Here is a 549,608-nt window from a genome sequence, read left to right as displayed (position 1 = left end):
CACTTTCTCTCACGTAGCCCCATTAAAAGTTTCTTTTGTATAGGGGTCCAGAGAGATAATCCCGCGTAATAATGGGGGAAATCCGTAATGAGCACGTTTCAAAATAAAATATATGGGTACAAGTGTGGGGATGAGACAAATAAAGGAATCCTGTTTTAACCAAAACCTAACAATTTCTTGGAATGCAAAGGAACATTTTTAAATACGAGTTTTGTAAACACATGGCAGTGAAAGGTGAAGTGTTTTTTGTCAGGTGTTAGGGGTTTTTTTTTTCAAAGATGAAGTCATGCAGAAAACAAACACATACGTTCAGTGAATAAAAGTAAATAATTTAGAGGAGAACTCGATTCTCGATATCTTTGGGCTGCCATTAACACCGCAATTTTAATATTTACAAAAAGCCGAGGAAACAGAGACTCGAAAAAAAGGAAACTTTTAACAGAAAAACAAATAAACTAGTATATTTTTGATAAAAGATCAGATTAGGTTATTCGATTAGGTTAGCTCCAGATTGGAATCCCAATCTATGAGAAACTATCAATCAGTTTTCTTTTCATGTAAAACCTGAAGTACGGATAGAAGTTTGCCATAGTTCTGGGTCATCTCTTGGGGATTTCATGGCTCTCCAAAGCTCTGAGAGATCAGGTTCCTTTGGCACTACAAGCATATGGCGACGGTAGCAGACACTGCAAAATATTTAATGCCAAAAATAAGAAAATACAAAAGACTGAAGCGACAAACTAGTTCGGATTGAGAACAGAGGTAGAGGTAGAGCCAGAGAGCATTTCTAATGAAAGTAATCAAATTTAATGACGATAGAGACAGGCGTCTCCCGGGCAAGGAGATTAATTGGGTCATAGCCATTAAGAGCCAAATTTATACGCTATTAGCACTTCCTCTCGGGGCCCCACACGGCTGCCAATTTGTCTGCGAGAGACAACAAAGAGCAGCCATTCATTCAGTGTGAGAGCAGGTGAGAGATGAAAATAAAACTACACAACTTTCATATACTCGTAAGAGCCAGAGCCAGGCAACGAGCCAAGCAGCCAAACGGCCAAACGGGCAAACGTCAGCGAGCAAAAGCAATTGAGGTCAACCATCAAAGAATGTTGCCATAAAATGAGCCACCGCTTCCACCACTACCACTACCATGGCCGTCGCCAGTCAGGCAGCAAGTCCGACTCGGACGCAAGCCGGGAATCTGAATCGGAATCGGATTCGGATTGGTGTGGCACACTCTGGCTCTGACTGTGATTCTCCTCTCCGTAAGAAAGCCGGCGCGCATTTCATGTTTATGACTGGTCCAGCAGCCACAAAGAAAAATATAAGAGAAACAATATATACCCGTACATGGCCAAGACGGGAAGAGGCGGCCACAGAAAGCGGAAAGTAAATTTGATGGCAAGTGAAAGGGAAATAAAACAAACAGACGCAAAGTGGGGCCCAGATCGAACCGAACCTTCGGGTGTTCGGTTCTTTGGTTCTTTGGTTCTTCGGCTGTTGGGTTCTCCTGGTAGCTGACCCACTTAGCCACTGCGCCACTCACCCACAATCGTGCCACGAAAATGTTGCCGCATTCGCATGCCAAAAACGAATTTCCTACATTGCAATGCGGGCCAGGTCTGCTGCCAGGCCGTGGCCGAGACTCTGTCGTCTGTCGTGGGGCGGGCTACTTGGTAGGCTGGCCGAGTGGCTGGCGAAACATATGCTAAGCCGTTGACCCAAAAAGCCACAAAACGAAATGCAAACAGAAATCGAGAAACACAGAGATACTCGAACAGAGAACACGCTGCCACTGCTGGCTGCTCAGCCAGCGTCGACGGCGACTGCTCAGCCGGCGTCTAGGAAACGTGACCATCGCCATCGCCATCGCCCTGACCATCGCCTTGGGTACAAATTTTTGTGGACTGAATCCCATATGCAGGCCGCCAGTTCGTGTCTTGAGTCATTCGCTTGGGCCTCTGCCGCCTGCAAACCATCGCGAAAGACCACTGATGTCAGAATTTCGTGCTAATTGCATAAGAAATGCGCGACACTTTACGGCTTAAGTTCAATAAACGCAAAACACCAAAAAGACAGCTGGCAATATTTCACAGCCTTTGATACCCTATTGAAAGGGCTTTGCTGAGGCCACACCGACTAGCGGCGTATTTTGTGGCATTTATAAAAGGAATGCCTAGGGGGCCTAACGGCTGTATCTGATAAATCTAGTGGCTTTTATTGGTCTTCAAGTTGAAGAAGAAGTTTCTGTTTGAAAAGAGCATTTAATGCAGAGTGTTCCCCCGTTTTATTTGCCTTTGATTTAACCTGAATATAAGACAAGAGCAAAGGCGGCTAACAAAGTACGTTATTTATTTGCGAGTATTTTTGGGGAGCCTGTCTTGGCCAGGCTTGTTATGTTTATTTATGGTCAAAAGCAGAACAGGATCGCGAACTGGGCCGGCCAGCTCGTGCTCGTCCCTGGCCGCGTTCGTTTAGCAATTTTTCCGAGAACCCCCCCCCAACCCCCCGAGGCACGCAAAACTTTTGGCCTCATCTTATGTAAGTTCAAAGCTCTCGCTTGGATAATGCCCGGCTCGATTACACAATGATCATGCTGCTGCTTCTGCTGCTGCTGATGATGATGATGATGATGGTGGTTCTCGGTTCTCGCAGAAGCAGCACAAAAACAGAAATCATAAATAAATAACAATAATGCGGATGGGGCTACTGTTGCCTCATCGGGCGGTCTGGGCCCCCATGATACGATGACGCCCTTCAGCCGTTTGCGGCTTTTATGGGCCGCTGCTTGGTGCTTGGTGGTTCGTGGCCCGTCTTGGTCTTCGTTTTCGGCCTGTTGCCACTTCATTTTCACTTGTGTTAACTGTTGTTTGCCTAACGGCGAAAGGCCAGACCTCTCAAATTGGCGTACAAATTCGAAGGCGTTAATCGGCCCCGGCAAACGGAAATGGTGTGGAGCATTGGTGTGGAGTATTGATAGAACCAGAAAAGGCATCGGCCAGTCATCATCATTATCATCATTATTATAGCTATTATTAGTACTCATTACACTATACTGATTGTGATTATCATTATCTGGGTTCTGGACAGTCCAATCGGGCCGCAATATTCGACATCTGCCCTGCATCGTGCGGAAGTCCGGCCGCTCCGGAGTCTGCATGTTCGCCATCGACTGCATCAAGCAGAACGGCACGCACCTGGGCACCTGCATCGATCGCTTCTACTTTGGCTCCTGCTGTGCGATGAAGGTGAGTTCATCCCCAGCCCCCAGCCCCCTGGCCACCCAACCAACTAATACTCCTTTTTCCTTCCAGGAGGAGGCTTCCCTGTTCGCCCCGGAGCTCAACGACAACAGCATCGACCAGAATACCATCTCGCACTTTGCCCATGAGTCCACCACGCTGCCCACGAGCTCCCTCTTCAAGCTTACCACCGAAAGTGGCATCAGCAGCAGCAGCAGCAGCGGGGGCACCACCCACAAGAACCACCAACAGTCGACGCAGCACACGAGCAACGAGCTGCTCAAGAACGTCACCCAATCGTATCTGAGCACCGCCAAGCCCGTGCGCACCACACTCTCGACCACCACCACGCGGCGCCCAGTGCAGGACCACACGACTCACAAGAACTCGCACTTTGTGGTACGGACAACGGCCAAGCCACCAGCAGGTCCACTGCCATCCACCACGGCTAAGCCGCCGCGTCGGCGCACCACCAGCGCCAGGCCAGTGCTGACCACTGGCCCCGTGGCGGTTGAGCAGCGCATTGAAACCACCACGGTCCCCATCAAGTTTGTTACCTTCCAAATTGTGGAGACGACAACGCCGCCGTCCACAGAGCCCGGCCACAGGGTGGAGACGACAACGACAACAACCAGGAGGCATACAAGGCCCACCACGAGCAGCAGCAGTGGCAGCAGCAGCTCGGCATCTTTCAAAACAACAACCACAACTGCACCCATCGCAAGCACGACGACAAAGGCACCAGAAACCACGGCACAGTCCAGCACTCAGCGTCCGACACCGCCTCTACGCACCACCACCCCCAAGCCACACAAAACACATTCGAGTAGACGGCCAACGCCCCCAAAGAAGCCGATTGGGTCGACAACAACCACCGCTAGTGGCACGCAAGCCACAAGGAAACCAGTGGAGAGCCTGAGCAGCACCACCAGCACCGCGAATGGAACCACAGTAACGACTGCACCAGGCCGCAGGCCTGTGATTCAAACCACCAGCTCCATTACCTCTACGACAACAACCACGAGCACATCTTTCAAGGACGAGTTGCACGGCAATCGGACAACAGCCACAAAGCTGCCAGAGCGCACCACTCAGGCGCCCAGGCCAAGGCCGAAACCAACTGGGGAGTACGTAAAGGTGCCCGTCATGCTGGCGGAGCCAGACACCCCCATGGCAACAGCAAGCACCAGCAGTACCGCCTCAAAAGCACCTTCAACAACAACCACTGTTACAACCACTGCCCCACCTAAAACGAAGCCTAGCAGCTCCTCTACAACAACAACAACAACAACAACGACCACAACAACTACGCCAAAGCCCACGCGTCGTCACACAACCAAAGCCCCAATCACAACACCAATCACCACTAAAGCAACAACAACAACGACAACAACAACCACCCCCAAAACAACGACAAGGACAACAGCAACAACAACAACTGCCACTAAACCTCCCACAACGACGGCAGCCACAGAGAGACCATTGTTGAGCACGAGCACTCCCAAAACAGAAACAACAACGACCAAGAAGCCCGGCCTGATCACCTGGACGGACGTGGAGGCTGAGCCACAGACGAACGCAAGCATTTCCAACGACTGGCAGCCGGCACCACCCCCACCCAACCAGCAGACCGAGTTGCAGGCGCTGAACAAAACATCGGCGAGCACAGGTGAGTGTGTCTTTTTCTTGCCACAAGTTTTGTTCTTTTCTAATGCAGGTTTTCGCTTTCCAACCGCCAATCGGCAGCAGCACCACCCACGGCCACCGACAAAGTGGTCATCTCTGTGGCCACTAGTGTCAGCACCAGCGAGTCGAAGCCTGGTTCGGTAGAGACCCACAGTCCCACAGAAAAGCCTCACAGGACCACGAAACCACCGAAAGCCACAAGCACCGCCAGGCCAGCAACCACGACGACTGTCAAAACCACAGAGGGACCAGAGAGCAGCACCAGCAGCAGCAGCAGCAGCGTTCCTTTGGCCTCCTCATCTACATCATCTTCCATTGAGCTCAGCTCGGAGACGGGATCAGGCAGCAGCACCACCGCAGAGCCAGCAACGACAGAAGTCGCAGCGGCTACCACTGATTACAGCGGCGAGGAAGTGAGCCTGACGACGACCATGGAGCCAGCAGCTGGGAGCACAACGCTAGCGCCTGCAAATGCTTTGGAGGGCGTCGATTACAAAGAAGGTGAGTCCACAAGAACGAGCACATGGGTCCATGGTGTCGTATTGTCGTTGTATCTGTATCTTCGAGGTACGCGTCAGTCAGAAAAACTTGTTTCCTTCGAGGAGAAATCTATTAATATACCAGACTTTGGTCATAAGACAAAGCCAAGCATGCGTGGCCATTAAATTCAATTTGAAGGCTAAACGTTGGCCTTGAGCCCAGAGTAAGACCACGAAGAGATGAAGTTGGATGCTGTCTTGGCAGATCTGACCGCCAGCTCATAAATGCCCAAGAAATCTCCTAAGCCTGGCCGCTGCTGCTAGACACACCGAATCCATACCCGATGTCCGCAACAATTTTTACAGCAATCATTTACAATAATGATCCTCGCCCTGCCCCCTGCCCCCTGCCCCACCGCCTCGCTTCGTCGGTCATTGTGCCGCTTGGGTCACGTTGCGTTCTTCCGTCTGCGGAGCCACAACAAACCAAACAGAATCCAAACCAACTCCTGGACCCTTGCCACAGCAGCCCCCTGACCGATTTGCGGCTGCAGAAACAATCTTGATGCACGAAACGAGTCGGTCCGAGTCGGGACAAGTTGCGGACCATAAAGTAGGCCGTTGACTGCTTGCCTTGTGGCCGGCCAAAGTCAAGGACTGCTGGCCGCCTCGCCTCTTCTTGTCCAAAGCATGTTACATTGGCCCGGCCCGGGCCGGACTGGGGCTGGAATGACTGAGTGCCTGGCGAAGTGATTAAAATGTTTAGGGCCTTTTGGGGCCCATTATTTTAATTGTGACCTGGCACAGTGCCTATTAGCAGAGATCTCCTTACTCATCCTGGGCCTCCCCCCCTCTCTCCCTCTCTCCCACTCGCCCCCTCTCAGTGTGTGGACGTCGCATGTTCCCCGAACCGCGCATTGTTGGTGGAGCCAACGCCGCCTTCGGACGCTGGCCCTGGCAGATATCGCTGCGCCAGTGGCGCACCTCCACCTACCTGCACAAGTGCGGAGCGGCTCTACTCAACGAGAACTGGGCAATCACCGCCGCCCATTGTGTGGACAAGTGAGTAGATGCGATTTCCGATGCCCTCCTCCCAGCGGGAGAAATTCACGAGTGATTTGCTTGGGTGCTTTCAGTGTGCCGCCCTCCGATCTGCTGCTGCGCCTGGGCGAGTACGATCTGGCCGAGGAAGAGGAGCCCTACGGCTACCAGGAGCGACGTGTGCAAATCGTCGCCTCTCATCCGCAGTTCGATCCGCGGACCTTTGAGTACGATCTGGCCCTGCTCAGGTGAGTCTGCATCTCTTGGCTTGGTAATTTATATCGATTTCCGTTTCCTGTTCTTCCATCCGATCAGGTTCTATGAGCCGGTGGTCTTTCAACCCAACATCATTCCCGTTTGCGTGCCCGAAAACGACGAGAACTTCATTGGCCAAACGGCCTTCGTCACCGGCTGGGGACGCCTCTACGAGGACGGACCACTGCCCAGCGTCCTGCAGGAGGTGGCCGTGCCGGTCATCAACAACACCATCTGCGAGTCCATGTACCGCACCGCGGGCTACATCGAGCACATACCACACATATTCATCTGTGCCGGCTGGAAGAAGGGCGGCTACGACTCCTGCGAAGGTGAGTAATGGCCGTCGATTATGGCACTGCAGGATCCACTCAATAATCCCCATTTCGCACCTCTCAGGCGATTCCGGTGGCCCCATGGTGCTGCAGCGGGAGGCCGACAAGCGTTTCCAGCTCGGCGGCGTCATCTCTTGGGGCATCGGGTGCGCGGAGGCCAACCAGCCGGGCGTCTACACGCGCATCTCCGAGTTCCGGGACTGGATCAACCAGATTCTGCAGTTCTAGTTCAGTCGACCTCGCCTGTGTATTATGCTTAATACTTAGTGAATGCCTAGCACGTCTTCCACCCACGACTCCGCACCGACTCCCCAGCGAGATCGGACTCTCGGCCCTGGAACCCAACTCAAACTCGGACTCGTGCTCCGGTTATGGCACTCGCTCGGAGATGGCCCATAGCCCATAACCCGAGCAACGATTTCAGTTGCCACCATTTACCTCCACCTGCCCGCAGCTCAAGCGACACCACTACCACTCTGCCGAGACCGCTTCCATTGTCATAATCATAATCTTAGCGTTGCCTAGCCTAACCCTAAACTAGTTAGTGAATGTGATTAACAAGCACACTAAACGAGAGAGCGACGACTATCAGTGTCGCTGTTGCTGTCGCAGTCGCAGTCACAGTCACAGCTCATGTAACGTATTAATCGATTTGACCCTAATTTATTCCCATTTGCTGTAAATAATTTTCTAAATTATTGCATAACATTTACACTTAGCTTTAGTCCCGTACGCGTACTGCATTATTATATAGAAACTCGAAACCTTTTCGATCCTTCGGTAGGGCATTATCACATAAGTCGCTTCTCCTCGAATCGAACCATGCGGAAGAAGCTATTGTAATTTTATCTTATAACGTACTGTAATTATTTATTTATAGCAGATCATGCTCGACAAAATTAATTCAATTAAAATGTTTAAAACAAACCAATGTCTCTGTGTAGTGACAGCAATCTTTATTACGAATGCGAATTGAAGAATCATATTTTCAGACGATCGGAGTTTCGAAGAAAATCAGGAATACATATATGAATACCAAATCGCTATATACATAAAGTAGAATGATCATAATAGTTTCGCCGTTTTACAAAGGATATATTATTGCGGAAACATGTCGATTCAAATCGAAATCAACAACAGCTTGTACATATGAATGTATACTTATCGCTCAAACTGTCTGCTACTTGCACGAAATTGTATGAACTGGAATCCAGAGCTATCTTTGTCTATCATCTAAGTAACGGAAGTCAGCCATAGCAGAGGAGTCTGCAGCCACGACGTACACATACACACATACGCAGTGAAGAAAATTTTAATTTTATTTTACCACACATTCGAAATTTTTGTTTGTTTTTATTTACATGCGCGCCAAATTAAATAGCTGGCAACTCTATTCAGTATACGTATACGTATAATTACGATACGTAAAATGAACGCTAGGTGTCGCTTAAAGACATGTAGTTAAGTTGTAGATGTCATGTAAAAAACTTCTTCAGCAAAACGCATTTCTGTCCGATTCATTTGTTATACATCTACATCTGTCTCTCTTTCTCGCGCTTCTCACACCAGCACCAGCCGTTATATCTTAAGCTGATTCTCGTGTGTTCTCCCCTTTCTGTCCTAATCCAAAACTCTGCTAAAATTCAAAAAGTCTTACTTTTGGGGATACATCCGCGTAGAAGCCCCTCGTTACACACTTAGCCGCTATTGGAATTCCGAATGCATGAGACGATTCACACATTATTTGGGCAGGTGCCACTGCCACTGCGGCCAAACTGAAAACTTTCTTTGCTGGCCAGCCAGCAACGATAAAGAGTAAATAGAAAAATGTTCAACATTTTGTTTTGCATATGTAAGGCCAGAAAACGAAAATGATTAAGTATGCCAAACATGTATCCAACGATCAGCAAACGAAGGTAAAGTAAAGACAATGCAAAGGAAATCAAATAAAATATTGCGGCCTTTGAAATTGTATCCCTTTTCGCAGTTTTTCTTATAAGCATATTGGTCATAATTGCTTATGCTTATTGAACAACTTTCAGCGAAGACTAGCTATTCCCAGCAGACCGGCATCACATCCCAATTCAATGTGTTCAATGGATCCCAATTGTATGGGATTGTGGAGCTGGATTTTTGGGGGGGTACCCAATAATAAATAAATTAAAATATTTCCTAGTGCTAGTTGATCGTGCCCTTATATTACACGTATCTGCTGTGTCGCTGATCGTGGCCTGCAATTACTGACTTTTGTCGTGGTACTTTCGCTCTCGGTTGATGGCTGATGGCTTATAGTTGTTGGTCATTTGAATATGACCCCCTCGGACACCCGTTACCCTCCCGCGGACATATTTTATGGCGTGTGGGAGCCCCAGTGCGTTGCAAGTACATGCCGCGGGATCCCTTGCGGCAGGCATATTATAATTTGTACAGACCTCGCGTACCACGAAGGGGTCATGCGTCCAGATTATGATCGGCTGCGGCACGACCATTCGGTCCTTAGTCACTTTTGGATAATATGTTGCATGAACTTTCACATGCGATTCGTGCTCGTAATGGTCTTCGAGATTAGGGGGATTCGTCAGGCGATGATCCTCTGCTGCGATTAGCTAACTGAGTTTAATAGACTTATAAGCCATAAATATGACCCACTCGAGAGAAAGTGAAAATTTGTGGTGCCGATTTGATCTGCTTTTGGGCAGGCGTGATTTAGCTTGACAATTTGAATTAATTCGTCAACAAATTGGCGATTGATGACGCTCGATGTCTTTATTTATAGAGGGACACCGCTTTACGCTTTATGCAAGACGCCTACCGAAATCAAAGTGAAATTTTTGATGGACTGACATAATAGACATTTGCTAAATTATACGATATTGTTACAGATGTAGCACATTTGGGCACCCTGTTGCGGGCTTTTGCAAATGATGGCCAAATGGCCACAGCCAAATCTAGAGCATTCCCATGGAAAACGAAAGCGATGAAGTAACGGCTGCCCCAGGTGTCTCCAGGTGAAGTGTCTTGCATTTGATTTCTATAGAAACGTTGCACAATTAAAACGCTTGAAGCATCATCAAAAGCCGCACACACCACCAGCGAATGTGGGGGCGGGTGTCAGTCAGAGATCAGCATGGGGGCATGAAAGATGACCACCAACCACTGTACCTGTACCTGTGCCGAATGCACAATGACGATTTTCAGACTTTCCCAACGCACCAGAAGTACAATGGAAATTTCTTATTTTTCTGGCCAAAAGATTTATAGGAACAGCCGCATCGCCCCTGCCAGCAGTCAGCAGCCACTTGAGAAGCAAACAAAAAACGAAAGTCCAAGTGCTGCCCAAGATCAACGGCAACAATGATCATAAAAAATCTTTCTCCAAATACAGATCCATGGAAACAATTGAAAAGTACTTTTGGACAGTGTTTTCCTTTTCAGTAACGGGGCGGGGTGGGGGAGCCCGCGTTCTGGCGGTCTGGCACAGGAAAGCTTTGGCTCCCAGAAGACACAGCCACAACTCTCTCACCTCTCCCGATATCGCCCAATGGAATCGCACTACAAACAAAACTCTTCTCGAGATGATCATTAATTTGATGGCTGTGCGAGCCCATTTGAAACGTAACCCCTAGGAAATTACTCCTCATCCGGTAATTATTGGTTTTGGGTATGTCTGTCTGTCTGTCTGTCTAACTGCTTCAAGTCTTGATAGATCGATCGATAGACAGATCTTCGGCTCTTCAATGTTTTTCGGATGTAGCCAGCGTCTTCAGACGGCTCCCGGTCCCAAATTGCTCTGTGCCGGCTTCCCCCTGACGAATGCCTATTGTATATGGGCGTCAAAATGATGATTCAGTTGGTTGATGATCCAGCAGGGTGCTAGCCCCTGGCCCTAACTTGAACCCGCAATCCTCTCTAAGCCCTACGAAAGCCCCAACATTCTCCCTTTCCCATCATCCCAGTCCCTTTCCAAAGATTCAACAATTTATGGTCTTTGGCCTTTCGGACTCCATTGGCAAGCGGTGGGACTCGCCGCCACCACAAGAAAAGCGAAGGTATTTGTGGATTGAAAAAAAAGAGAGAAGTCATATTTTAATTTCCAGGCCAGCATTTATCAACAAAAAATATTATGAATTTTCCCCCTTTTTTTGCGCGTCTCTCTCCGCATCTTTCATCTTCTAAATGAGGTGTTTAGTTTCGCTTTCTAATTAATTGCATTAGCCCCGGCGCGACGCCTACACAAAGCGTTTTCGATGCAAGAGCGTTTTCCCTTTTTAATTTTCGCCAATTAAACGGACGCCCCACAATCAAACCTTGATTACCAGCGAAAAAATACAACAAAATATATATAAAAAGGCCATAAAAGAAAATAAAATAAATAATCAATGATGACGGAACTCAAGCGGTAATACCACGGGGTAAAAATTCTGTGAAAGGTGCAAAACTTTGATGGAGTGCGGGGCCTAGCAAACAGTAAAAATGGGAAAAAAGCCCACCTAATGAAGACGAAAGTCGTTGCGCAAATGGAATTAAATTAAAATGGCATCAAAATGAAATAATAGTGCAATTAGCCCGAAGCACAGGCTGGCCAAAGACCATCGACCACCAACAAAGCCATCGCCAAAGAAATGCCAAAAGGGAGACGTATTTCATTGGCCGCTCTGCGAATGCTCTCTCGATGTGAAGGAGAGTGGCAGAATATTCCAATACATGAAGGGAGATTTATGCACAGGCTTCTGGCAGTCGGAAAGAAATCATAAATGGAACCAATGAGTAACCAAAAATAAGTATACGGCCTTTTAGAGGTATCAGACTCGGAAATCATGCAGTTCCGAAGGAGGTTGGGATAGATTGTGATTCAATTCCAGAAGAATCACAGATAAAAGGTCTCTCCATCACAGAGACTAGAGTGTTAGATGTTCGGGTTTCTCCTCCTCTTTTGCAACTATCGTATCTAGCAAGCCCCCTATCATAACGAAGGCACTTCGCCTGACCCGCAAACAACAGCGTGCCAAAAAGTTTCGCCCATTTCTCTAATCGCTGACTTGTCTGCGACTTTATTGAATAACATTTGCGTAATTAAATGTGTGCGAAAAGAAACCGAAATTAAATCATAGGTGTACCCTGGGCTTGCCTTCGAGCGGTGAGTGGAGGAGCCGGCGACGACGACGCCGACCCTTCTTTAGGGGCCGTTGACACGCGCTAATTGAAAGCGCAAGTTGTCATCCAGCGATTTGTTGACCGTTTTTCGGGGTCCACTGGGGGAGCCGCTCCTGCTGATCGCTAACGTGTCTTACATTTGCCCAACACACTCAATGCCTGGTAGTGTGTGAGTGTGTGAGTGTCATTTGTACTTGCTGCTGTTCGCCGCTGCTCACTTTCATTTGTTATGCTGAAATTTCTTTTCTTTGCTGTGTTCGCCGGGGTCTTGTGGCTGTTAGTGGGCAAACATGGCCGGCGACTTGCTAAAAGTGAAATTATTGCCTTTTCAATTAGTCACAGATCCCGAAATACCCAACGATCAGTGCAACATCCGACGCTGGGAGGCCCGAAAAAGGAAAGTACCTTCAACCCAGCCCCAACCGATGATTGGACCCTGTCAAGGCGGCCTGTGCTTGTGCTGGGCTCAATAAATCATCGATTCGGGTCGACGCCTCATTTTGATTAATTAGGTCTTAATCCAACAGCGATGCCCAACGATCACAGACAGACCGGAGACTGAAGACTGAAGACCGAAGACCATTGACCATCGAGCACCTCACAACAGGCCGCCTTTATAGACCTGATGGCTTTCGCTTTCAATCGCCGGCGCTGAAAACAAATTAATGGCAGCTAATAAGCTGTAAACCAAAAGCAAATTGGCAATACGGTAGGCGTTGACAAGCGTTTGGGTCTGGCCCTAGGCCGCCCCCCCAGATCCATACGTCCGCTGAAGCCTTCACATTTTGATCGTTTCTTGGCAGCTCTTGGGAACTCGATTTCTCACACTTTGCCGATCAATCCGATAATCGATTGGTTCAGCGCCAGCCGCCCTCCTGCTGGTAGATATTTTAATAGGTTATCATCGGAAGATATGCAAAAACCGAAATCAAGTGCCAGGGCAATTAGATGGAGAAGTTTTTGTTGATTGGATATTTTTTCGCATGGTTAGACCCTCGGGACTGTCGGACTGTGTTATATAACCCCGCCCCCCGTCCCCTGAAGCTAACCAGATTGTCGGCGGCGGCATCGTAAACAGATATCGTCGGAGAATGAATGGTTTTGAATATTTCATCATTTGCGCGGATCGTTTGCAGAGCTCTGGCCGTTTGTTTAAAGTTCGACTCGAGTCTTTGTTATTCTTTGTTTTGGCACCTTCTTTTGCGATATTTATTGCTTGGAGCTGGGGCTAGGACTTGGACTGGGGTCTGCTGTGCCCCGACGAATGGAGTGAAAGTGTTGGACGATGGTCGTCATCGTCGCCTAGGAGGGCCTTTGTTTTAGATATCTTACCGTTGATTATGCTAAAATCATTTAAAATCGTTCATAATACACGGCATTCGTGAGTCCGATATTCCAGAGAGTGTCGTAATATCCATTTGAATTAATCATGGCCAAGACATTCTCTTCTTCCCCATGAGAAAGCCATCGCATTCAACCCCAACTGGTTCTCGACAAGACGCCGCCACCCACGCCCACGTGCCCGGAATGCCCGATCGTAGCTCTCGAAACGTTTTCCATTTCAATGGCCTGACCACAAGAAAATAAACAAAAAAGTTTGCATACAAAAAACTGAAAAAAAAGTACAGAAAAGTGTACAGAAAAAACATTAAAAACAAAAAAGAAAAAAAAAAACTACTAAGAGCGACAACAATAACGAAAGTGAAATTCTACAGACAGAAAAAAAAAGATCGTGATGGTGGAGCCGTGTCCACGCTTGGCCAGCCAAGTGCCAGCCTTTGCTCGAGTGGTGGACCGACCATTATAATAGCCCGGGCCTATAGCCAGGCCCAGCCACGACCAGCCACGACCAGCGCCGGATTTTCCAGCTGTGTTGTACGAGTACATGTGTTGACAAAGGCCGCGCCGAGTGAAATTTGGGTCAAGGAAATGCCAAACGACAGGTTGGGCCTCCTGCCACATGGGCAGATCACCGTTATTAGCAGTTAAGTTTTGCCGGTAATTTTGCGAAGCGATAATTGGCATTCTCAGGCTCCCGCTCAGGCTCACGCTCAGGCTCGGGGGCCGATAACCCTGCTGCAGATTCACATATCGGTCAGGCGAAAGCTCTGGCCATCTCTTCCGAGGTGCGATAACAGCGAGCGACACTGTTAGCGCTCTGTAAGCGGAGCGCTCTTAACCGCAAGGCCGCGCTGTAAACCGTTTCAGTTGAGTTCGAAACGCGCACGCGTGCAGACGAGAGAGCGAGACCTGGGCAAAGAAAGAAAGCAAGCAAGCAAGCGATGAAAACAGGAATCGGTAGCACCAGCAGCAGCACCATCAGCCGTTAAAGAAGCAGACGCCGAATTAGAAATGTTTACCATTTAAGCGTCGCTTAATAGAAATACTCTCACGTACGAGCCGCTCTCTCAGTCTTACCCAGTCTCTCGCGATCGTTCGCTCTTTCTCTCTGCTCTGCTCTGCTCTGCTCTGCGGCTGAGTTAAAGTGAAAGTTTTCCACACAAAAGTGGCGAAGGTCCGTTATCTTGGCCGCTGCACGGCGACGGCCGCACTAACTCCCAATCAGACACACGCGGAGCGTTCAGTTGACCGGACGCACACGGCTGGCCATGGTCGAGAAACTGCTGTGAAAGAGATACGACACTCCCCCCCAAAAGAAGAGACTATACCGTCGCGTTGTGTGTGTGCTTCAGCTCTGGGTTTTCGTTTCGGCTCGAGCAACTGTAAATTCGCCAACGAAAGCTTTATTTGTTCTAGCAAAGTGCGGTCAAATCACATATTCGTAAAGTTCTCGATTCCCGAATCGCGAATCGGTTCGGAAAACGCGTTCGTTGCCTAAGTCGTTTGGCTTGGCTTAGCGGTTCATTGAGGGCGCGCTGTTACGACACGACACCCTTGTGTGTGTGCGTGTGTGTGTTTTTCGCACTCCCATTTCGAAATCAGAGTCCGAATCCGAGCGAATACTATAATAAGAATAAGCCAGAAACGGTCTGGGCCAGAACTCCCCGCCAGTGTCCAGCCAGCGAGCCAGCAACCAGTGAGCCACCAACAAACATGTTTAAGTGGGTTACGCCGGCCTCAGCGGCGACATTGTCCCGCACAACAACAGCAGCAGCGTCAACCAGAACAGCGTCAACCGCAACTACAAGAACAACAAGACCACAACTACTTTCCATCGCTTTAACAAGTTTAATAATAATAGTCGCATCATCTGTGCCGACAACAAGTGGATTTAGATCAATTGAAACGAATGGCGGCGGTAAGTGACAGACAATTTAGTTTATTGAATGGAATGGAATCGAATCGAATCGACTGTCATCGAAAGAAAGAAAGTTAAGCACACAATAAAAATGTAGAATTATGGCAAAAGAAAATCAATTTGCCAAATTGCAAGCTCATGTCGCCGCTGTGCCACTGGTTGCCACTGACAAATCGAATCGTGTCAGTGGCTTCCACATCACTCCATTGAGTGAAAGCCTGGCCCCGGTCTTGGCCCCGGTCTCGGCCTGGTCGAGTTGACAATGCGCCCAACAACATAAACTATAGTATGCCTTTGTGCCAATAAATGAATCAGAAAAACTTTGGCACAGAAAACTCTTTTGCTCAGTGGAAGTGCGCTTTCCACACTCCACGCACTTGGTTCCACAATTATTTGGTTCGTTTTATGCTACATTACGGCCACAAAGCAGCCCCAACCGAGGCACAAAAGACCTACAGATGAGCCCCACACCGCCCTCTGCTCATATAGACAGACTGGCGGACAGACTGGCGGACAGGCCGGCGGACAGACAGAGACATCGACTTTCCTTATGACAGTTTTTAGTGTTTGTTTGTTTGCTCTTCAGCTGCTCTTCGTGTTAATTGCTCAAGTCATTTTGTCGATTTAAAAAGTGAAACAAATTTCTAGAGTGTCAGGCTATTAGCTTAAATCGAAGCCACTGGCACAGACCCAACCCAAACAGAAGTGGATTGAGCTCAAAGACTTTGCAAACACAAGAAGCACTTCTCTTACACTCAACCAGAAACAAATGAAATCTTTGAGCACTCTGGCTGTCTTGTACGTAAAATTTCACACAGCAATACCATTTTTTGTACATCATATAATGTTTTGTAAGATCAAGAAATGATGGCCCATAAGAGAATCTTTACGAAGTGAAATCAAAGCAGTATGCCTGCAGTCATTATGCCATCCAATGGAACTTGTATGATACAGGTGGCAAATAGGAAAGGAGTTGAGGAGTGTCTCCCAGTTTGGATTTGGCTTTCGCTGAATTGCTCTTTCCAAAAGTAGATAAAGTAAATAATGATTATTCATATGAAATAGCTGCACTCCAATCCCGATTCTTTGACCAGACTCTACTCGTAGTTCTGTTCCTTCTATGGACATGGGAACTTCTGTATAGAATGATCCAAGCATTTTCCGATCCATGACTGTAGTTCATTATCTCTCTGCAAAAAAAAAAGTCAAGAAAAGAAAATCAATGCTTCCGTTTGCCACATCCACATCCCAGAACTCTGCTGCGTCAGTTTGGTGAGGAAGTGAGGCGAATGGCAATCATCAGAGATACAGATGTGCAGATACATCGCGTAGATCGCACGGTGCACAACAATCGCAAAACAATTTTCAATTTCTATTTGAAGCCAGGCTGGAAAGCAGTTGGATCGATAAAAGAAAACGCGTGCGAAATGAAAATGTCTTGGCCAGCAGCCAGCAGCCGACAGCCGACAGCCAAAGCCGCAGCAACAGTCACAGATTCTGATTGAAGCGTGTGCCAGTTTGTGGCTGGTGCTGCGGTTTCTGCCGCACTTGTCGGCACTGCCTGGAGTTGACTTTGCGGTAGTTTGAGACTTGGCCTGGCCCGGACCGGATCGGCCCAAAGCAAGCCAAAGCGATCAGGCCTGGGGGAAGGAAGCTGCTGTGAATGGAAGAGTTGATGTTGCAGTGGCAGTGGCAGTCAGTGCTCGGAGATCAGTGCGATGGTTGGACAGTGTTCAGATAATTTCAGGAGCACGTTTTTACCGCTGTCCGATCATCGAGTTGGCCAATTGTTGTTCCACATAGACGATCTCTGCTTAAAAATCAATTCATATTTAATTGTGGAACCCAACACACACACTGGAATTCTGTGTTTATGCAAATTACGGATTCCATAATTTCACATTTTCCACATCTCTCTATTTCTCTCTCTCTCTCCCACATGCAATTAATGTGAAAGCGACATTTGGACTTTCTTCCGTGCTTTCGAGAGGGCTCTGTCCCCTCCCGTCGTGGAAATGTTTTTCCCACAGCCATTTTACACATCATAAAACTTAAGACAATCGCATTAAAACTGTGACAGATCACAGATCATGAGCATCGAGTGCCAAGAGCGCATTTCACCTTACATATGTACGGATGGATGTATGGATTGCGCTTCCTACACCCCCAGCCGCAGCCCCAGTCCCGGCCCCCAACGAAACTATTAGTGCATGTGAACAAAACAGAAACAGAAGTGGAAATAGAGGTAGAGGCAGAGGCAGAGGCAGAGGCGGGGGGGCGCTCTTTATACTCACACACTCACTCATTTGTTGTCTTCTGGTTTATCTTTTAAGCTCATCAGCATTGTTTCAAGTGCTACTACTCGTACTCGTACTCGTATTATTGCGGAGGGGGGCCCATGCCCATGGCTGATGCTTTGGCCACCGTTTGGCTATCGACACAGAGCAGTTACAAATTATCGGGTCCGTTGGCAGAGCTACGGAAAGACAGACAGTCGGACAGTCGGACAGTCGGATAGACTTCGAGTGCCGTGTTATGGATGCGTTGTCTAACAGGAAATACTCGGGCAGAGCAGACTTCAAATTTGTTTTGACATGTTTGGCGGTGAAAGTGAAATTCTCTCTCTCTGTCTCTCTCTCTGAGTTCCACAGACGATTGCCTCTGTGTGTGCTTCCGCCGCATGACAGCACAAATTCCTAGGATGGAAATCAAGAAAAGGCATTACTGTACTACTGGTCCATACATTCGTTACTGTCATTGCAGTTTCTGCAGGGATTTTCCCAGACCCTGCTTGGGTATCGATCTAAGTGCTTTTGCCAAAAAAAAAAATCCAAATGATGTCACTTATTGCGGCCAAGCACAACTTTCACTGTTCATTCACACCGTTTTATATGCCCCTTTCATCGCATTTGATATGATATTCAACAAATTGATTGCCAAAACATTTCCATTTTATGGGAACCCAATTTGATTTATCATCACAATCGATTGTGGGGAATTGGGGAGATACATAGATAGATTTCATATTGTGCCGAATTTTCCACAAATGGAATTTTACTTCTCTTCCCACATTGTTGCATTGCATTGTTGTCTGTGTGTGTGTGTCTATGGAAACGGATGCCCGGAGCATGACCTGGCAAAAAGTGACCACGGAAGAATAATAATGATGATGGTAATGGTAATGAAAACAAAACGAAATCGTTTTGTTCATAACACTAGAGAGTGGGGACCACAGAGACGGAGACGGCCAACAAATGAAACCTGCCTCGGTGCGACATCCAACATTGTACAAGTTTTGAGTATCCCATACCCCGTCGTAGAGCGCGGTCTCTGTTCTGTTTCCTAATGCCAGAGGACGGCCCGCCGCAGACAACCTGTTGGTGGCCGACACCGTGTGATTACAGCCACAGAGCCGTAGAGATGCCCACGTGAGAAATGGTCGATCATTGCTTCACTTAGCCTTAAACGGTATTCTTCTGATGCTTTTGCACGAGTCCATGTCCATCTCGACCACAATTGAGCACTTGGTTTAACAAACAAAGTGAGCAACTTGTAACTTGAGCCAAACCGCAGTCGGACTCAAGATTCAACAAAGTGGAACTTAATCATGTGCTGATTAATGTTTACGTACGGCTACCTACGAAACATTGAAAGAATGGAAGACTTCTACGGGGCAGGCCTCCTGCAAGCCAACCCCCGGCTCACTCGCTAGATAATAAAGAGATTTACTAATGTTTCAATCAATCAATATGTGGGAGTGTGGAAAACGCTTAGAGTCTTTGATCAATTGGTTTATTTTGGCCTACTATGAATTGCACCTATCCTAAAATCGTTACCGATTGGTTCGATGATATCTTATCCCTTGCTCATCTCTGATATCCGTCGGCTTGTGTTGAGTTCTGGTTTAGCCACGGGCGGCTGGTAAATTGTAGTTGCTATTAGAAATGGATGCGTAGAATACATACTTACGTATACGGTTTACCACCTCTAAATTCAGGTAAATACGAGTGTGTATGTCTGTCTGTATATAGTCTGTACGCTGGGGGCACTTGCACCATTCACTGTTAGCTTACCGGTCTTTTCGGTCGCACCAGTCGTTGTCGTCGTTGTCGTTGCCGCATTTTATTTGGGTCACTGTTACAATTTACACCGATGGTCGGGGACGGAGAGGGGAAGCCAGGTGTGGTGTAGATGCGATGACCAGTTGGAAGACGCTCACGCTGGGAGGCTGTGCCAAATTCGAGAGCGACACCCGATGCCGACGACCCACAAGTCGGAGCAGAGCAGAGCAGAGCAGATCAGAGCAAATCAATGGCAACCATAGACGTTCCAATTTTATGTAATTGTAATTCAAGGTGGGCTCACATCCCCAGTTCCCCAGTTACCCATCGCGGTCCCATCCCAAAGCTCCTTCCCAAGCTCGCGTGCAAATCGGTTGGAGTTGGTTATATAGTGCATGCCACAGTCCAATTCGCAGTGAGCCTAGTAGAGCATGCAGCGGGTTATGTTTATGCTGATGATGCCTCGAGCTTCCACATCTGTTGTTGTTGTTGTTGAACAATTCAATTACAATGTGATTAATAGAAATGTTTTGTTGCGGATCAGCTGTCATGTGGAGTGAATATGCCAACGCCATCGGAGACATCAAAAAAGCAAAAACTTATCTAAGCCTTCAAAGGTCAGCAAAGAGCGAGAAACTTTCCATTTCTCTCACGCAAAATGGGAAAACTTCTTGCGTGATGACACCGCAAAATGGCCCCATACAAACGCATGTACACATTTATTCGCACGTAAAGCCCATTAAAATAAACACAAAAAAAAACAAAATCTATTTTGTCCGAGAAACTGCACTCTCGCCATCCGATCCGACGATAATTAGTAGCCCAAATCAAGCGATTCATGAAAAGTAAACAGTTTTTCATGGCTTTTGTCTAGGAAAAGTGAAATTAGCCCGGGCTGAATGCAGAGAGGTGTTTTATGTTAATTCCATTGAAAAGTGACATTTGGTTAGTTTTTTCTTTGGCCATTAAGTGGCATATTTCTATGGTCAATAAGTCGTTAAGGCATTTTTTACCCATCAGACAGTAAGACAGTAAGTTTCTCTGATGAATTATTGGATGGGAACACCCCACCCCCACATCGAACTATTCGATTTCACTTGACCCAGTTCTGTGCCACGATCCTGCACCGGTTAATAATTCGTGTAAACGTTGCCCGATAACATTTAACACTTTCTCAACGCAATTAGACCAAGATTCATACGTTAAATGCCAAATTGACCAAGATCAGATCTCAGTAAATACACAACAACAACAGCAACAACAACAGTAACAACAACAACACGTGGTACTGTGCTGCCTGCTTCCTGTGGTCCGAAAGTTTAGGCTGTTCTGTTTTTTCTTTCTCTCTTTCAGTCTCTTTTTTTTGCCAGTCTTGGGCTAATTGATCGATAATAATTTTCCATTTTACCGTTGAAGCGCCTCGTTCGTTTACATTCTTGAAGTGCTTCGGCACGTCGAATGCTTCGCCAAGAAAACGAGTTCTACGAAATCTCAGAGCAGAGCAGATCGGATCGGATCGGATCGGAGCTCTCTTTTCTTCTTTTGTGGTCCAGGCTTCGGTCTTTTCTTCTCTTGCCTTGTCTCCGGTGTGTGTGTGTGTGTGTGTGTGTGTGTGTGTGTGTGTGGTTGTGCAGCAACATATTCATGATTTAATTAATTTCCATTCGGCTCTGTGCATAAATTTTTAGTGCACCCGAACAGGGAACGGACGACGGACTGCTCCGTTGGTCATGCCTCAGGGCACCGCCGGTTGTGACACACTGAGCAAGTGTCTCTTGCTCGCCTGATGCATGCAACAAATTTCGGCTATTGGGCCAATTTCCTTGCATGATTAATGACATTGCCACCAAGTCGGGTCGCTCTCCTCTCCCCTCTCCACTCTCCTCTCTTCTCTTGTTGCCCGGCGTTGGCGATGGGAAGACAAACTTGTTATCTCATTTTGCAGCTGCTTCCTTCATTCGCTTTTAAGCACCGAAAAAATGTCTTTAAGCGGCGCAAAATTATTCAGGCGTTTGACACACTTTCGTTCTCCCGGCCAAGAGCAATGTGTGTGTGTGTGTGTGTGTGTGACCGGCTCTCAGGTGTGGCAAACGAGGCATGCCATCGATGCTGTAACCTATTTTGCATGCATCGTTCGCGGTTATTACATTATTGCATTTCATGATGCACCAATTAGGGTCAGAGGCAGCATCCCAGGGATCGATTGCTCAGCATAAGAAGGCGTTAAGTAGTCTGTGGTTCCCGGCTGGCACGTACATTCCGTATCCACGGTGTAGCCAGGTGCGTGGGCCCCGCCCTCTATGGTTTTCGGGCATCGTGCCGGGATACCCATTAGCATTCTTTGCATATTTGAGTAGAGCTGAGTGTTTGCCCCTATATTCCCAGTAAGTGATGTTCTTTCTTATTTATACACTCAGAGAATAAATAGAAAAATAGTGAAATTAAATAAAATTCACTTTCATTTCAAGATAAAGGCATTAAAAAGTCTTTTGGTGCCACTTGATAATTAATAAAAATACTTTAAAATATACTACATTAAATTGGTAGGAAATATATTTAATATAAATATATAAAATATATATATTTTATTTTATTTTTATTTTATTTTTTAATATTTTCATATTAATGTTAAAATGTAAGTGAAAACATTTGCTTTTTACAATTTCCACTTCCACTTAAATCTATTAAAATTTCATTGCATTTTTCTCTGAGTGTACTTTTCAATTTTTTTCTTTTGCGAGTAGATCAAATAAACTATGCTAAACTGCATAATTATCGCTCTTTTATCGTGGCTGTGTTCACATCTATCCATCCCATCCTTCATTAAATCAGCGCTATAATTAAGTCTGCTCTGCGGCTGCGGCTGCGGCTCTGTTAGCTCTAACGGTGGCTCTCTTATGTCGTACTCGCTCTCTCTCTCTCTCTGTTATCTCTGTTAGTTACAGATCTCTCTGTTAATGGGTCTAGCTCGGAGAGCATTTGTTTGTGGACTCCGTCCCCGCCTGTGGCTGTTTCCCACGTCTCTTCTCTTCTGCCAGGCCCTCTCGCTCGGCCTTAACGATTTGCGGAAGAATACTTAAGAGCACTTGAGTGTCTAATCATAAAAATGCGAAATGTCTGCAAATAATAAAGCTGCAAGAAAGATGATTATTATTTTATTAGTAGACGCCGCGCGCGCCGTGGAGCAAACAAAAACCCACAAAAACGAAATCGTTTTGAGAGATGAATGAACAGCAGAGGAAAAGAAAAGAAAAAGCCAAAAAAGAAAGAAACGGAACAGAAACAGAAACACTATCACTTTTTCTCAATTATGCATGTACATATTTTGACTGTTATTCTAATGGAGGTTTTTGCACTACTTTTTGCCAGATAGTACCTCCACTTGTCTTTACTTTCACTCGAGTTCGGTACAACACGACACGATGCTACGATGGCGTTACGTGCCCCGCATATTCGGCATCCATGAGTCGGACCTCACCGGCTTCGAGACCTTCGAATGCCTCATAGTGTACGAGTAGGGCTGCTTCCTGCGATTTCGTTTTCGTTACCTGGTGATTTTCTTTTAATTAGCACAGAACTAATTGATGCTAAAGCCCCAGAACCTATCCCGCTATTGAGGACTTTGCTCCAGTTTAACGACCAAACATTGACACAGTCCGCGACGCGCATTGCGATTGGGGCCACAACAGCCGCAAGTGGAGCGTCCGCGAGGTGTTAATTTGTCAGCATAAACCCGTCACAAGTGGAGCACGGCTCGGCTGCTTTCCCACTTCTGCGTTTAATTGCTGTCAAAATCAATTTCGGCCCAAATGTCAAGAGCCAAGAGAATGGCCAGCTACGGCAAATACCCTTTACTTTGTCAGGGAAATACTACACCATATAGTTTATGGAAAGGATGATTATCGAACAACCCAAAGCGCTGCTTAAAGGGTATTCGAAGCTTCGACCTGCATTCTCCTGCACTCTCCAGCACTGGCGGACCTCTCGTCATTTGCCAAATGAGTTGGAAAAACTCTGAAGTGCATTGCACCGGCCCACACCTAGCACCTGGGCCTGGAATGAACTTTGACTGGCAAGTGGTTGGCTCTCGCGGTTTGGCTACCAGTTGGCACTCGTACTCGCCACTTGCTGCCAGCCACTGGAGTGCCAGCCACTTTCACTTGGCTGCGGCCCGTTCCGAGTGGAGCTTTCTGTGGTGATTGCTGGATTTCGGGTTGCTTCTGCAGTCCACAGAACAGGGAAAACGCTGCCTCGCTGTCTTGCTGTTAATTGAGTTTATTAGTTTTTGCTACCCGAGGCGGCTGTTGCCGCTTCGTCTTAATTAGCACCGAAAGAAGCAGTTATATACCTAGAAATATGCATGCTATAAACCAATAGAAAATACTTAAGATTGTCACTTTCATTGAGGCAACTGCACATTCGCAGCATTTTCACTATGGCCGCCAGTTATAATCCAATCAACTACAGTTGACTGGCCAGACCTGAGCTGAGTGACATCTTAATTAAGCTTTGGCCGGGGGCGAATGAAATTCGGCTTGAAGATTATTGGCAAAACACGAAATCTTGATATCATTCCATGAAACTGATAACATTTCTCTGTATTTCTGGATTCCTTAACTTAACTAATCCTAACCCTTTGGTGGCTCTTTGCAGCTGGACGCAAACTGTTTGGCGGCTACCGCATCACCCCCAAGCACTGCCGGGCCACGAAGACGCTGCCCAGCTCCGATCCCCGCGCGAATGGCCCCACAATCTGCATGTTCAATCACGAGTGCGCCCAACGGGGCGGCGAGGTGGTGGGTGCCTGCATGGATGGCTTCCTGTTCGGGGCCTGCTGCCAGATCCCACCCACTCACGAGCTGGCCAGCACTCTGATCAATGAGGCCCAGAACGCCTACTTCCAGCAGCACCAACAGCAGCAGCAGCACCAGCACCAGAAGTTGCAGCAGGCGGCGGAGTCCTCCTACGAGCAGCACCAGCAGACGCTGAACAGCGCTGAGCAGACGGCGCCGCAGCCCCCTCAGAATATCTACGATCAACAGAACCTGAACAAGGTCTACCAGCAGTTGAGCAGCAGCAGCGCCAGTCCCAGCAGCAGCAGCAGCAGCAGCAGCCCTCCCAGCAACAACTACAGCGTGGAGCAGGAGCAGGAGCCGGAGCCACAGCCCCAGCCCCAGCCAGAGCCAGAGCATCCCAAGAACGAGCTTGTGTATGGCAGCAGCACCTCCACAGAGGTATCCACACAGTCGCAGTCATCGTCCTCTAGCATTGAGTTCGAGCAGGAGCCACCTGCTCAGCAGTCGGCCAACGAGGTGATCATTCAAACTGATCTCAATGTGCAGAAGGTTCAGCAACAACAGCAGCAGCAGCAGACCATTCTGCCACCCACTGTCCATGTGCACAAGAACTCGGTGACCATCAACTCCCCCTCGTCGCCGCCGCAAAACGATGACTTTGTGATGCAGGTACTCAGCACCTTGCCCCCGGAGCATGCCGACGATCATCGCATCTTCTTCACCACTGAAGTGCCCATGAAGATAGCCAGCGGCTTGCAGGAGCAGACCAGCTCCGAGTCCAGTTCCTTCGAGGAGGCCCCGGCCCCTACGCCAGCCACGAAAAAACCCACAGAGAAGCCAAAGTCAAAGCCCAAGCCGAAGCCCGTGCCTCAGTTGGCGGAGACCATGAAGCGACCCATCCACCAGCAGCAACAACATCAGCTGCAGCAGCAGCAACAACAGCAGCAACATCAACTGCAGCAGCAGCATCAGCAGCAGCAACAGCAGCTGCAGCAGAAGCAGCAACAGCAACAACAGCAGCAGCAACATAAACATCAACAGCAACAACAGCAGCAGCAACAGCAGCAGCAGCAACAACAGCAGCAGCAACAACAGCAGCAGCAACAACAGCAGCAGCAGACAGCGAAACCTCAACCTCAGCCGAAGCCTACGAATGTCCACCATCACAATCATCTGATACTGGACGGAGGAGAGTTCACCCACAGCGACATCACCCATCCGGGAGCCGATGCCGATCTCGTCGAGGATCTGCAGTTCTCCACCGGCTACGGACCTCAGCCTGTATACGCGGATCCGCCACAGCAGGTGCAACAGCAGCAGCCGGCAGAACAGAGCTACATCTCCAAGCATCCAGCAGCAGGCACCACAGTTTCCTCGATCACCACCCACGTGGACTCCATCGAGTCGATAATCCTGCAACTGAACAACACCAGCCATGGACCCAGCTACAATGTCGTCAGCCAGCAGACGCCCTCGTATGTCTATGGAGGCCAGACTGCGGCTCAGAGCGAGGCTCCAGCAGAGGCGATCACTGCCCAACCACCGCCTCCCAGCTACTACCAGGAGAGCGCAGCCAGTGAGGCGGAGAAGGTCCAGGACTACGGCTACACGACCACAATCAACTACGATGCCATCTACGACAAGGTGTCCGAAGAGCAGGATGCATCCGCAGCAGCCAGCCAGTCGGCTGAGTCGCAAACAGCGCGTCCCGGCTACGGGGAGGACACCTCCGCCGTGTTCGAGGATCACACCATGCCCGCCAATGGCTACCACGATGCCTTGGCTGAGGCTGCTCCCCAGACCTCAGAGTTCAACAAAATGCCCGTGCCGGTCATGGGCGTTGCCTATCCCGTGGACATGTCCTACATGGAGGAAGAGGAGAACGAGGCAGCGGCAGCAGGCGGATACGGACAGCTGAGCAGCGGCTCCTACGAGGCGAACACCGAGTCCAACTACCAGAAGCTGTCCACTGTCCAAACGGAGCAGCCCCAGCCCGTCCCCACCTACGTGCGCCCCACGACCAATGCCAACAAGCCCAATCGTCCCGTTGCCTCGTACATCGGCATGGTGACGATGCAGAACTACAACCAGCAGCAGCAGCAGCAGCACCATCACCAACAGCCATCGGGAGGCGAACAATACCAATCCCAGCTGCCCGCGGAAGTGTCTGTGTCCTCGCACACCACAAAAGTGCAGGAGCAGTACGACGAGACCTCGCACGGCTATCAGCCGCAGACGACCACGCCTGGTTATGCCTCCACCACCCAACTGGCAGCCCAGCTGGCCTCCCTGCCGCAGCGTCCGCAGTACGACAGTGTCCAGGAAGATACTGCATCCTCGGAGCGTCCCGTGCTGATCACGGCCAGTCCCAGACCCCGGCCCAAGCCTAGCACAAAGCGGCCGGGCGTGAAGCGACCCATCAGCCAGGAGAACACCAAAAAGAAGCCACATCCCCAGGCCAGCAGCAGCTACGATGCTGGAGAGTCACCCATAACACACATCCAGATCAAGAAACCCTCGTCCAGCTACAACAAGGATCAGGAGACGCAACAGTCTGGCTATCCCAGACCGGCAGTCGGAGCGGTCTACGATCAGACCACCGCCTCGACGACAGTGACCAGCTACGATGAGCCGGCACGTCCGGGCATCAGCTATGATCAGCCAGATCCACCCTCGGCTCCAGCCTCCGGCTCCGGCTACGATCAGCCAGAGGCTCCAACCTCCAGCTACGGGCAGGGCCAACCAGCGGCTCCACTCGCACAATATGATCAACCACCGCCACAGCCTCAGCCGGAGCTGCAGCCATCCCTGAGCTACAATGAGCAGTCGTTGGCCAGTTCTCCGGGTCGCCAGCCCTCCACATCGAAGCCGATTGCCACCAGCTATGTGACCGGACCCAGCACTCCCCGTCCGCCTGCCACCGTGGACTACCACTACGACAACGTTCCGCCGCTGTTCATGGCCGACGACAAGTTGGACGCGTTCATCCAGAGCACGGCGGAGAATATTGTGGGTTCCACACCGGGCAACTATCAGCCGCCGCTGGTGGCAACTGCATCGACGCCAGCCTACGCACACCGACCCACAAGCAGCAGTGGCACCTACGGAGGCCACAAGAAGCCTGGTTTCGTCCAGATCAATGGCTCACCGAGACCGCCCCGTCCGACGGTGCTGATCACGCCCAAGCCCACGGCTATCAACAACCTGGCCTCCACCACGGGGGGCTCGTTTGTGTACAACCAGATAGTGACTCGACGACCAGGAGGTGCACCGGTTAGCTCCAACGACTTCGAGGATCCTGGCTACTTTGGCGGCAGCCCCGCGCACGTGTCCTTCACGCAGTCCTCAACGGAATCGTCCTACGCCGTGCCCTCCGACGACAAGCCCGCTTTCCCCGGATACTTCGGGCCAACGCCTTCGTATCCGGCCTTCTCGGTGCCCGGAGAGAAGGTGGGCCAGAATGTGATGGAGGAGACCTACACCTCGCCGAACGACTTTGTCAACTTCCCGCCGGTGCGCAATCCGAATCTGAACATGTCCGCCGCCTCCAGCGCCGTGACCAGTGACCTGGATCTCTCCACGCCCGCCTTCGTCGAGGATGTGGTGCTGAAGGACAAGATGCACACGCTGGTCCACAAGCTGGTGGCCTCGCTCCAGGGCAACTTTGAGGCTCTGGCCGACATGATTGACGAGCCCACGGGCAACAACTCTGCCGCCACGTATCAGGCGGGAGCTGGGGCTGGAGGAGCAACCACTGCCACCCGCAAGCCCACTCGAAAGCCCGTAAGAGTGGCCTCCACTGCCAAGCCCAAGGCCACCACCAAGAAGCCCGTGACTCGAGTCTCCACCAAAGCCCCCAACAAGAAGGCATCGGCTAGCAGCACCACCCGCAAGCCAGGCGGCACTCGGCGCACCACCCTGGCCCCCAAGACGACCGTCAGCACCCGGAAACCGGGCGCCTCGAAGAAGCCCACACGACGCGTGAGCAGCACCGTGAAGACGACGACCGTGAGCTCGGCCCGGCCCGCCGACGATGAGATCGTGGACGAGGAGGACGAGGAGGATGTCAATCCGAATCCCAGCGACAACGAAATCGATCAGGGATCGACGCTCAGCTCCTACGGCGGAACAAATGGCCGCAAGATCCGTAAGTGTTGAGTGAATGAAGCATGGACCCGAAACAACTGTCTCTTTCTCTCTCTCTTTCTTGTTTTCTCTCGCTCATGCCTATAACCAATCGCTTCCAATCCGAACCCATACACGATATTCCCGATCCTCCTCCCCCATGGCATTTACAATTCTTCCCAATTTTAGCGCGTCGCAAGAACAAAAGAAGAAACCCAAAACCCGCTTAGATCCCAAAAACCAAAACCCAAACCCCACCTAGTTCTATGCCCCCATCCGTTCCCGATCCATGTAATCGTCCTATATAGCAATACACGTCGTTCTATGCTTTCTCTTTAACACTCCATCTCTCAATCTGAATCACAATCCATCTCTCGATCGATCGCTCTCTCTCTCTCTCGCTGTCTGTCTTGCTCTGAACACTCCCCACTCCTAACCTCGCATTTCACTCCCCATCTACAGAATGCGGCGTCCGACCCCACGTCAAGTCCGGGCGCATTGTGGGCGGCAAGGGCTCATCCTTTGGCGCCTTCCCCTGGCAGGTGCTGGTCCGCGAGTCCACCTGGCTGGGCCTGTTCACAAAGAACAAGTGCGGCGGTGTCCTGATCAACAGTCGCTATGTCGTCACCGCTGCCCATTGTCAGCCTGGGTAAGTTTCCTCCCAAAATCTCCAGGCCCCCCGTCCATCCACCATCCATCCACCACCATCTCATTGCCTTACTTGATCTCTGCAGCTTTCTGGCCTCTTTGGTGGCCGTCATGGGCGAGTTCGATATCTCCGGCGATTTGGAGAGCAAACGTTCTGTTACCAAGAACGTGAAGCGCGTCATCGTCCACCGTCAATACGATCCGGCCACGTTCGAGAACGATTTGGCTCTCCTGGAGATGGACAGTCCTGTGCAGTTCGATACCCATATAGGTGAGTGGATCACAGCACACGCATTTCCATCCCTTCCAGCCCTTTGAACGTTTTCAACACCTATGTATCATTTTCCAGTTCCCATTTGTATGCCCAATGATGCGGCGGACTTCACTGGACGCATGGCCACCGTGACCGGCTGGGGGCGTCTCAAGTATGGCGGCGGTGTGCCCTCCGTCCTGCAGGAAGTGCAGGTGAGTGCTTTTTACCAAACCAGCCAATAAACCGTCCTTTGAATGCATCTTTTAATGACACGACAACAGGTGCCGGTTATCGAGAATAGCGTGTGCCAGGAGATGTTCCACACCGCTGGCCACAACAAGAAGATTCTCAACTCGTTCCTGTGCGCTGGCTATGCCAACGGCCAGAAGGACTCGTGCGAGGTGAGATATCAGGAGATTTGAGAGGGGGAGGACCATCAAGAGCGTGTGCTAAAACCTTTTTCTACTTTTGCTGACAGGGTGACAGTGGTGGTCCGTTGGTGTTGCAGCGTCCCGACGGGCGCTACGAGCTGGCCGGAACCGTTTCGCATGGCATCAAGTGTGCGGCGCCATACCTGCCCGGTGTCTACATGCGCACCACCTTCTACAAGCCCTGGTTGCGCAGCATAACAGGAGTCAAATAAGGTGTTGCCAGGGGAGCAGCAGTAGCAGCAGCAGCAGCAGCAACATTAAGGGAAAGCATCAGCAAGTGTAAATAGAAAGTAGAGTTTAAAGAGTTGCGGATAAAGGCGTGACCCAGACTGTTAAGCATCCACGTCGCATTTCCCATTCTCTCCTCCTTCTCCGTGTCCCTCCAAGCCCCCCCGCCCGCCCAAGCATCTATCCTCATTCCATTAGTTTAACGAAAGCGAAACGTTTAACGAAATACTCGACAGATATGTAGATTCAAAGATTCAGATACTTTGAGGAGCGTGTTGCCGGTTCTGTGCCTGTTCGAATACGCGTGCCTAACACTTGTAGAGTCTGAATGAGAATTACTCGTATATTTTAGTAGTTGCACGCTAAGAAGTACGCTAAGAAATATTTATTCTAGTTCTAAGCCTATTTATTTATTTATTTGTAAACCTATTATCGCTGCAGTTTGATTCAACTAAAAAAAATTGTTAATTTTCATAGGCAAATTGTTGTTATGTTCCAGCGAAAGCGAAAACGAAAGCGAAGAGAGAGCGAAAGAGCAAATGTTTTTAGTTCAATTGAATTTACTAATTTATCTAATTATACGATTAACATTTTATTTTTTTACGTTTTATGTTAATTGTTAAGCGAACGAACAAAGCGATGCGAAAAGAACACCCACAAAACCCAATAAACAACAAATAATTATTAGTAGAAATATTTCTGCAGTTGAAGTTACGTGTCCTCGAAATCCCCAAGTAATCTTCTTTTCTACTTTGCACTCCCCCTCGGTTCCAATAAAAATCCAGCAGCAAATCCAAAAGCATCCACTGTCAATAGAAAGGGGGGGGCAGAGGGTGGATGGCCGGATGGCCGGATGCCTGAGTCTGCTGCAATTTATGTCAGTCCGAAGCCCCTGGAAACTCATTTTCATACCGTCCAAGGCAGCACAGCATCCATTGGAAGTGCCACCTGCAACCGCTCGCCTGTCAGCTTGGACTCCCACGCGTGCAGTGCCATTTGTTGTCCAAAGCCAGCTAAGAAGGAACTCACCAACTGTCACAAGCATACTTCGGGAAACTAAATATTTAAATAGATTTTGTAAATAAATCCCCCTCGCAAATCCCTCGCGATTGGAACATCATTATAACCAGAACTAACCAAAAAGTTTCGATATATAGAGACTGAGTACCAGATATCTTAGCGTCGCGGCACGTGTGCCCACCAAAAAAAGAAAAGCTCGAAATATAAGTAGAAAAAAATCAGTCAAATCAAAGTCCAACCAGGCAGATCTGAAATAAAACTATCCAGTAATATCTTGAAGCTTTTAGTATGAAAAAATATTTATTCTGTCTCTGAATAAATTATCGTTCCCCTGCCGCATCTTTGTGGATAGTCAGAAATGCGCTAAGTGATTGGGCTGTTACTTCTCATTTAAAAATGTTTTTCTTCGAAGGGCACCACCAACAGGAGGATGGTGGAGAGGACGAACATAATCATTATTCTAATGCACACAATGTGCGGAAGGTCGTACGGCCCCGGCAGGCACTTTTCATCTGATTTAACCGCAAAAATGTGGGTTTTCTTCGGTGAACAATTTTTGCTGCAGGAAAGGCAGGAAAGGTCCTTGTGTGGCAACATTTACATGCTCGTTAAATTTACAAGGATGCAAGGATAGCAGTTGCCAAAATTGGTTCAGTGACGCCGGTCAGGGATTGCTGGTAAATCAGTTTCAAAAAATACACCCATTCACAGATACATTCAGCCTGTATTCCCCACAAAAGATGCATTCATCGTCTCCATTGATATTGATTCCTAGGACTTATCCACACACACACACACACACACCCACACACACACATACGGCGTCAGAGCTTTGGATCTGCCACAAAAAACAAACACATTTAATTCATAAATTCCAAGGAAAGCTTGTCGGATAGAAAGCTTTTCCGCGGCAGCCAGCCGACAGGTGTTGCCTTCGCCGTTGCCGTTCGCAGGCATTCAGTTAGTCGCCGAAAGGACGAGCAGCCAGCAGGTATGTGCATTTTCCTCTAATCCCGGCTGCGAGTGTTCCAAGTGAAGCGCCTCCTCGACACGTGTGTAAGGTCGGTGTTCTACAAATTTAATATTTCAATAGGTGAAAGGTGCGGCTGTTGATGCAAATAATAGAAATGGAAATACATTTAAATCCAAAATACCCTCTTCCCAGTGTTTCAGGGTATGTGTGTGTGTGTGAGTGTTGGGTGTTAAAATTAACAGTGACCTTTGACAGTGTGAAAGTAGATAGCTGAACTGTTTCGGATATGTAATTAGGGACGGGAGATTGGGCTACAGAACTGTTGAAATTATGTCCATTACACGACCCAATTGGATCACATTTCACCAGGAAACGGAGAACAGATTGTGGCTGAAATAATCATTCATGAAAGGCTCGTACTTGTGTAACCTGATCAGACAACTTATACGCATTGTACCGTACCTTTTGAAATGTGAATAAGTAGAGTAGCAAAGTTGTTTTGTAATTTTTCAACTGACAATTATTGGTGTGCATTCATATATGCATGTTTTTTACATAGCTTATGGGATTGGAAACTATTGGTCGTGGTCGTGGGACCCCCGTAGACTGAGAGCGGACGTGGTCTTTTCACCTATGCGTCGTCTGTTTGTCAATGCCTTGTGCAGCTGAGTCGGTCCCAAAATCCAAGAACAGTAAATACAGTCTGGCGACGCGCAGAAGTCGGTACCAAGAAAGCAAAAACAAAACATGTTGCTGAGACATGACACAGTAAATTTGTGCCCCATTCCCTTGCTCTAAAGGGTATGCCCAATAATACAATAATTAATTACATGTCTTGGGCATGACGAGGAATATTTTCTCCATTGACGAACAGAGGAAGCCATATAGGTAGCGAGACGAAGGATAGCCCGTAGCACGATTCATGAAACGGAAAATTGAAATGGAATCTTGGTATTTTATTTAGCTGAAAAGAAACTTTTCTTAGCACTGGCTCTCTTCTTTCCATGATTCCCCATGATTCGATTCGATTCAAACTTCATTCTTTCGCAAAAGTTCATATGAAGTTCTCGTTGCCGACCAAGAGTTTTCCACACCTGTAGTAGAATGGAACAACTTTTGACACCTTCCAAGCACATCAGAACTTGACCCATAACCCATCTTTATTGGCAAACTTGTTTCGATTCTTTAAAGTATGTCATAGGAAACTTGATAATTGCACAACTTTAAGGCAGCCCCAGAGCAATTAGCCATCTTCCGTTTCCAAGCAACCGGAAAGGGGAGCTCGCTACAAAAGGGTGGTGACGTTGTAATGGCAGTTTGCGATAAAGACCGTCAGATGCGTCAGGCAACACTTTGGTTAATTAAGGAACGGGATACCTGAATAATGACCACAATTAAGGCTTATCTTCTAGCAGGCTAATGGCGCAATAGATCGATTACAATTGCTCGCCAGGCAACCAACAGCTCGCACCTTTCAAAGGTGAAAGGCAATTAGCTGAGATTTGATAACCAGTCATGGATGGTTGATTGTAATTAGCAGGCCCGCTGAGTGACCCACTGAAAGACGGACCGAAGGAAGGACAGAACTCGAGCCCAGTATCCAAAGAACAGTCCCGCAAAGTTTGACAGGAAGTTTGACAAGCCCAGGTCGACAAAAGTGGAAAAAAGTAATTAATGAAATGCTAAAAGCAGACCAGAAAGGATTTGCCCTTCTGTCCCTCTTCCTGGTCAGGGCCAGGGAATGGGGGCGTACCCATTTATGAAATTGCACTCCCACGAACATCTGTCCATATTATTTCCCCAACGACAAGCTGGGAAATGTTTGCATTTGCCTTGGACTCGGGCATTAAAGGTGACGTGGAATAGTATGTTAAGAGACCTATATTTAAGGTCTGCTTTTTGGCTTATTTATTTATGAAAGAGCGGCTACAACTGTTGTCCCTTGGCCACATTCAGACGGCTCAAGGCCTAGTCAAGGCCACATTGAATTCGTACACTCCAAATGACCCCAAAAAGTAGGCAACCTTTAAATTCATACAAATTTTACGCATAAAATATTTCATATTTTTGTTTAATTACCCCCACCTGGGGGACTCGATTCTATAACATTCTAATAAACTCATGACGCACAAGAAAATTATTATTATTTGAGATTTTTAATTTCCTCGGGCCGTCACTGGCCATCCCAAAGATTTTGTTGCTTTCTGGCGAGTTTCCACCCACCTCGGCTTTGCCTTTATTTCCAAGCAGCGAAATGAGAAAATGGCCAAATTATTAGACCTGTCCCAATTTCAGTCATTTGAATCAAAGGTAGTAAGAACTTTGATGTTACGCTGAACGGTCTTGAGAAGCTCTTGAGGCTCTCAAGGACTCTTCACAAAAATGTTATTCGAGTTGAAGCTTATTTTGAGATTTTAGGTTGCAGGCCACAGAGCCTATGCATGATTAATAAATAACAAGATGTCCTGGGGGAGTTTGGGGCTTAATTGGAACTCTTTCAATTGCCGCTCAGAATTTCGAAGTGGGCGGCATTGTCGGGAGTTGATGAATGAACGGGTGTTAACCGAGCAACAAGCGATTTGCCACACCTACGCATTCATACACACAAACGAATGTATACATACGAGAATATAGAGTCGGGTATATTACGATTTATGTGCACCTTTCATCCGGCAATAAAAACGGAGCTCAGGGCGGGAATGGGTCTCTGGGAATGCGTTACACATAAATTAAGTCACAGCCGGTAATAACACTAAAAGCGAGCCGACAATTTTAATGAGCTGCATGACAGGAGGTGGCACAGATATTGCCTGTGGCAGGCGGCGCATGTTGAATCCAGGTCCCGATGGTGGCCTTACGTATATATGCGACAAGCCTGATTGAAGCCAATTTCGGTAGCAAATGTGCGTGCATAGCGTAAATTTAAATCAAATTGTATATCTCCACAGGTCAGCAGCAACAGCAATTCTGACTTGGACAATGATGTACTAACGTGGCCAAAATGGCCAAAATGAGAAACATTCCGCTGAGGGCAGCCCTTCTGCTGCTCCTCGGCATGGCCATGCATCTACACCCCTCGGTCGCCTCGTCCGCGTTCGCTTCCGGCACGGCCTGGCAGCGCACCCTCTTCGGTCGCGATTCGACTCGCAATTTGATGCGGCGCAGCCCCCCCTCCGTGCTGGGGGCAGGAGATGGCAGTACCGCCTACGATGGAGGCCCCATGGGAGGTTACAAGGAATACAAGCACATCTATGGCCCCTATCCCAACGAGCAGGAGCCGCGGGAGGCGCATCCCCAACAGGTGAGTGTGGGCGGATGCCGCAGATTGCAGACAATTGAAGCGCTTGCTATGGATGGATTGTAAAATGTTTGTAAAACATTTAAATGTTTTATATGTGTAATTGACCATCGAATTTGTGGTTCAACTTTTTGCGTTCCATTCAACTTTCAGTCGAAACTTCCTGCTAAAATTCGTTATTTGTGTTTGAATTGCTTATTTGTATTGACCTTCCCTTGAACCTCTCGAGTTAAGTCGTCTGGAATATACATTTCCATATGTATATATACCCACACACTCAGAGTAAACTGGCAGAGCAAAAATGCACACCCATATTTTGATTAAATATTCGGTTTTTGAAATACAAACATGGCGAAAATATATACAATTCCCTCTGATTTCAACCTTTCAAACGGCGCATATTTAATCAAAATGTAGAACGCTTTAAAATAAATAAAATAATCTATTCAATTTGGAGGAACTATATCGAACTAAATATAAAGTAAATTTAATTAAAGTCGGAATATCTGGGACATTTTTGTATGGGTGCATAGATAGATTATTTTTGTTCTTATTCGCGAATTTTGTTGGCCACAGCATCAGAGTTCATATGTTTGGAGAACCTTTAAAAATAACTCAGCACTGTGCTATCAGATTTAACAATGAAAAACTGCAGCATGTATACGTAATTGAAACTGGTGGCAAGTGTTCTGTTATGTTGACCGCAATCAAGGGGAAAGTTCAAAGTTCAGGCCGATACTCAAATAAATCAACGGGTAGCGCGGCCATCTAGTGCGCCAGAACAAGTGACAATTTTATTGATACCAGGCGAAGGGTAGGGCCGGGCGTGAATGGGGGAAATATTACGCACACGCAACGTGTGACAGGGCAGACAAGTGCCCCGCTAATTGCCTTCCCCCTCCGAATCCCAAAGCTACGCCAGCAGACCGAGGTCTATGGGATTGTGGAGCCGCTGATTGAGGACACACCCTGCGCCGACCGCCCCTGCCTGGTCAGCGAGGACTGCTGCCCCACCGGGGTCTGCGTCAACACCAATGGCGGTAAGCGGAAGCATGTCCGCTTGTCCTCGCCTTTCATGTCCCTTTTGCTTTGTCTTGCAGAGGGCAAATGTGTCTATGTGTTTGGCCACCAGCGCGACATATGCCAGCGCCACGGGGACTGTGTCGCGGGCAGCGTCTGTATGCTGGTCGCCGAAGAGGGCGTCTGGCGGTGCGAGATCGAGTCGGAGTCCAGCGCTGCTCCGTCGCTTCTGGAGGAGATGATCGGGGTGAGGCGGAAGCAGCCGCTAGGCAGTGATTGCAATAGCAGCAGCGATTGCCAGATGGTCAAGTAAGTCCAGGAGAAATTGCCTCAGGGCTGGGTATCATCTGTCTTCTGTCCATCTTTCAGCGGGATGTGCTGCCAGCAGCAGCGACTGAATCATCGGGCTAGCATCAAGCGGATCTGCGGCTACTTCCGCGACGCCTTCGACTGTGTGGACATGGTTGGAGCAGAGGTGAGGGGTCGGCGGAGATCGCGTTAAGATTAATCCCCTTAAATATTTGCCAACCAACAGCACCCGCAGCATCGTCGCTATTAAAGATATCCGGCAGCTGGAAGTGAAGGTGCAGGCGCACAGGCACGGCATGGAAATATGAATTCAAATGACGAAGAAGACCCAGCTAAATGACGGAAAACACAACTACCGGCACGAGTATATGATGGATATACAATACACAAAGAAGTACCTATATATATACATTACTGAAACATATCAAATTTTTAAACAAATACATATACTATAATTCTGCAAGTTTGCGTAGTTTAGAGCAAAATTTCTGCGTATATGTATACATATAATAATGAATACTTATTTCCTTCGGTCACTTTGAAACTCGGGAACCATAATCCAGTTACTCGAAATGATTTTAGAAATCTAAATGTGTTTTTCGTAGACTCTCCAAAATATACTGACTGAGGCATTCAATGTTATTAACCGCAAAATTATTGCAATACAAGTTTACAATATTTAACCAGCAATTAATTATTAAATCGTTTCAAGTCTAAATGTAAATTGAACACAATAAATGAATAACCGCAAAGTCCATAAGCAAAGACGTGATAATTTTGTTTCCAATTCTGGCATGATATTTAAGGATTCCAGAACTGAACTGAAGACCAAATTAATATCCACAGGTAAGAAACATACGTACATATGTACGTGGAATATATATGGAATTGGAATTGTTTTAAATAATATTTATGAACAAATTGTCCATTTATTCTATCAAATGAAGCATGTCTTATTCCCGCCGTTCATTGAGCTCCTCCCAAATTGGGATTGTCAATACTAAACAGGGCTCCTGCCAATAGTTAAGACTATGGTATAACCTTAACTTGGAAGCTCGACCCATCGACCCGACTCGACTCAACGCGGAGCCACCATTAATTCAGGTTCCATGGAATCGCTGCAGGGCGACAATCCAGGCTGAAATTTAAATAAAATGTTTCCACCCGAGTGGCAAAGTATGAATAATGCAGGCAGCCCTCCACGAAATTCTCTCCTTTTCGTTCAGATGTTTTCATATGCAAATCACTCACAGAAACCGAGGGGCCCAAAGACCATACTGGGGAGCGCACATGGCAAAACACAAATAATAATAATACAATTAATTAAGTAAAAGTACTTTGGGGAAAAATTGCGAATGAGTGAAAAACGTTTGGCGTTCTTTTACAAATATTTTCAGATTGTTTTATTTTTGTATTTTATTTAAAGTGCCAGTAAAAACGCAGCTTAAAGCTAAAAGTTAGACTCTGTTTACACTTTCAACGCGTTTTTGTTTTTAACATTACACCCAAGTAAATCCATCCTCCTCTCTCCTCTCTTTCTATATCTCTCACGATCCAGTTCAAATACGATAAATACACATTACAAACGCTTCCGCTCATTCACTTATGGCTGAGACAATTTTCGATTACTTGAGCCTAATATAAAGTCGTATAACGTCAAGGTTCTCCGTTTTTACCAAAAATTAATGTTCTTTTTGCAAGAAAAATAGGATTTTTTTGTTAGTTTTATTTCTCCTTTTCGTTTCACATTTTTGCGCATGGTTCAAGTCTTTTGTGTAGGTTTCTTTTCGTTTTCGTTTTCAATGGAAATTGTTTTTGGTTTGGATCAAAGTTGGGGTGGAACGGTAGGAAGAACACCCTTCGGAGGTTGTCTATCTTATGGATTTGTCTCTTGAAAACAACTCTCGGCCTAAACTTAGCTTAGAACACAGTTAAACATTTAGCATTTAACACGATCCATTAAATTGTTTCTCGTTTTATGTGTTTGACTCGCACGCACAGACTCCACGGACTATTTACAGATTTTACAATTACAGGAATTACAGTTTTAAAAACTAAATATATGTATGCATTGTATTTTATAATGTATGCACGTGTTTTGTATAAAAGCTAGAAATATGTGGTTTTGTTTAGACCGGACTGGTTGGTTCGTACAGGAAATTAATATATGTATGTAGGAAATGAAATTTCGCAGGCCAAAAATGTAACAATAGTTTAATATATACGAGTAGTTTCTAAAATAGAATCATAATTCTAGTTACAATCTTGCATGCAAGATCCGTACAAATGCTTAGTGGTACATAGCTTACATCGAAATTATTTAATGTTTAAATTAATGATTACGTTAATCTCTCAGCTTGTGTTGGTGTCTGTGTGGATTGTGTGCGGGGGTTTCAGGAATCATTTCGTATATAGAAACTACTATTGCATTCTCGTAGAGGATTTGGTTATGGACTCTTTCAGCTTTATGGCATTTGATCGGGGAAATAAAACGCTCGGCTATGTTAAACATATTCTAGAACACGAAAAACTCTGTTCACAGACTTAGACTATGGGCTTAGGTGATTCCATGAAACATCGAGTTCCTTACAATTTGCAATTGAAGCAAAAATAGTTCACATTTAATATACAAATACGTATGATTATATACTTTTGTAATGTTCAATTAGTTTCGTTTACTTTGCTTTCTCTTTTTATGACTACAAAAAATAGGAAGAACAAGCTTTGGTTATAACAGAAAAAGAAATCAAATAGATTATAGTAAAACGGCTACGTTAATGGATCTGATGCAACTGGGATGTAGAGGTGATGTAACAAAACTAATGACCATGAGGCGTGAATGAAGAAGCAAACCATTGAAGTGGATTGCTCTGATCCAGGATTTTGGATACACCAAGCTATTTATGCATATGTATGTTTGTGTGATACATTTAGCTTGGGAGGCGCACACAGCAAAGCAATAGCTTTGGGGCGCGGCAGGCTAAGCGTGAGCAGGCGGCGCACCTTTACGATTTGTATGTTTAAATTTTACTTTTACTTGAAGATTTCCTGAGTTTGGTCAACGATTCTGTTGGTCTACGCCTAAATTGGTTGATTCCCCCGCCCCCCCATCGCTGTTCCTGTTATCGTTGTCGATTCCATATATATTTCATAATGTGAAGTCGAAAAGTGCATGCAGTTCGGATCTACTGTATTTTCTGTATTCAATTTACTTTGATAATATACGTAATTATGTATCTCTCACTGATTTCCTCTGCTGTTCAGTCTTGGCAAAGTCTTTTACTGTATTTTTTCGTTCGTTTGTTGTATCGTCTCGTTTTTGAAACAAGGTTTATAAAAAATATATTTACGATGTTGGTATCTTTTGTGGGTATAGTGGGTATGTATGTATATCTAGGCCCTAATTGGTGGCACTAATGGCAGTGCGGCAGTTTCCTCTGGAGCGCCGCTTTGCTCACGCAGCCCCAATATAAGTAAATCTCAGCGGAAATGTCAACGAAAGCTATGTACAATTGTCGGGTCGGTCGGGGATGGTGGGTGGGAAAACTCAAAACGGCAAAAAACAAAGCAAAGCAAAGCAATGAAATCCCGCAGGATCAATTAGCACTTAATATTTACAGCTTTCTTTGTATTTCTGTTCTCTTAACGGGTTGCTGGATCTGCTTCGCAGGCGCTGTCACGACATTTAAGGTCACGCGGGGCCAGGTTACAGGTTACTGCTGCATGGAGTAGACACACGTACACACACACATGCACACACACACACACACACTCGTATGTACAGACACTCTCTTTCCACTGGGCGGGCACTGAAGCTGCTGGAACTAGAGCCACAATCAGTTCTTGACCTTGTCCTCCACACTGATGCTGGCGAGGGTCTTCTTGATTCGCAGCGCAGTGAGACGCGCCACAGGATTCGGATACCAGCACTCCTTCATGACCTTGGCCATGTTGTGGAGCACATCGGAGGCGTGCCAACGATTCGGTATATTGGGGCGACTCTTCTCAATGCAAACGACCTGCATGGGGGTAAACATATTCGATTAATCTTTAATTCAAATATGTTAAAAAGAAATGGCGAGGTCACCTTCTTCATCTCCTCAATGCTGGGATCCGGCTGCACGGCATCATAGTACGGCAACTGGTACTCATCGTAGATCATACCCATGTTGCAGCGCCGTGCAATCTCCCAGAGGATCAGGCCAAAGGCATACACGTCCGCCCGCTTGTACGAGTCAAAGTGCTGGGCATTCATGCTTTCGTCCAGCACCTCCGGGGCCATGTAGCGCTTCGTTCCAACCCGATGTGTAGAAGGTATATCCACCGAATCGTCCTTCTCCACATGGCGCACCGCAAGTCCCAGGTCACCTATGGCGCAGCTTAGATTCGATTTGACCAGTATGTTCTTGGACTTGAGATCGCGATGGGCGATTGCGGGCTTGCCGCGGGTGCCCACAATGTCCATGTGCAGATGCGCCAAGCCAGTGGCGATACTTAGCGACATGTTCAGCATTGTGTTGGTGTCCACCGTGTGCGTAGTCAGATAGTCGAATAGCGATCCGTTCTCATGGTAGTCCGTGACTAGCCACAGCTGGGTCCAAGTGCCGTTGTCTGTGGGGGTAAATGTGGAAGGAGGATTAGCATTTCCCATGACTCTTGCTCAAAGGCTCACCCTTGTTGTCCGCTGCAATGAAGCCCAGAATGTTCTCGTGTCGGAGCATTACCGTCTGATAGATTTCGGCCTCGCGGAACCAAGAGCACTCCTCGCGACTGGAAAAGATCTTTACGGCCACATTCTCACCGCGCCAGCGACCACGCCAGACCTCTCCGAAGCGTCCCTTGCCAATCACGTGACACAGCTGCACCTGGCGTGCGATGGAGCGTTGTACCAAAAGCGGCAGACCAGCTGATGGAAGGTTCAAGATTCAAGAAATTAGTATGCAGCGCTATAGAGTATAGATTGCTATACTCTCGGAACTCACCCGAACCGGAACCAGATGTGGTCATCTCAATGATGTCGTGTATGGTGGTGTTGCCATTCAGTATGGGATCGTAGACGGAGTCCTCCTTGGCGAAGGGTCTGCCGCTGGCCAAGCGCTTGCGGCGCTGGCAGTAGTACCAGAAGGTCGTTCCCGTCACACAAATGATGAGGGTCGCACCCACAATGATCCCGACCAGTTCCCAGCTGTTGAGAGTGCGTTCCGGCATAAAATCTAATCGGAATCAAATGCAGTTGAGTGTTAGGGGAATCAGACGAAAGTACAGAGCGATAGGTGTGTGAAATCAATGAAAAATTAAATACGGATACGGATAGAATGCAGATTAAAGGGGGGGCATGCAAAAAGCCATTGACCGTTAGATGTGCATGATAAACGTAACAGCAAAACGGGGTGCAAAACGAAACGAAACAGAACGAAAGAAACCAAGCGGCAAGTCGAAGTGCGGGCATTGATTAGCGTAAATTTGTTAGTGATTAGTAGTAGAACTAATATTAGTCATACGATATACATACATAAATACCTGCACATGAATTTCACGGGTTATGTACAAACACCGTACTCTTTTCGGCGCAGTTTTAATATCTACTCCAAACACAAAAATTACACAAGTAAAATAGCGAAGATAACGCTTCGAATTTTCCGGCTTTCCACAGAAATGAATACAAAAGAGAATCAGTCTAAAGCCGAACCCGAAGCTGAACCCAAATCGAGATGTGAACTCTACAGACAAAAACGAGCACACAAGCCCCACCGAACATTCACAAAAGTGCGATGTAAATGAGCAAAATAAACAACGAAGAACGGAACGATATGATGAACGAGAAAAATAAGGCAATGGAAGTACATATTCGCCGTACTGAAATTTAAATACCCTTCGAGAAGTTGATCAAGATGGTACTACATTAATTGTACATGAAATTATTAAGAAAACTAATATTAATACATTTGTGTTGAGCCACTTTTGTTGGATTTATCGTTTATTACATTAATTAATATTTGTACCATTACAAAAGTCACAACTAAGGAACAACTTCTTTAAGGGTATGAATATAAAGACAGACAAAAAACTGCAGACGAGACAAAAATGCGGTCATTAATGAATGAAATGAGCGAGCTTTGACTGCGACTGCGACGGCGACGGCAACGACGACGCCGACTGCAACTGCAGCTTTGTCGGAGCTGCAATGCACATGAATGAATGAATGAGCAAACTGCATAAACGAAAAGAGAACACCTAGACAGGCGGTCGACACACTCACACACACACACGTAAACACCGACACAGGCACAGACAGTAGGTGGGTGGACGAGAAAGAGACGGGTAGATAAAGCTCGCAACTGCGACGACTTCTTTAAATTCTTCTTCTCCTGCTTTAACTTCTGATTCTCTGTACTTGCTTTTGCTGTTGGAGTACAGCCCTTGAGACATGTTTGTTCTTGTTGCAGTCTGCTTTTGCTTGCTTCCTTTTTTAATGCGTTTTGGCAAAGCACCGAAGAGAGGCTCAACGATTGAAAAAAATAGTTAATTCCACGAGATTGAAACACTATGCCACTATTACCGCAAATATACATAAATACATATGAACATACACACGTATCTTATAGGATCGACGGTTCTGCAAGGGTATGGAAAGCTTCGGCTAACGGCTTCACTTTTTGTTGAATGCGTTTTTAATAAGTCCATATGCACGATGGTGATTCAAAAGGTCAGCAGACAGCAGAACAAAACGTAGCAAAACATCGCGCAGACACAGTTTGACAGTTGAGAGGTCGCTGTTGAGGAAAATGATGGCGGGGTGGTGCAGTAGCCGAGGCCACAAAACAGGACAACAAAGTGATTTACATTTACATATACGAGTATGTATTTATGTGTATGCATATGTGTGGAGGCGAGGAAAGTCTACGAATGAACAAGGACGAACCATCTTCCCTCAAAAGACGAACAACACTGGGGGCATGTGCATGTGTGATTGATTGGTGGGGGGGTGGGAACTGGGCTGGCTGGGGTACAAGCAGCAGTGGGCTCTTGGAGCGTGTGTGTGCGTGTGCGTACGTGTTAGTCAGGTATACAAATGCGTGAGCGAGCGTATAGTTGTGGTCACAAAAATAGGAGTGCTGTAGCACTTATTTATTCTCTGTTTTAATGTACATATTTTTGAATAAACTCCCATTATTTTAACCACTACGGCCTCCATACATATTTACGCGTATATAGATACATATAGATATATATGTAGGTGTGTGTGTGTGTGTTCCTGGAAGCTTTCTTGTATGTAAGTGCGATACTTCTTTTTGATATGGAAACAAAACAACGCAATGATGTGGTGCAATGGAAAAGAGCGTGGTTGGGTGGGACTGCATTGATGGAGGATTCAAGACTGCATGGGCATGGACATGGGCATGGGCTGTTGGTGGCTGTTTGGGTGTTTGGTAATTCGGTGGACTGGTGGGTGTGTGGTGGCTGTGCAACTCTCACCTGGTATCGGCCCAGTGTAATTCGCACGCGTATTGCAATAATCATCGGGACAACATTGTGAGGAGACATTCGATGTTCGGAATTTACAGGTGGACGGATCTTGGGGTGGTAATTGGTCTGAGGGCAGGCATCTACATACATAATATTTAGTATTCTTGTAGTCATAGGCTTTAGTGTGTGGTTCTGCTTCAAGTTGTTGCGTTAGTACTTAAACTAATACTAGTAGGGCTTTTAGGGGTTAGCTTTGGATAGTTATAGATTAGAATAGTAAGTTTTTCTTGTTGCGGCTGTAGATGTTGCTTTGTGCAGTTGCGAAGCAGCTTTTGTTGTAGTTTTTGTTGCGTTTTTTTACCACTTACATACTAACTAAATTTTTGTAGCACCTGTTTTGTTTGTTTTGTTTAATTGCAGAGCATCGTTGTGTGCATCTAAAGGCGGAAGGGAGGGGGTTATTGTTATATACGCCAAGGGTAGGAGAGGGTTCGGGTTAGGTGTGGGGATACTCAGCGGCAGCGTCAGCGTCAGGCAGGGGGCTGTGTGTGCACTGTTTGGAGGGTGCACTGGCAAAAAGCAATATCGTTTTCGGTTCTCAAAACGCCAAGGAAAGAAAGGGGGGAAAAGCTAAGGGGAGGGGTGTTTAATCTATAACCAAACAGCGGGGGACCAATCGAAAATCACACGCCGGGGTCTACCCAATCAGCTCCATAAAAAGAACCTCCACTGTGGCCAAACAGTGTACAAAATACACACTCTGAGAACTGATTCAGATTCTTTGAATATTCAGCAAAATCATTTAATTAACATTTGGTAGAAGACCTGCTATCAAATCGATTCTCAATTGATTGTGCAGAAGAATATACGAAATTTAAGAACTAGGACCATAAGCAAATCAACTTCAATAGTTTCTAGAGTACAACAAGCTCTAAGCAGTAAAGATAAAGTTCTAAAAAAAAGTTCCGTCCATCTAGCACCAGCCGAAACTTAAACTTCCATGGGCAAACGGAGCTCCACTCGAAACGCCCGCTAACCAGTGTATTTAATACAGAACCTTATAAAATCCCTTCCTTTGCAAATAGCAAACAAAGAAGAATCCCCTGGAATAGCTGGAAAGTGAAATATCTACAAACTACAAACAAGATTCGAATTTGCATGCAAAAGTTAAGTGTAATTTATTAAGATAGGGTGTAAGCTCGATTCCGTATACGTATTGTATGTATATTGTGTGTGTGTTTAGACAAAGATAGAAGTAAGGAGATGGAGGGGGAGGGGGAGAGAGAGGGAGGCGGTAAAAACAATATGGGACCAGAAGGCCCGGAAAGCAAACAAGGTGCAAATGGAAATGGAAAATATTAATAAACCAAATTTCTGTGCAAACCCTAAAGGAAATTATAACAAAACCAAAATCATAATCATAATTATACTAGACCAAAACTAAAATAATTAGTTTTTCGGATTATTGGATTGGATTACATGTTGGATATTTGTTTTTGGTTGCTAGTGTGTTGCTGTTGCTTGTCTATTTGTTGCAGTGCATAATTAGGCAAGGAGTAAATAACAGAGCGAGAGCGAGAGCAAGAGCAAGGGAGAGAGAGACAGAGAGAGAGAGAGGGAGTGTGTGCGGTGGCTGTGCAAAAACTAAAGAGAGAAATTGTATTGTATTTATTGTTTGTTTTTGATTGATTGGTTTTTGTTTTGTTTTGTTTTTGTGGTTACTTTGATGTTGTTGTGGCTGTACCTGTTTCAAATATCCTCTTCATAATCTCATTCTTATTGCAGAAGTCTTCCCTACAACATTTTATCCTAAACGAATCATATTTGATGCGGCTGGTGAGGCACTCCAGCGGCTCCCGGTGCAGTTCGTATTTCAATTCGAGGCAACTAAAGTGTGCCAGTCGAGTGCCGTGGAGTACAGGTACAGGCACAGGCACAGGCAGAGGCACAGGTACACAGTTACAGGTACAGTTATCATAGAAGGAGCGAAAACGAGAGGCGAGCGAGGAGGCGAGGGGCAAACACATTCGACAACAGAGAGAACGGATAAAGAGAAGAGAGAGAGAGAAAATATAACAATTAAAACAAATTAGTATTGCTTGGCAATTTGTTGTCGTTGTCGTTGTTGTTGTTTTCTGTTTTCTGTTTTGTTTTTGCCGATGATGACGTAGCCCGCAGCTTCTTTTTTTTGTTGCGTTGCTGCTACTGCTGCTTCTGTATTACGTCGCTTGTTGCTAATGGAAATTTCAGTCTGGTTAGTAGCAATAAAAACATTATAATTATAAGCAAAAAAAACAATATATGAAACTCTAATTGCAGGCTGTTCTCCCATCGGCTTCTGTTTCTCTAGTTGCTTTTTTTATAGTGGGCTTTTTTGTATATTAGTAGTGCTCTGCATTTCGGGTTATGATCATTTCAGGAACTTGAACTCAACGAGCATTCGAGGCAAGAAAATACAGTCCAAAGAACGAACGAAAGAACGAACGATGGAACTCTTGAGCGGCGTGCGAGTCAGACAGAAAGAGAGACAGTGAGAGAGAGAGGGAGAGTAGGAGTCGGGCGGGGGGAGAGGGAGTTGGGCGGGAGAGAAACACGTGCAGACGCGCACGCACCTTCGAAGGTGGCCGATGGCTGCTGCCGCACGGCATCGTTGTCACCATCCTCCCATGTGGGCGTGGCCACCGCATAGTACTTGATGACGGGCCGCAGCTGCCGGTTGCAGAAGTCCCGATCGTTGCAACAGGCGTGTCCGCCCCTGCGGGCAGCCGGCCGAGCCGTGGGTCCGCCATGGCGACCCTCGTTGCACCAGATGAAGCGGCCTGGCGGAAAGCTCTGCGACATATTCAGGCATCTGGACCGAGTAAGGGTGTGTGGCAGCGATGCCGCTCGATTATACATATTCGATTCTCGGGTAGTGCAAGACCTACATATGATCTAACAAGTGGGGCCGGGCCAGGCCGAGCCGGACTGGGGCTGGCTGAGACTTACCGGAAACTGAAGATGATCTTGTTGTCCGCATTCTTCTCCACCGACGTGAAGCAGTAGCCGTCCGTCTCGCAGATCTGGTTCGTCTCCTTGCAGATGTCGCAGTGACATTTTACGGTTTCTAGCGGGAGAAAGAGCGACAGAGAACGGAATTAGCTACAAATAAGCGAGAAAGAATATACATATACTCTCTGGGAAATATAAACTAATGGGAAAATTAATGCTTAGCACATCATAAATCAAATGCTGTTCAATCGAAACTTCTTGACTGATGATAACCGCAGGGCGTACTGCCAATAACCATGCCCAGAGGACGGCTGGCGAAGCACACGCTAACGCACCGCAGAGGCAGAGGCAGAGGTAAAGCGCGATAAAACAAAAACAAAAGCATTTAGCATTTAGCATTAACAAAAGCAGACGATGAAAGGAAGACAAGTGTAAAGTGGAGGGCCAGACAGAAGCGACCAGTTTTTTGCCACTCCTCCCTGCTTGCTACCCGGGCCGGGGTTTTTTTTCTGCCGGTTCCGAGTCGAGTGCAGGCCGTTGCAAGTGCAACTGCATGCAATGCAGGCGGCAATGCACCCAGTGAATGCAGTAGATGGGGGTGTCTGGTTGCGGAATGCCGTGGGAGTGAGAGTGGGGCACGAGAGTTGTCTGGCTAGCGACTGCAGCTCATTGACACCGAGCGCTGACGTCACGAGGCCAGACGGAGCTGGAGACAGAGACAGGGACGGAGCTGGAGTTGGAGTTGGAGTTCGTAATGGTAATGTAGACGACCCAGACGGCCGGCGGGCTTTTCAGCTCCATTCAAAGTCTTTGAGGTGTTACAGTCACGCGAAGGCATGGCTGCTGCCTCTTCAACTGCTGCTCTCCATTCATTAAGCGCTTTCGTCTGGCCTGGCCATATCTGATCTGATCCCCTACTGCCTTTGGACTTACTGTCGTGCTTCTTGCTGCTCTGTTGCTGTTGCGGCACGTAGGGTGGCAACTGCGTGACGTGCGGCTGTGGGGCAGCGGCTGATCCATCGCCGTCTTGCGGCAGCAGCATAGCCACTGCACTGTTGTTGCTGTAGCCGTGGCTATTGCTATTGTTGAGGCTGCTTTTGTTATTGCTGTTGATGTTGCTGTCATGGCTCCTGTTATCAGCGGACAACGTCGTCGGCGATGGCGACGTCGATTTTGTTAGATAAGCCTGGCCAGCTGTTTCGTCTGCTTTCACCGTTGGCGCCCTTGTCGTCGTCGTTGCTGCTACTGCTGCTGCTTCTGGTGGTGGCTGCCACTTGCCTGCTTCGGGGGTGGTGGCCCCGATCGAGGAACTGGTATTCATGACCAATTCAATTGGGGTGGCTGCAAAGTGTGTCGGAAATTAGGTTAGTTTCGCACCTGAGGCAAGCGCACGAGGGCCGCCCCGAGCTCCATCCTCCCATCCCCACCGGAAACACGACTTACCGCTGCTGGAGCTGAGGAGCAGCAGAGCGCCCATGAGGAGCAGCCAGGGCAGGGAGAACATCGTGTCTTTGTATTGATTATAGACGGGGCAGGGGCTGGTTTTCGCTTCTTTTGTCGCTGCTTCCCCTGCGCCTATCACGCTGGGGGCTTTTCTTTTGTTTTCCGTACACACACACATGCACATAAAGAAGCGGGCGGGCACACACACACGCACACAAGTGCAAGTTCAAAGTCTGGACTGGATTGGATGCAATTTATTTGCTTCTTATTCCTCGTATGCCAGGAATACGTGGAGCGAGAGCGGGACCGATTGGGCCGTGCCCGTGCGAGTGGGGAGGGCCGGAGGAAGAAGTCCTCTGCAGACGGCCTCTAATTTCCCCTGTACTGCGCATTTATCGCGTAGGACTCGCACTGAGTACGTCCAAACAGGTTCACATTTTGCCGCTGCATGGCTTGGGGTGTTCCACTGATCAAAACACTGCGGCACTCGATGCAGTCTAATATTAAGCCAATTTCCACCCAATTGGAAGAAAAACTATATCACATTTCACGGACGAGGGCAATTTTCAGGCGTATTTTCATCACGTGATTTCCGCACTATCGCGCGTGGATTGACAACAATCTCTTATTCAAAATTGTGACCGGCACTTGTAAGCTTATTGTGCACTTAGCTGTTTGTTTTAATTGCAGTTATTTTTATGTTAAAATGCTGAATTTTGTGCAGCGAAAAATTCGCGTATATGCGTGCAGCAACAACAATTTTTGACACACGTTGAGTGTGACCGTAATATATAAATATACCGTAAATATACTGACGAATTGCTTCTTCCTCCTTCTGCTACTGCTGTGTCTGCTTCTCTGTTATTGGCCTCCACCGTGGCGCATTGTGTGCAGACGTTTTCGTGGCTGTCTTTATTTCGTTTTTGCGGAAATTTCCAACAAAGTACGCTAATGTTGTTTTAGTTGATAAAATTTATACCGCCCGACCTTCAGAAATATATCAAAATATACCGTCTCATTTAAAAAATATCCCGAAAATATACTGAGGAAGTTATAAGTTATAACTAATTTCCTCAGCCCTGCCCACATAGTTTTATTCTATTGATAAATACATTTTCTACAAGACTAACTACTTTTAAGTACTCCCATTTTTTTTGACTAAAACAAACAAAAATTAGATGGTAAATCCCAATAAGAATAATTATTAAATCTGGAGAAACATCGATTGCAACATCGATAAGAAAGCGATGTTTTTTCTGAAACATCGTTAGCACACTAATAGCCGTTTACACTGCGCTTACATGCGCAGACGCAGGGTGTTGCGTCTTGCGAATAGCTGCTTTGAGTGTTTGATCACGATCAACAAAATTATGGGAAACGACAATAAAATGAACAAAAGAGACTTGATGATTTATCATATTCAGCCATTTCTTTGCATAGCTTGTTGAAGTTCTTTCATGGACCCCCCTTGATATGTCTTTATGGCCTCATTCGCCGCATTAGCAAATTCTAGTGTCATAGCACCATAAGCAATGCGGCGAATGAACAATTTTCAGAGTACCATGTATGTATTAATTCAGTATGTTCCCAGTTGGCAGTTGGTATTTTTTAGCCCATATTCTTGACATCGCTTTCGCTTACGGTCACATTGCTTCGTGTATGTAAAATACAAATAAAGATTTAGTGCGAAATTGTTGTTGTTAGCTTAGTTTTTTAGCAGTTTTATTTTTGCAAATGCATTTGGTGTCTGCCCACTACACGTTGGCACTTTATGCTTAACTATATTAGGCGCGCGTCGATCGAATTGGTGCGTAATCATAATCATCAAGACATTGGGTGTGTATATGTATTGGTGTATTTCGGGCGTGTATGTGACGTGTTAGGCAAGAAGCACTGAAATTCCTCAAAACGCTTCTATGATATTGACCCAAGCCCAAACCTGAACCCAAACCCAAGCCGGCTTTAGCTGTACCTTCGACATTCTGATCTCTGTTAAATGCATCCAGTCAGACCCCTGCACACGCCTTGAGTTCTGCAATCGAGATAACTTTTTTTGTTTAATTTATGCTCACTTTATCTGCTCTGCTCTGCTTTGCTGTTTGTGCGCCCAAGCGGCCAATTGAATGAAGCTCTTCGCTGAACAGAACTGATAAATTCTGCTTTTGCCCCTGCCCCTTTCTCTCTCGCTCTCTCTCTGAGTTCGAGTTTAACGCTGGCTATGGTGTTGTCGCTGGCAGTTAAGCACACAACACAATGTAAGTTGAATTATTATGCAAAATAATGCTCCTACTTCCGTTGACGCATTGTGGTACATACTCGTGTCGTATCGTATGTACGTGTATGGATTGCGCCTCCTCGTGGCAACGTATTTATTTTTGATACGTGAACTCCCATCCAGCACTATCTGCAAACCAACTGACCCTGGCTCTGGCTCTATTCCAATAGACACTTATCTACTTATGTATATGTATATCACTTTACATTTATTCAATTTACAGATTGGCTAGGGTTTGATGGATGACACATCACCATGGGAAAGCTACTATCAAAAATTTTCGGCAACAAAGAGATGCGAATTCTCATGCTCGGGCTGGACGCGGCGGGCAAAACAAGTAAGCAGGCCGCTAGCCGGCGATCGACATTACAAGGTGCAAGAACTAATTTACTATCCAATTCTCGCAGCGATCCTGTACAGACTCAAACTAGGGCAATCGGTTACAACGATACCCACTGTGGGCTTCAATGTCGAAACTGTGACGTATCGGAATGTCAAGTTCAATGTGTGGGACGTTGGTGGGCAGGATAAAATTCGACCGCTCTGGAGGCACTACTACACAGGTAATCATTTATTCCGGGGCAAAAAAGCTGACAAAGTTCTGAATTGTACAAAATTAACAAACTGTTGGTCTGCAGGTACACAGGGTCTTATTTTCGTAGTGGACTGTGCGGATCGAGATCGAATAGACGAAGCCCGCACGGAACTGCATAGGATAATTAACGATAGAGAGATGCGGGACGCCATCATACTGATATTTGCTAACAAACAGGATCTTCCTGATGGTAATTATTATCGGACAAGTCCACAGGGATTCAAAATTCAACATTCACATCCCATCCTGTATTGTGTCTTTCAGCAATGAAACCCCATGAAATCCAGGAAAAACTAGGCTTAACTAGAATAAGAGATCGCAATTGGTATGTCCAACCATCATGTGCCACAACCGGCGATGGCCTATCTGAGGGCCTCACGTGGTTAACGTCTAACCATAAGTTATGAGAATCATAATCCAGATTTTGTATATGTATAATGGCATGTATTATTCGAAGCGAAGCAAAAGCAAAAATATTCTATTTTATTTATACAACAAAACAAAAGAAAAACATAACGCAAGCGCATAGTTAAAAGCCCAATAATGAACGTACATAAATTAAAGAAATGTTGAAGCTGGTACTCAGAAGTCAGATAGATATATATATATATATATAGTGATTATATATACATACTCTCAATTAACCACCCAATATTCTCACTAGTAAAATACACATACGAATAAACGAAGCATCAAAAAATAAAAAGGCAAATCATAAATATGCGTAAATTAAATGCGTAAAGTACAGAGACAAAAGCAGAACAACAGAAACTAGAGTTAAGTAAGTTTTTCTTGTAAATTATATTGAGACATGTAAGCAATAAGTTGAAAGCTGTTTATTGCAACTGTTACTATATGACTTGAACGAGGGGAACGAGTCTTAAATAAAAATTGTAAATAAATATTCAAATTAAAGCCCATACAAGCATCAAACAACAAATAAAACAAAACACCGATCAATTGAACAAACCCATAGATTTCTACGTTAATGGAAATATAAAAAAATAGTCACGGTGCCTTCCTCAATTGTCTAAGTGTGTCACTCCTCGATCCTTACCGTTTCCGTTCCGTTCCTCAATTACAGAACGATGTGCAGTATGGGAAATGTATCCTATTTTCTAGACTAACTTCCACGAGTCAACGGTTCAGTGTCAGATGCAGTGGGTTTGTATTGTTTATCCATTTGGAAATGCAAACATGCCATGTCCAAGTCCAGGCCCACAATTGCCAGCAAGGGGAGGAAAGCGTACTAGTATCTGAGCCTGAAGGGTCAAACAAGGCGTTCAATAATTGCTCTTTGTTTCCCATGACTACCTCTCAAAGTTGATGTATTTATTGAAATTTACCTGATATTACATTTATGTATGTGTATGTACACACGCCTTTTAAAAATCCTTTAAAGCCCTTTGGCTGCTTTGTGACTTTTTAATTGATAGCAGTGCATGTTTACTTGGAAATATTATACTTTTATTTGGTTAATAGATGACGATTAGAATTAAACCAAGCCTTGGTAGTCGGGTATTCCTACTCCTACTCAAACTCAAGTTTCATAATACAAGAAGAAGGGCATTTTGTGAATTTCTGAAACGAAATTAGAGATCTTTCTTTTTATTAATTGAGATGAGAAGTCGGTCAGCAAAATAATAGTTGGGTTAAATGAGAATAAAATCAATGCTTGCGCGGAAAAGTCTGTAGAAATTCCACTATCTTAAGTTCTTATAGTCTTCGACAGAAATGTTACTATTTTAGAAGAAAAATGTTTACTTAAAAAAATAAAATAAAAGTAAAAGATGCATTTCAGATACGCATTAAAGAAATAAATATTAGGGTCCAGATAGTCCATAGCTGAAGATCTAGCTGCAATGTTAATGATTTAACTTAAAATAATTAATATAATATTTAAATTTAATTTCCAAATATTCATTGCGTTTTTCAATTGAATTTTAATGGTTTATACGTAGCAACTGCGAAAAGAGTTTCCATCTATTATACACGGTACTCGACAAGTACAGGTGTATAAAAGCCAAACGAAAGCATATGTATGTGCTCGTATGTATGTGTATATATTCTTAATCAGAACCGGCTGACTGATTAGCCATCCGTTTGTACCTCTTCATTGACGCCTCGATTATCGAGATTATAGTGGAGGAGTAACCGGATTTTGTGTTTAGACTGGTGTGTTTCAAATATTTGCCACACCCCATTCCACCACTGCAAGCAGCTGAAAAGCTGGGATTAAGCCCAATTGAGAATGTTTGGGGGATTTCGGAAAAAAAGATACGGAAACAGAAAACTTCCCCGAATCGTTGGAAACGGCACTGGTAGTTCCTTGGTGACAAGTATGCCCTGACGCCTATTTAGATGTCAATAAGTTTAAATTCGGCGCATAAAAATGTTAGCTTTTATGAATTTTAAATATATTATTTTAATGCTATGTATAATTCTGTGTGAATTTCTAGTGGAATATCAAAGTGCATTTAGTTAGTTCTAATTTTGCGAAAATAAAGTATGAAAATGGATCTTGAATATTAAATACTAATTGAACTTAAACCTACGATAAGTTATAGATGATACAACTGGGATGATAAGGGTTAACCAGTCCTAGAAAAAAAGTTTTAAGGTCGGTATTACACTTCTTCGAGTGTAACCAGGCTAAGACCTTCGTCCTATTGTCCAAGTCGTAAAACCTCAAAGTCTCTCTAACGTATTGAACTATCTAAAAAAATCCTAGAAAATTGGCCCAATCTCGAGGACGACAATAATTTTAAACTTTTTTTATCGCGGAATTAGGCTTTTTTGTTAAACATTTTTAAGGTCAGATTGGAAATGTCCATATGTAGTGTATTTTTTAGTGTTAGTCCCGCCTTGTTTGTCACCTGCCATCACACCTGGACTTTTCATTGCTAAAAAGCGTAGATATAGATAAGAAATTTATATATTTACATAGCTATATAGATACTGAGTACCGGGTATCTTATTCTACAGAGAAGCTACTGACCTCTACATAAGTTTTAAATATCTGTATACTACAACACTTTGTGAAGACTTATCAAGTACTCTCTAACTTCACAGCCCCAATTCAAAGTGGACAAATTCAAAGAACTACTCCACGTGTGCTGTAATCTCCAGCACTACCATGTTCATGCTCTAATCTAGCGATTACAGAGGATTCCGAGAAAGTATTGCGACAGCAGACGGGAACCTGGGACTATGCTACTCCTGGTCCTGGGCGTACTTCTCATGATCTAGTATCAGCTCTGAGTCCGCACCTTCAATGACTCCATCCAGAAGCTCAAAATTTTCCTGTGAATAATTGAATTGCGAGTTTTGATTGATTAAATAAAGTGCACAGCCAGCCAGCCTGCACTGCTCGCCCTTGACTTGATGGAGACCGACCCAAGGCACGAATATGTACACATACATACATACGTATCTATATTTGTATGTCCATGCTCGCATGTGTATGTGTGTGTTGTGTATGTATCAAATGTCAAGAACCAACCCTCCGACTATGTCTCTCTCTTTCTGCTTTCTCCTTTCTCTCTTTCTCTCTTCTCTTGACTCTCTCTCTCGCTCGCACGCTCCTCCCTCCTGCAGTGTGGTGGGCGTGGCCATCGCGGCAAAGCGCTTTGACTTTTCAGAGTATAAACTTCTGCCAGCTGAACGTTGTATTCCGACATCTCATTTGTTACAAAGTTAATGTCGGCGCATTAAGCATACCAAAAGCTCCTCAGTGAAGTCGGGAGTTCAAAACTCTCCCTTCCAGATCCCCACAAACCCCCTCAAAAACTGGGGGCAGCCACCCAGTAGCAGCAACCTTTATTGATTATTGGATCAGTGGATTTTCGGACTTTTTTTTGTTTAGCCTTTTCGTTTCGAACCTTTGGGGTAATGCGAAATTCTATTCAGTACTTTGGATTTCGAGAGTTTCCTTTGTTCGTATGCATACATATATGATATCCGCACATATGTAAACTTAGATGTATGCACATTTATCTATCGGATAAATGCATATCGACGTACTAATACCCTTTATCTCGAACCGAATGGTTCGAATGGTATTCACTTCACTCAATACTTAGGAGGTAATTAGTTCCTCCTTTGTAACACACAGATACACACATATGTTCATAAGTTTAAACACCAATATGTGTGCAAATTCTCATACTTTTGGGTTCGTAGACAGCCACACATCCCGATCACAAGCAATAGCCATAAGAAGGAACAGTTTACCCTCAAATGCAATTACAGTTGAGTGGGAAGACCCTCGACAGTGGGGGCAACAGTGAGGGGGGAAAGTTCGGCGGGAAGGCGTCGTCCGCTGTGGCCCGTTGGAAGAGGGCAGAAGGCATGGCAAATCCAAAGGCACCAGCATCACCCAGGTATTATAAAACAAAAACAAAATGTCAAAGCCCAAGACGATTATACGAGCGCAAGCCGCGCAGCTGCGTCACACCAACAGTGTTGCCTGTCTAGTGGTTTTCCCACTAGATATATTGGCTACTGAATTTTTACAAAAATGTAGAGCATTCCATTGCAGATATCTATTGAGAATCGATCCCAAAGGATCCGAATAAATTTGTTCATTCGGTTTCTTCATTTGACCAAAAACTGTCTAGCTTTAAAGGAAGTTAACGGATCGCTTTGATCATGATTCGAAATATTTTTGAAGGGAATTAAGTTGTTGCACTAACTGACTAAATGACTATGCCTACACATGCAAAGTCGCCCTTCATTTGAGCACATATTCAAACAAACTCTGGGATCTATTTCGTTAGTTTTTAATTGTTTCTTAAGCCAAATCTAGTGAGCTTTAATGGACAAGGCCTGGCAGCACTGACTCTCACTGTAGGAGTGATTCTGCGAGTGCGAGGGTGACTGTGAGTGGGGCCTGCCATGGCTCCATTGCTCTCCTTCCTTCTTCCTCTAATCGCTTAGTCATGATGGCGGCGTTCTCTGTTTCAGTGTGAGCGTGCGTGCGTGTGTGTGTGTGTGTGCGCAGAGAGCGCAGAGCCGGGTGTTTATTGGAGATTGCGATTGTGGCTTGGCTTACATACAACAACAGAGCGTCGGATGCCACAGTATCAAGAAGGAACGAATCAAAGCAAGCCAGCAAGCCAGCAAGCAAATGCGCCACCAGAGTTGCCACTAAAAGTCTTCCTCCTCGGCCCTCGGAGTGGGCGACAGTTGGGGGTTGGGTTGCGGGTGCGGTTATCCTTGCCATTCTTGTTGCTTTTGCTGCTTGCTGCTACGCTCGCTGCTCGATGCTCGATGCTCGCTGCTCGATGCTCTCTGCTCTTAGCAGGGGTATGTATGGTATGGTCCTTGCTGGTGGTGGTGTGCTTTTTGTTCTCACTGCACTCACACTCACACACACAGAGAGACATTCATATGAACGAACGCCCGCCCTGTGCCCACTCACCGACCACGGATTATATCTACAGATTTTTTCCTATTTCGGGGTTGGCTGGATGGCTGGTTGGCTGCTTGACTGCTGGAGTGGACACATCACTGTTTAGCTCCTGTCATGGTTTTATGATAAATCTGAAATCGTACATCGAGACGTTAACATCATCGTCGCTCTCGTAGCCGTCTCCGCTCCGCTCCGCTCCGTTGTCAGTGCCGTCGGATCAGCGCGGTACGGTTTCTATCCGCCTCAGAATCAGGAGCCCAGTTCCAGTTTCCGTTTCAGTTTCGTGGCCGGAAATGCGTTTGCCGTCGTTAGAAGTGTAGGATGGAGCCTACTACGTCGAAAGTCAAAATACGAGTACACTTCTTTAACGTTTAATCGATTGACGTGCTAAAATATTAACTAGTGTTCTATTCAATTCAACGTCGTGCTTATATATAAAAAAATATCTCCCGTAACATCTCGATATGAATAAGGACGAAAGTCTATCGGAAACGCGCCCCGAATCCCAAGGTAATTCCAACTTTCCTGTGTACCGTGAACAAGCAATCAAATCCCACCGAATGGTTACTTTTTCAATATCCACGAAGAAACCAAATTGGTTCTGTTTCGATTTTTGTGATTGGAAGTTCCTTTTTAAATTCAAATAAAGCAAACAAAAGGTTTATGAAAAGTCCCGATAAACCAATAGTATAAAAACTTATACTCTTGCTCGCCATCAATAGTAGAGTATTCTTCTTTATATAAATACAATATATACACAGTGCCATGTCCCTCTTCACCCATTTAAATCCGCTCGTAAACCTCTTTTTGAAGATCGATTAAACTTTATTAGTGTGCATTTTGCTAACAAAAAGTTTTCTGTAAAATTGTTATTGTATTTCCTCCGATTTTGGTCATTAGATAAAGACTTAACACTACATTCTTATTTTTGAGATGATGGGATTATTGTTTATTTTTATTGCATTATTATGACTATTATTGAGCATATTAATTTTCTGTATTCGGAACTCGGAACTCAAGTGGACTCTCCAAGGTTCTCCTAGATCCTGGACCGACAAAAAGAGGCAATCTTCGAGGAGGGGAAGGTTATCTCCAGGTTCCTCTTGTACTTGTAATCGTCCAGTTCAGAAAACACTTCCTAGAACCGGAGACGGCCGAGAATCTGCTCCAGTTCATTCCGATTGTCTATATCTTTATTTATATATCAATAAATCAATTAGTGATCTTTAGTCTGGATACATTTTCCGATTTGGATATTTTGTTGTTGCTGAAGATTAACATATTAACAATAAAGAGAAATGTAGAAGGGGATAAGAAAACAGAAAACAGTTTTACAAATTTGATGATTCGCGATGATTTTAAATATTACTTGCTATTGTTTTAACGGATATTTCAGGGTATACGGAATGGTAGAATGGAATCACAATCCCGAGAAGGAGCATAAAACCATTGCATATTCTGCCATGATGCAATGAAGATTGGCCTATAAGGGACCTATTGGGATCAGAGTCCCTGTTGATTTTACAAAATTATTTTTCAATAGAATCCAATAAGACTTTGTTGCAATAGAGATAGAGAGTTACTACAATATCGGACGAACCAATGAAAAGTACAGGTTTCTAGTGAATTACGGGTCGTCAAACTGTTTTGGCCAAAGCTTGATAAAGGCTAAAACAACGGTTGGGAACGGGACGCCCTCTGGATATAGCTTACGAATCAGTATAAGCTGTGGCCCATATTGAACCAGCTCTGACTGTAATTACTATCCTATTGAGACGCATAGACGTTTAGGTTTCTCATATCGGAAACCCGTATCTTTAAAATATTATTTGATTGCCTTTTCGGATGTAATGCAAAGGTCGGATCACAGCGACATTTTGATCAATATTATATATTAGACGACCAATAAATCGGTATTTTAAGCTGCTATCATGACCCTCCTCATAAAGTGGTCCGATTTTGTCGCAATCTTACTGCGTGACTTGAAAATATGTAGTAATGTAACTGCAAAAGTAATATAATGAAATATAACAATAATCATAGAAAGTGGCACACGGACGGACGGCTTCTGGCCGTTTTTAATATAAACCTTGACCCCGTTCGAGGAGATACATTATATCTTTTTTGTTTAAGCTACTTCCCTTTTGACTGCTTCTCAGTGAAAGCATATAAACATTGTACTTGTTAAATGTGGAACCTTTTTTAACATAATTTAATTAAATCGTGGGAGAACACAAAAAGGAAACGGAGTAATTATGTTTTCACAAGCCATTTACTAAAGAACGTGATAATGCCCTTTACGTATTTTTTTTTTTTGCATTTGATTGTTGTTTTTTTCTTACCTACAAACAAGTAGCACTTGGCATGTCTACTTCCTAATTCCTACTTTGTGCCGCCTCTGCAGATCAATTAGGTTGTTAATTTTTGCGGTTTTGAGGGTGTGCGTGGGGTGGACGGTGGATGTGATACCGGGCTCCAAGACAGAGCACCGTTTCAGTCCGATCATTCTATTGGCAGCTTTATGTAGTAACCCGATCCCTCCAACTCCAACCCCCGCCAATGATCTGTCCGATCGGACTACTCATTCCGTTCAGAAATATTTATGTGCTACATTATATTATGCATATTTTGTATAGAACAATCGAAGAAAACTAATCAAATCAAATCGAGTCCACAACCTTCCGATGGAATGCACGAATGGTCTTGCAAATTCAATTTATGATAATCACGAAATTGAATTAGACTCAAGTCAGGGCGCTAAAATTTCCAAATTCATACCACAGCCTGGGAGCACTCTTAACACTTTTGTCAGGAGCACGCCAAAGTGAATTTCAACGAGCCCATAAAATTAACAAAGATGGAACGTCGGAAAATGCAAGCATATGACGCTAATCCCCGGGCATTAGACCGCAGCAGTGGCGTGCCAGTTGGTGGATGCCGGTCCATGGGCAGGTCCAGCGGCGACCCAGGGCAGGGCCAGGGCCAGGGCCAGGGACTTGAAGCCAAGAAACCCAAACGGTCGGGCGCACAGCCAAGTGGCGAGAGTAACAAATGTGGCCTGGCATCGCCTCGTCGAGGGTTAAGTGCATCAAAAAATCAGTAAGGAAACTACAATCAAATTAGGGTGTGATGGCAAAACAATCGTCCCCTGAGGCAAATTTTGCGCACAGATTGCTCGGCACGAGTCGAGTCGATCCGAGACGAGGCCGAGTCGAGAGCCGTTTGGCTTAATGGCACCCTAATTGAATGTGTAAATATATTTGCGGATTACAGGGCGTCAATGTCGCTACGCAGGGATAAGATCAGCAGGTCCCGGGCACCCATTTACCCCCTACCCCTACCCCTACCCCTACCCCTACCATCACCTAACCACATCCGAGAGAAGTTGACAAATTGAAATTTAATTCAAATAAACTACATAAGTGATTTTTTATTACTCGACCTTTGCAGAGCTGCACAGTCCGCAGCGCAACTGCTACACACCACCGCCAGCCCCGATGCACGGACAACCAACCCCACCGACAGTGGCAGCCTCTTCTGGAGCCCCTCCAGCTCCTCCCGTTTCTGCGGGGCGTCTCCTCAGCTGGAACCACAGTGCAGCTGCAGCAGCAGCAGCAGCAGCGGCGGCGGCGGCTGCGGCGGCCACCTCCAACCAGTCGGCGTCTTCGGCGGAACAGTCAACGATGTCCCGAATCAAAGGCCAGAACCTGGGACTCATCTGTGTGGTCTGCGGCGACACCAGCTCGGGCAAGCACTACGGGATCCTCGCCTGCAACGGCTGCTCCGGGTTTTTCAAGCGCAGCGTGAGGAGGAAGCTCATTTATCGGTAGGTAGCAAGCACTAAAGTCCGAAATCCGCCCATTCGCATAAAAACGTTGCAACATTTGTTAAAAGTGGGAGACTCTTGGATTGGGGTGGACTGTGGGCTGTGGGCCTCTGTGCCATGAGGACCGTCTGGCGGATTACAAAACGCTTCCAAATTCATTACAATTATTCAAATCTTTAGGATTTGAGAGTCAACTTTTGAATGCGCCCTCGCAGATATCGTGGGTTTCGTGGGCACAGTGCGGGGCATCATGTGCGAAGCGGCTGGTATGTTCTCCGCACTGAAGCTTAAAATGTAATTGAATTTAAAGTGCTGATTTCGTTAAAAGATTTGGTTTTTTCGCTGTTTTTTCTTTCGTTTTTCTGTCCCGCGAATCATAAAACCCGACATGCCATACCCTGAGATAAGACAATCAATGCTAGGCCCTGCCTACCAAAAATTATGATACAGTAATGTATATTTGCTTTGCGGCTCCCAGAATGCACGGTAAATCACAAACGTCGAAATCTCTGTATCCTGGCGGTCCCCTGAGATTGATATGCGGGGCTTAAGCGCAAAACACTTGGCCAAATGTGACCCGCCCGACCAGAACCCAGTCCCCAGAACCCTCACAGATCCCAAAATCTTTGCCCACAGTCTGCCATCGGCCTAAGCCGAATCGCAACAAAGTCAAAAAGGGGGCGGGTTCTGCCCGGCTTTAAGCAAAATAGAGCAATGTTCTTGTTCTCCCCTGTGAGAGACCGAAGGGATGACTCGATACACTGACTCTGGGCTAGTGTATATTCTCTCCGACGTGACATGTTTTTCGATATTCGTTATAGTCAATCGGAGCCAGGCCAAGGAGACCAAGGGGGTGGTCGCTTCTATGTCGTCGTCTCTGGTGGTCTGGTCCCATTAAGTCGTTTTCAATTATAATCAATTGTTTCCAATCAGAACTTTCGAGCTTAGCTGAAGGAATTTCTTTTGGGAGGCTAGTGACAAAAATTGTTTGATTAAATTGCAATCTGTACCGTTTTCATTTCAATTGTCCTTAGAAACAAAATGATTTTTCCCATCAAGACCCGAAAGTTGATCTGATGCTCAAAATATAGGATATATGTACAAATCTCTTGGCAAACATGACGTGTTTTTCTCACTCTTACGGAATTTTCTGATAGTTGGAAGTGAGTTGGCTATAAAATATTATTGTACTTTTTTATAGACCATACAAATTGATTCAATCTTCATAATTTGTTTACGAAGACCAGCTAATTTGCATAAAAGTGTGACCATTTTAAGTGGATAGACTCGTAAGCATACGAATGGTATTTCCTGGATACATTTACTTAAGTGCTTTGTGAGTTAGCTGATATTAGCAGAGGCGCCAAAACATACATAAAATGGGATAACAGTTGGAATTCGGTAGGAAATTGTCCATCTTTGAGTTTTGGCACGGGCTTAGAGAGCGAGGAGAGGCAGTGATGACTAGACACTAAGCTAAAGTGGTCCGACTGGCGACTGGTTGGATGGTTGGGTCTCTCTGCGTCACGGAGTCATACATAGTGGCTAACGGGCACAGCACATGGCCTCTCGGGCTTGATTTGATTATGTTCCGCAAGTGCAAAGGGCAGAGGACCAGTAGGAGAGGCGGCGAACAAAGACCGAAAGGTCGATGGAAGAGAAGGTTGCGGATTGTGGGTAGTGGATGGATCCTTTTGCTGCCTGCTGACGAACTAAAGCACAGACTCTGAAGTGCTTTTGTCCTCCGTCTATTGGCGGCTGGCATTCCGGTCCGTTGACGTTAGTGTTAGTCTGCTCCTTTGTGTTCTGCTCCGGTCGGATTTGACAAATGTTGCAATTTTTGACACGACAAATCTCGTTATCTGCGGGAGGATAGGAGGCGAATAACTTAATTATGCCCGGCAACTGGTGCTTTCCTCGGTACTCTACTGTCTAATCGATGAATGCCTCTCTCACCCTCACGTACTTACTATATTTTGATTGCAGCTGCCAGGCGGGCACGGGACGCTGCATCGTCGACAAGGCGCATCGGAATCAATGCCAGGCCTGCAGGCTCAAGAAGTGCCTTCAAATGGGAATGAACAAGGACGGTAGGTTGCTGTCACTACTTCACTATTCTATTAACATCTATCAGCAGCACTCATCACCCATCGCTCTAATGAAGTGAAGCACGTTTAATTGGTCTTCAACAGAACAGAGCAGAACCGCAAAAGCCTGTGCACACGTGCCCGGTTCCACTCTAAGTAAATATACACATCTCTGGTCTTCTGGTCTTCCACTTCCATACCCCTTTCACACGCTCTGCCAGCGGGAAGAGCAACTTCGGAGCACGCTTCCTTGGGGTGGGTACCCATGGGTCCCCGCGGGTCCCCGTCCCCTCCAGTGCGGGTGGGCCTTATTTACATATTGCTCACCCAATTGATTTGTTACCTGCTGCTTGTTGTCTTTGACAGATTTTGCGCAGCTTTAGAGCTGCCACTTGAGTGAACCCTCATTGATTATGTCGAATGAAAGTTTTGTCGCTTTGTTGCGAGGCAGACACGGGTGCAGGGTCTGCTGTCTTTTACAACGCGCTCCTCGTAACCACCCAAGTCGGAGGTTCGCCAGAAATTCAATAACATTTCTCTCAATAGGGTAGAATCGTATACTGCAGTAACATAACTCTTTGTACACAGCTCGATATCTTTAAAAATTATATTTTCCAAACTTCGATAACCAAACTAAAGTCGGTTGGGTTCCCCTCTACATAGTTCCATAAGGTATAACCAATATATATCTGGTTTCTGCTGCAGTCATAAGCAGGCAAGGGCAGCGACTCTACTTTTATACCTTGCACTCAGTCAGTTAAAAAAGTAATTGATGTCACTTATACAATCTATTTATACGAAATTCTCGTAATTCGTATATATGTATTTATCTCTCTGTCAAAAAGGGAGAAATGATGTGTTCGTTAATGCTACGGCAGTACCAGCAGCATCGCGCACACTGCACGATGAAGAGTGTGTGTGAGAGAGAGAGCGAGAGAGAGACTGAGTAGCACATGATAAGGTATAGTATATATTGGTTGTGCTCTATGATTCTGCGTTATCTGTGTTCTCGTATCTTCGAGTTCCGCGGCTTCTTCTTTGAGATTGACTCAATCGGACTTCATTATTTCAAACATCTTATTTGGCACCCCACTATTCAAACTCTATTGTTGCTCCTTTCGTAATGTAGCCATAAATTATGCGTGGGATATGCAAAATACTCGTAGCCCCTGCCGATCCGCCATTATTAGCGAAGTAGTAGCTCTGTGGCAGCCTCATTGTGCGGTAAAATTGCATCAACAAATGGGAAAACAATTTGTAGGCGTGAGCGGCACGTGACCACAAAACCAATTTACTATGAATGGCTGAGGCCTGACGGGGCGGCCGCTGCTCTGGCGAAGCTGTGTGTATATGCTGATGAGAAGCGGCGGGAAAACACGGCTCAGCAAGAGCTGATGTGGGCCGTACCTGTGAGGCATGAAGCAATTTTATCAGTGTGACATTTCCTCATTATGGACACGTCTTGTCGTCCGAAGCGTCCGCACACCTCGATTGGGCGTGTTTTGCCTTCCTGCTGCGTGGCGACCTGCGAGATATTCGAGGACGATTTAGATCTGGAGTACTCATGTTAGTTGCATTTGTTTTCCAATTACAGCGGTGCAAAATGAGCGACAGCCACGAAACACGGCCACTATACGCCCGGAGACGCTGAGGGAGATGGAACACGGCCGGGCTTTGCGCGAGGCGGCCGTTGCCGTCGGTGTTTTTGGGTAAGTCTCAACGTGTGTGTTTGTGTGTATTTGTGGCTGTGCTGTCATTTGCATAACTCACTGTCTAACCGCCCAAATCTCTGGGTAACTCCAATTTGCAGACCACCCGTGCTACTATCGCCTCCCTGCTACGGTTCCGGACTGCTGCCACCGCCCTGTGAGTAGTCGCCTTTCCATTCGATTCTTAGTTCTCAGTAAAAACTCATTTGATTCTCTTACAACTTGAACAGCGCTAGGCAGCCTGCCCCCAGGACGTTTACTGCACCACAACCACCTCACCTCCTCCATGCAGCTGGCGGCGAATCACATGAGCAGCGCCAGTTTTCCCATGTTCAATGCCGCCGGAGTGCACCACTCGCCGAAGGAGAAGGCTGTGTATGGAATGGCCATGGAGCTGACCAGCCGCGGCAATGTCTCCCATTCGACCAACTCGAGCAGTAATCATTCGATTGATCCCAGTTCCCCAGCGCCGGAAGCAACCAACGAAAAGAACAACGCCGGTGGCAGCGTCTCCTCCGTCAGCTCTTCCAGTCCCACACTAGAGAACGACAATGATGGTGGGTAGAAAGCCCCCATACACATTTTTTACGAGTTCCAGCCCATATACCATCAATTTTGTTTGGTCTTTCAGACGATTCTATTGATGTGACCAACGATGAGGAGCCGCACACAGGCAGCAGATCCGACTCCAATTTCATCATGCCCCAGTTCATGTCGCCTAACCTATATGCTCACCAGCATGAAACGGTCTACGAAACGAGTGCTAGACTTCTTTTCATGGCCGTGAAGTGGGCCAAGAACCTTCCAAGCTTTGCCCGTCTCTCGTTCCGGGATCAGGTAGCGTAGCCCATAGCAATGTAAGTAAGTAAGTTGCAACTTTGATTGCTCTTTCAGGTCATCCTGCTGGAGGAGTCCTGGTCAGAGCTGTTCCTCTTGAACGCCATTCAGTGGTGCATCCCCTTGGACCCCACTGGGTGCGCGCTCTTCTCTGTGGCCGAGCATTGCAATAACTTGGAGAACAACGCAAACGGTGATACTTGCACAACAAAAGAGGAGGTAAGTTTGAGCACAATTGGCCTACGAGTGTTGGTAGTTCGTAACGATATTGTCGTTGGTCAGCTGGCAGCCGATGTTCGAACTCTACACGAAATCTTCTGCAAATACAAAGCTGTACTGGTGGATCCAGCTGAATTCGCTTGCCTGAAGGCAATTGTGCTATTCCGACCCGAGACCCGTGGCCTTAAGGACCCAGCACAAATAGAGAATCTTCAGGATCAGGCCCATGTAAGAGACCAGCCAGAGCCGTTTGGTATCTAAATTCGGACTATCTAAATATGTATCTCTACTTTAAACAGGTTATGTTGTCGCAGCACACCAAAACGCAGTTCACAGCTCAAATTGCACGGTTCGGAAGACTCCTCCTGATGCTGCCTCTTCTGCGCATGATTAGCTCCCACAAGATTGAATCTATCTACTTTCAGCGCACAATCGGCAATACGCCAATGGAAAAGGTGCTCTGTGACATGTATAAGAACTAGTTAACTTGTGCTTTACGTTATACCAAATTTAAATAAATATGTTTTAGTGTCTTGAATGTTAAGTGGCATTAACTGTTTATTCTATACCGAAAGAACATTCTTTAGGACGTCTTATCCGTAGGCTAGTTTCATAAGCCAGCTGCCAGCACAAGTTTTAAAAGTACAGAATATTCCGGGGAATTAAATTAAATTAGGAAAACGCGGCAGAAAATACTCCTTTTGATTTGGGTTGTATAACTCTCAAGTGGATTGTGATAGTGCCTACAATAAATTACGGCTCTGGTTCTGTATTTCTCTGAAAGCTAGAAAGCTCTAAAAGCCCTGTTCTTTTCTCAATCAGACCGCCTACTTATAGATGTCACTGAATCGTGTGAATCGTTTCTTTTGTATACAGTATATCTTAGAAAAGTATGTACAAAAAATAAGGTTGATTTATATATTCCTCCTAAAGATCGGATTACATCGACCGATTGTATTTTGTTCCTGTAGTTTTGAAAATTTACCGTTATATCAATCAAAAAGATGCTGTGTTGTAAAGAATTTTGAAACAGGTTTGAATCTAGCGCCCATTGAATCAGCTTATTTCTTCTTCTCTCTTCCTTCAGCTGTTTTCCACCGCACGAAAGCTCATCAGCATACAGTATACATTGATGGTATAGTGACGATAGTATTGCATGCCATGATTTCATCGTACCGGTATGGTGCTTCCCTAAGCTCTCATCAGCAATAATTAAAGTATCATAATATTGTGAAATTTAAGGAACCCCTCTTTCCGATCCGATCCGACTGTTACTTGTTACTGTTCTGTGAGACATGGAGGGCGAAACAGCTCCGAATGAATCTTCTCCGTCTCTGAACGTTCTGTGTGGCATCTGTAACGAATTCTACCGGGCAAACGACATTATTTTTTCCACTGCCAGTTGCGGCCATGTATTTCACAGGGAGTGCCTGACGCGCTGGCTCGGACGATCCCCGACGTGTCCCCAGTGTCGGGCCACTTGCCATCGGAACCGCATTCATCGAATTTATCTAAATTTCGCAGAGCGCACGGAGCTCGATGACCAAGAGCCACCAAAGCAGCCTGTTCAATGGGTGCCTATGGACCTCGACATTAACAGTTCCCGGGACGCATCCAACGCACCGGAAGGTGCCATTCAGTGTGGCACAGATGAGGATGGTCTGCCCACATATGTAGCCCGTGGCTACTTCAACGACGATCTGCTGCCAGCGAGCTATGCGCCCCAGAAGAAGGCAGCGTTTGGCTCTTGGAGCTGCCGCTCCTATAGGCTTATCGAAGGGGTGGAGGTCCTGGTGTTGACCGACTGCGATCACGAGTGGGTACCTGGTTCCAGTGGCAGTTACCCCCCAAACGCACTACCGACAGGTTATTCCGAGATTGGCGAGGTGACGTACACCGGTCTCGGCGTTTACGAAGGTATCAAGAGACTGGGAAAAGTGCATCCCTCCCACAAGGTCATGTACATTCCGCACCGCGGTCAGGAGGTGAACACATCTAGCTATGAAGTCTTGGTGGTTACACCTCGCGTAGAAGTGGAATCTCCATCGCCATCGTGAGATGTATCGATAACCTCTCGTACAGTGTCGTATATGTAAAGTGAATCAGTGTTGACTGTGCATGGATAGACAACCCAAATAAAAATCAAATACAGTTGCTGGATAACCTGCTACCCCGATTCGTACTGCATCTTTATGTAATAGTTTATTATATTCAAATTTGTTAAACATAGCGTATGTATGTGTATTCCGATTAGTGTTTGTGTCATATACGCATGCTGAGAACTGTTTTGTGTTATCCCCGAACATGGTTTTAGCTATAGATATGACTACGTTGTTACTATACAATCATATTCGTATTCCTCACTATCCTCTACTTTCTGGCTGACATTGTTGTTTCAACAAAGGGCCTTACAAAATGTTCTTTAAAAATAGCTTTAGTTGTATGCATGATGTGTATATTTTGTTTAATAAATTTGCTGAATCTGCACAGTAACATGACATTTAGTATATATATGTATAAGTATATATTTAGCTAAAATACGATTTTATATGCTCAACGTGTGTGTAACATTTATCCAACAGGGCTTCGCTTTCAATAGAAATAGGATTTATCTTGATTCCTTGACTTTTTGTACTTAGTTTCTAAACAAATTGTATATTTATATATTTAAAAATGAGTGTGACTGTTTGTGGGTGTGGGTGTGCGTGTGTATGGTGTGTGACTATAGTCATAGATAAGACATTCGTATATACTATATTGATATTTACAAGTTGATTGGATCCGATGTGTAATGTAATGATGCATGCATGCGTGTGTGTTGTTTTGTGTTGCTTGAGCCTTTGTTTGGATTTGAGAATTGCTTGTGATCGGATCAGATTGGAGACGAAAATAGGGTGGCTAGGGATTGGGGGTATGGTACAATTTGACATTTGAGCTCAGGTTTAGACGGGAAACAAAACAGTCTACTCGTAGCTAGTTGCACAAGTTAATTTGGAAAACATAACAGCAAATTCAATGAACAATTGAAAATATTCTAAATAGGGTTAATAGCTTTCGAAGTAGTTTTGGAAGTGGTGGACAAAAACCTGCTTTAGACTTACAAACTAAAATAATTAGTTTATAAAATGTATTTTACTTATGATAATCCCTCCATGCTCGCCAGCTTTTCCTTCAGCTTTTGACGCCGACGCCGACGCCGGGTTGATCGCCATCCCGGCGGCCTGTCTCATTTCTGCGCGGACAGATAGTTCATGTACTTGGTGGTTTGTTGTGCATTGCGCACCAGCTCGTTTTCCTCCTTGCCTGAGGGTGCCGGCGGCGGCTGTTCCTGCCCACGGCGGTCCCAGTTTTCCTCGTTCTGCGGCTGATGGATGTCCGGCTGTGAGCGGCGTGTGAAGTTGCGATGGCGTTGGTGCTGGTGCTGCGGATTATGCGGCGAATTTTGCTGGCGTCGATCGAATGTGCTGGACGCCTCGCTGGCCAAACTACTCTGACTGCTGTAGCGGGGGAAGCTACGTGGTCCCCCAGCTCCTCCTCCACGAGTAGGACTCTGGTTGTAACGATACGTATTGGGTTTGTCCATTTGTGACTTGGCTGGTCGGGGCAGGGTGCGGGCCCTGGACGAGCTGCGACTGTTTGACTCCGGACCGTTGGAGTTGAACGCACAGTTCTCATCCTGATAGGAGCTGTTAATGGCCGTGTTCGAGCGGCGCCAAGTATCGCTGTGTATCTTCTGGTGACCGCCTGGATGCTGCTGGAGCTGTTGTTGCTGCTTTTGGAAACGCGGCGGTTTGTCGTAGGTGTTGCGATTATTGAAGCGTCCGCCCCGCTTGTAGTTATTGCCACGCTCGTAGTTGCTCATGTAGGAGCGCTCACTGCGATCGTCTCGGTCGCGTTGGTCCCAGTTGGAGTTCACAATGCTGTTGTAGTTGGCACCGCCGCTCATGTTGCGCTCGTGCCTCTCCTGAGAGTGCTTCCTGCGGTCTTGAATGGTATAGAGGCGTAAGTTTCCTCCGCTTTCGCTGCGCACGCTGTGCTGGTCGTCGTCGCAGCTTACGCTGTAGCGCCTCTGTTGGTCGCGCGAGCGACCGTTACTCTGGTTGCCCTCGTGGTTGCGATTGAAGCGTGTCTTTCGCCAGCTGGGCAGGGGCTTGCTCTCGTCACGGTCTTCGCTGCTGGCCATGGAGGGATATTGGTCGGACTGGGGGCTGTCGGAGGAATCGAAACAGATGATTGCATTACAGTGGAAGCGATTCCAGTGCGATATACGTACTCTACGTTAGCTGAAGGTTGCTGATGATGCTGCTGCAGCTTCAGTGGTCTTGGTGCTTGTCGCGGCTGATAGCCTCGGCGTACATGGCGTGGGCCAGGCTCAGAGGCGGTGTTGGAAGGATAGGAATTTGTTACATTTTCTTGATACTTTTGTTCACCCGGATCTGCCTCGCCGTAGCCAATGTCGCAGAAGGAGTCCTCGCAGACCTGCTCGCTCCATTTTTTAGTCGTGGCTTTACCCTCGTACGTTTCCTGGTCCTGGACGGAGGTATTGGCACTGGAGCCGTTCTCTTCAGCGGAATTTTGTGCACTGGAGCCATTGTTATTGGCGCCATCTTCTTCGCCCTCCTCCACAACCAAATAGTTGGTATACATGGCCTCCAGGTCGTGTCCCACGTTCTTGAAGTGACTATAGAACAGGTCCAGGACCATGAGGAGCATGGCCTTAACCTTGGCCGTCAGCGCGGGCTGCATGATCAGGTGTCGTCTGATGTGGAACAGCAGCTGGTTGATATCCGCCGTGTGGCGCTTGCGCATCATCTCCCCGTTGAGCGTGATCTGTGAGAGAACGAGACGGGCCAGGCGTGTATTGATCACCACCGAGGTGTCGTTCAGCTCGCGCGTCAGCAGATTCAGCAGCGACTCGCCCAGTATGGTAATGGGAGCGTTGTCCGCCAGCCGGACCCGATGGTAGTACTCGCCCAGCAGCGTGATCGAGTTGTACAGACGATTCTTGTCGCGTAGCCGATACGCATCCGCATTAATGAAGTTTGTCTCTAGGATCTTGAGCATGGAGCTGCGCACCTTGGTCGAATTCATGGCCAGGGCATCGAAGGTCCGCGACGAGAATAGCAAAGCAAACTTCAGCGCTGTATCGCCATCCGCGAGTGCCTTGCTGTTCATGTACTCCATGGATTCGCTGTGTATGAGTAATACAAATGCAAAATCATGAACATATGCTTATAATACATATACATATGTATATATATATATATATATGTATCATAACTTTAGTTTCTCGTGAAAGACAACATTATTTGATAAGCAAACAGCGGAGAAAATGTTCAATTTGAACTATTTCAATGGTAAGAGGCTTCTCGCACATCGATTAATTATATGAAAAGTTGTAAATTTTTAAGACACGCTGCAAACAAACAACGACTCGCGCGCTCACATATCAGTAGTATATACAGTGCATCTCAGAAGTGTATGGTATTCTAATATTGATCCTATTTTCGATCACAACAGATATAAAAATATGTGTGTTTCAAATAGGGATCTATTAAGAGCAAGAAGGAACGTTTCCGACTTCATAACGTATATAATATTATTATTGGTGGGCATCAACAACCGAGTCGATATAGCCATGTCAGCCTGACTGTCTGTCTGTACGGCCGTCTAGTAGAGCTGGTGTAACCTCATTCTGGGCGCCGACTCCTGTGAAACCACACTGAATCAAGTGCCTCCCCAAATAGCGGAATCTTGGGGCATACAAAAATACGAATTTTGTGATAAGCTTTGGCGGCTCACGTATGACCTACACTCATGCATGCAATCATCTCCATCCTAACAGCTTTTCTGGTCGCTTGTCTTACACTAGCCGTATTCTTTTGCGACTCACTGTATATACATGTGATACAAGCATACATACATATGTACATTTACGTATATGCGGGAAAAAAAAGCACCAACAACAACAAAACCATACATACTACTTATAATATTATTAATCATCAATGGGACACCAATTCACACACACAAGCAGACTAGGCAAATAAGACACATACCACAGCATCGATTCGTCGTGCACAATGTTGCAGAAGTCCGTTTCGATGGTCTTGATTTTGGCGTTCAGGACAATTCCGTCGTCCTGCAGGTCGAGGTCCCGCATCAGCGCAATGATGTGATCGTACGAGCAGCCACCTGTTGGTATCATGTAGTGGCTGCTGGGCCCGGGGTTGAGCATGTTGCAGACATCGCGAAGTCGCGCCTCGCCACTGCTGTTTCCGCTGTCCACACTCACACTATTGTGGTTTTTGTAAGTGTAGTTGGCGCTATTGCTCTGGTTGCAGCTGCTGTTGTTGGCGCTGGAGTTTTGGCTGTTGCTAATCATATTAGCCATTGTAATCGACGAGGCGATGCGATGGATTTCTTCTCGTTGTCCGCACTGCTGTTAATTTGGCGTTTTCTTCCTTCTTCTCTGGTCCTGTCTGGATTTCTTCTGCTTTCTTCGTTCCTTCGCCACTGACTGCTTCGTTGGTGTGGGTCCAACAAAAACGAATTAGCGTTGACAAGGTGTCTAGTGCGCATGCAAAACTTCCACCTTTCCTCTGGCTTCAGCAATTTTTAAATATAGCTGACCGGACCGACGGATGATTATGAATAATACGAAATAAAATAGTATAATTAAATATATATAATTACATTATATATATTATGCTAATATTGAACGCGTTTTTCAGCTGCAAAACACTCGATAGTGCGATGGTATGAAATGTTATCGGTGTGTCGATGTATGATTTATTTGTACATTATTTGGCGGAGTTTTCCACAACTTAAGTTTAATACCACTTCGTATACGGAAAACTTTCCAACAGATAAATACTTTATACTTACTGCATTTTTTTTCGTTTCCATACGAATAACCCTTTGATCTTTACCTTAAATAATATACATTTCTTTTAATGATACCCCTACTATTTATATCGATACTACCGATTGTTCCGTCTGAAATGTTCTAAAACACATTGAAGACGCTCAAAAAGCATGGTGCTAAATTACTGCTGTAGATAATCACTGTCTAGTATAAATCTAGTATAAATCATCTTAAAGATGATTTTTTTAAAGAATAGTATGTTACTATCGAAACTGCGAAGTACAATCGATATATATTATTTGTGGCCCAGCTGTTTTGATACGCGCCAAACTGGACGGCGTGTGTGAATTTTTGTTACCGTAATAACTGTTTTATGTAGTGCATCGAGTTAAATAATGTTGAATTTGAATTGCGTTATTTGCGCCGAACTCTTCGCACAATCTGATGAGGTGTACGTCACCATCTGTGGCCACTTGTTCCATCACAACTGCCTCAACCAATGGCTGGATCGGTAAAGCCGTCGGGACTTGTGCGTTGTTAATGCAACTTAAGAGGTTCCATTTGCAGCTCCAAGACATGCCCCCAGTGCCGCAACAAATGCACCACCCGGCACATTTGGCGCGTCTACTTCAACCTGGCTAACCTGGACGTTAGTCGGATCGATGTTGGCTCACTGCAGGAGCAGCTGGACAACGCAAATCTAGCCGTGAAAATGAAGGAGAAGGAGTTCAAAAAGGTGGAGCAGCAACTAAAGGAGCTGAAGGATACGCAAAAGAAGTGCCTGTGAGTAACGTTTTGCAAGTGACAAAGGAAAGACCACAATCTTGCAGTCTTGCCCTCTTTTTACAGCAAGACCATCGCTGGTCTCGAACAGAAGGTGCAGAAGAAGGAGTTCCTGGTTAGCAGCTACGTGGAACAGATTAGCCTCCTTAAGAGCGAAGCCCAACTGCTGGATGGCTTGCGCAGGGAGAACAAGTCTCTTAAACTCCAAGTCCAATCAATGGAAGGTGTTTCGGCCATTCTGGCTGCTAGCTCTGCGGATGCCGAGCTTCTGCTCAAGAATGAGGCCAATCCCTATGTCCTGGCAAGCTGGGTATCCACACTAAAGCGGGAGCTGCGGCAGTGCGAGAACAAGAAGACGGAGCTTCGAAACATAATTAAGCTGGTGCAGAATGATTTGCGCAAGGAAATCGACCTGAAGCGGTGAGCATGCATGCCTGAGGGAGTTGGTTGATCTAATCTGGCTTCTCTGTGTTGCAGTACGATGGAAGAGCGGATTTCGCATCTGGAGAGCGATCTTTACCAGAACCAGGAGAAGGTAGCTAAGTTCTCTATAGTTGCCCTTGATTCACGCGAATCTCTTTCAGCTTCTTGCTTTGGAACGGGATCAACCGATCAATGTGGATTCGCCCAACAGCTCGACCGGTCTGAACAGCAACATTATGGCGCTGAAGCGTGATGAGAAGCGTATCACCATTTCGCCCACAATTGTAAGTACTCGGATACAAAGACTTGAAAGATCGCTGTCACGCATCGGAACCAATTGCAGAAGGAAAACATCAAGCGCATTGAAGAGTCGAATTCCCCATACCTCAACATCAAGTCCAGCAGCGTGGGGCTGAGTCACCTTCTGAATACCAAGTGCAGCACAGGACTCAGCAGCATATCTCCTATAATGAGTGGTGCCTCCGGTGTGAGTATGGCCAGCGGCACCGTGCGCAAAACTAGCAGTGATCTTAGTTCAAAGGTAAATTAACGATGGATAGCAGATGGCCCAGCAAATCGAAAATGATAATAATAATCCTATGCGTCTCTTGCAGTACTCGATATTCAAGAAACCGCGTCTGCTGTTGGGCTCAGGCAGTTCTGGGGTGGCGGCAACCATGGGCTCAAACTTTGTGTACAATGGAATGGGCGGTTCCGAAAAGATAGATCCCTTTGCGCAGCGCGCCGAGGAGGAGAGTCAAGCTAATGGCGTGCAGGCACCTTTGGCCAGGAATGTCAACCAGCGCCTGAAGGCCGGAACGCTGCGCAATTTTAAGATCGGCAAATAGGCGCCGCGGATAGTCTGATTATTAGGGAAATAAATTAACCAAGACTGCCTCAGTTGTGAATAGATTGCGATAGCTATTGAGGATGATATTTTAGGTTAGCAAATGCACGATTTATCAGTAGTAGGAGTGAGTGTGTAGCTCGTGCTGGCATGCAGAATAATGAAGTTATACCTAGGTTATAAAAATACAAAATACATAATCAATTGTCGCTGTTATTAATGAGTGCTTGTGCTAGGCAGCAATCTTCTTCTCAGCTGTGCCAGTCCATTCCTCGCGCAGCTGGACAGTGCAGCCTAGATCCCGCAGAGCGGCCTTAATGTCCTGCGCCACGCTTGGGTGCTCTGTCATTGCCGTGTTGAGTAGATCCTCGACACCAAACGAGATCCAAGTCTCGCATTGGCTGCGCGAACGCGATACCATGTTTCGTATGGCCCAGGCCCCGTTTCGCTGGACAATCTTGTTGCTGGAATGAGTACGCATAGCCTCTACAAGTACCTCGGCGATTCCTGTTTCGAAGAAGGCCGTACTGTGCTCCTTGACGCGCAACGTCAGCGTTGTAATGCAGGCCAAGGCAGCGGCTACAATATTCTCGTTTGACTGGTGTGTCTCTAGGAGCTGTTTGATGATGGGCGCCACCCCCTGATTCACAATGTGAGCCTTAACTGCGTCGTGACCGGCCATGGCTCGCAATAGCTTCAAGGCTTCGCGGTTCAAACGCACCTCTTCTAGGTTATTGCTCATGATCTCAAAGATAGTCTTCAGGCCGCCCGCCTCATCGATAGCAGTGCACAGTTCCTGGCGCACTGCCAGTGTGCCAATGGTGAGCAGTAAGTCACCCAGCACATCCACTTCCTGGTATGCCGGCAGCAGCTCCACAAGTGGCAGGAGAAACTCGTTGGCTATTTGCCGGGCGTGCTCGTGGGCGCAGCCAAACTCCATGCGTATGTCGTCGTCTAGCACAAGGAAGCGGAACACGGCAGTCAGCTCGCTCATCAGGCGAGCATTGTCCTTGGTCAGCAGCGGCTTCAGCAGCTTCAGAGCAGGTGTGTTCATTATGTTCTGGCGGTTAACTTCATGCATGATGCAGGCTTTCTGCAACCACTGCAACGTCAGGATGGTAATCTCCAGTCGATTCTCCTGCTTGAGTGCCAGCAGCTTCAGGACCACAGCCATTGCCTCCGCATCGAACAAGTCCGGTTGCTTGTTTGTCAAACTGTTGACGGCCTGCAGGCATTTTTTCAGCACAGCATCATGTTGGTCTCTCTCTGGCTCCGTCTCTGCCGCGGCCAGGGTCTGTTCTAGCAAAGTGATCAATGCATCGTGAGCTCCATTCTTTCCCGCAAGTACCCGGTGCGCCAGCGACTTCTGGCACTCCTCGTCCAAGATTGCCAGTTGATCCAGCAGCTGGGGAGTGTCCGCCTCCTTCTGGCCTATATGCGTTTTAATTTTGTCCACCATCTCGTTGATTAAGGGTTTGCCGGATTGCGGATTGACAGCCAAATCTTTAATAATGTTGGCCAGATTTATTCCCTGAAAATAGTCTTTTCGGGTCACGCTGTCTCTAGTAATATCCCATCCTACGCACCTGTGCCTCGAACTGTTTGATTGTCTCCTCTTTTGCCTCGGCCGGGCTCATGGAGAACTCCAGCACATTCTCCTGGACCACACCATCGAAGGTGTCTTGGGAAATTATCTTGGCCATGACAGCTTTGTGTACTTTCTTTACCTTTTTGTCTCAAAAAGTTTGGCTGAGTCAACAGCTGCAAGAGCAGGTAACTTCAATTTTGTCTAGTGCGATAAAATATACGGTCTGACCCTCAGAAGTATACCGTCTTATTTAAAAAATATACCGTAAATATACTGACGAATTATTCAAGTTCCACCAATATTCCGTGATATTTGATATTCCGTCAAATATTACTTGCTATATAGAACATTTAGCCATGCCCACATAATTTTATCTTTTTAACGAACCTATTTTCTAATTGACTGATATAGTCTAAATACTTGCTTTTATTGTATTTTGACTAAAACAAGGTTTAAACAAAATAGTTTCAACAAAAACACAGTCGCAATGTTGCTTGTGTTTGAAGACATGATGCGTGTATAAGCCTTTGTATACCCTATTTTGTTAATTGTTATGAAGATATGTATGTCTCGATCGTGATACCTACGGAGCCTTGGGATGACAAACATTTTCTCAATTCTATAATATCCTTTTCCCTAGGGTATACAAATTAGTGTTGCCGGGGATCACTGTTGTCAACCGGTTATTACGACGAATTCCTGGTTTTTGACCTTCCGTCGAATATTACTAGCTATATACATCTTCCATCTTTGCCACGTAATTTTATATGATTGCTGAATCAATTTTGTTCAAGATTAAATACTTTTAAGTACTTGCATGTATTGTATTTTGACAAAAACCCGGTTTCCACAAAAATGTTCAACAACAAAAACAGGCTCAGTCCTGTGACGTCAATGTTGTTGGTATTTGCAGATTCATTTCTTGTCAACCAGTGTATGGGCATTTGTATACCCTATTTCGATAATATTATGTAAAGCTGCTTTCAAACGTAATTAATAAAGACCTTGTCTTAGATTGCATTTGTTTGGCCTATTCATGCATTTGATTAGTTTCTTGTATATATATCCTGATCCGTGTACCAGTGCTTGGTCTCTGTAGATATCAGTATATTCCATGTCTCTTTAAGTTAAGCTCGATAAGTTAGACGCGGCCGCCGCCAATCAGTTGGAAAGATGTTTGGTTTATAAATTGTATGTATTTTATCTTTTCATTCTCGTTGTTCACATTGCAGATTATATGGAGACGCATGGGCGTCAAAGCGTCAAAACAGAAGAAAAGTGGAACACACAGATAGATTCTAGGACATGGCACATACACACTGAGACAGAGAGCGACAGCAACAGCAACAGAAACGGAGAAAGCAGCAACTACATACACGCACTCCTGCACACGGATACGTGAATAGATAACAGTAATTTGGCCTAGGCTAGACATACGCCACGTACACTTGTATGTACCACTTGCGGCTTATTTTCGCTTGGGCAGCTTGTAGTCGATTGGGGGATGCAGTTTGAGATGATCCAGGAATACCGGTTGCATGTCCGCCCGCCAAGAGATCTCCTCACGCACCCGTACAGGCCCATCCTTGCACGTCAGCCAGTAGGTGCTCATCAGCCCCTTGCCCTGAAATAGAATGAAGCCACATGGGAACTCAATTCTCTTCAGCAGAGTAGGAGAAACCCACCTTCACATCGATGAGGCCGCGATGCTCTGTCTTAAACCCACCCACCTGCTGTAGCGAGTCATGCATCTCCTCTGTGATATGTATTTTATGGGCCTCGCCGGTGCTCTCCATGCGCGAAGCCGTGTTCACCGTATCCCCAAAGAGGCAGTAGCGAGGCATCTTTGTGCCCACTATGCCGGCCACCACTGGTCCCGTATGCATGCCGCACCGTATCTGAACGAACTCGTCGCCGGCCCTGGGGATCCGAAACACTGACGATGCGTCCATTAAATCAAGCGCCATTGTTGCTATTTCGGTGATGTGCTTGTTCCCTGATACGGGGGTTGGGCGGTTGGGATGTGAGAAGAGTAAAAAATTCCATGGCATAAATTATGGCGCATGGGCACAAATAAAAGTTAAATTAGCGCAAATCCTTATCGGGGTAGGGAGTTGGGAGCAAGGGTCGGTGCTTGTCAACGGCTGGCTGACTGACAGCGACATTTGCATAAATTACCGTTCTTCACGGGCAGACCGGATGCCACCATGTAGGAGTCGCCGATGGTCTCCACTTTATAGACGTCGTAGCATTCGATGCGTTCGTCAAACACGCGGTAGATCGAGTTGAGAAAGGTCACTACCTGCGAACGATAGTAAATCTTTAAATGGACCTTTTAGGTGCCGCCGTGCTCGGTAGTCACCTCCAGCGGGGTGCATTCCGCGGCGATTTCGGTGAAGCCCACAATGTCGCTGAAGTAAATGGTAACAGCCTCGTAGAGCTCGGCGGGAACCTGCCAAGTATTTGATTAGGTCTGCTCAAGGGGGTGGATGCCAGCTTCTACCCACCTGTTGCGTCTGCTTCAGCTGCATGGCCACGCTAGGGGGCAGCATCTGGAAGAGCAGTGAGTCACTCTTGCGCTTCTCCCGCTTCAGCTCCTTTGCCTTCTGGGACAGATTCAGGGCGTAGTGCTGCAAGTGACAATTAAAGTCAGTCAGGGTCAGGGGCCTCTGTTTGGTCATGTTCAGATACACCTCACCTGTATGGTGGCAGCTGCATTCCGCACCAAAATGATGATGACGGGTGACACAAGCAGGACGACGACGAGGATGGCGATTCCGATGGCCTCCTTTCGGTCAGCCTCCACCAGGGTCTTGTCTACATACTCCCTGAATATGTAGAAAAGAAAGCAAAGAAAACCAAAAGTCATCAAGGGAATGGAATGTTTTGGCGATTGGTGGAATCGCTCACTTGATCTGACGTCGGAGAGCCTTCTGCAGTATTCTCAGATCGTCCGTGTAGTTATTCATCAGCTCGTAGTACTCGATGGCGCTGCGTTCGTTCGAAACATTTGGATTGTTCTTCAGAAGAGTGTTGCTCCTGCAGAAGAGAGCTTGGATCAGGTTAAACGGTCAGGTGAGACTCGCTGATACGAACATTTTCTTGGCGCGATGGAACTTCTTGGTGCTGGTTATGTTGGTGTACATGCTCTTCAACATGGGCGCGTAGTTCAGCGTGGAGTTGATCATTTCGCGGGCCATGAACTCGTAGCGCACGTAGGAGACAAAATTCTCGGCTGTCAGCGAGCCCCGTCCGTAGTAGCGTATGCCGAAAGAGGTCGCGATGTTCTGGCACTCGATGCTCTTCAGCAGGTTCTTGAATCCGACGAGATACCTGCAAGGGAGTCAGAATCGGAGATCGGATACTCAGAGTTGGTATTAGGATAGACGAGGGCCTTTAATGAGGACTCACCGCCACACTCCACTGTTGTCCGTCTCCTTGATCTGTTCGTTTAGGTGGTGCAGCAGTCCGCGGTTTATGGATGTGTACCAGTTCATGACCTCCGTGATGGAGCTTTCCTCGGGCTCGAAGCGCACACGGTCGCGGAACTCATTCAACCGACTCTGGAAGTCATTTCTGTTCAACATCATCTCGCGATCGTCCTCATCCTCGTCTGGCGCCGTTGGAACGCTGATCTCACTCCAGGTGGTCAGGTTGTTCAGAGCATGGTCCGTGATGGCGAAACGCTGCGTCAGATTGGCCCTGAACCAGAATGGACTCTCAGAACAGGAACAGGAACAGAATGGCGTTTAGTTGGCTGGGCACTCACCGCTGCTTGCTGCCGTTGGTGAAGATGTAGAAGGCCACCTCGGAGCGCTCCAGCTGCAGTCGCGTGACCACCTTTCCCAGGTCTGTTGCAATGGTCACCTGCGAGGGTAGAGGACAGGACCGATTCATCGATTGAACTTTTCGCTCCAGCGCTATCACTGGCTCTTAGCTTCGAATTGGAAAGTTCCACCAGCAACCCCTCTCTTGATTTGTTTATCGTCTATTTTGCATTCTAACTACGTGACCCCATTCAAAGGGGCCCACCCTCCATGCCCAGCCACTTGTCATAAGCCCTACTCCTGTGCCACAACCTCTACCCGTACTCCTCTCTTTCGCTCTCTCTCTCTCTATCTCTCTCTCCCTCTCTCTATGCAACTGTTGCTGTGGAATATTCGCATTGCGTCCTTATCAATTCACTTTGGTCCCAGGCTCTGCCTGCCCGACCTCACACACAGAATTTTTCATTCTCTCCTTCACATTTTCCACGGAAGACGCATTTGCATTATAGATGGACGCGTGGACAAAGGGGTGGAGTGGGTGTAGAGCACGTAGGGGTGGAGGACGAACGCTGAGTGCTCGGGCTCTGTGACCGGGTCCTCGTGGCGCTTACCTGAACAAACAAATATTTGCAGAGGATTCTATGCTTTCTTCTGGTGCGCACTGATGTGACCACCAAAAGACCATTGAACACAGACCAGAGACCAGACCAGAGCACCGCCTCTTTCCACCCCAGTCTAACATATAGTACTTGGCGGATGATTGAATTTCAGCAATAAATTTTAATTACGCCTTTGAGAACTCAGGCAGGACCTGTGCTCAGTGCGGCCAGGGCGGCTGCCTTCTCTTCGATTTGTTTGCTTCTTTGCATCGGCTGGGACTCACCTGCGTCTCGATGTCAGCCACGGCGGCTCGGTACTCCAGGATCTCTTGTAGTGTCACCGAAGTTTGCACAATCAATGCCAATATTGGTATAAATGGCAGAATTATCATCTGCAAGAGGATTCGCATGTCAATGAGAGCGCAGTGTTGCATGTGGTACGAGTACAAGGAGCCAGGGGAGGGGGTCAAAACTGTGCGGACTGGTCTAAGACTCTTAACAAATTCCACGTTTTAATTATAGCTGTAAACATATCTTTTACATAATAAAAGCTATCAAATGTAGTGTTCACGAATCAATTCTATAATTGCAAGGATCAAGAAAGAGCTTTCTGAAGTTTCATTGGATTTTTCTAGTTACGCTAGCTCTTGATCTTTATGCGGGGGCCCACTGTGCCGTCGATACTACATCTATTTTCATTTGCCGTCAAAGCTGGTCCAGACCAAGCCTCACCATCCGCAGTCGCATCGCTGACTGGGGCAAAGGCAAAGTGGGTAAGGAATCGTGATTTGTGTTTATCGTGGCAAGCTAATCGCGACACTTCATTAGAGGGTCTGGTCTGTGGCGCTCAGCGGCACGTGACTCTGACCACTCCGGCTAATTAAGATGCATGCGTATTCGCTAATTAATGCTGCTCCAGATCCAGATATGAGCACACATATATACTCGCACATGTGTGTGTCCCTCTGCCACCTGAATCTGCATCGGCATCTGCCCCTCTTTGAACTCACCTGCATCAGCTGCAGCCGTCGCCCCGTTTTTATGGCCGGATTACGAGCTGCGGCGTTGCAGCATCTACCGGGGCCGCCATTCGATATATCCTCGGAACTAATCGAGCGTACGGAAATTTTATCTAGCTGCAGATTGTGGTGTGTGGGCACGGGCACCATCAGGAGGTGGGAGCTTCCGCCCCCCGACGGGTCGCCAGCAGTTGTCGGATTAGTCGAGGGGCAGCTACTAATGTCGATCTTAACGCGGGTGGTGGGGGCGGTGGTGGTGCTGCTGCCGCTGGCGCCTGCTGCGAGCGGGTCCGTCTTTTCCACGTCCGGCTGCATGGCGCTGTCCGTATTCAATTTGTGCGCTTTTCCATTTAGCATATTGCTGATTGTTCGGGCGAGCATGTATGGCACGAGGGTCTACATATATGAGATGCAGACGTCCTCATAAACACAAATGATGATAGCTCGAGATGGAGCTGGAGATGGAGATGGAGCTGGAGCTGGAACTGCAAATGTATCTGTGAATGTTAGCCTTTCATAATTGGTGTGTGTTCAATTTGTATCTGATAGTTTGACTGCGCGACACTTGTTGAGTTTCAATGGGGCCGTAACGAGGAGGGCGCGTAGAATGATTGCAAAGAATGGCAGATAAACACATATGGGTAGCCGGACCACGCCCCCGCTCTTTCCCCTCTCCCCTTGCCCGTCCCCGGCCCAGCCCCAGCCCCAGCCCCAGCTCCAGCACTGGCCCACACACAAGCGTCCAAGCGTCAGGACAACAAATTTGATGGATGAGCCACCAGGCAACGAAGCTCTCGCTGTGCGGGGATGGGAGCTGGTGAAAAGGGGTTGGGACTTTGAGTTTAATTGAAAGCACATTTGATTGCTCCCCCCAGGCCCTGGCTGGCGGCAATCGTCGACCCTTTTCGCTCAGTGTAGCGACTGAGTAAACATTTTACGCGATGGTCGCACTGTCCTCTGTCCGACTATCCTATTCTTGCGCTCTCCCTCCGTGAGTTCGAGTGTATCGTATCTATGTGGACACACATCCTTCATCCTTCCCTCTTTGTTGTATCTCCGACAGTTCAGTTTACTTTTCACACTTCACAAGAGCACATTTATTGATTAAAGTTTTAATTGCCTTGACAAATTGTCATTAAGTCATGATAGGTGTAAATATAGGTATATGGCTTAATCGGATAATCAAGAATATTTCCCACTATATCGCAGGCTGCGCTGCAGCCAGTCACTCGTGCCAAACTCATTTGAGTATGCATGTGTGCACATATAAGTATGTACATATTTGCAGACTCCTTCCCGTTCTGTTATTCACACGAATCGCATATCCCAGCGCATTTCCAATCAATCGCACAGCACGCACATAAAAAGTTCCTTTAATGTTTATTGCACGGCCTCGTCCCCGGCCTCGTATTCCCGCATTAAATTTCTCACACAACAATGACAAAAAATTCAATTATCTATTAGCGGAAAGTGCTTGGAATGTACCGTGGGTCTAGAGCCCGCAATTCTACTCTCGGTAGGCGTGATTGTCTCGGATTTTCGCGATTGAACTCGAGGAGCGCCCAGAGCCAAGTGAGCTTAAACCTGTTGAGTTTCGCCTGTTTATAGTAGATGTCCTTTTGGGCCAACAGTGAGCCACCCACTGCCACCACACAGGACTGCGCACATGTCCTCGCGCACACTACAGCTGAAAGCTGAGCTGAGGGAGCTTTCTGAAGCGGGAGTCCATCATTGTGAGCCTGAAACAGTTTCACATTGATAATCCCTATGCATTTCTGCCCCCGAACAGGAGAACATCCAAAATGGTGTTCTTCTGCCGATGCGGTAGTCGGAATGAATGAATGTTTTCTAGTCAAATGTTACCTGCATTTCAATGATTTTCTCCAGCAGTGGGTGCGTGCATATTCACACCGTTAAGCGGCCAAGTGTACGTCGATCTGCAAGTGGGCAAAATTATGCTGATGTCGGCTGATACTGACATGTTCTCCTGAAGGTGTCGTTCTGGTCGACAGGGCAGGTGCTGCTGTTGGTGGGAGGTGATAAAGAGGTTGCGCGTCACCTGCAGTTTCTGCTGCGCTAATGCTTGCTGCTGCTGTTGTTGCAGAGCCTGAACCTGAGCTTGGGCCTGTCCCTGTGCCACCTGTTGCCGCTGATCCTGCTGCGCCTTGGCCACCTCCTCCTCCTCGGGAGATTGAAACGGATCGGCGTATGGGCAGACGATACATCTACACGAATCCGGTATACAGGTCACTCTAGCTTACCATTAAAAACTATTAAAAAATCGATTTAAACAGGGGAACAAGCCGAGTTAAGCCGCGGAAAATAATACTGTTATCAACAGATTATTAACAGAGACAGCTGACAGAGAGGTAAAATCCATCTGTTACGTCTCACAACATGTATGAATTTACAAGATTCGCAACATATATTCTGCGCAACAAAGTGTACAACATTTTGAGAAGCGCCACTGTGAACATGTAGTTATCATGTAGAGTAATTACGGTGCGTAACGTAACGTTGCTGCCGTTGCCGCTGCTCATTTTGAAATGGCTCAACTTTTATATCCGGTACTCAATCTGTTTGATATAGTCATACTCTACGATTCGGAGTTTTTGATTTTCACGAATCTTCCGAATATTTCACTACCTTCAATTTGGTAGATAGTCCCTGATATCGGATGATGTCCAATACTATGTAGAGTCCTTTGTCCATTTTACTTTTCCAAGAACATCTGTATAGATCGGCACCTGTAAATGATATTATCATTATTATCAGATATCCAGAGATCCAACATTAAAGAATGCTATATTTAGACATCGAGTCGCAGTTGTTTTTTTGTGGTCCCGCCTCTTCTGGTTCTACTCTGCCGCTATGAGATCATCGCGGAATAATGCCCGCCCTGCCCCGAACCTGGAGCAAGACTTTCCAAAAAAAGCTAAGCATTTGCATAACTAGCTGTAAAATTGTTCAAAATTAACAGGGCAGGCGGCGGGCGATTGGCTGGATCCGAGTTCGAATCGGAATCCGCAAAGCGAATGATCAGACAGAATAGAGACGGACTCTGTTTGGGCGAGCAGAAACCTGTTCTAGGCGGTGGAAGAGCCACAAAAAGACACAAACAAAAAGGAACCAACCGAGCGGCGCTGCTGTTGGTCGCATCATTGGACCACCTTGACGGTCCGACTCCAGCACCATCACCAGCACCAGCCCTGGCTCCAACTTCAGCTCCACACGCGTGGAGTCGCGAGTCTTGCAGCTCTTTCCGGGGCACACAATTGGATTGGGTAACTTTGAACTGGTCGTCGCATCGGTTGGGGCCGGGGTTGGGGTGTCGGTGTCCGTGTCCGTGTTGGTGTCGGTGTCGTCCGCTATGGTGTCCAAATTGATGTTTCAATAAAGCCTATAAATTTATGACTAACGAACCAAGCGACCATTCTCCCATGCCGATTGCCCATTTCCATTCCGGTTGCGCCGCTGATGAAGACGCGCTGCTGCGGCAGAGGTAAGCAGCGGTGCGGTGGGGATGAGATGGGCGAGGTGTAACGGTGACAACGAGTAGGTGTCGCCATCGGTGCCACTATGAATTAATTTGGACAATTTACGAGCCAATCTCGACGACCGACAACCGCCTCGGAATGTGTTTAGCGGCCACCCCGGTGGTCTATGGCTTGTCTATTCGTAAATTGAATTATAATTTGATACCCGACTCTCTGACTTGGGGTCTCGATCTCTCTGGCATATATTACCGATTGATCGCGCCACATAAATCTGACACTAGCGACACAATTAGCACGGCCTGCGGCCACACATTTGCCCCCATGCTTCTCCCCGTCTCCCCTTCTCTCCTCCTTCCACTCATGGCTGCGACCGGACTATGACTGTGGATGCAGCCACCCAAAAGTGACAGCCGCCACAGCAAAATGTACATAAATAGTTCGCATTTCTGCAGATAAGCAGAGTGTTCAGCAGAACGAGGCCGCATCATAAATACTCTGAGACTGAATTTCTTTACAAAATATTAAGTAATATTTGGGAAAGTTTCAAACTTCACCAATCAGTGTCCACAGCCTGTGTCTTTTCTGTCTCTTGGGCCATTTGTGACTGCCAAAAGCTATCGCTGTCTCCAGAGCTGTCCACATGCCGCAGCCAGGCCATGGAGTCTGAAAATGTCTCATTTAAATACCTTGCATGCATTTAGTCATACTTTTTGTCCCAACTTGGTGCCAATCTCCTCCGGCCCCTCCTGGCATTCACCCTCCTTCATTACCATTCGCCTTCTCCGAACCACTCCGCTTTCGACTGCCTCGATCTTGCGTCCACTTGCCAGGCATGCGCCTCTGGGCAGGCACCGAGAATCAAGCAGCGCATCGGGAAGTCGCGCCGCGACGACGTCAACTTAAGTGGTCAACCGTGGACACCAAGAGCAACCATAGGCCGGCCATCCACTCTGCATGTGCATCTGTATGTGCATCTGCTTCTGCCCCTGTCCTGACTCCGCGAGTGCCGAGTATGTAAATCTCCCGCTCCATTGCCATTCCAGAGTTGCCATTGCACTCGCCCCGCTGGAGGTGATCGATTTTGTTCACGTCACTTGTTGTTTGCAGCTTGCGTTTCGGCTTACCATATGCGAACTATGCGAATCGTTCTGGGATCGATGAAGGGTCTGAAAACTACCAGACAGAAGGGAGTACTGTAGGAGTAGGAGTAGGAGTCGGAGTCGGTGGTGGAGGTGGTTCAGATCCGTATCCGTCTGCAGAGTTCGACTCATTTATTTGACAAATCTGAATGGAGTCGGATCTGCGGATTCGTGTCTTCGACGGAGCACATCTTGAGCTTTAATTAATTCAAATGCAATTCCAACTGCTCTGCGAGTGATGTTGTGCTGATTGAAGCTGAAGGCCAGCAGCACGTGAGTGGAGGAGCCACTCACGTTGCATCGCCGTCTCCCTCCTCTCGAGAGGCAGGAGGCAGATGCACAACGAAGCAGCAGACAAAGACAAGCACACGTTTGCGGCGGCCAGACACCGACGGACGTTCATTCAGCAAACGTAAACGTTTGTGATTTGTAACGATTGTGCAGTACATAAATCAGTCATGGATTTATTGCGAGAAATGAAATTTGCCGGCTGCTCCGACTGCTCCGACTGCGCCAGCTGCTCCCCATCCCCGTCTGCCTCGAATCCGTCTCCGTCTCCGTCTGCTTCTGTGTCTGCGTCTGCCCCATCGCAGTGAAGGTTTTTAGCGGTGCGGTCGTGAGTGGCGCTGCGTGTGGGTCGCATAAATTTCACGCTTTGCGCAGGCGCTGCCACAAATCGATGTTCTCTTTTGTCTTGTTCCCGCTCTCTTCTCCAATCTTCTCGGATCGTCTCGGATCGTCGTAGTTTTATGAGTCACGCTGCTGGCTGGGATCCAAACACACACACACACACACACACAACCATCCATCTATGGGCTAGTTGAGTGCGGACGGGACTGGCACTGGCACTGGCACTGGCCCTGTCCCACTGTAACCAGGAAGTCGGGCCCTAACTGTTACCCTGCAGCGACTGACCATTAGGACGAGACTTACTCACGAGTCTCGGGTTTTAGGAGTGCTCGTACCCTCCCACTTCCCCTGACGGACGGCGGGACACGCAATGCTGCTAATTGTCCACTAAATGCCAGGCCTGACTGAAGCACTCAGAGCTGAGGCCCCCGCCGAAACTGAAACTGAAACAGAAACAGAAACCCAAGACAGTGCCAACAAATCTACTCGCCAGTACAGCCGTACAGTCTGCATTTGCAATCATATCTGATTGCATGACAGTTCTCAATTACATTTTCCCGAGGAAAACGCTTTCAATTGGGAAACCGACGAAATATGAAAATAGTTACGAAACCAGCCACGAATTGGGCAAGAAGTTATGTGAACAAAAAGATTCGAGGTTGACTTCGATGCTTCACAGTATTAATTCCAGGGGCTTCCAGTGGCCCCAAGATTCCTCCAATCAACAAGTATTACCTATCTATTATCAAGGGAAAGTTCAAGATCAAGTTACTCGTTTTCGTATTGTTCGGGGCACGGAAAAAGACAATTTCTCGGCGAGATAGATTGATCCGATGGGAACGATATCTTCAATAAACAAAAGCAGGGGACTATGAAGTGCTTCGTCCGATAAGGTTCGTAGAATATTAAGTATAAGTTGGGGGCACTTAAAGACTCAACCGAGCTACCTTGCAGTTATCATTTGACAGCCATGAATATCAACGCCGCGACGTTGGTTTGACAGGGTCACCATGATTCTGCCAAGAACTTAACCCTATAAGCCAAAATAATACCGATTTATACATATTTTTAGCTCGCCTTCCAGCGAATTTCTATATTTTACTCTAAACGGGTATTTGGGCCTCATAAAAAGCATTCGGATTGAGGCATAGCTCTGTTCTGTACCGCGTCAACTGCGTCTCACAGATGACGGTACCCCAGAGAGTGCAGTTCCTGACGGTCAGGCGGTGCTCGCCCAGCACCACCTCCCCCCCCGCTTCCATGGTGTAGTTGGCGGTCAGACTGAGGCAGTCACCGCTGGCCCTTTTGGGCTCTCCCGTGGCCCAGGGAAGGTAGGTGGCCTCCTTGCCTGTGCTCTGCCAGAAGTAGTTCGCCTGAGAGTCCCCCAGACTATTTCCAGATGTCCAGAGCTCCAGCTCGTAGGCGGCGAATTCCGGCAGGTAGCTGTTGATTAGGTTGAACTCCGTTTGGTTCCGAATACTGAGGAGGCTGGCGTTGAGGGTGCGGCAGTAGCGGTCGCCCTCGAACCAATTCTTCCAGCCAGCTCCCACCAACAGACACTTGTCGGCCACTCGGCTGAAGCCCGTGGGGCAGCTCGCAGAGGAGTCCTGGTTCGCGGCCTGGTGGACTCTTGCCAGGCACAGGCTGACCAGCGCGAAGGAAACTATTTTTGGCCACAGCATTTTTGATAACTGACCAGCAGCTGGCCCCCCACGCTTTTATAGGGTTGGCCAGCTGGGGCTACTTAGAGTTCCCCGTCTGATAAGGTTTGTGATACATTAAGTATACGTCGCGTGCGCTTAGGAACGTAACTGAGATATCTGTCGGTTATCTGTTGGACAGCCCTAACACCATATCATTGCACAATTGGCCAGCAGAGTCTGAGCAGAAGTGGCTCCCCTTCTCGCTTTGTTTGTAGCGCAATCTTATCGCGCGATATTGCCCCTAAAAAACTGTACCGTGTTGTTGCCGATCAAGGAACACAACACCTTCGACAGTCGGACTGACGGAGACACGATCCGAACTTTTTCGAACCTAATCCTTAAGCGGGTTCAGTGCACTTTCGATTTCCCTTTTTGTGATGTGGCGGCGCAGTCCCGTTAGCTTTCGGTCTGAGGAGAAAAACAATGTATAATTTATGGCTTGGAGACTTGGCCTAATCCCTGGCCTAATCGTCTCTGCCTTGGCTTCTCCATACCAACACGAACACGAAACGAATACGAACACGAACACGGGAGAGACGAGGGTCCGCATTTCACTTTCTTGGGAGCTCGCCCCCCGTTTATCGTCCATTTATTTTTGTTTCAGTTTTTGCCTTCATAATTTATTATCGCCCCAAAAGCATCTCAATTATGGCCCCCGACCAGACATGAAACCGAACCAGCCCCCTCCCAGGCGTATCAGTGGGGAGCTCTGCGAGTTCAGAGCTATCTGAGTTCGTTTCGCAAATTGCGAAATCTGCGCAGGCCATTACAAGGCTTCTACAAAGCTATATTCAATTAAACAACGCGCATGACGGTGTCGCAAGCGTCCAATGAATGCCAGGCGGGCGCCTGACCAGCTCCCAGATTTCGGGACAGATGATCGTCTGGCGGCAGAGCAGGACGGAGATAAAGTCATGGAGGGGCGGCTTCAATTTCATCCTCCTAGTCGTGCCGTGGCTTTGATTGCCCCCAGCTTCCCTGAGCTCCCACCCAGGCAACCATACCCGCGCCTCCGCGTCTCTGCCACAAACTGCTGCTATTGTTGCACGTTTTTTTTTTTCATTCTCGCGCCACGGCCAGACCGAGACCAGACCGCCATTTGCACACTTTTACTTTCGCATTCTCCCATTCGCCGGGAGATTCTCCGCCACAGCCGGAACTATAAATTCGAGTGCCGTACATTAGTGTCTACCCCCCACACGGGTTATCGCAGACAAATTGTCGTCATGTCTGGCCATCGCGGGCTGCATTTCAATTCCTGATTTTGGTTATCTACGGAAAGCAATGACCCCAAAGACATGTGGCATGTGGCAGTGGCAGGGTCAGGGGCAGGGGCCGCACTTGCAGCTCTGCATTTTTAGAATTGCTGCTACGTTTCATTGATTTATGAAACTCAACAATCCATTGACTGACTGGACAATATGTGGGAATGTTGCAGTGATTGAATCCATTTACATAAACCGACTTGTGGATACCTGGTGTCGAATACAAGGATCATTTCAATACTTGTGCCACTAATAACCGATATGAAGATAGTCACAGAGAAGGAAATGATTGAGAGATAGTCTCCCTACTTTTCCCATACGCCGTTTGTCCGGCCAATGCTACAGGGTAGTCCCAGCGAGAGTCGGCCCATGGCCCAATGAGACATTAGAAATTCCAGGCAGACACCCTGGCCTAGGCACAGTCGCAGAGGAGTCGGTGACATTTATTGGTGTTTTCCTGTCAAGGGAAGTGCCCCGCCGACGCACGCACGCCCGGGCCCAGAGGTGCATAACTCTGTCCGAACTGATACTGATGGCGATGAGAAACGGCTTCCATTTCCTCTTTTCGATTGATATCTCTCGATGTACTCGGCTGCCGAAAATGGCCGGGGGAATCGGCGCGGACGTACTTCTGTTTCTGTGGCTCTTGTCTGTAGAAGAAGTATGCCAAAACTGCAAAATTCGTGTATTTCGTTTCATTTTCGACAAAACGTCGCAAGGAGAGCGGCTGGAAGGTACACGAGTACACGCATAAATATAAGGACAGAAATGCGCTAATTACACGCACTCGGCAATCGTTAATTGAAGTTGTCAAGCGGGGCATGCCACAAGTTATGCGCGGCATTGCCATGCGATCAGATCGGTTCATTGCGGTTCGCCTCAGATGAGATGGGGATGGGGTTGGGGTTGGGATTCGCGGGAAATCAAAAGCGCAAGGGAAATGGCGACATCGAGACACAGACACAGACACGTATACGAACGGGGATGGGGACGGGGATGGGGACGGGGACTGGGCGACAATGTTGCCGCCCCAATTATCTGTGAATTGAGCTAAAACCAACGAAAATGTTCTTCTCTGCGAATGGCGCCATTAATTACTGCAAAAGGGATGCATTTCTTCATAATTAAGCGGGTGAATGACACAGCGAAGGCAGCTGCTCCTGCTCCTGTTGCTGTTGCTGCTCTCGGTGGCACTGGTGGCACTCCTGTCCTACAGCATGGCTCCTCCATTAGCCGGATTGGTGCAGCGACTAATAGAGAAACATTACTCATGCACAGCAGGACACCGCTGGGCCCGCAGAGCGTCTAGCCGGACAGGGCATGTCCGACGGGACGGGATGCAGTCGGGGTAAACATGCAATTGAGAAATTTATTAAAAATCATTTTCATTAATTTGGTTATTTATGCACAGGATCAAACATTCAATTAGGCAGATGTTATAAATCTCGTATTCATTTTTCACATTCTCCAGCTTCAGCTCCGGCTCCAGCTCCAGCCACGCGTGGTCCCTATAAATCACATCATCCATGTGTGCTCCCGACCCCAACCGATGGACGCTGCCCACGGCAGAGGCTCACAGACAGAGACGCATCCACAGAATGTGGCAAATGCAGTTGCAGTCACAGTCGCACTCGTAGATTCGAATTCTGATCAATGGTGGAATGACGAAACAAATTAGCAACGATTTTCGGTACTTAGATACTCGTAAACTCCGGGCTCCCAAACATAGCACCGCCCACTCCTCCTCGGGAGCCACACTCCGGCGCTGTTTCCTTTGTCTTCTCGAAGACTGCGGAAAAGTCAAGCGAAAGGTTAAAAGTGAAATATCTCCCGCTGACTTGTAACAATGTCAAAATGCTTTATGATTCCGTTTTTGCTGCGGTTGTGCCGGGCCATGGGTTTTTTGCAGCTCGGTTTCATGGTTATTGTTTCTACTGTCATGTTGCTGGGCACGAAAAAACGAGAGTAGCAAGATGCACAAAAGCCGATAAATGAAACAAAAAGGGTAAATCAAAGCTATTCGGGCCTTGAACGACGCCGAGATGCTCTAAAAAGCTATGAACTTGGTGGCGCAGAATCGATTTTGATTCGCATCATGGACGTTGACCCACAAAATACCAAGTATTAAGACTACCTTCAGGACTGGAGCATTTGATGGCCTTGCAGATCGAAGGACAGTATGTGCCATTAACGGGTAACGGCTGATGGGTAACATCGGGTAAAACCTTTCAAGATTTCACACAACTTGGCGAAACTTGCAATGTAAACGGCGTCCTCCGCTCCTGATGCCCGCAAAATTATCGAAAGCAACATAAAATATTGTATATTGACAACAGCAGATCAGTTAACGAATTGCCAGCCACAGAGAGAGCCAAACAAATTTGGGACATTTATTGAACCTCCGTGTTGACCTGCTTAGGAAAAAGCTGCAAAAGCAGACCCAAATTAAATCTCAGCCGCAGCTGCAGCTCGAATTTGTTGCAGCCACTCCACTCCACTCCGCATTAGTCGAAGGCCGGATCTGTGGCGAAAGAAGGAAGCCAGCAAAAGAGGAAGGCTGCCGCCCGCCGCCCGGCGCCCAGCCACACCGGAGCTTATCGCAGGCCGCATCGAACTTGGGTGGGTAAACAAGACAAGACAAGACAAGACAAGAGGCCAGGGCAGACCCGACCAGACCAGAGCAGGCACCAGGAATCGGACGGAGGCCCAGACTGTGGGGAGCTGCGCACATGGTCCGGCTAGATCATATAAATGAAACCTAATAAAAGCAAAATCAACGCGGGCTGCCTTGGCCTGGCACCGTTCTGGCCAACATCATCAAAAGCTCAGCCGAAAGGGGCGTGGCGCTGCCTTGTCAGCACGATCAGGCCTCCAATTGAGGCTTTATGCAATAAACTTTATATAAATGTTTCTGTTTGGTATAATAAATTGCATAGAAACATAAATTTAATATTTAACGCCCCGCCGCACCGAGACGACAATTAAGACGTCACCCAATGGGAGGGAGGAGGGTGAGTGAGCTCGGTCAATATGGCGTTCGGTAATGTAATCGCCCCACCCCTTCACCCCTCGCGGCCCCTGCGAAACAATTAATGGCGCCCGCTCTGGAGACTTTTCGCACTCTCACATTTGTCAAGTGGAGACAAAAGAAGCAGCGGATGCGCCCTTGGCCCAGGGCCAGGTGCCTGAGTGTTTGTGTTTGTTTGCTTTGCTTACCCTTCAAGCCAGGGCCAAGGCATACTAAACAGGAGGTAAACACACGTACACTTTGGCAGGGAGCAGAGTGGCAGAGAGTGAGGGTGGCCAAGACCAAGACGCACCTTCTACTGAACACAACTTGAAGACACAACAACTCTCCGCGCACTCTGGCCTTATGCCACATGCCTCATGCCCCATGCCTGGGCTGGCATTGGTATTTGTGTATTTCTACTTGTCCTCGGAGCGAGCGCGCGCTCTTCCCGCTGATTGATGGCATTCATTTGCCATTCGGACAGGGCAACATTAATATCAACAGCGGCAGCACCTCGTCCGCGTCTGCGTCTGCGTCCTTCTTCTGTACCACTTACCCCTTACCCTTTTCCCTGCCCAACCTCGACGTCGCGTCGTCATCATCATCGCCATCCTTCTCTGACCACGACCACTCCTCCACTGCTTGCTGGTTTCGGGGCGTTACAGTTGCATGATGGGGGAATGTCCAAGGAATGTCAAGGTTCTGTCTATTGCCTGGCTGAGTGTTTGCACAGATTTCCATCGTCGATGCCCCAGCACAATTCCTGCATCCACTTTCCCTTAGGACTGGCTATGGGCCACAATTGAATGCCTAATCGTTCTGAGCCACGCTCAATTTGTTGGTTTCTTGGTGTGACTTGTCTACTCCAGGTCTCTCTTGTCTCTTCAGGTTTATCCTGTCTTATTATCTCCATAAAATACATATTCAGTAGTACATTATTTTGGTAATTCGAACTTAAGATACGATCAATCCCTAGGAGAGGCTCGTAAGACTACAAAGACTTGCCTTTCAGTACAGTTGCATGGAACAGAAACCATCTGTGTCTATTTCCAGTTCCAATTCAGCTCACATGAATACTCGTCTACTTCTGCGGTATTCTCCGGCAGCCTACGTTCTGTCTCCAGTCTCCAGTCTCCAACTTCATCTCCGTCTGCGTCTGCGTCTCCGTCTCCGACCCAGGCCAAAATCATTACTCACGCGCACTAATCCCAGAGACTCCATTCGCCTCCATTGCGCTGCGGCCAAGAAAAATCACACGGGGAGCATTTAAAGATTTGGGGCGAGCTGCAGCTGAGAGGGGCCGACCAAGGGGACTGACGATAAGCAGCTCGGAAAACTAAAATGGCAATTGAGTTGTTTGCAGTTCGGCTCTGCCCCGACTCCAGCTTCAGCTCCAGCTCCAGCTGCAGTTCCAGCTCCAGCGACGACTCCGATTCTGGCTGGGGCTGAAAGGAGCTACCACTGCTGATGAGGCTGCTCCTGGCTCCTCCTAAGCATGTGCTGGCCGTAATGGCGTTGCATTTATTAAAGGCTTTTGTGCGTGCGGGCTCCCATCCCGCTTCCTGCTGCTCAGCTCTCTCTCTCTCTCTCTCTCTCTCTCTCTCTCTCTCTGGCTTAATCCATAAATGGAAATTAATGGCTGGAGCATGTGTGTGTGTATCCCTGTGCGCGAGTGTGTGTGTGTGCTGAGTCTCTCGGGCTGGCTAATGGCGCTGGCTAACGGTACCGGCTGAGTGCCACTGCATTTTCATCTGGGTCTGCGCAAATATTAAGACATAAATGTCATCAACAATGATACGAAAGGTGGCTAGCCACAGAAAGGGGATGGGGATGGGGAAGGGGACGGGGACGGGGACGGGGAAGGAGGTAGGAAAATGGGTAGGCGTCGCTGCACAGTGGAATCGGATTGCGAGAATTTGTCTTCCTGAAGTCCCAGTACCACATATGTGCAGGAAAAAATGGCCATTATCCTTAAAACAACATATGTACCTATGGCTGGATTGCTTCGAGCCCATTTAAAATTCAAACAAGCATCAAATGTGAGTTCTTTGGGGCATAGACATCGATGGGGCGCAACTAAAATACTCTCCCTATGGATAGCCATACATGTTTCGAGGAATGGACAAATCATCGTCCATGAAATGTAATGAAGGTCACAAAGGCTTAAGTGATGGAAACTGAACAATCGAATCAAAAAGTTGCAAACAGATTAACGCCCACCCGACCCCCGACACCCGACACCCGACAGACTGAACAGATTGAACGGGTCGGGTGGCAGGGGCCTTTGGCGGAGGGTGGGCCGAGGGGGATCCCGTTTCTTGGGTCATTTGGATAGCCAGTCCAAAGAGCATATAAAAAATGATACCACAATTTATGGGCGACATCTAATGGCATACAGATGCAACAGAGTTGGAGGATTGCAGACTGCAGCATGCAACTGCAGCAACTGCATCAGCCTCACAGAGCCTCATAAAACATAATCAAGTTCACATTCAGAGAGTCTCAGGGATCGGGCGACAATGGCAGGCCACATCCTGCCTAGACATGGCCGTATGTCTGTCGTCTGTCTGCTCCAACGCCCTCTCTAGCTGGCACTTGGGCTCTGTGGAATGGAATGGAAGGGAATGGGGTGTTTGGCTTTATGCAAGATTAATTTCCAGTCATATTGTCATATTCTGCTTCTGCGTGCTGTGGCTGCACGTTGCACGTTGCACGCCGTTGCGGCAGGAAGGGAAAGGCGCGGTGTATAGGTTTTGCAGGCGTTTTGATTCCATTAACTCTCTCTCTCTCTCTCTCTACGGCAAGCTAATTTCCATAACTTATTCTGAATCGAAGCTGGGCAAAGTACGGACGGAGTTCGGAGCTCGGAGCTCGGAGCATCATCCATCAAAGAGACACTAGAGCGCTCCAGCAAGGTGTGTATTAATTGTTATCCATTTGGGAATCGCATCGATTCCCGCACTTGGTGGGGGCGTTGTGTGGGCGTGGGCGTGGTGACGGCATGTGGGTACTGCCATGCCAATTGGAATGCCATTTTAATGGTTTGTCTAATTGAAAATTCCCGCTCAGTGCCATTAATCGATGGGCTCTTTTCCGTCGCGGCCGTTTTCCCGATAAAGGTTAAGAGAATTGGCCGTAAAAGCCGTCTGCCGAACCGGTTCACTCGCTTAACTAAATTGGATTTCAAATAAATTTATGTTAATTTTTCGTTGCCTTGTAACATTTCCATAAGTATTTCGATTGTTTGCTCGAAATACTTTTTCGCCTCTCCATTGTCTGTGTTGGTGTTGGTGTTGGTCATCCCCAAGTTTGTGGCCTAAGTCTTTTGTTTGGCTCGCCAGACCACACACACGCACTCGCGCTGACACTCGAACTCTCACAGATGCACACGCACACACTCACACACTCACACACGCACACACGCACGGGAGGGGCAGCTTGTTGTTTTGGTATCTGAGAGGCATTGATTTCACTTATTTGGGGCTGGGGCTGGGCTGGGGCTGGGGCTGGAATGAAACAATTTAACAAGCCCGTTAACAATTTGCACAAAACATTGCTCTCCCCCGAACAAACGAGGTGGAAGACTCGCGGAGGCACCGAGGAGCACACCGCTCCAGCGCACGGGGGAGGGCACGCACGCCTGTTCGCATTCAATAAATAAAATGTCAAAACAATAATGAAATGAATTATGAGCGCGCATCAGCAGCAGACCGAAGCTCGAGCTGAATCTGAGACTCAGATTGAGGCAGGGCGGCGTGGGCATCGGCTCCCAATCGCCCTCCGACTCGGACATGGATTGGTACAGCGACTGCGACTGGGACTGCGACTGGGACTGCGACTGGGACTGGGACTCCGACTGGGCAATTTCTGGCTGCTTTTATTTATTGATTTCGTGCGTATGCACAATCAGCAGATACACACTCATACCGAGCCCCATTTCATTCCATTCCATTCCATTCAATCCATGGGTTACAACAATCGTCAGGAGGCTCGTTTGGCCCGGGCCTCCGGCGCTCCACTCTCGACCACTGGCAGCCCCGACCCTCGACTCCGAGCCCGTAATGAAATGTTGTCCGCTGAAGTGGATTACCACTGCCACTACCCCAGTGCGCCTGGCCTGCTAACGCCAGCGAAACGCAATCAAAACTTTCGCTACCATTGCAGAGCCCGACCCAAGCCAAAGCCAAAGCCAAAGCCAAACCGATTCGAACTGAACCAAAAAAAGCAATTATTTCGATAAAAATGACCGTTTACTGTCGTTTTGTGGATATTGAGAGCCAATTTATGTGCCCCACTCAGGTGGGAGGGCCGAGGAGGCCACGGCCGAAGATGCCCGAAGGTGGGGCAGTGGGCCCAGTCGAAGGCAAACATGATGCAAAATACGTACGACTCGGATTCGGATTGCTCAACTAATTCTGTTCCCCTGCGACTTTAACTGGGTCAAGGAAGTGAACAAGTTCTGACGAGGGACTCGCGAGGGGTTAGACCTTACGATACAACAATGTATATATGGTGGATATACACTTAACGCGTATCTAAAGTCCGTATATTGCGGCCAAAATGATATCTTGGGTACTGCAACTATAGATTTAGTTAGATCTCATGCTAAGAAATCGAATTTACATAAAGTGGATCAGCCATTTAATGGTCTACCTAATAATTAAAGTTTAATGTGATCACAGAATTACAAAAGTAAAGATTAATAGAGTCCCAGACGGAGTTGTGGGTATCTTAGCAGATCAATCGAGACAAAGAGTGTTATTCTTCAGCTCTATAAAAGTAACAAGCGGCAATTCCCATCAAGTATCCGTCAATACAGCGGAAACAATGGACAAATATGGAAGCAAACAGCTGTGGATCATAGTTGAATCGGAGATCCCCAGCCAACTTTATTGATAGTTATCGCATACTCAATGGGGCGTTTGGATCGGTGTTAAAGCCCAAATCGATACTCCTCAAAGTTAACGACGACCAATACTAGTTCATAACTGTGGCCATAAATATTTATTTGATTTTTGTGTCAATCTAAACCCTACCCAAAACGAGAGAGTCCCATAAGTAACGCAGACTCGTGTTCGAAACTTCGATTCAACCGATTATTGGTGGATTTCGTTCGATGATTTATGCGTTTCGATTTTTATGGTGCACTTAAGTGTCGGCCACTTAACCATTTTTGGCGGCCACCTGGCTGCCAGCTCTACGGAGTGGAGGGATGGGGATGGAGATGGGGCTAGAGATAGGGATAGGGATCGTCGCGACAAATAAGGTGAACATTTGAACCGACCTAGAGTATGTTACCAACTTTGATATATTTTGCATATGGCAGAGACTCATTTGTTGGCCAACGAATTGCCATTAAGGCCGAATACACACACGTACTCGTACATGTATGTGTATATGTATATCGCCCCTGACCACGTATGCATACATTAACGATCTGGATGCCGATGACGATGTCGATACAATGTTTCTGGTTTCTGGGGCCCTAGGGGCCGCGGTCCGCGGTCCGAGGTCCGAGCCGGGACACGCTGATCCGAACTGGTCTCGAGGAGCAGTATTCTGATCGTGTAAGGCTTATTGGGATCAAGATAAAAATTATGTATGATCAGAAATCAGTTTGACAACAAAATGCTTTATGTGCGCAATTCTTAACGCTGCAATTTAACAAAATGCCACATTAAGCCAGAGATCGGGGAGCGGGGTGCAGGGACACTGCGGTAACCCACTTTTCTTCCGCCAACCGGGAACCGGGAACCGGGAATCGGCAACCTCGAGCCGGGAACGGCCCCGGCATGCTAATAAGGGCGGCACATACTTTCCACCCGGGCGAAAGTATACAAAGTTGAATGGCCCTGCCGCCCCCGCCCAAAACCCCTCCATCCTTCCGCCAATCCGCCGTCCCGCGACTCCTTCCACGCCCGCAATCGTCCATCATAAACGCTGGACCGATCGGGAGCCGCAGCATCTCGACATCTCGTACGTGTCTTGGCATTTGCCAGTTGCCAGTTGCCGTTGCCGTTGCCGTTGCCCGACTGCACTGAGAGAAAGTGGGAAGGGCTCGGAAGGTGATATATATAGTATAGGTACCACCAATGTACCCTCGAATCTTGTTTGAATTTGCTTGGAACAATTTTCTATATAATATTCTACTAAAGCGTACAGAAAACCCCCCAGAAAATCCTTCAATTTGAATATAATTATTGGTAACTGAAATAGTACATTCTTGGGCTCTTGTTTTTTCTCTCAGTGCCTTAGCCTGACTATCGACCCCTGGGATGGTCATATCTGCAGTGTCGATCAATGCAAATTTTTTGAGCCGATCAAACTGGCCGAGAGCAGAAGCAGCGGCAACCTACGCATCAGAGGCTCAAGAATTATTATTAAATTCGATATAAATAATATCGCAACCGCTCCGCCGCCTGCCGGCCGCCCCCCTCGCTGGACGGCTGCTGATTAATAAAAGACGGTTGCCGTTCAAGGTAGCAGACGTAGGAGCCAAGTTCCGAGATGGCCTGCGGTGCTTAAACATTCTGAGGCATCTGTCAAACTGAGCGAAGGTGAAGTTTTCGCGAAGGCGCAGCTTGATGCCAGTCCCGGGCCCGTTCCCGATCCCGATCCCGATCCAGGAGACTCTCGCACAAGCGTTGCAACCGATGTTTCGATTTCGAGGGAACTCTTTTCATACATATGTACGTGCGTGTATGTGACAGTCTCATAATAACGCTTCAATTAAGCCCAAGCGATTCTCTGACACGATTTTCCTTTGTGCCCGCCAAAGTTCAGTCCCAGTCCCGTCCTACAGGACTGCTGAGGGCCTCGGCCTCCGCGACCACTGCCAGATGCATATCAATAAGATCTGACGTCAATTTTGATAAGCGAACGCATATTATTATTGTTATTATTAGCTATCTATACGAATACGTCTCGTCTCCCTCTCGGAGCGACCCTGCAAGTGAGTAGTGGGGCGGGGGATAGGCTCTGGCATGGAGGAGGCGAGGCGCTCAAGGAGGAGGCTAACTTATAATAAGCAGCACTGGCCAGTGCCGAGGAGAGAAGAAATCCCTTGGAGCATTTTGTCGGGTAGCTGACCGTCCAGCGACGGATATCAGGGCACAATCGACATATGCCAGCGAAAGATGAAATTCCTGGGCCATCCACAATAGCACACACACACACACGCACACACGCACACGGCGGAGGAAATAAAATAAGAATTATGCTAAAATTATGCAAGGCCCAACAATTTACAAAGTGATCGACCCCCGTTTCCACAGAGCCCTCACTGGATCTCCCCGCCCCCCCCCCCTTTACGCGGAGAATAGACTGCCAGCGGCGCAGGCGGACCAGGGATGCAGGCACCGAGGAGTGATTACCTCTTCGGGAAGTGTGGACGGTAATGTAATTACGCGAAAGTATATGTATATTGTATTAAGTATGTTGCAAGGTTGCAAGCTGGAATCTAACGGATATTATCCAAGCATAAAATTGCCCAACAAAAACTCAAATTAAAAATATCAAAAAAAGTTCGATATGAGGGATATTTTATATGTAATTTAGTTAATATTATTATATTTTTCAGCATTTTTTCCAGCTTCAATCACGCACCATGAAGACCATTAGCTTTTTCCTGTGCCCAGCCCTCGAAGCGCCCCTTCTCCCTCTCTCTTCGTTCCCTTTGGACCACGAGAGGGCGTACGATCGATGTGTGGCATACTCGTAGATAAAAAGTTGATGTTTTGACCGATATTTATGATTCCTTCACATGAAGATGGTCTCCGATGGGGCTGGAATGTCCTGTAGTTTGCGGCCATGGCAGGGGCAGGGGCAGGGGCAGGGGCAGTGGCCCCTCTGCTTCTGCTCCCTCCGTACTTCCGAGCTGCGGCGCTGATCCGTTGATCCGCTGATCCGGTGCACTCTTCGAATACATTTGTAGCAATCACGTGTTATCGCCGCATTTGGACATTTTAAAAGGTCATAACTTAAAACCTTATCGCCGCCAGCAGGCAGACAGACAGAGAGCAAACATACCGAGGGACAGAGACAGAGACAGCGACAGACACACACGGCGACACAGCGACTTGCGACATGCGACATGCAACGCACCCGTACACCCGTTCACCCCAGAGCAGTGCAGAGCAGAGCAGAGCCAAAAGTAGCCGAAATTGAGCTGAAGGATAACACGAAATGCCAGCGGAGACAGCCGCACGCAACTGCCTGATCCCGGTGCGGAGATGAGCGAATGAGAGTGAATGCCAGGCAGCCTCTGGGCTGCCTCTGGCTCGGAAGAGGGCCAGGCCAAGTGGAGATGCCACCATTACATTCCATTGAGCGCACTCCGATAATGAGCTACCACCACAGAGAGTCGCTCACACACACCACCGTCGCAGGACACTCACTCTTTCTGAAGAGGTTGGAGAGGTTGGTGCGCTAAAAGCGAACCGATAAGCTGACAGCTCCGGAGTAAGTAGGCGACCGACCTTAGGCACTACCCAGAGCCAGAGCCAGAGCCAGACTCAGACTCAGACCGGGCCTCCGCAGACCTCCGCAGACCTCCACCCCCTGCCACAGCTAGCCGCCACTTCCTTTGGCGACGTCGGCATTTTATGATAGCTGCGGGGGGCAGCCGGCAACTGAATGGCCAATGAATCTCCGACTCCGAAATCGCGACCGCAGATGACTCAGCAGAGGGGGCGCTTGGGCCGCGGGATTTGCATTTGAGAGATATCCCCGAAAATGGACCGAAAGCACCATCCCGCTTGATTGTGGCCTACAAACGCATTTGTTATTTAATGAGAAATATTACGAAACGAGGAATATTTAATCCCGAATTCTTAATTTCAAATCTATAAAGTTCTCCATTTAATTAGGCATATATGTAGATGGTTCTCAAGATGAAACGCCTAAGATCTATTCAGGCCACATTCTATCCACTCCTATTCCCGCCAACATCTGCTCTTGTCGATGTGCGAGTCCTTATCCTCAACCGAAGCGGCACAGGTCCTTTCTCTTCGATTGATGAACCGTGTAAATGGGATTCTCCATTTCAAAGCGTTCTCCAGGCAGAGCGATATCAGAGTAATTACGAACCCAGAAACAGAGAGAGACAGAACAGAGACAGAGGAGCGTGGGGGGGGGAGAAAGAATTTTCATTGTTACAAACATTTTATGGAGAAATGAGATACCCAAAGGAACGACGATCCGATTATCATCTAGTTTTCCCCGATCCGCTTCGCCAGCGCCGTACTTTGTGTGTTGACATTCTTCTTTCGGTCCCGTCCCTTCCCTTCCCTTCCCCGCCCGTTGTACCATTTCTGTGACATTTTCCTCGAAAACTCAATACAAACACAAATACGAAGTCCCAAGATGATGCCTAAACACTCCCATTCAATGACAAACCCTAAATTTACGACAATACGTATACCCCCCGAACAGGTAGAAGTGAATGAAGAGTGTACGGAGGAGGGGGCAGGGGCTGGGGCAGGGACTGGGGCAGGGGCAGATGCCTATCGGAGTGCAGTCGAAGTCGGCACAGATGACTCATCAAATTAGCGTCCAGGGCGCGGGCGATAAGCGGCCGAGCGAAGGATTAGAGGCTATCCGGAGTGAAAGAGTGTGGATGGGCCTAGGATAAAGGGAGAGTTCGATTGTTGCAGGGAAATGTGCTCATATCATTTTACAAACAGAGAAACCACTTGAGACTCGAGGCTGACTCGGCCATAAAGTCTCCGATCTCAGGGCTCTGTTCTGTTTGCTGGGAAATCTATAGGGTTTCCCTTCAGGGATCGGACCACCCTCGCGGCCGGCCAACATTGTCAAGCGATTATTAATTGCTGGGGATTTGTTGCTTAGTTAATTGGGTTCAGTCCCTGACTGGGATCCCTCCCTCTCTCCAGCAGAGTTTTCTCTTCGAGTACTGGCACTGGCCGTGGTGCTGGGGCTGGTACTGGCATGTTTACTGTTATGCATCGCAATTATCCGTTCAATTTGCACAGGAAGCTTTTGTCGCTGAGCCGAGTGCCGAGCGTGGAGTTGGAGTCGGAGTCGGGCTGATAATCCGACAGCAAAATATGCGAACGTTAATTACGCTTTTGGCGAACCTCTTACGCACTGGAGATGCGAGAGGATCCAAACCCAAGCCCAACCCCGAAACCGTTGGACTGCGGCATCTGCGGCGGTGGCAGTGGCTGTGGCAGTGGCTCTGGCAGTGGCTGTGGCAGTGGCTGTGGCAGACAACGATGCCTGACGGCAGATAATGCTGATCGCATGAATGATGGAATCGAACCTGCAGCCGCAAAGACAGCAGCGGCCAGAGATGCTGCCATACGTGTTCTGTGATCGATTAGAGGGAATCGGGAATCAAGAATCGAGAATTGAGAGGAACCTTAAGCCAGAGACAGGGACTGAGACTGAGACTGAGCCTCGGCCCCAGTGACTGCCTTGATTGAAAGCTTGCAAATTGTCTGAAGCGTCTCGCAGCCCCCAGGACGATCAGAATGGATGCACTTACATACGCGCCATTCCATGCCCCACTCACCCATTGCACTGCGTTGCATCCGATGCGTCGATGCTGTCATTGGCCTTGCACCGCCTCGCCTCGCGACGCCACGCCTCACATAGAGTGCGATCCACCACCCAAGTGGATGGGACGGCTACGATCGGACGGCTGCCGGACCGCAGCTGCCCCCACACTGGGCAGGCATCCATTTGTCTTGACCCCGAAGTGCTGCATGTGGCGTTACTTTCGTTTCTGATTAATTTGAGCTAATTTGTTAAGTAATAACCGGCCCCAAAGGGCTCGCAACCAAAGGGCCTTTTCCCCTCCCTTGTGTCCCTTGTGTTCTCGCTTCCCCCACTTGCACAGCGGCCCAAACGAAGTTGTAAAAATAATATAAAAACAGTTTGATACAAATTCCCGTGCTCTTCATTGGGTCCCCGGCGATTTATTAACACTTAACCGCAGTCCGCTCCATGCACTTTGCGTAGGAGCAGGCTCCAAAGTAGGGCGCCAAATTGTGCACGTCCCGTGCTGCTGGCCAACCTGCTCTCTCCAGTGCAGTGCAGCGGGTTTAGTATTTCGATTATTGACTGCCAGGGCCAGCGGGTGGTGGATCATGATCATGTTGGTCGCCCCAACTGGCCGAGAACCTCTTCCTAATTGACAACGCAGCCCAAGCAGGTCAATTCGAACAGAGATGTGAGAGCCAATTGATGAGCCCCAAAGAAACTGGAGACACAAGAGATTTTTCTCCAACTGATTTCTCCCTCACTGTGGGGATCAGCCCGTGAAACATATATGCATTCCGTATATTTATTGTAGAAGAAGCCAGAAAGAATTTCCAGTGAACGGAGGGGAAGGGAATATGTTACACGGAAGCAATTCGTTCCAGGCCACATTGTGACCAGGACCGTGTCTAATACCTAGTGCCATATTAGTGCCAATTAATGTATGAATACCACAAGATAAATGAAACATAGTCTTTATAGAAGCCGAGCGGTGTACGTTCCATGTCCAATGCCTGATTCCTAACTCACATGTCATGCGTTCATGTTCACTTTCCTGCCTGGTGGCTGGTGGCTGGTGACTGGTAGCTGCACTTTTTTGGCTGCGGTTGGGGCTGCTGAAGATTGGCGATAAACTGCGAAACATGCTTACAAGAGGTTCGTTGGGTCTGCGTCTGAGAGACCGAATGCGAGACGGACTGCGAGTGCGATTCAGAGGGACAGACAGACCGAGTCCGAGTCCGAGTTCGAATCGGAGATGGAGCTGCAGATGTTGTACCCAAGACGAGTAGCTCTGACGAACGGACGGACGGACGGACAGGCGGATTTGGCTGCGGCAGCCGTTTTACACTCATAAAATTAAATCAACAACAATTTTATAATTTGGCGCATTAAATCAACTGTGGGCTGGGGCTGGGCCCAATAGCCATCTCCATTCCATCTAGGCTCTGGGCTGCCCCTCAGCCCCAGAGATCCATAGCCAGAGCCAGGGCCAGAGCCGGAAAACATCCAAAATCACGTAGCGCATAATCGGGCGCGTGCAATCTTAATGGATACATTAGTGGGAGCCGAGCCGAGCTGCCCCTGCCCCTGTCCCTGTCCCTATCCCTGTCCCTGCCTCGTCTCGGTTTCTGTTTCTTCTGCTAACCACAATTGCCGGTGTCTGCGTGTGTGTGTGTGTGTGTGTGCCCTCGTTATGTCATAATCGCATCTTAACTTAACGGCCTTCGTAATATAATAATCATTTACTAATTTGTCGGGCAACAGGTGCCCGGCCGATCCAGTACGTGCCCCAAATCTGTGGCAGGGAATCTCCATCTGGTTATTCTTATAAATTATGTGTACAGCGGAGACCTGAACAATTCCTCGATTCCTCAAATCGAGGGCATAATTATGCACCATTTAGCCTGGAAGTGCCAGGACTGATACCCTGAAAATCTGACATCACTGGAGTACGAATCGTTCTGTGATTGGATGGAGATGGAGGAAGTCCACTCTCGGCTCTCGACAGCCAACACGATGTTGATTTATTTCAATTAGAGGCAATTTCAGTGCCTAGAGATGACTGCCCCGGCTTAGGGGCCTTTAGTGGCTTCATAAAACGATACCTGTGCAATCCTCTCCAAAAGTGCATTCCGCAGAGAACTGCTCTCCATTGGCTTTGGCTTCTGCCTCCCAGTCGCGCCCAGCAATTAACACCCGCGAATCGGAACGACTGCCAGCACGCCCTCACCTTTAGTTTCGCGAATGGATAACATCCAATTTGGCAGAGCATTTTATTGCCAAGCTCCCCTCTCCACTCAGCACAGGGCTAAGGTTTTGGTTTCGTTTGTTGGTTTGTTCGTTTGCCGTTCCCGGCTGACCGTTTTTGCCGATCTCGGCCGGTTATTGGGGGGCATTTAACGCCTCGGCTGCTCACTCGAAAATTGCCATTTCATTTCAGCCAAATGAGGTGTTTCAAATGACTCATTTGCCCGGCCAGAGTCTTCAATTAGCCGCACGCAAAGCCCGCTTCAGGTGTCAGAGCAGAAATTAGAGGCCCGGCCAGGCAAACACGTGAATGCCATCAATGAAAATTCGGTAGATGATTATCCGATGCAATCAATGCCCCAGATATTCGCATCTGAGATATCCGAAGATCTGTTTGCGACTTGGTTTGTTATCGAGAATATGCTTGACCTTCGCTTCGCGACAGCTGAGAATCGAATGTCCTTCGAAGGAGGACTTATGGCCATTGCATATCGATTGAGGTTGCCGCATGGCAGGCTTGCTTTGTCGCATTGTGGCAGATACAGTAGCCAGTGCTACGTTATCTAATTTCTGGTATCATCTTCGATGAGCACTGGTCAGCATTCAGGCGGCAGTCCCCACCTTCACTGCGATCGTCATCCGCGGCTTTGGAGCTTAATTAATTACCTCAACTTATTTGACAGCCTTGAGCTGGGGCAACTATAAATAATAAAAGATTTTTAATAAATCATCTGCGAGCTGCAAGCGAGGACATGGACATGGTCTTCGACAGGGACAATCGAGTGCACTCTGCCGTCGCATCGCGCGCTCCCCTCTCGCCACCACTCTTCAGACCCTCTCCGATCCGATCCGATCCTCGTGTGCTTCTACTGCTTTGCATGCGTTTGATAAGCGGACATGGGCAAAAGGAAAATAGCTTAATACGCGCCACCAGCTGGCTCCATAGGCTCCATGGAAGAAGCATCCAATGGGATGCGATGGGATGCGATGGAATGGGGTGGTGTGGTGTGGTGTGGTGTGGAGAGGAGGTAGGGTAGGAAGCAGACTCTTGCTGCTGGTTTGGTATTTATAGTCGAAAAAATGGCCCAAAGGCCGAAATACTCGTACGCAAAAATGAATATCCAAGGACCCCTCCCAACACCCGTCGAAGCCCCATCGCCATCGCCATCGCCATCTCCATCGAGGCACGCACGATTCACGGACCGAGGCCCTAGCCGGAGCGGAGCTCGTAATTACGAACCTGAATCGCGGCGATATTGGAAAATTCGCTTAACAAGCCAATAGACTGAGTTATGACGGAGCTGCTGCCCGTCTTCGTAGGCCATATCTCTGGCTGTGGCTGTGGCCGTGGCCAGGCCTCGATGTCGTCTGCTCTGCGTACCAGATGGGTCGGCAGCCAGGCAGCCGGGCAGCCGGGCAGCTGTGGCAACATCCAACAGCAGCAATTTGTTCCTGTTGTCGACTTTGCATGTCGCTGCCTGGTTGGCTGTCTGTCAGTTTGCTTGTTTTGCATGCCAGACCAAACATGCCCCGTCCCAGTCACATACCCCGTTCCCATTGGCATTGCCATTCCCATTCCCTGGGCAGGCGACGAGCGGCGGCTCTTTGGCATCTTCTGATTAGAGCCGAGCCACATGTTCGGTTCCATGTAAACTTGCTGACAAAAACAATGTCCAGAGCGGAGGGGCAGGCGCTAGGCAGACGCCGCCCGGCCTCGTCCCACTTCCGCTTGGCAGAGTCTGGGGCCTGGACCCAAGGCCTCTAGTAATTGTGAATTTGCCTAATTGAGTTTAAATTACAGCTGGCTCTGTTCTAGGTGAAAGGTCAGCGATTGGAGGAGTCACTGTGCTAGTTCAGGGCTGGGATTACTGCAGAGGAGGGTCCTGGGCCCCAACACTTGATGGTTTCTAATGGTAATGTGTTCAGATCTCAAAGTACTCGTGTATTCCACAAATACGATTAGTTCGTTGTCCTCTGAGGCTGTTCGGTACATGGTGTGAGAGTTGGCACTTATCTGGGAATTGGGAAATCCCACCAATACCGTCTAGCCTTCATGCGACAAACTCGTGTGAGATGTCTTGGCAACACCTTACAATTGTTCGTTGGACAATCAATCGGCGGAGGCACGCCCATTCAGCCGTGTGGATGGACGGGGGAGGTGGGGTGCTCCAAGGCCTTGCCCAGGGCAAACATTTGCAAATGTCATAATTACATGATATTTGATTAAATTTTTGTCGAGCCACACAGAAAAGTGAATGTCATTTGCAAATCAAACAACATTATTTGATATTTTTATTTATATTTTTGCGCCGGCTTGGCTCGGCTTGGCGTTTTTGGCGACACCAAAGCACATTCACATTCACATTCACCTGACGACGACAGAAATCGACAAAAATGAGTTGTGCTGCCGGCTGCCACCTGTTGCCGCCGCCTGCATATGCGTGTTGGTCTGTGTGCCTGTGCAACATGCGGCGCGTGATTAATGTGCCAAATTGCAAATTGCAGCACAGCGCCTAACTGTCAATCAAAAAGCTCCGAAATCCGCACTCGACCTCGACAGAAACGTGCGACAGATCAATGAATTTCCTTCGTTGCGGAGAACTGGTTTACGCGATCGCACAGATAAAGTATCTTTTCGGCACACGAATGGAATGCAAATGGAACACCAGAATCGAAACAAGAGCAAAATTCAGAGTGTTTTTATTATGCTTCTTCTGGAATATATTTCTTTTCTATGGGATCTATGGCAGGGATGGAGGGAGGAGGGGAAGCGACTAAAGCAGAGGCGGTGGCAAAGGCGAAGGCGTCACTTCTGGCGGAATCAGCGTCGCCTCTCGCTCTCGCTCTCGCACTTGGAGATTGCAAAGATTAAACGGCAACCGCCTGTTGGCATCCTGTGCTGTGGCAGCAACCGCAACGGGGGCACACCTTCCCCACCTGGAGACCCACACAATGGGGATTTGCTTTCCTGGCAAAGCAATCAAATAAAATTAAATTTTTGGATTTCATTAACAAAAAGCGGCACAAAGATGGCGACAAAATGCGACCACATTTGGGATTATCTTTGCGGTTGTCTGGGATCTGGGATCTGGGACTGCGACTGAGGCTGGGATCACAAGCGGACCCCAAGCCCAAAGCAGTCAAAGGGCTTGCTCCATCTTGTGGTCTACTGTTCAATGCTCGAGTGGGGGCTTATCGGGCTGGTGCGGCGGACCTCGAGCTTAGACAGCTGACAGCTCCGCTGACAGTTGCATTTGAATCAGGGTTCCAGCAGCTACTGGAAATTACAATTTACAATTAATTGAACTACATTATCAATCAGTATAAGCTGATCAGCTGATCAGCGGGGCGAGGGGCGATGCGCGAGGGGCTGGGACTCCTAGCTGAAGCCACAGACCGCGGCCAAACCCAAACTCCAACCCAAGTAAAGCGCAGCTGTCACACCTTCATCAAGCCCGTTTCCGTCTGTTCACTTTGGGGGATCATGATGATCCGCTTTTCGCTGGCTGAATCTGACTCATCAGAGCCGACTCCTGGGGGACTGGGATTGGGATTGTCACTCCGCCCGGCCCGGCTCGGCTCGGCTCGGCTCGGCTCGGCTTCATTAATTTGCTTCAATGATTCCGCATTGATCGACTGCCGGATAAATAATACTTCAAGTGAGATTTCCAAGGAAATACGTTTCGTATAAATTCAGTTCTTGGCTCGCCTAGGCTTGAGACCGCCTCAAGGAAGTGCAGAAGGGGGCAGGAGGGGACATGAGCATGGACACACCCGAACATGCTCCAAAAAAGTTCCTTAACCTGTAAAAAGCGTTCTGGGCAGTGATCGGCGATCACTAGATCGCTTAATAAGCAGCCTAGCTGTCTGCTGACTGCTGCCTGCTGCCTGCTGCCTGCTCCGTCCTGTTCTGCAGCTCTCTCGGATCGGGCTCCTTTGTGGATGCCCCGACACTGCCTTCGCACTGGCTCTGGAACAGGCTGTGGCATACAAATCTACACCGTTTTGAGCACAAATCGCCGCTGGGCATGCGCCCGATATGCGTTCAACTCACTGAACTTGCCACGACTCTCTGATCCGGCTTGTGCTCTGCCTCCGCCCAAGCTTCTGCTGCGGCTGCTCCTTCTGCTGCCGCTGCGGCTGCTCCACCTACTTCAACTCCGACATCTCCGACTGTTACAGTTTCGCTCTGCCCCTGCCCCTGCCTCTGCCTCTGCCTCTGCTTCTGCCCCGCGACTGGCAAACATATATATTATTTAAATTTGTAAACGATTGATCGTCCTCCGCCCTGAGTGTGTGCCTGAATCTGCCCCCCCCTGCCTCCCTGCACCTCCTGGTGCCCCCTGTCGCGTCTGCAGGCTCTGCTTTCCTCCGTTCCGATCTGTGGCATCGTGATAGTTTGAGTTATTTAGAGCTGGCTGCTTTATTGCTCGGGAGGAACCCGGCTCGAACCCGGGCTCCCTCTCCAGGCTGAGGGCGTGTTCGGATCTGCTCTTTCCAGCGGTTGCCGCGCGGTTGCACTGTGCGTTCTTTGTGGCTTATAACAAAATGATTATGTTTTGCATATTGAGTGAAATTTGCATAAACGAGAAGGCCACGAAAGCTGCAGCTTGCGAAAAAAGCCAACTTATTTTGCTTTCTGAAAAGAAACGATTTGATTGAGTTGACTGCTCTAAAATTATGCATCTCATCGAACCAAGGCCGGCGGAGTGGGAGTCGTCGCATTGCATAAGTAAAACATTTCGAAAAAATGAAAGTGATCGCCTCTTTATAAGCTAGAAGAGGATTGGAGTAGAGAGACTGTGGAGAGAAGTACCTAAAAGCCAATTTCATCCTGGCGATCATGGCGATTCCAATGAAAAGCATTCCTGCAGCTCAAGCACAGACCAACCAAGAAATTGCAACACCTTTAGAATACCCTCAATGGATCAAATACTTATCATGACTAGTGAATAGATCGAAGGGCGTCGGCAGAGGCACTATATCGATTGCTTAACAGCAGAGTCTTTGGTAAGTTGGAGCTAGTCCCTGGCTTAAGGTGAAGGTTCAGTTATGCAAAGCATCTGGCGATCTTTTGACACTTCTCCCGTAACGATGGTTCGGTTTTTGGGTTTTCGTTGGGCGTACAATGAAAAGAAATAGCATTTGTAATTTGTTGCATGTGTCAATTCCCAAAAGGGTCTCCTATGCCTGCTCTCCCCTTATTTACTGCTCTCCGTATTTACCCACGCTCATTTATCGCTTAGAATAACAATCATTAACATAAGAACAGAGTCACTTCCTTGGAACGATAGCGTTTCGGGTGCTTACCCCAGACCCAGAGCCAGAGCCAGACCCAGGCCCAGCCCCTGCCATAGCCCCTGCCTGACAGTCCCTTTCATGTGCGTTCGTTTGAACGAACGGTTGAACGATGAGCGCTAAAGAAATTAAAATTGAAAATTCCTTTATTTCAATATTTTGACAGTGACTTGGCAGCGCCTCGTTAAGAAGAAACAAAATAAACTCGAGCCCGGACTCGGACTCGCACTCGCCTCGAAGAATGGAGAGCCATGAAACCATTAAACGAAACGCTGCTCGTTGTCTTTGTGGCCATCCCCAGTTCCAGATCCAGTGACTGCCACTGCCACCGCCTCTGCCACTGACCCTGCCCTGCGCTGCCCCATGTCTGGGTATCTGGGCTGGGCCAGAAAATGTGACAAGTGCCTGCTACAGAGGTTGAGTGGCTGAACCTGAACTTGTTACACTTTCTTTCACCACTCCACCTCCACTCTCTAGAAACTTTCTTTGTCGTTCTGGTCTGCACCGTCTTCCCATTCGCCTCTCTGCCGCCGGGCACTGGCAATGGCAATGGAAATGGAAATGGGTACAAGACCGGCGACAATTGCCATGCGCCAATGCAAATTGGCGATAAGTGCACTTGACTCTCATATAAATTAATATTAATTATGCCACTGATTAGCCAAGCTCACATTCCAGGCAGACAAATAAGCCCACAGACGATGTATGGCCCCGGCTACTGAATCCAGTTCCCAGTTCCAGTTCCATCAGCTGAGCGGATCGGAACGGAGCGGAACGGAACGGAGCGGAGCGGAGCGTAGCTGCCTTGCAAATAGATTTTGGTGTAAATCATTTGAATGCCTTGAAAGCGCCAATTGAATTTACGTGTTGAATGCAGAGAGGCTCCAGCCACAGCTACAGCTCAACGATGGGTGAATGCTCTCTAACCATTATTGAATGATAACGAATAACAGGCCAGAATGTACTCTGAAATCGATGCAAAAACCTACTATTTGGCCTCCTATTTCGAATCGATACCTAATAGATGTTTTCGGATGATTTTCAATTTCGGTTAAGCGCTGAAGACCAAATGGAAGCCCAGAGGAGAGCGACTTCCTCTCATGCCCTGCCACTGCCACCGCCTCAGACGGGCCCCATACGCTCTCTGCACAGACTGCCTCAACTGGCCTCAACTGCTGGCACTGCCACACAGCTGTGGCTCGCTTCAACTGCGATTTGGCTTGTAAGTTTGCTTGTTCGACTAAATGCCTGGCCGACGGACCACAGCTGCTGTCCGTCTTTGGATGCAGCTCGCATTCATTCAATTGCGTTTGACAGGCGTTTGGCCATAAAAATTATGCCACAACAGCTCGGGCCGCAATTTGCATTCAGATTTGCTCCGAGTTTGAGGGGAGCTGCGCGGAGGGGAGCGTAGCAGAGCGGACATTGGCTCAAATTTATGACAACTTATCGCCCTGGCATTTGACTCGGCTCAGAGCCAGGGGGCAGACGCTCGTAGGCGTCGCTGGCGACATTTAGCTTTCATTTGCAATTAAAATATGGAAATGGGAAAGCTCTAAGTATATAAATAGATCGGCTGCCAGACCCCAGACATGTGGCGCCGTCCCTGATATCTGGCGATGACGGCGACGGCGACTCTGACCCAACTACGACCACGACCACGACTGCACGAGTTCGGTTTCGCTTACTGGCGGACAGGACAGACAGACGGACAGACAGACAGCCGAACGGAAAGAGTTTCCTCCGGCCAGACGAAATTTGTCAAAGTCGATTTCAAAGAAGTTTGTCAAAAGCGGATGCAAGTGAAATCGATACCCGCGCTCCATTGTCAGGGCCAGGGCCAGGGCCAGGGCCTCGACAAGCATAATACAAACACAAATAAATATTATAATAGAAGGCACGGAGGAGAAGGTGGCGGCTGGCAGGGGAAGGTGTGAAAAGGTCGTCGTGCCGTTTCGAGCTGACAATCTCCGAGAGATCTGCGATCCTCAAGGAGCACAAACTGATGCCAGCTCGAGATATTTCTGAGCCTTCACAGAGGTCTGTATAGCTCGAAATGATAAGCAAGCCCCAACATTAGTTGATTTTGTCATACATTCAATCGCTCTGTTATCGTTCCTGTAGCAAAACATCCGCAGTTATCGAGAGGGTGGAAGGCCAAGCCGACCTTTCTTCTTCTTCTTCTTCATCTTGGGGATCCCTGCCCCTGCATTCGCAGACCGTACTCGCAGCTCGCTGCTCGATCGGGTCTCGGTCTGGGTCTCGCTCATCTAATCTGTTTGGTGTTAAGTCCAGGAGAGCATGTGTAATTCGATTTTTTACATGCGAGTGGCTTCAAAACGCTTGGCAAAACGTCAGCAGAAGGATGGAGGATCTGCGTCGGTGGAATGGGTAGGGACAGGGACAGGGGAATCGAATATATTAAATGGAAGTCAAACTGGCATGTTGGCGGTTTATTGAAGCGAGTTGCAGGCTACGCCTCGAGATGCAACGAGTGGAATGGCAAGAGGGGGATGGGGTTGGAGTGGGGGAATTGGGGGAGTTTCTTGTGCTTGGCAGCGCCGACCTGTCTCGCTCCCCTGTCAATCTATCATTTCATTAAACACTGCCCTGCCCACTCGTCTCCCCACTCCCCACTCCCCGCTCTGTGGCTTCCCTCTCGTTTGTCCATCGCCGTCGCGGTGAGGCGATGGAACGGTTCGCGGTCATGGGGATGGATGATGAAGGCGTCGTCTTGGTTGTCCTGGAAGATGCGTTTCACTCATATCCGGTTAAATATTCACACCTCAACTCAACTCCACTCCACTCAGCTCTGCTTGGCTCGGATCGGATCGGCTCGGCTGTTCCCCAAAAACCCGATCACGATGGGAATCAGAATGATGGGGATGGGGATGGAGATGGAGAAGAGAGCCCCGGACCAGTCGTATGCTAAATTGCACTTTCCTCTTGCCCCACCTTCGGGTCCCCTTCCACTCCATTTTGTTGCTGGCGGCGTATTAAGTTTCAAGCCGCACAGCGTCGGGGGAGCCGACGGCAAGCAAATGCCAGAAATCTTGCAGATTTGCGGCGTAAAATTATGAAAATTATGTCTGACACATCCTGCTGTCTGCTTAAGGTCTTTGTTTATCCTGGCTAAGCGGCAAAAAAGGAAGCGCCTCCAACACTCCAAACATGCCACAGACAGGTAATGGCGACAACAACAGCAACACCGAACCGAACCGAACCCAAACCGAACCCAAACCGGTGTTATTTCCATAAGTTGCGCTGCTCGTGTCCGATTCCTTTGTGCGACAAAGTTCGCTGCCTGAGTCTTTCGTTTATGGATTTGCTGGGTCGCTCCCTGGGGATACTTCTGGTCGGATAATTGAAAGTGAAAAGCAGCAACAGCTATAGGCAGGGCCAGTATTCACACAAAAGTGTACTCATATAATGGTATGGATTTAGCTTGGTCACTGATGCTACATAGTGCAGAGTGCACACGGAAAGGTATGCCATTTTGCAATAGATTAACCTTAGAATAGTTTTCGGTGATGCGCATATCGATTGAATCACTGCGAGTATCCAATTTATCCATTAACCGCTCTCCATCGGTAGGAAGTTTGCGAATCACAAACCCAAATCGCGCTCTCCTCACTCTGCATCCCTCGTTCATTTCATGGCCATCATCGACTGCGCCCAGCTTGTTGTTTTGGCCTTGCCTGGATCGCCTGGTTCGCCACAGCTAATTGAGTCATAGAATCCGAGTCTGAGTTCGATTCCAAGTCCACGCCAGAGCCAGAGCGGGAGGAACAACAAACACAAATTAACCACAATAAAAGTTTCGCATTAGCGAGGGACAGTCCACCCAACCACTCAGACGGAACCGAATGGAAAACGAGCAAAATTAAAAATCAGCAAAGGAGCTGGGCACAAATAAAAGCCATTAGGTGGCAGGTACCACAGCGCAGAGCAGAGTCTCCGCCAGAATGCGATCTGCTGACTGCAGCGATGTCGTGAGAGAGCGAGCCTGCCTCGCTCTGCGTCTGCCCCATCACGGTCTGGGAATCTGGCTGTGTCTCGGTTCAGATTTGTCATTGTTAGACGGGTTTTCGGGTATTCAAAGGTTTTACTGCGTTCTGTTATGGGTTGGGCACGGATATCTGTATATAAATGTATATGTGGGTGCCGTGGGGCCAGAGTGTCGCTAATTCCTGGAATGCGTCTCAAGGTTAAGCCCATTCATAAACGACTGCCAGAGCTGGCGAATCGCTCGCACGCGGATATGGATCACGGATCAAAGCGGTGGCAGACATGCGGCGAAATGGTCATCAAACAGATGGGCCGACCAGCCCCGGACCACCCACTGACTGGGCCTTGCTCGAGCCGATCCTAAGTTGCCGTTGCCGTTGTTGTTGCAGTTACAGCTGCAGCTGCAATCGGCATCAAAAGTGTTGCAATGAGGCATTTACAATAGCAAACGAGTTAATTACCACTGCGAGCGGCTCCAGCCGCTCAAACACATGGCCCGACCTTATAGAGGAGCCACTGCCTGACAGCCAGACCAGGCTGACATCTCCAGCCGGGGCAGCAGCAGAGAGCGCAGTGGGGACCGCACCGGAGTGGAGCACCGAGTGGAATGGAGTGGAGTGGAGTGCAACTTTGCCAATCTGCCGCATTGATCGAGCAACCGATCTGCGATTGCGATTGGTCTTCGACTGAGCCTGCTCCTCTGCGGCAGCTTCTTGTGGCAACTTTGCCTTCCTTACACATTGCACATCACCCCTCCCCTCCCCTCCCTCTCCTACTCCCTCTCCCTCTCCCTCTTCTTTCATGCTTTACTTTTTCGTTGTTTTCTTGGGCCTGCGCCTCTGCCTGCGCCTCTGCCTGTGCCTCTGCCTGTGCCTGCGCCTGCGCCTGCGCGTGTTCAAATTGTCCAAAGCGTAACAATTTAATATCGTTGCCAGGGCCAGAGCCAGAGCCAGTGCAAGTGGCAGTGCCACAGCCAGTGCCAGAGTCAAGTCAGCCGGCAAGCCGCGTCCAGCATCTGCATCTGCATAGTTTGCCACAAACTTCAAGAAGATCAGGCACTGAGAGAAATGCACTGCACCCCAACCAAATCAAACGACAAATCGCTCACAAACTGAAATACTCCCTTTTACTATATCATCCGACTCATTGGCTATAAGGAAACATTGATCTATAGACCTGTTTCCTCCAGTTTCTTGCTGATCTAATCGCTGTTTGAAGATAATTTGGAGAGAATCAGTAGCCAAATGTTTCCACAGTGTAGTCGCACGTCAAGTGGCGGCTGCAACTTGTTGCTGCTGTTTCTGTTGCTGTTGCCGTTGCCGGTGCCGGTGCTGCTGCCACTTTCCGGCCTTGGTGCCCTCCTCTGTGGCAGCTTGGCGGCTTACGTATTCGCATTCGCATTCGAATACGTATTTCGTATTTTATTTAATTGATTTTTCTGCACCGCACATGCATCGGCCATTAATTCATTTATTTATTTAGCGCTCGCCATCGACACTGCCCCTTCCCATGGATCGGGCGTGGGGCGCGATGGGGTTCGCCTGGGTCTGGGCTCTGGTGCGGTGTGGGGTGGTGCGCAGGGCGCGGGGCGCCTGCGATCGGAGAGGATTGCCGATGAATTAATCGTGCTTAACACCATTCCTGGCATTTTGTGGCAATGCCACAGCTCCTAGAGAAGATATGTAACTACACGGCGACAGGGGAGCGGGCGCAGCGGAAGCACTTAGCATTTGTGTATTGTGAGCCATGTGGCAGGCCCAGTGGCATGATCTTGTATGCATGCGTCATTATCTCGCCTGCATCATTAATAAAGCCACAGGCACGGCCACGAGAGAAGCAAAACAAAGGTTCCACCGAAACCGCAAAAATAATAATGCGAATTTCCAACAGGAACGATCAGCAAAATGTTTCGCCACGCCACCTCCTCCTCCTCCACCTCCACCATGCCACAGCTCATTTTGGGAACGGATCGTCGCGAAATCTTTGGTCAAGGTCAAGGCTGCCTCCGATACCGATACCGATTCGCGGCCGAATCCGATGCCGCTCCGAACGAAGGTGATAAATGAAGTGTCTCTGCGCAAAATACCCACAAATCACATGGAAGTCCCAGTCCCAGTCCCCGTCTCAGTCCCAGTCTCAGTCCCTGTCCAGTCACCATCCCAGTTTCAGTCCCGGTTGCCGTTGCCGTTGCCGTCGCCCAAGTTCAAGTTCATCTCGAATGCAAAACACACACGAAATATTGAATATCAGTAAAAGGCATTTCAATATACTCAGTGCCAGAGAGTGGCTTCTGGAGAGTGAAGATTTCAATAAAACATAATTTCTGATACACAAAAAAACACGGCTATTAGGGGAATGGGTATGAGTCTATATCTTAACGATATCTTAGGGCTAAAATTGCACAAATCTTGATTACATTTTTGCCCATTAAGCCATCTGTTTTCAAGAACCATTGCATTAATTTGTTGCATCTAGTTTTCAGACCTAAAGACCATTTATTACTGGAACAGAATCGTGTCTAAAACTATTTAAAAAGGGACAGCTATCTACGTCTCTCTCTCTCTCTGCCTTCTCTACTCTTGAATTCGAGCTCCAAACAAAAAGTCCCTTTAAGGTATTTCAAATACCAAAAGTATCGCTTCATTTGCTAATAAGAAACCTTCCACTGTCTATGTTTCCTTTGTCAACTTGGGTAAATAATATATATACCAATGTAGGGATGAGAGAGGAAAACAGAGCAACGGAGAAACAGACGGACATGCAGAAAAAACAATCGAGAGAAAAAGAGAGACAGAGACGAAAAAATTCCGACTTAAGTGCTTTTAATTATCCAAAAGAATTCCTTGGTATTCTGAGTTTGGTATCCTTGTTTGTCATCATCGTCATACTTGGGCTGTGCTTGGGGCTTGGCCTGGCCTGGCCTGCTCGTGTTTTGTGGTCGTGGTCGTGGTCTTGGTCGCCGATCTCCAGTCTCCGGTCTCCGGTCTTGGGTCTTAAAATTACAGGCGCGTTTGTATGTCGGCGATTCAGAGTTTTTGCTGTCTGTCGCCCCTGTCCATGCTCCTCCCTGTCCGGGACCTTCTGATCGGCCGAGGTTCGGGGTTCCAGGCAGCCATAAAAGGGTAATAGCAAAGCGATATCTCCGGGCAGGGGAACAGCGCGGTTCGACGAAGGTGCCCACATTCGCGTATGAGGGATACACATGAGAATATTCATATTGCAACTGAAAGGGAAAGTCGGAGCTGCTTTCTGTGCACCCACACACGCAACGCTTGCCCCTCTGACGCATCGCCTTCCATCGGTTGGAGCAACGGCGATGCCTTGGGGAATTTGCTGATTCGCTGCCTCCTGCCTGGCTGCTCCTCCAGTTGCCAGCGACATCAACCGGCGGCATCAGTAGCGGCAGGCACACACAGTGCGTACTTCCTGGAAACCTATCTCAGACGCACACTCTCGCAGAGCCATGGACAATTATGATCGGCCGTTAGAGGCAGCTTCTCCTCCTCCTGCCGCCTTCCATGTCACAGAAGCATGCAGCAGGCGGCTGCTGTGGATGCTTCTGCTGCTGCCGCTTATCGGTTTTCGATTTGAGTTTGGAGCTTTCTCAAGAGAAATGCCAGTGGAAGATGTCGGTCCGCTGTTGGTGCCAGGCCGCACCAGGAGATCAAGTTGATTGAAGTGCCTTTCGAAACGGAATACAAACGTACATAGAACCCCGAAAGAGAGTCTCTTATAGGAAGATCAAACACAATGTGAAGGGGTGCAACGACAATATTGTCTTTGGGCCTGGACTGAGGGGCAACAGGGTCCTTTCAGCGCCCTAAAACTGTGCGAGACGCAAAACTTCATTGGCCCGCAGGCCACAAGGAGCAGTGCGGCTCATAGGCGATGCCACAGCAAGAGCACACACTGCCAAGTGGCAATGCTCGACACGAGGATGTTGGATGTTGCTTGGCTGTGGAGGATGCTAGACGTAGGACTGAGAATCGAGGACAGCGGAAGGACTGGATAGCCCATGGAACGTGGCCCCCAGCCAAGTTGTGCCAAGTCAGCGTGATCTGCGCAAAGTGACGAGTTTTTAATGAATTTGTTTAACTCAGGTCAGGCCCTGGCACCTAGTATGAGCCATCCATGCCACAGACAGTGCCTCAGTCCTAGTCCCAGTCCCAGTCTCACTGACTCTGGCTCTGACATTTCACAGTGGTTCACAGATACTGAGTCCCGAAGATAGATTCCAAAACCAATCTGGGCAACTTTTTCTCAGTCACTCGGCCCCGAGCACCACTGTGCGGGACGACTGTCTCTTGTTTTGTTTGAGTAGACGTGGAACCCATCCATGTTGATGGCGCGACGGCAGTTGGCAGTCGCCGCCGTCGAGGTCGCTGCTGCAGTCCGCGGTCCTCGGGCCCGGCAAGTGCCTGGCAGTGGCGTTGATGTGGATGTGGATGTGGATATGGATGTGGATGTGGATGATGCTGGTGCTCAAGTGCGGCCTGGACTAGGATCTGTGTGGAAGCGCTGACGGCCCGTGACGGTGTCTCAGAGTGCACTCCTTGCTCTGGCTGCTGGCTGCAGTGAGTTCCTGCCTCTTGAGGTCATCAGCTACGACGCCAGCTACGTCTGGGTCTAGGATGAGTGGTCTGGAATCCAGCAGAGCAAACAAAGGCACTGAGCACTTGAGATCCCTCCAGTTTTCGACTGTCCAGCCAGAGTCGAGCTCTGAGTGGGGCTGGTGGTGGTGCTGGTGCTGGTGCTGGGGCGGGGGACGGGTACAGTAGGCAAGGAAGGGGTGAGGGTCTCATGTCCTTCACCGTTCACTTTCGTTGACCAGCGGCAATGTCCACGGATACATTTGCCTCGTTTTTGCCGCCCTGCTCTCCGTGTGCTCTGTGCTCCTCTTGTGTCCGACAAAATGTTCCAAATTGTTGCGCACTGCAGGCATGCCAGGAATTTGCGCTTAACAAACTTCGCGAAATATTTCCACCGCAGTGGTTTGCTTTTCGGCGGTTCGCCTGGTGGCTGCTGGCCGTTGGGCCGTTTTTGCCTGAAATTTATACGCGGCCGGCAAATAATTAAAACGAGAGCTGAGCCCGCGGAAAGTGTCTCTTTCGTTTCCCACAACGAAAGCAAAGACTTAGACAACGAACTCTCTCTTGAACTGCCATCGAGCATCGGCCGTCAACGGGAAATCGTACCTAAGTCTAGCCGCACCACAATAGATCATTTCTCAACGGCTCAACTTTCTGTCAGATATTTGTTTAATTCGATTAACCTCTGGGGCTGGCGCTGTCCGAACTATAACAGCCACAGCCGGGCTCCGTTCCCACCGTATTGGCAACCGTACGAGGATCTATGTGTGTGTTAGAGGCTGAGCCCCGTTCGAAGTGGAAGACAAAGCCCAAGCCCCCCAACAACTTCCAATTTATCATCAAAGCAGACATTAGTTTTACACAAATCCAAACGAACGCATCACAAAGACAGAGCCACAGCCAGAGACCCAGCCAGAGCCACCCGGCTGATTTCATGCCCGAAACGAGCCACAAAAATTAATGTTAATTATTTTGACTTAAACTGACGATTTCAACAGGCACATTACTGCGGGGCATATGGCAAAAAGCAACAACGACATCCACATCGAAATCGACAACGGCCACAGCTCAACGAATAAAAAAACAACAAAATGAGAGCCCGACCAACTCCGAAGAGCGAAATCCCGAAACGATGATGGCGCTTGGCGGGGAGGGAGAGGAGACAAATATTGTACTCTGTTTCCAATCAAAACCGAATCCGACTTAAAAGCTTTTCAAACACACATCAAAAGCTGTGGTTCGCCTAATCAGTCCGTGTATTGTGTGCGTGTGTGCGGAATGGACTCGAATTGATTAAAACACACAAAATGGTATGTTTATTTATTGGCAGACAAAAGAGCCGTAACCCATAACCCCCAGCCCCAACCCCAACCGCAAGCCCCTGTGCCAATACCGATCCGTTCTTTTTTGATCTCCGCAGACAGACGCGACGCTGAGTATTAATGCAGCAAATTCAATTAGGCTCGAACATGCTCTCACTTTATTAAATTTAACTGCACCCGAAAAATCGTGAGGCAAATTCTGAGTCAAACCTGGTTCCTCTCTCGGTCTGTCTTTCTCTCCCTCTCTCTCTGCCTCTCTCTCTTCTGATCGCTCTCTCACGCAGACACAGAAGAATGCAGCAGCCTCAAGTTGATATGGTCTTCGTTTCGCCGTCGCTTCGCCTTCGGACCACAGATCCGATCCGATCCCATACTCCAGCTCGAAGTCCGACTCGAACGACTCCAGCGACGCGACCCATTCCGTTTCCAACGCACATTCGAGCCTCTGTCCTCGAGCCCCAGTAAAAATTCTCTAAGCATGCTGTCAAGTTATGTCTACATTCCTTGATCATATTTTTTCCAACTGTTTTCGTACCCGCTGCTCCTCACAGCCAGGAGTATATTCTTTTCGCGTGGATAGCGACTGATCTGGTGCTATGCGGTGTAAAAAGCAGCCTGCATCCCTTAATAAGGGATCATCAGTTTCTTTTAAATGCTAGGAATTTCGTCTACACGATTTACACGATTATTTCTAACCTTCAGCAGCTGCAGACAAATCCGAGTAGCGGGTATCACATAGTCGATCTTTTCGACTCTCGCGTCCTTACTTGTTTTTCTGCATCTCCTTTCTGGCTTCATTCTTTCGCTTCGTTCGCTGCTGGCTCGCTCGTTCGTTCGTTCGTTCGGCCGTTGATGGTTCGTTTGTTCCTGCGGGGCGGGCTACTCTGGGCAACGATGATGATAATCCTGAATTTCTATGTCAACTCTGTCTTTCTTACACCTCTCGTATGTTGAATTAGTCAAAACATTTCAAGCCAACAGATTCTTTACTTGAACTTAAACAGAAACCAAAAACAAAAGGAGATCCTATTTGTTTAATAGAGAAATTGGACAAATTCAGATTCAGAGAGTCACAGTCTCCACTACCTGGATTTGGATGCCCTGCAAGCGCCCCACTACGTAATCGTTGGCCTCCTCTCTGCCTCCCAGATACCAGATACTCGTTTTCTTTCCTAATGTGGCGCAGCAAATGTGACGCGTTGAGCATTAAAACAGCAGCAACTACATAGTCTCTCCCACAAATGTCTCTCTTTTTCTCAGTGCTGCTCGCTCTCGATGCGATCCGCTCTTTGTGGCGTATTGAGTGGAACTTCAGAGTGGCCGCTCTTAAAACTCACTCTCTTAAGAGACCAGACAATTCTACACTTCTATCCACCTGATCATGTACTTATACATTTTCGTATGTATTTAAATACAGATTGTTTTACTGATTGTTTCACCTGAATAATTTGTTTAAATATAGTGATTTATCTGATCGATCAGTCATGGAAAGTGACACATTTAAGTGTACAATTCCAGGCGATTTTTTGTATAGATCGTTGCACCAGTTCGGCTTCAGTTTCAGTCGCGAAAATGTTCCGAAAGTATTGGCTCATCTGGGCATTGGCTCTGTGGGTATCGTGTGCCCCCTATGCCGGACAGGCTAAGAAGGTTTCGTATGCTTCATAGGCATTCCATATGCTACTGGTTCACCCCGATCCTTTCCAATTTCAGCAAATCGTGTTCAACACAATGAAATGCTCCCTCAGTGGAAAAGTGTTCGCGAACATCGAGTGCCGTCCAGAGACCCGGGAGGCCCTCAGCCTGATCCTCACCACCAACGAGCTGAAGACAGCGGATAACGTTGTGGGCGTGTTCGAGCTCCGGCTCTCCATTTACGGTCAAACGAAGACAATTACAATGAAGAAAATCCGCCTGGACCTGTGCCAGCTTCGGGCTCAGCGGTACAAGAAATCACTCATGCGCCTCTTCTACAAGGGCCTGCGAACCGCCAATCACAACCTACCGGACAAGTGTCCGTTCCTCAGGGTGAGCTCCTCAGGTCCTGCCTGGTCTATCCAAGACTCCTCTGCGAATATCATCTTCCAGAACACCACCTACTTCATGCGGAAAGTGGAGATCGACGCGAGCGAGCTGCCACCCTACCTGCCCGAGTACAACATCACCTTCGGGGGCAGGATCTACGCGAACAACGTCCTCTCTTCAGAGCTCCGCATCACGGGGGGTTTCTGCGAGGCCGAGCAGGACTGCACGGGACAGAGGGAGCTCTGAAGACTCATCAAATAAAAAGAGAGCACGCCTCTGACTCAAAGAGCAAGTCCCAAACGCGTTTAACTCACTCAAAACCGGCACCCGAACTGCTTAAGCGGGGAAAGAGCGGTAGGCGAAAGAGAGGGAGAGAGAGCGAGCGACTCTCTGAGCCAGTAACCGAATGAGCGGCTGGAAAATTGTCTTTAACTAAGCCCGGCCAGAGCCAGTCAGACGTCAAAGCCGTCAAAAAACTCAAAGCGAGCGGTACGCATGCGCGCAGTCCGCAGATCCGTTAGAAGCACTTGCCACAGAACAGAGTTGCGATTTATAGAGGGCCAAGTGGCGACACACGGGAACGAACGCGTCTAAAAATACTGCGCGAGAAAGACACATACTGATAAACACCAAAGTGAAGTAAAGGAACAAAGAACAGTGAAGAAGAGAGAACAAGGAATAAAATATAAAACAAAAAGCAAATAAAGCGGAGGCATAAAAATTCCTCACATCGTTCGGCGCGCACCAACGACAACGGCAACGACAACGACAACGACGGGGCAGGCAGGATCGAGTGTGGCGGACCGGACAAAAAGCCCCAAAGAGAATACAACGAAATAAAATAAAACAAAGTCCAGCGAAGGTGCGAGACAAGAAATTAAATTGATAAAACCTAAGAGCAGGGCCCAGGCCTAGGTAGACGCAGACGCAGACGCAGACTTGTCGCTGCTGTTCGCTGCAATTATCGGGGCAGCGCATCGCGCCGGGAATGCGCCCTGCGAGAGCGCGCGAGTGTGAGTGAGTGTCCGCGTACGCGACAGTGTCCGCGCGAGTGTGTGTGGCAAATAGCTCAAAGCCACGAAATCGCTTTATCGGTGCGCCGAAATCGCCAATTGGAAAAATTAAACAAAAAGAGAAACTGTTAAGCGAGAAGCTGAGAAGAAGGGCAAATCCAACCCACAGAAATATTGACCCCCGGGCATACATACACCCATACATACCCATACCTCGTCGCGCAGCGCAGCACACAGCCACAGCCACAGCCATAGACACAGACACGAAAAGACAAACCAAGAAACAGGGAAAATGTACAATAAAAAATTACAGCAAGTGATCGTGCAGAAAATAGATCGATAAACCCGAAAAAACGGGGGGAAACCAGCGAAAAATATAAAAATAAATAAGCGAAAGACGATCGCGAGCGATCAAGGAGCCAAGGAGTCACAACCAGATCCGAGGAGTCGCCGTGAGGAGGAGAGACAGAGAGTGCTGCTTGCGTTTGGGGCACGTTTTTGTGTTTTTGTTTCAATTTCAATTGTGGAAATCGTAGAGGAAAAATTCGCAATAAGCGAACCGGTCCATCTACAGTCCAGAGGGACTCTGCAGCCAAGATCCCTAACCAGAACCAGACCCAGACACAGACCAAGAACCGAGAGGAGAACCGATATTTATTAAACAAAGACAGAAATTAATTTCACGACTTTGTCGATTGCCACCCGCACTCAACCCATCCTCATCCTCATCTTCCGCCCAGAACAAGCAGCAAGCAACCAGCACCCCGCACCCAGCACCGCCTCCTGCGGACGGCTTCTTTATGCCCATCTTGAACTTTGGGCCAGCTTGTGTTTGAGCGCAGAGGAGCATAGCAGAGGAGGGAACTCGGCGGCCAGCAAAATGTACGACATCAAGCACCTGGAAGCCGGACAACATCAGCCACAGCCACAGCACCACCCACACCACCCACAGCACCCACTGAGCGACCGCCTGAGCCTGGCAGTGAGCGGCTCTGCCACAGCCGAGCCGCAGCTCACCTGCAGCGTCATCGCAGCCCCCTCTACACGCGGCCAGGGCAGGCCCCAGTTCCTGGGGACGAGCAGCCGCAGCCCCATTGAAGCCACCCACATGACGCTACTGACCTTGCGGCGTCGTCGCGCCTTCCAGCGCCGTGCCTGCCTCCTGAGCATCCTCGCCGCCTTCGTCTTCGGCATGGCGCTGGGCGTGGTAGTGCCCATGTTCGGCCTTCCGGACTACTTCGCGGGCAGCAGCAACGCGCCCGCATCCCCGCCAGCCGTGCAGCAGCAGCAGCAGCAAGTGGAGAGCGAGGGGGTGCAGCGTCCACCCTCGGATTTCCCAAGCATCTACGAGAGCGCAGCCCTGCCGCCCTACAGCGTCGCCTTTATCAAGGGCGCAGGCAAGGCGGCCAGCGCAGAACTGAGTGCCGAGCAGGTCTTCCGGAACGTGTTCCACCTGGAGCAGGACAAGAATGCACCGGACTCGATGATCGTGAAGAAACTGGACACGAACGACGGCAGCATCAAGGAGTTCCACGTGCAGCGCACCTCCAGCGGCCGCTACCGCAAGGGTCCCGAGCGCAGGCTGTCGAAGAAGGAGGATGGAACACCGTCTGCCCCGTCGGCGGAGAGGGCGGGTCTCATCGAAGCGGACGTCTACTGGGGCCCTGAGGTGGAGCGAGCTCTGCCCAAGGGCTTCGCGGCCGAGGATCAGCGCACCTGGGAGCGCTACGTGTCCGGCCAGGGCCAGGTCGTGCGACTCGAGCACGGCTGCGGGCGCATGCAGAACCGCATGGTGGTGTTCGCGGATGGGACACGGGCCTGCGCCCGCTACCGCCAGAACACCGACCAGATCCAGGGCGAGATCTTCAGCTACTACCTCGGCCAACTGCTGAACATCAGCAACCTGGCGCCGAGTGCTGCCACCGTCATCGACACGACGACCCCGGACTGGGCGGCAGCCCTGGGGGACATCACGCAGGCGCAGTGGAAGGAACGCAGGCCGGTGGTGTTGACGCGCTGGTTGCCGGATCTGGAGCCGGCTGGAATTCCGCAGCCCTTTCAGCCGCTCGAGCGGCACCTGAACAAGTACGACGTCTGGAACCTGACGAAGCATCTGCAGCAGACGCGGCCATCCGATTTGGAGTCGGAGTCAAAGTTGGACGCAGCGCCGGGATTACTCAAGCGGCTGGGGGCTGCCACCTCGCAGGGACCGGCTCATCAATCAAGCATGCTTGAGGAGACGCAATGGCAGTCCCAGTCGCAGACCCAGACCCAGTCGGAGTTGGAGTTGGAGTTGGAGTCGGAATCGGAGTCAAAGTCGGCGCTGGTGCAGCGACTAATTGAATTGGCACAATGGTCCGATTTAATCGTCTTCGATTACCTGATCGCGAACCTCGATCGTGTTGTTAATAACTTGTACAACTTTCAATGGAATGCCGACATCATGGCCGCGCCGGCCCACAACCTGGCCCGCCAGGCCAGCTCGCAGCTGCTCGTGTTCCTGGACAACGAGAGCGGGCTCCTGCACGGCTATCGCCTGCTGAAGAAGTACGAGGCCTATCACAGCCTCCTGCTGGACAACCTGTGCGTCTTTCGCCGTCCCACCATCGAGGCACTGCGGCGGCTGCGGGCGGAGGGCGCGGGCCGGCCGCTGCGCGATCTCTTCGAGCGCGCAACCAGCGACGGCGTGCGTGACGTGCTGCCCTCGCTGCCGGATAAATCAATCAAGATACTCATGGAGCGCATCGATCGCGTGCTGGGCCAAGTGCACAAGTGCCGGGAGGACCTTAACAAGGGCAGCTAATGAAGGCGACAATCTGGGATCGTCTGGAGATTGAGATTGGGATAGAGATAGGGATAGGGTTATGTCGCGACTGATAAGTTGTAAATATATCCAGCATATAGCAGTGTAGGATGCAGACTCGACCGACCAATCCCATAGTCACAGGAGGAGAGGAAGTGCATCCCTGGATTCCTGGATCCCTGCATCACTGCCTGCTGCCTGAGTATTAGAAGGTGAACACTGCTTTCCACCCATGTAAATGTCCGACTCCTGCGATGAGTATTACGCATATCCATAGACATACCACCTATCCGTATAGCCTTTAGTGTATACCTAGCCCTTACAATCGTGTGATATTTGTCTAAGAACTTAGTGGAAACTAATTCAAGATTAAGTAGATTTCATTTTACGTTTACATCGAATAAACCACAAAATACCGAAAGACCGTGCTTCTAAATGTCACTTTGAAATATGAAAATACAATCCCACAGATTCCGATGCGGCAGATACAGCCGTTGCAAATGCAGATGCAGATGGAGGTGCAGATGGAGATGGAGATACAGATGCAGATACATGGATATCTGAGCACGCCTGCGCCTTGTGAGAACTTACATAGTCATGACAATAAATTGTCATTGATCTTTTTTGCAGGTGAGATGGAGCTGCCTGGTGCTCGGTGCTCGGTGCTCGGTGCCTGCCCCCACACTTGTCCCGTACCCCTGCGTCTAAGCATTTGTCAACTTGCCGCTGCCTCGCGATGGAACTTGCCACATAATGCAAGCTCCAGCTTCAAATACACTCACACACACAAGCACACATTGCCACAGACAGGCAGAATCTTCTTTTGGTTTTCATAATATCTTCATAAGCATTTGAGAAGCCGTTCCTCTCTCTCTCTCTATCTCTCCCTCTCTGTTGTTGTCTCTGTCTTTGTCTCGACTCTCTTGAAACTCAAGTGCAGCCAGCTACAGAGAAGAATGATGAAGACAGAGCCAGAGCCGGAATGAGGCAGAGCCCAGTTCAAGATACTTTCACACACACACACACACACATCCACTCGTGGACACACTCATGGATATGAGCACCAGCCAGCCAGCCAGCCTGCTAGCCAGCCAGCGACTCAGGCCGAGTCTGAGCCAACGTCTCCATCTCTCCAGCCCCTGACTGTAATCCCCCTCGATCCCCCTCGAGCCACCTATCCACCCATCCACCGGCGGCTGTCGCTGTCCCCCTCTGTCCGTGTGTCTGACTTTAAGATTTAAGATCGCTGCTCATTAAGTGCGTCCGCGTGTTCCAGCGACAACGGAGATGCTGAGAATCTTCTTCTCCTTCTCTCTCTCTCTCTCTCTCTCTCTCTCTCCGAGTGCTCTCCTGCCCCGCACTCGTACGGCCTACCCTGTCGCACGATTTGCATCTGATTTCGTTGCGTATATTTTATTGGACACCAGAGTAGTTCACGTAAATAAAAATGAAATGAACCAAAGGCACTGGCACTGGCACTGGCACTGGCACTGGCACTGGCACTGGCACGGGCACTGGCACCAGTGGGGCACTGGAAAGAGGCTGGAAGAGCTGGAAGAGTGGAGTTCCTCCGCTGTTAGAATGTTGTGGATTGGAAGGCCGCTGCGCTAACTACCAAAAAATGTATCTAGACGGAAAGTTAATCAACTCACGCCTGAGCAGAGCACAGATATTTTGATAACCCGTTTCGACTCGGCAGATAAAGTATCTCCGTCTTCGTCTCCGTCTCCGTACGTCTCCGGAGCGAGTCGCGGGGCACCAGAGAGAGCGCTGCATGAAAAATCGTTCAGCTAGTTTAATAAATATATCAAATAACCTAAAGACGTGTTAGGGAACTTGTGACTTTAACACGTCCTCAGAGTTTGCTACAAAACTCATTTTCGAATATCATTTTACCTTTTCGGTCCACCCTGGGCCCGGCCACCATCAACCATCCACGCCGCAGCCGTACAATGTCGTACAATCTTGCAGTAACTTGGGGCCCGTCTTGGGTCTTGGGGCAGGTCTCTGCTCTGCCCTGCCCTGCACTGTTCTGCTCTCTCACAAATCACAAAATGAAACCATACGAGTAATAAAGCAATATAATTGAGATGGAGGAAGAGCATAAAATCCAAGAGAGAGCAACCCAAGACCACTTACAATATACAGATACATAGATAGATTATATGTGTGTTTGCACTCTGATGGCCACCAACCGAGTCTTTGTTGACTGTTTACAGGTTACAGTTTACAGTTTACACGGTTAACGGCCCAAAACTGCAAACGCCGAACAAATGTGCCAACATCCCAAGGGAGGGCAATAGGGGGAATCTTTATGAACTTATTAATAAAAGCGAATGAAACGAAGTCCCATGGTTTACGGCCAGGCAATAAAACGACCGAGAGACCCATAAAATATGCAGTGCCCCCACTTACGAGCTATTTCCAACTATTTCTCATACAATGGATAAGAATTTTAGGGATTTCTGAAGGAAGAGAGAAGAACCACATTCGGATCGGCAGTGGATCGGCCAAGAGTTACTATTTATATTTATTTTTGTTTTATGAAGTCCCATAACAGACTGTTTATTGAAGAAATCCGCCATCAATATGATGTACTCCTGCCCAGATTTTCAAAAATGTAGTTATTTCTGGCGAGTGTAGATGGGAGGAACCTTGCGGAGTATTTTCTTTCTCGAAACTAATTTCCACTCATCTGAAATTCAAGTTCAAATATTTGCAAACTCGTCCGGCCTGGCCAATATATCCTTGGCTAGTTTCGAAGCGATCAAGTCGTTGCTTCAGTTTTTCTGCACGTTGCAGGCTGGCCGCTGTCCTCTGTCCGCTGTCCGTTGTCCGCTGTCCGCTGTCCGTTGGCCGTTGTCCGCTGGCTGTTGGCATGGTCGATGTGTGCACAATAATTTGCATATTTGTGTCCAGACACACAAACACACACACACACACACACACGTGCAGCGGAGCGGGGTCGGTCGGGCCACGTTGTTGCATGCAATATTTTCTCGTGCTGTGTGTTTACTCTTTTCGCTTTTATTTAATGTCCGTGTTGGACTCTGCCTCTCAGCAACTTGTGGCAGTGGCAGAGGTTGCTCTTGCTGTTGCTGTTGCAGCTCTCCCTCTCTCTGTTGCTGCTGTTCCTGCGTTTATGGCAAAAATTCTAAACAAATTGCTTCCGCACCTGCAGCTACGTAAAAAATACTCATGTATGCACAGAAATCAATGCACAAACGGCCTGGAATCACATCGAGATACACACATAGCCACATGCTTAGTTCCCCCCATTTTAAGGGCAATAGTGAAGCGCATTGTGCTGGACAACACCTAGCCAGCTATCAGATCAAAATAAAACATTTCCCACTCGTAAAAAGAGAGCACAGCACCCAAGAACAGCCCAATCGAATCAAACTGAATCTGAATATCACATCATATCATAATCCTGACATCGGTCCAACCAACATTCCCAGCTGAAAGGAAGAGTTCTTCCAAATGCATTTCCCCAGCATCGAACCCTACCTTTTTCCCCTCTGTGTGAAGTGCAACCCTTGGGGCATGAGGGAAATTATCTGGAAAGAGAAACCGAAAGAAAAGAAACACAAATTTATGGTCGGCACTTTTGGGATCCTATGAAAAAACTTCTTTCATTTTACACCTGAAAAACAGTCAGTGGAGTGGTGGGGGGGGGGAGGCAGTGCGGGCCGCAGTGGAGTGGAGAGTGATGCTTAACTGCTTTTCCTGGGAGTCTCTTCTTGTTAACATTGGCTCGGAAAAGAAGAAAGAAAGATGAAAGGCCAGGCTGATAGGCTTCGATAGGCAAACGAGGGCCAGACAGACTCCGGCTCAGAGACCTCTGCTCAGATATGATAAGCATTTCCAGGCCATTTCCAGCTAAAACATAGCTTTTGGTTTTAGTCGCAGTCCGAGGCCGCGGCCGAGTCTGGCATTGGATTTGGAAATCATTAAACGATTTTGCTGATTAATTTAACAAAACTGCTCAATGATTCTGTCGTTTTGACATTGACGAAGTGCCGAAATTTGTCTGGGTCTGTTCTGATCGATCTAACATGGGACTTGCCCATAAAAGACTCTCTTCTTCTCCCTCTCTGTGTCTCTATCTCTATCTATCCGAATCTTCGGCAACCTGTTTTCGTTTGTTTGGAATCTTTGCCTCGAGATTCTCTCGCTCTCTGTCCCTTGGCCAAAGAATCAGGTGAAGTGAGTTGATTGATTGCGCTAATTTATAACGACAATGGGTCAGATCGCACATGGGACCTTTGAGCTTCGTCCGAGAGAGGTACACCAGCAGCCGACCAGACCGGAGTCGGGGACCTGGGCTGTTGGAATCCATTAAACATGGCTTGGGTCCAGCTTCTGAGTGTCTGGCTGCCTGCCTGCCTGCCTGCCTGCCTGTCTTGCCAGCCCTGATGATGATGATGCCAGCGAGCCGCTGATGAATGAATCTTTTCAATTTCGAAATTTTCAAACAAATTTGTCAAAAACGCACACCAAAGAGTGAGAGAGACAAGCAGATCTATCTGGCAGAGAGCCAGATAGAGACAGAGATAGAGAGAGAGAGAGAGAGAGATCTATGCAAACTAATGAAATTTCAAGTTTGTTGCTCGAGTCTTTTGTTCGACGGTCTCAAAATTTTCCTAGTTAATTGCTCGTGATTGAATTATAAATGCACAGACCGCAGAGGGACCCTCTCTACGAGCTAATGTGCAACATACGTATAATAATAAGCCTCTGCTGCCTCGTCTAACCAAATCAGACATGCCTTGCCCCAAATCTAAAGCAATCTTTTTTTGGCTCCGCACAGAATTTCATAGAAGCGATTCGAATACAATAAATTATGAGCCCTACAAGCTGAACTAGTCTAGGATGGAAAGCGATTCTCGAAAAAGAGAGAACCCGCCCCTCTCCTCCCGACCACTGAGAGGAGAAGAGAAGAGACAACAGACAACAGGCAACAGGTAGGAGGGGAGACAAGCGGGGAACGGAGACAAGCTTTAACACCTTGGCCCAAGTCAGGCGTTTGTTGTTAAACAGAGGAGAAGAGGGTCAACTGAACTGCAGGCGCAGACGAGTTTAAGTCAGTCGCAACGGGGGTAGACATGTGTACAGGGGCGGGGAGTGGGGAGGGGAGTGGGGAGGGGAGTGGGGACCTTGGGGAGGGGGAAACAAATTAACAGACACCTGAAAATGGTCTCGAGACACAGACCAACACCAACACCAACAACAACACAACACAACGGAACGTTTAAGATATGCGGGCTGGCTCTCATCTCGGGCCGGGAACGAACCGTTCGGTCGACTCTGGTCGGTCGGTTTTGGCTCAGTTCGGGTCTGGATTGTTTTGGAAAACCATTTCTCGAATAATTAAAACCTAAAGCCATCAAATGAAGACAAAGAGTCGATTAGTAATCTGTGCAAATGCTTGTATGACGGCAGCGTATGGGCGTGGCCAGTCCATAAACCCAAGTGGAATTACATTCTGGGGGAAAACTGCCTGCGCGCCACAGAGATTCCTGCGCTCGACCACGAAAAACCATGCTGCGGAGACCTCCCGCGGATCTGAACTGCCATTCTGTTCAGTTCTGTTTCTGTTTCTCTTTCAATTACAATCTGTAATCATGGATCTGTTTAATTAGTTGTTTGGGTCGCACCCCAATCGATGTAATTGACTTTGTAGTGGCTGACCTTCAGCCTCGGAGCAGAGCTGCGGCGATCCGAGTAATCTGCATATTGAAAATTTATAGATTGCTTATGATATTTCGCAGCCGTAGGTACATTCTGGGGTAATTACCCTCCTCCCCCTCTGGCGGCCGGCGATGGCGGCGACAAAAGCTCCGTAATTGCATTGGGCAATGGCCGATGTTGGCTTTAATGTTCGCCTTAACGTCTTTTATTGCATGTCAGCTGGCTTGGGTCTCTCAGATTTCAAATTCACACGGCAGCTACAGTGGGGCCTGGTTCTGCAATGGGACATTTACACATCGTAGTCTTTAATTCTCTTTGAATACGAAATTTTAGAGGATCTACTGTAGTCTAGATATATGCTGTTTTCAGCTTGGATTTTCTCACATAGACACATCGCTGTGGTGTCGCTGGCGCCGCTTGACTTGCGATAATTTTCAGATCCAGTTCGAGTTGTTTCGCATGGCTCCGATCCGAGATCCGAGCGTGGGCGAGCGCTGTGTGCAGCCAGTACCCGCAATCCACTGCCCAGTGCCCCCTCCCTGGCCAGACAATGTGTTCTAATTGAGTCGCACAACAAGCGGCAGGGGCAGGGGCGGGGGCAGCGGCCGAGTGGTGGGGGGAAAATGCAAATGCACATGCAAATATCGCATGCAAAGCGGCCCAAAGTGGCTTGGAGCTGTAACCTTCAACAGTGCCACGATCAATTTATCACCCAGATCCAGAATCGAATAATCCCAAACCGTTTCGGATCCGAAACACACACACACACACGCACTGCCGCACACCTACTACCTACTACGATGTATCTTTGTATCTTTGTATCTGTGCCCCTCCTGCTCGTGTGGATATTTCTTTGTTATTTTTTGTCTGTGGCTAACTTTCATTAGCTTTCTAATGTTTGTCACTGTGGCAGCATCAGCCGAACCCCCTGCCCCTATCCCATACCCCGTTCCCCGTTCCCTCCTGTCATTCCATTTTACTGTCACTCAAATCTTTATAAGATTTCCCTCTTCGAGTTCTGCTTAGCGGTTCTTTCGGCTCTTTCTCGGCCCATTGTAAATATACATTTTTCCATTATTTTCCATTAGTTTTCACTCGTTTGTTACATTCCCCTCCGATTGTTTCTCCATCTCCAGCCCCGTCCCCCCTACTCCTTCTCCGTTTGGGCCTGTTTTTTGTTGTGTTTGGTGTTGGCGTGGTCGTTACACAGGTTGTTGTTGTTGTTGCTGGTCGTAGTAGTGGTGGTAGTGGTGGTGCATATTGGTTATTATCTTTGAAGCGCATCGCTTCGGTGCGTTTGCCGATGCCGCAGTTACAGTCGCAGTTGCAGTCGTCGTCTGCCTGCGTCTTGTGCGTATTTGGCCAGAATGGACCGATCTCTGGCAGTGGCCGAGACGGAGTCCGTGCCTGGCTGACTGACGGAATGATGTTAACGCGAAACCAGTTTCATTGACAATACATGGAATGGATGATGGAGCTGTGCGGCTCTGTGGCTGTGTGGCTCTGCGGCTGCATCTACGAGCATAGAGGGGTCGCTCTGTGGCTGCCTCGTCCCCCTGCCACTCTTTTTTTCGGTGTTTTCGCCGACTTTTTGATGGATGGTTGACAAAAGGCAGGGCGCAGCGCCCAGGGCCTCTTCGCTGGTTTATTTGTCTTCTTTGATTTGAGTACACACACGGACACGGACACGGACTCGGACCTGGACACGGACACTGTCATTGTCGCTGTCAAATCGCGTTAATATCACCGAGCTGTCAAATTACAGAGGCCGCCGAGTCCAAATGTTTGCCCCCCCACCCCCGCCACGGGCCTCTCCCCGCCCTCTCGACGGAGCTTGGTAACTCAATTAAACTGTTATTCATGAGGCGGAAGACGTGCCCTGCCAGGCCTGGAGAGGCGCCACTCAATGCATATCCGCGCCTCTTGGCCCGCTGCTCTGATTGGCCTATTGGGCAAAACAAAAGAAGTTTTGGCCATCTTTGCCGGCCCTGATTGGCTCTCTGCGAACAGCGGACAGTGCCGGGACAGTTCTTGGCTTAATTACTTCATTAAAGTTAGAGCAGAAGAGTCGCACACTCTGCCACAGTCTGTGGCACTCACCGTGGCTGTGGCAAATGCATTTCGCCCTGCCTGGATGGCCTTTAAGGCCATTAATATCGGGGCACCTTTATAGCCTAGACGCCGACGGGTTCACGTTCACGGGTCGCTCTTGGCAATTAAAATCGAGAAGAAATAAATAAAGGCAAAACCAATTCAGAACACACACAATGCTCCTCCTCTGAGAGAGCAGGCACACATGTGTCTTCACAGTTCGGCCGGGAATCGAGAGGTGTCGAAAGTTCAAGACTCATTGGGGCTGGGAGGTTGATCCTCTGATCTGCATTTTTATGGCCAGGCCCGGCCCGGCCCGGCCCCGAGAACCTCGCCGGATTCCTCTGGTGCAGAAGGAGCAAGAAGGCCGAGTGCAATAAATCTCTTAACGACAGTCGATCATCTGTCCCACTCTGGCACTCTCCTCGGGCCCGCACTTGACTCTGTAACTCTGTGGCTCTGTGGCGCAGGCCCACAGAGAATGGCTAATGCTTGGGCAGTGAAATCTTCTCCCCAAGCCTCCCAAGTCCCCACCTCTCTCGCTGCCTATCTATTACTCTTTTACCCTCCTCTCATTTGTTTGTTTGTTCATAAAATTATGTAAATCAGATGGGATCATTCGGTCGGTCGGCTGTGATTAATTGCAGGTCGCCGTCGCCGCTGTCTCTTGGCCTGGCTAAGGCGTCGGGCCCTGGCCAGAGATAACGATTCGTTTATTTACGATATTGGTTTATTTATTTGCCCTCTCTCTTGTTAGCATTGTATTTCGTCCCAGAGAATGGAGACTGATGCTGCGAAGGAGGTGTGAGCGGAGGGCGATAAGCTAATTCTAATTCTAATTCCCTGCCCAGCCTAATGCGTTTATAATTAACGCAGCTCCCTCCTCTGTTCCTCAGCAACTGGCACACATACCTGCCCACCTGTGTATGTGGCCAGTGATGGGGCGTGCCAAGGCATCAACAACACACGCCCCGCCACAACTGCAACATGCACCGCAATCGCCTAGTCAAAAAGTAGCGCTCCCTGGTTTTCCTGCTAGTTGTTTGGTGTTTGATTACAGAGTGTTTTTGCCAGTGCCAAATGAGTGCCACCGAATAGGCGAATACCCTAAACGGTGGGTGGAATTTCCGAGGGGCAAAGGGGCAAGTCTTGGCGAAGCCTTTCATCGGACAGAGCCCATCTCCTCGTGTAAGTGGCAACCCGTTCCTAAAATCGTTGTACCCCTCCGTGAGTGTATCTCAAAATTGCCAACTATTTTGTTTTGCAAGCTACCAAGCTACCGGGCCACAGCTTTGAACGCTTGAGTTTCGGTTTGAGATATTTCCTCGGTGCTGTTCGTGGTTCTTATGGTCACGTCGTCTTGTCTTACCTGCGTGAACATGCCCCGACACCGACTCCAGCTCCGACTCCAGCTCCAGCTCCGAGTCCAGCGTGTAAACGCAGTAGCCGATCAACTTGTTCGGGTGTTCGATTAACAATATTCGCGACGTGCATAGCGCTCGTACGGAGCTCCCACGGATACTACGGACTGGGTGCTATCTGGAAATCGTCGAGATTTCGGGGCCAGTCTTCTATCTATCTCTGGGAGATCTGGGATCTGGGATCTGGGAGATTTGCATATTTGGGGCTGAAATTAATTTCAATTTAGCAGACCCAAGCATCCGCTTTGAACTCTGGCCTTAAGCATTAATGATCAATTAAATAATATATTGTATAAATATAATTTAACCCCTTCCCCCACCCCAACGGCTTCCCCTTGCTCGGCCCCTGCTCCTTCCAATTTAAGTTTTGCCGCAGCAAAAACTCGACGCGATGCTGTCCCCATAAATATGAAAAGTCACGAGTTGAGCAGAAGGAAAACAAAAGTAAAAAGGAAAAATATACAAAAATTTGACCCGCGGACCAAACCAGTTGCCACCGCTGCTGCCACTGCCGCCACTCTTGGGGCAGGAGCCGTGGCTGGGGCTTCGACAGGGACAGGGGGGTAGGGGCATTCAGCAGAGATTGCCTGGGCTTATTAAGCAATGAAATATAATGCATGGCACACAGATTTATCATACGTACGAGTGAGTACGAGTACGAGTACGAGTACGAGTATCCAACAGATCCAACTCCAGCTGCCGCGGAGGCTGCCTTTGTTTCTGCCATCGTCGCGGCAGCCCACGCAGTTGGAGATTGCAAATATTCGATTTGCGAGCCAAAATGGTAATGGGGAAACCGCCAGTCGATGGGATGGAGTTGTAAGCCGCAGAGAAAGAAAGCTCCCCCCCGAAGCAGTTGACATTTGTGGCCGCCGTCGTAATTGAGCGAAAGAGAAACTCCGGCCATAGGAGACAGATCCACGGGTGGATTTCGATCCATTAGCACCCGAATGCGGCTGTCTGTCGTAACTTATTTGGCTCGAAGGGGCTGTAGGTCTTAGGGCAGCTATGCAGGCCCACCGATCGTTCCTGTGGCAGCCATAACCAGAAAAACTGTGTGATTCAGCCAGATATAATATCTTTGTATCAAATTCAACTGTTGACCTATGGAGTCTATCACAATTTCTTTTCCGCCCCCCTCCTTTCAGTGCCAGACAAACCCCGCAATTGTTAACAACTGCGTAATGCCTGTCCTCAGTTCCATGATTTGCATATGCAAAAGACTGCAGCCCCGACAAAGACTCGAGTGACTCACAGGCCTGCTCCTCAGCCGCCTCCTCCTGCGGGAAACACGGCCAGCACTCAGTCTTTTGTCTTGGCCTGGCTCTGTGTCACTGTGACAGATCTCTGGCCCCCCCGGCGCCGGGCGGCGGCCCTTCCCCCGGGCCAGACTTACGCACTTCATAATTCAATCAAGCCCGAATGTTTCGCAATCCCACACAGAAGGAATTTATTGTACAACTCACAATTTTTCAATTGCATTTTGGGGAGACCAGCGGAGAACTGGACTCCGGACTGACTGTCAGTCTGGCCCGAGTTGTCTGTCTCCTCGGCCTTTATGCATTTCCTCACTGACGCAGCCAGTCAGCCAGTCAGCCAGTCAGCCAGCTGCATGGGATTGTACTCGAAGCTTGGAGCTCGCCGAGTGGAGCTTAGACTGGAGCTCGCAGCTCGCAGCTCGCAGCTCGCCAATGTTTCTATTTCATGCACATTGACAGTTGTTCGAGTTGTTGCTGTCGTTGTCGTTGTTTCTGTTGCTGTTGCTGTTGCTGTTGCTCTTGCCAGCATGAAATTGTTAACAACATTTGTTAGCTGCCCCGACCACACTGCGTGCAGTCCGAGTCCGAGTCGGAGACGGAGTCGCCTGCTGCCTGACTTCACTTCATATTGACAATGAAAGCTTTGGCTACCACAAATGCCGCATTTTGTTTCTGTTGCAGTTACTGTTGGTGTTGCAGCTTGCCCCGTGTGCTGTGTGTTTGATACTTGGCCACACTGACAGGTTAGTACACAGAAAATAAGAGCAAACTAAACTTTGATTTGAAAATTCCAGCGCCAAGGCAATAAACATTTTTCGCTTACTTTTTCTGTTGGCCATTTGAGACATTTTCTGTAATTGATTTTCGGCTTAAATTGTATTTGTGTTTTTTTTTCGTTCCAGCTCTTTTATGACTTTTTATGGCTCTGGTTATGGCACTGATTTATTCGTGTGCATTTTCGATTCGATCGAGTTTAGTTCCGCAACTAGACCCCAAGTCACATTTCCACCTCAGATGCCGCTTTCGCGATGAACTCGAATCCAGTTTGACATTCCCTTGGAGCAGGCCTCTCACGGAAACCCCCGCTGCAGTCCCAGGCACCACTCATATGGCTTTCCCTTCCTTTGGAGATCCCTACCCCCATCGCCATCGCCATCGCCGTAGCCCCGCTCAAGTCTTGGCTAAGCAAACATTTGCCGAGCAATTTGTTAGCCCAAATTGAGATTGCGTACCACTAACACGACCACGACCAATTGCAGTTGCAGTTGCAGTGGCTCTGGCACCAGTCGAAATATTTTCAAAAGTCTGTTAAACGCCGTCAACAAGGCACCTAACAAGTCTACATGTCTGGCCGGGAGGCAGATTTGCATATGGGTTTATTTGCTTCTGCTGCAACTGAAACGCATCAATCAATCAGCACAGATTTGGGAAAGTGGCAACCTGTAGCGTGGCTCGGGTCACGCGCATACCAACGATTGCCAAACCATCAGCTGGTACCCCCTAGGTACCCCCGAAAAAATCCTGATAGATGAATAAATTATTCAATTAATAAACTTTTGGATACGAATATGCAGGATCTGTCTCCGTTGTGTCTTTAAGTTTGAATCACGCACACACTCACATCTTTTCAGCGCATTTGTGTGCGTACGATAGACCCTAGCGGATCGCTGGCTTAAGTACTGGCTGGCTGGCTTCAACTTATCCTATTCGCACTTTTATACACATTTCTATAGAGATATTTCCTTATGAATTTTACAATAGTATTCATGCCTCGCATGCCTCTCGCTTTTCAGCAAGACCGTCGCGACGGCCACCTTGCCTTTGCCTTGCCTTGCCTTGCCTTGCCACCATATCCTTGCCTTTTCTTCTCTTAAAGCCCCAAACTTTCACCTGTACGTATGTATGTGTGCATATCCTCATGAATGAAATGGAAGACCTTGCTTATTGATTGCTCTGAGTGGACTCCAGTCGGTGGCTTCATTTCGGCTGCCATAGCTCATCGAGCGTGTGCCCCGGGCGCTGACAATTTCCTAGTCCAAGTTGGTCGTGGACCATGGCAGTGCCAGTGCCAGAGCCAGTATGCCAGTGGGTATTCATTACGAAGAAAATTACTGGAAAAGCGAAATATTGTGGCACGTTGTGTCACCGTGGCCGATCTGCGCCTGCGTGCGATGGCCGTTTGGGAAAGTGGGTTAGCCTGTCATTCTCCTAAGTGCCCCCACGTCTTTCCCTCCGTCACTACGCACGTTGAGGTGCGCGAGAATTTGGCCAAAAGGCCTTGACTTGGTTGCAATTCCAGGCGCCTCGTGGCGACGGCTGGCCAAATTAAACCGAAAATGTCGGACGATTAGATAAGCCCGATGCCGAAAGCGTTGCCTCGAGTACAGCAGAGCGGTGCCACAGCCACAACCACCGCTCCTCTGCGCAGACTCACACGATAGCGAGCCTCCTATCCTCTGCATGACAGATGCCTGACAGGGCCGGTTCTCTCCCTCGCTCTCTCTGTGATTTGATTGCTATTTCCAGGTAACTCACTCGCCCTCCCCCTACTCCCCGGGCCTCGTGTGATTAGTGGCCAACACAAAAACGTCTATGCCCAGCCACACAAATTAGGTTAAGCCAATATTGTTGCAGACACACATAAGAGGTGTGCAGCAGGGCCGCAGCAGGGCACCTGCCACCTACTAGCCTCCTCGTCGCCTCCTCGTCGCCCTTTGCAGGACACGCCCACGCAACCGCCTGGCACTGCCGGATCCGACGGAGTTCCAGTTCATCACAGTGCAAAAGCGAAATATGCAAGGCACATACGGCACAAAGATGCACGGCTTCGAAGAGAACCTACCCTGGGATACCGTAGCCCACTTTCATCCCATTCGTGAACGCAGAACCTCCTACGAGTATACCCGCCAGCGTGGGACTTGAGTACGGGGTATGGTTCAACTGGCAAAGAGTTCAAAATCATAAATTTCAAACAATATTAGGTTAGCCGCAGCCGCAGTGGCACGTAGATGTTGTTGCTAGGAGCCGCAGTCAGTGCGTAGCCCCCGCCCGTCACTTCGCCACTCCCCCACTTCTCCACTTTGGCGAGTGGAGCGCAGGCTGGAGATTTTCTTTTGTTGTGGGGGAATGGCGAGTGGATTTATTGATTTTGGTCAAGAGTCATGCTTAAGCGTAAATTATGTGCTGGCTTAAACGCTCCTCGGCTCTGGCTCTGGCTCTGAATGCGACTCGGACTTTGGCTCGCACTGTGGCAAGTGTTGCTGGCGGCGATGAAAGCCACTGATTTGTGTCCCAGTCTAGGGAACGGCCATAAATCCGTTCAATTTCATAACCAAACAGCAATTTATCAGCAGCCTCCGCCCCTCCAATACGCCTTCAATCTAATTAAACCGCCGCGACAAATCTGCGGCGTGAAAAGTGTGAAAATTCAGCTGAAATCGAAAACGCAAACTATGCGAAAAAAAAACCCGTGCAAAACTGTGTCAAAGCCCGGCCAAGCGACAAGTGACTGATATCGCATAAAGCAACGATTTAATTAGGCTCTGATAATTACAGTACAACTTGTTCTGGCCAGGTACAGGCCCAGTACAGACTCGGTCGCAGGCCCAGTCCCAGCCGCAGACCCAGACCCAGACACAGACTCAGGTGCTGTTGAGGTAGGCACAGCCGACGATAGTTGGCGGCTTAGAGACTTGGCTTCGGCTTTGCTATCGCGAACGTTAGATTTGGCTAATTTACGAAATTGGTATTGCCCGATATCGCTGCGGCTTGGCTAATTCAATCATTTGCTGCCGGCGTCCGACATTAGCACATGATTTATGGGAACATTTTGGAGCCCAGCTCTCCGGCCTTGCCGACTCCAAAATGGAAACTTCTGATGCCCATGCAACAGAATTTAAGTAATGTAATGGATTATCACTGATGTGAAGAGTGTCCCCCTTCGACAGGGGGCTTCTATTGGGAAAACCCTGAGCAAATACGATTTGCTACTGCCATTCAATCGGTTCTTGATCGAAGCTTAACCCAATTGATCCTACATATCGAGTGCCATGTTGAACACCCTACAGCCGTGTAATTTGTGTCCGAATTGGAATAAATTTATGAACATCGATTGCAGAATTGATTAGACGAAAGTCGCCGCCGCTGTCGGCTTCGACGTGGACATGGAGCGGACATGGACCCGGACATGGGTTTGGGTTTGGGCAGGGGACAAGTGGGCAAGTGGGCCCCGAAAAAACCCGTTTCCTCGCAGTGCAGCTCTGCTTAGCGGACACTTGTAATATTTTTTGTTGAACTTCTCTTAATTGCGATTTGATGTTTCGGCTTCAGTTTCGCTCGTGGAAATGAAGTTGTACGGCGCATTTCTTCGGGGGGAGCGGGCGGCGCTGTGCCACAAATTTTCCGAGGCGCACTTAGCGGCAGCGTGTGAAAAGGCGGGGTTGCAGCGGCAGCAAACAAATGTATTTGTGTCGAGGCGCGAAGTGTCTATAGAGAGGAGTCTGTACCTCCGTTCAAAAGACGCCGTTCGAGTGCGTGTTCATTAGGGGCCCGTCCCGTATCCCCTCCCGTCTGCCGCCCGCCCCTGTGCTAATTGATTGGTGTTAAAGTTGTATAAAAATTGGATCAGACTTGTGTAGACGGCCCCAAGACGGCTACGCCTTGATTGCGATCGAACCGAGAACCGTTTAAATTAGTTTGTTGTATTTGCGCATTCATTAGCATGCGGAACCGCTTTGTTGTTTGATCTCATCCCCGCCGAATCCCGCCCACCCTCTCCGCACTACACAGACCACAGAGCACAGACCACATACCACAAAAACCTCGTATGTAATAAAGTGGAAATATTTAAGTTGCCAGCAGTCTGGCAGAGGGGTGATGGGGGCAGGGAGCAGGGAGCAGACCAGCGGCCACCAATCCATCCAGCATCCATCCATCCGCAGCAGGATGGTTTTCTTTCATGCCCCCAAAAGTCACGATATCCCAGCGAGCACAAAAAAGAAGGCACAAAATAAAAGCAGCCAAAAAAAGTGATTGATGGAAATTGCTCAAACTGTCATGTTTATGAACGTCCGCAGGATATGATCACCGGACCAGGCCAGGCCAGGCCAGGTCGGATCGGATCGGATCGGTGCGGACCAGGCCGGATCGCTGTGGGTAGAATTCACTGCACGCAATGCGACAGTGCGACCGGGCGACAGAGGGAGGACGTGGACGAGGACGAGGACGGAGACGGGGATGAGAATGAACATGCTGAAAAAGAGGAAGAGAAAGTAGCTTCAGCAAATGAATGGAAGATGGAAACACCCTAGCAGGTGGGATGGCCTGTACTTCTATGGCACAAAAGAAAGGACCCACGCGTATTACCTTCCAAAACTAGCGACAGTCCAGATCTAAATTCATACGAAATTGTTTTGAAATCCCAGGGTATCTGGCTGGGCAGATGGTTGAAAGCCACATTCTCCGCTTTATTTGGCTGCCAGCTCTGAAAGGTTTTCACTCATTTTCACTCACTTTGCTTACAAGTTGTCAAGCAAAGTTTCTGTTGTTGCAGATGGAGATGGGGCTGTGATGCCGGTGGTGCCACTGCCGCTGGTGCTGACCGTGATTGCCATTGCCATGGCCATTGCTCTGAGCCACACACAGCGACAGGCGGTACAGAGAAAGAGAAGGATGCGAAAAGGATAGCCGACTGAGGCGACAGGGTGCTGGGATTTGGGAATCAGAGATTGCGTGCCCCCGTGTCAAGGTGTTGCAACAGTTATCGAAATTGGCAACTCTGATAGGCCGGCTGCTGGCGGCATTTCTCTCGTTTCTTTTATTTTCTTGTTACCGCTTTTACTGCGTCAAATTCCTGGCAAAAGTCATTGAACAATGCAGACCACAGAGAGCGGGAGGATCGGCTCGGATCGGGAGAGAGCTGCATTCGGACGGAGAAAAGTGGAGCCAAAATCATGGCTCTGGAATGCGGCAGAGCAAGTGCAATGATCTATGAGCTTGACCGCGACGCCAGTGGCTACTAGCCGGGCCAACTCGGCACGGCTCGGACGGCAGCGGCAGTAGGCACCAATCACGGCAGCCAATCGCTGCTCAAGTGTGCAAAATCGCGGCCATGCAAAACACGCTGGCGGAAGGCTTAATTATGCACTTGCCACAGAACTCCCCTCCCCTCTCCACCCCTCTCCACGCTCCAACGGCGGCAGCTGGCAGAACTTTCAGCCAACCAACGATCCGACACATGGCCGGCCTTAATCCATCGCCAGGCGGCCATTTTCCCATGTTCAGCACACCACATCCTCATCCACATCCACATCCACATCCATGTTACCTCCCATAATTTTATGCTTCATCAATGACAGTGCGGCAAAAACATTGCAGACATCTGCTGGCTAGACTGCAACAGCAAGAACAACGTCTATGCAACCGCAGCCAACAGAAGCTGCAGCGACAATCCCGCCAGTGCCTCTGCCACTGCCACTGCCACTGCCTGTTCGTCATGATCTTCATCCTCAATCCTTTTTGACGCATGCTTTCAACAGGCATACCTTATCCTGGAAATCTGCCACTGCCTCTGCCTCGGCCTCTGTTGCTGCTGCTGCTGCCATTTTCTAGTCCCAGTTGCAGGGACAGCAGAAATTGTTTTCGTGGTAATTTGCACCCGAGGCTGTGAAAATTCCTCGCCGCCTGCCATGGTCTGTTGGGTCTGGTCTGTTCTGGTCTGATCTCTAGCCGATCGACGGGCGGCACATCGTCAACGTCGTCATTGTCGTCAGGGCTGGGGCTGGGGCTGGAGCTGGAGCTGGGACTGGGCCTGGGCCTGCCCCCTCTTTGCCCGGCCTGTTGCTGCTCATCTCTCGGACTTTGACAGCTGTTGTTATGGCCGTCATCCGGATGTGTGTCCCTGTTCTCTCTCCCTTCTTGGTGCACACTCTTGGTGCGCCCCCTCCGCGCGGCAGCTACATTCATGTACGTACTTGGCTTGTACTGCGCCATGGCTGATTATTGTTATTAACCACTATAGATATGCCAGATATCCCCTGCCAGAGCTTGAGCATGGACTGGATGATGTTTAGCTTGCAGCGCTCTGCTAATCTCGCATCAAAATCGATTCCCTTGGCCTGGGAAGCTGCATGTGGATGTGGATCTTCTGGAGCACTTGAGTCTCACCTGCGGTGACGTGGCACAGCAATCGATCTGCATTGTTGATGGCTTCCACACATTTCGGCACCACAAAAACGACAAAAAAAAAACAACTCAAATTGAGCACGATGGGGCTTTCAATACAAAACGATTGGAAAATGACTTGAACCTTGGTGGTCCTGGCCATGCCCGACCTAAGTCCATCCATATTCAACCAGAGGGTAGCTAAGGATTGGTCCCTTTGTCAATTGGTCGGGAACTGGCTCCAGCAATCCAGCAACATTCTGAGTATTCAGAGATATTCACATATCTCTCATGAGAATCTCTGATGCAAATTGGTAACGAAACTTTTGAAAACGGCGAAGGATAACTTTTTGGGGCTTTCTCATCGAGTTAATCGAGGCATACAACGGCGCAAATGACCGAAGATTGATCTGGTGCTGCGACAGCTGCCTCTTGCACTTGATTGGTTACCGTTGCCCCTGCCCTTACCCTTGCCCCCATCTGGGTTCGTGCCCCTGGGGGATGAGGTGGATCGACCATTTGCCCTGGTCTGGGCCCTGCCATCGCGCCCGTGTGTATGCCTTTCGGAAGTGGCCGCCCCTTTCATGCACCGCTCAGAGTGCAATTTCGCTCATCATCTTAATTTTATTATCGACATAAATATCAAACGAAAATTGTGGCATATAAAATGCGATACAAATCTGTTACAAGCTGCCACTCTGCACTGTCCATGCCTCTGCCTCTGCCTGTCCAGGTCCAGCTCCACGTCCACGTCCACGGCCAGGTGAACGCCTTGCTGCATAGTTCAGCAGCTCTGAGCCGAGTGCACCTGAAAGGGAGCTGGCCTGCCCTGTGAAGGACATTATGGAAATGATGTCCGCGGGCATTTGACTGCCATTACTCAGGCGCTGCCGCTGTTCCTGCCACAGTCACCGGCGCAGCTTTAGTCGCTGTCTCAGTCGCACTGTGGCAACGCCCAATTGATCAATTCTGGACGATAGAGGCCCAGGCTCTGTGCTGAGCCACAGAAGGAAGATGAAACTCAGAGAGCATTCCGATGTCCGCCTGGCTGACTATCTGGCACATGTATATTTTATGTATGACATGCGGGAGATTCAATTGCGTGGAGCCCGGAATCGGACTCTGCTTAGTTGAGCGGCAGCGCCAAAAACACAGCTTGCAACGCCGTCTCACGTGTGCCACGCCTATTTCTTACACTATCAGTCATAAAAATGAGAAATTTATGCAATTGTTGCAAATGCTGTACAGCACTCACTCCCCGCGGACGGCTGATGGCGTGCAGAGGCTCTCGAGAATCTATCCGCACACCCACCGAGTGAGGTGGAACACCACACCTTCCAGGCCAGCACTGAGAGAAAGTATCGGGCAAGTGCAACGGTTTTTTGTACAAAATCGTAGTTAGATGAGATGACAGATGATCAATTTTGTTCCAAAATAAAAAGTGAACCGTAGAAAAAATAATGCAAAAAACATGCAAAAGTAGTAGATGAGAAAAAGCGGACGAACGAATCTAAGCAAATAACGAAAATGTGCGTGTGAGCATGTCGCAATGAAGTGAATCGCAATAGCGAGGAATGAGGAAGCATTCTAGAGATGTTTCTAGAGATGAATGGATCAGAAGCTCAATTTTTTTTGGAATACCAGTATATCTATATTGCGAATAGTACAGGTAAATTGTGCGTTCGAAGAACTTTAATTTACATACGTCCAGATTACATGATTTTATCTCAGTGTAAAGCATTCTTTCCCGTCTACACCTACACCCGGCCGAGATGTGATTTGATATTGACGTCTTCGCGCATGCGTTTTCCGCGTAAATTTGACCACGCCCCCTCCTTTACCCGCGTCCCCATACCACTCGGGCCCCTTCCCCCTGGCCGGCAATAAACATTCATTTAACAGAGAGTTTCAGGTTAGGTTTGGTCCGAAAATGTCCGCTTACAAATTGATTTCGTGGTGTCGCCGCAGCCCGATCCATGAGAGGTGAGCGGTGAGCGGTGTGCCGTGTGTCGTGTGTGGCAATCGTAGATTTGATTCCCCTGGAGTACGTTAAGACTAAACGGGTAAACGGTTATTTATGCGATAGTAATTGTTAGCCCCGGCTGGCTTATCGGATGACACGGGTGTGCATTGGAAATGCGTCTGGCGACGAATAAATAAAACGTTGGGTCCCCAGACACGCAAATGGAGCTGGATCGGGGATAGGCAAAACGTGGCAACAGGATGAAGAGCCGGATCAGGAGCAGGAGCAGCAGCAGCAGCGGCAGGGGAAAAAACAAACAGCAAATTGACATAACCAGATTGACAAGTTAAGGCTTGTCATTGGTCCAGCTCCCCGTCGCCTGCGCCTTCGCCTTAGCCTTCGCCATTGGCATTGCCATCGTCAGCGTCAGCGTCTCCATGTTCTTCTCCATCGTCATCGTCATCATCAGTCAACCAATTTGTTTCGATGAATGACTGAATGAATTTGTTCACCCCTTGGTCATCTTGATAGCTGGGATGGACCTGCCCCAGCCAACGGCAGCCTAAAGACAACAGGTTCTTGCGGAGAACCAGCCACCAGAGGTGGAGCAGCAGTGGAGCGGAGCCCCAGCCACGGTGGATGCAGTGGATCGGAGGCACTTTGCATAGAAACGTTTGGCAGCCTTCGCGATTGCGATCAGCGTTCAATCGCGCTGTCTGTGTGTGTGTGTGTTGAGAGAGTATGTGTTTGTGGCAATTGCTGGAAGCAACACGGAGAACAACACAAAGTAGGCTGGACAACGATTCAGCTGGAGTGGATCGGAGATAGAGATGGAGACGGAGATGGAGATGGAGATGGAGACGGAGCGGAGCAGGCGATAAGAGCTGCAGCGACAATGTCCCCAGCATCGATTTGCTCGTTAACTGTCTGACGGTGGCAGCCTCATTCCCGGTGGCTCGCCTCTCCTCTCGCCGCCAACGAGTCGAAACGATCCGTCAGGGAGAGTAGTCGAGTGGAAAGCTCTGAGCCAAATACCGACGGCAAACTTAGCCACGAACCAGCACAGAACGAGCAGCACAAGGAGCAGCCGGGCTGGGGGAGAAGTAATCGCCATTTTGCCAGAGCCCCGCCTCAGACGCATACACAGATACACACACATACACACACTTGGCATTCGTTCGCATGTAATTGAAGTCGTTTATGGCAGAGGGCGGGGGGTGAAGGGGGGGGTTTACAGATGCAGCAGGGGAAGAAGCAACCGCAGCCGGCTGCCGGCTGCCGGGTCGGCCATCATCAGCATTCAGCATGGGACGGGACGGGATGGGATGGGAACGGAGGCCGCCAATGAAAAGCATGTGGCAACATCATTAACTTCTACTGCTTCTGCTTCTGGTGCTGCTTTTTTTGCTGCTGCTGCTGCTGTTTTACCCCCCGAAATTGCCACAGTGAAAGTAATTGCCACTTGTTGGCCGAATCTCTCGCTCGCACATGCAGAAAATGGCGCCAGGGCAACCATTTTGGAAATCCCATGGCGTTTCATCATTTAACTGTTACTCCGCCGGTGCCATTATGACACATGACACTTTGTTTTAAATACGAAAGCACAGCGGATGGAGCCCCTCGCCCCTTGCCCCTGCCTGTCGCCCTCTGACCGAAGCAGCGCTCGCTGGAGGCGACAGCCCGTTCGATTCTTTTCGCATAAGTTCACAGCAGGAGTTCCCTGTGCAACCGAAAACGAATTGAATTCCGTTCGCTGTCCCTCCGAAAATTCAGTCATTTGTTGTGATGGGTGAAAAATTTCATACCTGATTCCGAGGCGACGGAATTCTATACAATATTTGTCCCCCTCCACCCCGCCATGGGTGATGGCTTAATCGGCGGCCATTAATACAGCGACTGCTTGACTGACTGATAAATAAACTGTATTAATTTATGCCCACTTCGGGAAAGTTTCTACAGATCCAACGAAGACGATGACGATCACCATGATTATGATTATGATTATGATTATGTGATTTAGATAAATGCAAATGAATTTCTTTTCTAGCCAGGGCCCAGTCAACCTCCGGCAGATCCAGCAGAGGGTCTTGGGCCTGGCTTGGAAATTTGATGACTCTGCTGGCCGAACGTGAAACCCAACACCATGGGGCAAGAAAGCGGCAACGCAACGGCAACGGCAACCCAAAAATACCAAGAAACCGGCAGCGAACAGCCCAAGAGCCGCTCCAGAATCATCACATCCTTTGAGCCAGCATGTGGTTGCGGTTGCGAGGAGGGTGCGGGGACTGGGCATAGGACTGCCGTGGGACAAGGTGTTGCCTTCGACCAGAAGGAGATGCATTTGTCGCAACGTATCAGGCCATGAATCAAGCCAAATATAAACGCTTCTGACGCTTTTCAATTGGACGCACTGCCATTGGCAGAGCACAAAAATGTGACTCGCATTTAATTAAAATTATTAAACCAAATTCCAGCCCCCGCTCCCTGGCATCCTGGCACCCTGCACAATGGGGTTTAATTAAGGGGACTCGGGATTTGGAAGTCTTGCACCACAATATTTCAAAAATACGCCTCATCATATTTCAAAGTAAGTCAAAATTCGAGCATTTCTGTAGGACCACTCTCGAGTGGCAGCCACACACCATGATGTCTGTGCGCCTTGTCTATTTGTTCCACTTGTGGCAACAACGATCTCTACCACTTGACAAATGCCGCAACTTGAAAAGCGTTAAATTTGAATTTTGCCCCCAATTCTATCCATCGGCTCAAGTGCAGCTCGGAGAGTGGAAAGTGATTTCTCCGTTGGGTGGGGGTCGGTCCGGACAATCCCTCGGACATTGTCAACGGTAGCCGCAGCCGATAAGTCGTGAAATTTATATACTTTCAGGACGGTCAGTCCGGCCACTCATCCAGCTCCGGCCAGCTCGTAAAACGGGCCAAAACTATGCGATCTGATGAACATTTTATGACATTTATGGAGGCAAATTTTAATGGTCGACAGAACCTTTTATGTGAGCCGACCCGACCCCCGTATCCAGAGCCATATCCATATCCATATCCATATCGATATGGCATATAGTAAGGTTACACGATATTTCGGACAAGTTTTTATCTTCTTTTTATGACTTAATCCATACCGCAAGGTCCCCGATCCATGCACAAGACACAAAAAAACTGTTTGAGCACAGCAATCCAGAGACAGAGACAGAAACCGAAAACAGAAACAGACTGAAAAGCCTCATAAACAATCTTTTTCGTATAGTCATTCATATTTTTCGGTTTGATCGCTTTTTACATAACAATGCCACTCAGACTTGATTCGGAATCTAACTCCGATATGTACATATGTTCGGGTGTATATGTGTGTGTGGTGGCTACGTATGGAGAAAAAAATAGTTTAAAATAAATAAACAATTTACATTTTTAATCAATTGTGGATTGTTGGCTCCCTACCCTACCGCACCGTCTGCAACCGCCGAAAAAGAAGGCGAAAAAGCCAAGATTTACAGACCTGATAAAGAGTGGAAAGACAGCTGTCCGGGAGAGGAGAGGTGAACCTACAAGAGCAGAAGTAAGTGGCTACAAAGGCGCCTGGGAGTGTCCGGCGAATCAATAAAATCAGAAATCCAATAAAAATTAAATTATAAAGTAATTTTGCATAAGAATATCACATTCATATTTGGTCAACTCATTGTTTGTCTTGGACATTAGCGCTCAAGTCAAACCACAATCAAATGATTCAGCAGCTCCCCCTAGCACTGTGCCCTCACATCGGGTATACCTGATTTCGAGTGGAGTCTGACAGTTCGCAGGACTGTCCTTCCATCTGCCCATCGGCTGGCCTTAAACTATAGTTGGTCATTATATACATAATAGTTAATCTCAAGTCGTCCAAAAAATGTATAACCTTGTCAAAAGAGAAATATTTTTCTGGTATCCTGAAATTCTGAAAAGCTAATGATTTTTGGGCAGTATAAAATAAACGTTTTAGCAATATATTAAAAAAAAAATACATTCCATATTCGAACAATACGACTTGAGGCTCCATTTTCTCTATTAAAGACCACAGAATTACAATAACAATTCTAGGCTAAATATTAACGAAATTACACGAACCCCAACGTTCACTTGGAAGCCAATTCCGTCTTGGCTCAAACTGTGGCTGTGGCTCCCTGAATTTCATTCGTATAATAGATCAATTTTAGTTCGGGTACCGACACAAAAATAGTGCACTGGCAAAGACAAGTGATTTAAAGGGTATCCATGGATGGCCTTCTCCGCCTCTCTTCTCGGCAAACTCAATTAGAGGGCAACCATTTATCTAGTCCCCACAGGGTATCCTGATCGTTGTCTTTCGTGGGTGGAGGAACTTTCGTGCCATAAATCATAAGGCGTTTCTACACGGCCATCCGCGACTGGAAAGGCTTTTGTCAACGGCTCTTCTCGCCTTAATTGACAGTCTTGTTGTGCGTACGAGTATGCCCAACTTTTGACACTTTTGTCTTATCGTAACAAATTGCCAAGTGTTTAAGATCTGGCATTCCAGGGGACCATTGTGTCTGGCCCCCTGAATGAATAACATTCTTCGGGCCTCCAATTTGCATACTGGATGGCATCCATCCGCTCGCTCTCTCCAGGCGACGGGGAAATGGGAATGTGTCAACAAATGGAGGCTTTGTTCCGAGCGACTTCCGCAGTGGACCGGACGGGGCCGCCAAGGCGATCTGAGTGTCTGTCTGTAACGCTAAGCTCCCTGCTGCCTGCTGCCTGCTCCCTAAGCTTGCTTTCTGTATGGCCACTAATCCAATAAATAATTCAATTGTGTCACAAAAATCAAATCAGTTGCGTGGGCCTGCCTGAAATAACAATTCAAAGTGGAAGTGGAACTGGAACTGTAACTTGGAGCTATGTACATATGTACCATGGCAGATCAGAGGAGGGCTGAGGTTTTACATAATCCCACAGATCCGATCCCGGCCAAAGATAGAGCCGCAGAAACAACAACGATCGGATCCAACATGGGACACTGTGTGGAGGTCGGGTTATCGACCGAAATGCAAACAGGAACCATTGTCTATCCATATGGCACTGGCACTGGCACTGGCACACACGCCAGATCCAACAATAGATCCCAGCTTCAGCAGCAGCTCAGCTCTGACTCTAACTCTGACTCCGTTCTGTATGGTGATTGAGTCGCCCGATACGACCTGACCGTGGCGTGAACAATCGCCAATTGCCAGAGACCTGAAATCGAAATCGAAGTCGAGATCCAGATCCAGATCCACATCGAGCCCAGGCCTCTGTCTGGGTCTGGGCAAACAAATAAATGTTTGCCGGTGGGTTAGCAAATGGCTGGGCATAAAACACGGCCAGGCTAAATGGCCAACAGAGGATTGACAGACAATTTATCGGACCGCAATGCTAATCAAAGGCAAATCACGTTGAACCTGCGGCCCTGCCGCCAAATGACTTCATTAGCCGGGGTCCAAATAAATTGCTGGGAGATTGCTCAGACCGCTTCGAGGTTCTCGAGCCCGGGGAATTAAATATGAATTCATGTTTTCAATTGCAGACCCGAACGCGGACGCCAACTCGGACCCAGCTCAAACTCCCAGTCCCAGTCCCAGTCCCAGTCCGAGTCCCAGTGCCCCTCTCTGTGTCTTTCTCTCTCTCTCTCTCTTTGTTTCTGTGTCTGTCTAGAACATAATTAGTCCGAGACTTGTGAGAACCCGAGAATCTTTCATCTTCTATTGACATTAGCAATCAATCTGGGTCTCAACTTGTACAACATTTACTGTTTGGAAGTGTCCGGACCAAGTTTGGTCAGCGATTGTAGTTGGAGTCTCTGCTTGTTCCTCTTGCTGTTTCTGTGGATGTCTGTTGCTCTGGCCCCGTTTTAGAACCTCCTTTGGCGACTGTTGCTGCAGAATTGTTAACAACTCTCTAGCAGATCGGGGGAAGCATCTCCCCCCAGAGTGAGAGCGGCTGATGCCTCTCCCCCTTAGGATCTGGATCTCTAGGATATGGGCCTGCTTTTTATTGACAGCCTGTGATCACGATCAGTGCGTAATGAGTGTGCTTCGGTTGATCATCTGCGTCAGTCCCCCGACACTCAGCTGGGCTCAGCTGAGCTGGGTTTTGGCCATTTCAAGTGCCAAAAACCTGGCAGTCGGCTGTCACAACAGGCGCTAAAACAAACAGGCCAAGCAAAAACGTTAACCAGACCCGCCGTCACCACAGCCACAGCCACAGCCACCTCCTCAGCGTCAGCCTTGGAGCTGGAGCTGGAGTTGGAGTTGGAGTCGGCCCTTTCTCATTTCTCCAGTGAGTGGCAGGCAGCTGACAAGCGTGCATCATCGGTCCCATTGAGAGTTCCAGCCAGAGTCCAGAGTCAAAGACCATGTGTCCATGTCATGATGCCAAATTGTTGACTTTTTGGCCATTGCCATTGCCATTGCCATTGCCAATGGGCCAGGACGTCCAGCAAATGTACATAAATAATGCATTTCTCGTTCTCCTCCGCGGCCACATAGGGAGTTGGAATGGCTGGCTGGCTGGCTGGCTGGCTGGATGGATGGATGGACGAGATGGAGTGACATGAAATGGGTTGGACGTGGGGAGTCCACATGGATTTGGGTCAGTGGTGCTGCTGTTGCTGCCTCTTCGGGTGCGACTAACAAGTGGATGAACTGCAATCAAATGCGTTTCTCCTGCCACGGTCCCGATCCCGATCCCGAACCCGATCTCGAACCCGATTCCATTCCAGTTGCCGTTGCCGTTCCGAATTGGGCTCTTTAAATGACTTCTGGCCGGGGGCAGTTCATTAAGGAGATTGTCGGCTTGCCCAGCCCGGCTCATTCTTATTCTTATTCTTGTACTTATTCGGGCGATAAGATGCTGACATTATTAAATAATAATAATCAATAAACTGCATTAGTTTTCATTAAAAATCCGCGATCCGATCCGATCCAGCGACAATGTCTTCATCTGCATCTCCATCTGGGCACCAGGGCACCTGGCGTGTATCTGTATCTGTATCTGTATCTGCGGTTCCCCTCCTGGAGACTGCATTGGTAAGGTGGTGGGGAGAGCAGGGAGTTCGAACATTTACAGCGCTTTGCTTGAAATTTATGTTAATCGCTTGTTTTACTTTTAATTTCGCACTTAAAATTGTCGCCATGCCGGGACCTGGACTGGAGTCTGGTCCATGGCAGGGTCTGGGCTCTAGCTCTAGCTCTGGCTCTGGCTCTGGCTCTGGCTGTGGCTCTGGGAACCTGTTCCCCCGACTAGTTCTCAGTATCTCCTGCCTAGGCAACCAGCAACTTTGACCAGCATCTATAAATTTTATCGATTCTTGCCCTCGCTGGCACTCGGATTTTAAAGCACATCAAAAGACAATAAAATATATCCACGAAATACTCCGAGTACCCAAAGCAGAGAGAGAACCTGTTTAGGCGGCAGAATTTAACTGCACTTCGGAGCGGGCGGAGGGGGAGGCTCAGGACTCGGATTTCTTTGTCGCCTGCATTATCATTACCGTTGCGGTTCCTGTTGCTTCTGCTGTTGCTCTCGGCCAGAGGCCGCCGCTGTAATTTCAGCATTTTATGTGGCAACAGTGCTGTTGTACTAGCGATTTGAAATGTTTCACCTAATTGGATAAGGCAATCCCCTACCACTCTCGGCCTCGTATTCGTCTCTCTCTCTATAATCCCTAGCCATAATCTATTGCTCTGGGACTTGGCTTCATACAAACAAGAAGGGCTGCGGACTCTTATGACCAAGCCCCTTCACAATTAAAGCACAATTGAGAGCGTTTGACACCAGCGAGGGCTGCTCCAGCCCGGCCGAACGCTTCCACTCCAAAGTCCAAACTATTCCTTGACCGGCAAACAACGCTTCGAGCAGCCCTCGCTGTGCCTGCTCTGCATCAATGGGCCTCCAAAGCCCAGTCAAATAGATGTCAAGAGCGGGGCAAACTTTACACATAAGCCGCATGACAATTTGGAGCTTAAATATCTGGCTATTCACAGCAATCGACCCGGAGTCAAGAGCAGCCCAGAGCTGGTGTTGGAGTCCAGATTGGGAGTCGTAGCTCTAGAGGCAGAGGGAGAGGGCGAGGTAGACAGTGTCAGTCATGGCTTAGGCGTTGCCATGTGTGTCTGTCCGTGTGTGTTAATCCGCCCACACAGTCGGACAGACATAACCTCAACTCATTTTAATTGAAAATTGTCAACGGCTTCGGTTGTGGCTGTGGCTGTGGCTGCGGCTGCGACGACTCCAAAAGGCAACAAGGGGCAGCGCACACACACTTCTAATCAAGATCGGGCCCAAGTCGAAGCGGTTTTGGTGGGCGGTGCGGCGCGTTGCGCCTGGGTCCTGGGCCCAAAAAGTTGCAGCTGCAGAAATGCGGAAATGTGTGTTTGCGAGCCGCAACTATTGCAACTAGCACAACCTTGGAACAATTCTGTTGGGCAACGTGTGGCTCCGACGCTGGTCCGGCTCTCCTGCCCCCCAGTCCGCCTGCCCACAGTCCAGGTCCCAGTCCCAGTCCCAGTCCCAATCCCGGTCCCGGTCCCTGGCCCGTGCACACGTAAATTAGCATAAATAGATTTCAATCACTTGGCAATAATTTCATTATGAGAAAGGCCGGATCGGCTGGATAGGAATAACACGCATGTGCCATCGCAGCTTGCGATCTTTTTATTGATTTTTCCTAAGTCAAATATGGCTTTGAACTTGGACTCTTGCGCCAAAGCTCGTAATACACTCACCCAGCGGGGGCAAGCCACAGAAGGAGCAAGAGTCCGATCCAGGGACTGAGACAGGAGACAGACAGACAGAGAGACAGAGAGAGACGAAGGCGGCCGGTCACACGACGGAGGCACTCAGATAACAAACAAACGAAATATGCAAAAGTGCATCCAGGGAGCGATACCAAGAGAGGGAGATGGCCAGTGACGGACAGACAGAGATGAAGCGAGTATGCTAACAAGATGCCAAACTGGCAACGGATTCGGCTCCGACTTGGACTGCGGCGTCATGAACTGGCAAAATATTAATCAGCCATGGGAGCTGAGAGAGCCGAGAACTGAGAGCTGAGAGCTGGAGTTTGAGCTGGAAGCGGAGCAGCACTGGACAGCAAGTGAGTGGCCAAAGTCAGCATCGAAAACGATTAATTCGCAGCAGGAGACACCTCAGCAGTGACCTGCCTATGGCCAGATGGAGGAGATGGGAGCTATAGATGCGATGCCCGACGGATACGACGCAGCCATCAGTGATGGCAAAAAGTATTCTGTGATCACACCAACAGCTGGGACACATACTAAATGCCGTTTAGGACTTGAAACAACAAACAGACACAAATCCTACTGTTTTCCACATAAATCCAACGATTTTATGGTATTACAAAGAATTAAGCTGTTGGCAAACAGCTGTTTTATTTATTACTTACGATCTACTATTACTCTAGTGTGGATATGATCTAGGCAGTTAGTATATATCCAGCGGATAGTGGAAATCTATTGAAAAGAGACTTAACAATTCTTTTCAATGAATCACGAGAGCAAAAAGTGTCATCACTAGGTTCTGTGATTGTAGGTATGTGCTATACGTATGGGGATTTTCGTTCTCAATGGCTTTACATCTCTCATTGGGGGGACTTAAGCTGATCTTCTTTGGGAATTGAATTCTTCGTCCAACTAATTGCCATCGAAAATGCTGATTGACTCAAATCCCTGAAGACGTTTTCACAATTTACGCAAATCCCTCAAAATTAGAGTTACCGTATGCAAACAAACAAACAAACAAACAAACAAACAACGTGGATACACACACACACACACACACACACACACACACACACAGACAGGGGGGACCCCTGTGTGCGTTCTCGAATGAATGTGCGAGTAGGGTTAAGCTTTCCTACATTTCTCCCTGCAACTGCTGCTGGCTGCTGGCTGCTCATCATGGCAAATGGTAAAGTCATTTCTCATGTTGCCAAGATTTATGGCTTCCACCTTCTCGAGTCGCATGTGGAAGCCGCCGCCGCTGCCGCCTCACAAACGCCTCAGAATGCGGCTGCTGCCAGGAGCGGCAGCAGCAGCGGCAGCAGCAGCGGCAGCAGCAGCAGAAGAACGACTGCCATTCGCACTGAAATTGAATTCTGCTCCGTTGCGCGCATCCCGCTATGATTGATCACTAAATTGCACAAGCTTAAGCCCGACGCGAACCCCCATCATGGTGGGGCGGGGAGCCCGGAGCATTCGCAGGGAGTAGAGAGTAGGGAGCAGGGGTCCGGGGCAGGGCAGGGCGGCTCACATTTTTGTTGCATGCTTACAATCAGATCTGTCAGATCAGTTTCCTCTTCTCGGCGGAGGATTGTTTCTTGTTTCTGTTTTTTGAGCTCTTCTTCCATTTTCGGCAGTTTTGTTTTGTTCGCCGATTCGACGGCTCTCCTTCGGTCTGCTCTGCACTGTTCTGTTTTGTTCTGTTCTGGCATACGTTTAATCCGACTCCTGCCTGGATGCGAGAGATCTGGCACCCGGCACCAGGCATCCGGCACCACTGCCTCACCAGCTCCGAAGGCGTTCCATGGGGCGTTTTATTGTTATATCGACACCAGTAGTTTCGGTGCACAGTTCCCGTCATTTGCATTAAGGCTGCCGCCATTTCCCCAGTGGTTCGAGCCGGGCTCGAGTGGACCAGTGGATCGGACCACCAAAAAGGCCATTAAAACCGCTCATTGAAAATATTTTAAGTGTTTTTTTATATGTCATTTTATTGCTGGATATGGGATTGAAATGGGGGGGATGGCATTGACGGGATGATGGGATCTCTTTTATACAGCTGATGCTCGGTAGAATTTGTTTATCGTTAATGGCCCCCATTTACGATGTAATTCTGTGATGAATGCCTAAGCATCCACTTCCATTCGATTCCATTCCATTCCCGGGCAGATCGGTTTCCTGCGCCGCCGCCTTATCTGTGCCAGAGCTTCCGTTGGGCGCCCAGATCGAGAGGAGCGATTGATCCATAAAAATGCAAATGCATTAATAATAGTTATAATATCGAATGTGTTAAGCCCCCTCCAAATAGGGGCAAGCATTTTCACACCTCACCCAGCCGCAGAATAGATAGTTGATGGGGCTGTGGATGTGGCTGCTTCGTGGGGCTGTGGATGCTGCTTATGGACTCGATTTCATTTATGGCAAACCCAACAAACTTCCACCATAAAATGGTTAGAAAGCTCCAGTCCACTCCACTTCAGTCCACTTTGTAGCCCAGTGTGTGTGTGTGAAATTAACTTATTGCCTTTTATTGGCAGTATAAACAACTTGGCAAACATTTTCCAGCCCGGCCATTTGTTATGGAGCTACTTGTCCAACCGGAAATGTGACTCGCTCTGTGTCTGCGTCTGAGTTTGAATCTATGGCTAGTCCATACGGACCTCCGCCCTTCCTGGCCCACTGTTAACGCAGAGGAACGAACAGATCGAAGCGCCAGAAAACGCCCTGCAAGGATTTGCATACCAGCTCTGGCTCTGGCTCTGGCTCTGGCTCTGGCTCTGGCCCTGGCTCGAGCTCACTGCCGAATCAATTGAACCATGGAGCTCAGTGCTTATTTGCTTATTTGCATGGGAGGCTAGCGGAACTGGCCATGGCCTAGAGTCTTTCGTGTTCGCCGTGGCCGCTGTGGCCGCTCCTGCCGTGGCTGACCTAACAACATGTTGCCGATGTACTCGCACTCGTATCCGCAGGAGAAGCACAAGGAGGGTCAGTCAGTGTATGGCGATGATATCTCTCTTAGTGCTGAGAGCCGAGAGCTGCAGCAGCTCCACCAACAGCTCCAACAGCGCAAGATGTTGCGGCAGTGCCTGCTTGCTGTTGCTGTTGCTGTTGCAGTTGCGCGCATTTTAATTGAATTAACATTTTTACTAGTGTAATGATTTCAATTAGTTTGCACCTCGCCATGTATTGTCAGGCTGCTTGGATGCACAGCACTCAGCCACTAGCAGCCATGTGGCAGTGGCAGTGGCAGTGGCAGAGTCCCGGCATTCTACCGGCATTCGGTACACTCGAGTATACGAGTATACGATCGTATTGGTACGAGTATGTCTGCCGTCTCGATCTCGATCTCTGTTGCACTGAGCTGGTGGCTGGTTCGGCGGTGCCCTGCCTCCTGCTCGATTTGGCTGCCGGCTTCGGATCTGGTCTCCACATTTGCATTAATTGCTTGTTGCTGTTGCAACTCCTGCATTGCTGTTGCAACTTCTTCTCTGGCTGCACGTGTTTGTTTTCTGGCATTGTACTCGTGTTTGGCTTACTAATGGCTTAATAGTTTTATTGCCGCATCGATTTGCATTCGAGTTTGGTCAGATGTTGAATACCTTGTGGCTGCGGTCCCTGCCCTTGTCTGCAGTCCTGACCCGAGACCCAGAGACTCGAGACTCGAGTCTCGAGTCATCGAGGACCCATTTCTCGCACACCCCTCCGTCGCCCGCGTTTGTCAACTTGTCGTTTTGTGTCATTTCGCCGGCTTATCTTCAGAGTCGCATTCATTTTCGATTTTATTTCTGCCTTCTGACATCGCGGCCCCGGCCCTGGCCCTGGCCCTGGACCATCCTCAGTGCCCGCGTCGGCGTGGCCAGGCCCAGGCATTGATAGCAACAACAGCAACAATAAGATGGGCAAGAGCCAGTCATCTGCCGTGGTTGGTCCTGGCGGGCATGCATTAACTTTAAGTGTAGGTTACTGATAAGCGTGCCTCGGCATTGGTGATGCATCGCCATCGCTGGGTGCCGTGCACTCTCTGCCTCTGCCACTGCCACTGCACGCCACTGTCCCCTCTCCTCTGCCATGGTCCCTTTTCTGTGCCACTTTTTGGGGGCCCTACATCCTGCGCGCCTGTCGCCGGCGAAACAAGTTTGTGCGTTGAGTCTTTTGTTTTATGCGCTGATTCTTCTTTTCGGACTGTGATTTTGGGGCCAAATCACTGCATATGCATAAATAAATGCGATAAGGCCGGTCGCTGTTGCTGGGCCCCTCCACCCCTCAGCCCCCCTCGCCACTGCGGCCACTATTGCCACTCTCTTTTGCATATTTGTCGATTTGTCGTTGTCCCTCATTTCGTCGCAGCTTCCATTCCATTCCACTCGACTCGACTCCACTCCACTCCACTCCACTCCACTCGAGTCCACTCCACTCCATGACATACGATGTGTTGGCGCTGCAATTCCCTGAGATGGGGAATACATTAAGACTGGTCCCCGGCTACGGCTACGGCCCCGAAGCCTGTCCCATCGGTCCGCTAAATTGATATTCTGGTTTCGGGGGCCGTCCTACCCTACTCCCTTTCGCCTTTTGCCAGAGAATGAGACTCGCACAAATCAGCGTTAAAAATTAATTGTCTGTTATTATCGTGGATTATTCATAATTTATTCTAAGCTCAAGCTCGAGCTGAAGCTCATGACTGAACTTAATGCCGAAGTCGGAGCTGGAGTTATGTATTCGTTATAAATTAAGTCCAACTCGTAATTATGGTCATTTGGCAAGTGTTTACTTAGCGCTTAGACCGGGCGTGCCCTCCATTTGTCTTCATAACAAAGCCAGCAGCTCAAAGAGCAGCTCTGCCCCTGGCCATGCCCATGCCCAGACTCCCTCATTTGCATAAGAGAGCGTCTTCCCATCCAACCCTCCGACCATCCGACAGCAGCCTCCGATCCGAAAATGTCAGAAACACATGTAATGCGCCTAATTACGAGTCTGCCTGCACTCGAACAGCCGAAAGTGGCTCCGGATCGGTACAGATTGAGAAGAGAACCGCCTGTCCAGGGTGGGATTCGTCCGCCCAGGTATCCAGCTTTCGATCGTTACTCGCATCGCTTGACGAAGCCCCGCGAATTGGGCGCCTGCTGATTGAGTCCGCTCCTGAAGGGTCCGTGCTCAAGCAACGATCAATAAAAAGCTGCCAGGCTGAAGCTGCGCCTGAGTCATCCTCTGTCCTCCGTCGCACTCTCTCTCTCTCTCTCTCTCTTGTGGTTGGGGCTGCTGCAGCAGGGCCACAAAATAAGAGCAAAGCCATCCAGAAATGCAGAAATTTATATGGTAACAACTTCAAGGAATTTGTCAAGCCAGAAGATGGAGATGGAGATGCTTCTGGAGCCAGCCGGGACTCGCATTGTCTTCATCTCGTTTCATTTCGTTTCGCTTCGGTTCGGTTTCGTTTCGTTCTTGGGGTCCATTAAATGCCCAACAATTTGTTTTGGGCAACTGTCACACGAGTTGGCACAATGTGCCTCAGACCTGCCAGGCCTGTCCCCATCCCAGTCCCCATCCCTTCACTCTCCTGCGACAGTGGCAGTCAAGAGGTTTCCCTTCGGTTTTCAGTGCGGAACTTAATTAACTCGTTGCTGTCTCATTTGGCCTGTCACATTTCGAGCTGCCTTTCTCCGAGAAACCGCAATACGATGATCATTTGAATGCATTTTGTCATCGCTGCAACAGTTTCAACTACTCGAATTACCCCCGCTGACGTGGGTTTTTAGGATGAGAGTGAGAGTCCGGGCCGTGGGTGGCAGGGAGGCCGAATGAAAGCCAAAGAAAAGCCGGCAGAAACCGCTCAAGCGCAAAAGCAGCCCACTGAGCTTTCTTGTCTCCTCTCAAATGCGGCGGCTGCATCGCATTTCCATGCGGGCCAGGCCAATACACCCGTCGTCAACGAGGCGGTGCCTCCGCGTAGGGCCAATACTTTGCACTCACTTTGGCCAAATTGTAAATTATTTGCAATTTCTCAATTTGCAAATTGCTTAAATTAGCCCTCATCGAGGGAACAGACGACAGTATTTGGCATTGGCAATGGCAATGGCAGAGGCAGAGGCACCCACCCAGGTGATGGCCATGGCATTGGTCGCAACATTTTGATGGCGCATGCGGCATTTATGCTGATTATGTTGCATATAAATTCTTTCCTCCTGCCGGTGCTGCCGCAATGGCGAATGTTTACATGCGAACGCGACTCCGAGTCCGTCTTTCGAGTCCGGCCCTTGCTCTGCGGTACTCTGATCTGGCTGCGGTTCATAAATTTTGCCACAGCTCTGACTTGAACTCGTTCAACGCTGCAACACTGCAACACTGCACTACACAGGCAAAAAGGCGACCAAGAGCCCAACAAGGGTAAAGGAAATCTCAAGAGGGCATTCAACGAGGCGGCAAACACCGGGAGACGCTTCCTTCGCAAACTCTGGATACCCTTGGGGCAACGGCAGTGGGAGCCCTACTGCAGGAGTGTGCGAACCCCTTGCCATAGTCGTCGCTGGTCAATCGGTTAGGGTACGGCGAGTAAACATAAAGTTGCATACAAATTGTTGCCTCGTCTCTTGGCCACTTGGTGGAGCCAAGTCGAGGCCTTCGTCTTTGTGTCCGTCTTCAGCAAACACATTTTAGCCTTTTGAGCGCGCCTTGACGACAGATTTAGACGTTAAGCAGCCGCGTTAAGTGTCCCCTGGGAAACGCGGCTAAGCATGCTCCGTGTTGACAAAACGACTCCACGTCTGGATGTTGTGGCTCATGTTGTTGCCTCTTGCTCCCCAGTTGCTGTTGCTGTAGCCGTTGCTGTTGCTGTTGCTATTGCAGTTGTTGCTACTGCCATGTTGTTCAAGTGCTGTCGTTGCTGTGGCAATTTGTATGGCCATAGATGCAATCGCGGTACCAAATTTTAACACCATTACCTGACCACAGTTTTCAGCTTTTAGTTCTCCGTTTCTTAGGCTTTTAGCAGCTCTCGAGTCGCGCTTGTTTGTCTCACTTTGCTGCATATTTTCGCGCCTAATTTGCGGCGGATCGGGATCTTGCGGCCCCACCCTGAAGCCCCGTTCGAGCCAAACGCAGCTGCACCGAATTGTGGGTGCCGGCCTAGCGGAGTGGAGTGGCTGGAGTCACAGCCCCGATCTGTATAGGGAACGGAGTCTGTGTGTGTGTGTGCACAGCTGCTCGGTGGGGCAAACGGCGTGGAGTGGCAGGCCACAACCGCAAAACGCTTGAGCTTTGAATTGAGCGGAAAGATGATTGATTGATTGATTGCAGCCAAAACGTCCCTAGACTGCAGTTTCTCCTGCCTCGGCCGCCTGTGGTCAGCGAAATTTGATCCCCATCTGAACATCAGCGCATCAGCTGAGGGGCAGCAGTCGGTAGCAACAGCGATGGTAGCGATGGCACAAGTGACAAAACAGCAACAAAATGTAATAATTGATAGCGACAGTGTGGACAGTGGCTATAGCTGTGGCTGTGGCTGTGGCTGATGGTCCAGGTCCGACTCTGAGCAGCCCCCTTCCGTTGGATTAAGCACAAATTGTGTTTATGTTCCACACATAGAAATTGTGACAAGTTAATATACGAGAAGCAACAAATCCGATTATAGGCATGACTTGATTTCATTTGCATCTGGCCTCCTGTCCGCAAATTGTTGCAGCCACAGAGCACCTCCCATCGCCCGTCTTCCGACCCCTGTGTCTGTGTCTGTGTCTGCGTCTGCGCCAGGCCTTGGCCTGTCCTGTCCCGTACCGTACCGTCCCGCCGGCTCCTAATTGCATCCCCTGAACATAAAAATTAATTATAAATTCCATATTTGGCGGCGGAGAATGTCGCGAGTGTTGCTTATTTTATTGTTATGGTCAACCAGTTCTGCCACTCACTGCAGCTGGGGCACTGTTGTTCCAGCTAGGAGCCAGGCTGCCCCCAAAAACCCAGACAAAAGACTGAGACGGAGACGGAGACTGGGACTGAGACTGAGACTACGACTAAGGCTGAAAAGCACAGCTTTTCAATTTAATTTAAATGGGTTTATAATTTATTTGATGCCTGCTCCGATCACACAGGGACCACACAGCACCACTATATCGCGTAGAGTATAACAAATTATCTCGTGGCCAATTTAAAATGTTTAATTCAACATAAAAATCAACCAGCAGAGTGGGAAGACTCCACTAAAGAGCCACACAACACATTATGTGGAGAAACAGAAAAAGAAACTAAATCCAAATGAGACACGAAACGCGATAAATTTGTACAATAAAAAACAAAACTGATTTCCGTCTAATGCGATTGACACCTAAAAACACACACACAAAATGGAGGGAGGGGAAACCAAAACCCTATACGACCTATAGTTTATACCCTATACATACTTCTGCGCCTATTCTTAGCATCTTTGTTTCGCTTCATTCCCAATTCCCTTTCCCATTCCAGTTCCTGTGAAGTCAACCAAGTCAAACAAAGCCAATCACAAAGAACAACAGAAACAAACAACCGAAATAAACTGAAATACAAGATACATAAATAATGTTATTAACATAGACACACCACCATCGCCATACCTACTGGCAGTGTGACTCTGGCGCTGACTCGGGCTCGGGATCGGGGCTCGGACTCCGACTCTGACTGGGAGTCAGGCCGGGGGCCGTGCCAGGTCAGGTTGATTAGCTCATCACTTGGACCACTGAAAAAGACACTTCCAGCTGACACTGATTGGTCGCTGTGGTCCACAACTTGACAACGAGTAGTCGACGCAGAGAGAGAGAGGCAGTGAGAACTTTACTTTTGATGCTATCGACTGCTTTGATACCCGTCATTTTTATTAATCATTTATTCAGGGTGGGACTGGTTTTTACTTTCGCAAAAACTTTTCGATTTACAAATTGACGCAAAGATCGCCAAAGATGGCGCATTTCCTCGTTGAAATGAAAAGTATGCGGTTTTTGATACAACAAAACGAAACAAATTGATGACTTACATACTGCAATGACTGAAGTAATTCCAACATTTGCCAGGGCTTTTTGACTTTTTGTAAATTACTTTTTGTTGCCGCCACACAAAAATTTGTTTACACTTTCATGCTAACAGCTGACGCCGGCCGATTCGGTTATCGATACATCGGATTTTACTCATAACATAGAATTTTGTACGCAATTCAAATTGTGCGCTTAACAGCACAAAGCTGTGCGTTTGCGAAAACGGGAGCACCTAGAAACAAAAACAAAACGTTTTGGCTGACAATGCACAACACAAAGTGAGTGAAAGTCCAAGCCTGCCTGATTGTTTCGCTAATTCCAATATTTTGTAGATACAAATGAAACGAGCATGCCCCACAAGCGATTAGTAGTACTGGGTATGCGAGCCGAAATAAATATAAATTCGTATAGGCCTTATAGAGTGGGATGACTGTCGGAGTGTCTATTTAGAGACAGACTGTCATTATTTATGGAATTAAAATGTCCAAACTCCAATACGCGTTTGGGATGTTCCGATGTACAACTCTGATCAAAGAATATCTTTGCATAAAACCGTCATCCCTCACGATTAATTACATATGTTGGGAAATACATATAGTATGTACATAATTCGATTAGGAATTCAAATGGATTCGGCCAAGTTATAAACTTAATTCTGATGGGAAGCATCCATCTGCTGCAAGTGTCCTTTTGGGAACAGAGTTCACGCTCACAAGCTCTCAGGCTCTGTCTCCGGAACAGCAACCGCAGCAGCGACAGCAACAGCAACGGCAACGGCAATGAGCCTGGTCAAGTTGCAACAATTAGCCGACTGATTTATCTATGTGGAGCACAGCCCGACAACGAATGCCATGCCTCGATCGCATGGCAGTAGTACGGAGCGGAGCTGCTGCCGCGCTCCGTTTCAATTTGATTTGATTTGATGTGAGCGCCTACGAACGAATGTTCGCTGCCCGCTGGCTGCTGTATTCTGGCCGGCCGGCCGTGTTTCTTTTCGTGTTGCAAGCATCAGAGTCGAGTCGACAGCGGGCGCATTTGCTGCTGTGGCAAACGCATAATCGTAAAATTTGCAGTGGAATGTTGCAATATTTTTCGCGAGTCGCGAGCAATTTGCGCGTGAATTATTCCAAACGTTGCATTACAAATGTTTTCAGCAGCAACCAGCAGCGACAACGTCTTTACGTCTTTAATTGGCTTGCAACGAGGAAGTCATCGGCCAGGCCAGGCCAACACTCCTTATGCTCCTCCGCATCGCTATCCACATCCCATTCCCTCTGACTATGTTGGACCCGCTCCACAGTTCCCCTACATAGGCGTACGTGATGTGGACAAAAGTTCTGTTTTCGGCTGTAAAGTCATATTCAACCTTTTCCATGAATGTCACACTTGAGTTGCGGCGGAACTGAAGATGGGTGCCATGGGCCTGGTCTTTTCGGGGCTCGGGGGCTACACTTTGCCGGGTGTGGGCTACGGCTCTATTAACTAGTCGAGTAGCCGAGTCGAGGGAAACGTTCTTGCAGGCTTCCATTTAATTTCCATGGCCAATGGCATTTGGCCGTTGAATTTGCTTAAGCTGCCATTGTTGCCCCTGGGCTGCTGGACAACCAAAGTCTGAAGCCTGAAGTTTTCATGGTCGTCGTCGTTGCCTGGTTGTCGTCTGCGTCGTTGCAGCCATGTAGGTAATTCCTGGAAGTTAATTTCATTAAGAGCAACTAGCAATGCGCGGCGTATTTATTAGCCACACGATATATTGTATGGACCAGGCTTTGTTTTTCAAGGAATCTGCCGCCTGCTGCCTGCCGCTTGCTGGCGGTCTGGCCAACTGGCTGTTCCATGCATTTGTGGAATTCATCATCGGCGGCGACAGGCGGCTGCAACAGCAACCACAACTGCAACTGGCAGCTCTTCTCTGGCATTTCCCCTGAGCTGCTGCTGTTGCAATTTTCATAACTTATTGCTGGCATGCATGGAACAGAGACCAGACCCACCCGGATCCGGTCCCGCTCGCCGCCTCTAAATATGGCACGAAATTTCCTTAAGAAAATGAAGAAATACGCGCAAGTGCGATTTCCAGTTAATAGCATTCAACGGCCAACCCCAACCCCAACCTCAGCCCCAAGACGGTCGGGTTTGCCCTGTCCCCCTCCCGGTATTGGGTTAGATTTAAAAATAACGCACATTCACAGCAAACTTGTAAAATTCTTATTAATTCTTATCGTAAAACAAAGATTTCTACTCGTCGCCGGACACCAAAAGCAGCAGCAGCTGGAGAGGAAGAGGACGGATGGTCTAAAGGGGCCGCATGGGCAGGGATCTTGTCATTGCGCCTTCATTTGGTCACAGTCATGCCGACAAGTGTTGTACACGCATTCCGAATACTTTTCCATCATTAGTCGATCGTCTCATCGTTGTCGCTGATGTCCGCTCCGATGTGATCTGCTCTGGGCAAACACCTGCCAAGTGCAGTGGATCGAATGCCATTTGAAAATACTCAAGTTGAAGCAATTCCCCTTTAAGTGGGCTTTATTGGAACACGGATAACATAAAGTTTAGTTCTAGACAATCTCCAAACATAATTCAATTGAAACATAGTTAATACAGCGCCCGCGGATATTGACGGGAATCTTCACAAACAATTTAAACGTCAAAACAAACTTCGCTTTTTAGAATAAGATTCAGGAACGGCGCTGACTCTAGTGAAACAGGAAATAGACGCCAATCAACAATATAACTACGAACAATATAAACATTTTAGACTTAAGATTATAGGCTTCGTTCAAGCTATTGAGCCAGCCACGAAAGGCCACAGAGACACTGGTCTCGTCCGGTCGCAGGGAGCGGCGTGCCTGGGGCTCATAGCCCATGGAATTGGAGCTGGCTATGGTACGCCTGTACTGACTGTTGCGGTCCCCGATCTTTTCGGACCGCAGGCGGGCCAAATTGCGAGCAAAGGTGCTCTCGTACTGGGAATCTTCCGCCTCGTTTTCGTCGCTCAGCTCGTTGGCAAATGGTTGACGTGGTGGGGAACGACGGTAGCTCGAAGTGTAGGCCAGAGATGGTGCCGGTGCCTCTGCAGTGACATAGCTCTGGGCTGGCGAGCGCACATAGCTGCTGTAGCGCCCGGTGGGGTTGTTGAGGTAGTCGTATGAAGAGCTGCTTGTCTGTGTACGAAAGGCGGTGCTGGTCGGAGCACCTGATTCATATGCCTGTCGGCGGGGTGGGTCCGCGGCCTTGCTAGTGGAGACCAGTGGAGCCATCGATAAAGCTGTCTTGCCACTATACTCGAATGTATTGGTCGTAGTAGTCGTCAGCTTCGATCTGGGTTTTGGTTTTTCCTTAGCCTTGTACTGTAGCTCGACAAGGTCAGCAGCACGTGCCAACTGCTCGTCCTCCTCTTCGTCGGACTCCAGGACGATCGTCGAGTTGACCTCCAAAGTGTTCTCATGGTAGTCGGTGCGCTTAGGCACAGCAGCCTCCTCGATGATAGACTCTGGCTTCTTGACTGGACGCTCCGATACCACCTCCCGCTTTTCTGAGGAAGTGGAGATGCGACGCGTCTGTGTGGGAGCCGCAACTACTGGTTTCTTCACCACCTGCTCGTCAGGGCGACGACGGTCAGCGGCTTTGGCGTCGTTAGCTGTGGACGCAATTGTGCGGCGTGATTTGGTGGATCCAGGGCCCGGCTTCGTTCCATCTGGTTTGTCCACCGGAGTGGAAGCAGAAGCTGGAGCTGCAACCGGCGCCAGGGTCTCTCGCTTGTTGGTTTTCTTGGGACTGGCAGTGACTGCCGGCGACGCCTGGCCACCAATGGAGGCGCGCAGACGCTTGACCAAAACTTTGCGGCTGCTGCTTGTAACTGGAATATTCGGTAGTCCCTGGGCAATCATCTTTGCCCGCAATTCGGCATCGGATATAGTATCAAAATCGTCCACGTCGGCCATTGCTCCCAGTTTTTTACACAATTTTAGCAATTTGTTGAAATTGAAATCGGCGTCACTTTTACGCGGCGTGTGCTAAAATAGTGATGGGCCAGGCGCACTATCGATAGCTAAAAAGCGCAATTTTGCAGCACTGGACGTGATGAGAAGGGTCGATAGTCACTATCAAACAATCGATACGGTATTATCGATAGTACCATCAGAAACAGCGAAAAAAGGAAAAATATTTACCAATTCTGTATCCAATCCAACCTGCGTGCGTTCAAAAACAACTACGATATTTGCTCACACAACCGGTCAGACAACATAAAAGCGTACAAAGCAACAAAGCCTACTCACAGAACATTTATCATGGACTTCTCAAAGGCACCCAATCCACGAAAACTGCAACTCTGCCGTACATACTTCTATGGTAGGCTGTGTTTCGGGCGACTCATCTCTCTGAAAAGTAAAACTCAATGAATTCTCCTTCTGCTTTTAGCTGGATTTGCCCTTCTGCCCTTCGTGTGGGCCATCAATGTTTGCTGGTGCTTTGAGGAGGCATTCCGCAAACCCCCATTTCCGGAACAGAGCCAAATAAAACGATGTTGGTACCAATGAAGTTATCCAAATTCTAAACGATGTGATTTATAACGCCCCAATCCAATCTTTACAGTTGTCATATATTCCGCTGTGGGAACGCTTTTGTGGATAGTTGCGCTCATTGCTTGGATCATCATATTCCAGACCAATCGCACCGCCTGGGGAGCAACCGCCGACTACATGAGCTTTATGATTCCGCTTGGCAGTGCATGAGAAAATGTCCAAGAACTTTAGGCATAAGTAACTTATGAAATTATTTACGTATAAAAGACTTCTTAACCTCACGCATAAGCGCAACCATAAACGTCGTTAATTTTTTGGAAGACACAGCAGACGCGGAGAGATTAGCTGAAGCCGTAAAGTAGGGAAAGAGGATTAACTAGTACTACGCCATGGTTTAATTACATATTTTTTTATTCACATCTAAAGCTGTTTTTATAATTTCTGTATACTTTAAATATGTGTACTATATTTTCTTGAAATTTTCTTAGCCACTAGTTATGTATGTATTTTGTTCATAATTTGTAATATATTTGTATGAATGATTTGCTTTAGTTAGCTGTTTGTTGATTCCACCTCCGTTTTTGAGGTTGCTCACATACTCATCCAATTCCGCCGCACACCCTGCCATGGGGTGCGTTGCTTTTGGGGCTTCATTCGCTTAGATACAATTTCATTGTTTCGAATTCAATTCAATGTCATCTTGGTTTTCGTTTCACTTCTAAAATACATTTACTGTGCCGTATAAAACTACTTGTACCATTCGATAAGCAGTGATGTGATGGTAATGTTAGTTAATGCTCACTAAATTATTACGTTGCGTATGTGTATCCGTGAATTGATTCTGGTTAAGGATTGGATTGGGATTACAAATTGCACTGTGAATGTCAAACACCTAGAGACTTTAAAGTGGTTTTTTGAGATTTGTAAGGACAACAATAACAATTGCACAACTGATCTACACATGAAGACATTGATCAAATTTTAATATACGATAAATGGCTCTCGCGTATCTTTGTTTCTTTGTGGGGCTACATTTCGAAGTTACTTTACTGCTGTGCTGTGCTGTGCCGCAGTAGCGGCTGCAAATACATATTGCTATACATATGCTTTAATGTTTATAACATAACATGCAGCAATGCAATAAATATCTCCTCTCCACTAGCCATCAAATCATTCATTTTTGAACTAATTTACAATACAATACAGTACAATACAAAAGACTCGCAGTAAGGTATATTTACAATCAATACTTGGTTTTTATTTGTAAATTCTATAGAAGAATTGCTGTTTGGGAAAACGGATTCTTTTTGGGTGGTGGGTTTGGGGTTGGGTTAGTTTAGGTTTGGTTTTTGTCTGGGAGCTTAGGCTAAAGAACATTAAGTGCCATAAATCACGCGCGTAGAGACTATGAAGCGGCTGACGAACTACTACACGCCGACGTTCGCATAGATAAATGCATATGCAATTACACATATGTACATATGTCGCTATTATCATATCATATATGCCGATGCATATGCATAAATATATGTATATTTAAAGTACAAATTGATGCTTAGAAACAATTTAAATCAGTGTGACGGCTGCTGCTGCTGTTGCGTTTGCTGCTGGCCAAAAATGTCGAATCATTTTCATTCATAGAGAACTTATAGCAAGAAACTACAGACACGAGTAGTACACACATACACATACACATACAATAGATATAGATACAGATACACATATATATATATATATATATTTAGTATATATAATGAATGAATGGGCGGCGCGCCCAATTTGTCTTTTAGATGCAAATCTCGCGCAGCCACCATCCGCAACACAGATAGGGATAATTAATACAAAACTCTAAATGCTAAAATTGTACGGTCTACTAGCATAATTTAATCGTTAAACAATATTAATTCGTTTATGTTCCTTATCTCTGGTTAGTTTTCGTTAAATGGTTATTTTTTACAAAGAAATCAACACACTACATACAGTTTTGGGGTTTGTCTGTTTGTTTTTTTTTGTTTGTTTGCAGCATGTTCTTCTGTTCGTCTGTCTGTTTGTTCATATTCGATTACGCCTCTCTCGTATGATATACAGTAATATATATATAAATATAGATATCTATATGTATATGCAAATACACTTAGGAAAAAACTATAGTAGCTATAGTAGTAGTTATGCTATATATATTTATATATGTATAGGTTGTATGTGCTAATAGTAGTGATACCTTAGGATAGCTATAGTTAACCACGTTGAACGAAACATACAAAAAATACTTATGTATATAAATAGTCGATTCCTCATTAACTCGATTGTATGCATTCAGTATCCGAAGGACTGTTGAGACGCATAGAAGACCAGGACAGGATTCGACGGGAAGAAGTTGGCGGCGTGCCCAAGGATCTCGGGTGGGTCTTGGGTTCGGTTCGTGGGACAATCATTTTTATAAAAACAGCAAATGCATTCGCACATATAGATTCCCACTCAGTTTCCCATTCCGCTCCACGTTAGTTGTTCTTCACGTTATACACCTTCTTCTCGCTGCTCCCATTCATTGGTTCTCATTTCGACGGTCCCGGCGGAAACGGGTTTATCACAGCTACAGCAGCCGCCTGCTGGCTAGCCAAGACAGCCGCTATACACGAAAAAGACAGGGTAGCCGGCGATTAGATACCATTTCCGAATCAACAACAACACTACTCACCTCCATAGGGCGCCGGATACATGGGATAACCGAGTCCTACGTGCGTGTGGTGATGAGTGTGGACGTGCCTTTGGGGCGGCGGACTGCGGGAGTCAGCGGCACCTGCGCCACCTCCACCAGCAGGGCCATTCACAGCGGCTCCACCGACTCCTCCCACACCGCCGTTGCCGGGTGGTCCACTGGGTGGTGGGCCACCAGGCATCGTCTGTTTGTGCGCGTCTAGCGCTGAGCCAGGCGGCACTCCGTGCGGCTTCTGGCCGGCCAGGTCGGGCTTATTGCCGGGCGTCGAGCCCAATCCTCCTGATGGTGGCTGTAGGTTCAGCGGCACACCGCCCGCAGACCCAGGACCCGAACCGGGCTGGCTGGGCCCGTTGCCACCGAGGACATTGGGACCGGAGCCCGGACCGCTGTTTGATGGGCCACCCGACTGGGGTGGTCCGATGCTGGGACTGCTGACGCTCACCTTGACGGGGCCGCTGCCGCTGGTGGGCGACTTGAGGGCACGTTCGCTGAGCTCATGGATCTTGTGCGTAGTGTAGTACTGGCTGGCTGCATGATGCAGTGCATCCAGTGCCTTGGTGCCCGTATTGCGGGAGAGATCTTCTGGCGCATGATAGCGGGGTATTGGAAGATGGTACGGTGCCGTGTTGTACGGGCCAGCTGCCGACATCAGCACGTTGCGGTACATGGGATGGTTGGGATCGAAACCAAACGGATTCGGCGATATATACGAGGGGTGAAGGAAGTACTGCGACGTAGGCGGTGGCGGCGGTCCCTGTGTTTCCATTGTTGGCTTCTGACCCTCCTGCTTCACCTTCAGCTGCTGCTGCTGTTGCTCATCCTCGCCAGAGTTGTTCTTTTGCTTCGGCGAGTCCTTTGTCAGATTCGTGGCCTTGTTGTTTGCCACTGAAGACGCTTGAGCCTGCTTTAGCTTCTGTTGCTGCTGTTGTTGTTGCTGCTGCTGCTGTTGCTGCTGTTGTTGCTGTTGTTGTTGCTGTTGTTGCTGCTGTTGTTGTTGCTGTTGCTGAGCCTGCTGCTGAGCCTGCTGTTGCTGCTGCTGTTGCTGTGCCTGCTGCTGCGCCTGATGCTGCTGCTGATGATGATGTTGCTGCTGGAGATGCTGGTGATGCTGCTGGATCGCCTGCTGCTGGATCGCCTGCTGCTGATGCTGGGCCAGAGTCATATGCTGCTGTTGCTGCTGCTGCAGGCTGAGATTCGACTCATCCTTGTGCAGCATGCCGGGATGAGGCGGAAGCCCTCCAGGGCCCCCGCCACTGGCAGCATTCTGAGCGGCCGCAGCAGCAGCAGCAGCGGCTGCTGCCTGGTTTTGTCGACCAGTAAACATGTAATACCTGAGAAAAAGGCAGGACGAAATCAGTATGCAGGATGGCAAGGGAATGCAATGAATTTCTCTTACCGTCGCAGCTCCTCGTCGCGCGCCTGTTGTACCGCCGCCAAGCTCATCGAGTGACGCTGGTAGATGGCTGGATACGCGCCCAGGGCCTGTAGATCCTTGGGATGCAGGGCGTGAGGCTGCTGGGGCTGCGTGGGCTGGGACTGCTGCTGTGGTTGCGGGGCCTGGGCCTGAGATGGCGGCGGGTGTTGCTGGCCAGGATTGGAGTTCGGCTCCTGCTTGATCTCCTGCTTTGTCATCGGCTCCTGCTTGATCAGCTTGTTGGCCAGCAGCTGAAAGAACAAGATCGATTATTCTATGCTCATTTGGAAGCTTTGCCGCAAAGCGCACCTGTTGCTGGGGCGCCATATGCTTGGGGTTCTCGTGTGGACTGGGACTCTCCTTGAGCCGTTCCTCCTTGATGCTGATCCCTGATAGCTGCTGGGCTTGCGACCCGGGCAGACCAGGATGCCCACCCAGCTTCGCCGCCTCTTCGGAGGAGCCCACAATGGAAACGGGCCCAAAATTCGGATCGACATTGTACGGATACGCAGGCGGAATAAAGCTGAAAAATAGAAACGGTTGGAGAAAATGGACAGCAGAGCGTTCGGCTCGACTCACTTGAAGGGATAGAAGTGGGGCATGCCTTTTCCGGGCGTTGGACCGCCCAGGGCGGCAGCACCCAGTGCCGAGAGGCCCCCCAGGCCGGGAGGCAGGGCTCCAGGCGGCGGGCCAGTCACGGCACTGAGATTCACAGGCGGCGGCTGAATGCCCGTTTGGGATGTGGGCGGGGCACCTCCCTCTTTTCCGATATTCTCCCCCTGGCCGGGTGGTGGTACCGTCTGCAGTGGCTGATGATTTGACTGCTGGCCGGGCTGTGGCTTGGTCATCAGATCCAGAGGCGGATCCTTGTTCTTGTTGCTGTAATCGGCCAGGTGGGCACTAACCGCCTGCTGGGAGGGTGGCACCAGCAGATGTGTCTGCGGCTGTGAGGTAGGCGGAGGCGCACCCGGTTGCAGCTGCTGTTGCTGCTGCTGGACCTGTGCCTGTGCCTGTGCCTGGGCCAGCGTAGGTGGCATTCCGGGTGCCTTTCCGGGCTGCATGACATCGGGCCCCGTCTGCACCATGTACTGCTGCTGCTGCTGCTGTTGAGGAGGCGGCGGCGCCTGCTGCTGGGCTGGGTAGAACTGGTACATCCCATAGCCGCCCAGGGCAGGCATGCTGGGTGTGGGAGCTGCCGGCACCACGCCCACCTCGGGGGGCTTCTTGCCGAGCAGCTCGATGTGCTTGGCCGGTTGCCCAACCGACTTGTCCAGCAGCTCCTGCTCGGCCACGGGCGTGGAGTCGTCCGAAATATCACTGTAGGCCGGACTCTGCACATCCTCGCGGGACACCCGACCATCGAAGTCGCCTGGCCCGGGGGACTTTCGGTTCTTCTTTTGCTTGCTGTTGGAGCCCACGCCCACAGACCCGAAACCTGGAGAGGTCTTCAGCCCCGCCTGCTGTGCGTAGCCAGCTGGTGTCTGCTGCGCATCCTGTGCATGGCTTGGTGGTCTCGGCGGCGACTGCTGCTGTGTCTGTGGATTGACCTGAACCTGGCCTGGTTGCTGTTGTTGCAGGGCAGTGGCATCGGGTGGGACAAAACGCAGGACTCCCGCTTTCACTGGAGAGAAGAGGAGAAGGGGATTAGTCGAGGATTAGTCCCGTGGATAACGGGAGTCGAGTACTCACAGGCTCCTTGCTGGAGCAGCGCCTGCTGCTGCTGCTCCGTCAGCATGGCCGGTAGACCGCCCATCAGCTGTTGCTGGTGCTGGGAGAGAGCCTGGCCAGAGATGCCAGCAGTGATGCTGCCCCCGGCGACAGGCTGATTGCTCCCCGAGCTACTGCCTGGAGTGAGCAGCTGCTGCTGTTGCTGTTGCGACGGCGGCGGTTGTGTTGATGGAGGCACTGACGACGACGCCGTCGATGCCGTTGCAGTTGCAGGGACTGCTAGCGGAAGATTGGCTGCCAAGGGCAACACAGAGACGGGGGTAGCCTCAGTTGTTGCTGCCAGACCAACTGGCGTCGCTGTTGCTGCGGCGCAGATGGGGGTCGCAGTGGGAGGAGTGACTGCTGGTGGAGCGGGAATAGCTGGTGTTTCCGCCGAGGATGTGGCAGATATCGGGGCGACTGAAGCTGCTGCTGCTGCGCCTGCCGTTGCACCTGTCGCCGGTGGAGCAGTTCCACCATTGACAACAGCAACGTTGGCGGTGGAGGTGGATGTGGAAGTGGAGGGTGCCACTGGTACCCCTGCTCCTGTTGTCGCCTGTGCAGCTGCAGCGCCGCCTGGCGAGGGCGGCGTGCCCGGCTCCTCCGGTGCCTGCATCGAGTCCTCGTCCATCGAGCTGGCCCCGCCGCCAGCCCCATGGGCGTGCGACTGGTGGTAGCGCAGCCCGTTGGCATGCTTGTACTTCTTGCTACAGTCCTGCTCGGGACACTCGAGCAGCACCGGGGAGATCGCGCAGGGCGAGGCAGTCTTACATTTCTTTGTGTTGATTTGCACGTTGAGTCCGGTGACTGGGTTAAGCAGGCTCTGCGGCTGCGTGGCCAGGCCACCGCCGCTTGCCGATATTGGAATGCCGCTGGCGTTCACCATGCTCCGGTCCGAGCCGCCGTCCGTGTCGCCGTTGAGCGGCGACGGTGCCTCGTCCTTCGACTTGCGCTTCTCCGGACGCGGCGGCAGAAATGCTGTGGGTGATGTGCTGGGCGTGGCCCCACCCCCATTGCCCGACGATCCGCTGTTGCTGTTCGTGGCCGCATTCCCCGAGGCACTGCGCGTTGCTCCTCGTCCCTTGGCGGTGCCGTTGCGCAGCTTCGAATGCACTTGGGCATGCGAGAAGTAAATCTGTAAGAGAATCTCGTTTTTAGCTATATCCATCCTCCATCCTCCATCTATCCACCCTCATACATACCGAACTTCTGGTTTCGGTGAAGTTGCTCAGGTCGGGCGTGAGCCCGGCGCTGCGTCCGCGCTTGCCGCGACCCTTTGGAGTTCGAGAATCTAATTCTTCAGTTGGTGAATCACAGAATCTGAAATGGGATAGGTTGATCATTGAGTATATTTCAAGTGTTTATGGTCCCCCCCCCCCCCCCCCCCCCCCCCCTCCCCTTCCATTGGAATCGATCAGAAATAAGAGAAGCTTTCAGCTTTTTGCAGAATAATGGATAAAGAATAATGTTGCTCCGATTGGACGGAGGAAAAACCAACAAAAAACGGAAAATTATAATAATGAAAGGCATCTTTATTCAAGTACGGATCTAGACTCTATAAAATAGGTTTGGTTTCTCTGAGCAACCCCAGAACGTCCCAGAATGTCCCACTGCCACTCGCAGTCTCTCACACTCACCTTGGAGGAGCCCAGTCGTGTCGGGTGCAGTCTAGCAGGGTGCCCACATAGGTCTTGCCGCGCCACGTCACGTTCACGACGAGGACGCCGCCCTCGGTCTCGTGCCAAACGATGCCCTCGAGGGTGACCGAGGTGCCCGGCTCGCAGGGCCCCAGGCAGTCCGGCTCGGTGATGGTTCCCACCGAAGTGCCGATGCATATGTCGACCATCTCCTTGCCGCTGCTGCTGCCGCCGCCGCTGCCGGAGCTGTTTGCCTCGTGCTTAGCCCGCTTGGCTGGCGGGGATTTGGTGTCCTCGTCACCAACACTGCCAGCCGGCACTGAAATCGTGTGGTGGACCGTCGCTGAGATCATCCCCGGAGCCATCATTTTGGCCTGGGCCGCAGCCGATGCCTTGCTGTCGCCACTGCTGCTGGAGCTGCTCTGACTGCTGTTGGAGTTTGAGTTTGAGCCGCTTCCGCTGCCGCCCTGTCCCTGTCCCAGACCCGGACCAGGGCCCTGGCCGGTGTAGCTGTTGGATGCGGCTGCGGCTGCCAGCTGTGCGGCGATGTGCGAGGATATCTTGATGCTGCTGCCGGAGGTTTCCTTGCCTGGCGGCCCCGGTGCATTCGGTCCTCCAGTGCCTACGCCGCCACCGACGCCGCCAGCGCTGCCGGATAGCTGCGAGGCGGAGGAGGAGACGGCCGTTGTGGCTGCCAGCAGAGAGGCGGCTGCTGGGACGACGGCCGATGGAGATCCCGCCGAGGGTGAGCCGGCCGACGGTGTAAACACCCCCGGCGGCACAGCTGACATGGAGGAGGCAGCTGCAGCTGCAGCAGCCACGTTGCCCGAACTGCTCCCGCCGCTGGAATTGGAGTTGGACATGTGCGCGGCACGTCGGATGCAGGCGTGGTGGGAGCAGGGCGTGCCCACGTCGCCGCTGCAGGAGCAGGATGATGCGCCCGTTCCCGATACCGACCCTGATCCCGATCCAGATCCAGAGTTCTTCTCTGGCGTGTCCTTCTCCCCGGCCGCCGATGCGGCAGCGGCCGACTTGTCCACGGACATGCGATTGGAATGTGCGTTCTTGTCCTTGGTCTTCTCGCGCCTGTGCCCGGAGCTGCCTCTCTTTGTGCCCTGGGGCGTGGACTGGCTGCTGCTCGAGGACGTGCTGGCCGAGCTGCTGTGGCCGGCACTGTTCTGGGCGCCACTGGATGAGGAGGACCCGCTGCCAGCACTGGAGTTGTTCATGTGTTTCTTGCTGCTACTCGAGGAATTGCCACTGCTGCTGCTCCCGCTACTGGAGGAGTTGCCGCTGCTGGCGCTGCTCGAAGAGTTGCTGGATGAGAGGGAGGACGCGTTGTTGGCGCCCGTGCTCCCGTCCTCGTTGGAGTTGGCTGCCGAGTTGGCGCCCAGGGCTCCGTTCTGTTGGTCGGTGGCCTTGACTATCTCGTGCTTGGCCTCCGAGCTCTTGGTGCCCGGCTTGGTGCGCTTGATCTTCATTTTGAGTCCTTTGTCGAGCGTGGCTTGATGATCAATGGACATTTTTGCGCTCGTTTTACCGCTGGAGCTGCTGCCGCCTTGCGAACTCTGGCCACCGATTGGGCCGCTGAGGCTGCCTCCGCTGCCGCTGCTATTGTTCACGCTGTTTCCTGTGCTGTTGGCGTTGCCGCCTCCTCCCCCGCTGCCGCTGCTGCTTCCGCTGTTGTTGCTTGTGTTGCTGCCGCTGCCGCTGCCCGTTTGCGAGGACATGCCGCCAGCGGAGACTTTGGAGGCCTGCTGACCACTGCCAGTTGCGGATGGGACTGCGGCTGTGGTTGTGGTTGTGGTTGTGGCTGTGGCTGACGCTGCCGCTGTAGAAGAGGATACTAGGCTGCCTCCCTTCGAGAAGCCGGCAAATGTCGAGGATGACAATGTGCTGCCGGCTCCGATTCCGGCTCCTGCGCTTGCTCCGGCTCCTGTTCCGGTTCCGCTTGCGCTTGTGCTTGAGCTTGCGCCAGGTGGTGCCTTGGAGTGACTCCCGCTGCTGTGGCTATTTCCGAGTGTACTCGGACTGTTCAGTTGTGCCACCAAAGCGGATTTGTAGCCCTTGGAGCCGCTGCTGGAGCTCGACGAGGTAGAGGACGAAGATGATGTCGAGTGATGGTGGTGGTGGTGATGATGCTTGCCCGAAGAGGAGCCCTTGCTAGCCACCACGTTTGTGTTGGTTCCGCTTCCGCTCCCACTGCCGCTGTTGCCGCTACCGTTCCCGTTCCCGTTCGAGGATGTTGACGACGCTGCTGATGCACTACTGCTCCCGGTGCCACTGGGGACGGGCTGGCGTGTGAACTTAATTGTGGTTGGCGATGTGGCCGACAAATTGCTATGCAATGTGGTCTTGTGCGACTTGTGATGTACTGCAGCCGCTGACGCTCCTGACGATGACGATGATGATGATGACGATGATGCCGCTGCTGCTGATGACGATGACCCACTCGCCTTGGCTGGCGCCGATGCAGAGGTGGATGTGGATGTGGAGGAGGAGCTGGTTGCCTGCTTGGCATTTATCGAGGTAGCCTGGTTGCCACCACCCGAATGCGCCGCAGACTTTTCGATGTCCGCGTCTAGATCGTCCAGCAGCTCTGGGATCCCACCGATGTTCCACTCGTCCTCGTACTCGAAGTTCGTGTCCTTCGACTCGCTCGAGTTGGAGCTGCTCGACGATGACAGCGCCGTGGAGTGCGAAGAGGCTGTTGTCTTTCCAGCTCCAGTTGCCTCTGCGAGAGGGTGAGAAAAATGGAACAAAACAGAAGAGAACGTGAGTGAGTAGCGGCGAGAGAGGGGAGAAAAAGATAGCAATTCGATTTACAAGTTATATTCAAATAGAAGGTAAGAACGAAGCTTGAGACTCCTCTGAGTGAACGCGAGAACGGTAGAAAGGGAGGGAGGACTAGGTCGAGACTTCGGGAATTGCATTTGCAGTACTTTCGCTCTTCTTTTTTACTTACTCGTGTGCTTCTTGCTGCTGCTGTTGTTGTGATTGCTCCTCTGATTATTCGCTGCCGTTGCCGTCACCTTCCCTTTGTTATTGTAATTCAACGTTTGATTCGTTGTTGTCGCTGCCGTCGCGTTTCCCGATGTTGCCGTCGCTGTTCCTGCTGCTGCTGCTGCTGCTGCCGCTGTCTGGATTGTTGCTGCGTTCGCTGCACTTAAATTAGCTAACAATTTGTTACTCTTAATATTGCTTTCCGTTGCTACGTTGCTGCTATTCAGGGCCACCTGCAAACACACGAAAAGGAATCAAAAAAAAAAAAAATCAGTTGCAGCTGTATTAGTCCGTGTGGGTGTGTGCGTTTGTGTGCGTAAACGAAGGAATTGGACGCACCGAAATAATGGAAAAACTCGAATCACTTCACTTTATTCCCCTTTACCTTGGAAAACTTCCTTTCCATTCCATTTCACAGGCCCCGATTACATACAAATATATTCTAATTATTTAAACTAAACCACAAAAACAATAAAAACGAACAATTTCTTTGGAATATTTTGCGCGAGCCTTCTGCGGCGTCCTTTTTCGTTTGGCAGAGCAGCAACGCTGCTGATGAAACTGAACGGGAAACCAAAAAAAAAAAAATATATAATATAAAAGAGCCAGAGAGCAACCACCGAAAACTGCACATACACACAGGCACGCACTGTGGACTATGGCACACACACACACAAGAGCGGGAGAGGAAGAGCAGAGAGAGGTAGAGCTGCCAGAGGGCAGAGGCGAGTAAACAAAAAGCGCTTAGTGTTGGTAAACGCTCTTCGGCGTCGAAATACACCCATTTGTACCCCAGTACATTGCTATTGCTGTTAATAAATAAATAACTATGCGCGACAACTTTAAGTGATTTCGATTGTACTCGCCCGCCATCCCCCCCGCCCCCCGCGGAAAACAATAAATCAGACAATGCTAAAACGCCGCTACTGCTGTCATAAACCAATGACATCAACACGCAGAACGTAGTTGAATTACTTTCCCTTTGCCTTTAACACTGCCTCTTTCTCGTCTCCGGGGCTACCTATCACCGTTCCCGCTTATCGCACACTGCAAAAGTCTAGTGGCCACTTGAGAAAGCAGGCAAAGCAGACCCCCCCCTTCCCAACCGAATGCCCTAAGAGCACTTGAGTAGCCAGAAATGATGACAATAAAATAATTACGGTCTTATCGCCCACTAGCGCAGAGTGGAATGAGTAAGGGGAAGTCAGGATAGCGGGCAGCGGGCACGGGGCAGGGGGAACGACTATTCTCACCTTATTCGGGTGGTGGCTAGTGTTCGCCTCGTTACGTCTCATTGACTCCATGCAGACGCAAACGATCGGGCGGCCGCACTGCGCGGGCGGCCCAAAGTACTTCCAATAGTGCCTGGTAACGTGCAGGCAGCGGTGCTGTTTCTGCTGCTTTTCTTGGAGTTGGAGTTGCTGTTGCTGTCGCGGACGTTACTGGGAAGATGGGGTTGTTGTTGCCGTTTAGTCGAGCTTTCCAGGCAACCACACAGGGAGACGCAGGGCCTCGGCCCTCGGGCCAAACTGTTCATTTTCAAAACTGCAAAGAGAGCGAAGAAACAAAAATTAATATGGAATAACAATATAATACATACTAATATAGTAGAGGCGGCCACTCTGAGGGGGCTATACTCTTATCACGTCGCCGCCTGTCAGTGTGCTTAAAGGTTACCTATACTGTGTGCTGTAATTTACAAGGGGTTTTCGAGTAGGGCACAGAGTAGGAGCAGCACCTTAACGACTCGGTAATTAAAGCACTTTGGCACAATTTACTGATAAGCGGCCTCTCTGGCATCTGGGGACCCAGACCCCCCGCCCCCCGTCCTATCAAGAGGTGAAGTGCCTCGAATCATGATTTAACATGCGTGCTCAAGCACAGTAGCAGCTGCGATTCCGATTGCTGATAAGATATGTATGTATGTACAACTCGAAACTCGCTGGGAAATCTCCGCCGTTCGATCCCAGTTGCCCACACTCTCAACGCCATGACGTCATCGCTGTCAACTTTGGTTTTGGTTGGTTTTATTGCAAGATAAACACTGATTCCACTCAAGTGCCCAAAAGTTGTCAGAACTTGGGCTTAGAGCGGTTCGCTATTCGTTCGCTTGGCCTAATCCCCGCTTCTGTTGACCTTCAAAGCCAATATCATCTGCGAAACTATACGCACCGAAGGCGTTTTTTTGTATAAGGTGAAGCACTTCCGAGAGCTTCCTCTGTGCCAACAAAACATGTGATTCGAAGAGCGAATATGCCTCACCTTGCATAAAAATGCCTTGCTAGGCGACGGCGAGTTCGAACTTGTGTGTGTGTGTAAGTGTGAGCGGCCGCTAATTGCCAGAGAGTACTATTGCCATCCTGCTTCAGCAACAACAGAGAGCCGGTAGAGTCTACTGTTTTGTGCTCCCTTTTGTTGCTTGCTATTTAATTGATTGATAGGTTTGCCAGAATCTCTGTTGATCTCTCTTTTTTTTTTTTTAAACAACAACAACAATTAAATTTGCATGTGCTTAAAATTTTATGATAATTAAGTGGCAGCCCCAGACGACAGCAAAACACGATTTGCGTGCGTGCGTGTGGGCCGAACTGCCGGAGATCTGACTGATTTTTGTTGGTTCTGTTCACGTTCTCGTATGGGACACATAATTAATTGAGTTGTTGAGTTGTTGTTGTTTATGTTGTTATTGTTGTTCCCAGCGCCCACACATTGCGTGTTTTTATACTTATGTATGTATTCGAATATCAATCAAATTTCCATGACAAAAGCGAGGAATATACAAATTTACACTTCATATGCATATACATATCTCCTCCCTCTACCTCTTTGCACTCCGCCATTTAGTCAGATCTTTGCTTGGCTCTACTGCTCGAGTTACCAAATGACCATTTCCAAAAAATGGAAACAGATAAAATTAAATATGTAATAATCCCTAGAGGTTCGACCGATTTTTATAAAATATTTGTATAATTGGAGCCAATTAATTGCGAGGAAACACGATAATGCCGTGTGATTCCAGAGCCCAAGGATAGCAACAAATAGTATAAATACTCCATGCAGTCACACTGTTGCAAGTCCGGCCGTGCTTTAATCTACGGTCAAATTCTAGACAAAATGGGAGTACGAGCCCGTGTCCATAGAAACCTACAGCTCGGATGAGAGCCAGCTGAAAATCGAGTCCAAAGTCGATCGTCTGAAGCGCGGAGAGTTCGGAGTTTCGTGCACCGTGGAGTGGAAATACGATGTGGATGAGACCACAATGGTGGGTGACCCAATGGGTAGTGACCTCCATCCAACATCTTTCAATCTTTCAATTCTTGAATCCAACCGCCGCAGGTCGAGGGCACTGCTTACCGCAGCAGCTCTGGGGCGGAGAACGACTATAAGATCCTGCCCTGGTCTGTACCCAAGCTGCCCCTCTATGAGTATCTCGACACGTACTACAAGGACTTGCTCATCCCGAACCTTGGCCACTGCTCGAATCTGCCGCAGGTCGAGGGCAAGTTCCAGCCGCCGTGGCCAAAGCAAATCTACCACTTGGACAAATGCGTCTTCGATGGCGAGGGACTTCCGGAAGTTGTTCCGACCGGTTTCTACAAGATTATCTTCACAGTCACCGGACCCAATCAGCCTGAATGGGGTTTACATTTAATCCTTAAGGTAACAGCTAAATTGTTTTAAGAAAATAAAAATGAAACGCGTCACTAAATGCGAATATTTGTACTCTCATTGTACTCTCCCTCTCCCTCTTTGCACTCCGCCATTTAGTCGCAATTTAATCACTTATTACACACTCAGCAGAAGAGATAATCGCACGTTTGACGCCCCACTCCGTGCCATGTGGGTGGCAAAGAGCTTTGTGGTATGTGGCATGTGGCGGGATAGCTCAAAAAAGCGCAACGAGCCAAGATGTGGATGTGGATGTGGATGCTGTGGCTGTGGCTGGAAGCGGCAACACCGCATACAACAAACAACAAGATTGAAACACACCATAATTTAGACAAATCAATAAATTACTAATAGCCGCCGTTGCCGTTGCCGATGCCGTGCCCGTCGTTGCCCCTCCCCTCCCCTCCCCGTTACCCCTCGATCCATGCTGCTGTCGTTCAACATTCCGATGAATCCCCGAGACACGGACCTGTCCAGGGAGCAGGGGGAGAAGTGGAATTACAAGCAACCGCAGGCAGGTAACCGAAGCAGCAGAACAGAAAACGAGAGAGAGAGACAGCAAGTCAAAGAGAGTGGGAGAGAGGAAGGCGAAGCACAGCACGGCCGAAGACAGGCACAAAGACAGCGCCGGTCATCGTTCAAGTCGTGTTTTAAATTGGGTCTGCGGCCATCTACACATATTGTATGCCTCTCGACAGAGAGAGAGGGAAAACGAGAGAGCAGAGAGCAGAGAGTGGTAGTGGCAGTGGAAGGGGCCTGGCAACATCTTCTCGTTATGGCCCCAGTCCCTGTCCGCACGTACTAAACATCAAGAAGTAACCAAGCCAAAAGACGAGACAGCAGCAGCAGCAGCAGGAGGAGAGCATGGGGAAGTTAAAGATTTACGGCAACATCGTTGTCGAATCGCTCGGATTCATCGTCGTCGTCTTCGTCGTCATCGTCATCATCTCTGCCTCTGCCTCTCTGCCGCTGCTTCTGCTGCTGCTGCTGTTGTACACGATTGATCCTCTGCGGTTGCTAAATGAACGCCTCCGGGGAGTTGCCAGTGCGCTTTTATTAGCGTCTCTCAGATCCCCTTCCAGCCCAGAAAACTCTTCTTCTGTTTTGATTCGTTCGAATCGCGATAATTTGATTTTATACAAGATCACACACACACACACACACACAAACATACACACTCGATTACTCGATTGCGTTGGTGGGGCGGCACTTTAGGCTCCAGATGCCCAGGGCCTGGGGGGGCGGCGGCCCATCGGATCCCAGCGTTCAATTAAATTAAGTGCAACAGCAGATCCCTTTCCACCACCAAGCGACACGACGCCCCGAAGTGTAGGCAGCTCAAGTGCCGATCATGCCACTCAGACGAGGGTCGAGCCTGGGATCGGTTCGGGGACGGAGCACTTCAAGGGGGTAGGACCACATTCAATTGCCTCTTCAATATATTGATCACTTGAGTCGCTCCGCAACTCTTGTGTGTACTTGTGTTTGGGCCCCTTTACATCCACTGGATAGTGCAGTGCCAGCCAAACCAGCATTTATGACTTTATTCTCTCGACAGATCTTTTGTTTAGCCATCGCGTAATTTGTTGCCTACAATTATGAGAGCTCTCTTTGTTGTGGTTACGCCACATATCTCTGTGATACCCAACGAATGACAAACGGGAAGGGTATATAGAAATGTACAGCAGACCCGTCGATGCTCTCCCATCGAAGAACGGGTTGCTCAGAGCTAGAGGAACCTTATACATTTGAGTAATTATCAATAATTCCGTGTTCCGCGTCAAAAATAATAATATTATCATTTGAATAAAACAAAAGCTCGAAATTCCACTTACTGGTCGGCCGCAAACCGAATCGATTTGGTGGAATTCCGGTATTCGTTTCGCTCATTCCGTTAGCGTTTGAATCAGTGCCTCAGCTCTCTCATTACATAGAATAATTCGCTCGAAACGAACTGAACGAAGCAGGGGTGGTATCTGCGATCCGAAAATTTCGTTTTTTTTTTTCTCGCTCACTCTCTATTGGATTTTCTCTCAGAACGAAACACAAAGTTTGCTGGCACGAGGCCAAAACGTTTTCTTGCTTTACACTGAAAAAAAGTGTACTCGCTCTCGGAAATCGGAATCTGAATTCGATTCGTGTCGATCGAGCGCTTTAAAGCGGCATGAGTACAACTGTGATTCTATGAATACTATGCACTTTTGTCTAAACGACACGAAGATTGCGTGCATATCGTGATTGGAGATGAGTTGGGACCAGATTGTTGGCTGGTTAGCACTATAAAACCCACAAAGCTGTGCCACTATGTCACAATTGTTGGCCAAAATGTTGCCCCGCTCGTTGCGATCGTTCTCTGGACTTTGCCTGGTACTTCTGCTCGCGAAGAGCTGCAACAGTGCGGTAAATATCTCCCCCGTGGACGCTGTTCGAGTGATCAAATGACCAACACTTGTCCCCCCTCCCCCCCCCCCCCCCCCCCCCCCCCCCCCCCATTGAACAGCGCAAATGGGACTACGAGCCAATGTCCATCACCACCCACTCCTCGGACGAGAGCAAGCTTAAGATCGAAGCCAAAATCGATCGGGTCAATCGCGGCGAGTTCGCCATTTCGGCCACAATCGATTTCCGCTACCTTCTCGATGATACCGTCATGGTAGGTATAAATGAGACAGTCTTCTGATTGATGCCTGATCGATCCTCTTCCGCTTGATCAGGTGGAGGCGACCGCCTATCGCAGTTCCTCGGGACAGGAGAGTGACTACAAGTTGGTCCCTTTCGCCATTCCTAAGCAGCCCTACGAGGATTTCCTAAACACCCACTACAAGGACATGGTGATCGAGAATCTGGGCAGCTGCTCGAACCTGCCCCAGTTCGAGGACAAGTTCGTGCCCCCGTGGCCGCAGAAGATCTACAACTTGGACAAGTGCGTGGCCGACAACGACGGTTTCCCCGAAGTTCTACCTCTGGGCTTCTATAAAATAATCCTCACCTTCACGGGACCCGTTGAGTGGGGAATGATACTTATTGTGAAAGTGACAAGCAAACTGATGTGAACCCGAATGGACAAATCTCTTTTACCAAGAGAAATTTACCGTTTAGAAATTTTATATCGCTATACAGAATATTAATAAAATAGACAGGCTCAAATTTCTTGTCGAAATCATCGGATCCAGTAGATCGATAGGGCAAAATCAAAATGCTTGTCAGGAGATGATTTTTATACCGTCGATATACTCGAAGAGTTTAGATCTCCCCTTAGCGCCCCCTTCCGCCCACACAAGTGACGATTGTTCTGTGGCATCCACAGTTGTGGCCATATCTAGCAGATTGCCGAATCTGGTTTAGATCGGATCATTATTATAGCCAGAAGGAACAAATAAGCTACCCCCAGCCACGCGCTTAATCCTTCTCCCTCTCTGTCTCGCACTCACTCTTCATCGTGCAGGGTGCGCCCTCTGGTGGAAGGAGCGGGATAAAACGGCTATACAGAAAATGAGAACTGATCAGAAATAAGTAGTTTAAGTAGTTCCCCCTCGTCTCTAATCCCGGCTAAAATAGTTTGGGTAATGATGTTGTAAATGGGACAAATTAATTTCGACGAAACACGATAATGCCGTGTGATTGCAGAGCCCAAAGATAGCAACAAAGGGTATAAATACACCATCCGCAGTCACATTGTTGCAGATCCAACTGCAAGTCCAACTCCAAGTCGCGCTATGCTTTGCACAACCATCAAAATCTGGCTGCTTCTCGGGCTGCTCCACGGCACTGTGGGCGAGGTAGGTACAGATGTGGTGACCCCTAACCGCAGCAGCATCACACAATCTACGGTCAAATTCTAGAGAAAATGGGACTACGAGCCTGTGTCCATAGATACCTACAGCACGGATGAGAGCCAGCTGAAGGTTGAATCCAAAATCGACCGTCTGAATCGCGGAGAGTTCGGAATTTCGTGCACCGTGGAGTGGAAATACGATATAGATGAGACCACAATGGTGGGTGATCCGACCCTTAAATCTACCCAACATTCGATATTTCAATATTTCAATCCAATCGCCGCAGGTCGAGGCCAGTGCTTACCGCAGCAATTCTGGAGCGGAGAACGACTATAAGGTCCTGCCCTGGTCTATACCCAAGCAGACCTACTATGATTATCTCAACACGTACTACAAGGACGTGCTCATCCCGAACCTTGGCCACTGCTCGAATCTGCCGCAGTTCGAGGGGAAGTTCCAGCCGCCGTGGCCGAAGGACACCTACCTCGTCGACAAATGCGTCATCGAAGGCCAGGGGCTTCCCGAAGTTGTTCCGCCCGGTTTCTACAAGATCATATTCATAGTGAGCGGACCCGATCAGCCTGAATGGGGTTTCACTGTAGTCCTTAAGGTAACAGCTAAACTTTTTTAGACAACTGTTTTTCGGATGCGGAATGAATATAGAAATTTCCACACATTTGGGATACCAACATTCGAAGGTTCAATTCATCTATCGACAGATCCCACACGTATGTGGAAAGTGCAATAACAATTGTAGAAAGTACTAGGATATAGATGACTAGAAGCTTCCAAGCTGTAAGATAAAACCCAAGGGTATAAATAGTGTACCAAAATCACATTGTCGCAGAGCAAACTTCTTGCCAGAACCTTTTGTGGCTTTTGTGGTGGGGATTTGTGGTGGAAGTGGATGTCTGTAACACCCAGAAGAAAGCGTTTCCGACCCCATAAAGTATATGTATTCTTGATCAGCATCAATAGTCGAGTCGATATACCCATGTCCGCCCGTCCGTTCGTGTAAAGAAAAATGGAAACAGATCAAATCTAATACATCAAAATCTCCCAAACGGTTCGTCCGAATTTTGTAGGCTTTAGATTATTTTAAATAAATAAAGTAGAGCCGCGGCAAAGGCAGCGGCTCACAACGTTCCCCCTCGTTTTTCATTAATCCAGGCTAAAATAGTTTAGATAACGATATTATAATTGGGGAAAATTAATTGCGAGGAAACACGATAGTTCCGTGTGATTGCAGAGCCCAAAGATATCACCAAAGGGTATAAATACTCCATCCGCAGTCACATTGTTGCAGATCCAAGTCCAAGTCGCGCCATGCTTTGCATTCTTTCCAAATCCATCAAAATCTGGCTGCTACTCGGCCTGCTCCACGGCACCGTGGGCAAGGTAGGTAGAGGTGTGGTGACCTCCCAGCAACAGAATCCCAACATAATCTACTGTTGAATTGTAGAAACACTGGGACTACGAGCCCGTGTCCTTTGTTACCTACAGCACGGATGACAACCAGATGAAGATCGAGTCCAAAATCGATCGTCTGAAGCGCGGAGAGTTCGGCCTTTCGTGCACCTTGGAGTGGAAATACGATATAGATGAGACCACAATGGTGGGTGACACAAGGGGTGGTGACCAACATCTAATCTTTCAATTCTTGAATCCAACCGCCGCAGGTCGAGAGCAGTGCTTACCAAAGCACTTCTGGTGCGGAGAAGGACTATAAGGAGCTGCCCTGGTCTGTACCCAAGCAAACCTTCTATGAGTATCTCGACAAGTACTACATGGACGTGACCATCTCGAACCTTGGCCACTGCTCGAATCTGCCGCAGTTCGAGGGCAAGTTCCAGCCGCCGTGGCCGAAGGACACCTACCACATCGACAAGTGCGTCTTCGATGGCGAGGGGCTTCCGGAAGTTCTTGCACCCGGTTTCTACAAGGTTGTCTTCATAGTCACCGGGACAAATCAGCCTGAATGGGGTTTGACTGTAGTCCTTAAGATAACAAATAAAATGTTCTAGAAAAATAAATTTCTTTTTTTACACATTTGGGATATCAATACTCGAAACTCGAAACTTCTATTCTTTGCACGATGACGGGGAGGTCTGACCTTCACGAATGACTAGAGTCCTCCCCGAATCCCTGACAGGCTAGCGATGATAGCCACCTTGGAGTGAATGTACGATACAGATTAGACCACAAACACATCCAACATTCAATCCATTCACAGGCCAAGAGAGCTGCCTGCCGCAGAAGCTACTACTACGTGTCCTGTGTCCTGTGTCCATTTCCAGGGAAAGTTCCAGTCTCCTTGGTTTCACTCCTGTCCTAGTGATTTATTCGCTAACGATCGAAACGGTTCAAAGAATTGGGCATCAAAAAGTTGTTCTTGTTCCGGACACGCAAGATGTCGTTGTCGAATACTATATTCGACAGGAAATATACTCGGTATACAAGTATAATTTAATAATTACTGCAGCCACGCGCCGCATTCGACTAGAATATATATCCACCGATCGTGGGCTATATAGGTGCCTCTTCGATGCAATCAGTTTTCAGTTTCAGTTTCAGTTTTTGCAAGATGTTCTCCCGTTGCCCGGTGCCTTTCTCGTTCGCCGGCCTTTGGATGTGGATGGTCCTGATGGTCCATAGCTCCATGGGAGAGGTACTGATAGATAGAGCATGATAACAATCCCCAGATTAATGCCCAAACGATCCACTCCACCCACAAACAGCGCAACTGGGAATACGAGCCCTTGTCCATAGCTGCCTTCAGTTCGGACGAGAGCCTGCTGAAGATTGGAGCGAGGATCGATCGGTTGAAGCGCGGCGAGTTCGCCTGTTCCATGACCGTCGACTGGAACTACGATCCGGATGAGAACACAATGGTAGGTGGCCATCTCAGACGGCTTTTGGCTACTGCACTCAACCTCTCTCTAGATCGAGGCCGATGCGTATCACAGCAGCTCGGGCGTTGAGAGCGACTACAAGATCCTGCCCTGGTCCATTCCCAAGCAGCCCTTCTTTGAGTTCCTGAACGGCTTTTACAAGGACGCCTTCATTAAGAACGTCGGCCACTGCTCCAATTTGGTCCAGTCCGAGGGCGACTACGTCCCGCCCTGGCCCAGGAACGTCTACAGGCTCGACAAGTGCGTGGCCAACGGCGATGGGCTGCCAGAAATAGTACCCGAGGGGTTCTACAAGATCGTCTACAAGGCCAGCGGCCAGGTGGATTGGGGCTGCATTCTCATTGTGAAGGTCACCACCAAATTGATCTAATAAATTGCAGGATGGTCCATGAAGCAAGAGTTCCCGGGAACCACTTTGTATCTCTCAGATCTCTCTTAAGCGATATATTTTATTATGATCTGGTGGTGGGGACACACTTTCAGGCAATCGTCCAAATCCTCCAAAGCTTCGGGTTACTTCAGACAAACGACTCTTGAGGCTTGATCTTAAATCGCAGGATCTTTTTTGAGATTTTTGAGAGGGGTGCTATGCTAGGTTGCTCCAGGTGGCTGTCCAAATCGTTCTAAATTGATGGTTGACTTCACACAAACCCTGAGAAAAACCATCTAGCGGCAATCTCTTGTGGAATTTCCACTCGTATGAACCTCTCCACGGCACAGAGTGTCTCTAGTGCAGAGAAATGTGTAGATCAGAGAGATCAATAGCTCAACCACATCAGAGTCAAAACAATATACATTCTACAATAAAAGCTTTGATTTCGAGTTGGGATTTTACGAAACCATGTAAAAGGGAGCACAATCCAATGTTAAATCCGCCATAATCCATTCCTAATCCAGATTTGAGCGTGGAACATGATCTGTTCGTGTTTGCGATTGTAATTGCCAGTGTAATTCGGATCAGCTAATTATACTCTCCATTGTATGGGTATATAAGGCTGATGCCAACGGAACCTGTCCAACAGATGTTGTGTTTGGGAGATGTTGTCATACATCATTCCGTTGCTGATCATTTCTTCGGCCTTGTACGATGGTTGTGCCGCAAAGGTGAGCCCCAAGGATACACACCAGATACAAATACATAGTTTCAAATCGATTAAATCTATAGAAAAACTGGGAGTGTGAACCCCAATCGGTCAGCGCGTATTCCACCAACGAAGGCCTCTTGAATATTCAGTTGAAAACGGAGCGGGTGGGCCGCACGGGGTTTTTCTTCTCGGGCACCTTTTTCTGGAACCTCGACATCGACGACAGCGTCTTGGTGAGTGGCTGTTATTCTGAACGACCTTCATTGACGAGTGTGTGGTTGTTAGGTGGAGGTGGAGCTCTACCGGAGCACAACCGGCGCCGAAAGTGACTACAAGCTGACCCCCATGTCGATTCCCAGGCAGACATTCATCGAATACCTAAACACCTACTACAAGGACATGGTGATCAAGAACCTGGGCGACTGCTCCGATCTGCCGCAGTACGAGGACGAGCGTATGACGCAGCTCCCGAAGAAAACCTACACCCTGACGCGCTGCACCGTCAACGGCGAGGGGATGCCAGAAGTCCTTGTCGCCGGATTCTACAAGATTCTGATCACGATCAGCCACCCGACAGTAATCCAAAATGTGCAAGTCATTATTAAAATCACAAATACGATGTTTTGAGCAGTCGCACTTCTCCGTTAAATAAAGGCAAGCAAAAACAACCTCCTAGAAATGTCGGTCCGAGGGTCCCAGGGACCCAGGGTCCCAGAGTTTTTGAGCTGAATTCCAGCTGCGAGTGTCGTTATTCCTGTCCCAAAATGGCTTGCGGATGAGTCAAGTTGGCCAGGTAGAAACCGACCAGAATCGCCTCTGCGGCACGGCATCGAGTGTGAAATTGGCAAGACATGTTTGGAAATTGTTGTGGCAAAGAGTGTTTGGAGGCGTGTCAGGGTGCACGTTGGCGAAAAAGTGCCAATGTGTCGGGCCCCCCCGTCCAAATACGATTCGAGTTGCCTTCCAGGGGAAACTCTGTGGCACAGTTGCACAGTTGCAGCGGCTAATTTATTGCAAATTGTTAAAAGCCGAAGCCCATGCTGTTGCCCCTGCCTCTGGTCCTGCTGGCTGTCAACTGATGACAGCCGCCTGGTCCCCCTCGCTGCCCCACCACTGTGTTGCGGGCTGAGTTTCTCCCATTTTCAGCCAGCCAGCTCCATTTGCTGCTCCAAAATTTACGGTGCGACTGCATGGGAACTGCTGGGACTGCTGCCAAATGAAGTCCTCTATGGGGATCGGGAATTGGAGGCAGCTGCGAAATACCCCGGGGTTCCTCGTATCCCAAAGCACAATCGTTGAATGTCGCCCAGTGATTCGCTGTACATTCGCTGGAACTATGTATCCTATATATTCCACTTTGGCACATTGAGAACCCTGAATCCCCCTGAATAAAACACAGAAAAAAGGAAAACGCAGAATCATAGAGAAAGACCATATCTACCAGAGTGCCGAATCTGGACTAGATCGGATCAATATTATAGCCAGAAGGAACAAATAAAATTGCACTCGATCTCCCTCCCTCTCTCTTTCTCTCTCGCACACACGCTCATCCTCGTGCAGTGTGCGTGCTCTGTCGGAGGGGAGCGTGCTAAAACGACTGCTGTTGTTGTGAGAATAGAGAAAAAGAGACAGATGTAACAAAAAACGTAAACAGATAAAAACCAACAGATTTTTATGGCATTTTTGTTGTTGTCAAAAAATCAATATATTTTATAAATTGGCTGAATAAATAGATAAAACTGCATTTCCATTTATTTATTTATATTATACATATGTATTTCCATCTACAATCAATTGACGGAATTACAACAGAAATTGAACAGTAAATGAATATTAGCCAGAGTTGTAACCAAAATACAACAACTTCGGGTGCACCGTGTGATTAGCATATGGAAAATGTTCAATTTAAGCGCTAATCAGCTACGGATACCCCCGTCCAGGGACGTGCTACTGTCACAGTGACAGTATCTGGCAATAAATTGTTATCTGGCATCAAATAATTACAACGTTTTCGGCCAGACAAAATCGTTGTTGTCGCTATAGTTGTCGCTGTTGTTGTAGCTAGATGTATCCACGTTGTTGTTGTTTTTGTTTTTGCTGCTGTTGACGGCTGCCTGCTGCCAAAGTTTAGCCGCCAATTTGAGTGCCAATAAAGCGCGTGTGCGCCACAGAAAAAAGATTTCATTTTCAAAACCTGGCGACAGCCCGACAGACCGGCGGACGGATTGATTTTGCCAGGGATAGAGCTTTGTTGCTGTCGCTGCTGCCTTTGCGCTAATTAACCAAAAACGCAGCCAATTAGTTCGAAAAGTGGCAGAGCGCAATGGAAAATGGGTGGATGGGGGGGGCGGTGGGCACAGGGAAATGGGAAATGGGTGGCAAGGGGCAAACAAGTTTTGATTTTGCGATTGCGCTTTGAGGCGGAACCTGTTTGCTGATTTCCATTCCACACCGGTATGTCCTTTCCTACTTGTTTTCCTTTGGCCAAACCAAAAATTGACTACGAATAATTCATTGATTGAGAATTTCCGAAATGAAAAGCAAGAAGGTGGGGCACAGGGCAGGGCAGGGCAGGTCGGGGCGGGGCAGGCAAAGGTTAAATTATGTCTGCGTTCGACGGGATGTGGCTATAATAAACAAACATCGGAGCACACACGGAGCTTTTCGAGCTGCCACAAAGCGGGAGGGGGGCGGCAGGGAACGTGGCATGGCATGGCATGGCGTGGGGCAAGCTGCGGCGGATAGTCAGTCAGAATGCAAAGCTTGTTAAAATTCATGTAATGCATTAACAGAGAACAACAACCACAAATTACACACACACACACACACAGACGAGAGGGAGGAACCCGGGGGGGACAGGGGTTGAGGGATTCAGGGATACTGCAACGCGGCACAGAGGCAAAAGGCCGACGGGCTGCAATGAAAAGGCAATTAAAGCGCAGCAGGATCGGATGTGCAGTGGAGGGGGTGAGTCCCTGGGTCCCAGGGGGGAGGGGGGATAGGAGTCTGCAGTGGAGGCTGCTGCTGCTGCTGCTGCTGTGGCCGTTGCAGCAATCAATTGCATGCTTCAATGGACAAATATACGAGCATAGACAAGTGGAGAGCCCGGCCAGATAGACATGGCCGATACGAACGCCGTAGCAAATGCGTTCGCCCAGCCGTCCCCATCTGTCTGTGTATGTGTATGTGTGTGTGTGTGTGTCAAGCATTCGTCGCTTTAGCCTCTGTCTCTGTCTCCGTCTCCGTCTCCGTCTCCGCCTCGGTCGTTGTCCGTGGCAGACAGCGGCAGGACGGACGGCAAGCGGCTAGATGGACTCAACTAGATAAAACCTTAGTTGGCATGGACCCCAGACCCCAGAGCCCAGAGACCAGAGCCCAGTAGAGGAGGGAATGGAGGAGCATGCTGCATGTTGCCTGTAGCTGGGGCTTGAGTTTGGGTTTTGGACTTGGGTTGGGTGCTCCATCCAAAGTCTGCATCTTCATTGGCAGCAACAGCAGCAGCAGTCAAGTGGAACGGCAAAAACTTGTTAACTTTTTTGCTACAAAAGGTTCGAAGAGTGCCAAGTTGAGTCAATCAACTTGCAGCAGTGTTGCCCCTTGCCGCTGCCACTGCCCCTGCCACTGCCTGATGTCTGCTGCCTGCCAGTGTGGCTGTGGCTCCGTCCACTCGTCCTCTCACTTGGCAGCAATTAATCAAAAGACCAGCTCCAAATCGGTGCCCAGGCTGGGAGCTTTATTATTGCAATCAAGTCATTTACCTGCCCCAAAGTTGTGCCTGCAGCCGTGGCTGGGGCACAGACGTTTAATTATCACTTTTGGCAGCAATTAACAGACAGAAATTTAGCGGGCCACGCCCCCTCCGCCACCGCCACCGCCACCGTCACTTCTGGGGGTGGTGGGGCGACCGCGACTCTCTGCCACCTCCGCGTAGAGCGGACTGATCGCGGCCAGCAGACGATGGGCGGACACATAGACCTGGTCGCAGCTGCTGACCCCGTCCTGGATGCAGTCAAAGTCGTAGCCCACGATCCGGAAGCCGGCGAAGCTCAGTTCGACGCAGTAGATCTCCTGCTCCAGGGTCCGCAGATTGAGGTACGCCACCCGATCGTTGTGCGGCAGGTACTCGGCCACAAGCAGGTGGTCCGCGCACTCCTTGAACGCTGCGGCCATCTGCGAGGCCTCACTGTACGCGTCGAACATGGCGTGTGGTTGCGAGTGCAAAAGTTCTCAGCTTTTCCAGGGGAAATAAAATCCCTTGCTTGCTACGATACCCCCTCTGGTCACACTTCGAGACGAGATCAATAGAGTTTCGGCTTCCATTTGTCGTGAGACGAAGCCTCTTACTGAGAGCTGCGAGAGAGAGAAACAGCGCAAACGAAGAGAGCAGCGAGCGATCGAAGCAGAGCAGAGAGCGGAACGAAGAATTAGGAACACAAAAATATATACATATAAAGGGCCATTGATTACGAAACACTGCCCACTTTTCTACTCAAAGACCTAATTGCTTTTTCCATTGCATTTTGTCACACTGTGCGGTGGCGGGACTTGGCAGGGGTTGAGGGGGGAGAACCATAAAGAACAAATAAGGCAGCGAGCAGCTTGAGAATCGCTACTCCACCTCTCCTCTCTTGAAGACATTTTTCCGTATTATGCATCCGCTTAACTCCTCCCCACTGCCCCCCACCTCTCGGCAAACCCCCAACCCCAACCCCAGCCCAAGCCCAAGCTCAAGTGCTCCGTGTCCTAGGGGTCTTTTGCTGCTGCAGCGCAAGAAAACAAAAAGGACAAGAGACCAAAGACTCGTCGGCTCAGACTCATGACAGCCGGTGAAGAGGAGTGAGAGGGGCAGAAGGGGTGGCCTGTCTTGGTGTGATTTGGCAGCACACACACACACACACGAAAGGCAGCGGCAGCATCTTTTTTTTTCTGCTGATGAAGTTGAACAATTTCAGATACCAGAGCCCCAGCAAGCAAGCAGTGCAGGAGAGAAGGTAAGCGAACGGCGGAGCAGCCAGAGAGAGGAGGACAGGGGCCTGAGGGTGATGAGAGGAGAAGATAGAGGTTAGCAAAACGGACAGAGAAGACAGTCAGGGACGGACAGGACTGTGCTGGTGCTGAGCCCAAGCCCGTGCCCATTGCAGGCAGTCCGGGCAACGTTGTTGGCCCCGGCCCGGCTACTAGGCAGAGTTTCTTCCACTGCCACCTCCCGCTTGCCCCTCCTTTGCCCTCTTCCTCCTCCTGTTAACAAACAATCAAGATGCTAAAAATGAAAAACTTTTTCTGACGACGGCACACACGCAAATTTTTCTTAAATTTTTCCCTTTTTCCTTTCCCTGCGCGACGAAATATTGTAGTTGATGAATTATGCGACAGCTGCCCAAGGAAAACTGTTATTCGGAGCCACGAACCGAAGAGAAAAGTTCAGTTTCAATTCATTTTAATTGCGCCGACAGTTTACGGTAAAAGGCCTGGGCCGCCGCGCTCTCTTTTGCTCACCGATGGGCGGCCCGGCCTGCAATCAATTGAATTAACCGAGAGCGAGAGAGAGAGATAGAGAGAGAGATAGAGAGAGAGAACCAGAGAGCATGACCATAAGCCGAGTGCAACTCTTTTCTTTCACTTCGCCCAAACCCGAGTACGACTTCGACTCCGAGTCCGAGTCTGAGACTGTGCCTTTCTCCATTCCCCCTGCCACGACGACACTTCGTCGGATGTCGAAGCTTGTGATACCCTCGCAGATCGATGATACGGGCAGCGCATTGTTGTAACGATTGTTTGCATCGAAATCACAATACCCTCCATCGGCGAGGGTATACCAATTGTCGGTGATTTATGAGCGCCTTTTGCGCTTTAAATTGAATTCAATATTTTGCAAAACGCTTCAGGCAGCAGCAACAACAACAGCAAATTGTTAACAACCAACTCTTTTGTTGTATTCGTTGACAGTTGCACTTTGTGTCTGTATGTATGTATGTATGTATATATGTGTGTACGGCGAACGATTGCACATTTCATGGCTTTCTTTTTTCGCGCATTTTGTGGCTGCCTGCTTGCCTGCTGAGAATTGATTTTTCTTTCCTCGTCGCTTATTGTGTGAGTGTTTGTGTGTGTGTGGGCAGGCCGAGGTGTGAAAGGCGTCGAGTGGGAGTGCCTTGAATTGAGCTGTATTTTTTGTTTTGTTTTGTGTTTCCCCCTCCTGTACACTGTACAGTTACGAACCCACGCGACACGGAAACAAAACAAATGTACGAAGCGAGGGAAAAACGCGGAATCACTGGAAAATTGTCGAGTTTTCGTTTGGTTTAATGAACTTCAACTATTTAAGCCATTTGAGGGCATTCATTGGCGGTTCAGTGGTTACAAGAACACATTTATTTTACTGGAAACATCGCTTTAAGCTCTTGAATGTTATTGAAATATTAAAGATATTTTCGTCTAATATCTATTCCTCCCTAAATATCAATCCTCCACTAAGTTTGCAAGTGAATCAATTTAAATGATCTCTTAAATGTGCAGGACTCGGCTCTTTTTATTTGCTAGATATTGGTGCAGCATTGGTGGAACTGCAATTTTCATGAGTGCTTCCAACAGTTTCCCCTCAACCTTAACCATGAGCTCTTTCCACCTTCGAGTACATATCTGGGTAATTTTCACCTCTCAGCTTTGGCCCATTATTACCGTTTTCGGAGTTCAGCCTAATGACAGGAGAGGGGGGGGGGGGGGGGGGAAAGGGGTAGAGCCGCATGCCCCCAAAAGTGCCTGTCAAGATGAATGTGCTCTTTTCTCGATCTTTGTGCTCCCCGTCGTTCCACCAGCCACAATCCCTCCCATGCCAGTTCACCGCCCCTCTCCCGCACTCTATCACCAAACAGTGGAGTCTAGTGTAGTAGCAACAACAGTACAACAGCAACAGCAACACATCTTGTAGATGCCCCCACGCTGAAAATTCAAAATGTTTTCGTTTGAGTGAACACCAGAGCAACAAAAGCAACAACAATGATAGCTGTCGACATGAGGCATCGTTTTAGCTGTTTTTGTTGTTGTTGTTATTGTTGCTATTGCCGTTTCGCTGCCAGGGCGCTACATTTTGTATTTTGTTTTTGTTTCCGTTTTTTTTTTGTATTTTTCTTCACATACAATGTTTTTGTTCTCCTCTCCTGCGCCAGTCAATTCAATTTGAAGCCATTTAGCATCAATTTGCAGTAATTTGACGTATAAATTATGTCAAATTGCCGAGCAGCTTGTCATTGGGTGTCTTTGGTTGTTGTTGTTGTTGCTGTTCTCACTCCGTCACTCGGTCTGTCGGTCGGTCGGTCGGTCGGTCGGTCGTTTCGGTTTCGGTACGACTTTGTGTAGTTGTTGCTGCTTTTGCACCTTTTTTTTTGCTGCTGCCGCTGCTGCTGCTGCTGTTGTGAGAGATTGTGCCCGCCAGGTAGAAGCGAAGCGAACAAGCAAAGCAGAGAAGAGCAGAGCAAGCGCGCACCCCCCTCTGCCATCGTAACTTCCCTCAACCGGTGTTCACAAAATCCCAGTTCCATTGTTCCCTCTCCGCCGCTCTCCCTCTCACCCGAGCATCGGGCACGTTCGGCAGTGTGTGAATTTTATTTTCGCTTCTCGGGGTACAAAAGAATTTCACTTAACACACACACAAACAAACACACAGATGGAGGACCATGTTCGGAGGGTACGTACGAATGAAAAAGGGCCTGGTCCAGTCCAGCGGAGAGGTTCAACAGTAAAAAGTGCCTCATAAAGCCGATATAGAAACTAATACCGACGGAAGGGAAGAGGGAAGAGCAAAGAGCACAGAGGGGAAACAATTTTTACGCTTTTGTGAATGTTAACATTCAAAGATATCATCAAAAAATTCACTGGAAATGCCTTGTACAATAAAAAAAAAAAAAAGAAGAGGAACCAAAAACGAAGGAAAGAAGGGGCCGCCGACAGAGCAGAAGCAAGATCGCTTCCCTGCTCGTTAGTAGGGGGGCGGGGGGGGAGAGGAGGCGCAAATGGACGATGGGAGGACGGTGGGAGGGGGACTGTTGAATTTTGTCGCCTCTGCTTGGCGGATGAGTTGCTGTTGCCGTTCACGCGTCGTAAACTCGGTAGCAGCAACAAAACAGGAACGGAGTGGGGGATCAAGGTATAATAAACAGAAGGTAGGGCGGGCAGAGAGTCCAAGGAAGCGATAGCGAAGCAAGGCAAAGGCAAGACAAGACATACAAGTGGGTGGACCTTATCTGTAATATACCTTGTAGGGTAGCATAGCCACGGCATTCTACACATGAAAAAAAAGGGAACCTGTCATCAGGGGACATGAAATATGCATTTTTCCTCTAAAGCTCCCCATCTCGCTCTCGCTCTCTGCCAGCTATGCAGAATTTGAAGAATTTCCATTTGCATTTTAATTAAGTGAATGGACAAATGGCACGGACGGGTGGTGGGGCGAGGGTGGCTGGTCGGCCACTGTCCCTGGGATCTTGTCCGGGCACCGAAGAAAACTTTATTATCTGTACAAGCAATTATGCATATCATAAAACACTTGAAACATTAATGAGGGCCGGCAACGAGAGCAGACAATGGAAAGAAGAAGAGGAAGGGGAATGGTAATGGCAGACCGGACCGGACTGGACTCCGGGGAAAAAGAATCGTTCGCTTCATTTAATACCCTTCGGTAGCAGGGGAATACACGTCTCAGAGGTGGTAGATTTATTTGTAATTTTCACTACTCTACAGCGAATATAGCCTTGCTTTTCGGTATACACTCTGTGGCTCTGCGGCTCTTGAGGAAGTCGCTATTTTGTGATTCTGAATTCATTAAACCAAAACCAAAACCAAAAGCAAAACTAATGAATATTCATTCGAGGTTCTCCTCTCATTTATTTGCACAATTCGGCTTGTCCCATAGTTTGGGGGCCAAAACACACACAGACAGATCATAAATCATGGGTCGATTTGCATATCGGCATATCGCCTGCACTGCCATCTCTAAATAGACAGCAAAAACAGCAGAAATGCCCGCCCCTCCCCCTTAAAAACGGTTTCAGTTTTGTTTATGGCCAAAGTCAGCGTGTTGCCACTTTATTGCCTGCTTTACATTTCTGTTAGTTCAAGTCCCGCGCCCCAAGCCAAACACAACCCATACAAACACACCATATACATGTGTGTATGTGTGTGTATACACTTGTGTGACACTGTGCCTGGCCGCGCACTCTGTGTGGAAGTGGAGTCGTGTTATGCTTTGCGGCCAAATTAAAATTCGACTTAATCGCTTAAACATTTAAAAGGCAAACTAAAAGCCAGCAGGCGTTGCCAACAAGCAAGGCTTCCCATTCCGCCTGCTCCGCCACTCCTCCACTCCACAACTGCCGCAGACTCTCCTCTCCACTCTCTGCTCTTTTTTTGTTGCTTTCGTTTCGTTTCCTTTTCTTTCTTTTTGCATGCGCAGCACAACATGCGCCGAAAGTTGTAGCAGCATGTGGCTATCTCGCTTCCCCAGCCAGGCTTTAATGAGAGAGCGGCGCCATACAACAAACATGGCTGCCAACGGCCCAAGAGAGTGCCAGAGAGCGAGATGGATAGAGAGAGAGAGAGAGAGAGAGCGACCGACACAGCATGCTGAATGGCAAGGAGATTTTCGTTTTTGCGGGATGAGTAGTGTGGAGCCCAAGAGGATTGGGGAGAAGTTTCGCGTCGTTTGCTTTGTTCGTGTTTTACCGTTCCGTGGCTGCTCTCTTTGCACATTCGGCAGGAGCAGAGGCTCACGGCCATGCCATGCCATGCCATGCCATGCAATTCAAATGTTAATTAAAATTGAAATACTTTAGCAGTCCCATTGAACTGTCTATCGTTCTCTCTCTCTCTCTCTTTGAAAGAGAATTTAAATTTGATTAATTCGTCAGAGTCAGATTCGCCATGCAATAATTGTTTGCCCATCGAAATTCCGCAATTTCCCCCCAATACAGAAGGCCAGGAGTCATCTGTCATCGGAGGCCCCTGCCCCAATGAACAGCGATGCGGTTTCAATTACCGCCAGGCAGGCACTAAACCCAAACGATCCGAAAAATAAATGTGTATATTACGAGTAAAACACAGAACCACCACCCACCCACCCAACAACCCGTCGCTGAGCAGCGGGCCCCACCATATCAGATAATGGCGGGGGTTTATGGACCGTAATATTTCCCCCAAAATTATGAGACACCCAAAAGTGGTGGTGGGTAAAGCAAATTAAATTTCCAGTTTATGGCATAGCACTCTGCGCGATAGAGAATCAGGCCCATGGGCAAGCCTCAAGGAACTGGCGGTACGGCCTCAAGGTACGGCTTATAGGCTTCTTTGTAGAGGCACTTGAACCTCCCACCTAGGAAGACGAGACCCATGGATAAATCCAGATTTAAGACCTAATCATGTGGCATCGTCCTCTAAGGTGTGGACCATCCAAGCTCTCTCGGCTCTCAGAGAGACGAGCGCTAAAAAGAGATGGCAAACGTTTTACCTTAAGCACGTTTGACAAATGGATGGTCCTCGAAAGAGAGCAAATGTGGTGAATCTTACTCTGAATCTTTTGCCTCTTAAGGCATTTCCACAAGACTTCCCCCCGCCCCCCTGTCAGTGGGAAGCGAGGGAGTGGCAGAAACACGCTCCATTTTGTTGCTTTTGGTTCCGTTTCGATTTAGTTGCTACTCAAGTACAATTTAGTAATGCTAATGTTTTATTTGGCCAAAATTACTCTTGATGCGGCTTTGACATGCAATCAAAAGTTTTCGAAAAAGAAGTAGCCCACAGCAGGGGGGTGGGGGCTGCGGCAGGGGCAACATGCGAGGTAGCAGCAATGTTGTTGATAGTAATCAACATCAATTAAAGCAGCTGTCCCTCTCTCTCTCTCTCTCTGTCCCTCTTTCCCCATTCTCCCTATCGCCCAGTGCTTTCGAGGAGGTGTAATTATATTTTGTTGCTGCGCCTCTTGCCATCGTCAAGGGGCATAAGCTGCCACTCTGGAGGCACTGCAATTGCATCTAGTAGTGACTGACTGACTGTCCCCCCCCCCCCCCCCCCGCACTCCTCCTTGGGTGTGTGTGTGTGTGTGTCTGTGCCAGCGATGGCAACTGTTGATAATTATAATCCGCTTGTGGTTAAAATGGTGTTGCCTACCTTACTGGCGATAAGCGGGCATGAATAATTATGTTGCCGCTGCTGTCGTTGTAGTTTCTGCCACCGCCACTGCCACTGCCACTACTGCTGATGCTGATGCTGCCACTGCTGCTGTTGCGGTGGCCACTGCTGGCTCTGTGTCGCCTGCGTGCCTGCCTCGGCGACAACTCATGAATAATTAATGCACTGCCGCCTGCTGGCCCCAGACCCAGCCCGGCCCGGCCCGGCCCCGACCCGGGACTTGTCGCGGATTCATTCGCTTTGCTAGCAAAATGTTGTTGCGGCTCTGCCAGGCAGCAACTTGTCTTTGGCCAGGCTACTCTTTGGGAATATCTTTTCAATTACTGCAGGAAATCGTGAATTACAGCGGACACTGGAGTCCGGGACTGTGCACTGGCCATGCACCGAGAGAAAAACCCCACACTTGTGTGCCAGTCCATTGGATGGACTCGAAGTGGGTTGGCTCTCTGCTTTTGCCGAGTGTAGAATATATTGGCTACTGTGCTGCTGGCCTGCCCCACCGCCCCACCGCCCCATCGCTCTGTGGTTATTATTTTGATTAAAGCAGACAATTGCCGCTGCCGCAGTGCAAATATTTAACAGGCACACGGACGGAGGAACGAATGGACGGCACAATGCCGCGCTGCCTCTGAGGGTGCCGCCGCCAACAATTAACACTTGAACAGAAGCAGCAGCAGCCGCAGCAGCCGCAACTGGAGGCAGCAGCCACCACTATCAAGTGGCAGCCATTATCAACTCAATTTGAATGAAATTTATGCAGTCTCCGCTACAGCTGCCGCTGCCCCTGGAATTCCCACCTTAAACTAAATAAGCAATGAGTTTGTCTAGAAAAAGGTTTGGGGCGGTCGCACAATTGGCACTTGAAAGGCATCAAGATACAATGGCAATAACTGCAGTGGCAGAGGCAAAGGCAAAGGCAGAAGGTAGTGGCAGTGGCAGTGGCAGGAACAGCAGGCGGCAGGCAGCAGAAGGAGGCAGCAACAAACAAGCTAAACAAGTATTGCTGCTGCTGCTGCTGCGGCAGAAGCAGACAAAAGACACGAACGGAAAGACGGAAGGGTGGAGAGGTGGAGGGGTGGAATGGGGGGCTACCGATGCTGCAGCATGGGAATTGAATTCCATTCAAAAGACGGCAGCAGGCTGTTTGTCATACTTGCAACAGCAGCAACAGCAGAAAGGAGAAGACCAAGTGAAATGGCTTACATGCATTTCTCTGCACTGCTCTCTCTCTCCCTCTGTGCCGTGCCCCCCGGTGGCAGCAGGCGTGTTGAGGTGTGTTGAGATAGCATCTTGCATAAAATTACTGCCAGGAGAAGAAGCTGCCACAGCACAAGAAGCAGCAGTAGGAGCAGGAGCAGCCACCAGCCACCAGCGACGTGGCTGCCCGATGCTATGCCACTGATAGCCTCGAAATTGTTGGCAGTTGCAATTTGCTGTTTGGAATTTTAAGCGAGAGCCAACAATGAAGTTCAACCCGAAGCGAACGAAGGAGCCAAACGAGAGACCCAAACGGAACAAAAGAGGTGGAACGGGGAAGGGGGAAACAGACGGGGAGGCAGGCAGCCAGACAGCAACATCATTCTCATGCTCGTCATCAACAGCAGCAGCATTAACGTGGAGCAGATACGGTGGCGGCGGGGGGGAAGACACGCTTAACCCATTCGAGGCATCGATTTTTGATTCCGATGGGACTCGGGACTGTGGGGATCCCCCGTGCAGAATCTTAGTATTTACATAAGGCATCTATAGAGAGGCACAGAGATGTTCGAGCTGGGAGTTTTAGTTCCCAAAAACCCGGACAACAGATCTGCCAAGATCCGACAGAACAAAGCAGGAAATTTCGATTCCACAGATCATAAATCAAAGAAAAATGTAGATATTTCAATATATAATAAATATATATATATTTAATTTAATTTTCAACTAAAATCATGTTTTCAAGATATTTAGTGCTCCCGTTTTCGGTAAACGGCTTTTTTGTACAACAAAAAAAAGTAGTAATTCCAAAAGGAAAAAAATAGATGCCTTATTGACGCATTAACATATAATTGACACCATTTCCAGGACAATTTAGCCTTTACTTTTTTTTATAAATATTTATTTTCTAAACCAACCTCAAATTAACAGACTGTTAACAGCAGTCCGAATCGTTTATCGACACATAACAGAGGATTTTGTGCGCCTAACAGCACTAAACTGTACGTTTAACAGGCCACGAGAATATGTGACAAAAATCTGCGAAATCGGGAGCACCTAAAAAACGAAACCCGTAGCCTTAAATTCGGCTGAAAATGGAAAATCTTTTCAGATTTCAAGTTTGTTTCTGCTTTAAACTCGAAAGTCAATAGACTTCAGGGCCAGCAGATTTCTGCGAGTGTGCGCTCAAATGTGCCATAATTCAGCCCGTTTGGCACGAAGTGGGTTAAATTCCCCCCCCCCCCCCCCCCCCCCCCCCCCCCCCCCCCCTCCACGGGAGTTTGCAACTCCACAACTCCAATAAAAGTCTACAGCCAGGCATGGCACTGATGTGTTTGCAGTTCTCTCCCCTTTGCCTGGGGTCCAACTCCTGCCAGTACTCCCCTCCTCTCCACTCCTTCCCCTACCCTGCTGCCACTGCGTCGGACTGCCGCTCTACCCTTCTGTTTGCTCCTTGCTGAAGTTTCATTTCAGTTTGCCTTTCGTTTTTATTTATTTATTTTTCTTGTTCATTTCCATTCAATTTCAGGTTGCCGTTTCTCTGACTCTTGATTATGTATGTATGTATATATATGGATGGATGGATGGATGTGTTTGTGTTTGTGTTTGTGTGTAGCTTTTGCATAAGCCGTAGTTCATTCGAGTGAAGCGAAACAAAGGCAAAAATCGAAATAAGATATAGTCGGCGGGCAGCAGCAGCGGCAGCAGCAGCCAGGCACGATTTATGTTAATCAGACAAGAGGGCGGCAGGGCAGACAGTGAAGGGGCTGGAGTGCTGATCCAGCGGCAGCGCCAGCGCCAAAGCCAGTTGCATTCAATCATCTTTTATCTGGCAGCCATCGCGACGGAGCTTGCCACAGAGGGGAGGAGGGGGGGCTGGGTCTGGGGCTATTATGTATCGCTTAGTTGCAGCATTTGGCGCACTTTCGGATTTCTTCCCGTTTCCGAACCAAAGTCAAAGTTTGATTCGTGTTTTAAAGACGGTTTGTTTGTTTGTTCGGTTCGCTGAGATTTCAATTTGATTCGTTATCGATTTGATTTCAATTTGCCAAATGCCTCGCTCTCTCTCTCTCTCTCTCTCTCTCTCTCTCTCTCTATCTGTCTATCTATCTATCGGTGCATTGTTCGGGGTGAAAGTCCAATTTGAATGCAGTCTTACAATATTCGGCCCTATTTCAATCTACCCAATCACCCCTTTTGTTGTAATATTCAGGATTATCATAAGTGTTCAATGAGGTCGAGGAATTAATTTGTATAATTACAATATTTGTGCGGCTCATTTCCACAGGGGAAAAGGGGTGACACCAGTCGATGGGCGTGGTCGAGTACAAACCTGCAATGAAAGAGATAATGAAGAGGGTTAGTACATTTTAATTGGCAGACGAATGCATTCCATACAGAATAAATCATTTGGAGGCCGAGAAATATTTCAATTTAATACCAAAATTCAAATGAATGCAAATTCAAGGCTAGAGAGAGACAGACGATGGCAGCTGCTGAAATGTTGACTGCAGATTATGCCAGGTGCCCCTTTTCCCTGCCCCTGGCCGGACCGCTCCCTTCTTTGAATTCCCTTTAAATATTTCACAAACATTTTCAACCAAAACGCTCGCATCTCTTCCTTCTGGCTCTTGGGCGAGAGCGAGAGAGAGAGAGAGAAGCTGTAAAGTGGGCGTTGGGGTGGACCCAGAAATTCCCAATAAAGGAAAAACCATCTACCTTCTGTGGAATGCATCCCGCAGGGCTATATTCGTATAATTTTTCCAACGCTGAAACAGGGTCAATGACTTCCCCTTCCGCTTCCCCGAAAGGGGGTAGCAAGTGAAAAATGTTGGCAATTTTTGGTGTAAAACGGATTGACTGAGGAACGTTTTGTTGGCGGGACAAACACTCTATTCGAGCAGCTCTTCTGCGCGCATTTCGTTTGTCTTATCTATCGATCAGATCTACGAGCTTTGCTGCTCTCAGCAAAATCATTCTGTTGCTCTCTCGCTCTCAGCAATTCCTTCCATTCCACATATACATACATATGCTTTCGCACAGCAGCAGCCTATGCCGGCGTTCTCTCTTCGCTATCGCTCTCTCCATCTGTCGCGCTCTCGCTTGCATTAGGGCACGGCTGCAAGTAGCACCTCACCTCTGGCACTAAACATACGGCAAACTAAGCTTCTGAAAAAGCTCATTTCATCGGTCTCTCCAGCAGCCACAACAATGCGCGCTGACTCTCTCTCTCTCTCTCTCTCTTCGGCCACGCTCTCCTCAAAAACGGATCCTAAGCTTGTGTGAAGTTGCTGTCTTTATTTTGATGCTCTCTTTCGTTTTTTTTTACACTTTCACATATGTACAATACTTTTCACTCTAGCTGTTGTCTCGCAATCTGTCGTTTATTTCAGATCAGATGGTTTTTTTTTTTTTGTTGGGATCACCCTAATGAAGTGGATGGCCAGCTCCCCAGCTCCTCTTCCGAAATAGCAGCAAAAAGCAGGAAGCAAGACTGAAAGAGTTGTTAAAGGATATATGTATTTGGACATGGTGGTAGCTGTGCCATTTTTGCGCATTTTCATGCACTTTTTGCGCCGGATGTGCAGCACGAGGCGAACAAAAAAATGCAACAGGGGGGGTGGGCGGGGTTGGGGCGTTGGGCGCAGCGAAAGAAAATTGTAATTTCAACAAAGAAGCGAAGAAAATGGCACAAAAACCTCACCCACTCTTTCCACCCACCCGTTTTGTTGTTGTTTTTTCTTTCTAGAGCTAAAAACTTTTTTGGAGGGAGGCGCTGACTGGGCGGAAGGGGACAAATGCGTTTTTGATGCTGCTGCTGCTGCTGCCGCTGCTGTTCGGGGCGGTTCCGGGGCGTGGCTTGGTTTTTGGATTTCGTTTAAGCCACCGGCACTTGCCAAGTAGCAGCATTAAGCGTATGCCAATTAAGCAGTTTTGTTCCTCTGCTCCAAGTATCCCCCCCCCCTCCACCGCAAACCGTCGCACACAAAAGGTATATGCCATTGAAGGTGAGGCAGTCGGAGAATGCAACGAATGAGTGCGTGCACCTTGCATTTAATACACCTTGCGCTTAAGAGGCGATTGTTAAGCCTCTGTACCGCCCTCCCCCCCTCCCCTGGTGGTGGTGCTGCTGCTGGGCAAAAATTGAAACAACAACTTTTGCAATTACTTTCCGTAAACAAAACAAATGTGCTCCAGTCACGCAATCTCTCCCTCTCCCGCACTCTCTCTCTCTCTGCCTGTCTGTCCCCAAAACAATAATTACCCATGCATTGTTCAGGCACAAATACATGCACAACAGGTCCGAGCACACACACAGACAGGCGAGTATGCAATGGTAATGGCAAGGGTAATGACAATAACGAGGTGGAGCGAATCCAATGGAAGGGGAGGCCGTCTTGAAACAAGTTGTTAAATTGTTATTGTTTAGCGCTTCGTTTCCTCCCACCCCACCCCCAGAGAGAGAGAGCTACAGTGAACGCCCACAAATAAGGAACGGGACCCTAATTGAAGTGTTGCCCCTTCAATCACACGGGGAGTGAGCAGAGGACGGGGAAGGAAGAGGGCAAAACACATTTGCCATTAGTACGCATACATTTTTGCACATGTACATATATACAGATGCACGTAAGCACTATGCTCATGCACGAGCACGCTCAAATCCCTTTCATACACTGCGGAAAATACGAAGCACCATCAAGCCATTCGATGATTGGGTTTCCTTTGAAAAGATATAGATAATGGCCCCTGCCGCGATCCATTGCCAATTGGATTGCAAGTTTCCAAACACCTCCTCAAGCTCGCACTCCGCACTTTTTCCAGTGCATCATCCTTCTGTGCAGCGTAGTTCCTTTCATGCGTTGGGGAGGGAGGGGGGCGGAAAGGACCCTTGTGGCATGCAACAATTTTATTATTACGTTCATTTGACTTGCATATGTGCATACGTAAGCAGTTTGCCAGGACTGTGGCCAGGACGATGCAATCATCGTTGTCGTTGGTGGCTGCTGCTGCTGCTCTGAATGGCTCGTAAATCCTCTCACACATACACCAACACACGCACACATTGCATTGTCGTGTCTCTGGGATTCTATTACACTACCCATCTCCCTCTCCCTATCCCCCTATCACCCCTCGCCCCTCGCCCGCAGCCGTTATTGCTCTTTCCCTATGAAATTATCCCCTTGCAATCGACGGACAGAGCGAGATGGCGCGACTGACAGGGTTTGGGTGGGCAAAGAGAGACATTTACCGTTTACAAACACCTTCCATTCTGATCATTGTTATCTCTGTCTCACCAATGCTGTCGCTGTCCCTTTCACCCGTTCAATAATTCAATTATGCTTCCCATTTCCCATTTAATGTGTCACATTGGTTGGCGTATCTGTGTGCGTGCCTGTCCGTGTGTCCATGTGTGGTCTTGCTTGTTTGGGTGTGGCCAGTGTAAACTAATTTCAATATTCCATAAAGCCAGTTCATTGTCCGCCCCAAAACCCAATCAAATCTCATCAATTTTGCATATACTCGTACGCTGTGTTTTGCAATTCAAAAGTAATGTGTGTGTGTTTGTTCTACCCCCCTCCCCCAGGACATACCCCAGTCACGTGCTCTAGTGGGGGGGAAGCAGTGAGGCCCGGAGGAGTCTTCCAAGTTCTCCCCTCCATTTCCCACTGCTTTCCCCAAACGCTTACCAATCATATATCGAGTTAACCCAAAAATAAGGCTCGCATTTGGATCCGAAAATTATACCAATATTAAAGGTCCTTCTGTCGTTCAGTGAAAGTATCATTTCTGATGGCTATCCTTTGCGATAAGGTCTCACTCGTGGCCAGATCTGTCCTCTAATTGGGGAGACCTCAACAAAGGCCTGTCGAGGTCCTCCCGTGAGTGGACATGCAGCTCATGGCGTGGCATGGTCCCCATCTCGCAGAGTCCTGGGGTACTTTTGGGGTCGTACTGTGGCCGGAGAGAACATGGGATACCACAGTTCGGGGGGTTATGTGCCACCGCCTGCCACCACCCACTCTTTGTACTCTTTCGAGTTTCGAGTTCAATGCCTCTTCGGCCAACGGCGGCAACATTCTGTACATTCTGGCAATTTTTGTTTGAATGAAATCTAAAATGAATTTAATTTGCGCCTGCCATGCAGTTTCCATTCATCGAATTTTTCAATGTTTTTCCCCGCCAACAAATTGAAACAAAACTCGATTCCCTGTGTGTGCATTTCAAAAACAATAAATAATGCAAATTAATTAGCAGACTTTCATTTTGTTCTCACTCATAGATAGGCACTCATTAGGCGGCCGCGGAGGGGGAAGGAGGCAGGGGGCAGGGGGCAGGAGGGGCACACAATTTGCGCCAAATGCCTGGTAATTTAATTGAAAATGGCAGCCCCTGGGGGCAGGCCCCGCCGATACCACAGTACCACAGTATGCATACATATATCTGAGGCGGATCAAGTTTCTGTCCGCCTGTCCGCCAATACGGCAGTTGGCACGTTCCGTGCCAGCGAAAAAATTCTCATAATAATTAAACGAAAAACGCGTTGATTGCATGCAATTTGCATTTTACGACGGGCGACGACGACGGCGACGACGACGACGACGACGTGGGCAAACATGGCAATGACTGGGCAGCCGCCACACGGAAAGGGAGGGGCGGAGGGGCGGAGGGGCGTAGAGGCAGGCTGTGCATCCAACACAGACATCAGATATGCAAAGAGAATTTATACTCGTAATACCTGTGCACTCGGCTGGTGGCTGCTGGCGATGGCTGCGTGACTGCCAGCCACTCGTGGATCGGTTATGGAAAGGATTAGGCTTCCATTCGATAGTAAGCACTCACCGTGAGTGCTCGTGAGTCACGCCACCATCGCCAATGGGGGGGGGGGGGGGGGGGGGGGGACCTGTTAGGGGGCTGCAATTGTTAGGGCAGGTCCGAGCCGGCCGTAATTGAAACTCAATAAGCCCGAGCTATTATTATCGACTTGAAGACTCCCCGCGGGGGCCACATGCCCCTCCAGCAGCAGCAGCTGATTGACAAAAGCTTCGGATTCCGCTTAGATCCATTAGGCTAATGGCGAGCAGGGGGGTTAAGGGGGGTTAGGGGAGAATGCGTGTGTGTGTGGGGGTCATAATTCACTCTGAATGGGAGATCTATTTAAAGGACTGCTTCTGTTTCTGATTTCAAATAAATAAATGCATAGGATTTGCATTTGCTATGCCCCCACGTCCCCCCCCCCCCCCACACACAAGCAAAATTTAAGAGGCAGGGGAAGGGAAAATCACAAAAGATAATAAATAATTCTTTTTGTCAATTGAAAGGCAAACAAAAGCCCAAAAATAAAGAAGAAATACAGGTTTTGATCTTGATCTCTGGGTTGCAATAGAGGAATACCCACCACCGGGGAGGGTATCGTATCCGCTCTGTTGCTCTTTGGACCACTTGGAGCTTTGCCAATTTTCCACCGAAAACCGCAAGATTTATGCCGAAATGAGGGTGGGGGGAGGGGGTAGCGAGGCCAAAATCCACATTCTGTATAAATATTTGGCACAGCAGATCGCCGCGATGATGAATGATTATCATCTGCCTCCTGCTGATGGAGTGCACGGCGTTTTTGTGGGCGTGGCTCTTTATTTATTTGCTGTTAATTAATGTCAAGCATTTCAATGAATAATCCACAAAGGAAAAGCGCCACAATTGAAATATATGAATGCCTCCGGGGGCGAGCCACCTTGTCTCTCCCTCTAATCCCTCCATTTCTCTCTCTCTCTCTCTCTCTGCTGCTGCTGCTGCCTCTGTCTGGCTGTTTCATGCTTCATGGTGCATGAAATGCTACAACAGAAAAAGCAGTCTGAATAAATTTGTTAAATGCATTATTCCCGTTGTTGCTGTAAATCATCAATGACGCCCATCCCACCCCCCCCTCCACCGCCAACAATAGGCGCTCCAACAATAGGCGCCTTGGCAGGAGATTTTCAGTTTCAGATTTTCCATTTTGCATTTTATTTGATTTTGTGCGCTTTAATGAATGTTGCCATGGAGCCTGTGTGGCTGCGGCTCCTTCTCACCTCAATTTGTGGACACCACACAGTGCCACGCCACGCCAATGCCACGCCCCGCCCAGCCCAGCCCAGTCCGGTTCGGTTCTGTGTTGTCCTGGCCATCTCCTGTGACCGGGACATTGCGTGTCAGCATTGGTGGCCCCTGGAAAAGGAGAGCGGGGGGGGCAGTGGACACAACGTTTGATTTTTGTGCAATTAACGAAGGCAGCGGAAACGGGCGGTGCCGGGGGGGGAAAGGCAACAAATGAAATATGCACGAAAACAATAATCAATGCAAATGCCTGATAGGGCTGGGGGCTGGGGGCTGGGGCTGGTGGCTGGTGGCTGGGGGCTGCGGCTGGGGGCTGGTGGCTGGGGGCTGGTGGCTGGGGGCTGCGCCTCTATCTGTACAATCGAGTGTATAGTATATGCATGTATGGCCGGGAACTGCCGGTTGCCGGTTGCTCGATTAAATTTTAAGTGCCGTGTCATTAAAATCGCGTGCGAGATCCGCGCTCACGTTGTTCACTTATGATGGGGGGGAGGGGGAGGGGTTGGGGCAACTGGGGAGGCGTGTTGGGCAGGCGATTTGCGAAAAGGCAGCAGCGGCAGCGGCAACAAGCCGCCAATTGGCCAGCAGGGAAGCCACAAGAGAGACCAAGTAAACGCACATTCACACCGTTTATGCGGCACCAGGATCGAAATATTGCGAGTTCTCCCTCTACGAATATGCTCTAAGAGTGCTCCTAGTCCTGTCGGGAGGGCTTCCCAGAAATGTATTCGGTATCGAGTCACCTTTGGGTCAAGCCCGCCGTTTAACCCATAAACGAGGTTCAAGCTCAACTCTCGATTCCCCTATACGAGGCAGCGGCGGATCCGTCCGTCTGTCATTAGCGGGTAAACACAGGTTGCAACGGCCACACCCACAAACCTCGTCATGGCGATGAGGGCCATCACAACATCATCATTATCGTCATCATTATCATATGTTAATTAGCAGAAGCAGTGGGGGGCAGCAGTGGGGGGCAGCAGTGGGGGCAGCAGTGGGGGGCAGAAGGAAAGGGGCCAAAGAAATTATTTGGGTTTTGCCATTAGAAAAAGGAGATGAGAAGGACCCAAAGGAAATGAGCCAAAAGGAGCACTAATTAAAAAGAAAAAGGCAAAGGCAACATCGTGGAGGACATACAGAGAAACAGAGAGACAGAGACGGGGAGAAGAGAGTGCGAGAGAGTGGAAAAGTGATAAAAGCAAAAGCGACAGCAACGGCAACAACGAAATTAATTGAGTTGGAAAACACACAGAGCCGAAAGGGAATCATCCCAATCCCCATTCCGCATCCCTTAGAACATTCCCCACAACAATGCCTCCACCCACGAATGACAGAAGCAACCGGCAGGACAGGACAGGGACAGGACAGGGACAGGGCGTGGCCGTTGGGGGCGGCGTTTTCAATTAATAAAGAGCTTCCCCTTTGACCCCGCGGCCTGGGAAAAACTGTTTATTGTTAATTTGCAATATGCAAGTTAACGTACCCAATTCCATTGAGCTCTTATACGAGTTGTAAACAATCTTTGGCTTTCCAAAACGAAAACAATTTCAATCTTGGGCCTCCGCCTAATTGATTTCTAAGATGTACAATCTCAAGCGCCCCCGCCGCAACCCCAATCTTTGACACTCGCCTAAATGGAAAACCAATGTTTGCCCACACCCGGCTTCTCATAAACAATCTCACTCCCGGCTTTCTGCAGATCCTGCACTTTAGGCCTTTTACAGTTCTCTCTTTGGATGACGAAATCCAATACTCGGGATGGCGAAATCAATTGAAATGTTTATAGAAAAACGATTCCCGAAAGGGATCAACGATGCAAAGATCAGAAAGTTCAAATCAGTCTTGATCCAGCAGCGACACCGCAAAGTCTAGCTAAATATTAAGATCGCGCAATCCCTTGGCCCGGAATTCCTTTGTGACCCTCTACTTAAATCTATATCAGTGAAGTTCGAAGTAAAATAAAAACTTTTTAAAAACACAATCCGCTACCGCAGTTGTTTAATTGGCGCCCAACGTGGGGCGACGTTGTCTAAAAAGCACCGAATGATAAAAGTGTTGCGTCGTGCCGAAACCCGAAGGACAATTAATTAATGGAATAAATCCTTCAAAATTAAAAACGCGGAGTGACTGTGTGATATAGATAAAAAAAAGTGAGATAAAAAGGAAACAAACCGGAGCTTAGGGTGTGCAAAAACAAATACAAATACAAATACAAATACAAATACAAATACAAATACAAATACAACGCAAAATACAAATAAAACAAAAAGCTAATCAAGGCAATTCGTAAATACAAAAAAAACCAAAGAAACCCAAAGTTTTTAAAAAAACAAAACCAACAAAACCGACAAAACCAAAATACAAAGAAAGTGAAACGATCAGCGAAGCCAAAGAAGGAAGACCCCCAGAAGACCCAGCTGAGCAAAGAAATTTAAGAAGGAAGACCCGTTCGAAGATCTGCCAAACTAAGAAGGACGACCCCTACCGGATATTTCGTGAGCAAGAGTTGTATTAATAAATATATAAGTTCAATTAGGATATATAAGATTATAAAAACTAACATATAAGAAAAATTAAAAGTGGATCAGCTAACTTTAGATTTTGAAAAACTAAAAATGATTAACTCTCAAGCAAGGACCGATCTCACAGCAGATCTGGTCAAACAATTGATAGCACTTCAAATTTCACAAGTACAAGAGCAAATTGTAAATTTAAAACAGCAAATAGAAACTAAATCCGATCAGGTATCGGATTATCAGGCAGAAACAATAGACGAGACAATAAGAGACGACACCACATTGAAGGTAATAGAATCCCTACCAATTTTTAATGGTGGATTAAACCAATATGTAGGATGGAGGGAAGCTGCAGAAACTGCAGTGAAGTTATATAAGAAAGGAAGTAAGCAATATTATATTGCATTAACAATTTTGAGAAACAAAATAACAGGACCAGCACATGACGCACTGACCAACCACGGGACAGTTCTAAATTTTGATGCCATACTTTCACGGCTTGACTTTGTTTACAGTGACAAGAGACCTATTTACATAATAGAACAGGAATTAAGCGTTCTCCGACAAGGGAACCTTTCAATTATAGATTTCTATAACGAGGTTAACAAGAAAATGACCTTGTTAATAAATAAGACAATAATGACTCACGGAAAGGACAGTGAGATCACCAAGGAATCAAATAAAAAAATTAGAGACAATGCCTTACGCATTTTTGTCACTGGCCTAAACGGCGGCATTGCTGAAATCCTATTTTCATTGAATCCCCCAGATTTACCGAATGCCTTAGCAAAGGTACAGGAATTGCAATCTAATAACATTCGGGCCCAATTTGCCTACCAATTCAGCGGTCCCAGAAATTCAGGGAATAATAATTTTAATACCTTAAGATTCAACCAACGACAACCTAGGACTAACAGTTCACCATTCGACCAAAAAAGGGATTTGCAGAGGAATAACATGTCTTGGGGACAACCCTATTTCTTGGGTAATAGACAACAAAATCAGGCCCCAGAACCAATGGAGGTAGACGAATCTATACAAATCCGGAACCGACAGAACAGCAATCAATTCAGGGGAAATAATAACAATAGAAATTATCGGGAGAATACTAACGGTTATTTTAGGAGAAATAATAACAATTATAGCCAAGCCCAGCATTTTAGGGCAAACGTAGTCCCGAATAATCAGTCTAACGACAATCCAGCGCAGAAACGAAAACTAAACGAAATGTCGGAACAACCGGCTAATAAAGCAATGAGGATAAATAACATTGAGGAGGATCATTTTTTAGATCAGCCCCCGAAGTAGGTCTGCCCTACCTAAAAAGAGTAGACAAAAAAATAAACAGAGAATTAAAAGTTTTGATAGATACGGGAGCAACTTCCTGTTATATAAAAAAAGGAATTTACGACAATAAAAATGAATTACCAATCTATAAGAAAGTTGCTACAGTGAATGGGTTTTCAATAATTAAATATTTCCATAATATAACAATTTTCAACACAAAGCAAGTGTTTTATGAAATAGATGGAATGGAGGCAGATTTACTAATAGGATTTAACCTATTAAAGAAAATCGGAGCGGTTATTGATACAGGAAAGGGGACTTTAAGTTATAAAGACAATGAGGAGAAACTAATATATGACGAGGTCCTTTCTTTAAACAAATTAACCTTTATAGAAGGAAAAACCATCCTTCCGTTGAAGGAATATATAATAAAAAAATATTTTGAAGAAGAAAAAGAAATGAAAAGCGATTCAGTAAAGGTAGAAGGAAGTTTATATAGCTTGGGATCAAAAAATCCTGAGCACGCCGACGAAGAATTATCCGTCAATAGTTTGGGATTCAAATATCCTGAGCCCGCCGTCGTTGAATTATCCGACATCCAAAGTTTTAATAGTTTGGGATTAAAATATCCTGAGCACGCCGTCGTTGAATTATCCGACACTAAAAGTTCGAATAGTTTGGGATTAAAGAATCCTGAACACGCCGTCGTTGAATTATCCGACAATAAACAATTTAAAAGTTTGGGATGCAAAAATCCTGAACGCGCCGTCGTAGAAATATCCGACATTCAAAATTATGCAAATTCTGAATTGAAAAAAATGAAATTGTATAACACAATAACCTACAAAGAGGACAATTTAGAAAATCTCAGAGAGAAAATGGTATCTATCATCGAAGAAGACCATGCCAATATAAATTTACAGTTACCGTTCAGAACGGATATAAAAGGAGAGATTAACACTGAACACGATAGACCGGTATATGGCAAGCAGTATCCATACGCTTATTCGGTTAACGATTTCGTTAATAACGAAATAAGTAAAATGTTAGATGAAGGTATAATCAGACCTAGTAAAAGCCCATATAATTCACCGGTAATAGTAGTACCAAAGAAGGGAGTAAATGAGGACGGAACTCCTAAGCATAGATTAGTAATAGACTTTAAGAAACTTAATGAAAACACTATACCGGATAGATACCCTATGCAAGATCCTTCAGTAATCCTTGCCAATTTAGGTAAAGCGAAATATTTCTCGGCCATTGACTTAGAGTCAGGTTTCTATCAGATTTTAATGAGGGAATCAGATATTGAAAAAACATCTTTTTCCATAAATAACGGCAAATATGAATTTCTAAGAATGCCTATGGGATTGACGAACGCTCCCAGAATTTTCCAAAGGGCAATGGACGATATACTTAGAGAACAAGTTGGGAAAACTTGTCACGTTTATATGGACGATATAATAATATTTTCAAAAACTATAGAACAACATTATAAAGATCTAATTCATATAATTCAGATATTGCAAAACGCTAACATGAAAATTTCACTTGAAAAGTCTAAATTCTTTCAATTGGAAACCAAATTTCTGGGATACATTGTTTCCCAAAATATCATTAAAACAGATCCAGACAAAATCTCCACAATACAAAACTATCCAATTCCTAAAAATATCAGAGAGCTACGTAGCTTCTTAGGACTAACAGGGTATTACAGAAAATTTGTCCGAAATTATGCCACAATTGCCAAACCTTTAACAAAATATCTGAGCGGAGTAAATGGGAAAGTTTCACGAAGGGCATCCAAGAAAGCATTAATACAGCTGGATGAACCAGCAATTGGAGCATTTAATAATTTAAAGGACAGTTTAATAGCACATATTGAATTAGTACAACCAGATTACAATAAAAAATTCACATTAACCACAGATGCATCGGACATAGCAATAGGTGCAGTTTTGTCGCAAGATGGGAATCCCATAACATTTATTTCTAAAACTTTAAGTAAAACCGAGCAATTATATGCTACTAATAAAAAAGAATTATTAGCTATTGTATGGGCATTAAAAAATTTGCGAAATTATTTATACGGAGTGAGTGGAATTGAAATACATACAGATCACCAACCTTTGTCCTTTGCAATGTCGCAAAAAAATCCAAATGTTGAAATGAAACGTTGGTATTACTTCATAGAAAGTTTCACACCAAAAATCATTTATAAGCCAGGCTCAACTAACGTAGTAGCGGACGCGTTATCTCGGATTAAAATAAATCATATGACAGATAGTGATGTCGACCAGACAGAATCAGAATCAGACATAAATACTCAGCATTCAGCAGAGAGTAGTTTCGAAAACGTCATTCAAGAGACTAGCAAGCCTCTAAACCAATTTAAACAGCAGCTACTATTAGCGCAAGGGAGATTCACAGTTCATGAGTTAGTAAGAGTTTATGAAAATACCCGACATATTATTGAATTTGATACGGTTGACAATCTGCTAATCATTTTAAAAGAATTTATTCAGCCTCACTTAACCACAGGAATACACTGCACTTTAGAAGATTTATACCTTATCCAAAATAAGCTAAAGGAAAACTTCATAAATAAATTTCTCTTCACAAGAAAGTTCCTCCAAGATGTAGTAAATTCAGAAGATAAAGCTATAATTATAGAAGAAACACATTGCAGAGCCCATAGAGGACTAGACGAAAATTACAAACAAATAACTAAGCTGTATTATTGGCCAAACCTGCACAAAAAATTAAAAGAATATATAAAAAATTGTGAGATCTGTAACAAAAACAAATATCGGAGACACCCTGTAAAAATTCCAATTGGGGAAGCTCCCATTCCAGCAAAAGAAGGAGATCAATTACACTTAGACATATACTATGCCCAAAACCTAACATTCATAACTTGTATAGATTCTTATTCCAAATACTTGGTGGTCAAGGAAATTCAAAGTAAATTAAACATTGAAAATAAGGTAATGGAAATTTTACAACACTTTCCGTTAGCAACATCATTAATGACTGACAACGAACCAAGCTTTACTTCAGCACAATTTAGATCATTCATACAAAGAAGTAACTTAACTATTTATTATGCTGATCCCAGACACAGCACCTCAAATGGTCAGGTAGAAAGGGTACATTCCACACTAACAGAAATAGCGCGGTGCATCAAGGATGAACTAAATCTAACAGATTATTCAGAAATAATAATAAGGGCGGCACTGAAATATAACCTGACGATACATTCAACGACCAATCAAATGCCATATGACATATTGTATAACAAAATAGAACACAAACATAATCCAATATTACTTAAGGAAGCTCAGACCAAAATGCTTAAGATACATAACAAAGATAGAAGAGAAAAAGATTATAAAATAGGAGAAGTAGTCTATGAAAAGAAATTCGGGGAAAGAAATAAACTACAATCCCGATACAAAAAGCAGGTAGTTAAGGAAAATCGACCGAATAAAATTATAATCAACAATAGAAACAGAATTATACATAAAGATAACATCAAATATTAAATATTTTTTCCAGAAAATGTATGCGAATATACTAATACTGACTTTTGTTATATTGACGACTGCGGAAGTAATTGACTATACGCATAGTGACTATCTATTGCTCAAAGACGACAGAGACGTTTACACTTATGAAACATACGCTGAACTTTTCCATATTACTAATTTGAGTTTTTATAGAGAGATAATTGATAAAGAATCCAAATATGTCAACAAATCAATTAATTCAGACGATGAGTGGGAAATATCAATGGACTTAAGTCTATTAAAATTAATGATTTCAGAATTAGTTCCAAAACGGAAAGAAAGGGGAATAAATGAATTAGGTACCATTTGGAAATGGATAGCAGGCAGCCCTGATCATGACGACTTTTTGAAAATACAAAATAAAGTAAATGAATTAACTGAAAATAATAATAAACAATTTGTAATAAATTCCAAATTTTTCAAAGAAATTGAATTGCTATCAAATTCATTAAAGAATGTCATCTTCAATGAAGAAACGATACTGAGAAAGCATCGTTTAAAATTAATAACTTTTGACCTACTAAATTTAGTTGATACCATAACCCTCTTAAAAGTAAACATTTTCAATACAAAAATTTTAAATAAAAACGAAATAGAGGACATTTATAAGCATGAAAAACATAATGTTGAACTGTCTGATCTGTTGGACATTGCAACGGTTAAAATAATTCGAAATGCAGATTTAATAATCATTTACATAAAATATCCTCAAATTAAAGATATTTGCAAGTTTTACCATGCAAGAGCCATCTCACAAAATGATGGAATGTTAGTTATAAGTGAAAAAGTTTGTGAATGTAAGGAGAAATACTATTTAATGAATAATTTTAAAAGTGAAACTTTTAACAATTACGCACAAATAAATTTAAAGAGTACCTGTTTCACCAATTTACTTAATGGCTTTAAAGCCAACTGCACTAAAAAAAGGGAAAAAAACAAAGAAATAGACATCATTCAGGATGGTGCCATATTAGTTTCAGGCAAAAATATCGTAGACAATACTACTTTGTTAGGATCGTATCTCCTTATATTCAACAACACAATTGTAATAAATAATATAACCCACATAAATGATAAGGGTAAAATTCTAAAATATATATCGCATCATAGATATAGCGATTTTGAATTAGTCGATTATATACAATCGAATGATAAGCAATTTTCTTTTGATAATGTTAATATTTTAAATCCCCTTATAACATTAGGTAATACGGCCTTACCATTAACAACATTATTTTTAATCATTTTGATATTGTTAATGTTATTTTACTTCGGCTATAAATTAACCAAATGTGTACTTATTAAATCAATAAGAATACCGTCAGAAGAAATAGTGGAAAGCAACATTCAAATACTGTCAGAAGAAATTAGAGCTCTATCAGAACTTCAAAATGTATCGGGACGAAACATTTAAGAATGGGGGGAGTTAACGTACCCAATTCCATTGAGCTCTTATACGAGTTGTAAACAATCTTTGGCTTTCCAAAACGAAAACAATTTCAATCTTGGGCCTCCGCCTAATTGATTTCTAAGATGTACAATCTCAAGCGCCCCCGCCGCAACCCCAATCTTTGACACTCGCCTAAATGGAAAACCAATGTTTGCCCACACCCGGCTTCTCATAAACAATCTCACTCCCGGCTTTCTGCAGATCCTGCACTTTAGGCCTTTTACAGTTCTCTCTTTGGATGACGAAATCCAATACTCGGGATGGCGAAATCAATTGAAATGTTTATAGAAAAACGATTCCCGAAAGGGATCAACGATGCAAAGATCAGAAAGTTCAAATCAGTCTTGATCCAGCAGCGACACCGCAAAGTCTAGCTAAATATTAAGATCGCGCAATCCCTTGGCCCGGAATTCCTTTGTGACCCTCTACTTAAATCTATATCAGTGAAGTTCGAAGTAAAATAAAAACTTTTTAAAAACACAATCCGCTACCGCAGTTGTTTAATTTGCACATGATTAAAGCCAGGCCCAAAAGCACACAGTGTCCTATTAAAGCTGATTTGCCACTTGGCTGGGCTCACACACACACACACACACACACACACACACACAGAGAGAGAGAGAGAGAGAGAGAGGGGCATGCAAACAGGACTTTTATTCGCGCATTTCGCATTTTATCAGGCATTGCACACGACAAGGAGGGGACGACAAACCACAGCCGGGGCATATCCTGTGTGCATAGACCTGCCCCGGGTCCTCGTAAATACATACACAGATACCTACATGTGGACATGGACATGGGTAGGGGTATGTGTGTGTGTTTGTGTGTCTGTATACCATTTATTTTTTCGTCCTGCTGCTGGTGGTCCGTCCGTGCATGGCACATCCGTTTGGCAAGTCCGGGGCGTGCAACGAACAACGAACGGCAGCTGGAATTTACAATGGCTGTGCCCTGCCTACACAAACACACCCATACACACACACACACACGCAGAGCCGCACAAATATAAAATATCCTGCCAGCTTGTGCGACGCTTCCTGTGTGTGAGGGAAGGACCCACCAAATCCGAACCCCAGGCCATACCGAGAGTCAAGGCATGTTGAATGAAAGGTAAGGCCATCACGTATATACGAATAGGTCCCTGCCGGGAGTTCCCTGCCATCTATTCAATATAGCTTGCACCCAAACCCCACTCACACACACACCCTAAAATCCCACCCCAAACGTTTATTTTGTCGCAGTGACAACAACAATGCCTTTTTCTCGTTCCCTTCCTCTCTTTCCCCTCTCTCTCTCTCTCACTCTCTTTGCAGTTATCGTAGTTGTCGCTTTTGGCTTTGTTGCTGCCTTTTTGTTGTCCAAAGGAAGGGCGGCAGGAGCCACAGGAGCCACGGTAGCCACAGGAGCCACGGGTGCCACAAGGAGAGGCGAGTGGCGAAGAGCAGAAGCTTTTCTTTAGATGGGGGAACGTATATCCTTCTTCGTCGTTTCATTACATTCCACGCCACCCTCTCTTTTGTCTCTCTCTCTCACTTTTCGATTTGTGGACACTGCCCCACGCCCTGACATGTGACAAATTTTTTTGTTTGACTTTCGCGGGGAAACAACATCCTCCCCCTATCCCTCTCCCACCACGGCCAGAGAAAAAACAGACTTTAAATTTCAACAAACTTTTACAGGGAACAGCAGTTAGGTACATACCGTTCTCCTCCCTCCTCCATCCCCCTTCCGCTCTCACGCGTTAACGCACTAAATGAAACGTGACGAGTGCCGAGAGCCGACAATCGTTCTTCTTCCCCCTCCACGACGAGTGCTGGGCAAACCGTAGCACGTGCCCGGCTTCCGCCACCAGTTTGATCCCGAAACAAATGTTATTTTTATTGTTATTTGCAGTTATAACTTACTCCACGCGCACCCTTTAACCCTTCCCCTGGCTGTGGCTTTCATAACTCGCAGCCCGAAGCCAAACAACAACCCCCTGAAGCAGATGGAACCCCAAATGGATTTGATCGCATGTTCAGCTCAAATTAGCCGAAAATAAAAACTCAAGGGGGAGTAGAGAGCCGAATGGGAAAGGACAGCCATGGAATGGGCACGAAACCTAAGCATAAGGAAGCAGAATAATACACATAGAATAGAAGAAAAACCAAGGCAGAGACAGAGACAGAGGAAGAGTATATTTCGTGGCTATGAATTGCTCTTTTCTCACTTGTTTCACCATCACTTGCTCACTCCTGCTAATATTTATCGATGTATATATGTATGTTGTTTTTGGTAAACGAAAGCCCCAGTATGCCTGTAATTTCGAGTACAATTAATTGATTTCTGTGACGATCAGCGCAAGACTAACTCAGCGCAGGCCATGCCAAAACGCAAGCGAGAGTACGAAAGAGAGCGATAGAAGGCGAGCGCCAGAGCAAGATTAATTGAGTAATAAGGTGTCGTCTGTGGTGAGGCGCTCTCTCGGCTCTTGCAGAGACGAGCGTTGGAAAGGGATAGCATGCACACAGTTGTGGGTGACCGATGTCACCTTTTTACTAAATTGACATTGCGCTAGGTTCGGGCTGCAGCCAGCAGCTAAGCCGAGCACCGAACGACAGAATGAGCGCGAGAGAACTGCAATAACGAAGAAGGCTGGACAGAGAGAGATACCGAAAGAAGCGGTAGCGTGATTAAGGATTTGACAACTAAATATTTGCCTTCGCTCTTCGGTGGGTACAATGGTATTAGCATTTTGTTAATTAAAAGCAAACGGAGCAAAGGGACAGAGACACACACACACACTCCCGCCCGCACAGCTTGAGAGAAGAGAAACAGTGGAAAGAGAGCGTATCATTCGGATTCCACTGTTTCTGCCGCTTCCTGCAAGTCTGTCGAAGATTACCAGTCACCGACGGCACTCGGCAGGGGCTTTTTAGATAATGAGTGAAAATCTTTCCTCTCTCTCTCTCTCTCTCGCTCTGTGTGCGGGTTATTTATGGGCGTTGTATCCTTTTCTCTTGCCATAAATGAAGACACCCCACCCCATCCCACTGCACGACCCTTCCCTGGCTTCCTGCTCTACGATTTGGGAATCTTTTCACTCTGTCAAAATGTAGCACGAAAATATATTCCCAAAAGTGTGTGCCGCAAGTGCTGGCAACAAAACTATTTTACAGATACATAAATTTCCCTGCATTCCGCCTACTTCTGTGTGCCACCAGAAGACGTTGCCAGGGGAGCAAGAGAGAAGGAGGGGAGAAGGGGAGTTGGGATGCTAGTCAAAGTTTTACGAGCATTCTCCTTCGTTCCGTGGCCCCCCCCGCCCCTCGCAAGAAAGGGCCTCATCAGCAGCAGCAGCAGCAGCAGCAACAGTAGTGGCAGTGGCATTTGCCTCTTACTTTTGCAACTGCCACTTTCAAATCAGTTGACGCCCACAAGCGACCGGAGACTCCTTTTGCTGCAGCGCATTTCAGCCACGATTAAATATATGTAAATCAAGCAGCAGCGGCGTGGCAGCAGCGGCGGCGTGGCAGCAGCGGCGGCGTGGCAGCAACAACAATTGTCGTTGGCAACTTGTGAAAATCAAATTAAGAAGCGGGGCGTCAGGGACAGGCAGCAAAACGAAACGAAAGGAAGAAGAAGGGGAAGGGGAAGAGGAAGAACTGAGTTGAGTTGAGTTGAGACTTTGTTGCTGGCTTGGGGCGCGTGGGCGTTGCAAGAAAGTGTTGCATGTCGCAGTCCCTGCTGCTACACTGCGCCCCAATGCAGAGACAGAGTCAACAATGTCATCCTGTGTTGGGCTCTGTGCCAACGTTTGGATAACTTGGCCCGAAACGGGCTCCGAAAAGGGAAACGATGCCAAGTGTAGGAATTGCTGCTGCTGCTGCACCTCCTCCTCCTCCTCCTCCTCCGCACACACACACACACAAAAAGGGCAACTGTAAAACACAAGAGAGAAGAAAACTGAAATTTTCCAGCATCGTCTCTCCCACTCCACTCCGATCCACTCCGCTCCTTCGGGTAGTTTTGCACTGATTTCACTCGAAAAAGCTCAAGTAAAAGGGTAGATCAAAGGAGGCTGCTGGCAGGGGGGGGCACGGACTGCTGGCAGGGGGGGCACGGAGGAGCATCATCCAGTCCAAGTTGGCATACGAAATTGAATTGAAGTGCGCTTCAGTTTGTGTTGCCAGGCAGAAGGAAGTAGTTAAGTGAACTCAAGGGAAAAGTTTTTCGTGCGCACGAGAAAACGAGCAAAATAAAAGCGAATGAAAAAAGGAAGGGAAGAACAAGAGCGGGGGGGGGGGGGGGGCACAAGGCAGAAAGAACGAATGAATTTCGAACAGCAGGCGGAAGCTTTTTCTTAAAGATTCATATATATATGGCCAAGAATCGGCTAAAAGCTATGCCTGTAGCCAGAGGGGGAACGATTCAAACACAGTTGGATATTCGCCTCCTAATCGGGCACACGTCTATCCGCACAGCAATCCTTTGATTAGTCATCCCCGTGCCACCATTCCTCTGCAGATCAGCATTCGTAAGGGGCAGAGAATTAGCTGAGAAGACCTCAAGAGAGAGAGCTGGAGTGAGGGAGAGCTGGAGAAAGCCAAGTCAAATGGAAAGTATCCCATCAATTGGCCGGCTTATCATTTGCTGCCTTTGCGGATTCTGAAGGATGCCCATCTCTTGGGGGACAAACTTTCGCTTCATAATGTCAACCGAAGGTCAGTCCCAAATCAAGCCAAATTTGTTTGCCATTGATAAATGATGTTGGAGGGCGGCCTGTAGAAACTTTGGCCACATTTCCATTTTCATTGCACTACGAAATGCGGGTGTGTGGCAGTGGCAGAGGCAACGTCAAGTGTGGTATGCCAATGTGGTGGCACTGTCCAAAAAAAAATTCTCGTAGGAAGGGGAAGCAATATGTGATTTTCGTCTTCTTTGGCCCGAGAGCAGAAAAAGAAGCAAAAAACAACAAAAATACTCATAAATAAATACAGTTTTTTGTATTTTCTTTTTTAGCAAAAGTAAATAAATTAAAAGTCCAAAAAAAAAACAGCAGACAGCAGACCAGGCCAGGCCAGGGCTCGGATGGGGTTCTCGCCGCATTTTTGTAGTAATAAAAATTATATTTTAATTTGCAAATATTTTTTTATCAAAATAGATTTATGTACATCCCACACAATAGGTCTTTGTTTGTGTACTACACATAGACATAATATTTGCCTATGATAAAATCAACAAAACGGAAAACATTTATTGCCCCGGAGCCGCCTTTGCCACACAACGAATACCCTGCTGTGTGCCCAACGATTCTCTGATGAATAATTGAGAATATTTATTCAGCGTATATTGCGGTTTCACATTGAGATTGCTCTCGAGAGGTGAAAAGTATCCCCTCTACCATTCTACACTGCACAAAATGTCCCATAAACGAACGGCCCCCCACATGCGATTTCCAGATCTTTGATGGACTTGCTGGGAACTCCCAGGGAACTAAACAGATAGATCTCCTGCTCGAAAAGTATTTCACAAAAAATTCTCTGATATTTATAGAAATTATTCATGTGGCCGCTCATGGGTTTTTGGGGGGCCATTAATTACACAAATATGTGGCACATGGGGAGGGAGGGCTGTAGCTAAATCGATTTTCAAGTGCTAGAGAATCTGTTGAGGCATTTCCATACGAAATAATAATAAAACAAATGAACTTGTTTGTTTATTAATTGAAAGTGGCCGGGGGCTTGGGGGCGGCACTTTGGCATTGACTTGCCCCCACCCACACACACACACGAACACTCACGATATACATATATAGATATGTATGTGTGTTTCCATTGAAATTACGCGCTGACTGATTTTTTACGATTTTTATTTTGACTTTGGTTTGATATTTTGTTGTTGTTTCGGACACATTTCTCACACGTACACAATTCTGACAGCTGTGTGCCGCTGTGTGTGTGTGTGTGTGTGTGTGTGCGTGTCGCTTCGCTCTTTTCGTATGCCGAATGTGCGAACTGTCATAAATTTTTATGGCCCCAGAAAAAACAAAAAAAAAAAGAAAGCAACAAATGCCCGAGGCGGAATGGCAGTGGGGGTGAGATGTGAAGCTGGCCCCAAATTTCGTATTCAGTTTATTTTCCTTTTATTCGAGTTTTTATTACTTCTGCTTTCAGAGCTCCACACACACGCACACAAGTATATGGTAATGCCATCCAGATCTTTGGCCATTTTGTGGTGCTTTTGGAGACCCGGCATTTAGAAAACCCCCTCCCTCCATCATAAATTAGTCTGGGCCACGAAATGATGGAGAACGTATGGAAAGTATATCAGGCGAAGCGATTGGAGTCCAGTAGGAGGAGTCCAGGAGCCTGATAGAGCGGTGGAAATCGCTTCAGATTTTGCTAGCCGTAAGCTAAGCCACCCTGTGAATGTAGAAGTCACTGAGCAATAGAGGGAGAGAGAGGAGGGGCTATAAATATAACCCAAAAGTCCTCAAAATTTTATTGATTCGACATAAAAATATGGCAATTTGTTTGCAGAACCAAAGCAACAAAAAAAAAAACAACAAAAAAATAATAAAGTCCACAATATTTGTTGGTTTAAAATAAGAAAAAAATATCAACGTCAACAGTTCTTTGGAAATGGAAACTGGAAACTGGAAAACTGGAAATAGCCAAATGAAAATGCAAAAATGCTATTAAAAATTCTTTGGAATGGAAATGACCGCAAATTCCAGCAGAAGCTATATTTTCAGTTTATTTTATTTTCAGTTTCAGTTTTGGCAGAGTTCTGCGGTTCTGTTCTGTCTGTGTGTGGCTGTGCGTATGTGTGGGTATCCATCCATCCATCCACCGCTGGAGAAGCCATGTGCGGGGGTGTCTTTGGGTTTGTGTTTTGTGGTTTTGAAAGTTTCATGTTTTGTCGGTTTGGTGGGGGGAGGGGGGGGGGGGGGAGTGGGGGTGGTGGTTTTGGGAATGGGTTCGCTAATGGCACACGCACACACGCTCATGCGACACCTGGATACCCTCTCGAAAATGACAGATGGAAACAGTCGTGGAAACAACAATAGAAACAGGATATGGTTGAATCTAGGAATTTAAATCCCTAGCACTCGGAACTATAGCATGAAATCCATCATTTTGTACTCGTATTCTGATTTACATTTCAGTTTTTTACCCAACTTTTGCGGTACATATCCACCCCTTCCACACCTTCCAGTGCAAACAACACACATTCTGGGGGAAAGGTTTCCACGCGATAATTATGCACACAAGTGTTGTTGTAAAATTTAACAATTTTCTGCTCGTCACCGCTCTGCTCTGCTCTGGCAGGGTCGGCTCTGCTCGGATCGGCTCTGTTCGGCTCAGCTCGGATCGGCTCTGCTCTGCCCTGAACGGCTCTGCCCTGCTCTGCTCTGCTCTGCTCTGCCCTGCTCTGCCCTGCTCTGCCCTGCGCTGCCCTGCTCTGCCTTGCTCTGCTCTGCTCTCCTCTGCCCTGCCCTGCACGGCTCTGCTCTGCCCTGCTCTGCTTCGCTCTCCCCTGCTCGGATCGCGTCCTCCTGTCTAGGGCTTCTCGAGCAAAGTTTTGCGAGCGAAAATCATTTTAATTGCAAAAGTTTTTTAATTAAAATTTTCTTTACTCCAGCAACAACAACAACACGAACCAGAATAACAGACTCCACTACTGGGGCGGCATATTTAGTGCGTACGAAAGTCGAGTCGAGAGTCCCGCTCTGCAGCTTAATTTTGATCTAGCAACGCTTTTCGGACTAATTGGCACTCACCTGCAAGAGAGAGAGAGAGAGAAAAGAGTATTAGAGTAAATTCAAAACAAAGCAAAACACATACGAAAAATATGAATAAATGTTTGTAGCTTGTAAATGCGCAATTTAAAACAATAAAATTCAATTTAAATGCCACAAAATATTCACAGAGAAGGAGGGACACACACACAGCCAAACACACACTAGCAGAAGCACCACCACTGAGGCAATTAATGTGACGCATAAATAATTTATTGACATTCGCAATGACAATTGAATGGGGTGGATGGAGTGTCCAGTGGGGCAACAACAGGGGGGACAGGGACAGGTTCGGAGTAGGGGCATAATGGATTATGCGACAAATGTGCACCAACAACAACAACAACAACGACAACAATCTGTGATTGGCAACACAATAGTAAATCTGTCAAGGCAGAAGCGAATAGATAGAGACAGACAGACGGACAGCTAGAGATGAGCAATGAGAGAGAGACAAAGAGAGAAATGCAACTCAATCTGCCATAAAATACACACATAAAACAAAGCAAAAAACCCCCGAATTTCTTCCCCATAAAACTTTATAAAAAAAACTGATTTAGTAGATACTAAAAAACGGGTTTTTTGTTGGCCATTTCGGCGCTGTGCTGCTTCTGGTTTTCGCCACTCGATTCTCTCGGGGAAGGGAGAGAGAGAGAGACAGACAGAGAGACGCGAAAGAGCAACGAACTAGTTCTATGGACATTTAAATATTGATAAGAAATTGTACCTATATCGGTGGGTTCCATGGAAAATTCATTATCAGATTCTCAAACCCGTTTATTCAAGAGAAAGATAGATTCCCGATGCCATGGCCCACTGAAGTAAGGAACTTTCTAATTACATTTTCAGTGCCACAGAATGCCAACACTTGTATCTGGCCCTTGGCCCCGGGCCGGTCCGGTGGTCGGCCACCTCTCCAGCCATCAGGCCATCAATCAGTGGGGCAACAAAACGAGCAACTGTCAGTCATGTAGGGGCCCAGAGGGGCAGGGGGCGGGGGGCTAGAGGTGGCAAACAGCTTCGAATAACTTAATTAAATGGAACCCTGTTAGGCGCCTTCCCACTCAAATACCCTCCCGCCAACACCCCCCCCAAGGCCCCACTCAAGTAGCTTCAATTAGCCGACTGAAAGCGGCGACAATGTCATTTGCGAGAGACCCGGACCCTCTCGAGATTGACTTTTAATGACCGGAAATAAAATAAGAACGAAGCTGAAAAGAGTCGAGAGCAATGAGCGGAGCAGCGGCCAGCAACAGAGGCAAAAAAAAAAAAAAAACCAAAAAATAATACAACTTGCGGTTCATCCATTGTCAGCGCACGAAAGAGCGCGAGGGAGGAAAGTGGAAAGGGGAGGATGAAGGATGGAGAAGAAACCGACGCCGGGGGCAGAAACAGCCAAATGAAAAATGTTTCAAAACTGCCGCCCCACAGTTGCAGTCGACCCCAGTCCACAATCCAGACCCTCTCTCTCCGCACTCCACAGTCCACAATCCAGACTCCTCTCTCTCCGCACTCCACAGTCCACAATCCAGACTCCTCTCTCTCCGCACTCCACAGTCCACAATCCAGACTCCTCTCTCTCCGCAGTCCACAATCCACAATCCACACTCTCAACTGCACAATCCGCATTCTCCAATCCCCGCTCCCCTCCCTTCAGCAAAAGCAGCGACGACGACGACAACGAAGATGATGGCAGCGAAAGGCAACGCAAAAGAGCCGCCGCGCGCACTGTCGAGAGAAGCGAAGTCGAAGTCGAAGACGAAGTCCGAGTCGAAGACGAAGTTGCGACACGACAAAAACAACAAAAATGAAAACAAAAACGCAAGAATGGAAGGGGGAACGCAGAGAAGCCAAGGTAACGACTGTTGTTGTACCCTTTGCTGTTGAATACCTCGTTGGAGATCCCCAATTACTGCCATACATAAGGCGAATGCCTAGTGGGATCCCAAGAGCGGAGTATTTTAAGTGCCTAATTACCGCGTTAATCGAGCGAAGAGTGCCAGAGCCAGTACAGGGTGTTGCCGAGTCTCAGCGTTATGGCCCGATGCTGCCCGGGAGGCAAAAAGATTCATCTTCTTGTGTTTCTGTGTCCCCCCCCCCCCCCCCCCCCCCCCCCCCCCTTGGCACTCCCCGCTGCCAGGCCCATTGAATTGATGAGTTTCGCCTCAAATGAGTTCAAAAGGTTAATAAACGTGCCTCATAGCTGGTCGGCTCTGGCTCTGACTCTGGCTCTGGCCTGTCATTTGAATTGCCTCGGAATAAAGCAATTTATCTAATTGTTTGCCTACTGCCACAGCCAGGGCACTGGGAAAATGTTTTCATTTTCTTCGATGGAAAATTATGCCAAACGAATGCAAATTGCAGTTGACAATAATTGTTTAGGTGGTTTTTCCCCATTCTTTGTTGCTAAATTGAGCAACGCCAAGTGCCAAAAAAAAAAAAAAAAACAAAGTATATGTATATAAATAAATAATAATAAAAGAGACCCAAAAATGCCGCCAGCACTTTTGGCAATTTAATTATAGAGCCAGCGACGACGGCCAGAGGCAGGGGCAGCGGCAGGGGCAGGGGCATCCACTCGAATCGGGGTCCGGTCCCCATAGAAAAAGCCACTGCACAAATGCACACAAACCCTTGAACCAATACAGATTTACTCGTGTGTGTGTGTAGCTGGTCTCTCGAGTTGATTTGGCAGCCACTTGAGAGCCACAAGGGGACTGGGAGGAGGGTGAGGGGCAGTTTCTGGCACAAAATGGTACAGTGGAGACTCGTGTGTGTGTGGCCCCTGAATTTTCGCTGCCAAATTGAGACATTTTCCCCCCCTCTAAGCAGCGACCACTGTGCCTACGATTTGGCACAGGCGAAAATGCCTTGGCCAGGTGGGTGCCTATCGTCTATTGGTGGGTCCGGGGCAGGCAGGGGGGCTGGTGGCCTGGCTGTGGGCCTGGCCAAGGCGTAGGGGGTTCTGTTAATTTATGCAAATTGCACGGTGACCAAATGTCTGGCGAGTGAACAAAGTACCCGTCATTAAGTGGTCTAAGCAGCGAGCGAAACAACTCAAACTATTATTGATTAAGTGCCGCCATTATTCGCTGCAATTAAAATAATTAATTAAATATACAGGTGCACACAAGAGTGTGTGTCGGAGAGGAAGGGGAGCGTGCCTCCCAGCATCGGGGGCTTTGCGGAAGGTAAAAATCAATTTGAATATGCAAATTAGCTGACATAACAATGGCCGACGCCCGTTCCGGCCTGGCCAAAAGTGTTAATAAATATTGTACTGCCAGGCAGCGGCAGACAATGGGCCCAATAAAAAGAGACTGCCGGCTGCTACCTCAAGACTCGATCGATTTGTTCGCTCTGCGGTGTCTGGGCGCCTGATTTATGCACTACCCGATGCTATCGCTCATACGCCGTGTTGCCGTCGTTGGAAATTAATTATGCAAATAACTCGTCGGCCCCCCCTCGCCCACCGTTCGGTGCGTTTATTATTTATGCACAATATTGGCTAGATATTTAGTTGGCTGGCAAATGGCTGGCATTCCCTTTTTTGCCTATCGACAAGCGATTAATTCGCAATTTGCAGATACTCTCAGTGTATCAGCCATGCTCAGGTTAAATTAATCGTTAATTAAGGAACCGACGAGACATCTGTAATCTGTAATCCGTGCCCAGCTATTGCTATCGATATTTTATCGCCATTTGTTGTGGTTTTTATTTATTTAAAACTTAAAACATCAGCAAATATGTTTATATTTGGTTCCACCTCATATCAATTTGCATTTATGTGATATTTGGAATTGATTTGTAGTAATAAGTTTTTAAGTCGTAACAATCCAACGATTTTTGTCGATTTTGCGTTTTGCGATAACCGGAGCATGGCTGTATCTCTTTCCGTGCCTTGTGCCTTCCCGACGATGATCCAAGAGAGAGAGGCAGCCGAAGTTAGCCCAAGCAGAACTGAGGAGTCACTGAGAGTTCACTGAGAAGTCACTGAGGAGTCTGTGAGGAATCACTGAGGAGTCATTAAGGAGTCTCTAAGCAGTCGCTGATGTGTATCTGAGAAGTCACTGAGAAATCACTCTGCCTGAAGGAAAAGCCGCTTTGGATGACGGCTACAAATGGAAATTGGACATCTTCACAGATACAAAATAATATTTGTTTTTTTTGTAGTTTTCCTGAACTTCAAACACAGTCAAACGTTGTACGAAAAATTGTTAAAGAATTAATTACAATCGTAATAATATTATGAAAATTCTGCACTCGACGTTTGCGCAACAAAATACGTTTTTCCAAGTTTCAATTGAGTTTTTCCGCAGTGAAAAGTAAGCAATTAGGGGTTTTTCACAATCAGATTGAAAGTTAATTAATAAATATGTCCATCCACAAACGCAACAAAGCCTGAAATATTAATTAATTACATTTAAATTCGTATAAAAATCAAATCAATGAAAATTCAGTGAAATGAAAAAATACGGTGAAAAAAAAACATGTGGAATTATTATATGCAAACGATGGTCGCTATTCAAAGCGAGCTGAAAGCACTTTCGGCATCAGCCTCTGGCCCCCAAGGCCCAACCGTAGAGGCGGCTGATGACGAGGAGAGAAATATGCTATTTGGGGCGCGCAGTGAACCCAAAAATCAGAAACAAAGTATGGTTTCTGAGGTAGAAGCTTTTAATACCCTTCCTGCGTCTCGCCAACAAAATGCATGTCTTGGGCATGACGAGGCAGTGGGTTGTGGAGGTAGAGCATAGATAGCACCAGTATCCCTTTCGTTGAACGAATATTGGAAGTGGAATTGCATAGTCTCTGATTGTGTGCCTCTTCTGAGCCAAATCGGAGTATACCCTTCCCTGCGAGGGCATGCCAATGGGTGATTTTGTGTATTTCTGTGTGTTGCGGGCTCGCCCCCTCCTGCTCTTCGTTCTTTGGCGTGCTCTGCGGGTGGTCTTTGTCACACACATGCCTCTCCCTCTCCCTCTCTCCCTCTCTCTTGTATGGCTGTTTGCTCTTGTTAACTTGTTCGCTTGTCGTTTCATGTCGTTCCATTCGTCTCGTTTCATGACGTGCTTTCATGTCGCTAAATTTGATTTTGTGTAGCAGACAGCACGGCAGCCGCAGCACCGAAATTATGGCCATTAAATTGGATTTTTTTTTCGATTGTGGGGGCCATGCCCCCACCCACACCCACAGAATAGAGTGGGCAGCGCCGTGGCTCTGTGGCTCTGTGGCTCGGCTCGTTCATTTATTATTGATATTAGCCACGCATTCATTATAAATGACAAATTTTCCATTTGCTTTTGTGCTGCTCTTTGGACGCTTTAATCTCATTTCACCCGCTATTTCTCTGCGTCTCCCTCTCCCTCTACCCTCCCTCCTCCCTCCTCTACGGGTCGCTTGTTTATTAGCCACACATTTACTACATTTTTGTTTGTAATTTCACACTCGAGTGCCTTAAATGCTTAATAATATGTCACTTGGCGACGAAAGGCACTCGCGCGGGGCCAGAGACAAAGAGAGAGAGCTTTATGTCTGTGGCGCCACAGCGTCACACGCTCGAGTGCCACCAAACGTATGTAGAGTGTGACTTAATTGATAGATTGAGAGCAGAGGTGAGCGGTACATCTGATTGGTAAATTTGGGGTTTCGTTCAGCGAAAATACACTTTCTTTTGATAAATTCGATTTCAATTTTCACACAGTTTATTTCCTATTTATATGCTTTCTGGAGTTAAAGTGGTTCCATCGGACTTTCCTCCTTCCCAGCCTCGCTCTTCTATCGTCTTTGAGCGGACAGCAAGATACATTTTCTAATAAGGTGCCGTCGTCCGCTGTGCTGAGGACCATCCACTATCTCTCCCTCTCTCTCTCGGCTCTCGCGCTTGCATGCATATTGACAGAGCGATGGTCCTCGAAAGAGAGCACATGTGGTGACGACGTCTGAGAATAATCCTCAATTTTAAAGGTGATTAATTTTCTTCCAAGCGAGTTCTGTTTTCCTATGATTCAGATGTAGACATTTTCCAATCTGTCACCTTTTCCCTGATTCCGGCTGTCCTTTCCTATTCCTCGCTCCTTTTCATTAAATAATCTTTGATAAATGCGTTGAGAGGAAAACAATTCCGATCAATTCCAGCGACTGGAAAAAAAAGGAGCACTCAAGTGCTGTCCCCCTGTTTATGTTGACATTGTGCGTCGTGTCCATGCGATTGCCACCCACCCCCACCCCCACCCCCCACTGCAGCGCACTTCACTGAACCACCAACATGAGACCACTCCCCCTGGCTGGCACCCTCTTCCCCCTAACCCCTCAGCGGTAGCCAGCAACAGCAGTAGACAGAGGGCGACCTTTTATGGCATTGGGATATGGACCCCTGCGGTCGTTTGCATTGCAAAGCGTGCACAGACTGGAGAGGGGAGGGGGGAGGGGGGAGGGGGGAGGGAATAGCGAGTGCGCACGGCAGGGGCTGAATGATGGAGAGATGATGAGGGGGCCCGGGCTGTAGCTGTGGCAGTGGCAGTGGCAGTGGCCGGGCGGGGCTGGGGCAGGGGCTAACATGATTTGCACGCTTCGTTGCTTCGGTTGCATTTAACATGCCCCGCGGAGGGTGCTCGGACACAGGCAACAGACGTTGAGCTGAGCAGTGGGGTGGGGCACGGGCGGGTTGGGGTGGGTTTGGGGGAACTGATGGCGTGTGGTTTTTGCCGCCGTTGCGGTTTCAATTCAAGTGACCGTCCGTCCCCTTGTCGCGTCCCGTCACGTCCATGCCACTGCCACTGCCTCTGCCTCTGCCTCCATTCCAATTCCACTTCGACAGAGTCCGTGCAACGGACCGCATTTGGTTACAATTTGGTTTTTGTGCTGCGGCGCCGCAAAACGCGTTTCGTTCTTGCGGCTGCGGCTGTGGCTGTGGCTGTGGCTGCTGCTGTAGCCGCTGCAATTTCGTTTCGTTTTCTGTTTTCGTGTTGTGCATGTTGCAGCGCCATAACGTGCCCCGTGTGTGCCCCTGGGGCTGGCCAAAAGCAAACTGCAAACTCAATATGGAAATAAATTATGACACTAATGCCACAAACGAACGAGACAAGATCGAATTTTGCTCGTTTTCGTTGTTTTCGCCGTTTGCTGCGGGTGCCGCGTGGCTGGCGTGTCTGGTGTTGCATGTGCTCTCTGTTGTGTCGCATAAATTATTTAGCGGCGCCTAATGGCAATTAGTTGCAAGTGACACGCGGCAAATCAACCGAAAAACGCCGTGGAGTGGGTCGGACGGTGGCTATGCTCGAATCATGGCATACCCTGCAGGAGAGAGCGAGTCTTGGCAAACCGGACCCCCTCCCCCCATTCGAGGATGTGAACTCTCCAACGTAGGGGGTATCCATCGACGGCCCTGTGGCATATGCAGCCGAAACAAAAAAACTCTTGGGGCATTTGGGGCGTGGCTCTGCGTGTCGTAAATGCTTCATTGGGAATGCACATAAATTATAAAGCAAACAGAGAGGCGACACACACACAGGCGCACATCGCAAAGCAAACAGTTCTGCCTCTCCCCCCGCCCTACTCCTGGACTCTCATTCACCCGGACAGCTGTAAAAAGTTATCGATAAATGTTTAATAGCTCGATAGGCACTTTTCTAGATAGTGCGAACGGGTGAGGTGGGGGGAGGGGGAACGTAACGAATGCGCATAAATAAATAAACGAAAACATAAATAAATAAACGAACAAACGAGCGGGAGGGCAGGAGGGAAGGAGGAGAGCAGTGCAGCAGCACACACACACACGCACGCACACACAGAAGGTATTCCCCTCCCCTCCCAGGGACAGAGCATGGCAGAGCAGTATTTAATATGAACAAACATGCGACGAGCGTGTAAATATTTACTAATGAACAATATTTACTTTGTTATTAAAGTAGTCGGCGCAAGGGAGGTGGAAGGTTGGGTTGGAGTGGTTGCGGGGCAGAGTAGGAGAAGGAGGCCTCCTCTCCTTTTGCGTGTTAATGGCTGTGCAAGAGGTGTCTTGTCTCACTCTCCCTCTCATTCCACTCGACTCGATGTTGTGATTTGTGGCGTGAACCAGAAGACCTGCCCTGAGGGGTGCACCACACAGAGAAGAAGGTAAGGCCAGCCAGGAGTAAGCAAAAGCTGACTCTCAGCACTGCCCTACCTGCTGGCAAATATACCTTGCTTGGGCAGCCCGAAACACAAACCGAAACGAAGCCGAGCGAGATGCCAGCCGCCATACGGTCATAAAACAACTTGACTTGATTGCAGGTCCTACTTCTACTCCTCCTTCGCCTCCTCTTCCACCACACACTCAGCTTCTATCCACGTTCGCTTCGCACTTCACACGAACACACACAGCCAGGCAGGGGAGAGGGAGAGGTTGAGCGAGAGCGAGCGCGAGCGCAACTGTGAGAGATGGGGGAGAGATAATTGCCCTGAAGGGCAAACCCAATAGTGACAAAAGTGGCATTACTTTTCAATTTCCAGCAAACAAACAGCATTCGACAGTAGCCCACTCTCTCCCTCCCCCTCCCTCTCCCTCTGCAACGGTATAATCAAAGCATGGCAATCGTTTAAAATTTATTTTAATTATGCCAAATCCTGTTCGTCACGTCACCCCCTCCCCTCCCACTACGAAACAGCGTGCGAAAGGGCGAGCATCGGGTCCCCAATTTTATGCAGCGCACAGGGAATCAGGCGAGCAACGAAGGAGAGTAACAGAAGCAGAAGCCGAGGGTTAATGCTTGAAAGCAAAGGGGGGGGAGAGAGAGAAAGAGCATGAATCATGCATTATACGACGCTTCCCCTGCCCAGCCGACAAAAGTGTTGAGACAAGGGATCTCGCATCACAACGAAAACGAAAAACGGAACGAAACGAAACGAAACGAAGCGAAGCAACGGAGTGCAGAAGGGAGATGGCACGACTCTTGGGCTCGGGCTTGGGCTTGGGCTCGGGCGGGGTTTGTCTGTATGCGAGACCTGTTCCATTATAATTATGACCCTCATCAAAAATATTTGACTCAAGCGGTTTGTTTCCCCTTCCCCAGCATCTCCTGGCGGAGGACAGACAGAGGACCAGACGAGACCCTTTTTTTTTTTTTTTTTTTTTTTTGCTTTCATAATTTCATTGAGGATAATTTGAAAATGCGCGCTACGCCAGAAATGGATGGAGCCTGGGACTCTGGAAATATCTTTCTTAGATTTTTATGGCGAAAAGCGATTACGCAGCAGCGAAGGGTCGGGAGGGGAGCGGTGGCAGAGTGCCAAAATAACGATTAACATGGAAGGCAGAGAGGCAGAGGCAGAGGCATAGCAGGGGGAACTTAAGGGTTGCTCTGCCTGAACGAGGGTTGCTTTCCCTCCCCCCCGCCACCCCACTCCCTGCACGACTGTCTACGCATAAGTAATGAATGGGAAATGCCCGAATAGCAGGCAAATTTGACTTTCCCCCTTGGGATATTTGCGCACGCTTTTGATTGACTGGATTTTCGGTCTAAATGCAAAAAAAAAAGGGGGAATCCGAATGGAATTTTGGACAGACAGCTGCACGCACCATAAAGGGAGAGGGGGGGAGAGAGTGAGAGGGAGATGCGGTTACCGTAATCAACGGCAACACAACAACAGATTTGTAGCATTCGCCCGGCATTAAGAGTCTCTCCGAATACGACGCGTGTTGCCCCTTTTATTGTTGTTTGCCTGCCGCATGCCGCCTGCCGCCTGCCTTCTGCCTTTCTGTGCAAATATTTGGCCCTGGCCCGACCCTGGGGAACGGCAGAAATTTGCAAATTAAATGATCTCCTGGTCAAAAAAGTGGCAGGCTTCGTTCCTGTTCTATGGCAAATATTTATCCAGAGTCCGTAGCAGAAGAGCAGAATTTCCAGAATTCTTTTTACAAATTTTGTCAGCAAAAATTCTTCTCAAAAGAGCAACAAATGAGAGGAAATACATTGGACATATATTGCATTCAAGGTGTTCGTCAGTAAATCAAGAACAACAATTTTTTACGGATTACCTATCTCTTTCTGGCGCTTCACCGAAAGCCGTCTAATCGTACTTGAATTTTCAAGAATTTATATGTTTCTGCCAGTGTCCTCTACGAGGTCTCGTACCCTCACCTTTTCCCCTTGCCATGCCTTTGCCCATGTTCCTCGTTCCCCGCTCGTTTTCCCTACAAAAATATGAAAGAGTGAAAAAACCGAAGCTCGACATGTGAACCAACAACATTATCCACCCCTCCCCCCTCCACAGCCCACCTTCTGGGTTTTCTGCTTCACTGTTTTCCCCCTCGAGGGATTCCGAGCGTGTAATGTATGCTTTTCATGTGTGTTTTTTTCTGTTTTTGTTTTTTTTTTTTGTTTTGTCTCCCATTGTTGCACGGAGTTGCGTTTCGTTTCGTCCCTTTTCCGGGAGGGTGAAGGGGGGGAGGGGGGCATCATTTAGGAGCATCAACTGCGACAAACTGACGACACGTCCTGGCCATGCAAAGCCTTTTGGGCGACATACTCTACTCTGTTCATTTATTTCCACTCCCTCTCTCTCTCTCTCTCTCTCCGCCGTACTGGCCGCTCCTGTGGCACATCCTGCACTGCCAGACGTCAGCTCTTTTCTCATTTTCTGTGTATTTTTATGACGCAAAAACACAGCCAGTGTGCCAGGGCGGAGGCTGGATGACAAAGTGGGTGGATGTGGGCCACTTAATTAGATTATGCGCCACCCTGCCCTGCCCTGCCATGCCTCCTCCCCTTCCCTGGTACAAGCCACTCGGATAATTAACCGCGAAAGGTGAGCGTGCGGGAGAGGCTGGGGGCAAGGTGGAAAGATGTTGATTAATGTGTCGCTGGGATTAATTACAGATAATTGTTGTAAATATCAGCGCCCAGTCAGGGCGAAGGAGCGGTCCAGGCGAACGAAGCAAGGACCCTCTGCCAAAGGAATGAGAAAAAACTGTGGTGGGGAGGGGGAGGGGAAGGGAAAATGTGCGCAGCTGTCGCTTAAAGAGAAAGAAGCCACAAAGGAGCGGCAAAAGCAGGCAACAGGGGGACACAGGACAAATATGCTTAATAAGTAAACAAGGGGAGGGATGCGACAGGGGAGGGCACAGGACAATGAGGCACGTATAATTACATAGCCGACACCTTTTGTCAGGCAGCAGCAGCAGCAGCAACAGCAGGAGGTGGGGAGGGAATGAGGATGCGGTATAAGGAGGGTTCGTCCCAATCCTGGAACTGCAATCAATTTCCGTTTCCTCCCCGGCAGCAGGACAGGGGACAAGGAGGATTGGCCGCAAGAGGGTTGGTTTCTCGCGTCCCCAGGGGACGGCCCCCCTCCTCTCCTCTCCGCCATCCCTTGGATTTCGGGCGCATTAAATGCTAATTTTCATTTGATTGAGTGCGGGGTTCGTGTAACAGGACAAGGACTAAGACCAGGACCTTCCACTCGCCGCCCAGCGATGCCCAGCGAAGCGTAGTGCAACAAAAAAAAAAAAAAAATCCCAAGTGCCGTGAAAATTAATTGATTTGCAGATTAATTCCTTCAACAATGTGCGAAAAAGGGAAACCGTGGAGCAGCTGCTGCAGAGTCAATCCCCGCTCGAAACCGGCTCCCGTACCCGGTACCCGTACCCGTACCCGGTACCCATACCCGTACTCGGTACCCGGACTACCCACCGGAGTGCCCACTCGAGTAAAATATTGAATCGACTTGAAGCCCCTTGACTTTTCCCTTGTCTACGGCTCAATGCTAGTCCATAGCCGGATTTGGCTCCGGTTTTGGTTCTTTCCCTCCACTCAAGTGTCCGTAAATACATCCGCATCCGCATCCTCATCCACACACACACTCGCACACGTGCACATCACATTTGATATTGAATAAGCGAAACGGCAGTCGAGAAAACATGAATAAGTAAAATGCCAATACAGTCGATGGAAAAAGGCATGTTCCCCGTGGGGGGAGGGGAGGGGGGACGATACAAGTTGGACCTAGAGATGGCATCGTGAATTTTTTCGGTAAGCATTCATCGATTTCGGGCTTAAATGATGCATGCAAATGTCGAAGAGAAAGATCAATCACCGCCGTTTAGTCCGTGGAGCAGCCTTCAACCCACGATGCCTCCGCCTCCCTCTTTCAATCACGAATCACGCTCGCATCATCCGCGTTCCACGTTCAGAACGTTCAGAAAACCAAGAAGGGAGCTCTCGGCCAAGTGGCAGCCAGTGCTCGAAGCGAATGGAAAGAATCAGAGACCAGCAAAGGGGGACGGGGGGGGCGGGTATGAGGACAGACGGGGGGACGGGTATGAGGACAGACGGGGGGGAGTGGAGCTCTGGTCCGGGGTCCGATATGTATTCTGTATGCTGTTTGGCATGCAAATTGTGTGCTGCGCCATTCTGGCTGGCCCAGTCATGTCCGCGAGGGGGGGAACGGGGGGAGTGTGGAGTCTCGGTCTCTGGCGCGTTTCCAGCTCAATGCACAAATACTGGCAAAAAGGCAGCAGCAAACAGCAGAGAATGAGTGGGAAAGAGAGAGCGGCAGAGGGAAGAAGAAGTGACAACAACGACGATGTTGGCAATGTCTTCAGTTGCACACACACACACACGGCCACGGACACTGTGGCACACAGATATTGCTGATGCATATCTAAAAGCATATTAAGAGTCTGCAACAACAGCGACTGCAACAACAACAACTGTGGTAAGTGTGTAAAATGATCAGCAAGTTGCAAAATGCAACACGAGACGAAGGGAGATCCGGAGGGGACCCCGTGCCATGCCAAGCCACGGATGTGGATGGTTGGATGAATGCAGGTTGCATGAAGCAGAAGGTAGGGCCACACTATCACACGCCTCAGAGGGAGATAGTGAGAGGCAAACCTTTTATTGAATATACCTTGCATGACTGGTAGAAGGATGGTGGGGCGGAGGGGTACAGTTGGTTTGTTGTGTGGTTAGGCGAGAACAAAGCGCCGGCATCAGCTCAAGTAATCCGAATAGAGAGAGTTGCGAACAATGGCTGAGGGGACCAGAGAGGGGGGACAGTGGCTCTGAACAGGAGAAGAGCCAGGACCAACCAAGGCGCGGTGCCCTCATTGCCGGTCCAACTAATAGATACTCCAACATATTCCTATTTGCATAGATCATGATTGGATGGTATTCCGCAAATTCCAAAAACTTTTGGGAAGGGGGGAGGATATGTGACCACAGGAGTCACCGTTCACTGGCAGCTGTCACATCTCTCTACATTATACATATGTATGTAGATATGTATGTAGATGTGTATGTATATACGGGGCCACCAGGGCACATGTACACCCACTCGTGCATTCAATTCGAAATGCCTGAAGGCAATAATAAAACAATTCCACTCACACACACAGCCCTCAGCCCTCAATACACCCTCCTGCACTCCACTCCACTCATTCGACTCGGAACGGCAACTGTTGGCTGGATAACCATTTTGGTCTGTGCCAGAAATAAAATCTATTGTCTGCCAAAAAGTTAACGCACTTTATTGCCATTGTTCGCTCCCGGTGGCAGAGCACAGAGTCGAGTCGGGTCGAGGGGAAGGGGAAGGGCCGGGTATCGGATGCCATGCTCTACTCAAGTTCTACTCCAGTCATTTGTCAAGTGAGCTCGCCCTCTCTTCCCCTCTCTCGATGTCTTCGTAAACTTTGCGGCAAAGCAAAAAATATGTAAAAGAAAAGAAGAACATTTGTTGTACCCTTTCACATGCAGCTTTACTCGTATTTGTTGGTACATCTGTAATGAATAATTCCGTCGGAAAATCAGACTACCCTCCGCAAGGCAAGGGTATCAAAGCACACAAGCAGCGAGCAGCCCAAGCAGAAGAAGAGGATAGAAGGAGCATGGAGAAGAGAGAAAAAATGTTGGCAATACAATATTTTGCCATTATGTCGAACAATAACAAGTAGACATAAGTAGCGACCAGAGGGGCATGATGAGGGAGAAACGAGAATCGAAGCAAAGGCAACGGCAACGGCAAAGGGAGAAGCAGAGCAGAAGCAGAAAAGCCAGGCAGAAAAGCGAATAGCTGCCAATTTCAGGCTTAAGTGTTCTTTTCTGGCTCTCATCTTCCTTCCCTACACCCGAACGCAAACAACGAAACGACCGACGGACCGACAGACCGACAGACCAACGAACCGACGGACCGACGACCGACCGACCGACGAACCGACACTCCTCATCAGATAATGGGCTACAAGACATTGAGCCAAAGAGCAACGACGCATATGAAATTTAATACCACTTCACCTTTATTCTCTTTTTTTTTGCGCTCTTCTCTGCTTTGTGCGGCATCCGCTCTGCTCCTTGTGCCATCTCCCTTCCACTCGCGCGCAGACTTAACCAAAGAAGAGACGACGGCAGCGGCAGAAGCAGCAGCAGCAGCAGTGGCTTGAGCGCTTTATTAAGCGCGTATTTACAGCAAGGAAAATGATTTTGTGTTTTTAATGAATACACACACCGTTGTGTGTTGTGGAAAAGCCAACGAGGGAAATGCGGTCACTACGTGGGCAGTGGGAGAGGTGGGGGTAGGTAAAATAATGAATTAACAAACACAATTCGCATTTTATGGCCCCCACGAAAATGAGGCAAGAATTAAGCAAAGAAGAAGAGAACGCACACACACACAGACACACACACAAGCATACATTTCGCATGAGCAAGCACAAACAATTCGGAAAGAGAGGGAACGAGTAGATGAACGAACGAGCAAGGGAGCGTCAGGGGAATTGAATTGAAAAAAGAAACTCAACAAGAAAAAGGAGGAAGACAAAAACACACAAGCAAGAACCAGAGAAGACAAGAGAAGAGACGAAGAAGAGAACTTCTTCACTCGGCACAAGAAACACAACAAAAGGAAAACAACTGAAAAGAAGGAGAGGCACAAAGGGGGGTGGGGGGGACACACACATTAATATTAAACAAAAAGTGGATGCACAGGGGGCCACAGGGCAGGACTGCCAAATGGGAAGCGAAATATAAACGACAAAGTTTCGCTCTCTCCTTAGCTCTCCCCGCCCCATGAAGCTGCAGATGGGGAGGAGCGAGAACTGAAGAAGAGAAGTTGCTCCTTGTAGAGTTGCTAAAGTCTGCGTGTGTGTGTGTGTGTGTGTGTGTGTGTCTACTCTTTGGGCCCTTCACAAACTTCAGTGGCAGCCACGCCACGACGGATCCACTGCTGGAGACATTTGGCAGGAGGCAAAACTTTGACAATGAAAGCCAGGGCCCAGAGTTCAGAGCCCACAGCCCAGAGCTGGCAATATTTTGAATGTGGACTGGGCGACTCCTCAGTGGCTTTCGTGGCTCCCTTCCAAGTAAATCCGTGCTCGGTTAGAGGAGCACCGTGGTGGGATCTGCTGGGTTAGATAGGGTGGCTCTCATATGCAAATGGGATCTGTTCTCCGGCTTAATTGAGCCTCGTAAACATCTGATCGAGGCGGAAACATTTCAATGCCATTAAAAGTGCATTAAAAGCCAAAGAAACAAAAAAACACCAGAAAGAAGCATGCGATTGTGGATCGTATTTTTGATTAATTGCCAGCCGACACACTCTCCAACCCGGAAGGGGGGAGGGGTAGGGGTAGGGGTAGGGGGGGCAACAAATTGTAATCCGATACGGGACGGACTCAGTGTGAAAGAAATCGATTCGAAAAAAAAAAGAAACAGAAAAACGAAATCCGAGACAAGTCACTTTTGCTGTTAACTGGTTTTCACGGGCCACAAAACTTCCAAGCGGCATCTGAAGAATGTGCAATTGAAACTAATTCGGTTAAGTGATGTGGCTGTGTGGCTGTGGCCCCACTTGGGACTCCTGCAACATGGCCGTTGGCATGCTGTGAAACAAGTTGCAAGTTTGGCTGGCCCGGCTAGTCGCGCTGCACGCACGCACACAGCATGCAACAAATTTCTCAGCACATTTTTTTTTTTATGGAGCTGCCAGTGAACAAACATTTGCAGTTGCCACAAGCACTCCAAGTAGCCACCAAAAAAAACAACAACAACAAAAATTAACACCGAATCAGCTGCGCGAGTGGTCGGTCATTTTCATTAGCTTTAATCTCGTTTACACAAAGATACAAAGATACTTTTTGCAGTTGCTGTTGCTCCCATTTGTGGCAACAATTTGCCGTTGCCGTTGCCATTTCTCGTTTGCCACAAGTACTGCCTGTGTGTGTGTTTAGTTTGTGGCAGCCTCGAAATTTATTGGTGCGCAAGGAGATAGCGATGCCAATCGATGGGGAGGAGGAGGAGGCTCTCTCGCACGCACATCCTGCACAGTGCACTTGGATCTCTCTCTACACCCCACCTTCTATTGCACATACCCTGTGCCAAAGAGTGTCGAGGGGGGGTCTGTTTTCACAGCCTTTTTGGCATTGTTTTCTTTGCTGTTTTCGCTTTATTTTCTTCTTCTTTTTTCTGTTTCATTTTGTTTGGTTTTACCTAAAAAAAAAAACGTTGCAGCTAATTTGCTTTTGGGGGGTGGGGGGAGCCCCCTCTGGCGGCTGCACAAAGCAAAAAACCAAGCAAAAAGCCATTTCGCAATTTTCAATTGTTGCACGTCAAAAGTGTTAAAACGGCACGCGATTTATGGCCAACAACAACAAACACACAGGCAAAAAACGTGCACAGACAATATCACTGTGTTAGTGTGTGTGTGTGTGTGTGGCAGTAGCTGCAGAGTCTTAGATGCGCTTAATTAGGCAAAAGCGCGGCAGTCCACTCTCTCTCCCCGTCCCTCTCTCTCTCTCTCTCTCTGTCACCGTCTCTGTCTGGCCTTTTATTGATTTACGGCCAGCAATCAAGTGTGAAATTGACATTCCCCCAGTGCGCCGCACTGCACGGCACCCCTCCCCTCCCCGCCATCTACCGAGGCGTGTAAATATTTGTTAAAATATTCACAGTTTTGCCAGCCCCACAGCCGCGAGTGTCTGCATTTCATTATACCCTGACTGAGGGGCATATATTGGGGGGCCATATCGTTAGGGTATCAAACGGTTCGATCTTCCTTGATTTGTATTTATTCGAGGCTCATTAATCTAAGCTGGCGACGGGGGGGGCTGAGGCCATAGCAAAACTGGAAAACTGCCAGTTGGAAAATGAAATCAAATTGCGTTCATTAATCCCCCCCCCCCCCCCCCACACCACCACCCTGCCCCCAAGAGATCCCCGCTCGACGGATACCGTTTGTCAATCGCGGCGATCCATGGTCCATGGAATGAACCCCCCCCCCCCCCCCTCCCCCCCGCCCCGCTCCACGCGGCTGCCAATTGAAATGCAACTAATTTGTTCTGCCCCTCCTTCCTTCGTTCCTGATTGTTGTTTTTGCACACATAAATTACAATAGTTATTTAATACTTGAATAAATCAGAAAACTGATTAGCACTAGGGGATACCCATTACGCTCCAGTGGTTTGAAGGTATGGGGAAGCCCCGCCAAGCGATCCAACGAATATACCCCTTTGCTCTGTTGGATATTGGGTATCGAAGAACATCAGAATTCATCGACAAATCGTCGCCGGAGCAAGTCGTTGCCATATTAAGCAATTTTCTGATGGAGCCCTGATGCCCCCCCCCCCCCCCCCCCCCCCCCCCCCCCCCCCACCCATCACGCAAATAGCCATAATAATCATATGGTTAATGACGATTATACAAGTTTAACTCCTATCCGATATATGTATGTACGATAATCACACAAATTACAGGAAAAAACAAAACAAAACAGCACCAAGAAAAAAAGAAAAAAACGCAAAAAATTCAACAATTTACAAAAAAAAAAAAGACAAGGCCCCCTCCCCAACCGCTCCCATATTTTTGTAATGAAAACCGAAAAAGTATCGTAGGAAAAAAAAAACAAATGAAATACAAATACACGAGTAAGTATGTATCCACAAAGAGTACAAAAATAAACGTGCGGTACATAAAAAACCAAAACACACACAGGGAAAAATAATAATAATAATGGTTTAATCTTTTTACGACCAGACAGCAGCGGGGGGTGTGCCCCCCCCCCCCCCCCCACACACGCTGAGATCTGTGTGTTTTTTGCCATCGGAAGGAAAGGGTATGCCGGAGTGACAGAAGAACACCAGAAGCCATTTCTAAAGACTATGAGTAGGAATGATAGGGGTCCCCCCCCCCCCAATGACAGATACGTATTGGGGTCACATTTAAGAGTCTTTCGATTAGGGTCAATGGTTTGTGGATCGCATTTCTCACGAAGTAACCTTTGGAAGCAGATGTAGTCCCAAAGGCAGGGCATTATCTAGTCGATCATCCATCTGGCCTCGACGGAAAGGTCGCTCTCTCTCTTTCCCTCGCCCTGTGCTTGATTATTTACATATTTCAAAGTCGAAGTCTTTGATACCCTATGATATACCGCACAATTGTGGTCCGTGGCATACACCTGATGGAACCAGTAATACCCTCCGGGGCAGGGGACAGCGGGGAAGCCAAAGCCCACCAAATAAAGAATCATAAAAGATATCAAAATAAAAATGAAAGAGTGAGCAAAGAGGGGGGGGATGGGGGGGCGGGCACGGTAGCATTGGGGACGGACACAGCAGGCGCTCTCATTCTTGTTGTTGTTGTTGGTTTGCAAATGCTTATCTGGTATTTAGAGAGACAGATAGAGAAACAGCGGGGAGTGGGGAGTGGGGAGGGAGAAGTCAAACAAACTCGCCAAAAACGTATAGCAGGGGAGGGGAGGAAGGAGAAGCACGCTTTTTGCTGGTGCTTGATGGACTTCCCCCCACCCCCTGAAGCCCCCGCAGCCGAAGAAGCACAGCCGCAAAGAGAAGCAAAAATAAATGTAAGCAAAAAAGCAAAATAGAGGGAGAAAAACAGCAGACCCGACAAATCAGCCGCTAGGCAAATAAACAAAATGAGTTTTGCGCGACTCACGAAATAAATAACCGCCGAAGCCAAAGCCAATGCCCGATCCAAGAGATACATTTTTTTTTTCGGAATAGAATAGATTTTTGCCTTGGAAGGTGTTAGAGCAGAAGATCATCTATTTATGAAATTTCATTATGAAATATATTTGGTACTACCCAAAATTATGAGTATATCAAGTCATAAAAGACTTATCCTACGACCTATCGTATTTTTTTTGGAGGGAAGAAGTATAACCTCTGTAATAGAAGCCTATGGACATTAGACTTTGCTACCCAGAGAGAGTGTGAGAGAGATAGCTTGAGAGATAAAACTAGTGCAGCCGTAGCCGTGTGGCCAGACACGTCTTCCGGCTATCAGTCGATTAACGGAGACACTCAGAAGCGTAACAATCCTTCATTTGGATCCCAACTCAACTGGAAAGCCAAGCCATGATTTTCCCTTAAGGTCTCATAAGGAATTTACAACCTTTACTTGACGATCTTCAAGCTATCGTTATACATATTGTAGATGGATTTATTATTATAGATGCTCGGCTTATAGCTCCCTTTGCCGTATTACATATATCTATTTACTACTAATTTCCTTCCTCTTTTTAAATTACTAATAGGTACTTGCATACCATTCTCGTAGTTCCTCAAATATTAGTCTAATCTGTATCTGCAGGTTGCGCGTCCTGCGGCAGCGCCCCTCGGTCTGGCTGGGGAGATTTAGAGAGTATTTCGCTTCGCCACGGAGACTAGGAAATGTAGATAGCATTTTTTTTTTTCCTGAAACGAATAATCTTTGCTTTGCTTTTAATTTTCCGACTAAATTTAGATTTAGCTATTTTTGGCTGCAAAAAATGTTCGGTGCGGCGCGTGTAGTTGCAAAAATAAAATACGAATAAATACGAGTGTAGAGCAACAAAAAATGTCAACTCCGATAACACATAAACAACTCAAAAATCCCCACGGGTTTTTTGTTTCTGCTGGCTGTCTGTTGTTGTTGTGGGAATTCAAACTCGTTTATCAAATTGCAAGACACTTTCGAGTGCGACACTCAATTAGCGGGCTATCTGTGCCCCGCCAAGCCCCAAGAACACTTCGATTTGGACTTAATTTAAACGTTCGAAATGGGACTGTCATGTTGAAAATCCATCATAGCCAATTTCTATGAGAAAGAAGGTGAAATGGCCATACAAGTCTTCAACTTTGGGTCGCTATATCTTCTGGTATATCCCCCTCTATCGACACGGATAAAAAATCCCCCGAAAGGTCGTACAATTCTGTTTGGAAATCTTTAGTTTTTGTATATTTCGGTGCTGCAGATGTCGAGTGAAAATTATAAAAGTGCGCAGACATCCAAAAAAAATTCTTGTTCCGCTTAAAGTACCTTCTCCCAGTGTATATATATAATAATTATGAAATAATTATGAATTTCGGTAACTATATGTATAAATATTTATTGAGAAAATCGCCATCGTGATATTGCTATATTTACATTTTATAATTAATTTTTTTTTTTTATTTATTCAGGTTTTGGCAACCACCCGCCCGCCTCTCCTACGGCAAGGATATCGTTTAAATTGAGTTATTTGCACGAAAGTGGAATAAATACGATTGTGTGCATAAATTAAATGAAATTATATTAAAGCTTGTTTAAGCGACACATTAAGTGTGGTTTTTTATGGAGGTTTCTGTTGATTCCTCTGTATAAAATATCATTTATTCCCGTATGGCAGGCAGGCAGGCAGGCAGGCATAAATTAATTATCGAAAGCATTCATTTACACGGCTGACTGCCCGACAGACACGACACCCGCTGCCCAACACACACAGATACAGATACAGATACAGGCCGTATCTCACAGATACACGACTGCCAGTACGAGTACCCAGTGAAGTCAAAGTCTCGGATTCGAAAACATCATCACAATCAATTTGCCTCGTTTCTCGTGATGGGAATTGAGTTTTGTGTTTTCTCGTATCTTCCCCCCCCCATTTTGTGCCTCCCCCCACCGCCCGCCTGGCTGGCCCACATTATCTAGTGAACGTGGAACGCTTTCGTGCCTCTGGTGCTTTTGTTTCCCCCCCTCCCACTCTCCCCTCCCTGTGTGGCTTTGTTTTTTGTGCCTCTGTTTGTTGCCGGTTGCCGCTGCTGTTCTCCTCTACATGTGTTTAGCGTGTTCAGAAATTTGCTTTTTTAATGACGCTCTTGTTGATTGCCGGCTATTTGTTTTTGCCTCACCCCCATCTCCCCTCCCAACCGTTCCTGCCTAGGCCCGTGCCCGTGCCGGTGCCCCATCCGGGGCTCCGCCGTTTCCCATGAATGTGAAATCTTGTATTTGTGCAAATTTGATGCCATTTATTAATAGTCTGATGATAGTTTCCTTTATGTTCTATGGCGCATTCGGCTGCATTTTCCGTGAAACATAAATACTTTTGTTTTTTTTTGGTTGAATGAATGAAATCCCCTTTTGGTTATTTGAAAAGGGGCGGCTGAAATTGAAATGGCAAACATGGAGCTCTCTTGCTGCTAATTTGCATGGGCGGACGACAGACAGACACACAGTCGGGGGCGGGGGCGGGGGCGTGGGCGGACGTGGGCCTGGTGGGAAGCCAGCATTTGTCACTGTCAGCCGTTTTCTATGAAAATTGAACAAATCAATTAGTTGTAATCGTATCGGGGTTGGGCCCCCACACAGGGGTGGGGCTTCTCAGCACAGTAGCAGTGGCAGTGTCCCCCCCCAGGCCAACACACCACCGCCATGCTACCAATTATGAGCACTGCAATTATATTTGTATAATGTTTTGTCAGCCAATTCACACATTTTCCCGCTCTATCAAATAGTGGTCCCCCTCTTTGGGCCAACTAGCGAATGCGCCAACTAAAACTAAAAGTCGGTTAACGTGGCTCTGGCCTGGTTGTGTCGCTTGCGGTTACAGTGAAACTCCCGGGACTGTGTAGTGGGCCTGTCGGCAGTCGGCTGTCGTTACTTGGACGTATGGCCCAGGTCCCACTGTGTCTGGCGAGCGTGTCGGCCAGAGTCTGGCCTGCTGCTATCGCATATTGCTTGTTGCCGTTGCCGTTGCCGTTGCTTTTGCTTTTGCCACAGCCAGAGCGCAGTGTGACAAATTATTGTGTACGAATGTCTGTACAGTACATCTGGGGGATAGGCACACCGAGCAGAGCGCCAATCGCTGTTGCTCCCGGTGCTAATGACCGTAACTAAGTTGGCGTCACGATTGTGCGCGCCACTGGAAACACTGGACTGGACTGGTCCTCTGTGCCTCGCTCTATGCTGTTGCGGTGCCCAGATCGGGCTGAACCGACCATTTGTGTGAAATATTTTTGCCTAATAGACGCTTAATTGTGCCTCGGTGTGTGCATGTATCTATGTATGTATATCTGTATCTGTATGACTTGAACAGTTGTTTAAATAAACAATTTTGGCATGTTTACAGTGGAACTGCACTAAAATGTTTATCCAATCGAAAGCATATCCGTCGGATACACTTGGGGAGGCTTCTAACCAAAGGCAAAGAGAGAGAGAGAGAGAGTACCGCTTTTTGCTATTCCTCGTTCCACTTTCATCAATAAATCTCCAAAATGGCCCATTCTCAATTCGGTAATCGCTCAGCAAAACAATAAAAACTTCATTTAATTGCAAATCGGCATAAATTGAAACACCTTAATTGGCATTAGCTTGGAAAATGCGTGTATGTGTGTGTGTGTGTGTGTGTGCTTGTGTGGAAAGAGTACGGACATGCGGCGGCAGTAAGTGGCGTGCGGCAATTAATCAAACTGGAAATAATTCACTATCTTTCTCGCTCCCTCACTCTCGCTCTGTGTATCTCTGTGAGCTAGCCATCTCCCTCACACCACAGAGTCAGAGTCAGAGCCAGTTTAAGACAGACTGGGGACAGACTTGTACAGTAAATTGACTGCAAAAATATACATGTACGCGAATATATGTATGTATGCATGTATGGATATGTAGACAGATCTAGAGGATGCTCACCTTTTTATAAATCCAAAATAATCGCAATTTCTGCTCTTGATATGCTCGTTCCTTTCTCATAGACAGCATCCAGTTGATGGAACGTACGTGGGGGAGAGGTTGATGATGATGATGAGGAGGGGGGTGTTGGGCAGGTGATGAAGAGCTGTGTGGCGAGGCGAGGTGCGAACGAGGACTCTGGCAGCTTCTTGCTGGCCTGTTCGCTCTCCTCCTCTTAGGTGAGTGTGAGTGTGAGTGAGTGGGGGAGAGAGAGTGTGCGAGAGGGCGTAATAATCCACAAAAGAAACGCCAGGCACACACACACACACTTACACTTACACACACACACACACAGACGCACACACAGGGGCGCTCGCTTGCTCGCCCAGGAAGACGGAAAATGTAAATCCACAAAATTTTCCTCCGTTTCGAGTTTGCTGCTGGCTTGCTTGGCTTTGCCGAAAAGCAATCTCAAGAATTATTCTCCATTTATGTAAGCGGGGGCCAGAACGAGACAGCCAAACTCTTTGGCTCTTTGTGCGGCCTTTTTTTCTTTCTCGTTCTGCCGTTGCTGAATTTCCTTCGTGTTTTTTTTCACTGCTTTGACACTTTTTTCATTCCTTTTGCGACAAATGTTTGAACTTTTTTTTATGAGGTTTGTTGTTGTTTTTCTTATTTCTGTACAAAAATACGAGAAAACGGCACATTGAGTAAGCGGGATGGGAAGAGGGAGAGACAGAGACAGCGACGCGTGTCCAAGCTCTATTGCCTGCTCCGGAGAACAGAAGCTGCTACACACACACCCGTACGTACGTATGCATGCATACATATGTACATATATGAATGTGTGTATGTGGGCATGGGTATGGGTATCGAGTCGGTGAACAGAGCTTGGGGCACAAAAAAATGCACGGGGGAGTTGTATGACAAAGCGACCGAACGAACAAACGAGCGACAGACCAACCAACCGACCGACCGACAGAGCGACGACGCGACGAACCGACGACAGCCCAGCGCTTCACCTTGCACACGCGCCCGCGCAGACGTCACAATCAGAAATTAGTGAGAGCGGCGAAACGACGAGTTCGGCATCGGAGCGACGAACGTTTGTCGGCGTTCTTTTACCGCAATGTTTGTGCGAAACATAAAAAAAATCTCTTGCATACATACACACATGCATTTATATATACACACATATATACATATATATATATATATATATATATATGCACATGCGCCGCATTTACAAGCACTGACACAGCCCCCGCTACTGACTATGAGAGAGAGAGAGAGAAACGACAGGCACACACACACACACACACACACACATAGGCAAGTTTGGGGCCAAGCTGTATAGTAATTTTATTCCGGTACTATTCCGACTGATGGAGCTTCTGCTTCTTGCTGCCAGCAGCAACATATTGCCAGTGCCACATTCTCGTTCCTCTTCCTTTTTTTTTTACTACTATTGTGGCGGCTTTGGCTTACACTACTTTTTGCACCAGTGTTGGTGCATAGTATTTTTTCTTTTCGGCTGCTACCAGATGATGATGATGAGCCAAGGCAATGAATGCGATGATTACGCTGCTCTTTTCATACCCATGCACATATGTACACACGCACGCACACGCTCCAACACAAACACACACTCATACCAGTCAGACCCCAAGTGGGTAATTTGTTTTATGAGTAGCGGCAAATAGCACTTGTGTATGATTGTCGCTGTTGTTGCTGCTGCTTCTTGTGAATGACAGACGGCAACGAGTAATAATTTTTAATGCGTTTTTGGCATTTCTACGCCGCTTGGGTTAATTGCTGAAACCGCGACGCGACTACGTCAAGCACACGCACGCACACGTACACACACATGCATATTGATCGCTCACGATCGAGAAAGAGAGGATGAGAGAGAGAGAGCAATAACACTTTCTGTAGTTGCTGCTTTAAATTAAATTGAATTGAATGCACAAGTAAAACACATTGCCATCGAGATGGCTCGGCGATAATTGAACGATTTTACATACTTATTTGCACTGGGTAAATCTTTTGTTTTAGCACGCAAATTATGGGAACAAAATGTTGAGTTGTAGGTGTTTTTCCACACAATTTTGTATGTTTTTCACAGCATTTCACAGTTCGCGACAGCGTTAACCGTTGCTGTCGGCACGAAGCGAAGAAGAAAACAAACGCGCATAAATTGAGAGGCGAGAGTGGCCTGGCAACGAACAGGGTTTCCAACCCATACACATACTCAGTCGTCCGCACACAAAGGCATTCCCATGCATATACACAACTCAGCTTCGCTCTCTGAGCGAATGTTTTTAAATGGCGGCTTTTTTTCTTCTCTCTGCGCAGTTGCACCAGGGTATAGTAATAGCAAGGTCTCTCTCTCTCACAGATGCACGAAACTGAGGCCTGGTATGACACTAAAAGAGAATGCTTTCTTGCTTGCCTCTCCTTATTGTGGTTGTACCTTGCTTTCGTGACGCCATATTGCGCAGTTATGTATGTTCATCTCTTTCCAATTTGTTTACAGTGCCGTCGTGTGGTCTCACTTGTCGGCGTTGCTGCTGCTTCTTCCTCTTTCCACAAACTTTTTATTGCCTTCTCTGTTGTAGTTGTAGTTGCTGTTTTTGGGCCTCTGCAAATTGTTTTTGGTGGGGTCCTCTCGTTGTCAATGTGCGTGCGGGATTGATTACTGATTGGCATGTCGTTTGCCCATAGCTGGTGGTGGTGGTTGCTCCTCTTGTTTCCCTGCTTCTCCTTGTCGGTTGTTTTAGGCAGCTTTTTACCTTCTCCAAAACACACACACACACACACACACACACACACACACAGGCGGAAGGAGCCTTCCTGATGGTTGCTGGGGCTGGTAGGCGGTATATAATGACATAATGAGATTTATTAGGCGCAAAATAAAGCCATAATGTTCCATTTGACCTTTGTATAACTTTGACACTGGTAATTTTTGCTTTCCTGTGGATACGCCGGGCAGAGCTTATTATTTCGATGACACGACAAACGAGTCATTCAAGTGAAAGGCAAATAAGTGGCATCCCTTTGGGTGTCCTCTCCAGGAGGGGTCACAGGAAAAAACGACAGTGAATTTAAAATTCTTCACATTTGGCGCCCACTACTTCCCACTACCGATATATACATATTCGGTGCATACTTTTGGGCGGGTGTCGTAAATAATTACCCCACCGTGTAAAATACGTGTAACTCTGAATACCCTTTAAAAGTCCGGACGAAGCGGAACCTTTTTGGTAGCAGATCCGGCCCTGTTCCGGCTTGTTCGTCCCTGGCTGCCCCTCAACTTTGTCGAAAACTTGCAGGAGTATATCCCAAGCCCTTCGGAGGTGTTTGCTAGCTATTTCTCCATCGACATTCGTGCACGCTCCTTCCATTTTATTGCTTTGATTTTGATTTCTAGTTGGATTTGACTACTCCCTCACACAGATACACACAGACACACATTTCTGGCATTCGGGGAATTGATATCCTTGTGCGCTTTTTGCCAAAGTTCAGATATTTTTCATTTTATTGCTTACACACAAACATACTTGGGGCGCGGTGGGGGGGAATACCCATGTCCTGCACCCAGGGGGGGCTTGGGCAAATAGCATTTGTCAGGACTGGCAATATTTCATTCCGGGATGGACCGCTGCCACTGGATGCCCTCGGCTTACGGCCAAAGGACCCCGAAAGGCCTCCCAAATCCCGGCTATGCTTGTGTATGTGCGTGTCCTGTCAAAATGAAAATAATCCCCCAGGAGGCACATGAATTTGGTTTTGCCCAAAAATTTTTCACATCGATTGAGCTGTCGACCCGAACGGGCGGCCCCGGCACTCAAAATTATGCAATTATGTGCGTTTAAAAGTGTGCAAATAAATAGAATACGAATGCTAATGAAGTTATTATTATTTTATGCGCCATTTAAGCAACACGGAGCCTGGGGGCCCACACCAGACACCCGGAGAAAGTCAGGACCCCACCCGAGGGGACACATAACATGAATAACAAACGGCAGATTCGACGACTAGCAAATGGACAAATATTTGTGCCAACATATTGCCATCCACCACTCGGCTTATGGGGCCTTGGCTGGTCATTCGTACTGATCGAAAATGGGGGAAAATGAAAAGCGTTTCCCCAGTTGTCAGCTACGTTGGCTGCGATTTTGACAGTTCTCATATCCATTTCCCCGCTCAGCCGCCGCCGCCGCCGCCGCCGCCGCCGCCGCCACGCTTGTTGCAAAATATGATTTCATTGTGCTCAAATTGAATTAAATTTTGGGGAATGTGACGGGGGGAGCCAGGACCCAAGCCGCAGCTGCCGTGCGACTGTCTCTCCGTCGCTCTGTCTGCTCTGGCGCTGTTTTCCTTTCGGTAGCTTTCGGAACGGAAGCGGATATTTTCAACGCGCCATTGTTATTTTTTGAGTGCGGGAAATTGTTCGTCTCATCTCGCATCCCCATTTCCCCGTGGCATCATGCCGAACCAAAGCAAACGAAGCGAGGAAGCGAACCAAACGTCGCCCTTTTTGCTGGCGCTATTCTGCCTCTGCCTCTGCCTCCGCTTCTGCCTCTGCCTCTGTCTCTGTCGGCCTGTACGTGTCTGTTTGTGTGTGTGAGACTCTCATCCGCTTCATGCTTATCATTGTGTTGGGCTTCATCGTCCTTCTGCTTCTCCGCCCCCTTGTCGACAGCTTTGTTTGTGTTGTAAATATAATTTTACGACTCTGCCTCTGTCAGACTCGACTCCGGCTCTCTGCTGCTCCTGCTGCTCCTGCTTCTCCTGCTGCTGTTGTTCTGTCAGTCATTGCGTCAGTCTGTCGCTTGTTCTTCGTCCTTTGGGCAGGCCCCCCACTTCCACTTCCACTTTCCTCCACCCTGCCACCCTGCCACTCTGCCACCCGCCCCCACTCTCTGTTTCCCGTTTGCCCTTCATCAACTGTAGCTGCTTTTTGTCTGTCGCTTTTTCTCCCCCACTTAACATTTTATTAAGCGAAAATGCTTGTGCCGTAAAATGTGCGCTTACATGTTGCCGCCCACGCTTCCAGGCCCCTTTCGCCACCGCTTCGAGCCGCACGCACCCTTCGAGCCGCACCCTCACCCTCACCCTGCCACTCGTACTTCCTCTTCCACTTCCACTTCCACTCTCACTCCCCCTCCCCCTGCCCGCTGCCACTCACCCTTAACCGTGCCCTTGGGCTGCTCTGCCGCAGTCCTTGTCGTCATTTTCATTTCCTGTGGTCGTATTTATGCTTTTTATTTGAATTGATTTTATTTCGCTGCCTTTTCCGTGTGGCGTGAGCCAGCTTATCCTTGTGCTTGTATCTCTATCTTTGTATCTGTGTATCTGTGTGCGTTGCGCAGTTAATACGTTGATTTCATTTTCATTTTTATGGTCCCCTTGGCCACTTTAATGATGATGTTAATGTTAATGCCATGATTATGATGAGTTTGTTCAAAACTGAACCCAGCTTCACGGCTGCCGCACTGACTACAAATTTAACCCTATGGGTGCATTATTAAATGTGTTTAGATGGAAAGTATATCTGTGGTTACTTTTGGAAGGAAATTGGTTCGCATTGTGGAGTTTGAGACCAAAAAATATCAGAACAGAGAGATTTCAATCATAAATTCATGCTAAAGGTAAACGATGTTGTTTAGGGGCAGATTTGAATAGAAGTTGGGGCTTTTGCATCGTGTGGTGTATACATAAATAGGTCTTCAACTATGTGCTACATTCGACTTATCGTTGATCGGTATCGATATGTGGTTGGAGCGGGCCCGAAATAAGAACGCAATGTTATTTAGTCTTATATTAATATTTGTTTAACAGCTTGTTGAATATTTGGTAGATCTACGTTATATTCACGACTCAGAATCAAGAGAGAGAGAGAGAGAGAGAGAGAGAGAGAGAGAGCCATATACAAGAGTAGAAACACACCAAATGTTGCCCGACTATGCTCTCAACATTTTGGTGAGTTTGATCGCTGTTGCTTTTGTAGGCACATATACATGTTGATAACGTTAGGGATGGCAAATGTCATGTAAAATTGTAACAGCTGGGAAATCATTGGTACTGATATTTTCGTTTATATTTATAATTATGTGTGATTGTTCTCGTTATTAGGGAACTCACTGGCTGAGAGAGAGAGAGATTCCAACGAGATTCCACAAATTGGCAGATTGGCAGCAGTAAGTCCTGCTCATTCTAGGCCCCAATTAATATAGCCACATCTGCTGTCCAAACTGGCTAACTTATCAGTTAACGGCGGAAGGCAGCACGTTAATGGCCTGGCATACGCTTGGGATCGACAATTACATGGCACAAAAAAAAACCGCAAATGGATGTGACCGGAGCATGGAACCTGGAACTTGCCACATCATGACGGGCTTACGGCCAGCAGAGCGAGGCTAATTTTGATGGCGTGAGGGAGCAGCAGGGGCAGGGGATGATGGCACCACTTAATGTCGAAAGGAGCAGGGACAGCTACCGATTGACGGCAGAGATGTCTGCGTGACAGACGACTCACGGATTCACGGACTCACGGACTCACAGACTCGTGATTGAGAGGTTCTGTGTCCCGCACAGAGATCCCCCCAAAAACTATCAAAGTTAATGGTACTTGAGCGGGAAAAGTTTTTGCCAGTTTTGCATTGTTTTATAATCAACTTGCACATAATTTATATGCACAAAAGTTGCTCCTTAAGCAACTGTCTCTCCTAGCTTTCCCTTTTCCGCTCTGTTCTCTCTCTCTCAGTCTATTTATCTGACAAAAGGGAGCCGCAATGAGCAGAGGTTAACCGAGACACACCCACACATACACGCACAGCCACACACACATTGAGAGCTAAAACTAATCTCAACAAATTATCTTTCTAGCATTCAGAGTTTGTCCGTTGCCCACATTCTGGGTTGGTTGGTTTTTCCTTTTTATTTTTTGCCAGCGACGGAGAGCAAAGAGAAAGTTTCGAGTGTGGATGGCGGTGCTGCTGCTGCTGGTGCCTGGACTGTGTGCAGAAAGTTGATGCGATTATGATTTTCAATTTCCAGCAGTCAACGCCGAGAAGCGAGAATAGACATAAAGTCCTGCAGCTCCAGGGATAGGACAAGACAGGACAGGACAGAGCAGGACGGAACGGAAAGGGACAGAGCAAACACAACCGCAGGGCAGAAGGAAGAACTATAGCAAATATGATAGATGGATAATGTTGAGTGAGCGACAGAGAAGGAGAAGCAACGTCTGCTTGCGGCGCTCAACAATAAATTGAGTTTTGCGATTCCGAGTCCAAGTCTGAGTCCGAGTCAAGCCGATGCTGAAGCTGAAGCTGCCGAAAGGCGGCAGCTGTTCCACTCCCAAACAGTAGCGACAAATCCTCAGCACAGTTATAACATTTACCGTTGGCCAGCAAACTGCCAGCAGCAGCATTAGGAGTGGAGTGAAACTCGCAAGAGAGCGGGCGTGAGAGGGAGAAAACAACCGAACTGTGTACGTAATACGTATGCAAGGGAGAAGCTTTGGCGATGCACAGTGGTTCGCGGAATGACAGGATTGAAACAGCTTAATTTGCACAGTGGGTGTCGTCGCTGTTTGATTGTCTCGTACGTAGACTTGTATTGTACTCAACTTTGGTAGCCCGCAAGTTATTTATTATTTATTTCGACCTTTCGCTGGAGTAACTACAGTACATATCCTTTCGATTGAGACCAGGAATGATTGTGAATATTGTGTTATATTTATTTGTACAACAAATTTCCGCTTTCTGGCTTTTCTGTATTCTGCTGTAGTCCTTTCCACTGAGCTTTAAGTCCTTTCAAAACTTTGGTGCAGAAAATACCCAAATAAAAAACATTTTGTTCACATATTTGATTTGATTTATACAAAAATTGCACATTTTATGCATGTGTGTGTGTGTTCCCACACTCCGTGGAGGGGTCTCCAGTCCAGGTCTGGCTCTGGCTCTGGCGCTGGCTCCGTATCCTCGTTTGCCCCGTTTATTTTTCATTCCTGTTCAAATTATATTGTTGACCATCAACAACGTGGCCTACCCTGCCCCCTCCCCCCATCCCATCCACCAGTCCCAGAGGCAGGGCCTCGTTTTGGTTGTGTCGTGTGTAGCCATTCGTCGTTGATTTTTTCCCCCAGTTTATTTGACTGACAGCAACACCAGCAACATACCAGCAGATCCAGCCCAGTTTCCAGCCTTTGTGGTTCCCCAAGCCCCAAACCGACCCGACCCGAGCCGTTGCCAGTCCTGCCAGAACCGTTCCTCTCCCTGCGTGTACAGCGCCGCGGCGGCATCAACATTAACGCGCTTCGCTGCCGCTCACCCCATAATCCTTTCAATTTTTAAACCATTTTTTATTTCAACCTTTTTTTTTGTGTCGGACTGCTCCCTGCCCCTGTCCCTGTCCCTGTTCATGGAGTCGTTCCTCGACCCTTGTCGCAAATATTTATGAAATAAATACGTTCGCATTCCGTGTGCTCCTTTGATTGACGCCCGTTGACGCTGGCCGACGACCCTGAGGGGGCAGGGCCAGAGCCAGAGCCATCCTAAATCACCCTGGAGCTCACCCAGTCACCCGGCATCAATCGCCTAACGACAATGACATGTTTATCCAGGCGGCATACCAAGCCGATCATTTACACCTTTGGATCCCTCCCATTCGCAATTCCATCAATTACAGCATTTAATCAACTCGGTTTCCCCAGCCAGCAGCAGGGGCCACCGTCATCTGGACCTGTCGATGCCCCATAGACAGGCAGACACTGGGAGAAATAGTCTACTAATAACTTTCCTTTAAGATAAGTAGCAAAAAATTTTACACGTCATTTTTTGAAGTATAGAGTGAAGGTATACCCACTTATACTCTTTGTTCGAGCTCATCCATCCATACTTGAGCGCGTTTTCTCCAAGTGTAGCAGCAACCACAGCAGAATCGAACGATGCTTGGCCCTGATGCAGATACAGAGGCAGAGACAGAGGCAGCTGGTCAGGTAATTACGTAAATGAAATCAGAATCGAGGTAAGCTGCATAATGCAATCGGCGGAAGAGGGGGGGGGGCAGGAAAATTGAATGACCAGTTGATCTGGGAGGAGGTGGAGGTGGAGGTGGGGCTGGAGCTGGGACTGTGGGTTGTGTGTGGCCCGAGGGTGTGGCTTGCCAATTGTTTTCCTGTGAGTCCCTCTGTTGTGCTGGCCACCAGGACATGTGGCCGCCGGCTGTGCGAGTGTGATGGAAGATGGAACGGATATTTCGGTTACGATTGTATAATCGGTTCACAGTCATCTGTTGCAAGACAAGTTTAGCCCCGAGGGGTCATAATTGCAATGACAATTCCAGCACAGAGAAGGGAATACGTTCATTTCTCATCTCCCAGTCATTGCTTTGGCATGAAAGCTCCTCAGTAACGTTTCGTCCTGTCCTCTTCAAGATGAAAATAAAAAGCGGAAAAGCAGAAAAGCAGAAAAGCGGAAATGCAAAAAACGGAAACAAATTGCAAGCCACTTTCATTCCTGGTAGGAAGCCGCTGGGTGCAGGGGGGGAGGGGGGGTGGGGGGCTGTATAATGCCATTGAAATGCCGATGGAAGATGGTAAGGGTAAACCTTTTTTTGTGCAACTGTGCGAATGCGCAATGTGACGTACAGCAGATGAAACGAAATGAATTTAATTATGAAAAATCGCCTCGCCCTCGATGGAGTACTTAAAAAATCCAATAAATCATTCGACATCACAACCAAGAGTGGAATTAATCAAATTTTTGCCAGAAGCTTCCATTCGAATCCACTGAATCGAAAGGCAAATAATGAAGAAATGAACAAAAGATAGAGCCGATGACAAATCTATCAAGTGTCTGCAATGATAATTTTTTTGTGCTGCTTTATTTACTGAGTCTTTTCTCCCTCCCCACCTGAGTCGGCCTCTCCTCCAAACCCAATTTCCGCCAAAGAAATCAATGGCGCGACACGCTGTCGGGGGGCGGGGTAGCCTGGCTGCCTGGGGCGGCCTTTCAATCAATAACAAAAAAAATCGTTTGCCGGCTACAACTGTCGGGCGAATAAAAATCAAATTTAAAACGTTAAGAAACTCGTCCTTCGACCCAGGCTCTGGCTCCGGCTCCGCCTCCAGGACTGAGTCCGGGTCTGGCTCTGGCCAAAGACAAGAACAAACGACAGGAAGTTACCAGGGAACAGGGAACAAAAGGGACGATGGGGGGTTGCTTTTGGGGGTGCGCTGGCACACAACTAAATGTCGCAATTTTACGAGTCAATATAAAGGTGCCTGGGGAGTCATTTACAGGAGCACAGCGGTTTGCCTTTCGTTGGGTTTTTCTTGGTAATAAAATTGTTGGCAAAGAACACAGGGACGTGGCTCGACAGAGAAGCCAACGCCACCGAAAGGAAAATGAAAAACACGTGTACGGGTTTGGCTACCGGCTGAGGGGGAGGCATGGCCTGGATAAAGCCAAATATGATGGCAATTTTTATGCGTTTTGCTGAAATATGTGTTCTACCTATGAGGCATGAGCTGGGCTCTAGCCCGGAATGATTTACGAGCCAAGCTTGAGTTTTATGACAAATTTACGAGAGCATTTTGGCATGTCCAATAAAATATTATTAATATTGAACAGTGAAGACACGCTCAGGTGAACCAGCACCGATTGAGAGCTAGGGCAAGGGCCCTTCATTTTGGGTACAGATATCAAATGTCTAAAATCAAGCTCTCTTTGTACTCACTCTGATACTCTCACTGATATATCACCCTCTTCTTACCCATAGCCCTTACTCACCATCGCATAGGAAGACGCTCCCGCGCGCTCTCATTTGCTCGTCAATTTCGATCATCTCTGAGCAAGTCTCTCTCTCTCTCTCTCGCTTAGACGAGTACAGCAACGGGATACACAGACGACAAGCGCAACCGTTGACCGAGGAGTTGGACGTAAAAGAAGAAGAGAACTGCAAGGGCAATAGAGATAATAAGCTGAACAAAAATCGTTGGCCGAACTTGAACTTGAAAACCATTTCAGAAATACATAGATTAAAATAAATATGTAGGTACATTTATTAACTTATCACAAGGCTTACACACAGAGTATTGAGGAATCAGACAAGCTCCATTACTAGATTAACAATATGGCAAGAACGTCCGTAAAGTACACTCTTATATGGATCTATATCTATCCTAACCCCTGTAGGTGGTTTTGCTCCTCAGTTTTATTGATAACTGTGCCGTGTTTTTGGTGGCACGGAACGTACAGCCATTGCAGTTGCCGTGGACAATGATATCGCCATTCCTGACGGTAATTTTGGGTATTTTCAAAATACTGCCTGCAGTGGATCAAACGATTATCAGAGGACTCTTCAAGTAAAAGCCAGCCACTAGCACTACTTACGTGCATCGCCCCCACTGACCAGGAGGGAGAGGAGCGCCAGCAGCGAGACGACCAACAACGGCATAAACTTCATTGCAACGAGAAATAAGACGGCAGACTGACGGAGACTTGCCCCTGACTGAACTTTTTATATAGCCCAATCATATTTGCATGACTGAGTAACGCAAGAACAGAAAAAAAAACCTAGAATTTATTGAAATCTGTGGATTTTCCCAACCGAGACAGTGAAAAAAATAAATCCCCCATGTGACTTGATAACCTATCCAGTAATGAGGCTGTTCTGAAGCTTTTAAGCTGTTCTTTAAAACTTTCGGAAAGTACTATACTTGGGAATGTGATGAAAGTAAAAGACTTTGCTATATTTATAGATCTGCTTTTAAAAAATACAGGAAAAACACTCAGACCGAGCTAAATGACGCTGAGGTTTCAATTCTCAAGAGTTCGACTGGGGAATCAGCTCCGAAATGATAAGAAATAAACCACACCCACAAATACAAGAATAATAAAATCAGTAAATAATAATTAAAAATTGATAATATTAAAAATCAAGGCAGAAGCAATGCACTCGTAGCCAGTGGGTGTGTCTTCCATGCAGATGCAAAAAAGAAAGGGATTCCTGAATGAAGACCTACATATGTATATTCCCTATGAGTATATGTATATTTTGTAGCACTAATTGCATAGAAAAGCCCTGAAATTTTCACTAAGTTTTAAATATTTAAGGAAATATTAAAATTTAAGTGCTTTCACTTAATTGCTTAAAATATATTTAATATATAAGTTGATTATTTTCAAAAAGTTTTTTATGTTTTGATGAAATGTGGAAAGTATCAAAAAGACTTTTTAATACATTTATAAAAGGGTATTCTATTTAATTTCAATATGTTTGCATTTAAAACCTGAATATTAAATCTAAAAATGGGTAACTTCCTTGAACTATGCCATTTTTCTCTCAGTGTAGAATATAAATAATATCTCAGAAATTATAGACAACCGCTGGATCCATTCCTTCCCCAATTTTAGATACCCTGCCGTTCATAGCATTACCATTTTCATCCCATGTGCCATCGCAGGAGATTGAAGAGAGCGATTTCTCCGATTGAAGCGTAATATATACGATATAGTACTAATCGAAAGGTGAGTCCTAACGAGAGCACTCATTTGGAGCTCATGTGGAGCTTATCTTTTCCATCTATCAAATAATTTCGATCCAATTTGTCAAATCCAATCTAATTATACCCGATACTCAAAATGAGTATTGGGGTATATTAGATTTGTGGTAAAAGTGGATGTGTGTAACGTCCAGAAGGAATCGTTTCCGACCCTATAAAGTATATATATTCTTGATCAGCATCAATAGCCGAGTCGATTGAGCCATGTCTGTCTGTCCGTCCGTCCGTCTGTCCGTCTGTCCGTCCGTCCGTCTGTCCGTCTGTCCGTCCCCTTCAGCGCCTAATGCTCAAAGACTATAAGAGCTAGAGCAACGATGTTTTGGATCCAGACTTCTGTGATATGTCACTGCTACAAAAATATTTCAAAACTTTGCCCCGCCCACTTCCGCCCCCACAAAGGGCGAAAATCTGTGGCATCCACAATTTTAAAGATACGAGAAAACAAAAAACGCAGAATCGTAGAGAATGACCATATCTTTTAGACTGCAGAATCTGAATTGGATCGTATTACTATTATAGCCAGCATCAAGAAAACAATTTCATTTTTTCTCGCCCTGTCTCTCTCTAACACACAGGTAGCATAGGCGGCTTTGCTTAGAGTAAAACATTAGCGCCTAGATCTCAGAGACTATAAAAGCTAGAGCAACCAAATTTGGTATCCACACTCCTAATATATCAGACCGAGACGAGTTTGTTTCAAAATTTCGCCACACCCCCTTCCGCCCCCGCAAAGGATGCAAATCTGGGGATATTCACAAATCTCAAAGACTATTAACGCTAGAGTAACGAAATTTGGAATCCGCACTTCTCTTAGATCTCACTATAAAACGTGTATCTCAAAATTTCGCCCCACCCCGTTCCGCCCACACAAAGGACGAAAATCTGTTGCATCCACAATATTGCAGATTCGAGAAAACTAACAACGCAGAATCATAGATAATGACCATATCTATCAGGTTGCTGAATCTGGATCAGATCAGATCATTTTTATAGCCAAAAGGAACAAATCAATTTGCAGTGGCTACGCAGCGCCCGACGTCACGCTCAGACTGATTTTCTGTCTCTCTCGCACGCACTCTTTGTCGTGTCGATTAATATAAGCGGCGTCTGCCGGAGGAGAGCCATACTGACTTAGTATCGGGTATAACTGTAGAGTTGCGGTGTCCGCAGCAACTCACAACGTTCCCCCTCGTTTTTAATATCGTTTCATTGGTGTTCTATATTTTCCTCTTACGGAATGCTCCTTTATTAATGTCACACGGTTACGAGTACATTAAATGGGGCCTTGGGCCGTTCATTTATAGGCCAAACTCAAAACTCGTTGCGGACATCGAAGTCCTTATAGTCCCAGCCACTGGGTGTACCTTCTGCTGTGGATCCAACAGCACCTGGATTGGCATCAGGAGAGTTGATGTAGGCGGTGCCCTGTCCTGGTTGGCCCGATTCGTAGGCCTTGCCTCCGACTACCACAGTCTCGGCGACGGGGGGACTGCAATCCTTGCAGCTTCCGTTGATGACCACGGTTCCAGCTGGGATTAGAGACAGAGGGATGTCAAGGGGCTAGGAAGGGACCCCCGCTCGTCGGCTTACCTGAGGCCAGGCAGACCAGAACAGCGCCAATAGCAAAGGCGAGGCTTAGATGCATCATTCTCGATCTGTGTGCAGGCGAAATCTAGTCGGAACACGGCAAAGCAGATCGCTTTTAAACATTCTCAGCAGCTTCGAGTCCATACCTGGAAAATGCCCCCAAACCAGTTCGATTTACAGGTAATTCTTTGTCATAGGTTTTCCACGAAGCTCACAGCTATCGAGCTTTGATTAATTTATTTAGATCAACTTTTAGGCCGGGCATCGTCTCAACCCCGAATGTTGCAACCGACGCAGTCGTCGTTGCGCACAACGGTTCCCGGATAGCCCCGAGAATCAATGGTAGTCACTCGGCCGCCTCCGCCCCCAGCTCCACCCAGATTGATGTACTGGCCACGAGGCTCCCACTGGCGTCTGTGGCGTCTTCCTATGTGCTGGGATCCGCCAGCCGACTGGTGCAATGCCCAGTCACCAGCCGAATCGTCGTCATCCTCATCTGATGCTTGGTGGCGGCGCCCCGGAGCGGTCTTTGGCTTGGGCTTGGCCGTCGTCTGGCGTCCTTGTCCTCGGGGTGGTGTCTTATGGGTGGTGCTTGTCGTGCGGCCATCGTTACAGTCTTTGCACTCGCCATTGATGGTCACTTTGCCAGCTGCAGAGTGAAAGATATTAGATGCGTCTAGTGGCCAGCGAACGGAAACTGACCTTGGACAAAGGCCAACGTGGCCAAGAGCAAAACGGCCAAGAGCGTTAAATACTTCATAATGCGCGTGTGCAGTTGGCTAGAGCACTGTCCGCCCTGCCAGACACGTTTCTTTTATACCCGTCCCGATCGACAGAGCGATCCGTAATCTTTCTATAATAAATGCATCCAATAAACGTATATAAGACGAAGTAAATGCTTGCGAATGTAAATATATTTACTAGAACTGGAAAACGTACATGTGTAGGTATTTTATAGACAAAGCTGAACTATTAATGACTTTTGCTCATAGAGATTACGAAATCGCAATCCCAAATCGAGTAGGTATGTGTTTGAAATCCCAATACTTACCCCAAAGCCAAGTCCATCAATCCAACAGCAGCAGTGATTCTTTAAGATGGGTATGGGGGATCTTTTTGATAAGAAATCGCACTAGATTCCCCATTGGGGCTTCGATGAAGACTTCGCTTGCAATATTTATATTCGTCCCTATAGGCTGTGCGCTGGAAAATCCAGAATCAAATACGCAACAAAATAATAATATTATCGGCCTGAGCGACGATCGGTGTTTTCCCAAGACCGCCTGGGTCTGGGGTTATCTGAAAGCCCACTGCACCTGAACCGAGTCGAGTCGGTCCGACGCTAAGCTGACTATATAAGATCGCTGCCGACTGGCCGAGAGCATCAGTTGAGGCACTCGCCCAGAACCAGAACAAGTCCAGATCAGATCCAGGAACAGAACCCAAACCAAAACCAGCATCAACATGAAGTTCTTCTCAGTTGTCACCGTCTTTGTGCTCGGTCTGCTCGCCCTGGCCAATGGTGAGTTAAGCGCCTGATAAGCCTTCAATATTTACTATAATTTACGATATTCCAGCTGTTCCCCTGTCGCCCGATCCCGGCAATGTGGTCATCAACGGCGACTGCAAGTACTGCAATGTCCATGGAGGAAAGTAGGGGCCTGCCACCCTTGCCCGAATATCGACCGAAGGCCATACATAGATAAAAAAAAAATAAACATACCTCAAACTTAATGCACCATATTTATGCTACCACTTTCTCTAAAAAACAAATATAAAACCTTAAATGAATCAATACATATTTTATCGTTCCAAGTTATTTCCTCACTCTGCATTCCGCATTTAACCCAGGGAGACACTTAAATACTCTTCCAGAGGGTGTTATAATGTTGTCCACGAAGGAGTATCTCCACCTCCATTAGTTGTATAAAGACATTCTTGATTAATATCTAGGACTAATGGGTGGGCACTACTTTGGTTTAATGGAGCTTGAAGAGGCGGTATACGACTAAAGAAACTAAAGAACTAAAGTACGATTGCTCTCCTCTAATAGTGTTTATTGGTTTGAATCTGTTGCATTTAAGATTTTTCTGTAACAAGATGATCAAAATACCCTTCATTCTCGGAAAAACTCTCTGTTATAAATAAATATAAATACTTCAATTGTAAACAGAGAACAAATTTTCCCGTCTACATATATGCACAACCATTCCTGACATTGGGACACTATAGTGGACCCTGGTACTAATTTTCAATACATAAATAAATGTACATAGGTATGTATCTAACTAGTGCAATATCTTCCTCTTCCGTCTATCCTCTTGCCACCTTAAACCATATTCCATTGCATTTCCATGCCACACTGTCTGTTGCACTTCTCTCTCTCTCTCTCTCTCTCTATATACATATATTCGGCGAAACTATTTAAATTATACTCTCAGATTTGAATATTGCTTGTTTTGCTTCCCTTCCTAGAACATTTCAGGTTATTGATTTAGTCGCATTTTCAATATACCTTTGGAATTTGTAAAACAAATTCCTGCATTCCGTTTATTCGCTATTTATTTCCATGCCACACCGTCCGTTACAACTCTCTCTGTCTCTTTCTTTTTAGCCCTTAACATAGAGAAATTCTAAAAATTACACTCTGAAACTTGTATATTGCTTGTTTAGATTTACACTCAATTTAAACGTTTATTAATTCATCAGAATTGAACCTGCTTAAGTTGGCACTTAGATTGTAGAACAAGTCGTTTTACTGGGAAAACAAATCAGGTTTGCGATCTCGGTTCAGTTCAGCACGTGAATCGAATCTAGCCTCTGGCCGTACGAGTACTTGTTTACGCTCAATTTCATTGAGACGTCGCACTGCACTTGGGGAATTTGTCTGGGCTATCCGCGTCGGGGTGGTGTGGCTCTCGGAAATTCCCAGTGGATGCGCTGCCTTTTCCCAAGTCAGCCACTGATAAGCCTCTGATTGCGTGCAGGCTCCAGCCCCAGCTCTGGGGGCTCTGGGGGTATAAAAGCTTTGCTTTACCTGGCGTTCGGCATCAGTTGCCTGCCTGCCGTGCACCAAATCTTCACTAATCCACAATGAAATTCCTTTCGCTTGCCTTTGTCCTGGGCCTGATGGCGGCTCTGGCTAACGGTGAGTTGAGACAAAAATATATAAAAGTGTATTTAAATTTAATTATTATATTTATTTGTGTGTGTGTAGCCACGCCACTGAACCCCGGAAATGTCATCATCAACGGCGACTGCCGCACGTGCAATGTGAGGGCTTAAGGTAGTCGCAGTCGGAGGATCGCTACAATCGGCCACAATGAACACAACACACCGCCGCATAATATAATGTCTTAAGCCTTAAACTGAATTTCTAAACGAATACAAAATATATTTTAAAATGAAATCGCACCTATACTATTTTATTTGAGGAGGGAAAGTTTTTGTAGTTGGTTTTTAGTTGTAGTTAGAACTTTTTTAAGAACTATTCAAAAAACTAGTAACATTTTCAGCTATTCCATTTTAATACACTGTTTTTTATACCACAACCTCGAAAAGAATATAGGGGTATATTAGGTTTGTGCAGAAAATGGCTGTGTGTAACGCCCAGAAGGAAGCGTATTTGACTGAATGAAGTATATATATACAATGACCAGTTGATAGAGCCAGGTCTATCTGTCCGTCTTGCTTGACGCTTAGTTCTCAGAGACTATAAGAGCTACAGCAACTATCTAGACTAGGAACTAAGGAACTAAAATCTGTGGCATCCTCACTTTTGAAGATACGAAAAAAAATATATAGCATATCTAGCAGACTGCAAAATCTGGATAAGATCGAAGTATTATAGTAGCCAGAAGGAACAGATCAATGTGCAGTGTCTATCTCTCACACACTCTTCGTCCTCTGACGGAGGAGAGCCATTCTGACTGAGTATAAATGTAGCGTCGCGGCCGTGGCAGCGACTCACAACGTTTCTAGGGAACTTTCTTTATAGATGTATGTACGTTTAATACATAGATGTACATATGTATTCGCTTGAATATAGATCAATACTATAGTCAGTTTCAATATAAAAGAACAAGGCATTCGTCTGTTTGGAAACAGATTCCGTTCAAGCCCAGCCCCGAACCGAGCATGAAATCGATCGGACTTGCCTCAGCAGTGCTGCTTCTTTGCTGCCTTCTGGCTGTGGTCAACGGTAATTGATATTCCAGTGGGTGACGTGACATCTCTATTAAGAGGAAACAACTTTCTTTGTCTAATTGCAGCCACGCCCGGCAAGGTGTATATCAATGGGAAGTGCATTGATTGCAATCGACCAGACGGTGACGACTCCATCGTTATTCCCATGGAACCCCGTTCAGGGGCAATGTCGTACGCCCTCACTTCTGGAGCCATGGTATTTGGAGTACTATATCATCTTTGCAGCTAGTTAAATGTCTAATAAAATAAATACATAAATAAAGTTTCCATTATAAAAAGATTTTGGGTGGAAAATAATAGACTGCAAGATGCAGCTCTCAAACTCTTTTTGAACCCTTTTTGGTATTCCAAATTGAAGAAGGGATACCTTGTTGGAAAGCATTGGAAGCCTAAAGAAATCCTACTAAATTAATCCAACTACAAATAGTAGCGTTTTTTGAGAAAATGGCCCAACGAAACCCTCTTAAGCCTGCATACTCATATCAAATAATACTCATATTATCCTTTCGAATCCCAACCATGTGAGGCGGGAATCAACAATTGTTCACTGATAAACGAGGACCCCAAGATGCTGGTATATTTAGTATGTACTTATGAATTATATGCATTTAAATATATCCAGCAGAAATGCTGATAATAAAGGCTAATAACCTTGCAGTACTGCCCAAAAATTACCAATTGAGATGGTCTCTATCTGACATGGTTTGCCGTTCAGCTAATCATTAGGATAGCTGTACAGACAGGCGGACAGGGGGGATACAGATGAACCTATTCCGAGGTTCTTCTCTATTTGCTTTAAAGTAGTACGTACAGCGGCTTATCTATTGGAAAAGTTCATTTCGAGGGGTATTTCCCAATCCGATTTGACTTTGCCAGCCATACAAGTAAACGTATGGCTATCTATGATCGTCGTTGGGTTTTGCCAGAGAGAGAAGCAGCTGTTCCCCGCGGAAAGATTGTACATTTTACACATTTTTGGTGTCTCTACCTCAACCAAATTCTGGCCTTAGTAATCCTTAACTTGAAATCTTTTTCTATTTCCACAGCATCACCGATGACGTCTGATACCACTATAATACATGGACCTTGGTGGAAGCAAACGGGGAGAAGCTGTTGGTGATGCACTGGATGCAGACTGGCCAAAAGAATAGCTAAATAAACTGCACCAGAAATGTATTTTGTTTGTTTTATTTTATTTTTGCATGATTCACGACTTAATCGCCTCGTATGTTGCAAACTTTGCAATCGCCGTTGATGATCACGTTGCCGGGAGTCAGGGGGTTGGCTAGACATAGAAAAGAAATCCTTGCTTAGTACGGGGATCCTCAGTACGGGGCCTCCCACTCACCGCTAGCCAGGGCCAAAAGGCCCAGAACGAAGGCAATCGACAGCCACTTCATGTTGTAATTGATTCCGGTGCTACTTGGCGGCAACTAATCTGACGTTCGGCGCGAACAGGTCTCTTTTATAACCTCATCTGGCGCTACCAATCAACATTAAAATGCGCAATTTTCAAATTATATACATATGTACATATGTAGCTAGTGCTATCTGGGTATATAGCAATGCATTATGTAGTTGATTTCTATGAGCTGTGCCTGAGGCCATTGCTGATAGCTTCACTGCGTCCTGATTTGATTCGGGTTACACGTATATTTCAATATTCGCTGGCGGTGAACTCGGAATGATCTTTTGAACACTTGTCAAATATATATAGCGATGCATCTGATACACTGTGCAGCAAATAATGGGCAAATAACGTTCCGTTTTCATTTCTACATCGAGCAATTACATCCGCTTCGTCTTGCATTCGGCTATGAACCGATGAATCCGCTTATCCGAAATTGCTGATTGGTCCACATCGGTATGTCTCATTGGGAAAAGCCCAGCTATCTATAATTGAGACACCATCAGAATCATTGAATGGCTTGCTCATTGGCACGGATCTCGATTCAAATCTGTTCTTGAAGACCATTAGCTGATTCAATGCCTAAATAGTTCACAGTACTGCGGCAAATGTTTTGCCGGGTCAACTAGTATATGTATATAACATTAAATAACTCTCTATTTGGGAATCATAGCGAGAGTTCGACTGAATATGAATAGGTTTACGTAGGTTTATTGTTTGTACTCCCTTAAATACCGGAATTTTAGTACTCATCAAGTACTCCTAAAGCTCCGTAAAACGGCAGCTTAAAATGAGTTTTCTCCCTTTCAAAAATAAACAAAAACTATTTACGAAAGTTTAGTTCGTTAAACTTTAAAAATTACTGGGAGGACTATAAAAGCCCAAATTGAACTGGTTCAATTCTGTGGCAGGAGTATGTGTATGTTCCGCCGCAGAAGGTACTCGTAAATGGACGTGTCTGCGGTCGAATTAACTTTTCCGGCACAAGTTCCTGTCCGTCCGTATGAGCTGGCTCACATTGTTGGCAATTAAGCGAATGATTCAAAAAAAGAGCAGACAGCCAGGAGGCCGAAGCCTGATACTCTATCTGTGTATACGATATATTTCGATGCTTCTCAGAAATATATGTTGTGATAGTCTGAACTAAGTTTTAGTTTGCTTTAAAACAGACAGAAAGGCCTTCAAGGGTTCCGTGCAAAATTTCTTCGAGTGGTATTGGTGAGTTCTGTGGAGGGTTGCCCGTGAGTTCGGATCCCTTTTCCCTTGCCCTCGCCCTCGGAATGGCACACAGAAAGGGTTTAGCTCTCTCTCTCAACCGACTTCCACTCACTCAGTGGATTACGGAACGGCGCGTTTGTGCGTGGGGTAGAGAGAGGAGAGTGGCGTATGCTTTCGGAAGCCCACACAGATGCATGTGAGTCTCCACGTGCACGAGTATTATTTGTATCTTTGTGTGGACGTACGCATGGTGGACACGTGTGCGTTAACAATTTAATTACATTGCGGTGTGGCGGGAAGCTGCCACATGTCACTCGGCAAAGTTAATCCCCCCTTCAAAAGGGTATTCAGGTATTAAAGACTTTCTAGGGAATGTTTACCCCACCTTCAGGCTGAACGCCTCTTAAAGCTTAAGCTATTACTTATTCATTTTTTTCTGTGAGTGTGTCCACTTAAATAGAGTATCCATTGATCCATTGAGTATCCACCTTCCCGCACTCTATTGGTTGTCGTTTTTAATTTTTGAAGTTGATTTATATTTTTTTTATATATTTTATATCTTTATACATGATTCGTCCAAGAACTACTTATAAATACCCTTGCAGAGAATGTGCCAAATTTGAATGCCAAACTTTGTAGTGTATCTTTCAGTGGATACTCCGCCTCCTGAGTTCTACTTATTTTTGCCTTCGTTAGTTTTATAGTTCTTACCATTTGGCTTTATGGCATAGCTAAATGGCCTTGGCCTGTTCATAAATTTAATGACAGTGTTGACTTTTTCTCAGGGGTGCAAAAGTGAAGTTTAAACAAATGTCAAGCCAATAAAATAAACACATTAGAAGAGCCCCAAATTATTTCAGGGCTCGTTGGGAATTAGGAAAGCGCCCAGCTGGCCTCCGCTCGAAATAGTTATTTCCAAAAGAGTTAGCATTTTCCTAACCACAATTGGGTGGAGTTTTCCGCCCACCCAAGTAAAAGCTGTGCACACCTGTTTCAGCCACCACCTGCCTTCAAATACCAGAGCATTCCCCGCACAGGGCTTACTTATGCCACCCCTTGAGTAACGTAGCTAATCAACTGCGAAGGCAAGATATGTGAGGCGGTGGAGGCACCGGCCATGGACACTCACTCGTCCATGTCTGAGTGGTGACCCCGACCCCTGTGGTGTTTTGTTGTGTTGCTCTGGCCAGGTCATGCGGAGTGACAAATCCTCATGCTGTTGCTGTAGCTGTTGCTGTAGTTGAGAGCTTTAATGTGTTTAAGCGCTACGAGCTCGAACAGACATTATTGTGCCCGTTGAATCGGTAGCGTTGTGCCTAGGGTGGGCGTTGAGCCATGGAAGTGGAAGTGACGTATCCACTCCCGTCTCCTGAAGGATGCTAGGAAGCTCCCCCTCTCATAGTGGTTGTTCTTTTGGCCTGGATGTAGGCGTGTATTACTGGTCTCAAATTGTGGATTTGAGGGGAGGGGAAAAGAGCTTTGATGATTGGTTTCAGCGGGTGAAAAATTGTATCAATCATCATGCAGAATAATTTGAAAAGCTTATTGCTTTCCAAAAACAATTCTGGGCAGAAATCAAAACCCAGAACACCACCCAGAGTACCCGGTACGGGTCTTATCAGCCCGCTTTGTTTTGGCGAAGCTTTTCAGCTGTGACCGGGGATCATCACAACAAAACTCAGTCCCTGAGCAGTTCGCAATAGATCTTCACGCTGGACAGAGGCTTGGAACATCATGTTGCCCCAAAGTGTCTTCTACAGAGCGCTAATGCTCGGCTCCTTCCTGTGCCTGCTGCACGGCAGCTTGGCCGAGGTGGGGAAGCTGGTTTGCTTCTACGATGCGGCAAGTTTTGTGCGGGAAGGTGAGTGGGGACTTCTAATCTTTTTGTGCCAAACAGATCAGAGGTTATCTGTCTCTCTCTCTCTCTCTGGCAGGTCCAGCACAATTGTCGCTCGTTGAACTGGAGCCTGCACTCAATTTTTGCAACTTTCTGGTCTACGGCTATGCGGGCATCGATGCGGAGAGCCACAAGATCAAGAGTCTCGACCCGGAGCTGAGCTACAATCGCCAGCATTACCGCCAAATAACTGCCCTGCGCCAAAGGTTTCCCCACGTTCGGTTCCTTCTCTCGGTGGGCGGAAATCGGGATCTGAGCGCCGAGGGCGTGGCAGACAGCAGTAAGTACTTGAGCTTGCTGGAGCAGCCGGAGCATCGGAGCGCCTTCAGGGCGAGCGTGGGGGCGGAACTGAGCAATTATGGCTTCGATGGCCTGGACCTGGCCTGGCAGTTCCCCGCGAACCGGCCCAAGCTGCAGCAAGGAGTGCTCAAGCGGGCGTGGAGTGCGGTCCGGGGATGGTTCAGTACGGATTCGGTGGACAGCAAATCGCAGGAGCACAAGGAACAGTTCGCCACTCTTGTGAGGGAGTTGCGCAGGGACTTGCAACCCAGTGGCAAACTCTTAACCCTCAGCATGTTGCCTCACGTCGACGCAGAGCGTGAGTACTGAGACCAGGGTCCGCTTCCAATGAATGTATCCCTCCCTTCACAGTTTTCATCGACGTTGCCTCGGTGCTCGACCACGTGGACTTTGTCAACCTGGGCACCTATGACTTCCACACACCGGAACGAGATCCCAAGGTCGGGGATCTGCCCGCCCCGCTGTATGCCATGTACGACCGCGATCCCACCCACAACGTTCAGTACCAGGTCCAGTACTGGCTGAACCAGACATCCCCATCCAGGGCGGACCAACTGCACATCGGCGTTACCAGCTACGGGCGCTCCTGGAACATGACAAGGAACTCCGGCATCACTGGCTATCCGCCCATACCGGCGGCGGCCGGAGCGGCTCCAGCTGGCAAACAAACTCGCATTCCCGGATTGCTCAGCTGGCCAGAAATTTGTGAGCTGCTTCAGCAGCAGCCCGAGGACAAGGAGGCGCCCCACCTGCGAAAGGTGGGCGATCCCACGAAGCGGTTCGGCATCTATGCCTACCGCTCGGCAGATGATATTGGGGAGAATGGCTTGTGGGTGGGCTACGAGGACCCCACAACAGCGGCCATCAAGGCCGGCTTTGCCCAGGCTCAAGGCCTTGGCGGAGTGGCCTTCCATGACGTGTCCCTGGATGACTTTCGTGGTCAGTGCGCGGGCGAGAAGTATCCTATTCTCAGGAGTATCAAATATCGGCTATAGGAACTTAAGAAAGTGGTTCCTTTCATTAATTTTATTTCAAGAATAAAAAAGAAATAGTGATTCCAGTTATGGAAGGTATATTTTAGGAAGCGGATTCTGTTCCCAAACGGAACTATATATTTGCGAAAGCTCAAGTTGGGGAATTTGAAGTTTTCTTCAGATGCCCCAAAAGCAAATCGTAACTTGCCTCCTTCCGGGTAGATTCGGTGCGGAATAGAGGGGGAGGCAAGGATGCGGACCCACAAAAAGAAGGCAGTAAAAACCTAGGAAGTAAAGCGAAAAGGTGATGTGGCGGGGGCCAGGCGTAAAGCAAAGTAAACTTAACGAATGGCATGGCAAACAGGCGAGGTGGAGAGGCGGCGAGGGCAGGGTTGTCATGGACAGGACACGGCCCAGCACAGGGGAAGCAAGCAGGAGGTCGGTCTAAAGTAAAAGTTGAAATTAAACCAATTAGTTTCCTGCCACCATCCTCGGAAACGTCGCGCCGGAGCTGCAATGAGGCGCATAAAACCAGGCGGCAAAAGGACCAACGCAGCAGGTACTCTTAAGTCCTAGAGATGTCACGGTATATCACGAGGGGTCGCAGTACTTATCGTTTGATAGTAACGATAGTTTACTTTCTTTTTATCGGTATGCGAGTAATGCTGCGAGAGTCATAGTCAGTTTTACTCATAAACAATGTCTGATGGCACTGAATCTTAGCAGGTTCCGTGGGTTTTTGATTTTCGGCTAGCTTCCCACCCTAGTTATAGTAGAAAAGTCATTTTCCAGTGGAGTAAATCGAATGGAAAACCGATCAGCTGTTCATAGTGTACTATAGGATCGGTCACACATCGGGTATCGGGTACAGAGGTCCGTGAGTCGCGTGTACCTGCGCATCGCTAGCTCATTTCCTTGGGGGTTGAATATCGGACTTCTTACACCAGGCAGGTAGACGGGGTTGGGCTGCTTTTTAAGAGTATTTTAAACGACGGAGCGGCCTATGGAGTGGCTTGAGGGAGTGAGCGGGGTCTGGGGCTGTGGCCGGGGCCGGGGCTGGAGTGTAGATAAGAGGCGCCACGAGGGTGAGGAGGGCGAAGCGGACTGGGCGGATGGCGCCGTCATAAATTAATTATGATTTAACAACTTCAGCATGCACGACACGGCACGGCAGGAAAACTTTGCGCTTTTCATTCGTACCCCAACGACCGCCCCACACTCCCGGCTTCTATGTATTTTGTGTCGCTTTGTAGGAGGAAAAATTTTATAATTTTAATGAGCGCAAAAAAGTTTGAAAGTTTTTGACTGTGTTGCCATTCGAAGTGCATCTGACAAGAGACACCGGGCAGGGGAGGCAGTAAAGTGGACAGGCGAACTTTATTTGGACTCGTGTACAGGTATAGGTATATCAACAAAGAGGAGCCACTTCCGAGGACCACAACGAGTGCGCTCAGTGCTTGCCGGCTCCGCTCTTGATGTCCTCGAAGGCCTTCTGCCAGAGCTTGTCGAACTGCTTGGGCAGTTTGGCGCGGACCCTTTCGGCGAGCAGGCGGGCGCCACGCAGGTTGTCCTCATCGTAGTGGGGCAGGGTGGAGAGCCTGGCCAGCCAGGCGGACAGCTTGGGATACTTGGCGCCTTCCACGGGGCAATAGCTCAGGTGCAGAGTGCTCACGGTGGCGACCACACTGAAGTCGGCGATTGTCAACTGGCCGCCGGCCAGGTAAGGATTCTCGCCGAGAAACCGCTCCAGATGGGCGTAGGCTTCGTGAAGATCGGCAATCCGGTCCTTGGGAACTTCGGGGGCATCATTCTCCTTGAAGAGGGCCCGCTGCAGCGGCTTGAAGCAGCCGTGGAAGAGCACACCGGTCTCGAAGTGCAGACGCTGATCCACCACCGCCCGCTGCAGCGGTTCCTTGGGGTAGAGGGCATCATCCTGGGCATACTTGTTCACGAGATAGCCAATGATGGCGTGGGAGTCCCAGATGCATGCCTCACCATCCTCCAGCATGGGCACTGTGTGCTGTGGATTCTTGCGCAGCAGTTCCGGCTCCAAGTGCTCGCCGGCCTGCATGTCCAGTCGCCGGAACTCGTGCTCCAGCTCCAGGGCGCGCAGTGTCAGAAGGACAGCCCGCACCGGTGGACTCGTCTCCGTGCCATAGAGGACCAGATGAACCATTTGGGAGAATTTGGGGCTGCTTGCTTGCTAGATTGAGATTCTGAACAGACACTGAGCCACGAACCACGGACGGAAACAGGGCACCCACGGCCCCAGCCAGTGATTAAACTGATTTTAAACTTCAGATTAGATAAGATTAGATACCACAAAAAAAACAGAATTTGATACTTATCACAAAGACGTCATAATGCTGCAAGTTTAAGTTTTGTCTGATTGTTTATTAATGCCACAGATTAGTCGGACTACGACTACTGGCTTCCCCCAACCCCCTCCCGACCCAACTCCACGGCTACCACAATATTTGCTCACCTTTCCACATGATTTATGTGACTTTGAACAGCCAGTGCTCGTCAAGTATGTGCAAGGGTATGTTTTATGCATAACGATGTACATTGTACATACGTACAGTGGAGCACAGATCGAATAAAAATGGTTGGAAATCACAGAGCGTTATATATTTGTATTGTATAGATATACTTATGTACGGCCAGGGTTCTTTCCCACGAGAACCATCACCTTTCTTCTATTATCCAAATATCTGCCAAAAATCATCACAAACGGGCTACGATATTTTTTTTCTAAATCACGGCGTATAAACCAGCATTAAGCCAGCTAATATAGTAAAGTATTTCTTGGCCTGTTTGAAGGAGCACACCAGTTTTAAAAGATTTAAATAGTAGTTAAAAGGTAAACCCAGTATGTAGGATAAACACAGTCGGAAAGCTTTAAAAGCTTCACCTGCTGAAGCTTCGGCCGTTAAAAGCATATCTAAGCTTGTTCAAAGTTGTAAGCTCAGCGGCCTGTAAATATACATACATATGTACACATTTACATGTGTGCATAGAATATGTTTGCAAAACGTAGGCTTGTGTTAGTGCCAATGGATAGGGAATATTGGAACATTGTGAAGTGAGAAGAGGAGCTCAGTCAGAGGAGAGGTAGAATAATATTCGTTTCATGCTGAGTAAACAAATACAATTAAGCTCACAAACTTTATCGCATACGAGTTGAATGCGAGGCTTAACCAAACACATACATACATATGTAGATAATTATTTACATACATACATATACACATTTACAATCTTGGAAAAAATCGCAGTTCTGACGAAATTAATTTGCTGGGGGGCTTGATAGAGAGAGATAGAGAGGGCAGTATAAACAAATTTGTTTGACTGAGCAAGAGCTTTATTCATTTTTGCCGGTTGTGTGTGTGTTGTGCTCACTCTTTCGCTCTGCTCAAAGCTTTCGGTAGATAAGACGTAGATAGATGCTGAAATATAGAATAGAGTGCGAAAGAAAGATCATTTGTAATTGAAACGTTCAAGCACAATGTCGAAAAATATAATTCTGTATGGAATAGATATGAGCCCATGTGTTCGGGCTGTCCAGCTGACACTGAAGGCACTGGAGCTGCCGTACGAGTACAAGGAGGTGGACCTGCAGAGCGGAGAACATCTCAGAGAGGAGTTCCTGAAGAAGAACCCCCAGCACACAGTGCCAGTGCTGGATGACGACGGAACCATCATCTGGGACTCCCATGCTATAGTCATCTACCTCGTGGACAAGTATGGAAAGTCCGATGAGCTCTATCCAAAGGACCTGGCCAAACGGGCCGCCATCAACCAACGGCTGTTCTTCGATGCCAGCGTCCTCTTTCCCTCCCTGGCCAATGTCAGCGGGCCCTTCTGGGTGAACGGAGTGAAGGAGGTGCCGCAAGAGAAGCTCGACACCATCCATAGGGGTCTAAAGATGGTGGAAACTTTCCTGGGCAGCAACAATTACCTCGTGGGCGACTCGCTGACACTCGCCGACATCTGCTGTGGACCCACGGTGACCTCACTGCCCGCAGCCGTGGATATCGATCCTGCGGTGTATCCCAAGGTGACTGCTTGGGTGGAGCGCCTCAACAGGTTGGCCTTCTTTGAGCAAATCAACAGAGCCCCAGCAAAGAACTACTGCGACTTCCTCCGCAGCCAGTGGACCAAGCTGGGTGCATAAATGTGGAAAATAAATAAAACCCAACCGAGAACATCTGTTTATTTAATTTAAATTGGAGCTTACGCAATTCTTTGTTCATTCAAATTCATTTGGGGACGCGTTTCTAGCTTTTCCCTGAAGCCCCATAAGTTTTGAGTCGTCAACGGCCTAGTTTCAGTAGCATTTGACTCTTGACTTCTCGTCTGTTCGGACCATGTCGGATATTGTGCTGTATGGAATGGACATTAGTCCGCCGGTGAGGGCCTGTTTGCTGACTCTGCGAGCCTTGGGCTTGGCCTTCGAGTATAAGGAAGTCAATCTCTTCGCAGGGGAGCATCGTTCCCCAGAGTTTCTGCAGAAGAATCCCCAGCACACAGTCCCGTTGCTGGATGACGGCGGAGCACTCATTTGGGACTCGCACGCCATCGTCTGCTACTTGGTGGACAAGTATGCAAAGACGGACGAGCTCTATCCCAAGGATCTGGTGAAGCGTGCCCAGGTCAATCAACGTTTGTACTTCGATGCCAGCATCTTGTTCATGGCCCTACGCAATATCAGTGTTCCCTACTTCCTCCACAATGTGAGCTTGGTGCCCAAAGAGAAGGTGAACAATGTCAGCGAAGCCTATGGACATCTGGAGACATTCCTGGGCGAAAGTCCTTACGTCACAGGCGATACCCTAACCGTAGCGGACCTGTGCTGTGCGGCTACGGCTGCCTCGCTGGCCGCAGTCCTCGATCTGGACACAGTGAAGTATCCCAAGATCGCGGCTTGGCTGGAACGCATCTCTAAGCTGCCCCACTATACGGAGGACAACCTGCGGGGCGCGAATAAGTACATTGGCATGCTAAAGGGATTTTTAACCATTGTGTAATAGCTAAAGTGTTCTGTTGGATAGATACATCTCATATCTTTTAAAATATGAAATGACATGGTTTTACGGTCGTGCGAATACAGCCAGCCGGCATTTTTATCAGTCCAAATTTATTAATCTACACAAATAAACATGAAATTTTGACCAAACCTGATTGTGTTGATGTTCTCGGACTTTCCATTAGTTAAGCGCCGAAAGAGAGAGCTTTTACCCATGATGTGTCATCATCAAAGAGGGAATTTCAACATCGAAGAGTGAGCAGACGGCACGCCTCTCCACTCCACTCCCTTATAAAGTGCAGAGTCAGCATAGCATTGCAAAGCTCTCTTCGGACAGCGTCTCTTCCGAGACTATATAAAGCGCACAATGTTGGACGAATGAACCACAGAACAGTCTCGTCTCTTACCAACTCCAAGCAACAATATGGGAAAACTTACTCTTTACGGCATCGATGGAAGTCCGCCAGTGCGCTCTGTGCTCCTCACCCTGAACGCCTTGGGTCTGCCCTTCGAGTACAAGGTGATCAATCTGTTTGGCGGCGATCATCTCAAGCCGGAATTCCTCAAGATGAACCCCCTGCACACCGTGCCCACACTGGACGATGATGGCTTCTACTTGTACGACAGTCACGCCATCAATGCCTACCTAGTGGCCAAGTACGGCAAGGACGGCAAGGAGTCTCTCTACCCCAAGGATCTCCAGCAGCGGGCGATCGTGGATCAGCGTTTGCACTACGACTCCAGTGTTTTTGGCAGCACCGCCAGGGCAATCACCTTTCCCCTGATTAGGGAAAACCAAACCGAAATCGCCCAAGCCAAAATCGACGCGCTTTCGGGCGTCTACGAGACTCTGAATTTGTTCCTAAAGAGCACCGATTACTTGGCTGGAAATAACCTGACGATTGCCGACTTCAGCGTCATCGCTGTCCTGTCGGGCATGGTAGTTTTCCTCGAAGTCGATGCCAGAAAATTCCCCAATCTGGCGGGCTGGGTTCAGCGTATTAAAAAGTTGCCCTACTACGAGGAGGCCAATGGATCGAAGGTGACTCAGTTCACAGATTTCCTCAAGAGCAAGAATTTTACAATTGTTTGAGATTCTTTTAAATAATTATAGTTTGTAGCAATAGTCGTATTTGAATAAATTTAAACTCCACACTCAAAGCTGCCTAGTCATTAAAGCTCGCTCCCAAGGTAACGAGGCAATATTGACACTGAAAATTCATAAATATTTCATTTATTGGCAGTATTGGCAGCAAATAACAGTGACGCTTATGTTTCTCTTTGGAAACAACTGGTAAATCATAAAGGCACTTTCAATCACTCTTAAGTTAAGAGAAGCTAGCCCCAAGCTGTTCTGAAAAAACCACAACTATGCCTCATTTTGTTAGTTCCATTCGAGTAAAAGACGGACGATCCATGTACCATTGGACTATTAACATTTTAAAGTACATTATCTGTCTTTCTTGATTACGTAGGCAGAAGACCCGCCTTTGGGGAGCCACATGCGTGGACATTCAAAGGACGACCTGTTTGTCATGCAATGTGTTCCCATACCTGTCTTTGGTTCATGCATTTTTTATCGCAGCTAATTAAAGAAAAAATCGAATTTGTTGACAGGCACTTTTCCATGCCAACTGAGAGGACGGAACTTATTAAATAGTCATTACCTGGTTGACAGTTCCCACGTTCGGAGGCAGTATATAAGCCCGTTTAAGTGCGGGAGCTGCCAGTCAGTTATCAGAAGTTCAACCATGGGTAAGATTTCGCTGTACGGCTTGGACGCCAGTCCACCCACCCGGGCTTGCCTGCTCACCCTGAAGGCCTTGGAGCTGCCCTTCGAGTACGTCTTCGTGAATCTACTTACTAAAGAGAACTTCGCCGAGGACTACATGAAGAAGAATCCCCAGCATACGGTGCCCATGCTGCAGGACGATGATGACTACATATGGGACTCGCATGCAATCATGGCCTATCTGGTGGGAAAGTACGCGGAGACCGACGAACTGTACCCCAAGGACCTTCTGCAGCGGGCTGTGGTCGATCAACGAATGCACTTCGAGTCGGGGGTCATCTTCGAGGGCGCCCTGCGTCGTCTCACCAGGCCGGTGCTGTTCCTTGGGGGCACCACCCTGCCTCAGGCCAATGTAGACGAAGTCAACGAGGTTTACGACTTCTTGGAAACGTTTCTGGATAACGACTTTGTGGCCGGTGATCACCTAACCATTGCCGACTTCAGCATTGTGTCGAGTATCAGCTCGCTCGGCGTCTACTTAGAGCACGATCCGGTGAAGTATCCCAAGACAGCAGCCTGGCTGGAGCGCCTCAAGGAGCTGCCCTACTATGAGGAGGCGAACGGCAGTGGAGCTACCCAGTTCATGCAACTTATAAAGTCCAAGAACTTCACCATCGTGCCCTAGGGTGAACATCGGGAGAACCAAACCCGACCCCGCACAGAGAGCACGCAGAAAGAGTTAAACCCCTAGTTCGAGCACTCCAAAGAGCACCAGAGAAGCACCTTCCTCAGTGCACCGAGCTTTGCAGTACAGTACTCATCGAAGCTCTCTCCCCGCTCTAAAAAGTTTGTCAACAAACGAGAATAAGTAGAAAGTGCAACCATTGGGTGCGTTCACTTCGAGGCAGAATGGGAAAGCTAATACTTTATGGCATGGATGCCAGCGCCCCGGTTCGTTCGGTGATACTGACCCTGAACGCCTTGGGTCTGCCCTTCGAGTACAAGGTGGTCAATCTGCTGGCCAAGGAGCAGCTCAAGCCGGAATTCCTCAAGATGAACCCCCTACACACCGTGCCCACACTAGACGACGACGGCTTCTACGTGTACGACAGTCACGCCATCAATGCCTACCTAGTGGCCAAGTACGGCAAGGACGGCAAGGAGTCTCTCTACCCCAAGGATCTCCAGCAGCGGGCAATCGTCGACCAGCGTATGCACTACGACTCTAGCGTTGTGGGTAGAACCCTGAGGGCCATAACATTTCCGCTGTTCCGTCTGAACGAGACCCAAATTCCGAAGGCCAGGATCGATGCTCTTGCGGACGTGTACACCACCCTGGAGACATTCCTGAATAACAACGAGTACATCGCTGGGAAGCATCTGACTATTGCCGACTTTCACATCATCGCTATCCTGTCAACCATTGAGATATTCCTGGCAGTGGATGCTGGCAAGTATCCGAAGGTGTCCGCCTGGATGCAGCGCATAACCGAACTGCCGTACTACGCAGAAAGCAACGGTAACCGACTGGTGCAGTGTGCCACCTTTTTTAAGAGCAAAAACTTTACCATTGTCTAAACGTCTGTAGCCAAGTTTTCTCAATAAATACGTATATTCGCTGTAGCTGTAGTTGAAGCTTAGCTGACCTCAAAACTAATTTGAATCTGACTCTGTAGAGTTGTTGGAAAATGTCTAAATATACATATCTATTGAAGATTTACTTTCGTAAATGAAGGCGATGGTCGAGTGGAAAGCTCTGGAATTCGAACTTCGCAGAACTCAAGCCAGCTTTCTGGACAGAAGGTAATTAAAAACCCAACAGCAGTTTTCATATGAATTGAAATTTCATACCTTGTCTGTATCCAGAAAGAGTTCCACTCGAGTTCATTGTTTGTTCAGATTTACTTCAGAATCGGAACAAACAACTGATAGTCGCTTATCGGTCTGCTCGGTGTTCGGTCAAGTCAGTAATCGGTAATCAGCAATGACTGGGCACATCACACTCTTTGTCTACTCTTAAATGTGGCATTCTCTTAGGCCTGTTTTTGGCGAGCTCTTTCCGTCGGTATCTATAACTTGTTGTCAGGTGCCTGCTATGTGGGCGTGGATGTATTTACTTGCACTTTGACCTCAGCTATTGTGTTCATTATTGTATTAATTTCACGATTCGGGGAACTCTTACGAGTGCAAATTTCTCTTCATCCCAGTTGTTTCTCTTTACTAGCACTCTATAAAATGGCTGGTTACCAGCTGCGAATTGATCATTAGCCAACCAAGCTCTCTAACGACAATATGGTTAAGTTAACTTTGTACGGAGTGGATGCCAGCCCCCCAGTTCGAGCTGTGAAGCTGACGCTGGCGGCCTTGAACCTGCCCTACGACTTTGTGAATGTCAATCTCGCGGGTCTCGAGCAACTGTCGCCCGAGTATGTGAAGAAGAATCCACAGCACACGGTACCCACTTTGGAGGAAGACGGCCACTTCATTTGGGACTCGCATGCAATCATCGCCTATCTGGTGTCCAAATATGCCGATAGTGACAGTCTGTACCCCAAGGATCTGCTGCAGCGGGCCGTGGTCGATCAGCGTCTACATTTCGAGAGCGGAGTGGTCTTTGCCGATGGCCTGAGGAGCATCACGAAGCCTCTATTGTTCTTTAATCAGAAAGTAATTCCCAAAGAGAGGCATCAAGCCATTGTCGAGATCTATGACTTCGTGGAGACCTTCCTAAAGGACCAGGACTACATTGCTGGAAATCAGCTGACCATAGCGGACTTCAGCCTTGTGTCCTCCATCGTCTCGCTGGAGGCCTTTGTGGGCATCGATCGCGCCAAATATGTGAGAACTAGTGCCTGGATCAAGCGTCTGGAACAGCTCCCCTACTACGAGGAGTCCAATGCCAAAGGTGTCCGGGAATTGCTTGCCATTATCAAGCAAACAAATTTCAGCTTTGCATCGTGATCCAGCTGTAAATTTATATGCTGCTCATATTTCACAATAAATACAATAAATACAATAAACAATAGTTCAAATGGGACAAACACTTTTATTATCAGACCCCCCACTTGACATTCATGCTGGTACCAGATAATGGAAACAAAGCGAAAATATTTACAAGATCTAGAAACGATTCTCATCCAATTAAATTGTGCTGTCCTTCGCCTCTGAGCGAGGCTCCTCTGTCACTCACTTCGTCTGGCCGTCAGGTCCCAGAATCCTAGAACAAATACACCTTTTGCGAGGCACAGTCGGTCCCAGTCTCTGGAAAAATATGCCTCGTCGCGCCCAAGGCATACAATTTGTTATTGTATTCGTTTCGGAGTGGGGACCGACTTTTAAGCATCGCCAAAGACTGTATATCTAGGTTGTTTTGTAACAAATCGATTTCAAACCACTTGATTCATACGAATTCTTATCAATGCGATAAGGTCCGACCAAACAGCTTGAGCGACGCATGTTTGGCCAAGAGTTTACAAGGGTATATTGCATTCATACTCGTAGGTAATAGAACAGAAGGCAGATAGGCGTTACCAATCACGAAATATACATACATATGTCAATGTTATCGGAAAGAGTTTAATTGGACAAATCGCGGCAATTTGATCTATTTATAACTCATTCCACTTAACGCACAAAAAATAAATCTGACTAGCGATTAGCAAATCTGTCTTATGGTCGGACTGTAGTACTTTTATATACGTAACGAATATCAATATATATATACATATATATATGATATGAATATGAATATGATAAGGAGCGAAGAGAATCTAATGGGTAACATGGAACAATCTGGATTACGTAAACTACGAGTGCTGGCATTTGTGGCGAAATATTCGAAAAAGCTCCGGTTTGTGGAATAATACATGCACATGTGATTAATTAAAAAAAAAAGCACTGAGCTCGATTGAGTGCTTTGCGGGGTACTTAGTTTAGTTTTAAATCGACACTCGCAGCCTGTACACGTTGGAAATAATGGGAAAACTTGTGCTGTACGGCTTAGAGCCAAGTCCGCCTGTGAGGGCCTGCAAAATGACGCTGGATGCACTACAGCTTCAGTATGAATTCAAGCTGGTTAATCTGCTTGCTGGTGAGAACAAGACCAAGGAGTTCAAGCTGAAGAATCCGCAGCACACAGTGCCCATGCTGGAGGACGATGGCAAGTGTATTTGGGAGAGCCACGCCATCTGCGCCTATCTGGTTCGGAAGTATGCCAAGGATGATGCCCTGTACCCCAAGGACTTCTTCAAGCGCGCCGTCGTGGATCAACGTTTGCACTTCGAGTCGGCTGTGCTGTTCCAAAACTGCATTAGGAATATCGCACTTCCGCTGTTCTTCCGCGATGAGACGGAAGTTCCGAGATCCAAGATCGACGCTATATACGAAGCCTACGACTTTTTGGAGGCCTTCATTGGCGCCGAGTTGTACCTGTGCGGAGCCAGCGTAACCATAGCCGATTTTAGTGTGATATCGTCGGTCTCCAGTTTGGTGGGTCTGGCGCCCATTGACCCGAAGCGCTATCCAGGACTCAGCGCTTGGTTGGCCCGAATGGCCGGACGACCCAACTACCAGTCGAACAACGGCAACGGCGCACAGATGCTGATTGACATGTATAATGCGAAAATCACAAAGATAGTGTGACTTTTGCAGGTGAAAGCGTATTTTTTAAGGTCAAACATGAGATTGATTATGCAATAAAACGTTTAGTAAACAGTGCTTCAAAATTCAAAATTCATTTTTTAGTACATTGTATGTTTGTGGTTATGTGGGCCCTTTTACGAAAAAATATCACATCTTAAAGGCAAACTGGTTTATAAATGATTTAGGACAAAGTTCTATGTACTTATTCGAATGTTTGGATTATTTAAACAAATATTGCACAAATGGTTGAATGCTGGCCTCTCTCTCTCTCCCGTTCAAAGAGAGTAAACAAAGCATTTAATAAAGCTTGCTCTTTCCAAGGGGGTTGATCGTTGAAAGAGTGCATCGTATAGATCATTTTCGTTTGGAGTGGACGTGATCATTCAGCTAACTGTTCGTCTTGCGCTTCTCTAATGCCTTCCAAACCAGTTTCAAGCGCTGCACGCAATCGCGATGCTGTGACTCCCAAAGCAGCGTTGTGAGTCGTCCGACGGTAGCCACGCCGCTCTCAGAGCTCCGTACCCATTGGAGCAGAAGTTGGTAAATCACCTGGAGAAACCAGAAACAACCAGAGCGTCATTCACTAGAATTCATACAGTTTTGGATGTCTCACCTCTTTGATATTGCCGTGCATTTGATGATCAATTATGGCCTGGTCAATCTGGCCCTCAGAATGGCCCAAGTCCCGCATCACCTGCTTCCATCCCTCGCCCAAATGGGTAGCCACCGCGTCCAGCAGCCGCGGATCCGGCTCATCTTGAGACTGCATCATGGCCACTATGCTGACAGTCTTGCGCGTACCATTGGAACGTTTACCGTCTGGCGAGACCGCCACCTCGTCAATTGTGCCTGTACTGCTCTTCCGCGAGCTGCTGGCGCTTAGATTTTTGTTAAAGTTGTACACGGAGCCAAAGTGTAGATTGCTTGCATTTGAGAAGTTCATAACCACCTGTTGCTGTGCACTGTGGACGTTCATGGTGTTGTTCGTGTTGACTGTGCTGAGGTCCCCGCCGGTCCCAGGAATGTTGGCGGACTGCACAACATCCATAGAATTGTAGTTTGGGTCGGAAAGCTCCCGCAATACCGATTCCGTCAGATCCGCTGAGGCTGTCGGGGTATTGATGGACGGCAGCGCCAAGGCTCCACTATTATTGTTATCTGCCCCGCTATCATCGACAGGCGCTGCATCTGTTTCCAGTCGCCCCTCAGATTGCATACTTGGTGCCTCCTTGCTACCGCCAAATATGTTGGGCAGCAAGTTCTTCAGCTTCGGCATATTGCGTCTGTCGTGGTTACTCGATCGTCAATAAATAGATAAAGCTCCGGAAATTCCACAGACTTGGGGTTTTTTTACCCTTTGTGTTTGGAAGTTGGAGGTGGCAGACTAACGACTAGGCATTAGTAATCAACTATCGGTAATAAACAATCGATAGTCGTTCTCGTCCCTGGTCGAATAACTGGTAATCCCAAACCGATAATTAGTCTCAACGAATATTATGAATCTTGAAGAATTTTAGCGCAGTTTACGTGAAATATATCGTGGCCTTTTTTTAAGCAAAGATTAAGGATTGAATGCACCTACAAGAGTAGGTATTATTAATTATTAGTAATTACTATCAGGCAATCAACTATCGACGGTCATCAATCGATAGTCGCTCTCATCGATTGTCATCAACAAAGTGTGCCTCGTTTCCGATTGCCAACAGAATGACAAGTTGGCCATCACCATTTGCCACGTTCGCTCATCACTTTTCTACTTCACTTGGTCGGTAATTCGCGTGTTGCATCTAATAGAAAGTCTGGGCGATAGATTTGTGGCAAAAACCCCTAATAACACACAAAAATCGAGTGCAATCAAATGTGCATATTAAATTACATAAGTTACAACAAGAAAGTGCATAAATTTACAGTTATGAAGGGCTTGATGGAGCAGGCGGCTGTGACAGCAGCGAAAATTTAGGCCGCGCCGCTCCGCAACACCTTTTTCTTTCACGACTTGGCAACGTGGAGGAGAGGAGTAGTCTGGGCTGCATTTAAATTAGGCGCTTGCCGCTCGCGTTTTCCGTGCGGAATTCTCGAAGAGAAAAATTGCTGCAAAAAACAACGTGTTTTTCAATGCTTGATAATGGTCGCATCGCAGCAACTGGCACGGCACGGGCGGCGCTCGCACTCGCGCTCACTCACACAAAGGCACACAGCAGTCGCAGCGCTGGCGACGGCTACGACGACGGTGGTGGTGGTGGCGGCGGCGGTGACGGTGACGGAAACGGAGACAGCGTTGTCGTCCACGCACACAGAGTACCAAACATACATAGTATGAACATATGCATATGTATGCCCATACATAGGTACATCTATGTATAATCTGTCCGATTGGAGAGCAGAGCGCGCGTGCTGTTCCTTGGATGGCACGATTGAAGCTTTCCGAAATTCGTATTCTTTCCGTATTGAGTGTTTAAAGCCAGCACAAAAGTTCAATGAAACCCATTCCATCAAATCACAGCCTCGCGCCGCCCAGCCCCGCCCCACCAGATGGTGCGGCCCTAAAGTCTTTTGAGGGGGTGGAAGGCTATAGCTGAAACCTTTCACTTGATTTCGGCCTCCCATTGCCTCCCATACGGCGCCTGCTTCCGCCCACGCGTACACCTACGCCTACGCCAACGCCATTGTGTGCTCCACTTTTGCGCCGACAACAACAATTGTCCAATAAGTGGCCCGCATATTTCCCCGAACCGCACCCCCGCATAACACACAAATCTGTGCACTTTCTTCCTTCCGCCTCTCGCAGCGAAGAGCAACAGACTCTCTCGATAGAACACGAAACATGCTCCCCCGAGCTGCTCCGTGTAGAGCATCCGGCAAACGATGAGACGACGATATGCATCTGCTAATTACTCTGTTCTTTTGATTCTTGTATGTCTTCCAGCAGACACGCCAAGTTATCAAACTGGATTTTGTCAAAGGAGACTAACTAGGCCGGATTTTTTGGATTTTACAGTACAGTAAGTTGAACAACCTTCCCGCACTAACCACTTTCCAGAAAAAAAAAAACAAAACAAAAAAAACAGATGGAAACACCATCGGATTGTATATTAATTTGCATAATTTTACCACCATTCCACATGCCCCCGACCAGTGAGTGAGTGTGTCTGTGTGCTCTTCTGTGGCCAAGAATGCCGAACCAGAAATGAACGGTTGTTCCGTGCCCAAAAACTGACTACGTCAAGGGTTTTTCGGCACCATCTCCCCGGCACCGCCGCCCAGCGAGCGGTGGACCCAGAGGCCTGGATGGAAATCACCCAACAAAAGTTCGATATGTGCATACCAATTTTTAAAGCTGAACTTTAGCAGCGCACTGTGCTTTGTCTTCATTTGTCGACGTCAGCGTCGCTGCAGGCGTTACATGCCTCTGCACATACGTACATGAACATGCATACATGCCCACAATCGAGTGTATGTACATTTGTGCATGTGTATGTATTTGCTTTACCTGTGCCGTGCCTTGCCTTCTTCTCGAACGGCAACGGCACCACCAGAAGCAGCAGCAACAACGGCAGCAGCAATGCTGCTAGAAAGGTGCCAAGGCACCAATACAGAGGCAAAGAGCGACACAAAAATGTGCGCATACACTGTCGATCCGATCGCTTTGTTGTAGTTGCCGGCTATCATCCGGTTTTATATGGCACTGGCCTGGCACTCACTGGGGGCCCTCCCCTCCCGGTCCGTTGAGTTACTTCGTCAAGCTCTCTTTCTTGCTCTTGCTTTTGCTCTCTCTCTCCCTTGCTGGTTTCTTCTTTTGACACATTTTTCGAGCACACACAGACACAGAGTCACTCGGAAACACGTAAGTGTGCGTGAGGGGAGCGATAGTGGCAGCCGCACATCTTTGTTGTTCTTCTGGGGCGAGAGGAGGAGAATGTAGGCTACGAAAACTCGTTGGGCATTGGCTTAGAAAACAGCTCCGTCGAACAAGTGCACGGTCTGCTCCTCGATCTCTCTGGCTGCTGCGGCTCCGCTTTCGACGGTACCAACCTTTCACCCAAGCAAAAAAACCGACTGATAGCAGCTTTATTTCTAGATATCTGCTGGCGATCGGTCGCACAGGTTGTTCTTATCAGCCTTAGCAGCTGATAGCTATCACTGGCATCGCTTCTATATTTTGCCTGCGTGGCCTCGGACCGGCCCAGTCCACTTATCGCCAGCGAAATGGAGCCCCGTTCACATCACTTGTACGCTACCATTACGTGGCTCTTGGCAGAAAGCTAAAACTAAATACCGTGCTGCTAGATTTGGTTTATCAACCGGCCGGGCACGAGCGGGACCGGGAACGGCAGCAGGCAGGGCGGGGCGGGGGTGACCAACCCTCCTTCGGAAACGCACTAAACGTTTCCTTATCGGCGGCCGAAATGCGGGTCGGCGTCGGTCGGCACTTATCGGCGAAAGTAATTGAGATTTTGAATCCACTGACAAGAGGAGGAGGAGCTGCCTGCAAACCAAATCTGAGCCGACCGACTAAGAATCAGTGCCTTCCGAAATGCAGACCGACTGCGGTCTGACTGAATAATTGAATTCATTGATTGATTGATTGATTGACTGATGGATTTTCCCAGAAATCTCCAATAAAAATAGCACTTCACTTGCCATTATCTTGAAATGTAAAATAATAACAAATTTTCTCTGCTTCCAGTGTTACTGTAACGACTTGGAACGAAAAAGGACTCTTCTCTTTTTTTAAGTAATGCAAGCAGCAGCAGCAGTGATGGAGGAATCCAACGGTAAGGACAATCCCCAGTGGCGACCCGACGCCAAAAGCTCTTGGTTAACCTTTGAATCGATTGCAGCAACCAGCATTGAGCAACAACCGATCGCCCTCATCAACGGTCAAGAGCAGGTGTCCAACGAGCAGCAACCATCCTCGCCCACTTCAGTGGCAACGCCCACCAGCACCAACAGCGGAGGCACTGGCAATGCCACGCCCGCCTTTAGCTACGACGACCTATTCCCGGCCCTGCCGGCCAATACCTCGGCGCCTGCGCTGTCCGGCCCATCCAGCTCGTCGCTAGCCCGAGTGACGAGCTCGCAGAAGACGCAGGTAAGTGGATCGCGAGGATCGTATGGGCATTCCGATCTGTCAATATCCGACTGACATTTGTCGAATTTCACCACTTGACAGGTGCTGCACGTGCCCTGCGATGAGCGAAAGTCGACGGAGTCGGATAAGTTTGGCGAGGGCGAATCGAAGCGGATTTGCCAGCAAATCACCAAGGAGACCGGCGCCCAGATTGAGATCGTCAGCGGCAAGAACCAGTCGCTCACCTTCCTTATCAAGGGCAAGCAGAGCGAGCTGTTGGACGCCCGGCGCAAGATTCTGATGAGTTTCTCAACGCAGGCCAGCCGCCAGGTTACCGTGCCCCGTGAGCACTACCGCGTGATCCTGGGCAAGGGTGGCCAGCGGCTGCGGGATCTGGAGCGCCTCACCTCGACGCGCATCAATATCCCGAGCCAGGGCGACGAGAGCGAGTTCATCACCATTGCCGGCACGAAGGAGGGCATCGAGAAGGCGGAGCAGGAAATCCGCCAGCTGTCCGCGGAGCAGTACAAGAAGTCGTCGGACCGCACCACGATTCCCAAAATCTACCATCCGTTCATTGTGGGTCCCTACAGCGAGAACTTGAACAAGCTGCAGGAGGAGACGGGCGCCAAGATCAACGTGCCGCCGCAGCAGGTGCAGAAGGACGAGATCATCATCTCGGGCGAGAAGGATGCCGTTGCCGCGGCCAAGGCAAAGGTCGAGGCCATCTACAAGGAGATGGAGAAGAAGTGCTCGACGGTGAGCGTTGAGGTGGCCAAGCCACAGCATCGCTATGTCATCGGTCCCAAGGGCTCAACCATTGCCGAGATCCTTCAGCTCACGGGAGTCTCCGTCGAGATGCCGCCGAACGATTCCACCCTGGAGACGATTACGCTGCGCGGCCCCCAGGTCGCCCTCGGCAATGCCCTCACTGTTGTTTACCAGAAGGCCAACTCGGTGAAGTCTGTGGAGATCAATGCGCCGCACTGGATCCACAAGTACGTGATCGGCCGCAAGGGAGCCAACATGAAGCAGCTCGAGGAGGACTGTCCCAACGTGAACGTGAACTGCCTCGAGGACAAGATAAAGCTCGAGGGCGACCCGGAGAACGTGGACAAGGCCATCTCCTACTTGACCGAGATCATACGCAACTACGAGGAGAACTTCACCTACGAGGTGATGACTGTGAATCCCTCGTACTACAAGCATATTATCGGCAAGGCCGGATCGAATGTCAACCGTCTCAAGGACGAGCTGAAGGTGAACATCAACATCGAGGAGCGCGAGGGCCAGAACAACATCCGCATCGAGGGCCCCAAGGAGGGCGTGAGGCTGGCGCAGCTTGAATTACAAGAAAAAATCGACAAACTGGAAAACGAAAAGTCAAAGGATGTGATCATCGATCGCCGCCTGCACCGCTCCATCATTGGGGCCAAGGGCGAGAAGATCCGCGAGGTGAAGGACCGCTATCGGCAGGTGACCATCACGATACCCACGCCCCAGGAGAACACGGACATTGTGAAGCTGCGCGGCCCCAAGGAGGATGTGGACAAGTGCCACAAGGATCTCATGAAGCTGGTTAAGGAAATCCAGGAGTCGTCGCACATCATCGAAGTGCCCATCTTCAAGCAATTCCACAAGTTCGTCATCGGCAAGGGCGGCGCCAACATCAAGAAGATTCGCGACGAGACCCAAACGAAAATCGACCTGCCCGCCGAGGGGGACACCAACGAGGTGATAGTCATCACTGGCAAGAAGGAGAACGTCCTGGAGGCTAAGGAGCGCATCCAGAAGATCCAGAACGAGCTCTCCGACATTGTCAGCGAGGAGGTGCAGATCCCGCCCAAGTACTACAACTCCATCATCGGCACCGGCGGCAAGCTCATCTCCTCCATCATGGAGGAGTGCGGCGGCGTGTCCATCAAGTTCCCCAACAGCGACTCCAAGAGCGACAAAGTCACCATTCGCGGGCCCAAGGACGACGTGGAGAAGGCCAAGGGTCAGCTGCTGGAGCTAGCCAACGAGCGGCAGCTGGCATCATTCACCGCCGAGGTGCGGGCCAAGCAGCAGCACCACAAGTTCTTGATTGGCAAGAATGGCGCTTCCATTCGCAAGATCCGCGATGCCACGGGAGCACGCATTATCTTCCCGTCGAACGAGGACACCGACAAGGAGGTGATCACCATCATTGGCAAGGAGGACAGTGTCAAGAAGGCCAAGGAGCAGCTGGAGGCGATCATCAAGGAGTGCGACGAGGTCACTGAGGGCGAGGTGGCCGTCGATCCCAAGCACCACAAGTACTTTGTGGCCAAGCGGGGACTCATCCTGCACCGCATCGCGGAAGAAAACGGAGGTGTGATGATCTCCTTCCCCCGCGCCGGCACCAACTCTGACAAGGTGACGCTCAAGGGTGCCAAGGACTGCATCGAGGCGGCCAAGCAGCGGATCGAGGAGATCGTGGCCGATCTCGAGGCCCAGACCACCATTGAGGTGATCATCCCGCAGCGCCAGCATCGCACGATTATGGGTGCACGTGGCTTCAAGGTGCAGCAGGTGACATCCGAGTTTGATGTCCAAATAAAGTTCCCCGATCGGGATGCCACCGATCCAGTGGAGGGTCTCACCAATGGCGGACTGAACGGAGAGGGCCAGGAAGGTGAGGCAGCCGAGCAGTCGAGCGGCGCTGTGGATGGAGCAGAGCCGGTGCGGCAGTGTGATGTCATCCGCATCACCGGACGCATTGACAAGTGCGAAGCCGCCAAGCAGGCGCTGCTCGACCTCATTCCCATCGAGGAAGAGCTGAGTGTTCCTTTCGACCTGCACCGCACCATCATTGGGCCACGCGGCGCCAATGTCCGGCAGTTTATGTCCAAGCACGATGTGCATGTCGAGCTGCCGCCCAGCGAACTCAAGTCGGACATCATCAAGGTGTCGGGCACGCCGGCCCATGTGGCTGAGGCCAAGGAGGCGCTGGAAAAGATGATCGAGGACTTCGAGGCTGATCGAGCCGACCGCGAGCTGCGCTCGTTCGTCCTTCAGCTGGACGTGGACCAGGAGTATCACTCAAAGCTCATTGGTCGCCATGGTGCCGTCATCAACAAACTGCGTGCTGACCACGACGTCAACATCTCGCTTCCCAAGCGGGACGATCCCAATCAACGCATCATTTCCATCACCGGCTACCAGGCCAAGGCGGAGGCAGCTCGCGATGCCATTCTGGAAATCGTCGGCGATCTCCAAACCCTTCACCGCGAGGTTATCGAAATCGACACGCGCGTCCACTCGCACATCATTGGCCAGCGTGGACGCACTATTCGAAAAATCATTGAAGATTACAAGGTGAGTGCTCAATGGTGGGCGATGGTTAGTGGGAGAACCACTGGAAATACCCTGATCGTACGTTGACCATTTTTTTTTGTGTGTTTTTCCTCCAGGTGGATATCAAATTCCCATCCTCCGATGATGCTCAAAACAATCCCAATGCCGTGACCATCATTGGCAAGGAGGAAGATGTGGAGAACGCCAAGGATGTGCTCCTCAGTATGGCCGAGGACTACGAGCGCGACTACTTGGAGAACTTGCCGCCCTCGCCCCAGCCGCAGACAGTGGGAGCCTTCCTCACTGGGACCGGTGGCAACGCGAGCTCGGGAGCTGGTGGGGCCGGTGGCGGGGCCGGTGCCGGTGCCAACGAGAACGGGTTCATCATCAAGGATGCGCCGTGGGAGAAGCAAAAGCAACAAGCCAAGAATCTAACTGCGCCCAACACTCAATCGCAGGAGGATTTCCCCAACTTTGCTGCCGGCGGGGCTCCAGTCGCGACCACGCCCATCACCTCCGTGTGGGGCCCCAAGAACTAACTGGTTCGGGGCAGGCGTCCCCAGCAGCAGAAGCAATACTACCCGTTGTGGTGCGTCGGGGACTGGAACTGGAGCGGGCGGAGAGCAGAGAAGAGAGCAGCGGAACAGCAGAAGTCGTGCGGGCGTCTCGTACCGTCTCGTCTCGTCACGTTAGTCGAAAACTAGTGTCAAAACGGTATAGGTTGTCTCCTAGGAGCTTTTCTACAACGCAATTTGTGCAGGTTAATTGAAGAAGACAAATGACAAAACAGGAAACTATTTTTGTATTATTTGATACAGAATCAACACAAGCACGACCACAAACACACAAGAACACACCAGGACACACACACACACAATCGCCCACAATCATAAAATTGCATTTATTCAACATAGAATACAAAACAAACAGACAGACAAATCCGGACAGACTCAGGCGCCCAAGGTTCTGTTGCCCCGTAACCTGCAATGTATGTTGGCTGGCCTGGCCAGATCCTGGTCCTGGTCCTGGTCCTGGCCATGGCCACAATATACATAATATGTAACACTTAATTGCCACTTTCTTTTATGTAACCATTTGTTTCATTTTCAACACATAATATTCAAATTAGTTGAAGCCCTAAAGTAAGCAGAAAGCTCAGCAAATGATTTGTTAATTCAATTGAAAGTGACTACGCACGGTCAAGAACGAAAATAATTGTAAGCATAAAATGTTAATTATTTACACTCGCCGCTCCTCTTTTCTATCTTCTATTCTCTATCTCGTAATTGTTCTGATAATACAATACACAACTCTCTCGTTCGTTTTGAAAATCGTTGCTTCCCTTCCCATTTTCTGCCAGCCCGAACTAGTTGTTATATTTTTGTTCGAAAGAGATGATGATTGATTGAACGCGTTGATTGATTATATTGTAAAAACGTTTTTTTCGTTTAGGGCCAGAGAGGAAGCGGGGATAATAGCGACGAGGACGAATAACGAATAGCTTGAACAACAAAATATACACTTATGAATTAAATTTACTGTATTTTCCCCACTTGCTTCCTACTGCTCCTGCTCCTGCTGTTCCCATAACCGGCGTTATCTGATAAACGACAACACACACACACACACAAAACCAAACCCCCACTCACATTTCAAAATGAATACCAACATTTTAATTTTGTGCAATCTTCTTGATTTATATTAAATTGTTTTCGACATATGTATGTTTCCCCACTTAAAAAATAACTTATGCGATGCGGTGTGTCCGCGAGAGGAGCACTTTTTAATACCTTGTATCGAGTGTCGGCTGTTTTCTCGACATATACCCATACAACCCGTGCATTATTTGACAGTTGAAACACAAAGTATGAGAAAAATTCTAATTTTTTACCATTACTATTCAATAAAAACAAAAAACCATATAAAAAATGTAAACACTCATGTATCTTTATTTCAACTTTTGTTCCCTAGTTTCCTGCGCTTTGTTTAAACAACTTACTTTTTCCGTTTCTTTAAGAAAACAAAAAAAATCAACACCAAGAAGAACAGACCTGATATTAGTATCCTAAGAATCTAACGTAGAAATAACGTAAATGTATATATTTTCCTATATTAACGGACAAAAATCAAATGAATGAGACGAATGCAAATGGCATGGCCCAGCTGAAAGGCAAAGATCACGATTTTCAAAGCAGTTATTTGTCATTTGAAATAAAAAGTTTTAAAAGTTGAATTCTCTGTTTTCTTCCATATCCCCTGGCAACGATCTGGCAACGGTCCTCGCCTAAAATGGTATCGACTATCGATATTCGTGCGTTACTTATATGTATACTATATCCCTCCTGTGCTTGTTTATATAATCTTGTTAGAGTTTGTGGAATATTCGGTGCTTCCATTCGACACGACGTTTAATTAACAGTCAAAGTGTTTTTCTTTTTTAAATATTCCTGAGGCATAGTGATGGAACACTTGGAGTATCGACATCACAGGTATACATCAGTGATACGTCAACAAATATATCGATAGTTCTGGAGCTCAAGAAACAAAAAGTATTCTTCAACTAAAAATTAAGCGACAAGTGCTAAAGTTTGCTATTTATTAAAAAGGTTCAAATTAAGAAAAGGCTACAACAGTCATCGCAGCAATGGAGGATCGTAAGTGTGTCCCTTTGCTCTCAATATTATCAGTATGATGCCGTTGCACATGTTTGGTGTGGTTGTTGGCCAGCTCTTCTGATTGGGACACCTTTGTTTGGGCCACCGCCAATTAGTCGGCGACTTTGACCAAAGTATAGAAATTGCTCTGATTGAGCCCATTGAAAATTCATAAGCTGGGGCAAGCAAGGTCTTGGCTTTGGCCGTAGCTGCCAGTGGCTCCAAGGAAATGCTGGATGAGTCATGTTTTTGTTGGCATGCAGCGCTGTCACTGGGAGAAAGACTTTTCTGCCGCAATTCTCGGAGCAGAACTCGTGGGAGTCGTTCCAAATGCCAAGAGAAGAGACTGACGCCGGCGTGTAAACATTGCATGGCATACGTGGCAGTGAAATACAAATACAATATTCTGTCGTTCCGGAAAAGTCAGCGTAGCGTGTGGGCGGAGTGGGGGAGGCGTCGAAAGGGCGGAACTGATTGCAGAAACGCCTCCTCGGATATATGTATATTTGATCGGGTTTTCAGTAGCAATTTAATTATGGGGACTTGCTTGCAGCGATGCCACAGCAGAAAATTGCAGTCTGTTTCAGTATCGAACCACTCGCTGCCACTTGTTGATCGATTCGAGCAACAGCACCACTCTGGATGGTTGGCCAAGGGAGGGGAGGGTGGAGGCTGTGGCAACAAACCAGACCTAGGGCCGCTTCAGAGTGCCACTGCCGCTGCATGTGTGTGTTTGTGTGTGTGTGTGTGTGTGTGTATTGTGGCTTGTGGCTGCTGCTGTTGTTCCTACTTTGCCTTTGCGCTCTTTTTCTGTGGCTTGTCTTTCGTGCTGACACGAAACGCCACAAGCAGACAAAGCCAGGCCTGAGAGGCTCCGCTGCTACCAATTGTTGAGTCGAGCTCAAAAGCCCCGACTCAGTCAATGTTTTGCCGCAGAAGAGCGCGGAAGCCAGCAGATCGAAACAGCTAGCAAAAGCCAAAACTAGCTCAATCCCGCGCGCGGCGGGTCGAGGAAATCACCAGAAAACGCTAGCAAACCAGCAAGCAAGCCAGCCATGTATTTATGAGAACTGAAACCTCAGCAGAGAACACAACTGGATACAAGCGAAACGAGAAAATGTGCTCGACGCTTACTTTTAAACTGTGATACACGACACCGTGCCACGTTCGCGATAGAGAAAGTGCTTCTTAGAGATGAAACAGACCACCGACAACGCAGAATGAGCGAGTCGGAGCCCGAGCCCGTTAGCTTGGAGTTCATCGAGGACCCCTACCTGCCGCGCCTCGATGAACTCACCACAACGCCCTCGCTCGACCAGGACCAGGACGACGACTCGGCACTGGGTGCGGACTCGGACTGGTACGAGGAGGCCGAAACCGAGGCCGAACTATATCTGCGAAACCTGACCCTCGATCAAATCTTTTACGACGTGGACTCGGACTACGCCAACACCCTGGAGCTTCAGGCGGTGGAGACCGAGTTTGTGGGCCCCAAACTGGCCAATCAAGCGCCCTCGTCATCGATGGCGAAACGCTTTCGCCTGAGGTTCTTTGCCAAGCGTACAATGCGAGACGTTAAGGTCACGTTCATAGACTTTTCGAAACCGTATCTGGCCAAGATATCGAATAGCGATAACTACAAGCGGTTTCTCAGCATCGGTCAAAGCGGCCAAAGCGGCAGAGGTAATGAGGCGTTTGGCTGGGCGGTACTAGGTCTCAAGGGGGGTTTTTGGTTCTGGTTTTGTTTTTCGCATGCTCCCTCTCTCCCAATCAATCCCAAGCCGTGACTAATCTGACTAACTTTTCTGCCTCTCTTCCTCGCTTGCCTTTCAACTGGACAGTTTGTGAGTATAAACCATCCAAAGAACCAACTAATCGAACAGAAACTCATGCCTTTCATAATGTATATACGTATAAAAAAAACACCAAAATTCGATGCACAGCCTATGACAAAGTGTTTGAGGAAGTGGCTTTCCAAGGAGGTACATAAAGACTTCTCGCAGACAACGCTTCTATTTGCACATGCCCCCAGTCAGATTGGAAGCAGCTTAGGTTGACCTCTGAGTATTCGATATAATTAACGAGTGTTGTTCACTCACAGATAACAGCGCCAACCTTTCGGAGCCAGCATCTCCAGCAGCTTCTGTGGCATCAGCAGAAATTGCCGCCGAATTTGCCGCGCTCAGCACGGAGGAGAAGGAGCAGCGACGCGCCGAATGGAGTCAGGTGAATGGCGAGAGAAGGATCTGAAAGTACTTCATACCTAAAACTGATTCCCCATTGCAGGAACTGGCCCGTGTGGAGGAGGAAATCAACACGCTGCGCACTGTTCTGGCCTCGAAGACGCGTCATGCCTCGGATCTCAAGCGCAAGCTGGGCATCACCGTCTGGAAGGAGCTCACAGATGACATGAATCAGGGCGTGAAGAACATCAAAGAGAGCACTGTGTAAGTCGTAGATGGGAGGATGATGATTCCGCCGACGAGAGCCGTCAATTAACCCGACTTACAAAATTTAATTTAATTTTTAATCATGCTTTTGTTTCGGTACCATGCTAAATGACAAAACATGTATTTATTTAGTTACCAATCGGTGGAAGAAAGCATGGGCACTTTTGCTAAAGCCGTACACGAGGCACCTCTGTAAGTAATTGTGTTTAATGCCGACTCGACTCGCGCACGGCTCTATGGGAGTCCCACTAACGATAAACGATGTGTTTCATGTGCTTCCCTTAACACAACTTTAACATCTCACGCCTGTTTGTTACTAAACCCCAATTTGTGACTCTGATCTGCCTATGATTTTCGTAATGATTAATCCGATCCGCTTTTCTATTTACTCGTATGCATTACCAGGTACCAGCGCACCGAATCGGTGCTAAAGACTACGGGCGAGAAGACCGCTTCGGTGTTCGGCAGCATTACCAGTGGCATTACGTCGAAATTGTCACAAATGAAAAACTCCGAGTCGATGCGTTCTATCGAAGCTTCAGTTGGCTCTGCCTATGAGAACGTTAAAGTAAGCTATGAACACAACAATTTTATGTGCCAATCTCATGCGGTAACTACTATTTTTATATATCTGTCTGTTATACATCTCTCATACTCTTTACGCATTCGATTTGGCTCCCTTTCCACACTTAACACTGTTTCGGAGGAGTTTTGCATGTCTCTTCTACACATCTCACAATCACTCCACACTATACAGTAGACAGTACTTGGATTGGGACTTTATCGGTTTATTTCTATTGCTTGTATACAAACATCTCTTTGAGGATTTGTTTCCACACCTTGTTACTACAACTGCTCGGTTTTCTGTTCTCTTGTAGACCAAGGTGACATCCCGCTCGGGTTCGGTATCCAGTTTCCCAGACGCTATGGATGAGAACAACACATCCTCGGGACTGAATTCACCCACAGACTCGCTTACCAAATAGATTCCATGGGAACAGAACACCAACAACAGCACGCGTTAAACTATAAAAGAAAGAAGAGCAAAAAACACAAGCCACAAACACACCAACACACCAACTACCACTTATCTAACAATTGCGATATTGTGTCTACGCCTAAATCTAACCAGAATTTAATTATTTCTTTCATGTGTATGTGTGTCAAATTATATTGAAAATGTTTGGCCCTTAGGAGTATATATTATAACATTGCATATATTTATATCTGTGTGACACAATCGAGTACTATCGAGCATAAATGCTTTCAACTTTAACCGGAGTATAGTGGAGTGGAGTGGAGAACTTGCTGCATTCATATACATATATACTATACCTATCAGACTAAGTGTATGTGTAAAGAACTAAACAACCCCCCGCACTGAGGATTCGAGGGGAACGGAACCTCTTCATTCCCATCTTTTTCAATACTTATTAATCTTTAACAGAAAAAAACCATTGTAGAAGAAAATATATATATGTATACACATGTATATTTGTTTTAAATTTTATTTTTGTTTATTCTCTAGGGTTTTGCATCCATGGTTAGGTGGCGCATACTGTAAGGAGAAAATTTTAGATTTATTTAAAAATATATATTTGAATAATCGATCAGATCAGAGCTTACGACTCACACACACACACGATAATGTAAGACACACATGCACGCATAATTTGTTGCTACTGCTGGTCTAAGATTTGCTATATGTGTATGAAATCTTTAAATAAATGCAATATTGTTTGCCTCAATACGAAAGCGCCCAAAATGGTTTCCATTTCAAAAACCCCGCCAATTGGTGTGTAGCTCTGATGGCAATGGCAACTCTACCGCATCAGAGCTGCATTATGTCATCAGCTGTTCGACAGGGTGGAAAGTGTTCCATTCCACAAAGTAAGAAAATAAATGACGAATTTTGAATGAAAACAAAAGCCAAAGAATACGCGTCGTGATGCATAGAATTTAAAAACGGATCGGCTACGTGCGGCTTCAAATTAAAGTGCAATTAATTAAATATATAGTTTTATAGAGCGGAAACTGGTCCCGTCCCGAGAACAGAACAGGCCAGACCAGGCATCGAGTACGGCATTGTTCTAAATGCCGATTAGCTTCCCTGTACATACAAACTCTTGTATGTACATGCTTAGTCTAGTTAGTCAAGAAACTGCGGCGGAAAGATGAACGTCACGTACTTGTTCGTGCTCATTTGGCTGGCCTTTTTGATATGCAGCGGAGTATTGTTGTTCTCCCGTGGATTTCTGCTGGCCCGCGTCTCCAAAACGGAAACGAGCACTTGCCGCCGCCTCTCCACGAACCCCAATGATGTGAGTATAGCCTGAGAAACCTCTCGGATTTTACTGTAATGTGGTGTCATTTGCAGGAGTATGTGCTCACGCCTGAGGTTGTGAACGAAATCTTTAAGGACGTCAATGCCTCGTCCAACTTATGTCTTCCACAAAAGTCCAAAGTCATTATCCTAGTCGTTGATGCGCTTAAATATGAATTTGGCCTTTATAAAAGTAACATCACCGAACCGTTGCCTTATGAGAATAAACTGAGTGTGCTGCAGCAGCTCCTGGAGCGCAGTCCGGACCAGTCGCGCCTTATGCGGTTTAAGGCGGACCCACCCACCACCACGTTGCAGCGCCTGAAGGGCCTAACAACCGGCAGCCTGCCCACGTTCATCGATATTGGCTCGAACTTTGCTTCGCCCGAGATCAACGAGGACAATGTAATCGATCAGATAGTTAAAAGCGATCTGCCGCTGGTGTTCTTGGGCGACAGTACCTGGACCGATTTGTACCCTCGCCGCTTTAAGCGTGCCTACTCGTATCCCAGCTTCGATATATTCGACCTGGATAGCGTTGACAATCAAATAATGAAACACTTGCCCAAGGAGTTGGTTAGCGACGATTGGCAAGTGCTGATTGCCCATTTTCTGGGCGTGGACCATTGCGGACACAAGCATGGACCCCTGCACGAGGAGATGGCGCGCAAGCTAACCGAAATTAATGAGATCATAGAGTAAATACTGGTCACAGGACACCAATTCGATGAATATAATCTTTAATATTGCATTTACAGCTCGGTGGTAAATGGCATGGACAACGATACCACGTTGTTGGTGATGGGCGACCATGGCATGACAGCATCCGGAGATCACGGCGGCGACACTGATGACGAAACGAATGCCCTTTTGTTTGCCTACTCCAAGCAAAATAAGTTCTTTGGAAGCGATTCGGGCTCTGATAGCGAAACACTGCAGCAGGTGAGATAAGACAAGCGAAGAGCTATGTAATCTGGCACACGTCACAATGATATGTTGCTAACTGTCTCGTGTTCCAGATTGATCTGGTTCCCACACTGGCGGCCATACTGGGCGTGCCCATACCCTACTCCAACTTGGGGCTGATCAATTTCAACATCGTTCCCGATGTGGCAGTGCCCCATTTGAGCAAGTTCCAAACCCTTCTCCTGCATGCTTGGCAGAACGCTCAGCAAATCTACCGCTACTTCTTCAAGTATGCCATGGAGAACAAACGAACATTCGACGTTCAGGAAATGGACAAGCTGGAAACGGAGTTCATACTGCTCACCCACAGAGTCCAAACCATTTACAATGGGGTAGCCTACAAGTCGTTTGTGCGGGACTTGAACACCAATTTGCGTGATGTTCTGAGCACCTGCCGCGAGATCTGGGTCAAGTTTGAACCAACGCAGATGTCCCAGGGCCTTCTCTTCTGCTTCCTGCCCATATTCTTCGCCTTTCTTCTGATCAACAACTCCCGCCCCGCAGACTACCCGAAGATGTTCCAGCCCAAGGGAATTTCCTACACCTACCTCCTCAATCTCGCCGCGGGCGTCTTTGGATATCGCTATTACAAGAATTTCTCCTTTAAGACAGAAGAGCACGGCGTGATCTTCTTCACAGCCATCACTAGTACCGTCATATTGTCGTTCTACACCTTGAAGCATTGGACCAACATAGCCAGCAACTGGGCGAATATCAGACGCTTCGGACACATGCCCACGCGACTGCTGCTCTTTTCCATCATGGCCGTGTTCTTCTCAAATAGCTTCGTCATTCAGGAAGCGAAGATTTTGTCCTACCTCCTGGTGGCCGTTATTCTTCTGCTATCCTACGAGCTCCTACAGCTCAGTGCCCGCTTCGATTTCAGGAATAAGTTCAAGGCATCCCAGTTCTTGCGCTCGACCGCTCTGAGGCTGATCCTGGCCAGCATATTGGCAATTTGCTTTATACGCTTTGCGTACACGCTTTTCCGCTGTCGCGAGGAGCAGGGCAACTGCACGGACTTTGCCACCAGCAATACCCCGGGTTTCTCAATCAAAAAACCGGGTACAGGAAAAACCTACATCCTGGCTGTTGTTATAATTGTGATCTACACAACGCTCACGCGTTTGTATCTGCGCTCCTGCGGCAATCTGACGGGAAGCTCGCCGAACGTGCTGCTGGCTCGCTACGGACCGACGGTAGCCTCCATTTGCGCTGGCGGCCACGTGCTGCTTGCCAACAGCTCCATCAAGAACATACAACGCACTCACATCGATGCCATGGCCTTGGTGATCTACGGACTGCTCCTGTTGCAAATCATCGTGCTAAGCTGGGCTCCACTAATGACATTCGTGCTGCCACCACGCAACCCCAACATTCTTACCGTCAACGGACACGACAGCATTGTACCAGAGATATTCAAGAAAATGAAGCGCATGTATGAGGGCGACGACGATGCCGAGCGACGCAGCGAAATACCCATTGTCTATGGACTGGCCACCGTCTACTCCTCGATCACCATTACTTTTGGCATATTCCTGGCTATGATGATGATCGTTTTGCTGGAGCCGCGGGCCGCCATCGGTCTGGTGATTTGTGTGGCAGTTGGTGCCATTTTGCTCAGTGTTCAGGGGATCCTACGGTATCGAACTGCCACCAGCTTTGGTAAGTGATTGATTTGATTGATGGCTGGATGTGTCACTAAAGAAGACAATTTTCTTTCAGAGAGCTGTGTGCAGCCGACGTTCACCGCTTTGGTGGGCTGGTTCCTGTTGGCCCACTTCTGTTTCTTTGCCACGTCGCATCAGACAACGCTGTCGCAGATCGATTGGCGCGCCGCCTTTGTGGGTCGCACAAGTGGCATTGGCCAGTCGAACATAATCTCCGGTGCCCTGGTCATTCTGAACACCTTCTGTGGCCCAATTTTCTTCTTCAGCATGTATGCCCTGTTGAGCACGGAGACGTTTTCGCTCTTCGCGCTGTTTCCCAGTCTCATTCGGAGCTGCAGTAACAGCGGCCGCAGTGGCAGCAAAACTGACCCAGCAGCTGCCATGTCCGATATTGCCAATGAGGCGGTGGGCTTCGATATGACGCGTGGCGAGCTGACTTTGTACGAGTATGAGGATGTCTTTCTGGGGGCCGGCTTCAAGCTGGCCACGCAATTCTTTATGTTGCAGGGTCTCAAGGTTGGAGCTAATTCTCATTCTATATAATCTGGCCCTACATTTAATCTATTCTCCCTCTTATCTCAGATTTTCTGTGCGATGCTCGCCTGCACTATACATTGTCGGCATCTAATGGTGTGGAAAATCTTTGCTCCGCGCTTTATCTACGAGGCCCTGGCCACCTTTGTCAGTTTGCCGGCTCTCATGGTAGGATATGTTCTGCTGCTGCGCATCAATCGTGCAGTGGACACTCTTATAAAGCGCATCAACAAGCCCAAGACGCAGTAGGTTCGATCGCTTCGCGCGTAGTCATTTAACGCTCCCCCATACAATTATTTATTTAGATTGTAATAAACCGATAGTAAGGACAACAGATAACTTTGGGTGGTCTTGTATTTGTATTTGTAATCGTATTTACTATTTGTTTAAAACTACATTTAAAATTATCGTTTCACATTCTCCAAAAGACACAAAAAGTTTAAAATTTGTCGCGGATCCACGGATATACATACATACATACAGCGTTTGTAGTTAGTTATGGCTTACAAAATTAGCACGAGCAAACTTGACAAGAAAATTAAGTACAATCGCGGTTGACTTGACCACCGATTTCGGTGAAACTGAAAACTATAAACTATAGACTTGACGACACATACTACGCCTCTGGTTTACAGTTTCTCTTCCTCGGGCTAAGTACGCATATAAGTAACATGGTGTGTGTGTGTGTGTGTGGATAGATCAGAGAACTCGCTTGCTTATAGAGCATCACCAGCTGACCCTGCCAGGCGATTGCTTCATCTCTTGCGAGAATCCACGTGAATGCTCTAATCTTTTCGGACCTTGCTCTTTCGTGTGAATCACACGTCAGCTCTTTGTACATTTTGTTGCCAGGTCATTGCTGTTGTTTGTTGTCGTGTAATATTCATGTGCAAAAGAGATTCAGGGAGGAACAGGACAATTTTGAAGTCTACTGGCCATTGAGTAGCAACGGCGTGTTGGCGACTCCGTTAGCGGCGCCCTTGGCTACAAAATCAAAAGAAGAAACACAGTCATAACAATCCGAAATCGAAATCAACAGAAAAGTAAGTGTTCATCAGAAAGAGTAAGATGAGCATGCAGCAAAGACTAGTGGCACGACGGTATGTACATTAGTTGTTTATTAAGCATTTGGTTCTGTATTCTTTGGCTAAGCATGATCTTAATGTTGATGGCGATGGCTCCTTAGTCGCTAATCTCGTCGTAGGGATGATACTGCTTCTGATTCTGATTCTGATTCTCTTGATGCAGTTGTTGTTGCTCATGCTGCTTACCGTGCGTCGCTGTGCGGCAGAACTTCTTGGTGGTGCTCCAGTCCTCCTTCAGTGACAGATTGAACATGGAATAGTCCGGATCGCCGGTTACCTCCTTCACGATGTTCAAGAACTTGGGCATGCAGTTTTTCAGCGCGTCACCAGTGAGCGAAGAATACGTTTCCAGCAGCACCAGACCCTTGCAGCTAAAATTAAGGAAATATATGAGCAACGAATGAACTGGGGACAAACATCGTGGCACACACGAACCGCGGATGGCCGGGCTCCTTGTAAATGTCCAGCTGGAAATATTGGTTGTTGATCAAGAAGCAGCGTCGCTTCTTGTAGATTGTGAAGTGAGCATCGTCACGTTGCGCCAGCAGGTTCATGTAGTCGCGATGCGTCAACTGGGTCTTCACCTCGATGCGAGCCTGGCCGTGCACATTGGGTCGCCGCTGCGTATGGATGTAGCTCCAGTGATTCTTCTGTCCGCGCTTCCGCAGGCGTGCCTGCACCTTGGGTCCGCCGGACTGCAGATAATGATGCACCACGTCGAAGTCTTGAAAGGGCGGAAACTCGCTGTCAGGCGGCAGCATGGCCACTGCAATGAAGAAACCGAAGTTAGAGGAGACCCTGTGTGGAGGTGCAACTTTCAGAACATACCCAAATATTTCAGCTTGCGCGATGTGGCCTGCAGACGATCGCCGATGTCGATGCCAACCTTCTGGCATACGGACTCGATCAGGCGATTCATCTTGGCCTCGAAGTTGGTGGAGTTGTCGATCACGTCGAAGTAGGGATGTCCCACCCAAGCAGCCGCTGACTTGTAATCCAGTTCTCGCGCCAGATCAACGCCCTCCGAACGGCAGGCGTGGTCCTGCAATAAATATATAGATCACGAATTAGCTCATGCCCGAACTGATTGACACTGAGACTACTCAGGCCCCTAGCCCCAACTAGAAAGCTACATATTAGCGATAGTTAGCTAGGTATCAAGCGTACTATATAGCCATTAATCTGTTGGGTACCTGGTAATGGCGCTTTCTTTTCTACCGTGTTTTTTGGCATTTGTTTTGGCAAACAAAAGAATTGGTCAAGTGAAGAACAGTTCCGCCGACCGCTGGTTACTCACCTCCGTAGAGTAGAAGTCCTCGGCTCCGTTGGCCGCCGACACCAAGTGCAAAATTTGGTTGTAGCGATTGTCGCGCATCTCGACGGGGTTCCACTTGTTGCCCGCCATCATCTTCTCCCACTTGTCCTTTGATATATCTGACGAACGGAAGAGCTAAATGTAATCTCCGCCTCCGTCTGTGGTTTTAATTGTGTTCACTTACATGCACTGGCGTCCATGACACCGCGATCGCATATAATCAGGCAGTTGCGGGTGCTCGAGTTCCCAAGCTCGAAGTAGGTGTTCTCAATTTGCACCATGGTGCGTATCAGATTCTCCTGAAATTTGTACGCTACAAGAGGGAGGGAGAAAGGGAAGTTTTACTGCTTGTTCGTTCGGTCGTTGCACTCGCGACTCATTTGCAATCGAAATCGAAACAAATGGAAATCAAATCAATAAATACAATTGCAAGCAAATTCGAATATAAGTTGAGAGACACGCCACGCTGGGTATCGAGTTATGAACAGAAAACTTATTTGATTGGCGCTGATTCGAGAGTATGATGGCAATGCTTGATGGACGATGGCCAGTATCCAGTTACTCGTTTCTTTGTTGACTTTATGTCGGTCGATTTGATGCTGCGTGAAACTCTGTCTGGTCTGGTCTTGAATCGATGAAAATGTTGAGCACACTCAAAACGAAGCCCACCACCCTGCCGTTTGATCATCCAGAATCCGAACTCTTCCTAAAGTAGAGTTTCCTGTAAACCGAATAATAAAATGCAATCGTTTGCCATTCTAGTTTTTCCCGTAATCTCTCATATGAAGAGTCTTCTTAGATTGTTTGCCCAATACACCTGTCAGATCGCGTGCCCTCTCAAAACCTATACCGAGAATGACCCTCTTAACCTGATATGTGAAACGTGGGAGCTAATCAAAGCCATTAAGCGATAAGCCCAGCGTCTGTCCGCGACAAAAACAGTTGCAGTGCTGGGCAGCGACACCTGTTGCGGGGTCACGTGCTGCTTAGCGAAAACGCACCGCTGGCCGAGTTGTTGTTGTTCTCGTAATACTTGCGCCGCTGCTGCCGCGGCAGCTGCATTGAACTTGACTCGGCGCACCGAGTGCCAGCGAAATAGATCGATTTGGGTGTGGGACGCCTGCCTGCCTTTCCGTTCACTGTGTTTTGTTTTCGATCGCAGATTCTTTGTTCCCCTTCGACTTCTAATTCAATTAGCGATGATATAAGAGGAAAATAACGAAAATACCTTAGAATAGTATAGCTGGTTGGTGGTAGGTTCGCTGTACACACATACATACACGTGTACTTGTGAATGTATGTGCGTATTTTGTACTCGTAATTTTTTTCAACGTTATGGCGTATCAGGAAATATATGTATGTATGATGTACCGAATGCTAGTGTTATGTATGTATAGACGTGTGTATGTATGGGAGTGAAGGGGCGTGTGTGCCCCTCCAACGTTTAATGGATTCGCAGCAGATACGATATACATACATACATACATACATATGTAAATGTATGCAGATGAAGTTCTTGCCGGCACATTTTTAATTACATAATTAGTCGGGTTAATTTGCATAGTTTTAGATCACATATTTGACTAATGAAGAAGTTGGATAGGTACGTAAAATCAGGAGGAACTAGAGGGCGAAAGGGACAGGAACGGACCAAAAACAATCACTGGAAAAAACAAAATCATTTAGAAACCAATTTGGGAAATCAATTGACCGAACAAGTTCAAACGGGAACTTTTTGGCAAGTATATTAGTGCTAGAATCTAAATACACACATACATATGTACATATGATATCAGCCGCTATATAAAGCACGCGGCACCAACAACAAGTGACGCTAGACTGCGAACATACATATATAGGGAGAGAGAGAGAGAGAGAAAGGAGGAGTACGTACATACATATGTACTCAACAGCCGTGAAGAGAGCGAATGACGGGAGGCTGTCGCGTCAGAAAGCACGTGATGCGACAGAACGCTTAAAATGTTTTCGTCTATAATGCACGTATTTAATTAGCCAGTCAATCGGATACACATAGCAGACATGTACAAATGTACATACATACATACATTCATAAACAAGTAAAGCCAAAAAGAAATCGAAAATAAAATGTCTTTCTGCTGGGAAACTGCCCATGTGGCCATGGCTGACTGCCTGGCTTTGTATAGTCACACGGGTCTATAGACATATGAACTTATGTATGTACATATGTATGCATTTGTATACTGATTATAAAGGAAAGACAATTTTTTTGAGTACTGCTAGCGTGGATCTAGAATTATCCGTTACAATGGAAGTTTGATGGAAAACACAGCTGGAAATGCCCATTCCCTCGTGTGCTGCTGAGGGGATGCAATCCCATCTGGACACTTCCAGTTATAGAAATAGGCATATGGGATCGGACAGGATAAAAGATAAAAACTCCAAGGAACTATTGTGATTTTTATAGCTTCCAGCTGCCTGCAAGCTTTGTTATCGTATTCGCATCTACAATTATTGGTCACAAATATATGCACATGTGCATACGTTCACGGTTCGTATATTCGTATATTCACATGTGGGGCTAAATTTAAATGCCCCATTTAAATTTGCAGAAATCGTAGAGGCTAGCTACTGGCAGGGGCTTGGCATAACATATTATTATTGAAATGTGCAGATATATCTGCTAGACACGTAAATACGTACATATATAGATTGCCACATGGCGAGGCATAGTGACTACAGCTTGTTAGACAGTTGTTGGACACAGGTGTTAGGAGACCGCACACAGTGACATACACACAGACCATAGATCGGACCGTAAATCAAAGAAATGAAGCCACAAATAAATAAGAATGTATATGTAGTAGGAGTAGTATGTATGTGCATGGAGAACAGTGTTTGCATTAGTCAAAATTCATTTTCTGTTTGGTAAACTGTCAACTCATTCGGCACGGACACGCACCGCGGACAGAGATCTGTTCAAGTCTTTGCTGTCGCCGGGAGATAAAGCAGCTCAAGCATACACATACATACATACATACATACAAATTGGTACATAAACAAAGGCATAGGCACAGGCACAAGTTCAGGTACAGGCAGTGGCACAGGCAAAGGCACAGGCATAGAAAGGATGGACAGGGTCACAGCGATATGGAGGATCTGAACTCCGTTGAACAAGACACAAAGCGGTTCGGTTCGGTTGCTTTAGAGATCAGCGCAAGAAGATTCGATCCGATCAGAGGGCCTGCTGATCGGCTCTCACTCACCTTCGCTGCCATTGGGCTTGGAGGCAGCCTTGGCCAAGCAACGCGGACAGGATGCAGTTAGGTCGATGAGACTGTGCTCCGGCGCGGCAAATGGCAGATCTTTGTAAACGAACGTGGTTGGCGTGGGCGGGTCTGCTTGGGTAGTACGCATGTGAGTGGGTTGTGTTGATGTTCGGGTGTGTGGGTGTTTGGTTTTCGGGTGAGTGTGTACTAGCATCAATACGCATATTAGATAGCCCTTAGCTGTTGTCTACTCTCTACTGGCTACAATATGGCAAGGAATTATGACAATCCAACCTTCATGTGACCACCGGACCACCCTAGGCAAGGCCCCTCTAGACTGGAGTGGGTGCGCTTTCCATATCTTATCTTGGTACTGTTTTTGGCAATTTAGATACTCGCATTCGCATTCTTGGCGGCCACAGGGGGGCCTCCCGCCAATTGCAAATCCATTAAGAACGCAATTGACAAATTGGTCTCGAAATAATAGAAGGAATAAGTTACCGGCGAAATGGAAATTGTCGCAAGTCACGCAATTCTCGAGTCAGTTGCCGGAGACAGCTCATCAGGATATCGGGAAAATGCTCGGCAAATTCTTGGGCACAAAGGAATTACGTAAGATTCATCATTGAGACGTGACTTTCATGGTGGCCGCCTTGCTATGCCATGTACTCGGATATACGCAAAGAGATATACATACACACATACTATCTACATATAGTATGTGGCATCGTTGGTCGTTGGTCGCTGTCGCAGTTGCCTGATTTTTATTTTAAAAATACATCTAGCATATATAGTACGTATAGTACAGCGCTTTCAAAGGTCTCTTTGTGTGGGTCCCGTCCCGCTAGTAAATATTTTGATTTATTTTAGTTTTCGTTCTTAGAAACTGCTCTGAAACGGTCGACCTTGACAGTGGATGAAGGAAGAACTGGAAGATCGGTCCCACGAGTGTTTTCGGAAAATGCTTGCAAGTGCGAAACTCCTCTTCTAATCCTCTTTTCGTTACAACGCTGCAACTCTACTTACCCTCTTTCTCGGTCAGATCAGAGAACTTGACGCCACCACTAGATATGCGGGAGACGGGGGAGAAACAGAGAGAGAGAGAAAAAGAAACAAAGGCATTAGCATATTTACATTGGTGGACGTGCAGCGTGGCGTCTACTAGATACGAGTTTCGAATAAGTATGATAGAGATAGGATATTTCTGTCGGAGTATGGAGGGTTACGATCTCGACCGGTATCAAATATGCATTGCATTTGCATCGGTATCGGTATCGGTTTTCGTGTATGTGTCCTCAAAGTCTCGGCTGGGCGACCCAGCCTTGGAGGCAAGCAAATCTACTCGGAGCCAAGTTGAGGGTGCAGCTTCCCCAGTTGGCCCCTTTCGCTTTGATTGCCTCCTTTCAAAATTGTAATGTTTTTGTGTGTGTGGAGAGAGAGCATTTACCTGAGTAACACAGTGGCCGTTTCAGGCACGCGGAACACCTGAAAATATTTAACATGCTCATTGCTTTGTTTCGAGTTTGCGGGGCAATAGGAAGGTACGAAAGAAAGAGATATTGAGATATTCTAAGCGGGTTCTTTCTTAGTCTGTTACTGCCTTCTGCCCGCTGATTGGCCCACCAGGATTGGGCACTACTTACAGCTGCCCGTGGCCCAAAACAAAGCTCAAGCCTCGCAGGCCTTTTCTACCTAATGGTACCCCCGAATACCCGAATGGAATGCCCCACAACACTTACCTTCCATCCCAGGTTCTCAAAGAACGTGCACAGACGGGACTGGCCCGTTGTCTTGCCGCCACAGGGACCTGAAAATAGTGTTAAAATAATTATTCAGATGGCAATCAACGATTGATTCGACCGACAACTATGAACAAATAACTCGATTGAGCCCCAAATTCCAATTAGAAGCGAGACAGCAGTGAACGAGCGCGAACAAGTTGCTTAGCTGCCGCTGCTACGGCTGCGGCCAATTGTTCCTCAATTGTGCACTTCGCTGGAATGGGGACTGACATTGACTGCAATTACAGAGCTGCTCATGCCCATGGCCATTGCACCGCAGTCTCTGGTCTCTGGTCCGTGCATCGATCAGGAATTGATCGGCCGGAAACATTATAGCCCTGGGGCACTCATGGGGGATTAGTCATCGAAGTTGAATGGAACGGGCCCCACGTGCCCCTTGCTAAGTGAGCCTGCCTGGATGGGGCCTGTCGTTTATCAGCTTCTTCCTCAGCCTGTCGCCAAATTTCGATTAATGTGGTGCGGCAGAGGAAGTCAATACCATACCGCCAAAGTGCGATAATAGACGGCGACAAATACATACATATGAATATAAATGTTTGTGTCTGCTCGCGCAACAGGCAAATAGCAGATAGCAGATAGGCCTCTTCAATACGTCAATACCGTTTGTGTTCTAGCTAATCACAGTCATAACTTCGGCCAAATTAAATGATTAGACCACGCGCCCAAGCAATATCATATGAGCGCGGAATAAACAGGTTTCTGCCTCTCTTTTACATTTAAATGTAAATTATGTGCGGGGCGACTGTAAAATAAAGCCGGTAGCGGCTACCTACTGTGTGGCGGTGGCATTGGCATTGGCGTTGGCGTTGGTAACCAAACATTATCAAACGGCCAACGCCGCCATTTGAGGGGAAGCTGCGCGCAGGACAAACTACCCCTCCACGCAAGCCTGCGACCTTGACATAAATCGGAAACAAAGTGCACCTGGGGGCTGGCAGGAGACCACTCGAAGAGACACTTGTAACAGATACAGAAAACGCGCACAGCCGAAGAGAAGCGAAGCACTTTTTCAGTTTAAGTTTACTGGACTGGAAAACTCACCGCCAGTTAAAACGATTTTGTAGACACGCTTCTCCTTGCTCGACACCGAGCCCATCTTGTTCAGCTTCAGGTTCGGCATGGGGCTTGGCTTCGGGGAGGTGGATTTTTGGTTCTCGACGAGCTCCTGCTGCTCCTGTCCATTCCTGGCAGCCATCGCTACTGCTGTTGTCGTTGCCAGCAGAGACTGTTGCCCGTTGCTGACTGGCGCTATCGTGGCGAGGGAGGCAGGTGCCATTAGCTGGTCGGCTGCTGTTGCCATCTTCGTCGGTCCCTGTCAACTCTCGTGGCAGGCGCAACAGCGGTGGTTGGGCTCTCCGTCAGTGTCTGATATACGAGGAAACTCTTCTACGCCGCAAAACGGAGCAAATGCACGTGCCTTTTTAAGGTTATGAAGGGTCGTGGACTGCAAAATCTGTGCAATTTATAAGAACATTCAAATGTTATTGGCGAATTCCCCATTTTCGGCGCTGAGTTATTCGATGGAATTTCAAGAGCTTGCATGGAATATATATTTATTATTATTACCACGGATTGGGGTTGAAAACTATGACACGCGCGCTGCAATTTTAAACATGCGTGGAGTAAAGTATTGGTTGGACTTGGTCATTCCTTCAGATTGCGCGGGACCTCACCGAAATGCGACGATTCGACTCTTATGATACACCATACGACCTCGGGGCCAACGTCAGGCGCAATGCTTTGTGCCACATCCGAGTTTATCGCTATCAAAGTCTATTCGATTTATAGTTGATCAGCATTTTGTTATTGAGTTGACACCGCATCCGAACATTACACAAGTGAAAAAAACAATATGAGAAAATTTGTGCCGACGGCGGTCTTTATTGTACGAGTGAATGCATGGTATAAGTATACTAGGTAGGGACCGCTCACAATGTGGCCTCTTAGGGTTTTTTGTCTTAAATAACTAATAACTTCTGCAAGGTACATCGTTTTTAACAATTAAGTTGTTAGGTCATACAAATAGACCCATTCGAAATAATTATTTAAACTAATGGAAGTTGAGAGTAGTACCTTCGATTCTAACATTGTCGCTTCGGTGGCCGTACCTAATGCACCATTCTAACCTGGTATGGTCTGGTAAGAGAGCAGTGTGGCCGCTTTGCAAATTTAACAAAATGGCTTGTTTTTGAAGTTCAAAAGTTAGTAGAATTCATTTCGGAACCCCCAGTTCGGGGACACTTTTTGAAGAAGCTCTCCCCACAAAATCGGAAGAGGTTTTATTTTGTATATGCTCTGTGGCCTATTAAACATGTATCATATTGTACTTCACATTCGAAGAATTGTTCATTAGTGTATTCAACTTCATTCATTCGTCGTCAGAACACAAGATATGTACGAATAATTTCTGATATGATATACATTATATATAAATCCGTTTCAGGAATCCCCAGACCCTTTAGCGCGCACCACACGTATCCAGTCGATAGTATCGAAAGCCGTTTGGTGGGATTTTCTATCTTTTTCGTTGTAAGTATTTTTTTCGAATGCACCATTGTAGAAATCGTGTAGAAATGCCACTTGTCAGCATCAGGGATTCGATCTTTGACATCCAAATCTCAGTGGATATCAGAGGCTTTTCCCATTGGCTCTTACATGGGGATTATATTAAAAAAAACGGCCAAAAATGGTTGAAACGTTCACATTTCCCCTAGAGGTGTCGCTTTTTGTATTTACATAAAAATGTAGTTAATACGTCGCAATTTTGTGGCTATCGCGTAGTTACCATGTAAAGACATTAATTTAGTGGAAATTGTTATTGACCAATTTAGTTAGAACTTTATTTCTTAAAAAATACAATAAAGATGACATATTTTATGTAACCATTCTTGTAGGAAATTGATTGATCAATCGGCTAAAATAACGAGCTGAGAGCTGAGGTTCTTAGAAAGCTAGTCATATTGAACCGAATATCAAAATCAAGGAATATGATGGAACGTGAACAGAAATAATTCGTCAGTATATTTACGGTATATTTTTAAATTGAGACGAAATATTTTGGTATATTTCTGAGGGTTGGACGGTATATTTTAACGATAAATCCGCGGTCACACTGTTTTGCAGTTTAAAGCGTAGTTGTTAAAATGGATTAATTTACTTAATGCAGTTCCAATCAATGTGCAATAAAAATAATAATTACAAGTTCGTGTCGTAATAATTTCAACGATAAATAACATTTTCCCCATATCATACACATGTGCCACAGATGTGTGTGAGTGCGAGCGAGGAATGTCAAAATGACAGCAACAAAGCAAGCAGTATAGCAAAACCAGCTGTGCGAGGTCGTGGCCCTCTCCCGAAAACAACAATCCAAAATTCGTAAAAATTAGACAATATTTTCAGTTCAGTTCTATAGAAATCCCCAAAAAAACGATATTGAACAGGATTCAAAATTGTCTATTATATAATTCAGTTAATTAAGCGTGGTATGCACATGCTACAACCAGCCAGACTCAAGTACATCACTATATTCACACTGCGTCATACCTGGAGATATTTTCTGTTCGTGGCCAAGCTGCTGCACTACATCTACACGATAGTCATATATCCCCTGTGGCTGCCATCGAATCGGGAGCATAACAACAATATCATGGATCAAGAAATGGCAGAGGAGCAAGACATGCCAGAGGAGGGAGGCCATCGGGAGCATATAGTCGACCAGCAACAGGAGGTGCTGCGGGCCCATGCGGATATTGTGGCACGCTTTCAGGTCATAGCAGCTGTAGAGCCGATGGATGCGGCCAGTGACATGGACGACGAGGACGAGGAGGACGACGACGATGTGGATGTGGACTATGGCGATTCGGATTCGGACTCGGAGCTTGAGGAAATGTTTTCAGATGAGTCGAGCAGCTCCAGCGACGAGGCCGACGACAAAGACATTTCAAAAAGCGCACTTAGCGCGTCCCTCTTATCCGATGAGGAACAGCAGCAGCCAAAGACACTGCGCCAGTACAGCTTCCAGCCCCTGCGTCTGGTGAAGTGCGCCTACAAGTATAAGCATTGCGCTGGTGGCTACCCGCTGGCCCGCAGTGGCCACCGCATCATCGCTTCAAATTCTCATCTGTACTCTCTGGGCGGCTACAATCCCCGGAGCGCCGTCACTGCAGCTCGTCGCGGTCGCTGCCTGCTCTTCCAGGAGCTCTGGAGCTACAACTTTGCCACCAATCTCTGGAGGCTGGAGCTGAATGCAGAGAACGCCAGCAACTTGCCTGTGGAGCTGGCCTCCAACGCATTGACCATTCACAATAACGTGTTGATTGTGAGTATTTGTCGAGGGAGGTGCAAGACAAAAATAGATAATTGTCTCTCTGATCTTCTGTGTGTGTGTGCGAGAGTGCAAATGCGCGTGGGGGTCTGTGTGTGTGTGTGTGTGAATAGGAAAGCGAAACTGTTAGAAAAACCCCTAGACCCGCGATGTCTGCCCCGTTCCGCAAATTATAGTGAAAACTTGTTTTTCCTAGCAACGAAAACCATTTTGGGCCAATAGTGCAGGGTGTGCGGATGCAACGGGAAGCGCCCAATGTGCACCCAGTGCATCCAATAACGGGCCTTGTAGGGAGGAACCACAGCAGATCTCTCGCAGATCTATCGAAAGTATTTCTGGGTTAAACAGAGCTCTCCGTGCAATACGGATCGATGCCAGGGCCAATGCCACGCCCTGCCCTGCCTTGCCCAGCCTTGCCAATGATGCTCTTCCGCCTCTCCGCTTTGTTTATGCATTCTAAACACTCGAAATGTCAGGCCAAACAAACGGGAATCGCCCGATTCCGAGCGCCAACAGCTGCCCCCATGGCCATTGCCGTTGCCACTGCAGCCGTCTCAATGTCTGTCTCTCTCTCTCTCTCTCTCTCTGTGTCCACCTCCGCCTCTGTCTCTGTCTCCGTCCCTGTCTGTGCGCATGCCATCCGAGTCCAACCCTCTTTCTGTTGTTTTGCTTTCCATTTTGGTTACTACGCAGTTGTTGTTTGTTGTTTATGCTGCGGCATGCAACAACTTGTTTTCCAGCTTTTCCCCCTTGCTAAGCTCGCGATGAAAAACAAAATCACTTCCCGTGCCCCCAACATCACCCTCACATCACAGCTGAGAGCGCGCGCGCTTTTTGGCTGTGGCTGTGACTGAGGCTGACTGCCTTTGGCATTTTATGCTGGCTGCAAATGCCCTTTCCTTTTCCCTTTCCCGTGCATTCCTCAATTAGCTCTAATTTGATGACGAATCATGACCGATACACACAAAACATACTGGCGAGGCATGTTTCCGCTTATCTGGGGAGCCGACACTGGTCAGCCTCTGTTTGGTTCCCTCCAGAGCAGATAAGCAGGCCCTGCTGGCTCAATATCTTCTAATTTGATGCATAGCCAGCAATTTCAGGGGCGTGCACACACTACTGCTCGCTTCCTAAATACCAAACAAACAGAGATAAGTTTCAATTGATCGTTCTTTTGCTCTTTGCAGTCCCATGGAGGTACTGGCTATCCCTTCGGGGAGTCCTGTTCGAACGATTGCTATGTGTATCGCACGGCCAGTGTTGGGGCGACGCCTGCCGTCGAACGCTTGAAGGTCACCGGGGATCGACCAACTGCCCAATACGGTCCAGGGATTGTGATCCACAAAAATTATCTGTACACAATCGGGGGAACAACTGGCTTCGACTATACCTGCGACGTCTATCGCTTGGACCTGCGCACAGGAGTGTGGGAGAATGTGTACATTAGTCGGCCGGAGATGCGCGAAGATCCCGAGGGCCGCTACCGCCACGAGGTGATCTACGATGGAAAGCACATCTTTGTGCTTGGAGGCGGAACTTCGCACTCTGTGTACGATCTTCAGCGCATTCCAGCGTACAACTTGGATGACAACTGCTGGGACTACTTCGACACTTTCCCAGATCGACGGATCGTCGATGTGGAGCAGAACAATAAGGGCTATCCGAAGCCGCGCAAGTGCTTCTCGTGTGTTCAACACCAGTCCACCAATGGAGATATCGAAGCCTTCATCACGGGTGGCTTGCAGGTGCGTTCAACTCGGTGATCTCTTCTTGAAAGATACTATTAACATATTCAAAATATTCCTCCCCCCCATGCTTAGGGTGACTTTTCGACATATTTTTCTGATATTTGGAAGCTGAATATGCGCACCAAGCAGTGGTTCCTCATTGAGACAAGTCTGCCCCGACCCCTGTACTTCCATTCGGCCGCACATTCGGACAACGGCTGCATGTACGTGTTCGGTGGCATCGAGTACAATGAGAAGGAGATGCGTCGACGCAACGGTCTCTACAAGATGTGGATGACCGTGCCAAAGCTGAGCGAAATGTGCTGGGAGGCCATAACCTACTACAACGATAATCTGGACATGTACGATCGCAAGGCGCTTCTTAAAGCTGGCTTACCCAAGACATTTACGGATCGCCTGCCGACGCAAACGAGGAAGAAGGCCGAGAAGAACGAGCCAGACCCATCCATGCTTGCATCTCTTTACTGCAACCCTAAGCGTGCTCGCTCCACAACGCAATAGGGTCTTGAGACTAAATCAAAATCCTCTCCCTTCGAAAAACAAAAACAAACAAAAAACTTTAGTTACGTGGACCCTTTAATGGACCCTTTTGGTGCCGTGCCACCTGGCCTCTTAAATACTAACAAAACTTTGCGTTACTATTGTTTAAAAGTTTTGTTTTGATATTGAGCGCGCGCTGTGATCGAATACGAAGGACATTTATAGTTGTACACATGCATACATCATACATATGTATGTATTTTGATATTTCGTAGACTCGAAAGAAAAAGGCGGACATGTTTAGCATGTAGATAAGATTGTAATTAAGTTAGCTAGCTGAACAGCCAGAACAACTCCAGCAACAGACATACAACAAGCAACGCGAATGCAATTCTAAACACCAGCTTAACAGATCGGATCGTTACAGTGCAGTGCAGCGCAGTACCGCCAGCGCACTCCCCAGTTCCACCCCAACCACACCGACATCCTCAAAAATCGTTTGGCTCTAATGAACACTCTTTCTCTCAATATATTTCTCTTCACCCGCACAGAGACTTGAATCCAAAATAAATTAGTTTTGAAGGCTACACCAAACAATGTCATATAGAGGAGGTGTGCATGCACCTCCGATGTATTTTTGTCCAAGTGTACATAATATTTAGCAGTAGTAATATTTAATTAACTTAAGAAACTCCATCAATATTGCGATATAATGTACCAATGCAGTGTGTTCGGTACTGTCACCCCCAAGAGCGGACATCGGATTGCTCGATTTATCTTATCCAAGACTAAATTTGGTTGAATCTAAGTTAATAAATACATTTTTAATGCAACACCATCCCTAGCATACGCATTCATTCGACTCCTCCAAAACCATAAATCATCATAATCGTAATGCTATTGCGTAGTTGACCCAGTTTCTAGCTTCAGTAGCAAAGAACCCGCAAAATCTGTTAGGGTGCATTCGCTCACTGTTTTTAATAGAAGGGAATGGGAAGGTATGGGGGTTCGCTGAGTCATGCGCATTTTGCAATTCCAAATGCAACCCGGTTCAAGGTCTTTTCAGGCAAACGACGGCGTAGTATGCGGAAAAATACAGGTATGCTGCCTTCTGAAAGGTTGAAAATTCGGTGGTTGGAAAACCTAAACTGTTATTGAGGACAAAGGGAGTTATGCTGCAGTTTTGCTGCGTAATAAGTCCGTGACCTAGTTTATCCATGACGTCATACGCAATAAGATGACGATGTTGTCCGGAAATACGTAGCAGGCAGATACCATGAATTGTTAACGATTAAAGAATCGTTTTAGAGGCCTATGACGACGCGGCTTGAATATCATGTAACCTAAAATGAGACCATCTTTAACATAAATGTTTTAAAGATTAAAATGTATAGAAAATATGTATGTACCATTTTCATTTTGAGAGCCGCAACCATTATTAAAAATTAAATATAGTATTCCTGGGCTCGCTGGCAAAACCAACTTTTTAAATGCAATCAAATCAAATTCTCTTTTGGCGCCAGAGAGTTGCCACTCACGATGCAACGTGAACAAACCAGCCAGCTGACAGCCTTTTGCCATTCAGTGTGCACTCTGTGGAGGCGTAGTTGTTTTTTTCCTTTTATGTTTTAACAAACTTCTCAAGATGCTGAAACCCAAGGCTCTCACACAAGTTCTAAGCCAGGCAAATACCGGGGGCGTGGAGAACACCCTGTAAGATAGTAGTATCATTGAAATGCAGTGAAACTAATCAGTGTCTGTACTTACAGTCTGCTGAGTCAGGAGGGTGCACTCCTGGCCTACTCCGGCTATGGCGATAAGGATGCTCGCATTACTGCCGCCATTGCCAGCAATATTTGGGCAGCCTACGAAAAACATGGACGGAATGCATTCCGCGAAGACCGATTGACCTTTGTGCTGATTGATTGCGAGACGGGTCATGTGGCAATAACACAGGCAAGAGTCTCAATCAAATCACATCCTCAGACTAATTCTCGATCAACGATTTTATTGCAGGTGGCTAGTGTGCTGTTGTGCCTGTATGCCAGGAGCCACGTCGGATTGGGCCTACTCAAGCAAAAGGCCATGTCCCTTGCCGCCTATTTGGAGAGACCACTGAAGCAGATCTCGGCCTCGTGAAGGCGAGCCCTTGCCGAGTCGCCCAGTCGCCGACGCGGCAGTCTCGTTAAATATTTCTAAGTATATACAGTAATGCAGAATTAAACATGCCAATATACGTACGTACGCATAGTGGGGTCTTCGGATAAAAGGGTCAGGTTTATTTTACTGAATTATTTCTTTGAAGTACACAGAAGAGCTTAGATACTCGTACATTTTAGGACTTAGTTGGTAATCTGCTAGTCTGGCCGCCGCCGCCAGTGCTTATTCGATGGCATACAACTTCAGTGTGCGGTCCATGCTGGTGGAGGCGAGGTACTGGGCATGCTTCCCGAAGCGGACGCCGGTTGCTAGGGCCGTGTGGTCGTTGAATATCTTCAGATCCTGCCACTGCTTGCATAGGTAAACCCTGAAAAGGAAAGCGAATATCATCAATATTGTAGCCATGGCAACATAATCGAATACGGGTAAACGAGTTTCGCAGAGGAAACAGCACGTACGAAATGCACAAATCTAAAAGAAAAGTCTATAGGAAATATGAAGGTAAAATTCAAGTATTGGGAGTGACGGGAATGATGATTTAACGCAAATTCCTTGCTTTGATAGATTTCATACGTCCTCGGACCCACAAGGAGCCGGAAGCCCCCAAGCCCATCAATCTATCAATTGATGATTTCAATGCGGTAGGAATATCAATCACATTGCTAGAGTCAATGGCATTAATTATTGGTTTGGTTATAGCGCGGAGAAGTTGCCAATCCCCGGGCTCCATGCGTGGTTACAACCATCGATCCGGAGTACATAACCGACGCCAGTTCGCAGCGCTTGTCCAGAAAGTTCCGCATGAAAACGTGAGTGGACGGGGGTTGGGGTAAGTAAAGCGAACTCCCGTCGAAGACTGACTTGCTCATTTCCTTAGCGACATTTTACTGCTACGCGACATCACGCGCAACCGATTCATGCACTATGCCACGCAGGAGATGTTTCTAGATAGGAAACGCGAGAAGGAGCACCAGGACAGGTTGTACGGGAAGGCAGAAGACTTTCACAAGTTCGCCGAAGAGTCGCTGAAGAAAATGGAGGCAGACGAGTTTAAGAAAATGCTGGAGGCCCAACAGAAGCTGAAGATGCTGAAGGAGAACAAGGTGGCGGAGGAGCTCAACGAGGTTAAGCTCGAGCATCAGCGTATCCTGATGGAGGTGCAGGAAGTCTACGGCCGCTTCCAGTATCTGCTCAAGCTAATCAGCTATTTCGATGACACGGTGGATGAGCTGGCAGAGGAGGGTCCGGACAGGGATAGGCTGACCATGCCTAAGGAGATCGTCTGCATGGAGATTAGCGAGCGACATCCAGCCGGCCTGGAACAGGTGCAGCAAGTGCAGAACTACATGGAGAAAGTGGTGAGGCCTTACCTCGCCAAGCGCAACCACTTGGATGCAGACGTTTGGATAAGGGGCTACGAAAGGAACCGCCTAAAGGTCTCTAACTACAACCGACGATTCACCCAGCTGGCCCTGCTCAACCACATCGTGGGCATACTCCACGACAAAGCCGTGAGTGGAATCAATTTTCTCTTCCTATAAGGTATATTCTTAGCAACTGTCGTGCTTGCAGAAAAAAACATTCGAGCGCAAGGTGACTGCAAACGTTTTCCTGAAGGACCCAGAGTTCTTGCAGCGTCGCGTGGCTGGTCTTCAGCAACGTGCCACCGAGTTGTTGAGCGTCTACGAGCAGAGCTACTGCAAAGAGTGAGTTGAGAGTTGTGCTGCGAGAGATCAGTTCGAATACACATATATTTCCCTCCCAGCAAGCTGAACATAAGGCTCAACAGCATTGTCCCTGTAATCCTTAAGCACATACAGAACAAAGTGCATCCGGAGCAGAAAAAGGAGGATTCGAAGCCACCGCCGCCGCCGCCGAAGCCCGCACAGAAGTCGTCGAAGCAATGGCGCACAATGGAAGACATGCAGGCTCCTCTGCCAGCCGCAAAGTCGACGTACGAGGACGAGCAGGACACGACCCTGGCCAAGGTGGAGAAGATCCAATCCTATGTTATGGTAAGACCAAATTTTGCATTCAAAGCCAACGCTGTCTAACACCAATGTCCTGCAACAGGAGCTGCTGTCCAAGCTGGACCATATTGAGCCGACTAAGCTCCGAAGCTTGGAACAGCAGGTTCGTCGCCGCATGGCGTCGGAGAAGGAAATGTCGAGGCGGGCATTGGTCAAGCAGAACCGCCTACATAACTGGATGGAGCACTTTAAGAAGCATCATCGCTTGCAACTGCAGCAGCGACGCAAGAACAAGCTCTAACTCACTCGATTTCTATAAATCTATAAAGCTATTCAACTGATTCAAAAGCTGTGCATTTAGCTGTAGAGGGACGACGACGACTCACCTGACATCGGTTCCGGCAATGGCCAGATAGGTGCCGCTCTGGTCGAAGCACAGATCCTTGACCTCGTAGCCATCGTCCAGTTGGATTGTTTTAAAGTTCTTTAACTTGCGCAAATCCCACAGCTTGACACAGGCGTCGTCTGCCGCGGTGGCCAAGTAGTAGCCGTTCTCGGAGAAGGAGATGGCCGAAATGGGACCAGTGTGGCCGGGGAAGTTTGCCACATTGCTCTGCTCCTTCAGATCCCAGATCTTGACTTGGGAATCGACAGTGCCCGTACCGAAAATCAAGCCGTCAGGATGGAACTGGGCCGTCGTCAGACCAACCTCCGCGGTGTCGATAACCTTTGTGAGCAGCCGTCCAGTGCGTATGTCGGAGAAGGCCCAGTGCTTGTCAGACGATGTGGAGAGCAAGTAGTCGCCAGTGGGGTGCAACGAGAGTCCGGTCACCGGTCCGTCATGGCAGCGCAGGAGTAGCTGCGTCTGGGATGTGGGAACGTGCCAGATGCGAATATTCATGTCTGGCGAGCCGGTGATGACTGTGTCTTCGTTGGGATGGTAGATTACTTTGGTGATCTTCTTGGTGTGTCCCTTGAGAATGGCCACCACCTGCTCGGTGTCCTTGTTGAAGACGGTTGCGTTCTTGTCATTGCCGCCGGTCAGGATCTTACTGTGGTCGGCACTGTTGATGTCTAGGGCCAGAATGCCGGGTACAGAGGCCGAATGCAGGCCAGGATGGGAAGCCACCGTTAGGAAGCTCTTCACCTGATCTGGTGAGACCAGATCCTCAGGAACGGTGCGTCCGCGTTTCTTGCGCTCCTGCGTGAGCACTGTAGCCTTGTCCTGGAGTTTCTGTATCACCTCTGCATTCATGCCAGCCTGCTCCATGGGATGTGAAGCGGCACCGCCAGCTTCAGAGGCCAGGGCCGGCTGAGGAATCGCCGTGGGTGCATTCATAACACCGGCCTGGGGCTTCAGCGTGGCCAGAGCCTCCCGAGCAGCGGCCACTTCCTTGTTAAGACGAGCAATCACACGGCAGGCGGCATCATGTTGATACAGGGCATGGGACAGCTCTTGTCGCGTTGTTTGCAGCTGTTGGCGCTGTGTGAACGAGTGAATCATTAGGGCGTCCCACTCGTCCTGCATTGTTTTCAGAGTAGCCGGAATGCTGGTGGCACTGGGCGGCTTGGGTTTCACCAACGCGGGCGTTTTCAGCTCAATTAGATCTTCCGCCTTCAACTCCTTGCCGCTAATGGGATCGCAGCCATTCTCCAATAAATACTTTTCAATCACTCGCTTCTCGAAGACGGCTCCCGAGTGGGGAGACACGACGGGCGTCTCGGGGACTTCGTTTGTCACTGGAGGAACGGCCGAAAAAGTGAGTTTCCACCCAAAGTCGCTTTAGAAATGTGTAGCTACTTACGTGCGCAAACCAAAGCCATTGCTAATCGTGTTTATATGTCTTGCGGCTTCTTTTTTGTAAATATATAATTCTTTTACACGTTTTTCCAAACCAAGCGCAAAAATTGTCGGCAAATGCCGCTTCTTATTATACAGACAGTCACAGCGCAACAATAACGGGCCAGTCTGGCAACCTCGACAGCGGCCAGCTGTTGTTGGCGGGTGGCAACCCTGACACCGTGTCTTTATAAACATCATTATAAAACAATTTCTGCAATAAATTGGACCGAAAAATGCTGAAAACACTGAGACCATGGAGACTGGCGAGTCACATGCTCAAAGGATGTGCGATACCTGCCAGGAGAGTGTCTGATTCATTCAAAACATTCGACGGCGACAATGCGTTTGCCGGCAGTGAAGTGAACTCAAAGAAGTTTTCGAATCCCTTTGCACAGGCTAGTCCAGCGATAAGCGACGGGCCAGCAGAAACCGAAGAGGATCGTGGGAAGAGGCGAAAGGTTCTGCAGTTGGAGGCTGATATTGCCCATCAGGAGGGACGTCGCGTGCCGGCCTTGGAGTTTTTCCAGGACCATCACTGGGACCACGTGCTGTCGTTGCCCACAAAATCCGCACGCATAAAGTACTACGCCTTTCTATGGCAGATCAATATGAAAAAAGAGGCGGAGCGGCGGAAGAAAGCACAGCGGGCCGAAGACACAGAGCGTCGGATCGCCGATATGCGAAAAGAGCGGGAGGAGAACACCCACATAATCTATGGCCTGGCGCACACCTCCATGTTCCTGCGCATCTACGACACAACGATCAACCACTGGCAAAACAATCGGCTAACGCGCGCCATGCAGTTCGCCCCCAAGATGGTGCTGGACTGCTCCTATGACAAGCACATGAACAATCGAGAGGCCTCCTATGCGGCCAAGCAGCTAATGCTGTGCTTCGCCGAGAATCGCCTCAACGACGAGCCCTTCGATCTGCACTACTGCAATGCCCAATTGGAGGGAAAGTGCATGCAGAACCTGAAGCGCTACATCCCGACCATGCTCAATCCGGAGTTTCCAATGAACGTGCACAAGCAATGCTTTACTGAGCTTTTCGACAAGCAAAATCTGGTCTATCTGACACCCCACTGCCGCGAGGATCTAGTCACGTACAACCCGGACGACATATACATAGTTGGCGCCATGGTGGATACGATGAACAACGAGCCCCTCTCGCTGGCCAAGGCGAAGCGGCTGGGTCTGCGCATGGCTCGCTTGCCTCTGGATCGATACCTGCAGTGGGGATCTGGTTCCGGAAAATCCCTCACCCTCAACCAAATGATCAACATCATGCTCGATCTGAAGAAAACCGGCAATTGGGATTCTGCGTTGAAGCATGTGCCACGCAGAAAGGTCGTTGACATGGACACCCAGCGAAGGGCAGACGACAGTCGAAAGGCTCTTGGGACGAGGGCAAGAAAGCTCAACGTACGTATCGATCATCTGCTCGACTTTGAGGAGGAGCGCAGACACACGACGGCCTTTGCCACCCCCCAGACACTGCGTCAACGCAAAGAGGGCATGGAGTTTCAACTGGACACATGGGCGGCGGGTAAGAAGAAAAAGAAAAGGGAGAACTGAATAAACAAAATGTATTGAAATTAAACAAGTTCAGTCAATTGCATCTCATGGACCTCTTCTGGCTCGTTGTTAGATCCAGACTCTGCCTCAGCCTCAGCCTCAGCATCATCGCCCTCGTCCTTGTCCTCGTCCTCGTCTGGATCAGTTGCCTCAGTTCGCTTGTACTTCAGTAGCATATGCTTGCCATTGATGGCCTGGTAATTAATAACACTCTTCAAGCCAGCCTGCTTCATGAGCTCCTTGGCCTTGGTCTCATAGCTCTGGACATTGTCCTTGCGCTCCACCGTCATCAGCTTTGTCTCCAAAAGGAGCAGGGCCCGCGGATGCAGGGACTGGAAGAACTCCTTGCTCAGGAAGGAGAAGTAGTTGAAGGCAACGAAGACAATGTCAAAGGTGTTCGTCCAGCGAGCCGCTCCCTGTTTTAGCTGCACCATCTCCATGGGCGACACGAAGTGCACTGTCACATCCGGCACCTTTATCCAGGGTCGATCGTAGCTGGCTTGGCCCTCGGCATCGCACTCGTTGTGGGTGAGCAGGGGCGTCATGAGTAACTGAACGGAGCCGTAGCGGCGTGATCGCGTGGAATCGTGCTCGTAGACGGTTTGTGTCTGCAGCTCGTGGAAGAGCTCGAGGAGGTTGCGCTCGGTCACATCTGTGGCCCGATAGTCGTTGTCGCCGTGGACAGAGTTGTGCATACGCTCCTCGGAGCTGCGCAACCCGAAGCCGCAGAAGGGGCCCGTTTGGATGTCGCCCACGTAGCCGCGGTGCAGATAGGTGCGTCCGTTGCGCACCAGCCCGGCAGCAAATGTCTTGTTTGGCTTGCACTGTTCGTACTCGGGGAAGACGAAGGCCACCCCGCTCTCCCGCCAGTAGCGGTACTCCTGCGAGCAGATCTGCTGACCCTCGCGGCTCTTTAGGGTCATGCTCAGGTCCCAGTCAAAGGCGCCGTTGCGGTGATCGTAACGACTCCCCAGCAGGGCACGCGATCGCTGCTCCCAGTAGGCGGCAATGTTGTACTTGTGCAATGGCTGGGGCTGCCAGAAGCTGAAGGACATCTCGAGGCCGTCGCGCTCCTTGTACTTCAGCCCCTCCAAGCTGAGCATGGGCGCCAGCCGTTGAAGCTCCGCCTCGTCGGTGACCATTTTTAGCAGCGTGCGACCCTTGGCTGCCACGTAGTGGTGGGAGCTCGGCCGCATCAACGAGTTCCCATAGATGTCCATGAAAAGGTGGGCCTTGTACACCAAGCTGAAGGACTCTGGCGGCTCCAGGGCCACGCCCAGGAGCAGCATACTCCGGGCCGCTATCTCGGCACACCCGTCCAGCACGTATATGTTCAGCTTGGGCCTGGTTTTGTATGTGTAGCGTTTGGCCAGTGTCTTGATTATATGGCGCGGATCGCCTCCGCCGCATATCAGTATGTTGAGAGACCCGGAAGGAGATGCTCCATCTCCGCAAGCCCCCTCCTGCTCCTCGGGCAGTGGTTCATCCTTGATCTTGAACGCCTTCACATACTCCTCGTACAAGTCAACCGCTGGGCTGATACCCCAAAACATTTTCACGGAATTTAAGAGTATATTATATTTTAGATTTTGCTCGTAGCTGGTTTCGTTACAGCTCCGTTTCTAGTTTTGTTTCTGTCTGTTTATATTTGATTGACTTCAGTTTCTGGGACTACTACGAATACGATTCGTTGTCCTGGCAACGCCTTGTTCGCTTAACTCAGCTCCTGTGTCCCTGGTGCCCCCGTTTATTTCCATCCGTTGCGAGGATTAGGGAGATGCCGCAGTAAAAGCGGAAATTGCTTTTCGATATCACTTGGCTGCAGCGGACCGCGCGCATGCTGGACAAACTCTTTTCACCGGCCTCGGGGGGAGGATTCGCCGTTGGTAATGGTAGCAGTGGGGGAGGTGCAGAGAAAAATCCATTATTCAGAGATATCTGTTTGCTTTCAGCTGATTGGCAATGGCGTGCAGAAGCAAGGTCTATAGGGAACAGCACTGCCATTCATAATTGCCGCCTTTCCAAAGGAAAGAAGAGCGCTTGAAGAAATTGTATAAGATTTGCTAAGCCACAACCACAACGCAGATATTTCTCCGACCGTGTCGGTTAAATTGATGTTTCTGCCAGGATTGATTGAACTATTTTTGGGGGAAAAAAAAGGAAAGTAGTCAGCAGAAGCGGCAGTATTCACGGCTACGATGCCGTCGAGTCTGCCGAGAAGGAGATGGCCAGAACCTGAATCTGCATTTGGTTCTTACTTAAGGCATACAAAGATTCTTCCAGTGAAATAATACGATTCTAATACTCAAACAGTTGTAGTCGCTGATGACTATGTTGTCACATTAGTTAGAATCTCCCGGATCGGCTTCTAGAAACAATCGGAAAAACGGAAGTCTTAAGCACCCAAACTACTATTTCCCATTTGTATTTATGTGGACCTACTTTTACATCTGCTGGACTTTTATATCTGTTCGAAGCAGAAGCATTCTTTAATATAAGCAGGTCGTTTTGCTTTTGTTGTTTTGTATCTCGCTCTTATTTATCTAACTCTCGCTCGTTAATCGAAGATAATGCTGTGCTGCACTGTCCTGTCCGTGGTATTAGCCGCCGTTCTGTGTGGCTATTTGCATGGCCATTAATCTGTGTAGCTGTGCAGCGTCAGTCCAACGACCCTTTTAATTCGAGCACGACTTAAAGGGTCGTTCAATGGAAATCATCGACTGAAAAGCAAGATGAATAGAGTTGTTTTTATTTAGCAGTCGGAAGAGCAATATTTTTGCAAACTTAATAGAACATTACAAATTTTGCTTAGTACAAAATGGAAATATTTAGCTTATGTTTGCCCTTAAAAATAATATTTCAACCGTGGCTCATCTCCATTCACTAATGTGTACAAGTGTTAAACATATTTTCTCTATTTCCTTGCAACTTTCTGAGCAAGAAACAATTCCTGAAAGGAGAAGGAGCATGTTTGTATTTTCGGTGGCTTTTAGTCGAGATATAAGATAGTTTGGCGAACGGAATCGGCACACTTAATCCACACACTTTTCCTTACAGTACAAAGTTTATTCAGTTTTCCTTGTCTTTCTTGGCAACTTTCTCCTGACGATGTCTGAAAGTTCTTGATACATGGCAAGTCTCTGCTATAAAGTTTCCTGTCGGCACGAAATGCCTTTCAAATGCTCTTCTGCAGCTCACGGTATTCGCTGCGTATGCGTGATTTCCACGAAGATGTGCCAGAAAAGTGAAAGCTGAAGTGGTAATGGCGATGGGGATGGTGAAATGCACACTAGAAGCGTTTTGTGATGGGGCATGACGATGGGGTATTGCCGGCCCCAAGCAATGCAGAAGCTTTCCTCCCATTAAATTCGAAACCCTTTCGGCATTCATTTGTCGCTGCTTCAGTGAGTACAATGACTGTTCCATTGACCCAATGGCTGAAATCCATCTCTGCTGTTTTTCCAATTTCTCTTTTACGGGCTACCAGCCACGAGAAAACAGAACTAATTAGAGCCAAGCGAAGGAGCCCGAGAAGAAAAAGGGTTGACCAGGCCCAACCTTTTTTAGCTTGGGTGTCCTTGTGGCAAGGTTCATTTAATTGCGGCCGTAAATGAGTGAGCAGCAATCGATCAATGGGCGTGTGTGTGGTCTGTCCAGGAACGAACAGTCAGGAGGGCACATAACGAATGGAGGCCTCCCGCCTTGTGGCTCTTGGCTCTTTTGTTCAACTTCCCCCCGCCGCTCTCTTATCAGCAGCATTCATTGTCAATGCTTTCCGCAAACTTTTCTCATTAGACAGTGCAAACAAAATGGCAGAGTCTGCGGTTTATCCTTCTGTCTGTCGCAGTCCCCCTCGCCCTTCCTCACTGCCCCTATGCCACTAGCACATCCCATGCGGAGTGCTTGCTGATGTGACGCTTTTGGCTTTTGTTTGACATTCGCTCGGAAAATGGTGTCATAATGGCCTCAAACTGCCAACAAACAATCGGAGCGACCTGCAGCTGGGGCGTGGAATCATGTGAGAGGATGGGATGGTGGCGAATGGCAGATGAAAGCAATGCATAATGAAATAATCCAAGTCAAACCAAATTCATCCTCAATCGTTGTCAGCTCGCTGCATGTACCATACGTGACCAATTAGGCGCCCTGAAACCCGAACCGTGACGTGTTCATCGGTAGTTATGGCGTTCAGCGATCTGCAGATTTCTCTCCCAGAAGAAAAACTCAAAGGACTTGTGTTTTGCCGTTTCGCAGAAAAGTTGAGTAGAGTTTTATTTCGGTTTAATAGACATAGACGGTGTGTGTGTGTGTACATTGATCCATATAGGTTTATGCGTATGTGTGCTATCATATCTATGTATATCCAAGTCCATAGCCATGTCCAGATGCACAGTTCCTCGGGAGATGTTCGGCTACGTCTGGTGGACACTACACTACACTACACTACACTACACTACAATACACTACACTACGCAGAACGTAGACATATGTGTGTAGGTTTTTTTCTTAGTTTAACAAAGTTTCACTTGTGGCATGCATAGAAATATCTGTGTAGAAATATCAATATTTTTTCGTTCTAGGCTAGAACCTCTGATTGTCAGAAAGTTATTGAAGTTCTCCAAGGGAGGTGCAAGTCCCAGGCGCAGGGGCCGAGGGCACTCCACCCTGCTCGGGTACTCTGTGGAGGGAGCCCTACACGGCTGGGACTCAAGTGGGGGCTTATTATAGACAGTTTATTTTTCGCTCGTGCTCGTATTAGTGTTTTTGCATGCACGAGTATGTATTTGGTTTTCATTTTAAGCATAGTTACGCTTTTAGCCCCTCAGAGAGAGTGTGTTTGCACTCCTCGTTTGAAGAGATTCTACGTTATTCCTAAGTGGTACTATATAATTATGTAGATGCAGATGCAGATGCAGTGTACTAGTTCATAAAACACTCAACAACAATAAAATGTCCAAATTGGCTCACTTAATGCTATAATTCCTACAAAGTCTGAGACGGTGGTTTATCTGATTAAATATCGTTCATCTACACACAAATGGGAGGGATCCCCAGTCCAAGCTCGACTCCAGGGAAGATGGCGGCTAATTGTGGCGCTTGGTTTGGTTACGTTACGCTTCTTATTGCTTGCTTGATTCGGGAAACTTCTGGAATGTTTCTTAATGTGTCTTAATTGCTTAATTGTAGAGGTTTAATTGCTGCCGGCTCAGGCCTTATCCCTTGTGGTATCCTCCTCCTCCTGAAGCGAAGTGATCTGAATAAAGGAACAACAACAACAACAACAAGGAGGTTTTGGTTAGATGGAGTGCTCGATCGCTGGCGTGTCCATTATTTACTCTAGTGACATGCCTAACACTGAAATACTGGATTGGGTTTGGGTTCGGGGTTCTAAGTTCGGTTACGTTACGTTCAAATCTAGTGGATAATTTCAAATAAATATTACTAGTAATTGCACGGGACAGACATTCAAGAAGTTCAGCCGGAACCACCGCCACTTCCAGCTGGTTCCAGCTGGCGCAACTCTTGGCCAAATCAAAGGTGGGGGTGGGCAAGCTCTAGCCGGCTATAAATTGAATCTTGCCAAGGGGTACGTAGGCGTGGTATCTATGCCTCTTTAGCTGGTTGTCTACTTACTTGATTGGTTTTCGGATCCAGCTTTTGGAGGTGCAGTCTGCTTAGTGCAAATCAACTCTTGTGTCGTTATTTGGTTAATATTATTGTTATAACTCTGATATTGGATAAACTGTTTTGGTTTTTCTGTACTACAATATATTGCAAGTTGCATGTAGAGTTCTCAAAAGTGGTTCAGCATTTGCCTGAGGTACATGTTCGAAAGTATGTGTTCGTGTCTCCTATGCAGGAGTACGAGTATCTTATCTGGTATAATGGGTTTCCCCTAAAAGAAATCGTCGAAGTCGTCTAAAAACAGAAAACAAAATCACAAAATATTCTATATTTGCCGAATCGGGTCGGTTCGTCAATTTGGACAGTGCCGTGCCGTTTTTTTTGGAGGTGCTTGCTGAGGTCTAGGTCTAGGTAGTGAAATGCCAATCGAGAGGGGGTACATTTCTGCCTTGCAATTGTACATAATTGTAATTGTAGATCTATGCATAGGTACGAGTATGTGCGTTAGTGAGTAAACATGTTTTATCGTTTAGTTAGGTTTTTTGTAATATTTATCGACGTATATGTAGCTGTTGGGTTGGTGCCTGCCTGCCGTACGATGCTCTGCTACTGCGGTCACAGTGCACAGTTCACAGTTCACATTTCACAGTTGTCTATGGGTGCAGGGAGCTGCGGGAACTGGTTTTCGAACTGTGGGCGTTGGCTGTTGTTGGTGTTTCGTTGTTGGTTCATTTCAGAGTTTGGAGTTGTGGTTTGGTCGGGTTGTTGGAATGGAAAATGGGAACTTCATTTTCATTTGCGTTAAGAGCGGAATTTTGTCCAAACAACTGTGCGTCTGGGCAACATGACAACAACTTTAAATTCAACGAGTAGGTATTCAAAAATATATAGATACATAGTATACATATACATATACATATATACACATCGAGAGAGCGGAGAACGGTATGAGGTTCGAGAAGTCTGGGAGGTGGGTGAAAATGCACGTATATACGAGTATGTATAGAACGAATATTAACAAATCAAGTAACAATTTACATTCAGATGGTCGAGTATATGTACGAGTGGTATGGTACAAAGGAGCGAGTTCCGCTCTCGCTTTGCTGGATCTTCTGACGTGTTGAGAGAGAGAGAGCAAAACATGCCTGAGGAGTAGGATTGAATTGATGAACTTAAAGTAGAGCTTGGAGAACGCCTTTTCAGCTGCTTACCTCGCTGGGCTGAGCACGGTTCACGTTCACCTTCACATCTGAAAGAACCCCCAGCCGGGCCCTGCCTGCACCCGACTCGCTCCCATTAGGCTTGGATGGATTTTAATTCGATTAAATCGGGCAATTCAATTCATTATCCAGCCAGCGATGCGTTGGCCTTCACTTTGCCTATCGAGTTAATAGCGTTGCAGTTTCATTGATTGCAATTTCATGCCTCGCCAACTGAGAAATGAGTCCGCCCAGTGGTCCGGTCAGGTCGGGTCGGGTGGGGTCCGATTGGGGGAGATTGAGCATTATGAAAACCCCTTTGCAGTCGAATAATTGATGCTGTTGGTTTGCCATTTCACGAGGAAAATCTAATTATCAACTTTTCCACATTTCTCCGCTAACGGACAAGCAGAAAGAAATCAAACCCCCAGCGTCGGGGACAGTGAAAAGCTGAATGTTCTGGCAGGATACTTTGGAAAATATATAACAATGTGTATATATGTGGGCTGCCCTTGAAGTCCTGTTATGTAGAAAACCCAAGCTTCAATCTGCAATATTTTCCCATGTTTCTACGTGCTTTCGGAGACCCTTGATTGTTGGTCGAATCAAAGAAACAATCATACATTTTTATTTATGAGAAAATCCTCGCTGATTCCCTTTCCGAAATTCACCAGCAACTAAGGACCCCTGTTGACCGAGTGTCGTTCCATCTTCACTGATGTTTCGCTAAGTGTACTCACCTGGCTTCTGCCTGTGGGTCTGTGGTTCATTCTGGTACTGATAATTGGGGATAACAAATGAACGAGCACGCAAAATAAAACCAAATAAATTGTGGTAACTTTTATTAAAATAAATAGATCCGACTCGACTAGTCGGGAGCATCTACGCATGGCCAGAACTACATAGTACGTATAAAGAGTAAAGAGTTGGATAAAAGTGCAGGAGAACAAAAGTCGTGTGGTGCAGTGGAGCAATGGCTAGAGTGGTTGTGTGGCTGTAAGGAGGGATTCGTCGGGTGGTGGTGTCATTGAGCCACACACTCGTTGCAAGTGGCTGTTGACTCTTGGGAGCTCGAGTTCGTATTGGAATTGGCTGTGGCTTTGGCTTTGGGACCGCTCCGTTCGGAAGGGGATTTGTGGCGCAGGAGGTGCCAGCGGCGGTGGAGGTAGCCGCCACTCGAGGAAGATGACCTCTTGGCCAAGGGAACCTCGTGCTCGTCCGCCTCAATGTGGCCGAATGAGGCGCGACTGTACTGCGGATGCAGCACAAGATCGGTGCGCAGGCGCTGCACATTGCGACTGTCACAGTTCTCCACCACGATGATGGGCGTGGGTCGGAGGGGGTCCGGCGGGTTGAGGCGCATGTGTGGCTGGACGGACAGGCAGTTCCTCTGGCGCTGACCGCGCATCAGGTGCGACTTCAGGCTGGGCCAGTGGAAGAACTGGCGCAGAGTGATCAGCCGAGGGGACTCTGCCGGTGAGGGGGCCGGGTGTAGCAGATCCCTCACCAAGTCGGGTGCCACCCGGTGGAGGGTCGCACTGCTGTCGGCGTTCTGTTCGGAGGAGGGGGGTTCTGTCCGACTGGTCGCGTTCAGCTGCTGGCTGCTGTTGGTCTGTGGGGGGGTGCTCACGTAGAACTTGGTTCTCGGCACTCGCAGACTGTTTGTCTTCCATGCATCGTTCAGGGAGCGGATGCCAGGCAAGCGTGCAAGGAGGTGGATGTGGTCGTAGGAGGCTGACAACATACCTGCGCGCTCGTCCTGGTACTCGTCGTCGTCCGACGACTCGAGCCGGTCCTCCACCAGCGATGTCTGTCTCGACAGACCCTGATGCGTGGTGCATGTTGCAGGTTCAATTACACGTTGAATAACAATTGCAGTTTGCCGATTTCATATAGATGTGTAAGCAAACAGAGACGAAGCAAAATGAAATGAAAAGAAAAGTAAAAAAGAAAGGCAAGGAAAAGGAAGAGAAAAACCAAAAAACCAAATCGTGAGCGCCATCTACTACCATGGAAACGAGTACAGAAGCGAACAGTGGCTAAGGCCTGTGCTGCTCCGTGGAGCATCGACTTACCGCGTTGTGGCGGCGTCGGGGCGGAGACCGCTTGTTCCACAGCGCCTCCAGCTGGTCGAAGTGCTGCGACTGGGCCAGAGCGGCCTGCTCGGGACCGATGTTGGCATTGGAGGCCCCCGTCTTGTTCTCGGCGATCTTCGAGATCTCCTCCATGCTGGCCGAGACGCTGAAGCGTCGCTTCAGGCGCTCGTCAACCTGGGCCATCATGACCGATGAGGTCAGGTGGCCGTACTTCTTCTGCCAGGTGTACGTGTCCAGGGAGACCTCCTTCTTCAGCAGGCGCTTCATCTGGCGCTTCGGGCCCTGCGGCCGGAGATCTGAAAGCGAGATCGGAATGCGGGATTACAGAGGCCGCTAAGAGTGACAGACGGAGGCAGACCATCCACATCCTTGGTGGGTCCCGAGTACGTTGGCAGCTTTACATACTGCGCCGGGGTGTTGTGCAGACAGATCACCGGGAGGTTGTAGCTGTCCACCAGTTGGACCAGGACCCGCGACACCTCCAGGCTGATGTCGAAGTGGGTGAAGGGCACGTGCATCTGCAGCGAGGTCAGGGCCAGGCCGCGCTTCGTTTCCCACACGATCAAGGTCTTGTCATCGCTGCCCGACACAGCCGTGGAGCCTGAAGGGGAGAGGAAGGGCATTAGATGGAGCCCTGGGGGCGGACACGGGGGGACGCGGGGATGCGGACTCACCATCTGCCGAAACCTTCACTCCGATCACTGGACCCAAGTGTCCGGCCAGCGTGTGAACCTCCTCGCCAGTGAGCAGGTCCCACAGGATGAGGTTCGTGTCCTTGGAGCCGGAGAGGACCTGCGTCTTGTTGGTCACCGAGACGGCCACACAGGTCACAGCGTCGCTGTGCCCGACCAGCACCTGGCTGAGCTTGCCGCCCGTGGACTGCCATACCTTCAGCGACATGTCCCGGGAGCCCGTGATGATGTGCATGCTGTCGGCGCTGATCTCGAAGCAGGTGATCTCGTCCGAGTGCGAGACCGAGTACTTCTCGTCCTCCTGGGTGAGGGACCAGATCTTCAGAGTGTTGTCCCCGTTGCTGGAGGCGGCGAAGCGCATGTTGTTGGTCACCACCAGGCTCTTGTAGGGTCCCTGGATGGTCTGCAGCAGGTTGCCCGAGCTGGCCATCCACACGAGCAGCAGCGAGTCCCGGTCCGTGGAGATCACCCGCAGCGAATCCATCAGCACCACCACCTTGATCACCGGCGCCGCATGCCCCTTGAAGGTGTTGATGGTCTCGGTGGCCGCCAGGTTCCACACCTGCACGAGCCGATCGTCGGAGCCCGTGGTGAGGAACTCTCCGTTGGGCGCGAACTTCAGGCAGTTGACCACGCCCGCGTGCCCCTCCAGGCTGCACTGGTACTCCGGCGTGTTGATGCGCATCAGGTGCACGCTGCGGCCCGAGGCGATGGCCATCAGCTGCGAGTCGCGGGAGAGGTCGAAGCACGTGATCGGTGGCAGGGTCGTCGAGGGCGACCGCTGGGCCTGGGCGTGCCGCTTCAGACTGCGCTTGCGGCGCGGGTTGCGGGAGTACGGGTTCACGTAGAGCTCCTCGTTGCGGAACGAGTAGAACGTGATCTTGTTGCCGCCCACCGTGACCAGGAAGTCGTCGTTCTCCATCGCATAGACGGCGGTCACCGGCCCCGGGTTGGGCGGCATGGAGCGCACCAGCTTGCCGGAGTGCATGTCGTAGATCAGGGCTCGCGTATCGTCGCATCCCACCACGCAGCGCTGACTGTCCTTGCCAATGGAAATGGTCCGTATCTGCAAGGGGAGGCAGGCGTGGAGAATCATAACAGTTCGTCAGCCTCCGGCACGGACCCCCACTCACCTTTGACTTGTGGCCCTTGAGCGTGTGCAGCTCCTTGCCCGTGGCCAGAGTGCGCACATAGAGGGCATTGTCCTCGCACAGGGCCAGGAGGAATACCTGCGAGGAGACCATTACAATTTCCAATTCAATGCGCTTCGAGAGTTACAATTTCTGAGATCTGCAGGTGCATTGGCTGGCCACAGAGCCACAGAGGATGCAGGCCAAAGGCCATGCCCTGTCGATTTTGCCCTTCCTCAGAAGTACACTACCAAAAGTAGTAGCCCCAGGCAATTCGTTGAAGGAAACAATCGGAGAGTTATCTGCCCTTTAACCCGTTTAAGCTGGCGTGAAAAATGATTCGAAACGACGAACCTTTTTCCTCAGTGCATTGAGTATATGTATTTGTGCCCGGAATTGCCCCACTGAAGGAGATGATGTGCTTGTTATTCCGCCTGCTTATAGGCAATTTTCAACGTGTGAAACGTAATTTTCGATTGCAGACCGCAAGGCCCAGGAGTGGATTGCTGACAGGATTGCTCTATGGTTTTCGAGTTTGGCTTTAACAGATAGGCAGACTCCAAAGGGCGATAGGACGTAGGACTGTGAGTGCAGCAGACCCCATCCCCATCGCAGGACACCTTGAATTACAGTTGGTTTCCTGTTGTCTGCCTTCTGTGGATTTATTGGATAAATGGAAGCGCGAATGGGAGACAGTTTTGGCAGGAGGCAGGAGACAGGAGACAGTGATGTAAATGGGAGCACGCATCAATCGCCATCACGCGGGAGGAAGAGAGGGCGAAACATAGTTGCCATTGACAAAAGACGTCGACGAAACGTGACACAATGGCTCGTCCCCCGGCTTCAGCACGGTGTCGCCCGCCCCAATCCCAATATCGACCCGGTATCTTGATGTTGTGCTGCGTGCCAAATTGCCGCTAAGTATGCAATACTTATTGATGGAAGCCAACACATACATATACACCATAGCCATATCCCCACTCTCTCCCAGCTACCAGCTACCAGCTATGTACCAAGCGGGCAGGCAGCTTCTGGTCTGTATTTTGTCGAGCTGATTGACAACAAAGGATTTGACGCGTAATGCGTCCCAAGCCGAAGTCCCATATTAGAATCTCGTGCTCCCCATGCCTAATCTGCCACACAGCAACCACAGTCGCTCCGCTTTATCTTACGTTTCCAAGCGAAACTCCCCACATCCGCATCCGCATCTACATTCACATCCGCATCTATCCATCCAGTGCTTGGCTTTAAATTGCGCACATGGAGTCGCAGTTCGATGCCGGAAATGATATTTTCCCTCCATTTATATTTCCCCTCCGCCGTCCCCTCCCCTCCTTCTCCTACTGATTCTGTTTATGTTGCGCTTAAGTTGCGCTTTTCGCTATTGCTTTACTTGGAAAAGTTTCGCTCAAGTGGAATGTGCTTTAAGCCCCTCGTTTCTGGTGGCTCAGCTGACTCCCCCCCTCCCTCCTCCTGTTGTTTTTACTCCAGCTTGGGAAGAGCAACGAGCTCAAAGGGATTCCCCCCTTTGAGATGGAAACTTTTGCCACTTTGAGAAGTACTCATTTCCATTCAACTTAATATCAGTCCCAACATTGCAACCAGCTTCCGACGAGGCCGCAGGACTGTGACTCAGAATTATGAATTAATTCCATTCCTTATTCCGTTCCATTAGGTCCATTCCTTATTATCAATTAACAGAAATTTCGAAATGATTGAGATTTGTAGCCCCCGGGAAGCGGCGAATGATGTGGACTGATGTTTATGGGAAAGTCACTCACCGAGTTCCATGAGATGTCGATGCGCAGGACGGGGCTCAGCATTTGCATGGTGTTCAGCAGCGCAAAGTTCTCCAGGTTCCACACGCAGATGGTTCGGTCGTGGCTGCCCGAGATCAGGACATCGCACGCTCCGGCCACCAGGATCCCGGTCACAGGGCCGCGATGGTGGCTGATTCGGTGTTTCTGAAACAACACCAAAAATAAGGTCATACCAAGCCGCTGACATTGAATGTAATTTGGTTTTATGGTCTACTAAACGAATACTCTTTAAATATGAATCGGGGGCAGGAGGGGTGGGCTTTCTTTGCGTGAGACATGCGCTACCGCCGCATATCCTTTCTGTTCTTGTTCCCTGTCTCTGTTCCGTTCTGCCAGAGCTTATCGCTGTGTCACATTTTGTATGCATTAAGTTAATTATCTGCTGGCACGCGATGTTCTTCAGGGCAGTACACAGGAAAGCCAGGGAAAATGCCAAAACTTTGATAAATTAACCCGAAACTTTAAAAAATGGCGGTACAGAGAAAGGAAGTGTCAGCATGACGCTGCGTATACGTAATATTTTAATTAATTCAATAGGCGCCCGTAATTGCACACGTGTGCATATGTGCGTGGGTACTATGCACACACAGTGACTCCACAGATTCCCCGCCACCTCCTGACGGCCAATTACGTTTCTGTGCGGCAGCCAAGTCAGCGAAATTGACTTTAAAAGATGCCCGGGGGCAACCAAGTGGCAATAAATCCAATTTCTACGGGTACGAGGACGAGTACGAGTACGCCTATGTGTGTCAACAGGACGGCGGAGCACCGAAACGAGGACGAGAACAAGGACGCGCCACACATCCGCACTTGGTATGCAAACACGGGCCATTGTGCGTAATCACAGTTTAATACCTGCCTCTCGTCTCTGAAATATCAACTTAGTATGACTGATGATGTGGGGTGGGGTGGGGGGGTGGGTGCGCAGCAGAACTAGGGCAGGGGTGACGGGGTGAAACTCGACCCCGGGAAGGCTCCTGCCACGCTTCATTTGCCGTTCGGGACGCAGAACAGCCGCAAGTGCGTGGCTGCCGCTCAAACTCATGTTCAACAAGCAGGGCACACATGTCGGCCAACCCCATCCCAACCCAAGCCTCGCCTTTGTTGGGACCTTGTCTTCCCTATGACGAGAGGGGTGAGAGGGCTCACATGTCGTGTGTTCGAAGCAGATGTCCAGCGGTCCTCGTACAGAGGAATTATGCATTTGGTCTGTTTGATTTGGTTTGCGGTGCGGTTTTGCAATTAGCTTCCCATTTGCCAAATGGAAAGTGCTCGACGCAATCGAATATAATCAGAACGCTCGTCCCACAGAGGCAGGAAGGCTCGAACTTCAGGCCAGTTCGTGGACACCTCATATTCAAAGACAGGACTTAATAGATTCGATAGGGGATGCCGACCAAGAGTAGCCTTTGCAACCACAATTGCATCCTTCGATTCTCTTTACTCTTTTAATTAACTAATCCTCTTGTTCCCCCAGTCACAGGACCTCAGAGAGCTGTGTGTGTGTGTTTGTGTGCTCACCAGTTTGCCGCTGGCCAGGTCCGTGATGGCGATTGTGGCATCCTCGCTGCTGCTGATGATCAGCGTGTTATTGACCCCGGCTGCCACGCCCGTTATGGGGGCTGTGTGGGCGCTGAAAGGAGACAAGGAGACAAGACGGGGCAGAAAGCGGGGGCAGATGGATAAATTGCGCCTGCAGAGATTTACAAATTACCCAGCGGGCAATGGAGGAGGGAGCACTCACTTGATGTGCGCCCGACGGTCGCGCTGCGAGACGTGCCAGACGAGCACGCTGGTGTCCTCGGAGCCGGTGAGGAGGAGCTCCGGCTCGCTGGTCGGAGCCACCAGCAGGCACGTGACTGCCGCAGTGTGTCCTAGAGGGGCGTTATCGCAAATGGAGTCGCATGATTAGCTCGCCTAATGGCAGGACATTAGGCACTTGAGACTCACCCTTGAAGATGTGTTCCAGCGAGTTGCTCATGATGTGCCACTGCTGCACCTCGCCCGAGCTGGTGGCCAGGATGAGGTGCTGCCTCGAGGGCGCCAGGCAGACGGCTCGGATGACGCCCGTGCCCGACACCGTCATGGTGCGGATCTGCGAGGGCAGCGGTGCCGGCAGCCATCCCGTGAGCGGCACCAGCAGCGGCACGGCGTAGCCATCGCACCAGGCCGTCGCCGAGCGCACCGTCATGCTGAGCAGCGAGTTGTCGTCGTCGTCGTGCTCGCTGATCGGACGCAGCCAGGAGATCAGCTGGGAGCCCAGCTGCATGGGGTCGCGCGTGAGCACGTCGCTGGACTTGCGGATCGTGTAGTAGATTAGCTCGATGTCCCTGTCGAGGATATAGCAGCGGACGTGCTCGATCAGGCAGCGCAGATAGCTGATCGACACCGTTTGTACCTGGATCGGGGTGGGGCGAATCAATTAGTTTATTCCACGAGATCTTCTCTCACTCGATATTTCATACTGAAATACTATATAAAATTAATGGGAGCAGCAGGATTATATATTCCATCTATCAGCTCGATTCTGGCATTGATTTTGCGTTAATTTAAATTGAGTTCAACAGAGAAGACCCTGGCCATATGTAGAGCCAAGGAGCCAAGGAGCGTGGCAAAGATGCGGAAATTCGATTAAATCTCGTCTCTTGAAGGACTGCAACTAATTAAAGTTTGTGCGGCTCTTATCGAGCCTCCGTTGTGTTCTTGAACTGAATGCAACTGACAACAAACAAAAGAGTTAATTTAATTAAATGTCCAAGTTGCTGGACGCTCGTTACTTTGCTCTCTGGCTTTTTGTTCCCTCTTTACCCTATCGCAGGGTATGTCCGGCCATAGAAAGGATACAAAGGACTTGGCACAGAAGTAGAGTACTTTGGGTCTGTAACCTTTATTTCTCTTTCATCTGAATTGTTTGGCAGACTTGCTGTGGATGGAATTCTGTCATCGGTGCTCATTATTTATTTGAAAATTGGTGCATTTTATTCTTTTTTGTCAGTTTGTTTGTTGTTGACGGTGAGAAATCATCATGAAATGCATATTGCAGGGACTTTAAGCAACACAAAAAACAACGTTAATTCGATTGGCTCACACACACACGCACACGCACACACAAACACACGCACAGAGTCGCGTAATTTGGATGCAATGCCTCGCAGATCCGAATGAGTTTGTCGGACTGAATAAATGAGTGGCTGCATAAATGAATAAGCCGAAACGAAATGAAATCCGAGGAGGACAAACTTTCCCCGCTGTGGCCCCTGCCGCACAGGAAATGGGGCAAGCAGACGGCGAGGAGCGGAGACAGCTGTACGGGGCTTAGTTGGATTAAACATTCTCGGAATGGGCCCAATGGGCGCCTGAAACTAGCTGTCGGAGCAGACAAATTTAATAAATTACCCGTTTCAGAGTGGTTATCCCTGTTGGCCCCAAACAGAGTACCATTTCAGCTGAGCCGAATATAGAGCAGGCCATTTAAAGCCACTCCAGCACTAATTGAGAAATAGTAGCTCGAAAGCTACTCGAATGGACCTTTTTACAGAACTATGGCTACACTCGTATGTATGAATGATGCTCCTACTTTGTTCTTATTTGCATTGCTCTCCGTCCGAGTGAACAAAGAGTGCACTCTGTCCAGTTTTCAAATCGAATTTGATTGCCACAATAGGCAGGCAATTATGTGGAGCAGCTGCCAGCAAAACAGAGAGTTGATTGCATTTCCAATCGGTTTCCCCAGAAACTAATTGGGGAAATGGGGAATTGGGGAATTGGGGGAGGGACGGAAACTGTGCCACGAGCTTACCGCCGCCAGCAGGAAATCAAAGTTGCAGACTGCGATTTGCTTGAAGCGTGTCGTGTCGTCGGAGCGCATCAGGTGGTGCCAGCTCTCCTCCACGTGCCGCATGCTGTAGCTGACGTCGGCGGCGATGGGGTTGTAGAAGGTGGAGGTGTCGTCGTTGTGGTGGGTGGAGGAGGACTTGCGGCCAGCGGAGACGTTGTCCTTCTCGCGCTCCCTGTCCTTGTGCGGCAGGTCGCAGACTGTCCTGAGCGTGTCCTTGAGGCTGATCACGGACTTGTTCTCGCTCTGGGTGGACTCGTTCTCCAGCGTGCTCTCGTCCTCGTCCTGCGGGAAGAACAGGTTGGCCAGCTCCATGTGCAGGTTGCGTGTCCTCTGACCGCCCATGTACCGTCGCTTGGCCACCACGGCGCAGTAGTTGTGGCGCCACTGGATGAGCACCTTGCCGGACATGATCTTGTCGTGCAGCAGCAGGAGCTTGTCTGCAAGAAGAGAAACCCGGGAGCCATTGGCCATTGAGCCCCCACATCGATGGTGACTACTCACCCATTTCCCTGTGGATCTTCTTGAAGGTGGCGAAGCTAAAGTGTCCGCTTCTGGTGTCGATCAGGGACTCGGGATCGTCGGTGGGCATGAGCAGCTCCAGGAGCTCCGTCTCGCTCAGCCCGTACTCGGAGCAGGTGATGTAGGCGGCCAGGCTGCCCACCGCCTGCCTGCCGTAGTGGCGCTCCAGGCCGTCGAACTGCTGCTCCACGTACAGGACGAAGCTGACGTCCGAGACGCACTGCGGGGGCCGCCGCAGCTCCGTGGCGTACTCGCCCAGGTTGAGGTCGAACTGGTACTCCGCCGACTTGAAGCGGTCCCGCTGCATGGGCGTGAACTTGAGCTGCTCGACGGGGGTGGTGGAGCTGCAGATGATCTGCACGTTCCAGGGCAGCGAGGTGGGCAGCCAGGAGAGGGCGGTCACGATGTCGCAGTCCAGGGGGTTCAGCAGGTGCAGGTCGTCGATGAACAGGAACAGCACGTCGTTGCTCATGTCCTCGACGCGCCGCAGCAGGTTCTGGAACCAGGTGCTGATGTATAGCGGATCGAAGGAGGCGTCCTTGGGTAGGTAGCCCTCGGGGATGTTGAAGATGATCGAGATCTGCTGGCAGATCACGCGCAGCAGCTCCAGGTTGTAGGCCGAGCGCGGCGTGGCCTTCGCGAAGCGGATCACGCGGTGGACCTTCGTCGAGACGAACCAGCTGGCCACCTGCCCGTACAGGGTGCTGATCAGGGCGCTCTTGCCGCTGCCATCCGAGCCGCAAATGAAGTACGGCGCATGCCGGCTGCCGTTCCTGAAGTTCGCCATCAGGTTCTGGCGCAGCTGCGGTGGCACCCGCGACTCGATGAGGGCCGCCCCCTCCACATGATCGCGCAGGATGCGCAGGTGAGTGGCGTGCTCGTGAAAGATTTCCTGCAACCGAAAAAACACTGCGTTTCACTCATGTATGCTTGGTGATTACTCGTGCAGGGATTAATGTACGAATTTCACCTGGAACATCGAATGAATGCAATTGACAAACAGACGAGGTCCTCGTAGTTTTGACAGATTGCAATTTCGGATTACATGCGCAATCCGATGCGCTCACACACATGCAAATAATTTGCATAGAAATTTATTTTATAGCCTTTGAGCTGGCTCCGTCACTGGTCGGGCCAGTAATTGGATGTGCCAGCCACATGGCCACACAGCCCGACAGCCCCACAGCCTCCTAGCAAAAACAGCCCACCCACATCCTTCCTGCCACCGCTCGAACTCCTCTCGGGCCAGATGCTCTCCGGGACCCCTCAGTGCCCATTCATTACTTACCGCCGACGCACACACGACTCGCTTACATAGATACAGATACATATACATATGTTTATGCCAGGGTATCATCCGCTTCCGGTTGGCCTGTCGAGGAGCAGACCACCTCGCCACATCATCAACGTCGTCGTCGTCGTAGTCGTCGTAGTCGTCATCTCCATAAGTCTGAATGTGAGTGGCATTCAGCGCGCTTGCCTCGTAACTTTGTTTACCTGCCACCACTGTGCCACCTGCTGAGTGGAATGGAATGGACTGGAGCGGGGTGGAGTGGCGGAAGGTCCTCAGCTTGTCTGGCCGTGGCATGTGTACCACTAACAAGTAGTCACCGTGTCCTTGCCGGGATCATATTCCTGCTCCGGCTCAGCCTCAGTCTCCGGCTCAAGTCCCCGTTGATTGTAAGCAGCTTTTGCCTGGCAAATCTCATTTGACAGCTTCTGTGTAATGCATTTCTCGAGGGTTGGGCAACTAAATCAATATTGCCAGGAGCTGTCAGTGAAGACAGAGAGGACAGAAAGGACCCAGCCCCACCCCGACTGGCCCGCCTCTTCTCTATCCATCGCTCTTTAAGGTGGCTGCTTAATTAGTTGGCATTTGACTTGCTTTAATTTCATTTCGCTCGAGTGCCAAAGGTCGCCACACAAGAGTTGCTCACACAACGTGCCGCAGCAGCCGCAGGTGCAGTCGGACGGGAGGAGGAGGAGGAGGAGGAGGGGGCAACACTTTGCATATTTCTTGGTTGCGGCTACAAATGCCACAACATTTTGTCAGAGTGGGTGGGACGAGGGATATGCGTTTGCCACTGTCGCAGCCACACTCTTATCCAAGCCGGGGGGGATTGGGGGGTCGGGGGCTCCGGGACTGAGTGCAGTTCATGTTGCTGCACCGTTAAGTGCAAACAAGGGGACGACCTGGGCGTGGCTACATTGTGCCCAAGTGTAAGTGTGTTAATATGTCAGAGAGCTGGTGCGAAGGGGGCGGGCGAAAGGCCAGGCCACGTCCGCTAATGGCCCGGACCGGTTCACGTTGCGCGTCGTCCTTCGGATGCGACCGAGCTAAAATGTTAAATGCTTTCAACAAAAGCCATCCAGCAGAGTGGGCCAGGACGCAATGGATGCCTTATGCAATGAGAACAGCAACTGCAACGGAAAGCGGAGCTGAAACCTTGAGCCAACATGTTTCGCCTGCTCCCTGCCACTGGGGCAACTCAATCGCAATGGGTTTTCATTGCAGGAAATCTCTTTTAAACCCAATTTCGACAACTGTCATATGCAAAGCATACTCTTCCAGCCACAAGCACAGATACTCGAAGGATGCTCGAAGGATGCTCGTGGGATACTCCTGCACACGTGCAGTGCAATTGAATTTCGCTCGAAATTGCAATCGCCGAACGTTTTCGATACGTTTCAGGTTTCAGATTTACCGGATATCGGAGCGCAGGTGGAGGCGGAGGCGGAGGGTATCTGTAACCAGATTTAATATGCAATTTTTCGAGAGCAGAAATCCGGAATCCAGAAATATAACGCCACTGCCACTGAAGTGGAAACCACTTCAGTTCAGTGCAGGCCATCCATTTATTTGATTTCAGTTGGTCCGGGATGTGTAGAAAAGATGAGAATAAAAGGTCAGTTTGTTTTCCTGCGCAAAACCAGAGCCAGAAGCCATCCGATTTCCTATAGAAAAAGATTTTGTTCTCAAGCAGAGCGCTTAGGTATCCTTATCCGTATGAACATGCTAAGACGTCTTTCATTTTCTAATTCTAGGAAATGGATTCATCTGCAGGCAGTCTACACAAAGGCTCGCACTCGTCATAGGCTCGTCACCAAAAGGCTGTGAAAACTAGGGACTGGATAACGCAGACTCTCTTCTGAGAGCCTCCACAGGTATGTATGTTTGTTGTTGATTAAATAAGCGTGCCGAAGAGTGGAAGAGGGTCTATTTGACTTACCTGAACAGTCTTTTTCCTCCCCTTGATTACATCGGGATCATTGGTGATGTGCGCCTCGATTAGAAGACGCAGCTTGTCGGTGACTTTGTTCTTGAATTTGCTGAGATAGGACTCGTGGTCCTCGTTGTCCGGGTCGATCATTTCGCACGAGGCGCTGCCTGGCACCCTGTTCGGTGAGAATAACCAGAATGAGACAGCCATTCGCACAGCCGACTGGGCAGAGACTTACACGAGGGTTGTGTGATTGTCCGTGGAGAGGTTCATGGTGAGCTCGTCCTTGATCTTCCGAAGCCGGTCATTGGCCTCCACATCCCGCTTGCTGCACTGGGCGGCCCGTTCCCGAAACACGGCGAGGATCTTCTCGTTGGAGAGGGCTGCAAAGAGAGCGGGTTTGTGCTAGGTGAAGGGCTACAATACAGCAGGTCCTGCAGTGCTCACCCATGGCCTGCTCCACTTCGCGTTCGATCTGCGTGCGCCTCAGCTGCTGCACCCGCTTCAGGAAGTCTGCAGATCGCGCCGAGGCACCTGGTCCTTGGACAAAGCCTTGCAGCGCCTGCTCCAGCATCTTTTGCATCTGCTGGGACTCGCTGAGCCAGTCGTCCATGGGCAGTACTCTGAAGGGGGAAACCAGAGCGATAGACAGATGGACAGATGGAAAGAGGGCCATCAGCTGTGGGATCGCAATTCACTCACCGATAGTCCTGCTTCAGCTGACGCTGCACCTTGGATGGATCCATCTCGTACCACCTGGCTAGAAGAGCCTCCTGGTCGGCCGTCGTCTGAGGGTCGGCCAGCACCGCGGCATAGATGTCCTCGTCCAGGTGCGTGGGCAGCGGCAGGCGTCCGAGGCCGTCGCCGATGAGCGCCAGAAAGAAGACGCTCTTCGTGTGGGCATGACAGGTGTCGATCTCGTGCAGGTAGTCCTGCAGCAGATAGGGATCCCGCTCCAGCTGGTTTACCTCCAGCGCCCCAGTGCCGAAGTGCATGTCCACGAACTCCAACTGCGTGAGGGCCAGCGGGTCAATGGGTCAGCGAGTCCACTGGACGTAGGACTTACCTCGATTTGGCGGTCGTCGTAGAGGCCCTGCAGCTCGGGGCCCACCAGCTCGAGGAGCATGCGGCGCTCCTGGTTGAACTCCTGCTTCTGGCTGGCGACATAGATCTTGATGAGCAGCGGCTTGGGCAGGCGGGTCTGCTTGGAGGTCACCCCCTTCAGTGCGTTCAGCACACTCTCGTCGATGGGCGCGGCCATTTTCGGCAAAAGTCTTGTTTGTTTTTTTTTCGCTTGTGATTGTACGGGTCTAGGCGTGCGTGTGTTCTTGACTTGGTTTACTTGACTTGGTCAAAATCAGGCAGCATCGTGGCTCCCGTCGCAATTCGAAACAGCCCTCGAAGGCCTTGGCACATGTTCGACCTCAGCTTCAGCCTCGAATGTACTTCTGTTCTATGTGAGTATGCCAATGCGAATTTGCCCGCTTGGACCCCGACGGGTCGTCTTGGGCATAGCGTGCCAAAAGTTTATCCTTTCGATTCAGCTGCAAATACAAATTGAAAAGAGCAGAAATTGTATTTATGGTCTTTTGCGGAGGGGAAACTTTTTGAATAACCCCAAAAACATAATAAAAAAAAGACCGCCCGAGACAGCAAAAAAGTTTCCCGCGCCCTCCCCCCATAATCAGAGATACATCCTACACCCTTCACTGCATCCGCAGGACCCAGGGAGCGCACGAGTTGGCCCAGTCAGCAAGTGTTAACATTTGACTGGGTTTTCGATTGAAACATTTGGTCAAATCGCTTGGAATGGCACGAGCACGAGGCAGCATTCCACACGGCACACATTCTACGTTTCATTCGAATCATTCGAAGGCCCCCACCGCATAGCAAACGCGGGAGTGTGCCCCTCAAGATGTATGCACATGCTTTCGGTTCCAGGGGGGGTTCCAGGGGGGTTCCAGGAGAAATTACTTATCAAAATAACGGACAAAGCAGTTTAAAGTAGATAAACTCTGCTTTAAAAACACACATAAAAGTGTCCAGTGGGGCATAGCCCTGTCCTGGTTCTGGTCTTGGTCCTGGTCCTGGTCCTGGTCCTGGTCCCGGCACTAATGAAGCCCCCACCCCACCCCGCCTGTCGCTTGTCTGCTTTTGCCCGCCAAACAAAATCGATGGCAATTAATTCCGCTTCAATGAGTTGGCTAAATTGCTCGTTAGACAAACGGCTGCGGACCTGCGAGGGCAGGACGTACGAGTAGTCTTCTGCGTTTCCTTTCCTCCAGCAGGCCAGTCCAGTCCATTCCAACCCAAAGCCAAGCGCTGAAAGGTGGTGCCGTGAGTGTCACTTTCAATCGGGCTCCACCCTCGTGGCTCCCTAAACGTTTGATTTCAGACAATTTCAGCTTAATAAGCGCCTTGACAGCCCTACCATCAAAACGGTATGTACTTCCTGGAAAGCCATTAGGCCTGGTCCAAGATCCGATCGTAGTCACTACCCCCCGACAATCGCCAGCTCTCCTTCTGCCTCCGACAGGACCTCGATGGGCACTCGAGATTCTCGAGCACCGCGTGTAAATGCCTCACTTTGCCGAATGCCTAATAGCTTCTCTAATCCGATATACATACGTTCGAGTGGGCCGCCTTCGAGGAGAGAATTTAGGTTGTCGGGCACTGATCGTTATTGCCGATTAACCCCATTATTAGTCAATTTCCGACATTTCGGAGGAGCGTTTCGTCAAAACTGTCAACCGACTAAATGTCCTCCGGCCTGGCGAGGGGTGGGGAGGGGGCAGTAGGTGGAAAATTAATGGCGCCATGCAAACACAAGGGCCTGCTCGGCTCCCATTACTCTTCCATTGGGCGGTTGTCGGTGGGCCGTGCCTGGATGCGGGTTACGTTGGTCCTTGGGGGTGTCGAATGACTGCCATTAGGGGGCGTTGAGCTGTTCGGGTGTTGCTGTAGGTCAACTATTGTTGCATTGAATGGGACACTGGCATTGTACGCAAGCCCTCAATGGCATCCGTATCCTTTTTAAACAAAAAGAAGGGCAGGCGAGTGGGAGGATGCCGGAATGCCTGCAGTTGGATGGTCATAGAAGAAGAGCTTATGTGATTATTATTAAAATTCCCCTTTGACTCTGTACCAGAGAGGAAAAGTCGAATAAACCGAACGAGGCAGGAGGTGCTTACGAATCCCCTTCACTCCCGCGTTGCCCTTCCAGGCAACCAAGGACGCCAGGGAAGCTACGGTTGAGGATAGTGGAAGACGGCTCCAGAGAAGAGGAAATATTCGAAACGATTCCACTTTGACTCTGCGAATGGAGGGAGCAGCAGCCAAATGGCTCTGGATGATATTCCTAATCAAAGGAGTCACGATTGCTCCAATTTCCCATTTCACATCCTGGCGGATGGACGGCTATGGGATGGCCATCCGCCTTCCGCCATCCGCCATCCACAAGCTAAAATGAAAATAAAATATTGCTGCTGACTCGCTCGACGTAAATAAATAACTAAATAAATGATAATAGGCCAAAGGCCGCAACAGGCGGGACCCAAAACAGAACAGAAAACAGAATCGGGCCCGAGAAGCACGGCCAGACAGCAGGTGGCGGGAGGCGGGAGGCAGGAGGCAGGCAGGGCCCAGCAGAAGCAGCGCAATCGAGCGATTCAGCCAATTCTCGGTGCCTTCTGCCCCGAGCAGAAGGAACAGAAGGCGGCACACCACACCGTACCACACAGATCGAGGGCCAGGGCCAGGGCCGGAGTCGGAGCCGGAGCCAGACCCGGAGCCAGACCCGGAGCGTACGGGGAGCATTAATAATATATGCGATGGTGCAAGTGTGAGGCTCTGCATGTCATTGTGTGTGTGCCCTCTTCGCTGCCCATTTTTCGGATAAATATTTAAGGGAAGCCAGCCAGACAGAAACAAAATTAGAACAGTCGCATTTCATTCCCAAAAGCCACACACTCCCCTTTGCCCCTGCCCCTGACTGGCAGTGGCAACTGCTACCTTTGTAGGCCTGAAAGTCTTCTGTGTAGAAGGCTACGAGTCCTGAGCGTGATCAGAACAGGTACATACCGATCTACCTACAAAAAAACACACAATATAATCGGGGACGACCACGTACCGGATATCTTTTGGCTCCCCTTTGACCCTCCTCCGAGCAAACAAGAGGAAATGAATGCCTCTCATTTTTTGAGGCGCAGCTGGAATGGAATGGCTCATGACTTTCATTGAAATAAAAGTTTATGCCGCCATCAGGCCAGACGTGGCTGGGCCTCCTGCCTCCTGCCTCCAGCCAGGCCCCTTGATAAATACAAAATGAGCCGCCATTTGCCGGAACCTGGCCCGCCCATTCTCACCCCCTAAATCTGTGCGGGACAATTGATTCCGCCCAGCTCCGCCCCGGTGTCCAGCCTCATCGCTGGTTCGGGTGCGTGCAAATTGAGCAATATGTATCGGGCTTTAGCCGTGGCCACGGGCCCACCTCCACGGGCCAAACTTTCGTTCGATTTTGTTTCCTGCAATCAGGTACGTGCCCGGGCGCCAGGGGTCAAGGGCTCTGATTTATGAACGAACCAAGCACCCAGCAAGCACTGCCAACTGCATTGGATAGAGTCAATTTTGAGGTGCTGTAGATCCTTCCACTCGAGTCCCTGACCCTTGAACCAGTTGTGTTCCTCCTTGTGCTTCTTTCTTGAACTCCGCCCCCCCTGCCTCTCTGGGCCACATCTCTGGTGATTTCAATTTTCAGCAATGTTCGCATGACAATTTTGTGTGCTGCTTACCTGAAGGTCGTCGTCGTCGTCGTCGTCGCCGCATTCCCAACACACAAAAGCAGCTGCTGCCAGTGCCACTCCCCCTTAAGCTTTAACATTTTATTTATGCAGAGGCGGGTGGGTGGAGGATGGAGGGGGGAGCAGGACGAGCAGGACGAGAACGAGGGGCCGAAGAAATGCAAAAACAATTTCAAGTGTGTCTTTCTTTCTGGGCCCGCTTGTCGTCTATTCACTGCCTTTGTCTCTGTTTCTACCTCTCCCGCCTGCTGCCCGTCCTGCTCTGGTTCGCACTCTCATTTTGTTGGCGAAAGCAAATAAGCTTTCAGAGGCAGCTCACGAAATTCATGCCTGAATACGCCCGTCCCAAAAGGCGGAGCGGCCCGAACATGGAGAACTTGGGCAAAAGCGGCATAAATCAAAAAAAACATATAGACAGCAGCAGCAGCAGAAGGCTTCAGCCTTTCCCTGAACAAACATGTGTATGTATACATGTGTATTTAAACACACACACACACGCACACCCACACTTACACACGAGCGCATTTCCGGTCGCTTGGCAAATTCGATTTCATGGCTTTGTCACGTAAAATGCTCCCCGAATTTCATGTCAATGAATCCGCTTTTTTACGTCTGTCTGCAAACTTATTGTAGATTTAACATTTGGCTCAAATGGCTTTCTTCTCCACCAGCCCACCAGCCCTTTTTCTTCGCCCCCCCAGTGACAGAAGTTGGCCCAAAGAGAGTCAACAATTTTGATTCTAGTATTTGCACATTATTAGGGGCCAGGAATGGAGGAGGCGAGGAGGAGAGGATTGTCAAGGTCTTTCCCTGCATTTTGTATTTAATTATTTAAGGATTTGCTTGCCGTCTTTTGCACAAAGCTGCTGCGGCAGGTGTGGCAAGACCCTCAAATATGATTAAATAATATTTGATTGGTGACTGGAATGAGGGTCCTGTATGGCATGCGATTTGTCAATCGATACTGTTGTGTCGAATGGCCAAGAGTGAGGGCGTTTGATTGCCGCTTTCGAGCTAATGATGCGTGCGACTTGCATGAATTTGATTCCTGCACTTGAGCGAGTGCTCCAATTAAATTCCAATGCGACCACAACGATGCGGGGGGGGGGCTAATTGGAAATTGATTCCCAGAAGCAAAAGTTACCTTTTGTTTGCTCCCCTTGGGCAATCCTGAAGTCGCAAGCAAGTCCTGCCAAGAACAGCACCCGCAGAGGGGCTCCTTGGAGGTATATCAATTGTGGTTTACGAAGTTTTGAAACCTGCCAGCCCACTCGTGTGGTGCTGCTCGTACTCGTACTCGTATTGAGTGAATTTTGCTCTTTTTCATTTGCAAATGGAACATGAAAAGTTTTCGCAGGCGCCCCGGAAAATGTGCAGTGTGCTCGGGTGCCCGTAGCTGCCAGTTTTCTTTTTCATTTAAACTGTTTGTTTGTGCTGTCGAGTCGGTCGGGTGGTTCTTGCAGTGCTGTCTCTATAAAATATTAAACACCATCGCTAGCTAGCTGGGGAGACAGGGCATTGCATAGAGGAAATACCCTGTAAGCCTTATGCGATCGCAAATGTTGCCCTCCTAATGGGTGTACAGTCCTTTGCCTGGGTGGCTTTTATCCCCATGAAAGTTGATTACCTCCTTGGAGCAGGCCAGGACTTTCATCCTCTTTGTTGTGGGTGGGGGCTGACGGGAGCTGCGGGGCAGAGATTTGCACGCATAGCAAAAAAGTTGACCTAAAAGTCAGACACAAGCCCGGGGCAAGGCAATTGCAACGCGCCTCTGTTGCGGTCTAGCTGCTCTGCGGCAAATTGCTTTTACCGAAGGGCCCTGGCAAGGCTCACAAGGCTCGCAAGGCTCGCAAGGCTCGCAGGACTCGCTTGTGTGGCTGCGTGTCGTTGCATGCGTTGAGCAGCACTGAGGGGGCTGCCGTGGCTGTTGTGCGCCAAGTGCCAAAATTCATTAAACGGCCCTAAACAAGTGGTGCAGCACAGCAACCAGGACACGCCAACAGCACATGCCACATCCAACCCACCGTCCGCGCTGGAAAGTGGCATGCAACAGTTTTATTTATGACGTGTCTGCTGTTTACAACCATGCTTTGTCCGGCACGAGGCACGGGGCTTGGAGTGGCTCTTCGACTTTCGTTATTTCCATTTGTGTGTGCCAAAATGGCCATGTAATCCAGCAGCTGCCACTTCCTGAATCACTATTTCTGCCCGTGAATGATTCCTTGGTCTAGAGAGACCCACACCCAGATGTCTGTTGAAAGTGAAAGAGAAAGATCTTCAGATCGGGATAGCTCTGTCCAGCTCGTCTCTCACTCTCTTTCGAGGGTCTTACCATACTCACATGTATGGGCCTGGTTTATTTTGTTGTTATTTGTTTGTGTTTGCCTTGTTCCATCATTATTTGCTGTTGTTTTTCTGCACACAAAGCCACGCAATTACCGAGTTCTTGGGGCTTTCCATCTCAGCACTCTTTCCAGCACTCCGCAATACCAACAGATCTTTGCCTCCTCCCTCTGTGATCCTCTCTGAGCGAGTCTTCCAAATCAACTCTCATCAGGGGTACAGCAAGTGAATGGGGAAATGGCAGGAGTAACGGCCAGCTACACTGAGAACATTTCATGCAGAGCATCCACAGGTCGCTGAGGCTTTTCCGGAGGTTTCATTGTTTACTTTGTCTGCACTCATTTCCAGCTGTGCCCAGCAGACATTGGACGGTGGCAAGCTTATTTCATATTTAATTAAAAGTGAGGCACACACATAAACACATAAACACACAAGCTCGCATGTATAAACTGCGTGGGCGGGGGGCTGGGTTCTGTGGGGTGGGGTCAGGCAGAGCATCGTCTGGCAAACGGTAATAACAAAAATAACAAAATTGTGTGCAAATATTTAAAATCTTTCGAATGCCGCATTAATGAGCTTTTATTCCGATGGCGATAAGAGCAGCACTCTGACACACACACACACACATAACACACAGATAGCACACAGACATGTCCCACGGAGTGAAACAGCAGAACAGCAACAAAAATGATGGCTAATTCGCGATTGCCTTATGCTAAACAGATGCGGGCGAAAGAAAACGAGACATTATTCTGCCAGCGGAAAATCAGAGCACTGCCAGGGCGGACACGGACTGGAGTCCAACAACTGTGACGCCCCCGCAGAGCCACAGCCCTGCCCCAGCCAGAAAGGCGTGACGTGAACATTCCGCACAGCAGCCCCGCCCACGGGTCCAGCCGGGGGGAAGCGTAGGATCTCCGCATGTGTTTACAGTGGGGCCTGTCAGCATTTGTTCATAATTTCTATTTTCATCACTTCTCTTTCTCCGCCTCTCTCTCTCTCTCTCTGTCTGATTGGGAGGGCGGGCGGCTGTGAAAAATGCCAAAAATGCGGGAGAAAGAGTCGGGAAAGCGGGAGGATCGCATGTGTGAGGTGAGTGCTGCAGTCAGGCCAGACTGGGCCCATTCTGATGTCCTTATCAAGTGGTTTGAGTGCTGATTTATAGCACTTTACCGTCGCTTATCCTGCCAGCGCCCCGCAGAAGGACAGCTGGCCGCGCCCAGCACCATCGCCTCGCCCAAAGTTTTAAGCGCTCACTTTGCATTTAAAGTGTGTAAAGTAAAGTGTGCCAGATACAAAAACGCTCCACCCGCACATAACTCATACGCCCGGGTGACCCAGCAACCAGCAGCCAGCACTCAGCACCCCTCAGCACTTCCCTCGCAGCGAGTTAGCCAGTCGAACAGCAGACCGCACTTTACCTAATTGAACCAGACTGAGCGAAAAACACCGAATTTCGGAAATCATTCATAAAGCTATTAATGTTCATGCTTTAAACGGAATTTAAAGAGTGCTTAATCTTCAAATTTGTACAAGAATTCCATGCCCAGGCCATTCCAACTCCTCTCCGCCCCATGATGGAATCCTTGCAGTTCATTTGGCCCATTGCTCAGCTCCCTTAGGCTCTTGGCAGTAAGCATTCTGTTGCTGAGCACAGACGAGACTCACTCTAATGGAATATTAAATTTAAAATGAAATTACTCAAAAGCATAATCCTTATGATTGATTTATACGGCTTTACTTGCACATACACACGTGTATTCATTGATTTTTACGTATGTGTGGAACAGTTCACCTTTTAGTTTCCATTTTCCACTCATTTGAAATAAATTTTCCCCAGACTCATTTCCCCCGAGTGTTTACACTAGCATTTGGGTAATCATTCGTTGCCCATCCAAGAACAAAGAACGAAATGGATGCAATAAAACGATGCCGATGTTGCGCCAAGAATCAAATGAATACATTAATGGCTACATGGATGCCCATGGCCAAGGCAGAGCCAGCAGCCACAGCAATTATATTATGGGCAGTAAAACGGACTTATGGCCAAGTTAAGTCCAGAACTGGGATGACAGGGATTTCGGGTACGGACTAAAGCGTTCTCGGCCTCTGCTTTGACCCATTTTTAGTTTCTTCTGGCGGCACAAAGTGGGTGTTTACTGTTTGCCTTTTAAAGTGTGTCTTTGGCAACGAAATACAATAAATTTCTTAGATTTATAGAGAGCACAACAATTCGGACAAATCGCAGTTACGCCGGGTTACGCCGTAAAGGGAAGTTGTATTCCGTCGTAGACCATGTGTGACAGCCCATTCGTGGTTCCGCTTATATTCTAATTAATTCCACTTGTGATCAGCTCCCGATTAATTATTTGCCAATTTACCCTCATCAAGTTCATGGTTGGGCTGCCAATTAGGACGTGCCACGCCCCGCACTAGGGCCAAGAGCCGCTCCCCGCCGCGTGGGCTGCCCTCCGACATACGCATATACGACTTGGGGAACACTCAGACACTTTTCAGAATTATCAGACATAAAACTCTTCATGGAAATGAAATAAGCGAATCGTAAAAAAAAAGAAAACTGTGTGCGGGTAATGGATAATGTTTTTAATATGTAATCAACGCTTCTTGAAACATTTTGCTCCGCATTTACCTGGCTCGCGGTGCTTGCGTGTGTCGTAAACATTTTTATTGGCCATTTTCGACATGAAAAGCATCGAAAGGATGTGCTGCCCGGACAAATGAGAATGCGGCTAATGGCGGGTGGGACACAAGGAGAGAGAGAGACAGGGAGCGGGAGACAGGCAAGGAGGAAAAATTAACCATTTTCATTTACATTTTTCGTATTTTCTTATTTGTGGCTTGTCATGGCGATGGCATGGCCATGGCATATCTTGATATTACGCATACGCCGCGTGGGCTACGAGCCGATTTGGGTTAAACATCCAGAGAGCCAGAGACGGGTTGGCCAGCACAAAACTAATTGCCAAAAGCATTGTACGAGTATCTCCGAGCATCTCCGCCCCCCGTGCGTATATTGATCCCGGAATGGATGGGGAGTACTTACCCGCCAGCAGCTCTCGGGTGTATATTTTTGTATGAGTTTCGGATATTTCGGCAATTTTCAACAATTTCTTTCACTTTTCACTTGTATTTCGTCTGCCGTTTCGACTCTTCTCTCCCCCTGCGAGTATTTAAAAAACAAGATGTTGGATGGAAAGTGCAGGAAATGGAGTGGGCAGAGAATATCCTCCCCCCCTCGGAGGGATAACTGTGTTGGAGCGGGATTTGGTTGATTGGTGGGGCGGTTGGTGGGGCGGTTGGTGTGGGGTGGGCGTTTCTCATTTGCATTTTATGCATATTTTAATTGCTTCCAGATACAGAAATGTGAAAGGAAATACAGGGGAAACCCCCGAGGCACTCCACCAGCAAAACAGACCCCACTCCGCCCCGGTCGCCATGCTCTCAGGTTGAAGCTGTACCAGAACAATGGACAGGACCTGGGGCTAGAGTCCCGCTGTGGTCAATGCACTTGGCATTTTTTCTTTATTTTCCGACGTCCTTTGTTTTCGTTGTCGCTTTCATTTAATTGAAAATTAGAACAAAACTGCGGGAACAAGTTGTTCCGGCCCGGGGCCTGGCACTCGGCAGGATTTGCGTTTCGCCCACCCTTCGATCCTTCTGTGCTTTGTTTATTAAACTTCAATTAGACAAGTTTTTTCCAATTAAAATTTGCGCGCTGCAATTTTAAGGGTTCTCTCTGGCCCGACCAACTTTTCGAGTGCTTGGGATCGAGTGGGACCCGGCCGGGGCGTTGTGGATTCCTCGGGGTATGGCTAACTTAATTGGTTTCCGTTGCTCATTCGGCCGAAAGGACTTGCCGTGGAAACATGAGGAGCCGGGTATGCACATTGCATCATATTGCTGGAGTACCAGAGTCGGGACATTGATAGATGGAAAATGGGAAATGCAGCTCCATTTAAACAGTAGCGAGAGAGCGCCACATACGCAGAGGAATGTCACACCTGCGAAAGAGGCGGAGCGGGAGGGTGGGGGCTCCAATCACCAAATATAAACAACGACAACGACAACGACACCGACACGGGAAACCGTACACCAAACCATTACCCACGCCTCCCATGTGTGTGTGTATCTCTGTGTGTGTGTGTGTGTCTGTCCGTGTGTGGCGTTGGGGGTGGGCTACACTTATTTACACTTCACTCGGCTACTTCGGGGGCTGGCTACGGCTCACTTGTTCGCGCCCGCCTTCACAGTTTTCTGGGCTATTGGCCTGCTCGACTCGCTCGGACGTTCCTTCCACCGGTTGTGAGCCCCAAACGCTTTGAAGTTCGACGAGGAACTGAACGCCAGCACGGCTCGGCACTTTGAAAGCTTTCGGCCCACCTCCCTCCGGCCCTGCCGACAGCATGGCACAGAAACGAAGTGGAATCGAAACACGTGGCGAGAGCGGCACCGCACCGCACGAAGAATGCCGAGAGCACAAGCTCTGCTTCCCCGTCGACTGTTGCTGCTGCTGCTCCGGAGCAGGAGGGGAAGGGCGGCCAGAATTTGGTTTTTTGTTGCGCCAGAGACACTTGTGGCTCGGCTGGGACAGGGCTCCGTGTTGCCAGGCTCAGAGGGACGGAAGCAAGGGCACAGGCACATGTTGCCGCGGCTATTAATGCTGCCGGTTCGCAAGTGATTCCGGATCTGGTATGTCTGTCGATAGCTTTGGCACTTTCATGGACTGCCCCGACATTCGGGGGCCATCAGCGTCAGAAACGCCACAACCGCAGAATGATTGGGCGCGAGTGTAAACACTTTTCGACCTCCGGCCATCTGTGCGGGCCAACTGGCGGCTGATAAGATAAACATCGGTCGGGAGACGATCGGGCAGGGTGGTTCCTGCTGCCACTCAATGTTGCCACAGCACAAACAAACACGAACACTTGCCATACTCTTTCTGTGCCAGTTCCAGACCCAGACCTGGTCTCAGTCTCAGTCCCGGGCAGCCACAAGGCGACCGCGACCGATGCAGCGGAGAGCTTTTTGGGGACAATGGTGCCTGTGCTAGTTCCATTCCATTCCGTTCCGTTTCGTTCCCTGCGACGCGCTCGATGGGGATTTCATGTGCAGTTGATTAAGTGAAGATTCCCCTAAAAAAATCAAATGAGAAATTAGGCCCTGCCATGGGACAAGATTAGTTAATACTAGTATTCGCACTCGGACTCGTACTCCGGACTCCCCCTTCCCATCTCTCCTACCCGGAAAGCCCAGTAGGCATCAGCCTACACTCCTGTCCTTCCGTTCTCCTGTCCGTTTCCTGGCAAGGACCTAATGGCGCTCAAATTAGGACTCTCAGATTTATGTTCCGCCAGACAGGCGGACGTCAAGCAAGACAGAATGGCCAGGACGAACTTTAGCCGTAATTAAATAGTTGAAATTTCCATTTAAGTTTTCATTATCGACGAAGAAGGGAAGAGGGAAGAGGAAGAGGGAGAGGGAAAAGGAGAAGGAGCAGGAGCAGGAGCAGAGTCAGCGCATGGAGGCAATGAACTTTCGCCTGGGCTTCCACAGGGGCAGCATCATCTCAGGTGTCGGACGCAGTGTCTGCAGCAAATTAAACACGATTATTCGGCCAACGGGTTGTCCGTGCACGTGCACCAGCATCTTCCACGGGGGGGAAGTGAAGGGGCCACTGGTTTTCGGTTCCATCTCCGCTCGCTCCTCTGCCCGCCGGCGAAATCCATTTCTATAGTTAATAAGCTCCACCCGCTGTGCCACACGCCGCGTGCTCTTTTTGAGCTGCAGCCAGGCAGGGGGTCGGCCAGGGGACAGGCAACCGGCAACCGGCAACAGGCAACAGGCGACAGAGGCCGAGAGGGGTGCACCATAGCTCCGTGCTGTTGGTAATTTAATGGATGTGCTTGGTGCGGCTCCTCCGGCGACTCCTGCGGCGCATTGTAGTCGGCTGCCACTCACTTTCCTCCCGTCCCCTGCCCCCGAACGGCTGAATGGCTAATGCACTCGCCCCACCGATGCTGCATAAATTAATTGATTTATCCAGAACAGAACAGGGCTAAACAGAACAGAACAGAGCGCTGACGCATGGGGCGAATGGCTACTGGCTGGGAAGGGGCCCTCAGTTTTAATTAGCATTTTCTGGTTTTGATGCCCCAGTGCGTATACGCAATTAGACATATTTGCCTCGTTAATTACTAACCCTGTCCGGGCACATACGAGTACGGCACTAGCTAGTGCGAGCTCCACACTCCACACACATTAGATAATGGGACACACGTGGCAGGCATCCTTCAAGGATTTATGGCAGAGCAGGTCCAGCCCTGTCCAGCCTGCTGAAGGGGCCCGCAGAACGAGCCATAAATCTAAACAATTCCTCTCCCGCACATATATTCTCCGATTCGGGTTGGATAATGATTTTCTGCCCCTCTAAAATAATGCTGAATAAATGATTTTGAAGCTGACGGCATCCAAAATGGCCGAGGATTGGTCCACTTGCAGCTCAAATATACAGACATTCAGTGGGGGTCGGTTCAGGCGGTGGCCTAACCGCAAACCGCATTTCGGCCAGAATGCAAACTGCTAAGAGCTGCTGCCAGCTTCTAATTCTGTGGCTCCTATTGAAACGCTTTCGTTTGCGGATTGAATTATTCAAAAGCGATAATGGGATTACCCAGATCATGAGGATGACCATCAGCTTATGGCAGGATTATGCACTTGAATCGATTTGAGACTCTGAAATATATTCAATGAGAGTGCAGAGATCACAGGGATTATCATTTAAACTAAGTAACAGTTCGCTCCGGCGGTTGATATTCAACCAACGCGAACATCCTTCCGATCTTTGGGTGGTTATGGGAGCCGGTATGCCTACTCCACCATTATTGTTTATATATTCAAAACATAGCTACTGCTAGAGTCGTCCTTCATACGGGCTTCTTGTTTGCCTGTCATTTGATGATGCATCTAATGACCTAAAGGCTTAGACTTGACAGAACCGACCGATGCCACCTGTGTGGCTTTCAGGGCTAATCCATCAATGGCAGCAAGGCAGAAAGTGCCAACAGCAGCTCGGAGCACCGCAGCCAACACACACGAAAAATAAGCAAAAAAAAACCCATAAAATACCCGAAACTCTCGGTTAGAACAACGGCGACCGCAGAGAGGGGCAGGGGAGCGTTGGAGAATCGGTCACGTCCATTAAAATACATATTCGAAAAGCCCTAAAATCCATTCATTCAGGTGGGTCGTAAAAGCGCGAATGGCCACCACCCCGTGTCCTCCCTCGGCGGCTCCCGTGGGTCTCCATCATTCATCCATCGAGGGTGTACGCATGTAGATTTTCCTGTTCAATGCAGCACCGAATAGATCCCTTCCCTGGCGACTCCGCAGCAGGCTTTATTTATGCCCGTGTTTTACAGTTCAATAAAGTCAAATAAATTGGGATAAGAAAGCCAAGAGGACGACCTGGCGGATTTTGATGATGGGCACAGGCGGATCGGCCAAATTAAGGCCCCAAGCCTCGAAGGCCTGCCACAGTTGCTGAAGTGCAAAGACACAGGCGGAATGCCCATTGAGAGAAGTCAATGGAGCCGCCAGCGGGCTGAAGGTCAAGGGTGCGTGTCAGGCTGGCATTGATGGACGAAGACAAAGCTGAATGAGAACGTAGGCCCTGAGTGGGGACTGAAGTGGGACGTGGAACGCGATTGGTAACATATGCCAAGGTCATCTTTCGTTTTTTTATTTCTCAAATGAAAAGTGACCGCCAGTGCGCGAACCAATCGGAATTTCCACTCCCACCATCCATCCCCAACAAATCTATAACTTCTGAGAAAATGTCGAACATTTCTACTTCTCCGCCGCGTACTTCCCCCCGAGCTCGGACCACAGAACATGGAAACTTTATATATTATTGTGATCCATATCTGGCACTGAAAAGTTCTATAATTCGATTAACCTCGAACCATAACATTGGTTTCTGTGGTCGTTATCTGTGGTACTCCTGATAATTTTCGATAAATTTATATTAATGTTTGTTTGTAAGTAGTCATCAGAATTTCGTCTAGGGTCAGATACATAATCGCATCCCATGACTTATAAAAAAAACTTTAATCGGTCCAAGCAATAATTAGGGGTAATATAATGTATTCCATACCCTTCGTATTGAGAGTTCATTGGAAAGGAATACCGGGTAGTACTACACCGAAATGGCTGAACAAATCTCGAACCAAGTTCTTCCTTAATTGGGGGGAAAAAAGCAAAAATCAAATCTGCATTTGCGACTTGGGTGCCCAACTAGGCGGCAGCGTTCCATTGTCCGTGCTGTCCATCCGTTATCCTTCTGCAGGACAAACACTGCCATTGTCAGTCATTGATTGCCCGTCAAGATTTCTTCGGGCGCCCTGCCCTTCATTTGACTCTGCTCTCCGTCTCTCTGCCTTATCTATATCTACATAATGGGATGTCACTTTTAATTTGAGCAACGATTTATACCCCCTGTCTCCAGCTGGACATTAATTTCCAATAAAAAAGGAAACGACGATAAGCAGATGGATGCGGGATGTCCAGGCGCTGCCAAGTCTGAAGCACTTAAGGCAGTGCCAGAGATGGGCTTTATACGGGCTTTATCTTCATTGTGCTTATCAGATTCCTGGAAGTACACACAAACGCCCATACACTCGCCTCCCGCCATTCTCTGACGGAGGGAGAGACGTACTCCCCTCGCCCCCTTCTCTACGATTATATGAAGCGTGCTTTCATCTTTCGTTCGGTTTGGTTTGCCGGGTCGCATCGAACAATTAGCCAAAGAATACCCACAATTTAATTGTTATAAATGCCAATGGAACAACGGAATTAAGTAGTATTTATGGAAGGACCTCAATCCCCTGGCTGGTGTCTGGTTGCTGCTGGCTCCCGAAACCCCTTCCGAAGCAGCGACAGTGATCATTAATAACACTGGATTTTGCACTTGAAGCGCTCACACAGCTGTCCGTCCGTCCGTCCGTCCGTCCGCCCGTCGTGGGGATGGATGGTCCTGGGTGTCTGTGTGGCCTTGCTCTCTCATTACCATTAATCTCATGCACAGTTTGGAGCCCATGGAGACACATCTGCTCCGCACCCAGCGGACTCCTAGTTTGCGCCTAGTCGGAGTCTTCTCTGTGATTTCAATTAAAGGAAAAAAAACCAAGTTATGAAGATAAATGTCACTCGTCAAGTGGCAATCAATTAGTTAATGCTTTGCAGCGACGCCTTTGAGGTTCTTTACCAAAAGCCCGACCCCCAGGACAGGGACAGGATCTGGGACTGTGACTGTTACTGTTCCTTAGACGGTGGCAGTGACGGAGACCGAGGTGGAAAAGCGAAGACAACATAGTTTTCCCAACAGCAAAAGTTTTCGCCCCAGCGTGGGGCTGAGCCGGTGTCTGTGTTTGTCACAGAAATTATTCAATTACCAAATTAAATTTAATGCCTTGTACTCAGAGCTAGCAAAGAGAGACACGCGGGGGCTTGGGGAGTGAGGGCAGCATGCTTTGATCCCACTAAAAGCTTTAATAACTGTAAATTGCTTTCACAAATTTGTCTTCGGCACCGAGAGCCAGGGGAGCGAGCCAAAGGAGCTAAAGTGTGTCTCCCTTGTCGCGGGCCACCCGCCCGCATACCTGGGCGCACATTTTTCCCATTTCGGTGTCGTCCTGGCCCGTGACCAAATATTTAAGGACCTTCCACGTGAGCAGCACTTTGAGCAATAGCTTGAGTTCGAGTTCGAAAACGACGGGAACGGGAACCGGAACGGTAACGGGGACGGGGACTGGGACGGGACGTTATCGACGTTTTTCCTCTTTCTTTCTTGCTCCGCTGCATTCCGAATACATTTCCTACCCAGCCAGTCTCCCAATATTCATCCATCCATCTCTCTCTCATCCACTCGACGGAAGAGCAGCCGAAATCCAATTATATTCACTTTTTGTAGGGAAAAGCTCCTGCAGGAGGGCGGGCTGCCTCCGGCCTGCGCCATTAACTAATACCGAAATCCGCTTAAAAATTTAATTTTTTCACCTTTGCGTAACGTGCACGAAAAAAGGGCTGCCCCCCAGGAAATGTGTAATGTAATCCTCTTAGTTAGTCAGCTGCTCGGTGCGTGAATTCAAATTAAAATCGGTAAAGAGCATTTTGAGAAGTTCACTTCGGTGTGAGCTTTCGACTCCACTGAATTATCATACATACATGCTTTTGTCTGTCGCATTTGTACTACATATGACCACTAACCATACAGTATATAGATGTGCCAGTTCATACAACGAAAGTGTCACACACCGGCTTGCGCTATCCGTACCCCAGAGTGACGTCATCATGAGAGAGAGAGCGCAGAGAGAACATCTTTGCATGTGTTAGTACACACGCAATATGTTTCGACAAAAAGTATGTGATTGTATGTTTTTTCAGATTTTTTGAACTCTCTCAGGTCTGATCTGTTTTGCCACCAGCATGTTTTAGTGTATGGGTGCACATGCATTCTCACGTACTTTGCGTGTGTGTGTTTACTATTGCTGGCCGCTAGAACTGAAATTTGAGTTTGGTTCTTGTTTCGGGTCTTTTGATGGACTGACCTACCGCCACAAAATAAATGAAGAATGGGCAGGGGGTGGGGGTATGGTACACTAGGGCGCGGGAAACAAAATAAAAGCTGTTATTTGTTTGATTTATACCACAAAATATAAAATATTACAATAATATAATTGCACATTTATTTCCTTATCTTTAGCAGGTTGATTATAAATTATACAAATTATGCAAACGCCGTCGGTTCTCGACGTTTTTGTTTATTATAACTAAAATAATGATGTATCTAAATATACAATATAAGAAAATATATATATATACTTAAATAAATATGCATAAATATAAATGGAATTGGTTTTACATATATTTCAAATCAATTGTCAATCGCGCGCTTTCCGACGGGAATCTGCAAAGTACAAATTTAGATGCCGGTCGCACCTTGAATACTCTCATGGACAATACCCATAAATTTTCTAATTCAATTATAACATATCTTATGTACATACATATGCACATAAATATTAAAGTTTATTACATTCGTATATTGCATGAGGGTTTTCAAAATTACTGCTGCCCGGTCAGCGTCGAGTCGGTGTGTCTCGAGAGAAAGAATACAAAAACAAAATATGAATCGTCTGCGTGCTGAAACCGTAGGGCAGCGTGGTCGCTGATGTCTTTGGCGCGGCACAGTGGGGACTCAGCCGGAATAGTACAAAAATTGTATGAGTGCTTTAGATAAATTCTAATAGAGAATTTTCCTATCGAATTTTCCCACTGTGCCGCTCCAAAGACATCGGCGATCCGCGACCACCGCTTCGACGGTGCTGAGGCTCGAGAGTCCAGAATTGCCGAACAGACGAAACCGATGGGCAGCGGGGTCGCGGTAGAGACGAAGTACAGGCGAAAAGGGAATTAAAACCCCGCGCGCTCCCTCGTGCCGTTTGGGTTCTAATGTTAGGACCCGCCATAGAACAGCTTTTTGGTGCGACCGGCATCTAAATTTGTACTTTGCAGATTCCCGTCGGAAAGCGCGCGATTGACAATTGATTTGAAATATATGTAAAAATATATATATTTATGCATATTTATTTAAGTACATATATATATATATTTTCTTATATTGTATATTTAGATACATCATTGTTTTAGTTATAATAAACAAAAACGTCGAGAACCGACGGCGTTTGCATAATTTGTATAATTTATAATCAACCTGCTAAAGATAAGGAAATAAATGTGCAATTATATTATTGTAATATTTTATATTTTGTGGTATAAATCAAACAAATAACAGCTTTTATTTTGTTTCCCGCGCCCTAGTGTACCATACCCCCACCCCCTGCCCATTCTTCATTTATTTTGTGGCGGTAGGTCAGTCCATCAAAAGACCCGAAACAAGAACCAAACTCAAATTTCAGTTCTAGCGGCCAGCAATAGTAAACACACACACGCAAAGTACGTGAGAATGCATGTGCACCCATACACTAAAACATGCTGGTGGCAAAACAGATCAGACCTGAGAGAGTTCAAAAAATCTGAAAAAACATACAATCACATATTTTTGTCGAAACATATTGCGTGTGTACTAACACATGCAAAGATGTTCTCTCTGCGCTCTCTCTCTCATGATGACGTCACTCTGGGGTACGGATAGCGCAAGCCGGTGTGTGACACTTTCGTTGTATGAACTGGCACATCTATATACTGTATGGTTAGTGATATGACACATGTATGTGTCTCTGGAATGGTATGCTCTCAGCTGGAAAAATACATTTGCAATGCATTGCAATCTGTGCGTTTGGACGAAAGCATATCGGAGACTTAAATACTCTGTAAATAAACTTATACCGGGTTATTAATTACATAAAACCATTTAAAGATAATGCAAACATACTTCGTACATGCATGAAGTGTAGCGCTTGGTGGCCCATCTCTAATTTGAGCGCAGTGTAGAAACAGTCGTCAAGAGAGGGAGCTTTGAAAGCTCCAGCGATCAATGTGATGTGTCGTTCTCTTTTCATTCGCTAATCTGAGTTTAATAAGTAAAGGTATTTTTAGTTAGTGGCAGCTGCAAAAATCTAATAATTTAATCCATTTTAGAGCCAAAAATGTCAGACAAACCCGTTCTCTACTACACACCCCGCAGTCCCCCTTGCCGAGCCGTGCTGCTGACAGCCGCCGCCTTGGGGCTGGAGCTGGATTTACGGTAAGTTATCGCTCGCCTTCCCTCTCTCTCCTTCTGTGTAACTGGCTAGCCGGTCCGCCGATCCCCTTTCACCTCAGCGCTGTTAATGTAAAGGCGGGAGAGCACCTGACGGCGGAGTTTCTCAAGCTAAATCCGCAGCACACGATTCCGGTTCTAGACGACAACGGCACCGTGGTGAGCGACTCGCACATCATCTGCAGCTATCTGGCGGACAAGTTCGGAGGCGCAAGCGACTCCCTGTACCCGAGGGACCCCGCACAGCGGCGCACAGTGGACGCGCGTCTCTACTACGACTGCGGGCACATCTTTCCCCGCATCCGGTTCATCGTGGAGCCCGTTATCTACTTTGGGGTATCCGATGTGCCCGCCGACCGCGTCGTCTATCTGCAGAAGGCCTACGACGGCCTCGAACACTGCCTGGCTAGCGGCCCCTACCTGGCTGGCGACAAACTGACCATCGCGGACCTGTGCTGCATTGCCTCGGTGTCAACGGCCGAGGCGTTCGCCCCCCTCGAGGCGGCCAAGTATCCCCTCCTCGCTGAGTGGGTGAAGCGCCTGCAGGCCCTGCCCTACTACCAAAAAAGCAATCAGGAAGGTTTGGACTTGCTGGTGAATCTGGTCAAGGGCCTGCTCGCGGAGCGTCAACAGAAGCATACTTGAGTAGTCCATCCAGAACAATCAATCAATATTAAATGTAATAAAAGCGGAGGCCATGCATCATGCTCCTATCAGCACACAACAATGGGAAATGTGATAGGAGACCAGACCAGTGCGGATGGGGCCACGGCACGCGAGCGTAGGAGTAGGAGCAGAGACATCTTAACAGTTATGTGCAGCTGGTCTAGAAGTAATGGAAAAAGTTTTTTATGGGCCAACTGAAGCAACCAGCAAGGACCAACGACCAAGGACCAAGGAGCGACTCGAACTTCGCCCTGGACTGTGGAAATAGAAGCCAAAAAGTTTTCTTTGATGCTGCTGCCCCCCGGCACCACCCCGGTGGTGCTTGTTTTTCCTGTTCGTGCTGCCGTGTTTGTTGTTTGGCTGCTCTTGATATTGATTACAACCTGTAAGCGATCGCATTATAGTTGTTAAAGCATCGTCGTGGACGACTTTCGACTTTGGCCACTTGGACGAGCTTCGAAGGGGACTCCGCCGTCTTGCGGGCATTACGGGTAAAGTGTGGGCAAGTTGTCATCATGATCTCCTCCTGTGTAAATGTGTGTTTCCTGTCGAGGTTTCACTGCCAAGATGATGTTACATGATGTGACATTTCATACAAAATATTGTGCTGATGCTCGATCAGCGTCAGATGATGAAGGGAGACGCATCACAACTCATCAACACTTGAGACAGGGGTGGCAGTGGTGGCGGGGATGGCAGGGGAGTTTCGCCCACATGCACTCAGCGCGAATTGACGCGCAACACTGCCCGACAAAAGTTTCGGCTCAGCAGCCCCAGCCTCTGGGCCAGAGGATTGGACAGTTCCCCGTTTCGCTTTACACTTTCCCAAATGCCATTAACTTTTGCGGTGGACGCTCGTCGGAAAGGTTGAAGCCTTCTTTTTGTCCATTTGCCAGTGTGTGTGTTTGAGCGGGATTAAAATTTAATGCCGCAAAAGGGAAGAGCTGAAAGAAAAGCACGAAAGTGGAGAAAAAACCCGCCTAAGCGTGTGCCCCACGAACCTGGAGCACAGCCCGGACCAACTGTAGCTACTCATGATTAATGATGCCTCTGGTCGGTGCCGGGCCGAGACCTTCTCCCATTTCCAGTTCGTTTAAAGTTGAATTGTCGTTTTGGCCATCTGTTTGCTGCTGTTGTCGTTATTGTGGGGTCGTTTCACTGTTTGCTCTGCGGTTGCGGTTTGTTTAACAATGAAATTAACTAGTCGAACCGAAAGTCGCAAAGTCCCCAATGAAATTCAATATTTCAATAGAATTTGGTATTTGGAAATAATTGGAGTACACGTACGTAGGCACTGTGTGTGCCTGCCGAACGATGCCAATCAACGTAACGAATATAAATTCAAATGAACAGATAATTATTATGCTCCGAGATTGATTACCAATCAACCCCAAACAGTCGATTCCAATTCAATCCCTGGCCAGAGCAGAGCAGAGGGCGGGCTCTGTGGCAGTGCTCTGCTGATGGGGAATTCATGTTGCCACACATTGGGCGAACAAGAGCCCAGAGAGGTTGCCCATGTTCTGGGCTCCGATTTGCCATTCGATGTGAAACCTGGCACTTGCGTTCGGCTATTCAACAAGGACATGGCCGATAAAATTGGTATCAAAGCAGACATTCGGCTCGGGATAATCACTTTGTTCACTTAAATGCCCTGATCATTGGGCAATAAGCGACATTCAGTTTCGAAAACCAACCTCCTCCGCACGACTGCCTCTGTTGTAGGCATGTGCATGTGTTGGCCGGTGGACAGGACAATGCCACTGTCCACCATGCAGACTTCCATCTGCCATCGTCCGTCTGCCAGCTGCTGATAAGCGCCTGCCCGAACATGTGCAATTCGAATGAGGTCACTCCGGCCGAGCGTCCTCTGCGTCGACTCGAGGCCTGCTGATTAAGTGCTTGCCGTTCAGGGGCAGCGGCTTCATTTGCATTTCCATAATTGAATGGACTTACTAGATCTGTGCATGCAGATTCAATTCAAATGGAAAGCCGTTGTCCTTGCGATTTTCCCTAAATCAATATCCGGCCACCACGTAAGAGGGAGAGGGTGTACAGTGATTCTCAGAACTAAAATCCGCAAAGAGTGTTTGCTAATCTCAAATGCAAAGATTTGTAATCTCTCCTTTGATATGAATCTACATAAGAGTTTCGGTTGTAATACAAAATTGTTCTCCTTTATCCTTTCGGATAAAATGTGTGCATTGTCACGCTCTTCTTACTCTTGCGATACGCACTGTATACAGACATACAAAGGTCGAGTGTCGAGGTCAGTCCCTGTCGAATAGATAATTGGGAAAATGTGTTAAAAGCAACTATTTGTGGACAGGCTGTTGCAAGTTTAATTAGCGTTGAATAATGGAATTCACAGAGGGACAAATACAGAACAGAACTCCCGTATTATCCTGCAGAAACCCCCTGCTGTGCCCCAAGGTACACGTAAGTACATGAAAAGGATGTAAGTCATTCAATAAGTATGATAAGTAGCAGTAATTATAGACGGCGACGACAATTTGTTGGATACTAAGTGCTCGAAAAACTTTACCAATTAGAAGCAACAGCCAGCGAATTATTACCCATTCGTGGTGCAGGGAGACAGGGAGGCAGGGAGACAGTCCCCTGGCTTGCAAATGAATTCATTCAGCCATATCTGTATGACTCAAGCCACCATGTCATAGGCTGATTACAGGCCTGAATAAAAGCCTCTTCCCTCCACGCCGTTTTCACGCATTCGCCTCATTGCGCTTCGGCGGGCCGGGCCGGGCCAGGCCTGCCTTGCCGCCTGTCTACTGCCTGCTGCCAGTTCACCGCCTCGGCCGTAAAGCTCCTTAAACCAATTAACTTTCATTTTCCGCCACAACACGGCCACAAAATGGCAGCTTCGTTTTCATTTTTGGCTTGGTTTCTGCGATTTATGCTGCCACGGGTCCGGGTCGCAGGCCTCGGGGGCAATATGGGTGCTGCCTGATTTACCTGCAATGAACGTGCATAATCGGTATCCCCAAAATAGCGTCACCATGATTCCACCGCAGCTGGACAGCCATTCTTCCGTGGTATCATGCCAGGTGCCAGGTGCCAGGTGCCAGATGCCAGATGCATCCTGCATTCTGCACCAGTCGAAATTTTCCAGCAGCCTTCCTAAGGAAACACACACAAGCTTTTGCAATTGCCTGACCTATGGCCGGCACGTACACGTTCCCATGTTTTGCATATGAGAGCCACTCACTTCCACGCCCCATGCCTGGCTCTTTCGCTCTCTGTCAGTTTTGGGTTTTTGAGGGCAGCTTTTGTAATTGGTTTTGGCTCACCTGCTCACAGATTCCTCGTGCATCCTAGCAGGGGGCCATCAGTCCTGCTTTAATTAAGAGCATTGTTCCCACTGAACAGAGCTCTACGTACATAAATTCCTCCCCCGACCCAACTATGCAGCACTTGGGTCCCGGCTCGTTCCTCGGGGCGCTTCTTAATAACTTTGGCAACAAAGCGCTTTGACGCCCTGGAATAAAAATGGGATTTAATTATCTCTTGACTTCATTTAAAAAGTTTCCCAGCATAATTTCATTCCCTTCGGATGGCATCAACGGAGCCAAAACATTGCCAAACTTTGTTGCCAGTCTCCGAGTGAGTGAGTCGAGCGAGGACCCCACGAATCAAATTAAATCATTTGCTTCGGACTGAAGGATAATAGCCGTTTCGAATGGTCACAATTGCATTTCGGAATATCCAAATGTGATACATCCAGGACTTATCTCGGAATACATAAAATGTATGTATAATCCTCGCAAGCATTTATTTCTGAGGCTTCAGGGCTGGCTAGTGAGCGGAATTAATTTTCAGCTGCCACGGCATTCAAGCCATGTCCCATGCAGAACATGCAAACAAAAACATATATACATACATACTTATGTATGTATGTATGGGGCTCATCCAAATCGCATTACCAAGGCCCATTGTTGTCCCTAGTCGTTGTTTTTCGGCTCTTGTTGCGTCAGCAGGTGAGTTTCATGTGTGTGAGTGTGCAAAGTTATTAAAACCATTCAAAACGTTTACTCTGAATCCGGCTCACCTCTCCGCACTCCCCCCACCACCAAGCCGCACCCACTGGCACACCCTATCTCTTAGTCCCATCCCCATTTGGATTCCCATTCATGCCATACATGCAGTCATGTGTGCGCGGGCCTGTAATTTGCATAACAACATGCCGCCCCCCCCTCCACCATCCGTATCCGAGACACAAATAGGTGTTCAAGGACCAAAACGGAACATAGCCCATCGATAGATGCTGACTGACAAGGGTACCAATTCATACAAAATGTCCAATATACAAAATTACAAACCGTTGCAAATTAGCCACAATAGAGCGTGGCAGGGGCGGGACGGGGCCCACAAGGTAATACAGTAATGGCTGATGTAAAGGGATAGGGTCTGGATAGAATTGCTTGTTGCTTCTCAAATAATTTCTCAAATATACAGACCTTAAAGGGACTCCCGCAACGCTGGCTCGAAATTAAAGCCAAAGTTGAGACCCATATTCTATTCGACATACAATGCCGAAGTTGAAAGGAGGGTGGGGCCTGCCCCTGTCTGCCCCGGCAACGGCAACGGCCCGATAAAGTCTCATGCTTATGACATGAAAAGTTCAGTCAGCCCTTCCTTCCCGTTGGCCCATAAAAGAGATGATTTTTACTGTATTTCCCGTGTACATGGCCCAAGACAATGTCGGGGAGATTGTTTGCGGGCTGGAAATGTGTCAGGGGATACAGCAATCCCCACTTGTTGCCCGGCCAGAGCAGCTCCCGGCAGTGAAACTGCAGTTTTTCCGTGGCCAACGAGAGCACACTCCGCTCATGTCATGGATGTCACACCCAGGTGGGTGTAAGATGAGTGTTTTGCGGATGGGTGGCTTGGGGGAGCTACATGGCTGTTATTTCGTTTGGATAACTGTTGATTTGTATGCACTGCCATCGTCGGAGAGGAATGAGAAATTGGGTTTGCGGTCTTCCAGTCAAATGCACTCTGAAATGGCTTCATTCGATTCGGAACCATTTGGGCCGAGTCATGGATGTTGTTGGCCCTCTGTTTCCACATCGAAGGAGTAGTGGAAATTCATTACAGCAGTCTGCTAAAGCTTAAAAAGCCGATGCCGTTTTACTTCAAAGGGAAATGACTTTTCTGTGGTTTTTGTGTACCCTTCTGGCGGGTTTAAATTTAAACCAAACATCCAAGAAGAACGTGTTGTTTTCACTGCATAAAAGGACAATTTGTAATTTGTGAGAAATTTAGGTGTGGTCTGCACTGAGAGAAAACAGTCACAAGCATAATTTTGATGAATTTTGATGATGCTAATCTAAATAGAGCCCCTATTAAAGATGCCTTTTTAATCTGCCTTCTAAAACGATTAAAGATTTTCAACAAACTCCTCAGTGGTGGGGGGGAAGGACGGTCGCACATTTGGCGTATCCCCGCTTTTCTCTGGGGCAAATGTACTACATGCATAAAATTATGCGAAATCAGCGCCGGAGCTGACAAACAATCCGCCGCAGCCGAAACAGCTGTGTATGTACGTGGCAGGGATGGATGGGGATGAGATACGGAGAAGCACTTTATTTGCCCGCTGGCACGTAAAAAGCTTTATCCCCGATTCATTGTCGCCACAAAGATGCTTTATCGCCGCCAGACTACAGATTCCTGCGCAGCAACGAATATGAACTCACGCCATCTCGTACCTGTCTATCCCGCCTGGTGGTGGAGGCGGGGCAGGACATGGCTATGGGACAAGCGAATATTACATCCCGCATTTATCTTCTGGGCAAGGACAGCGGCAACGGCAGCGGCCCCAGCAACTTTGTCTTTAGTCATTCAATCCGACAGCCGGGAGTCATCGTCATCCTCCGCCCAACCAACGCTTTTTGGGGATTATGGATAATCACCTCGACAGAGGAGAAGCACAGAGAAGAGAGCTGAGAGCAGAGGAGCGGAAATTTACCTACAGCCATATAGAAGGTAAGCCTCAGTACGGCCGTTCGACCTTCCGTTTAATATACCTTGTCACCGGGAAGGAGGCCCACACAAAAGAAGACGCATTTGTTTTTATCGTACTTTTTACTTTGCGTGTGCCTTTCCCTCATTTTCCATTCTTTCACTCGATGTTTATTTTTGCATAATTTTGCAAGCGTTGTGCCGCACTTTTAGTACATTTTCATTAGGGTTTAGGTACCCCAGTCGCTTGCTGGTCCGTTCCTCTGCAAATTTGTTTACTCTTAACGCCGTGAGGGTGAAAATGAAAGTTTCCCGAGATTAAGTATGCGAAGGCTGTACTTTTCAGTGCACACGCTTAAGGATTGTTTATGATCCGATGTGCGTGTCAGTGGGGCAACAGCAACAGGAAGGAAAAGCATACATACTAGAGAGCTGCATGAATCCGCAGTATTCGTAAATGCCCCCCGTAATGCGTTCGATCCTTCCCTCAGTCGGATTCGAATCACTCCGAATCAGACCAGATTCGAAAGCTAAATTGCTACCGAATCCCGCCGAATCGATTCCGATTCAACAAGTCAGATCGAAAGGGAAGTCAAGCTTCGGCGAACCTACATGAGGATGATATTTCAGATTGGTTCCATTGTCGAGGGTTTATTACGTAGCGAGTTAAAGTATATAGTAGCCCGAAGGTTTAGCAGGACTACAACGATTATTTTGATTACGATATAGCCTTTGTGCTGAGGTTGAAGTTGCTTTTTTCTTGGCATTGGGAGTCCACCATATCTGACGAGCGCCTATGTACGGAGGCTGGAGGATGGAGGAAGGGTGCCAGTGGTGCCTGCAGGCAGGCGGAAAATGTTCACCTTACTTTTCTGTAAGCTTGCCGCCGGCGCTGTCACTCGGATGCCCACTGATGTTTTTCTTTCGCCTGCTATTTACATCTTAGCGAAGAAAATGAGTTTGGGAGCGGCAAAAAGGAAGGAAAAGAAAAAACTAACTTCTCGCATCTTACTTTGGTACGGACTTTTCTTGTTTTCTGCTTCTATTTCTGTTCTCTTTTCTGTTCCGTATACACTTGAAGAAGGTCTGTCAACTTTTGTCAAAAGTGCCGACCAATGCGCGGTTTTGCCTGTTCCAACAATTTCCTGCAAGACCAACGCGGAAGAACTAAAGGAACTTTACTCATTTTCCTGAAATTGTAACATGTAAAAATACAATTGAAATAAGCATCGTATCTTTTACTTTCTATTAACAAATATTTGGTTATATCGAATGGGGATGGTAATGCTAATACAAAACGAGGTGGAACGTTGTGAGTTGCTGCGGACACCGCAACTCTACGGTTATACCCGATACTAAGTCAGTATGGCTCTCCTCCGGCAGACGCCGCTAATATTAAACGACACGACAAAGAGAGCGTGCGAGAGAGACAGAAAATCAGTCTGAGCGTGACGTCACGCGCTGCGTAGCCACTGCAAATTGATTTGTTTCCTTTGGCTATAAAAATGATCTGATCTGATCCAGATTCAGCAATCTGATAGATATGGTCGTTATCTATGATTCTGCGTTTTTAGTTTTCTCAAATCTGCAATATTGTGGATGCAACAGATTTTCGTCCTTTGTGGGGGCGGAAGGGGGTGGGGCGAAATTTTGAGATAAAGGTTTTATAGTGAGATCTAACAGAAGTGCGGATACCAGATTTGGTTACTCTAGCTTTAATAGTCTCTGAGATTTGTGAATATCCCCAGATTTGCATCCTTTGCGGGGGCGGAAGGGGGTGTGGCGAAATTTTGAAACAAACTCGTCTCGGTCCGATATATTAGGAGTGTGGATACCAAATTTGGCTGATCTAGCTTTTATAGTCTCTGAGATCTAGGCGCTAATGTTTTACTCTAAGCAAAGCCGCCTATGCTACCTGTGTGTTAGAGAGAGACAGGGCGAGAAAAAATGAAATTGTTTTCTTGATGCTGGCTATAATAATAATACGATCGAATTCAGATTCTGCAGTCTAAAAGATATGGTCATTCTCTACGATTCTGCGTTTTTAGTTTTCTCGTATCTTTAAAATTGTGGATGCCACAGATTTTCGCTCTTTGTGGGGGCGGAAGTGGGCGGGGCAAAGTTTTGAAATATTTTTGGAGCAGTGACATATTACAGAAGTCTGGATCCAAAATATCGTTGCTCTAGCTCTTATAGTCTTTGAGCATTAGGCGCTGAAGGGGACGGACAGACGGACAGACGGACAGACGGACGGACGGACAGACAGACAGGGCTCAATCGACTCGGCTATTGATGCTGATCAAGAATATATATACTTTATAGGGTCGGAAACGATTCCTTCTGGACGTTACACACATCCACTTTTACCACAAATCTAATATACCCCAATACTCATTTTGAGTATCGGGTATAATTAAGGCACACTTATTTCATGGTGAAAGTCGTCTTTCCCGAAGACCGAAGAGTATTTTCAGTTTCATTGTAGCATATATAGAACTTGACCACTTGCTCGTTCATCCTTTCCTAATGTGTTCTTTGCTTTTGCCGAGCAAACCAAATTTCAGAACTTAATGAGGGTCAAACAATATTTTTAGCTTGGATTTTGGGGCAAACGTTGACTGCCATTCCCGACGCTGGTGCTCTTGGTGCGCTTTGTTTTCCGGCTACAAAACAACATTAAAATGTACATGTATAAGGTACATGACACAGAACTTTGACCTTTTCTGAAGCCTGTCGCCTCGACTTTGGCTGCGTTCGGTCTTGCTTGTAACTTAACTTAACTTAAATTTAACTTAAATAACTTAACTTAAATTTAAACCGTACACTAGCAAGGCAAAGGATGTCTGAAATTTAATTGGCGTTTTTCTCGAAAAGTGCCTGTTCCTATCTGTTTTTATTAAACAGATTTCGACTATATACTTTGATGTGTCGAACCCCCAATTCGTCGTTTATTGCCTTGGTGCGAGTAAAATTTAAGTTGTCGATTGTGTGGAACCATCCTTTGAACATTACCAAAATAAAATGGATTGGGCAACTTGTTGTTTAGGTTTTATAAGCAAAACAAAATATAAATATCGCATATAATTGCAGTGGAAATTTCAACTTATCAGTACCTAAAGGATAACATTAGTAATTTAATTTTGCAAGTGCCGCGGATCAGAACAATAATTTAACACTTTGCCTAAGACTAAAATACCACAATCGAATACAAAAAATAGAATGGGGAAGCCGCTACTGAACCAAAACTGTGTCCTGTTCCTGCACTGAATAGAAGTCCAGAGTCTTGGCGTTGTTATCCAGGGGAACCAGCAGCTCGGGATGCTTGGCATCGTGGTAAGAGAGCTGGGGAACGACGTCAGTCAGTCGGAACCGCTTCATGACCAATCCCTGCAACGTTTGCACTGTAATCATTCGGGGCACTTTCTTCTCCCAGGTCTCGCCAGTGGCCTGATGCAGTATGAAGAGCTTGATCAGATTCGATTTCTTGACCTGTATTCCCGGAACAAAGTCCGCCGGTGAGCCATACTCTAGATAGTGAGAGAATGGGGAAACATAATAAGCTAATCGATTCACATATGTGTATGTACTGTGTGCATACTTTTAACTAGGTACGGATAGGTGCGATGCTTTCGGCAGAACTCCCGTAAAGCATCTGCTCCCTGTTGCGTCGCCTGCATCCATTCCAAGGAGTATTTCTTCCAAATATCGTACTCGGCGCCGCGCCTCTCCCCCGCAGTCACTTTAGCTTTATTGATAAACTGCAATCCTGCAATGCAGCCCACAGCTTTGGATACCATTTCATCAAAATTTGACTTCAAGTGGGGCGTCTTGCTCAGGTGATTCAACTTCGGCAGCTTATCCAACTCATTGAATGCAGCAGCCTGTGCGGAGAACAAGGTTCAACATTTAATAGAACATCAAAGCCGATCTTACCGACTTAGCCGGCTCACCTCATTCCAAATGGGATTGTGGAGTAAGTTGAGTTTTTCCAGAGACACGAACATGTTGAGTTTGGCATGAGGTTCACAGTCGGGCAGCTTAATCTCTTCGAATCCGTTCTCTATGAGGTTCAATGAGCGCAATGTGGTGATATTGCCCAACTTGACGACCTGGTCAAAATCCATAAGGTTTGTGCGGTGCAAGTCAAGTTCCTGCAGCTGGGTAAAAATCCGCTTGCAGTCGACTTCGGAAAGTTGACTTAGGGGGTTCTCTTGCAGACTCAACGACACAATGTGCGGCCAGAGTAAGGCCGTCTGCATGACATCCTTCCAGTCGGTGAAGCCGCAACTACTTAAATTGATGTGCTTCAGATGACGGAAGGCAGGCTCCAACTCCGCAATTTGTGATGCCGACGGCAAGACCAAGCGATTGGAGCTAAAAAAAAATCAAATCATTAACCGAACAAGTAAGCGATGCACGCGTCTACCCACCTAAGATTCAGATTCTTCAAGGATGGAAGCTGCTGCGTCATGCTGGCCACTGTCTCCCAGTTCCAAATCAGCGTGTGGCTCACATTCAGCGTCGTCAGCTGTGTCAAATCCTTCAGGTACCCGGCCGCATTCACTGGCGTCTCATCGACGCTCACCTCCGAAAGTTGTTCGAACCTGCTCTGCTTGCGCGCTAACTTGTCCATCCCCACGACCTCGAAGAGTGAGGCCTGAAGACTGGCCTGGGCCTCCCGAATGAGCGATTCATCCACATTGCTCGAGTCGTAGTTCAGATACCGCTCGCGGGCAGCATCCTCCAGGCTGGCGCAAGGACCCACCTTTCCCGGACGTATGAAACTGCCGGCGGTGGGCATTTGCGTTTGAAAGTAACGCTTGCCATCCACAATTCCATTGTGCTTGCCTCGCATGCCGTCATCCCACTCAATGCCCAGCCAAGTGCCCATGTGTCCCATCACCTGTAAAATGAACACGTTTGAATCATATGTCTGGATGCCAAAGGACTTTTTTTGCCGCTTACCTCGCCCACATATCGCACTGTACCGTAGTTGTTAGCTATTTTGATGCGTGTTCCCAGCGGATAAAACAGCTGCGTTTCATCAATAATTCCGACCATTGTTGGTGTTGTTTACGCGGCGCCCACACTAATTCACACACACACGCACACAGAACTGCTTTGTGTTTTTCCTTTTACAGTTTCCCCAAATTGGCAACGACTCTGCAGAGTTTTCTCCGTTTTCACACGAACGGCAGTATTCGTGGGGAATTTATAAAACCTGTGGATTTTTTCTGCAAGCACTGCAATTAAAGTTCCAAGTTACTTTATTTATTTTTATTTATAATATCATTTATCGATATACCGTGACCCAGAAATATACCGATATATACCGTAAATATACCGATGACTAAAACGAACTTAGCCCCCTCTATTTAAACAAGGGAACAATTTGAATAAAACCGCTGAAAATAATACTGTTTGTAAATTCTTCTTTTAGATCCTCTTTACTTACAAAAAACACCATGCTATCTTTCATCTGAACTGCGGTATAATTCTTCAAAACTCATCGTTTTCGTGGAGTGGCCCACTGGCCACTTCACTGGCCCACGTTCACTTTTCAGTGCCGCCCTGGTGATTTTCCCACCTTAAATCAGTTGAAACGCGCGCTTTCTTTTGCACATGACCCGTTGGGACGGATCGATAGTGCATTCACGATTGCGTGCATCGCGCCAGCAGCTGGTAAATTATTTATTTGTACGACGAACGTGCTTCGCAGGTGCGACATCATCTTCCCTGCTGCACCATGCTTTACCTCATCGGCTGTGACCGGGTAAGTTTTCCTTGTTACCCCTCTATTCATCTTCTCCATTGACTACTTTTTGTATTTTGTATTCCCTCCAGCCCTAGTGGCCGATAGCCTCTCCAGCAACAACCTGCTATGCCGCGATCCTCTTCTCTTACCCCGCCAGGTTAAGTTATTAAGTTATTATTTACTGATTTACTTCATTTAACTCTTTCTTTCATTTAAGCAGGTCGTCGCCTCCAATCTCCGCCGTCGGTACCTCATCTGCGGGTGATTCTGCCGTAGCTCCTGGTCCTCCCGGGAGGTCCAAGAGATGACTCCTGGCGGGATTGTAGCAGCACCTGCCTGTCCTGCTGGGGGCCATGGCCATGATGCCGCTGCTATGTCACTGAGTTGACAATGTGGTCCTATCAAAGCATTACCGAGGCGTAATGCTTGCAACCCAACAAGACATCGTCATCCTTCGATCTAGCCATCGACAACAAGGACATTGACTATGGCAATCAAGGGAGGAGCTACGCGGGATAGACTATAGATAGATCTGGTTGTTGTTAGGTTTAAGGATATATATTAGATAGTCCATATATTTAGATAGATAGTAGATAAAAATGTTTTCCACTTGTTTATTTATTTATACTAAGCTAAGTTTTGATAAATAAAACTATTGAAAAATAATCCTTGCTGTATCCTATATCGGGGAAACTATCCCAATTACAAATAGTGCAGAAAAATAAATATTTTTGAAGGAGAAAAATGTCCTTGATCCTTTATAAGGACTCCATCAACCCAAGGACATTATTCAATCACAGGAAGCCGTCACACGCCCAGATCGGCCCACAAATAGCCGAGAAAACTAAATATGTATCTTTGGGGTTGTTGGAGTCCTTACTGAAGGATTAAGGAGATTTTTGTCATCACTTCGGACCATGATTAGCCCCGGTAGGGCCACAAATAAGGGGAAAAAAATTATATATATAAAAGAAATTTTAAAAAACTAGTGACCCTCTGCTGATTTCTGTTGGCCTGGTATCGCAGATTTTAAATTCTGCCGTTAAACCACTTTGAACGGCCAAAGAAAATAGGAAAAAACGGAAAAAATAGACTAAAAGAAATGTAAAAAAACCAGCGACCTCTTGCTGATTTCTGTTTGCCTGGTATGCCAGATTTGAAATTCTCGTTTTCCACCATTTTGAGCGGCCGAAGAACGGAAAGCGTGGCCAAAGAAAATATGAAAAAACGTTGCAAAATTTTAAATTTGAAAAATGGCGGGAAAATTACAAAAATTTAAAAAAACCCAGCGACCTTCTGCTGATTTCTGTTTGCCTGGTATCCCAGATCTGGAAATCGAAAAATCTCGGTTTTGAGTGCCCCTAAAGGGAAGTAGTTGTTGTTGTAATAACTGGATGTTGTTGTTGTAATTTGTTGTTTATGGTATTAGTCCGCCATTTCTTGTCCGATCGGGAATTTCGACGGCTTCCTGCGTTCGGAATAGCTTCCTTGATATAATTCATTCCTTATCAAGGACCAAGGATCAAGGATATTTTCTCCAGACATATATACCGTTTTTTCCCCTTATTTGCAGCCATATCAGAGCTAACCATGGCCCGACGTGATCACAAAAATTTGCTTGATCCTTCGGTAAGGACTCCAAAACCCCCAACCATACATATTTAGTTTTCTCGGCTATTTGTGGCCCGATCGGGAACTGGGACGGCTTCCTGCATTCGAAATAGCTTCCTTGAGCTAATTCATTCCCTATCAAGGACCAAGGATCAAGGATATGTTCTCCCGACATACATACATATATACCTTTTTTGTCTATTTGTGGGCCGATCTGGTCTTGCGACGGCTTCCTGTGCTCGATAAAATGTCCCTGATTTGATGGAATCCTTATCAAGGATCAAGGACATTTTTCTCATTTAAAAATATTTATTTTTCTGCACTATTTGTAATCGGGATAGTTTCCCCGGTATAGGATACAGCAAGGATTATTTTTCAATAGTTTTATTTATCATAACTTAGCTTAGTATTAATAAATAAACAAGTGGAAAACAATCGTATCTACTGTCTAAATATATAATCGCGTATATCCTTAAACCTAACAGCAACGATATCTATCTAGAATCTAGTAGCCATAGTCAAAGTCCTTGTTGTCGCTGGCCATGTCGAAGGATGACGATGGCTCGTTAGGTGATACGATTCTGTCTAGCTGGGATAGTCCTCGGTATGTCTCGAATACGCCTCGGTAATGCTTGGATAGGACTCCGTGTGGCGGGGGGAAACCGGATACGACTCAGCTTGTGGCAAAGCGTAGGTTACAGAAGTCCTCTGTGAAGGAAGATTTATTTTAAAATATATCTACAATTACATATATACTGATTCACTTACGCTTATCGAAGCTGAAGACCAGCGTTTGATTCGGCGGCGTATGAATGGTGGGGTTGCTGGAATTATTTCCCGTGGGCGTGAACCAACAATTCCGCCGTCGATCACCTGTTCCTGCTGCAACGGATGAGACGCCACATTATCGACTCAGCAAGACAGCAGCGTCATGTTTTTTCTTATCTTGTTTAAAAATTGTTGGGAATTATTAAGGTTACATTTCATAAATTAAAGACAAAACAATATATAAAAAAAAAATCGAAAATCTGAACAAATTAATTCAAAACAATGTATGATAATGCCCCAATACTAAAATGATACAAAAAAGTATGTTCTTTAATATAAAAATCTAAATATGTAACCTTGTACCAGATTCATATGTAGCTGTACATAAATGCAGTACATTTTACATTACTGGACTCGTTGGCGCCGCCACAGGTAATGGCACAGGTGACATGGAGATCAGCGAAAGTTTACTTTTGGAACGGGCTGCATCTAATATTAGGTAAATATAAATTTACCTTAGACCATTGACATTTTATTTAATGTTGAATGAGATGATATGAAAATCAATACTTTGGTTTTAAGAATAAACAATTTACCGGCAGGTTATGGTTAATCTGTAAACCATGAAATCGTTCTGGACAAAGCGCAATCTGATCAAGGCAATAGTAGCGCTCTCCGTTTAGATTGCCAATTTAAAAAGATAGGATTTTTATACACACACCACCTCGTAATTGATGACTATCTGTCTAGGCACATTAGTATTGCTAGCATGTGTAATTAAGTTGTTTTCTGCATTCGGCTAGTGCAATGTACATGGATGGGGACCGCAGTTGCTAATCGGTAGGGCGATCCGGGCTTGTGTTAGACTTCTGCTTTTTTTTTTGCTTCTGTCACTCATTGGCGTTGTTTTCTGCTGTTTCTCTTTGCAATTTACGGTTAATTGCAGTTACGTGTGTTCTCTTGTCGGTAACGGACACGGGAATCCGGGCTCCGGAATCAAAATTTTACCTAGGTAAATAAATTCAAGAAAGTGTATCGATCAGAGGATATACTTACATACATATGTGGTCAAATCTATGTATAGTAAAGTAAAGTTTGATTTGGCTATACGGATATTGCACGCCGGAAATATTACGTTGCCATGCGTTCTCTGGGTCACGCCACTGTCTCTCTCTCTCTCAGCCACTAATCCAATTTGGTGCCGACGGTTCTCAGTCACTATGAGTGCATACGGCTTTCTGCATATAGTACGTATGTACACATGTGTGCAAGTACACATATGAATATCATATGTTGCAACCCTCAGTACACAATCGTCTGCATATGATTTTTTGGCGCCCAATTTGACAGGGAGAGAGCAAAGAAAAGCTATTCGTCTCTCAGGAAAGCTCATCACCAAGAGCAAAAGCTCACTCAAGGACAATTAATGGCAGGGGAAACTACAGCTTAGGGAGGGAACAACTGCTGAACGGCTGCCGTAGTCGCAAACATTCGCCCACGTCCGGCGCTATATTTCCACTCTCCGCGCATTTTTTCGTAAAAAAACTGCATCAGTAATGCAGAAAATTATGTGAATGCAGTTTGTACGGAAGAATACGGCAAGAATTAAGCGATAATGGAAAATTGTTGATGGTAGTGTTCAAAGTTCGTCGGTTCGGTCATTATTTGTGGGTTCGAGGCGAGCTTTGCTTAAGACCACGTGGCAACCCCAAAACAGCCCACAGCGTGCTCAATAGGTAAAGGGAGGAAAAATAAGAACTGAAAAACTGAAATATCGAACTGTTTTTGAGTCTGTGGGCTCCTCTGTAATCTGCGCACAGCAGAAAAAAGAATTGTGCGACCGGCAGGCAGCAAACAAATAACAACTGCAGTGCTTTTTTAATCGGTTGGGTTGTTGTTTTTGTGAAAGCTTCTTAATTGTTTAGGCCGTTTGTGGGTTGCCTTGATAATCACCGCTTTAGTGTTTTTTTCGTGTCCTGACTCTAAAAGCTCGCTCTCAACAGCGTGCTGAAGCAGTGTGTCTCCTCCTGCTCTTGACAATGAAAAGCACAACGTCAGCACCCCCCTGTCTCTCCTTCGCCCGCTTGACTTGACCATACGTACTGCGCTTGTTTTGCTATTCCTTGCACCTTCAAGTAGATAATGCGACGACGCGACTGCAGTGGCGTGATTCAGAGGCAGGTGCACGTGGGCTGTCCCTCAAAAGTGTGCTTCTAAAAACGTTGCTGGCTAAAAATACAAATGCCGCTACATGTAAGCTTGTATGTACGTATGTGTGTAGATGGCCCCACTGGTAACCGTATGTTTTACCCCAGCCGGTACTTTCTAAAAAAAAAATAGCTGGGTGGTCGGGAGAAATGGATGGGGTGGCATTCAGCTCTTGGCGAATGGCCAAACGGACAGCTGCGGCAACTGTCAACGCAGACATGATTTCATACTCTTTCATTGTGTCTCCCCGACGCTGTGCTCAATTTATTTCCCATCGCATTTGGCACCCAAAGACCACCACTCCTCCCACAATGCAATCTTATTGTCAGCCTGGTCCAAAGAATATTCAACAAGCAGCGTCTCGTACGGCGAGAGTGTGAGTCCAAGTATCGTACCACGCCGCTGCCTTGGCAGCAAGCCAAAAGGGTGAGAGGCCAGCGGTAATTGCAATGGAAGGGTCAGAGGAAAAATTACACACACCCCACCATCCTCGCCTGTCTGCAAACCGCTATTAACCGTTCTTTTCGAGTTTTACGACTTCCGCCGGAACAACAAGAAAAACGAAACAAACAAATCAACTGCCTGTTTCAGGCAGAAAGAGAACCGCAATGAGGGGCGTTCTGCTTGGCTCCGATTGGGCCATTTAGGCTGGGATGGGCTGGTATCCATGGATTTTTTCACTCTTTGACGCAAACGGAGTGTTTCTTACACATTTTAGTTTTAGTTTATTTTCGTGCTCTTCCATCGAGCAGTGCTCCAATAATTTCATACTTCCGTGAAAACTCAAGGAAGAGTATTCCAGTCTTCCAGGCAGAGACTGCTTGTCTTTTCAGTGGTACGAAATGCTGTTCATTTATAATGCACAGTCTGAGGACATGGGTTGGACAGGATCAATAAGAAATGGTTGCACAAATATTTAAATAGATTTTTACAGAACCGGAAATCAAAACCAGAAGTCAGCCGGATACCGAGAAAAGACCAAAAATACCAGCAATGGAGTGGGACTGGAGTTGGGCAGTGGGAGGCGTTACCGCCGAAGTTCCAAGGACGACGGGGCCTGAGTGCATTAACTATATGACCGATCGGAGACGCTGGATCGAAACGGTGTTACTGTCGGCGCTCTTCATCTTCATTATGCACCGGTCGTGGAAGCGTCTGGCTCCCATTAAACTGCCGCCGCTCCATGAGATTGAAAAGTCACACAGTCCCACGCGGTTGTTCCTCCTTATCGCAATGTCCATAGTCTTTGGCATTGAAATGGGCTTTAAGCTGACCGGGCAGTCGATGATCTTCGCCTTGAACCCATGCCACGTGCAGACGTGTCTGCAGGTCAGCCCTGTTATTTCGATTACCCAAAGAAACACCATCTTAATAGAATGCCCTAATTTCAGATCTATCTTCTGGCCGCCAAGCCTACAAAGACAAATACGGCAATGTTTCGGATACAAATGAGCAATCTGAACGGCCCCTTTCTAGCGTATCTCTTCCCCGAGGTGGAAGGGCGCACGTATCACTTCGAGCAGTCCACGTACTGGATACAGCATGCGCTGCTTTACATTATACCCATTTACCTTATTCGAAGCGGTGAGTGACGGACTTTAATAGATGTTTTCCTTGCTAAATGGTTTCCTTTTTTCAGGCTCGTACACCGTTGAGGACCTTGGTGATTTCCATTGGACAAAAATTGGAACAGCTTTCATGCTGTTTTATCACTTCATTTTCCTCTCTCCACTCTCCATAGTAAGTCGATGAATTGCACGTAGCTACAACGCCATTATCCCTCTGGTTTCTCTTTTAGTTTACTGGCATCAACCTGGATCATATGCTGTGCGCAGCCGTGTCTGATCCGTTTCAGGGGCCCAACTACAGACTTTTTGCTTGTTGCCATCAGGCGTTGCTCTGCCCGCTGCTCACCAAGGGAACCGTATTACTTTTCGGCCGCCGGATTAACTCCTCTAGTGATAAAAATGGAGTTGGCGTGAGGAACGTGGGTTGTGAGACTTTGCCCGCTGCGGGGACGGAGGCTGCCATGTATCATCAGCGTAAGCAACAGGACTACGCCACATCAGAGGAGGCCACAGAGACCTTAATGCGGCATCGGTACAATGCTCAGGCAGCGGCGGCAGCATCGGGTGGAAGGCATTCGCATGATGCGGACGAAATGGCGTCCATATACGACGCGGCGGAATATAGGATGCCCACGACCAGGATCGACTAGTACAGAGCGAAAGACAGGGCCTTGCAATGATTATGCTATATTGTGTGTGTGCTCACTATGCATGTCAATTCTTGAATTACTTGATTAACTTTCAGTCCGGTCCGGTCCACGTTTTGTAGTTAGCCCCCCTTAGCCCACTATATAGAGATATCGAGGATTTCATCTGGGAACTGAAAGGTGTACATAACATACAATTAAGGCTACAAATTCATGCTCACTGAGGTTATACTTCTAAACAAAACCAAAAACAGTTTTAATATATTAAATTTGTTCAGTAGAACCCAATATTGATAGAAAAATAATTATTACAACATTGCAATAAATAATAATTATACAAAATATTATGTATTTCTGAAAGTGTGCCTGCCTGAAAGTGAATAAAATAAATAATCAAAATTAAACTGTAACAAATGTAGTTTTGAACTGGCTTTCGTTTACATGCTTGTCAATCATTCACATTCAAACTTTGGCGCGCAGCTCTACTGTCCAGTCGACAGTCTCTCCTTTTCGTGGACTGTTCAACCCTTATTTCAGGCACAATAAAATGAACGGATTACAATTATACAATTTACAATTAGCCAATCTTGTAGAAAATTCAATCATCATGGGATACAACTGTGTGTTCAGGGCTGAGAGTCTTAGTAATCCTAAATCCTATGGACAGGGAACGATTTTCCTATTGTCCACCAGTGGGGGTTTGTAGGTAAAGAAGAAGGGCAAGATGGATATAAGAAGAATTATAATTAGTATTATTACCCGCGGTCCAGATGAAGTTTTTATCCTGTTTAAATAAAGGGCGTTTAAGTAGTTTTGTCATTGGTATATTTATGGTATATTTTGAAAATTAAGCTGTATATTTCGGTATATTTTTGAGGGTCAGACGGTATATTTTTTTGATAACTTTGCGGTCACACTGGCTGTATGTTTACATGGAACAGCCGCCGCCGCGCAGAAAATTCAGCCCCAATAAAAAAAACGTGCTAAATAAAATATTAGAAAGAACGATTCATTCTGGCGGACATTTGTTCGACCTAAAATTACGTGAAATATCGAAATAAATTCAATAACTTGCTTTATTTTCGCGCCGCAGTAAAATACGGAAATAAAGAAGTGCTTAATCAAATGAATTGAATCATTTCTTCTGATTTGAGCTATGATAATTTGATAACAATAAGCAGCGGCGGTGCTGAATATCAATTTAATTGAAAGTTCGTGGTGACAGCGACGTTGACGTCGCAGATTTTAATAAGAATAAAACGACTGTGTCTGTGCCCCTATGTGTATAGTGTCTATGTGTGTGTGAGTGAGCGCTGAAGATGCGCGAAAACGTCAATTAATTGCAACAACAACAAAACGTGGGGCCAAAAGGTGCGAATGAAGCGCAAGAAAAAGAAAAATCAATAGAAATAGAATGCAAACCGTTGGGATTTCAGCAAGTGCTAAGGAAAATGTATCGATATAGTGGATATCAAAACGATAGAACATCAACCGCAGCAACCAAACCAACGCTATTAATAAACATAAATAATATCTCGTTGGGAGCGACCGCTGCGTCGACGTCGGCGTCTCGCCTACGCAGATGATGCGTTGCATATGCGAAATTGCGTAATTTGCCGCAACTAAATTGTACAAATCTGAGGAAAGCGTAAAATACAACTAAAGTTTGAAACAAAGTTCTTGGCCAGAGTCGAGTCGGTCGCCGTCGTCTCTCTAATTGTCAGAGTGTGTGTGTGTGTGTTTCGGCCCAAGTTCATTCTCGTGTCTGTTGGCGGGTGTGAGTGCGAGTGTTAGTGTAGTGTGAGAGAAACAACAACATGGCTGCCGCAACAGATGGCTCTGCCAAAGCGGCAGCGGCTGCAGCGTCAACGTTGCCGCGTACAACAACCACATCGACGCCGAATGGCGGCACACTAGCCGGCAAACCCCCAAATTCCGCAGCATCAGCAGCCGCATCCTCCTCCTACTCATCTTCCTCGTCGTCAGCGTCAGCAGGGCTGCCGGCCGCCGTCTCGCATTTCTACTACAAGCACGGCCTCTTCTTGTCCAGCTACCCCACATGCGCCTCCAGTATAGCCTTTATGGCGATTTTACTTTCGTGGTTAGTCGGATTATACTGAAATTTGTACAATTTTGATTATATAATGGTGCAGGAAAAAGGCAAGTTACGAACAAGCAGGGCGGAACTAAACGACGACACACAAACGATGGACAAACTAGTTTTTTTTTCAACTTTGGAAAATAATCAATAGTTTTGAAATAATAGTCTTATTGGGCTATCATTACAACGACACTCCAGGCCAGGCATGAGGCATGAGGCCACAGGTCACTGAACAAAAGCAACAATCTCCGATTATAGCCTGCACTCGCAGTTTGATAATATTATTGATTATAGGCGGAATTTGTTGAACCCCACACACAGAGTGCTCGAAATGCGTCCATACTAACATATACAAAAGCGTATATGGATGTGTGGGGACTTTTGCATGTATTCATGTTAATAGATTATAATATAGCCATGAAATATTGAAAACGGATTGGCGGCGGGCCAAACTAGCCTATTGATAAAGTAAACAATTAATTTGGTTGACTATGCGTAGGATTTTGCAGTTATCTTCTCATACATTTTACCCACCAAATAAATGAAATAAACAATGTCTAGACTTGAGGTACACCGCAAATATTCTATTCGCAAGATTTGTAGATTGCTTGGAATCCCTATATTATATACAACCTAATAGTTGGCGAGGGCTTGCCCCCTTTTTTTGTTTTTGATTTTCAAATAAGTATGTCCAGCACATGGCTTTGGATTTGTCCCAGGGTTGGTTGGGGAGAAACGAAAGCCGCAGAAGGATCACATTTCATTGCTTTCCTTAGCTCAATTGCTATTAATTTATGAAGGCGGATAATCGATCCGCTGAGAAAGAGAAGGAGACGGATGTCAGCCTTTGGCACGGTTACTAATAGACAGTCCCAATCAAATCGGATGGGATGGAGTTGTCCTTTAACTGGGGTGGAGTGTCTTTCAGCGGGATTAGCGCAATCCGATCCGATACCTGCGCTTATCAGAATCAGGGCTTGTTTTTGGTGGCAGCTGCCGCGTCTAGTAATAATAGTATGTACTTATCAGGACGCTTATCAGTGGCCAGCGACGCGGTCGCATTAGTGTTGTCTTGGGCGCAGGCAAATGGTGGCACTGCTGCCAGGCAGCCCCAACGATGGCCGATGGCCGATGGCCTGCTAACCTTGAATACATTAAAATGCGAATCGCGAATGATACACGAGTATGTACATATGTATAAGTTTTAGACGTTTAGCGCCGACGATTGGGCGAGCACTGGGAATGCTTGGGACACGCGTTAGATGACGAACCACTGAGAGCAAACACGCGCCAGGTCTTAAAATAGCGAACCAGTCGAGCACTCGAGCCAACCAACTAATCTCCCTCACTCTCCTCGCCCTGTTCTGATAGCTATCCGCTGATCAACATACCGTTGCCGGGAACCATACCCACAAAGATAGTGCTGCCCTACGAGGCCGAGTCTCTGTCGGCGTACAATCATAGTGGAGCGTCGACGCCTTCCGTTGCCCCACTCGACCCCGATCCGCCGCCTGCTGCCCCGGCGCACCACCTCAATGGGAGTGCCGCAGACCGCAGCCTGCCACCGCTGCTGCCCTGGGCCCAGAGCAGTCCAGCCCTCTTCTACGTCCAGCAGATCACACTGCGAGCTAGCGTGCTGCCCTGGAGCGATGGGATGCAGCTAATGGATGCGTTTCGTGCGCCGCTCTACGAAGTTTTTAAATTGCTCGAGATTGTGCGCAATCATCAGAGCAGCGAGACGTGAGTACCCCAATAAGCCCTGCCACTGTCAGACACCGTCGGACTAATTGAATCAAATTTCGTCAACGTCAACGTAATCGTAATCGTAATCCTCCACAGCCAGCGCACACTCGAGCACAACTGCCTTCACGTGGAGAACGTGAAGCGCGGGGTCCAAGGGCAGCTGGATCAGATCTTCCCCGAGTACGGCTGCTTGCTGCTCTCCCCGGCCAACCTCTGGACGCAGAACGCTCAGAACTTCACTAGAGACACGAATATTCTGAACACGATATTTCAATACCATGTAAGTGGTCAAGCATCCGCACGCGTAGCCGCAGCCGCAACCGCAACCGTAGAGGATGAATGCGACAATCGCTTGTCGTCGAGCAGCCTAATGCATTTTGTCTGTCCATTCGTACTGCATGCACATAATAAGCCCCAAATCGTTTAAACACTCGTGTCTGAGAGGAAAATGTGTTGGCCTAACTCTCGGGCGCTGCGCGTGTCTTATCAGACAAATTTGACTGAAGCTGAGTCACACGGAACGTGGAGCATGAATATTTAGACGCCACCTGTTGGATTCGGGACCCAGAGAATTGTAGGCATAGGCATAGGCCAGAGAGGCCCTGCAGTCCATCGGCATTTAGCATCGGCACTGCAAACATTATAGTTTCGCGAGTGTCGACTGTCGAGTCCCGAGTCGACTGCATTATGCATAGCTTTTTCCAAGTCTGGACTGGAGACCTTTGGTATTCCACATGTACATATATGCATGCATTTACTTTAACCTAACGAGGTATCTAACCCTAGTAATAGATCTCCGCTCGAGAGTACTTACGCTATGTACCCCCCATACATGCATGCCTACAGTTCCAGATACGTACTCGTACAGTATATACATACATATGCAGGTATCAGATTGTGTATCTCTCTGATTGAGTGGATGATTCACCCTTGACGCGATTTGCTTTGCCGTGTGTGTACACATGGATTTTTGAATATTTCATTGCCTGTCTTTGAGCACATGCCGGCCGCTTGTATCCCCATCAAAGCCTGGAACTGGTTGACCAATTAGCCAACTCTCCTCCCGCTTTTTCGTAGTATTCCCGTCTGCCTCTGTGCCCGCTCTCTTCGTACTTCGCAATGGAAACTTTTCTGTATAAATAACTTTAGAAGCTCACCTCAAATAAAGTGATGTGATGCCATGGCCATGATAATGAAAAAGTTCAAGGAAATTGGGAAAATAATTCGAATGGAGATAGCAAACAGTATCAACAAAATACAATTAGTTCTCGCTAACCACACAGTGTACATATAGTATGTTTATACTATGCTCGCAAGAGGGAGTTTCTGATATTGATATAATGAGGGGATCTATATATTTATTCCGGCCTGGGAATGGCTGATAAGAGGCTTACCAATTAACTGGCAAATCATATCGATTAACTTGCTCACAGCGCAAGATTATTATTCGTCCGTTAATCATGGGGAAATTTATATTAGCTTGCATTTCCCCCTACGAGTATTGCGCGCTGCATGGTGCATGCTTTGATCGATAACTGATAATCTCATCTGCTGCTGTTGTTGTTTCAGAATCTGCAAAAGTCAAAGGTATCCATAGCGGAAATGCTCTTTGGCCTGCCCTTGCAGGACACGGGCTTCAAGCGCTACCCGCTGCGGGCACGCGCCAGGATAATTCAGTATGCCCTGACGCTGGTGCTGAAGCACAACGATGTGGATTACCTGGAGACGCTGAAGGAGAAGCTGCTGCGCTACTATCCGGCACTGCCGGTGGCCGCTGCCGGGGAAGAGCCGTCGACCATAACGTACATCTTCTACCCGGGAGAGTACAGGATGTGGGAGCTGGTGCCCTACACAGTGGCCTTCGTGCTGGTGTTCGCCTACGTGTACTTCTCCGTGCGGAAGATCGACGTGTTTCGGTCGCGATTCCTGCTGGCCCTGTGCAGTGTCATCACCACCGCCGGCAGCCTGGCCATGTCCTTGGGCCTGTGCTTCTTCTTTGGCCTGACCATTTCGCTGCAGTCGAAGGACATATTCCCCTACTTGGTCATTCTGGTGGGCCTGGAGAACAGCCTGGTCATCACGAAGAGTGTGGTGTCCATGGACGAGACGTTCGACGTGAAGATTCGCGTCGCCCAGGCACTGAGCAAGGAGGGCTGGCACATCTCCAAGACGCTGCTGACAGAGATCACCATTCTGACCATTGGCTTGGCCACCTTTGTGCCCGTCATCCAGGAGTTCTGCATCTTTGCTATCGTCGGACTGCTCTCGGACTTCATGCTGCAGATGCTGCTCTTCTCCACCATCTTGGCCATGAACATCAAGCGGGCCGAATACACCACGGAGGCCAAGCACCTGCCCAAAATGATGCTCAGCTGCACTCAGGGAGCGGGACGGCAGGATTTCCGTTTCTTTGGGGCCGCCCCGACCCTGGCGCCATTTGTGCCCGGCTCCTTTCAGCGTTCGCAGTCCCATCCGAAGCTTTGCTTTGCCGACGCCGCCGCTGCCGGAGAGCGGGTAGGCCTGGTCAATGGCCACGGTCACTCTACCCAGGAGCAGCGCATCCCCAAGCGCATCAAGATCGTCAACTTCTGGGCGCGCACGCGTTTCTTCCAGCGCGCCTTCATGGTCTGGATGATCGTGTGGATCTGCTCCATCGTGTACAACTCGGGTTGTCTGGAGCAGCTCTTCACCATGCAGAGTAACGGGACCATGACTGGCACTCTGGAGCTGCAGCGCCGCCTCCAGGCGGGTCGCGGAGCAGTCAGCAGCTTCTTCGAAGGACTGAAAGCGGACGGGCATCGAACCGCAACCAGCCCCCCCAGCAGCAACGGGCTTAGCACTCCAATGGAGGCGCGTCCTGAGAACGAGATCAACGAAACGGCCGAGGATCTGCTGCGTCTGCGGTATCCCAACTTTGACCAGAACTATTTTCTGTCGAATTTCCACTGGTCCACGATCATGAAGCAGTACAACATCTCGCTGAGCGGCCACTACGTGACGCTGCTGCCTACTATCAGGCTGAGCCATGCCATAGCGCCGGAGCAGGCCACTCTTCTGCGCAATCCCCAGGAGCAGCTGCAGCAGAATTTCCAGTGGAAGGCTCTGGCTGCTGCACTCGATCCGCTGGACTTCAACGATGACGATGTTCGCCGAGAGTCCCCGATGGTGATGGCCGGTGGAATGCCGCTCGTACCCAAAAGCCCCATGGAGATATTCTTCGCCATCCTGCTGTGCTGCATCAGCATCTTCGTGCTCTGCTACACGATGGTCGTATTCTATCGATGCATCTGCACCAGAAACTACGCCGAGTGGCGTTCCAGCTGGAACGAGTCCGAGGCTCCCCACAAGAAAACCGAACAAATACTCGAGGGCGTTCCCACCCAGATCGCCGGCCACAAGCACCGCATCGAGTGCCTGGTCTCCGACGGAGCCTACATCATAAGCTGCTGCCTCAAAGGACAGATCCGCGTGTGGGACGCGCGCAGCGGCGAGCAGCTGGCGAGTATCGGGCGATCGGAGATGCAGATCTCTCAGCCCCGACAGGACGGACAAACACTAGTGCGGAAGCTGCCCATCTCGCCTGTGTGGTGTCTGGACTACTTTGATAATCTCATTGCCGTCGGCTGTGCCAATGGCCGTGTGGAGCTGTGGGAGTCCCCGGCAGGCGTGCTCAAGTGCGCCTACCAAGAGGATGCCAAGCGCAACCAGGGCATCACACACATCCATTTGAACGGGGATCGTGTGATTGTAGCGCGCCTTAATGGACGCCTCGATTTCTACCGTCTGGAGACATACTACAAGGGCAAGCAGATCGACTGGGGGTTCACATCCGCATACAGACGCAGTAAGTATGCCGCAAGTGCAGGCCATAACTGAAGCTGTATTTAACTACTCTTGCTTTCGCTTCGTTCAGCACACGTGCGGACTGGTTCGACTGGCAGCCTGGGTCTGATGATGCAGCCTCAGCAACGCTGCCAGGACGCAGTGCAGAAAACCACCAAGGAGGAGATGAAGATCACGCTGGAGGGAGTGCGACTCGCCCATCAGCAACCCATTACTTGCATGCAGGTGGTCAACGACATGGTCTTCACCGGTAGCCAGGATCACACCTTAAAGGTAGGTCTCATTTCCTCATACTGGCACACCATAAAAATGCGCTCTCCTCTCTCCAGGTATATTGTCTCAACAAATCGGATGCGGAGTACACATTGCATGGACACTGTGGACCCATAACCTGCCTGTTTGTTGATCGCTGGCAGCCGGGCACTGGCGGTTCAGGATCGCAGGACGGCCTCCTCTGTGTCTGGGATCTTTTTACGGGCGCCTGCATGTATAACATCCAAGCCCATGACGGTGCGGTCAGTTGTCTGGCCTGTGCACCCAGCTACGTGATCTCGCTGGGCACAGACGAGCGGATCTGTGTGTGGGAGCGATTCCAGGGCAACCTGCTGACTACCATCAACATCTCCAATGCATATTCGAGTCTGCTGATGCTCACGCCGTCGCTGCTTGTCACCAGCAAAATGGGTAGGTGTCTTCGTCAGATTTCTAATGGAAATGTCTAGCAAATAAATAACGTGTTAATTCTGGCAGGATCTCTGATCGTCTGGGATGTACGCACCGGCCAGCCGGCTCGCGAGGTCAAGCTGGACTTTGACAACCTGCAGCTGTGCCCCAAGACCATGATGCTTGCCTGCGACTCTGTGGTCTGCGACTATGGCAACGAAATACGCGTGGTCCGATTCCCCATTGTGGCCGATAAGTGCCACTGAGAGCGCAAAGGGAGAGGAATTCTAGATGAAGCCAGCACCTACATACATAGACCTAGGTTAACTTTCGGATCTGTCTCGCCTTGAACTCCCTAATCTACCTGTGTAGCAGGGACCTTCATTTACGAACTTATTAAAAAACCAGTGGCGTTGTCTTTTAACATTTTAAACTATAGCTTTGACTATAAGTTTCGAGTACGTTTTTAATCATAATACTTGTACACTGATGGATGTCTGCTAACTCCAGAGATAGGCGGTTGCCTGCTGCAACTTCGATAGGCTAAATGCATAACTACCCTGAATTAACAATGATTAAAATATTTAACAATATAATATATATATACATATATTTTTGCATAGCTACATTTACTGTATTTACATAGTGTCTTACAGCGCCTAAGAATAACATTAAATGACGAAATGTTATATATAATACAATATTTATTAGAATCACCTACGCTTAATTTTCTATATGGAAATAAAACATGAACGAAAATAACCGAAATCTGTTCAAATATGTGTTTGTCATAAACGGAAGTTCTAGGGATTTCCGCCGAAAGCCTCATAGAATAATGGATGAAGATTTTCTACTTGTGGAATCTTAAGCCTATGATAAAGCTAAAATCGGAATACCGTACATAAATACATACATATGTATGTATCCATGGAGCATGTATGGCTCCGTGTCGTGTCGCCGCAGCGTCTGTCAAAGTATACCAATATTCTCACGAAAAGCTGTTCTCAGTTTTAAAATTAAAAACATCCGGCAGAGAACGAAATGAACAGAGAGAGTAAGAAAGAGGCGGGAGAGAGATCTCTCAGCCGAGATCGAAAGCTGTCCGATCAGCTGTGTTTGCTCACACATAAAGATTATACATACGCATGCACATGATACATACATATATACGTACGTACAGTTCTTGGAAATCGGTGTTCTTTGTCAATAAAAAGAAGAGAAACCAGGCAACGATGAATAAGAAAAAAAGAACAAAACAATTGAACGAAACAACAACAAAAAACCCACAAATACATGCATGTTTATGTGAATGTGAATGAGATATTACCCATTAAATATCTGCATACCTGTTTTCAATTCCAAATCGCATAGTTAGTTAGTAGCAAAGCTTGGAGCTATTTGGAAGAGAACTTTCATCACATTTTGCTTAAGAGAAGAAACTTCCGCGAGCGTAGCGGGTTGGCTATCGGATTGTAGGAGAGGAGAAGGAGACCCCCACTGATAACACACGCAGTCGCGATAATTGGAGCACTGGCGTAGTCGCGGGGAGGTGGATACAATCAGACCACCCTTACAGTCGATCCCCGCTGCACGTACTCCTCTTTCTCCGCACAGGGAGCGACAGTGGGAGCATTAGTAATCGCGGGTTATCTTCGAGCAGAGTCAATGTGCAAAAAAATTTGTAGCCGTCAGTGTTAAGAGAAGCATTGGCCCCAGCGGACCGGATAGCGCTGCTTTCAACCGCGAGTGAGATATAGATAAGCAGCTTGAGAAAAATGGGTTGGTGGGGCAAGAAGAGGGACGATCCGGAAACGGACCGCTCCAGCGGATCAACTAACAGCCAGGCTCTGGTGCTGCAGGATCCGCGCACGCGTGTGAAGACCACCAGCGCCGCCACAGCGACCACCAACACGGCGGTGCAGAACTCGACGATAACGGACAGAAACAAGCAGACTATCACCTTCATGTCCACCCGTCAGACGGTGACGCATACGCAGAGAGCGCTTATAACGGAAACCACGACGCGGCGCACGCCGAGCCAGGCCGAGCTGGAGCAGCTCTTCGCGCAGATGAGAATGGGAAGCGATGGCGCAACGACGACCACCACCACGACAACTACGCGCGGCCGACCACCTAGTCTGAACGGCGTGGCCCTGCGCTCCACTCCGTCCTTCAAGGCCACTACAAACAACAAGCGCTCCAGCACTGTGCTCAAGACGGAACACACAACGGTGACGAAGAAAAACGGACGCAACGTCACCCAGCACCTGGAGACACAGCGTGTAGATCTCAAGACCAAGGGAAAGCCCTCTTGGCCGGCATCATTTTTTTCATCGACAAGCTCCGGCGGCACATCCGAGCCCTACGTCTCACCCTACGCCCAGAAGCCAAGTCTGGCCATTACATACGTGTCGCCTTATGCCAAGTCCACCACAAGTCCAACCTCAACCTCAAGTACCAGCTCCGTGGCTAGTGCTCCAAGTTTTGGAGCTTTCAAGCCGGCTGCCAAGCCCCTGTTCTCCACAGCTGTGCCCAGACCCTCCACAGGGGCCATACCCAAGACAAGCGTAGGCGCCCGAGACGCTCAGGGGGTCGTGAAGCCAAAGTTGTTCGCTGGAGTTGGCACAACCAAGCCAATCGTGGCCAAGACCAAGCTGAAGCCCGCCCGAGTCTACATCTTCAATAACGAAAAGTTCGACAGCAAGAACGAGTTCCGTTCTGGCAGTGCCCAAGATGTCAAGGTTCTGCGCACCACCTTCGAGCAGTTCAAGTGCAAGGTGGAGGTCATCAAAGACGCCACACTGGCCACCGTCAAGAGTACGGTGAGGATGCGTAAGTGGCAAGAACGTACGATACCAGACCAATGCTGTAATTGTTCGTATTTTCAGTGGAGACAAAAGACTTCGAGGATAAGAGTGCCCTAGTCCTGGTGTTCTTAAGCCATGGAACGCGTCACGACAGGCTTGCTGCCAAGGATCTCGATTACTCGCTGGACGACGTTGTCCTCTTCCCGATATTGCGTAACCGTACGCTGAAGGACAAACCCAAAATGTTGTTTGTCCAGGCCTGCAAGGGCGCCAATGAACCCGGTGGCTTCATGACAGATAGCGCCCAGCCGAACGGATCCCCCAACGAGATTCTCAAGTGCTACAGCACCTACGAGGGCTATGTTTCCTATCGCACTGAGGATGGCACTCCCTTCATCCAGACCCTCTGCGAGGCTCTGAACAGATCGGGCAAGACAACCGATATCGACGGAATAATGATGAGTGTGCGAAGCGTGGTGAAAATGCAAACAAAGTGAGTACAAAATCCCTCTTTCAAACTGTCGAATCTAAACGTAATTCCATTTTCCAGAGACGGCCAAATCCCATCTGTCACCAGCACCCTGACCTCAAAATATGTTTTCGGAGATTACGTCTAACCTGCTAATAGTATTATTATTGAATCGACATAGCCCTATATCCACATAGATTTAATTTATAAACTGTATTGCAAGCGAAAGTGATTATACCCATTGCAGAGGGTAGTAAAATGTATACCCTTAAGTTTCCAATGCAGCGAAGGAGCGAAGATGCTCAAATAGCATCAGCCATGTCATTCCGTTTTAAGGACTCGGTCTGTTCAGCTTGGAAAGATCCGTCGACAAAATCCACACACATTTCTTTTTTAAGATTCGCACCATCAAGTGACCCATGCGAAACCATCCAGCCAATCCCAGGCTGGAACGCAGCCCTAGACAAACTTAAAAACCCTACTGATGCAAGGGTATCAAAATCGTCGGTCCCCGAATACTCTTCTTCAAATGATTATCATAACTTCCAGGGGAATCGCTACTATATATTTTATGATTCATTGAAAATAAAATTTGATTCTACCAATGTAGATTAATAGAAGGAAGGAAGTGTTTTATACTTATCAGATAGCAATGGAATTTGGGAATGTATTATTATTTGGGGTGTATTGTGAGTTGCATGATAAAGGAAAATACTTTTATAGCCGTTTTTCCAAATTGTGTATACTAGTATACAAACAAGGACTGCATAATTTGCTTGATGTTCGCTGTGGCATTCACTTTAATTTTAATTATAAACGACGCGGCACTTGGTACCTTGTCCATACAGACGTACATACATACATACATACACATATGTTATAGGTTATTATAGTCAATATTTGTATCCAGGCTGGCATACATATATATATTCATATTTACAATTATACTGGAATTTCGTTGGGTGGCTCTAGTGGAGTTCTACCTGAAGATCGAAGGGATATTCCCTTGAATTTAGACTCTGTCTAAAAAGTTGCGTGTGCTGCCACGCCACATCGCCCTTTCCGCCCATCAGCTTGGCCACGACCTGAAATTCACTAGAGTTCTCAATGAAAGTCTTTCCATCGTTGGTTTGAACGGACACGTCGATTTTTCCTTCACCAAATGTTTTCGTTTCGAATACTAGTTTGTAGGACTTGACCTTAAGATTGGTCTTGGTGAGATCAAATTTCCAAATGATCTCCGCACAATCTGTGTCCTCCAAGCGCGCCAAATATGCCATTTTCCAATCGCGCTCTACTTTTCGATAAATATTCTTCGAGGAAAATTGAGCACTTTGCCATGTTTTATAGGTATTCAGCAAAGTGATCTGTCCGTCATCTTCGAGAGTATGGAATACATACAAAATTACATTGCAATAGGCATAATTATAAGGAAGAGACCCACCTTTGGTGTAGCGTTCGTATGTGTCTGTGGCACAGCTGTAGCGCAAATTGAGCTGGCATTTCTTCAGCTCAGCTTCGTTGGGAGAAAACACAAAAATCTGCAAATAAATAATGCATTCATTTAGATCGCATGCACATTCGTAAAGTATGTGTAAAGCGGACAAATGCCGGCTACTCACGTTGGTGAATGTGTGCTCGCCACGCGATTGCCGCCACGACAAGCTTCCTGAGCTCCGACCTTTAAGCTCGTTCTCGGTCGGTTTGCTGCGTAATTGGGAGAGCAAAAACAGCGTTGCGTTGATATTTAATTGGAATGTTGCAGTGAACAGGCTAAAATGCTTACCGTTCAAGGGTCAAACCAATGACCTCAAACATGTTTCGCTGACTGAGGAACTTTTTCCGTTCTGCGCTGCAGCTCTGCTGCCGCTTTTCTCGAATGGCGTTGAGCGTCTGAATCAGCTCCTTTTCATCACATAGCTTGCGCAGCTTCAGAATCTCTTGGTGATTGTTCGTATAGCGCCAGGTCACATCCTGAGCATCGTCACGGGAATAGGCAAACACATAGTCAATCCCACGCTTCCAGCCGTGCTGATACATGAGCGGCGAGTCCACTACGTTATCCGAGGGGTCCACGTGTAGCCAGCGCATTTGCGTCTCCGAGAACACCTCAGTCCACACATGATCGAAATGGGAATGCACCAGGCGCGCATCGTAGTCCAGGCAACGGCACAGGAATGTAAAGCAATTGGCGAACTCGCCGCATCGGCCCTTCCGCGACACTAGGAGCTGGGAGATGTCGTTGTAACGATAGAACTTGCTTTCCTGGCCACAGCAGACGTTGACTTCGACTCGGACATCTCCTTCCGTCTGCGTGCGGCGCAGCTTGCTCTCCTCGCTGCCACACACCTGGCACTGGATGTTATTGACCCACTCGAAGAACTGCGTGTTGAACCAATTCGTCAGCTCAACCAGCAAGAGATCGCGAATGCAAGGCTTTTTCTCGCTGCACTCCCCAGAGGCGATAAGGTCCTGCATGGCCATCATCTTTTCGCTCGCCTTGGAGGTAAGGTCGTCAACGGGAATTAAGCTCCGGCCAGTAGCCAACAGAAGCTCGTCCTCATACTGCATGACGGCATCGGAATAGAGCTCCAGCGACTGCAAAAATCGATTGGACGTCCTCTGCAAAAACAAATCAAAATTACCTTCCGACTGTGATCAATCAACGTGCAAATGTGTGCTTACCAGCACTCGCGGAAAGGTTATGCGCTGGCGATAGGGCACCGATGTCTTTATGAACAATGGCGAAGGAGTGCTGCAGGCGGCTTTGGGATGAGCTGGACCTGAGGAGAAGCCACAGAACCATAGTAAATGTACATATCTTGGGTAAATATACAATTTTTACTTTTTGGCATAGCTCCACTAAGCCAAGCAGTGCGGCGCTCCCTCAGAACATCGTAGTACTTCTGAATCTGCTGCAAGGAGACCTCACCGGGCAGAGTATACGAGTTGGAGCTGGGGGTGTGTCTGAAGCCGATGGCATAGAGCAGCTTCTCGCAGCCCGGTAGGGAGAGCAGCTTCTCTTTGATGGCCTTGTTATCCAGCCGTATTGTCCGGAACTTTGTGTTGTTCGGCTGGGAGAGAACGTTCTCCAGCAAAACCAACAAAATGCGCACTGCCTCGAGATAGGCGTTTTTCACATTCTGTTGCTGCTGCTCAGTAGATCGGGTGGTCTTCGGCTCTATAAAGTGCACACACTCCAGGTTAATGTCCACCATGTTGATGCCGCCGTCTGGGATTCGTGTTTTTCTTGCTGTTTGGAATGGGGTGGAGGAATAGTGGGTGGCAGCAGTGTGGCCGCGGAATTATCGTTAAAATATACCGTCCGACCCTCAGAAATATACCGAAACATACCGTCTTACTTTGAAAATATACCGCAAATATTTTGACAAACTCAAGTTATATTTCACATATTCCTAGTTTTTGATATTCCGTGGAATATTACTAGCTATATAGAACATTTAGCCATGTCATCATAATTTTATACGATTAATCAATCAATTTTCTACAAGATTGGATAGTTTTTAATCCTTGCTTTTATTGTATTTATTGTAAAAACAGGTTTGAACGGAAAAGTTCGACAAAAAAAGAGTCACTGTGATGCGTGTAGGCCTTGGAATACCCTATTTTGTTAATTTTATATGTAGATCAAACGCAATTTATTAAGACCTTTTCTCAAATTGATATGTTTTTGACTTATTCATGTGTATTATTAGTATCTTGTATATATTTATATCGATCCTGAGCCTTGGAAGACAAACGTATTCACAATTCTATATCATCCATTTCCCCAGGGTATTTGTGCATGGAATTAGCAACATTTGTGCATGGAGTTAGCAACATTTGTGTATGCAATGTAGATATCATGTCAAATGTTCATACCTATAGCTGGATCCGGTTGACCAGCAACAATGACGTAACATTCCGTAAACACTTACGTTTCATTCCGTAAACACTTATGTTTTTTCTTTCCCCCTTTTGTATAAGCCTTATTTTAGACATAATCGTATAAAATAAAGTACTTAACAATGTCCCTACAATGTCCATACTCACTTACGTTTTCTTACGTCCTATGTTGCTGGCAACATTCACTTTATATGGGCCGAGAAATCAAGCAGCATTGTCCCTCAACATGGATCGGTTTTAGCAACATTCTTCATACCCTGGAGAAACGGATATTATAGAATTGAGAAAATGTTTGTCATCTCAAGGTCCAATATATGAAGAAACTAGTCACTCTCTGTTTTAAAGAGATTTCAACGATATTGTGCCGCTTATTGTCTTCTTAGAGACTAAGAATATGTATCGGAGATACATATATATATAAACAAGACACTAATCAAATGCTTAAATATGTGTTAAGCATATCAATCTGAGAAAAGGGGTTTATTAATTACGTTTTAAAAACAGTTTGGAAAACAGTGTCTTCATATTAAATATATTCATATATAATTTTAACGAAGTAGGGTATACAAATGCCCATACTCCGGTGGACATTCCATACTCACTTACGTTGCCACTGCTTTTTGCTGACCTTTTTTGTTTACACATTTTTTAGACACAATACAATAAAATGGAGTACTTAAAAGTAATCTAATCTTGTAGAAAATTTATTCAGCAATGGTTTAAAAATCTGGGAGCAGAGCTAAGGATTTTAGTTAGTCAATATCAAAATTGAGCATCCCCTACGTTTTATTACTTTTTATTTGTTTGACCTTCTTTGCTAAAACTTTTTTAGACAAGATCCAATAAAAGCAAGTATTTAAAATAAACCAGTCAAGAAGAAAATTGATTGAGTAATCGGATAAAACTATGTGGGCTGGACTAAGGGTGCTATCTAGGCAGTAATATCAAATCGAATATCAAAATCGAGCAATATGGCTTCCAATCTTCGATGGAGAACGATTAACCCATTGTAGACCAAGAAGCTATTTTAATATTCCACCGAAAATAATTAAAATTTAATAGTTTTAGCGCAGTTCAGGTGAAAGATATCGTGTTTTGTTGTAAGTTCAGAGCAAAGATTGGCATGGATCTACAAGTACAGTAATGTATATCGCCATTTACCTCAAGTGCTTCACTTGTTTAAATGGAGGGGGCCTAAGTGGGCTCAAGCTTGCGCAGCGGGAAAGCCGAAAAGCGAAAGAACTAGGCGTCGGTCTACCACTTACAAAACTTTTCTCAGCGAGCTCAGTTTGGCCGCAGCATATCAAGCAATCGTCTCTTCCATTTCCTTAAAAGGTAATAACTGTGCCTGTCTCTTTGTTAAACTGTGCGTGCGCGTTGTGGCCGTCTGAGAGTGGGTATAGACCCGAGCTGTGGTGTTCTTGTTGAGCGTCGATTAAAGTGTACATATTTGGCATTTGCTTTTCCATTGCAGAACTTAATCAATCTACATCATAATGTGTGACGAAGAGGTTGCTGCTTTGGTCGTCGATAACGGTTCCGGCATGTGCAAAGCCGGCTTTGCCGGTGATGACGCACCCCGTGCCGTTTTCCCATCGATTGTCGGCCGTCCACGTCACCAGGGCGTTATGGTGGGCATGGGACAGAAAGACTCCTATGTGGGTGATGAGGCACAGAGCAAGCGTGGTATCCTCACTCTGAAGTACCCGATTGAGCACGGCATTGTGACCAACTGGGACGACATGGAGAAAATCTGGCACCACACCTTCTACAATGAGCTGCGCGTTGCCCCCGAGGAGCACCCTGTCCTGCTCACCGAAGCACCCCTGAACCCCAAGGCTAATCGTGAGAAGATGACTCAGATCATGTTCGAGACCTTCAACACTCCTGCCATGTATGTGGCCATCCAGGCTGTGCTGTCTCTGTACGCCTCTGGCCGTACCACAGGTATTGTGCTCGACTCTGGCGACGGTGTCTCACACACTGTTCCAATCTATGAGGGTTATGCCCTGCCCCATGCCATTCTGCGTCTGGATTTGGCTGGTCGCGACTTGACCGACTACCTGATGAAGATCCTGACTGAGCGCGGCTACTCGTTCACCACTACTGCCGAGCGCGAAATCGTGCGCGACATCAAGGAGAAGCTCTGCTACGTCGCCTTGGACTTTGAGCAGGAGATGGCCACCGCTGCGTCCAGCTCCTCGCTGGAGAAGTCGTATGAGCTGCCTGACGGACAGGTCATCACCATTGGCAACGAGCGTTTCCGCTGCCCCGAGGCGCTGTTCCAGCCCTCATTCCTGGGAATGGAGGCCTGTGGCATCCACGAGACCACATACAACTCCATCATGAAGTGCGATGTGGACATTCGTAAGGATCTGTACGCCAACACCGTGTTGTCTGGCGGCACCACCATGTACCCGGGCATCGCCGACCGCATGCAGAAGGAGATCACTGCCCTGGCTCCCTCCACCATGAAGATCAAGATTGTCGCTCCACCAGAGCGCAAGTACTCCGTCTGGATCGGTGGATCCATCCTGGCTTCGCTCTCCACATTCCAGCAAATGTGGATCTCCAAGCAGGAGTACGACGAGTCCGGCCCATCCATTGTTCACCGCAAGTGCTTCTAAATCGAAGCTGCGGCTGCAGCTGATGCTGGGCGTGGTCATGGTGGTGTCTTTGTCTGTGCTCAGCCATCACATGGTTGAATATTTGGCAGAGTACATTAACAACAATAGCAGGCGCACACAACACCAGCTCCTGCCAGATGAATGCATTCCAACTACTTTTTAGACGCAAACTTTTACATTCTTCATAAGCAATCCCCCCATTGTGTTCTATTCGAAATTCCAATGAATGTGAACATTCATTCATTTTTGGCATTTACTTTGCTTCCATGCATTTGTATTACAATTACACATACCATACCATTAAATACTTGTAACCGCTTAAAATCATTAATAAAGCGAGGAAAGAACTGAAGCATCCAAGCGATTCTCAATGTCTCAAAGTGTTCACATAATCGTATATGGCATGACTAAGGCCAGCCAGCGATCGCTGGAAATGAAGTTTTGCTGTGGGTATGCGGTCATTTGGCTGGTATGCCGTGGCGAGGGCGTCGACGGCGATAAAGCGCCTGCTAATAAGGCAAGTCAACCTCTTCTAATTTTAACCAAAGGCAAACGGCAGGGAAAACATCAGTTTGCAGGAAATCGTCTGATAACCAATCACTTGGCTAACTTGTGCCTCATTCCTCTTGTTTGCGATTGCTGCTGCTGCTCACACGCATGCGGGTGTGATTCAGCACGGTCTCCACTCCACCACACTTGGCTTCGGTCCGCTTATCAGGCCTGGCGTCGACCCCGCCCCAGAAGACTTAGCGGTATTTCCACGTTGATTGATTACAAATAGAGCATGTGAAAGCCAAAACAGTTGCGGCTAGTATTACCTTATAAGGAAGAAATAGAATAGGGGAGAATCACACTCGCACTCGCCATCGCACCCGCCATCGCAATCGCAATCGCAATTGCAGTCACAGTCGTATTGAACAACTGAAAATCGAAGCGAAAACACTATGGCTGTTGACTCACACTCAAATGTTTGGAGTCGTCATCAAGTGGCATTGTTTATTTGTAATCATTCAAGCACGGCGCGGCACGGCACTCCCCATCTCCCCCCCCCCCCCCGTCCCCATCTCCATCGGGAGTGCAGTACAATCGCGCGACATTTTAGGCGGGGCTCTCGGACAAGTCCAATTGTTTCATTCGTAATTTAGCTGCGATCTAGCCCAGAGACTTACAATGACCAAATTCAATAAACTATGGCAAGAAATCGATTAGGGGACGCACTGACTGACCTGACCGACTGGCTGATGATGCTCGTATATGGGGCCTACCGTAGATCAAAGCGAAGCTTTTTAAAAATATTTATTTTACTTTATTCATATATGTATATATGTATGTTTATCGTGAAATAAAAGCTTTGCGCATATACTTACAATCTAGTTTTGGATTGGAAAGATAAGATCGAATCGTTCGTTATACATGACTCTTACAATGAATGCTCTACATATATATATATGGTATTTCTTTACATATTCAATATGACATACGTTATGTTGGAAAGTGTAAGCAATCCACTTTTACGTTATTGGTTAAATAAATCGAGGAGTTCGCTGAACTCGGTATGTTTTGATTAAAGTTGCTTGTGTGGCTTCTGTAGAACATATACTGGTTTATTTATGCACCATACGTTCCTATATTTGTGCAGCACAGTACAGATTCAAAGACAGATTAGAGAGTATAATACAGACTACATAAGAACTCATACTAGGGTTAGAATACATTTGTAAAATCAGCCTTCGATTCATGCGTTCTTCGGGTTTGGTTTGGTTTGGCTTGGAGTACGTACATAGATTAGGCATAGAAGTTATTTTAGTTACGTTAATTTGACTTTACGCAGAACTCTTCACTCTTCTTCCATCCCCACACACGCCGCATGCGCTGCAGAAACTGGAATTAATACTCACCAAATCAAAAAGCAAACAGAGAAAGGATAAAGGATAAAGAATGACTCGGACTACAATGTGGTGATTCGTTTTCAATATAAATGATTATGCCTTGATTTTTATTTTATAAATTATGAAGAAGTTTTATTTTAAATGGGTTTTTGTTCTAAATGTACATGTACTCGTATATGTGTATGCGTTTGTTTGTGTGTTTAATTATAAATAGAATATAATTAAATGATTACAATTACAATTAAACTCTAGATCGTTACTCATGCGGATTTCAACTGTCGCATGCAGCAAAGAGTAGCGTCCGCTAGCACTTGAATGATGATTGGCGTTTGTGGTGCTTTCTTTCGTTTATTATTTGTATTTTTAATTTTAATTTCATTTTTATTTGTTTGTGATAAAGCATACATATGTATAATGTCGTTGATTAGTGATTGAGTGGTTTGGGGTTTGGGGTTTGGGGGAGAAGGGGCAGGTAAGACACGTACGAAGTGGATTAACTAAAAGCAAAACAGTTTTTAATATATGTATTTGTTTGCTGCAAATATCGTTTTCATATTTCAGATTGGCCTATCAACTAAAGAAGAACAGGGTGAGGGTGAGGGTGAGAGGGTGGGTAAGGGTAAGTATGCGTTGGCAAAATAGAATATAAAAGGTTCCTAGGTTTAACTCTGACTATACGGTTGTATATATATATATAGATGTGTTGTGTGTGCACGTATGTATGTATGTATATAGTGTTATATGAATAATAATACATTCGATATATTTATCGGCAAATGCGACAAATCTATCCATATGCTTGTCATATTGAAACAACAAAAAATGAAAAAAACATTTTTTGAAATTGCATTCCATCGAAAAAACACTCGCACATACAAATTCAAAAAACTACACGTGCACTTGCATTCACTTTTCCGGCTTACAGACTATTTGTTAGCTTAAACGCTAATAACATGAATCGTATGGTATGGAGTTGTTACCAAGACATGCCCCTGCCCTGTCCATGAGCCCCGCATGTTTCATGGTCGCAGGAAGCAGCAATAGAAAATCTGTGCAAAACTGAAGTAATTAACTTAATATGAATTGTCCGTTGTGGGATGCCCGACGATCATTGGCAGCTCCTCCAGCTCCTCCTTGCGCCTCGCCACGGCTACTGTCCGCGTCCGTGGTCGCAGGTAGCATTTATCAGTAAGCCTGCGCCTCCTTGTAGTCGCTCTGATCGGAGGTGTAAAAGTCCTCGAGCTTCCATTGGAGCGTCTCGAATGTGGGTCTGCGCATGGGATCCTTGTGCCAGCACTCGAGCATGATCTCGTACAGGCGCGGCTCGCAGTTGGGTGGCAGGGGCATGCGATAGCCGTGCTCCACTTGGGTCAACACCTCCGCATTGGTCATACCTGATTGCCGAAATGAATCATTTGATTAGATTATGCTCGAATCCTAGAATGAACGCTAGTCAGTGGATTTACCCGGATATGGTATGCGTCCGTAAGTGACCAGCTCAGTGAGGAGAATACCGAAGCTCCAGACATCAGATTTGATTGAGAATTTACTGTAGTTGGCCGCCTCGGGCGCTGTCCATTTGATGGGGAAGCGGGCGCCAACTCGCGCCTCGTACTCGTCCTCCTTGATGAGCCTGCCGTTGGAAGGTGGATATTAATTTTCATTCCTTTTCCGGCATACCGCCCAAGACTCACCTGGCCAAACCAAAGTCGGCTATCTTCACAATGTTGCCATCGCCAACGAGAACGTTGCGCGCCGCCAAGTCTCTGTGGATGTAGTTCTGGGACTCCAGGTAGGCCATGCCAGCGGCTATTTGTGCGGCCATATCGATGAGCGTCTGCATTTTGAGGCTACGACCTTTGCCTGCAATGGCTAAAAGATATTAAAAACACAAATAAGCAATTGCCATGACATGATAAGCGAGCGGGCGGGCGGACGTTTGGTTCTTTCTTTTCTTTTTGACTAATTGCCGCAGCGGGGCGTGAAAATGTTTGAAATTTGACTAATGCAAGCTGCAAGAATGTCTCGAAATGTGCGGGCACGCGGCGAGTCGTGTGATCGTCATCTGGGTCCCAGCATACCTTGCAGATATTCCAACAGTGAACCGTGCTTCATCAACTCCGTGATAATGTAGATGGGCTCCTCCACCGTGCAGACAGCGTACAGCTGTATGAGCTTCGTGTGGCGCAGCTTCTTCATGATCTGGGCTTCGGCTAAGAAGTCCTTGGGGTCCATTGTGCCTGAAAGGGGCCAAGACTCATTGTTAGACAAACTCCCGCAAGTAGCGAAGAGAGCACAGCTCTCGACTTACCCGATTTCAGAGTTTTAATGGCCACGGGTGTTGTGTTGTTCCACTGTCCCTCCCAAACGTCGCCGAACTGGCCGGAGCCCAGTTTGCGTACAAATTTGAGGGACGTTCTGTCGATCTCCCACTGGTCGCGTGTTCGATGCGATAGGCCCTCGGTGACAGGTTTCTCGATCTGGAGCGTCAGGTTGGTCGGACATGGGGGATGGATAGAGAGATGAGTTAGCAAATGAATATTCTATTGTCAATATGGTAGGCGCATTGGTGTTCGGCTTGAGGTAATGATCGTGCCAATTGAGCAATGAGTTTGTAGCATACATTCATTAACCATCATCTCCACCTCCCAAAGAACGTACTGCCCGTTGCGTTGCGTACCCTTGTGTCTGTCCACATTCTCTTCAGAAAGAGGAAAGGGTCTAAAAACCAAAGGGGGGGTTTTATTCTGTGTTTGGGGAGGGCCCATTATCTTTCAAGCAGAGAGCCAGTTGCCATGAGGAGGCAGTATTTATTGCCATACTTTCGGGGCTGTGGCCAGCATTCACTTGAATCGAATGCGCCGACAGGTGTCGCCGCAGCGACATGTAGTTCAACTCTACACGCCATGTAGAAAGTAAAGTGCGTGTCGGGCAGAAATGCGACTCTGAAAAAGTAGCATCAAGGATGCCGCAAAGGATATGCAATTTTCTATCCCATGTACATGGAAAATATATGTCTGTGCAGACCAGACACGGGGCAAGCAACGCACCAACGTTGGATGTACAATATTTTGATAAAAATAATGCTTAAAAGATTTCCAAAAAGGGGAGAGATGAAGGTTAGATTAGGGCCTTATTTACATAGAATCTGTTCCATTATTTGGTGGCAGCTGGCGCTATATGATTTTAGTTGGATATGTTTTGATGGGCTAAGTGGGTTCAAAGCTCAAGTGCCAGCCAGTCAAAGAGCAAAAGATCAATGGAAGTCGAGTCGAATCGAGGGCATACTTGGACAGAACCCCTTTCTGCTCAACTTTTTCCACTCAAACGCGGCGCCGTTTCCCTTCACTGGGTTTCGGCACTAATTAGATGAAACTTTGCTTTGATCAACGATTATTAAGCAGTAGTATAGGATCATATACGATAGATAGATTGTCTCGATTGCACTTTGAGCGCTGGCGTGCGGTGTGTGGGTGAGATATTGAGCGATTGATTGGCGGTTATTTGGAGATTTAAGGCATTGCAGTCGAAATTCATGAAATGATCGGTCAATTTCGTTCGCCGTGAAGGGGGGTTGGTGTTGCGGGTGGGGGTGGAGTTGGATTCTGGTTTCCGGTTATTGTTGTGTTAATGGGCAATAAAAACACACATGAACGCACATCGTAACGTTTTGTTTTTACATAGAAATCCTACCTCAAAGACACCCGAAAAGGTATTTGTCTTATTTGATTAATATATTATATATAATTGTTTGTATTTTGAGTTATTTTCGGTTATCGTTCGGTTGTAGTTGTTGTTGTTATTGTTGGTCATTATCGTTTTACAGACATTATAATTAGTTTTGGTGTTAATTAAAGAAAAATGCAAGAAATATATGGAAAATATAAGACAGTTTTAGTACACACGTGTTGGGCATTGTGAAATGAACAAAACATAGGGATAACAATGTTGAATGTTGCAAATGTTACAAATGTCACAATGCACATCACATTTGGCCGCTGCCGGTCGTTTTTGGATGTTGGATGTGCGATAAAACCAAAGCAAACAATGGGGGCTGTATGGGGGCTGTATATGTCCGCCCAGTGGATGCTTACCTGGACACAGGGCTTGCAGAGGTTGACGCACAGGCCGTCGGAGTCCTTGGAATAGTGCTCGACCAGCTCCTGCAGGGTTCTACGGGCCGAAAGGATAGGATAATCGAAATGTCCAAGTACAGTGTGTACTCCGCACTCACCTGAATGTTGTGCGTCTGGCAATGAAGAAGCCGCCCTCGTCCAGCTGCCTGATGCGATAGTGCTTGACCGTGTCGCCATCGCGCACTGCAAAAGAGCATTCACAGTGTATGCATATAGTATACGAACAGTAGAGTACAACAATTATAAATGCCTGGTTCGGCACGCACCTGATAGCGAATAGTCGTTGTGTCGGCTCTCGGAATCACGAATTAAAAATGCACCGTGCTCGTTCTCTGGCAGTAGAAGTTTTTTCTCAGCCTCAATGCGTTTGATTTTGCGGAAGTACCAGCTGCAATGAAAGCGCGAGAAAGAAAATTATAATTACTGCTATATATATGTAAAGCAAACATTTAGAGTTTATTAAGGAAACAGCCGTTCTATCGAGGTTACACCAGTCCCAGTCCCAGTCCCAGTCCCGCCTGATCATCGAGAGGTAGAGACGGGGCGAGGCGAGGCGAGGCGATAGACGTGGGTGGTCTGGACCTGCTCCCCCCTTCCCCCCACCTCCCCGCACTGTGAGTCATGTATCATCTGGAACGTGCCGACTTTTTTCAATGGCAAATTGCATTTTTGTATTTTATTTTCTGTCGCCATCTAGAGTTATAATATAATCATTATGCAATTAGGCTGTAGAGGGGCGTAGAGACATACATATGTATACATTCTAGAAATTACCATTCCCATATAATTTACTACTGCGGGTGCGAGTGCTATATAAATGTCAAAATTGGTCGGCTGAGGGGCTCTATTGCTGGAATTGGATAATACTCGTTTTATATACATATATCCGCAATAGATTTGCTCACGTTTTCCCTTTTCGAAACGGAAGCACGGTGAACGGCTTTTAATGCAACAAAAATTAACTTAATTGCAAAAGGATAGAAAAAAGCTGGTCTATTGATACATTAACATTCAATTGAGTCCATTACCGAGGCAATTTAGCGGGAGCCTGCTTCAAACAAACCTCAAATGTTGCAACAACACTTTTCGTTTTCGTGCAAACAGCTGGCGCAGCCCGATTTTGTTATCGATACTTCGGATAACAGAGGATTTGTGCACTACAGTGTGCGCTTAACCTGCCTGCCTGATTAGAATACATCTTAGACCTTTGCTTAGGTGCTTGGACTCTCATTCAAGTCTTGATTCGCTTTTGTATGCTTTGGCAGACCAAGCAATTCTCTTTCTCTGTTTCCCCCAATGCCCAATGTGTGGCTGGTGGGGCTGCCATGTGGGGGCTATCATGAGTTGTGAAAACTGAAACATTTCAATCCCATTTGATGCAGCATTAACATTGACCTTAATACAGACAAAAGTAACTGGAAATTGTTGGACCTCTCTCTCTTTTCCCCACTCTAGCGTCTGCTTTTCTTTCGCGGAGCTGGAGAAGGAGGAGGAGGAGGCGGGGGTTTGGTTGTCAATTAAAAAATGTGTGTGTGAAAGATTGCTTACATAACAGTCCATCCAATTCACATTTTTGAAGTTCGTGACGAATAAAGATAACGGATGATGACAGAAGCGTGGCTAAATCGGCGATGAGACCCGATATACATACACGATGGTTTGTCTGTCCGTCTGCCTCTGGCTGTGTGCCAGAGATGCCCCACAAAATGCAAATATGTGCTCATGGTACCCTATATATAGGTTACCCTTCTCTCAGGCCCCTGCATACAGAGTCTTTTCATTTCAATGGATACAAAAACCCCCCCCAGGCGGTGTGGGGTGTGGCCCTCTTCGTTCTGGGCTCATAAAAGTGAAAGCTAGTTTCCAGGATGCACAATAAAAGATTCCTAATAGATCCAGATGGCAGCTGAAAAGAAGATCTCATCGGGACCCGCTCGTAAATGGCTTCTGGTGATGGGAGAGGCCGAACGGATCGCAGATTGCGCAAAGCCATTTAAGGCCAAGAACTTGTCTTTCGGCCCGGCCCAGCCCGGTCGGGGCACTCTTAATTGGTTGTCTGCTAAGCCTGCTCCGCCGTCGCTGTCACAGTTGCAACAAAGTCATTTAGCAATTTGCCAGTCAACAGGATTCGGATGGGATGGGGCTTTGGCTGCCCCATGAATACTCATGAATGGGAGGTGCTTTTGCCATGCCGTCTGGCTGATTGATGGGACGACATCCGAGTGGGGAGTGAATGAGTGAGTGCCTTGGCAGCACGTGTCTATTACGCCAATAAGCGTTTATTAGACGCCATCAAATGCACTGAAAAGGGGGGCCAGTAGAGCCAGTATCGCGTACATGTATTTATAGACATCTCTGCCATCCTGGGACCGGGCTCTGCCATTAATGGTGCCTGCATGACTTTCATAAATAGGCACCACGATTTAATTACACACAAGAAACGAGTACTGGCATCCTGGCCGTTTTGTTAGGAGAAGGGGCTAGTCGCAGCAGCCCTTGGCTGAAAGGAAAGCAAAAGCCCTGGAGGCCACAAGGATCCACTGCCTGCTGGCGGCCCATTACCGTACATAGAAATTTGGTCTAGAACATGCTTTTATTTATAGACGGACAGAGCTACCGATGCGATCAGATTCGATTCAAACATGGCCTGGCTTGCTGGCTGGCTGGCTGGCCCAAAGCCAAAATCAAATGGCCAGCGCATGCGCAGCCTCCTCTGGAAAGAGACTATTTTTAAACAAGGCAGTGCCGCGTAATTCGATTTTGTCTAAAAATATCCACTGCCACATGCACAGGCAGGCAGCTCGCATTTTGCTTTTTTTTCTACAATTTTTCTACGTCCAACATGGCTTTGAGGCGCCGTTTCTTTTGGCCATGGCTGGTGGCAGCCAGTGCCTCGGATCGGGCCCAACATGTTTGGCTTGTTTGGCTGGCACTTTGGACACATGCACTTTTGAGTTAAAATTAGATTAAATGGCGGATCGATCGATCGATCCATCGATAGGCGGACCTCAAACGGAGATCTTTGGCTGCATCTGAATTTTGCCGCAGTGGCTGTTCCAATTTCCAATCTAGCTCCGCTATTGTGACTCCACTCCACGCCACACGTCTTGACTTGACTTGACCACTTGATTGACACTTGTCTGTTGGACTTTTGGCCCGTTTTCCATTGTGCCAAAGGAGCCAACCAACTTTGGCAGCTGTAATGGTTTCAGGCAACGGTCCCTGGGTCTAGTTCTAGTTCTTTTCCTTGAAATGGGCCACGAGTTGTGCCCCAAATGGGCCGAGCAGGTCGTGGTAAGAGATGTGTCCATTCTGTCTGTCCATTCGGCTGGGATCGGTTGGCATCACGTCACGCATGAATCAGAGTTGGGGCCGCATGGCAACCATATTTTTGATGTTAATTTCTACACACGGAGCTGCTAATCAATTTCAAAGCCAATTATTAGCCATTGTGGATACTACGATTCCTGCTTTGCATGCCACGAGTCGTCCCCGCTCCGCTCTTCCCTCTCTGCGGCACATTAATTGGAGTACACTGTTTCGTTGTCCGTTTTGGGACATGACACAAACATGGAGCCAGAGGCAGAGGCACAGACACAGGCACAGGCAGCTCAGGTGCAGCTCAGGTGCAACTCAGTTGCCACTGCCACTGCCACTGCACTGTCGCTTTCTCTATAATTGGCTGCTGTGCCCCAACACATCCGCCGCATGCCGCATGCCACAGACTTTTGTATTTCCCTCCTCTCAATATTTATTTAGGCAACGCAACGCCGCAACTGGTTTTGGAATGCTTTTTCCCTAGGAATAACTATGTTCACATCAGAACTGAAATAACATATTATTGATCTCTAAATGCAAAAAGCAAAATGCAAATCAAACAGTTCATTCAGCCTCGGATCGGATTGGATCGTCTGGGTGCAGAGCACGGACCTGATTCATACGGAAACCCACTGCCCGTGCCACCCCAAGCCCACCATTTCGCATTCGGATGGCCATAGGTACTATTTATGGTACCCCACAGAAAGGAGGAGATACTAAAGAATCTATAGGATAGCCGCTGGCATCTGTTGGCACCTATTTTGTCAGTTGTTCCACCTGCGAATCCTCAAAGCCCATCGATCGAATCCAAGAGATCAGATCTCTTGTCGACGTCCATCTATGGCTCCAATTGCTGTTCGTTTCCTGCATTCGAGCGGCCCAATCATAGGCCTTGGACACGAACTTAACAATTGACAGTTGTGGACCACATACGAGATGGCTTGGCATGGCCTGGCATGGCTTGGTGTGTGTCTATTTATAAAACCAAGCCAGGCCAGGCCAGGAACAGGCCACCATATAATTGCTGTATGGCGCCAATTGCAGAGAATTGAGTTTGCAATGCAACTTCATAGCCAGAGGCAAAGCCAGAGCCATAGACAGAGCCATAGACAGAGACAGAGACAGAGCCAGAGCCAGGCCAGAGCCAGAGGCGGGATATGTTGGTTAAATAAGCAGCCTCTCAGAGAGATGGGGCTGAACAGATGGAGAGATGGAATAATAACAATGTGCCGCCTGCTCAAATGCAGTATTTCTTTTTTTGCTGGACGGAGATCAATTTAATTGAGTCAGATCGGAGCAGCCAGCGGCTGGACAGGATGCCCAACACGGCAACACGGCAACACAGCAAATGAAATACTTGCCACACTCGGACACACTCCGTCTCGGACACACAAATTCCAAATCAATGCAGACCGTGCAACGTGCAACGTGCAACGTTCGGCTGGCAACCAGTTCCGTGGTGCATCTAAAAATAAATATGGACAGGACTGGTCTGGTCTGGACTGGGGGCCCGCAATAGATTTAGTTTTTATGGAGAAATAATTTGTTAATGGTAGGCCTTGGTGGCTCTCTTTAGAATCGCCAACAGCTGGAGATGGGGGCCATTCCTGGCACCAAAACGGGCCAGCAGAAAGAGCCAGAAAGAGCAGTGCCATCGGACCGAAGAAACTATCAAGTTCCGGCTACAATTCCAGCCGCAACTTTCCCAGATACTAACTGGGACTTTGAGTCCCATCTCATCTGCTGGATCTATTCCACGTAAGTGATTCATTCGGCCAGCACGCAAGGGCCATTTATGAATAGTTTTGGCAAATTCTCGAGACAATTTCGCTGGGAGAAAATTGATTCAAATCAGCATTGCATTGCATTGATTAATAAACAATTCGAAAACAATTCAATGTCACATCCATTATCCATATGTCGCCGTCTACAGCTTTGACATGATCGGCGACGACTGTGCTCCGTGGGGGGCGACTGAGAGTTTCCGCTTGGGGGGATTCGAAGTAGTAATTGCCAGGGTTTTGCATCCACTACGTATACTTAATTTCGGGTGAGGCATGTGGCTTCTGCTGAACGAACGAACGACTAATGATCGACTCTGGATGATCAGAGGAACGGTTCGGAACGGAACGGAACGGCTGGGTCTCTGTGGCTGGTTCTGGGACAGGCACCCATGAAAATGAATGCCAATCAAAGCCGTGCAAACAATGCCCCCAACCGCACCCAGGCGATTTTCTGTTGCCGTGGATACACACGCATGGATACACATACTTATAGACCAACTCTATATACATATGTACTATGCAGATATCGTTTCTGTTTTGTGGTATGTACATCTATTGTAAATTGTATATTGTATGGTGGATATTTTGTTTGTCGACAAAAATGCATTCTGGCACGCCAAAAAAGGGGGGGTGAGGGGGTGCGGGTTCCTCTTCTAATGAGTTTTTAATTTGTGGGGGACATTGATAAACCTACGTACGTTCTAGCGTACTACCATATCATCTACGGTGGAACAAAGGCACGCAAATGACTGTCATTGGAGGGACGGGAGGATGGGACCAGGGAATCAGGGGTTGCACAACGTGGAAGGGTTCGACGGGCCGAACCAAAGTGCCCCAGAAGCCGAGAAGACTTCCCGCAATCGATACATGTACTATTTCTTGTTAAATCTCGCACCCTGGCCGTATCTGGAGGCTGCCTTTTGCTCTGGGGGAAAACCGTCAACAGAGATGAGTAATGCCAAAGCTATTGACAATAACAAGACGCTCGGCTCGACGAGCAGCAAATAATTAGAATAATTGTGTCCGAGCTTTGGAGGGGGGAAATCAAGAAGAAAAAGAGAGCGAGACGGGTTCCGCCCTCGTTTCATTTGCTGCGAGAGTGTTGTAATCGCTTTGCAAGAGAGTAAAAGAATTGGGAGAGCGCAAAACAGCGAAAGAGCGAGCGCGAGAGAGACGGCGCTCAGGCACGTCTCAACGTTATTAACCTGCAAAATATTTGACTATCAAATAAACGACACACCACTGCACGCCAAAGACACACCACACACACACACACACACACATGGGTAGACGGTACGTGATGATGGTGTTGTCTCTGTCTCGCTCGTGCCGCGGACCACAGCATTTACCGTTTGCAGTCCGAAGAAGTTCATTAATGGATCAGACGATCGACGATGGAGGGAGAGTCGTGACTTTTTTTCCTTCCTTCTTTCTTTCTTCTTTTTTTTGTTTGTAAATTTCGTTAATTAAACATAAAACAAACACTGTTCGACACATATTTATAATGTTTGAGTGCGCCTCACTTCCCCTCCGCACATACAATGTATTTTCGAGGAGAGTTCGAGTGCTTTTTCGGGCCTCTTCGGCCAACACGTGTATGGGCTGTACAAAGGTTCGCATTGATATGCAAATTTCAACGTCTGAACCAATTTGAAGGCGCTTTGGCCTTGAAGCTGCGTTTGTTTTGCGAATTTTAGATGCAGTGGAAAGATACCAGGCATTGGCGCCCAATGCCGCTCCAGACGGAGCCCGGAGGGTTCCCACTTCATTCAGCACTTTGTAAATTCCCCAAAATGATATACAACTCGTGCGTGCAGCGGCTCTAATCATAAATAAATTAATGGTTATATGTAATACGTAGATTCGTGCATCCGACGGGGCGTTGTGGAGGGCTGTGGGTGTGGGGGGGTGTCTGGGAGGCTAAACTTACGATTTTTCATTTAAAAATTCACCGCGCGTAAATTCCGAAAGTCGACGCGATTTGCCTTTCTTGGCCGCAGTCGTCGTAGTCGTCGTCGTCGTCGTCGACGTCGTCGTTGTTTTCGGGGGGGTGGAGCAGGCACCGCCTACGGCGACGGGCAGCGATCGCGACTTCTCAATGGCAGTCAGCGGAAGCGGGCAGGTGCACTGGTGGCTGGGCAGATCCTCCTCGAGGGCCAGGCAGGTGCACCGGAGGGGGCTCTGGTTGGACCAGCGGCGCAGTGGCTGCCTCCGGGTCTCCCCTCCCCCTGCCGCCGGCAGGCAGTGGTCCAGCGAGTGCTTCTTGACCAGCGCCAGCTGGTGCCTCTGGCGCTGCTGCTGCTGCTGCTCCTGGCCCGGGCCGCGCTGCAGGCACCGGTGCTGCTTGAGGCTGCGGCGGGGTCGCGGCGGCGACGGGGTCGGCGTGTGGCCGGCGGTGGCGGGCGGGGAGCAGGCCACCGACATGGAGATGGCGTCCAGGGAGCTGGACTTGATCAGGCAGCCCCCCAGATCCGTCTGTCTGGCCTCCGCCTCGCTGTCGCTCTGCAGCTGGAGGTGGGCTCTGTGCTGGCGCCTCTGCTGGGCAATGATGCGCGTGTACAGCTCCTCGGAGTCCAGCGGCAGGAGCAGATTCGTCACCCCGATCCGCCGCTTGGCCTGGCTGCGCTTCTGCTTGGACTCCTCGGGGTGGGGCGTCGCTCCTCCGGCGTCTGGCTCCTCCTGCCCGCTGCCCGCCGCACAGGATCTGCTGTAGCTGAGGATGTTGGACAGGCGTCGCATCTTCTTCGGCTTGCTGGCCGGCTTCCCGGCTTCCACGCCACTCTCTGCGGCACTCGGAGTCTCCTGGCTCTTGGCCGGCTCTGGCTCTCGCCGCACCACCTGCTCCTGCTCCTGCTCCTGGGGCTGCTCCTCCACTTGGCTGACCACGAAGCGCGTTGGCTTGGCGGCCACTGGTCGTCGGCTGTCGCCTGCATCGCTCGCCTCCAGCCTCTCGCCCTGCAGAATGTCGTAGATGGTTCCGTACTTGTGCGCACTCACGGCGGACTGGACAGTGGAGCAGGCGGAGGCGGAGGCGGTGGCGGAGTCTTGGCCGGAGGCCAGTGCTCGCTGCTGGCGCTGCTTCTCGCGCTCCCTCTTCTGGATGATGTCGTAGATGACGTCGCTCGACTTGCTCTCCAGAATGGAGCTGAGGCTCTTCCGCTGCCACCCGCCGGGGGTGCAGCCGCCGTCCTGCGAGGACTTGCGGTGGTGCAGGATCTCGTAGATGGTGCCGTAGGTCATGTACTTGTCGTACTTCTGGTACGTCAGCTGGTAGATGTCGTTCTTCCGCTGGATGATGTCGTAGATGGTGCCGTAGACCAGCTTGTCGTAGATCTTGAAGTTCCGCCTGTAGTTGGCGTCGCAGTTGGAGCCCGGCAGCTTGGCGTACGTCTGGAGCTGCTTGCCCTCGCCCGTTGGGGCCGCGGGCACGTTCTCCTTGTCCCCAGTCTTGGGCTCTTTGGTCGAGTGTCGGCGGGGCAGGAAGTAGCTGGCAAAGCTTTTGCGTTGCCTCGAATTCTGTCGCTTCAGCGGTGACGTGGTGGCTGTTGTTGCCGCTGCTGTGGCTGTGACTGTGGCTGTGGCTGTGGGTGTGGCAGCGATCACTGCAACTCTGTCCAGACATTCCAGGGGCTCGATTTCGCTAACCAATCGCTTGAATTCCTCGTACGATGTGCGCCGCTTGTGCGCCTTGGCCCGCTCCTTGGCCGCAAACTGATGATCGAGAATCTGCGATAGAAAATCCGAATTCTTTCGCATTGCCTCTGTGGTGGTGCTGTTGATTGTTGCTGTTGCTGTTAGACATCCATCGGCATCGGCATCGCCCTCACAATCGCCATCTCCGGTATCCATTTCATCGGGGGCCATGGGGGATCTGGGGCCTGGGTCTGGGCCTGGGACTGGGCCTGGGACTGCGTCGCTGGTGGCAAACTCGTTTGCGCAATCCGGTTTATCGCCTCTCTCGCTTGTGGTTTCTTGTTCTGAAATGGAGGCAAGCGTTGTTGTTGTTGTTGTTGGTGGGATCACAGTGTTGCTGTTGCTGTTGCTGGCTGCTGCTGTTGTTGCGTCATCTGCCGCAGCCATCGATGATGCTTGTGGCATGGACAGTGGTAATGTGGCTACTGCTTCCGACGCCGACGCCGCTGCCACTGCCGCTGTTGCAGGTTCAACAAACATGGCTTTGAACTCCTCGTAGGATTTGCGACGGTTTCGCGACTGCGTCAGACACTCCTTGTAGTTGCGGCGAGCGATCTTCTCTGCTGCCACTGTGGCAGATGTTCCGACTGCTGCCGCTGCCGCTGCCGCCGCCGTCGCCGCCGCCGCTGCTGCTGCCAGGGCATCCAACTTGTTCTGCATCTCCATGAAGCCCGAGTCCATGGAGCTGATGGTGCTGGTGGAGTCGAAGCTCGTCTTCCGGCTCGAATTGTGGCTGACGGGCGAGCCCGGCTTGGGCGGCGTGGGCGGTGGCGTCACGAGCAGGGCCAGCAGCGCATCCTCCTCGTTCGGGGCACACAGCAGGTCCACATTGGGGCCATCACAGCTGCTTCCTGCTCCCTCCGCCTGCTGCTCCTGCTCCTGATCGTCATCGAAGCTGATCAAATCGCGCACCACCGCAGAGGGGCCGCCCTGCGGCGCCTCCTCGGGCACCACGGCCAGCACAGTGGGCATTTCACTAGACGATTCGCGACTTTTGTTAACCACTGCGTAGAGGGGCAATGTCGTTGCTGCTGTTTCCGCTGCTCTCAACGATGTAGATCGCGCCGCTGTCGGTGACAAACTGAACGCTTCATTGACGTCGCTCGCTCTATGACTGGAACAGCGACTGCGAATGCGATTGGGGCTGGGGATGGGGATGGGGCTGGGGCTGGGCATCGGAATTGGCGACACCTCTTGGCCCCCGCCCACATTGCATGCTCCCAGAGGGGCTGCCGCTGACGCTGGCGTGCAACTGCTGCGATTATGAAAGATTTTAACACTGTGAATCGGTAATTTGTGGTGGCGATTGGTGTTGGGCCGATTACGTGCTATCCCCGTCGAGACGGTCCCGTGCGGCCTGTGCCGCTGCTGGTGGTGGTGGTGGTGGTGCGGACGGTGCTGCCGGCGGGCATACCGGCTGGCAATGGTGCAGACAGGATCCAGCTGCAGCTGCCACGTCCCCGCGGGGTCGTTGACCGGCTCGTAGTCGCTGCCGCGGCAGCTCCGCAGATACCGCTGCAGACGGCGCCCGTTGCAGGTGCCGCTCTGCCCCGTTCGCTGCTCGTTCATGCACTTGGCGCAGCAGAGGAACTCGTACAGAATCTCGCCACCGGCGACACCCTCACCCACACCCCCCTCCATGGCCTCCATGGCCGAGTCCGAAGAGGCGGGCGGCGAGGGCGAGTACTTGGGCTCCAGCAGGAACTCCAGCTGGGCCGCCGCCGCGGCAATGGCCTCGGGCTGTCCACCGGGCCGGTCCACCGTCGGTGTCGGCGCTGGCGATGCCTTGCTCACGGGCATCAGGATGTACGTGTTCTTGGCGTTCTTTGGGGGCTCTGGGCTCTCGCTGGGACTTGGGGCGCTCTCCTGCTTCAGTCCCCGTCCCCGTCCCCGTCCGGCGGCCACAATCGAGCTCTCGATGCTCAGGCCGCTGTCGAGGAGCGTGAACGTGCCGTCCGATGGCAGGATGAGGCGGCCCTCGGCGGCGGCGTTCACCAGCTCCCGGAGGGCGTGGACCTGCCGCTCCGTCACGTTGCCCTGCAGCTGGATGCCGTGCAGGGCGAAGGCCGTGGGCTTGTTGTTCACCGAATTGGGATCGGTGCACCACACCACGGGCATGGCAGTCATGCTGGCAGGCTATCGGCGGATGCTGCGGGATCTACGGGATCTACGGGATCAGGGCTGTGTGAAGAGAAAAAGGCTTGAGCTTGGTACAAATGATTCAGCCCGAGGGGCGGAGGGCATGGCAGCCCGTTCGCTTTACTGTTTCGTATCTTTCGCTGGTTCTGGCAGATCGGAGAATGGGAGAATGGGCATAGATATAGATATCAGATCTATATTTAGATGAGCACAGATTTGTCGAGGAATTCGATTCCGGTTCATGTTTTCGGATGCCAAAACCGAAAATAGATACATATATTTATTTATGTAAATTACAAAGTTTTGTTTTGTTTTTCATTTGGATTCTCGATTCACGATTCCTTTAGAGGCAGACCCTGGAGGGGGGGGGGCTCGTGTGGGGGTGGGGGTGGGACAATTGCCGGCGTGTGCATGGAACAAACATTATATTCCACAGTGTTTTGGTGTTATGTGATGGAATCGTATGGCATGGTATCATAAGAACCGAACGTGAGAGCCATGCACAATCCCCATTTGTAGAGCACAATCGGAGGCGGAATTTGGCGGAATATAAACGAAATACGTAACACTCGATCGAACATTTGATTGCCTGATTGCTTTATGGGTTGTGGGCAGTCTTGAGCTGCCCACAGGCAGAGGTTGAAGGTGCTACCGTCTTTCCACCGACCATTGACCATTGAACTCGGATCTCTGACTCTCCACATTCCGCAGACGAAGGCTGCTACGGTTCTTGCTCTTGGACTTGAGAGAAGTTCAGAGCCGACAAAGGGGCCGACCGGCACTCGAGACACACTCCCTGGTCCCCGCTCCCCGCTCCCCACTCCCAGGAGGCATTCAGCTGGACATCCTGCAGACCCCACCCCCCCCTCCCCTCGACTGCTGCTGATGATGGCTCTCGACTGCTAAGAGACGCAGTTTTGTCAGCCTCAGCAAATGTCAATGTCAGCAGCAGCGACAAAAAACAAACCCATACACACCATAAATAAAAAATTGCATCAAGGCGTAACAGTTTTCTGTTTTTGCAAGGTTTCTGTTTCTTTTTTGCCAAGATCAGAAGATCCGAAGATCCAAAGAGATGGTATGGAAGAATTTCCAAAAAGATTGTGTAATTTTCGATGCCTTGTGGGGGTTACAATCATGTGAAATACTGTATTGTGGGATAGCAGACCATCTTTGCTGCAAAAAACCATAGCAGAGAGCTGTTTGGGGTCCATATAGCCTCGATGGAGCCCCCCAGCACGACGTTTTGCTCTCAAAGAGGGTATATATCTTTGTGAACACATATTATTTACATAAATAAACAGCTGCTTGGCGTCGAGTGTCGCGAAGAATAGCCACCACAATGACAACAGAGTCTGGCCAAAAAAAAAAAAAAAAACCTGTTGAACCCGTCTCGGTGCTGCGATCTTCGAAAGGAGATTGAAAGTACCATAAAGCATGGATCTACTGCATATATGAATACGATATAGTAGAGCCGTAGTACTGTGTATTGTGTGCCGTGACGTGACGCTGCTTTCAGCTGATATTTCAGTCACGCGCCCGTACACGCCCGTCACGGCAAGAACTGGTGCCAGTCGAGAGCAGTTCGACAGCGCAATAACCGTTATTCCCAGAGATATAGATCTATATATGTATCGGCCATCAGGCAAAACTTTGCAAGGTAGAAGAACCAGCAAGGTTACCCCCGCGGAAGGCCCCAAAGGGTTCGGGGGTCCGTGGTTCGGGGGGTCTACGCCTGACCTATGCTAACCGAATCGAATCATGTCCATTACAAAATAATGGAGCCCCCATCGGAGTGGGAGTGGGAGTGGGTTTTGGATTGGATTCGATTGGATATCTGCTGTTTTGGCGCTTCAGCGCGTGCCAAGAAAACCGAACAAGAGCCAACATAATAGCGGCTATAATGAGTGGAAGAAACAAAAAAAAAAATAAGAAAAAAAAGGTAACAATTGCACTCAAAAGTACTACGACCCAATTTGAACCGGTTTGTTTGTATCTTTGTATCTGAATGTTTTTAGTGCCTCGCGAAGACAAACGTTTTTTTTTTTTTGCCAGCTGTTGCCAACGGAATGTTTGCCGCAACATTTGTTGCCAAGCATTTGTTGCTGGCGAATTATGAAACCACAACAAAAGACGCACAAAACTAGAGAGAGAGAGAGAAAGAGCTAGCTAGCTCTTGGCCCAGCGGTTACTTTCTCCACCAAAACAAAAAGAAACCCAAAACTTTATCCCCCAAAACCGACCATCGACCATTGGCCATCGACCATCAGCCATCGACCATCGGCCATCCACCATTTACCATCGAGGCTGTCCCAAGTCCAAGTCCAAGCCAAGTTCCAGGTCCGCGTGCCGCCTGCCCATTTATGTGCAAATGAATAGTAAGCTTTTTGGCCAACCACCAATTGATGGCCAACACAAAAAAGTCCAAAAATGAGCTCGTCTCTGATTTTGTGTCCATGATTTAGGTCATTGCACAATGGTAACGAGAGCAGCAGCGACTAAATTTAGTATTATCTCCGTGCCAATCCATTCCATTCCCCCTTTAATCCCCCTTTTTTTCGGTCTATGGCGAAATTAAGGCCATCAAAAAAGCCCAAAACGACATTAATGGCGAAATTCTATTTAGAATAGATCCAGCAAAAGCCTGAAGGGGGGGGGATCTATCGAAACCGATTTTCATTGAAAATAAAAATAAAAAAAACCCCAAGTATATTTTGCTGGAAACGCACTGAATACGCTAATGAGTAAATATTTGGAAATCCACTCGAAAACCCGTTCGGTTCGCCATGGAGTTCGCCTCCAAGAATTGAGCTTAATTTTGGGAAAATACCAACGAAAGAGATCCCCTAGCCAGCGAATATTATGTGGCTACTTGTATTCCATGTTCTATATGAGGAAGTGCAAATTGCACGCCATTCAATGGCTGGACAGCAATGAGGAGAGGCGGCAAAGGTTGCAACAATAAAGCGTGCCACAAAGCCCGAAACAATGAGCTTTTGCTGCTACCTCTCTCTCTCTATTTGGCCAGCAATTTTCATGTGTTTCCAACTGAACATTTTGTATCTGTATCTGGTATCTGGTATCTTTATCGTTTTTTTTTCTGCCACAGGTAGAGTGTGACTCATGGTACAGGAAATCTGCGGCCATGGTGCTCCATGGCTTAAAAGAGAAGACAGAAAGAGAGAGAGACAGACAGACAGAGAGAGAGTGAGAGAGACAGATGGTAAATGGCAGAGCGAGACAAAGGCAAAGTCAGAGGGCATTAAATAGAGTTCATAGGTAAAAAAGCTCTAAAAACCGCCAGCAAACTTTGGGCCCAAGAATAGTAGACTTCATGCAGTACGAGTACGAGTACAGTGTACATTGTACATTAATGCAATTCGATCGAGTCACGTAAGTGCAAGCTATCCAAGATATCGGCTTCGAGACACAGAGACAATCCAATACCAAACAGAACCAAACGGAAAAACGCCATTAACTAAGGTAAATTCACACAAATACAGACCCCCGAGACTCCGCACTCTATATGCCATATATATATGTATATATGTATATACCATGCATGTACGGCTCTCGACATATATCATTATTCTTTAGTGGCTTTTTGCTTTACGGCTGGGGGCACAGCCCAGGTAGAAATTGTGCATTTTAGCACATAGCAAACGATAAAGTTCACTCAAATGCTGTGGAGGAGTTGCAGGTGAAGGAGGCGGAGGAGAAGGAGGACTTTGGCCATGTCTAAAGGCAAAGCCGTTGTGGGTTGGGGGGTTGGGGGCACATACATTCATTATATAACCATCGGGAATTCTCTTATGAAATATGTGTATGCTCCATTTTGTATTCAAGAGCGATTCTCGCATTCAAATTCTGGCCAGCATACGTGCGATTGAATACGTTTTGAGTGGCCAGCGAAAGACCCTCGTCGAAACAGTAAAGAAAATAGAAAGTTCTGCGCTGCTCTCTGCCTCCGCGGGGCACGGCCGAGTGTTGCACATTGCCTCAAGACGTGTACCTTTTCAGATGTTGCAGTTATTTTGCTGTTGCTGTTGATGTTGCTGCTGCTCCATATCACACTATGAGGCACACTAAACACTGAACAAAGGAGGCACTGACTGTTAGAAGTATGCCACCAACTGCTGCCGCGCATGCGCCGTCCGTCGTCCGTCGTTGGCGTGCAACGAGTTTTCGTGCTTCGTGCTTCGGTTACGAGGAAACGCTTTCCTATATATATTCCGAATATACAGATATATATATTTATTGTAGCGTCTAGGCGATATTCGATTTCCGAACCGATTTTAGCGCGTCGCGTCTTCCGTTTGGACGTCCGTTTCGAGTACCGCTTCGCAGACAACTGATACGTTTATGAAATTTTTATAGAAAGGTTTTAACCGCTTGGTTACACACACACACAGGCACACCTGTTGAGCCAGGTTTCGTCTCTCTCTCTTGCGCGCGCTCTCTGGGAGCCAAAGAAGTGGTCCGCGGAAACAGCTGATCGCAGAGCACGCCTCTCTCTATCTCTCTCTCTGTCTCTGTCTCTTTGTGGGGGAACCCACTCTTAAGTCTCGCCCAAGATGAATGATTTCACTCCGCGATTTAACAATTACGACGATGACGACGTGCGACGAGCAATTAGTCAGAAAGTGCGTTGATTACAAAGATCAAATCGAGAGTTGAAAATAATTAGCTTTCCGCTGCTGTTGCCGCCGCTGTTTACTGACTAAATGTCAACTTGTATTCATTTGTTTATAAAAACAAAAATAAATGCCGCTCGATGCGTTCCCAAATGCCACCGATCGTCATCGGTCATCGGGGATCGGTTCCTGTGAACGCCATTGAACTCGTCATTGATAGGGGAATGCCAATGCAAAGAACACTACACTACACTCCAATAATACACAAATATTGTGCTCCGCTCTGTGCAGGGTCTGGGGAATATTAATGGGTACTCCATCGTACTCCGTCCATTCAGGCGGGACCGATGGACTGCTGCCCGGCAGACACGTTTCGAACGAAAATTTATGGCATCTGCGCAGACACCTGGACCCACACTTCTATATGCTATATATATATATGTATAAGTATTCTATTAAAATTTGTACAAACCAAGCATCAAAGACACAGATTTACTCGTTTAAATATGCACCCCGCCAAAAGAGGGGGGCACTCCTGTATTCCCGGCTACAGACAAGCGGAGGTACTACTATATTCTATAAATAGACTTACCTGCAAATAGATAAAGAAAAGAACAAATGAGTATGACTTCGAAGGCAAAAAGTTCAAGAAATACTTCAAAGTTGGCCTTAATATTTAAGCAGAAGCCACACCGAACACCTAACAGAACTAAAAATAGATATACCCGTAATAACTTCTCATAAATTAATCATTTAATCTGCATCTTTAATGGGCATTGTTTCTCGTATTCTCACACTCCATTTTTCCGTTGAAATGAAGCTTTTTTTCAAGCAGTATTTATCTCAGAAATAATGGGAATCTATCATATGGGAAAAATTCAAAGTTTTTGGTGTCTTTTGTCTAGGGGAAATTTGTACAGCGGGTATCAAATGTGCCCAATCCTATTCTACCCCGCACTCAGTCTCAGTATAATTATGTGTAATCTTATAATTTACGTAACTCATACGCCAAGGAGTGTCAGTCCTTAACCAACGAACGTGCTTTTTAGCGATGACAAATAATACAAACAGAACGACACAAATATCGTATTTGTATCATTTCCGGATACAAATTCGAGCGTTTTGACGAGCATTTGACTCGTATGCGATATCGTCTGAAGGGTACCCCTTGTCCTTGTTCAAAAATCGAATGCATACCATAGAATTCTAGCATTATATATGAGGATTAGATTGTGCAACAAAAACAGCATCAGCAGCAGCATATTTAATGGGGCAAAGACTGCAATACAAGTGCAGTCGTAGGTGTATGTGTTTGTGACTGTGTCTGTGTCTGTCTCAGGGGCAACAACGGTTGCTGCCACATTAAGTCTCACTGGTAGTCTGCTCCTCGGTCTCCTCTTCTGTGAAGGCCTCTACACTAGACACCTCTTGGTCCAAGCGCTTCGACATCTCGATATACTTTTGAGTCTCTGCCGCATCGCAGATCCTAAACTCCTCCTCAGCCCCGACGATGGCCAGCTTTATCTCGAGGTTCTGCTCCTGCGCCAGGGATCCGCGGATGGCCTGAATGCCGTGGCAGATCAACTCCTCCTTGGAGCAGTGCTCAAAGGCGTTCCAGTGGCGCTCCAGGTAGCGGAGAGCCAGCTGGGAGCGAGCCCCGATGGCCGTGGCCCTGCACTTGATGACAGCCGCCGAGGGCATCGCCTGGTAGAGGTGCGCTCCTTGGCTGTCGTGGCCCGCCACCAGAAGGCCCACCCCGAAGGGACGGCGCTCGTTGCGGTTCGTGTGGGCCTGCATCTTGATGGCCAGGCCGGTCATCAGCCGGGCGACGGGCATCTCGCCGATGTACGAGAGGTTGTACGTGAGGCACTGGGTGCACAGGTGGCTGTGGAGGATCTGGGCATCCGGCACGAGGCCCGCGAAGGCCAGACCGAGCTTCGGGTGCACGGACAGGATCTTGCGCTGCGGCAAGGCCGACGTATCCGCGGTCGCTGGCCCCTGGAGGGACACCAACACCGTGTAATCCTTGCTGGTGAGGCCCAGTGTGGCCGTCGTGCCCTGCTTCACCGCCTCCATGGCGTACTCCACTTGGAAGATCCTTCCCTGCGGACTGAAAACAGTGCAGTCGTTGTCGTAGCGGTTGCGACGCATCGCAAATATTTTACAACAGAACAAATATTTCCAGGACTAGAATAGAGTGAAATGTCACAGAAATCGAAAACGAGGAGTCTATCGATAGAGAGCACGCTCGCACATGCCACGAGAAAATGAGCGTGGTGCCATCTCTAGCCAGGCCTTCCTCTCTCGCTCTCGCTCTCTCCTACAGAACGTAGTGTGGTCGTCGCCTAGGCAGAAATCCCTCATTCTTTCGGTGTGCTCTCTCTCGCCCTCTCTTCTATCATTCTCTTTCGACACGCACTTTTTGCCAAAGCCAGCTGCATAACCTGATTGCGAATGAAATTCAGATTCAGATTCAGTGCATTAGAAGTGCATAAATTAGCACTCAGATCGCAACAAATCAGATCAGATAATTAAGGCTCGATTAGGCGGCTATTTCCTGTGCAATTTTGGGCAAATACAAACACAAATCCCGTTCTGTTAATTGCTGTCGCTATCGCTATTGGGATATGACTGTTTCAATATTTGAAACTGTTTTTTAAAGTACCGCTCGAGCGACCTTCCCCAAGAGCATTGCCCGGGCACCGTATCTTCTGCTGCTGCTCTGACAAATTGTTTAAACAATTGTCTTCTATTGAGCATTGTTTAACATGCCACATAATCGAGGGCTACTCCGTACGTCACACGTCACATGAATCAAAAAAAAAGAAACGCCGAATTAAGTCCGCACTTCATGCATATAGAAAATGGTTTATTTTATGAAAAAGTCTGACGCGCAGCCGCGAGACGAGTATCGTATGCATGTGGCCCAGTATAACAATTGGCTAACCCTCCTCCTCCTCCTCCTCCTTCGCCCTCTCCTCCTCTCTTTGTTGACGGGTTCAATAACACTTTCTGGTGTCATGTTCAATAACAATTGCAACCCAACAACAACAACAGACAGTGCCATCAAAGGAAGCCAAAATATATATAAAGTGCACGAATGAATGGATTTTTGTTAAATGGAATTTATTTTGACCATTTTCTAGAGCCCAAGAAAATCGGTCGAAATGGTTGTCTGATAAAAGATTTTCTCCATTTGGATCTGTTAATGCTATCTTTCGCACGATACTGAAGTATTTTCCAACATCATAAGCGGCTAATATTATTCGTTTTAAGTATTAAATATTCATTGTATGTGAATCGCAATGCGGGGGAGCTTGAGCATGAGCATCTCTCGATACATCGAGTGGATCAGGCGAATCAATATGCACACAATGAATTAGTGCCACTGACATTGAAATTCGCCAAAATCGAAACAGAATCAAAACCCAAACTGGGCTCAAACGGCGATCAATTTCGAATCGGCGATCGAATCGGATCGGATGGGGTCGGGTCGGGACGGCCGGCGTCTGGTGTCGTCTTCCGTGCCGGAAGATGAGGCTTAGGTGCACAACAACTGCAAACAGAAACACAAACAAAAACAAACCGAAACAGAAACAGAAAGGAAAATAATCATTCGCCCGGAGTAGCATCAAACAATCACAATTGTTCCACTATAAATTTTAATTTCGATTTAAGCCTGCAATCGGCAGAGTTTTGCATTTCAATTGAAACGCCCGACGCCTGCTAATTTGTTTTTGCCAATTTGTGCGACTCGATTCTATTTGCGAGTGATTTATGAGCAGGGCAGAGCAGAGCAGAGCAGAGCAAAGCAGAGCAAAAATTAAAACATGTGGGTGTTGGGTTGGATTGGGTTTCTGGGTGGCTCTGCTCCGGGAATTATGAATCGATCGATGGTGTTTATTATTATTGAACAGTTTTCGGGTTCAACGAGCCCCGAGAACTTCCGATTTGGTTGTGAATGCTGGTCGGACAATCTCTGCCTCTCTCTCTCTCTCGTCTATGTCTGCCGGAGGCGGCTGGCTCATTGACAGTCAGGCGGTACAGTGGGACATCAGTGCTTATTATTGGCGATTTATGTGGCCAGATAATGGCCAATAGTGAATTTACGGCCTAAACGTTTAGCACATTGGCAAATAGTTTGCATTAAGCCGCATTCATACGCATTTTTCCCACCGCTCTGCCCCGGCGGAAGTAAACATCTGTCCAGGGTATTTCCCCTCTCCGACAGCATTAAAAATTCACTCGAATTAACCTCGTCTCGAGCGAATTCCCTGTAAACGATGAGCCATCGTCGCCATCGACACTCATTGACGTCATTGCAGTCACCATCCTATCCCTTCTGTCCAATGACCTACTTTCGGAGCTGCAGAGACGCAGAGCAGAGGCCCTGCTCTGGAGGAGATTGGCCGCCGGTCCGTGGAAAAGTTGCCCGCTTGGCAATCGAATATCCCATAAATATGCATTTATGCATAGGAAAGTTTTCTTTCGGTTCGATCGCCTGACAATGCGGAAGTGGTCGATTAACAAATCGCAGTAGACAGTGGACAGTGCGTTTCGCAACTGGTGTTCGAAACTCCTTCTGGCCACAAAAATAATTAACAATTGATCGAAACGAAATGCGGGAGGATGGAAAGAATTGAAACAACGTTTTTTTGCTAATAAGCGTTTATTCTCTTTCGCTGCTCATTTTTTGGTGCGAGCAGTGAGCGTAGACGCGACTCACAGCTATGCTCTCTTGAGCTCATAAAGCCTGCAGGGCAGAAAGAGATGGCTGATGGCACTCTCTGGTGTCTTGCAGATGAAATCATACAATGGTGATGGTGCATTCCCGCAACGCGCTCTCTCTTCGGCGCATTTTGCAAGCTTCGTTGTGTCTAATTTAAGAGTATAAAATGGACCACCTTGTATAATTTCTTTAACATCCTCATACTATGTAGCTTTGAAACGCACTGTATCAGTGTCCACACAGAATGCATAACCCCCCACCCCCCGACAAAATGCGCTTAAGAGTTGTGCAATGACCAACAGAAAACGAAAACCAAATCAGAAAACCGAAAAAACTCTGACGACAATCGAAGGGGGACTTCTCAGAAAAATACCAAAATTGTGAACGAGCGGGTAAGTGTAAGTATCCTTAAGGCGAAGAAAGAAAGAAGAAAGCACAGTTAAATGAGCGGCACAGTATTTACTGCAGTGCAAATAAATAAAAGAAATTACACGAGAGCTGATTACTGTTCCACGGCTAAGCGGCTCCACGACTCCACGGCTCCAATCGATGGTTACTGATGGTTACTGGCGGCTGCCTACTCGGTCTCTGGGTAAATACTGATTTATGCACACTGGGCTTGGAGAGCGAGTCCAAGGCAAGCGGATAACAATTGGCCCCAAATTGGGTTAAAATAATACCAGCATTTGCCGGGGTAGGGCCGCCGCCCCAGCCTCAACGCCACCGATGGCCTTGAAACCGCAATAGTGCGCCGGTTGGCATTAGGAAACTGTACATGAAATGCATTTTTATGCACCTGTGGAATGGCCTCCATGGACGCTGAAAGCTCTTTCTCTCTCTCTCTCGATCTGTAAGGGGATCGAAACTTCTCGAGTGCTACGACATTTACAGTTACGAACCAAGACCACGACAAGATAAATTTAATTAATGACTTCAATGATATTTATTTTTATTTTCGTTCGATTTACCGGTTTTTGAACTTTTCCCTACGCCCCAAAGCGCAGCTCCAGACCCAGACCCCGACCCAGACTCCACTCTTTTAATTTATGCAGCCGTCCGTCCGTCCGTCCGTTTGTTTTCTTTTCATTTTTCGAAATATTTTGTTCCATTAAGTTTCATTTCGATAATGTGGAATGCATTTCTCTGGCATTTCGGAGCTTTGGGCTTCTTGGTGTCCAAGTGGTGGCCAAGAAATCGAAATCGTGGCCCCAAGACACTTCCTAGACTGCCATTAAGAGTCTTGTCTCGGAATTGGGTCAAGTTTAAAGCACTTGACACTGACTCAGAGCCACTCACGCGCCCCGCCCCGCCTCGCACCGCCCTGCTTCACACTCGGATCTGAAAGCGGAGCTTAATTGTTCATTACCCGCGGAAAATGAAACAGAACATTTGTCTAAACAGCAAACCATAAATAAATAAATGTATTCCGAGCCAAACAGCAGCGTAATTCGACATCACGTGTGATTGTAAGCCAATAGCACAACAATGATAGCCCATGAGCACATCGATCAGATGTAACTGTGTAGCTATCATATTATCGTGTGTTTGTGTACGGTAAGCCGCCCCTGAGGCTGATCGTAAAAAGCCCGATGTTAATTGCTTGTGGCAAGGGCTGACTCTAACGTCAGAGAGTCGGCATCGAACAAATCAGTATGTTAAACGAGGCTCGCGGCCCACTAATTATCGTGATTGAAATTCCAAATCAAAATATCACCTGAAGAGGATAGAGAAATTAGAATGCCACAGAAAGGAACAGCAGGAGTGACCTACATCCTATATTTGTATCCAAAGTATCTAAATCTAAATGTTTGCATGCACGAGTCAATGAACCTTCGACACAAAATGTGTATATTGAGGCGACATAGTTTTTGGCACAGAAGAAATTCCATCATTGAAATTTCACAAATACATACTCGTTTTTAAAGGGACGTGGGAGGCGGCTATAGGTAAATATATGTATGTATTTATGAACATGCATGTGGCACACGAAACATTTGAAAGGTGTTGCCCCAGCAACATAGCAAAGGACAAAACAAACTGCAGCCAAACATAATGAAAGGCAAATCAATCATGGAAGCCTGTATGCATATTTATTTATTCACCTACACATCTACAACCCATATATGCAAGAAACAAGGCTTTACATACAGATTATACACATTTAAATAAATCATATTTGTGTATATGAAAAATTAAACCGGGCCAATATAGTCTGCGCTTAATTTTGATTTAAATAATCGAATTATTTTTAATGCTCTTTCTTGCTAAAGGGCAATGCAGCATGACAATGGCGGGGCACATGTCACTTAGAGAGAGAGAGAGAGACAGCGAGTTTCCGTAACATGCCTCCGACAAACCCACATTCAACCCACATCGACGCAACGTTTACCGGTAGATGCTGCTGCTAGTTTTGCCAGAAAGTGAAGCATACTTTTGGGCATGTATGTAAAATTGGTGTACATTTTCGTGTAGCATGTATGTAAAATTAGTGTAGAACTTAAGAGTCTGCACTGTGGGTCAAAAGCACCATATTTTGGCATAAGGTCAAACTGTTTAAATAATAACAAATGTTTAAATAATGGCACGTAAGAGTCAGGGACCAGGTCATGCTCGTAATGGTCCTAAAGAACCAGTTCACTGGGAATGGCTTTATTTATTTTTCTTTAAGAAACGCTTTAAACAAGTGTAATGTATTTTACTTATATTTGTTACCACTTTTTTTTATTTGTAATAATAATAAAATACATGTGAAATAATTCGTTTTTGATTTTAATGGTCGCACTCCACCACACTTCAGGCTAAGACAGTTAAACCAGTTGGTAGCACAGCAGCAGAGATTATCGATTGTCATAATCTGAGATAACCAGTTGGAAGATCTAATCAGCCGTGCGTGTTGGAGAAGCACGTTTTGGCACAGCTCTTCGACTGATAGTACTGGGAGATGGGTACCAACAATAATTTAGCATTTTAACTCTGTTAGCTGTATCTTTAGAGACTACATTGATCTTGAAATGTAGTGGCATAAACTACATACTAGAGAATATATGGCCTGCATTCTCTAGGACAAAAACTTGAAATTGAAACGTCCTTTCATCGTCCAATCAAAAGAAAGTCCTTGCTGGGAAATTCCGAATAAAAATCATGTCCACCAGGACAAGCTGCCCAATGATTCTGACTCTATCCGCTTCTGGATTGGTCCTACCATCATTTAAACACCTCCCGTGATTAATCGATGGCCTTTCATCTAAATTTGCGGGTTACTTAATGGCTAAGAGTAAAGAAAAATACAAAATTCGATGAGCACTTACGGTTCTGCTTCGATGGATTTCAGCTTGGCCACATAGTTCGACGGTATGTAGCCCTCCGATCGGGTCTTCTTGCTGCGCGCCAGCCACCAGTCGCCCTGTGGTTGTTGCAAAAAGACAAAGTATCAACATCATTGTTTAATTAAATATTTGTTCCGGTAAATAGTTTCTTATCAAGGGGTGTCGCTGAACTCCACGCACACACACACATGAAATGCCCTGATATTTAGGGTGATTACGAGATTCGCAAGTAACACCTCAGAGGTGGATAATTAGGCACTGCGATAGCTAACGATTTTCGATGATGGATAACAGGTTACACGCTGACTACAAATGGTAATTATCCCATGGCATGAATGAATGTCTACGATTCAAGTGGAAACTACTGCCCAAGAAAGAAAGGGTAGCTAGGGGTTTAGGCATTTCGATGGCAGTTTTTGGCATTTTATTTCGATGTTCCACCAATTTTTGGGATCCCAAGAGCCGCATCTTTGGCACCCTCCTGCCCAGTCAGGGTACATGTGGCAATTATAAATGGCCAGTGGTAGCAGCTAGCTTTTATAACGTATGATTTGATTGCGTTTGATTCGACTGCCTTTCGTGGAATCCCCCATTCACACCGACACCGACACCGACACACACTCAGCAAAGCACTCACACTCACAGTCGAGTGTTGCAAAAAGAGCGAAAAGGAAAAGAGACGAAAATTAAATTAAACTTTATTCATTCGCTCGCGTGGTTGGCTCTAGCTCTGGCGCTGGCGCTGGCTCTGGCTGGCTGGCTGGTTACGCGCTTTCCATGTCTGTCTGGTTTTCGGCCACAACAGAGGCAACCGCAGAAACTTGCTTTTGCCAAATTTGTGCAGCACTTTGGGCCTCAGGTGTCTGAATATTCATATACTCGCATTCACATTCACATTCGCATTCGATACAAAAGCTTAACGGCTAACAACATAGTTTCTATATCTCAGCCATTAATTGCAGTGGGAGGAGAGTCGATTCGAGTCTGCTATCTCTATGATAAGCGCCGAGTGAGGCCCCTGCCCCTGCCACAAGCATGGGCTATGATTAGACCCCGTCCCGCTGTGCTGTCGATGATGATGATGATTGTGTTTCGTCTGTCTGGTGTAAGGTCAATGAACAGACACTTTTAGGGTTCATTGTTTATTTGTTGCGTTGCTGTGATTTTCATTTCACGGGCTACTTATGGATCCCCTATCCCCATCACAATCCCCATTCCCCTCCAGCCGACTGCATTTCGTAATCTTTGTCCGCTTCTTGTGTTTCTTCGAATCCAATTGAATTCCACTGAAAGTTTAAGTGATTTCTTGCCCTTTCCCCCCGCTCTTCGGTCTGCGCTCTTGGCTACGCTTTCTTTGCGGAATGGAAAGTGAAGTAGGAGCTTTGACACTTTCGAGTCGAGCTTTCGCCTGCTCACCGATTTCTGGTGGAAGAAGCTTCTGACTACACACACACACATACATAGATCTTCGACAGATGATTATAATGGAACGGTATTTGTTGGCTGTTGAACAATGAAACGAACCCAAATGGGAACCCGAACAGGGAGCAATGGCTACTCCATTCTTTGGAGATGCCAATGCAAGAAAAGCATCCAATACATGGTGATTTATGCGTAGAGAAACAGTGAGAATCTGCGCCACATTTAGTGCTGTACAGAATATTAATAAATTTCTTCAAAATCTGGAAATTCCTTTCAAAGAATTTTTAAAATTTATTTTATTAATTTATTTATTATTTATTATTTAATTTATTAATTAATTTTTAAAAATTCCAGAAATAAAGTACATATTCCACTGGATAAACGTTTTATTCCATGGCAGGAAACAAGGAATCCATCCATAAAGCCCCAGCCCCCAAACCCACACCAACACACAACAAGTACTAATATTCCGGGGGCAGCTGTGGCATGGCATGGGGCACTCGGCAAAGGGGAAAACTTTTCAACAGGCCCAAAAGAAAAAGAAAAAGAAAACCAAGCTCGAGAGGTGCGACGCGCTGCATAATCTCCGGCTAAGGAGGCTGACGCGATGCGGAGCGGAGCTGAACAAAACAACTTTTACATGCATTTTTCTGGGGCGACGGCCGGCAAGTCGAGTGCATCCTTGAAGGGTTTCCCTCCCTTGCCGCTGCCAAAGCAGGGCAAAGCGAGTAAACTTCGTTTAGGCCAGATGTGGCCGAAGTATTCGATACCCTACCAGCAGCATATGTTATTTATTTGTATGGAAAAGACTTGGCCTCATAAATGGCGATAATTCTTTTGTTTATAAATAAATAATATCCGCATGGGTATAGGGCAGTGCAGGGCGCTGGGAAGATCAAAAGCAACGTGCCAGAGCGGGTGTTAAAGTATGAAAGAGTCTCTCCCTCTCTCAAGCTACCACACACACACACACACAGAGAGAGAGGGAAACCCCAGAGAGAGAGAGAGAGAGAGTACGAGAGAGAGGAGAATCCGTTGACAATGAAGAGACAACGATAAAGAGACCCCTCCCTCCCGGCACACCCATAAAGTATTTTTATTTTTATTATTTTACATACAATTTTGACTTCTATGCCTGACGATGGGACCATAAGTCGCGCGCCATCGAAAAAGACGGCGAAAAAATGCAAGAAATATTGATTTGATCGAAGCGAAGTTTATATACCCTAACAGTTATAGAGTATATATAGAGTTTCCAATGATTTATTGGAGTTTAATATGTAGTTTAGAGATGTTTTCTTATATAGTATTCTGTATTATATAGTATTATTCACAATTCTACAAAAGAAAACTCCTAGACTAGTTTTCCTATAGGATCTAAAGGCCATATCCCTCACCCAATAATATCATGGCCAACATCGGGATCGTATGATAGGTTCAGTGATATTTTTGTTCAATATTTCATGCGGGAAAGACCTGTAGCGAAGACTGGAAAACGAAAAACAAAAAGAGAAAAAACTATGCTAAGATCTGCTCAACATGATGCTACCCTCTGGGAGTGTGTGCAACATGTTTACAAAAGGAAGCCAGCCGTCCAGCGTTTTCATATACATATGTACATATGTGTATACAATACGAGACAACATTCTGTAAATATTTTTTGTGTGCTGCCGCTGTCGCTGTCTCTGCGTTGAAAGTCGTGTGGCTCTCTGTGGAGGTGCGCGGTGCGTGGTGCGGGGTACTTTAATTAAACGATGCCGCAGTTGGAGAGCCACCGGAAGCGGCTGCCATGGAACTGCCATACACCACGCCGATGATGTTGATTCGATCCACGAAATTACAGTACTTTTATGAGATAATCACACGGATTCTGGCGCTTCCATTGGCCGAGGAGCGGAGGGGTGGGGACGGTGTGCAACTCTTGGCCAGCGGCCAGAGGCGGACGTCATGCATTTAGCGCCGGGATCCTCCGCCGGCGAGTGTAGTAAGGTGGTCATGGCTATGTTGACGTAAAGTCTTTAAATATCCACGAGATGAATATTTCTGGTCAGCCGCTTCTGCTGCCACTTATGTCACAATAGAAACGCCTCTCAAACGAATGGGTGGGGTGGGCTGGCGTGGGGCGGCGACCTCCGCGGGCTAATCATAGAATACGTTCATAAATTCCAACTATCTTACTTTTGTTTGTTTACCCAATGCCAACAGGGTTGTCTGTGTCTGGGACTGGGTCTGTGCCTCCGTCCGGTCTCAAGTGGAGTTGCAGTTGAGTTAATTAGTCGTCTAGGACGGAGAACGAGGTTCAAAATAAGCTGAGAAAACTGAAAAGAACAAATACCCTTTCCGGCGCTGTTACTTTTGTTCCCTACATCCGCTGGAGATGAACATAGTGTAAGAAAACCAAGTGAAAGACCATCAAAAGTTTATCTTTTGTGTATTCCGGTCCAGGAAGAGTCCAGGAGAGAGGTGGTGTTGAAAATACTCAACTTTAAGGATGATTCAGACAGAAATGGCAATCAATAATCATAGTTTTATCTCAGATTCGAAGAGACCCTCTTTCGAGCTGGTTCAAGTGCCCGTCTGCTGCTGTAGACTGTGCCTCCACCCCCCGAAAAGAACGATATTTACGAGTCAAAAAAAAAAATTGGCGACATTGAAAAGAAGTGAGTTTCAAATTATTGTAGGGCATGAGCATGACGCATCGCTGCAGAGGGAGCACATTGGTTTTTCAGTCGGGGAAAGTGGCAAGCCGAGGGGCGAAGCCCCCGCATACATTTCGTGCACATTTGGTGCACAGCACAGCCCCACACGACTTATGGCGCACAGTGCCGTCGATAAGCGAATGGAAAATCGTGTATAAATACAAATGATTGTCGGAACAAAGCATTAAAGCAAAGCTCTCGCGAAAGCTTTCGAATGGAATCCGCATCTGCCGCAAACTGATTGCAAAACTAAAAACTAATCCCCATCCGTGGTGGGCGGTGGGTGGTTGGTGGGGGGCCAGTTTTCATGTCTCACGAATTGAGCAATTAAGGCCCCCGCAAATTGATAAATGCCATAATTAAAGAGGTGTTTTCGTTTGATGAAAAGCCAAAATTCCAGATTCCAATCATCGATGCGCAGCGTTGAATAAATAAATAAACGAAATAAATAACTGCGATATCTACTATCTCTTATCGTTTGTATCGCTGCCATTTGGGAATGGTTCAAGCCGGGGAGAAACAAACAAATACGATGGCAATAGATTGCAATGTTTCGCCCATGAGATACCCAATAAGTACCCCGGTTTTTGTAGCCCTTTGCATTCCTCTTATTCGTGACTCTGGCCATAGTTGTTGTCTCTTTTCTCAAGGATCTTCTTCCATCAGATGATTCTATTTCATTAATAATACATCCCTACGGAGTACGGAGATGTTTTTGTCAGAGAAATCCCCTTGATTGGTTTGTGCCCCTCGATGAATGTATATGCCCTTGTCCGATTCGAGTAGGAGGTGGTATCACAATAACTACCGTTATCAGAAATACACACATTTTATCAGCTACTCTTTTGCACTCAACACAAACACCCATACCAACACATATATACCGTACAGCCATACAAATACATATACATAGGAGTATACGAACGATTGAGTCACTCACCTGTGTGTCATTCAGTATCTCCAAGTGCTCTCCCTTGCGGAAGCTCAGATCCTCGTCGGTGCGGGCATCGTAGTCGTAGAGGGCGACAAATATCTTGGCGTTGGCATTCGCAGGATCGCTCTCGGGTATCTGCGGCACGGGACGCACCTGCTCCGACGGCTGGCCGATGGGCATGGCTATCTGTGGTACACTCACCACGCCAATCGCCGTGCCCGGATCCTCCAGCTTGATGCGATCGACATTTACTTTGTCCGTCTCCCCCTTCTGTGTGGTTAGACAGTTGCCCATGGTTGCGTTGCGGAGGAGCAGGAAGAGTGTGTTGCTATCTGCTTGTTGTTGCCCCTGTCCCCTGTCTGTGGGTGCGTGCGTGCGTTTTCCGTGTTAAATGCAATGAATGGAAGCCAAATTGCAGCTTGTTGCGATTACGTTTACTGTTACTTTCACTGCACCCGTACCCCTGCCCGTGCCCACAGCAGTGCCCGTGCCCCTCGCGCCTTTTGTTTATTGTTTATTTGTTCGCTTGAGATCCAGCACTGGGTGTTGGCACTTATCGCTCCGCTCTCGCTCTCTCTTGGTCACTCTCTCGCTCTGTCTCCGTTTCTCTGCTTTGCGGTGCAACTCGGTGGCGACTCCCAACTTGTAACTGTGATTGTATTCGTGTTTTCCTTTCGACGGATGGACTAACTAATTTAAATGCTTACACACACGACGGTCACCATGCATGTGTACGTATGTATTTTCTTACTTTTATCTACAATTGCACTCGTGTGTGTGTGCGTGTGCATGTGTATATGTGATGCTGGAGCTGGCTAGCACTCAACACAACGCATTGTTACGTCGCTGACGCATTGGAAACAAGTACAAAACACAGATTAACTATTGGAACACATTCACGCATTATTTTTTAACTGTTCGAGCACTCGCGTTCACATTTTTAACTTAATTATTGGCCTCTTTTTCATCGCGTTGTTGTAAAAATTGAGATTTTGCAGCAGTGTGACCGCGGACCTATCGAACAAATACACCTCAAAAATGTACCGAAATATACCGTCTCACTTTAAAAATATACCGAAGAATATACCGGTGTCTAAAACGAACTTAACCCAATTAAGCCCCCTCTATTTAAACAGTTCAAAGACAACACATTTCCCCTTCAGGTGTCGCTTTTGGTAATACACAAAAGTGTAGTTAATATGTAGCAAATGTGTATGTACAATGTAAATACATGAATACGTCGGTATTTTTTTTAATTTGTGACGTATATTCGGTATATTTCTGAGGGTCAGACCGTATATTTGGTCACACTGTTTACAACCCTAAAGCTTGTCCCGGCGTAAAAAGAAAATTTGCAGAAAAAAAACAACAAATAAATAAGCAGAAACAGTTATTGGAGAAAAAAGATGGATATCAAGTCTTTTCTTTTCCAGTTTTGTGCGAAGACTCGCACAGAACCAAAGCTGGAAGTGCGCCAAACGGGTAAGTGAAGAGAATACATTTTAGCCCCCCACCCGGCTTCTGAAGCTGGTGTCCCTCGGTCCTGATTTTGCATTGCAATTAATTTTCGCAGGGCCGAAGAATCGCCAGCGTTTTCTGTGCGAAGTGCGTGTCGAGCAGACTCCCTATATCGGCGTGGGAAATTCAACCAATAAGAAGGACGCCGAAAAGAACGCCTGTCGTGATTTCGTCAATTATCTGGTGCGCACTGGCAAACTAAATGCCACTGATGTGCCAGGGGATGGGGGTGCTCCGGCCCCGGGACGAACTCCGTCGCATGGCGATGGTGCTGGCGGAAGCGGGCATCGCGTTTTCGCCAACGAATCGGGGCCACAGGACCTGGGCGAAGCGTACCGACCCCTGAATCACACTGGCGGCGGCGGTGGCGGCGCTCTCGATCGCTTCAACATCATTGACCATGTGCAGGAACAGAAAGACATGAACGAGGCAGAGTCCATCGACGTGAATGCCGCCATCCATGGCAACTGGACCATCGAGAACGCCAAAGATCGCCTGAACATGTACAAGCAGGCAAATAATATTCGCGACGACTACAAGTACACACCAGTGGGTCCGGACCATGCTAGGTATGTGCACAGCACCACTACAAGTATTTTCTGTTTGAGTGTGTGCGGTTTTTTTTTTTGGTTTTTTTGTTTTTTTTTTTTTTAAAGCTGCGTTCTGGATTTGGAATTTATTTCTTTTCCAAGACTGGAACGCAGCCAGTAGTACTGAAACACTGTGCGCAATTCGTGAGGAGCCGAGCCGGCAGAGCGACGTGGTACGTTACACTAATCAACTGCGTTCTGGGCAGCCTTGCATGAGGTCTGTAAGTGCCACGGACCCGCGTGCAAGGCGTAGGAACGCATATCGCAACGCAATCATGGGCATGGGTTTCGGCCTTCAATTAAGTACCACATCGCTCTGAAGCTCTGAGAGGGCTCTGTCCACGGTAGCGCACAGCTGGTTTTATTGTGATCAACCCTGCCGGTAAGTGACCAGTCGACTGGCCTTGTCTATAAAAGAAGAGGGTTCCTCCTAACACCTTTGCTTGCCTCACTTTAGGAGCTTTATGGCCGAGCTGTCGATTTTCGTGACGGCCCTGAAGCGCAAGGTGACGGCCAGGGAGACGGGCTCGAACAAGAAGTCGGCCAGCAAGTCGTGTGCCTTGTCCCTGGTGCGCCAGCTCTTCCATCTGAAGGTCATCGAGGCCTTCAGCGGAACGCTCAAGAAGAAGAAGGAGGAGGAGCTGAAGCCTTACCCAGTCCGGCTGGCGCCAGAGCTGGTGAACGACATAGACAATGTGATCAAGATGCTGGATCTGCCCGTGGTTAATCCACGCAATATCAAAGTGGAGCCAGATGGTGCACCCATTCCCCTGATTGTAAGTAGTCCCTGAAATAATGTGAGGAAAATCTTGACTAGGGTTTGGCTCTGACTCTGCGTCTGTACAGGTCCAAAGCAACATTCTGGACTCGCAGCATGAGGGCGAGAAGCGTCAGGAATGCGCTGTGATTCCATGGGCACCGCCCATGCCCAACTGGAACACATGGCATGCCTGCAATATTGACGAGGGCGAGTTGGCCACCGCCTCCATCGACGACCTCTCCCTTGACTTCGAGCGGAGCATCCTGGATCGGCGCCACAACGATAGCGAGTACCAGCAGTTTCTCGACTTTCGCGACAAGCTGCCCATCGCGGCCATGCGCTCGGAGATACTGAGCGCCATCAACGACAACCCCGTGGTGATCATACGGGGCAACACCGGCTGCGGCAAGACCACCCAGATAGCCCAATACATCCTCGACGACTACATCTCTTCCGGGCAAGGCGGCTACGCCAACATCTACGTAACCCAGCCGCGTCGCATCTCGGCGATTTCGGTGGCTGAGCGGGTCGCCCGCGAGCGCTGCGAGGAGCTCGGCGACGCTGTCGGCTATTCGGTGCGCTTTGAGTCCGCTTTTCCCCGACCTTACGGCGCCATCCTCTTCTGCACCGTGGGCGTGCTCCTGCGCAAGCTGGAGGCGGGCTTGCGCGGCGTCTCGCACATCATTGTGGATGAGATACACGAGCGAGACGTGAATAGTGATTTCCTGTTGGTCATATTGCGGGACATGGTCGCCACCTATCCCGAATTGCATGGTGCGTACCCAGATGCTGTGTGTAAATCCTTTATTCAAATGGTTTTTTTTTACCCCACCAGTCATCCTTATGTCGGCCACCATTGACACCACGCTTTTCTCAAAGTACTTTGGGAATTGTCCCGTGCTGGAGGTTCCGGGCAGAGCCTTCCCCGTGCAGCAGTTCTTCCTGGAAGACGTGCTCCAGATGACGGGCTTTGTACCCTCATTGGAGTCGCGTCGCAAGCGCAAGGAGGCTGACGACGAGGAGCGACTGCTGCTCAGCGAGAACAAGGAGGATGGGGAGACGAACTGCAACAAAATCTGCGAGGACAAGTACTCGCAGCAGACGCGCACCGCCATGGGCATGCTCTCCGAGTCGGACGTCAGCTTCGAGCTGATCGAATCGCTCCTGTTGCACATCAAGTCCAAGAACATACCCGGCGCCATTCTCGTCTTCCTGCCCGGCTGGAACCTTATATTCGCCCTGATGAAGTTCCTGCAGACCTCGAACCACTTTAATTCCCCGAAGTACCGCATCCTGCCATGCCACTCGCAGATCCCACGCGACGACCAGCGCAAGGTGTTCGAGCCGGTGCCCGAAGGCGTCACCAAGATCATTCTGTCCACCAACATTGCGGAGACATCGATCACCATCGACGACATCGTGTTCGTGATCGACATCTGCAAGGCGCGCATGAAGCTATTCACCTCGCACAACAACCTCACCAGCTACGCCACGGTGTGGGCCAGCAAAACCAATCTGGAGCAGCGCAAGGGACGGGCGGGAAGAGTGCGCCCCGGCTTCTGCTTTACTCTGTGCTCTCGGGCCCGTTTCGAAGTCCTCGAGGAGAACCTCACGCCGGAGATGTTCCGCACGCCACTGCATGAGATGGCTCTGACGATCAAGCTGCTGCGCCTTGGGGCCATCCATCACTTTCTGTCCAAGGCCCTGGAGCCGCCGCCAGTGGACGCCGTGATTGAGGCGGAGGTGCTGCTGCGCGAGATGCGTTGTCTGGATGCCAACGATGCGCTGACGCCACTGGGCCGCCTCCTGGCGCGCCTTCCGGTCGAACCGCGCCTCGGCAAGATGATGGTGTTGGGCGCTGTCTTTGGATGCGCCGATCTGGTCGCCAGCATGGCCTCCTACTCGAGCACCTTCTCGGAGGTGTTTGCCCTGGACATTGGGCAGCGTCGTCTGGCCAACCACCAGAAGGCCCTGAGCGGGCGCAAGTGCTCCGATCATGTGGCCATGATTGTGGCCTCCCAGATGTGGCAGAAGGCGAAGCACAAGGGCGAGCAGGAGGAGAGCCGCTTCTGCGAATGGAAGGGTCTGCAGCTGTCCACCATGAACGTGATGTTCGATGCCAAGCAGCAGCTGCTCGACCTGCTGCAGCAGGCCGGCTTTCCGGAGGAGTGCATGATCCCGCACCAGGTGAATGCCAATGTGGAAGATCCGATACTCGACACGGCGCTGGCCCTGCTTTGTCTGGGCCTCTACCCCAACATCTGCGTGCACAAAGAGAAGCGCAAGGTGCTGACCACCGAGTCCAAGGCGGCCCTGCTGCACAAGACCTCGGTGAACTGCAGCAACCTGGCCGTCACCTTCCCCTACCCGTTCTTCGTCTTCGGCGAGAAGATCCGCACTCGCGCCGTCTCCTGCAAGCAGCTGTCGATGGTCGCGCCCCTCCAGGTAATGCTCTTTGGGTCGCGCAAAATCGATCTTGCCGCCAACAACTTGATACGCGTGGACAACTGGCTTAGCTTTGAGATGGAACCGGAGCATGCTGCCATGATTGGCGCCCTGAAGCCCGCTCTGGAGGATCTCATCACGATTGCCTGCGACAAGCCGGACACTGTGTTCCAGCTGGAGGAGCCCTACGCCAAGCTGGTCGACGTGGTCAGGGATATTTGTGTGCAGGCGGCTGGAGACTTTGGGCTGCGACGTGAGGAGGGGATCTTGCCGCATCAGTCGCGTCAAGCCGCCTTTGGCGTTGGAGGTGGTGGACCGGCAAAGAGAGGACGCTTCGAAGCAGTTGCTCCAGGAGGAGGGGGAGGGCCAGGCGGTGGACGCGGCGGGAACTTTTCCAATAATTTCGGAGGCGGCTATGTCAAGCGAGAATTCGGGCCCCGTAGAGGGGGAGGCTTTGGTGGAGACGGTGGAGGCTTTGGAAATGGCCCAAGAGGAGGTTTTAGAGGTGGAGCAGGCTATCGTGGCCGTGGAGGCTATAGAGGCGGCGGAGGCTATCGTGGCAGAGGTGGCTGGGGAAGTTGGGGAGGAGATAGAGGAGGAGGCAGCTTTGATGGCAGTAACGATGGTAATGGAGGCGGAGACTATTTCAGTGAAGGGGGAAGCACATTTGGTGGCAGTACCTTTGGCGGCGGATCCGAAGCCGGCGTCAGCGATTGCAGCACCTGGGGCAGCTTCGGCAGCGGCTTCTAAGAATACATGATACCAAACGCCGACAGCAGGGGTTCGGAGTATTAGATTTTAAATATTACATTAATATTTGACAAATAAAAAAAGTTGATATATCGCCAAACGGTTTTAAGACTCATCGTTTGCGCCGTCAAAAGCTTGACTCAATCGGAACTCTTCCTGAATCTTCAAAATCTGGTTCCAAATCTCTGCCGCTTTACTTTCACATGAATTTCACCGTTATGCGGAGAGGTATTTTAGATTATCGCTCCGTTTAGCCGATAGGGGAATGGAGGAGCTTTATTGCTTCATTGTCGTAAAAATAGCTCCTCATAAATTGAGTGTCATTTATTTGCTCTAAATGCATTCGTTTTTTTTAAATTTTTTTTTTCAAAAGGAATACCGGGTTCTCAGCGAAAATATCGATAGAACAGTATTTTTGTACAATATCGAATCTACTATCGACAGTTCATGGTTTTACCAATCCTACCTTTTATTTCGGCGCATATATTTCATTTACAGTTGTGTCGGTCGTTCCATTGTTTTATTTTTTCTATATGCATTCGTTTTTTCTTGAGTTTTTTGTTTCGAATGGAATACCGGGTTTTCACCGTAAATATCGATAGATAGTTCATGTTTTTTGCCATCCCTAGCATTTATTTCGGCGCGTATATTTCATTTACAGTTGTGTCGGTCGTTCCATTTTTTTCTTGTTTTATTAGTTTTGTTTTCGAATGAAAATCTAAGATGGACTTTGACACCGCAAAGGAAAACATCCAGCCTTTGGCCAGCGGTCGCAATGTGAGCTTGCTGCAGGCGTCCCTCGCCCAGGACCCCACACAAAGCCAGGAGCTGCTGGCGCAGCGCAAGCAAATGGAGAAGGACGTGCACACATACACTGGCAGTGATCCGCTGGAGCCGTGGTATATATACATCTGCTGGATTGAGCAGAGCTATCCGGCGGGCGGCACCGGTTCTGGCCTGCAGACGGCCCTCTACCAATGCCTGACCAAATTCGAGCAGGACGAGCGCTACAGACAGGATAGGCGGCTCATCAAGCTCTTCATCAAATTCGTAAGTTTGGCCAAGTATTTGCCAGTTCATGGAGTAATTCTCTGTTGGGCTTCAGATGGAGAAGCAGGAGGATCAGATCGAGTGCTACCAGCAGCTGTACAACAGCGGAATCGGCACAATGCTGGCGGACTTGTACATTGCCTGGGCATACAGCTACGACCTGAGCGGCAACATGCGCAAGGCCGACGAGATCTTCCGCCTGGGCCTCTCCTGCCGGGCCGAGCCGCTGGAAGAGTTGAAGGAGGCCCATCAGCATTTCAACTACGCGGTTGCTCAGCGCATGCTCTATTCCGATGGTGATGAGGCCAATGCTGTGAAACAAGAGCTGAATGAGCGTCGTCTGGCGCTGCAGTCGCTGCATGGTCAACGGAAGAGAAGCAGCAACACCATCACAGTGGGCAGTGTACGCACTGGTGCAGCGGTCAAGAGCCAGATGCCGGGCGTGGTGCAGGTGAGTGGAGGTGCCTTCTACAGGAATGTCTGACTGCAATTGTTCTCCCACAGGCGGATGCTCCCAGCACAAGCCGCATGCGCAATGCCGGTCGCAATGTGGAGGTCTTCAACGATGAGAACACCGATTTCAATGTCCCGCCACCAGTCGAGCCGGAAGTGAAGTCCAGCTTACGTTCGATCATCGACGCGGCCCGTGGTCAGGAGAATCTTAAGGAGCCGGTGGCTTGGAACAAGGCCCACGCCAAGCCTCACAAGCCTGGCAAGATCTTCGGCTGCAATGCCGCTCCAGACCTGGCCTTCGACATACACGTGGATGAACAGAAGCTGCCGCCCATCACCAACTACGAGCGCCACATGGACAAACCGTTCAAGTTTCCGCCCAACTTTGTGGCGAAAAATAAGCCGCAGCAGGCCTGGATAACGCCAGTAACCATTGAGGATGAGCCCAACACAAACGGCCTGCCGTGCTACCAGAAGTGCATGCTGTACCCGCGCCCCAACCTGGAGTTCTCCCCAGAGGAGTACCGCGCATATTGCTTCGTGAAGCGTCGAGATCCCCAGCACGCATTCGTGCTGCGCAACGATGAGTGGTGGGGCACGGGCAACACCTTGAAGGGTGTGCGTCGCTATCCGAATTTTGCTAGTGTCTCCAAGCCGCAGCCGCTGGACGAGTTGGACAAGTACTACAAGCCGCCTCCTGTTCCGGGTCTACAGGTCGTGTTTGACAAGCTCTACAACGACGAGGAACAGCAGGAGTACCAGGCGGAGGAGCTCCTGGCGGCCAAGTGGCTGGAGAAGCGGAATGTTACGGTGCACGGCAGCTTTGACATGGAGGAGACTGTATGCCTGCCCGGCAATAAGATGCCGCGTCGCAAGAGCTTCTTCCCTCCAGCCCAGCAGGGTTCGTCCAGGAAATCCATGATGCCGCCACGTGTGTCCATGGTCCAGGAGGAGGATGATGCCGTCGAACAGGAGACAGCTGCAGCTATAGCTTCAGTGCCTTCCCCTCCTCTAGTTGTACCGCAGCCGAAAATAGTGCCGATAGTGGAAATCTTTGAAGATTCGGATCCAACTCCCGTCCCCAAGGAAGATGAAGATAACTTTGCGATGCCTGCCCCACCGCTGCGCAAGATCGAGATATACCAAGATTCAGAAGATCCGATCCAGCCTTCGAACTTAAAACCCCCCAAAAGTGCCTTTTTCGATGCGGACGAGACCTGCTCCACCCAAATGTTCAACATGTTCATCAAGAACCAGGCGGTGAGCACGCCCAAGGGCTCCCAAAAGCAGGCACCGGCGCGACAGTTTGGCACCGTCCTCAAGGAGCTGCCTACGGATCCTGAGGAAGCTGTTTCTCCGGCAGCTGCGCCGGTCGAGTCCCCAGGGGAGACCCGCTCGCCGAATCTGCGCAAGCAACTCTCGACGATATTGGAGACCTCGGAACACGGCACCCACAGCTCGGCGGCCACGACGACCAAGTCCACCATTACATCCACATCCAGCTCTCCGGGATCTCACACGGCCGTGGCGCTCTCCAGCCGGAGTGCGAGTGAGGAGTGCACTCCAGCAGCAGCGCGCCTGCAGCGTTTGGGTGCCTCTGAGCTGTCCACAGTCGGCGAGGAGCCCGAGCGTCAGTCTGGTGGTAATTTTTCGCGTCGCGAACTCTGGGAACCCAATGCTCCCAGCGTGCCGATGATGAAGTCCCTGCGCTTCCAGGAGGACAAAACCGAGACCATACCGAGGCCGCTTGCCCGCTTCCAGGAGGATAAAACTGAGACTCTGCCCAGGCTTCCGACTGTCATGGCGGAAGTTTCGCTCCATCAGCGCTCGGCGGTTTCTGCCTCGAGCCTGGCCCCGCAATTGCCCACGCTGGATGACGAGGACGACTTGTGTGGGCTGTTTGTGCAAACGCCGCCAAAGTTTAAGACAATCGGCTCTCCGTTGCAGGGAAATGCCGGCGCCAAGCGGGTCTGCGATCAGACCACGCCAGATTTCTTCGGCAAGTCCATACGAGTGGCGCCGGATGCCAAGAGTTCCTTTGCGATGGCCAGTGGCCAACCGGCAGGCGCTCCCAGCATCAGCAAGCTGGCGGACTCGTTTATGACAGACCTCTCCTTTGTGGCGGAGACACAGCCTGTGCCAGTACAGTCCATCTGCACGGAGATGGCGAAGCCGAAGCCAGAGGCCGCGGCCATGCAAAAGAAGTTTGAAATTTTTCTGGATGAGACCATGCCTGAGCCAGCCGCTCCTTCCAGTGCTGCTGCCCGACGCAGCAGCTTTGCCTTGGACTGCACGCTGCCGGAGACGCAGATGCCATCACAGAAGGATCCTGCCCACTTGATGGCTGATCTGAGCGTCTGTGCTCCACCGCTGCCTGTGCCAGTTGCGGCCTCTGCTTCCATAAGCAATCATCGCTCCTCTACTACTCTGAAGTTTCTCAGCGATTCTATGTCCAAATCCCTTAGGAAATCCCCCAAGAAGAGTGTACCCGGTGGGGACAAGCAGTCGGGCGACTTCTTTGAGCTGAATGCGGCCACAGAGATGTTTGCCACCAACATAAGCATGATCAGGAACTCGACGCTGTTGCCGCCACCTGTTGCTGTTCCGCCCAGGCTAGAAATGCCTAAAGCGGATGCGGATGCGTATGCAAATGCAGATGAAGAGGCGGAAGAGATGAGCATCTACCATAAAACGACTCCATTGACCCCAAAGCAATCGAACCGTTCTTGGGCTCAGGCAGATTTTGAGATGCCGCAGAACAAAGAATTTGTCCATCCCAAAGCGAACGTGGATCAGTCAGTGCTGAACAGTACGATGGCCGACAGCAATTTGAATCCGTTCAATGTGGATCTGATCAACTCGCTGCTGGACTCCATCGACTTCTCCATGTACATTGAGAAGCTGCCCCATTGCCAGCTGGTGGGCACTGCCAAGCGACTGCATCCGGGCACGCAGATGGAGGTGCACGGCGAGAAATTCGAGGTGGAGAAGATCATTGGGAAGGGAGCCTACGGCTCGGTCTTCGTCGGACGGCACTGCAAGACGGGTAACAAGGTGGCCGTGAAGCAGGAGCGACCCACAAACTATTGGGAGTTCTACATAGGCCTGGAGGTCCATAGTCGCCTCACCAGCGATCGAATGGTGAGTGGTGGAGATGGTGAAACCTTGTTAGTTCCTTCCCTGATTTCCTACGACTTCTTACAGATCCCAGCCTTCATGCACATCGATTATGCCTTGGTGGGGAACAACTCCAGTGTCTACATATCGGAGTTCTCGGACTACGGCTCGCTAATCAACGTGTGCAATAAGATCAAGAAGCACACCAACAAGAACGTCGACGAGTATGTTGTGATGCACATGAGCTGCCAGCTGCTGGACATTGTGGATCATCTGCACGCCATGGGCATCATTCACGCGGACATCAAGCCGGATAACTTTCTGGTCATGAGACCGTAAGCGTCTTACTCTCGCATACTGCTGTCCCGCTTACTTACTACTCCTCCGCTCCCTGCAGGTTATGTGCGCAACCCAACGAGCTGAGCCTGCAGCTGATTGACTTTGGCGTGGCCATCGACACCAAGCTCTTTCCGGCCAATCAGGCGTTCAATTATGTGCATCACGATGAATCGTTCAAGTGCATCGAAATGCGCACAAAGCGCCCCTGGACGTATCAGCTGGACTTGTTTGGTCTCGTGGGCGTCATGCATGTGCTGCTGTTTGGTCGCTACATGGAGGTGGCCCAGCGGCAGCCGAGCAGCATCTGGATGCCCAAGACAGCCCTGCCGCGCTACTTCCAGCGTGAGACCTGGGAGACCATTTTCCGGGGACTGCTCAACGTTCGCGACTGCCGCACCATGCCCAATATGCAGCAGTTTCGCACGCTCCTCAAATCCGAGCTTGTCGAAAAAGAGAAATACGTGGCCGAGGCCATAGGCAAATTCAATATGATACTGCAGCGATAGGGATTCGTTGTGTATGTGGATGTACATAAGCAACGTGGAAGGCGCCTTCATGTAGGCCTATTCCGTATCCTCTCTTGTACATCTTTCCCGCCAATATAGTTAACTATAATTATAAGATTACATGGTTATGATATTAATTAGAGAGAGCTTTTGATGGGACCCAGCTGGGATCATTCTTCATTTTCTTGCTGCATTTCTAGTTGCCTTTTGTACCTCTTGTCTTGCTTTTGCTCAACGGCTACAGATACGATTCACTTTTCACTTTGAATGTCCGACATATGCATACACTATTCATTTATGATCAGGCCGAATCCTTTATTTGACAAGAATGGCATTCCGGCATCTCTCCGCCGACACTTCCTTTGGGCGGCAACAACGCGTGCAAACCGCAGGGAAATGCTATTGTGCGTTCGCCAATGGCCGCTTTAGCGCAAATAAACAAAATAATTTCAACGCAATTAAGCGGTTTTACGTAAATTTCACAATTCGGCTCAATTCGGGACGACAAGGACGCGACGCGTGCCCACAGAAAGAACACAATTCCGGAGGGTCTGCATTTCGAATGAAATGAAATTTTCGGCTTGATACAAATAATTTCGGTTGCAGTGGCATGTTTTCGGCGGTGGGCGTGACATGCTGCTGGCGCCGCCGTTTGCATTTGCATTTCCCATTCGCCCATTTCCCATTTTCGCTTCTGCATTTTTGCGTTCTACAGCATTTGTCGTCTGCGTTTCCGGCCGGCCATGTCGTTCCGTGCGCGTTCATCCCGAGCACAATTGGCCATTCGGTGGAAATGGTTGCGGCGGTCGAGGAGCCTGCATATGCACAGCATATAAATCAAAGTCAAAAACGGCTCGACATGATTCACAAATGATCCAACCGCCGCCATATGAAAGTCTTATAAATCAAAGTCCTATTCTGAGTACGACTGCCCAGGCTCGGCGGCCGCGTGGTGGCTGCCTCTGGATGCGGTTGACCTTATGACTTTGCCTAGCTGGTGGCCAAATGCTCACACGCTGCGAACAGATGCTGCAGCCTCTACGGATAGTCCGACGACTCGGCGGATCCCATTGCGTATACGCAGTGGCTGATGGGGGGGAGATTAGACTTCTGGCATTAAATATGTATACGTAGTATTTTGGATAAATTTTTGGAGGGTTGCTTATAGCCGATCGCATGCACACACTCGCACGAAGGAAACTTCTGTTGCAGCTCGGCAGCCACAGCCGGATACTGTGTGCCCCATCCCCACGTGGTCTCACATGATTTATGTAAATTGAAAATGACCTTAGACCCAGCCACACACACACACACACACACACACGCTGTCCTGTCCATTTACAATGTTGCGGCCATCTCCATGTGTGCATCTGTGTGAGCATTTTTCGCCTCTTGTTGACTTGATTGTGGCAGCTGCTTGCCGCTTAGCTAGCCCCACAGCCCCGTCCACATCTCCTTGCACTTGTTGTGGCTGCTACTATTGCTGTTCTTGTCGGTGGCGCCATACATTTTGCATCATAAAGTATTTTAGCGCCATTATTTCATGAAATTCACATTTATTTTGCAGCTGCTCATAGCAAAAAGCTGTCTGCCACCGCCATCTGCCCTGCCCTGTCCTGCCCTGCTCCTGCTCATGGTCCTGCTCCAGGTCCCTTCGCTTATCCATGCTTATGCTCGTAGCTGGTGGCTAGCATAAACACATTTTTTCTATTCACATATAAAAATGAAATTATTTCTGAATATCCTTCATGTCGTTAGGGAGTTGGATAAAAAAGTCCAGTAATAACCATCCGCGTGATTTGGAAACAAATGCATTTTGTTTCATTAATTAAAAGCGCCCTTTTATCTCAATACGATACGTTTAGTAACTTTAATTGTGATAATCTGCAAGAAAACAATGATAACAAAGAACTGTTCGTGGCATAACACTAAATTTTTCAACTAATTGTTTTATATATTTTATACTTTACCTTATTTAAAAGTTGCAGAAACAATAGAAACAAGTGTTTTTGTAAAGCACATTTATTAATTATATTTGAAACATTTTCCCTTAAGCCGAAAATCGTTTCCCATTGCAGTTCAGTTCCCAAATTCAGTTCAGTTCGAATGTGCCGGAGTTTCGTTTGGTTATCGTGGAATAATGGCTCCGATCTGGTGCTAGTTTTATCACAAGAAAAATAATGAACACGAAAGGTAATCTTAAAGAGATGTGCGGAAAACATATACGTATTCCCATCGAGATTCGTTAAGGGCACGAGTCTTAAGTATTGACCTAATACTATAAATGGCATAAAAAAGATCTCTCGGACTGGGACTCACCAGACTTCTACCTTCTTCTCCAACCTCAGCCGATCTGTGGTGCCTTATTGTGTCTTATTTTCAGCTCATCCTCTAGGTATTCGTCATGTGCAGACTGTACTGCTGTTCCTCAACCTGACCGTTAACTATATAGTCCGCCTGAGCGTGGGCGTGCGGGTGGTGGCCATGACGGATAAAGCAACCAATAATGAAACTTTTCCGGTACCATAGCATTATGCATGAGGTTGCAGTAACACTTACGATCGTTGTGCAATTGCAGCAATTCGATTGGACAGAGGCCGAGAAGTCCTACATCTTCTCCAGCTTCAACTGGGGCTATTTGCTGATGCAGATTCCGGGCTGCTTCCTTGTCCGGTGTCTGGGGGCCAAGCTGCCCATGATCGTGGCAACCTTTTTCGTGGCCCTGTTCAGTCTTTGCACGCCCATTGGAATTCAGATGGGCGATTGGAAGGGCTTCTGTGCGATTCGGCTGGGCCAGGGCCTGTGTCAGGGCCTGATGCTACCCTGCATCCACGAGCATCTGGCCAAGTGGTCGCCGCCCGAGGAGCTCAAGCAGCTGGGAGTAATCGCCTACTCTGGCACCTACTGCGGAACAATCCTGGCCCTGCTCGGCAGCGGGTACATTGCGGACAGCTCCATCGGCTGGCCGGGAATTTCGTATGTTTCGGCAGCAGCCTGCCTGAGCTGGTGCCTGCTGTGGTTCTTCTGGGGCGAGAACGAGCCCGGAAGCTCGTACTGGATTGGCTCGGACGAGCGGAACTACATTGAGAGCTGTCTGAAAAGTGGCACCGCATGCCCCAGGGAACTCATACCCATACCGTGGCTGGCGATACTCGGGTCGGTGCCGTTTCGTGCCCTGGTGGTGGTCCACTGTGCCCAACGCTGGGCCGACTCCACGATGGAGGTGCAGATACCTTCGTATCTAGATGGCATCCTGCAAGTGAAAATCACCCGGAACGGCCTGATCTCGTCGCTACCCTACATGGTCAAGTGGATCATGTCCCATGTGTATATCCTGATCGCCCATGTGGCCATAATGCGGCACCTGATCGACCAGACTCCGTTGCAAAAGTGGATCGTCACGATATCCACGTGGGGACCGGCCCTACTGTACATTGCCATTGGGTTCCTGGACCGAGCAAATGCCGGGCTGGTCGTCGTCCTGATGACCATCAAGGAGGGATTTAGTGCCGGCTCCAGCATTGGAGGCACTATGAACACCATTGCCCTGGCGCCCAACCACTCAGCGGTCCTGCTGGGCATCATGAGTGTCTTGTCTGAGGTCTTTACGCCGCTAACTCCGCTCGTTACGGGTGTCATCGTTACGGATCCGGTAAGTACGTGAAGCTATAGCCTTTCAAATTTTCCATCTCCAATTTCCTTTCCGTAGACGAATCGTTCCCAGTGGCAGATTATATTCTGCCTGATCGCACTTGTATTCTTCCTCAGCAACTGGGTGTACATCATCTGGGGCTCGAGCGAGCTGCAGCCCTGGGATGCCGGTGATTTTCTGCATGTGTGCACTGCGGAATGTTCCGCAAGGGGAGATCACCACGACTCACCCGATCTATCCATTAGGGGAAAAATTATGCTCAGGGACCTGGCTCGCAGAGTAACGGAGGGCCTGGACAAGATGAACCCAGATCAGGCTGATCCGCAAAAGAATAGCAGACCTAAACTAAAGACCGAAGAAATGAATGATGACAATTAAAGATTAGCCACGTATTGATAGGCTTTTGATAAATTTGTATACGGAAATTGGAAGATGTTACTTTTGGAGAAACACTAAATAGTGATTGAGGACTCACTCCAAGGAAAGTGAACCACTGAACAAAAAACGAGAGAAAACGTTGTGCGCCGCGGCCCTTGCCGCATTTCTTTTCTGTCTTTCTTTTCAGCCGTTTATTCTCGCTCTCTTTCGCCAGAGTGCGATCACTGCACGAAGAAGAGTGTGTGTCAGAGAGAGAGAGAGAGAGAGAGAGAGAGAGAGAGAATGGGGGTAGCGTAGGAACTGCAATTTCATTCGTTCCTTCTGGCTATACTAATGGTCCGATTTGACCCAGATTCGCCAATCTGTTAGATTTGGTCATTCTATTTTTTTCTGCGTTTTTTGTTCACTTCCACCACAAAACTAATACACCCTTATACGCATTGAGTATCTGGTATAATTATAATAATTCTGAACACGATCAGATCGCTCACTGAAGCGACGTACTCTTTTTTGTGCACTCTTTCAAGAACAGCCGAATGCTACTTATCTGCCCATTCGATTATCCAATCAATTGGCTTGTGGGTTCTCCCCACAACAACACTTTTTATACCTAATGATGGCCACTAAGCTGCTTTTCACTAATTTAATCACTACTTTTTATCACAAAATTGCAGCAATTTCTATGTTACATAGTATACATATATACGCTTTTGTGTTTGAAATCGCAAGTTTATTGAGTTTGATCGGTTCGATTCGGTTGGGTTCAGGCCCGCCGACTGTTCGGCAGACTGGTTCCGCAATAACAAATCCCACAGCGGAGATGAGATCGCACAAATCGAGAGGGTGGTCTGTGTGGTGTCTGGGTTATATTACCAATGTTTGCGTTAGCGTGGCTTGTAAAACCAGTGGTAGCATGGTCTACAGAAGACACGTTAGCGGGCTGGGAATGCGGCAGGTAGCATCGCATCCAGTTATCGCGCCGCTTAATCAGCAGCGCGATAAAACGTATAAAAGAGAACAGCCCCAATCTCGATGTCGATGTCTAATTGCCGCCATAATCGCTGTTCGCTGGAGCAGAGCTTTAAATTAAACTCTCAGACGTATTTCAGCTATTGGCACGCGTAGACGCGAATGTTTTCTGTCAAATCCAGAGATTCGGGCCCAGAGATTTCGGAATATCTCTTCACACTTCCGTGTTCTGGATCGCTGTATGCACATATCTTGACAGCCAATTAAATGCAATGAACGCTGTCGCTGAGCAAAAAGGTGAATGAATTTGTTTTCCCAAAGTCCCAAGGCAACCAGAGTTTTTGTGATATATGTATACCAATTGGAAAAATGAAACAACTAATAAATAAAATTATTATAATAAGCGGATTGGTGCGAATTCAATGCGTATGCATGGCCCAATGCCCAACAGTAATAAATTCATTTTAAGTGTTTATAAAATCAAATGGAATTGCAAATTTACGGCGTATAATTAAATAAACTTTTAAAGAAAAAACCAAATACAACATGAAAAAAAATCAGTGATAAATCTTTTTATAACCGTACCAAAATTAGGAGAATCTATTACGTTAAAACGTTTCATTTAAAATATTCAGAATACATTTTTAAACGGATTTCATCAGCGAAAAATCTGCAAGTGAAATTAGTGAAAATTTCGGTAAAGAAAAAGTAGAATATCTCAATAATGTGTGCTTCAATCGGAGATTTGTGGACTACACAGATTTGGGACTCGGTTAAATTGAGCACCTCGGATTCCATATGATTTATGCCTCGACCCCCATGAAACCCCCACGCGGTCGGAAAAAGAGTTGGCCCCGCCAAACAAATCCCACACAGCAATGAAGTTTAGCAATTTATTGGCCAAAGAATATATATTTTTGTGCATGTTTACAGTGCGTTTCGCAAACTGAAAAATAGTTTATATTTTGCTTCTTTTTCGATTGCACTGGCAATCAGGTGTTTGGCCTTACAGCCATGACACGTACTGTTTGCATGACGCCCAGTACATGTGGGGTATACAAAAATGATAAATTGAGGTCGATAACCGACCAGCACGGACCCCGATGGCCATAGATTTTGAAACTCTTGACCAAGTTGATTTCCGCCCGTAGGTCCCCTCATCGGCATCCGCCACCTGCAGGCTGTGCTCCTTTTTCTGGCAATCGTCGCCAATTACATAGCGCGTCTGAACGTCAGTGTGGCCGTGGTGGCCATGACGGATGCCGCCACCACCAATACCGATTTTCCGGTGAGCTAAACGCGTTTGTGGCACGTTGCCAGGAGTAACACGTTTTTCCCTTGCAGGAGTACGACTGGACGGGGGCGCAGAAATCGTATGTGCTGTCTAGCTTCTACTGGGGCTATATTATCACCCAGTTTCCGGCCGGATTTCTGGTCAGACGCTTCGGGGCGAAGAGCGTGCTCTTCATTCCCACCTTCGCGACAGCAATCTTGAGTGCCCTGACGCCCTACTGCATCAGCTGGGGCGGCTGGAAGGCGTTCAGCGTGATCCGGGTGGTAGAGGGTCTGTTCCAGGGCCTGATCTTTCCCTGCATCCACGAGCACCTGGCCAAGTGGTCGCCGCCAGAAGACCGCAACCGACTGGGCGTGTTTGCCTACTCGGGAGCCGACTGCGGCTCGGTGTTGGCCATGGCCAGCAGTGGGCTGATTGCCAACAGCTCCATGGGCTGGCCGGGCATCTTTTACGTTTCCGCCGGGATCTGCGGAGTGTGGTGCCTGCTCTGGCTGATCCTCGGCTCGAACAACGCTCCCAGCTCGCATCTTATTGGGTCCAGGGAGCGGGACTACATTGAGCGCTCGATGAGGCGGCAGGACGGCTTCCACGCCCAGAAGATTCCCATACCGTGGCGCGCCATCTGGACCTCGGTGCCGTTCTATGCCCTGCTGATCGTGCGCAGTGCCCAGGGCTGGGCCAACTCCACGATGCAGCTGCAGACGCCGTCGTACATGCACGGCGTCCTGGAGATGGACATCAAGAGCAACGCCCTCTACTCGGCCCTGCCCTTCCTGGCCATGTGGTGCATGTCGTACGTGTATCTGGTGTTTGCCGACGTCGCCATGTCCCGCCAGTGGATGTCACTCACCACGCTACGCAAGTCCATTAACACGGTGTCGTACTGGGGCCCGGCAGCGGCTCTCATTGGCATCGGTTTCCTGGACAAGAGCCAGACGAGTCTGGCCATCACTCTGATGACCATCAATGCGGGCCTGAACGCCGGCTCCGGCATCGGCAGCATTCTGACCATCATCGACATGTCGCCCAATCACTCCGGCATGCTGATGGCCATTGTTAACGGCATTGGCAACATATTTCCGCTGCTCACCCCCCTGCTCGTGGGCGTGATTGTCACCGATATGGTGAGACCTAATCGTATTAGAGATTCCAGATTCCAGATTCCAACGACTTCGATTCCGCTTTTCAGGGCTCGCGCAGTCAGTGGCAAATTGTGTTCGCCATGACCGCCGTTGTGTTCTTCTTCGGCAACCTGGTGTACATCATTTGGGGCACCACCGACCAGCAGGCCTGGGATGCCGAGGACTACCTGCAGCCGAGCGACTCAGAGTGCATACGAAATGGCCATCAACTGGAGCAGAAGCCTGCCATGGATGGGGGCACAAAGACAGCATGATTAGCTGGCACTGGGTAGGGACTGTCGGGGCCCAACCGCCGCACGGGGCGTATGTGCAATGTATATGGAATGTCCAGCGAAAAGTTGATTTTCCATCGTTGATTAAACGCATTTTGGGAATTTTCTAGTTTCCAGTTTCCAGTTTCGAGCTTCCATTTTCCATTCTATTTTAATTAAAAATTCTCAAAACGTTCGTTTAGCTCTTGTATTTTAATTTCTTGTTTGTACGCATTTCTTTTCGGGCCGCGGAAATTTAATAGAAAATTCTTACTACTTCTTTGAATGAATTCGTTTTCTATTTGCGCTCGCATTTGCATGCGACCAGCAAGCCAAGGCAACAAGACAGGGCCCGGCTCCGGTTTAGCAATCCTTGTTCTGGCACCCCAGCCCATAGTCCTGCCGGTCGCCACCTCCTTCTCATTCTGGGCAGTCAGTCAACGCAGAGCGGCGCTGGCCAAATAACAAGGAAAAAAACTTTGCACACAAATCAGAAAAATGGACACTTGGTGGAATTTATGCACGAACGCGTGCGCACAGTACGTCGCATGCCCATATTCGGTCCATGGTCTTGCGGTGGAATTGTTTGCCACCAGGCAGGAGGCAGGAGGCAGGAGGCACCAGGAGGCGGAAGGCTGCAGGCCGGTGGCAGGGGGCAGAGCCCAAAGAGGCTTATGCCCAGCAAGTGGCTGGGGCGCGTTTTTCTGGCCCAGACAAAAACCAAAACCGAAACCAAAACGAAAATGTTTTTCAATTAAAAGCGTTGCGGAGCGAGCGCAAAAATTCATTTGAATTGCCCCATCCATGCCCCCCCCCCCCCCCATTTCTCTCTGCCCTGCCAGTCTCCGCTGCCCCGCCCCTTCCCGGGCAACGCATTTCCAATGACAAGTCATAAATGGGCACTACCAGAGATCCGGATAGATGTATGCGTGTGGCCACAGATGTAAAATGAAAAGGGGCAAAAGTTAAATCCCTTCGTAGCATACGTTGGAATGCCCACAGACATACCATGTACACTAGTTAAAGGATCAGATTATGCTGAAAAAGAGGTTGTGAATCATTTCAGGAGGGATTTTCATAAGGGAAAATTAAAAGCCCATTCGATAAGCTAATAAAGAGTTCCCTTCAAAAAAGTGACATTTATGCTTATGGGAATTCAATGGCTATAAGGCACTGCAATATCCTCTCCAGAATTGTCGGGGTTTGATGTTGCCCTTCATAAAAAACATATTTTACTCAGAGTCCCAAACAAATGGTATTCTTAAGGGCGCCGCACAGCTGGGGGACTCGAAGCGCGATCCCGAACCATAATGGCTGACTGTGATAAATTGAATGATTTGTTCATTGAGGGACTCTGCTCGAAAGTACTCTCTGTTCAGTATTAATGACGTGTCCGCAGTGGAGTTGCACATTACGTGCACTTCATTACGCCGGAAGGGCCAATGAACAAGGCAGGCCAGGCAGATGATGCAGCCTTTGTTGGTCAACCTCATCATTATGGTGCAACATGATGTCTGTATTATGGAGTCGTACTTGCTATTGGAAATAAATGATACCGATATTAGGGACTTGACTTCAACAATTAAATGGAGAAATGCATAAATTGCTGGCTTCTGTTGCGATGTAATGCGATGCAAGTGAGTTGATTGCATCTCTTGATATGGACTTCGAAGTTATAATTGAACCAGAGGCTGCTGGACGGCAAGCAGGATCGGCAACAATAGATGAAGTGTCTGACAGATTTCGACCATTTATTCATTGTCCGGTCGCAGCCGGACAGCGTGCACATCAAGTGCCGTCAAGCACAGCGATTGCTTGAAATTTAAATTATGCCTGACGCTGTCCTTTGAGGCGCAGCAGCCGGGTCTGCGCTCTCCGGGCACAACAATAGCTGGAAATCAACAGACACAAAGGAGACATTTGGCTCGTGGCCTACACAATATACGCAGGATCCAGGGCCTGGTCTTGGTGCGGCGAGGTCCTGTTGCAGCTCCGTCTCCTGCCGTGCTTTTGGGCACAATAAGTCAATGCCATGTGTGGTGAACGTTGCCGTTGCCGTTGCCCCTGCCTTTGGCGACCGAATAGCATTCATTCAGTTTTTGGTCCCATGCCGAGGACGCAGTGCACGCTTAATTATTATTGCATAAGCGCAGGCGCCAGACCCAATCCGTTGGCAGCTGTTGCTCGCCCCGTAATTATGGTCCGTGTCCGTGTCCGTGTCCGGGTCCTGGCTCTCTCTGCTGCTGGCATGCCATTGTCCAGGCCCTGGGCCGGGATCCGAGCACCGAAAATTTATGCATCGCTTTCTTTTGTGTGCGTCCAGCTCTCGAAGCAATTTCATGTTTATCAACTGCACTGAGTCATGTTTTTTTTTTCGCAACCTGCACATCAACGGAAACGCTTATGCAAATGGCGCAGGGGTATAGCCCGTAAAGCCCGTATAGACGACCGTATATGCCCCATTCAGTTGGAATAGATCAATATCTAATCAATGTGCTTAGCTCAGAATGATTACTACTGAATTACAGCTGCATTTTCAGCTATTTCTGTGGCTCCAAACGATGGCCTTTTGTATCGAAGAGACCGTGGTGTCTGTGTGAAAAACATGGTGTTTCCAAAGGGACATCTTCTGGCCTTTGAGATTTATTAATAGTCATTGCAAATGCTAATCCAATAGGAGCTTGGACGCTACTCCCCTTAGCTCCCCAATAATACTTGAGTATGGCTGTCCCGGCTCTGCCATAATCGCATCTGAAATTCTTTAGTGCCTTTCAAAGCACTCGGATATAGTAATAAACGTATACGTATGTATCTGTGGAGAGGCTAGAGCAGTAATCTTTAAATGTTATTTCCTCCGACAGCTCTCGAAATGCATATTTAAAAGGCATTTAATTCTTTATGTTGCAGCCTGCTTTAATCAGAGCCGTCTCTGACATCATTTTGTTGGCGTCCTCTGCATTTGCATATACATTTGAATTCAGCTCTCGTTGCTCGTTGCTCGTTGCAATTGTCTCTGTTGTACCGCTTTGACCTTGTTTGCTTCTGGCCTGGCCCGTGAGCCTGGAGCCTGGAGCACCCCCATATGCCTAAAATAAACGAATGCAGGGGGCCCCTGAACGAGGGAAACACTTTTGCTATTGTTAATGTTCTGACTGCAAATCCTGTCGACTTTTGCACTGTCGTTGTTGCCAGAGTGTAAGGGAGGATCATGGCCAGGCCGGGGCAGGGCACGGCTGGGGAGTGTGGAAAATTTTTAGAATTCATTGAATTTTAAAACATAACAATAAAGCACTCAAGATGTGCGATGTGCCAAAGCAAACCGAAGGTATGCCGAGCACATACTCAGCACCATCGCCATCGCCATGGAAATGCGAACACTCGCATACGTGTGGTGTATCTGCATCTGTGTCTGTGCCTGTGCCTGTGCGCTTGTGGTGTATCTGTGTGCGGGTGTTCGCTTTGAGGAGGTCTGCATTGCTCTTGGGGCAGGCAACGAGCTTGAAAATTGCGCGGAAAACTTTAGCGTTCCGCCGTTAAAAGGGAAATCACATTTGTAATGAATTGCAGCTGTTGCATAGAGTGTTGGTGCAACAGCCGCCTCCGCCGCCGCCAACAACAGAAAGCTGAAGGAATGCTTTGCTCAGATTTGCAATTCATTGGCGAATATGCAATTTTCATTCGCGGCCATAAATGCATTAACACAGCAACAGCGACAGCAACAGCGACAGCAATTTATCGAAGGAACCCCAATATCCACACGAGACAGGACCCAAATACGTTTACAGCAATAAACGTGTTGATTTATTGATTTTGCACGTCGCATAATTTACTTTACCTGCATGATGGAGGTGAAAAAAGGGAGAGAGAACGCCCCGCAGGCTTCCACAGAAGCGCTGGGTGGAGCACTGGCAGTACATCCAACGACAGGGACAGGGACAGGGACAACGACAACGACAACATCAACGCGCCAAACAAATAAAATCCTGGGCCCCTGTTTATTTCTCAGCTAGCACGAACCTGTGTTGCCTGCATTTTGTATCTTCCATTTTCCATTTCGTTTTATGCCCTTCCAGGCGGCACAATGGCATTGTGGAGAGGTGTGCCATGTTGGATCCACCACCATTCGTATCCGATTATGCGAATTACCTCCACTAATATCAGTCTTTAATCTGCTATGACAAGATAAACTTTTTGGATGTTTTACTACTCCGAACACAACTGATACGCCTTTTAGAATGAACGAGCATCGATCTTTATACTTCTAGTGTGGCCGTTTCTTCGGAACTTATTCCAGAGTGGCCGTACATTCATGGATTATGCGCTAATGGCTGATAGGGGCTCCTCCTTTAAGGGTATTGCAAGGTTTAACATTCAATGGTTGTATTTTTTTGCTGTATTTTTCTGTTGTTGTACATCTTGTTGTCAACTTTCAATGTTCGCTCGTCTCCGTCTCCCGTCTCCCGTTCCGTTCCGTTTTCGTTGCCTGTCTGCCTGATTGTCATCTCTCTACATCCACCTGTCTCGCTCTCTACTTCCCGGGCTTCATGTTTTCCTTTTTTCGTGTGCTGTTAAGCCGGAGTTGCCACTTTTTTGCACCTATCTATCTGATGGTACCAACAACAACAATAACAACAACAACAACAATGGCTGGAACAGGGCAGACGCCATGCCGTGCGCCATTTTCGAGCTGTTTCTTGTAACGGAAACGAAAGCGGTTTTCATATGCATGTGCGCTTGCACTAACACAAACAAACGAGTGGTGTATGAGAGTAACAGTGGGCTTGCCAGGGGGGGAGGGGGGAGGGGGGCTCCATCGTCCTCCCCTGCCGGCGACGACAATATGAAATGTGCGGCTGCGAATTGTGCAGATTTCCCGCTGGCCTCTACCGCTCGCTTTGCTCACCTTATGGGTCACACTCAAAGGCAAAAGTATGCAAACAGCTGCAGTTTAAACGCTTTCCGGATGTATGTATCTTCTCTTACAAAGGTCAGCATTTCATAGGGTGATATTTCAGCAAAATTGTGTATTTTGTTGAACTTCTACGCACTCAAAAGGTTGGCACACCAGAGATGTCGGATTTCTATTTCAAATTTCAGAGTATACTCTTACTGTTGGCACACTTCTGATTCGCACAGTTCGGCGGCGATGGGCACCCTCTGATCCCGATGATTGTTTATGTACTTTGAGCCCCATACATTTGTTCGCTAGTTCATCCTTAGTCGCTCTCCACACTCTCCCTGGCACTCCGGCAATGAATCGCTATCCACTGCTGTACCCTGCGCCGTGTTCAGGGGGTACGGGTATGTTAAATAAATTTGCATACTTTAGTTCATCGTTAGTTTGGCAAAAGCTCGATTCTCTATGCAAAAATGCAGCTCTGATGATGGTACAAAAAAACAAACGAATTACAATGCCAAAAAGGAGAGAACGGACCAAAAGAACCCAAGAATGTGCTCCAAACGAGCAAGTGTGTGTGTTTGTGTGTGGGAGGGAGGGAGTTGTGGCAACATGCTAATGAGGCATTTGTTATGCAGCATATTTTTGCAGCTTTTGTCCTATGAATGATTTGCACTCGACACACACAAAAAAAAGAAAGTCCCAATCCCGTCAGCTCTGCCTCAGGCTTGATTTACGAGCGTGGTACGAGCTGCAGTGTAGGTATTTTTTCGGTTGAAGGTTTTCCCGTTTTTTGTGCGGCTATTCCATTGCCCAAATCTAAGTCCCCTCTCTGTCGCTCTGCCGCTCTGTCTCTGTAGCTTTAACGGCACATTTAAGCGCAACCGCAGCCCGTAACAACATCAGCAGTGGCAGCAGCCCTGGCAACAGTCCTGGCAACAGCAATCCCAGCCCGTGCCAGTGTGTAGACTTTATGTACTCTGTGACTCTGTGTGGCATGTTCGCCAGCAAACCCAAGCCCCCGTTTTCGGTTAAAATGCCGAGACACACGCTTGCGCGAAATTTTATGATAGTATTTTGGTGTAATGGCTTACCGCATTGTAGCTGCTGCTCCTACGGCTGCTGCTGCTGCCGTTGCCTGTTTGTGTAATCTAGTGTTGAAATATGGTTTTAAGGTAGATTCAAGGCAATTTACCATATTGGCCGCAATACAATTTCCGCCCAGACCCGGCAAACTGCCGCATAAGGCCACATAAATAGCCAACAGCAGCAGCAGACTGCAATGCCAGCGACATGTGTATTTAAATTTGCTGCGGCTTATGTTATTTGTCTTGTGTATCGTTTATAGTTGTTGTTGTTGTTGTAATTTACTTATGATAATAAGCACATATGTGTTAATGCACCGTACGGCTTGCTTAATGCCTTCCCCGTAATGCCTTAATCTCAGTAATTTCGCGTATTGCTGGCATTTTTCAAACCATTGCGACTTGCTCACACGCACATTTTCGTTATTTTGTTGGATTGGTTCGTCGGTTCTGTCTGCTCTACTATTTCTCATAAAGGAATCTGAAGATCAATGAAATAAATGCTAGTAAAACATCGATTTGGGTTCTGGAAATTTTAAATTTAAGCCAAAACCAACACCGACTTAAGCCGCTTTTACCCGAACTTTGCCGGACCTGGTCTGCAATCTCTCTCCCATTAATTTGGCTTATCTGCTCAATATCCTCAAGAGCATTCGTGCCTTTTAAAAAATCACACTTGTCCCGGCTAATTCCTTTCAAGTTTGCGGCGAATAACCCCACACAGCTGACAGTTGCAGCGCGCACGATGAACGAGAACTGCCACGGCAGATATGGTGGTTGGCTCTGGCGGTGGTCGCCATTCATTTGGCCGTCTACGCTGGCACTATTGAAGCACCACCCTCGGAACTCCGCCGAGCCACCACCCAGCATACAATTCCGGTGCCAGCCCCAAGCCACAACTAGATTTTTGGTCGCCTCGTTGCTGCTGCGGCGTTAGGCAATTTGTTTGCCATTGCGCTGCATGTGTGGGTGCATGAGTGGGTGCATGTGTGTGTGTGTGCGGGGGGAGGGGGTCTCTGTTTTCCTTCTTTCTTTGTTGGGGATGGCACCACCCTCCGGGCAATCGTCAGCGACGTTCCCAGACACAAGATTTATGCGCTTGCCAGGCTGCAAGCAAGCAAACGGACAGCAATTAATTTGCATTCTGGTAATTAATTTTCCATTTCTCCAGTCGCATTCCCACTCTGTCTCTCTCTCTCTCTCTCTCTTTGTTTTCCTTGGTTTCTTTGCTCAACAAACTCCGGGGCTGCCGGGTCCTTTGCCTATCGTTTGGTCGTTTCCAAATTGCTGTTTGCGTTTTAAAGTCGATTGGAGTGCTTAAAGCTAATCAACTGAGCAGAGTCTGCAGAGCAACGGTTACCTGTTGCCACGGCCATGGGCGAATCAATCAGCAGGCACCCACACCCCATTAATTATGCAGTCGAGTGACCAACTTTGGGGCTGTAAACATCCTGGTAACAAGGCCTCCGCTGCCATTTCCCACAAATCAGGACCCGCAGCGCAATTGAAGTTGTCATCGTTTAAGGCCAACGACAAGGCCAAATACGAGGACTCTAGCCATATAATGCATACAAGGCAACAGCCCCGACAAGAGCACTTTGCCAAAGTTTCGGTCTCGAGGCGCGACACGGCAACGGCGACGGCGGCGGCGGCAGGCATTGTCTTGCAGCTGCTGCAAGTGGTGTTTGTTGCACTTACGATGTAGCTGTCGTTTACGTGGTGTCGAGGCAGTTCATAAAGCTTACGGCAGCTGCAGACACAAGAGAGCGATGGAAAGGACAGCCAGAAGTGGGTGGAGGAGAGTGACGGGTGCATTCAACTGCACTTCATTATTTTGCTCATTTCCTCTTAATGACAATATCAATGGCTATTTTACGCCATTGTCTTGCCGTGCACAGTCTATTGTCTCAGCTGGAAGCCGTTTTATTTGATTTTCCATTACGTTTAATTAATTAAGTGTAAAAGCGTTGACACACCCACACGGAGCACGGGAGGAGCACGGGAGGACCGAGGACAGTCCGAAAGGAGACCCAATGCGGCAAATGGTGCGTACAGGAATTGTTCGATGCCTTGTGAGCGACAGCGTATCAGATCATTTAATTCAAGCGCGGCGAGCTTACAAAACACACAGCACACAGCACACATGTGCCAGTGGCAGTGCATATAAAAATTAAGTATACGCCATGTAAGCAGGGCGGCAACAGGGCCACTCCGGAATGGACCCCATCAAAGGGAAATTTAATTAGATTGCGGGTCGAGTCGAGCAAGAGTTTTCTGAAGTTGGATCTGGGTACAGCTGTTCTTAAGGATCGACAGGAGGCACCCTCTAGCAATCGGATTTGGGTTCGGGAGAGTGCCCTGGACCCCTGAATGGACCACCAATCGAAGAGTTATGGAAGCTGGATACTAGTCCTCGTCCTCGTTCCAAGTTAATTTAAGTTTATTTTCGGCTTTTTTCGTGCCTCGCGCTATGCATAACAGTAATAAATTCATTACGAAATTGTCGCTCTACAAAAAGATAAACAAATGCAGGCGCCCGAGTTTGCCAGGGGGGGCGGTGAAAAAACATTTCATTCGCTTGCAAACGGAAGTCGAAACTTTGGTCCGAAAGGAAAATGCACTCGGAAAATAAAACAGCCTCGCTGCGACAGATACAGAGAGCGACAACCAGGGAACCAGCTCAGGGAAATGGAGAAAATTGTTGAAAATTTTTCGGAAAATTCGCACAGAATGAGTGTGCAGAAATAATTTGAAAACTTTCGCTGTTTGTACGGCTAAGCAGAGGCATCGCCGTCGTCACTGGAGGATTTGCCACCAAGTAAATATAATTTATGAATCATTTTCCGTTCACGGACGGCAAAGGCAACAGCAACCGCCATGATCGCAGACACTGATTCGACGGAGGAATTCGAGAGTTCCATTCCACAGACTCTATCTGCGGACAGCTCTTAAGTCCCAAAAGTTGCTCCACAAAAAGCAGAAAAGAATTAAGAGAAATGGAATGAAATGCGAGTTGTGCAAGAAACCACAATTGTGCAGAAGGAATTTGTCTTTGACTAACCCAGCATAAACTCGCACACGTTTGGCTTAACATGTTAGGACGCCTTTTAAGCTTGGCAGGAGTCGAGTCGAGTGGAGTGGAGTCACAGGATAAATTCATTTACATATGCACACACTGTCTGAGAAATGACGGAGTCGGCAAACTCCCGAAATAAAATCGGCCTGATCAACTTCCGATTGCGCTACTGATGGCCCCACTGCAGGACCTCCTAATGACGTACATAACACTTATGCTTGGCCAGGCTAATGGCCTAATGGTTTAATGGATTGGGGGCGGGGGCGGGGGCGGGGGCGTTGGCGTTGGCGTTGGCGGTGGAAAAACCTGCGTTACCCAGTCATTCAGGCAGCCAACCAACCAGGCAACTGTCTTTTAATTACACGACTTAACTTCGAATCCATGCAGGCGCATTAAACGTAGGGTTGTGTGCTCCTTCCGGTTGCCTGATTCCCCCGGGGGTGGGACTACGCCCCGCACAGCTCACACTGTTTTGTCTGCACAACCAGACGTATACTTGATGTTGTTTATGGAAGGCCACAATTCGTTTATAGAAAATATGCCAACGTCTCCATTATGACTTCTTCAAAAATTTACAGTCTGTTGCTTGGCGTCTTTTTTTTTTTTTTTGTTTTCTCTCCACACTTTGTGGATTTGCTTTTCTTTTTTCTCTCTCGCTTGTTTCTCTCATGTTCTTCACTCTTTTTCTGTGTGCCTTTTTTCACCCAAGTTTTTTGCGCTCGAATCTGGAGCCAAGTTTGGGCTGCAATTATGACTGCCTTTCCCCTTTTGCCGCCTCTTTGTGGCCGTTTATATGCCTTCTTTCGCTCATTTAATGTATTTCGCAAGTTTTTGCTTTTTGTCTTGCAGCAGCCGTTTCTCTCTCTCTGTGTGTGTGTGTGTGTGTGTGTGTGTGTGTGTGTGTGCTTATACAGCCTCTGCTTCTGTTTTTGCTGCTTCTGCAGGGCTTTTGTTTTTTAGCCGGAAGTTGCTCAAGTGTTAATAATTTCATTATTTCCGTTACGCTGCACACACACACATACACGGCCACGGGCCGCACCCACACATGGCCCCATATGTGCACATTACAGCTGCGTCTCTGGCAGTCTTTAGTCTCCTGACTTCGGACTTTGCCCGCCCTACACTCGGCCGAATCGGGCTGCTTGGACTAGGCGCTGGCTTGACCACAATATGGCAGTCCAAGGCTCAGAAAAGCCTGAAAGGGCAACGAGCCTATGATGAATTCTTGTGAATCTTTCCAGCCAACATAGGCATCGAAATTTAAAGTTCTTCTATTCGGGAATTTAGAAAAAGGCTTAATTATTCGGCGGAAGAAGGCCGGCAGAGCATCGTGGCCTCTGCTTGATTTCTTTTTCCATTTGTGGGCTTTTGCAAAGCCAGAAAACTGCTGCATGAGTAAAATGTACGCTTTTTCATGTAGGAGTATGTCCCGGGCCGCGCGTAGTTTTTTTCCCCCCTGATTTTCTTCTCGGCCTGTATGGGGGGTAAAAATGTAATTACATACGCCAAAAGTAGCAGGCCGTGGGTGTGGACATCATACCAAAAAAAAACAAAAAAAAACCAAGAACAGGACTATGAGAGCGGACGGGGACGGGCGGCCATTGCAAAGGAATGTGTGTGCTTTACATCAAAGGATATAATTTAGGGGTCTTAAATAAATTAATACGCCGCCCGGTTTAAATTTGAAACTTTTTTAATCTGCTTTAGTTGTGCCATTGACTGTGTGTGTGTGTGTCCTGGCGGCAGATAACAGGCTACCGCCTGGCTTGAGGCTAAAGGACTTAGCCGAAACGTATTTCGGGCACATGTCAAAGTCGCCTTGCGGAAACTTTTTCCCCCCTTTTGCACAGTTGCCGCAAATTAGTTTTCCTTCTCGCATTCCATTTTAAAGCACTCTAGGCACTTCCTTTCCGGGCAGGTCCTGGCACGGATATTCTGGCAATTTAAATGGCAATTAAGCTTGGATACCCGTTCGTTCGCCCATTTCCATTATCATAATTCAAGCGTGCTGCTTTTTGTTTTTCTTTCGAAGGCAAGAAAATATATTTCAATAATTAACATTATTATACAATTTCTATTCGCATATTTACACATTTTCGAGCTCACTATATTTCTGTTTTCCTCTGGTTGGATATTCTGCATTATTTATGTGTGTTTTTGTACCATGAAATGTATGATTCCCTTCGCCCCCCCATCCCCCGTGGATGACGCTAGCGATGATGAGCCTTTCCCCCATTCGTGGGGCAGATCTGGCGCCAATCAAAGTAATGGCGCCCAATGCAAACAATGAAAATAGCTGCCTGTAATCCTTGGTTACTCATTTTTTTCACGCCTCGCTGCAGTGTTTTATGTTGCCTCTAATTATTTATGAAAGACCATTTGCCACGAGAATAAAGCGCAGCTTTCCACCCAGCCATGTTCACGGGAACCCTCATGAAAATCCACATTAATTTGAATCAAACATTTACGTTAGTTTTTGTGGTACCCAGCATAAGCAGGGTAGGATCTGCCAGACTAGGGAGGAGGCTTGCAGGTTTTTTAGATCTATAGAATATCTTTAAGGACAGATAGCTTAGCCCCCAGGATGGGCTGCCTTTTACAATTATAGTCTTTTCGTAGAGATATATAGTTATAGTTCCTCAGTAGTGGGTGTCCTCTAGTCGGGTCTTGGACGGCAGTGCTTTGGCTTCTATTGATGTCCGGCCATGTGTGTTATTGCTCTATCCTGTTGGCCGTTTCTTTGTATTTGGTGTTCTATGTGCATTTGATTAGACTCGTATTGGTTTTATCACCGCTATATATTTGAAACCCCGTCCAGAGCAGAGCCCAAGCCCACCTGCATTTATTCAGAGTTTTCCAACGTCCAATGCAACTATGCGGTAAACCTGGGGTAAAGTGGAGGTATGGAGTGGCTTTTTCAGTGGATCAGTGCCTTGTAATATTAGGATTTCGATTTCAAACAGTAAAAGGCACCATGGATTCTCTGAATTTGTATTATATCGACTCCCAGATTAATACAGAGCCGAAAATGTGTTAAATGCGCTTCAAATTTGTTCATTGTTATTTCTATTAGCCGCTAATTGATGGGCGGACAGTCCCCCCCCCCCCCCCCCCCCCCCTGCCTCTTTTCTGCATAATTTAGGCAGGAAAACTGTAAGGATCCTGCCGCCTGGCGCACAGATGACGATCAAATTGCATTGTGGCTGACAGGCCGTATCCCGTGTTAAATTTAATTGCCAAATGACAAAAGTAGCAATAACAAAGGCCACTACAAGCGACTAATATTGAATGCAGCACAGGACAGGAGAGCACAGGACAGCACAGGACAGCACAGGACGATACGGGACGGAAGGGCACGTCCCGCAACAGAAGAAGGAACATTTAACAATTTTCGAAAAATTAAATCAGAGCTTGTGGTGCGGCACACAACATTCGCTGCAGGAAGTAGTCCTGTTTGCGGAGTCGCTGCTTGGGATACCCTTGACAAAAATGTATCCCCCACAGCCACATGTCAGAGATACCAATGGGTTAGAATTTTCCTGATTTATAGCACAGATATATTTGGGCCGGGGAGATCTAGCCCTAGGCCTTGCCTGATGGCTACTGGAAAGGGTGGATGGTACTGACCATCGCAGCGCAGCCAACGACAACCACTTTTGGGCATGTCCTTGTCCTTGTTGCTGAATCCTGGCGCCATGTTTGCATAGAAGCTGGGACAAAGGCCTGCGGGAGTGCGGTGGGGACACACACGTTGCATGTTTGCTGGCTTGTCCTGTCTAGTCTGGTATGGTATGGTCTGGTCTGGTCTGGTCAGGTCCAATATAGTATATCACACGCTAACCGGAGGCAGCATCCTGCTAATGATTTCATGTTGAAATCTCAGAGAGGCTGCCAAGCGCCGTATCTAGTTCAGAGCCAATGCCTGACTGCTTCTCTGATTCTGTCTGCGTCGCTGATTCTACGGCTGCCCCAATTTGCTGCTCCCCAGTCCCCAGGCCCCAGGGCCGCAAAACACATAATTCTCCAAGTGTATAACATAAATTTCATGTCTCTGACGCTGCTCTGCAGCTCGGCTGTGGCTAAAAATGAAGCTGCGCTTTCACTTTCAGCTCTTAAATTAATCCTTGGAGTGTTGCTGCTGCCGTTTTCTCTTCTTCGAATTATCGTTCCCCAGTTGCCCGGACAAATGCTGCGCTTGGAAATTGTGCTGTGCCAAGGATGCATTCGAGATGTGGAAAATTAAATAGAAAATGCAAATTCCTGATATCCGAGCCGAGATTGTTGGAAAATGTTAAAATTATTTATAAAAGGGTTTCCCTGCCGGGCAGCCTCATTCCGCACAAACACTAGGGATTCTTAGGGGCTAAAATTTCGAAATGGAATTTCGTTCACGTTACCATCCAATTAGATCAGTTAGCGGGCTTTCAGCCCGGTGGATCTGATGGCCAAGCGCCCGGCGCTTGTTTGCTAATGGAAATTAATTAGTATTTTTCGAACCAAAGTGTTGTCCGACTGCGGTTGTTGGTGGTTCATTAGGCGGGCCCACTAGTGTTTCCATGTGCCTGCATTTTGAAGTTAGCTCAGGGGCCCCCCTCCTTAGCCTAGCCTCCTTATATGTTAACACAAGCTGCAGACAAACCGTTAGTTAGTCCCGCAGTTAAGCCATTAAAGCCATAGCGCTGGAAGAGTGAAATGCAAATACAATAAGGACACTCAGAAGCCCGGGTACTTGAACGGGTTCAGGTGGGCGGCACGGCTCTTTTGTCGCTGTTCCTTTGTCACTTTGTTGCTGCTTTTGGAGTGGCGCTTACGTAATTTCGGCAGGTGCCAGCGAAGGCAGCACGAAGGCTTTTCGCAATGCGTTAAGAAAAACAAAAGGAGCCAAGTACTTGGACCCAAAACGGAAAGGGAAAAGGAAAACTTCGTTGAACAACAATTACAATAAGCAGCCCGGGGGGGTCCTCCCCCCCCAACAGCTGTCGCAACATTGTCCAGTGTCCAGTGTCCAGGAGAGATGAGGGAATACTTTCCTTATTATACAATACGCAATCATAATAACAATAATCGTAACAACAACCGCTGGGCACAATGAGAGATGTTTCTTTTCCGGCAATTCCGGCGCGAAAAGAACTTGCACTCCAGTGTTGGGCGGTGCAGAAAGCGACTCGCAGTTCGCATGACAAATTAGTGGCCTTCCATTCAACGCACAGGGGACGGGCAGGAGCTGGGCAGGAGCTGGGCAGGAGCTGGGCAGGAGCTGGGCAGGAGCTGGGCAGCAGCTGGGCTTGGGTTTGGTCTATTTGGAAAACATTGACACCGCAGTCGTTAGTTGTTGGTTCGTTTTGATGGGTGTTCTTCTATCCTTTTATCCTTCTGCCCTTCTACCCTTTCCATTCTTCACGGCTGGCTGGCTGGCTGGCTGGCTGGCAATTGTTGGGCCCGCCTAAAAGTATGCTGCTTGTTTCCGAGATTTTTTTCCCCTGCAACCGCATGCATGCATATTTACTTGCATGTGTTGGTACGTGCCCGTGTACCAACGAGCAGCAAAAACCGCATAAAACTCGACCGAACAAAAGCCCGGTAACAGGCAAGAGAGCAGCGCAGCCCCTCCCCAGCCGTGCCCCGCACCCCAGCAACATCTGTACAAAAGTCTAACAAGAGGCAAGCACCAGGGCCACCTCCATCTCCTTTGGCCTCATACATCCACGCAGCCGCTCAAAACACGTACAGGGTAATCCAGCACGAGCAACATCCAGTAACAGACTGATTTCATCATAAGCCTGGCTTGTAAATATTCTTGTTAAATATTAATTAAAATATGTGCGGGCTCCAAAAATTGATACCATTTTGAGGTGCGGGGGGGACTCCAATTGGAAAATAGTTGGGAAATTAAACTTATCCTTCCCTTTTATAGGCCATCAAGGCGTTGGCCAAGGCCTCTAGAATGATGAGAATTGTTCGTAATATATTTATTTATTTAAATTTGTTCGTTTAGGCTTAGATAGTAGCATACATAACATTTAGTTTACGCAGTGGTGCGGTACGGTTTGTTTTACTAAATTACATTTGTTCAGTTGCCAAAATATTGACGCATTCCGTGATTGCGTTTGCATATTTGCCCATCGAGCGGCATGAAAAAAGTGTATACGTATATTTTGAATATTTAAAATGAATTTAAAATCTGAGGAAATCTGATTAATCGGGGTAATCGGGGTAATGGCAAACGCAATTGTTTGCTGCACATCAATCACGTATCGGGCCGGACGACCTCTGGCCTCTGACGACGCGGGATTAAGGCACAGCAAGGGGGGGTGGGGGTGGAGGGGGGTGCGGGGGGCATTAATGATTAAGTTAGCCTAATTGTTGGCATTCCAGTAGGCGCTCGGTAGGCGGTAGGTAAAATATATAAATTCACTAACTCGCATTCCCGAAACTGTTTCGATAGTTCGATAGTCGCTATTTTGGCTTACTTTAGGTCGCGTGCACTCATGGCAGCAGGCGCGGGTTGAAGCGTCCCATGAAGAGGATCATGCCCGTCGGATTGTGGCGGACAAAGTAGAGGAAGGGCTTGTCGAAGCGGAGCCGGGGCGCGTCTGGGACACGCGCCTGGCGCGGACGCAGCGGCAGCGGCAGCTCCAGATACTTGGGGTCCAGCAGATCGTCGTAGAAGCCGCGTCCCAGTGCCGACTCCTGCACGAGCGAGCCAAAGTCGACGACCGCCTCCGAGGAGTCGTCGGCACCGTCCTCGGTGGCGTCCACATCCTTGTTGCGCTTGCGCAGCGGCGGAGCCGGGTACATCTCGACGTGGTGGTGCTCGGAGATCTTCTCCTCGCCGCAGGTGCTGAACGTGTTGATCTGGATCATGTCGGACAGGAAGATGTCCTTGTTGCCGGCCCCGGTCAGGCCGCGCAGGTCGGCAAAGTCCGACTTGAACAGACCCTTCAGGCCCATCTTCTGCAGGCCCAGCGAGGCGTTCACGAAGGAGCGGTGCGAGAAGCGCGGCAGCTGCACCTCCATGCCGGGGCGATCCATCAGCGAGGTGAGCAGCCTGCTCCAGGCCTGGCCGTCCCCGAAGGCCATGTCCACCAGGCTGCGCTCCAGCCTGTCCAGGTTGTCCATGGGCGATATGGAGCTCTGATGGCCGGGCATCACGTAGATGGTGCTCACCGTGTCCTGGATGCGTCCGAACGCCACTATGGTGGCGTCCAGCCTGGGCTCGTAGCCGGCGGTGAAGCCGGACCGATAGAGCACCGCCGGGATGGGCACCAGGCGGCGCTGCCGCACAGTGGGATGCACCTGGAAGAACATCTCGCCGTCCCGCTCGGTCGTCGATCCGTGCGAGCAGTCCGTCTGGAAGAGATTCGCCGAGATGGTGGCCAGCGGGCCGTTGACCCACACGCTGTTCGTGCGCAGGTACTCCAGCACCTTGCCCATCGTGTGGCGCTTCACGAGCAGGTTGGTGCGCCGCCGCACGATGTCGTTGACGACGTGGAAGTTGACCTCCTCCACGTGGCCGGCGTACAGCTGCTGGGTCTTCTCCTTGAAGAAGGGCAGGATCTTGCCGTTGGCGCGATCGCTGAAGATCTCCCGCACAAAGGCCGCCGTGGCTATGTCGCTGTCCGTCGCCTGCTCCACCGAGCCGGTGATGTTCTTGAACACCAGATGCGGATTGAAGGTCACCATGTCGTCCAGCTTGAGGATCTCGTTCATTTCCCCAGAGGTGCTGCCGCGCGCCCCCAGGAAGACCATCGACAGCATGGAGGTGAGGGCGAAGGGGGAGATGACCAGGCTCCTGGCCGAGCTAATCTTCTCCGAGGTGATGGCCTTCCAGTAGCTGAAGGCCAGCTCGTTGCAGAGCCTCGCGAACGAGCGCAGGTCCTCGTCCATGTGCGCCGTGGACGCCTCCAGGCCCTGCGAGGACTCCGGACTCGGCTCCAGCTTGACGGGCGGCCTGGTCGCCTGGCTCGAGCTCGCCATCAGGTTGGTCAGGGAGGCGGGTCTCTGCATCGGTCGCTGCTGCGACTGCGACTGGGACTGGGACTGGGTGGGCCCTGGCCCTCCCTCCCCTGGGTGGGCATTGTAGGGCAGACCCTTGGGCGGCTGGGCGTCCAGCTGATTGTAGCCCGCCAGCAGCGAGGGCTGGACGTAGTAGGAAACGGGTTTCAAGGTGTTCAGACGCCTCGTGGTGCTGGTGGTTGTGGGTGCCTTGGTGGAGGTCTGATAGCCTGCTTGGTCCTCCTCATCCTCCTCGTCTGGCTGCTCGGCAGGCGGCGCATTGCCGTAGCTGGCCAACGGCAGCGTCACTCTGTAGGTGTCTTCCTCCGGCTCTGCTGCTGGGGCTCCTTCGATGGAGCTTTTGTCCTGCTGCAAAGGCAAAGGCCTCACCACACTGGCCGTCGTCTCGCCCAGCTTCACATATGGATCCTCGTCGTCTAGCTGCAAATTCTGTGCACTTGTCACCGCCTCTGTCGCTGGCTCTGACTCTGACTCTGGTGAGGCCTCCGCCTCCTCCTCTGAAATGGTGGCTGTCAGCTCATCGGATATTTCCTCCATTGACTCGTCGTCCAGCTGCTGAGATTTAACCGTGCTCAATTCGATTTTTTCCGTGACCTGCTCGGAGCTGAGCGACATGTCCGATTCAGATGATACCACGGACGTATCTCCGGGTATTTCCGTGACCCGCACCACCTCCTCCCCTCGCTCTGACTGGTCCTCCTCGGGCTGTACGGTGTATTGGGGCAGGAGTTGGGCCGCATTGGTGGCACTGTCCTCTGCACTGGTGGCTGCCAGATCCGCTGTTTGTGCTTCCTCTGTTGATGTTTGCTCCTCCGCCTCCCCTGCCTCCTCTGCCTCCAGGTAAACATTCGTCGCCGTTGTCGGCTCCTCTGCTTCCGTGACAGGGCTGCTGGTTGTGGCATCCGTTGGTGGCTCTTCTGTGGCAGTTTTTTCTGTGGCAAAGATGGATTCAGTTCCTGCCTCGGTCGGACCGGAGCTGGCGATGGTGCTGGCGATGGAGCTGGCGATGGAGCTGGTCTCCATTTGATTTTCCTCGTTGTAACCATTTGTCAACATCTCGGGCATTTGCTCTTCACTTTCGCTGCGCTCCGTGTGGCTCTCGGCCACGTTGGTCGTTGACTCCTCGCTGGCGGTGGTCTCCCGGCTCGACTCCTCGGTGGTGGCTTCGGAGGCACCCTCCGTAGTCTCTGGTATGGCTGTGGCAATGGTTTCCTGCTTGGGCGGCTCTCGAGTTGGCTTCGCTTGCGGGCTGCCCTGCAGCTCCAGTCGCTCGTTGGCAAACAGCTGCTGCTCATCGTCCTCGTCCTGCTGTTGCTGTGCATAAATTTGGGACAGCGACAGGATGGGTATCCGGTGCGTGCTCGTCTCCACGTGGACGGTGCCTGCTGGAAAGGCGTCGTTCGGGTAAGTGGCTTCCTGCTTGACGGTTGACGCCTCCGGCTCCACTTTGTTTAGCAGGCCGGAGATCTGTGGTGCCTGGGGCTTCTCCGACTCTGGCTCTGGCTCTGGCTCTGGCTTTGGCTTCAGCAGGAACGATGCGTTCAGCTGGGCATAGTTGGTCAGGCGATGGGAGTCCTCCTCGGGCTGGAGCTGGGCCGGCGGCTGGTTCGGAGCCCCTTGGGTTATCTGCTGTATGACATCGGACATGAGGAAGTCCAGCTCGTCCTTGGTCTCGTTGGAGCTCATGAACCCGTCCGAGACGAGGGTGTGGCTGCCGTCCACCAGGGTGGAGGCCACCGTGGCGGCCTGCGTCTGGAAGTTGGCCATCGATATTTGGTCCGTGGGCCTCAGCATCTCCAGATTGAGCTGCTGCACCAGGTCGGCTATCATGGGCGTCACCTCGGTGCTGTCCGCATCGCTCTCGGCGGCAGTGCTGCTCTCCGACACGGGCAGACGCAGCGCCTGCTCTGTGGTGGTCCCCTCCTGCTCCGGCGCCTGCTCCTCCTCCGCCTGCTGGCTATAGGCATTCGTGGAGCTGGGCTCGCTCAGCTCGGTGACAATCGCCTCCGGCACGTCCGCAAACAGCGGCTCGAACTTCAACACGTGATCGGACTCGGATTCGGTCGCGGGCTTGTCGGTGGTCGCTTCGATCTCGTCCAGGCCAGCCATGGGCGTGGTCACCAGGAACTGCGTCTCTCCCGGCAGCTCTGTGGTCTCCGGCTCGTTGGCCTCCTCGCTGGCCTTCTCGATGGCCTTTTCCGGCTTCAGGGGCACTGGCTGCGGGGTCACGGTGAAGTACTGCGGCCGGGCTGTGATCAGCACCACGGGAGCCTCCTCCAGGCTGCCGGCGGTGGTCTCCCTGTCTCCCGTTGTGGACTCTGTTGACTCCTCCTCCTCCTCCGAGAGCATGGTGGCCAGAGTGCTGCCTCCATAGTGGGCGATGGGCGGTGGTACTCTTGTGGTGGTGCCCACAGTGGTAGTGGTTCTAGGAGTCGTGGTTGTGGTCGTGCTTGTGGTCGTGCTTGTTGTGCTGCTGGTCACTGGCACCTTCTTCTTGTTGGCCAGCGTCTGCATCTGCTCTTGGGACTCGGCACTGTCGTATTTCACTGGCACCACAGCCGGCACGCTGCCCGCTCCGTCCAGATCCCCCTCCGACTTGTCGGCGGCCGAGAGGTCCTGCGTCAGCGACTGCACAATCTGATCCATCGAGAGTATCTGATCGGGCGACAATTGTGGCGCCGGCGAGGGCGAGCTCGGCTGCAGTTGCTGCTGCAGCTGCGCCAACGACGGCAGCGGCGTCTTCTTCAGGGGCGAAGCATCGAACAGAGCGGACAGATTGTGGGCTGCAACTGGCTCGTAGCTGGGCACGGGATACACTGCCGGCTGGCGGGTGGTGGTGGTGGTGGTGGTGGTCTGGGCCGCCTCCGTCGACGGGGCCGGAGTGGTGTGCACGGGCTTGCTGTGAATGCGATTGTGGTGCAGGTTCGGTGGCCTCTTGGTGGAGCTCACGGGCTTTCCATGCGGCTTCTGGCTGTGCACCAGGGGCGCCCTGGTTGTCGTTGTTGTGGACGTCTCTGGCTGTGGCTCTGGGGTGGTGGTGGTGCTGCTGCTGCTGGTGGTGCTCTCTGCTGGGGGCTGTGTCGGTGTTGGCTCTGAAGGCGTGACTTCTGCCTCGGCGGCTGTTGTTGTTGTTTCCGGCACTGGAGTGGTCGTCGTGGTCGTCGTTGTCGTCGTGGTCGTCGTGGTCGTCGGCTTGGGCTTCTTCTTCGGCCGCTGGGGCCTTGTCGGCTTCTGGGTTACCACCGGCTGTGGTGCAGTTGTCTCCCCCGCCTGTATGGGCCCCGGCTTTGGCTTTGCGGTTGGCTTGCGCTTGGGCTTCGTTGGTTTGCTCCCGGTGGTGCTCCCTGTGGTGCTGCCGGTGGTTCCCGTGCCCGGAGCACGCGTGGGCTTGCGCTTCTTCTTCTTGGGCGTGGTCGAGGCCGGCGCACGGACGGTGGTGGTGGCTGGGCTCACTTCTGGCTCCGAAACCGCTGCCTGGGTTGTGGCTTCAGGTGCCGCCGTTGTCGTCGTTGTTGTCGTTGTTGTCGTTGTTGTTGTCTTCTTCTTCACCTTTTGCTTGCTGCCGCCTGGCTGGGTGGTGGTGCTGCTGCCAGCCTCTGCTGGGGGCTTCTTCACGCGATGTGGCTGCGATGGCTTCCTCTGGACGTTCGCTGGTTTCTTGACCGCGATCTTCTCGGTGGTTGGGGGGCCGCTGCTCGACGAGGTGGGCGTGTGGATGATCTCCTGGTTGTTGTAGAACACCCGCCGGGTGGTCGTCTCCGGCCTGGCCGTGCTGCTGGGCAGCTTCTCGTAGATGGGCTGCATGTGCAGCAGATCAAAGTCCGGCATGTTGGCGGCCGCGTGTTGGTACTGCTGCATGCCCGTGTACACGGACTCCATGGGGTCCAGCTCCTCCTGCACCACCTGTGGCGTCACCTCGGTGGTGCTGGTGGTGGCGCTGGGCTTGCGCTTGTTGCCCGGCTTCCGCTTGGCGGGCTTCGGCTTCTTGGTGGCACGCGTGGTGGACGGCGATGGCGCCGCCTGGGTGGAGGCCTCCAGCAGCTCCGATTCGGGCGTCATCACAATCTGCTGCGGCCTCTGCTGCAGGAAGAGATCGCCGCCGGTGTTCCCGAAAATAGCCGGCAGGATGAGCGACCACGAGGAGGACACGTCGGGGGTGTCCAGCAGGGGCAGCAGCAGCTCGCCGGAGCTGTTCTTGCCGGAGCCGGAGGCCACCTCCTTGTTCAGCACACTCTGCACGCTGTCCACAATGTCCTGGACGTTCTTCTCCGGACTGGGCTCGCTCAGCGGCGGGGCCGTGTGTATGATGGACGGGCCCTCGCCGTCGCCGTTGGCCACGATGCTCTGGATCTCCTGCATGGTCATCAGGCGCTTCACCAGCTCGCCGTGCTCGTCGAACGTGTAGAACTCGTAGCGGTCCGGGTTGAGCAGGTCTATGGGGCTGGCCACCTGCAGCGAGGGCTGTGGCTTGGGCACCTTGTGCCCCAGGGCGTCGGTGAACAGCGGCTCGTTGCCGTCCAGCACCACCGAAACGGAGGAGGACACGCTACGAGGGAGAGGAGGGCGAGAGAGGAGACATGTGTTAGTGACGTTGAAAGCTGATTAATGGCAAGTGATTTCTGCTCCATTTCTACTCCATTTCTACTCCATTTCTGCTACTATTCGTATGGAAAGAGGAGTGTCCTTTGGCCCGCTGTCGATGCCAGTCATGCCACTTTAATGCAGCCCCCATGGTTGCAGCTGCATCTGCATCTTGTGGAGGTTTTCGTCGAGGCATGGCCACATCATTAACATTTAAGGACGTGAGTCGGAGCCTGCTTAGTCATCTGCCAGCTGGGCAGAGGCAGGAAATCACTTCACGCGAAAACCAAGTGCAGAAATGTGTTTTTCGAGGGGATTACAAATAGTAACTGCTACTGCTACTGCTACTCTCCTTTCCCCCTCGCCGTTTAAGCCGATTACTTTAGTTATTTGAATGTCCTGTCAATCTGAATACTATCTCACGGATGCCTAATTGCAGCCTCTATTGGGCTCAGCCGAAAGGGGACTTCCTTCCCCTCAGGGAGGCGCCCGAGGAGTGCCTGTAAATGAATATCGGACTGGTTTGGACTGGCAGCTCATCATCTGATCCACAGCGAGTGTCACTCAAGGAGGACTTCTCGGGGGGCCAGCCAGGAAGAAGGGGAGGGCGGCACGGGGCACCTTCTTTCTGCGCCCAAAAACTCAATTGATTAGCAATGATTTAATGTTAATAAGCACTCAATTAGCTGTGCCAGCGCTCTCGCTTTCTGCCCCCCAAGTATGCAACGTTTTGTGGGGCGCCTCTCCAGCAGGAAATTAATTAAAAATCCTCAGTATTTTGTGCCCCACCGCGCCTCAGCCTCGGCCTCAGCGGAAAAGGAAAGAGGAAAAGGAAAGGAAAATTCTATTTCAATTAGTGGCAAAAATGGAAAAAAGCTGTGCAAACAAAAGATTAGCCCCCTCCCCCTCCACCCCCACCACCGCCAAACAACAAAGGCCAACAAGTACAAGTGCGGGGGGGGGCCCCTCCCCCCACCTGTGTCCATTGTCTGCAGGAATGCTGTGTACTCACCTGGAACCGATGATTTTCTTTGATGGCACGGCCGCTGTCTCTGGCCGGCCACTGGATGTCGCCACTTGCCCCTCCTTCGCCTCCTCCGGCTGCTGCTGCTGGGGCATGGCCGTGTCGTACACAAAGGCGGGCTGCAGCGGGCCGCCGCTCCTTTGGCTAGAGGATGTGGTCGAGCTGCTCGAGTAGGTGACCAGCGGCTGGTGGTGGTGCTGCGTATTCGGATGGGCTGTGGCCGGGCCCAGGCAGGTCCAGGCCGAGAGCCAAAGCAGCAGGGGAATGCGCGTTGGACGCATTGTACCTCTTCTCGTCCTCTCGCTGCGGGTGCTCCCCCTTCGGAGTCTCTGTTCGGACCTTGGACTTATCTAAAAATTGTTTAGCTCTCCCTTGGGGAGAGGGGCCGGAAAAGGTCCTGCTGTGGGGTGGCCGGATGGCCGGTTAATGCGGCAAGTCGTGACGCGAAAGCTGCAAAGGAAAAGTGAAATGAAAAACCAATTAATGCCATGTTAATGAACAGTCTGGGCCACAAGGCCGAGGCCGGGCTTTAAAGGCGTCTTTAAGGCAGCCCTGCCACAGTTTCGGGCACCTGAAGCTGAAGCCACGCTAATGCGCCTGTAATTATGCTAATAATAACGAGCCGCCACATGAGTGCAACAGACACGGGGGGGCGGGGAAGGGAGGGTGGCCTAAGTGCCTGGCAATTTGCGCTCAAGAAAGGGCATAAATGCATATGGCTGTGTGTGGGGGGGTGTTTTAGCAGCTGCTGCTTCTACGATTACTTCCACCACAAAGTGGGGACTCTCCTGCGTGATTAGAAGTCTCCCAAGGAGCTACCAAGAACAGTCAAGCCTCACGGAGCGGTAATGCCTCTCCCTTATAATCTACAGGCTCTTCTTGGTCCCCAAAACCCCCCCCTAGCCCAATATTCATGCATATTGCTAGGATTTTTGATAGTTGCCCCAGTTTTGGGCTTGGGGGGGGTATCCCATAGCACCTCCCATTCATTGTTGTAGCTTACTGGCTGTCACTTGCTATCAGCATCCGAAATCTGGGCAAATACTTTCGCCAACAATTCTGTCAGTTTTTGGCCGCTAAGCCCTTGGCCGTATGTGTGCGCGTGATAACACAAATGAATTGTCAATGGCCCGACACGAGGGAAAATAACAAACAATATGTTAATAAGCCAGCAGCCAGCAGCCAGCAGCCAGGCTGTCAGAGAATGGCTAAAGAGTCAGTGCTCTGACAACTTAAAGTCCTGCCTGTCAAAATGTTGGCACGCCCACAGCCCACAGGCCTCTGCCCCTACCCACATGCCACATGCCACCGCCACTGAACCCGAAAAACTTTGCCACATCACGTACCCGCCCAAGGACACTCGCACTGGCTAAACGATTGCCGATCAATGTGCAAAATATATGGCCATCAGAAATATGCTCCTTGCTTGGCCACTTATGGCGGGGGGGGCGGAGGTGGGGGACTGTGTCTTGGCCACCGTTTTGGGTGGCATTTCAGGGGTTTTTCCTCTCTTTTGGGCCTCGCATTGGACAAAATTATCATAAATTGTGCGTTAAATATTTTCGGGTTATTTAATGTATCTTTCAAGCCGGTCGCCACTTCAGGGCCATTGATTTGTAACGCTAAATTACGAAGGGGACCGACCAGAAAAGGTTCTCGCCTGACATTCAAATGTAAATGAAATGCACTGAAAAGTAGCTTTTCCCTGCCTCCCCCCCCTGGGGGGGTCGGACTGACAATGATGCCGAGTGACATGACAAGTGGACGACGACACACACAGAGAGGCAGAGAGGGAGAGAGAGAGAGAGGGAGGGCCCCAGAGTGGGGCCAAACCCTGGAAGAAGTACGGTCTGGATCCCTGTTTCGTTTGGTTAAAGATTGGGCCTGACAGCAGCAGAAAGGAAGCCAACTACAGGACGTTTGTTTAAACAAATCACTCAGATACAGGACACAGAGATAGAGACAGAGACAGCCACAGAGGAGGGGGGCTGCAGGACACTGCAGCAGCACATTTTTTGGGCAAATAATCTTCATATGTATTGGCATTTCTCCTAACGATGGCCTGTTTCATATCCAATTTCATTGTAATTATCAAAAAAAAAAAACACACCTGCTTGGGCACCGAGGGGGTCCGCCTTAAAGCTGGGATTTATTTATTTGCCAAGTGGCGAAATTGGTTTCAAGGCTAGAGGGATCGACAAGAAGTTAAGACCATGTGGACAAGCGGCCAGCAAATGACCCACTCAGGCACCCAAAGGGGGGGATCTAAAAAGTTGCGCAGAGTTTGCCAAGGGGGGGGGGGAACAGCGAAATGTGTCACGTCTGGTGTGTTGTGGAAAAATTAAGATTTTCCACCAAGGCCAGTAAAACTTATTTCGGTTTGTTTCTTGGCTTGTTAGCCATTGATTCTTTATTGGATTTACCGTTCGAAAGACACACACACACACACGCACACGCACACGCACACAGAGAGAGCGGAGGCCAATCAGTCTTCGTTTGCTCCAAGGAAATTAAAGCAAATTGCATTACGGCAGCGAGCGCTTAATCAAGGTCGCCGTCGACTTTAAATTGCACAAGTCAGAGTCCAGGAGAGTGGCCAAGCCGGAGTCCAGGAGAGTGCCCAGTCCAAAGGCCAGTCCTGTGTCCAGTCCAATGTCCAGTGCAGTCTCCATTCCAATGTCCAGTCCTGTGTCCAATCCTGTGTCCACGCAATCTGTTGAATCTGAATTGTGTGTGTTTCGCTGGTCCTTCTTGGGTCGCTTTTCGTGCTTCCCTTTTTTGTTCGCACTTTCGCGGTGCGGCCAACAAAAGTATATATAACCTCCAGACGCCCATAAGATGTTGTTTGAGGGGCTCCCCCCAGGCCGAGTCCTGGCGCAACTTTCGTTTCGCACAGAACATTTGATTTTATTTATTTATTTCGATTTGCGCTTTTCTTTCCTGCCTTTCCTTTGGCCGAACGACGTAACGATTTCCTTCCTCTTGGCCATGTCCGACTCTGGCCTCTGGGCTCTGGGCTCTGGCCTCTGGCTAATGTGCATTTTATTTTCCGCTGCCACTCAATTCCTTGGCCATATATATCGTATATCCCCGGACGGTTTGGCAAAGATTTTGTGCTCGCCTCAGGGGTCGAATATACGTATAATTTTTGGAATTCCATTCCCATCACGTGCCCATCGCTCGGTGCCAGTCTTCATTTGGCTATGAAACTTTTCAGCTTTCCCCCTACGAGCATCATTGTTTTCGTCTCTCGATTATGAAGGATGGAGATGGAGGTGGAGGTGGAGATGGGGGCGCTGGCGGTGTCTCTGCCACTGACACCGATGCCTTTATAGTTTCCCAACAATAAATGCTTCGGCATCGAAGCATTGTTTGGCTCCTGCACGTGTTGCCCATCGAAGCTTTGTGTCATCGCAGCTCTGATTCCAATAGCTGGCCGGACACGTTCCGGCTTCAGCGGGGGGAGGGGAGGGGGGGCAAGTTATGAGGCTCCGTGCCGTGTACGGGATTAGGACACCGTCAGGACGCCGCAGCCTTTTAATATCTTTGAACTCTTTGACATTAATTAGCAGAAACTTTGCCAAGCCCCAACGTGGCGTATACGTGATTTTGCCCCCTTTGCGCAGGGGAAACTTTTCAGCAACGCATTACGCGGCATGCACCCTTTCTGATTGCCGCAATTTATCAAATGACGCGTGCTCCACACGTATCGCATTTGCATTTGCATTTTGCATTCGTCTTGGCCGCCCCACCATATCAGAATTTTTCATTAATTACGCAGCAACGGGCCTTTAAAGCATTCATAAATCGCATTAAATTAAGGAAAATTGCAAACAATGAGCCAGGACTTCACTGGACAGGACTCGACCACAGCTGCTGCCACCGTCGTATTAATCTTTTATGCAATTGCCGGCCATTATCGCACATATACGCGTATTTATGGCTTTAAGTGGGACAGCCAAAGGCTTTACTATTACCAACAGATACCCTGGATGGGGGGGGCCCAGAACATTCCCAGCTGTGGAGCCAAATTTGGTTACTAACAAGCGTGTCCTTTATGCCTGCCCGCCTTCGACTTCCACATGGACGCTTCCCGGGCCGTCACAGAAAAGGAATCTTCCGGCAAAACACTTTGATTTTGCACAACAGCAAATTTTTCAATTTATTCCCGGGCTCTGGCCGCTGGCCCCTGGTCTGATTAGTAGGGACCCTCTTCTGGGGAGCACACATTCAATCATCGGGCATTCAAGCATTCAAGCATTCGGAGGCATTCATTCATTCATTGCTGGTCGAAAAGAAAAAGAAAGGGACCTTGAAAGGTGCACAAAAAGGCCTCGTATCCTTTTATGCCCAACTGCGTTTCTTTGGTCCGAGTGTGTGAAAGGATTAGGCCGCTGCTGTGAGTGCCTTATGTCCAGTCATGGACCACACATGTTGGGGGATATCCGTGTCCTTTTGAGCCATGACTGGCACCATTTTCGCCCGTCCAGTTTTATCATCTGGGCGTAATTGCTAGGCCCATCGACTGATGAGAGTGAGTCAGCCACTTCCAGCAGTGCATTAGTCATGTTCATTAAGCCCAGTCATAATCTAGTTGCCGAGCTAAATCTATTATTTAATTGCATTTTAAATTCACCAACGATGGCCGGAGCCAGCCACTCCGACCATCCGAGGAGGCCTCATCTCTGGTACACGCTGGATAAGGCGAAAGGCGGTCCTCTCCTGGCCACAGTCAGCAGCTTTGTAGCCAAGGGCGAAAACACTATATATGTGCGGCCATTTTTCATGTGAATCAGTTAGCAAACTGGTCCTGGGTCCTGGGTCCTGGCTAGTGGCTCCTGGCTCCTGGGTCCTGGCAATGCCCGTAAAACGCGTGCGCCTCAGATAAGATTGAGAGACAGAGAAAAACTGTGTTGACAAATACCCAGAGGAGTAGGTTTTTGTGCCCTCCTCCCCTTCGGTTTAACGATGCCCAAAATGTGCGGACAGTTATGAAGATTTGTGGCCTCCGTTCGTGAGAGGACAACAAGATAGGTGCCAATTTCCTGTGAAAAGTGCCTTCAATCGAGGGGAAACCATAATCCAGTGCCTGCAGTTGAGTTTCAGTTTCAGCAAAGCTGCTTTGCTTTTCACTATTTTGCATAATTTCCGCCATTCGCTCGGCAGATGACAACGTCAACAGCAGCAGTGCCCTGCCTTGCCCCAGCCCGTGGCACGCTGTGGCCCCACTTTTGTGCATCTTTTTGGACATTAGCCTGCTGTTTAACATTTTAGCCGGAGACGAAGCCGAAGCCGGAGCCGGAGCAGGTGCAGGCTCCACTTCCGGTGCCGTCATTTTGAGGTTTTTCTTTTGGCCTGGCCAAGACTCTGGATGCAAGCCGTCTGCTGTTGACACGGCTAAACGGTGGCCCATTTATTATGCGAATTTATTGTGCCACAGACAGGAACTTGACCGAAACTTGGGCTTAAAGTTTGCTGCCGAAAAATGTCGGGGGATAACTCAATTAAGGCGCTATCGCCGTGCCGTGCCGTGCCGTGCCTCTGGGCGTGGCCTCAGGTGTGTGTACAAGTTTATGAAGTTTGCAGCAGGAAATGCACACACACACGCAGGCAAATTACCAAATAAGCGACGTGCGAATTTGTGTGTCTCTACATGCATACATTTCAGGGGGTGGGGGGAGGTTGGTGGGTGGTGGGGGTGGGTCGTGTGGTCGCCAGCAGCGCTCCAAGTTTACGTTTGGTTTTTGGTGCAAATTTGATTTGGTTGTCGTTGCCTCACGCGCTGCCTCCTCCCCCCTCACCACCTGCGGCTGTCTGTGGCATGGAACTTTAAGTTGCATTTCAAACGTGATTTTCGGGGTGTGCGTGTGTGTGTGTGTGTGCGTGTGCGTGTGTGCGTGCACTGGTGTTGCCTGTTGGCATAAGTGGCGCAAAGAGTTGGTGAGGGACCGCTAACAGCTACTAAAAACTCAATTACCAGCCAGCCCAAGACCCCCCCTTCCGCCCCATTCACACCTCCCGCCACAGCTCCTGCCACAGCCCAGGAGCAGGGGAGGATAATTGAAATATTTGAGCCCGAAACCCGTCGCGAATCAGGCCTACAATCAGCCGTGGAGATGCCCGGAGTGACCTTTAAACTTTGTCCGCCTGAAATCTAGTTTAATGCAGCTACCAGCTTCCACCGCCAAGAAGTTTAACCATGCCTGGCCGCATCAGAGAGCGGTGGCAGCTGCTACCTTAGCCCCAACAGCCCCTCCACCACCCCCGCCCCCACACACCGCGTAAATGTGTGAATTAGCACCCTGTTGCAAGGGATCCCCGCCATATGCCCCGGATGGATAAGCTTTCGACGGAATCTACATACAGTATGCACGAGTTTTTAAGCAGTTTGTGCCCGCGGCCCAATATGCAATTTCATCTCAAATTCATGTGCAAAGGCGCCTTAAATCGCTATTAAAACTCTCTCCCTCTCTCTCTCTCTCTCTCTCTCAGAGCCACGCCCCTAACAACGCACATGTGCAGCTGCGCCCTTGAGAGTTGGAGCTGGAGCTGGAGCTGGGGTAATATTTTGGCAAAATTTTGCATTAATTTATGCAAATAGTTGAAAAATATTAATGGCTGCCAGCAGCTGCTATGTGGATGGGGGGGGGGGGGGTGAGGGGGCGGGGGACCCTTAAATATTTATGCCTTTAAAAACTTGGACAATTTCCGTTACATTATGGCGCACACACACCCACACACAGGGCTGCTGCAGGGCCAAAACTACAGTCGACAGTCACAGAAATATGTAAACAAAATGGCGCACAAGAAGCTCGTTCACTTATGGCGCACTTCCGCCAATAGTCAAACATTTTATTTCATTTTCAGAACCAGACGCTCTCCGCCGTCCTTTGCTCTGCCATCAAAAATGGTCCAAAGAGCAGTTCGAGAATTAAAATGAAACAAAACGGAAATGCTACAGAAATCAACCAACTGGCATAAACTTTGTGACCCCCCCCCGCCCCCGTCACTCCCCCCCTGGCCGGACGGAGCCAAATCAAGTAAAAAATGTTTGCCCTGCTGAAGCCTGGTGCGGAAAACGGACATTTCCCGGGCCCGAGTCCCCGATTCCCCGATCTCCCATGCCCCCCATGCTCCCCCTGCCCGATGGTCAATAGCCGGGCCCTTCCCTAATAGCTTCATTAGCCCGGTTACGCGGCTTGAGTGTGCCAAATACTTGACTTGTGCCACCAAACCACCATTTTCGGAAACTTTTGTTTTATATCCATCTGCTTTTCTCTCTCCCGGCTGATCCAATCAAAATCTAGGGAATTGAATGGATTTCTATATATATTTTTTTCGATCGGCTGCACAAAAGTTTTCCCTCAAAAGAATTCCAGGCAAATCCGAAATTGTTTGCCCAAAAAGGAGTACAGAAAAATATTCAGAGGGCTATTTATTTACTTTTTGTTGTTCGCCCAGAAGTGGATGATGGAAAAAACTATTTGATTGAGATACAAATGCCATCGAAAAAGCCATATTGACTGATTTAGTGGAATAAGCATATTAAATAATGTTGATAATAATCGAATAATAATTTTTGAAATAAATAAAAATGTAAAATAATGTCAATAATAATGGAATAATCATATGTAAAATATATAACATACATAAAATATGTAAATAATGATGGAAGAATAAAATGTACTACATATAAAATAATCTTGATAAGAAAAAATGTTAGTAAGAATGGAATAATAACAATAATAAAAATAAATTGTTTTAAATATAAAACAATGTTAATAACATTTGAAAAATAATTTATAAAGTATATAAAATATAAAAAATTGTTAAGAATAATCGAATAATTATATATAAAATAATGTTAGGTTAGGTTAGGTTAACCCGGACGGCCCTCAGCGGGGCCACGCTAAAATAATGTTGATAATAATATCAAATAATCTTGATAAGAATGGAATAATAATATATAAAATATATAAAAATATAAAATAATGTTAATAAGAATGGAATAATAACAATAAAAATAATAATATATAAAAATATCAAATAATGTTGATAAGAATGGAATAATAAAAATAAAAATAATAACGTTTAAAATATAAAATCATGTTAATAATATGGGAATAATAATTTATAAAATATAAAAAAATTTGAATTATATTCGAGAAAAAATATATAAAATAATTTTGATAATTTTGGAATAATAATTTATAAAATATGTTAAATAAAAAACAAGGTAAATAATATTAGAAAAATAATTTATAAAATATACTAAAAATATAACCATGTTGATAAGAATTGAATAAAAATATATAAAAAATCTAAATTTATAAAATAATGTTAGTAAGTATGGAATAATAAAAAAAATAATGTTTAAAAATAAAATAATGTTAATAATATTGGAATAATAATTAATAAAATATATACAAATATAAAATAATGTTAATAATAATAATATATAAAATAATATGAATAATTGTAGAGGACTGAAATGTGGCATAGTTCTGAGAATGTTTTCATCGAAAATAACAATTAATTAAGAATCGTAGAGGGTGCATTGCACTGCACTATACCATATATATATAGTATGTACCACTCTGATAACTGATAATTGGCTACCCTTTGAATAAACCCCAGAGGATACTCGCATCCCCATTAAATAATTGAATTTTAAAGCTAACCAATTGCATTCCCTATTCCGGCCACGTCGCGATACCCGACGGCTCGGGGCCTCCGACTGGAGCTTATTTGAGAGGGCGCTCCGTATTTTTGGTACATTTCAATCCCATTTGATGGTCGGTTTTTACATGCAAGCAAATACGACAGCGGGCTCCATGGTATCTCCGGGTATCGCGGCGCATGGAGTGGTATACATATGACAGCCGCCATTCTGTGTTTGTTTTTGGTCGACGCACATCAAAGCACATCTGAAAACCGCCCCCCCCACCCCCCACACCCCATCCACCGGTTGCCCTTAGCGGCTTAAAAGCTCAATGAGCAAAAATTGTTTGATTTTCTCTAACATTTCATTTGGCAGCTCGCCCCATTGATTGTTGTTGCAGATGTTGCCCCTGCCACTGCCACTGCCACTGCCACTGCCTCTGCCGGATGAATGGATACTCGTATTCTCTATAAGGGCTCTGTCGTTTCTGTCTGGCCTGTGCATTTGATTTTATTTGAATTTGATGGCACGAGTCTAGCAAAGCTGGCAGCCCCTGTACTTTTGCCGTTGAAATTCGAAATAATTTTGTTGGCAGAGCTCCGGCTCCGTGCTGGTGGCTTTTCAATAAAATTTTCCAAGTTTTGGCAGTTTGAATTAGCAATAAATTTCACTTTTTCATATGTCAAACCTGCATACCGCCCATTGGGGCATGCCCCCCCCCCTCAATTGCAGATGAGAATTTACGAGTATGTGGCAGAAAGCAAAAAGCACACAGCATCTATGCATTTTTTAGGAGAAAGGCCTCCGGTGGGGGAGGGGGAGGGAGGGCTTATGCAAATCCTCTAAACAGCTGCCGTTTTCCCAAAATCTAAACGGTGTTCCCATAAGTTGCAGCCTTATTTACTCCCAAAAAAAAAACAACAAAAAAGTGCAAGAAATAAAAATAAACATAAATGCATTTGTAAACCCAAAAATACAAAATATACAGACGGAAAAAGTTGTGTGTTAAAAAGTATTATGTGGTGCTGCAGGAGTTTCGACTTAAGGCCCATGGAGGGGGGGGGGGGGGGGGGGGGGGGGTGTGGTCCGATCCCTGGACACAACGAGCGGCAACGAGAATCCCATGGGTAGGAAAAGCAACGAGCAACGAGTATCCCATGGGGAGGAAAAGCAACGAGCAACGAGTATCTTATGGGTAAGAAAAGCGACCAGCAACGAGGATCTCATGGGGAGGAAAGCAAAGAGCAATGAGCAACGAGTATCCCATGGGTACGAAAAGCGACGAGCAACGAGTATCCCATGGATAGGAAAAGCGACGAGCAACGAGTATCCCATGGGGAGGAAAAGCGACAAGCAACGAGTATCCCATGGGTAGGAAAAGCGACGAGCAGCGAGTATCCCATGGGGAGGAAAAGCGACAAGCAACGAGTATCCCATGGGTAGGAAAGCAGCGAGCAACGAGAATCCCATGGGTAGGAAAGCAACGAGCAGCGAGCAACGAGTATCCCATCGCTGGCAAAACGGCGAGCCACGAAGAGGCCATCCCATATACAAATGCAACGACGGTGAACGAAAGAAGAGAAAACCACAAAGGGAACGCAATATAACGATGAATATCGATATATCGCTTGGTATATAAGGGTGTGAGGGGAAGAGATATCGATAGGTAGTAAGAGTTCGAATTCGGAAGCGCGAAGACCGTTTCTGGAGCGGATTCCCACCCACTTGTGTGGGAGCTCACCAAGAATCCCCCATAATATTTAACTATTAAATCTTAGATAAATAAATAGCCCCTCATTAGAGTTCATAAATGCTCTTTGGCTTCTATCCGAAGTCTATGGGGAGTCTGGGACCCAGAGAGGAAAGATCCCATAAGCAAATGCACCTGGAATTCGATTATTTGAAGGCCACAAGATTGCTGTGGAGTCTAATTACATAAGACAGCTGTTAAACGTTGTGTTTGGTACTCACCGAATAAATCTAGTCGGGGGCATCGACCTGCTTAGAGGGGGTGCATGGAAATAAGTAACTTTTGCGGCTTTCAATTGGCATCGATGGTCGGCTGGTGTCGCCTCAGTGGCATGGCAATTAAATTTTAATTGCTTCACTTTCCCAACTGAATGAAAAAAGCCGGAAGGTGGAAGGTGGAAGACGGAAGGCGGCTGCTGGCAGATGAATGGAAGCATCGCTTCAAGGGCCGTTGCTAATTGAAGTTCAATGAAGGGAATGGCCATTGGCCAAAAGCTAATGACGGCACTAACAAAGCCCGGCCACAAACGAAAGCGTCAAATCTTGTATTTAAAATTCCACTTGAGCGCCAAAAAAACACAATTACAAGAATCGAAGTTGCTCAAGATTGATTTCATGCCAAAAAAAAATTGAAAGAAGAACGCCCCAAAAGGCCGCCACGACCAACGTGTTCCGATACCTGGCCCTGGCCGAAAGCAGAGAGGGAGGAGAGAAGGAATACCAAAAATAAACCGAAAACAACAGAAAACCAGAAGTCGCGACGGTGGCTGGGGCCTGGGGGGGGCGGGGCCCGGGGGGACTGGAGCTGGACTGGAGCTCTGGCAAGCGTAGAATGTGGGTCACCTGAATGCGTTGCTTTCAATTTTTATAACGCTACCCAAAAATCATCTCCAATCTTTGTGTGTATCTAAAGCAGAGCGTTCTTTCTTTGGTTACTATAGAGGGCAGATGGATAGAGCCTGGGAGGAGAACAAAAGGGGAATTAAACGCCGTATGGGACCTTCCTCTGCCCGCCCAGGACCCTGGCCGTCTGGCTTCTGGTTTGCAGAGGCCCCTCCCAAGACGTCGAGGGGCGCCACTCGAGAGCGGAACGATGAATGAAATCCCCCACAAATATGCCAATAACCTATTGATATTCTATAGCGGCAAAAATGAAAGTTTCCCAGCGCCGTCTAGAGGGCGAAAGAGAGGCCTAGACATGCTCTTGAAGTGGTCGCCGAGTCATCGCTCAGGTGAAAAGAAGTTAATGCCAAAAATTGCAATATCATGTGGCTTGGCGCAGGCGTTTTGGCCAAAGTGAGAGAAAAATCTGTCCGTCTGCTGCTAATGAAGGTGAGGCGCTGAGGCTGTGGGGCTCTGTGGGGCTCTGTGGGGCTCTGCTGGACAACCTACTGACACTTTGACCGATTTTTAGCATACTAAATATAGTAATTTTGTCATTATGGTTTATTATGCGCCTTTCGCCGGCTGCCACATGGCATACAGAGCCGCCAATGTTTCAATTTCCGTCAGTATTCTGTAGATCTGTTTCTGCTTTCTGCCCCTCCAAGACATTCAATTTGTGCCCGTTTGGAGCTGCATTCTTGACGGCTTTGGAGCAGCCATAATTGAGACATCAATCTAGCGGCGAGCCCAATCGATATTCGAGTACAAGTTATATGCGAATATTGCTCATCGTTTCGGATGTGCTAATTGAAATGAAATTCAATCAATGGGAAACTTTTTGACCCATTTTCAAGCATCAGCTGCCTTTCTTTTCTTTTCTTTCCATTCCATTCCATTTCTCTAACATCGGAGAGACAGAGACAACAAAGAGGAGGGGGACAGAGGTAAACAGGTTCTTGTGCTAAGTATATATGCTAATGACACTTACTTTTCGGCCATTGGCATGGCATCATGGTCTCTGGTATTGCGGTCAAAGTTATTAACTAAACCGATGATTGGCTTTGTGCAGCAGAATGTGGCCTAATGTGGCCAAGACACACAATCGGTGGCTCGTTAAGCCGGCCATTGCACAAGTCTCGAGACGCACATTGCTGGTGCGTATAATGGGGGCACTAATTGGGCGTGGAGCGTGGGGGGTGGGATCGATGCCGTAACCGAAACTTCCTCCAAATTCCCCCCCCCAAAAAACCCATAAATATGCATGGAGCGGCCTGGAGTGCGGGGTGTTTATCGTCATTACAAGAGTTTTACATTTTCCTATGCTACTTGGGAGTGCTTTTTTTGTTGCCTTGCTGCCTTCTCGTGGCTCCTCCTGGCTCCTTCTGGCTCCTCCTGCCTTCTCCTGGCTCCTTCTGGCTCCTCGCACAACTTGCGGCTTTGCCACTCCTCGGCCAAAGTGCAATAAATCATAATTTGCTACTTTTTCTAATGGATTATGGCAGTGCCTGTGGCAGCATATTGTTAGCCACCGTTCCGTAAAAAGCTCTCAAGTGCTGATTGACCAACTCATGAATGCGATGGTCGGAACATCGCTCAAAGGGTCAACAAATTAATCATCCCGGATCAGTGGAGTGCCGCAGCATTTTTTTTTATCGCAAATAAAATTCTCAATTAAATGCTTTAAAATCGAACGACACAAGAGCGCAAAATATTTGCACAATGATTAATTACATTTTGCGATGCAATTGAATTTTTTTGTATTTTGTGAAAGTGATTGCATAAATGCTGATATTTGATAAAGAAAAACGCTGCATATTGTTATTGTTATTACATTTGTATTTGTACAATGCCCTGCCATGGTAAAAATGATACAAAATAAATTGCGGCATTCAAACCATTCAAACCATTCAGACCGGCGATTGTGCGTTCGATGGGCGATGCGTGGTGGATGGCCTGTGGTCGGTGGTCGGTGGACGGTGGCCCAGAAGCAGTTGAATAAGCCGCTTAATTAGGCTTAATAACACACTTAACGGCCCAGAAGGGCCGCACCCCCCTGAAGGTCAGTTGTAGGTCCCCCACCCCCGCCCTGCCTTTGGTCAAGGGTCAAGGCAGAGCCGAAAGAGCTCTTGGGGGCCATGGCTAATGTGTCATCCCTGCCTGCAAAAAGGGTTCGCCCACCGTCTAGCAGCAGAACGAGGCTCCTCCATAAATGCAATTACAAATTCCGCAAAGCCAACTCGGTCTCTGGCTCTGTCTCTGGCTCTGACTCTGTCTCTGGCTCTGCGAAATATGTTTATTAATAAATTTTGCAGTGAACAAAGTAAACTACTTCGCTCCCATGATTGCACAACTTTTGGCTCACCGAAAGTTCCCATGGCAGGTGCCACATATCGGGGGGCTGTGCAATGGCTTAAACCCGTATACGTCACACCCACTGACGGCTCGGCAAACGAGCTTCAGAAACTTTCAAAACCCAGGACTTGACACGGGAAATTGTGCATCCCCCCTTTTGCCTCCCTAAAATTAACCCGATTTGTGTTTAATTTCCATTTGAAATAAGGTTTTCATATTCAATTAGGAATTAAATTGAACTTGCAGAAGGACCTGCGATATTTTGGGCCTGGCTTTGGGCCAAAGTTCAGGCATTGTTCGGCAATCGGCTTCGATGGCGGCAACAATTTTCTTTTCCTTAATTAAAAGCAATCTTATTTATTAGTTTGGCACACACACACACACACACACACAGACACAGAAGGGGGCAAAGATAAAGATAAAGAGACAGAGACACAAATAAAGATACAGATGCAGGCTGCACGGCTGTGCTCTGGCTCTATAATTGGCAAAAATTATTTAATTATTATTAAGTGCTGTTTTCCAGAGCCAGAACCAGAACCAGGACTGGGCCGGAGCCAGAACTGGGCCGGAGCCGGGACTGGGCCGGAGCAAAGTTTTTGGGCCGGAGTTTGCGCAAAACTTTTGCCTGCAATTTCTTGGGGTTTTCCAATGCCATAATTAGGCAGAAATCTAATTTGGTAATCGCACATGCACATGCACATGCAGCACGCTGGCTGCCCCTCTCGGTGGCATGTAATTAGTTTGTGGCGCGCATTGTTGTTGACAGATGATGCTGCTGCTGCTGCCTCCGTTTGTTGTCTTGATTAATTCAAATGCAGCACTCTTTTAATGGTGCTGTCGTGCTCGTTTGCCATGCCGAGAGTCTTGGCTAATACCAGTAGTTGGCCAGGAGGCAGGGACAGAGTCAGTCGGTCGGCCGCGGCAGCGCGGTTGCTAATTGGGCCAGGCCGAAAAGGAAGTGGGCTGGAACCTGCTGGAACGCATCTATAATTTCTAAAGCATCTGTGCATCAGCAGCTGATGCTGGAGTCTCTTCTCTGCCACTGAGACCCATTCTAGTCACGCTGTTTTATTTATTTAACCGCAAGAGCAACGGCAACGGCAACCGCAATACGAACAACGGCAACTGTGGATGCAACTAATCTCAGCCGGGCTCTAGTGGCTCCACCGACTGCCGTTTAGAAAGTAACTCAAAGTGTTCTGCCCAGCGACGGACAGCTGGATACAATAGAGCCTTCCATCGTGCTGGGGAAGGCAAGGGGGCTGGCCAGGGGGCTGGCCAGGGGGAGGGGGGCTCCATAATGCAGTCTTAGACGGGAGTCAAGTCGGTTTATGTTTGTTTGGGGTTTAGTTTTTTTTAGTAGTTCATTAAAATCACATTGCCGCCGGTTGCTCTGCCGCTCTGCCGCTCTCTGCCTTGCCTCTGGGCCAGAGTCCGAGTCGGAGAACAGTTCTCGGCTTTGACCAAATGTGGTCGAGGCATTTCAACTTGTTTCCAGTTACACGTGTGTGTCCCCCCCCCCCCCCCCCCCCCCCCCCCGCCCCTCTCTCTGTGTGTGTGTGGTACTTGTTTTTGCTGCTGGTCTTGTTCTGGCCCGCTTTGCCTTTGTCTTGGAGTCTGGGGCCTCCTTTTCCTTAATTAAAGACAAGTTTACATTTCATTCTTTCACTTGTGGCCCGTACAGAAGACCAGATCAATTTAACCAAACAATTTAAAGCTTGTAAATATTCGCCTGGTAATCCGCTTTGTCGACGAGTCTCCCCACTCCCCTCTCCCCACTCCCCACTCCCCACTCGCCTCTTGCCTGATTTTAAGCAAAGTTAATCCCGGTGGAAGGCTGGGCTTACCTGTTGATGCCGCTGCTACGTGTTAGAGGAGAAGGTGAATCCATAAACAATCCAGACAAGGACACAACTGCCACGAATTTCGCGCGCGCTCTTTATGAATATGGATGTGGCTGTGGCTGTGGCTGTGTAACGTGCCACGCGCGGTATTCAGTTCGAAATTGTGTGTTTTGTTGCAGCTCTTTTAATAACTGGCGATTTAATTAAAATCGTGCCACATTCGAATCACGGCTCATTGCACGCACAACTTTTGATGTCCGTGGAGGGTAAATGGCTTTGCGGATCGCCTGGTTTATCCAGGATCCTTTCGTTCGTTCGTTCGTGGGGGGGGGGGGCACTGGGTTGAAACTTCCGTTGAAACGCACCAAACGCTATAGGCGCTGACAGCGAACTGAACGCTGGGTTGGCGCTTCCAAAAGACTTTTAAACATGTTGCCAAGAAAGTGCAAGAAAGAAAAGTGGTGGAGGCCTCCAACCGAAGAGTTGGCTCTCAACGAGAGACCTGGTCAAGACGCAGAGAGAAAGAGAGAGCGAGAGCGCGCAAAAGAGAGACCCAACGATCGTAAGAGAGCAAGCGCGAGAGACGGTAGGCTGTGCTCTTCGCTAAGAGCGCCGCGGCGGCTGGGGCCCAAAGCGGACCCGCAGCAAACAGAAGTCAGTTGGGGCCTGGCCCAATCCACAGCCTTGTGCAACGACGTCTGCCTGGCCTGGCCTGGGCTGGCCGACGAACTCTGACATCCAGCTGACGGCGTGGCATCTTAAATATCAACTGCATTGCCAGTACGGCCATTGAGCAATGCCGTGGAGCTGTCCAATCGAAGAAAGGAAAGCAGCATAATTGGACCTGGGAGAAATCTAGAACCCCAACAGCCAACAACTAGAGCTAGAGCTCCGTGTCAGGCGACAGCCACTTTCTTTGCCGTCAACAGGAAGAAGCCACTTGGAGATACACATGTGCGGCATCTAGATACATTTGCTGCTGCTCGAGCTGGAGTGTCTGGCACACAGTTGCACAAAGTTACAGATACTCGTATCTTGTATCTTGTATCTCGCATGTAGATGGGGAATTCGTTGGCTTTCCTAAATTACTGGCAACTAAAGCGCAACTGCGGTAAATTCAATTAAACAATTTAGCATTTCTGTTGATTTTGTTCTCTCTCCCCCCCTCTCTCTATCCCCCTCTCTGTGCCTGGAGTGTGTGCAGCCTTCGAATCTACCGAAAACATCAAGTGTTTTGCCAATATTTGTATATCCAACGTCTTTATTTGGCTTTAATTTATTCTTGGACTCCTTTTTTCTGGGGACACTCTCGATTTCCCCCCCCCCCCCCCCCCCCCCACCCACACGACTAATTAAAATGAGTTGGCCAGCAAGCTCTGGTCTAAACTGAAACTAGTTGGTGGTCTCTCGCGGGCGTACAATTTGCGTGTCTGTGACCCACGAGAGGCAGGTTGCCGCAAAGTTGCCACACAGACAAGGCCAAAAATGTGTATGATATGCGACTGTGGATGCTCTTTGGTGGAGCAGCAAAGCCGAGAGTTCCCATGGCAGCCCTTGGCTGCCTCTTTTTCCGAAAAGTGCTCGACATGGCCTTTTGACAACTCGTTTGATTACTCATTTATCATTTGGGGGGGATGGGCTGCAATCGAGAGACTCTCCCAGTGGCGGGGGGGGGGGGGGGGGCATTCACTTAGAGCGACTATTCGGCCATTCGGCCATTTGGCCATTTGGCAATACTCGATTAATTTATCATTTATCAAGTGGTCGTTGCAACACCAACAACACCAACAACAACACCAACACGGCACCGCACTCGCATTCAAATGTCGCGCTGTTCGATGACAGGCAGGTGCCCCATGCCCCAAATGCCCGCCTCTGCCACCAAACGTTGTTGGTGTTGCACGGTGGCCCACCCCTGATGGCCTGGCCTCTTACCTCATGAATTTTGGCATTTTCAATTGTCATTTGTTGTTGCTGCTGTTTTAGCCATTGATTTGGAGATAATTTTTTTGGATTTTGCCCTCCGACCCCGCCAGCCGCGACTTTTGACCCTTCGATTTGGGTTGCCTTTGCGTTTGCGAGTGACAAATCAATTACGCGCCTCCGGGTGCACCGCTATGACGATGCAACATTCAACGGCAAACTTCTGAGGCAGCTGGAAATCAGCTCGATCATCATCGAGCCCGTCAGCACCCACATGCTAATGAGATGCTCAGCCGAAGCTCTCACATGAATCCGCTTACGTTAAATGCTGCTCAAGTAGCCAGCAAGAGGCAGCAAGAGGCAGCAAGAGGCCGCCAGGCGGGGAGGGGCATTAATTTCCTGCCAGAACACGCACTGAAGCAGAAGTGAAATGCACTTGTGCCTGCCATGGCGACGCAGACACACACACAGATACAGATACACAGACACACAGATACACAGATACACACACTCGAAGAAATGGAGATGCTGGGACAGTGGAACTGTGAATGGAGTAGAGTCGACTGATAATCGGGCTAACAATCTCCGGCCCGGGGCAAGTGTTGTTGTTGCTGCCGCTGCCTCTGCCGCTGCTGTTGCACATGCGCTCATCGTTGCTACTGGAGACACGTCTGGCAGTTCAAAATGAAAAGCTGTTCCAGCTGCCGTTGTTGGCTCTGTTGCTCTGTGGCTCTGCATAAAGAAACAACAGTTAAATAAGCAAAAGTTTCCAACAGGCCAGCTTGCCCCTGCCCCCTGCCACTGCCCCATCGGAGCACGCATTTTACCGTTCTACCGTTTCGGTCTCAGCCTTAAATATTCCCATATGGATTGCACTTCTGTCTGGGTTCTTGCTTGTTTGTTTTGCTTGCCACCTTGTGTTGCAGTTGCATGTTTAACCGCAATCTCATAAAGAAGGGGCAGGCACAGACAGCGAGAAATGTGCAACAATTGATGGCAAAAATGCTTAGCTTACTGGCGTATCAGATATAATAATTAATTCGAGCACAGCCGGGCCTCAAATAGGCCTCTCTATAGCGCCTTCGAGGCAGGAGGAGGCGGAGGGGCAGCAGGCAATAAATCAAAAATTTGGCCTTAAACGGCACAAGCCCGTTCGGGGTCGACCCAAAAATAATCGCTCGTAAATGCCTAGTGACAATAAAATTGATGATAAACCAAATTCAATTCTCGACTATTTCCATTTCCATTTGCCATTTCCATTGCCAGCGAAAATAATGCAAAACGAATAGGAAGTCTTTTGGGTCTTTTGGGCCGTTGTTGATGCTGTGGGGGGGTCGGTGTCGGGGGGGGGGAATCCTTTATAATGCTACTTGAATGTTAAATGAAATTAATCTGACGTTCGGCTTGATTGGTTCTCCAGAGGCCACAGAGACCGACCGACCCAGGCTGTCCGCAATGGACTCTGGCCATTCCACTCAATCATTCCAAAGGCAAACACGGTAGAACAATTGACGAAGCGGTACGGATCCCCTGTCTAATGACAGTGCACTTTGGCTGCCCCTCAATCGACATCGACTGCAATTACGAGTCTGCCGAATACTCAAAACTGTACTGTAATTTTCAATTTTCAATGGTAATCAATTTGGTAATTGAAGAGGTTTCCATGGCTATGGCCGATGGCCCATTGTCTCCGGAAAAGTTCCGTTCAGCGGACAAACGGAATACTTGAAACGAGAAAACTGTTCAATGTTAAACCTTGTTGCATGCCCCCATCCGCTCGACAGTCTTGGGCTTTTAGTTGCATGCTCATCTCTTAAGTGGGCTGGCTGCATTTAATTTTATTTATTCATGTTCTCCCTCGCTCATTGCCGGGTCTGCCTCCACGCCCAGCGGGTTGGACAGCTCCTTTGGCTCGCTGTTGCTTCTTTATCAGAGGAAAATATGATTCTTATTAGTTTTTTTCGGAGCGACTTCAAAGCGGCTGCGAGGCGGCTGCGAGGCGGCTTCGAGGCGACTGCGGAGCGACTGCGAGGCGGCTGCGAGGCGGCTGCGAGGCGGCTGCGAGGCGGCTGCGAGGCGGCTGCGAGGCGGCTGCGAGGCGGCTGCGGGGCGACTGCAAAGCGACTGCGAGGCGACTGCCAAGCGACTGCAAAGCGACTGCCCTGCTTGACTGCGCTCTGGGACTATTATTTAATTATTTTGTCAATGTTTTTTTGCCCATTCTGCTTTGGGGAGCTGAAAAAGAGCAAAAAACAAGGAGATCCTGCATCGAGGAGGAGTCGTAGGACCAGCTTTTTCTGGCTTTCAGTTTGAAATCCCTTCCTTATTTTATTTTTGTGCATTGGCTCTGTCCATTTTTGATTTGGCAGAGGTCGGGCACCTATTCAATAAACTATTAGATATTTGCTTTTCCCTCGATCTTTTTCCTCTTTCAAAGCGGACAAAGCTAATTATTGCTAGAGCCCTACAACTGGCCATTCTATGGGTTTGCCTTTTCATGGCGGTTCTCTTTTTGTCCGGCTCCATTCAAGAGACAAAAGAGCCGACGAAAAATACAGAGTTTGACAAAGAAAGTCCGCGAAAAACATAATAAATAAAGTGTTAAGAAAAGCAGCTAACAAAGGCCCACAAAATAATATCCCTGTCTTTCTGCCGTCTCGTCGGGGGTCGGGGGTCTGGTCCGGTCGCCCCCCTCCGCACACAAAGCCGCGCGCAAGAGTGGAAAAAGTTTATTCTAGTCAAACGGCTTCCGTCTGCGGAATTGACCCAGAAACACACACAAAATTAATAAAAAATCGCACTCGACGGAGGCAACAAAATTATTAAGCAAGTGGCAGTCCCAACAAGGGGATACCCTGGGTTTTTCCACTATATTCGTTAGGAAGAAAGGAGAGGAAAGATGGTGGAAGAAATGGCGAGGGAAGTGAGGAGTGGAAGGAAAAGCTGCACTTTAAAATATTATCATATTTTTGTACCCATGATATTTTTATATGTTCCCTATACAAAATGTAGTGACCAATTTATGATTTCCTTCAACCTGATTTCTCCATTTTTCTGGTCTATAGGGATATATTTCATATACATATAATATTGAACAGCATCAGTATATTCACAAAGAAAATAAAAGTCTCGTTTCTTTTCTCACTTACCCATAATCTTGCTCCGATTACACAGAAACCGCACCAAAATCGCAAACGAAACACACAAAATGATTTCGAATAAGAGCACAAATTTTAGGCATTCATTTATGAATATGAGGTGAGGCACTAAGCAGGAGAGAGCCAGATCAGCAGCATTGGGAGGGCCTCACCCTACTATGAACTTCACTTGTAACGAAAGCACTCATTCCTTTTTGATTCTCTTCTTCATTGCACTTCTACGACATGGAGTGGGAAAGGGACAACACTTCACGAATTTGCAAGCACGCACACGCACACACACATTGCTGGAACTCACGCGATGAAACGAAAAAAATAACGGGACAACGAAACAATTAAACATATTTACACATTAAAAAAAATTAGTGCCAAATAATATGTTTTTTATATCAAATATATAAAACACATAGAAATATATCACACATTGCAACACTTTTCCTTTGCATTTTTGTCTTCATTTTGCCTTTTTAACACACATTTTCTTGTGGTAAAACACTTTTTTTGTACACCAAACTTCACTACACACTTGCGGGACATTTTTCCAGTTGGATTTTTCACCATTTTCCTGATTGAAACGCGGAGCTGACTTGCGTTCTTTGATCTGCTCCTCTTTCTATTTGCTCTCTCTTTTCCACGCTCAATTCGGGTACTTTTGCAAAAACGAAAAAAAAGGGAAACAACGAAATAGTAACCATTTTAAATTTATGCACAAATAAAAGTATATATATATATATCACGAATTGCCGCACTTTTCCTTCGTCGAGCTACATTTTTGCCTCTTTTGCGCCCCCGTCCTTTAGACAACACAATTTCTTGCACTAAAACACACTTTTTTATAAATTTACTGCATCACTACACTAAACTTCACTTCACACAACTTCGCGACAATTTTCCCGATGGATTTCTCACCATTTTCCGGATTTTCACGGATTAAAACGCGGAGCTGACTTGCGAGGGCACGCTTCGACCGGGTGAAAAAATTAGAGTGAGAGCGGGGCAAATGCGCTCATTCTTTGATCTCCTGCTCCTCTTTCTTGTTGCTCTCTCTCGCACTCCCTCTTCAGCGGCTTTTGCGAAAACGAAAAACGGAACGACAACAGGGAGCAAACGGAGCAACAACACACTTTCGATATTTACACATGAAAAAATATTTTATGCCAAATAATATGTTTTTCTGCACATGCATATACATACACATACAAATATGTATATATCACTTTTGTCCTTCCACTAGCTGGTTTTTTGTCGTCATTTTGGCTTTTTTGCGCCCCCGCCCTTAATCAAACACATTATTATTGCCTAAAAGACACATTTCTTGCATTTAACACTTTTTTATCAGCAACCTTCACAAACGGCGAATTTTTCATATCGAACGCACCTTTTCAGCGGGTGAATAAATTTGAGTGAGAGCGGTGCAAATGCGCTCTATGCCCTCCGCTCCTCTTTCCAATTGCTCTCACTACCATGCTCGCTTCGGGTACTTTTGCTAATTATTGCATATATCTAATCCGTGTCTTTCCTGTCTTTTTCTGTTACTGCAAAGGGAGATCAATTAATTTAATTAAATTAGATAATTTCATTATGCTCTCTGCACTGTAATTCACCCACTACTCTCTCCATCTCCCTCCCATTCCCACACTCATTTGCTCTCTCTTTGCAGAAGCAGAGGAAGAAGATAAGGAGCATGATGCAATTATACAAGGTGGTCCGAGAGTCCAACGCGCTCTCTTTTCGGGAATTTTTTGCTCACTACACGCATCAAACGCTCTCAGTAGTGCTGAGCGTACCACCTTATGTAGCGCATGGTGTAGGTGGGAGGCGTGTGGGAGAGAGAGCAATTAGAAAGAGTAGCAGGAGATCGAAGAATGAGCGCATTTGCCCCGCTCTCACTCTAATTTTTTCACCCGGTCGAAGCGTGCCCTCGCAAGTCAACTCCGCGTTTTAATCCGTGAAAATCCGGAAAATGGTGAGAAATCCATCGGGAAAATTGTCGCACAGTTGTGTGAAGTGAAGTTTAGTGTAGTGATGCAGTGAATTTATAAAAAAGTGTGTTTTAGTGCAAGAAATTGTGTTGTCTAAAGGACGGGGGCGCAAAAGAGGCAAAAAGGCGGCAAAAATGTAGCTCGACGAAGGAAAAGTGCGGCAATTCGTGATATATATATATATACTTTTATTTGTGCATAAATTTAAAATGGTTACTATTTCGTTGTTTCCCTTTTTTTTCGTTTTTGCAAAAGTACCCGAATTGAGCGTGGAAAAGAGAGAGCAAATAGAAAGAGGAGCAGATCAAAGAACGCAAGTCAGCTCCGCGTTTCAATCAGGAAAATGGTGAAAAATCCAACTGGAAAAATGTCCCGCAAGTGTGTAGTGAAGTTTGGTGTACAAAAAAAGTGTTTTACTGCTAGAAAATGTGTGTTAAAAAGGCAAAATGAAGACAAAAATGCAGTTCGGCGAAGGAAAAGTGATGCAATGTGTGATATTTTTCTATGTGTTTTATATATTTGATATACATATGTATGTGTAGAAAAACATATAATTTGGCATAAACTAATTTTTTTTAATGTGTAAATATGTTTAATTGTTTCGTTGTCCCGTTATTTTTTTCGTTTCATCGCGTGAGTTCCAGCAATGTGTGTGTGCGTGTGCGTGCTTTCAAATTCGTGAAGTGTTGTCCCTTTCCCACTCCATGGCGTCGAAGTGCAATGAAGAAGAGAATCAAAACGAAATGAGTGCTTTCGTTCCAAGTGAAGTTTATAGCAGGGTAAGGCACTCCCAATGATCTGCTTATCTGGCCCTCTCCTGCTTAGTGCCTCACCTCTTGTGCCTCACCTCATATGCATAAATGAATGCCTAAAATTTGTGCTCTTATTGGAAATCATTTTGTCCCAATCGTTTGCGGCTTCGGTGCGGTTTCTTCGTCGAATTATCGTTCGGCAGAATTGAGAGCATGAGAAAAAGAATAGAAAGATTGTGGGTAAGTGAGTAAAGAGAATGTTTTCCCTAATGTATCACTATGGTGCGACTCGACGTTCTGCTTCTGCTCTGCTTGCGATTTGATGCCAAAATAATACTTTTATGGGGGACCCACATATACCCATGCCCATACTTATTTGTTTTCTGGATTTGACAAGTGAACAAATAATCGCAGATATTGAATGTTTTCATGTCTCGATGCTTGTATAGTTTGTATCTACTATTTTTATACCCGATACTCAGAGCGTAGTGGGGTGTATTGGTATTGGATATGTGGTCCCAGAAGGAAGCGTTTCCAGCCCCAGAAAGCATCAGAATCCACAGCCGAGTCGGTATAGCCCAGTCCGTCTCGATGAGCGCCTAGATCTCAGAGAGCGGGAGTCGGGTACGAATGTAGAGTCTCGGCCGTTTCCCCTCGCTTCAATTTCTGGCCTTCACCCCCACCCCGGCTGCTTGCGGGCCATGTAATTATGTTTTCATTCGGCCATCAATTTTAATAGCGTTACGCTTAGAACAAACTACTTTCGTTTTGTTGAGTCGGCCGTATTTTTTTTTGTTTTGTTGTTGTTTGTTTTGATGGAGTGGCTCTTATAAAGCACTTTTCTTCGGCTCACACTCGCTCACGTACTCTCGAATTTATTTGCACATTGCGTGTGGGAGGAGACACCAACAATCAACAGTCAACAGCGGAGAGCAACAGCCGAGAGCAGTTTGAACGGTGGCTCGGAAGGATGGGCTTTTGGTCGGAAAAAAAGCACCGAAAAAACTGCCCGAAACAGTGTTTCTGTGTCCGAATGTCCGAATGTCTGTTTGTCTTTTTGTCTGTTTGTCTGTTTGTCCGAGTGTCAGAGTCAAGTCCACGTAAATTGTCAATAATGCTGCTGCCGCATTGTTGTTTTCCACTTTGGCTGTGATTTGATTTGCCCTGCCCCTGCCCCTCCTGCCGCCCCGCCCTGCCTCCGTTTATGCGAATAGCTTTTGGCCAAAATGTCACTTTTTTATTGTGTTTTTATGAGCGCAGCGTGTCGTTTGGCTTTTTTTTTTTCGTTGTGTGTCTTTGTGTCGTTTGGCTTCGTTTCGTTTTGGCCAACTTAAACGTGCGTCGCAACTTTCGATTAACGGAAATTATTTCACTACTTTAGTGGCCAAATGTTTGGCTCCATCTCTGCAATGCTCCACCTCTCGTGCCCCGCGTGGAAATTGACTCGGTAGATTTTTGTATTCCCTTGTGCAAAGGGCGGCCCTGCCACCTGCCACCTGCCACCTGCCCTGCCACCTTCCCGTGGCAGATATTTTTCTCTGTTGAACGGCAGCGGTGAGCAGATTTCTAAGCCAACTGTGCGCCGAGCATTTCAATTGCAGCCTTTTGATAAATGGCCAGCCAACTGAGCGCTTTCATTGCTTAAACTACATTTGACGAGCGTCGTCTGCCACCGTCTGCCACCGTCGTCCGCCGCTGCCGTGGGTGAAAATAACCAAAACGGCATTCAGCTTTCGCCCATTCGAAAACCAACGCCACAAAGGCATTCGTCAGCGGCAGGCTGCAGCCTCCACCTCCGCCTCCGCCTCCACCTCCGCCTCCACCTCCGCCTCCACCTCCACCTCCTCCCCCCTTCGCTTTTCAGCGAGTTTCCCCTCAAACGGATTTTCTAGCGCAAGGTCAGAGCACAGTTCTTCAGAGCAGCGACACAGATTACGTGCCTGTCGCAGGGGCAGGCTGCATCTTCAGCTCCATCTTCTGAACGCCTCGAGAGCTGAATAATTTTACGCCTCTGCTAATTTTACTTTCGAACCGAACTCGACTCAAAGTCTGAGTCAGAGCCACGGACGCATGCGTCTCACGTAGCACGTAGCACCGTGGCACGTTCACGTTCACGTTCGAGGCGAAGCTGGCAGCGTGGTCTGTGGTCTGTGAACTTTCGTGAAAGTTCTGCCTCGGCGGCAGACCGTGTATCTGGTGGATACAATCTAAGTAATCTTTTCCCCGTCTAGTTAGCCGAAAACAGTTCCCACATCAACGGCTCGCCCATTGTTCTGGATACGCGCGTAATTATGATGATAAAATAAATTTAAATAAAGCCACAAGAGCGGTGCACAGATTCGTTGGACCGCTTTTGAGGGTGCGAATTGTGACTGGGGGCAACCTTTGGGCAACTGTTCTTACCGCAAGCCTCCAGTGCAGGCAGTGCCCCTAATGGCCGCCGTGTGGCAATAACGTTAATTACAAGTTATTGGCAGGCCACAGCGAAATCTTCGGCGCTTCCTCCTCCTCCTCCTCCTTCTCCTTCTCCTCTTTTATAATTTGTTTATTTTATAACATTTGCAGCTGCTGTGCCCCATGCCCTGCCACATGCCACACACTCATTCATAATGGAGCATTATGAACGCGTTCGCAGTCACATTAAAACAAGCATAACAGCTACGTGACTAATTATTGTGATATCAAACTTGTTCCCCCCAGCCCCCCCAGCCCCACCGGCCCCTCACCGCCCCACCGCCCCACTATATCATTAAAGTCGATTCTCTTCTCTCTGCGTGTGCGAAAGAAAGTGAAATTAATGTGAAGTACGTACGAGCCAGGGCCAGGGCCAGGGCCGGGACCAGGGCTTTTCCGACAAGTTCTTCAAAAAGCACAGAACTTGTTTTGGGCTTAGCGAAAATAAATGGAAAACCTGCACAACGGGCTTATTAGATCAAAGCCAAAGCCGCAGGAAATCCTCTCTCCCAGCTGGGGTTCATTCAACTCTGGCGGATCTGGGTCAACTTCCCCTGAAATTGCATTCCCCAGGCAATATGCCCATCTAATTTTTGGCCATTTTTCCGTTGTCCGTCCGTCTCTCCCTCCCTATTAGCGCCTAGTGCTCAAAGACTACAAGAGCAACGAAATTTTATATCCAGACTTCTGTGATATGTCACTGTTACAAGAATATTTCTTCCGCCCCCACAAAGGGCGAAAATCTGTGGCATCCACAATTTCAAAGATACGAGAAAACAGAAAACGCCGAATCGTAGAGAATGTCTATATCTTCTAAAATGCAAAATCTGAACCAGATCGTATAATTATTATAGCCAGAATCAAGAAAACAATTTCATTCCGTCTCGCTCTGTCTCTCTCTAACACACAGGTCTCAAAATATGAGTTCCTAGATCTCAGAGACTATAAAAGCTAGAGCAACCAAATTTGGTATCTACACTTCTGTGATATCGGACCTCGACGAGGTTGTTTCAAAATTTCTCCACACCCCCCTTCCGCCCCCGCGAAGAACGAAAATCAATCTCAGAGACTTTTAAGGCCTAGAGTAACAAAATTTGGTATCCACACTCCTGTTAGATCTGTATCCCACTATGTATCGGGTATACATGTAGAGTTGCGGTCGCAGCAGCAACTCGCAAAGTTCCCCCTTCCTAGTTTGTCGCTTGGAACGCATTCAAGTTCTTTTTCCTTCGAAAATAGTTGCACGTAATTTGTTACAAGAAAAAACAGAAAACAGAAAACGAAACTCAAATGCGACCGAAAAGACAATAAAAAAGTGAAAAAAAAAACCCAATGCAAATGGGCCTCCCTCCCCCCCTTCCAGTGCATGAGAGAAATGCACAAAACTGAAGGGGGTGGGGTTAGGGGGGGGGGGGGGGGGGGGAGTAGAAACCGAAAGTGCGTAATTAATTTCGCTTTTGATTGCAGGCGAAGGCACTGGTGGGTATCCAAAAACCAAGCCCCTTTCCCGTCGGATTAGAGATAGTTGAACCCCCGCATAGAATTGTGGGGAGGGGGGCGCGGGGGCGCGGGGGGGTTCTGTTTACACAAAATTGTTAAATTAAATAAAAAATCGTATATTTCAAAAGCCTGTCAAAGGCGATTTAAGTCGCAGCGCAAACAGCAGACACAACCACACACACACGGACATCCACACACACACACATACAGAGGCGCGCACACAACAACAAACAAGGGGGGGGGGGGAGGGGGGGCGCAACTGATGTGCGGTTTTGGTTTCGTGGCTTACGGTTTTGATTGCTGCCATCGCTCAATTGATTTTTCACTAAACCCCGAAACCGAAATAAAAGTGAAATGCAAAGTATTAAACAAAAAGAAGAGAAGAGGGGGTGGGGGAGGGGGAGGGGAAAGGGGGAAGAACTTAAACGCCAAAATAAACAATTTGTCATGCGTGTGCCAGTGTGCCAGTGTGTGTCTGTGTGTGTGCCAGTGTGTGTGTGTGTGTGTGTGTGTGAAAGAAAGGAAAGGCTTATGTTTGACATGATATTAAATCGCATCGGAAATGGCAAAATACTGGTATTCCAGGGCGAACAATAAAACTAAAATAGGATTTGCTGCGGTCTGTGCCTAATTTCCGAGTGTGAAATGCCGGGGGCCCCCATTTCGTGGCCCCCCAAGTGAAAATAACAATATCGCTGGCATTCGTTCAACCGAAACTAAGCCATTCTCAGCTGAGTGGAGCCCTAAATGATGCACTGATCATCGAGAAATTGTGCCTGGTAGAAGAGAGGAAAGAGCCCAGGCTAAGACCCACTCAAAGTCGGCAAATCTGAGGATCCAAAGCGGTCTTTTCTTCAAGTAAATTCCAGAGGAAGGCTGGCCAAGTGGAAGCCTAAATGATGTGCCAAAAGAGAGCCACTGATCATCTACAAATCCAGGCTGGAAGCTCCCAGAGAAGAGTCTTTGAGAGCCCCTCAAAGTCGGGCAATCTGAGGATCCAAGGCGGTCTTTTCTTCAAGTAAATTCCAGAGGAAGGCTGGCCAAGTGGAAGCTTAAATGATGTGCCAAAACAGAGCCACTGATCATCTACAAATCCAGGCTGGAAGCTCCCAGAGAAGAGTCTTTGAGAGCCCCTCAAAGTCGGGCAATCTGAGGATCCAAAGCGGTCTTTTCTTCAAGTAAATTCCACTGGAAGACTTGCCAAGTGGAAGCTGAAATGATGTGCCAAAACAGAGCCACTGATCATCTAAAAACTCAGGCTGGAAGCTCCCAGAGAAGAGTCCTTGAGAGCCCCTCAAAGTCTTGAAATCCGCGGATCCATGGCGGTTTCATTCCATCTCTTTACCTTTCTTCAAGCAACTTCCAGTGGAGTGGACACTGGACTAGCAGATGGACTGCTTCCAACTGTTTCCGAAAGTTTCAACAGTTATCACATTTCCAGGCGAAAGTTTTGCGGAGTTTGAGAAAGGACTTAACTTTGTCTGTCTCTGTCTCTGTCTTTACCTCAAATCTGACTCGTTTTTTAGTGGCTGGCCAGGGCCACGCCCACATACTTGCTGTCTGCTACCTGGCCAGCACATAAATGTCAAATGCAGGAGCCGCAATAATTCATGGCCCTGCCCCTCGCCATTGATCAATATCCGGGTGGTATTTGGGGCGGAAAGCTGAGGTCTCCGTTGTCCGTTGTCCGTTGTCCCTGGCGTGCCGGAGAGTGCATGTCCTTGAGGCTGCCACAACAGTCGTGTCCTCGTGATTTTAAAGTCGCCTCCTGTCGGATGGTCATGACTTTTTCTGTTTTCCAATGTCCTCGGGCAACACTCCTCGGGGAACAGAATGTAATTTAAAGCCTTAAATCAGCACTAATGAGGATTTAAGCTGATGCTCCTCCTCCACCTCCTCCTCCCCCACCCCCTCCAAATGAAAGGAAAGCACTTGCTGGGACGGATGCATTATTAATAAACGGCGCTGCACATTGTCTGTGGGCCCCCCCCTCCCCCCAGCGGGTTCGCGGACGGTTCACGGACGTTTCTTGGCTCGATTCGGAGTCCCCCCAGTCCCAGGCGGCGCCCCAAGACGCCCTGCGATGTGTGTCGCTGCTTTTCCGGTGTGAATTTCCTGTTGTTTGCCTCCGCGCTGCCACTGTCGGGGCCGTATTTAATTGGGGACCATGCACCGTGGCCGCCCTTTAGATGGCACGCACTTTGGCCACTTAACAAGTGCACACATGGCTCCAGTTTGGAGCCAACTTTCAGTGGCCTCCATCGCTGCTGCTGCTGCTGCTGTTGATTCCTGCTGATGGCGTTGCCGATGCAGCATTCAATTTGCTTGTTGGAGAGCCCCACAGCCCCCACAGCCCCCACAGCCACCCAGCAGCGCACAAAAGCTCAACTAGCTGCGGAAATTTGCTCAGTTACTTTTGTGCAATCCCCAAATCCCAGTTCAATTTTATCTATGTATCTATCTATCTGAAACTGCTTGGCAAATAGCAAGCTGGTGCCGCAGGAAGCCAGCTCTTCAGCTCTTCAGCTCTTCAGCTCCATCTCTGTTTGTGCTGTGTGTGTGTGTGTGTGTGTGTGTGTGTGTGTGTGGAGGCTGGGGGGAATGCATCGCTCTGCACTGCAAAAAAGGTGCCTCTGTTGGTGGCTGCCTAATATTTTCTCCCACAGAAATCATCTGCTTGTTAAAGAACTAACCACAAAGCTGCTCAAAACTTTACCTTTCACCTTTTCTCGTGCAAACAGAGCCTTGATTGGCCACGCCCCTTGCCATGTGCATATGGTAGGGGGGGGCGGGGGTCGTAGAGGGTCATTCATTCGTGGTGCCTCCTTTTTATTTAAGATGCGTGCCGTGCGGCAACCTCTCAATTAGTAGCAGCACTGCTCCTTGTCTCGGCTTATCACATTTCTTACTCAGCATACCCCCCACAGCCCACCTCCCCCCCTCCCCCCCGGAGACGAGACAAAAAGCGAACATTTCTCGCACAGTTTACGGCAGTGCCTTTGAATTTTTGTTTGTGCTCGGATTGGATTCAACAAGAACTTCTCCAGGGAGCAAGCTTTTATTTCCCAGCATTTCCCCTGCCAGCTTCCCCAGCCTGGCTTCGTCCTGGCGCTGGCAGCCCATATCTCCTGTGGAGTATTTACTGCCTCCCAGCCGGGCTCTCCTAGAAGGCCATCAAGAATGTATTAATAATATCTGATGGAGAGCCTGGGCCGCATGAATATTCGATGGATTCGTAAGCCAATAAAGAGCTTAAGACAGGACATTGCAGGACCCATCCCCCCCCCCCAAAGAGAGACATTTGATTTGTGTTTTGTGTGTCTTTTAATTTAGATTTTCCTGCGATACGTTCGCAAGTTTTTTTGGCACTGTCCGGCGGGCTGGGGGGGGGGCGCCTTGGCATCAACTCAATTATTCCACTTTGGCCTGGGCAGCGAAAAGGATCTGCCAAGAACGGCAAGTCCTTTGTTTCGGTGCATAAACTGCCAAGAAATGTGCAAGCTAATTTCTTAGCTCGGAGTATAATCAAAAAAAAAATGTGTCCCCAAAGGACAAGGACAAGCTGCAAAAGTGCAGATAAATTCGTGCTCGGCCATTCAATGAATCGACAAGAACTTGGCAAACTTTAAGATGCTCGCTGCAGGAGGGTGACGGGGGGAGGGGTGGGGGGAGGGGCGAGGCAAGACAAAATCGAAGCCTGGAAATTTATTTCATTAAAAGATACGCCTGTGTGTGTGTGTGTGTGTGCCGATATTCAGAATATTCAATGAGCAGAACAAGCAAATAAATTTTTTCCGCTTTTTGACCCCCCCCACTCCTCCCCCCACCCAAAAAAAGGCATTCAATCAGTCCAACGACTGAAAAGTCAAATGGCGCGCACAATGGCCAGCAGGCAGCTCCCAGAGGCTCCTCCCAGAGGCACCTCCCAGAGGCTCCTCCCCGCCATGTCCGTTGGGGACATTACACCAAATCGCTCGCCATCAATCAGTGGCAAATTAAATTTCACAGCGCCCGGCACTGCAGGTCCTGGGCCGCCTGCCACGGAGATGTGGATCCCGATGCCGTTGCAATGAGTTTGCCGCCATCCATCTAGGGCTCTATTTGCGCCCCAAGAGCGAACATCTAAATGCCGACGAGTGCGGCTCATTTGGCGACTCGAGATTAATAACTGGTCCCAGTTACCCCCCTGTGCCCCCCTGACCCACCCCCCGTACGCCAGTGGCTGCTGATAGACGAACAAAATTTTTATTGCATACTTTTCGGCATTCAGCGTAATTTCTCACTTCTGCGGCGGACGCTTATGGAGATGGAGATGGAGATGGAGATGGAGATGGGGGCGCCTCAGTTTATGAGGCGACTGTCGCTCGGCTGTGGGCGGGGCACCGGAAGATTTCCCAGGGCAGTGACTGAACGATCTCTCGCTGGGGACAGTGGCCATCCTTAAACAGTTCACCCGAACCCGAAGGGTCGTAAATAAACCTCGCGGCTCCCTCAAGATGATGAATTGTGTGGACGATGGCTCCGCTGGTATCTTGCCAAATTTGTGGACTCACAGCCCCCCACCCCCCCCTTCGAGCCCCGCATGTGGAGTGGCTTTAAGCCATTCGTATTGGTTGATTTCTCAATGATATGCCTGTCGGCTGTCGGCTGTCGTCTGTCGTCGTTTTTGTGCATCTCCCAGGTGTGTGGGGGAGAAAACTTTGGCTACGACAGTATCTGGCAGTCCTGCGTCCTTGTTTCTTTTGGCAGGGCCCAACAATGCACAAACTAAAGAAAAGTTTTCTCCCAGGCAGCAGGCACTGGGCACATGCTCTTCCGAGGCACAGTGCAATAACCGCTCCAAGTCGACACTAAATCAAATGCGGAGGAAGGCAGCTCAATGTCCAGGACTCGGACTGTGCTGCAGTTGCTACGTGAGAGAAAGTTGGGCTCAAAATTTATGCACTCGCCGCATGCCAAGGCGGGAGTGGGCGCCAGGCTAAGAGCGGGGCACGGGGTCGAGCGGAAGTTTTGTGGCCCATAATGGCTCAAATCTGAATTATGCGGCAAAGAAAACGGAGCCCAGGGAGGAGCTGCCCTGCCAAGACGGGGAATGCCATGGGAATGACATGCGGACATCCGACATAGGTCAGAAATTCAGAAATCAGCATGCTAAGCACTTTGGCAGTGACTTGAACTCGGTCTGCCCTCCAGCCCCCCCTCCCCCCCCACTGTATCAATTATGTAAATGGAAAATTTAACACCTCAGCAACGTGCCACATACGAGTGGGGCAGGGGCAGGTGCAGGGGCCGGGGACTGCGGCTGGGGCCATAAATCTTCAACGAAGTGAGTGCAGCGCCTTGCTGGGGGCCGCAGGGGCTGCAGGGGCTGGCCGGATATCAAGGCAAAGTGAATTTTTCCGTCAAACATAAAAGCAAAGTTCGCGCCGGCAATTAAACCGTAGAAGTAGCCTTAGAAGTAGCCGTAGCCGTAGTCGTAGACGTAGCTGAAGCCGTAGTCATAGCCGTAGTCGTAGTTGTAGCCGTAGCCGTAGTCGTAGACGTAGACGTAGCTGAAGCTGTAGTCATAGCCGTAGTCGTAGCCGTAGTTGTAGCCGTAGCCGTAGACGTAGACGTAGCTGAAGCCGTAGTCATAGCCGTAGTCGTAGCCGTAGTCGTAGCCGTAGCCGTAGACGTAGCCGTAGCCGTAGTCGTCGCCGTAGTCGTCGCCGTAGCCGTAGCCGTAGCCGTAGCCGTAGCCGTAGTCATAGCAGTAGCCATAGTCGTAGCTGTAGACGTAGCCGTAGACGTAGCCGTAGACGTAGCCATAGACGTAGACGTAGCCGTAGCTGAAGCCGTAGTCATACCCGTAGTCGTAGCCGTAGCCGTAGCCGTAGACGTAGCCGTAGTCGTAGCCGTAGTCGTAGCCGAAGTCGTAGCCGTAGCCGTAGACGTAGCCGTAGTCGTAGACGTAGACGTAGACCAAACCGTAGCCCAGGAGGCGCATGTAAAACTGCAGTATCTATGAGAGGAGTTCTCCGTATCCTGGAGGATGATTAAAGCGATGAAGGAGACGGGGGATGGGTGGACGGGCGAGGCGATTCCGAAAATGAAACACAAACGGCCGGCGGGCAATTAATTTAAATGTAAAAACGATGCAAAAATGCCCGGTTCGTAATATTTTTTCATAATTCTTTGTCGCTTTGCTTGCATAAGCATTTGTTTTATACTCTCTCTCTCTGCCCCGTCTCTCTCTGCCACACACACAGTCCTTGCCACATGCAATGTCCGTCAGCTGGTGCTTCAGCTGCAGGTCCTTTCCTTTGCCTGAGCTCCTTTTGCTGAGCACAGCACAAAATGCCTTCGCTTATAATATTAAAATGGCCGGAAGCGGAAATTCAAAGCGTATCAGTACATATGCACGTGTTTCTGTGTGTGTGTGTGTGTGTGTGTGTGTGTGTGATGCATGCCACCCTTTGGAGTCCGGGCCCTGAATGCAGGCATTGTTTATTTGGCTGGCAACAAATTATAAGTACAGCATGTCGAAGGCTTCCTGGCAGCTTGTTTGCATAACAAGCACGTGCCGGCAGGCGAGGACGAGGACGCGGAGGAGGAGGCGGATGACCCCAGAGGACTGGCAGTTCAACGACTCCGAATTGGTCAGCCAGACGGCGGAAGCACATGTATCGCTGGTGGCCAGTCCCCCGGTGGCAAGCCAAGGTCGTCCCCAAGGACACTGCACCCAGGAGACGCTCATTAGTTTTACCGATCCTATGCGAGGCACCATTAAAATTAATGATTCCACTCGCACAGAATGAGTATCTGTAGGTGGACGGGGCCCAGCCTTGAGCAGGGGGCATCTGGGGTGGCCCCAGGCTGGCCGGATCGGATCGGATCTCCATCTCTTCATCCCCCAGTTTGTTAATCCGTTTCTCATAAACAACAAATTATTCGTATTAAATTTGCAGCTTTTTAGGCAAACAAATTGTGCTGCCTTCTCGCTCGCTCCGCTCTGCTCTGCTCTGTGGCCGTCTCTTTCGCTCTGCTCTGCTCTGCTCTGTAGCCATCTCTTTCGCTCTTTCGCTAAAATAATAAAGTGCATGTACATTATGCCACTCAGAGCCGTTTGTATGCGGGTAACTTTTTTAATTATGCCAAGAACATAAAATTATATTTATACTTGCACTTTTTGCCCGGCCTTCGTCTAAGTGTGGAGGCAAGGGGGGCGGCCAGAGGGCCGGCAAGGGCGAGTGAAATACAGCATGAACGTGATGATGCACTCCTAGCCGAGAGTCGAGCGCCCAGCAGCCATTGATGATAACTTTTTTCAGCACTTGCACTCAATACACAAATGTGCTATAAAATATGTGGAAAAAATACTTCTTCTGCAGCTGGAGAGTGGAGAGTGGGGCCTGGGCCTGGGCATGGGCATGGGGCAGCAACGTAAATGGCTTTTGGCTTTATTTTATGGCGTTTCTGTGCCTGTGCCTTCAGCTCCTTCTCCAGCTGCTCCCCCTCGGAATGCTCATCAATTATGCTTATCAAAACACTGAAGGGCTAAAGTTTTGCTGACCAACTGCTGCCCAACCTCGGACCCCACCAATGACCCAACAACAACTGCAAGTGATTTGAGTGCACTCGACGGGTAATAAATATCAAGTGCTAAACACGAGATACGCGCAAAAACTCTTGCCACATTGTAGCCGGGAAATATTGCAAAAGCTTTTAAAAAATTGCACGGCAGAGGGGCAGACACAGATACAGATACAGATACAGATGCATGGGGCATGGGGGCATGGGGCATGGGCTGATTGTTAAGGTACCCCCTCCCCCCTCGGTGCTTTCCAATCAATTACAACGACTGCAGTGGCAGTGACACGCCCGTGCGGCACGGATTTACACAAATGCACAATAATTTCTAACATCAGCGGGGAAACATGACAGGTTAATGCCTGACGTTGGATTGCACCTGTGACCACGGAGCGTATGCGCAATTTGAATGATTGTTTTCGCGTTCAACGGCAGCGTGGGGCCAACGGGGGGGGCCAAGGGGGTGCCAAGTGTGTTGATTACAGTTATTGCAAGTTATTTTCAAATTTATTGTCTGCCCATTCGTCCTTTCAACTGTGATTGATGTGGCTCTGGCTCTGGCTCTGGCGTTGCCTTCACCTCCTAATGAATGAGAATTCAAACAGAGAATACGATGGAAGATGCATCTGTTTCGCTACTAACTTTGCGGAGGATACGCTTAATGATCCACAGAGCAACAGAGAATAAAACTGCTGCCCCTTCAAACCATTCATTGGGCTGCCAAGGCCATGAAAGTTCCCTCTGTCCTGTAGGTCCTGGCCTTCTGTGGCCACCAAAAAAGGCTATAAACAGAATCATACGTGTGCCTGTTGGCCAGGACTCCGGCCCCTGGTAATGCCATTCTAGTTAATCCATTGGAAAATCCGATTATTTACCATAATTTGATGTCACGGCGATGAGCTTTTAAGCAAACAGGCGGCCAAAAAGCTCACCGTGTGTGTGTGTGTGTGACCTTAGACCTTTGCATTGCAGAGTCCTGAGTGGGGGAGGGGGGCGGCAAAACTTTGTAATCAAAACGCCAGATCGAAAATAAAAATGGCAAAGTTTTCAATCTCTCAAACGTCGAAGTATTTCGACACACTCGACACGGGGCCGTCAACAGCCAATTGTGGCCAGGAAAGGAAAGTTTTCCCACCCCCCTACCCCCACCAGTGTGGAGTGTGTGCACACTATAATTTCTTGCTGAAATTTCTCGATTACTTTTGAGCCTGCCCCCGGCCCACGGCCCCCGCCGGTCGGGGGGTTCATTTGATTTGCCGAAAACTTTGGTGGCCACAAAAGTTTGCTTCTTGGCAAAAAGCGGCAGCGTTCAATGCATTTGATTTTGGGCCAAGTTTCGAGAGTGTGGAGGCAGAAAAATAATTGGCGGCGCGCCTTGCAACCAGCAGGACCCCAGGACCTCCCACCAAAAACAACAAAGCCTTTTAGTTATTATTTAAATTACATTTATTTTCTTTTGATAATCACTTGATTTATTCGAATGCTTTCGGTTTTTGTTGTTTGCCATTTTTCCATTTTCTGTTGTTTCTCATTCTTTGTATCTTTGTATCTTTTTTTTGGTTTTTGTTTTCGGTTATTAATATATGTTTTATTAATATTAAATTCATATTCATCAAATTGTAATTTTATTTGAATCTTTTGTGAAATTGTATCTATTTATCCGTCTTATCGAGAGTACAATATCTATAATGATTTTTGTTGTGTGTTGTTGTTGCTGCCGCCATATGTGGGTTTTAATTAATTATCGTTTTGGCCTTTGTTGGCCCATTCACAATAAAAGTATTATTATTATTATTAATATTAATCAAAAGATATTTACAGTGGACAAAATGCTCAACAGTGGAATGAATAATTCAGGAATTTAATTCAATTAAATCCAATCCAATTCAATCCAATAAAATGATGTGGTCTTTGAGGGGGCACAGGCAAGCACACACACACACAAGGAGTCTGTGGCATGTATCTGAATATCTTCCAAGCTACTTTACGCTAAGAAATCTATTCAAACTTCAATTAGTATCTCCTAACAGGTTAATCTTTTGTAAATTACGTACACTGACACTGAACGAATGTTGGTTATGTTTTTTTGGTTAAGTCGGATTGCCGATATATATCGTGTGGACAGTCGAGAGGTGGTTAGGGGGGTGGGGGGGACTGTACTATCCATGAGTTCTTGCCCCCTCCTTGGCCCACCAAACTCCAATTTTTTTTTTCTGATTTTCAGTCCTGCCTTTTGGTTTTTCCTGTTTTTTATGTACACAATTTAATATGGCTGTGTGTCCTGGCGTCCTGGTGTGCCTTTTGCTCTGGAATTTATTTACAAACTTAATAACACAATTATTTATTGCAGATTGTTGATGCTGATGTCTTCCCTCCGGGCTGGACGTGCCCCCTGCCCTCTTGTTCAATTAGTAACATTTATAATGGCGTTTTAATGTCTACGCATACACAGATACACAGATACATGGATACATATGTGTATGCCTTGCTTTGAATGGACTGAAATTGTCTACTTATGCAAATTTTCGTTACCATACGAGAGGGTGATGCCGATCCGGACTCGCACAGAGGAAGGGGACGGTGCTGGGGGGATGGGGGGATGGGGGTGGGTGGAACCTAATCATATATCAAAATTCGTCAACATACTGTACACAATCAACGGGGAAGTGAGTTTATCAACTAAACTAGGGCTTATCTAAACGCTCCTGGGCTGTCCAAGCGAGTCCGGCTAAATGCAGCTCGTCTGTGATTGGTTTTTGCATGATTTTTACACTTGATTGCCCCGCCCTCGGGGGCGCTTCAGTTGCTTAAGTTAGCAATTATTCTAGCTTTGGTTGTTGCCTTCTTTGGGTTTCCTTTCTAACACTGAAATAGCTTAAATAGGATGTTTTGCGAGCCCTCCGCCCCGTATCCACCGCCCTGGGAGGCGCTTAGGTCAGGAAGATGCGTCTGTGGCAGAAACAGGATGGAAAAAAGTTGCAATTGGTGACTCGTTGGGCAAGCTGTGCACTCACCTCACAACAACAGTGTTCAGCAGAAGGCAGGGCGCCAGCATCGACCTAAATATGTGCGCCAGGCGATCCGCCGAGGAGGTCTTCCGCCTGGAGATGGCCGCCATATTGTCGCCTGCAAGTGACAGCCGGGCAACCAGGAGATGGGATTAGATTCGGGGCAGGATTGGCATGATTATCATATTAATAAGCTGCAGGCATCGGTGCAATTTGCATAATTTCAGACTCCCTCCGACCCTCACCTTTCGAGACGAAGACGTAGATGCTAGCCGGCTCCGTGTTGCTGGCCGAGCACGTGTAGTTGCCCGAGTCGGTGACCTGGGGCTCGCGGATGATCAGCCGGCTCTGGGTGCGCGGCCCCGGTGTGGTCTCTATGGAGATGTCCCGCCTGGCGTCGTAGTAGTTGATGAGCCGATCGTTCTTCTGCCAGTACACGTACTGCGGTGGTGTGGGGCTCTGCGGGGAGAGGGGGAGGGGACAGGTGAGCTCCTCGCGGGGCACTCCCAGCTGGGTCTGCGTCTTACCTTCTCAATAATGCAAACCAAATTGATTGTAGAGCCCATGTCGACGTGCAGCTCGCCGGAGCCGAGGATGAAGGCCTCCGGCACGACCACTTGGAGATTCACAAAGTGCGAAATGATGCCAGTCGGTGTCGAGACCTGTGTTTTATGGAGAGAAAGTAGAAAGCAGAGACCCACTGCGATTGGTATTTGTAATCAACTCCGGTCTTAATGCCCCAGTGAGCTCCGAGCTCCGAGCTCCTAGCTCCCTGCTCCTTGCTCCGTGGAGGAGCAGAAATGTTGCACTCATTGAAATGCAAATCAAACAATTTCAATTTGGCACGCAAAAATGAAACAAAAACGAACGTTTTCTCTATAAGTGGTCCTTGGGATGTGCTCCGGGAGCGGAGCTCCTATCCGAAATATCCGGCAGGCGGCAAACGCTACAGCTCCGGATATGCTACTGCTTGGAGTAGGAAAAATAATCATTTTGGCATATTTGCATGCAGCTCTCGCTTGCCCCCACTCCGGCTCCACCCCACTCCGGCGAGGACATTGCCGGGTTGCCCCCTGGCTGACTCTCTGACTCTGTGACTCTCTGACTCTCTGGCCCTGGCATGCGGCTTCTCTTCTCATATTGAAATTGCATGCAAACAATTTTGAAATTGAAGCTACGTTTCCGAAACTGGTTCTCCATCCCCATCCCCATCCCCATCCCCATCCCCATCCACATCCTTGGCGCTTATGCCGTCTATCCATCTAGTCAAAGCAGCCCGAGTGGCACTTGTGCTGCTGCACAAACAGAGTTACTGTCAAGTGTCCATTTCAGCAGTCTGTAACTTTGTTGCTTAACCCCCCCCCCCCCCCCCCCCTAAGCTGCTTTCGTTTTGTCTGCTTTCTCTGCTTTCTCTCTGTGGCCGGGGACACGCCCTTTCCATATTTGCATTCGCATGACTTTGGGGTTTACTTCGAGGACTGCCAGTAACATTTTCTGTGGCCAAAATTTGCTGGCCGTGTCGTCCAGGGCCTGCCTGCCAGTCACATGGCCAGGATGTCCTTCGGGGGGAGCTTCATTTGCATTTTACAATTAAATCATGCACATGCGAGTAAATCGACGTGACGTGAAATCAGCGAATGCCATTGAGCCCCAAAAAAAAACCCAAAAAACCGAAAAACCTCAATATTGCGTATACGCACAGATAGCCAAAGAGAGCTTATGTAAATGCACTTTGGTTTATTTTCAACTCTTTCGTATGCATAATATATGGAGCCCCCCTGCCCTGCCCTCCCTTGTGCCACGCCCACTCACCTGACACTCGTACATGCCGTGATCCCGCCGCTGCACAAACTTTATCTGCAGCGTCCACATGTTGGAGCCGGGCGTGTGGAGTATCGCGAAGCGCTCGTCGTTGGTGTACAGCTGGGCCCCCGACGAGAGGATGTGCCAGTCCCGGCGACGGATCCAAGAGATCTGGTTCTGTACGGGGCGGGGGAGGGGAGACACAACAAAATTGATAACTAGGCATTACGCTCCCCTCAGGGGCTGGGGGGGGGGGGGGGGGGGATACATGTACGTGCAATTTAATGGGAGTTTGATGGAGCTGGAGGCCCGATAACAGCCACATTTCATGGGCAATTCATAATCGCAGTGCGGGCTAATTAATTGATATTTTTTCCCGGCGCTCCTTGCGTGTCCTTTGTGCGGCCTAATTGGCTGTTAACCCAGCGGAATGTCAAACAATGCCTCACCGAAATTGTCATCCTGCCAAACGTTTGCTTTCAGCCACAAATAAAGCGCTTGCGGGGAGGGGGAGGGGCGGCTGTGCTTAACAAATTAGACTTTTGCGTGCAAAAAAGCAAAATGAAATGGGAAACGAAAGCGAAAACGTACAGCAGGATGGGGAAGGGGATGGGGAAGGACGAGGACTGACAATGGGAAAATGAGCGGAAAATGCAAATAGTAAAGCATCTAAAATTGCAGCTGCAGATCCGTATCTATCTCTATCTTTGTGCCGTGCCATGGAGGGCTTCAATAAACAAAACGCTATATGCACGGCATGCAGGGGGGGACGGGGAGGAGGGTAGGTACAATTAGAGAGACAAAAACAAACCCAATTTACACCCACTCTATCCACGCCGGAGACCTTGCAGACGAGAAAGGCGGTGCCACCCAGCTGGACGGTGGTGTTGTGCGCCATCAGCTGTTGGAGAGAGGGAGAGAGGGAGAGAGAGCATACACAAGACAAAAAGTTAAAAGTTCATTTTTTATGGCCCCAAGTCGTACAATTAGTCAGCAAAACAGAGACAGAGACAGAGCCAGAGACAGAGAGACAATACATCAGAGTGGGACGGAAGGGCTCTGGCTGTGGGTCTGGCTCTGGCTCTGACTCTGTGGTGGGCCTGCCATTTGGATAATTAGATTCGAAGCCAGTGCGAATGAATTATAAATAAGCAGTAAAGATTAATTAGTGCCGGCCAGATCCGAATCGGACTCGTCCTCATGCCTGCTGGTAATTAGTGTTATCCCGATGCACTGCCACTGACACTGCCACTGGCTCTGGCTCTGTCACTGGCTCTGCCACTGGCTCTGTCACTGGCACGGACTGTCCGTCTTCATTCTGCCAAATTAACATATTGATGGAGGAGAATGGGGCCCGTGCTGTGCTGACAGGACAATCGGCCGGCACGTAGCATCTGTGTTTGCACTCCATTCAATTCGAATTTGAATTCAAAGAACTTTGCTGCATTGCACTTGGATTGGGGATTTGGAATTGGGGGGAAACTTACCTCGCTGTCCTCGAACATGGGACTGTCGCTGGAGTCGAGACTGTTGTCCAATTTCGAGTCGCCGCTTATGCCGCCGCGCATCCATAGCTTCTTCCAGTCGTTGTCTGTGAGCACGGACTTTTGATCTGCAATCAAAGAAGGAGGAGCAGTCGAGAGCGTAAGACAGGCTGGACAGGCCCCAACTCTGACCCCAATCGAAGCCTGTTGATGGCGGAGGGGGGGGAATGCTGAATCGACATTGGTGGCCTATCGATTTCCCAGACACTCAGACTTGATGAAACACTCGCTGGGTGTCACGCCATAGCCTCATGGCGGACAGGTTACCGGCTTAGCTTGCGCCAGGGAATCATCGCTTCTTTGGAGTCTTAAAACCGTTTAGAAGAGTGTCTCTTGGCAGCCTTAAAGCCAACTATTTTATGGCCACAGGTCCATGTTTCAAAAGTAATTAAAATAAGTTGAAAAGGCACTGCTCTGCCTGGCCAAAAGCAAACAATTTGGCAGGTCCTCTGACAGTACTTGGGCCTTCACTTTCTCCACTTCACTCCCCCCCCCCCAGCCAGTGTGTACTTTAATTAGGAAAACTTTAATTGGCCAAGTGCTCATTGCTCGAGCCCCTGGACCATCCATCCATCCATCTATCTGTTATTAACCTGGAGCGCTGGAGTGTGGCTGTGTGGAGGGGAATTTACTCAATCAATCAGGCGGACATAATGCCGTAACATTCCGTGGAATGGTCCACCTTGGCCATGGATTTGGGCAAACACACACACACACACACACAACACTCGCTGGCGGCTATAAAACACAGCGAAGCGAGCTCACAGTTTTATTGCCTCGTAAATTTTTATAGTTCATACTTTAGGCAGTGCCACAGTGCCACAGTGCCACAGTGCCACAGCGTTGCCTCTCTGTGTGTGTGTATCTGTGTGGGTGTTGATGCCGTGACGTCACGAAGCTGCATTGATTCAAAATTTGTGTTTTTCGGGCAGTATCTGCCTTTAACAAAGAAAACGCCAAATGCCTAGACAAAGGAGACGCCCAGCATGTATCTTTATGTATGTATATATGTATCTTTATCTTATGAGTGCCTGCCAGGCATACAAATGCAAAGAGCCAGAGCCAGAGTGGAAATGTATTGCTCAGACCAAGGCCCATACGCAAAGCCAACGAACGCAAAGGTCAAGTGGGGCGGTGGGGCGGTGGGGCGGTGCGGTGCGGAGCTCGATAATAGTGAAAAAACACGCACTGCTAATAAAATGGCTAAAGCCGCGTATTTCAACGCATCCTGTTTGGCTCTCCGACTCCGTCTCCGCCTCCGACTCCCGGGCCGACTGTGGCCCTACGTGCGCATGTCAGCTGCCTGCGGCTTAGGCGTGTGAATTATATTATGCCTGAAAGTAGGCAACAGGAATAAAACTTGCGCAAGAAGCGATAGAAAAAGGCAGTCCCGGCCCCCAACCGCCCCCCCCCCCCCCCCCCCCCCCCCCCCCCTCAGACCAGGAAGCAGCCCCACCAGCAGCCATACACAAGTTTTCGTTTCGTTCTTCGCATTTTTCATCCGCCCCCCCCAACACCGGGGGTGGGCGGAGGAGGGGGCGTGGGCCCAGCCTTCACTAAAAAGCGATAAATAATGAAGTCAGCAAGTGCGGCTGGCATGCTCGCATGTTTATTATTAATAATAAATATTTCTTGTCAATCTCCAGGCCCCCCCCCCCTTGGACCGTTTAAGCCGCATGGCGCAGAGTCACGACACATTGGCCATTGTCCTTGTTGCTGTTGTTGCTGTTGTTGTTGTAGTTGTGCGCACTTGTCATGTTTCAAATTATTATTTATCTGTCGCTGTCGCCCTGCCTCCCTGCCTCCCTGTCCCTCCTGTCCCCCTGCCACCCTGTCTATCTCCGTCTTTGTCTTTATGCCGGCGTGTGTCTAATACTTTAATGCCTCGCACTGTGTGTGTGTGTGCGAGTCCTAAGCCCGAAAGCCTCTTAAGGCGTCGCTCTTCGCCCGCCTGGCCCGCAAGTACTTGGCACTTTTTAAGCCGCGTGGCTCCGCAAGCCAAAGATCGCACTCATATGCGCCATGAGCTTAATTTTAAAACCGCTAAGCAAATTTGCCAAATAGCTGCCACGGCGAGTGCGTGTGTGCTGCCCCTTGCTGCGACCTTGTGGCACAGACACAGAGCGCATGTGAGACACCTCTTCTGGCTAAGCTCTTGGCATTGGCTGTGAAAATTAAGGGTGCCTCGGAGGCCGCTATAAAGAATCAAAAGTGAGCGTGATTTTCAGGAAAAAACTTCCTCCTCGATTGGAGGCGCCTCGTCACTCCAGCCTCAAAGTTTAGGCCTTGGCCTGCTCTAGGCGTCGCAATAAATTTTCAATTTTTGCCTTGTCACGCGACCTGCCCCTCTCTGACCCCCTCTGTCCCTCTCTGACCACCTCTGACCCCCTCTGTCCCTCTCTGGAGGCTGCGTAATGAGTGGACCGCGCGTTTCGATAAGGTGTCCCCTCGTTTGGTGGCGCATAATTTATGCGTAACGCGTTCGAACGGCGGAACAACAAACGGGAAACACCGCCACCGCCTCGCAGTTTCAGGTCAAAAGCAAAGCCACGAGGCGTCAACAAGGTGGGTCGCGGTCCCGGCCGCGGTCGCGGTCGCCCTCAACGCTAATCTCTCCCCTGTGTATTTTTCATTATCCTTATTATTTGTGAATGTTACGTGTTGGCCATAACTTAGACGGTCTAACGATGCGTATACGTGACGCACACGCACACAGACAGGCAGCGAGGAGGCGAGAGGGCCCGGTCCTTGGGTGTGGCACGCTTTTAGGCGCCCATTTAAAGTAAAGTTCAAATGGAAAATTAATTATTTTGTTTGCCCAGCAATCGCCACAAAAGATTTCAATTGCTTAGCTGCATTCCGCCCCCCCCCCCCTCGGCTCCCATGCAGGCACTGTGGCACATTTTCCAGCGTCTTCGGCAGCGCCGCAGGACGTTTGGAGGTGGTGGGGGGGGGCGGCAAATTCCTAGCATAATAAATCCGTAAATTGGCAAAGTTTCCCGCCCGACTTTTATTCCGCGTTAAGGGGCTTTAATTGTAGCTGGCCTAGGGCAGGGGGGGGTGTGCGGGGCTTGTAGCGATTTGTTGGCTTTGCGTAAATATTCAAATAAACTGCTGCATACTAGAGGAGGAGGGGGGGAGGCGCATAAATTTGGTTTTAATTTACTTAGCACTCGACTAAGCCTCTCGCCAGGCCCTCCAGCGGCCCAGGAATAGCCCTAATTAAATTCGTTGCTGGACCAAGTACGCACCTGGCTCGAGGGTTGTGGCCAGCAGCAGGGTCGGCAGGCAGAGCAGAAGGATGCGCAGCTCCATCAGATGCATGGGCCGCCGCAGACGGAGCAGCAGCCGTGGCGGCAACATTGGATCGCCTCGATTTGCTGCTCTTCGGTTCGCTTCGGTTTGGTTTGGTTCGGCTTGGTTTCTCTTCTTTTCTGTTCCGTTCTGTTTGTTTGCCTAGAGCCGACGTTGGGGCTGGCACATTGACGGCGGGCGGCTGCTTATTAGGGCTAATGGCTTTTTGAATGAACGCGCAGAATCCTTTCAGCTCCCTCAGCAGCACAATGGCCGGCAGTAGCTCCGGCGCACATATGCCCCCCTGATGGATGATGCTCTGGCAATGTGCAGCGTTGCCTTTTTTGTTGTCTGTTGTCCTGCGTGCAACAAAGCAACACGTCGCCAATTTGCAGCCTTCTTGTTGGTTTCTTTCTTCCTTTCTTCTCTAGGAGTTGCATGGAGGCGTCGAAACATGCTCCATCTCCATCATTTTTCATGTCACTGCGCGTTAGCACAGTATCTGTATCTGTATCTGTGCTTGTATCTGTATCTGTATCTGTATCTTGTGTAGCCAGCAAAAAATTAACACTCGCTTTTTATGTAATTCACATTCAATTTGCTGCTGTAGTGGCTGCTCTTCCGGTGGCAGGGGCAATGATGAATCGTTTCTAGTGGAATGTCCTTCGAGAGCAGCAGCGTCCTTCAGTGTCCTTTCTGGAAAGCACAAAACAAAAATGAGGAAAATGCATAAGTATTCAGGCTTCGAAACTTGAAGAAAGATCTTTTCCCTGGAAACAGTAATTAAAATAGAAATTGCCTTCGCACAGCCTGCGAGGGAATCCTCTTGATTTGCATACGGAATAAAATGCCAAATTTGCCACATTATTTATAGGTCCACCGACCACCCCCCACCGCCCACCACCCACCGGACACCACTCAGGCGGGGCTCTGCGCTCCTGGCGGGGGGGAGGCCGGCATTTCCCAAAAATTTGTATTTATTTCCGTGCACGCGTGAGTGAGTTTATCCACATTTTTATACTCTCTGCCGAGCCCATAAAAGCGGAAAGCACTCGTACTCGCACTGGAGACTTGGTCAAACTTTGGCACGAGCCATAATGTTGATCTTTGTTTTTTATTCCACAAGTTTTTTTATGCCCGCGTATTGGGGTATATTAGATTTGTGGTGAAAATGGATGTGTGTAACGTCCCGAAGGAAACGTTTCCGACCCCATAATAGCCCCAATAGCCGAGTCGATTGAGCCCTATCTGTCTGTCCCTCCCTATCAGCGCCTAGTGCTCAAAGACTACAAGAGCTAGAGCAACGACATTTTATATCCGGACATCCGGACTTCTGTGATATGTCACTGTTAGAAGTATATTTCAAAGCTTTGCCCCGTCCACTTCCGCCCCCACAAAGGGCGAAGATCTGTGGCATCCACAAATTCAAAGATACGAGAAAACAGAAAACGCCGAATCGTAGAGAATGTCTATGTCTTCTAGAGTGTAAAATCTGAACGAGATCATGTAATTATTATAGCCAGAATCAAGAAAACAATTTCATTCCTTCTCGCTCTGTCTCTCTCTAACACACAGGTCTCAAAATATGAGTTCCTAGATCTCAGAGACTATAAGAGCTAGAGCAACCAAATTTGGTATCCACACTCCTGTGATATCGGACCTCGACGAGTTTGTTTCCAAATTTCGCCACACCCCCTTCCGCCCCCGCAAAGGACGAAAATCAATCTCAAAGACTATTAAGGCCTAGAGTAAGCAAATTTGTTATCCACACTCCTCTGACTATGTATCGGGTATAAATGTAGAATTGCGGTCGCAGCAGCAACTCACAATGTTCCCCCTCGTTTTGATCTTTGTTTTTTTATTCCACAAGTTTTTCGTTTTTATACTTATTTTGGAGACGCGGCTGAAGAGCAGCTCTTCAATTTTGGCGTTGTGCACATAAATTAAAATTGAAATTCAGCCGCGAAAATTCGGCCCAAAGTGTTTGCTCATTTTCGGGGCTATGCGCTTACCGATTTACTAATTTTCCGCACTTTCCCGTGGTGTGTTATTTAATTAACGGCTCGCTCTCTCCGATGGACGGACATTAGCAAATGTCAGGCGGCCAGAATTTATGGCACACTCGTGTACAATTCATTTAAATTGATAATACCAGCCGTGGGGGGGCCACAGCCACACCCACACACACACACACACACACACACACACACACACACACATATAAATGTATGTATATAGCAGTATATATGTATGTAAGCAGCAGTTTAGAGTAATTCGCCGAGTAAATGTCATGCCAGAGGAGGAATAGAGGAATGCTTGTTTATGTATGTATCTAAGTATCTCAATGTGTGAGTGCTGCCCAACACAACTATGCACTTAAATGCAGTCACGTACACACACACACACACACACAGAGACGTACATATTATTATCTTGACACAATGGTGCCATAAAACTTAAAGACCCCCACAGCAGTTTTCCCTTTTTGCTGGGGCCAGGCACTGAAGGACATAGCATTTGCCATTGCCTTTGCCTTCCTCTGGCTCTGGCTCTGGCTCTGACTCTCCTTTCATTCCACTCGCACTGCATATGCGCATTTGTTTGCATTTTGCACACACACCAAGTCCTCCCCCCTCCTCCCCCGGCTCGCTCTTTCTTTCCTCGGGCGTTTTGGAGGTTATATGGAAATTGTAATAAGTCGAAAACCAAAAAGCTGATGTCATGAGGTTAGTTGCTGTGTGGCTCAAGTTTCAAGCGACAATCATGTGCTTTTCTTTTGTGCTTTCCTCTGACCTCATACTTCATTTTGTAGCTTTTGTTTAGCTCTGGGGGCTGTGGCTCTGGCTCTGGCTCTGGCTCTGGCCATGCCTCTGCTGCATAATGCACTCCAATGTTGTTGCTGTCGGAAATGTAACGGCATGCCAAACCTCCGAGTGGGCCACAGATGCCCAAGGAAGCATGTGCAAGGATCGTGCATTACTGTCGACTGTAATTGCCAGCGCTGGTATATTATTTAGATGTTTATTCGGGGATTCGGGGACCCCACGGCGTATGATTGATGTGATGGACTGCCAGCACACCGGGGGGTTGCCGCTGCAATCTCCTGCTGCGGCGGCCAGCAGCTGCACTTCACCGAAAATCAATTTTCTGCGACCTTTTAATTGTCATTTCGAAATTATCGCAATTACATTGGCCTGCCGCGTGATTAGCCCTGCAGGCGGGGCGGGGCGGGGCGGGGCAGCAAGGCGTAACAATGTCCATTCTGTGGCCAGCATTGCGGCCGGGCGGATTCTTCACGGATCCGAATGGGGCGGCAATGGCGCGTAACGCATTTTCGATTGCCATTTCACTTGAGTGCCAGCATAAAAATGCGCATTATATAAATTTACCCCCTTAAGTGCCCCCTTACCCCCCCGTACCCCCCCGTACTCGTGAGCTGGGGCCATCCGTATGTATCTGTGGCCATTCTGCATGTGCGTGTGCTCTCTGCTGTTCGGGTAATTGTTTTGCGCACATTTCCGTTTCCGTTTCCGCTGCACTGCACTTGAATGGCTTTAATTTTCAGCATTTTTATTTACAGCCTCCTGCGGCCTTAATAATTGACCAATTTGATGCGGCCTGCATCAAAATTTCCATCAATTTTAAATGCATTCACGTATTTGTCGATTACACTGTGCAACAAAATGTTTCAGAAATTAGCACAACTACGTTTGGGCGACTTTCGGCCTCTGCAGCACTCACATGCACAAAAATTGATGATTTGAGAAGAGAAATGTCAGACCTTTTGCTGGATTTTGGATGCGAGGCGATCAAACGACTCAAACGACACAAGCCGACGGCTTCACATCATCTGCTCTCTTTCGGGGACCATCCTTTTGCTGGATTTTGGATGCGAGGCGATCAAACGACTCAAACGAAACAAGCGGACGGCGTCCCATCAGCTGCTCTCTTTCGGGGACCATCCGTTTGTCAGTAGGCAGTGCTATCTCTTTCTAGCGCTTGCCTCTACGAGAGCCGAGAGAGCGGGGATGGTCCTCACCCTAGAGGACGACGCCACATTATTATCTACAAATTGCAGGGATATTTGGAGTGCAATAGGGTCTGGGTTATTCGACTGTCGTCGCCCTAGGTGAAAGGGATATTCGAAGGCTTACAACATGGCTCCTATAGCTGGTTCCCTTCAGGCTCTATATTCTATAATATCTATTTATCTATCTATATCTATCTATATCTATCTATCTATCCCTCCATTGGTGGCCGCTTGTCTGGGACACATTCATGCCGTTTTGGCAGCAACTTTGCAGAATGCAGGCAAATGAATCTTTACTGGAAACTGACACACATTACGCATACGCAACGGGGCACGGGGCTGAGCTTAAGCCGCCCAAACTTGTTTGTTTGCCTGCGGGGCAGCAATGAATCCTGGCCGGGCAACTTGTTGGCAACATTTAAAGGAGAGCGAAACTTGCAAGTTGAAAAAGTTTTTCAATTTGGCCCGCTGTGCCCCATGCCCCATGCCCCATCCGGGCCAGGTCTCAAGTTTTGCGCTTGTTAATTTGCCACTAAAAAGTGCATTGGCCACATTTGAGTTATTCCAGGAGATTGCTTGTCTGTCGCCCCCGCAACCACCGCAACCCGCTGCTCATTTGGCTTTAATTAAATGCTTTAATAGCTAAGCAGAGACGACAGTTTCGACGACAGGCCGCTTAGCAGGAAGGCGCCCCACCCCTAGGGCAGGGGGGAGGGTGGCCCTTCGTGTCCCTGTGTGAGGGGGGGGGGGGGGGGGGAGGAAGAAAAATGGTGGCAGTTATAATAAAAATAAAACTATTCGTAGTGTTTATTTAAGTTTAGAAATTGTACAAATTTTCGTAAATTGTTTTGTGCTTTGCCACGCTTGTTACAGGCTCCGAAAAGGAACCAAAGTTTTCCCAGCCATCGCCTAGGTATTGTTATCCCCCCCCCCCCCCCACACACCAGCACCCCCCACCCCCGTGTGTGTGTGCCACCCCCAAATCCCCCCCTTGTTCGTGCAGAGTTTTCCTTCCTTCTGGTGTTTTTTTTGTGCCGTTTTCTGTCGTGACTGCAGCAAAGTTTTAGTTTGGCAATTTTGCTTTTCCGTTCGCTTCGCTTCGTTTTTCCTACTTTTGCCGTTGAGTTTTGGCGTTTTTTTTTTTGCAGGGGTTGGGGTGGGGGGTTGGGGGGGGTTCTGTGCTTTGTTAGTTCCGTTTCCGCTCGACGCTCTCCGCCTGCACTGAATGCTCCATTTTCGTGGCTGGGTCGCTCGTTTTTATTTCATGTGTTGTGCTGTCAACTTATTTCCCCGTTCGCTGATTTATTTTCTAAACAATTAAAGAAAAACACAATACACGTAGCAGCAGGAACCCCCCCCCCCCCCCCCGCACACCCGGCTCCAGTCGCCCAGGAAGTCCGCACACAGATGGCCATAGCCGTGTCGGCTCTCGGCAGGATAACAGGTGAACAGGAGGGGTGGCCCCCATCTGGCGGCATATGTAAAATACTGTATCCCCAAACTAATCTTCGGTGTCACCGAATCATCAGTCTCTGGGCAGGCTTATCCTTGTTGCAGCACTCCCAATAATACGTGACTGCACTGTTTTCATAGAAAATTAATTTCGTCTGCTTTTTTACCCCCCCTCTACCTCCTTCCACGTGTGTCTTTCGGGCACATAAATCTTGGCAGGTATTTCATTAAGCCAGCGACAGGCGATGTCGCAGCGCCACACTGCTCATAAATATGTGGAGACGCCCCCGCTGGCACGCCCACCAGTGGCAGCAGTGGCACGTACACACACACACACACACATGTACAGTATGCAGTACATATAGTTTCACCCATGAAGTCATGTAATCGTCTTCATAATTCGCGCCCAAGACAACTCAACTGAAGGCACAGCCAGGCAGCCATCCTTGCCACCCATCCAGCCATCCAGCCATCCAGCCATCCGGGATAATGTTTAACGCGGCACTGCGAACAATAAAGCGCAGCAGCAAGTACACACCCACACAAACACACCTCCGCCGTGAACACACACACACAAACACACCTCCGCCGTGAACTGCCAAGGGAAGCGCTCCTTCAGGAAAAACTACTGAAATTATGCGCATTTATCAAAGAGGAGGCAGAGGCGGAGGCGCAGGCAAAGAAAACTTGTGCCAGCACACACCACCACTACAAGTGCAATTACATGCACACACACACACACACACACGTGGGGGAAAAGTGCATGTAATTTTGTGTCAGAAATTATAAACTCGAGACACACACGCGGCACATAAATTCGCGTAGAACGCAGCGAACACCCCCAAGACTTTGATGGGGTTTAAGGTAGGTCTCCGAGAAAGCCACCAGCTGATCCAGTGACCCATGGTCTCTGTCCTTTCAATGCCCTCAAATGTTGGGAGGATCCTTTGGTGGGTAGGTTCGGCCTGAAGGCCCTTTGAGGCCCCTTTGAGGGCCCATCACCAGTCAATAATATCAGCTTTAGTCCAACAGCTTCCATGGCGGATAGCAGAACTCCTTAACTCTCTCTCGTAATCCGGGACACCCCCCCCCCTGTTTTATGCAAATTGTCGCTGGCCGTATTTCATAAATGCATGAAATTAATTTCGCCTTCAAGCGTTGCATATCTGTGTGCGTGTGTGTGTGTGCGGTGATTGATTGTTTTCACTTTGCGGTGAAAGCTTTGGGCCAAGTTTTGGGCCCTCCTCGGGCTGAGCGTGAGAAATGCATTTGAATTTACAATGTGTCAGGCGGCGAACCATTAATATGCCTCTCCCTGGAAGGGCTTGAGGGCCCCGTTTTTGTGTGTGGCACTGCCACAGCCACAGCCACCAGCATATTTATGATGGGGCCGGGCCGGGCCGGGCCACAACTTTTGGCAATGCATAAATATTTCCACACGCCGACACCTTCCGGCCAGATAATAACGACTTGAATTTACGATAAACGCTTTCCATGCCGGATTTCTTTCGGCCATTCGGGCATTCGGGCATTCGGCCATTCTTTCTTTATTTTCGGTTTTGTTTCTGGGCCTTCGTTTCAAGGACAATACGCAGGACACATAATGCGAACCGGTTGCCATTAAAAAGAAGGAAGAGCGTGGGTTCAGGGACTCCGGCAGAAAGGTTGTCCGGCCGCAAATGTTTCGCTTTCGTTTTCGCTTTCGATTAAGCGGCGGAAGTCCGCGGCCCGGCCGGGTCCGCTGCCCATTGCCGCCATTAAGCTCTAATGACCGTAATAAATAATAATTTATTTTACCTGCAGGGCGCACCGCACTAAACCACAGCACATTGGGTCCCAGGGCCCCCCCATAAGCCCCCCAGGCCTGCATGGACTCTGCTCTGGAGTGGCACTAAAAACAAAAGGTTATTGTTGCATACGCCGTATATTAATTGTTTTCCCTGGCTGGGATTTAAGCGGCCAGGCCGCCCAGGCCGCCCAAGCCGCAGACGTGTCTCGAATCGAAGCCAAATCGAAGGCGAATCTTCTTGGCTTCCTGGCTTCTGGGGCTGCCTAATGAACGCTTATTAAAATTCCGGGCCATTCGAATGGAGGGGAAATTGGCCAGACCGAGACCAGGAAGTGCCCTGCCTGATGGCCAAATCATTTAATGGGCCGTATTATCCACGAAGGGCCTTTAAAGGCCAAAGCCAAATGCATTTCCTGGGGAGAAAGAATGCACTGCATGCTGGACACACACAAAAATTGTATTCCAGCAAGTTCCATCTGGCATTGGGGGGGTTGGGTGGGAATGGGGGGGGGGGGCAAAAAATAAAATCAATAGATGACAACGTGCCCGACAATGGCGGCATATGCTGCAGTGTCCAATAAACATGGGCGTGAAAACCACAAAATTTTATGCAAACTCATAAAATGATTTTTACAGCTAAGCAACACAGCACAAAAAAAGAAAAAAAGGGAGGCCCATTGTGGTGGAGCCAGAGCCAGGGCCAGGGACAGAGCCAGGGACAGAGCCAGGCCAGAGCCAGAGCCGGCTGTCGGCTGTCGGGCGCGCGTCTATAGATGGCCACATAAAACTCCTAACAAAAACTGCAGTAAAACATGGGCTTCCCCCCATCCCCCCATCCCCCCCAACCACCCCTTCCGTCGAACGTGTTTGGTTTTGGTTTGTGCGGGCCGCTGCCAGCGTCAATATTTTTCCTAAGGCGATTCCAGAGCTGGCCAAACAACCGCAAAACAGGCAACGATGTAGGTCCAAAAACCGATCAGAGAATAGAGAATGGCGGCTCGAGTGAAGGCTGGGGATTTGGTGGCAGAATATATGGAGGCCAAATCAGGGGCAACCAATAGAGCTTAAAGCACGCCTCGGGCCTCGGGCCTCGGCTTTGCAGAGACATGACTATTGAACTAATATGGTGGGGCTACTGGGGGCCAACAAATATACGCATTTTATGGCAGGACTTGGACTGCAAGCCAGCAGCAGAGAAGGTGCTAATTTTCGGATGGAAATGGGGTGGGACCCCCGCCCAGCTGTTCGACTCGAGAACTTGAAAGGGCAACAAAAGAAGTGCCAAAGATTTGCATATTATTGATTGGCTTGGTCTTGGTCTGGTTTTGGCAGGGCTCAAAGCAAGTTCTCCAGCGATAAGCAAAGGGGCGGAAATGTTGCGTATACGACGGGTGTGACGCAACGCAATTCCCCTGGTGGCCATAACCATGGAATTGGAGAGAGCAACAGCGATAGCATTGGGGGAATGCCACAACATCTGTAGGAATGTGTGTGTGGCAGGGTTAAATAACGCAAATCCCAGCAAAGCAATTCGGAGAAGCATGCAAGCATTTATGAGCTCGAATGGAGGGGAGCATTGGGGGGGCATTGCATGCGGGGTTCATTAAACTTGTGTACAAGACCCTGCCCCCCTCCCCTGTGGCCGCACACAAACATTTCAATTACCTGAACCCTTGGCTGGCATCCGCTCAAAGAGCTCTCTGTGCCCCATTGGAAATCGAGCCTGCCCTGCTGCTCCCCCCGTCTTGTTGCATATAATTATTGCGGGACAATAGAGCAGGCACACACAGGGCCATAGGGGCTCGAGATGGGGGCCCAAGTGCATGCAGGCCAGCATCCCAATCTTCTCCAGACTCTGTCATTACGAATTCAACATTCTCAAGCCGAGCTGAGGGCGGCGAGGCGGCGAGGGGCTAGAAAAACGGCGCTGAAATATTACATTTCTGCTCGTCATTGCCGCAACATTATTTTCTTGAGTTAATTGCGACTGGGATCATCGTCGAGCGCCACAAAGCAAGAGTTCCATTTAAAAATAATGAGTTTTCCGGCTCGGGCTGGGACTGGGGCTGGGACTGGGGCACGGGCTGGGGCACGGGCTGGGGCACGACACACTACAAGCGTGGCCGAAAAAAGAATTAACTTTTGCCTTAATTATAAAGCTGACAAAACGGGCAAGCGGGAGCAGGCAGGCAGCCAGAATTAAGTCAAGCCCGTCAGATGGGAGATGAATGCCAGAGATAGGCCCTGGAGGGCCTGGAGGGCCTGCTTCTTGTCCCAAAAAATAATCCCCCACGCGGCTGGGATCCAAAGGGTCAGGCCAAGGGTCAGCGACAGACCCGCTGCGGGCATTGAATATTTTAATTAATTACCGAGAGCCGCAATTGCAAATCTTAAATAAAATGAAAACGAGAGCCAGAGTATATAATTATTCAAATGAAAGCAAAAACTGATTGAAAACTGAGTAAAAACTGAGTGCGTGCCAGCGGCCAGGAGGCACCGGAGGAGGCCAGCAGGAGAGACCGTAAATAATGGCAGATAATGCAATCCGAGAGCCGCAGAGCAAACACCACGGCTGGATAGTCTCTCGGTTTCGCTCCCACGATGCAGGCCAGTGGAAAATCATCGCCAGCGAGTGGTGTTTGTATTACCGAAATTATGCGGTTTTTTCGAGGCTCCCCCCGGCCCTCCATCTCCTTCTTCTATCACGTACAGCCCCCCGACAATCGGTTTGAGCTCTTGTTTAGAGGCATGCCACATCGGCAGCACTTTTTGTGATCCTTTAAATGTAATTGGGGGGCTAGGTGGGGGCTAGTCCCTCCCCCCTCCGGCGATATGCATAGTCGTAAACACTGACGGGGCACGAAATGAATTGCCATTTCATTTGCAGTCTTTTGTGTTTTTTTTTTTTTGGGAAATTTATCTTTTGTGCATCGTAAATCTTGTTGCCTTTTCAGCGTTTTCGTACAATTTATTTGCTTATTAAAAGTTTTTGCCCCGTTTTATTTGATTCGATTTGGAAGCATCCAACCTGCTAGATTCCATACGAAATTTGATGTTGGGCTCCAGGAGGATGCTACAGAGCAGGCCCTGCCACAGCCACAGCCTCTGGGGCCTCTGCCTCTGCCCCCTAAAATAGTTTTTCGAAAAAGCATTCAACTTTATCGTGCGTTTCCTGGGAAATTAACATGCTGCCGCCGCTCTCTGCCGCTACCCCCTTGGTCCTTAGTCCTCTGGCAGTAAAGGGAACCCAAGACTGTGTGCCGCACTAAACTTTTATTTTAGATTAAGTCAATTTGCCCAACACACACACACACACACACACACACACGCATGTGGGGAAATGGTGAAAAGTATTTTTCATTTGCTTGGCCGCCCTTTTTTTTTATTTTATTAACAACAAACTATGCTGGGAGCCCTTAACTTCCCCCCCCCCACTCCCCCACTCCCCCACTCCCTTGCCGATTGTCTGTTCTCGCCCATTATTACGTATACGCAACGTGGTCTCGACGGTGCAATCGCCGGCCCTCGACTTTCGATTCATCCGTACGGCCGCATTGTACGGGCATCCGCCAGAGAGTCGTTTTGGGCAGCAAGTTTAAAGCACGCCATAAATTATGTCGGTAGCTGTCGGCGCAGAGCAGCCCTTTTCACTGGCTGATTGCGTGATTTATCCACTGTCTTTAGGCTAAAGACTTTATTGGAAAAGTTTGATTGGAGTCCTCGCTGCTCAAGCCGTCGCCGGCGCTGCTCCACCGCGGCTCCACACTGATGGCTTCATTTTCGAGGGGCGTACGAGGTGCGGGGCGGCTCCTCTTGATTGACGCCAGCTCGCTGGGGCCATAAATCATACATGCACGCGCCAATAAGGCACAATTTTGAAGTGTTTAAACATTAATGGGGGCCTCCGCACAACCGTAGTCAATCAATAAATGATAAGCGTGGGCCCAGAAAAAGAAACGGGCCATTAAAAATGCATGTGCCTGTCGGGGCGGGCGAGCGGGGGAACGACTGCAGTTAGGGGGCCCACAGGGGCTTCGCGGCAGACTCGAAGGCAGGTCCAACAACAACAAATTGGTTTATTAAAAAATGCTTTTATCGAAAGCAACCCCCCTCCCCCCCTCCACCATAAATAAAGAGGCCTCCCCGCCGGAATGAACTCCGGGCCTGACATTGTATCCGTTTATTATCTTGGCCATAAATCAGGGTTTAATTGTGTGCCATCCCGCTCTGGCCCGAATGTTAATTACCTGCAGGAGTCCGCCCGGAGAGCAAACAAATCCTGTGCCAACGACCTGGCCAAATCTTTTAATTCTACCACAATTATCAACGCGTCTGGCATATGCCAGGCCCTCCAGAGGGTAGGCTTGGAACGCCGTCAAGGATGGCTCTGTAAAGTCGTCTTGGGGACCAACGAACTGCCAGGGTATTAAGCCCTTCGACCTCTGCTGTTGTTGGTTTTCCTGTTTTACGGCTCAACCCACATGGCTGGGTGGCTGGGTGGCTGCCTGCCTGCTTGAGAGTGTCTCCGCCGTGTGGTTTTTATACGAGATTTGTAAATAGCCTTTTATAATATTTAATACGGCGTGTTGCCAGTTCCTGGCACTTTTCTACTACCATTTCGTGTCGTTTACAACATTTTTATTATTATTACTTGATACGACAAAGTAAACGTCTGGAGCTGCTGTTGTCCTCGAAGGTATGTGGAAATTGTCGCCCAGATAGTGCCCCAAATGTTTCCTCTGGAGGTTTTTATATGCAATTAATGGGCTTTGTATTCTCTAATGATGGGAGAACGACAGCCGTCGCTTATTTATTTGTTTTAATGGAATAGGGATAATCCCTGCAAACATAAATCATACGCCTCGTTCTCCCCCTCGAGACGGCCCTCGCCCGACCCTTCCTTCGCGTGGCTCTGTTTCTGACTGAAGCCCTTGAAGCAGTTTGCCCCCCCGGTCCCCCCGAGTTGACATTTTTACACATGGGATGTTAATACGCCGCGCCAAGACAGCGCCAAGATTTATGGTGCCACCCCAAGGCGCCCGCCATCGTGCCACATCTGTTGCCTCGAACCCATCATTACCACATTGCAGTCACTTAAAATATGCTTAAAGTTGTCCGACTCCTGACCAGAGTGTCGGCCAATGTCCACTCATTAGGAGCAGGCCGCATACCCTTTTTTTGTTTTCCTTCTGGCCTCAAAATATATTTAAAAAATACCCAAAGCCCACGCGGAATAGCCAGCCATGCGTATAATTAATCTCTGGCATTAATTGCGGCCGAAAGAGGAGCCTGCAAGGCGGACACTTCTTCAGCCGCTGGAATGTCGTTTGAAGGCCTGTTAAAGCTGGTTTGGCATCCTTAAATAGGGTTTAAAAACATCAGACATTCAATGGGGCTCTGCTCTGCCCGACTGACTGTCTGTCTGTCTGTCGTTCCATCTAGCAGGCGTAATTAATTGCTGACCAAGTTGGGCGCACGCCAACACATTTTCACCTGGACCTGGAGCCGCAGCCCCAGTCCAAGAGAAACGACTGCACAATTTATAAAAGTCAACACTTGAACACGTTCCAGCATTTCAGAGGAGAGCACGCCCCCCAAACGCCCCCCAAACGCCCCCCAAACGCCCCCCAAACGCCGCCCACCGACACTGTGGGCCATCGCACTTCATTTTATTATCAAGCGTATTTTTGCACGTAATTGTTTTGACGTCACTTGGGAAATTGTCCTTTTTTTTTGCGCTGCCACTGCGACTGGCTCTGCCTCTGCCTCTGCCACCGCCTCGGCCTCTGCCGCCGCCTCTGCCTATGCCTCTGCCTCTGTGCTAGCCCCCCTCCCCGTGACCTCAGCCCACACTATCGGGTTTTTGTGCAACTATTTCATTAACCAAAAGCCCTGCAATTAATTTCCCCAGCAATTCGGCAGTCCGGCAGTCCTGCGGTCCACCTGCGCCTGGCTGCCCACCATGAAGTCGCAGTCGCAGTCGCAGTCGCAGATATCGATAGAGCTGATGATGTTTACTCACCAGTAACTGTGACTTCAACCCCTTCAATGCTGGTGCCTAAAAATAGAAGAAATAAACACAATTAGTGGGGGATCAAAGTGGAGCGTATTCGGGGTTCAAAGTGCAGGCCTCCAGCGTTAAGGACGAGCAAACAGAGCAAAGTTTTTTCAGCGTCTGTTGTGCCTGCAACACAAACAGTGGACCCACAGCCCCATGCCCCATCCCCATGCCCATCCATTGACATTGATTGCCGCCTGCTGAGTCAGGGATGCCAGCCCGGGCGTCAGCAGTTTGCATGCTATTGACACAAGGGCTTGGCGGTGGGGGAGCCGCCCCCCCAAAGCAAATGTGAATCTCAATCTGCCACTGGCTCTGGCTCTGACTCTGACTCGGAAGCCAAGTCATTGCTGTGTCTGGTTGGGCCCTTGGTGGGGGCTTAAAGTGCAATCGGCTGGGCCTGTCTACTCCTCTAATCCGCTGTCAGACAGAGACAGCGACAGAGAGGCCTTCTACGGGCTGTTTCGAATGGGGGGAGGGGGGGGAGAAAAATTGTAATAAATTAATTATGCTCGCTCGGGGGAACAAAGGAGGGGAGGTGGGCGCGAAATAATTAAAAAAGGACACGCTGCTTCAATGCGAAAAAAGTAATTATTTGACTCGCCCCCCCGCCGCCGCACCCCCCTGTACCCCCTTTACCCCTTCTGTTTGGGGGCGAAAACTTTTGCAGCGAATTAAAATTAATGAAAATAAATTTTCAGAATTGTTTTCAACCCCTTCGCGCAGGGGGGGGGGGTGGCAATGATTCGAGCCCAAGCAAAAGGACGAAGGGTCCTGCGAAGGCCCCTTGAAAGCACTTAAGAAATTTAGTTCTTGTTCTCAATCTTGTATCTGAGGTCGTTTCGGGGGTCACCGAGGCGGCCTGCCTTGTCCCTTGGTTTGTAAATCTCTGACTTTGGTTTGGGGTTTGTTTTTTTTGGGGGGCGGCGAGGGGGTGGGGGGGGGCTCTGCTAATCTTCCAGCCGATTCGGGTGGCATCAAACTAATTAAATATTCGATTAGCGAAAGGGCCAGGCCAGAGCTGACAAATTAAAATCCATTAATATTCTTTCGCATCCCGATTCATTATGCAGGCTTACGGGCCAGGTTGTGCCCCCCCTTTGGTCCTTTGGTCCATTCGTGCACTTTTAATGCCACTATGGCCGAAAACGCGCTGCCATTTGTTTATTTAATTAAGCCCATTAAATGAGGGCTCCCTCCCCCCCCTCGCTTAGATTCTCCATATGCTGCCGAGACACACACACACACACATGCATAATTAATGGGGAGCTCGGCGGCTCCATCTGATGAGCATTATGAGCATATTGAGCTTTGTTTTGGCCATATTGTGCCGGCAGCGACTCCGACCACGACCGTCCTCTGGCATATGTTCTATCCCCCTTTTAAGCCGCCTCAACTGACAACCGAAACGCCTAATTAGCTGCGGCCTCCTCGACAGCGATACTGTTTCTCTGCCTAATGAAATTATTGGGGCATGGCTTGGGCCGTTCATTCAAAGCCAAGCCAGGGAATCGCCTGACCGCTGGAAACAAATTTAATTTATTCAAAATGAGGCACATTTTGAGCTAAACTTGAACCAAAAAAGTATACCAATTCCCAGCCAGGGCCCAGGCCCATATCTAGCCTCATATCCCTGGCCCTTTTCATGCATGGCCACACACCTCAGCCGCACATCCTTGACCACTGGACGGCACTGGCAACGGCACTGGCATGCCCAATTTCATTTGAATTGTGCCAGAGCCGCATTTTACGATAGCGATTATGCCATTTTTGGCGTTTTATTTTATTTATTTGTGTGTGTGGCCGGGCGAAAGGTCAGTGCGGCGGAGATACGAGCCGTGTTGGAGCCCATAAATTAGTGCACTTCCTGCAGGGAGGGGGGGGCCCAGCAGCCACCTAATCCCCTCAAGTTTATTGAACTTTATGACCTCGGATTACAGCCCAGGGAGGTGGGCAGGGGGTGCGGTGGGGTCCCAATTTATGCGCCTACGTGTGACTGACAAGTTTATGTTTTCATTTTCGGGTAACCCGTAAACTTGCCCCGATACTGGGAGATTTAAAAATGAGTGGGCCACCGAACTCGAGCATAAATCCCTGGGCCGAGGATCCCAGGCCCGCCACTGAGTTATGAGCTCAGGACTCTGCTGGGCAGGGGATCCCCATTCAAATGAGGGCCAGCTCCCCGACCCGTGCTATTTATAGGTGCCATGGGCGGGGGGGGGAGGAGGCGGCATGGAATTCCTTTGAAAACTGCTCGTAAGGCCATTATGCACACTCGGATGCACTGGGCGGCATCCACCCACATCGATTGCCACTATTTGAGTTTATTTTCGGGAATTCAAACAATGCACGATGTTTACTTGGTGTTTCAGCCTTCACATCGGTGTGTGGGTGGAGACCGGAAGTGGACCGGGGTGGGGTGGGGGAGCCTCTCCGAGTTGTGTTTAAAAGTTTATTTTTATCTAAACATCCAGACGCCGCGCACGAGCTGAGAGCCAAACAGCGAGTGTGTTTTCCTTGGCCCCGGTTCCAGTTTACTTTTGACCCCCTACCCCCCTCCCCTACCCTCCCCCTACACCCCCCTTTACTCCTCTTTTACACCACTTTACGTTGCTTTACTTAACTCAACTTCAGTTTTCGTTTCGCTTCGTTCCAGTGGGCAAAAAGCCTTTCAGCCCTGAGCCTTTAAAGCGAATTCAATTTGCCGAGCATGTTGCCGTGCACTTTGCCCGCATTTATCGCTGTCCGTTGCTGCCACCCCCCCTCGTGCTGCCACCCCCCCCCTCGTGGTGCCTCTGGCTGCTTTGCTCATTGTGCCGGAATGACCAATTTTTGTGATTTTCAATTAAGTTAACTGTGAGAGTAGCAAGCTGCCTCCGCTCGCCGGTCGACTGGTATTTTTGTAGCAATTTAAACATCTGCCGGGCTGCACTTGGCCTCACAATCACAGCTACAGCTGGAGCTCGAGCCACGTTCCTTTGCGGCCAGCCAGGGCGCTCGGCACCATTAGCCGGGAGATTTATCTACATGCACTTGACAGGTGGCCGGTGGCCGGTGGCCGGTGAGCGGTTGAGCGGTTGAGCGGGGGCTGGCAAACTAAATTGGACCGCCACTTGACGTGGCAGCCGGCAGCCTGCCGCACGGACAAGGATACATCGCCGCCGGGCTCCTTCTCGTGCCAGCAGGATGCTGTGTGGTCGGCCAAGTGCTCGCTGCTAAATTGGCTAAAATTCAATAAGTTAATGGCAGCCCCCACGCTGCAACCTGTCGACATTGCTGGTTGCAACCAATTTCATTTTGCATGTGGCGAATGTTTACTTTCAGCTCTGATTACATTAGGCATTAGAGGGGGGCGGGGGGGCAGGTACATAAAATCAACTTCCAATGCCATTTGTCCCCCGTCAGCTCACAATTTACGATTGACAAACGATGTGCGGTAGGAAGCTCCGAACCCCCTTTGAGAAATGGGTGGGGGGAGCCAGCCCCCAGGTATCCATCGTCCGCATGCGTTGACACACGTGTTCAGGGGGGCCTGTCGAATGGCAGACAAACCCTTTTAAGATGTCACGTTGCGTTTTTTCGTTGGCCTAATGAATGCTGACGCAGACGTTGATTCAAGAGGATGGGCGCCCACATGCTCCTCCTCCCCCTCCAACCCCCCACACCCCACACCGGATTCTTTCCACCATTCCCCGCTTGTTTTTATACTCAATTAGCCTTGACATTGATTAATACTGACCGTAATTTCATTAAATCGCCTTTTGATATGACCCCACAGAGCCCCGCAGCCAATCGGAGATTCGGCTCCACTCTGCGGACATCCGGCCACGCCCGCAGGCCGAGGGGCCACGACATAACTTCATTACGGCCTCGGGGCCGTTTGCAGTGGCATGTGGATTCAGGTCCGTGCAGCTTGTGGCACTCCACTCGGTCGCTGCCCCAGATTAACGAATGGAAAATCGAGAAAATATCATGCCAGAAATCCACTCATCGGGGCTCCTTGCTCAAAATTAATGGGCATTACAATGCATAGAAGGCAAAAAGTTGGCCCCAGCCCATCCTTGGTGGGTCCTGCCACCCTGCCACGTGTGTGCCCGTCGACCTGGTGGCATATTTGCTCTTGTTAGCTGTCAAAATAATTGACATAAAGTGGCATGTGTCTTCGGCGTTGTTATTTACGAGCCCCACAACTATAAATAAATGCCAAAGGTGCCCCCACGCCAAGCCACGCCACGCCATTACTCATCCCCAGCCGCATCCCCATCCCGCCTGACAGGCTCTCCGTCCGTGTACAGAATTCATTTAGCCCTCGAACTGGGTACTGCTCGCCTCCTTTCCTAATTTATCAGATATTTGCGCAATTTCAATAGAAACTGCTTTAATTTCATGCCTCAATGGCCTCCACTCGCACTCACACTCGCACTCACACTCACACTCACACTCGCACTCGTGCATTGTTATTCACCGGGAGGCTGGCTAAAATATTTATTAATGAAATTGCTCGGCGCTGTTAAATATTTAGCCGTCGAGCCGCATAAACAGCTCCACGGAATACCGGAACACCGACAGCGAAACCGACACCACGGCTGTCTCCGTGTGTTCCTGATCCGTGACGGTCGTGTCATCGGCAATTTCGAGTTCATCAAAAATTTAGCAGCTCCCCGGCAACGAGATGTCAAAAATGCTCGGAGAAAAGTTGGTTAATGGCCAACAGACGCTGGCAACGACAGAAGTTTAACCAGATACACACACTCGGGCTCGTCTAAGGAGATGCCTGAGTGCGGGTCCTGCCGAGGATTCGGCTTATCAATAAGTAGGTACAGGCAGCGTACACGCTGCGTATACGTGACATTTGCGGAAATTTGATTGAAAAATATCGAACACACTTCCGTGGGGCTCTGCCGTGGAAAGAAAGAAAATAAGAAGCCGACGGCCCGGGCAGGAGGGGGGCAAATGGGCCGCCCCAAAAAAAGCAGCATGCAAAACGGCACGTAATGCTCTCTCAGGGGCCTGCCAGTGTCACCGATATGCCAGTGCGTGTGTGGCGCCACGTGCCACCAGCGAAAGGGTAAGCCAGCCCCAACAGCCGCCGGGGGAGTGGCTTTGCCGGACAGGCGGCGGGCCGCTGACAGCTCACAGATTTGCAGCAGCAGTCGACATTGATTCATCAAAAATTAATCGAATTCGCTGTTTGCGGCGCCCGTGTCAAGCTGTCAGCTGTCGTGAAGGACAGCGCGGCCTCCCGCACATGCCATAATCTCCTTGAAACAACAATGCGTAATGCCATCGACGGAATGCGGCCACCATCCTATCCTCGGCGCATAATTGGAACTCGAACTCGAGGCTGAGCTTCGACCTGCTTTTCGCGATGTGCAATTAATTGCAGGCGGCACAAAGCAATGTCCTGCTGCTGGCCTTGCCTTTGCTGCCCTTTCCTTTGTGGGAAAGTGACAGCGGCTTTTATTTTGTGCCAAGTTTAAAGGCGGCTTTATAATATCACTTTCGCCAGGCCCTCTCTGTGGCCTGTGCCTGTCGCCTCTGGCTCTGGGCCAGCGTCTGCCAGATCTCCACATGCGGGCCGGCTGCAATCTATCTAGCCATAGGCCCCTCCTCGCTGCACCCCGGACCACGTGGCGTATGAGTGTTTTGTGCCGTAAGCAAGCCACACCTTTCGCCAGGTGGCCAGGCGGGAGGGGGGGGGAGTCAGATGTGCGGGATGCTAAACCTTCGAACAGCCGAGAAATCTGAGACCCCGAAACCAGAGCCCACCCCAGACCTCCCCCCCCGACCCCAGAGCCCCGTCCATTCTGCCAAATGACCCATCCTTTGTTCGTGTCAATAAATGAAGCGTGATTGATTACGGGGAAAAGTTTTTGGGAAAATGCTCGTGTTTATGACAGCGGCAGAGGGTCGGGGGGAGTGTCGGGCATTGGCCAGGTGTGCGGGGCTCGGGGCTGAGGGGCCATTTGTTAGTGTTTATTGTTTGAATTTCGTGTAGCTTTGTTCAGCTGGCGCTCCCTGCTAGGGCCCCCCCTACAGTGCTCCTCCCCCCCCCTTTGGCTGGGAAAATATTTTGTCAGCCATTTTTATGCAAATGAAATAAATTTTGCATAAAAAGTCAAACATCAACAGAGATTTATGACTTGTTGAAACTTTAGCATAATTTCATAAATATTTAAACATTTTCGTATTTTCATGTTTTCACATTTTCATGCTTTCCATGTGCTGCTGCAGAAATTCAAGCAAAATTATGCACAAGTGCGAGCAGCGCCCAGCACGCCGGCCCAAGGAAAAAAGGATGATTATGTGCAAATATTTACGCTTATTAAGTCCCGGACGGACGGCTGACCAGGCCGCCCAATAAGCGGAGAGAGCGACGGAAGTGTCTCTCTTGCCCACTGGCCAGGGTCTGCCTCGGCGGGAAGGAGAGATGCAGGTGAGAGTAGAAGCAGTAGATTATAGGATCGATGGGGACGAATCCAGAGAGAATGTTGCACATCTCTTGTTGAGTTTAGGCTTCAGACAAAGCCCTCAAGTACTCAATGTCAGACCAGGAATAGCCATACACGAGTAATTGCCAAACAAAGCCCCTCTTTGTGTTCCTCTCCACCCCGCAGGTCCAAAAACACGCGCTAACTACTCAATTTTTAGTTCACACAGTGCAAATGAATAATGCATTCCACTCCGAGCATGGGATAACATCGGGTCAGAGCCCATTGGCGTGCTGGGGGAAGGACTCGTGGCAGTCACCTCAATTAATGAGCGCTCGGCTAATTACAGGACTTAGCAACGGCATGCAATAATTCAATTGCACGGCCGAGCGGACGTCGCTTTGAGCCTGACATATTTGCATACAGCTACAGCTGGGCCCCCCACCTCCCCATTAGGACACGCCAACAATACCACACACAAACAGTTACAAGGGGGGGACTTTGAGGCGACTCCCAGCCATGAGAGGGCCGATGTTGGGGCCGCTTATCGGCTGCGCTTTATCGGACCCAACATTCCAAGTTAATTTATTTCGCTACTTTGATCTCCCAAGGACCAGCGCAAGAAGGAGGAGGGTGAGCAGGGGGAGGGGCAGTAACTTTTCATATAAATTTGCCCATTCTGAGCGACAGCCAGGCCGGGACGGGACGGGACAGGCTCTGGCCATAAGTCCTGGCCAGAGTTTTCTGTGCGGCGACGGCCAAGTGTTTACAAATAACCAAAGCCTGGCATGGGCCATGGTGGGGCCCGAGCTTAGCCCCATGACAAGTGATTACACGTCCAATGTTGTTGATGTCCTCCATGTCCATGGCCATGTCCATGGCAACAGGGATAACAGCGAAAGTTGCTCCAGCAACGGGGAAGCCAAACTCGCGTTCCATTACTGTCGCTGGCACTGCAGGCGGGCCGGACTAGACCACCCCCCACCCCCACTACCACCCCCACTCCCTATCCATACTCCATTCCGGTTACCATAGTTGTGAGCCAGCAGGAATCCTGCAGCGTTTGACACGCGTCATCGCGATAAGCGATGGATGCAGCGATAAGCAAATACACTGAAAACAAAAACGTGGCAATCCCTTCACGCAGGTGCTCCGATGGAGAGGCAAGTCTTTTGGCCGCGACTTTGTGATATTGGAAGTCGCATAAAATGCTTTCCAAGTCCCCATTAAAGTCCCCTACACAGCGCTGTGCGAACTCACTAATTTCCCATTTACACTTTTACGAGTGCTGCCTCCTGGTGCGGCTGGTGCGGATGGTGGCCTGCTCGGCGAAATTGTTTGCACAGCTTAACGACACAGCGTATGCTTGCGAGTGTCTTTGCCATTGGCAGCCATTGCTCTACTTATGCTACAAATACAAATAAGCGCCGTGCCGCACCGCACCGCACCGCTCCCCTCGTTGGGGAGCTCCTCACTGCCGCCCTTTGGCAGTGCGCTTTGTTGCTTTTCAGATTTTATAGCTTGCATTTGTTTCACGCTCACTCGACGTCAACGGCATTGACACACATACAGTCAACAGCAGTACAGACACACACACACAGAGGCAGGGGCACTGCAAGCTGCAACATGGTGCTGCCCGTATGTGTGCCCCTCTGTGTGCCCCTGTGTATACGCAATTTACGAGGCGCTGTAAATGAAATTTTGTTTGTTTGTTTGCCGACATTTTGAACTTTCGCTTTGGCTGCTCTCCATTTAGTTTTCAAGCCAAAAAGAAAGGCAAAAATGCCAGTTTATGGCCTCAGCAAATTAAAGCGAAAGAATGTTGCAAGAAATCAAAGAACTCCACGCTCTTATGGGCTCTGTGTGTGTGCGTGTGTGTGTGTGGGTGCGCCTCCTTCCGGTGTGCTGTAACATTTTTTTATGCCGCATCCTGCCAGCACTCAAATATGACAATATGGCCAGCCTCTTTTGCCAATGGAAATGAAAACGAAAAGTCATGAATAAATTTATTTATTGAATGCCTGTGTGTGGGTGGTGTGTGTGTGTGTGCCTCTTTAGTGAGCTTTAATTTATCGCTGCACGTCGACGACTCGTCGGCATGACAGCATAATTGATGCCCCTGCGAGGCAAGGCCGCTCTTAAGGCACTTTCGTCCGCGGCAAATTCAATTAGAGCCACGAAAGTCTCAGCTGCCAGTCGCTCGACCTTGTCACTGCCGCCGCAAAGATGTTGATAAATTAAGTGTGTCTCCCGCCCCCCCCCCCCCTCACGTGATAGGGGTATCCTTGAATACGAAAAATTATCGTGGAACATTTGCAAACATTCGCGAAAAAGAAAAGAAACTTTTAATTCCACCTTTAAACGCACAATTTATTATTTATGTGCGGCCCATCAAATATGCAAATGTGGCCCGGCTCGGTGACAGAAAGCTCCACCAGCTCCACCAGCTCCACCAGCTCCACCAGCTCCACTGTCTCCACGAAAAATTGCCAAGAAAGGTGCGTGCCCGTCCCTAGAAGAAAGCGGAGCCGGCCCTGCGGCGGAGTTCCACTCTCCAAAGGCCTTTAAGAAGCATTCAGGCGACTGCCACGAGCACTCGCATGTCTAAAGGCCTAATCCCATGGCAATAGCCGAACAATTCGAGTCACAACAAACGCGTCCAAGAGGCAATAGAGCTAGAGAGAGAGAATTTTTTTGTCTTTCTTTTTATTGAATATTTTAGGCGGGAATTTAATTTCGCTTAAAGCCAGTCACGTCTGTGGGGCCGCATTAAGAATTAAAATCTGATTCTGGTTAGGGCCTCCAGTTGTATGCCACAAAAACCCATCCAGCCAATGGATGGCCATTAAAGCCAAGTTCATTTTGCATTTTTTATGGCCAACAAACAAAATCCATAAATAATATTTTATTGTTTGATTTTTCAGGACAACAAAAAGGCAAAAAAGGCAAAAAAAGCCCACCCGCACTCGGCTAATTTTCCATGGGTTGGCGGCCGTGAAATGGCGTTGCCAGGACATACCAGAAAACTGCTTAATAAGCAGCGCGGCTGTCAACGAATTTGCTATCAATTTCTGGCCACAAAGTGTCGGCCATCAAAAGTTATGGCGCCGTGCTCGGGCTGGATAGCGCTATCAATTTCTAGTCCAGTGATCTCTTTAGCCGGAAGTGCTCGACGCAATTGACGAAAATGGCCAACAAGTAAAGGCCAGGTGCGAGTTTATTCGACGCTGCAGGCAGCCGGCAAATTAATTTTGAGTGCCAGTGTCTGGCGGACGGTCGGGACGGTCTTGTGGGCAAGGATGATGGCTGCTGTTATTTGCAATTTGCGCCTGGCAGCCAGTCCTGGCTCTGCCATTATGTGCCGCAAGTTGCAGCTGCTGCCCAAGATTCTGGCAATAATCAAAACACAAACACAAACACAAGCCGGAGGAAGGGGCACACCACCCCCTGCCCCCCTCCCCGCTCTAATTGCTTTCAATTTAATGAAAATTTTAATAGAAAAGCGCTTGGCTTGGCCTGGCTTCCCTTCCTTGGACTCCTTGACCCTTAAGCTGTCGCCATGGCGTGCATAAAATAAATAAAGGACCCCAGCCGTATAGCGGCAAAACAATTTGCACTTAATATTGTGCCAGGGAATGTATACGGGACACACAGACACACACAGACACAGACACAGACAGACCGGCTTGTATAATCAAAAGTTTGCATTTTCGGGCATTCGAAAGTGCATTTCATTTAAGTTTCGTATTTGCATTTTGTGCCGAAAACTTTCGCCAGTCTCGGGCTCCACGACAACTGCAATTGTCAGCCGGATTCCGTCTACGTCTCCGGGATGTGGCACGGCCTGAGTGGGTGTTGAGTGCTTCTGGGCCCCCTGCCTTGCCTGGTTTTTCGCGCTTCCTGGCCCACGAATCTCGGCCCTAATGAAGACGCAATATCTGAAAGAGCACCTTTCTGCTCAGATGGCCATATTTTTTGGGCCCAGCCATATTTCTTGGCCGACAGTTTGCGCATCGATGGAGCCAATAAACAATGACGAATCACTTATAAATTGTTGCCATATTTTTGGGCAGAAATATGTACTCGAGCCCCGGAGCCAAGGCGAGGGGAAATGGAAATTGATGACGTGGCTGCTGGCGGCTGGCGAGGCTTCTGACTTGTCGCCGCCCAAAAGGAGTTCTCGTTCCGCCGGGCTTTTGGCTGTTTATTCCCGAACATTAACAAAATAAATGACCTGCAAATGGAAAGGCAAAAAGCGACGTGGCCGGCCCAACAAAGTTTTCAAATGGCCGCGGGGGAGGTGATTGTCCCCAGGATGGGGACACTTTTAATTTTGGCTCCAAATGAGTCGCGATTCTTGATTGGTTCTGCTATATTGATTGCTGTTTGTCATGTGATTAGGGCCAACACTTATTAATCGCCGCCCGACGACGGCCGGCAGCCGACTAATTAAGCCAAATTGCCTGCAAATCGAAATTTTATTAAATTGCTTTCCCTTTTGCTTTCTCCGGGCCCCAGTTCATGGGAAAGACTTGTAAATGAGGCGTCAACATTTGGCAACTTTAAAAGGGTTTCTCGGTGACGGTGGGGGGTGGGGAGGGGCCTTCACTTTGTTGCCACTGTCGTTTGGCATTTGGCTTTGTGGCGAGAGTGTTGAGAGCCGCCCTGCCCCCCGCCGTTGCCGAGGCCCTGGCATTTCCCAAATTTTATAATAATTATTATAATTTTGTGTGTATTTGCATATTTGGCTCTGCCGGAAGGTTGGACCCAGGAGGAACCAGAAGAGGGGGGGGGGGGGGGAGGGCCTCCACAAAGTTGCGGGCCCCATGAAATGTTTGAGGCATGCTGCATACCTGCCAGCAGGTAATGATAACGCTTGCTGGAGGCAACACAGAGTTCCCCTTTGCTTGTGCCGAGCCCTCAGCACGACATGCCCAATAATTGTGAACAGGCCAAGTTCGGAGCAGTTGGTGCAACATTAATTGCCGCCCAGCCAGCCCCAAGCAACTGCTTAAATAAAT

The 549,608-nt window shown here is 48.4% G+C and overlaps 68 protein-coding genes and 1 long non-coding RNA gene across 102 annotated transcripts in view; 45 read left to right on the top strand and 24 right to left on the bottom strand.

Annotated features, from left to right (window-relative positions):
* LOC6592602 (serine proteinase stubble) overlaps window positions 1-7,266 on the top strand; it is a 10,769-nt gene extending 3,503 nt beyond the window's left edge. The window contains exons 3-9 of the mRNA XM_026984959.1: window positions 3,091-3,248; window positions 3,315-4,911; window positions 4,992-5,429; window positions 6,292-6,469; window positions 6,544-6,696; window positions 6,764-7,035; window positions 7,103-7,266. Coding sequence (XP_026840760.1) covers window positions 3,091-3,248; window positions 3,315-4,911; window positions 4,992-5,429; window positions 6,292-6,469; window positions 6,544-6,696; window positions 6,764-7,035; window positions 7,103-7,266 — 2,960 coding nt within the window. The remainder of the gene's footprint in view (window positions 1-3,090; window positions 3,249-3,314; window positions 4,912-4,991; window positions 5,430-6,291; window positions 6,470-6,543; window positions 6,697-6,763; window positions 7,036-7,102) is intronic.
* Window positions 7,267-15,246: 7,980 nt separating this feature from the next.
* LOC6592603 (serine protease lint) lies at window positions 15,247-29,977 on the top strand. 2 transcript variants are annotated; one of them, XM_026986358.1, is made up of 9 exons: window positions 15,247-15,451; window positions 24,166-25,208; window positions 25,410-27,056; window positions 27,111-28,455; window positions 28,896-29,082; window positions 29,168-29,352; window positions 29,431-29,546; window positions 29,616-29,735; window positions 29,813-29,977. In XM_026986358.1, exons 1-9 carry the CDS (start codon window positions 15,247-15,249, stop codon window positions 29,975-29,977), a joined length of 5,013 nt encoding a protein of 1,670 aa, XP_026842159.1. The 2 variants fall into 2 exon arrangements, with proteins under 2 accessions (XP_026842159.1, XP_026842160.1); XM_026986359.1 differs by lacking the exons at window positions 28,896-29,082; window positions 29,168-29,352; window positions 29,431-29,546; window positions 29,616-29,735; window positions 29,813-29,977 and adding an exon at window positions 28,623-28,788.
* A 4,957-nt stretch (window positions 29,978-34,934) lies between these two features.
* On the top strand, window positions 34,935-37,367 carry LOC6592604 (ITG-like peptide). Its single transcript, XM_002018483.2, has 5 exons — window positions 34,935-35,287; window positions 36,198-36,324; window positions 36,385-36,613; window positions 36,674-36,779; window positions 36,840-37,367. Exons 1-5 carry the CDS (start codon window positions 34,988-34,990, stop codon window positions 36,861-36,863), a joined length of 786 nt encoding a protein of 261 aa, XP_002018519.1. The 5' UTR covers window positions 34,935-34,987; the 3' UTR covers window positions 36,864-37,367.
* A 630-nt stretch (window positions 37,368-37,997) lies between these two features.
* LOC6592605 (TGF-beta receptor type-1) lies at window positions 37,998-46,622 on the bottom strand. Of its 2 annotated transcripts, none has more exons than XM_026985089.1 (5): window positions 45,825-46,622; window positions 41,596-41,826; window positions 41,286-41,519; window positions 40,701-41,224; window positions 37,998-40,632 (listed from the first exon to the last, which is right to left on the bottom strand). In XM_026985089.1, exons 1-5 carry the CDS (start codon window positions 46,105-46,107, stop codon window positions 40,450-40,452), a joined length of 1,455 nt encoding a protein of 484 aa, XP_026840890.1. In that variant the 5' UTR covers window positions 46,108-46,622; the 3' UTR covers window positions 37,998-40,449. The 2 variants fall into 2 exon arrangements, with proteins under 2 accessions (XP_026840890.1, XP_026840891.1); XM_026985090.1 differs by lacking the exon at window positions 45,825-46,622 and adding an exon at window positions 44,090-44,210.
* LOC113565034 lies at window positions 46,283-49,183 on the bottom strand. Its single transcript, XM_026984957.1, has 5 exons — window positions 48,515-49,183; window positions 48,005-48,412; window positions 47,069-47,186; window positions 46,693-46,931; window positions 46,283-46,314 (listed from the first exon to the last, which is right to left on the bottom strand). Exons 1-5 carry the CDS (start codon window positions 48,696-48,698, stop codon window positions 46,283-46,285), a joined length of 981 nt encoding a protein of 326 aa, XP_026840758.1. The 5' UTR covers window positions 48,699-49,183.
* Window positions 49,184-50,246: 1,063 nt separating this feature from the next.
* Window positions 50,247-51,947, top strand: LOC6593144 (ADP-ribosylation factor 6). 2 transcript variants are annotated; one of them, XM_026985443.1, is made up of 5 exons: window positions 50,247-50,321; window positions 51,013-51,126; window positions 51,197-51,352; window positions 51,428-51,574; window positions 51,649-51,947. In XM_026985443.1, exons 2-5 carry the CDS (start codon window positions 51,045-51,047, stop codon window positions 51,789-51,791), a joined length of 528 nt encoding a protein of 175 aa, XP_026841244.1. In that variant the 5' UTR covers window positions 50,247-50,321; window positions 51,013-51,044; the 3' UTR covers window positions 51,792-51,947. The 2 variants fall into 2 exon arrangements, with proteins under 2 accessions (XP_026841244.1, XP_002018521.1); XM_002018485.2 differs by having other exon boundaries at window positions 50,255-50,350.
* Window positions 51,948-57,261: 5,314 nt separating this feature from the next.
* Window positions 57,262-65,999, top strand: LOC6593146 (photoreceptor-specific nuclear receptor). Its single transcript, XM_026986276.1, has 10 exons — window positions 57,262-57,307; window positions 60,248-60,623; window positions 62,610-62,713; window positions 64,305-64,419; window positions 64,521-64,576; window positions 64,650-64,976; window positions 65,051-65,256; window positions 65,314-65,475; window positions 65,539-65,703; window positions 65,775-65,999. The coding sequence occupies exons 1-10, from the start codon at window positions 57,262-57,264 to the stop codon at window positions 65,955-65,957; spliced, it is 1,740 nt and encodes a 579-aa protein (XP_026842077.1). The 3' UTR covers window positions 65,958-65,999.
* A 580-nt stretch (window positions 66,000-66,579) lies between these two features.
* LOC6593147 lies at window positions 66,580-67,651 on the top strand. Its single transcript, XM_002018488.2, has 2 exons — window positions 66,580-66,653; window positions 66,718-67,651. Exon 2 carries the CDS (start codon window positions 66,771-66,773, stop codon window positions 67,530-67,532), a length of 762 nt encoding a protein of 253 aa, XP_002018524.2. The 5' UTR covers window positions 66,580-66,653; window positions 66,718-66,770; the 3' UTR covers window positions 67,533-67,651.
* A 4-nt stretch (window positions 67,652-67,655) lies between these two features.
* LOC6593148 lies at window positions 67,656-72,126 on the bottom strand. The gene is made up of 3 exons (XM_002018489.2): window positions 71,535-72,126; window positions 69,749-70,666; window positions 67,656-69,683 (listed from the first exon to the last, which is right to left on the bottom strand). The coding sequence occupies exons 1-3, from the start codon at window positions 71,867-71,869 to the stop codon at window positions 68,702-68,704; spliced, it is 2,235 nt and encodes a 744-aa protein (XP_002018525.1). The 5' UTR covers window positions 71,870-72,126; the 3' UTR covers window positions 67,656-68,701.
* Window positions 72,127-72,722: 596 nt separating this feature from the next.
* Window positions 72,723-74,600, top strand: LOC6593149 (E3 ubiquitin-protein ligase TRAIP). The gene is made up of 7 exons (XM_002018490.2): window positions 72,723-72,854; window positions 72,911-73,126; window positions 73,193-73,546; window positions 73,604-73,661; window positions 73,711-73,833; window positions 73,893-74,090; window positions 74,164-74,600. Exons 1-7 carry the CDS (start codon window positions 72,739-72,741, stop codon window positions 74,395-74,397), a joined length of 1,299 nt encoding a protein of 432 aa, XP_002018526.1. The 5' UTR covers window positions 72,723-72,738; the 3' UTR covers window positions 74,398-74,600.
* On the bottom strand, window positions 74,451-76,149 carry LOC6593150 (armadillo repeat-containing protein 6 homolog). The gene is made up of 2 exons (XM_002018491.2): window positions 75,983-76,149; window positions 74,451-75,927 (listed from the first exon to the last, which is right to left on the bottom strand). Exons 1-2 carry the CDS (start codon window positions 76,097-76,099, stop codon window positions 74,629-74,631), a joined length of 1,416 nt encoding a protein of 471 aa, XP_002018527.1. The 5' UTR covers window positions 76,100-76,149; the 3' UTR covers window positions 74,451-74,628.
* Window positions 76,150-77,165: 1,016 nt separating this feature from the next.
* Window positions 77,166-83,630, bottom strand: LOC6593151. Its single transcript, XM_002018492.2, has 14 exons — window positions 83,429-83,630; window positions 83,233-83,306; window positions 81,361-81,854; window positions 80,635-80,742; window positions 79,754-79,851; window positions 79,396-79,686; window positions 79,081-79,317; window positions 78,895-79,023; window positions 78,683-78,812; window positions 78,492-78,614; window positions 78,347-78,436; window positions 78,163-78,286; window positions 77,670-77,980; window positions 77,166-77,608 (listed from the first exon to the last, which is right to left on the bottom strand). Exons 3-14 carry the CDS (start codon window positions 81,748-81,750, stop codon window positions 77,453-77,455), a joined length of 2,187 nt encoding a protein of 728 aa, XP_002018528.2. The 5' UTR covers window positions 81,751-81,854; window positions 83,233-83,306; window positions 83,429-83,630; the 3' UTR covers window positions 77,166-77,452.
* A 4,066-nt stretch (window positions 83,631-87,696) lies between these two features.
* Window positions 87,697-88,317, bottom strand: LOC6593152 (lithostathine-1). Its single transcript, XM_002018493.2, has one exon. It carries the CDS (start codon window positions 88,315-88,317, stop codon window positions 87,739-87,741), a length of 579 nt encoding a protein of 192 aa, XP_002018529.1. The 3' UTR covers window positions 87,697-87,738.
* An 8,538-nt stretch (window positions 88,318-96,855) lies between these two features.
* On the top strand, window positions 96,856-99,424 carry LOC113565033. The gene is given in 4 exon segments (XM_026984953.1): window positions 96,856-96,912; window positions 98,861-99,051; window positions 99,053-99,203; window positions 99,392-99,424. Coding segments are annotated over 4 exon segments (432 nt in total).
* A 23,680-nt stretch (window positions 99,425-123,104) lies between these two features.
* On the top strand, window positions 123,105-126,832 carry LOC6592864 (extracellular serine/threonine protein kinase four-jointed). The gene has a single exon (XM_002018495.2). The coding sequence runs from the start codon at window positions 124,499-124,501 to the stop codon at window positions 126,419-126,421; it is 1,923 nt and encodes a 640-aa protein (XP_002018531.2). The 5' UTR covers window positions 123,105-124,498; the 3' UTR covers window positions 126,422-126,832.
* Window positions 126,833-166,288: 39,456 nt separating this feature from the next.
* On the bottom strand, window positions 166,289-167,816 carry LOC6592866 (otefin). The gene has a single exon (XM_002018497.2). The coding sequence runs from the start codon at window positions 167,731-167,733 to the stop codon at window positions 166,486-166,488; it is 1,248 nt and encodes a 415-aa protein (XP_002018533.2). The 5' UTR covers window positions 167,734-167,816; the 3' UTR covers window positions 166,289-166,485.
* Window positions 167,817-167,953: 137 nt separating this feature from the next.
* LOC6592867 (gamma-secretase subunit pen-2) lies at window positions 167,954-168,866 on the top strand. The gene is made up of 3 exons (XM_002018498.2): window positions 167,954-168,142; window positions 168,212-168,316; window positions 168,386-168,866. The coding sequence occupies exons 1-3, from the start codon at window positions 168,082-168,084 to the stop codon at window positions 168,523-168,525; spliced, it is 306 nt and encodes a 101-aa protein (XP_002018534.1). The 5' UTR covers window positions 167,954-168,081; the 3' UTR covers window positions 168,526-168,866.
* Window positions 168,867-170,827: 1,961 nt separating this feature from the next.
* Window positions 170,828-250,939, bottom strand: LOC6592868 (platelet binding protein GspB). 3 transcript variants are annotated; one of them, XM_026986238.1, is made up of 11 exons: window positions 250,216-250,939; window positions 180,049-180,340; window positions 178,758-179,028; window positions 175,793-178,526; window positions 175,358-175,475; window positions 174,138-175,290; window positions 173,028-174,069; window positions 172,758-172,971; window positions 172,431-172,699; window positions 171,014-172,365; window positions 170,828-170,944 (listed from the first exon to the last, which is right to left on the bottom strand). In XM_026986238.1, exons 2-11 carry the CDS (start codon window positions 180,097-180,099, stop codon window positions 170,871-170,873), a joined length of 7,278 nt encoding a protein of 2,425 aa, XP_026842039.1. In that variant the 5' UTR covers window positions 180,100-180,340; window positions 250,216-250,939; the 3' UTR covers window positions 170,828-170,870. The 3 variants fall into 3 exon arrangements, with proteins under 3 accessions (XP_026842039.1, XP_026842038.1, XP_026842037.1); XM_026986237.1 differs by lacking the exons at window positions 180,049-180,340; window positions 250,216-250,939 and adding an exon at window positions 179,181-179,298 and having other exon boundaries at window positions 171,014-172,027; window positions 172,100-172,365; XM_026986236.1 differs by lacking the exons at window positions 170,828-170,944; window positions 171,014-172,365; window positions 172,431-172,699; ... (4 more) ...; window positions 180,049-180,340; window positions 250,216-250,939 and adding an exon at window positions 179,181-179,311 and having other exon boundaries at window positions 175,667-178,526.
* On the top strand, window positions 180,786-182,476 carry LOC113565032. The gene is made up of 3 exons (XM_026984949.1): window positions 180,786-180,815; window positions 181,905-182,057; window positions 182,132-182,476. Exons 1-3 carry the CDS (start codon window positions 180,786-180,788, stop codon window positions 182,474-182,476), a joined length of 528 nt encoding a protein of 175 aa, XP_026840750.1.
* On the top strand, window positions 184,844-185,600 carry LOC6592870. The gene is made up of 3 exons (XM_026986240.1): window positions 184,844-184,864; window positions 184,965-185,117; window positions 185,179-185,600. Exons 2-3 carry the CDS (start codon window positions 184,986-184,988, stop codon window positions 185,515-185,517), a joined length of 471 nt encoding a protein of 156 aa, XP_026842041.1. The 5' UTR covers window positions 184,844-184,864; window positions 184,965-184,985; the 3' UTR covers window positions 185,518-185,600.
* On the top strand, window positions 186,181-186,931 carry LOC6592871. Its single transcript, XM_002018502.2, has 3 exons — window positions 186,181-186,243; window positions 186,307-186,459; window positions 186,527-186,931. Exons 1-3 carry the CDS (start codon window positions 186,181-186,183, stop codon window positions 186,869-186,871), a joined length of 561 nt encoding a protein of 186 aa, XP_002018538.1. The 3' UTR covers window positions 186,872-186,931.
* LOC6592872 lies at window positions 187,567-188,267 on the top strand. The gene is made up of 3 exons (XM_002018503.2): window positions 187,567-187,638; window positions 187,703-187,855; window positions 187,920-188,267. The coding sequence occupies exons 1-3, from the start codon at window positions 187,567-187,569 to the stop codon at window positions 188,262-188,264; spliced, it is 570 nt and encodes a 189-aa protein (XP_002018539.1). The 3' UTR covers window positions 188,265-188,267.
* On the top strand, window positions 188,790-189,591 carry LOC6592873. The gene is made up of 3 exons (XM_002018504.2): window positions 188,790-188,908; window positions 188,979-189,131; window positions 189,184-189,591. The coding sequence occupies exons 1-3, from the start codon at window positions 188,825-188,827 to the stop codon at window positions 189,520-189,522; spliced, it is 576 nt and encodes a 191-aa protein (XP_002018540.1). The 5' UTR covers window positions 188,790-188,824; the 3' UTR covers window positions 189,523-189,591.
* Window positions 190,159-190,909, top strand: LOC6592874. The gene is made up of 3 exons (XM_002018505.2): window positions 190,159-190,256; window positions 190,318-190,470; window positions 190,523-190,909. The coding sequence occupies exons 1-3, from the start codon at window positions 190,191-190,193 to the stop codon at window positions 190,862-190,864; spliced, it is 561 nt and encodes a 186-aa protein (XP_002018541.2). The 5' UTR covers window positions 190,159-190,190; the 3' UTR covers window positions 190,865-190,909.
* Window positions 193,950-194,509, bottom strand: LOC6592875 (protein GSKIP homolog). Its single transcript, XM_002018506.2, has one exon. The coding sequence runs from the start codon at window positions 194,435-194,437 to the stop codon at window positions 194,078-194,080; it is 360 nt and encodes a 119-aa protein (XP_002018542.2). The 5' UTR covers window positions 194,438-194,509; the 3' UTR covers window positions 193,950-194,077.
* Window positions 250,940-261,247: 10,308 nt separating the features above from the next.
* Window positions 261,248-261,690, bottom strand: LOC6592876. The gene is made up of 2 exons (XM_002018507.2): window positions 261,603-261,690; window positions 261,248-261,537 (listed from the first exon to the last, which is right to left on the bottom strand). Exons 1-2 carry the CDS (start codon window positions 261,673-261,675, stop codon window positions 261,392-261,394), a joined length of 219 nt encoding a protein of 72 aa, XP_002018543.1. The 5' UTR covers window positions 261,676-261,690; the 3' UTR covers window positions 261,248-261,391.
* Window positions 261,691-263,983: 2,293 nt separating this feature from the next.
* Window positions 263,984-264,445, bottom strand: LOC6592877 (immune-induced peptide 23). The gene is made up of 2 exons (XM_002018508.2): window positions 264,365-264,445; window positions 263,984-264,303 (listed from the first exon to the last, which is right to left on the bottom strand). The coding sequence occupies exons 1-2, from the start codon at window positions 264,420-264,422 to the stop codon at window positions 264,086-264,088; spliced, it is 276 nt and encodes a 91-aa protein (XP_002018544.1). The 5' UTR covers window positions 264,423-264,445; the 3' UTR covers window positions 263,984-264,085.
* A 100-nt stretch (window positions 264,446-264,545) lies between these two features.
* Window positions 264,546-265,144, bottom strand: LOC6592878. The gene is made up of 2 exons (XM_002018509.2): window positions 265,064-265,144; window positions 264,546-265,010 (listed from the first exon to the last, which is right to left on the bottom strand). The coding sequence occupies exons 1-2, from the start codon at window positions 265,119-265,121 to the stop codon at window positions 264,631-264,633; spliced, it is 438 nt and encodes a 145-aa protein (XP_002018545.1). The 5' UTR covers window positions 265,122-265,144; the 3' UTR covers window positions 264,546-264,630.
* A 617-nt stretch (window positions 265,145-265,761) lies between these two features.
* Window positions 265,762-266,095, top strand: LOC6592879 (immune-induced peptide 2). Its single transcript, XM_002018510.2, has 2 exons — window positions 265,762-265,883; window positions 265,939-266,095. Exons 1-2 carry the CDS (start codon window positions 265,826-265,828, stop codon window positions 266,016-266,018), a joined length of 138 nt encoding a protein of 45 aa, XP_002018546.1. The 5' UTR covers window positions 265,762-265,825; the 3' UTR covers window positions 266,019-266,095.
* Window positions 266,096-267,423: 1,328 nt separating this feature from the next.
* Window positions 267,424-267,775, top strand: LOC6592880 (immune-induced peptide 3). The gene is made up of 2 exons (XM_002018511.2): window positions 267,424-267,509; window positions 267,579-267,775. The coding sequence occupies exons 1-2, from the start codon at window positions 267,455-267,457 to the stop codon at window positions 267,644-267,646; spliced, it is 123 nt and encodes a 40-aa protein (XP_002018547.1). The 5' UTR covers window positions 267,424-267,454; the 3' UTR covers window positions 267,647-267,775.
* Window positions 267,776-268,476: 701 nt separating this feature from the next.
* LOC6592881 lies at window positions 268,477-268,847 on the top strand. Its single transcript, XM_002018512.2, has 2 exons — window positions 268,477-268,562; window positions 268,633-268,847. The coding sequence occupies exons 1-2, from the start codon at window positions 268,499-268,501 to the stop codon at window positions 268,794-268,796; spliced, it is 228 nt and encodes a 75-aa protein (XP_002018548.1). The 5' UTR covers window positions 268,477-268,498; the 3' UTR covers window positions 268,797-268,847.
* Window positions 268,848-269,739: 892 nt separating this feature from the next.
* Window positions 269,740-269,999, bottom strand: LOC6592882 (immune-induced peptide 3). Its single transcript, XM_002018513.2, has 2 exons — window positions 269,916-269,999; window positions 269,740-269,852 (listed from the first exon to the last, which is right to left on the bottom strand). The coding sequence occupies exons 1-2, from the start codon at window positions 269,965-269,967 to the stop codon at window positions 269,782-269,784; spliced, it is 123 nt and encodes a 40-aa protein (XP_002018549.1). The 5' UTR covers window positions 269,968-269,999; the 3' UTR covers window positions 269,740-269,781.
* A 2,904-nt stretch (window positions 270,000-272,903) lies between these two features.
* LOC6592883 (chitinase-like protein Idgf5) lies at window positions 272,904-274,452 on the top strand. The gene is made up of 3 exons (XM_002018514.2): window positions 272,904-273,054; window positions 273,128-273,688; window positions 273,742-274,452. Exons 1-3 carry the CDS (start codon window positions 272,928-272,930, stop codon window positions 274,383-274,385), a joined length of 1,332 nt encoding a protein of 443 aa, XP_002018550.1. The 5' UTR covers window positions 272,904-272,927; the 3' UTR covers window positions 274,386-274,452.
* A 1,270-nt stretch (window positions 274,453-275,722) lies between these two features.
* On the bottom strand, window positions 275,723-276,579 carry LOC6592884 (glutathione S-transferase 1). Its single transcript, XM_002018515.2, has one exon. It carries the CDS (start codon window positions 276,538-276,540, stop codon window positions 275,815-275,817), a length of 726 nt encoding a protein of 241 aa, XP_002018551.1. The 5' UTR covers window positions 276,541-276,579; the 3' UTR covers window positions 275,723-275,814.
* Window positions 276,580-277,833: 1,254 nt separating this feature from the next.
* On the top strand, window positions 277,834-278,572 carry LOC6592318 (glutathione S-transferase 1). The gene has a single exon (XM_002018516.2). The coding sequence runs from the start codon at window positions 277,873-277,875 to the stop codon at window positions 278,539-278,541; it is 669 nt and encodes a 222-aa protein (XP_002018552.1). The 5' UTR covers window positions 277,834-277,872; the 3' UTR covers window positions 278,542-278,572.
* A 142-nt stretch (window positions 278,573-278,714) lies between these two features.
* On the top strand, window positions 278,715-279,543 carry LOC6592319 (glutathione S-transferase 1). The gene has a single exon (XM_002018517.2). It carries the CDS (start codon window positions 278,735-278,737, stop codon window positions 279,392-279,394), a length of 660 nt encoding a protein of 219 aa, XP_002018553.1. The 5' UTR covers window positions 278,715-278,734; the 3' UTR covers window positions 279,395-279,543.
* A 252-nt stretch (window positions 279,544-279,795) lies between these two features.
* LOC6592320 (glutathione S-transferase 1) lies at window positions 279,796-280,554 on the top strand. Its single transcript, XM_002018518.2, has one exon. It carries the CDS (start codon window positions 279,818-279,820, stop codon window positions 280,484-280,486), a length of 669 nt encoding a protein of 222 aa, XP_002018554.1. The 5' UTR covers window positions 279,796-279,817; the 3' UTR covers window positions 280,487-280,554.
* A 583-nt stretch (window positions 280,555-281,137) lies between these two features.
* LOC6592321 (glutathione S-transferase 1) lies at window positions 281,138-281,829 on the top strand. The gene has a single exon (XM_002018519.2). The coding sequence runs from the start codon at window positions 281,145-281,147 to the stop codon at window positions 281,808-281,810; it is 666 nt and encodes a 221-aa protein (XP_002018555.1). The 5' UTR covers window positions 281,138-281,144; the 3' UTR covers window positions 281,811-281,829.
* Window positions 281,830-281,906: 77 nt separating this feature from the next.
* Window positions 281,907-282,782, top strand: LOC6592322 (glutathione S-transferase 1). Its single transcript, XM_002018520.2, has one exon. It carries the CDS (start codon window positions 282,035-282,037, stop codon window positions 282,701-282,703), a length of 669 nt encoding a protein of 222 aa, XP_002018556.1. The 5' UTR covers window positions 281,907-282,034; the 3' UTR covers window positions 282,704-282,782.
* Window positions 282,783-283,399: 617 nt separating this feature from the next.
* LOC6592323 (glutathione S-transferase 1) lies at window positions 283,400-284,157 on the top strand. The gene has a single exon (XM_002018521.2). It carries the CDS (start codon window positions 283,418-283,420, stop codon window positions 284,084-284,086), a length of 669 nt encoding a protein of 222 aa, XP_002018557.1. The 5' UTR covers window positions 283,400-283,417; the 3' UTR covers window positions 284,087-284,157.
* Window positions 284,158-285,074: 917 nt separating this feature from the next.
* Window positions 285,075-285,849, top strand: LOC6592324 (glutathione S-transferase 1). The gene has a single exon (XM_002018522.2). It carries the CDS (start codon window positions 285,101-285,103, stop codon window positions 285,764-285,766), a length of 666 nt encoding a protein of 221 aa, XP_002018558.1. The 5' UTR covers window positions 285,075-285,100; the 3' UTR covers window positions 285,767-285,849.
* On the bottom strand, window positions 285,835-287,134 carry LOC6592325 (protein immune deficiency). The gene is made up of 2 exons (XM_002018523.2): window positions 286,380-287,134; window positions 285,835-286,315 (listed from the first exon to the last, which is right to left on the bottom strand). Exons 1-2 carry the CDS (start codon window positions 287,040-287,042, stop codon window positions 286,154-286,156), a joined length of 825 nt encoding a protein of 274 aa, XP_002018559.1. The 5' UTR covers window positions 287,043-287,134; the 3' UTR covers window positions 285,835-286,153.
* Window positions 287,135-288,692: 1,558 nt separating this feature from the next.
* LOC6592326 (vigilin) lies at window positions 288,693-294,945 on the top strand. The gene is made up of 5 exons (XM_026985384.1): window positions 288,693-288,768; window positions 290,454-290,541; window positions 290,608-290,858; window positions 290,940-294,176; window positions 294,272-294,945. Exons 2-5 carry the CDS (start codon window positions 290,505-290,507, stop codon window positions 294,692-294,694), a joined length of 3,948 nt encoding a protein of 1,315 aa, XP_026841185.1. The 5' UTR covers window positions 288,693-288,768; window positions 290,454-290,504; the 3' UTR covers window positions 294,695-294,945.
* A 1,787-nt stretch (window positions 294,946-296,732) lies between these two features.
* On the top strand, window positions 296,733-301,014 carry LOC6592327 (tumor protein D52). 12 transcript variants are annotated; one of them, XM_026986118.1, is made up of 8 exons: window positions 296,785-296,809; window positions 298,291-298,293; window positions 298,753-298,791; window positions 298,911-299,035; window positions 299,096-299,256; window positions 299,392-299,451; window positions 299,665-299,869; window positions 300,138-300,751. In XM_026986118.1, the coding sequence occupies exons 1-8, from the start codon at window positions 296,800-296,802 to the stop codon at window positions 300,243-300,245; spliced, it is 711 nt and encodes a 236-aa protein (XP_026841919.1). In that variant the 5' UTR covers window positions 296,785-296,799; the 3' UTR covers window positions 300,246-300,751. The 12 variants fall into 12 exon arrangements, with proteins under 12 accessions (XP_026841922.1, XP_026841920.1, XP_026841921.1 ...); XM_026986117.1 differs by lacking the exons at window positions 296,785-296,809; window positions 300,138-300,751 and adding exons at window positions 298,651-298,653; window positions 300,788-301,014 and having other exon boundaries at window positions 297,694-298,492; window positions 299,665-299,827; XM_026986111.1 differs by lacking the exon at window positions 296,785-296,809 and adding an exon at window positions 298,651-298,653 and having other exon boundaries at window positions 297,708-298,492.
* Window positions 301,015-301,191: 177 nt separating this feature from the next.
* LOC6592328 (GPI ethanolamine phosphate transferase 3) lies at window positions 301,192-305,091 on the top strand. Its single transcript, XM_002018526.2, has 6 exons — window positions 301,192-301,580; window positions 301,637-302,280; window positions 302,341-302,524; window positions 302,602-304,213; window positions 304,274-304,734; window positions 304,801-305,091. The coding sequence occupies exons 1-6, from the start codon at window positions 301,434-301,436 to the stop codon at window positions 304,999-305,001; spliced, it is 3,249 nt and encodes a 1,082-aa protein (XP_002018562.1). The 5' UTR covers window positions 301,192-301,433; the 3' UTR covers window positions 305,002-305,091.
* Window positions 305,092-305,494: 403 nt separating this feature from the next.
* Window positions 305,495-314,020, bottom strand: LOC6592329 (TRPL translocation defect protein 14). Of its 6 annotated transcripts, XM_026985140.1 has the most exons (13): window positions 313,876-314,017; window positions 313,769-313,801; window positions 313,244-313,655; window positions 312,140-312,207; window positions 311,848-311,885; window positions 311,427-311,464; window positions 310,398-310,529; window positions 307,337-307,465; window positions 307,135-307,271; window positions 306,666-306,879; window positions 306,273-306,603; window positions 306,024-306,208; window positions 305,495-305,736 (listed from the first exon to the last, which is right to left on the bottom strand). In XM_026985140.1, exons 3-13 carry the CDS (start codon window positions 313,500-313,502, stop codon window positions 305,681-305,683), a joined length of 1,587 nt encoding a protein of 528 aa, XP_026840941.1. In that variant the 5' UTR covers window positions 313,503-313,655; window positions 313,769-313,801; window positions 313,876-314,017; the 3' UTR covers window positions 305,495-305,680. The 6 variants fall into 6 exon arrangements, with proteins under 6 accessions (XP_026840941.1, XP_026840940.1, XP_026840942.1 ...); XM_026985139.1 differs by having other exon boundaries at window positions 313,769-314,017; XM_026985141.1 differs by lacking the exon at window positions 313,769-313,801.
* Window positions 314,021-315,417: 1,397 nt separating this feature from the next.
* LOC6592255 (kelch domain-containing protein 10 homolog) lies at window positions 315,418-319,595 on the top strand. Its single transcript, XM_002018528.2, has 3 exons — window positions 315,418-316,523; window positions 317,717-318,274; window positions 318,350-319,595. Exons 1-3 carry the CDS (start codon window positions 315,690-315,692, stop codon window positions 318,776-318,778), a joined length of 1,821 nt encoding a protein of 606 aa, XP_002018564.1. The 5' UTR covers window positions 315,418-315,689; the 3' UTR covers window positions 318,779-319,595.
* A 772-nt stretch (window positions 319,596-320,367) lies between these two features.
* On the top strand, window positions 320,368-320,997 carry LOC6592256 (ragulator complex protein LAMTOR2 homolog). The gene is made up of 3 exons (XM_002018529.2): window positions 320,368-320,470; window positions 320,527-320,713; window positions 320,774-320,997. Exons 1-3 carry the CDS (start codon window positions 320,403-320,405, stop codon window positions 320,894-320,896), a joined length of 378 nt encoding a protein of 125 aa, XP_002018565.1. The 5' UTR covers window positions 320,368-320,402; the 3' UTR covers window positions 320,897-320,997.
* Window positions 320,998-321,015: 18 nt separating this feature from the next.
* Window positions 321,016-324,757, bottom strand: LOC6592257 (pre-mRNA-processing factor 19). The gene is made up of 3 exons (XM_002018530.2): window positions 324,693-324,757; window positions 323,274-324,627; window positions 321,016-321,284 (listed from the first exon to the last, which is right to left on the bottom strand). Exons 1-3 carry the CDS (start codon window positions 324,709-324,711, stop codon window positions 321,140-321,142), a joined length of 1,518 nt encoding a protein of 505 aa, XP_002018566.1. The 5' UTR covers window positions 324,712-324,757; the 3' UTR covers window positions 321,016-321,139.
* On the top strand, window positions 321,292-323,228 carry LOC6592258. Its single transcript, XM_002018531.2, has 7 exons — window positions 321,292-321,418; window positions 321,482-321,558; window positions 321,617-321,726; window positions 321,795-322,428; window positions 322,490-322,623; window positions 322,683-322,932; window positions 322,991-323,228. The coding sequence occupies exons 1-7, from the start codon at window positions 321,379-321,381 to the stop codon at window positions 323,186-323,188; spliced, it is 1,443 nt and encodes a 480-aa protein (XP_002018567.1). The 5' UTR covers window positions 321,292-321,378; the 3' UTR covers window positions 323,189-323,228.
* Window positions 324,758-324,919: 162 nt separating the features above from the next.
* On the top strand, window positions 324,920-326,332 carry LOC6592259 (mitochondrial ribonuclease P protein 1 homolog). Its single transcript, XM_002018532.2, has one exon. It carries the CDS (start codon window positions 324,964-324,966, stop codon window positions 326,305-326,307), a length of 1,344 nt encoding a protein of 447 aa, XP_002018568.1. The 5' UTR covers window positions 324,920-324,963; the 3' UTR covers window positions 326,308-326,332.
* Window positions 326,302-327,905, bottom strand: LOC6592260 (dynein assembly factor 3, axonemal homolog). Its single transcript, XM_002018533.2, has one exon. The coding sequence runs from the start codon at window positions 327,858-327,860 to the stop codon at window positions 326,328-326,330; it is 1,533 nt and encodes a 510-aa protein (XP_002018569.1). The 5' UTR covers window positions 327,861-327,905; the 3' UTR covers window positions 326,302-326,327.
* Window positions 327,906-330,540: 2,635 nt separating this feature from the next.
* Window positions 330,541-357,925, bottom strand: LOC6592261 (NACHT domain- and WD repeat-containing protein 1). 5 transcript variants are annotated; one of them, XR_003408408.1, is made up of 20 exons: window positions 357,801-357,925; window positions 356,654-356,770; window positions 347,514-347,991; window positions 347,150-347,457; window positions 346,895-347,070; window positions 346,686-346,830; window positions 346,457-346,622; window positions 343,209-344,118; window positions 342,669-343,144; window positions 340,820-341,267; window positions 340,614-340,743; window positions 340,391-340,502; window positions 338,831-339,013; window positions 337,053-337,148; window positions 335,902-336,985; window positions 335,586-335,828; window positions 335,207-335,523; window positions 334,878-334,956; window positions 331,942-332,635; window positions 330,541-331,561 (listed from the first exon to the last, which is right to left on the bottom strand). XR_003408408.1 is itself a non-coding variant. In XM_026985063.1 (19 exons), the coding sequence occupies exons 3-19, from the start codon at window positions 347,706-347,708 to the stop codon at window positions 331,521-331,523; spliced, it is 5,109 nt and encodes a 1,702-aa protein (XP_026840864.1). In that variant the 5' UTR covers window positions 347,709-347,991; window positions 356,654-356,770; window positions 357,801-357,925; the 3' UTR covers window positions 330,541-331,520. The 5 variants fall into 5 exon arrangements, 3 of the variants coding, with proteins under 3 accessions (XP_026840864.1, XP_026840862.1, XP_026840863.1); XR_003408409.1 differs by having other exon boundaries at window positions 331,942-332,226; XM_026985063.1 differs by lacking the exon at window positions 331,942-332,635.
* Window positions 357,926-366,145: 8,220 nt separating this feature from the next.
* Window positions 366,146-367,115, top strand: LOC6592904 (glutathione S-transferase 1). Of its 2 annotated transcripts, none has more exons than XM_026985065.1 (3): window positions 366,146-366,209; window positions 366,268-366,373; window positions 366,451-367,115. In XM_026985065.1, exons 2-3 carry the CDS (start codon window positions 366,276-366,278, stop codon window positions 367,031-367,033), a joined length of 681 nt encoding a protein of 226 aa, XP_026840866.1. In that variant the 5' UTR covers window positions 366,146-366,209; window positions 366,268-366,275; the 3' UTR covers window positions 367,034-367,115. The 2 variants fall into 2 exon arrangements, with proteins under 2 accessions (XP_026840866.1, XP_002018572.1); XM_002018536.2 differs by having other exon boundaries at window positions 366,152-366,215.
* A 5,523-nt stretch (window positions 367,116-372,638) lies between these two features.
* On the top strand, window positions 372,639-379,392 carry LOC113565048. Its single transcript, XR_003408411.1, has 4 exons — window positions 372,639-373,057; window positions 378,474-378,806; window positions 378,878-378,945; window positions 379,009-379,392. It is a non-coding gene; the product is annotated as an uncharacterized LOC113565048 (long non-coding RNA).
* Window positions 376,194-378,274, bottom strand: LOC6592905 (tubulin-specific chaperone E). The gene is made up of 5 exons (XM_002018537.2): window positions 377,999-378,274; window positions 377,464-377,936; window positions 376,984-377,407; window positions 376,632-376,914; window positions 376,194-376,560 (listed from the first exon to the last, which is right to left on the bottom strand). Exons 1-5 carry the CDS (start codon window positions 378,092-378,094, stop codon window positions 376,265-376,267), a joined length of 1,572 nt encoding a protein of 523 aa, XP_002018573.1. The 5' UTR covers window positions 378,095-378,274; the 3' UTR covers window positions 376,194-376,264.
* Window positions 379,393-382,117: 2,725 nt separating the features above from the next.
* On the top strand, window positions 382,118-386,004 carry LOC6592906 (transmembrane protein 164). Of its 4 annotated transcripts, none has more exons than XM_026986573.1 (5): window positions 382,118-382,179; window positions 384,310-384,704; window positions 384,767-384,959; window positions 385,015-385,115; window positions 385,174-386,004. In XM_026986573.1, exons 2-5 carry the CDS (start codon window positions 384,369-384,371, stop codon window positions 385,591-385,593), a joined length of 1,050 nt encoding a protein of 349 aa, XP_026842374.1. In that variant the 5' UTR covers window positions 382,118-382,179; window positions 384,310-384,368; the 3' UTR covers window positions 385,594-386,004. The 4 variants fall into 4 exon arrangements, with proteins under 4 accessions (XP_026842374.1, XP_002018574.1, XP_026842375.1 ...); XM_002018538.2 differs by lacking the exon at window positions 382,118-382,179 and adding an exon at window positions 382,713-382,903; XM_026986574.1 differs by lacking the exon at window positions 382,118-382,179 and adding an exon at window positions 382,713-382,903 and having other exon boundaries at window positions 384,300-384,704.
* Window positions 386,005-387,407: 1,403 nt separating this feature from the next.
* LOC6592907 (sterol regulatory element-binding protein cleavage-activating protein) lies at window positions 387,408-394,373 on the top strand. Its single transcript, XM_026985042.1, has 7 exons — window positions 387,408-387,691; window positions 389,063-389,431; window positions 389,531-389,714; window positions 391,004-393,278; window positions 393,348-393,550; window positions 393,607-393,961; window positions 394,028-394,373. Exons 1-7 carry the CDS (start codon window positions 387,408-387,410, stop codon window positions 394,204-394,206), a joined length of 3,849 nt encoding a protein of 1,282 aa, XP_026840843.1. The 3' UTR covers window positions 394,207-394,373.
* Window positions 394,374-395,494: 1,121 nt separating this feature from the next.
* LOC6592908 (mucin-5AC) lies at window positions 395,495-397,825 on the top strand. The gene is made up of 3 exons (XM_002018540.2): window positions 395,495-396,772; window positions 396,829-397,240; window positions 397,298-397,825. The coding sequence occupies exons 1-3, from the start codon at window positions 395,716-395,718 to the stop codon at window positions 397,362-397,364; spliced, it is 1,536 nt and encodes a 511-aa protein (XP_002018576.1). The 5' UTR covers window positions 395,495-395,715; the 3' UTR covers window positions 397,365-397,825.
* A 159-nt stretch (window positions 397,826-397,984) lies between these two features.
* LOC6592909 (peptide-N(4)-(N-acetyl-beta-glucosaminyl)asparagine amidase) lies at window positions 397,985-400,479 on the bottom strand. The gene is made up of 6 exons (XM_002018541.2): window positions 400,062-400,479; window positions 399,902-399,999; window positions 399,003-399,838; window positions 398,839-398,923; window positions 398,661-398,757; window positions 397,985-398,594 (listed from the first exon to the last, which is right to left on the bottom strand). Exons 1-6 carry the CDS (start codon window positions 400,432-400,434, stop codon window positions 398,185-398,187), a joined length of 1,899 nt encoding a protein of 632 aa, XP_002018577.1. The 5' UTR covers window positions 400,435-400,479; the 3' UTR covers window positions 397,985-398,184.
* Window positions 400,480-402,385: 1,906 nt separating this feature from the next.
* LOC6592910 (actin-5C) lies at window positions 402,386-404,101 on the top strand. The gene is made up of 2 exons (XM_002018542.2): window positions 402,386-402,457; window positions 402,597-404,101. Exon 2 carries the CDS (start codon window positions 402,619-402,621, stop codon window positions 403,747-403,749), a length of 1,131 nt encoding a protein of 376 aa, XP_002018578.1. The 5' UTR covers window positions 402,386-402,457; window positions 402,597-402,618; the 3' UTR covers window positions 403,750-404,101.
* Window positions 404,102-405,711: 1,610 nt separating this feature from the next.
* Window positions 405,712-439,349, bottom strand: LOC6592911 (tyrosine-protein kinase Src42A). 2 transcript variants are annotated; one of them, XM_002018543.2, is made up of 10 exons: window positions 438,459-439,349; window positions 433,380-433,474; window positions 410,041-410,162; window positions 409,873-409,957; window positions 409,733-409,811; window positions 407,950-408,118; window positions 407,720-407,878; window positions 407,333-407,510; window positions 407,105-407,271; window positions 405,712-407,032 (listed from the first exon to the last, which is right to left on the bottom strand). In XM_002018543.2, exons 1-10 carry the CDS (start codon window positions 438,744-438,746, stop codon window positions 406,824-406,826), a joined length of 1,551 nt encoding a protein of 516 aa, XP_002018579.1. In that variant the 5' UTR covers window positions 438,747-439,349; the 3' UTR covers window positions 405,712-406,823. The 2 variants fall into 2 exon arrangements, with proteins under 2 accessions (XP_002018579.1, XP_026841475.1); XM_026985674.1 differs by lacking the exons at window positions 433,380-433,474; window positions 438,459-439,349 and adding exons at window positions 416,807-420,750; window positions 424,721-424,992.
* A 509-nt stretch (window positions 439,350-439,858) lies between these two features.
* LOC6592912 (dosage compensation regulator) lies at window positions 439,859-444,603 on the top strand. 2 transcript variants are annotated; one of them, XM_002018544.2, is made up of 5 exons: window positions 439,859-439,934; window positions 440,026-440,539; window positions 441,018-441,336; window positions 441,407-442,094; window positions 442,156-444,603. In XM_002018544.2, exons 1-5 carry the CDS (start codon window positions 439,859-439,861, stop codon window positions 444,513-444,515), a joined length of 3,957 nt encoding a protein of 1,318 aa, XP_002018580.1. In that variant the 3' UTR covers window positions 444,516-444,603. The 2 variants fall into 2 exon arrangements, with proteins under 2 accessions (XP_002018580.1, XP_026841592.1); XM_026985791.1 differs by lacking the exons at window positions 439,859-439,934; window positions 440,026-440,539 and adding an exon at window positions 440,611-440,942.
* A 616-nt stretch (window positions 444,604-445,219) lies between these two features.
* On the top strand, window positions 445,220-450,117 carry LOC6592913. The gene is made up of 5 exons (XM_002018545.2): window positions 445,220-445,565; window positions 445,621-446,016; window positions 446,070-449,159; window positions 449,223-449,470; window positions 449,533-450,117. The coding sequence occupies exons 1-5, from the start codon at window positions 445,239-445,241 to the stop codon at window positions 449,978-449,980; spliced, it is 4,509 nt and encodes a 1,502-aa protein (XP_002018581.1). The 5' UTR covers window positions 445,220-445,238; the 3' UTR covers window positions 449,981-450,117.
* A 1,906-nt stretch (window positions 450,118-452,023) lies between these two features.
* On the top strand, window positions 452,024-454,024 carry LOC6592530 (putative inorganic phosphate cotransporter). 3 transcript variants are annotated; one of them, XM_026986248.1, is made up of 4 exons: window positions 452,024-452,173; window positions 452,329-452,500; window positions 452,559-453,632; window positions 453,690-454,024. In XM_026986248.1, exons 2-4 carry the CDS (start codon window positions 452,465-452,467, stop codon window positions 454,008-454,010), a joined length of 1,431 nt encoding a protein of 476 aa, XP_026842049.1. In that variant the 5' UTR covers window positions 452,024-452,173; window positions 452,329-452,464; the 3' UTR covers window positions 454,011-454,024. The 3 variants fall into 3 exon arrangements, with proteins under 3 accessions (XP_026842049.1, XP_026842048.1, XP_026842050.1); XM_026986247.1 differs by having other exon boundaries at window positions 452,133-452,173; window positions 452,364-452,500; XM_026986249.1 differs by having other exon boundaries at window positions 452,133-452,173; window positions 452,364-452,500; window positions 452,559-453,636; window positions 453,690-453,874.
* A 1,128-nt stretch (window positions 454,025-455,152) lies between these two features.
* Window positions 455,153-457,853, top strand: LOC6592531 (putative inorganic phosphate cotransporter). Its single transcript, XM_026986058.1, has 4 exons — window positions 455,153-455,276; window positions 456,131-456,267; window positions 456,324-457,397; window positions 457,463-457,853. Exons 1-4 carry the CDS (start codon window positions 455,252-455,254, stop codon window positions 457,667-457,669), a joined length of 1,443 nt encoding a protein of 480 aa, XP_026841859.1. The 5' UTR covers window positions 455,153-455,251; the 3' UTR covers window positions 457,670-457,853.
* A 15,191-nt stretch (window positions 457,854-473,044) lies between these two features.
* LOC6592532 (mucin-5AC) lies at window positions 473,045-495,863 on the bottom strand. Its single transcript, XM_026986011.1, has 3 exons — window positions 495,844-495,863; window positions 480,334-480,795; window positions 473,045-479,286 (listed from the first exon to the last, which is right to left on the bottom strand). The coding sequence occupies exons 2-3, from the start codon at window positions 480,624-480,626 to the stop codon at window positions 473,211-473,213; spliced, it is 6,369 nt and encodes a 2,122-aa protein (XP_026841812.1). The 5' UTR covers window positions 480,627-480,795; window positions 495,844-495,863; the 3' UTR covers window positions 473,045-473,210.
* A 12,008-nt stretch (window positions 495,864-507,871) lies between these two features.
* On the top strand, window positions 507,872-508,631 carry LOC113565030. Its single transcript, XM_026984940.1, has 3 exons — window positions 507,872-507,975; window positions 508,017-508,068; window positions 508,548-508,631. Exons 1-3 carry the CDS (start codon window positions 507,872-507,874, stop codon window positions 508,629-508,631), a joined length of 240 nt encoding a protein of 79 aa, XP_026840741.1.
* Window positions 508,632-517,136: 8,505 nt separating this feature from the next.
* Window positions 517,137-524,896, bottom strand: LOC113565108 (hemicentin-2). Its single transcript, XM_026985802.1, has 8 exons — window positions 524,785-524,896; window positions 521,477-521,601; window positions 520,816-520,890; window positions 519,999-520,166; window positions 518,714-518,848; window positions 518,432-518,645; window positions 518,193-518,304; window positions 517,137-518,127 (listed from the first exon to the last, which is right to left on the bottom strand). The coding sequence occupies exons 1-8, from the start codon at window positions 524,894-524,896 to the stop codon at window positions 518,109-518,111; spliced, it is 960 nt and encodes a 319-aa protein (XP_026841603.1). The 3' UTR covers window positions 517,137-518,108.
* Window positions 524,897-549,608: the final 24,712 nt, after the last annotated feature.

Source organism: Drosophila persimilis, unplaced genomic scaffold, assembly GCF_003286085.1.
Source record: "Drosophila persimilis strain 14011-0111.01,24,50 unplaced genomic scaffold, DperRS2 tig00000002-arrow-pilon, whole genome shotgun sequence".
NCBI lineage: Eukaryota > Metazoa > Arthropoda > Insecta > Diptera > Drosophilidae > Drosophila > Drosophila persimilis.
Note: the sequence above shows the minus strand (reverse complement) of the source record. Positions and strands in the feature narration are given on the sequence as shown.

What these genes read in the sequence shown, in the direction of transcription:
- LOC6592877 (XM_002018508.2), bottom strand. Translation starts at nt 264,422, where the DNA reads ATGATGCATCTAAGCCTCGCCTTTGCTATTGGCGCTGTTCTGGTCTGC. An exon ending in TCTGGTCTGCCTGGCCTCAG is followed by an intron (nt 264,304 to 264,364) that starts GTAAGCCGACGA and finishes CTCTAATCCCAG; the next exon opens with CTGGAACCGTGGTCATCAAC.
- LOC6593146 (XM_026986276.1), top strand. Translation starts at nt 57,262, where the DNA reads ATGAATAAGGACGAAAGTCTATCGGAAACGCGCCCCGAATCCCAAG. An exon ending in AATGGGAATGAACAAGGACG is followed by an intron (nt 62,714 to 64,304) that starts GTAGGTTGCTGT and finishes TTCCAATTACAG; the next exon opens with CGGTGCAAAATGAGCGACAG. An exon ending in GTCTCTCGTTCCGGGATCAG is followed by an intron (nt 65,257 to 65,313) that starts GTAGCGTAGCCC and finishes TTGCTCTTTCAG; the next exon opens with GTCATCCTGCTGGAGGAGTC.
- LOC6592327 (XM_026986111.1), top strand. Translation starts at nt 298,030, where the DNA reads ATGAGCGAGTCGGAGCCCGAGCCCGTTAGCTTGGAGTTCATCGAGGAC. An exon ending in GCCGTACACGAGGCACCTCT is followed by an intron (nt 299,452 to 299,664) that starts GTAAGTAATTGT and finishes ATGCATTACCAG; the next exon opens with GTACCAGCGCACCGAATCGG. An exon ending in TTATGTGCCAATCTCATGCG is followed by an intron (nt 299,870 to 300,137) that starts GTAACTACTATT and finishes GTTCTCTTGTAG; the next exon opens with ACCAAGGTGACATCCCGCTC.
- LOC6592320 (XM_002018518.2), top strand. Translation starts at nt 279,818, where the DNA reads ATGGGAAAACTTACTCTTTACGGCATCGATGGAAGTCCGCCAGTGCGC.
- LOC6593151 (XM_002018492.2), bottom strand. Translation starts at nt 81,750, where the DNA reads ATGCTCGCCCGAACAATCAGCAATATGCTAAATGGAAAAGCGCACAAA. An exon ending in ACCAACGGCAGCAAGCAGCG is followed by an intron (nt 79,687 to 79,753) that starts GTGAGTGCCCAG and finishes ATTCTGGTTCAG; the next exon opens with GGCCAATCTGACGCAGCGTT. An exon ending in AGCTGAAGCAGACGCAACAG is followed by an intron (nt 78,437 to 78,491) that starts GTGGGTAGAAGC and finishes AATACTTGGCAG; the next exon opens with GTTCCCGCCGAGCTCTACGA.
- LOC6592872 (XM_002018503.2), top strand. Translation starts at nt 187,567, where the DNA reads ATGCTTTGCATTCTTTCCAAATCCATCAAAATCTGGCTGCTACTCGGC. An exon ending in TCCACGGCACCGTGGGCAAG is followed by an intron (nt 187,639 to 187,702) that starts GTAGGTAGAGGT and finishes GTTGAATTGTAG; the next exon opens with AAACACTGGGACTACGAGCC. An exon ending in ATATAGATGAGACCACAATG is followed by an intron (nt 187,856 to 187,919) that starts GTGGGTGACACA and finishes CAACCGCCGCAG; the next exon opens with GTCGAGAGCAGTGCTTACCA.
- LOC6592868 (XM_026986238.1), bottom strand. Translation starts at nt 180,099, where the DNA reads ATGGAGTCAATGAGACGTAACGAGGCGAACACTAGCCACCACCCGAAT. An exon ending in CAGCAGCAAGAAGCACACGA is followed by an intron (nt 178,527 to 178,757) that starts GTAAGTAAAAAA and finishes ACCCTCTCGCAG; the next exon opens with AGGCAACTGGAGCTGGAAAG. An exon ending in CACGACTGGGCTCCTCCAAG is followed by an intron (nt 175,476 to 175,792) that starts GTGAGTGTGAGA and finishes ATCCCATTTCAG; the next exon opens with ATTCTGTGATTCACCAACTG.
- LOC6592256 (XM_002018529.2), top strand. Translation starts at nt 320,403, where the DNA reads ATGCTGAAACCCAAGGCTCTCACACAAGTTCTAAGCCAGGCAAATACC. An exon ending in GGGGGCGTGGAGAACACCCT is followed by an intron (nt 320,471 to 320,526) that starts GTAAGATAGTAG and finishes CTGTACTTACAG; the next exon opens with TCTGCTGAGTCAGGAGGGTG. An exon ending in GTCATGTGGCAATAACACAG is followed by an intron (nt 320,714 to 320,773) that starts GCAAGAGTCTCA and finishes ATTTTATTGCAG; the next exon opens with GTGGCTAGTGTGCTGTTGTG.
- LOC6592876 (XM_002018507.2), bottom strand. Translation starts at nt 261,675, where the DNA reads ATGAAGTTTATGCCGTTGTTGGTCGTCTCGCTGCTGGCGCTCCTCTCC. An exon ending in GGTCAGTGGGGGCGATGCAC is followed by an intron (nt 261,538 to 261,602) that starts GTAAGTAGTGCT and finishes GATCCACTGCAG; the next exon opens with GCAGTATTTTGAAAATACCC.
- LOC6592875 (XM_002018506.2), bottom strand. Translation starts at nt 194,437, where the DNA reads ATGTTCGACGCGTACAGTGAGGCCTCGCAGATGGCCGCAGCGTTCAAG.
- LOC6592882 (XM_002018513.2), bottom strand. Translation starts at nt 269,967, where the DNA reads ATGAAGTGGCTGTCGATTGCCTTCGTTCTGGGCCTTTTGGCCCTGGCT. An exon ending in CCTTTTGGCCCTGGCTAGCG is followed by an intron (nt 269,853 to 269,915) that starts GTGAGTGGGAGG and finishes TTCTATGTCTAG; the next exon opens with CCAACCCCCTGACTCCCGGC.
- LOC6592322 (XM_002018520.2), top strand. Translation starts at nt 282,035, where the DNA reads ATGGGAAAGCTAATACTTTATGGCATGGATGCCAGCGCCCCGGTTCGT.
- LOC6592904 (XM_026985065.1), top strand. Translation starts at nt 366,276, where the DNA reads ATGTCAGACAAACCCGTTCTCTACTACACACCCCGCAGTCCCCCTTGC. An exon ending in GGGCTGGAGCTGGATTTACG is followed by an intron (nt 366,374 to 366,450) that starts GTAAGTTATCGC and finishes CTTTCACCTCAG; the next exon opens with CGCTGTTAATGTAAAGGCGG.
- LOC6592911 (XM_026985674.1), bottom strand. Translation starts at nt 420,696, where the DNA reads ATGACTGCCATGCCCGTGGTGTGGTGCACCGATCCCAATTCGGTGAAC. An exon ending in GAATTTTTAAATGAAAAATC is followed by an intron (nt 410,163 to 416,806) that starts GTAAGTTTAGCC and finishes CTTTCATTGCAG; the next exon opens with CTGGTACTTCCGCAAAATCA. An exon ending in CGGACGCATACCATATCCGG is followed by an intron (nt 407,033 to 407,104) that starts GTAAATCCACTG and finishes TTCGGCAATCAG; the next exon opens with GTATGACCAATGCGGAGGTG.
- LOC6592909 (XM_002018541.2), bottom strand. Translation starts at nt 400,434, where the DNA reads ATGGTGGACATTAACCTGGAGTGTGTGCACTTTATAGAGCCGAAGACC. An exon ending in TAACCTTTCCGCGAGTGCTG is followed by an intron (nt 399,839 to 399,901) that starts GTAAGCACACAT and finishes TTGTTTTTGCAG; the next exon opens with AGGACGTCCAATCGATTTTT. An exon ending in ATACGAACGCTACACCAAAG is followed by an intron (nt 398,595 to 398,660) that starts GTGGGTCTCTTC and finishes ATACTCTCGAAG; the next exon opens with ATGACGGACAGATCACTTTG.
- LOC6592326 (XM_026985384.1), top strand. Translation starts at nt 290,505, where the DNA reads ATGCAAGCAGCAGCAGCAGTGATGGAGGAATCCAACG. An exon ending in AGTGATGGAGGAATCCAACG is followed by an intron (nt 290,542 to 290,607) that starts GTAAGGACAATC and finishes AATCGATTGCAG; the next exon opens with CAACCAGCATTGAGCAACAA. An exon ending in AAATCATTGAAGATTACAAG is followed by an intron (nt 294,177 to 294,271) that starts GTGAGTGCTCAA and finishes TTTTTCCTCCAG; the next exon opens with GTGGATATCAAATTCCCATC.
- LOC6593144 (XM_026985443.1), top strand. Translation starts at nt 51,045, where the DNA reads ATGGGAAAGCTACTATCAAAAATTTTCGGCAACAAAGAGATGCGAATT. An exon ending in CTGGAGGCACTACTACACAG is followed by an intron (nt 51,353 to 51,427) that starts GTAATCATTTAT and finishes GTTGGTCTGCAG; the next exon opens with GTACACAGGGTCTTATTTTC. An exon ending in CAAACAGGATCTTCCTGATG is followed by an intron (nt 51,575 to 51,648) that starts GTAATTATTATC and finishes TGTGTCTTTCAG; the next exon opens with CAATGAAACCCCATGAAATC.
- LOC6592912 (XM_002018544.2), top strand. Translation starts at nt 439,859, where the DNA reads ATGGATATCAAGTCTTTTCTTTTCCAGTTTTGTGCGAAGACTCGCACA. An exon ending in GCTGGAAGTGCGCCAAACGG is followed by an intron (nt 439,935 to 440,025) that starts GTAAGTGAAGAG and finishes TAATTTTCGCAG; the next exon opens with GGCCGAAGAATCGCCAGCGT. An exon ending in GTGGGTCCGGACCATGCTAG is followed by an intron (nt 440,540 to 441,017) that starts GTATGTGCACAG and finishes GCCTCACTTTAG; the next exon opens with GAGCTTTATGGCCGAGCTGT.
- LOC6592878 (XM_002018509.2), bottom strand. Translation starts at nt 265,121, where the DNA reads ATGAAGTATTTAACGCTCTTGGCCGTTTTGCTCTTGGCCACGTTGGCC. An exon ending in CACGTTGGCCTTTGTCCAAG is followed by an intron (nt 265,011 to 265,063) that starts GTCAGTTTCCGT and finishes TTCACTCTGCAG; the next exon opens with CTGGCAAAGTGACCATCAAT.
- LOC6593147 (XM_002018488.2), top strand. Translation starts at nt 66,771, where the DNA reads ATGGAGGGCGAAACAGCTCCGAATGAATCTTCTCCGTCTCTGAACGTT.
- LOC6592871 (XM_002018502.2), top strand. Translation starts at nt 186,181, where the DNA reads ATGCTTTGCACAACCATCAAAATCTGGCTGCTTCTCGGGCTGCTCCAC. An exon ending in TCCACGGCACTGTGGGCGAG is followed by an intron (nt 186,244 to 186,306) that starts GTAGGTACAGAT and finishes GTCAAATTCTAG; the next exon opens with AGAAAATGGGACTACGAGCC. An exon ending in ATATAGATGAGACCACAATG is followed by an intron (nt 186,460 to 186,526) that starts GTGGGTGATCCG and finishes CAATCGCCGCAG; the next exon opens with GTCGAGGCCAGTGCTTACCG.
- LOC6592532 (XM_026986011.1), bottom strand. Translation starts at nt 480,626, where the DNA reads ATGCGTCCAACGCGCATTCCCCTGCTGCTTTGGCTCTCGGCCTGGACC. An exon ending in AAGAAAATCATCGGTTCCAG is followed by an intron (nt 479,287 to 480,333) that starts GTGAGTACACAG and finishes TCTCCCTCGTAG; the next exon opens with CGTGTCCTCCTCCGTTTCGG.
- LOC113565032 (XM_026984949.1), top strand. Translation starts at nt 180,786, where the DNA reads ATGACGTCATCGCTGTCAACTTTGGTTTTG. An exon ending in CGCTGTCAACTTTGGTTTTG is followed by an intron (nt 180,816 to 181,904) that starts GTTGGTTTTATT and finishes GTCAAATTCTAG; the next exon opens with ACAAAATGGGAGTACGAGCC. An exon ending in ATGTGGATGAGACCACAATG is followed by an intron (nt 182,058 to 182,131) that starts GTGGGTGACCCA and finishes CAACCGCCGCAG; the next exon opens with GTCGAGGGCACTGCTTACCG.
- LOC6592881 (XM_002018512.2), top strand. Translation starts at nt 268,499, where the DNA reads ATGAAATCGATCGGACTTGCCTCAGCAGTGCTGCTTCTTTGCTGCCTT. An exon ending in CCTTCTGGCTGTGGTCAACG is followed by an intron (nt 268,563 to 268,632) that starts GTAATTGATATT and finishes GTCTAATTGCAG; the next exon opens with CCACGCCCGGCAAGGTGTAT.
- LOC6592870 (XM_026986240.1), top strand. Translation starts at nt 184,986, where the DNA reads ATGTCCATCACCACCCACTCCTCGGACGAGAGCAAGCTTAAGATCGAA. An exon ending in TTCTCGATGATACCGTCATG is followed by an intron (nt 185,118 to 185,178) that starts GTAGGTATAAAT and finishes CCGCTTGATCAG; the next exon opens with GTGGAGGCGACCGCCTATCG.
- LOC6593149 (XM_002018490.2), top strand. Translation starts at nt 72,739, where the DNA reads ATGTTGAATTTGAATTGCGTTATTTGCGCCGAACTCTTCGCACAATCT. An exon ending in GATACGCAAAAGAAGTGCCT is followed by an intron (nt 73,127 to 73,192) that starts GTGAGTAACGTT and finishes CTCTTTTTACAG; the next exon opens with CAAGACCATCGCTGGTCTCG. An exon ending in AAGGAAATCGACCTGAAGCG is followed by an intron (nt 73,547 to 73,603) that starts GTGAGCATGCAT and finishes TCTGTGTTGCAG; the next exon opens with TACGATGGAAGAGCGGATTT.
- LOC6593150 (XM_002018491.2), bottom strand. Translation starts at nt 76,099, where the DNA reads ATGGCCAAGATAATTTCCCAAGACACCTTCGATGGTGTGGTCCAGGAG. An exon ending in TCAAACAGTTCGAGGCACAG is followed by an intron (nt 75,928 to 75,982) that starts GTGCGTAGGATG and finishes GACTATTTTCAG; the next exon opens with GGAATAAATCTGGCCAACAT.
- LOC6592867 (XM_002018498.2), top strand. Translation starts at nt 168,082, where the DNA reads ATGGACTTCTCAAAGGCACCCAATCCACGAAAACTGCAACTCTGCCGT. An exon ending in CTGCCGTACATACTTCTATG is followed by an intron (nt 168,143 to 168,211) that starts GTAGGCTGTGTT and finishes TTCTGCTTTTAG; the next exon opens with CTGGATTTGCCCTTCTGCCC. An exon ending in ACAGAGCCAAATAAAACGAT is followed by an intron (nt 168,317 to 168,385) that starts GTTGGTACCAAT and finishes CAATCTTTACAG; the next exon opens with TTGTCATATATTCCGCTGTG.
- LOC6592910 (XM_002018542.2), top strand. Translation starts at nt 402,619, where the DNA reads ATGTGTGACGAAGAGGTTGCTGCTTTGGTCGTCGATAACGGTTCCGGC.
- LOC6592318 (XM_002018516.2), top strand. Translation starts at nt 277,873, where the DNA reads ATGTCGAAAAATATAATTCTGTATGGAATAGATATGAGCCCATGTGTT.
- LOC6592328 (XM_002018526.2), top strand. Translation starts at nt 301,434, where the DNA reads ATGAACGTCACGTACTTGTTCGTGCTCATTTGGCTGGCCTTTTTGATA. An exon ending in TCTCCACGAACCCCAATGAT is followed by an intron (nt 301,581 to 301,636) that starts GTGAGTATAGCC and finishes TGTCATTTGCAG; the next exon opens with GAGTATGTGCTCACGCCTGA. An exon ending in TTATGTTGCAGGGTCTCAAG is followed by an intron (nt 304,735 to 304,800) that starts GTTGGAGCTAAT and finishes CTCTTATCTCAG; the next exon opens with ATTTTCTGTGCGATGCTCGC.
- LOC6592873 (XM_002018504.2), top strand. Translation starts at nt 188,825, where the DNA reads ATGTTCTCCCGTTGCCCGGTGCCTTTCTCGTTCGCCGGCCTTTGGATG. An exon ending in TCCATAGCTCCATGGGAGAG is followed by an intron (nt 188,909 to 188,978) that starts GTACTGATAGAT and finishes ACCCACAAACAG; the next exon opens with CGCAACTGGGAATACGAGCC. An exon ending in ATCCGGATGAGAACACAATG is followed by an intron (nt 189,132 to 189,183) that starts GTAGGTGGCCAT and finishes ACCTCTCTCTAG; the next exon opens with ATCGAGGCCGATGCGTATCA.
- LOC6592908 (XM_002018540.2), top strand. Translation starts at nt 395,716, where the DNA reads ATGGGTTGGTGGGGCAAGAAGAGGGACGATCCGGAAACGGACCGCTCC. An exon ending in CAAGAGTACGGTGAGGATGC is followed by an intron (nt 396,773 to 396,828) that starts GTAAGTGGCAAG and finishes TCGTATTTTCAG; the next exon opens with TGGAGACAAAAGACTTCGAG. An exon ending in GTGGTGAAAATGCAAACAAA is followed by an intron (nt 397,241 to 397,297) that starts GTGAGTACAAAA and finishes TCCATTTTCCAG; the next exon opens with AGACGGCCAAATCCCATCTG.
- LOC6592324 (XM_002018522.2), top strand. Translation starts at nt 285,101, where the DNA reads ATGGGAAAACTTGTGCTGTACGGCTTAGAGCCAAGTCCGCCTGTGAGG.
- LOC6592260 (XM_002018533.2), bottom strand. Translation starts at nt 327,860, where the DNA reads ATGTTTTGGGGTATCAGCCCAGCGGTTGACTTGTACGAGGAGTATGTG.
- LOC6592325 (XM_002018523.2), bottom strand. Translation starts at nt 287,042, where the DNA reads ATGCCGAAGCTGAAGAACTTGCTGCCCAACATATTTGGCGGTAGCAAG. An exon ending in TGCACGGCAATATCAAAGAG is followed by an intron (nt 286,316 to 286,379) that starts GTGAGACATCCA and finishes TGGTTTCTCCAG; the next exon opens with GTGATTTACCAACTTCTGCT.
- LOC6592866 (XM_002018497.2), bottom strand. Translation starts at nt 167,733, where the DNA reads ATGGCCGACGTGGACGATTTTGATACTATATCCGATGCCGAATTGCGG.
- LOC6592531 (XM_026986058.1), top strand. Translation starts at nt 455,252, where the DNA reads ATGAACGCTGTCGCTGAGCAAAAAG. An exon ending in CGCTGTCGCTGAGCAAAAAG is followed by an intron (nt 455,277 to 456,130) that starts GTGAATGAATTT and finishes TTCCGCCCGTAG; the next exon opens with GTCCCCTCATCGGCATCCGC. An exon ending in GCGTGATTGTCACCGATATG is followed by an intron (nt 457,398 to 457,462) that starts GTGAGACCTAAT and finishes TCCGCTTTTCAG; the next exon opens with GGCTCGCGCAGTCAGTGGCA.
- LOC6592257 (XM_002018530.2), bottom strand. An exon ending in ATTGCCGGAACCGATGTCAG is followed by an intron (nt 321,285 to 323,273) that starts GTGAGTCGTCGT and finishes TTTCCTTTTCAG; the next exon opens with GGTTTACCTATGCAAGCAGT.
- LOC6592905 (XM_002018537.2), bottom strand. Translation starts at nt 378,094, where the DNA reads ATGGTCGGAATTATTGATGAAACGCAGCTGTTTTATCCGCTGGGAACA. An exon ending in TTGAAGAATCTGAATCTTAG is followed by an intron (nt 377,408 to 377,463) that starts GTGGGTAGACGC and finishes ATTTTTTTTTAG; the next exon opens with CTCCAATCGCTTGGTCTTGC. An exon ending in CTATCCGTACCTAGTTAAAA is followed by an intron (nt 376,561 to 376,631) that starts GTATGCACACAG and finishes CTCACTATCTAG; the next exon opens with AGTATGGCTCACCGGCGGAC.
- LOC6592907 (XM_026985042.1), top strand. Translation starts at nt 387,408, where the DNA reads ATGGCTGCCGCAACAGATGGCTCTGCCAAAGCGGCAGCGGCTGCAGCG. An exon ending in ATGGCGATTTTACTTTCGTG is followed by an intron (nt 387,692 to 389,062) that starts GTTAGTCGGATT and finishes CTGTTCTGATAG; the next exon opens with CTATCCGCTGATCAACATAC. An exon ending in AATCATCAGAGCAGCGAGAC is followed by an intron (nt 389,432 to 389,530) that starts GTGAGTACCCCA and finishes AATCCTCCACAG; the next exon opens with CCAGCGCACACTCGAGCACA.
- LOC113565030 (XM_026984940.1), top strand. Translation starts at nt 507,872, where the DNA reads ATGTGCGGTTTTGGTTTCGTGGCTTACGGTTTTGATTGCTGCCATCGC. An exon ending in AAAGTGAAATGCAAAGTATT is followed by an intron (nt 507,976 to 508,016) that starts AAACAAAAAGAA and finishes GAGGGGGAGGGG; the next exon opens with AAAGGGGGAAGAACTTAAAC. An exon ending in AATTTGTCATGCGTGTGCCA is followed by an intron (nt 508,069 to 508,547) that starts GTGTGCCAGTGT and finishes CTACAAATCCAG; the next exon opens with GCTGGAAGCTCCCAGAGAAG.
- LOC6593148 (XM_002018489.2), bottom strand. Translation starts at nt 71,869, where the DNA reads ATGGCTAATATGATTAGCAACAGCCAAAACTCCAGCGCCAACAACAGC. An exon ending in CACGACGAATCGATGCTGTG is followed by an intron (nt 70,667 to 71,534) that starts GTATGTGTCTTA and finishes ACTCATACACAG; the next exon opens with CGAATCCATGGAGTACATGA. An exon ending in CAACCTTCAGCTAACGTAGA is followed by an intron (nt 69,684 to 69,748) that starts GTACGTATATCG and finishes TTCCTCCGACAG; the next exon opens with CCCCCAGTCCGACCAATATC.
- LOC6592255 (XM_002018528.2), top strand. Translation starts at nt 315,690, where the DNA reads ATGCACATGCTACAACCAGCCAGACTCAAGTACATCACTATATTCACA. An exon ending in TTCACAATAACGTGTTGATT is followed by an intron (nt 316,524 to 317,716) that starts GTGAGTATTTGT and finishes TGCTCTTTGCAG; the next exon opens with TCCCATGGAGGTACTGGCTA. An exon ending in TCATCACGGGTGGCTTGCAG is followed by an intron (nt 318,275 to 318,349) that starts GTGCGTTCAACT and finishes CCCCATGCTTAG; the next exon opens with GGTGACTTTTCGACATATTT.
- LOC6592864 (XM_002018495.2), top strand. Translation starts at nt 124,499, where the DNA reads ATGTACGACATCAAGCACCTGGAAGCCGGACAACATCAGCCACAGCCA.
- LOC6592319 (XM_002018517.2), top strand. Translation starts at nt 278,735, where the DNA reads ATGTCGGATATTGTGCTGTATGGAATGGACATTAGTCCGCCGGTGAGG.
- LOC6592261 (XM_026985061.1), bottom strand. Translation starts at nt 347,708, where the DNA reads ATGGCCGCGCCCATCGACGAGAGTGTGCTGAACGCACTGAAGGGGGTG. An exon ending in ACGACGACCGCCAAATCGAG is followed by an intron (nt 347,458 to 347,513) that starts GTAAGTCCTACG and finishes GCCCTCACGCAG; the next exon opens with TTGGAGTTCGTGGACATGCA. An exon ending in ACCTGGCCAGCGGCAAACTG is followed by an intron (nt 339,014 to 340,390) that starts GTGAGCACACAA and finishes GTGTTGTTTCAG; the next exon opens with AAACACCGAATCAGCCACCA.
- LOC6592906 (XM_026986572.1), top strand. Translation starts at nt 384,218, where the DNA reads ATGCTGTTCATTTATAATGCACAGTCTGAGGACATGG. An exon ending in TGCACAGTCTGAGGACATGG is followed by an intron (nt 384,255 to 384,309) that starts GTTGGACAGGAT and finishes AGATTTTTACAG; the next exon opens with AACCGGAAATCAAAACCAGA. An exon ending in TCCTCTCTCCACTCTCCATA is followed by an intron (nt 385,116 to 385,173) that starts GTAAGTCGATGA and finishes TTTCTCTTTTAG; the next exon opens with TTTACTGGCATCAACCTGGA.
- LOC6593152 (XM_002018493.2), bottom strand. Translation starts at nt 88,317, where the DNA reads ATGCTGTGGCCAAAAATAGTTTCCTTCGCGCTGGTCAGCCTGTGCCTG.
- LOC6592605 (XM_026985089.1), bottom strand. Translation starts at nt 46,107, where the DNA reads ATGTGTTTGCCCCTCGCCTCCTCGCTCGCCTCTCGTTTTCGCTCCTTC. An exon ending in GAAGAGGATATTTGAAACAG is followed by an intron (nt 41,827 to 45,824) that starts GTACAGCCACAA and finishes GATTCCGATTAG; the next exon opens with ATTTTATGCCGGAACGCACT. An exon ending in CATTGCAGCGGACAACAAGG is followed by an intron (nt 41,225 to 41,285) that starts GTGAGCCTTTGA and finishes TTACCCCCACAG; the next exon opens with ACAACGGCACTTGGACCCAG.
- LOC6592884 (XM_002018515.2), bottom strand. Translation starts at nt 276,540, where the DNA reads ATGGTTCATCTGGTCCTCTATGGCACGGAGACGAGTCCACCGGTGCGG.
- LOC113565108 (XM_026985802.1), bottom strand. Translation starts at nt 524,896, where the DNA reads ATGTTGCCGCCACGGCTGCTGCTCCGTCTGCGGCGGCCCATGCATCTG. An exon ending in TGGTTTGCATTATTGAGAAG is followed by an intron (nt 518,646 to 518,713) that starts GTAAGACGCAGA and finishes CTCTCCCCGCAG; the next exon opens with AGCCCCACACCACCGCAGTA. An exon ending in CTACGTCTTCGTCTCGAAAG is followed by an intron (nt 518,305 to 518,431) that starts GTGAGGGTCGGA and finishes TGTCACTTGCAG; the next exon opens with GCGACAATATGGCGGCCATC.
- LOC6592321 (XM_002018519.2), top strand. Translation starts at nt 281,145, where the DNA reads ATGGGTAAGATTTCGCTGTACGGCTTGGACGCCAGTCCACCCACCCGG.
- LOC6592883 (XM_002018514.2), top strand. Translation starts at nt 272,928, where the DNA reads ATGTTGCCCCAAAGTGTCTTCTACAGAGCGCTAATGCTCGGCTCCTTC. An exon ending in GGCAAGTTTTGTGCGGGAAG is followed by an intron (nt 273,055 to 273,127) that starts GTGAGTGGGGAC and finishes TCTCTCTGGCAG; the next exon opens with GTCCAGCACAATTGTCGCTC. An exon ending in GCCTCACGTCGACGCAGAGC is followed by an intron (nt 273,689 to 273,741) that starts GTGAGTACTGAG and finishes CTCCCTTCACAG; the next exon opens with TTTTCATCGACGTTGCCTCG.
- LOC6592604 (XM_002018483.2), top strand. Translation starts at nt 34,988, where the DNA reads ATGGCCAAAATGAGAAACATTCCGCTGAGGGCAGCCCTTCTGCTGCTC. An exon ending in GGGAGGCGCATCCCCAACAG is followed by an intron (nt 35,288 to 36,197) that starts GTGAGTGTGGGC and finishes CGAATCCCAAAG; the next exon opens with CTACGCCAGCAGACCGAGGT. An exon ending in CTGCGTCAACACCAATGGCG is followed by an intron (nt 36,325 to 36,384) that starts GTAAGCGGAAGC and finishes TTTGTCTTGCAG; the next exon opens with AGGGCAAATGTGTCTATGTG.
- LOC6592323 (XM_002018521.2), top strand. Translation starts at nt 283,418, where the DNA reads ATGGTTAAGTTAACTTTGTACGGAGTGGATGCCAGCCCCCCAGTTCGA.
- LOC6592530 (XM_026986247.1), top strand. An exon ending in CCAATAATGAAACTTTTCCG is followed by an intron (nt 452,501 to 452,558) that starts GTACCATAGCAT and finishes GTGCAATTGCAG; the next exon opens with CAATTCGATTGGACAGAGGC. An exon ending in GTGTCATCGTTACGGATCCG is followed by an intron (nt 453,633 to 453,689) that starts GTAAGTACGTGA and finishes TCCTTTCCGTAG; the next exon opens with ACGAATCGTTCCCAGTGGCA.
- LOC6592913 (XM_002018545.2), top strand. Translation starts at nt 445,239, where the DNA reads ATGGACTTTGACACCGCAAAGGAAAACATCCAGCCTTTGGCCAGCGGT. An exon ending in GCCTCACCAGCGATCGAATG is followed by an intron (nt 449,160 to 449,222) that starts GTGAGTGGTGGA and finishes GACTTCTTACAG; the next exon opens with ATCCCAGCCTTCATGCACAT. An exon ending in AACTTTCTGGTCATGAGACC is followed by an intron (nt 449,471 to 449,532) that starts GTAAGCGTCTTA and finishes CGCTCCCTGCAG; the next exon opens with GTTATGTGCGCAACCCAACG.
- LOC6592259 (XM_002018532.2), top strand. Translation starts at nt 324,964, where the DNA reads ATGCTGAAAACACTGAGACCATGGAGACTGGCGAGTCACATGCTCAAA.
- LOC6592880 (XM_002018511.2), top strand. Translation starts at nt 267,455, where the DNA reads ATGAAATTCCTTTCGCTTGCCTTTGTCCTGGGCCTGATGGCGGCTCTG. An exon ending in GATGGCGGCTCTGGCTAACG is followed by an intron (nt 267,510 to 267,578) that starts GTGAGTTGAGAC and finishes GTGTGTGTGTAG; the next exon opens with CCACGCCACTGAACCCCGGA.
- LOC6592329 (XM_026985139.1), bottom strand. Translation starts at nt 313,502, where the DNA reads ATGGCAACAGCAGCCGACCAGCTAATGGCACCTGCCTCCCTCGCCACG. An exon ending in TGATCTGACCGAGAAAGAGG is followed by an intron (nt 310,530 to 311,426) that starts GTAAGTAGAGTT and finishes CTACCCAAGCAG; the next exon opens with ACCCGCCCACGCCAACCACG. An exon ending in AGGACTTCTACTCTACGGAG is followed by an intron (nt 306,880 to 307,134) that starts GTGAGTAACCAG and finishes TATTTATTGCAG; the next exon opens with GACCACGCCTGCCGTTCGGA.
- LOC6592879 (XM_002018510.2), top strand. Translation starts at nt 265,826, where the DNA reads ATGAAGTTCTTCTCAGTTGTCACCGTCTTTGTGCTCGGTCTGCTCGCC. An exon ending in TCTGCTCGCCCTGGCCAATG is followed by an intron (nt 265,884 to 265,938) that starts GTGAGTTAAGCG and finishes ACGATATTCCAG; the next exon opens with CTGTTCCCCTGTCGCCCGAT.
- LOC6592258 (XM_002018531.2), top strand. Translation starts at nt 321,379, where the DNA reads ATGCACAAATCTAAAAGAAAAGTCTATAGGAAATATGAAG. An exon ending in AGTCTATAGGAAATATGAAG is followed by an intron (nt 321,419 to 321,481) that starts GTAAAATTCAAG and finishes TTGCTTTGATAG; the next exon opens with ATTTCATACGTCCTCGGACC. An exon ending in GCATACTCCACGACAAAGCC is followed by an intron (nt 322,429 to 322,489) that starts GTGAGTGGAATC and finishes TCGTGCTTGCAG; the next exon opens with AAAAAAACATTCGAGCGCAA.
- LOC113565034 (XM_026984957.1), bottom strand. Translation starts at nt 48,698, where the DNA reads ATGTGCATGTGTGTGTGTACGGAAAACAAAAGAAAAGCCCCCAGCGTG. An exon ending in GCTCCTCAGCTCCAGCAGCG is followed by an intron (nt 48,413 to 48,514) that starts GTAAGTCGTGTT and finishes CACACTTTGCAG; the next exon opens with CCACCCCAATTGAATTGGTC. An exon ending in GAGCAGCAAGAAGCACGACA is followed by an intron (nt 47,187 to 48,004) that starts GTAAGTCCAAAG and finishes TTCTCCCGCTAG; the next exon opens with AAACCGTAAAATGTCACTGC.
- LOC6592603 (XM_026986358.1), top strand. Translation starts at nt 15,247, where the DNA reads ATGTTTAAGTGGGTTACGCCGGCCTCAGCGGCGACATTGTCCCGCACA. An exon ending in GCAGTTCGATACCCATATAG is followed by an intron (nt 29,353 to 29,430) that starts GTGAGTGGATCA and finishes ATCATTTTCCAG; the next exon opens with TTCCCATTTGTATGCCCAAT. An exon ending in GCCAGAAGGACTCGTGCGAG is followed by an intron (nt 29,736 to 29,812) that starts GTGAGATATCAG and finishes TTTTGCTGACAG; the next exon opens with GGTGACAGTGGTGGTCCGTT.
- LOC6592874 (XM_002018505.2), top strand. Translation starts at nt 190,191, where the DNA reads ATGTTGTCATACATCATTCCGTTGCTGATCATTTCTTCGGCCTTGTAC. An exon ending in ACGATGGTTGTGCCGCAAAG is followed by an intron (nt 190,257 to 190,317) that starts GTGAGCCCCAAG and finishes TTAAATCTATAG; the next exon opens with AAAAACTGGGAGTGTGAACC. An exon ending in ACATCGACGACAGCGTCTTG is followed by an intron (nt 190,471 to 190,522) that starts GTGAGTGGCTGT and finishes TGTGGTTGTTAG; the next exon opens with GTGGAGGTGGAGCTCTACCG.